Source organism: Triturus cristatus, chromosome 3_1 (assembly GCF_964204655.1).
Source record: "Triturus cristatus chromosome 3_1, aTriCri1.1, whole genome shotgun sequence".
In the NCBI taxonomy this organism is placed as follows: Eukaryota; Metazoa; Chordata; class Amphibia; order Caudata; family Salamandridae; genus Triturus; species Triturus cristatus.
In genome coordinates, this window is record NC_140583.1 from 2217312 (window position 1) to 2794027 (window position 576716).

At 47.6% G+C, this 576716-nt stretch overlaps 1 long non-coding RNA gene across 2 annotated transcripts; it reads right to left on the bottom strand.

Moving 5' to 3' along the window:
* Positions 1–50658: 50658 nt before the first annotated feature.
* On the bottom strand, positions 50659–475275 carry LOC146859565 (uncharacterized). Of its 2 annotated transcripts, XR_014979034.1 has the most exons (7): positions 475137–475275; positions 392513–392544; positions 378935–379003; positions 257281–257298; positions 252332–252349; positions 205207–205224; positions 196560–196605 (listed from the first exon to the last, which is right to left on the bottom strand). It is a non-coding gene; the product is annotated as an uncharacterized LOC146859565 (long non-coding RNA). The 2 variants fall into 2 exon arrangements; XR_014979035.1 differs by lacking the exons at positions 196560–196605; positions 205207–205224 and adding an exon at positions 50659–50677.
* Positions 475276–576716: the final 101441 nt, after the last annotated feature.

The window sequence follows — 576716 nt, forward strand, 5'->3', positions numbered from 1 at the left end:
GCAGGGCACTCCGTCTGGTAGCAGGGCACTCCGTCTGGCAGCAGGGCACTCCGTCTGGCAGCAGGGCACTCCGTCTGGCAACAGGGCACTCCGTCTGGCAGCAGGGCACTCCGTCTGGTAGCAGGGCACTCCGTCTGGCAGCAGGGCACTCCGTCTGGTAGCAGGGCACTCCGTCTGGTAGCAGGGCAATCCGTCTGGTAGCAGGGCACTCCATCTGGCAGTAGGGAACTCCGTCTGGTAGCAGAGCAGTGCTTCTGAATGTTTCAAAGTTGCAGGAGTGTTCTCATGAGTGGCTCTGGAGGTCCAATATTTATACTTGGTGCCATCCATTGTGTTGTGGGACTCCCTGTCTTATGCCCACAGCTGGTTCTGGAAAGCTCAAGGCTCCAGACTGTCTGGGGTGACAAACGGCAATGCAGGCCTGGTGTCAGGTTCCTTGGTGAGTGCTGTAGGCCAAGCCATTTCAAGTGTAAGTGGGGCTGAGTACAGCCCCTCCCCAGCCATTGTGTCAGGATGGCCCATTCTGTCCGCGCCTAAGCCCCCTTTGTCTCACTGTCTGAAGAAATACCAAACCTGTAGGAGAGTAGGATCTGCTTCACATGATAAAAAGCCAGGTCAAACAAGTGTCATCAAGTATGTACATAACGCTCAAGACATTTATTGGCTGTCTCCTACGCCCCCGCTAGCTGAGGCATGGCTGGAAGGCGTGTGTGAGTGGGTGACTGCAGAGAGGGAACGAATTAAACATGTCCGGAAGGATCAAAACCTGAAGACGATCTCCAGGCTTTGGCATCCATGGGGCAGATTCACGGAGCCGCAGGTGAGCCTGAGGGGCGAATGAGCAGGAGATGTGATATCCACGGCCACTGACCGATGGAAGATGTGTGGCGTCGCGGCCAGGGCGACTGACTCCGGAATCCGGGGATCACGGTTCGATCCCCAGCGCCGGTGGCAGATTAGCCCAGCACCATGTGACTCTGGGCAATAGCTTGCTTAATCTTCCTGACGGCCCCCAGCGCCTAGAGACCCTTACGGGTGATTGTTCGCGCTTTCAAATGTGGATTGTTATTATTATGGATGCTTGATGGAAGAGGAACAGGGGCATCTTGGTAAATCTAGGATGCACAAACACAATCGACTTCTGCAGAGGCGCAAGCTTTTGGTACGGAAGTGGGGAAGAGGAATGGGGAGATGAATAGTTTACCGTCGGCTTGGGAATCCTTGGACAGAGTTCCTTACATGACTGTAATGGGTCCGATTTGCGTTTTTGTCTTTCCCCATTGCAGGCAGAGCGCTGGGGTCTTCCATGTACATGAGACAAATGCGGTTGTGCTCTCCCCCCTCCCCTCCTTTGATGTTGTAGAAAGATACTGGCGGTGATGTTTTCCTGCACTGTTATGGTTGTAGAGCGGGAGAAAGGGATGAGTGTACCTCTGGTACTTCCTATATCAAAACTGCCTGTATGTGGTTCTTAAATGCCAATAAAGTTATATAATAAAAACATGTTCCTTTAAGTATCAGGTCCCGGTTAAATGATCTCCTAAAGTAAGAAGAATGTGAAGGTGTAATGGGACGTATTGACTTGTTCGAATGGGTCGACCCTGTGGACTGGCAGTAAAGTTAGACAAATATGAACATGTTGAATATTTAGGGCTATACTTAACTCATGAAGGCATTTAACCGAAGAATCTCCCAGCTAAGGCTATTTCTGATGCTAAACCCCAAACAGTGTTTCACAAGTTAAGGTTTTCTTGGGTCTTGGGTCTGAATACTGTAGCATTCACCCAACTCTGGAGAAGGGTAAGTTACTTACCTGTAATTCTAGTTCTCTTCCAGGGGTATCCTCATCAAAGTCATAAGCACTGAATATTCCCGCCCATGTGCGGGGACCCCGGAAATAATAAAATTATATATGTAAAAAACATACATATATACAGCTCTGTATATGTATAAACATATATCATTTTTTCCAAGCAAATGCAGCTCCCATAAAAGGCTAGGCAATGTAAATATACACATCCAATAACACACATATATCTATATATATGTATAAAGGTATAACAATACACCCAAATCTCTTTTTTTTTTTTTTTTTTTAATGAGGTAAACACTCATGAGAAAGCAAAAAATAAAGAGAACAAACTGTGGAAAAACACAGATGTATAACACATTGCCAGCCTGCAGGCTGCATTGCAATACAATACCATAGAGACTAAAAAGCCCTGTACAGGTAAAAACTGGCACCGTGCCTTTAAGGCAGCCCTGACTTCCATATCCCATCATGCCTCAGGGGTGACAGTTAGGTCAGTTGTTCTTTGCGGGACCGTAGTCCTAAACACAAAGATATACCTTTTCCATAATGAATAATACACCTCTTCTCATTTGCCTGGGGAGGTGGGTGGGTTGCTTATGACTTTGATGAGGATACCCCTGGAAGAGAACTAGAATTACAGGTAAGTAACTTACCCTTCTCTTCCAGGGGATCCTCATCAATAGTCATAAGCACTGAATAGAGTAGCAAGCTCCCCTTCCACCAGCAGGCAAATGAAACTAAGGTTGTATCACCCATGGAGAAAAAGAATCATGAAAATGATTATGTTTGGAACAGATTCCTCAAGGAGGCTTGTCCTACTTGAGTGTCTGCCCTGGTGTCCGAATCCAGACAATAATGCCTGGTAAAAGTGTGGACAGATCTCCAAGTGGCTGCCTTGCAGATCTCGGAGAGTGGGACATTATTGAGAAAAGCCGCGGTAGCCGCTTTTCCTCTTGTCGAATGCGCTTTAGGGCGCGCCCCCAATGGTTTCTGAGCCAGTTGGTAGGCCAAAGTAATACTAGAAACAATCCACCTAGCAATGGAACGTTTGGATGCAGCAAAGCCCATACGGACAATCCCATAGTTCACAAACAATTGGTCAGATTTCCTGATATTCTTAGTCCTATCTAGGTAGAATTTTAGGACCCTTCTGACATCCAGAGAATGCAACGCCCTCTCTGCCGGAGAGGAGGGGTTGGGAAAAAAGGTTGGTAAGGAGATGGCTTGGTTTACATGAAACTCCGATACCACCTTGGGTAGGAACGAAGGGTGAGTTCTCATCACCACCCTATTTAGATGAAAAACAGTGTAGGGTTCTTTAGAACAGAGGGCCTGTATCTCACTGACCCTCCGTGCTGAAGTGATGGCTATTAAAAATGCTGTCTTCCATGTGAGGTGCTGTAGGGTAGCCTTATGAATAGGCTCAAAAGGTGAACCCATGAGCTTTGACAGAACCAAGTTTAGCTCCCAGGAAGGAGAGGGAGGTCTAACAGGGGGATAGACTTTCTTGAGTCCTTGCAAGAAATCCTTCACTACCTGCACTTTAAAAAATGACTGCTGTGAAGGCGAACGCCTGTATGCTGTTATGGCTGCTAGGTGAACCTTTATGGAAGAAAATTTCAACCCTGCCCTTGCTAAATGTAGAAGATAGGGCAAAATTACATCCTCCTGGCATTTAGTGGGATCATAATGATGCTGAGCACACCATATATAAAATCTTTTCCACTTACAGAAGTAGGAGTGTCTTGTCGAAGGCCTCCTGGCTTCCTTCAGTATGGACATACACTCTTGAGGGAGGTTCAGATGGCCATACTGGAGGACTTCAGGAGCCATGCTGTTAAGCTCAGCGAGGGAAGGCTGGGATGGTAAATCTTCCCCTGCATCTTGGATAACAAGTCCGGCCTGCACGGCAGCCGCTTGTGGGGGCGGATCGACATGTGTAGGAGATCCGTGTACCACCACTGCCTCGGCCAGTCCGGTGCTATGAGTATCATCTTGGCAGATGAATTCTGTAGCTTGGTCACCACCTTGGGAATTAGTGGGAGAGGCGGAAAAGCGTACACAAATGTCATTGACCAATTGATCAAAAGGGCATTCCCTAGGGATCCTGGTCGATGGTATCTTGAGGCGAAGCCTCGGCATTTTGTGTTTTGCTCGTCCGCGAAGAGGTCCACTTGCGGGCGCCCCCATTCCCCGAAGATGTCTTCTAACACTTCGTCGTTGATTACCCAGTCCTCTGGCTCTTGAAAATGCCGACTGAGCAAGTCTGCTTGCACGTTGAGTTCTCCTGGTAGGTGCACCGCTTTCAATGAGATGTTCCTTGCTAGGATCCAGTGCCACAGGGACTGAGCTTCCAGCGAGAGCGTTCTGGATCGAGTACCCCCCTGCTTGTTCAGGTAGTACATTGTGGTGGTATTGTCCGTCTGTACTAGAATGGTACTCGTCGTTATCGCAGGTAGGAACGCTTTGAGGGCTAGGTGGACCGCCCTGAGCTCCAGCATGTTGATGTGGTACAACTGTTCGCTGCTGGACCACCGTCCTTGAGTTTGCAGAGTCCCAAAATGCGCACCCCATCCCTGAAGGGATGCGTCGGTGATTAAGGTCTGAGTTGGGGGCTCTTGATGGAAAAGAATCCCCACTTGCAGATTCCTTGGCTTCAGCCACCACTTGATTGACTGTTTGGCTGCAGAGGAGAGGCAAACCTTTTCTTCCCACAGAGAGTTCCTTTGATCCCATTTGTCCTCGAGATCTTGCTGGAGAGGACGCATCCTTAGCCTGGCATTGGGCACTAGGAAGATGCAGGATGCCATGGCCCCTAGCAGAGATGAGATTTGCCTTGCCGACGACAGATTGCTGGTCATAATCTGTCTGCCTTTTAGCATAATGGATGACTGTCTTTCCTCCGAAGGAAACACTTTTCCTACTACGGAGTCTATAGTTGCACCCAGGTAGTGTATTCTCTGCGTTGGTGAAAAATTGGACTTTTTGACATTCACTCTGAGACCCAACCTGCGACATAAGTTCAGGCATAGCGACAGCTGTGTCCGCACATTCTGTGGCGATGAGCCCTTTATTAGCCAGTCGTCTAGGTAGGGATAGACGAAGACTCCTGCGCGCCTCAGAGCAGCCGCTACTACTGCCACGCATTTTGTGAATACTCGAGGAGCTGACTTCAGGCCAAATGGGAGGACTTTGAACTGATAGTGAGCGTTGCCTACCACAAACCTGAGAAATTTTCGATGATTCCTTAGGATGGGAATATGGAAATATGCATCCTGAAGGTCCAGTGAACACATCCAATCGCCCATCCGGAGAAGAGGATATATTTGGTGGAGCGCCAGCATGCGAAATTTTTCCTTTCTTATGTGCTTGTTCAGTATCCGTAGGTCTAAAATGGGTCTGAACTCCGCCTTCACACTCCTCTTTTGGATGAGAAAATATCTGGAGTAAACTCCCTTTCCTCTCTGGTTTATGGGCACTTTCTCTATTGCAGATTTGAGTAGTAGCGTCGCTACCTCCTCTCTGAGCTGCTTTAGATGCTGGGATGACTTGACAGGAGGAATCGATGGGGGGTGACTTTTGAAACGAAGCGAGTACCCATGACGCAGTATATTGAGTACCCACTTGTCCTTTGTGATTGTCTGCCACTCTGGAAGATGATGCGCAACACTTCCTCCCACCGGAGCGGTGGACAGCATCGGAGGAAGCGGTTTCTCATTGCTTCCCCGGTGCTTTGTTTCCAGCATTAGACTGCCTGTTGTTACCTCGTCCCCTGGATGGCTTGCGGGACTGGTATTGCTGTTTCTTTTGACCTTGCTGGTCCTGGTTCTTTTGCCAATGAGGGGTTTGAACCCTCTGTTGGTAATTGCGCCTGTCATTTCCCTTGCGGCGTCGAAACTCTTTCCTCTTTTCAAGCCCGACTGCTTTCATGGTCTCCAGCTCTGCTTTCATACGGGCCATTTCCTCGTCTGCATGGGACCCAAAAAGAGAACTACCGGAGAAAGGCAGATTTAAAATTCTTGCCTGCGCTTCCGGTTTCAGGGCCGTCAATCTAAGCCAGGATGATCTTCTGGCTGTGACTCCATGTGCATATTCATGCGCTGCCAGTGTTGCCCCATCCGCCGCTGCACTTATGATCTGGTTAGAGACTAGACTCCCCTCATGCAAAATCTCTTCAAAGTCCCGTCTGTCCTCTGATGGAACTTTTTCAACGAACCTCTGAAGAGAGTCCCATAGTGACCTATCATAGCGCCCCAGAAGAGCCGAGGCACTTGCCACCTTCAAGCTTGAGGATGCTGAGCCGCAAACTTTCCTCCCCCAGGAGTCTTGCGTTTTACTGTCCTTATCTGGTGGCACCGTTGAAGAGCCAGCTACTGCATGCGTCTTTCTGGCAGCGGCGGTGATGACAGAGTCCGGTGGAGGATCTGTTTTAAGGAATAGCGGATCCTCCGGAGCTGGACGGTACTTTTTTAGAATTCTCGCCGGCGCCGTTTTGGTGGTTGCTGGCGTGAGAAAGATATCCATTACCGGTTGTAGCAAACCGGGGACTAATGGCAACAACGGGCGTGTCACTGTGCGCTCATGAAGAGTTTCAAAAATTATGGATGTGGTGGTCTCCTGAACCGGCATAGGGATACTTAATTTTGTAGCTCCTCTACACAACACTTCTTGAAATGTAGAAATGTCATCTACCGGAGATACCCGAGAGGGTGGCGTCTCCGAGAGTGTCGGTGAATAATCCCTTTTGGATGATCTGGAAGAAGGGGAGGTAGAAGGGGTCCTACGGCGCCTTCTCTCTGATCTGGTCGACTCTCTTCTGAGGGAGGCAGACCTGGATCGCCTTCTTGGTGCTCGAGAGTGACTTCGGGATTCTCTTTCTCGAGATCTTGGTCTGATCGGTGTCGCTGGGAATACCACGCCCCTTATTCTTGTTAGCGATGCCTTTATTGTGTCTGTCATAGCAGGGTCCTGAGGCATCTCCCTTACGGGACTTTGAGGCACAGCATTGTCCTCCTCCTGCGAACTTTCTCTTGCAGGAACTGGAGATTGATGTACAAGCTCTGGTGATGCTGACCTTGAACCTGAGCCCTCTGATCCTGAAGGCGAGATAGAAATGATACGCGGTGACTCCGGAGCTGTATATATCAGTCTATGAGGAGATTTTCGCCTTGAGACTGGTCGAATTGTGAGGCGAATATGTGAAACCTCCTGCGTACCCTCAACAGAGGGCTGCCTCGACGGTGATAAGCCTATCACCGGAGATCTTTGACTCGAATCTTCGAGGCTCCGAGCTTCCTGTCTCGACGTCGAGATTACCTTCGACGGAGGCTTCATGTACCTCACCAAAGCTTTGGAGACCTGTGAGGACGGAGGCACCTGCCTCAACGTCGACTCCGACGGAGGCCTCTGCCTCGACGTCGACTCCGACGGAGGCCTCTGCCTCGACGTCGACTCCGACGGAGGCTCCTGCCTCGACGTCGACTCCGACGGAGGCTCCTGCCTCGACGTCGGCCCTGACGGAGGCGTCTGCCTCGACGTCACTCCTGACGGAGACTTCTGTCTCGACGTCGAAAGCTCCGACGACGTCGAAAGCCTCCTCGCCGTCGAACGATGTTTCCTCGACGGCGATCTTGATCTTGACGGCGATCTTGGTCTCGACGTCGACTGTGGAGATCGTCTACGTTCTTCTCGCGACGTCGAATGATGTCTCGCCGACCTCGACGTCGAACGATGTCTTTCTTTCGACGACGAACGATATCTCTGTGCAGACGTCGATCGATCTTCTCTCGACGTCGACAGATGCTTCTTCGACGTTGAACTATGGCGCCGAGTCCTCGACGCCGAGCTTTTAGACGCCGTCGACGTCGAACGCATCCTCTTCGACGCTGAATATAAAGTCGACGTCGATTTTCTCTTTGCAGCATAACTTCCCCTTGACTCCTCACCTCTCAGCGACGATCCCGCCGCTGGAGTCTTCGACGCCGAGCCCGACGTCGATGGAGAGCAAACAGGGACCAACTGCTTCGACGTCGACCGTTCTGCTAGGCCATACAGCCTAATCCTCTCCCTCTCCTTTAAAGTCCTTTTGGAAAGGTCTTCACAATGACGACATGTTGCTGGAGAGTGAGAGTCCGGCAGACAGATGATACACACCTCATGTGTGTCTGACGCAGCCTTCTTTTTTCCACAAGATGGGCATGGAACAAATAAAGAAGGCATTTTTCTGACAAAATGGTTGAAAAATCAGTCAGAAAAACACAGGATACTGACTTCCTCACAGAAATTGTAAGAAGAAGTCCAAAAAAAAAACTTAAAGTTGTTATAATTTTTGACTAAAGAGTCAAAAAAGAAGAGAGCTGAATTCCAGGGTCCTGACTGAAGGAGCCGGAAAGAACAACTGACCTAACTGTCACCCCTGAGGCATGATGGGATATGGAAGTCAGGGCTGCCTTAAAGGCACGGTGCCAGTTTTTACCTGTACAGGGCTTTTTAGTCTCTATGGTATTGTATTGCAATGCAGCCTGCAGGCTGGCAATGTGTTATACATCTGTGTTTTTCCACAGTTTGTTCTCTTTATTTTTTGCTTTCTCATGAGTGTTTACCTCATTAAAAAAAAAAAAAAAAAAAGAGATTTGGGTGTATTGTTATACCTTTATACATATATATAGATATATGTGTGTTATTGGATGTGTATATTTACATTGCCTAGCCTTTTATGGGAGCTGCATTTGCTTGGAAAAAATGATATATGTTTATACATATACAGAGCTGTATATATGTATGTTTTTTACATATATAATTTTATTATTTCCGGGGTCCCCGCACATGGGCGGGAATATTCAGTGCTTATGACTATTGATGAGGATCCCCTGGAAGAGAATGCAAATGACAACACCTCACATGGAGCGCTATAATACATGTTTTATTCTTCGGCAGGCAACCGTTAACTGAACTCACTGCATCACAGACTTTATTGAGCACACCCACCCCCCCCCACTGATTACTTAACTTTGTAAGGAGTCCGCCTAGGACCACAAGTGTCCTACTGCACATGATCACACAACACTATATCTCCCCATTTGTTAAATAAAAATGCGTACAAAATGTATACATTAGAGTCCCCCCTTGAGTTGTCGAGGTGCTTGCATCAATCTTCCAGATCGAGTTGTACGAGGTGAAGGAGTTGCATCATAGATGTAAACTCAGATGCTTGACCTCAGGTGGAATTCAGGTGGACTTGTCGCACATGTAAGATCTGGAGCTGACGAACACCGAGGCAGATGCTTGAAATGTGAGGAGTCTCTCGTAATGAACTTACCCTGATGTTGAGCGGTACCATTTGTCCTTTACTTGTCAAGACTCTCAATGGTTCAACATCAAACGGAGCTTCAGTCTTGTTTTGCCATTTTTGTTTGACTAGGACTCTCTCTCCGTCCTCGAAAACCATGTCCCGAATGCATCTGCACTTATCTGCCTGGACCTTTATTTTACGAGAAGTGTCTGTGACACAAATCTCATCAGTCTAATACTTGGCTGGTGGTCCATTGTGGTGACTTTATCCCAACAGCAAGATGACAGGGCTTTGACTGGGGAGTTGACTGATAGGCACAAAGGGTTGGTCATAAGGCTGACTTGAAATCGATTCCTTTGAGCGCAGCATGCTGAACCACTTTCTTCAGGGTGCCCATAAATCGTTTAACTATGCCATGTGCCTGTGGCCAGAGAGGCATGCTTTTTTGATACTTGATGTTAAAATGACTGAGAAAGTCCTTAAATTCTCTGCTTTAGGAGGGTGGACCATTGTCAGATTTGAGGAAGGAGGGAACACCCCAAACTGCAAAAATATCATCCATCCTCTCAGTGACTTTGTCATGAGTGGTCAATGATAAATCTTCCACTAAGGGAAAACATGAGAATTCATCTATAACTACCATGACCAATAGCCATTGTTTAAGGGTCCAAAGAAATCAACTGCATCTTCTTCCCACACGCATTGAGGAAGGTCAGGCATATTTAGCGGATGCTGTGTGGTCTTTAGATATAAGCAGCTACACAGGTGACATGCTTTCAGTTACTTCTCAACTCGCTTGTCAAGACGAGGAAACCACACTCAGTCTCTGAGGGCTCTCTTGGGGGGGCTACAATGCCACGATGTCCTTCGTGTGGCAGCTTAGTGGCTTCTTGCCTGAAGCTCTCAGGTACGACAATCCTTGAACCTCTTAGTATAATGCCTTCTTGAGTGACAGAAAGTTATTTCCGTACATTTTTGGATTTTTGATATTCAACGTTGTCTGTGAGAGGTTGAGTATGCTTTCTCCATGATTGTATTGTAATGATATCCCTGAGTGTGCGTTTGTCTCTGTCTGTGTTGGTAGCAACAATGATCTGCTCAATGGATAGAGCTGCAGGGGTGCTAGACTTTACTATGAAATAGATGTATGCTTCAGCCGCTTTAGACGTTGCACTCTGACACTGTAACAGCACTCGTGAGAAGTAATCTGAAGGGTTCTGAGCCTTCCCCAGCTTACGCACACTAGTGTGGTCATACTCTTGCAATCTCAACCCCCACCTCTTGATGCGAGGGGCATCTTGGCTTTTGGATTTCCGAAAATGGTGAGCAATGCCTGCTGGTCAGTGACAAGGGTGAAATGCTTGCTGTACAGAAACAAATGAAAATGTTCACAGGTCTACAATGCAGCCAGACTTTCTTTTGCTGCCTGAGAATAGTAATGTTCAGTCTGAGACAGACTTCTTCTAGCACAGGCCACAATGTGTCTCTGAGCATTTGGATGTCCGTTGTGTTGAGCAAGGATCGCACAAAACCCACCGGGCTTGCATCCACAACAATCTCAGTATGTAACTTTGGATGAAAGTAGCCATTTCAGATGCATTTTCAATTGTGTGTTTGATATTCTTGGAACTTCAATCATATTCAGAGGACCATTGGAAGGGGACATTCTTCTTTGTCAACTCTCTTAATGGGGCACTCACTGTGGCAAAATTACTACGGTATCTAGGGCAATAGCTGGCCATGCCTAAGAGGGATCGCAGCATGGTTTCATCTTGCGGGCACAGGTTGATGACAACGCTTGTACTTTTTCAGGGCCAGGAGTCATTACCCCGTTCAGACAAAATATTAACCAATAATTTGAGTTTGGTTTTGAGAAACTGACACTTTTCTGAATTTTACATGAGACCTGCATCGGAAAGCAAACAGCATGCTTGTGTAAGGGCTTTGTCATGTCAGATTTCTGCAGCTCATGACAAGCCATAATGGAGTCCTTTGTATCTGAACAAACACAAATGAGTTGACAAAGTAGTAATGTACCTACAGTTCTCTTCCAGCTCATGTTGATGGTATCGTTTGTCCAAATAAAGATGGGAGAAGACTGTGGCGCTATTCTGCTGTGTAATCATGTCCGCTATGTGTGGCCCTAGATGCCTTTCTTTCTCGAAAGCTTTGTTGGGTTGGTGCATATCAACTCAGATGTGCACCGCACCTCCACTGTCCTTTTTTGGCACTACCGCTGTGGGCGAAACCCATGGTGTCGTACCAGTAGAGCGCTCGATTATGTCATTCTTTTATTTCTTCTAGTTGTTTCTCAATGGCCTCCTGTAAATAAAAAGCAATTTGACGGTGTCGCTGAGCAACAGGACGAATGTCCTCCTTATTGTGAACTTGTATTCTCATTGCCTTGAGTTTGCCTAGTCCATGAAAGAATGATGGGAAGGGACTCACAATTTCATAATGTGCACTGAGGTTGTAGTTGATGGATATCAGTCCCATATCAGCAGCAGTACTGAAACTGAGTGAACATGCGCTCCACGAAGTACCTTAGACAACATGAATTGGTGCTTGTACTGTTTTCTTATACCTCATGGTTGCTACAAATGAACCTTGACTTTGCAACGGCGTAGAAGCAGCCCATGTGTACACCTTTGTTTTATATGGCGTTAGACGTGGTACCGGAGACAGTTTGTTGTATTTTTTTGCCAGCATGATATAGATCGATGCACCACTGTCTACAATGAAAGTTGGGGGATGGCTTTCTGAGGACTACAGCCCCCAGCAGGCACTGGGTGTCGCCTGCACAACGCGTCACCACAGCGCCGGGGCACTTAAACCTTGAACAGCCTTCCCGCAGCGCTGGACGCGCGCAGGCGAGCCCGGGCCCGCCCTTGGCCCGGGCTCGCCTGCGCCCGTCCGAGACTGGGCGAGGCTGGGCTGGGCCACCCCCCCTTTTTATTCAATTCCGGAATTGACTGATGTATCCAACCTTAACACCAGAAGGTACTGTGTCTCTGTTTAAGATTTGTTTCATGACATTTCATTTTGTACCCTGAGGTTCGGAGAACACCACTAGTGGAGGTGCACATATATATTCCATAATCTCGGAGTTTGAAATGGGGAAAGGGAAACTACATTGTGCCAAATCTGACATACTTTCTACCAATCCTAAGGATGTGAAAATAACTTTGCTAAATTACCTTACGGGTGCTGTAGGTGTTATAGAAAAACAGATCTCATCAGTCGAGGAGTCACTAAGGGTAAAGCGCAGGGATTAGCTGGGAATAGCCGGGAAAAGAACACATTATGTAAGGAGGTTGCGGAGAGTCGCTCATTAGAAACCTCGGATATAACGCTAAATGGAAACGGTTGCATCCAGACAATAAGTAATGTCATTGAGGAAGTTTCAGTCAGTGATAAGGATTTTGACCCCTTACCCCCCCAAAAAGGCAATGTAATCCAAAGCTACTAAAGCCTTCCGCTAATGCCCAGGTAGACCCCCATAAGGCTTTGACTGATAACAGCCTCACCAAGAGTACCTTGATTAAAAAACAGGGGAAAAAATGTCATATGCTGAAACAAAAGGATAAAGCCATTACCTCAGGCCCAAAAGTTAGAAATAGTTCACAATTACTAGGCGACAGTACTAAATTAGGAACTTTACTTCTAGAGCTAACAAGCTATGTTAAATCATATATGGGCACCTTGGAAGATAGACTAATTCAAATTGAAAAAGGTCTAGAGAAGATTACGATAAATCAGAATCTAATCATATCTAACAAGAATCCACTTAGACAGAGCACCCCTAGTTACTCAGCCACCTTAACTGGTTGCCAAAGTCAACATTTATTTAACAAACCCCTAGAAAAGGTTAGTAAACCTGTGGATAGTGATGATGCACAAAAGAAAATTGCTGTAGTTACAGATCAAAGGATTATAAGTAACGATGGAGACCTACGCACAGTAGAGAAGAGAACATCAGTCAGTCGACAGGGGGGTATAATACCAGATGACCTACAATCCGGATCAAGCCAATCTTTGTTCTTGCCTCAAGTAAGCCCACGTCAGGTATATAATCTTGATCTTCCGCCGGCAGCGGCCCCATATACATTAATACTGGCAAATGTTCCTGTTCTTAAACCAGGAGAAATTAAAACATGGGACACATTGAGAAATAAAACCATCTACTGCTTGGGGAAGAGAGTGGGACTAACTGCTGAAATGTTTGGGGCATTTAAAATGGTGAGGCGGGTTCCTTGGGTAGGTAAAAGTCATAAAGCCGTTAGAGGTGATTGTGTTTTTCTCTCCCTTGGATTACCCTCCTTGGTTAGGGAAGTGCTGAACCGAGCAATGGAAGTAGATACTTCAGAAGTAGGCATAAATATTCTCCCACTAGGCTTCTTTTACCGACCCACTTGGCCCAAGATCCTACCGGAATCCCTCCGTAGATCACTGTCAAACTATCAAAGGAATTATAACCTGGAGTTGTCTAATAGATTTGAAATTTTGCAAACACTAGATGAGAATGATTGACTGATAGCTAAGAAAGGCCAGAGGACCAGTTATAATGAGAATGATAACCCGAAGGTCTGCGAGCCCGATAGACTGAATATAAACACAAGTTTGAACTCTGGCAGGATGGAATGTATGGTCACAAAGGAAAAGGGCGACAGGCCAAGATCTAGTTCTAGTGGCCCATTAAAGTCTGGCCACCCCAATGTACTAAACAGTGGCGAGTGCAGGGGGACGGAATTGATATGCCAGATCGAAACTGTCACAGAAGAAATCTGTATTAATTAATTAAATATCCAGAAGGTTATTAGCGTCTTATTTTGGAATGTGGCTGGCCTCCGGAGTAAAGAGAATAACCAAGCTTGGTTTGAATTTGTTGACCGCTTTGACATCTTATGTTTTCAAGAAACTTGGCTAACAGAGGAATTTCACATTGAGGGGTATAGGACATACGCCAGCAATTCAATCAAATCATGGCAGGCACAAGGGGGGGCACTGTATCTACATCTCAAATTTATTGGAGGTGCATAAAATTACTATGATAAAAACGACTAATTACTATCAGATAGGCTTGATTCATGTCGCCTCGAATTGTCTCCTAACTCTGATAAATTTTTACAATAATATAGAGAAGTATTATTTGGGGGATATTCTGAGTCAGCTTAGTGACGATATTGATAAATTGAGAGCTCCTAAAGATACAGATATGATCACAATATGGGGGGGTGATTTTAACATTAACCTATTCTCTAAATCAGAGTAAGGGGCATGTGGTTTAATAATTGAGGAGGATGATCCATTAATACATTTTGAACATACGGAGCGTGGAGAAAAATTAAATGAACTTTTGTTTTCTCATGATTTCGGCTTTGCAAACCAACTGTGCTCCCCTAGAGTGGATTTTGATTATACCTTCGTAGGTAGAGGCTTTAGATCTACTATTGATTTTATCATTGTCCCAAACTGCTATGCAAACTGGTTAGTTAATTTTAAAATACACTTAAATGCCCTGAGTGACCATCTGCCTTTAAGTATTGACTTAGTATAGCTAGACGCTCAGATTAGGCGACTGAGCAACAATTTGGTTGGGACCCAGGGTATCCATCTTGCTACTCAAAATGGATATACTTTACGTTGGGAGAGCTGCAATCAGGTCGAGCTAAATAATCAAATCATTTTTAAGGCCTATGACTTAATTTTAGCCTGCCTGCAGGAAGAGTCCTCGCATGACACCATCTTGAATGCTTTCATCCAGTTCACCTTAATTGTTCAAAATACGCTTAAAATCGAACGTAGGTGTAATCAAGATCGGAAAAATGGGTGGTTCGACACAAATTGCACTAAGTCATACTCACGCTTAAAAGAGGCTCTACATAGAATTGAGAGAGATTTAGACGAAATTAGAGAGTGTAGAAAGTTGTACAATGAGGCACGTAAAACCCGTAAGAAGGAGCTAAAAAATCTAGCTTGGGTGGCACTTCGTGACGCTTCACTGTGTAAAGATTGCTCCATGTTCTGGCGGGCAGTAAACGCACCATTTTTTAAAACTAAGGATGTTGCGACAATAGCGGTCGCAATAGATGAAAGAACATGGATAGATTTTTTCTCTAAGGTTTATAGCACCGTGGGACAGGAGGAGTCCAATCTTGGCTTTATAGCTCCCTTGCCAGAAAACTTGAACACTTTTTTGCCCATCGAACTGCAAATCTCCCTCGACCAAGTGACTGAGGCATTAAACGCAAGTAGAGGTGGTAAGGCTCCTGGGCCTGATGTGCTTCCAATTGACTTATTTAAGTCCACCCCATTACTCTGGACACCCCTGATAACTAGGATTTTGAAAGCAAGTTGCGCAAGGGGCTTTTTAAAAACATCGTCAGAGTCGGTAATTGTTCCAATGTTTAAAAAGGGAGACCGTGAAAACCCGGCATGTTATCGCCCAATATCTCTTCTCGATTCCCTAATGAAGGTTATGGAAGAGTAGCGCTGAATAAACTACAATCTTGGGCTGATGAAAATAACATAAGGGCTGGGGACAATGGAACAAGTTTTAAATTTAAACATTTTAATTGGGAAATACACTCAGGCAAAGGGCGGTAAACTCTATGTGTCGTTTGTAGATCTAACTGCCGCATTTGACTGTGTGGAACAAAATAAATTGTGGAGCATTTTATCAAATCTTAAGGTAGACCTGGTTTTGATTCAGTTTTTAAAAGAACTATACTCTGGGGCTACCGCTAAGATACGCTACGGTTCCAATGGAGAATGTACCGCACCCTTCACTGTGGATAGGGGAGTGCGACAAGGCTGTGTGCTTGCGCCGTTCCTTTTTACTCTATATACCAACGCTCTTGAGCAAGAGCTTGAAGGAGCGGCGCAATATCCCCCGTATGTCAGCAAAAGGCCAATAGTCTCCCTCCTTTATGCAGACGATGCGGTACTTATGGCCCGTACGCAATTGGGCCTGCGGAAAGCACTTACTTTATATACAGGTTTTATGGACAAACTAGGTCTGAAATTAAATGCGAAAAAAACCTTTATTATGGCCTGTGGGAGAGGGAGAAGTAAATGTAATAGCCTCCAAATGGGGGATAAAAGGGTAGCTTCTACAAATACTTTTTCCTACCTGGGTGTTTTATTCGCAAACACAGGTTCTTGGGGCCCAGTGGTAAAAAATAGGAGCCTATTATTTATGAAGTCAACTGCGGCCCTTGTTAATTTCACTAAGAAAATGGGAAAAAGGCCCCCTGAAATCCTCCTTAAAATTTTTCAAGCTAAATGCATAAGTATTGCGATTTATTGAGCGGGAGTTTGGGGCTTTTACGATGTTTCTATGATCCAACGTGTGGAAAATCCCTTTTTACGATTCATTTTAGCTGTACCAGCAAGCTCCTCGGTTTTTAATTGCCACAGCGAGCTGGGTATCCCTTATGTTACGGACATTATTAAAATGCAACCTGTCCTGTTGTGGCACCGTATCTGGACAACTAGTAGTACAGGCCTAAACAGAGATATAATAAAGGATACAATGAACCTGGACCATGTTAATAAGGTTGTATGGTTGGATTACGTCAAAGAAATTTTGAATGGCATAGGGCATCTAGAGTTTTACTCTACCCCAGTGAAAATGTGGGCGATCACAAGGAAGGAACTTAAATTAACTTGTCTGTCCCATCTAGAGTCACCCAGGAGATGAACAAGAAGATTGTAGTACAACATCATTTGACCTTGACAACGTTTGATATTCAACCATATCTCACATGTTGTACTGAGGGGTATGATAGATATCTTTTAACTCGTTTTAGGTTTAACATTTTTCATCATCTGGTTAGCTACCCAGGTATAAATGATTGGAGCAGAGAGCTTTCTCCTTATCCCTGTGATAATGTGTCACCACAATCTACAATTCACGTGACCCTGTTCTGTAAATTGTATGCACTAGAAAGGAAAAGATGGATTCTCCCTTATTAAAACAAGCAGGTTGGCGCCAATGTAAACCAGCTTTTTTATTCTTACAATTTTTAGATAGTGTATTACTTGTATGTGTTATGACTGGCTTTTTTGAAACATGCACTGAGAGCTAGGAAACGTATAAAAAATGTTTAATAGCAGGACTGTAGCGCACTGAAAGTTAGTTGATCTACTTGAAAGCACTGCTGCACTTTATGATAGATATTTGTATTTTAATGTATTTTTATTAAATATTTACTACTTACCTTGTTTTTATGGAAATGTAAGCTTTTGTGATTTTAAATGACTAAAATCAAATAAAGCTATATTTGATTTGATTTGATTTGATTTGATATGAAATGGGAAACAACTGTTCCTACTATGGATGTGATCTCCAAGTTGATGTGCTTAGCTCATGAAGGACATCAGGGTATAATATCAACTATGAAAATGTCAAATCAGCATTACTGGTGCCCCACCATGGACAAGAATGTAGAGTTGTTGGTGGGATCTTATTGCGTGAGTCAAAATGTTGATTAGAGTTTAAAAAAGTCATTACTGGTGCCTCACCATGGACAGGAATGTGGAGCTGTTTGTGGGATCTTATTGCGTGAGTCAAAATGTTGATTAGAGTTTAAAAAAGTCATTACTGGTGCCCCACCATGGACAAGAATGTCGAGTTGTTTGTGGGATCTTATTGCGTGAGTCAAAATGTTGATTAGAGTTTAAAAAAGTAATGTACTCCACTTACACCTGTTGAGTTTCTTCAAAGATCATTCAGAATCTCACAATTAGTTGTATGGTGCCCATACAAGGATTTTCACATAGCAATAGATACATATTTGTTTCAGTATATTATCATCCGAGATGGGTGTACTGCGCTCTCATTAATTAGCCATAGCCCTATGAATGTTTTTGAAGAAGTTTCTACTATTGAATGTTATCTGGAGGTACTTGTCTCAGATAATAACAGTTCAGTTTCTGTTGCATGAGATGAAGTATTATTTATCCCCGTCTGGAATTAAGCACATGACTATGGCTCTGTATCACCCACAAAATAAAGGAATGGTGGAAAGAGTAAATAGGGAGGAAGGAGACCATCAGACTTGCATGCATTGCTGGTATAAACGTTGATACAGCTTTTAAAAACACAATTATCATTTTACTCCGCACTCTACAGCAGGTATCAGCCCGTATATACTGATTTGTTTCAAGCACCCTATTTCTAAATTAGTACCTGCCTACATATAAGATTGGTGTGTTAAAGATAGTGTGGTTGTTTCTATCAAAGCAAGAGAAATTTCTTGAGAGCTACAAGTCTCATCATCTTGGTCAGCACACATTTCAGGTGGGAAATCTTCATAGAATCAGGAAACTGCTTGATGTTGGGAAAACTCAATCAACATTTTTTACTTTACACAGGTTGTTCTTGGGAGTAAAGTTGGTATTCAAGTACAGAATGGTTCTTGGTGAGATAGGAGTCTGGCAAGATACAAAATTGATGGTAGCACAGTTTCGGGGAGGTGTGTGCAGAGATGGTTGGTTATTGCATCTTACAATAGATCTTTGCCACTTCATCACCAGCAGTTTGTGTAAGAAATAAAGTTTTCAGAGATGGTTTCTCCACAAACAATGTTCAAGAGGCCAGAAATAAGGACAGTTCACCTAAGGATGTGCACGCGAGTTAGTGTGGAGTTGGATTAAGGTGCTGGGGCCGTAGCTTGGAGAGTGTTTGTTCTGGACCTTGTTCTGACACTGCTGTTAATGAAGGAGAATTCTCATCTGGAAACGTGTGTTTGGAAAAGGATGGCTCTGATTCAGTATCTGACAATGGAAATATTAAAGAAGCAGTATCACCAGATCATCATAAACCTCAGAAGTGTTACATGTTCTGTTAGGCACAAAAAATCACCTGAGTAGTTAAAGGAATTTTTATGTCCGAAGTCCTCATTGTAGCTCTATTTCGCCATCCTGCTCAAATGTCAATTGGTTCATTATATATTGCTAAAATGTTTTTTTCTGAAAGGGGAAGGGAAATATGTTATGTTGTGTATTGTCACTATTAACCATATAGTACTGTTACTCTGTTTACCTAATGCATTGGAACGCTGTCTCAGTGAGAACACTGATACGCGAGTGAGTGATGGTTAGTGCAAACGACTGACTCTGCGAGGCAGGACTTCCAGCTGGTATTAGAGAGACTGGTCTTGTTATCTATATTAAATATCCTTAAACCACTCACACCACCTCAGCTTTGACACAGGGTGAATGACAAAGAGTAGAATGCACAGGTTGTCCATGGACAGAGTGAGTGGAAGAGTGACGCATGCATGGAGATGCTCCGACTGGATCAGTGCAGTGTTTTGCCCTACCTTCCTACTTCAGGGATGAGTACACTAATGCAGTTTGTACAGATGCCCTATGACTGCAATGAGTGCAGTGATGTGTGTTGCAAAACCTTATCTATGACATTGAGCCCAGTGGTATGTTCCACAAAATGTTACGAAAGGATTGAGTGCAGCCAGCCTTACATTGGTAATCTGACATTGCTTCTCCTCATGTGTCTTTGTGGTGTTACTAAGGAGGGAGATGAGTTGGCTTGTATTCCTTCTAAGCCCTCCATGGTCTACTACTGCCCAGCCTGGCAGATGTTGTGTATGGAAGGTTGAGGATGTCACCTCTTGGATGTGTGAGTCCAAAAGGAGGCTGAGCAGGAACATCTCCAGCTCCCGTTGGGGCATCTAGAGAAAAACTCATAATCTGTTCATCATCCGCTGGTCTGTTCTACCACCCTGAGCATATACATGGCGGGTTTACTCCACTGGCGTGAAGGAGGTGGAAGATCCATCAGCGACTGAAACAGCATTGTAGAGACGAACTCTACATTGAGCCTTTCAAATGGCACCAAATGACAACACTCGCAAATGACCTGATGTTGTTGTTCATCCAGACTCACAATTCTCTGTGCTAGGTCTGGCCTGACATTGGAACATACCTGGATTATTTCTAGATTATACATGGTGTGATAGTAATTTATACTCACCAGAAGCCCACCCTGGAGAGAAACAGAGCAGAAAAGGAACAAGAGAGGCACAGATGAAGAGCAGGAGAAGAGCAGATGATGGGAGAGAGAGAAGCAGGAGAGGTGATAGGAAGGTGCAGAAAAGGAAGGGAGAAGCAAAGAGCAAGCAGGAGAAGAGCAGGAGTGGAGAGAGAGATGCAAGAGGAGCAGGTGGAGTGTTAGAGAGTAGTTGAGAAGCAGAAGAGGATCATGAATCAAATACAGGACACAAAAAAGAGGAACAGAAGAGATCCACAGAAGAAGAGCAGCAGAAGAGGCAATGATGAGCAGGAGAAGAGCAGCAGAAGAGGCAATGATGAGCAGGAGAAGAGCAGCAGAAGAGGCAATGATGAGCAGGAGAAGAGCAGCAGAAGAGGTGATGATGAGCAGGAGAAGAGCAGCAGAAGAGGTGATGATGAGCAGGAGAAGAGCAGGAGAAGAGCAGCAGAAGAGGCAATGATGAGCAGGAGAAGAGGAGAAAGCAAGAAGCAGGAGGAGCAAGAAGGGTGTTAGAGAGGAGCAGAAGAAGAGTAGCAGATGGGTCAGGGAGAAGCAGGAGGAGGAGGGGCGTTAGACAGGATCAGGAGAAGATCAGCAGTGGAAGAGGAACAGGGGTGCAGCATGAATGGAGGACACAAAAGAAATGACAGAAACAGGGGCACAGATGAAGAGCAGCAGAAGACAAAATGTTGAGCAGGAGAGGAGAAAGCAAGAAGCAGGAGGAGCAAGAAGGGTGTTAGGAGCAGAAGAAGAGTAGCAGATGGGTCAGGGAGAAGCAGGAGGGGTGTTAGACAGGATCAGCAGTGCGGCATGAATGGAGGGCACAAAAGAGAAGACAGAAGAGAGGCAAAGATGACGAGAAGGCGAGGAGCAAGGAAGAACCAGGGGCAGGAGGCATGTTAGAGAGGAGCAGGAGAAGAGCAGAGGTGGAAGAGGAACAGGTGAGGAGTAGCAGAGGAGAAGGAGCGGTGTTAGAGAGGAGCAGGAGAGGAGCAGGAGGGGTGTTAGAGAGGAGCAGGAGTAGAGCAGAAGTGGAGGAGGAACAGGTGAGGCGCAGGAGAGCAGCAGGAGTTCGGTATGAATGTAGGACACGAAAGAGAGGACAGAAGATGACCGGGAGAGGATCAGTGTTAGTGAAAGGTGCTTTTCCATTGCAGGATAATAGAATATATAAATTAGACAGTCTCCTATGAGTGACCCACAGTGACTCTGTACGCTCAAATCGATCCCTCCACAGAAGACATAGATGGAGTCACAGACCCGTTGATGAGAGGAATACAAGGCTCAGAATAACATGATTTGCGTTCCTGATTAAAGCTTGTAATTGATACACAAAATAATAGCAGCAGGCTCTTCCTGTAAGAATGATAATACATACTCAGGAGAGTGAGACCCTCAATGTGATATATGCAGCCCCCAATCCTCACCTGAGGCAAAAAAGCAACCTTCATGACCACAAGAACTACTTTGCTGATCACTCCCCACACCACTGGGCAACATGAGCTATAACTCAGGGGCTTATTTATGAGAGGCTTGCGCCAGCGGAGTGACGCTTTTATTGACGCGCAGCAGGGCAAGCCTCTCAATCATATCTATGAGGCGGCACAAAGCCAACTCCTCCTTCGGTCCTTACTGCGCATGGGCTTCGGCTCCATCCTCAGATTGTTTTTCACCAGCAGGGAAAAGATGGAGCGTAGTGATAATAGTAAAGAAACCCATGTGTGTGGTATCTAAATAAGATAGACTGGAACGGATACAGGTAGCCGGGGAGGCGGGTGGGCGTGTATAGATCTGCAGCTCTACATGCCAAAAACAGATGCATACTGGTAAGTAGCATATTCCGTTTGAGGCATATGAGCTGCAGATTATACACTGTGCATAGATTATATAGCAGTACCCAACCCTAGCGGCGACCACCGGTATCCATTGCAGTGGTTTGAAACAGTGTTTTGGTACAGCCTGGCCCACACTAGCTTGTTGTTTGGAATGCACGTCTACACAGTAATGTTTTGTGAAGGTGTGCAGTGTTGACCATGTGGCTGCTTTGCAGATGTCATCTAAGGGAATGTTCCCTAGAAAAGCCATAGAAGCCCCTATCTTTCTTGTATAGTGGGCTTTAGGTGGAACAGATAATGTTCTTTTTGCTTTGTGATAGCAAATTTGTATGCACTTTACAATCCACCTAGCTATCCCTGATTTTGAGATGGGGTTGCCTTTATGCGGTGGGGAGAACGAGACAAACAACTGTTTAGTCTTTCTGAAAGATTGCGTCCTTTGTATGTAGTAAAGTAAAGCCCTTTTAACATCAAGTGTATGTAGAGCCCTTTCCGCAACAGATTGAGGTTGCAAGAAAAAAAACGGTAATTCCACCGATTGATTGAGATGGAAGGGGGAAATGACCTTGGGCAGAAATTTTGGATTTGTGCGAAGTATCACCTTGCTGTGATGTATCTGTAGAAAGGGTTCTTGTATAGTGAACGCTTGTATTTCACTAACCCTTCTAAGGGAAGTGATAGCTACGAGAAAAGCTGTTTTCCAAGTAAGGAACTGCAGCTCACATTTATGCATTGGTTCGAAAGGCGGACCCATCAGCCTTGTAAGAACTACGTTTAGATTCCACACAGGTGAGGGTGGTGCCCTGGGCGGAATTACTCTTTTAAGGCCTTCCATGAAAGCTTTAATAGCAGGCACTCTGAACAGTGATAAATGCTGTCTGTTTTGTAGGTATTAAGCGTTACAACAAACAAATGATGGACGGAATGCTGACAATGCATACATTCTCCCCCAGTCAAGAGATCTGGGTTAAATCCATCGTTCTTTTGCCCACTACACCACCCCAGTTTAGACATGGCCATATGCAAATCAGTCTTGACCCTGTGCCTCATGGGAACAGTCCAGCCTGAACTGCCAAGCCATGTCTTCCCTGGACCGGAATCAAGCATCCTAGGACCGGTTTCTGGCTATCAGCCGTCATCAGCCAGGATAGCTTGACTCCAGTGGCGTAGTGAGCACGGGTCCCACGTCTGGGAATACCCATTCCACTTAGGGCAAAAAGCGTTACAACAAACAAATGATGGACGGAATGCTGACAATGCATACATTCTCCCCCAGTCAAGAGATCTGGGTTAAATCCATCGTTCTTTTGCCCACTACACCACCCCAGTTTAGACATGGCCATATGCAAATCAGTCTTGACCCTGTGCCTCATGGGAACAGTCCAGCCTGAACTGCCAAGCCATGTCTTCCCTGGACCGGAATCAAGCATCCTAGGACCGGTTTCTGGCTATCAGCCGTCATCAGCCAGGATAGCTTGACTCCAGTGGCGTAGTGAGCACGGGTCCCACGTCTGGGAATACCCATTCCACTTAGGGCAAAAAGCGTTACAACAAACAAATGATGGACGGAATGCTGACAATGCATACATTCTCCCCCAGTCAAGAGATCTGGGTTAAATCCATCGTTCTTTTGCCCACTACACCACCCCAGTTTAGACATGGCCATATGCAAATCAGTCTTGACTCTGTGCCTCATGGGAACAGTCCAGCCTGAACTGCCAAGCCATGTCTTCCCTGGACCGGAATCAAGCATCCTAGGGTGGCGTAGTGGGCAAAAGAACGATGGATTTAACCCAGATCTCTTGACTGGGGGAGAATGTCTGCATTGTCAGCATTCCGTCCATCATTTGTTTGTTGTAACGCGTGTTTTGTAGGTAAGCAGCAATTGCTGCGAGGTGTAAACGGATGGATGAGTATGCCAGGTTACACCTTTGTAGATGGAGCAGGTAGCATATGATGTGCTGTACGGAGACATCTAAAGGGTTGATTGTGTTGTTACGGCAGTAAACAACAAATCTCTTCCACTTAGCGGCATAGCATGCTCGAGTGGTAGGACGTCTGGCTTCCCTGATAATGTTCATGCAATCAGGGGGAAGGTTAAGGTATCCAAATTCTAAGATTTCAGGAGCCAGATCGCAAGGTTGAGCTGAGCTGGGCCCGGGTGCCTGATTTCTCCATGGTTCTGGGTTAGGAGGCATGGGGACAGGTGCAGTTTTTGATGTGGTACCACCGAGAGCTGTAGTAGTGAGGTGTACCACGGCTACCTGGCCCATGTTGGAGCTACCAGAATGAGTGTGAGGGAGTGCTGTTGTAGCTTCCTTACCACTAATGGAATTAGCGGGAGAGGTGGAAAGGCGTATGCAAATCTGCCTGACCAGTTCATCCATATCGCATTGCCTTTGGACAATGGGTGTGGGTATCTGGCGGCGAAGCTTGGGCATTTTTTGTTTTCGTGGGTGGCGAAGAGGTCTATCTGAGGATGCCCCCACTTGTGAAAGAATGGGTGAAGAACTTGCGGATGCAGTTCCCATTTGTGCATTTGCTGCGTTTGTCTGCTGAGCAGATCTGCCATGGTGTTTTGTATCCCTGGGACGTGTTGTGCCAGGAGAAAGATTTTTTGTGGGATTGCCCATCTCCATATGCTCTGTGCTAACCGAGAGAGCTGTGGAGAGTGTCCCCCCCCCTGTTTTTGAATGTAGTACATTGCAGTCATATTGTCTGTGCGAATGAGGACTGCTTTGGCTGAGATTTGTTTCTGAAACGATTTCAGGGCTAGAAAGATCGCTAATAACTCCAGATGGTTGATGTGGAGTAACTTTTGTTGTGGCGTCCATATACCTTGCACTGTAAGGTGTAATAGGTGCGCTCCCCAGCCGGAGAGCGATGCATCCGTTGTTAGAATTACCTGAGGAACCGGGTCCAGGAACGGTCGCCCTTTGGAAAGATTTGTGGTGTTCCACCACTGCAGAGAGCGATGGGTGCGACCGTCCACCAACACCAGATCCGTCAGCTGCCCCTGGGCCTGGTTCCACTGGTGTGCTAGGCACTCTTGGAGTGGACGCATGTGGAGTCTTGCATGAGGCACTATGAAGATGCAAGATGCCATCATCCCTATTAGCTTCATAAACACTCTTGCTGGGAGAGAGTGCTGAAGAATGAATCTTTGGCGCAAGGCTTGTATGCTTGCGATTCTGGCTGAATTGTGATAGGCTATAGCTTTTGAGGTGTCTATAGTGGCACCGAGGTATTGCTTTGTGTGAGACGGTATCAGCTGGGACTTTTGGTGGTTCACCGTGAAAACTAGCTGGTGGAGTAGTTGGATGGTAGCCAGTCGTCCAAGTAAGGGAAGACGTGAATGTGTTGTCTTCTGAGGTGTGCCGCCACTACTGCTAGGCATTTGGTAAACACTCTTGGTGTGGTAGTGACCCCGAAGGGGAGAACCTTGAACTGATAATGTTGGCCGTCCACTACAAATCTGAGGTACTTTCTGTGAGAAGGGTGTATTGGAATATGAAAGTATGCGTCTTTCAAGTCCAGGATAGTGAGAAAGTCGTCCTGGCAGAGGAGTGGGAGAACTTGTTGGAGAGTTACCATGTGAAAATGGTCTGAATGTATGTATGCATTTAGGGGCCGTAGGTCTAGAATGGGCCGTAGAGTCTCGTCTCTCTTTGGTATCAGAAAGTACAGAGAGTAGACCCCTACATTTTGTTGATTGATGGGGACCTGCTCTATAGCTTGTTTTTGCAGGAGGGAGATCCCCTCTTGTTTCAGCAGGATGGTATGTTCCTGTGACATTGTACGGTGCCTGGGTGGAATATTTGGGGGGGTAGATGTTAGTTCGAGACAGTACCCTGACCGAATAATTTGGGTCACCCATTTGTCTAATGTTATGGTCTCCCAGGTTTGAAAAAAGTCTTGTAGTCTGCCCCCGACTGGAGTGGAATGGTCTGGGGGGAGAGGGGAAAGTCATTGTGTGGGCGGTGTGGCAGAACGGGCGGTGTTGGTTTTGCCCCTGCCTTTATTATTGTTCCCTCTATATCCACCTCTTTGATAGCCCTTTGTGAAGGTAGTCTGAGGAGCGGACTTGTAGGACGTAGCGGCGTTATCGGCAGAGTAACCCCTGCCAGTGCCTCGAAAGGAGGAACGACTAAAGGAGCGTCTAGGAGTGTGGGATTGTAATGCTCCCATAGACTTCGCCGTATCTGTATCCTTCTTCATTTTTTCCAGGGCTTCGTCTACTTTTGGGCCAAATAAGTGTTGTTGGTCAAAAGGGTGGTTCAATATAGATGCTTGGACCTCCGGCTTAAAGCCTGAGATTCTAAGCCAGGCGTGGCGGCGAAGCAGAACACTGGTGTTTATAGCCCTGGAAGCTGAGTCTGCTGCATCAAGTGCACATTTAATAGAGGTGTTGGTAATGAGCTTTCTATCTTGTATCAGTTCATGAGCCTTATTTTTATATCTTTCTGGGAGATGTTGCATGATAGCCTCCAGCTCATCATAGTGCGCTCTGTCGTACCGTGCCAGCAGCGCTTGCGTGTTGGCAATGTGCCACATATTGGCAGCTTGCGAGGCGGTGCCTTTTCCTGACGCATCTAAGAGCTTGGACTCTTTATCGGGTGGTGGAGCCTCACCCGATGACTGAGAATTGGATCGCTTCCTAGCTGTGGATACCACTAATGAGTCTAAGGGCGCAGGTCCTTTAATATAGGCAGGATCTGTGGGGGCTGCCTTATATTTTTTCTCTATTCTGGGGTTTAAGACCCTAACCCTGACTGGGTCTTTGAAAACCTCTGCCGCATGTTTGGTCACCCCTTTAAGCATGGGTAGTATGGCAGTAGATTTATCTGCAATGTCAAAAGTGTCAAGTAGGAAGTCTTCCTCAACTGGATCACTGTGTAACTCCACCCCATGATAATGTGCCGCCCGATGTAACAAGTGGTGGAACCCCAGGGAGTCCTCTGGTGGAGATGGCCTGGATGGATAAAGATTATCCTGAGGCACATCTGGGACATCTGGATTATGATAATCCTCCCATGGGTCTGGTGTTCCCGGAGGGGTAGGGTCCTGTGGGGCATCTGTTGGATCATTGTATGGATCCCCTTGGTCATCAGGGTCTGGAGACGGGGTTGGAGAGCGATGAGGCAAGGGTGGAGAAGGTGGGGGCGGAGATGGGGGAGGTGGAGGAGGTGGAGGAGGTGCAGGAGGCGGAGGTGGTGGGGAGGGTACTCTGAAAGGAGATGTGGCAGAGTCTTTCCGTTTTGGCGGTGGAGGAGGAGCTGGCTTGTCTAAATGTCTTTTCTTTGAAGACAAAGCCAAATGTCCCATGTTTGGATCCTTTATTAAAGTCTTTTGTCGAGGATCTGGAGTGAATAGCTCCTCTGGCACCGATTCATCTGCCGGCGCCGACGTTTTCGGAGCCGACGACTTCTTTGGTTTATCCGTGCCATGCGTTTTCGAGGCCTCCGATTTTTTGTTCGGTGCCGAGGCAGGCTTCGGCACGGGAGCGTCGGTGCCGAGGGATTTATGTTTGGTCGGCACCGAGAGGCCAGGTTTCGACACCGATGGCTTCGGAACGGATCTGGGTGTGGATTTCTTCGGTGCCGAAGGGTGTTTTTCGGCGCCGCCAGAAGGCTGGCTCGAGCCCGAGACGCCGGGAGACTTATGATGCCTCTTCACCGGGCCCGAAGGTGGGGTGATGGAAGCGGTATGTTTGGCTGTGCCTAGGCCCGGAGGCGAAGGTGTAACCGGAGTCTCTTTCGGTATGGGCGCGGGAGTGGGAGGGGATAGAGTACTCACGACCCTCTGCGCCGGTGTGATCTCCTCCACGTCGGAGTCGTCGGCCTCGGAAGCGCTGATGATGTCGTCTTCCTGTTCGGTGTGCTGCTGTCCCGAAGCCCCGATGTCTTCTCCGAAGATGTCAGGTGGAGCCGAGGTCGATGAGTGCGCCATGGTGCGTCGAGCTCGTCGATCCCGAATAGTCTTTTTTGATTGAAAAGACTTGCAGGCGGGACAGTCTCGGGCCTCGTGTTCGGGAGAGAGGCAGAGGTTGCACACCTGATGTAGATCGGTGTGGGGAAATTTAGACCCACATTTCGGTCACTTCTTAAAGGGAGTCCTTTCCATCGGCCGCGACCGGAGTCGAGATAGGCCCGAAGGTCGCCGTCGATGCCTGGAATCGAGGAAGTGCCGAAGAGAGAGATAAAGAAGATGATTTTGTCTGACAATCTCGATGGACGAGGATTTTTCGTCGAAGGTTGAACTGGAACGGTTCGAAGCCGGAGCACGAAGTATTACATCCGAGCCCGATGGCAGAAAAAAACAATCTGAGGATGGAGCCGAAGCCCATGCGCAGTAAGGACTGAAGGAGGAGTCACCGAACTCGTGACTTCCAAACATTGTCCAAGAAGAAAAACAAACTGCAAACATCCGGGCCCAACACCAGATGGTGATCTATGCACAGTGTATAATCTGCAGCTCATATGCCTCGAACACAGTATTTTTGAAAAGACATCAATTTACATTTCATTTTTTCCTCCAAAATCATGTTCAGTCTTTGGAATTCTATATCAGGGACACTGGGGACTTTTTGGATAAAATGTTTCATTTCCAATGGAATGATGAATATTTACTTATTACCCTTGATGTAACTTCTCTGTATGGATCGATCAAACACAGAGATGGGCTCAGAGCGATACAATATTACCTTGCACGCTGAGGTCCAGGATATACCGAACACAATAACATGCTAATCAATATGATAGAAAGCTGCTTAACTAATAACATCTTTTTATTTCAAAACACTTACTTCCAACAGGCAAGAGGAGTTGCTATGGGAGCCAGCTTCTCTCCCAGCTATGCATGCTTGCACATGGGCTGGTGGGAGGAGCTGGTTCTCAAGCAAGAACATAGGGAAACCATGAGCAGACATGTGAAAACATGGTGGAGGTTCATTGACGACCTCTTTTTATTATGGCATGGTACTCATAGTGAAGCTGAGAATTTTGTTGCTCAAATCAGCAAGAACCAACTTAATCTAAACTTCAGTGCCTGTATAAGTGACAAAACTGTTAACTTTTTAGATATGGAAGTTTACATTGAAAAAGGAAAAATTGAAACTCGACTCCATAGAAAGCCTACAGCTGGGAATGCAATCCTACATGCTAGTAGTGCCCATCCTGGGCACTTGATTCAGAGTATTCCCTATGGGGAACTGTTGCGTTTGAAACGCATATGCAGCAATGAACAGGACCTACTGCAAGCTCAAGGGGAATGTATAAAACGGTTTCGGGAGAGGGGCTACAGCAAGAAATGTCTAGAAAACGCCCTCATGAAAAGTAACCGAGAATCCAGGGAAGCCCTTGTAAAAACGAAACTCAAGGGGTCTAAGAAAACTGAGACACAGGATAAATTCAGATTCATTTTGAAATTTAATCAACAGGAAGGGGCAGTACGAAAAATAATCAAAAGAAATCGGCATTTGATCAGACAAGATCCTGTTATTGGCCCCACTGTTCCTCAACAACCTGCAATCACATATTGTCGAGGAAAATCCATGAAAGATTGTTTAGTAAAAAATGACCCATTTGAATCCCCAGTTCAGAACACATGGCTATCGCAACGTGGGGGATTCCATAAATGCAAAACCTGCAAGGCCTGTCAACATGGTATATCTAAAACCAGTTACAAGACGGCATTCAGTGACAAAGAAATTTCTATAAATAAGGTGCTGAATTGCAAAACGGATCATGTAATCTATGTGCTGGAGTGCCCCTGCAAACTAAGGTATGTGGGTAGCACTGTCCTACAAGGCCATAAACGGGTACTACAGCACATACGAGCAATCAGAAACAATGATCCAGCATACCCAGTGGCCCGCCATTTTAATGAAAAACACGGCGGAAACCCCAAGGAACTACAGTATTACTTGGTTGACACCATTCCAATAACAAAGAGGGGAGGTGATCGTGAAAAAGCATTATGGAAATTAGAGATGATCTATAATCTAAATCTCGACACCAAACACCCCAGGGGTCTTAATGCCACTGAAGAACTCCATTCGAGTCTATGTCTATAAAAACAAATTGGGGTACTTGCAATAATTAACAGCATTTTATGAGAGTCCATTAAAACTTTGCAGATACTTATATAGTTATACATATACATACTTCTTAACTTTTAGATAGCAATTGTGTTATTCTATTAATTTATTATGCAATGACTGATTCTTTAATTGAATTTAATTAAATTAATTAATTTAATTAATCAACCCATTCCCTTCATTCCATTTTCTTCTCTACGAATGTCCTTAACATCAAAAGCAATAAAATAGCATATATACAACACAGCTGCCTAAAATCTGCCATGTACATATAGGTTCCTTTTCTCTTTTTAATTCACAGGGTTATGCACAGTTGGGAGATAAAGTAGATACATAGCACTAAACAGGGCTTACATATATTATGTTTGGTTTTTTAAATGTAATTTCAATAAATAATAAAAATTATAAAAAATATTTTAAATTACAGGTATAGGTAACATTTAGTATAGTAAGGTTTCAAATTGAACGGATGTTCCAGTAATATCTAAACATGTAAATACAAGTTTACATTTTCCAAAACAATAGGGATCCTATAAAAGTTGAGGTATTTAAACCAGGACACAAGCCAATGACATGAAGAGGGAAATGAATAAGATTAAAAACAACAGAACTGAACACATATAGCGGAAATATTTCTAGATGCAAGATTGATCTTTTAAATTAATTGATGATGCATTTATTTATATATTTATATATTTATATTTATATATTTAATGCCTTTTTGTATACTTTTTAGCATCAATATATGTATTTAATTATTTATTTATATATTTTCAAGCATCTGTTGACTGTAAGCGAATGGCATTTATGCATTTTGAATATGAACCTACGGTATCTTAAAACATAATTACAACCTCTGTTTCTTACTTGTTACCTATTTTTGCACTGTCACTTTAAGTTTTAGTCACATGACATATAGCTCTAAAAAAACTCAAAAGTATTTAAACAACTGGTATGGCCGACAGCGCGTCATGTGATCAAGTCCCCTGCGAGGGACGAAACGCGTCATGGCTGCTGCAACATTAGAAGAGTTCAAATAAAATACAGCTGATGAGCCACGGTGGTCCACGCTCTTTCTTTTGCCCAAGGGAGACTGGCGAAACGGGAAGGAGTCTAAGTGGATATATATGTGTGAGCAAGGCCACCCAGTTGGCCGAAACGCGTCTTCCCGAATTTTTGCACCAAGCTGATGAACTAAAATAAAAACGCTACTGTGGCTGCAGTTTCAACTAAAGAAGAAGGTGTCCGTCTCTCTTTCCCGGTGCCGGAAAGCACCTTAGAGTGGTACTTGGATATATATATATATATATTACCTATTGGCGGTTGCCAGCAGTTAGTTACATTTGGGACCAAAGTTTCCATAGAAATGTGTTTTTTCTTTTGCCATTAACTTTAGCGCCGCTCGGCCGAATCTCCACAAATTTTTTTTAAAAACGCCCTTTTTTTGGTTCAGTTGCTGTGTTAAAACTTTTGGGTCGATCCGTCAAGCGGGGGCTGACAAAAAAGGGGGGTTCCAAAACGCGTTTTCCCCATGTTATTTCTATGGGGCTATTTCAATTTTTGAACATGACTACAGCCCAAACTGCTGAACGGTATTAAACCAAATTTTGCAGAAAGCTAGATTTCGGTCCAGAAAGAAAATCGGCTCAGTAGTTTCAGAGATAATAAAGTTAAAAAAAAATAGATACCTATGGACGCGAGTCATAGCGGTGGACTTGCGGATCCTACTAAAATTTCATTGGCTGCAAATACTTCAACCAAGAAGTGTTGGCAGCCATCTTGGAACTGAGCTTGAAGCCGTGTCCCACAAAAAAATAAATCAATTATGAAAAGGGGTAGGGTAGGAATACCCTGACCCCTCAGATATGGTGGGGGGGTCCCACAGGGACCCCGCCAGTGAAAAAAAGTATTTATTTAATTTAATTTTGCACTGTTAATGACCACACATATTATATCAGTCATGACATGGTCAGTAATATCACTGATAACATCACTGATGAAATCTCAAATGACATCACTGATGGCATCATCCAGTGAATGTGAGTGTTTTTAAAAAGTTTTAAATATATAGATCAAGGTGTATTGGTGAATCAGTGGGTGTATAAATGGCTGTATGGATAATTCTGTGGGTGCATGACTGACTGACTCAGTGAATGCATGGGTGAGTGACTGGTTATGTGAATGGCTGTATGGGTGATTGATTGGTTGTCTGAATATCTGTTTGGGTGTCTGAGTGACTGTGTGGGTAGGTGAGGGGTTTTGTGACTGTGTGTATGGATTTAATTTATTTATTTTATTTGTAAAGCGTCCAAATCACCCCTCAAGAGGTATCTCCGTGCTGTGGGGCGTGCAACTGTCAGAGCAGACCAGATGCAGATAGTTTAGAAGAGCTCAGTCTTAAGAAGTTTTTTAAATGAAAGATACTCAAGGCATTTCCAAAGATGGTTTGGGAGCTGGTTCCAGTAGAAGGGGGCTAAGTAGAAAAAAACATTCCCACCATGTGAGATTTCTTGAAGCGGGGAATGTGGAGCAAATATTTCTCTCCTGTTCGAAGAGGTCTACTGGGATGAGCTTTTCAGCTAAATAACCAGGTCCTTTGCCATTTGTCATGAGGGAGTAGGTGAGTCAGTGGCTGTATGGGTTGGTGAGTGTGTGTGTGAGGGGCTGTATGAGTGAGTGAGTGTGTGTATGGCTGTGTGGGTGAGTGAGTGGATGTGTCAGCAGTATATGGGTGAGTAACTGGGTATGTGTAAGTCAGTATGGGTGAGTGATGGGGTATACTGCTGAATGGGTGAGTGAGTGAGTAGGAGAGTGGCTGTATGGGTGAGTTGTGCTTTTGTCAGTGACTGTATAGGTGATTGAGTACGTGTTAGTATATGTATGAGTAAGTAAGTGGGTGTGTTTGTAATTGTATGGGTGAGTAAGTGGCTGTGTGATTGACTGTATGGGTGAGTGAGTAGGTGTGTGAGCAGCTCTATGCATGACTGCCTCAGTGTGTGAGGGGCTGTATGGGTGTATGAGTGATATATCAGTGGCTGTACTAGTGAGTGAATGGGTGTAAGAGTGGATGTATGGGTGAGTGAGTGGATGTGTGTGTAGATCTATGAATAAGTGAGTGGTTCTGTAAGTACTGGCATGGGTCTGTGAATAGGTTTGTGAATGGTTGTGTGGGAGTGGGTATATGAAAGTTTCTATGTGGGTGTGAGTGGGTGCATCAGTGATTGTGTGGATGATGTCATCAGTAATCAGTGATGGCACTTGAGATGTCTTCAGTGAGGTCATCAGTGATGACACTGACCATATCAAAAGTGGTGCAATATGTGAGGTTATAAGAAGTGCATTGCGGTGGCGCGAGTTATAGTTAGGTCAGCTAACTATAACTGCTAAATTTCACTGTTTTTGTACGAGTGAAATATGAGCCTAACTATGACAGTCCTGTTTTTTTAGTGAATTTCTAAGGTTTTTTAAACGCTAACTCCTAACTATGATGTCCATGTAACCATTGTTTTTTTTAAGTGAATTTCTATGGTTCTTTTAAGTAGTAGTCATGTTTGCAGAGTGTTGGAGAAAAGTGGCGGGCCTCTAACCAGCTTTCACAAATCATGCTGTGTAGGACTTACAGGAGGTACCAGGAGGGCTTCTTTGCCCCCAAGGTTCCTCAGGAGTAAAGTGGACTTCATCCACCAATCAGTAGTGCACCAGGAGGCACATTTGCAGAGTGGTGAAGAAAGGGGGCGTGGCCTCCAAAGACCTCCTAGCAATCCCGCTGTGCTGGACTTACTGAGGATAAGAGAACCAAAATATTGTGAAGGCAAGTTTCTATAAGTAACATTTTACTATATATAGATTCAAATATATTTATCTTTGATATATTAGTTGATTGTGAAATCATCCATTCACTGAAAAACCTTTGGCATTCATATTCGATGGACCTGTGATTTTATACTCTTTCTTTGCAGGTTGCATATTTATTCTATTATCATTGACTTAACATTTTTTGCCAGATTTATACTGATTGTCAAGTTAGAGAGCTGCAAAGTCAGACTTACCACTCCACCAGCTCCACCGGCTCCAGCTGCTCCACCTGCTGCACTCTAGGGGGCAAGGAAAAAACAGTGTTAAGTAAAGGCCAGTGCATACCAGAAAAGTTTATTTACACACTACTTTTTTTTTTAGTTGGACGGGAAAAACTGTAACAGTTAGTACGAACCTTACATGAAGTAATGGTTACAGATTACAGTTTGAACAAAAACAAATGCAGACCTAAAACAGCTGGGTGGAATAAAAGCATATGAACTGTCCTTCAGGAGTGTGGCAGCTTAACGTCAAGAAGACAAAGTCATCACAAAATCATCAAACACAGCTGTGGGTAGCAACAGCTCTTTCTCCATCCGAAGAATTGCCTGTGACCTCGCCTTGCCAGAGCAGACATCACAGGAAACCATCTGTGTGGCATGTTTTAAGATTACATTCTTATGGTGGTGGCAAATCATGTTGAACTGTGGAATATGGCCTTGGGGGGTCAACTTGAGGTAGCAGGTGGAGAGGTGGTGTGGTGATGGAGAATTTGTGCCATCCTACATCCCCCCTATTTTGTATACATCATCCTAAACAGTGCCTTCCATGCTGACAAGGAACACTGTGAGAAAGATGGAACAGGGCAATACTGGACCCTCAGTAGCTTGGCCATGGGGTCTGTGGACCTGTGAAAGAGGCTGAAGCACCTGTGAAGAGGAAAGGTACCACAGCTAAGGTAAAAGAGGACAGATAGCAACGGAGAGGTTATCGAGGACCTCATACAAAAATACACAAGCATGGAACAAGCCTTCAATCTCTACAGAGGAAAGTGCTCTGGCTGGAACAAAATGCAAAGAACTCAAAAATAGGTTCTGCCGGATCACTTTCAGGATTGGAAAATGGATGGAGAAAGAAAGAACAATGGTTTGGAAGGCTTTCCTATAAGCCTTCTCATGATTGTTCAGAGAACAAAGACATTTCCAGCATTAGGGAAAAAAGACTCTTGTGCTACACAATCAATCACATGTAACCTTAGCCAGAAAACATAGAATGAAGCCAACAATGGATCACCCTGGCCAGTGAGAAGATCCACTACCGAAGGACAATTCCAGCTGCACTGGGGTTTGGAATAGGAAATGAGCTCACACAAACGAGATTGGTTGAGGAAGGCAGGTGACTCCGGAAGCTGGATGTTCCTGACAACAGGTGAACTAGCCACCCAACAAACCAGTGGAGGTACAACGATGTTAAATGCATTAGAGAAGCAGGCTAGAGCATAAAATATGCAATCACAGAAAGAAGGTGATTCTTTGAGTGGAGGAGTCCAGTGAGGTGTCAAAAACTGCATCACTAAAAGGGTAGAGGAGGGGCTTTAATACAATAATTCATCATTAATCAATTTAGAATAAAATATCCAAGGCTTCTTAAAATAAGGAGAGTGTGACACCTTAAGACGAGAGACCTTCGACTTACATACACACATGACCCACACACACATCAACCTCTTACTGATGACATTTGTGCTATGCAAAGGTTAGTATGTATTAGAGATAGCAGCATGCTGGTTTACTATTACACCTGTCTGCCGCTAATATACAGCTAAAGGTTATAAAGCTCTATACTGAGAAGGTTGTGCCTTATTGATGGCCATTATATGTTTAAATGCTCAAAGAGGGTTAAGGAAGCGTTGCACAATATTCTGAGGGTAACGAAACAGAGGATATATCCATGGCAGGTATGGGATGAACTAAAAGCTGTAGTGTGGGGAGAAGTAACTGCAACAGCATTGTAGCTCCAGATGCTTTACACAATGAAGCAGGAGAAATCACAGGTACATAAAGAGATGTAACGACAAGACAAGAACACCAGGGGGCAGATTTACTAAGAATGTATACAATGCAGTGCAGCAAGGCACGTTGTTGCATTGCATGAATGAGAGAGAGCTGAAGAGCGCCATATTAACAAAGATATGGCATAGTCAGCGCTTGCACACCTGTGATTGTGGCTGCCTAGCACTAACGCAGGCACCCTTGCGCCTCATTGCAAGGGCGCCTGCATTATGAGTGGGATTGGTTTTGTGCAGGCAGGTATACCTTCCTGAACAAAAACAGTCCAGTCAGTCAGTCAAAATACTCTTTATTCGATTCGTTAAAATCATAAAAGACATGAAACTTACATACATACAACATAAAGAACACTCAAATTCATATTTTAAAAAACACCAGAACAAAAACAGTCATTTTCCTCTTTCTATGTGAGATGGTGAAAGAATTACACATAGAAAGAGGAAGTACCAAAGAGAAATAAACATATTTCTCCTTGTTATGCCAGATAGGCACGCTAATTTCACACAATTCCAGCTTTGCAAACTTAGTAAGTCTGGAATTGTGTGAAATCCATGGGTGGATGCAGGGGAACGCACATGCTCCACTCGTGGAACGCCTACTACTAAGAAATGCAAGGGTGACGCAAAGGCTTAGTAAATGTGGGCACGGAGGTCTACAGGTCGAGAGGACCCTGAAGGCAGCTAAAGCACTACCGATATTAAAAACAGGGCAGAACATGCTCTCGTCAGGACAAACAACTGTCATATGGGGAAAGCTGCAAAATTGACAAAATACTAGCGGTTGAACTTAGGCCCAAAACAGTAAAGTCATATATGGTATCACTAAAAGACGGGGAGCGGAGAACAGTCCCAAGGAAAGAAGGGAGCTGGTGCTGTTGCAGGACTTGTTAGAGTTACTGATACAGAAGGGACATTGCAATCAGCGTCTCTGGGAAGAACCCAACTATAAACACCCCAACAAGGCAAAGAGAAGGTCTGGAAACACCCACAAAAATAGCAAAATTCTCCAGGGTGATCAGAACATCTAAAACAAATGAAGCTCTAGGGCGAGATAGTCTTACTAGGAACATCTATAAAAATATGGGGCAGCACCCCAGATTCATAATCCCTTGGTAAACAACAACTAATAGAGATAAGGAGCTGTACCTACCAGAAGGCCGCCCTATCACAGGAGCAAAAGAGGAGAAGAACAGGAGAAACATTAACAACAACACAATATCAGAGTACATACAACATTACAGCACAGTACTGGAAGTAAATGTGTCCCTCAATCGACAATGGTTCGAAATCGATCACAAATGTTTGTAGTTACAGGAATTACTACATCACAGGAAATAAAATATTAAAGCACAATATTAAAGCAAGTAAAGTGGTTGGAAATCGATCAAAAACCAAGCACCACAATATGATCTCCACTCTTAACGTCACATATACATAACATATCAATCTATTAAAAGAACTCCTATTCTACAAAACAAATAACACAAAATGTTAAATTCTGTACATTCTCTTGACTCACCCATGTCAATACTTATCTATAGAAACCTAGACTTCTCATCAATGAGTCCAAGACTAGGAGGCCGATTTAAGTGCTGGTGATGTTGTTATCTCCCTGCCCGGGCAGACCATAGTTTGACGACGGTGGAGAGACTACTCTGTCTTTTATGTGGTCTTCTCTCATGGCCCAACGGAGCAAGGGTCGTTGAAGGTTTTGCTGTATGTCCGCCTACCTAATTTAGATGGGCAGACATATAGTAATTTTGTAATGTCTGTCACTTACAGGAAAAACATCCCATCATGTGGCACTGAAAAATGCTCAATGCTTCTCTTGCCATGGAAAGAATCTCCTAGGATGAGGGGGGCATTGTTTATTTTTTATTTTAAAGAAGAAAATCTTGCTTTGGGATTTACTTTTTAAAATTTAAATGAATTGTAACTGTCTCGTACGGCTCCGTCATGTTCGATGGAGCCATCGGGCAAAGTTATTATGCAATGACTCGAACCACCTTGACGGCCGTTCCTGTCAATGCTTTAAATGTTCGCCAGCCCAACCCACATTTCGAGATTTGGTGGGTGGCCTACCATTAAGATTGAAATCATGCTGTAAATATTTTCATCAGTTTGCTACCCAAACTCTATGGCGTGCTGGTGTCATTAGTCTTATGTTACATTTCAACGGAACAACTAAAAATCTTAGGAACATGATTTAACTTCTTATTGCATTGGATTCATTACAATGTTGATGACTTCTTGTTTATTGTAAACTGACCATTATAGGTTTATATTCTTCAAAGTTCACTCATATTTCATCAAAACTATTTAATTTCAATGTCATCATTCAATCCATACAGATATAGAGCGTTGAGCCTTTTGATCCAAAATGATCTTTTATGAGACGTTGTTTTGTCGCCCCTCGATAAGGTCTGAAGCCCAGATAGAGGTGAGGGACGGCGACCGTAGGAGGTGGAACAGAGAAGCGCGGGGTCAAGGCAACTCACAGAGTCTTGGTGCAATAGGGACGATGTCAGAGGTTTTCAGGAACCACACACGGATATGAACTATTGTCAGCCATCCCATGTGACATGAGTTCCCCTTTGCCCAAGAGCTCCTCATACTCAACTGTGGGAATCTTTAGCCATTGATATCATGGGACCAGTAGGACAATTACAAGAGTGTGTCATAGTGATCATGGATCTCAAGGTTGCCAGTTGTCAAAGTGGTGCAGAAAGCTGACATCAATGCCAGTTTATTGTTTTTGGACCATGTGTTTAGTTTGGAAGCGATTCCCGCCACCATTTTGAGTGACAATGATGAGCAGTTTCAGTCTAGTGCTTTTGAGGAATATTGCAACAGGATTGGAGTTAAACTTAAAAACAATTCCAGTTGGAAATGGCATGTTTGAGAGTTTCAACTGTGTCATTAAAGGGGTCATCCAAGCCGCGTGTGTCAGTAGTAAAGATTGGGTAGTCCATTTGTTTAAAGCTGTGTGGGTAGGGCCGGATTGGCCGTAGCGGGCAAGGGGCATTTCCCCGGTGGGCTGACAGGGTGGGGGCCGATTTTGCTGCAAAAACGGCCCCTCTAACAAAATCGGCCGAAACCGGCCCTGGCAAACAGCTCGGCTGCACCCCCAACTCCCTGTGGGGCCGGCCGAGCACTTTGCCAGTGCCTGTTTTGGTTCCCAGTCCGGCCCTGTGTGTGGGCTTTTAGAGTTACCTGGGATGAGGCGACTGGATAATCACCCTTTTTGATAATGAGAGGGAGGAATCCAAGGACAAAGTACAAGCCTGGACGTCTATTCAGTGCATGTGTGGGACCTCGGTCCATGGGAAATGTTAGAAACAGCAAGGCCAAGGGACCTCAAAAGAGCAAAGCTTATCATGATCTCAAGCATGGCACCAAACAAGCTAATATAGCTGTTGGAGAAAGGTGATAGCAAATTGTTTGATCCTGAAGAAGTGTTGGAGGTTTTGCATAATGCGGATGGGCTTAGTAATGTCAAGGAGTGGAATCTCAAGTGTGTGGCTGTGTGCAGTCAGGATGGATGGAGTGACAGGAGGGTGATATATAAAGATTCGGGTTTGCTGGATATGGGTGATGCTGGAAGTGAGTCTGAAACCCAGGGGGATGTGGTCGAAGGTTTAGAGGGTCCCAGAACGGAGGTGCCAAGTGACCCTGGGAGTCCCTGGACTGATACATCTTGTGTTCTCTCTTCTAGTGGAGGGAATGTCATCCCAATGTTGAAAAGAGTACAGCAGAAAAAACGTTAGGAAACTACCTCAATGATTGAAGGACTTTATAGTAGATGGTTGTAAGTAACACTGTTTTTGTTGTAAATTAAGGGGGGTGGTGTTATGTGATATTTATTTCTGTTTAAGGGGGGGGGGTTGTGGGCTTGTGTATGTTTCACCATGAGTTTGTGCATAGGTCTCGTGTTGAGTTATTGCTTGTACGGGGTTTAACACTCTTGGAATGTCGGGGGATTCTTGCCAGGGCAGATTATGGCTGGCATCGTACTGGGATCTTCGTAGTTACCCTGGACGTGCACTTTAGGTAATAAAGAGCCTTGGAAGAAATACCGTGTATGACCATTGCTGCACTCCCTCGATTTAGGGGTTTTGTGTTTTTCCCTTTCTTCCTCTCCCTATTAATATCCACATAGATACAATCATTTTCTCTTTCCCCCAGTTTCTTATTGACTTGTTTCCTTAGGGCTTTGCGTGGTTTTGTGCCAATTAAATTCATCCCTGGCGCATATTTACATTCACCATTACGCCAGGGGGATTTCTATGATCCTTCCTATAATTACTTAATGCCGCTGGGGTTTCATCTTGATTTACTATCTTCACCCTCCCTTTTCCATTCGTAATAATTCTGCCAGACTTCTTTTTCATGCCTCTATGTTGACACTCATTTGGAATTTCATGCCACTGTTCACCAAAAGTGGCTTCTCTTGCTTCATCTTCATATCTGCATTTGTTGTCCTACTTTCTCTCGTGTTTTTTCCTCTCACCTCTGTCATCCCTTTGTTTGCGCCATTTCCAATTTTCTTCCTTATTTTTCCTCTTCTCCTTATAACCTACATCTTTTTTTGTGGTGGACTTCTCTCCTGACATTTTGCTCTCTTCTTCTTCCTTTTTTTATGAGCCTGGATACGGTCAGCAGCAGAGATCTGAGAAGGAGTGGATAGCATCAGAGGGGTTATAGCTTTTATCTCAGGCTGATGCCTGAGTGTGAGTAGGGTTATTTTCAGGCACTGTACTTTGAGCAGTTGTAGCTATCATCAGAAGCAGAGCTCTGAGAGAGTATGTATATCCTCAGATGCAGAGTACTGAGTGAGTACGGATATCATCAGAAGCTGAGTGTCAGGAAGGATCTGAATGTCATTATCACAAGGTTTAAGACAGTGGGACAGCATCGGGTGTTGGTGAAACCTTCCCTCTGCAATTACTGGACTAGTGTCTAAAGGCTATGGACTCCGTTCTAAGATGGCCGCTCAATTTTCCTTACTAACTAATGAAGTACGAAGTCTCGCGAGAGAGGAGACTTCTTTTGCTCACGAAGCGCATTTTGCCGCGCACTTCAATTTAGTCACAGTCGAGTGAGGTAGCTTTAGTTCTTGCTCCTCGACTCGAAGTTTCCCTCAGTAATTTGAAGTACTTAGGTCATAGCAGGTCTCTAGGTGTAGTTAGAGACTTTAGTGAGAGAGTAATCCAGAATTAGTCAGAGCTAATTTAATCCTTGGGAGAGTAATTTGACTCCGCCGTCTACGAAGATATTTGAGGTATTCCAGGGTCTCCTTACTCCGGTAGGCCTACCGTTGAGCAAAGGAGACCGGCTGCAGCATTTGAAGATAACTCCACACAAGTAAGCCGTTACCGGAGAGATTTGAGAGCACCAGAACTACCACACAAGTAAGCAGAAAGCAGAGAGACTTGAGTACATTTGAACTTCAGTCGAAGAAATCCGTTCTTCATCTGTTTGCCTCTACCCTAACCCTCCTTGCGACTTACCTACTCTTACCTTCCTCAGTCTACCCTACCCTGTCCCTTTTTGCGCGTAATCCAAGTAACGCAAGAAGGACACAGTGAACTGCATTCTTCTCCTAGGAAGCAGCTTAGACTAAAACTTCTGTTCCAGTCAGTTTGTCAACCAGCGTGGCAAGGAAGGCTGGGAGAATTGGTAAGAGGGCTCAAGGGTAAAGAGAGTATAAGATTTGAAGAAATGAATAAGACCTAACCAGTTCTCTTATGTGTGTATTAGGTCTTCCTGTAGAACAAACCAGTGATCATCGAACTGGGAAAATAAAGAGAGGCATAGCTCTTGCAGAGAAACTGGTAGGGTAAAGGTCCAGGGGAAAGCACATTGTCAAATAACACCTGTTAGAATGCTGAATGGAGTTTTGTTCCCTTCTGTGCATTAGGTCTTCCTGAGCAATTCCTGAAAGACGAAGAGGGAGCCAGTTTTGCACGAGTGTCTCTTTTCTGTCCACTTCCCCTTTCCCCCTGCCTGGAGCAGTTGAGTCAACGCAGCTAGCTCCGGGAGGTGGGCATTGGGAATTCAGCTTCATTCTGCCTCCGTGAAGATTCCGTCTGGCCTTCCTGATAGATTGAAGTGCCCACGTAATTCCTTCACCTGGGCAGAATGGCAGAGGGTTTCAGTTTAAAGGCTTTAGGAGAGATGTTGGAGGGCATTCAAAGAGAAATAGGGACCTTAAGTGAAGAAAATAAGAATTTAAGGCAAGAAGTAATGACCTCCAGACAGGAGACAATATTATTAGCTCAGAAGGTTAGTGAGATATCCTCGGGGGCTACACCCGTTCAAACCCATCCTAGGGAAACCCAGTCCAAGCAAGACCCGCACACAGTAGCTCAGGTTGTTCACTCTGTTTCCCCCATCATTCCACTTGCCCCTCCCGAAAGATATAGTGGTGATCCACAAAAAGCTCAGCTCTTCCTCACCCAATGTTCTTTGCATTTTATGTGTCGAGCCAATTTGTTCCCAGATGCTCAATCACGGGTGGCCTTCATCTTGTCCTACTTGGGTGGGGATGCTGCTAATTGGGCCATGCCTTTAGTTACCCGTAATGATCCCTTTTTGTATAATTTGGAACAGTTCAAGGCCGAATTCCTTAGGATTTTCGACAGACGCAGAGTTTCTCAGGCTACAGACAATGAGCTCTTAGAATTGCGCCAAGGTAACCGGGATCTAATCTCTTACCTTACTCAGTTTAATAAACTGTTGGTAGAAACAAATTGGCCAGAAGAGAAGAGATCTGCCTTATTCTATCGAGGATTACGTGATGACATCAAAGATACCCTGGCGCAGATTCCAAAACTACCTATGGAATTCTCTGAGTTGGTTGATTTGGTTTTGGAAATCGATTTCCGAAGCTCCGAGAGAAGAGGTGAAAGGAAGACAAAGGATCTTCGCTGGAATTTTCCACGCTTTGACCGGATAAAGACAGAAGCAGGCAAGACTTCTGGTGGAACTGTCGAGAATGAACCTATGCAGATTGGGTCTGTTCGGGGACCACTAAGTAAGGAGGAGAAGGAGCAAAGGAGGTTGAAGAAGTTATGTATGTACTGTGGGGGATCGGGACACTTCGTAAGAGAGTGTCCGAAGAGGCCGAAGCTTTCGAGTTCGGGAAACTCTCAAAACCATCTGTAGGCGGAGTCGCTCAGATGGCGAAGTTGGAAGATCAGACTCCAAAGGTGCATCAAATATCGAATACTCTTCAGACTCGGACACCACATGTAACCCTACAGATGAAAGTGAAGTTTCGAAGCCAAGAGATTAAAGGAGTTGCGATTATGATCGATTCAGGTGCCACTGGCAATTTTTGCGACATAAATTTTGCCAAGAAGATGGGAATCCAGGCGGTGCGCAAGGAGCAGAAGGAATCAGTCCGGGCGGTAGATGGTACCAACCTCTCTTCGGGTCCGCTCACCCATCACACTGAAATTTTAGAATTAATTCAGTCTAATGGTCATCATGAGGTCCTTCAGTTCAACTTGATCGACGCCCCTCAGTTTCAGTTAATTTTGGGACTCCCCTGGCTAACCCTGCATAATCCAACCATCAATTGGGAGGATCGAACCATCAAAATGGACTCCTCCTTTTGTGCGGAACACTGCTTCTCTTTGGTTTGTGACACCCATGAACCATCCGTGGCCACCTTGTTGTCTTTCAGTGGAGAATCCATTGGGGTCATAAACACCTTAGAAATTCCCACAGAGTATAAAGAATTTGAAGATGTCTTCAGTGAACAAGAGGCTGAGAAACTCCCTCCACATCGTTCTTACGATTGTGCCATCGATCTCGAACCTGGGGCAGCACTACCTTGCAGTAGGGTCTACGCTCTAACAGAAGCGGAGAACAGTTATTTGAAGGAATACCTAGATCGTTACTTGGCGAATGGATTTATCCGGCCGTCACAGTCCCCAGTGTCATCGCCGCTTTTTTTCATTCCTAAGAAGGAGGGATCACTGAGGACTTGTATCGACTATCGTGCCATCAACCGGGTGACAGTAAAGAACCGCTACCCCCTGCCTCTGATTTCGGTCCTTTTAGATCAGATAAAGGACGCCCAAGTATTTACTAAACTGGACCTCCGAGGGGCGTACCATCTCATTCGAATGAAGGAAGGCCACGAGTGGAAGACTGCTTTTAGAACTAAATACGGGCTATTTGAATATCAGGTCATGCCCTTTGGCCTGTGTAATGCTCCGGCAGCCTTCCAGCACTTCATCAATGACATCATGGGAGATTTGGTGGATCGGGTAGCTGTGATTTATTTGGATGACATCTTGATATATTCCACCGATCCCAGAGATCACCCTGATCATGTCAAGTTAGTTTTGGAAAGATTACGAAAACACCAACTCTACGTAAAATTAGAGAAATGTGCCTTCAGTGTTCATACAGTGGAGTTTCTGGGATTTGTGTTATCTCCAGGAGGGATCACAATGGAGGCCAAGAAGGTACAAGCAGTAGTAGATTGGCCATCACCTAAGGATGTTAAGGAGATTCAGAGATTCTTAGGATTCGCCAATTTTTATCGGCGATTCATCCAGGGATTCTCGCAGAAGATCATCCCAATTACCAGACTGCTCAAAAAGGGAGTGAAGTTTCATTGGTCGGCAGAAGCAGAACAAGCATTTGAGTTTCTAAAGAAGAGTTTCACTTCGGCACCCATCTTGCTTCATGCAGACCCTGCAGAGCCTTTCTTTGTAGAAGCAGACGCGTCGGACCAAGCGATTGGGGGAATCTTGTCCCAGCGGCACAAGTCCACCGGGCAGTTGCATCCTGTGGCTTACCATTCACGGAAGTTGAATGCAGCGGAATTGAATTACACCATCGCTGAAAAGGAACTGCTGGCGGTTAAGGACGCTTTTGTGGAATGGAGACACCATTTGCTTGGGGCACGGCACACAGTTACGGTGTTCACCGATCATAAAAATCTTCAATTCCTTAAATCAGCAAGAACCTTAACTCCACGTCAATTACGATGGTCTCTTTATTTCGCTGATTTTGATTTTGTGATTACATACCACCCTGGAATTAAGAATGGTAAGGCAGATGCCTTGTCCCGGATCCAAACTGAAGTTACTGAACACTCTGTGGCTCCGCAACCAATTATTCCCGAATCAAAGATTGTGTGTGCAATGTCTGGAAGCAACTACAAAGAAGGAATCAGGAAGATTATGTCTTTGACGGAAATGGCTGAGTGGGCTAGTCAACAGGAAGGTCGAGAGGTAGTGGATTCCTTGCCGTACCAAGACGGAGCTCTGTACTTACCTACCAAAGAAATGCAAGAACAAGTGCTGAAAGACTGTCATGATCAGCCGTTAGCAGGCCACAAGGGTGCCTTGAAAACTATAGATCTGGTTCAACGGTACTTTTGGTGGCCCAATATGATTTCTCAGATTAAGAAATTTGTGGAGACTTGTGAGGTTTGTGCCCGAGGAAAAGCTAGTAGGCAAGCTCCACAGGGATTGTTACGGCCCTTACCCACCCCACCACATCCTTGGCATACAGTCACGTTAGATTTGATTGTAGATCTTCCGCTGAGTAAGGGTTATAACACAATATTGGTAATTGTAGACACCTTCACCAAGATGAGCCATTTCATTCCTGTCAAAGGGGTCCCTTCAGCTCCAGAGTTGGCCAGGCTATTCAGAGAGTACATTGTAAAGATTCATGGGGTTCCCAAGATTGTGATTTCAGACCGTGGCCCTCAATTTGTGTCACACTTTTGGAAGTCATTCATGAAGGGAATGGGAGTGGAGGTCAGGCTTTCCACCAGTTATCACCCAGAGACAGATGGCCAGACAGAGAGGGTAAATCAAGGGCTAGAACAGTATTTACGTCTGTTTCTTTTAGATCAAGGGGGTGATTGGTCAGATTTGCTTTGGATGGCTGAATTCGCACATAATAACGCCAAGAGTGTCTCTACTGGCTATTCTCCATTCTTCTTAAATTTTGGACAGCACCCTAATCCTTTCAGTAATCAGGGAGATTTTGGGGTTCCAACAGTCAGCAATTTGTTAACTAATTTAAATCAGGCCCGCAAATCTGCAGAGTCCAATCTCCACAAGGCTAAGGCAGGTTACAAGAAACAGGCAGACAAACACCGAAGGAAGGCCCAGCAGTATCAGGTGGGGGAGAGGGTTTGGTTGTCTTCACGGCATCTTAGGTTAAAGGGCAATAGGAAGTTTCAGCCTCGTTACGTTGGCCCCTTTATTATCGAACAAGTGCTGGGTCCGGTAACAGTTAAGTTAAAATTACCTACCCAGTTAGGCATCCATCCTGTATTTCACGTGTCACTCCTAAAGAAGACAGCTCCTAATCTTAGATTAGAGAAACAACCCCCTCCTTTGTTGATAGACAAACATTTAGAGTATGAAGTAAAAGGAATCTTAGATTCAAAGGAGACAAAAGGGAACTTATTCTATCTAGTTGACTGGAAGGGGTTTGGACCTGAAGAGAGATCATGGGAACCAGCAGATGACGTTCATGCCCCTAGACTGGTAAAACGATTTCATGCACAGCATCCTTTGAAACCAAGACCGAGGGATCGGTCTTTGAGAGGGGGTACTGTCAGGAAGGATCTGAATGTCATTATCACAAGGTTTAAGACAGTGGGACAGCATCGGGTGTTGGTGAAACCTTCCCTCTGCAATTACTGGACTAGTGTCTAAAGGCTATGGACTCCGTTCTAAGATGGCCGCTCAATTTTCCTTACTAACTAATGAAGTACGAAGTCTCGCGAGAGAGGAGACTTCTTTTGCTCACGAAGCGCATTTTGCCGCGCACTTCAATTTAGTCACAGTCGAGTGAGGTAGCTTTAGTTCTTGCTCCTCGACTCGAAGTTTCCCTCAGTAATTTGAAGTACTTAGGTCATAGCAGGTCTCTAGGTGTAGTTAGAGACTTTAGTGAGAGAGTAATCCAGAATTAGTCAGAGCTAATTTAATCCTTGGGAGAGTAATTTGACTCCGCCGTCTACGAAGATATTTGAGGTATTCCAGGGTCTCCTTACTCCGGTAGGCCTACCGTTGAGCAAAGGAGACCGGCTGCAGCATTTGAAGATAACTCCACACAAGTAAGCCGTTACCGGAGAGATTTGAGAGCACCAGAACTACCACACAAGTAAGCAGAAAGCAGAGAGACTTGAGTACATTTGAACTTCAGTCGAAGAAATCCGTTCTTCATCTGTTTGCCTCTACCCTAACCCTCCTTGCGACTTACCTACTCTTACCTTCCTCAGTCTACCCTACCCTGTCCCTTTTTGCGCGTAATCCAAGTAACGCAAGAAGGACACAGTGAACTGCATTCTTCTCCTAGGAAGCAGCTTAGACTAAAACTTCTGTTCCAGTCAGTTTGTCAACCAGCGTGGCAAGGAAGGCTGGGAGAATTGGTAAGAGGGCTCAAGGGTAAAGAGAGTATAAGATTTGAAGAAATGAATAAGACCTAACCAGTTCTCTTATGTGTGTATTAGGTCTTCCTGTAGAACAAACCAGTGATCATCGAACTGGGAAAATAAAGAGAGGCATAGCTCTTGCAGAGAAACTGGTAGGGTAAAGGTCCAGGGGAAAGCACATTGTCAAATAACACCTGTTAGAATGCTGAATGGAGTTGTGTTCCCTTCTGTGCATTAGGTCTTCCTGAGCAATTCCTGAAAGACGAAGAGGGAGCCAGTTTTGCACGAGTGTCTCTTTTCTGTCCACTTCCCCTTTCCCCCTGCCTGGAGCAGTTGAGTCAACGCAGCTAGCTCCGGGAGGTGGGCATTGGGAATTCAGCTTCATTCTGCCTCCGTGAAGATTCCGTCTGGCCTTCCTGATACTGAGCTCTAAGTGAGTATGGATATCATCAGAAGCAGAGCTCTGAGACAGTATGGATATCCTCAGATGCAGAGTACTGAGTGTGTACGGATATCATCAGAAGAGCTCTGAGTGAGTAGGGATATCATCAGAAGCAAAGTTCGGAGTGAGTATGGATATCGTCAGTAGCAAAGCTCTGAGAGAGTATGTATATCCTCAGATGCAGAGTACTGAGTGAGTACGGATATCATCAGAAGAGCTCTGAGTGAGTATGGATATCATCAGAGGCAGAGTTCTGAGAGAGTATGTATATCCTCAAATGTAGAGCTCTGAGTGAGTAGGGATATCACCAGAAGCAAAGTTCGGAGTGAGTATGGATATCATCAGAAGCAGAGCTCTGAGAGAGTATGTATATCCTCAGATGCAGAGTACTGAGTGAGTACGGATATCATCAGAAGCTGAGCTCTGAGTGAGTATGGATATCATCAGAAGCAGAGCTCTGAGAGAGTATGGATATCCTCAGATGCAGAGTACTGAGTGAGTACGGATATCTGAAAAGGAACAAAGTGGGGAGTAGAGAGGTACTACTCAAAGGAGTGGTGGAGGTGGATACATCCTCCCAGTCATAAGTTCATAAACATAGTGATCCACACACAGATAGGTATGATATGTCAGAAACTCCACACAAAGGATAAGTATCCCATAGTGGTGGAGAATACACATTAGTTGTTAAAATACCCCTCACACACCAAAAGGGCCCTTGGTGTCATGCTTCATCATAGGGGTCTTCCCGCCCCTCTACGGGACGGGGCGTGCTACAACCTACGTTTGCGTGGGAGCACTGATATTAATGAGACAACTATGTGTGATGCGAGGGTGTGAGAGGAAGGGTCAGGAGTGAATGGAAAAGTGAATTAAAAAATACCTGGCTCTGTGGTCTAGAGAATTTTAATATACCGTTTGAGCTGGTATTAATAAAAGTGAGTACGGATATCATCAGAAGAGCTCTGAGTGAGTATGGATATCATCAGAAGCAGAGTTCTGGGAGAGTATGTATATCCTCAGATGTAGAGCTCTGAGTGAGTAGGGATATCACCAGAAGCAAAGTTCGGAGTGAGTATGGATATCATCAGTAGCAAAGCTCTGAGACAGTATGTATATCCTCAGATGCAGAGTACTGAGTGAGTATGGATATCATCAGAAGCAGAGCTGTGAGAGAGTATGTATATCCTCAGATGCAGAGCTCTGAGTGATTAGGGATATCACCAGAAGCAAAGTTCGGAGTGAGTATGGATATCATCAGTAGCAGAGCTCTGAGACAGTATGTATATCCTCAGATGCAGAGCTTGGAATGAGTATGGACATCATCAGAAGCAGAGCTATGAGTGATTATTGATATAATCAGATGCAGAGCTCTCAGTGATTATGGATATCATCAGAAGATGAGCTCTGAGTGAGTATGGAGATCATCAGAAGCAGAGCTCTGAGTGAGTATGGATATCATCAGAAGATGAGCTCCGAGTGAGTATGGATATCATCAGAAGCAGAGCTCTGAGTGAGTATGGATATCATCGCAAGCTGAGCTCTGAGTGAGTATGGATATCATCAAAAGCTGAGCTCTGAGTGAGTATGTATATCCTCAGATGCAGAGCTCTGAGTGAGTAGGGATATCATCAGAATCAGAGCTCTGAGTGAGTATGTATATCCTCAGAAGCAGAGCTCTGAGAGAGTACGTATATCCTGAGAAGAGGAGCTCTGAGAGAGTATGTATATCCTGAGAAGATGAGCTCTGAGAGAGTATGTATATCCTGAGAAGATGAGCTCTGAGAGTTTACGTATATCCTGAGAAGATGAGCTCTGAGAGAGTACGTATATCCTGAGAAGATGAGCTCTGAGAGAGTACGTATATCCTGAGAAGCTGAGCTCTGAATGAGTATGGCTATCATCAGAGGCAGAGCTTTGAGTGAGTATGGATATCATCAGAAGATGAGCTCTGAGTGAGTATGGATATCAGCAGAAGCAGAGCTCTGAGTGAGTATGGATATCATCAGAAGCAGAGCACTGAGTGAGTATGTATATCCTCAGAAGCAGAGCTCTGAGAGAGTACGTATATCCTGAGAAGATGAGCTCTGAGTGAGTATGGATATCATCAGAAGCAGAGCTCTGAGTGAGTGTGGATATCATCACAAGCTGAGCTCTGAGTGAGTATGTATATCCTCAGATGCAGAGCTCTGAGTGAGTATGAATATCATCAAAAGATGAGCTCTGAGTGAGTATAGATATCATCAGAAGCAGAGCTCTGAGTGAGTATGGATATCATCAGAAGATGAGCACTGAGTGAGTATGGATATCCTCAGAAGCAGAGCTCTGAGAGAGTACGGATATCCTGAGAAGATGAGCTCTGAGAGAGTATGTATATACTGAGAAGATGTATCCACAGAAGCAGAGCTCTGAGTGTCCATGTTTATCCTCAGATGCAGCGGTCTGAGTGAGTCTGCATGAACAGGAGCAGATCTCCGATAGAGTCTCTCTACTATCAGTAGCACAGCTGTCTTCATTATATGGAACAGAACCCTGAGTGAGTCTAGTTATTATTTGAAACAGAGCTCTGAGTGAGCTGAGCTTTGAGTGGCTGTAGTTTGGGGTAAGCTTTGAGTTAGCATGTGTATCATTAGGAGAAGAGCTCTGAGTCAGTAATCAACATTAGCAAGAGCAGAGCTTTACTATGTGGAACAGAGATCAAAGGGAGGTGCAAGTGTGAGTCTGAGCATCATCAATGTCCGTGTTTTGAATTACAGGTGTTACATCTTCACAGCAAGAAGCTTATTTATTTCATTATTATTCACTTGTCAACATCCTTCACAGCTTGATTTCCGGAGCTGCACTAATTTTTAACTCAGAAAAATTGTAAAGGCATACTTACAGCATCGTTGGCTCCACCCTAACAGGACAAAAGAGAACAGTGTTAGGTAAAGACCTCAATATTGAATGATGGAACAAAAGACACATAGGGGCATATTATCAAGGACATGCGATAATTATCGCAAATCGTGCTTAGCGTGATTTTCATTATCGCCGTCTATCGCTGGAGTACATCGCCGTGTTAGTGGCATATTAGCAATGCTTTGCACAATGGCGATGTACACTCCAGCGATAGACGGCCATAATCGGCATTTGCGTGAGAAAAGCAGCGATAATGTTAGTGCGCTATTGAAAACCTTGCTGATAGGGGAGTGTGGACTTAACATGTCAATCCACCTCCCACTGTGAATATAGCTTAGTCAAGTTTAAAGCAAGTGTTAAATTCCGGCGATAACTGCGGTTAGCGCTGCTTTTTTTATCGCTTGACCGGCACTGATAATAGGGTGATATTTTGGTGGCGACGGATTCCATGAGGATTAGGTGAGGAATGCCTACTATGCATGTCATTAGCGATAAATATCGCTGACATGCAAAGTAGAAAGAAAAAGGCAGGTAACTCAGGGAAACTCGCGCTATAGCTTGTTAGGAAGTCCTTGTAAATAGTGAGTTAAAAAAATCCAAATACAAAGTGAACATGAGGTGGGGTGGAAACTACGAAACCTATTCTTGCAGTTCCAATATAACACATTAGGAAGAAAGAACAAGCATTGTCAAAATCAAAAGGTCAGGACCTGGCAGGCTTGGGCTATGGTTATGTTTTTTAATACTTGTTATCGAAAAGCAAATGCCACAACAATTAATAGAAAACATGATGTTGTGAACAAGACATGGCCACCATTTGTTTGCAACAAAAATGTAAGATTAGAAAATATTCACTAGGGGGCGTGGCTTGGACGCCGAACAAGATGGCCGCCTGAGACCGGAGCTCTCCTGCGCCGCGGGGGACTTTTCATCTTTTCCCCGCTATCTGCGAGCGTTTTGGCTGATTTCTTGCGGCTCCTGTGGGCGGATGACTTCGCGCTGAACATGTGACCGCCAGACTTCGTTTTTCTGCAGTTTCTGGCTTGTTCCTGCCTCTCGATGTAAGTCCCTCAGCGCGACCGCCATTTTGAAATATGCGCGAGGTGTACGCGATGCTGAGGTGATTGCAGACATGCTTTCCTTGTTCTCCCTCCAGACACTGGACTTTATTGTTAGCAACCAAGGACCTCTCCTTTGTGTTTTGTGCCCTGCCAGCGCGCAATGCCTGCAAGTTATTCCTCATGTTGATGCTGCTTCCTGAGAGTCCCCTGCGTTCATGTTCCCCTCGCAGGCTCTTACGTATGCTGTGCTCTCTTTTGCTGTTCCACTTCAGTTTCAAGGCGTAAAACTTGCTCCATCATCATTACGTCTACGTGTTGGGTTTTTGTGGCAATTCCTTCACCAAGTTTCCGCGCATATGGCTTTCGCGCCCACTGGTGATCTTCCTGTTACCACCGGAAGCAATATTTAACTCCTGCTTGCAACACCTCTGAGTCTGGGGTTTCCTCATGGTTTTTGTTACTGCCCCTTACTGCTCCTGCTGACCGCTGTGTTTTCCGACCAAGCATACTGACATTCTTTGCTTTAGAGTACAAGTCGTTGCGTTGGATTGCCTCTTTGTCTTCCTGTCACTGGCCCGATCAAGCTTCTATGGGCAAGCTACGCAACCCGAAGTTTGTCTTTGTGCCCTCTAAGGCCCCACCTTCCTCTGCCTCTTCTTCAACGGCAGGTCATTCTTCTCATCCTTCTCCCACAGATCAAATGGCGACGGCATCCTCCGCCCGTTCTTCTCCATCACAGCCTACTTCCAACAAACCTTCTCCTTCTGCTTCCTTACCTAAGCGCTTGAAGCAGGACTCCTCTCCTCCTCCTTCTGAATCATCTCCATCCCCTATATCTATGGAGCTGATACTAGAGGAGATTCGCGCTTTGCGCCCCTTTGTGGAGGAGACTAATGCCAAGATGCAGCTTTTTGAAGCTAAGTGGTCAACTATGGACGTTCGTGTTTTTTCTGTGGAGCAGCAGGTTACAGAGATTCAGTCAAATTCTCAGCGCATCTCCTCTCTGGAAAAGTCTCTTCTCGCCCTCCAACAGCACACTGAGGATTTGGAAAACAGGAATAGGAGGAACAACCTACACGTTTATGGCCTGCCAGAGTCCTTGGAAGGAGATGATCCTGTTACGTTCTTCTCCTCTTTTCTTCTGAAACTTCTGGATCTTCCTGCTACTACCTCTCTCAGTATCCAACGAGCTCATAGACTTGGCCCTCGCTCCTCTTCTTCAACCAAACCGCGAGGGGTCATCATCCTCTTCCTCAAGTTTACTGATCTTCTCCTGGTCCTCTCTACAGCTCGAGCAAAGCGCCAAGTGTCCTGGATGGGTCAGAGAGTTTTTCTCTCTCAAGATGTCTCTAATGCCACTGCTGCCAGAAGAAAGGAATTCTTGTCTCTTCGAGCTCCTCTGCGCTCTATTGGAGCTAGATATGGTCTCTTTCACCCCTGTACCTTCAAAGTAACTCATCAAAATAATACGTGGACTTTCCAGGATCCAGCTGAGCTCAAGAATTTTATTCCCATTCAGACCAATGCTGGCATGGATACATCCAATCCTACTACTGGTTGATTATTTATCTTTTTTATCTCTCTCCTTGCAGGTTTTTGCTGATGTATTTCTTTTCTTGGTTTGCTTTTTCTCCTGTTAATGTGGCTCTATAGTGGTTATTGGTTTGGGTTCTCTGTTTTACATATAACGTCTGCTTCTGTGTTATTTTTCTTGACATGACTTTTGTATAACGTGTTTCTTTTTCCCTCCCTTAGATTGGCCGATCCGCTCTTTTGTATTTGTATTCCTCTTCGTCTCATACGATTCGTCTTTCTCATCTTCCGTCCTGGTGCGGTGTGTTGTTCTCCGACTTAGGAGGCCGTTCTAGTCGAATCCTCCCATACCCCACCGTCATCTTGTCATCTCCTTTTCCCCCTTCAGGTATGTTTTCCTCAGTCATCCGTTTTGGATATGTACTGTCTCTTCTCGTACTTCTTCTTTCTTCCCTCTTCCCCTCTTTCCTTCTTCTCTGCTCTTCTCTTACTGTCTCTTCTGTATTTCTTTTATCTTGCTCTTTTCTCTCATTCATTTGCTGTTGTCCTTTATGGCGTTCTTGTTTCTATGCCTTTTCTGTGTTCCTTGCACATTTTATTGTTTTTAATTCAAAGTTATTTCATGGAATGTGAAAGGTTTCGTTAACCCTATTAAACGACAGAGAGTCCTTTCCCATCTAGCCTCTTATACTCCTGATTTAGTTCTTTTACAAGAAACTCATCTTTCTGAGGCGGAGTCTCTTAAGCTGAAGAGAGGCTGGGTGGGAACGGTTTTATTCTCTCCTACATCTAATAAAAAGAATGGTGTGGCCATTTTGTGTCACAAGAAACTGAAGTGTAAAGTTCTTTCTCAAGAAAATGATGCTGATGGCCGTTGGGTTTTAGTTAAGCTGTTAATCAATTCTGTATCCTTGACTGTTTTTAATGTTTATGGTCCAACTCATCCCGATTGTAATTTTTGGCCTTTGATAACTTCTAAATGTTTTCAATATAGTGATTCCATGTTCATTTTGGGGGGGGATTGTAATCAAATTGTTGACCCGTTTCTTGACCGCAAATCCTCTGCCCGTTTTATTCCTCACAAATAACATACACAATTCCTTGACACCATTTCTAAATCACACCTTCTTGACTCATGGAGGCTGTCCCATCCTGACTCTCTGGACTATTCCTTCTTTTCACCTCCTCATGCCTCTTTCTCTCGGATTGACTACATCTCCCTTTCTCAGTCTCTTTCTCAAAATCTTCTGTCCTCGTCTATAGAGCCGATAGTTATCTCAGATCATGCTCCCATTGTCACAGTTCTTGATCTTCTTCCTCCTCATCCCAAATCTTCTCGTTGGCGTTTCAATAATTCTCTTCTCCTGGATCCTCTCTTTTCCTCTTCTTTTCTCGCTTTTGCTACAGAATTCTTTTTATTTAACTCTGATCCCTCTTTAGCTCCTCATGTTATCTGGGACTCCTTTAAGGCTACCGCTCGCGGTTTTGTGATTGATTTTGTCTCAAAGAAAAAGAAATCTTACCTTAAGAAACAGAAGGACCTCCTAGCTCATATTAAATCCCTGGAGCATAAATTCTACACTTCTTCTACTAAAGGTATTTTACCAGACCTTATCCGCGCCAAACTTGATTTCAACAAAACCACTACTGACAACGCTTCTTCAATATTACTTCGGAGCAGTGCCCGCTACTACGGAGGTCGCAACAAATCAGGTAAACTTTTGCCCAATTACCTCAAGTCTCGTAAGGAGCGTAATTCTATTGATTCGATTTATTCCACCGATAATCTTCTCTTGCATAAGGAGCAGAATATACTCGCCCAATTTCAATGTTTCTATCAATCTCTTTATACAACTGAGTCGCCTCCTTCGGCTTCTCTTATTCAATCCTACTTAGATAAAATTCCTCCCCCCTCCAATTCTCATCTTAACTTCCCTGGTCTTGAACTCGATCTCTCTATCACTGAACTGGATAGCGCCTTAAAGTCTTTAACTAAAGGTAAATCTCCGGGTCCTGATGGTTTCTCTGTGGAATTTTATCTCCATTTTTCAGATCTTCTACTTCCTAAACTTCTCTCACTTTTCCAATCCTTCTTTAACTCTGGCACAGCTGCTGGTACCTTTCACGAGGCTACGATTTGCCTTATACCTAAGGATGGTCGCGACCCCCAATTCTGTAAAAACTACCGACCAATATCCCTAGTTAATGTAGATTACAAATTATTTGCTAAACTTCTTGCCTTACGCTTGGATCCTCTTCTCCCGCATCTCATTGGCAAGGAGCAGTGTGGGTTTGTAAAGGGCAGACTTACCTCGGATAATTCCCGCCTTTTCCTCAACGTCCTAAATAAAGTACCTTCTCTCAACATTTCTTTAGCCGCCATTTCGGTTGATGCTGAGAAAGCTTTTGATAGGGTAGATTGGTCCTTCCTGTTTGCCTCCTTGCGCTGGCATGGTTTTGGCCCTAATTTTATTTCTCTTGTTTCTTTACTTTATTCTGCCCCTAAGGCGTCTGTTTTAGTAAATGGTCATCTATCCCCCTATTTTCCCCTACAGCGCGGTGTCCGTCAAGGTTGCCCTTTGTCCCCTCTACTTTTTGTTCTGGCCTTAGAACCATTCCTTACGTCCATTAGAAATAACATATCTATTTCTGGCTTCCCTTATGACAAGACTCATTTGAAACTTTCTGCCTATGCAGATGACATTCTTTTGTTTATTTGTGACCCTGACCAATCCATTCCGGCCTTACTGCTTGAGTTTAACTCCTTTTCCGAAGTTTCTGGATACAAGATCAACTCTGATAAAACTGAGATCCTCCCTCTTACCAAATTTTGTCTCCCTCATCAGTTCTCGACCACCGGCTTTGCATGGAACTCCTCTAAAATTAAGTATCTTGGAATATGGTTCTCTAACTCCATCTCTTCATCTATTCAATTGAACATGTCTGCTGTATTATCCCGTATTGATAAACTGTTCTCTTCTTGGAATCCTCTTTTTCTTTCATGGTGGGGCCGGCTGGATTCGATCAAAATGATGATATCTCCCATTCTTATATATATCTTTTCCATGCTCCCCATACATATCCCTGATATTTACTTCAAACGCATCGACTCCTGTCTCTCTAAGTTTCTATGGAATCATAAAAAGTCGAGAGTCGCTCTAGTTGCTCTTCGTAAACCGAAATCCAATGGCGGAGTCAATTTTCCGGACTTCCGTCTCTATCATAAATCTTTTTCTCTTCGTCAGGCTTCTAATTGGCTTGTTCTCGCACCCTCCCCTCTTGCTCCCCTTTGGCTTTCTATTGAACGCTCACTCCTCTCTCCTTTCTCTTTATCTGAGATTGTACATTTCTCTGCTAAGAACTTAACCACTCCTCTACCCCTGTTCAAGCATACTTCCTCTCTTTTATATGCTCTGGTCCGTCCTGGTTCTGTTTCTCGTGAATCCTTTTTGGCTTCCCCTATCTGGTACAATTCGCTTATTCTCCTCAATAATCGTCCTATTTGTTGGAATGTGTGGAGATCTAAGGGGCTGATGTGGGTTAACCAACTTTTCGATGGTCTTCTTCCATGTTCTTTTCCTCGATTCCGACTTTTGTTTCAATGCCCGCAATCCTTTTTCCGCAGATTCACTGTCCTCATGGCCATCATACTTGATGTTTATTATTCCCTTCCCTTGTCATCCTCTCCCGTATCTCGTTCCCCACTTCTTCAGATCTTGTCTACTCTTCCTAAAGCCTCTCTTATTTATAAATTCTTCTCCTCCCCCAATCCGACCCATCCGAAATCTAAACTGGAAAGTGCTTGGGACCGGGATCTGGGCTGTGACTGGTCTATAGCTGTTTGGGACAAAGTTTGGTCCAGGTCTTTAAAAATTTCCCGTTCCGCTTCACTTACTCAATCTATGTTTTTTCTATATCACAGACTATATCTCTCTCCTGTTTCTATTTCTCGCTTTTCTCCTGATAAGGACTCTAACTGTTGGACCTGTGCTGCCCCTAATGCTGATCTTTTTCATTTATTTTTTCTTTGCCCTTCTGTTCTCGTGTTTTGGGATCAGGTGTGGTCTCATGTCTCTCGTCTATTTTCTATCTCTACTACATACTCTATCCCTCTTCTTTTTTTAGGTAGTATTTCTGACACTCTAGATATTTCTTCACACTCCTCTGGTCTATTAGATCTTATGTTGGCTCTGGCTTTTCAACACATTTCTTCTAACTGAAAGGATCTTTCTAAGCTCTCTATACAATGTTGGTGGAACTCTCTCTGTCATCATCATAGGCTCGATGTACGTTTTGCCGCTGCTTCCACCCCTACCCTAAATAGAGATTTATTCTGGTTGCCACTCACACTATATCTTGACCGCATGGCTCTGAAACGTATCTCTCCTTTATCCTCTGAGAATTTTAAACCCCCATGAGCGACCCTTTCTCTGTCCTTCTTCTTCTTTTACCCTTCTTGTATTTTACATCTTGCATTTGTCTTTCCTGCCTTTAATTATTCCCTATTCTCGGCTTCCTTGCTTTTTCTACTCTACCTTGTCTTTGTATGTTCTCACTTTCTATTCTCCTTCTAACGCCTCATTCTTACCTCTTTCTTTCTTTTTTCCCTTCCTTCCTTTCTCCTCCTTTTTTCTCTTTTTTCCTCCCTTTTTCCTGGTTGCCTTTAAAACTTTTACAAAATGCTTTTTAAGCTTCCTTTAGGTTTCTTATGTTAACACATGATGATTCACTGTGTTGTTTCCTTTTTGATTCTATATGGACAATGTTCTTTGTATGATCTGTATTTCGTTGTTCTCTCTACTTTTCTTTCAATAAAGCATTTCAAACTGAAAAAAAAGAAAATATTCACTAATGTTACCATGTTACTAGTGGCGGCTCGCCAAGGGAGTGCTGCGCGGCGGTGAGGTGGGGCTGGGGAGGGCAGGGTGGGGGGGTAGTGGACTCCGACATATGACGGACAGAAGTAATATAAGTAATTAAATAAATAAAACAAATTTACCTTGCGCGCCCTGCATCGCCAACTCGGCAATGCAGCGCTTGCAAGGTAAATTGTTTTATTGATTTAATTACTTACTTTATTCCTGTCCGTCGTATGTCGGAGTCCACTACCCCACCCACCCTGCCCCTCCCCCGCCCCACCTCACCACCCCTCCCCCCGCAGAACTCTCTCGGCAAGCCGCCACTGCATGTTACCAGTGATGCTTTTTAAATGCCAAGACTTTTAGTCGTGCCTTGAATTTTAATGTTATTATTATTCTCGGTGAAGGAAACAATATTAAATCTCCACCTAAACACTCACTCAAATCGCACAAGCGACAACGTCAAAACATCACTAAAACACTTGACAACAGGTACAAAAGACACAAACAATAAATCACCATCAAACTGCACACCCAAAGTGTAGCCAAAATACACAGCTGGTATTTAAAAGTAAACATAAATAAAAAAATAAAATAAAACACAGCTTGAGGCAGGTTTGTCACTGGAGAGAAAGGACTGCAAGGGACAGGGATTGGGGGTTGAAGGACTGGGTTTCCTCAAGGTCAGGAAAATACTCTAAGTGCTTAAACACAGTACATTTGTTTTGTTTTTTAAACAAAATCCCCCGATCTGGGTTCCTCAAAAAATCCAGAATTATCATTTCACTTGTTTAAATTACTAAGAGACATTTTTGTCCCCTAATTCTGCCAGCATGTTTGCCAATATTGAACGCAGGGATGATTTACCTATACACTATCATTAATATTTAACGGTGAGAGCGCTGTTCTTTACCTCACAGTTCTTTATACACATTTTCCAAGAGTGAGAGCAAGGCAGTGTCCCTGTTCCCCCTGGCTGTGTCTTTCTTTCACTAACTCATATCTATAGGACGATAAACACGCCCTCACCAGCGACATCGCTGCTCATGGTTTATTCAGTGTCACGCTGGGTGAATTGGGAAATTGGTAATGTTAGTTTTCTCATGCATTTAATTTTACTTTGTTTCCCTCACAGTTATAGGCCTAAAGACCGTACTTGTAAACCATGTTCTGTCTAGATCAATGTTTCCTCACTGACGAAGACGGGTGAGTGCTTCCTCTCACTAATAATACACTATCCGGGAAGCCCTGAAGTGTAAGGCCTCCATATGTATTACTCCATATATATTTCTTTGTTCCTGACAAAGGCCATAGACCCGTAGGGGCTGGTCCACGCCGAAACATGTCAACCCAACCACTAGGTGTCATGAACCAGTGACTCATCCAGTAAACACCATTTTGTTTTTAGACTTATCCCTATCCTACTCTTTTCCCCTAATAAAGATTCACCTATAGGATCGAAGATAATTTTATTCTACTCACCACTGTCAACATGCAGATAGTCTCACTCCTGATGAAGGTTTTGCTGTCACTTGTAGAACGGGACACGACCCGATGATGACGCTATCCACCAAACCACACTAGGCGGAGATTACATACACCGCAGTCTGTGAAGGTGTGGTTGAGGGTCTCTGAGACAAAAAGTTCTGAGACTCTGTTATTGAGACTTATGTAGTTCAATCCCCCTTTCTGATAGATACTCAAAAAAGAAATCATCTAACTGGGCATCCTGGGCCAGATTCACAAAACTAACTTAAGACAAAATCCTAAACTTACTACCATTTTCGTATTCACAGAAGGCACTTACTCATTTTGGTATTCACAGAAGGCACTTACTCACTTCGGTATTCACAGAAGTTAGGAGTCCTAACTTTAGGACTCCTAAATGCCTTCTGTGAATACCGAAAGTCTTAAAATTAGGATTTTTCTCAGTTTAGGAGTCCTAAAGTTAGGACTCCTAACTTTACTACTCCTAAACTGAGAAAAATCCAAACTTTAAGACTTTCGGGATTTACAGAAGGCATTTAGGAGTCCTAAAGTTAGGACTCCTAACTTTACTACTACTAAATTGAGAAAAATCCTAATTTTAAGACTTTCGGTATTCACAGAAGGCATTTAGGAGTCCTAAAGTTAGGAGTCCTAACTATACTACTACTAAACTGACAAAAATCCTAATTTTAAGGCTTTCGGTATTCACAGAAGGCATTTAGGAGTCCTAAAGTTAGGAGTCCTAACTTTACCACTACTAAATTGAGAAAAATCCTAATTTTAAGACTTTCGGTATTCACAGAAGGCATTTAGGAGTCCTAAAGTTAGGAGTCCTAACTTTACCACTACTAAATTGAGAAAAACCCTAATTTTAAGACTTTCGGTATTCACAGAAGGCATTCTGTGCCTTCTGTGAATACCAAAATGAGTAAGTGCCTTCTGTGAATACCAAAATGGTAGTAAGTTTAGGATTTTGCCTTAAGTTAGTTCTGTGAATCGGGCCCCCTGAGTGTAGGAAAAAAAAGTACCTGACACTGACAATTTAGACATGAGACAGTCCGACCTAACCCTGACTATCCAGATATGAGACAGCCCTGCCTGACCCTGAATATCCAGATATGAGACAGTTCTACCTAACACTAACTATCCAGACATGAGACAGTCCTACCTGATCCTGACTATCCAGACATAAGACAGCCCTACCCGACCCTGACTATCCGGACATGAGACAGCCTTACCAGGCTCTGTCTATTCAGAGATGAGATAGCCCTACCTGACCCTTACTATCCAGATATGAGACAGCCCTACCTGACCCTAACTATCCAGACATGAGACGGTCCTACCAGACCCTTACTGTCCGTACATGAGACAGCCTTACCTGAGCCTGACTATCCGGACATGAGACAGTCCTACCTGAGCCTGACCATCCAGACATGAGACAGCCCTACCTGACCCTAACTATCCAGACATGAGACAGCCCTACCAGACCCTAACTATCCAGACATGAGGCAGTCCTACCAGACCCTGAATATCCAGGCATGAGACAGCCATAACTGAGCCTGACTATCCAGACATGAGACATCCCTACCCGACCCTGACTATCCGGACATGAGACAGCCCTACCAGACCCTGTCTATTCAGACATGAGACAGCGCTACCTGACCATGACTATCCAGATATGAGACAGCCCTACCTGACTCTTACTATCCAGACATGAGGCAGCCCGATCTGACCCTATCTATTAGGACAGGGGGCAGCCCAGCCAACACATGTGAGCTCCTTCACGGCACCTTAGAAGGAGGGTAAACACACAACATGCTTAGGATTGAGGTGCGTAATTAAAATACTTTGTAAACCACAACTGACAGGTACGTACCAGAAGACCACCCTGTATTCGGAGAGAAAAAGGAGATGATAGAAAGATTAGAAAAAGAGTTCTGTAAATAGCACACTTAAATCACGCTAATATTTTATTGTATTTTTACTTAAAAGCTTCTTTTTTTATACCTCAATTAATCTAAATTAACTAAAAAAGCCAAGAAAAGAAAACACTGGGGGTCTGATTTAAATCTTGGCAGACGGGTTACTTAGACACAATGGTGACAGATATCCCTTCTGCCGAAATATAAATCCCATTATATCCTATGGAATTTATATTTCAGCGGACGGGGTATCCGTCACAGTTGTAACAGAATAAACCCTACACCAAGATTTAAATTAGGCCCTCAGTCAAAGTTTTGAAAGGCAATGTGCCTGGGCACTTGTGGTGTTCCGGACAATCTCTGAGTAATGTGCTGATTACTGTAGAAATAGAAATACAAGCATTTGTAAAGCGCAGAGCTACCTCCGGAGAGGCGTCCAGGCGCTGGGGGCCATCGAGAAGATTGAGCGAGCTATTGCCCAGAGTCACATGGTGCTGGGCTAACCTGCCGCCGGCGATCGAACCGCGAACCCCGTAGTCCGGAGTCAGGCACCCTGGCCACTGCGCCACACCTCTTCCACTGTAGATACTCAACTCAGATTCATACTGACAAATCTGCAAGTATTCGAAAATATCAATCACCTCCTATGGAAACCACCCAAAAGAAGTACATGAAAGTTCATCAATGCCCCTCACGGGGGGTGTTTCCATGGACGTACTACACAATGACAAGCACTTGAGAACCTGCCGCTTTCCCCGTACTGACAGTCCTTACAAAAGAAGGTGTGCACCACCCCTCTACTGCCACCATGTGACTTGCCAAAAGTACAAACATGTCCAGGCCTCCATACAGACTCCCAATTAGATCTGCCCCTTAATGGTTTCACACAGGATGCTTCGTTCCCTCACGTAGTCTTTTTAATGTCTGGCCTAAAGATAGCTTTAGTTGATAGTCCCACGGTTTCCCAAAAATATGTCAAAAATCTTTACATACCGAGGCTTTCAGTCAACATTCATTTGACATTTAGTTATTCTAGTATCGCTCAAATAATACTCCCTCCCCTGTCAGAACGAAATATAGGTCATTGGATCAGCCCACCTCAGCGATTGAACTCCTTCAAATTTAGTAAGAGACTGCATTTGACTTTGCACAAGTATACATACACCCACAAAATAGCTCCAAAAACAATAGAGAATTTTAGTCATTGTACTTCCTGTTGATGCTGGTGCGTATGTATAGTAGGGTGTAATCTTCTATTCCCATTACACTCAAGCTAGTGTAAGTTGCAATGTTCACTTGTAACTATCAACCACTGTAGATATATTTATGTATCTTTTGGAAAAACAAGCAAAGGCACTAGAATAGCAAGAGTGTATATGCAAAAATCGAGGGTGAAGACACAACCCCTCAGCTTTATGATTGCCATTTCGAGGAACTGTATCTGAGTTCAGAGTGACCTCTAGTAACAACTTGATTAACTACAGCAGCTCTGAGGCCCTTGCACTTCTTCCAGATATACTGGTGTTGCAGTTACACGTGTAGGAAACTGGGTTACTGGTTGAGGGGGATGAAACCCTACTCAACAGCAACCACAATTCTTGTCAGCGTGAAACAGAAGCAAACCCCAAATTAACCTGTGCTCGACCCTTCGGTAGCTTGGCATGAACACATTCAAGCTGAACTCTGTTGAGTTGTGTCACTATGCGTCATTCCGATGAGCCTCGGCAGCTCGGTTTTGGCTGACCTCACATCACTCCGCGTCAGTTCTAATGCAACTGGCAGTTGTACGGTGAGGCTTTGCGCTGTGATTCCACTGAGGCTGACAACTGTGTAGTGAGGCTTTGCAGGGCTTTACGGTGCATGGTGTCGGTTCTGTTGAAGCTTGCAGCTGTGAGGCTAGGGTTTGTGGGGCTCCGTGCTGCTTAGCACTCGATTTACAGGTGACCACAGGTGAGCTGGTAAGGTACCTGTATCCCAATTCCAAGGGTCCATTACTAGAGGGGTACTACTTGGGGGGTGCTCACAACAGACTGGGTTCAAGAACGTTGGAGCCTTTTCTGTCCTTGAGGCCCTGATCAGGAGGCCAAGCAACTAGCCCCTGGAGTCAATTTGGTGGTCCTGGGTTCAAGATGCAGGTCAAGTCCTTTCTTACTCCGACAGCAGGGCAGCAGAGTAGCAGCACAACAGAGCAGTCCTTTTTGCAGCACATCGTCAGAGCAGTCCTTCTTCTGAGTCTTCCCTAGGACCAGATGTGACTTGACGAGTTGGTACTGAAGGTCTACTATTTATCCTTGGTGCTAGCTTTGAATTGAAAGAAGCTTCTTGAGTTCTCCTCCTCCCAGAATGTCCTGCCTCCCTGTCCTATCTCCATGTTGGCTACACGCATAATACTAGAGTGAAGTTTTTTGTGTGTGAACAGATCAAAGCATATTGATGTGTAAGTAGGGCTGTGCATAGTTCCACCCCTCCATCCTGCCTGAGATTGACTATCTGTCAGATACGTCCTTGATTTACGAACCACACAGGAGTAGAATGACGTTAGCTCCCAATGCCCTTCTCGGAACCTTCCCCACTAGGTTTCTTGGGTTACACCTTAGTAAGTGAGTACCGAGGGGGGAAAGGGGATGGGACAAGAAGAGACAACTCCAAACACTGCTGTTCAGCACGAACCTCCTCCCTCGATGTTAGCGACAGCTGCAGACAAATCATGCAATCAAGTGGCGAAACATTTATAACTTACTTGCATTTAGAATTTAAGATAACTTATCTTACCAGGAAGTGTTTAGAGTCTTGTCCCTCTTCTACTTCTCTTTTTGCGCTGCGTGTATTTGAAGAGAAGTCTTAACTCTTGTTGTTCTATCTTTGCAAGAATGTTACTTATTCTCTACTCTAGAAAATTAGGATAAACAAGGTAAGTGTACATCCTATTAATTCTTTTGAACCTGTAATTGTGTTACTTCCTTCTCACAGAATATACTCACTGGATAGGTAAGAGTTGTTTTTATTTATTGGAGTCTATTGGATTTACTGCCACCGTTGTTGACCTTGGAGTTCTTAGGAACTATTTCTTTTATTTGGTCCTTATTTTTTCTGGTGATAAGACTGCCTTCGTTATTATGGAATAACCCAGTTGAGGCGTCCGATGGCTTAAATTGATTTTTGTTTATTAGCTTTTAAACAAGCAAGTAAATCATTCTTTCCAAAGGACTTGCTTCCTATTTATTAGAACTTTCGCTTGAGTCCTAATTATTGCCAGCTGGGGGCTATTGAGTTACAAGTCAAGAGTTTATTTTAGCCTGCACGTTTATTTCAGGTTTGCATTCTAAAAAGCTACACACGAAGGTTAAAATGAAGGTTAAAATGATTACTTCCTTTGTGCAAGCCTTGTGAAGAATGCTGGTGTTTATTCAAGCATGAAGAGCTATTTCATAATGGGCTCTTGAACTTGAGAATTACCGGGCCTTCAGTACTTGCTTGTGAGAAATGAAATGACTCACTCATGCATGTTAAAAGCTTCCTCTAATTAAATGAAATGGAAGCTCTTTGCCTAAACTCTCGTGTTTTGTGCTGTTAAACACTGAAAGGATTATTTAGAACCTGGCGAAGGTGACAGACAGCGTTTCTTCAGAACAATTTCCACTACTTTTTTCTTTTCTCTATTTAAATCCTGGAAAGCTTCAGTAGATGGATTAACTTAGTTTTAATTCCTTCACACATATATTTCTGAGAGCATTGGTTTTTTAGGATTCAGTTTTTCTTTTATCAATTGAAAATTAAATGACTTTTCTCATAGATAATTAAACTTTGACAGTTCAACTAACCTGAGGTTTTAAATCCGACGAACTAACCCCGAGTTTAGACGCCACTACCCTGACTAGCTTTCACGACGCAGAAACAGGTGCTTCTCCTGAGGAATCTTCGGTGAAGTGCACCATGGAATGTTGGAGCACACCTCACCATCTGTCATTCACTGCAAGACTAAACCGCTAACAACAATATGCTATTGCAGCAAGTTGGCAGCCATGTTGGAATTTCTACGATGCCAACAAGCACTCCAACTCAAAGGATTGATTGCTTTCAGAGTTTGCGATGAGAGCATAGAAGCCACGGAAGCAGAAGGAGGAGGAAACCTGCCGTGATTCCTGACACTATCCAGCCACACCTAGTCCCTCTATTGTGTGGCTGCCTGCCTGGGAGAAATATACAAAGAGCAACTGCTAACTACACCTAGACATGTGACCCATGAACAGACTGCAGGCACCAATTGATTAGGACAATAAAATGCCAACTTTATAAAAGTTAAATTAACAAATCACAATGCCAATACTGGTACTTATTTCCCTGTATTTCAACTGGCGCATAGAATTGAATAAATGTCCGCCTGGGTACTTAATTCCAATCGATTTGAATCCAAATGAATTCAAAATTCACATAATTTAATCAAGTGACAGAATTTTTTGAACAATTTAAAAAAAGGTTTTCAAGCAACAAAGTGAAGAACCTATTTTTTATGACAACAATACACTTTATAATTATAACCTCTTTATACTCCAACTTTCAGCCTCTCTCAATCCCATTCACACGTGTCACCACTACGGTTCATTCAGACCACTCACACTCCAATATTCCAAAAAACAAACACTTCTCAGTGTTTACACTTAATAACACAACAAAATCATGTACAACAGAAATCCATACAGGAAATCATTTCTAATTTACTCCAAGGTGCAGCCTTGAAAAACTACACAATTCATCTCTATACTGCACCATCAAGAGGCTAATTTTTACACTTGTTTGGCTAAAAATAAAGGTCGACGCGTTTCGAACCCCGAGTTTGCTGCTTTCGGGTGCTCCTCAGAACCATAATCTATAATTTCGATATCAGCTGATCCCTGCTTGTCTTTAACTGAATTCATTAAAATGGAGGCTGGTATGCAATCATAGTTCTTGTGTCTCATGAATCATGGCACGACTCCTACTCTTTATTTGGAATCCGCACGGGGCCTCTCACTGTGATCTTTATATGAGTGAGATCCAACTTTGTGTTCCTTTCAGTTGGAGAAACTTTTCTTTAAATGGAGTCACTCTTCTCACGCCGCCTCGAACTTCCATTTTAAGCAAAGGCGACTGGAGGTGGGAGTCCTGCGCCACAGGAAGAGCTGGATGGAAATGGTGGCCACAGTCATCAGTGTGGAGACGGTGGCAGGAAATGGGGGTCTGGACACAGTTCGATATGACCTGACCCCACAGCAACAGGGTGAGTAACGACCAGGAACTGGGGGGACGGAAGTAGATGGGCCCAATGGCACACATGGACAATAATAAGCAGCACACTGCACACCCACAATGAGTGTGGAACATGTCCCTGATACCCTTGGCACACTGCAGCACACATAGAAACACCAAGTAGTCCCCCGTCCACAATGTGCACAAATGGGTCCCCTCCATATCACCAATGCCACAACCTACCCATGCACATGTGCTGAATCCCGAAAAGCAGCGGCTCTGTGAGCCACATGGACAATGCAAGTGACACTGCATGACAGATAGAATGGCTGCAGTCACAATACATGACAAGGTGCATGAGACGACATTGAGGTGGCTGAGTGTGGACCACATCCGTAAAGGAGCAGGTCACACTCTGACACGTCCACGTGCAACTACAATCCATGATGTCAAAAACACATCTGCAGACAAACAATGCACAAGAGTACAAAAACCGTACAAGAGCACAAATGACCCAAGACGCAAACATTCCAGCACCCGAAAAGCACACAAGCCAAAGGCACACTGACTAAAAGGAATAAGGGGCCGAAAAATCAGAGCTGCAGGGCAGACTCACCAACAATGCAGCACACACACATAGCAAGCATAGTACACCAACATTGACGACAATGTCGTACAAAGTGCAACCCTTACACCACTGGACAGAGGACACAACTGGTACCGCCCGTGCATAGTAACTGGCCAATCACATCTGGCATTGCATGACACTGTGAAATGATAATGTACGAGTACAACCTCACATTCGTCATGAAGTCGAAATGTCCACTGTATGCCATCAAATAGCCAGCTTCACCAAAACAGCCAAAATGCATACTGTCAGGCAGTCTGAATGTAACATCTCCAATGCGTGAACATACATGGAACACACTGTTAACCTGCATCTCCCCGCTACATTGCAGAGGGACAATCAACACCTCCTGCAGAGCAGACCACACATCTCTACAGTGATGATGAAGAGGACATCCTGCACATTTGCCCAGACACCCTCCAACGGCTCGTGGACAGCATCTGTACACCACCCCCAGGAGCAGGGCAGCCCAGCTGCATCACAGTGACACCACACCCTGCACAGACCACACAGCAGGAAGCCACGGCTGGCTTACAGGACCCCCACGACCAACACATGGAATTCCAACGCCGTGTGTTAGGGTGCCATGAGAAGATGGCTGATCAGCTGCGGTTGGGGTTCGACCGCATCGCAGCCAAACTCGATGCCATACATGGGTGTCTGAGTCCAATCAGGGACCACTTACAGTCCCTAACGGACACCCACTGTCCACACCATGCTCACCAACAATCCTTGGCTGACCTCGCTGGGGCCATTACTCGGATACAAAAACTGTCTAGTCAGACAGGCTCCAGCGATGACAGCACAGAGTTGGCACGGATGCGGAGGACAACAGAGACCATGGTGCCGATGCAGGCTGGAAGTAGGGCTGCCACGGCTGAACACCAGCGAGATGTAGCTGGGAACTTCCATGCCTTGCAGATCCTAATCTTGCCAGAGCCTGATCCAGATAACTGCTGCTGGAACTTCGGCACACACATCTCCGCCCCCTGATTTGTCATTGGCACACAGTGATGCATTCCCATCACCTTCGCACCCTAATGTGTCAGCGCCCCATGGTGATGCAGCCATAACACCACCACACACACCTGATACACCGGACACAGAAGACGTCTCAGAGGAGTAAGATGTGGAGAGTAATGACTGTGTGAAGTTGGCAGGGTATGCTCAGACGTGAGTCCATTGCTCACTTTGCCACTGGATTCAAGCAAGCCTGGCTGAAGACGGCTGAAATGCCAGAAACCGGTCCTAAGAAGCTTGTTTCCGGTCCAGGGAAGGCATGGGTTGGCAGTTCGGGCTGGACTGTTCCCATGTGGCACAGGGTCAGACTGATTTGCATATGGCCATGTCTGAACTGGGGTGGCAGAGTGGGCTAAAGAACGGTGATGGATCAAACCCAGATCTGTTGACTGGGTGTGAGTGTTTGATTGGTTCTGATGCTCCGTCCATCACCACCCCCTTTGTATCGCTTTGTTCGCCATAAGTTGGCAGGGTATGCTCAGGCGGGAGTCCCTTGCTCACTTTGCCACTGGATTCAAGCAAGTCTGACTGAAGACGGCTGAAATGCCAGAAACCGCGCTTAGGAAGCTTGTTTCCGGTCCAGGGAAGGCATGGCTTGGCAGTTCGGGCTGAACTGTTCCCATGAGGCACAGGGTCAGACTGATTTGCATATGGCCATGTCTGAACTAGGGTGGCAGAGTGGGCTTAAAAATGGTGATGGATCAAACCCAGATCTGTTGACTGGGTGTGAGTGTTTGATTGGTTCTGATGCTCCGTCCATCACCACCCCCTTTTGTACTTCTTTGTTCGCCATAAGTTGGCAGGGTATGCTCAGACGTGAGTCCCTTGCTCACTTTGCCACTGGATTCAAGCAAGCCTGGCTGAAGACGGCTGAAATGCCAGAAACCGGTCCTAGGAAGCTTGTTTCCGGTCCAGGGAAGACATGGCTTGGCAGTTTGGGCTGGACTGTTCCCATGAGGCACAGGGTCAGACTGATTTCCATATGGCCATGTCTGAACTGGGGTGGCAGAGTGGGCTAAAGAACGGTGATGGATCAAACCCAGATCTGTTGACTGGGTGTGAGTGTTTGATTGGTTCTGATGCTCCGTCCATCACCACCCCCTTTTGTACCGCTGTGTGAGGAAGGAGGCAGTAGCATCAGTATCCGCCACATGGCCTGTCCCTGCCTGGTTCAGCCCAATGCATCATGGCCTGGAACAACACCCCCCACTGTCCCCCGAAACACTCAGTGACATTCACCTGGACCCCGACATGGCCTACCATATCTGCTCTGGTACCAATTACACAGCAATCCGGCTGCGGACTGAACTCTTCCTCTTCAGTCCACCACTGGGCAACCACATTATGTGTGCTTGAACTGGCCATGTACCCCTCCAGCTCTGACACTCCCCAGAATGTGAATAAAACATTCCAAATCACACAGATGTGTCATGTCTATGTTCACTCACGTATACAAGTATGGATGAATGTAGGGACATTGATTGCACAAAAAGACACACCCTGGTAAATGTCATGTATGAGCATGTTTGACTCTGACCCACATGGCCAATTAGATGACTGTGAAGGTGTGAACTAGCTGTGGCCTCATTGCACATGAACAACAATCTCACAACCCCCCAACGTAGCCTCACATCCAGGTGTCATAAATGGCTGTGTGTGGAAATGTCAAAATCTGTCGCACGCCTGCAGTAGTGTCCCACATCGCATGTGGCTACAGAACATCTGTTCGCATGACCTACTCACACACATCAGTGTGGACACAGTCAGTTTTAATGGATCACATTGATGCACATGGCAAGAAGTTGGACACCATACTCACATTGCTGAAGACATGTAAGAGCACAGGTCTAGCAGCAACTATCCCAAACACAATGTCTGGCTCACAGAGGTGGAGCTGCCAATATGGATTGACCACCAGTGTACATGCGGCAGTCTGTCCCTCACAGTGTACGGACAATGCTCATTGAGGCACAGGATTTGTCATACTAATCAACACTCATCACAGTTGTACACTGGTGAAGTTGCGTTGACTTTATTAGCATGTGCTGTCAGTACGGGTAAGGAATGGGTCACAACAGGCAGACTAATGCTAAAGACACTTACAGGCAGAATGGGAACGTGTCGAGTTGCAAGTAATGGGGAAGCAAAAATGAACACATATCCTTACGGATGGCAAAGGTCTCAGCCCACCTTGCCTTGCTGGTCGAGTCATGTGATGTTTGGCATCTGCTCATTGCCCCGTGTCTGGGGACACGACTCACAGCCCATTGGATCTGCATGGAGCTGTACCACAGGACTGCGCCGACTGTGTGCGATGCTGACAGTGAGCAGGTGAAAGGGACCAACAAGGTCACATGTCATGCTACATAAGAATAATAATAAGAATAATAATAATAAGCAAATTTGTAAAGCGCAAGGCTACACTAGTTAGTGTGTCCCCGCGCTGCAACAAGAGCCCGTTCCAGGCAAGTAGGGTGAGGCAAAAAAAGGGATCAGACAGGGGAATTCCCAGATGGGAAAAGCCACGTCTTGAGCTTTCTACGGAAGATAGTCTCCGATGATTCCAGCCGGAGCCCTATCGGAAGTTTGTTCCAGTGTGTGGCCGCTAAAAAGCGGAAGGAGCGCCCACCCATCCTGGCTCTTCTGATGGTCGGAATTCTGACCTGACCCGTCCCACTAGATCTTAAACACCGCATGGGGACATGTGGGGTAAGCAGGTCATGCAGATGTGAGGGGCCCTTCTTCTGCAGAATGCGGTGACTAACACACATAGCTTAAAAAAGAACACGTTCCCTCACCGGGAGCCAATGCAGGAAAGCCAGGGCCTTGCTAGATGAGGCTCTCCTCGGAAGCATTAGAACGTGTCGCATTCTGGATGCGCTAGAGTCTCTGAACACATTTAGTATTTGCTCCCAAGTAAAGAACGTTCCCGTAGTCCAATTGATATGTCACAAGGGCGTGGACCATCGTTTTCCTCGCTGACACAGGGAGTACATCTAAGGTCATCCGGAGAATACGCAGGTCCCTAAAACAGTTTCCAGTCACTCACCTGGTATGAGTTTCAAAAGATAGTTTGGTATCTAGCCATATCCCCAGGTTCTTTACCTGATCCCTAGGTGATGGGGTAGGACCCAGCGTCTGAGGCAACCATGCAGAGGACCAAATCAAGGTAGCCTTACCGATCACTAGAACCTCTGTTTTATTGCCATTAAGTTTAAGGCAATTAGAGGCTTTCCATGACGCCAGTTCTTGAAGACACGTTGAAAAATGAATGGCTGCCTCGTCAGAGTCTTGAGCAAGACCCCTTTGTCCAGCTTGACGCTTTTGGAGAGGAAAGGTTTCTGCGACACCTGAAAACTGCGGTTAAGTAGAGAGGACCTTAACCATTCCATTGCCATGAGTGTGGTCTCCCTCCAACAGTATGTCAGATTTAGGAACATTGCCTAACGACGCTGTGCAGCTCCGCCCATGGGGCTGCATCACCTTGCACAGGTGTGTGACAACACGCGTAGGTGCACGCACATGCATTCTGAGTCGTGGCGAATGCAGACATGTCTACTGTTGTCCTGGGATGTATGACCATTCCTCCACGATGCAACACGGTGTTGGGATCTGTGGCTCTGGGTGTCAATCAGTTATGGCCTCAGGAAGGTAGTTACTCGTCCATGAATGCGAGCATAGCTTCATAGGCAATCAGTTCCCGGAGTACATTGTTCTCGAGTTCAAGGAACACGAGTGAGAGCCAATCCATTAACTGGTCCGGACAGATATGCTCCGTCCATGACGTTTCACCAATCCGCAACACAGCCCAATGGGGAGTGCCACAATGTGGTCCTTGCACACGAAGACTTGTGCAATCTCCCATCCACTACTACCAGCACATATGCCACAGATCAGGGCGTCCCATGCATGGGTATCCTGGTAGCACTCCTGTTCGTGGGCCAACAGGGGGCACACACACAAGTCATAATCCAGTTCAATTAACATTGTGTTGGATAGGCAGACCTCCATGGGCCACTCGAATGTGCATGATTGACAGTGGAACCAGGGCTGGACGCATGTGACGTATGCAAGCCGGAAACTCAGACAGTACTGATTCGCAAAACTGCCATTGGCAGAGCTCCCAACAGATGCAGCAATCGTGCACGGTACAGTTCCATGTGACAGGGGTTCTTCATGTGTTCGGGATTGCCTGCCATTGCATTTGTTGGTCTCGTACTACTGGCACTCCTCAGACCGGCAGCAGTTCTATGGACGATATGCCACAGCTCGGAGCAATGAGTCGTATGTGTGTTCAGCGTTGTGTCGTATGTTTTTTTTTAACATATATGATGGGGGCATGCCATACAGGTGTAGCTCGTGCAGGGACAAGTGTGTGTGGGGTGTGGACACGTTGGTCTTTCATTAGCGCAGTTTGTGGTGTGGGAGTCGGCAGAGTCTGGTATGGCATCTCACTCAGGGGGTGCCGGGAGCATTGAAGACCAAGGTCGGAGGTTCGGATGTCCTTCCGCCTTGTGTTTTGAGACAAAGGACCTTTCATGCCTAATTTTTGTCTGACTACTGCTTGCATTTCTGAAATGTGATGTGGCCTTTGTGCTGAAATTGTTGCCAGGCCTTAGATTTAAGGTGCACCAATTGCAAAACACATGCACAGTAGGCATGTATGAGCCAAGGACCTGATTGTCCTTGTTCAGTCTCTCTCTCTCTCTCTTTCTCTCTATCTCTGTCCTTTGATGAGTGCCTGACACACCTTCTTATCTTGGATGTTGTCTTACAGGCTGTCACTTTCAGATGGACCAGGGATGACCTGCCATGACTCTTCCAAATAGTTGTTTGGGGAGAAATGTGGTTGTGATATTTAGTTTGGACTTTCAATGGTGAATGATTGATTCTGCTTTTTCTGTACTCACATGACTGTTCACTGTTGTGATTCCGAGGCATCAGGTGAATGATTTTGTTCATGGTTTTGTGACGTTGATGTGCAATCTCTTGGTCCTGGGGTGTGGGGGGCGCCCGGGGTAGGGCCCTGGAGGGAGTGGGGGGGGTTCCGAGATGCATGATGAGTAGCTCCATGGCATCTGTTGTTCTTCAGGTGTGGCTGTGGGCTGTGCTCCCTTTTCTGGTGCCGGTTGTAGTCCGACTTTGCACCAAGTCAGAGCAGGTGTTAGTTTCCTGCTGCTAACACACCTTATCGCATGTTTTGTAATCTTATCGCAGATCATCCCTCAGCCCGACCCTTTTTAACATCTACATGGCATCGCTCGCCAACATTGTCCGATCGCACGACCTCAACATCATCTCATACCCCAATGACACCCAGCTGATCCTCTCTCTCACCAAGGACCCCGCCGTTGCCAAAACCAACCTCACGAAGGAATGAAGGCTGTCGCCGAATGGATGAAGAACAATCGCCTGTACCTGAACCCAGACAAGACGGAGGTCCTCATCCTTGGCTCCACTCCATCCGCTGTCTCCTCCTCCTGCTTCAACACCCTCCGCATGCTTTGCAAGATATACAGATGGATCCCCACTGGAACCAGAAGGACGGTCACCCAGGCCCTCGTCAGCAGCAGACTGGACTACGACAACGCCCACTATGCAGGAACCACAGCCAAACTCCAGAAAAGACTTCAACGCATACAGAACGCCTCCGCACGCCTTATCCTCGACATCCCCCGCCACAGCCACATCATTGCCCACCTGAGAGACCTGCACTGGCTCCACGTCAACAAGAGGGTCACATTCAAGCTCCTCACCCACACTCACAAAGCACTCCACAACACCGGACCAGCATACCTCAACTAACGACTCACCTTCTACACCCCGAACAGCTAGCTGCGCTCCACTGACCTCGCCCTCGCCACCGTTCCACGCATCCACCGAACGACCACCGGCGGCAGATCATTCTCTCACCTCGCCGCCAAGACATGGAACACCCTCTACATCCACCTGCGACAGACCCAGGACCTGCTGACCTTCAGGAAACTTCTCAAGACCTGGCTGTTCGAGCAGTAGCAGCACCTTTCCCTCCCACTCCCCTTCCATAGCGCCTTGAGACCCTCACGGGTGAGTAGTGCGCTCTACAAATGATTGATTGATTGATTAATTGAGAGCTGCAAATTTCAAAAAGAAGGGCATTTTTATCTTGCTGGATGGCTTACTACATTCCCAAAGCACTCCATAAGATGTGTCCCGAGGTGGAGAACAGATGTTTCCGGTGTCAGCAGGTGGAAGAGGGATCCTGGTTGCATGTCTGTTTTACATGCCCAATGGTAAGCACGTTTTGGGAGAAAATTTGTGTTGAGCTTAGCTACGGCCTGCAGAGAAGGGTGGAACTGGAGGCTGAGTTAGCACTCTTTGGTTTATTAAAAAAGAGACAAACCCAGCCAATAGCAAGAGGGGAGGAAATGTTTTTAGCAATTTCTTCCTTGGTGGCACGCACTCTGATCCTCTAGAAATGAAAGACAATTAAAGTTCCAACATTTCTAGATTGGTATATAAAATTGAGTTGAGTAAGAAGGGTTTATGCGAAAAGGATTGGAGCAAGTAAAAGATATATCTCCGTATGGAAGCATATGGACAAGATAAAAAAAAACCTCCAAGGGCAAATACACATAACAAGCTTTTTAGTAACCTATCTAAGTACGTGTGCACTTTGAAAAGTATCATCTAGAAGATAAGTCAATGTATTAGATCGAAGTATTCATAATGTATTAGAGATGAAGTAAGGAAAATTTAGAGATTTTGCGCGCTGCACTTGCACTTCATTATTTAAGAAAAATCTTGCAATGTAATAGTGTTTGCTAGAAGAATATTTTTATTAATGGCATCGATTGTAGAATTATGAAATCTGTTGTGTGTATAAGTATCCTTTTTACTCTGCTCAATATTTTTTTAAATAAAAAACAAAAAAGAAAGTTGGAAAGAACAGGCACCTCAGATGTCGGACTGCTAAGGCCCGAGAACGCTGGCTTAACTTGGAGGGCACTGGCCTGAGTGCCATCTAGGCACATGCTGGTTAAACCTTGACCCCACCATCATGTCAGGGGTTAAAGAGTACGGTGTTTAACACCAAACATGAAAGAAATCAGCAGCGTCATCATGGAGCTGGACATACAGGCAATGCCAGCCTATGAGCGTTTTCCTTTCTTGCTCCCTATCTCTGGAACAAGCTGCCGCCTCATCTCCTTTCCATGGTGGACCATCAGCGTTTCTGTAAAGAACTGAAAACATGGTTGTTTGACCAAAATTAATGTTATTGGTTTTGTCTCCCGGCTCTGGAGTTTCTGCAAGCGCCTTGAGACCTAGCAGTGATATGCGCGCTATATAAGATTCTTTGACTTGACTATGTTATCCTATGGACCTCCAGTCCCTTGCAATAGAATTACGTTCAGAATGCTACTACAGGGCAATATATGCTTGCACATATATTTCCACACATATAGTATAAAGCAATAGGAGGCCTACCTTAGTGGGGACTGACATATATTAAATGCAGTGAAGTTCCCTCTCACACATGGTATGTGTAGGGTCGAACTCAAGCAGGCACGCTGCTTGTGCAGGGCTGACATGGCAGGCCTGCAGCCTTTGGTTTTCCTCGGGTAACTCAAGGTGGCACAATAAGTGCTGCAACCCTGGTGCCTCTTTTACATCCCAGCCCTGGGTACCACTCTGACCATGTACTAAGGCCTTACAGGGGTGTAAACACGCTTGCCAAGTGGGACTACCAATCCACGTTTACAGTTTAAGGGAACGAGCACTGGTGCGTGGGCCTGATTAGCCAGACCTATCACACTCACAGATCAATTACCACAGCATCTAGCAGCAAAACGTAGGGGAATAACCATCCAAAAAGGCACTTTACAACAATGTCATTTTGAGATTCCCTAATAGCGATTTCTACAGATTCACTATTTGGAAATAGGAAAGCCAAACGTTCGTACATATAGACACTAGAACAGTCTCCTTGATTTTCGGAAACAAACATCTTTAGATCAAACATGCATTGCATTAGTTCCTGGAGCTTGGGATGTTTTCTACCTGGTTTATTCAGGGAGGATCCCCTGGAGATGTAATTTCTTTGGATTTTCTCAAGACAGTCCTTGCTGCTGCTGGTCCTGCTTCTTGTAATGTGCCTGCTTCAATATGTGTATGTGTTGCATTACTGAGAGGTTGGTGTACTTGTTTGCATCAAGTTGTGAATATACTATGGGGCAGATTTATGACGACTGGCGCATCCCTGCATATCAGCAGGGATGCGCCAGTTATTATGCGCCACTGCTGCGCCACCATGGATGCGCCGCATTTATAATGCGGCGCACCATGGGGCAGAAACGGCACAGGTGCGTGACGCATCTGTGCCGAAAAGTGGCGCATTGCTGGAGTTGCGTCGCAAGCGCGACGCAGCTCCAGCAATGTTCTGGGGGGCCCTATCTTTACAATGCTGCGTCAATCCTTACGCCTGCTTCAAGCAGGCGCAGGGTTTTGACGCAGCATGGGCCTAAAAGTGACTGAGTGAAATCTTGTAGATTTCACTCAGCCACTTTTAGGAGGCGTTCCTGCGCCGGAACGCCCCCACCTGCCCTGGAACGCCTACATGTGGCGCAGGGCTTTACAACGTGACGCATCTCCCAGATGCGTCACGTTGTAAATACTCCGCACCATGGCGCAGGATTTGCGCCGCTGCTGCGTCACAAAAGTGACGCAACGGCGGCGCAAAAGTGGCGCAAGTGCAACATAAATCTGCCCCTATGTATATACTAAGGGGCAGATTTATGACGACTGGCGCATCCCTGCATATCAGCAGGGATGCGCCAGTTATTATGCGCCACAGCTGCGCCACCATGGATGCGCCGCATTTATAATGCGGCGCACCATGGGGCAAAAACGGCACAGATGCGTGACGCATCTGTGCCGAAAAGTGGCGCATTGCTGGAGTTGCGTCGCAAGCGCGACGCAACTCCAGCAATGATCTGGGGGGCCCTATCTCTACAATGCTGCGTCAATCCTTACGCCTGCTTCAAGCAGGCGCAGGGTTTTGACGCAGCATGGGCCTAAAAGTGACTGAGTGAAATCTTGTAGATTTCACTCTGCCACTTTTAGGAGGCGTTCCTGCGCCGGAACGCCCCCACCTGCCCTGGAACGCCTACATGTGGCGCAGGGCTTTACAACGTGACGCATCTGGGAGATGCGTCACGTTTGTAAATACCCCGCACCATGGCGCAGGATTTGCGCCGCTGCTGCGTCACAAAAGTGACGCAACGGCGGCGTAAATGAGGCGCAAGTCAAACATAAATCTGCCCCTAAGGTATTTCCTCATGTTGTGAGGGCTGGGACAGAGTAGGGTTGAGGATGTAAAGACTTTCTGTAATCTCTATCATTCTGATGAGCCTTCCTTGTCTCAGTATTTATAAAATGAGGTGTGTCCCCCCTCCCCCGACAGACAAAGGCGGACTGGAAGGGGAAACAGGAAGCAACACAAGCAGTTCCCAGACACTGCAAGAAACCCCCCAGCATGCCAGGATCAAATTGTTGTATTTTTCTAAAAAACAAAAATGTATTCCAAGAGGAGCCAAAACTACATGGTACCACCTAACAAAGTGTCCTGTCTTGGATTCATCCATAGCAGCAGCAGGTACACAGTAGAGAGTAAGACCCTGCCCAGCAAGGTGGGATCCACAAAATGGTATATGGTGGTCTCTCCGCAGCCAGGGGAGTGCAGGGCAAAGCCTTCACTGACCGACAATACCGCGGATGATGGAGCGCAACGCTGTGTATGGTGCATTACATGGCACAAACTGGACGCCAATGAACCTTGAAGTGAGGCGCCTGTAGATACTTTCTCGTGGGTTCCAGGTTTTGAGGAACATGCACTGGATATGAACCGTTGAGAAGTGACTTTTTGTGTGGAGCACGGGATCGTGGTGTATTAAATCTACCTGAATTTACGCCGAGATTGCTGTAATAAGAAGGCTTACACATTGGCCCCTGAACGCTCAAATTAGTCATCAGGATTTAAAGTTGAATCTACTGTATTTCTAGATTCTGGTACCTTTTGATTTTACATTTAGAAGATCTCTGAGATTCCCAGTGGATCACATCTCTTGCTCTGATGAAGCCTTTGTAAGGTGAAACGCGTTGGTTGAGACGTTTTAAAAAACGCAATAAAGAAAAGTACTACACCAAAAACTTAGACCTACAAGCATTTGTCCTATATTGAGTGTGGTCATCCACAAATGTTTCTGTTGGCTCTCTCTTTTGTGTGAATATCGATTTAAATTGCCCCTTTAAGTCTGTACCATCCAACAGAGCCCGCCTTGCTGTGCTTTTTAGAATGCAAAAAGAACTATTAAAGGACTGGAATGCAGAACAATGTCATACATTCACCACAGTACAGAGATCTGGGCCTAAATCCATCTTTTTTTTGCTCACCATGACATTCCAGTTTGAAGCCAGCCATATGCAAATCAGTCTTCACCCTGTGCCCAATGGGAACAGTCCAGCCTGAACTTCCAGGGCAGGTTCTCCCTGGACTGGAAACAAGCATCCTAGGACCGGTTTCACGGTTTCATCCCTAAACAGCCAGGCTAGCTTGACTCCAGTGGCATGGAGACCACGGGACCCACGTCTGGGCATACCCGTCCCACTCGGGGTGACAAATGCAAAAAGAACAAATGAAGGACAGAATGCAGAACAATGTCATACATTCACCCCAGTACAGAGATCTGGACCTATATCCATTGTTTTTTTGATCACCATGCCATTGCAGTTTGGACCCAGCCATATACAAATCAGTCTTTACCCTGTATTGTCCAGCATTCCATCCATCAAGTGTTTCTTTTGCATATGTCGCCCTGAGTGGGAAGGGTATGCCCAGACGTAGGTCCCGTGCTCACTACACCACTGGATTCAAGCTAGCCTGGCTGATGAAGGGTGATGCCCTGAAACCGGTCCCAGGATGCTTGTTTCCGGTCCATGGAGGACCTGGCTTGGCAGTTCAGGCTGGACTGTACCCACAAGGAACAGGGTCAAGACTGATTTACATATAGCTGGGTCCAAACTGTGGTGGTGTGGAGAGCAAAAGAATAATGGATTTAACCCAGATCCTTGTGACTGCGGTGAATGTTTGCATTGTCCAGCATTCCATCCATCAATTGTTTCTTTTGCATATGTCGCCCTAAGTGGGAAGGGTATGCTCAGACGTGGGCCCTGTGCTTACTACACCACTCAAGCTAGCCTGGCTGATGAAGGGTGATGATTTCTGAAACCGGTCCCACGATGCTTGTTTCTGGTCTAGGCAGGACCAAGCTTGGCAGTCTGGGCTGGACTGTTCCCGGAAGGAACAGGGTCAAGACTGATTTGCATATGGATCGGTCCAAACTGGGGTGGTGTGGTGAGCAAAAGAATGATGGATTTAACCCAGATCCTTGTGACTGGGGGTGAATATTTAAATTATCCAGCATTCCGTCCATCAAGTGTTTCTTTTGCATATGTCACCCTAGTGGGAAGGGTATGCCCAGACTTGGGTCCCGTGCTCACTACACCACTCGATTCAAGCTAGCCTGGCTGATGAAGGGGGATGCCCTGAAACCAGTCCAAGGATGCTTGTTTCTGTTCCAGGGAGGACCTGGCTTGGCAGTTCGGGCTGGACTGTCCCCACAAGGAACAGGGTCAAGACTGATTTGCATACGGCTGGGTTCAAACTAGGGTGGTATGGTGAGCAAAAGAATGATGGATTTAACCCAGATTCTTGTGACTGGGAGGAATGTTTGCATTGTCCAGCATTCCGTCCATCAAGTGTTTCTTTTGCATGTGCTTTTTAGAATGGCACTAAACAGACTGGCAGCAATCTCACTTCTTTCACAGCAACAAGTAGAGGTGGCCGTTGGACTGCCCTACCAACTCATGTTTTCACCATTTGCTTATGAACCTATGTCATTATATTTTAAATTCTCTAGAGGATTTCTTTCACTTATCACATGGGCACTGCCCATGGTGCCACCCACATTTTTGTTATGGCACAATACAACTGTATTTATTTTGCAATCCCATGAATTTCTATTGTCACTATTTCTCAAGTGATCTCTGAAGCATATTTTCAGTTTTTCTGATGAAGCCTTTGCTTTCTGCATCCTAATTAACCGGGAACGGGAAGGAATACAAGGCAGCTCTCTCGTTTTACAGTCACGGAGGTATGCTTTCACAGTACACCTCTAGGATGGACTCAGGGTCTGCAGGCAGAGTACCTGCTTATCAGGGAAACACTCACAGTGCCTGCAGTGATTGGACAAAATGTCCTTGCCAAGGCTAGTCATTGATGGAAATTCAATGAGTGGACTTCTGAGGTACCCAGTCATAGTTGGATGAAAATGGTCCTATTTCCCAGAAATGCCACTGGTGTGTTTACCTCTGGTCTGCTGATGTTTACCTATTGAGGCCTTTCCTCTGTCGGTGTGATAGAGGTGCAAGATCGCACAGTGCTAGAGAATATATGACTGCTCCTCAAACTCTAGGTTGAACCCTTCACTTTAAAAATAAAACCTTCACAATCATAAAAGGATAAAAGCAATAAGTAAAAGAGAACAACTGATTTTAATATTTACAGCCATTGAGCTACAATCCTTGTCAGGATGAGCCACACAAGTCATTAAATTAGCCTGTGTTTACCCAGTGGTAGCTTAGCCCAATGCATTCAGCCTTCACGTAGAAGCAATGTATATAGTGGTAGATTTATGGAAAGGTAATGCAGCACAGCAAGTCCCCTTGCTGGGCTGTGTTACCGGAAAAGGGCAGGAAGGTGCCCTGTTTAACACAATATGGCGATTTCCTGCTTTTTCCCCAGCACCGGTGCCCAAAAGGCTGCCTAAGCTGCCTAGCGCCAACGCAGGCACCCTTGCACCATGGTGAAAGGGTACGTGCGTTGCATGCAGGAATGTTTTTGTGAAGAAAGGGACCCCTTCCTGCACAAAAACAATCCACTCAGGCATATTCTTCTTTCCATGTGTGCTGCAGGAAGTAACAAGCAGAAATAAAGATATTTCTCCTCGTTACGTGTCCCCTGGGAAGGCGAACCATTTTGGCGCACTCCCAGGTCTATCAGTAATGGAAATTCTGAGAATGCATCAAAATCTATGGGCATCCATGCAACGCCCATGGAACGCTTCCCTGGGCCACAGTAGGGCAATGCAGCGCTATGCACTGCGTTACTCCTAATTTATCAAGCCACTCAGGGCCCCGCAAAGTAGCCTTGCATGGCTTGAGTATCTGCATTTTAGGGTTGCGTCGCCATGCATAACATTGTGTGGTCAAAGCGTGATGCAAACCCTTGATAATACGCTCCTGTGGGCCCGATTCACAGAACTAACTTAAGACAAAATCCTAAACTTTCTACCATTTTGGTATTCACAGAAGGCACTTACTCATTTTGGTATTCACAGAAGTTAGAAGTCCTAACTTTAGGACTCCTAAATGCCTTCTGTGAATATCGAAAGTCTTAAAGTTAGGATTCTTCTCAGTTTAGGAGTAGTAAAATTAGGAGTTCTAACTTCTGTGAATACCAAAATGAGTAAGTGCCTTCTGTGAATACTAAAATGGTAGTATGTTTAGGATTTTGTCTTAAGTTAGTTCTGTGAATCGGGCCCAATGTATTTATACAGCACTCGAACAGTAACAAAGTGAAAACACAGCACAAGAACACTCTCCCACCAATTTAATTATTTTCAAATTTTAATAAATAAAATTACTACAAAACAACAAAAATCCAATCAGTAGAACAGGAGTTGTGAATGTTTAAAATTTAAAGTAAAAAATAGCACCAAAAAGATCAAAGCGCCAACCTCAGGAAAATGCCAACTTTCAAAAAATGTTAAGAATTAGAACTTTGGGGCCTATTAAGATGCTGGGATCGGCTGCCAGTGGTGCGGCGGTCCCGCACCTGCAATTAGGATGCCACCGCCACCGTGGCGGTGGCATCCTCCATTCCCAGCATTGTGGAGGGCGGTGCTCACAGCACTGCCCGCCACAATGCTGGGAATGCACTGTGTGCATTGTCATGCACAAGGTGACAGGCACTGCGCGGTGCCTGCCACCTTGTTCATGACAATATGGGGGGTACCATACCCCCCATGTGCACCCCATGATACCATGGGGGCCCGCAACGGGGCCCCGTAAGCACAATCTGCATGCCTTTCTAGCCACGTAAAGGCTGCTTCCCGCTGCCTTCCTAATATGGATGGCGGTGTCTAGCAAACACCGCCACCACATCAGGCCCCTTTTCCGCCCGGTCACCTGAGTGACCGGCGGAAAACCGGTGGACGGTCTGTCCGTCCACCGGGGTCCCCTCGCCATACTAGTATGGCGGGGGGAAATGGGTGGTGGGCGGGGTGTGTTGTAGGGCGGATCGCCACTGCCATGCGGGCGTTGGCGATCGGCCCTATATCCTAATCAACCCCTTAATGTCCAATTTTACCATTAAAGAGGAATGTAAATTCAAATTCCTTAGAGAGCAAACATGACATTTCTACCCACTCCCAGGCAAAAGTTATTGCTTATTAAATGCAATAAGGTAACCTAATGCAATCACATGAGAGAGGTTGGCCTTCCAGTAGTAATAAATGATCTCAAATCCAACTTTTTATATACACTGCACCCTGTATCAAGGGCTGTATAGGGCCAACCCTATAGTTGCCTTATATGTAGTAAAATTGAAGGTTTAGACCTGGCAAAGGGGTTATCATGCGAAGTCGAATTGGCAGTTTTTAACTGCTCACAGGCTGCAGTGGCAGGCCTGAGGCATGCTTTACTGGGCTACTTAAGTGGGTGGCACAATAGGTGCTGCAGGCTCAACCGTAGCATTTAATATATAGGCCTTGGGTGAATGTAGTACCACTATACAAGGGACTTATAAATAAATTAAAAGTGCCAATTGGATATAAGCAACTTTTACTCGGTTTAGGGGAGTGAGCAGTGGTAAAGTGCACCGAGTCCAAAGGGCAACAAAATGAATTCCAGCAGACTAGGAGGAGTGAAGGCGAACAGTTTGGGGGCAGACCCCCCTAAGGCTGACAGGTCTTACAAAACCTGAGTGCTATCTCTGCATTAAGAGGTATTGATGGAATATTATTGATTATACCTTGACTTAGATATTAGCTTATACTCACCAGAAGGCCATCCTGGAGGAGAAACAGAGTATATGCAGGATACACAGATGAAGAACAAGAGAGGATCAAAAGAAGAGCAGAACAGGAGCAGAAGTGGAGTGAAGATGTACAAGAGACGCAGCAGAAGAGCAGGAGAGGAGCAGCAGAAAGGCAGCAAAGGGGAGAAGAAGTCGGAGAAGAACATATGAGCAGAGAAGATGCAGAAGAGGAGCAGTGTTAGTAATAATCATGTTCTAATGCAGGATAACAGAATTTAAGTTATACGTTCGTTTCCAGCAAATAAAGCCCTGTGACTATATAAAACGATCCTTTCACCGATTGCAATATAAAATAATAGTTTCTGAAAAAAGATGCAAATGACACCTGAAACAATCGCACAAGTTATTCCAGTAATACAATGGACCTGAATTGATATTGTGGCAGCCAAACCTCAAATGTCAGCATTTAAGAAAAGATGGTAACTTTAAAACAGGAGCATGGAAATGGTAGTGTCCCTACTCAGGCCTAAATGTGACCACAAGATAAAATAAGAGGGATTGAGGGTTCACTCACCGCTGCTGGAATTCCACCCTAGGAGAAGAAATAAGAGGAGAGAGTTTCAGAAAAGACCATCATATCACACAGAGTACAGCATCTGCTTTGGAGGACGGTGACCCCTTACAGGGAGGCAAACTCAGGATCAGCCACCTTTATGGCTAACCATAGACAGCCTTACCCCCACCCACACACATCTCTTCTGCCCTGGCCCCCAGAGGCCTCCGTGGAGGTACTGGTGCTCACTTCTACTTGTCTTATCTCTGTTTTAGCATCTGAGGGTGCAGTAATAGGTATTTAAAACCCTGGTGGAGGCTCTTCAGCGCCTGCCATCTTGACTTAAAGACAGGCAGTGCAGAGTGAGAAATATAAGCTACTAATGCGCTCCATGGACAGCGCATCAACAGGAGTCCAAGGGCCCGTGAGGTGGTGCATTTCTTTTCCCGGAGTTTTATATAGCGCAAACTTGACCCGAAGGTATCAGGTATCAGAGCGCTTTATCTTTCATTCCTCAGGCCCTCACTACCTTCGGCCTAGGTTTGTCGCTATGTACCACGCCGTACTCTCAGATCATCTAACGCAAATCTACTAAACTCCCCCCACCTTAAGATGTGTCTCAAAAGGGGGAAAATCAATTGCACTGATTGGGTCCAAGGCCTGGAACCCACTCTCCAACAACCTTTGCTTCATCCAATCAGAAACTCTTTTCAGGAAGACCCTGAAAACCTGGATTTTTATGGCCCCTGATGCACTATGCAGAGCACTCATCTAAACCATTTCTCCAGCCACAGTCACCATGTCTGTCAAGTGATCCGCTTAGCGCCATGATGCTCCTGGGAGTGATAACTGCGCTCTACAAACAGCTTTTAACATAACATAACATAACATGAGCACCAGTTGCGGTACATAAGGATACATTCATTTATATTAGGCATGGGGAGATTACGGATTTGCCTAGAATCACAGTATGTTGAGCGTCATAGCCGAGACTCAAACACGGTTTTCCAGCTTCGAGGTCGAACGCATTTGGTAATGTGTGCCTGTGGTTTCTGCCTTGATCCAGTGTCTGGAAGTTTCCAATAGTGTTTGTTAGGAGTTTCGAGATACAAGGGTTCTCGGGCTCGGCATCATGTGTTGGAACAAGTGTAGGAATGCCCCTGCTTCGTTTAAAGAACATTTTTATTGTTTCTACATAGTTGAGGGATGTTGTGTCATGTCACGTCATGTCATGCTATGCTATGCCATGTCATGTCATAATTTGTCATGTCATGTAATCTTATGCTATGTCATGTCAAGTCAAGTCATGCTATGTTATGGTATGGTATGTCATGCTATGTTATGTCACATCATGTCATGCTATGCTATGCCACGTCAAGTCATGCTATGTTTTGCCGTGTCATTTTATCTCATCTTATGCTATGTCACGCCATGACATGTCATGTCATGCTATGTTATGCCATGTCATGTTATTTCATGTCATACTATGTTATGCCATATCATGTCATAGTATTTATGCTATCAATGGGCACTCTCCCAGTCCCAACCAGAAAGGTAAAAACCTTGGGCATAATACTTGATGACAGACTTACTTTAGAGCCTCAAGTGAACGCGGTAATATCCAAAACGATGTATGTCATCAGACCGTTGAGGAAAGTGCTGCCCTCGCTGCCTTGGGAAAGCAGGCAAACGGTGGTCAGAGCTCTTGTGATGGCCAGAATTGACTATTGCAATCGACTTTACCTCAATGCACACCAAAGAGCGTTGAATAAACTGCAGATATTTCAGAATGTGGCAGTTAGACTGCTCACAGGCTCCTCAAGATGTTCCTCTGTCTCTAATGAGAGGAAAGCTGTACATTGGCTTCCAGTCAAAAGCCGAGTACGCTTCAAGGCTCTTTGCCTGGCATTTAAGGCTTTACACGGCATGGGTCCAGATTTACTAAAGCTTAGACTACGTTGATATGTCCCGGAAAGAACCTTGCGGTCTAAAGAAGCCAAGTTGGCTCGGGTGCCATATATAAAGAAAGCCCGATGGGGAGGCAAAAGTTTTATTTACGGTGCAGCAAAAGCATGGAACGAGTTGCCTCTCCATCTCAGGTCCATAACGGATCATTGGTCATTTCGTAAAGAACTAAAGACGTGGCTCTTCTCTCAATGAGTAAACGCCCTTTCCACTCTTCATCGGTCCAGTAGTCTCAGAGGAAGAAGATAGCGCCAGGACACCTCCGGGACTTTGACGCGCTCTATAACATAACATAACCGAGTCCAGAGTAACTCCCCCAGGGACCCCACATGCCCTTGCCTGTCACACACTGATCTATGTCCCTCGTCCATCCTCCACTGAGTCCAGAGTAACTCCCCCTGGGACCCCACATGCCCTTGCCTGTCGCACACGGATCCATGCCCCTCGTCCATCCTCCACTGAGTCGAGAGTAACTCCCCCGGGGACCCCACATGCCCTTGCCTGTCACACACTGATCTATGTCCCTCGTCCATCCTCCACTGAGTCCAGAGTAACTCCCCCTGGGACCCCACATGCCCTTGCCTGTCACACACGGATCCATGCCCCTCGTCCATCCTCCACTGAGTCGAGAGTAACTCCCCCGGGGACCCCACATGCCCTTGCCTGTCAAACACTGATCTATGTCCCTCGTCCATCCTATGCTGAGACCAGACTAACCCCCGCAGGGACCCCACATTCTCTCTGCTATCACACATTGATCTGTGCTCCCTGCCCATTCGATCATAGTTGCATGTTTGGGGAGTGTGGAACCTTTCATTTCCGTCCAGTGTCTCTTTTGGGGAGTAGGAAGCTCCTCCCCAACAGGGGTTGTCCATGACTTGAACCTTCCCAATCGCTCATCAGTTCATGCAGACATACATTTGGAAGATTCACTAAAGGAATTCCATGGACTTGCAAGAGAAATGCGCCTATTTGGGACCCGTGTCTTTGATTTGAGGGCACTGCCAGCCCACGTGCAACCAATTCTTGTTATGTGCCTTGCATCGTGGGTAGATGTGGGAAATGAGTGCAGTTCAAATGAGGAACAGTGCAATTTGTATAAATATTGAATTTGGATGAGGCAAGCCCTGGGAACAATGGCCAGGTCGTGAGGTGCTAGTCTGGCCTCCACCCCTTCATTATCCTCAGCTGGCTCAATGTCCTGCTCCCATGTTTGTCTAAGGTTATTGAATTGGTCTGATATGCTGACCTTGACAGAGCAGTAAACGCATGATATAGCATGGCTTCCTATTGTTTCCATTGTCAGCTCATCCTCTAGAGAGTTAAACTTTACAAGTTATATGGCATGAGTTCCTCGTGTTTCATTGTCACCTGGACCTCTAGAGAGTTAAACTCTCAAGCGATTTGGCATGAGCTCCTAGTGTTTTTATTTTCCCCTGGGACTCTAGAGAGTTAAACTCTATAAGTGATGTGGCACGGCTTCGAGGTGTTTCCATTGTCACCTGGGTCTCTAGAGAGTTAAACTCTACAAGTGATATGACCTGATTTCCAGGTGTTTCCATGTTTCCTAGTGTTTCCATTGTCACCTCAGCTTTTAAAGAGTTAAACTCTTGAAGTGATACAGCATGGTGTGCTAGTCTTCCTCTATCACCTGGACTTCTAGAGAGTTAAACCCTACAAGTGATACAGCATGTTTTCCAGGTGTTTACATTGTCACATTGGCCTCTGGGGAGTTAAACTCTACACATTATGTGGCGAGGTTTCCAGGTGTTTCCATTGTCACCTGGGCCTTTAGCGAGTTAAATTCTACAAATAATGTGGCGGGGTTTCCATGTGTTTCCATTGTCACATTGGCCTATAGAGAGTTAAACTCTACAAGTTACAGAGCATGGTTTTCACTTGGCCTCTAGAAAGTTAAAATCTACAAGAGATACCGCATGGTTTCCACTGGCCTCTAGGGAGTTAAACTCTACAAATTATACGGCGTGGTTTCCTCGTGTTTCACTGTCACCTGGACCTCTAGAGAGTTAAACTCTACAAGTGATATGGCATGGTTTCCTATTGTTTCCATGTCCCCAGGGCCTCTAAAGAGTTAAACTCTACAAGTGATATGACCTGATTTCCAGGTGTTTCCATTGGCAACTCGTCCTCTAGAAAGTTAAACTCTACAAGTTATTTGGCATGGTTTCCAGGTCCTGGGCCTTTAGAGGGTTAAACTCTACAAGTGATACAGCATGGTCTCCAGGAGTTTACAAAGTCACCTGGACCTATGGAGAGTTAAACTCTACAAGTTGTATGGTATGGTTTCCAGGTCCTGGGCCTCTAGAGGGATAAACTCTACAAGTGATATGGCGTGGTTTCCCGGTGTTTCCATTGTCACCTCGGCCTCCAGAAAGGTAAACTCTCAAATTGATATGGTGTGTTTACTAGTGTTTCCATTGTCACATGGGCCTTCAGAGAGTTAAACTCTACAAGTGCCATGGCACGGTCTCCAGGTGTTTCCATTGTCACATTGGCCTCCGGAGAGTTAAACTCTACAAATGATGTTGCGTGGTTTCCAGGCGTTTCCGTTGTCACATTGCCTATAGAGAGTTAACCTCTACAAGTGATACCGCATGGTTTCCACTGGCCTCTAGAGAGTTAAACTCTACAAGTGATATGGGGTGATTACCCAGGTCCTGTTCCTCTGGAGGGTTAAACTTAAGTGATATGGCAGGGTTTCCAGGTGTTTCCATTGTCACTTGGGCCTCTAGAAAGTTAAACTCTAACAAATGATACTGCATGGTTTCCACTGGCCTCTAGAGAGTTAAAATCTACAAGTGATATGGCGAGGTTACCAGGTCCTGGGCCTCTAGAGAGTTAAACTCTACAAGTGATGTGGTACGGTTTTAAAGTGTTTTCATTGTCAATGTGGCCTCCAGAGACTTAAACTCTTCAAGTGATACAGCGTGTTTTCCTCTTGTTTCATTGACACCTTGGCCTCTCAAGAGTTTACCTCTACAAGTGAAATGGCACGGTTTTGAGGTGTTCCCATTGTCACCTGGGCATCCAGAGAGTTAAATTCTACAAGTGATATGTCTTGGTATCTAGTGTTTTATAGTCACCTGGGCCTCTAGATAGTTAAACTCTACAAATTATACGGCGTGGTTTCCTCGTGGCTCATTGTCACCTGGACCTCTAGAGAGTTAAACTCTACAAGTGATAGGGCATGATTTCCTGGTGTTTCATTGTCATCTTGGTTTCTGGATTGTTAAACTCCACAAGTGATATGTCATGGTATCCTATTGTTTCCATGTCACCAGTGCCTCTAGAGAGTTAAACTCTCAAGTGATTTGGCATGAGCTCCTAGTGTTTTTATTTTCCCCTGGGACTCTAGAGAGTTAAACCCTATAAGTGATGTGGCACACCTTCGAGGTGTTTCCATTGTCACCTGGGTCTCTGGAGAGTTAAACTCTACAAGTGATATGGCATGGTTTCCAGGTGTTTCCATTGTCATCTGGGCCTCTAGAAAGTTAAACTCTACGGGCCCGATTCACAGAACTAACTTAAGACAAAATCCTAAACTTACTACCATGTTGGTATTCACAGAAGGCACTTACTCATTTTGGTATTCACAGAAGTTAGAACTCCTAACTTTACTACTCCTAAACTAAGAAGAATCCTAACTTTAAGACTTTCGGTATTCACAGGAGGCATTTAGGAGTCCTAAAGTTAGGAGAGCGCTGTGGTAGATACAGGCTATGCCACCACCCATTTTCTTAACTCGATCGAGTCTGATAATGTTGTGGCTGGGCAGGACTAGAATGTCAAGGATGGGGCCTGAGGAGTCAGTGAGCCAAGTTTCGGTGAGGATAAGGAGGTCAAGTTCTTGAGCAAGGATGAGATCTGCAAGGTCCATGACATGTTTCACCGCTGATCTACAGTTAAGTAGCAAGAATTTCAGGTGTGTTTTGTATTCAATGGGCGAGGGCTGCGTAATAGGGATCTGCATGAGGTTATTGAAGTTTAAGGTATTGCCATTGAATCTGGGGGCTCTATGCAGATAGGTGTGATGCATTGTATAGTCTCCGTGTTGTCTTGTTTGGGATTTTTCGTTTCAGGGGTTTTAAAGGGGTGGTTTGTGAAGATCCAGAGGGGCTAATATAGCCGTAAGAGGAACATGTATGCTCGGATATTTGGATCTGGCGGGTCTTGATGGGTCGTTAGATTAGGTGGTGGTATTCGAGCTCTGGCCCGGGGTCAGACGGTAGCATTGTGGAAGAGGAAAGTGGAATATGGTGGTGCTAGATCAAATGCAGAAACTCCTGCGAGGTCATGTTGGAAGCGAAATCAAGGGCCAGGACAGCAGTGGTGTTGATGAGATTTTGAATGGCAGTTTTGAGATTAAGAAGTTCCTGGTTTATTTCCCTGAGGTTAGCAGCCAGATCCGCTTGGGGTTCATGGTTCGTGTGGATGGGAGGAGAAGTGAGGTTCACTATGGTGGAGGACGTAGGTGAGTTCACAGAAAGGGGACGAGGGGGAGGAGGGACAATCTCCGAGGAGGATTTCCATCTCAGATGGAAAGGAGAACATGGTGTGTGGACGTTAGAGGGGGGGTTAGGTGGCATTGCTTTCCTGGTGGAGAGTGGATGAACCAGCTGTGGGGAAAGGGAATTATATAGGAGAGAGTTTGGAGGAAAGAGAGAGTGGGAGGTGTGGGAGAGGTGACCGAGGCTAGGGATAGCAAATCCTTCAACATAACGGGAATGGAATTGGTCAATTCTGGGTGGTCGGGGCACGGTGGATGAGTATGTGGAGCCTAGGTATGGTGGAACCGGAGCCCTATGAGAGTTGTTGGAAGTATGAGGGGCAGTCGACCAGTGGGTGTGGGACAATAGAGAGGGATTGAGTTGGCCTTGAGTTGGAGTTAGTGGAAGGTCGTTCCTCGGGTGAATAGGTGTGTCACTATGGTCCAGCGACTTTTTAATGCAGTCGAATCTTTCATCAAAGATGGCCAGGTTGCGATTGGTGGACTGAATTAGTATAGTCCCATTGCTATAGATGGAAATAGTAGCATTTCCTCTAAATGCGGGTGAGGTCACAGCCAATAGTCTAAGACCATGAGGAAATTTCTTGGCCGAGGCGATTCTGAGTAAAAAGTGGAACGCCAGTCTCCACTGAGCTCTTCTTTGGTATGAAAGATCAGGTCGCTAGTAATCGCACCTTTTTTAGACAGAATTAGAGGTCAGAGATAAGAGTTTCTGGGTTAGCTTTGAGTAGTCTATGTTTTAGAGACATAATCCAGTTTTTGGAGATGTTGGGCAGGTAATTAATTGTGTGGCTATTCGTACCTAACTTCTTGAGTCTGGAGTCCAGTCTGAGCTGAGCAGAGGGGGGCATGCTGGTGAGGGGTTATGTCGCGAGTATTAGATGAGAGGAGGGAGTATAAAGGTTTCCAGTGTATGATCCTCAGTGACGGTGAGTCTTGCAAGTTATGGTGTTAGGAGAGCGCTGTGGTAGATACAGGCTATGCCACCACCCATTTTCTTAACTCGATCGAGTCTGATAATGTTGTGGCTGGGCAGGACTAGAATGTCAAGGATGGGGCCTGAGGAGTCAGTGAGCCAAGTTTCGGTGAGGATAAGGAGGTCAAGTTCTTGAGCAAGGATGAGATCTGCAAGGTCCATGACATGTTTCACCGCTGATCTACAGTTAAGTAGCAAGAATTTCAGGTGCGTTTTGTATTCAATGGGCGAGGGCTGCGTAATAGGGATCTGCATGAGGTTATTGAAGTTTAAGGTATTGCCGTTGAATCTGGGGGCTCTATGCAGTTTAGGTGTGATGCATTGTATAGCCTCCGTGTTGTCTTGTTTGGGATTTTTCGTTTCAGGGGATTTAAAGGGGTGGTTTGTGAAGATCCAGAGGGGCTAATATAGCCGTATGAGGAACATGTATGCTCGGATTTTTGGATCTGGCGGGTCTTGATGGGTCGTTAGATTAGGTGGTGGTATTCGAGCTCTGGCCCGGGGTCAGACGGTAGCATTGTGGAAGAGGAAAGTGGAATATGGTGGTGCTAGATCAAATGCAGAAACTCCTGCGAGGTCATGTTGGAAGCGAAATCAAGGGCCAGGACAGCAGTGGTGTTGATGAGATTTTGAATGGCAGTTTGGAGATTAAGAAGTTCCTGGTTTATTTCCCTGAGGTTAGCGGCCGGATCTGCTTGTGGTTCATGGTTCGTGTAGATGGGAGGAGAAGTGAGGTTCACTATGGTGGAGGGCGTAGGTGAGTTCACAGAAAGGGGACGAGGGGGAGGAGGGACAATCTCCGAGGAGGATTTCCATCTCAGATGGAAAGGAGAACATGGTGTGTGGACGCTAGAGGGGGGGTTAGGTGGCATTGCTTTCCTGGTGGAGAGTGGATGCACCAGCTGTGGGGAAAGGGAATTATATAGGAGAGAGTTTGGAGGAAAGAGAGAGTGGGAGGTGTGAGAGAGGTGACCGAGGCTAGGGATAGCAAATCCTTCAACATAACGGGAATGGAATTGGTCAATTCTGGGTGGTCGGGGCACGGTGGATGAGTATGTGGAGCCTAGGTATGGTGGAACCGGAGCCCTATGAGAGTTGTTGGAAGTATGAGGGGCAGTCGACCAGTGGGTGTGGGACAATAGAGAGGGATTGAGTTGGCCTTGAGTTGGAGTTAGTGGAAGGTCGTTCCTCGGGTGAATAGGTGTGTCACTATGGTCCAGCGACTTTTTAATGCAGTCGAATCTTTCATCAAAGATGGCCAGGTTGCGATTGGTGGACTGAATTAGTATAGTCCCATTGCTATAGATGGAAATAGTAGCATTTCCTCTAAATGCGGGTGAGGTCACAGCCAATAGTCTAAGACCATGAGGAAATTTCTTGGCCGAGGCGATTCTGAGTAAAAAGTGGAACGCCAGTCTCCACTGAGCTCTTCTTTGGTATGAAAGATCAGGTCGCTAGTAATCGCACCTTTTTTAGACAGAATTAGAGGTCAGAGATAAGAGTTTCTGGGTTAGCTTTGAGTAGTCTATGTTTTAGAGACATAATCCAGTTTTTGGAGATGTTGGGTAGGTAATTAATTGTGTGGCTATTCGTACCTAACTTCTTGAGTCTGGAGTCCAGTCTGAGCTGAGCAGAGGGGGGCATGCTGGTGAGGGGTTATGTCGCGAGTATTAGATGAGAGGAGGGAGTATAAAGGTTTCCAGTGTATGATCCTCAGTGACGGTGAGTCTTGCAAGTTATGGTGTTAGGAGAGCGCTGTGGTAGATACAGGCTATGCCACCACCCATTTTCTTAACTCGATCGAGTCTGATAATGTTGTGGCTGGGCAGGACTAGAATGTCAAGGATGGGGCCTGAGGAGTCAGTGAGCCAAGTTTCGGTGAGGATAAGGAGGTCAAGTTCTTGAGCAAGGATGAGATCTGCAAGGTCCATGACATGTTTCACCGCTGATCTACAGTTAAGTAGCAAGAATTTCAGGTGTGTTTTGTATTCAATGGGCGAGGGCTGCGTAATAGGGATCTGCATGAGGTTATTGAAGTTTAAGGTATTGCCGTTGAATCTGGGGGCTCTATGCAGTTTAGGTGTGATGCATTGTATAGCCTCCGTCTTGTCTTGTTTGGGATTTTTCGTTTCAGGGGATTTAAAGGGGTGGTTTGTGAAGATCCAGAGGGGCTAATATAGCCGTATGAGGAACATGTATGCTCGGATTTTTGGATCTGGCGGGTCTTGATGGGTCGTTAGATTAGGTGGTGGTATTCGAGCTCTGGCCCGGGGTCAGACGGTAGCATTGTGGAAGAGGAAAGTGGAATATGGTGGTGCTAGATCAAATGCAGAAACTCCTGCGAGGTCATGTTGGAAGCGAAATCAAGGGCCAGGACAGCAGTGGTGTTGATGAGATTTTGAATGGCAGTTTGGAGATTAAGAAGTTCCTGGTTTATTTCCCTGAGGTTAGCGGCCGGATCTGCTTGTGGTTCATGGTTCGTGTAGATGGGAGGAGAAGTGAGGTTCACTATGGTGGAGGGCGTAGGTGAGTTCACAGAAAGGGGACGAGGGGGAGGAGGGACAATCTCCGAGGAGGATTTCCATCTCAGATTGAAAGGAGAACATGGTGTGTGGACGCTAGAGGGGGGGTTAGGTGGCATTGCTTTCCTGGTGGAGAGTGGATGCACCAGCTGTGGGGAAAGGGAATTATATAGGAGAGAGTTTGGAGGAAAGAGAGAGTGGGAGGTGTGAGAGAGGTGACCGAGGCTAGGGATAGCAAATCCTTCAACATAACGGGAATGGAGTTGGTCAATTCTGGGTGGTCGGGGCACGGTGGATGAGTATGTGGAGCCTAGGTATGGTGGAACCGGAGCCCTATGAGAGTTGTTGGAAGTATGAGGGGCAGTCGACCAGTGGGTGTGGGACAATAGAGAGGGATTGAGATGGCCTTGAGTTGGAGTTAGTGGAAAGTCGTTCCTCGGGTGAATAGGGGTGTCACTATGGTCCAGCGACTTTTTAATGCAGTTGAATCTTTCATCAAAGATGGCCAGGTTGCGATTGGTGGACTGAATTAGTATAGTCCCATTGCTATAGATGGAAATAGTAGCATTTCCTCTAAATGCGGGTGAGGTCACAGCCACTAGTCTAAGACCATGAGGAAATTTCTTGGCCGAGGCGATTCTGAGTAAAAAGTGGAACGTCAGTCTCCACTGAGCTCTTCTTTGGTATGAAAGATCAGGTCGCTAGTAATCGCACCTTTTTTAGACAGAATTAGAGGTCAGAGATAAGAGTTTCTGGGTTAGCTTTGAGTATGTTTTAGAGACATAATCCAGTTTTTGGAGATGTTGGGCAGGTAATTAATTGTGTGGCTATTCGTACCTAACTTCTTGAGTCTGGAGTCCAGTCTGAGCTGAGCAGAGGGGGTCATGCTGGTGAGGGGTTATGTCGCGAGTATTAGATGAGAGGAGGGAGTATAAAGGTTTCCAGTGTATGATCCTCAGTGACGGTGAGTCTTGCAAGTTATGGTGTGGGGTATAAGGAAGGCAGAAGAAATGCTCCTTTCTAATCAGTTTGCTAGAAACATTGTGACCATGGTTTGAGTTGAGTCATTGTCATGTGTGTTTAGAGGGAGCATAGGTAAAACATGCTTTGAGTGAGGGAGAGGGTTATGGTAGTGGCATTGCCTAGTACTATTAGAGGAAGCCAGGGAGAGTGAACCTATCTGAGGGGAGCAAGAACAGGCCATTTGGTGCTCTAGAGGGTTAAACTCTACAAGTGATACAGCATGGTTTCCAGGTGTTTCCATTGTCACCTGGACCTATAGAGAGTTAAACTCTACAAGTGATATGGCGTGGTTTCCAGGTCCTGGGCTTCTAGAGGATTAAACGCTAGAAGTGATATGGCGTGCTTTCCTAGTGTTTCATTGTCACCTGGGCCTCTAGAGACTTAAACTATACAATTGATATGGCATGGTCAAGGTGTTTCCATTGCCACCTCGGCCTCTAAAAAGTTAAACTCTACAAGTGTAATAGCATGGTGTCTAGTTTTTTTATCGTCTCCTGGGCCTCTAGAGGGTTAAACTCTACAGGTGATATGGCGTGGTTTCCAGGTGTTTCATTGTCTCCTAGAGGCTTGTGACCTCACATGGGTGGAGTTCCTTATTTGGGTTTCACAAACAGGTTTACGTTACATCCAGAAATCTGCGAGGGAAGAAGGTTTGCAGGTTTTCTCCTGGAAATATGTTGTGAATTCTATTTTCAAATATAAAGGTGTATAATTGTTGATGCAAAAATCTGCTGATCGATGGTACACACACGTTATCTATCCTTTTTCTACTTCTGTGGGGAAATCTCTTCTTCTTCAACAATGGCAGTTGCTAGGTTGTGCCCTTCTCCTTCCTAACATGGGAAGTAGTTTAGTCCAACCCTTATTAGCAGTCCAGGAGAAAACTGACTTCTGTCCTGCACTCTAAGGATACTGTAAATTACTAGCCTGAACAACTAAGGCAATCCTTTGAAAAGCCAATTTTAAAGCTTGGATAGAGCTGGATGGAATATCCAATGTAGCAGCCATGGAGACTGTAGATTCGATGTGCTCTGAATGATTCGTGCTTTAATCAAATGCACAGATCTGAGTGACATTGCATTATAATTGGCCGTAGTCTGAGCATAATGAGGAACAGATACCTGAGTGAGTGTCTGTTACTGGAGCAACACTGAGAGTGAGCTTGGATATTCTCACCAGGAGACCTTTTTACAATACTAATTATCATCAGAAGCAGAGGTCTGTCTGAGTCTGGGCATCATCAGAAGCAGAGCTCTGAGTGAGTCTGTGCATTATCAGAAGCAGAGCCCCGAGTGAGTCTGAACATCATCGGAAGCAGAGGTCTGTCTGAGTCTGGGCATCATCAGACGCAGAGATCTGAGTGAGTCTGGGCATCATCAGACGCAGAGATCTGAGTGAGTCTGGGCATCATCAGAAGCAGAGATCTGAGTGAGTCTGGGCATTATCAGAAGCAGAGCTCTGAGTGAGTCTGGGCATCATCAGAAGCAGAGATCTGAGTGAGTCTGGGCATTATCAGAAGCAGAGCCCCGAGTGAGTCTGGGCATCATCAGAAGCAGAGATCTGAGTGAGTCCGGGCATTCTCAGTAGCTGAGCTCTGAGTGAGTCTGCTTTTTCTGAAGCAGAGCCTTCAGATAAATGTAAAGTCCTATGTGAATCTGGATGTTATCAGTCAGTGCTTCAGTACTGATGCATTAACCATCTACACACTCGTACTCGTTGACTTTATGCTTGTCTTTGATCATGCACAGTGCTCCGCTGTCTTTGGCTAGGTTCCCACTATCGAAATACCATATCCGTCCATATCTACATACAGTGGGCCCGATTCACAGACCTAATCTGTGACAAAATCCTAAACTTACTACTTTTGGTATTCACAGAAGGCATTTAGTAGTAGTAAAGTTAGGATTTTGTCTGAAGTCTGTCTTAAGTCTGTATTAAGTCAAACTTAAGATAAAATCCTAACTTTACTACTACTAAATGCCTTCTGTGAATACCAAAAGTAGTACGTTTAGGATTTTGTCTCAGAATAGTACTGTGAATCAGGCCCAGTATTCTCAACGATTCTACTTTCATATTCACTGCAGGTGGCATTTTTATTAATTTAACGTCCTCCAAAACGTATTGTTTATAGCTGTACAGATAGTAAAGTAGGAGAGCTGTAAAGTCCGGCTTACCACACTACTGGCTCCACCCTGAGGACAGAAAGAGAACAGTGTTAGCTAAAGGCTTAAATATGGAAGGACAACACAATATGAACACAAAAAGCAGGGGAGAAACAACAGAAGCCAAAAACATTGGGCTCAAACAAGACATGATCCAAAGGGATGACCTATGACCTCTGCTTGCCCAGGTACATGAAGCCTCTGAGCAACTTAGTTTTAGATGCCAGACTGATAAATAAATGTAAACCAGCCACAAACAAGACAGTTACACACAACGGAAACTCGCCAATCACATTTAATTTAGTTGTGAGTTTAACACACCTTATCGTGACACACCATCGTCTGGACATTTCTGCATGCCAGCATTTCCTTGCATGAGACTGGAGCCCTCACACGCTCGCCATGCACTGCTAATTACCCCACATATTACATCACTCACGACATCTTCTATGACATCATTGATTATATCACTGCACATTTGCAGTGGAATTATTGATGAGAAAACTGTGCATGGTGGTGGCACGAGTTACCTTAGGGCATGAGTTATAGTTGCCTAAGATAAGTATAACTATAACGGCTGAATTTCTGTATTTTCTTTATGTTTAAAATGTAATGCTGTTACTGAACATTTCACCTATCTATAACATTACTTTAACCTTTGTTTTTTCCCACTGAATTTATACATGTAATGAACTCATGACGGAGGTGGACTTGCTGTCCAAGCTATAATACTACATGTGAGGAGGATGATTAAAATGTGAAATGTCACAGATGCATGTGGGAGGGCGAGGCACGATTGAGAGGTATGCTAAATTAACTGAATTGTGAGGTAAAACAATTGTATTACTCATATTATTTCAATAAACTTTGCAGAAACACAGATCTTGAGATATGTTTGTGCAGGTTTTGGGCTGGGTCCTTGCATAGTAGAACTTTGTGATAAGGTCCACTTTTGTGGTACAAAAGCTCAGATCCTCCAAGGTCCATCTGTGGTGTTTGAAACTGGAGTGTAGCTCACACAGGGGGTGCCATAAGGAAGAACAATGCTACTATATAGTAAAGAGGACAATTCGATCCTATAAAGCTTCCATATCATAAGTCTCACACTAAATATAGGGTAGCAAGTAAAAACTATAAGGGATCTAGTGAAAGGAACGACTGCAGTAGACGGGCACAACACTGTTGTGGACGAAAACCCTCACTCACCAGAGGGTGACATGCTACATCATTGGGTTTCTCTCTTGATCTTAGAGGTTACCATATGTTTCAAATGGATACACATCTATTCCCCAGTTTGGCTATGTTTTAGTTGTGGTGTCTGCATTTAGTCTTGAGGTAGGGTTGATATTACTATGCTTTTTAACCCTCTACCAGATTAACCGACATGTCAAGATACTTGGTAGGAGGTTGAGTTGAAATACACATCCTACATTTAGGTAAGCTCCTTATAGAGATTTTTAAAACATTTTTGGAGAAAGACTGATTTAGTAGAAAGGTGTAGATAAATTGGGTATATTGTTGTTGTCTTGCAGAGCCCCCTGACCGATCATATCGATCAATACTAAAGCATGATGATCAAGGATTAGAGGCCTAAGTATCACTTTATTTTTGCACTACATTTAGCAGAGTGACTTCTATTGATCCTGATGAATGCCTTGAACCTTTTCGTCACCATGGCAGAAACATGTTGATCATTTATGAGGGTATATATCCATAACCCTTTATTCACTTGCATTTTAATCACTACCACCTAGGTAGGAGGAATAAAGGTAGGTAGTTTTTAAGACACTATTTTCACTTGTTTTCTTGCACTCTGCCCCTCCTTACCTTTTGAGTTGGTAGTTCCAACACGTGCTTTGCACTCCTGCTCCTTCCCTTTTGGGTTAAGTTGTAGCCCATACGAGGTACCTTGTGGTCCTCGTGTGTTGGAGAAACCCAATGATGAAGCAGGTCACCCTCGGGTGAGTGAGGGTTTTCGTCCACAAAAGTGTTGTGCCCGTCTACTGCAGTCGTTCCTTTCACTAGATCCCTTATAGTTTTTACTTGCTACCCTATATTTAGTTTGAGACTTACGTTTGACACTGGAGCCCACAGGATTCCCATCAAAGGATTCCCCCCTAAAGTCAAGAGAGTCTGTCTGTCATCTATCAGATGAGCATATTCTTCCAGCAATACATAGGGGTTGTTCCCCTCAAATGTTGAACTTCCCCTGTAAAATCCGTTCTGGGACAGTGTTTCCTCCTACTGGCATTAGTGCCACTCTGGCTACTTAAACAATGGCAGGGGCAGACCCAGGTGTGAGTCACATCTGCCTGTGACAAGGGCTGCCCTTTTGAAGCTGATACAGTATGTGGCCACATCCCTCAAACCATTCTGTCAGGAGGCCCCCAGTCAAGGCCCTTTTGTTCCCTTTCCTTTGAAACATTTACACCTCCCAGCAGGGTTATCTCTGAAAGGACTAATGGAGGCTTTAGGTAAAAAAAATTCAACTTTCTATAATTGCCATTTTAAAAATAGTCATTTCAAATCTGATTTACAATCACTTTGGATTTTAAATTACTATTCATTTGAATCCTTGAACCACAGTTCTTTCCTATAGGAGTGCTTTCCTATAGGAGAGTAAGCCTCGTCATAGTAAACAAGCATTTGCAATGCAATAGGTCTCGCATTTACGCGAGTTTGAGCTATTGACATTGCAAATAACAATGCCTTTTACTTTTGCTTTCGTTTTAAAAACATACATAAAAGGCATTGTCATTTACAATGCCAATAGCTTAAACTCGTGTAACCTATTGCATTGCAAATGCTTGTTATAATCTGCAGTAATTTTAAACATATGTATTCTTAGATGCCAACCCTCCCGGCTTGGGCGGGAGAGTACCGATTTCAAGGTTAGTCTCCCGCCTCCCAATTCCTGCAGAAACCCGATTCGAATGGCCAATCAGGATCTGCTGGAAACAAGGCAGAGGTGACATGTTGATGCCTGTGGCGTCTCCTCCAACAATGGCCTCTGACATCAAAGGGTTTTGCCCTTAATTCTTGGAGGGGAGATTAGAAGGGTTGACAGCATCCACCTTTTATTTTTGGAAAATTTATAAAGTGTATAAAAAACATAGTTTTGAACTCTGCTTTCGTTTGCACTGTGCTATTAAACTGTGATGGAGCAGGTAAAACAAAATGTTGTATACCTCCTCTATACTGCATGAAATTAATGACATAATCATTCTAAGAATTACCTCGTACTAATTAGTTTGAAGTGAAAAGTATTAACCAACCCTTACACCTTGATAAACACAATATACACGTGGGACTAAATTGCTAATTGTATGGCAGAACAACTCATTAATTAACTGTGGTACGCAAACTAACTTTAGATTGTGGTGAAATAGAGAATTGCATGATTCGTGTTGCTTTTGTGATGGTTTGTGCTTTCAGCAATGCAGAAGGGTGAGTATTATTGCTTTAAATGTTGCTACAAGCTAGGAAAATACTAATATACATTGGGATTAGAGTGGGATTAAACATTAGAATCTTCATTTCCAGGGGGCCGATTCACAGAACTAATTTAAGACAAAATCCTAAACTTCCTACTTTTGGTATTCACAGAAGTTAGGATTTTGTCTTAAGACAAACTTAAGACAGACTTAAGACAGACTAGAGACAGACTTAAAACAAACTTTAGACAAAATCCTAACTTAAGTCTGTCTTAAATCTGTTTTAAGTCTGTCTTAAGTCTGTCTTAAGTTTTTCTTAAGTCTGTCTTAAGTCTGTCTTAAGTCTGTCTTAAGTTTGTCTTAAAACTTAAAACAAAATCCTAACTTCTGTGAACACCAAAAGTAGTAAGTTTAGGATTTTGTCTTAAGTTAGTTCTGTGAATCGGGCCCTATATTCTATTTACTGTTATGTCTGTTTTTGCTTAAATTGGCATTCGGGCCTGTTAGGCTGTAGTACTTAAAATGGAGCCTTGAAGCCCTGCGTATTTTAACTACGGACACTTCCCCCCTCTTTGTGTGTGGAATTGCGAAATTTTTAAAGTGGTCCTGGCTTATTCGCTGCAAGAGATTGTCAGTAGCTGTTTAATTCTTTTTTTTAGATAATTTATTATGGGAAATTTATGCCCTTTTTTATATTCTTATGAATTTCATACTGGCTTCTTGTAACTGTGATTTTTATGTGTCTATTGTATTTTTTATGTGCTTACAAGATATCTTGCATATCGAATAAAAGCTTATGACTGACTGACTTAAAATGGAGCTTCTGTGGTGCTGTTGTCATGTGAGCACAATGACTACTGCGCAGAATCGGATGGCTGTAGAGATCTCCAAGTGACCTCAGCCCCTGTACCATCGTGTTCCTTGTCAAGGATAGGAGCATGGAGGGTTGCCAAGTGATGAACGGTGTGAAGTACCAAGGGGACAATGGCTTGTTATTACTTCGGAACTTTCACCTGCGAACCGAAGGATACAGGATATTTTGCGCTTGGCTATGCCAAGTCTCATGGAAAACCAGTTGGTCCTGGGAAACTTTTAATAACTTGCAAATTGAATTGGACTGACCAATCAGAACACTTTCTACCCGTAAATTGTTGCATTATTGATCTTAAGTAAGAGGGGAAAAGGGTATAAAAATCCCTCATCCGCCCAAAGGGGGGGTTCACTGGGCTGAACTTCCGTGGCATTGGGTCTACGTTGAGCTGATGAAGATTTCCATGGTTTACCTTGGGTTTCTTTGATTTTCGGGAAGTTATTTCTTCTGATGGTTTGATCATTGCTGTGGGTTGGACAATTTATCCCGGAGATTGTAGCAGAGACTTTGAATAATACTCTATGTGATCGGAGGGCCTGGTAACTATCAATTGCATTTCTAAATCTATGCTTATGTTCCAAAGATTTGGTTTTCTACTTGAAATAAACTGAATTATGTTATATTCTGTAGCGTCTAAATGCTAATGCAGAACAAATTAATATTAGATAAAAAAATTTGGATTAATAAGAAATGAGTTTGTGATTCTTTAATGGAGTACTGAAAATTAATCAAATGTTTCCTAGGCTTAAATTGTGTTTTAGCTGGTTCTAAATCACCATCAACCAGTCCAACTAATTGGTCCGTCGACCAAGTGGTGGAGTGCCTTGATGTTAAAGTCAGGATTCCATAGGTGCAGATGTATATAATGTGTATAATGTAAAGAAATGTTAATCCTGATAGGTAAAAAGGTACCCACATGTCCAGCGCTTTTTCTCCTGTGTACAGATTTGCGTAAGACGAGTGCGTTTTGGTGTTATGGGCCCCACCAATGAATGAGCGTATGGATGAGTTAGTGTGATGACGAGTCTGTGACATAGGGAGAATATGTACATTTTCCTTTTCCCGCAGGAGCAGTTTTTTTGGTAGCAGATTGATGGTTATTATTGACTAGTTTGGTGATTAGTAATGGTTATTTTTACTAGTTTACTGTATATAAAACCCCTATATTCAAAGGTTTATGTCTAACACTCTATGTTGAGTTGTGTTGCGTTTCATGGTGTCAAAAGTTCTAAAAGACTTCCGGGAAGTAGGAAGTTGGTTGCCCTGTATGCAGGCAGGGGAAATGTGTGGCGAGTGAAGCGCATTGTCTGGTTTCAAGGTGGTAACATCGTTGTGTGTTATCGGTAGGGACCGTTCTGTATGAATGTGTGTGAGTGAAATAGCAATATGTTCTCTTGTGAAACTCTGGCCTTAATTCTCAGGAGCATTGTAGTCTCCACATGTGTTTTATTCCCAGAGAAACAGGTTAGCATTTTGCTTGTAAGGAGGGTAAGGTAGAGGGAAGTGCTACTTTATCGGCGAAACGAAATAATTCTGTGGTAGGGTAGAGGTAAGCGCTGCCTACTGGAAAAGACACAATTCTTGTGTAAGTGGACAAAACTATCTTGTTGGTTTAGCGAAACAGGCAATGGAGATGTTTTATGTTGTTACTAACAGATTTGATTAAAGAAAACGTAAGAAAAACGTTTGCCGATAAAAATTTGTAAAGTAGGGGTCAGCAGGAGCAGGAGTTGCGAGAAAGACTGACGTCAGAAAGACCGCGCTGAAATTGGAGAACTTCAGGAGTGACGTAAACACCCAGGATTGGTGCGTTAGTGTGAGTCGCGCTGGGATTGGAGAGCTTCAGGAGTGACGTAAACGCCCAGGATTGGTGCGTTAGTGTGAGTCGCTCTGGGTTTGGACAGAACACGTAGAAGCCGTGAAAGAAGTGATTTGCAAAGCCTAGTTCATTACGAACTTGGAAAAATAAAAATGATGTACTACGATCCACATGAGAAAGAGAAAAAATCATGGTTTGGGAAATTAAAAAACCTATTTAAGAAGGATCAGCCGATTGCGACTAGGGAAGCACAGATACTTCCTCCACCGAAATCACCTGCATCTTTTATGGTAGCGAAAAATGGTTATCATACATGTATCTGTTTGGAGAATTGGGTAAGGTATACCAAAGAGGATGGAGTACTAGCGTTTCCAGAAAGTGGTTCATTTAGTTTGGCTGTATTACGATATTTAAGAGAAAGAATGATGAGGTTAGAACCGAACCCCAGACCTACCCAATTTGAGGCTTTAATTGAATGGGAAGAAGAGATGTATGAAAGGGGAAAGGCAGCGAAGTGGAAGAAGGTATAATTACATGTTTGGTAGACATTGCGGTCAAGAAATTCATGATGACAGAATGAGAAGATGGCGGAATGCGAATATGACTGATGGTATGTTTCCTCTGAGAAATGCTGAAAAGACGAGTGGCAGGAAATGTACAGAAAAGAAAAATAACACAGGGTCAGAGGGTTATACATATGGAGTGAGTGAATCAGAAGATGAAGTGCTGGAGGACATGTTCTATAAAAATCCACCCCCATATCAATCGCATTCTACGTTACTGACGCCGAGTGTACTGATAAAAGAAACTGTGATGAATAAAAATTTTGAGCAAACGCCACCTAATTTGGGGAAATGTAATCCATTTAAAGATTCTGAAATGCCACAACCCGTTAGAACTGGAAATGAAAATTCAGCCGAGTTAGCTAGAACTACACTGGAGTTAACTGAGAAAATTAGAGAGTTAACTAAGAATATGGAAGCAGTGACCGTACCTGTAACTATTTGGCAGGTGATGCTTGTCTTTGATAAACAGAACGATAGTGAGCAGTGTTTAACAGTTCCTTATAATTGTGGTAGGCCAAAAGAGACAGAAAGAAGCGGTTCCGGAGGGAATGAATGGAAAGATATGGCAGGAACATCAGGTTTAAGTACTCCTAAAAATGTAACTGTAAATCAAAGTCCAGCTAGTAAGATACTTATGACAACAGAATCAGCAACTGAAACCCCAGAGAGAATAATGGATAAAATAAGAATTGAGACAACCCTTGTAGGACCTACATCCGAAGAATTAAGTGATTGGTTAAGAAGTTCACAGAGAAAAGATACAGACCCACAACCTTTAGATGTTGCAAAATTAAAGTAACATTAGAAGAATTAATCGTAGGAACCATTCCAACTGAAAAATTAAAAGCATATTAGGATGAGGAGCTAATGCTCTTCTGCAAAAGTATAACTTGGAGAGCGAGGACTTTACATGAAAAATTAGACGAGACAGCAAGTGAAATGGGAATTGATTTTGAGAAAATAAGGTCATTACAAAAACCATATAGGGTAGATTAATCCGAAAAGAATATTGAAAACTTGAATACTGCAGGAAGGTTGACCCAAATTAAAGAACTGATTGCTTTGCTAAGGAAATGGGGAGATGTGGATGGGTGGAAAAGTAGATGGTTCCAAAAAAGAGAGGAAACTACAGAAAAGGATTTCTCAGCATTCCCAGTGAGAGAAAAAGAGCCACTGGTAACAGAATGTCCCATGAGAGAAATCCCAGGAGGAGGTTATGTGCATGTCCCTTGGACTAGACAGGATATTTTGTCATTTATCAATGATTTCCCAAGATTAAGAGAAAAACCAGTTGAATGGTACAGACAGGTAGAAAGATTTGTCAAACTGTCAAAGGTGTTGTGGATAGATCTGAATGGTCTTTTTGATATAATTGTACCTGCAGATTTATGGGCAGACTGTAAAATTACAATAGATTGGCCAACACAAGAGTATCCTAGGGATCCTAAGACGGGAGCCCCTGATCCGGAGGTAATGAAAAAATATGACCAGGTAATTACCTTTTTGAAAAATAAAGTACCTCCAAAAGAAACTGATTGGGTAAAAAATGACAGAAATCACCAAGAGGCTAAAGAATCTGTACATGCATATTATAAGAGGTTATTGTTAGCTTTTAAGCAATATAGTGGAGATGAAAAATTAAGCGAAAAGGATCTGAGTCATTTTGTGTACAGATTTGTTTATGGTTTAAAGCCCGAAGTAAGTGAAATGATCAAACAACATACCGAAGATTGGCAGAATAAAAAGATAGATGAGGTGTTACGACATGCAAAATATTTTTGTGATGAAATTGAAGCCAAACAATGTAAACTGAATGAAAAAGCAATGTGGGCACAGATTAAGGTAGCTGAGCAAAAAGAAGCCCAAGCGAATGGTATGGGTTAGGCAAAACAAAAGCCTAATATTGGAAAAGGAAAAGGACAGGTCAGCATAGAGGAAGCTAAGAAGAAGTGGCCATGTCATAATTGCAGAAAATTAGGGCATTGGAAATCCGAGATTAAATTGCCACGAGAGCTAATGGTGATAATTCATCATTGAATCCACAGGTGCAGAATGAGGTGAGTTGCCAACCGCCGTGACAGCAGCATATTGTTACCCAACAGTGTCAGGTGCCAAAGCCACCTTTTCCATAACACGTAAATCCTCAGAGATACAGTAATGAGACAGGATTCTACACCGAGAAACAGGTAACAAAGCTACCGCGCGCTAGTGCTGTTTTGCAGTATTGGCTGCAACGCGATGAGAGTGAGTCAGAAGAGAGTTATTGACAGTGCCTAGGAGAGGAAGAGGAGTGCGTACTTGGCGCAACTCTAGAGGTAGACCAGACAGGACCCTTTGTGGATGGAAAGGTGAATGAAGAAAACATCACTTTCCGAGTAGATACTGGTGCTACTCGTTCAACTGTTAGATCAGCTGACGTTAAAAATCTTCCTCTCTCTGGTGAAACAATCCAAGTAGTTGGAGTCTCAAACAAACAGATAAAAGCTTATCTTACGGATCCTGTTAAGGTTAAAATAGGGAAATTCACCGACATGCATCGATTTGTCGTATGTGACACTAGCCCTGTAAATCTGTTGGGGAGAGATTTGTTGTGCAAAATGAATTGCACTATTTTCTGTACCCCTGATGGCATAGCTTTTGAAACTCCTGACGAAGATGTACTGTATAGAATGACAATGGCAAACTTAGAACCTGAAATCACTGAGGCATTCGTTGAATTTGATTGCCTCAAGAGTTGAAGAAAAGCCGTAAAACCCGAAGTATGGGATTTCACAGGAGAGGATATTGGATTGATGAAAAGAATAGATCCTGTGAAAATAATGTTAAAAGAAGGAGTAAATTACCCTAATGTTCCTCAGTATAAACTGACACCAGAAATAATTGCAGGAGTAATGCCTGTAATTGACAGAATGATTGAACAAGGAGTTCTGAGAGAGATAATGAGTAGTCCATGTAATTCTCCGATCATGGGTTTGAAAAAAAGGAATGGGACTTTTAGGATAGTACAGGATTTGAGAAAAGTGAATAAAATCGTTGTTCCATGTTGTCCCATTGTACCGAACCCTTCGGTAATCTTATATCAGATTCCCCATGATGCAGAATGGTACACAGTCATTGATTTCTATGGTATGTGTGGTGGACACAGTTGCACTGTTAAATCATTTGGCTGATGGAGGACACAAAGTATCCCCATCGAATTTACAGTTTTGTCAGAAAGAAGTACAATACTTAGGTCATAAGATCGAAAAGGGTCTGAGAAAGGTGACTGTGGACAGGATTAGAATAATAAAAGGAATGAGAGCACCAATGACGCAAAGAAAAGTCAGAATGTTTCTTGGGGTGGTAGGATATTGTCGCCAGTGGATCAGTAACTTCTCGCTGATTGCAGAACCATTGGTACGCTTAACAAAAAGTGAGGTAAAAGATCCCCTTGAACTGAATAAAGAAGAAATGAAGGTTTTTAGACAATTGAGAGACAGCTTGTGTGAAGCAGCAGCTCTTGGAATGCCTGATTAAGAAAAAGAATTCGAGCTCTATTACAGTGAGAGAGATGGATGTGCACTTACTGTGCTGGTACAAAGGCATGGATGATTGAGACGACCGATTGCCTATTTTTCAGCTGTGTTAGATCCAGTAGCTATAGCTTTACCTGGTTGTTTGAAAGCAGTCGCAGCCACGTGTAAACGTTTGGAACAAAGTGAAGGAATTGTGATGGGATATCCTGTGAGAGTGTTTGTGCCCCATGATGTGGCAATCCTTTTGACAAGGAGCAAAACTCAGTTCATGACGCATAGTCATCTGACCAAGTATGAAAAGGTCATTCTGGGTGCTACAAATGTGAATCTTGTAAGATGCACTAATGTGAACCCATCGACACTACTACCTGATGCTGTGAATGCGGAAGTGAAGAATGATGTTGATCATGACTGTTTGGAAGTGCTGGATTTTTGCACCAAACCGCGTCCGGACATAAAAGATGTGCATCTGAAAGAGAGTGACTATGTGATGTTTGTGGATGGGTCATGCTTACGAACTGGAGAAGGGATTTTGAGTGCTGCATATGCTGTATGTACTGTAGCGGCTGTGTTGGAAGCATCTTGTTTGAGAGGAGTACGATCTGCTCAAGTTGCTGAGTTGTTTGCACTGATTAAATCATGCAAGTTGGGAAAGAATCTGCGAGTCACTGTGGTTACTGACAGTCAGTATGGGTTTGGAGTGGTGCATGACTTTGGGCAAATTTGATCCCAAAGAGGTTTCTTGACGTCGAGTGGAACTCCAATCAGAAAGGCAGAAATGGTTGGAAAATTACTTGAGGCAATACAGCTGCCTAAACAAATTGCAGTTATAAAATGAGCAGCGCATACGAAGGGAATTGACTATGTGTGAGCCGGTAATGAGTTTGCCAATGACATAGCACAATATTGTGCACAAAATCAAAACTCCTTGAACGGTAATATGGAGAGGGAAAAGGAGTTATGTCCCTTGCTTTTTACTAACACAGTGAATACATGGGATGAAGTGAGGCAGTTACAGGAAGAGGCAGGGGAAGAGGAAAAGAAAGTGGATAAAATCAGGATGTGCACCACGAGAGGCAGACCGAGTTTGGGTTTATCGCGATGGAAGACCAGTAATGCCTGATAGCATAATCTCTACCATGGCACGGATGAACCATGGGCAGGCTCACATAGGTAGGGATGCCATGATTAGACTTTTTAAACAGACCTGGTATAATGCAAAGTTTCGGCTTATAGCTGAGAGCCTTTGTCAGAGATGCCTTATATGCCAGCAATATAATTCAGGAAGAAAAACTGTGTTGAGTTTGGGAACCATAGGACGAGAAGGATGTCCTTTCACTCGAATGCAGTTTGATTTCATTGAAATGCCCTCATGTAACAGGCTAAGATATGTACTGGGGATTGTCTGTCTGTTTTCACGATGGGTGGAGGCTTACCCGACCAGAAGGAATGATGGAGTTACTGTAGCAAAACTCCTACTAAGAGAGTTCATTCCTAGGCTTGGTTTCCCAGTAACGATTGAATCAGATAGAGGAACGCATTTCCAGAATGAAATTATAAAATTGATTTGTGAAGCATTGAATGTACAACAGAAACTGCATTGTGCCTACCGACCAGAAGCTTCTGGAGTTATGGAGCAGATAAATGTCACCATAAAGAACAGATTGGGAAAAATGTGTTTGGCCACAGGTCTAAAATGGCCAGATGTCTTGACTCTTGTACTCATGACGATTAGGTCAACTCCTGTAGGAACACTGGTCTGAGTCTCCATGAAAATATCATGGGTAGAGCAATGAGACATGTTTTCATTCCTGTCAACAAACTACTGCCTATATCTGATGACTTCGTCTTGGATTATTGCAAAGGATTGGCTGATATGGTACATTCTTTGTTTCATCAGGTTGGACCAGATGCGACCACTCTTGAAAAGAAGCCAGCTCATGACTTGAGTCCTTGAGATTGGGTACGCATCAAAGTACACAGAAGGAGAAATTGTCTGGTTCCACGCTGGGGGAAACCACGTCAAGTGATTCTGACCACAACGACTGCTGTGAATGTGCAAAGGTAAAGAATTGGATTCATGCCAGTCACACTCTTCGAGTTCCCAGTCCTGCAAATCGATCTGAAGAAGAGTATCAGGAAGCGTCAGATACCAGCTCTGAATCAGAATCAGAAGAACCAAGAACAAGACAAAACCCAGGAGCAGGCGAAGATGATTTGAGTTAAATTGTGGGTCAAGAGAATATACCACTAAGAAGACGACTTGAAATTTCTGATACCAGTTCTGAATCAGAGACTGAACAAGTGGGAATACAAGAGAGAATAAATGAGGATACTGGAAAAACTAAACAAGAAATCCTTGGTAAGGAAGTCCTGAGTACAAGCACAAGAGAAATTCCGTCCAAAATCATAGAAATAGAAGGTGAGGAATTAGATACAGAGAGTGAGGGTAAGATAATTGTTGTCCCTACACCCGAGGAGGTGTAGGGACAACATACACCCAGGTAGAAAAAGGGACAGTTAGTTAGCAGGAAGATTGCGTGGAAGAAACACGAGGAGGGATAAATGTAGATAGAGAACTTGAGGTCCTGAGGATAAAATCCAAAGAAAGTAAAAGCCAGACCGATACAGAATCAGAAGAGAGTGAAAAAGAAAACAAAGGGGGAATAACTTTAAGGAAAAGAGTTTGGAAAACAGAGCGAGAAGGGAAAGGAACAAAATTAAAGAGGCCTTCAAAAGAAGAAATTTGGGCCAACAAACTCAAAAGGTTGAGATATCGATTAACGAGAATAAAATCTTCTAATGCTGAGCAAGTGAATGAAGTATCTAGTCAAGAAAAATCAGGAGACACTGATCAGAAACACAAGTCACCGGAATGGACATATGTGGCACTTCTTCATGTACAAGAGGAAGCGGATAGCCAAGAAAGTCTAGGAGTGACTGTGCAGGAAGTGGTTGAAGAAGAAGAAGATTCGGAGATCCTGAGAATTATCTTGTCTGACATCAGAGAAGAGACGGATAATCAGGAAGTACTGAACTAAGATTGTGAACCTAAAGACAAAGACGATCCATGCATGGATTGAAATGACAAGGAAAATCACAAGGAATTAAAACTCCGGACAAGACACATAACCAGAAAGGAACCAAGTAGGCGATCAAAGCCTTAGGTTTAGACAAAGGAAAATTGTTGACTAAATAGGCTAATTCAAAAGACACTGATCATTACCGAAATGGCAAACAGAGAAAGTAGAAAACCTACATGTGGGTTTCTCCGAAGATGGTGTAAAATGTGTTTTTGTTGTAGAGGATTACTAATGCTTGTCTGGATCATATTAGCAATAACAATTTCATTTAGAGTAACTTTTGAAGATATAGAAAAACACACCGAGAACAGGACTAATAAGGGAAAAATTGATGGCAGTCATGTTACAAAACTGGTAGATAGAACAGAACTTCACAAAGAAAAGTCTATAAGTGATTTTTCTAATAATGTTTTTTCAAAGTTATTGTACGAATATGTAAAGACTAAGGTGGTTAGGGACTGTTACATCGGCATGCAGTTACCTGAATCTGTGTCAGAAGGTGTCACTTATCATCATCTTCCTTTGACATATGGGATAACATGTAGTTTGTTTTATAAAACAGGAAAATTAGAATACTATTACACTGATGTAGATAATGTTTTCTCACAGATACCTGTAGTTGCTGAACTATACAAGGTGATTCCTGGTAGAATCTTAGATGAATTTTTCTTGGAAACGAGGGAGTTAACTTTAGAAGAAGTGTTTAAGAATAATCTTACTTGTAGTTTGAGAAAAGATGAGAAAACCTTCCTGAACATGGTAGAGGAGAGGAGAGTTAAGATGCAAAGAAAAATGTCTGGGGAAAAGATGGAAACAACATTTTGTGATGTTGGAAAGGAAAATCATGTAAAGGGAGAAACAAACCCAGCAATGGCTTTAGATTGGCCCCAGAAAGGGAAATTGTGCATCAGTAGAGATAATACTGTTTATGATAATTATTTTGTAGGTGCAAGTTAATGCCATGATTTATATAAAATCATGGGAAGATGGGGATTTAAAGGAGGAAATGATCAAGTATTCCTTGGAATATATTACATCTGTGGGAACAGAGCATATTATAGGTTACCGGACCACTGGTATGAGACATGCTACCTAGGCCTTGTCTTCCCAAAAATATTTCATGTGGGAAGGGGAGAAGACGGCTTGCACGAAATAGGTAGACAACTAACACGTAGAAGGAGGGAGAGTTGGTCAGAAATTATAGGGGATCTTTTTGGAGCACTGATACCAGCAGTTGGCATATCTCTGAATGCGCATAAAATTAGAAAACTGTCTACAGTTGTGAATCGTTTGTCAGCCAGCATAGCTGGAGGGTTCTTAATGGTGAATACTGAAATGGTTGCCATGAGAGCTATGATTATGCAAATCGACTTGCTCTTGACATTATATTGGATAAAGAGGGAGGAGTCTGTGGAATGCTGAAAGTGCAAAATTGTTGTACTTACAATCCCGAAACAAGTCAGAACCTAAAGAAATACATTTGCATGAATAAATTGTTCCACTGGAGGATGAAAACGTTTGGGAGAATCTTGGTAAAAGTTTTTCTACTATTAAGAATTTATTAACAAAATTAGGTAGTTCTTTTGTTGGTAAAATACTGATACCTGTGACCTTTGTGATTATATTAGTGTTAATATTGAAACTAGGATGTGTGTGCATAAAAAGAAGAAAATTACAAAATAAGAAAAAAAGAGAAATTAGGAAAAGAGAAGGAAATAAGAGAAAGAGATATAGAATTAGAAGAGTTGAAAGAAAACATGTACAAGAAGACAAGAGAGAATGATATGGGAAATACTATGATGTAACCTAACAAATGCAAGGAAACTGAGTAAAACCATTTCCGTAGAAAAATGTAGAAAACTTTAGTGGTAAGTGGTGTTGTTAAAAATCACCAAAGGGGGGATTGATGGAGCAGGTAAAACAAAATGTTGTATATCTCCTCTATTTTGCATGAAATTAATTACGTAATCATTCTAAGAATTAACTCGTACTAATTATTTTGAAGTGAAAAGTATTAACCAACCCTTACACCTTGATAAACACAAAATACATGTGGGACTAAATTGCTAATTGCATGGCGAACAACTCATTAATTAACTGTGGTACGCAAACTAACTTTAGATTGTGGTGAAATAGAGAATTGCATGATTTATGTTGCTTTTGTGATGGTTTGTGCTTTCAGCAATGCAGAAGGGTGAGTATTATTGCTTTAAATGTTGCTACAAGCTAGGAAAACACTAATATACATTGGGATTAGAGTGGGATTAAACATTAGAATCTTCATTTCTAGTTTCTAATTACTGTTATGTCTGTTTTCGCTGAAGTTGGCATTCAGGCCTGCTAGGCCGCAGTACTTAAAATGGAGCTCCGGTGGTGCCGTCGTCATGTGAGCGCAATGACTACTGCGCAGAATCGGATGGCTCTGGAGATCTCCAAGTGACCTCAGCCCCTGTACCATCGTGTTCCTTGTCAAGGATAGGAGCATGGAGGGTTGCCAGGTGATGAACGGTGTGAACTACCATGGGGACAATGGCTTGTTATTGCTTCGGAACTTTTGCCTGTGAACTGCAGGATACAGGACATTTTACGCTTTGCTGTGCCAAGTCTCATGGAAAACCAGTTGGTCCTGGGAAACTTTTAATAACTTGCAAATTGAATTGGACTGACCAATCAGAACACTTTCTACCCCTAAATTGTTGCATTATTGATCTGAAGTAAGAGGGAAAAAGGGTATAAAAATCCCTCATCCGCCCAAAGGGGGAGTTCTCTGGGCTGATCTTCCGTGGCGTTGGGTCTACGTTGAGCTGATGAGGATTTCCATGGTTTACCTTGGGTTTCTTTGATTTTCGGGAAGTTATTTCATCTGATGGTTTGTTCATTGCTGTGGGTTGGACAATTTATCCCGGAGATTGTAGCAGAGACTTTGAATAATCCTCTGTGTGATCGGAGGGTCTCCAACTTTTGCTACCTGGTAACTATCAATTGCATTTCTGAATCTATGCTTATGATCCAAAGATTTGGTTTTCTTCTTGAAATAAACTGAATTATGTTATAATCTGTAGCATCTCAATGCTAATGCAGAACAAATTAATATTAGATAAACAAATTTGGATTAATAAGAAATGAGTTTGTGATTCTTTAATGGAGTACTGAAAATTAATCAAATGTTTCCTAGGCTTTAATTGTGTTTTTTGCTGGTTCTAAATCACCATCAACTAGTCCAACTAATTGGTCCGTCGACCAAGTGGTGGAGTGCCTTGATGTTAAGGTCAGGATTCCATAGGTGCAGATGTACATAATGTGTATAATGTAAAGAAATTTTAATCCTGATAGGTAAAAAGGTAACGACATGTCCAGCGCTTTTTCTCCTGTGTACAGATTTGCGTAAAACGAGTGCGTGTTGGTGTTATGGCCCCACCAATGAATGATTGTATAGATGAGTTAGTGTGATGACGAGTCTGTAACATAGGGAGAATATGTAAATTTGCCTTTTCCGCTGGAGCAACTGCCAATAATGAAATGCGGATTTTCTTCCACAAAACAAGCCAATGAACCCGAATCGGACAGATTGCCTCTGGATCAATATAAAATCAAGAGGGAAAATACATTCTCCAGACTATTTTCATTTTAAAAACTGGCCTGCTCTAAAATGTAGGCATGCATGGTGTGAACGGGAAACCTTTGGAAGAACGACAGGCACAAAACGTTAAAACAAATAAAAGACACCGAGAGTTTCAGTCGAAAGCAGGGAGTTTCGTTTTGAAACAAGGATAATTGGTCTGCCAAAGCCCAACTGACTGAAGTGAGCAGAGACCGGGGCCTGATTCTTACACAAATACGAACATTGTGCAAGTGAGTCCGTAGCCAGATCTACCGTGCGCCCCCCGAGGGCCAGCTCGTGTCTGTTATTGATCAACATTTGCTGCCTGTCCTCGAGCTGTTCGGACTCTGCAGTTCTGCTCTCCTGACTTCCTGCAAACAATTCTGGGCCTGGGGGCGGCTGCAGGCCCCGAAGAGGCCCCCACCGAGCCCCAACAGCCCTTCGCCATGATCACCGCCCTGCTGGCCCTTGTTTGTGCCACCGTCAGCTTACTGAAGTCCTCGAGCCTCGGTGAGGTAAGAGCCCTGGAGGCAGGAGTTGGGCTTGGAGATGCATGTGGTTTACGAGGAGGGGTTCATGGGATGCTGGCATGCAGACCCCTGTGTTTTTGTGAATTAAACATTCCTAAAATGATTGCGTCATCGGGGTTGCTTCTAATAACGCTCGAGCAATGTGTTTTTTCTTCCACGCATCCCAGCGTGTGGCGTTTTACTTATACAAAAACTTTTACTTGATATTTCAGATAGCTCGGTGGTTGACTCCCTGCTGCAGAGGGCTATCCACTACCCTTTCATTTAGGGGCCCTGCAGATGGTGCAAAAAACTGCAGTAACATTAATCAAGCCCTATTGCAAAATTAGGGTTGCCACCTTTCTTAGAAAATATTTGTTTACGTTTTGTTTTTCTGGAACAGCCAAGAGCTTTAGGTAAACAAGTGGTGCGCGCGCGTGCGCCACAGCGAGACATGTGGTTTCAAATATCGCGCCCGTGTCTGGGCACGATATTTGAAACCACATGGCGGCGGTGCGGGTAACCGACACCAATCGGCCATGGGCAGAGCAATACGCCCGCCTTTGTCCAATTGCGTGCTGTGTTGGTTAAAAAGACGCACGCAAAGGCCAATAGCGAGCCTCAAAAGGAAAAGCACACGCACGAGCGTGTGCGATTCCTAGGTCAGTTTTGAAACCCCCTACAAGAGGTCTCTCGCTCTGCGAGAAGGGCTGCGTACTGCAACACAAGGCCCGAGACCTAAAAATGGACATGGAGATTTTTCAGTCAGGACATTTAAAACCAAAAGACAAATTACCTACTTTGTAAATACCATGCCGACATAAACATTTAGGCCTTGCAACAGGTTTATTTGGCCAGGTTGAATAAGCAGTTTTACTGCCATGTGAGGCTGCTGTGGCAGGCATAGAGTCATGTTTTCACATTGTCACTGTAGTGGTGGCACAATCAGTGCTGCAGTTCACTAGTGACATTTAATTTACAGGCCCTGGGTGCACAGAGTAAAATATACTAAGGACTTAGCGGCAAGTTAAATATGCCAAAAAAGTATCAGCCAATTCTACATGTTTTAAGGGGTCAGAGCTCATGGGGCCTAGTTAGAGATGGGCTTTGCTGTGCTTCTCATGAGGCCTGAAGTGAGATGAGCTCTGCTGTGCTTCTCATGAGGCCTGGAGTGAGATGAGCTCTGCTGTGTTTCTCATGCGGCCTAGTTAGAGATGAGCTCTGCTGTGCTTCTCATGAGGCCTGGAGTGAGATGAGTTCTGCTGTGCTGCTCAGGAGGTCTGGAGTGAGATGAGCTCTGCTGTGCTTCTCATGAGAGCTGGAGTGAGATGAGCTCTGCTGTGCTTCTCATGAGTCCTGGAGTGAGATGAGCTCTGCTGTGCTTTTCTTGAAGCCTGGAGTGAGATGAGCTCTGCTGTGCTTCTCATGAGGCCTGGAGTGAGATGAGCTCTGCTGTGCTTCTCATGAGGCCTGGAGTGAGATGAGCTCTGCTGTGCTTCTCTCGAAGCCTGGAGTGAGATGAGCTCTGCTGTGCTTCTCATGAGGCCTGGAGTGAGATTAGCTCTGCTGTGCTTCTCATGAGAGCTGGAGTGAGATGAGCTCTGCTATGCTTCTCATGAGGCCTGGAGTTAGATGAGCTCTGCTGTGCTGCTCATGTGTCCTGGAGTGAGATGAGCTCTGCTGTGCTTCTAATGAGGCCTGGAGTGAGATGAGCTCTGCTGTGCTTCTCATGAGGCCTGGAGTGAGATGAGCTCTGCTGTGCTTCTCATGAGGCCTGGAGTGAGATGAGCTCTGTTGTGCTGCTCATGAGGCCTGGAGTGAGATGAGCTCTGCTGTGCTTCTCATGAGGCCTGGAGTGAGATGAGCTCTGCTGTGCTTCTCATGAGGCTTGGAGTAAGATGAGCTCTGCTGTGCTTTTCATGAGTCCTGGAGTGAGATGAGCTCTGCTGTGCGGCTCATGAGGCCTGGAGTGAGATGAGTTCAGCTGTGCTTTTCATGAGTTCAGGAGTGGGATGAGATCTGCTGTACTGCTTATGAGGCCTGGAGTGAGATGAGCTCTGCTGTGCTTCTCATGAGGCCTGAAGTGTGATGAGCTCTGCTGTGCTGCTCATGAGGCCTGGAGTGAGAAGAGCACTGCTGTGCTTCTCATGAGGCTTGGAGTAAGATGAGCTCTGCTGTGCTTCTCATGAGTCCTGGAGTGAGATGAGTTCAGCTGTGCTTTTCATGAGTTCAGGAGTGGGATGAGATCTGCTGTACTGCTTATGAGGCCTGGAGTGAGATGAGCTCTGCTGTGCTTCTTATGAGGCCTAGTTAGAAATGAGTTTTGCTGTGCTTCTCGTGAGTCCTGGAGTGAGATGAGCTCTGCTGTGCTGCTCCTGAGGCCTGGAGTGAGATGAACTCTGCTGTGCGTCTCATGAGTCCTGGAGTGAGATGAGCTCTGCTGTGCTGTGCTGCTCATGAGGCCTGGAGTGAGATGAGCCCTGCTGTGCTTCTTATGAGGCCTAGAGAGAGATGAGCTCTGCTGTGCTTCTCATGAGTCCTGGAGTGAGATGAGCTCTGCTGTGCTCCTCATGAGGCCTAGTTAGAGATGAGCTCTGCTGTGCTTCTTATGAGTCCTGAAGTGAGATGAGCTCTGCTGTGCTTCTCATGAGGGCTGAAGTGAGATGAGCTCTGCTGTGCTTCTCATGAAGTCTGGAGTGCGACGAGCTCTGCTGTGCTGCTCATGAGTCCTGGAGTGAGATGAGCTCTGCTGTGCTGCTCATGAGGCCTGGAGTGAGATGAGCTCTGCTGTGCTTCTCATGAAGTCTGGAGTGAGATGAGCTCTGCTTTGCTGCTCTTGAGGAATAGTTAGAGGTGAGCTTTGCTGTGCTTCTCATGAGTCCTGGTGTGAGATGAGCTCTGCTGTGCTGCCCATGAGGACTCGAGTGAGATGAACTCTGCTGTGTGTCTAATGAGTCCTAGAGTAAGATGAGCTCTGCTGTTCTTCTCATGAGTCCTGGAGTGAGATGTGCTCTGTTGTGCTGCTCATGAGTCCTGGAGTGAGATGAGCTCTGCTGTGCTTCTCTTGAGGCCTGTAGTGAGCTGAGCTCTGCTGTGCTTCTCATGAGGCCTGGAGTGAGATGAGCTCTGCTGTGCTTCTCATGAGGCCTGGAGTGAGATGAGCTCTGCTGTGCTTCTTGTGAGGCCTGGAGTGAGATGAGGTCTGCTGTGCTTCTCATGAGATCCTAGAGTGAGATGAGCTCTGCTGTGCTTCTGGTGAGTCCTCGAGAAAGATGAGCTCTGCCGCACTTCTCTTGAGGCCTGGCGTGTGATGAGCTCTGCTGTGCTGATCATGAGGCCTGTAGTGTGATGAGCTCTCCTGTGCTTCTCATGAGTCCTGGAGTGAGATGAGTTCTGCTGTGCTTCTCATGAGTCCTGGAGTGAGATGAACTCTGCTGTGCGTCTCATGGGTCCTGGAGTGAGATGAGCTCTGCTGTGCTGCTCATGAGGCCTGGAGTGAGATGAGCCCTGCTGTGCTTCTCATGAGGCCAAGAGAGAGATGAGCTCTGCTGTGCTTCTCATGAGTCATGGAGTAGGATGAGCTTTGCTGTGCTCCTCATGAGGCCGAGTTAGTGATGAGCTCTGCTGTGCTTCTCATGAGTCCTGGGGTGAGATGAGCTCTACTGTGCTTCTCGTAAGGCATGGAGTAAGATGAACTCTGCTGTGCTTCTCATGAGGCCTGGAGTGAGATTAGCTCTGCTGTGCTTCTCATGAGAGCTGGAGTGAGATGAGCTCTGCTGTGCTTCTAATGAGGCCTGGAGTGAGATGAGCTCTGCTGTGCTTGTCATGAGGCCTGGAGTGAGATGAGCTCTGCTGTGCTTCTCATAAGATCCTTGAGTGAGATGAGCCCTGCTGTGCTTCTCATGAGGCCTGAAGTGTGATGAGCTCTGCTGTGCTTCTCATGAGGCTTGGAGTAAGATGAGCTCTGCTGTGCTTTTCATGAGTCCTGGAGTGAGATGAGCTCTGCTGTGCGGCTCATGAGGCCTGGAGTGAGATGAGTTCAGCTGTGCTTTTCATGAGTTCAGGAGTGGGATGAGATCTGCTGTACTGCTTATGAGGCCTGGAGTGAGATGAGCTCTGCTGTGCTTCTCATGAGGCCTGAAGTGTGATGAGCTCTGCTGTGCTGCTCATGAGGCCTGGAGTGAGAAGAGCACTGCTGTGCTTCTCATGAGGCTTGGAGTAAGATGAGCTCTGCTGTGCTTCTCATGAGTCCTGGAGTGAGATGAGTTCAGCTGTGCTTTTCATGAGTTCAGGAGTGGGATGAGATCTGCTGTACTGCTTATGAGGCCTGGAGTGAGATGAGCTCTGCTGTGCTTCTTATGAGGCCTAGTTAGAAATGAGTTTTGCTGTGCTTCTCGTGAGTCCTGGAGTGAGATGAGCTCTGCTGTGCTGCTCCTGAGGCCTGGAGTGAGATGAACTCTGCTGTGCGTCTCATGAGTCCTGGAGTGAGATGAGCTCTGCTGTGCTGTGCTGCTCATGAGGCCTGGAGTGAGATGAGCCCTGCTGTGCTTCTTATGAGGCCTAGAGAGAGATGAGCTCTGCTGTGCTTCTCATGAGTCCTGGAGTGAGATGAGCTCTGCTGTGCTCCTCATGAGGCCTAGTTAGAGATGAGCTCTGCTGTGCTTCTTATGAGTCCTGAAGTGAGATGAGCTCTGCTGTGCTTCTCATGAGGGCTGAAGTGAGATGAGCTCTGCTGTGCTTCTCATGAAGTCTGGAGTGCGACGAGCTCTGCTGTGCTGCTCATGAGTCCTGGAGTGAGATGAGCTCTGCTGTGCTGCTCATGAGGCCTGGAGTGAGATGAGCTCTGCTGTGCTTCTCATGAAGTCTGAAGTGAGATGAGCTCTGCTGTGCTGCTCTTGAGGCCTGGAGTGAGATGAGCTCTGCTGTGCTTCTCATGAGGAATAGTTAGAGGTGAGCTTTGCTGTGCTTCTCATGAGTCCTGGTGTGAGATGAGCTCTGCTGTGCTGCCCATGAGGACTCGAGTGAGATGAACTCTGCTGTGTGTCTCATGAGTCCTAGAGTAAGATGAGCTCTGCTGTTCTTCTCATGAGTCCTGGAGTGAGATGTGCTCTGTTGTGCTGCTCATGAGTCCTGGAGTGAGATGAGCTCTGCTGTGCTTCTCTTGAGGCCTGTAGTGAGCTGAGCTCTGCTGTGCTTCTCATGAGGCCTGGAGTGAGATGAGCTCTGCTGTGCTTCTCATGAGGCCTGGAGTGAGATGAGCTCTGCTGTGCTTCTTGTGAGGCCTGGAGTGAGATGAGGTCTGCTGTGCTTCTCATGAGATCCTAGAGTGAGATGAGCTCTGCTGTGCTTCTGGTGAGTCCTCGAGAAAGATGAGCTCTGCCGCACTTCTCTTGAGGCCTGGCGTGTGATGAGCTCTGCTGTGCTGATCATGAGGCCTGTAGTGTGATGAGCTCTCCTGTGCTTCTCATGAGTCCTGGAGTGAGATGAGTTCTGCTGTGCTTCTCATGAGTCCTGGAGTGAGATGAACTCTGCTGTGCGTCTCATGGGTCCTGGAGTGAGATGAGCTCTGCTGTGCTGCTCATGAGGCCTGGAGTGAGATGAGCCCTGCTGTGCTTCTCATGAGGCCAAGAGAGAGATGAGCTCTGCTGTGCTTCTCATGAGTCATGGAGTAGGATGAGCTTTGCTGTGCTCCTCATGAGGCCGAGTTAGTGATGAGCTCTGCTGTGCTTCTCATGAGTCCTGGAGTGAGATGAGCTCTACTGTGCTTCTCGTAAGGCATGGAGTAAGATGAACTCTGCTGTGTTGTTCATAAGTCCTCGAGTGAGACGAGCTCTGCTGTGCTTCTCACGAGGCCTGGAGAGAGAGGAGTTCTGCTGTGCTTCTCACGAGGCCTGGAGTGAGATGAGCGCTGCTGTGCTTCTTGTGAGTCCTGGAGTAAGCTGAGCTCTGCTGTGCTTCTGATGAGGCCTAGTTAGAGATGAGCTCTTCTGTGCTTTTCATGAGTCCTGGAGTGAGCTGAGCTGTGATGTGCTGCTCATGAGGCCTGGAGTGAGATGAGCTCTGCTGTGCTTTTCATGAATCCTGGAGTGAGATGAGCTCTGCTGTGCTGCTCATGAGGCCTGGAGTGAGATGAGCTCTGCTGTGTTTCTCATGAGGCCTGGAGTAAGATGAGCTCTGCTGTGCTTTCCATGAGAGCTGGAGTGAGATGAGCTCTGCTGTGCTTCTCGTGAGTCCTGGAGTGAGATGAGCTCTGCTGTATTTCTCATGAGGCCTCGAGTAAGATGAGCTCTGCTGTGCTTTCCATGAGAGCTGGAGTGAGATGAGCTCTGCTGTGCTTCTCATGAAGCCTGGAGTGAAATGAGCACTGCTGTGCTTCTCATGAGTCCTGGAGTGAGATGAGCTCTGCTCTGCTTCTCTTGAAGTCTGGAGTGAGATGAACTCTGCTGTGCTTCTCATGACTCGTGGAGAGAGATGACCTCTGCTGTGCTTCTCATGAGGCCTGGAGTGAGATGAGCTCTGTTGTGCTTCTCTTGAGATCCTAGAGTAAGATGATCCCTGCTGTGCACCTCATAAGGCCTGAAGTGAAACGAGCTCTGCTGTGCTGCTCATTAGGCCTGGAGTGAGAGGAGCTCTGCTGTGCTTCTAATGAGGCCTGGAGTGAGATGAGCTCTGCTTCTCATGAGGCCTGGAGTGAGATGAGCTCTGCTGTGCTGCTCATGAGGCCTGGAGTGAGATGAGCTCTGTTGTGCTTCTCATAAGATCCTTGAGTGAGATGAGCCCTGCTGTGCTTCTCATGAGGCCTGGAGTGAGATGAGCCCTGCTGTGCTTCTCATGAGGCCTAGAGAGAGATGAGCTCTGCTGTGCTTCTCATGAGTCATGGAGTAGGATGAGCTTTGCTGTGCTCCTCATGAGGCCTAGTTAGTGATGAGCTCTGCTGTGCTTCTCATGAGTCCTGGAGTGAGATGAGCTCTACTGTGCTTCTCGTAAGGCATGGAGTAAGATGAACTCTGCTGTGTTGTTCATAAGTCCTCGAGTGAGACGAGCTCTGCTGTGCTTCTCACGAGGCCTGGAGAGAGAGGAGTTCTGCTGTGCTTCTCACGAGGCCTGGAGTGAGATGAACGCTGCTGTGCTTCTTGTGAGTCCTGGAGTGAGCTGAGCTCTGCTGTGCTTCTGATGAGGCCTAGTTAGAGATGAGCTCTTCTGTGCTTTTCATGAGTCCTGGAGTGAGCTGAGCTGTGATGTGCTGCTCATGAGGCCTGGAGTGAGATGAGCTCTGCTGTGCTTTTCATGAATCCTGGAGTGAGATGAGCTCTGCTGTGCTGCTCATGAGGCCTGGAGTGAGATGAGCTCTGCTGTGTTTCTCATGAGGCCTGGAGTAAGATGAGCTCTGCTGTGCTTTCCATGAGAGCTGGAGTGAGATGAGCTCTGCTGTGCTTCTCGTGAGTCCTGGAGTGAGATGAGCTCTGCTGTATTTCTCATGAGGCCTCGAGTAAGATGAGCTCTGCTGTGCTTTCCATGAGAGCTGGAGTGAGATGAGCTCTGCTGTGCTTCTCATGAGTCCTGGAGTGAGATGAGCTCTGCTGTGCTTCTCTTGAAGCCTGGAGTGAAATGAGCACTGCTGTGCTTCTCATGAGAGCTGGAGTGAGATGAGCTCTTCTGTGCTTCTCATGAGTCCTGGATTGAGATGAGCTCTGCTCTGCTTCTCTTGAAGTCTGGAGTGAAATGAACTCTGCTGTGCTTCTCATGACTCGTGGAGAGAGATGACCTCTGCTGTGCTTCTCATGAGGCCTGGAGTGAGATGAGCTCTGTTGTGCTTCTCTTGAGATCCTAGAGTAAGATGATTTCTGCTGTGCACCTCATAAGGCCTGAAGTGAAACGAGCTCTGCTGTGCTGCTCATTAGGCCTGGAGTGTGATGAGCTCTGCTGTGCTTCTCATGAGGCCTGGAGTGAGATGAGCTCTGCTGTGCTGCTCATGAGGCCTGGAGTGAGATGAGCTCTGCTGTGCTTCTCATAAGATCCTTGAGTGAGATGAGCCCTGCTGTGCTTCTCATGAGGCCTGAAGTGTGATGAGCTCTGCTGTGCTGCTCATGAGGACTGGAGTGAGAAGAGCTCTGCTGTGCTTCCCATGAGGCTTGGAGTAAGATGAGCTCTGCTGTGCTTCTCATGAGTCCTGGAGTGAGATGAGCTCTGCTGTGCTGCTCATGAGGCCTGGAGTGAGATGAGTTCTGCTGTGCTTTTCATGAGTTCTGGAGTGGGATGAGATCTGCTGTACTGCTTATGAGGCCTGGAGTGAGATGAGCTCTGCTGTGCTTCTCATGAGGCCTAGTTAGAGATGAGTTTTGCTGTGCTTCTCGTGAGTCCTGGAGTGAGATGAGCTCTGCTGTGCTGCTCATGAGGCCTGGAGTGAGATGAGCCCTGCTATGCTTCTCATGAGGCCTAGAGAGAAGTGAGCTCTGCTGTGCTTCTCATGAGTCCTGGAGTGAGATGAGCTCTGCTGTGCTCCTCATGAGGCCTAGTTAGAGATGAGCTCTGCTGTGCTTCTCATGCGTCCTGAAGTGAGATGAGCTCTGCTGTGCATCTCATGAAGTCTGGTGTGCCACGAGCTCTGCTGTGCTGCTCATGAGTCCTGGAGTGAGATGAGCTCTGCTGTGCTGCTCATGAGGCCTGGAGTGAGATGAGCACTGCTGTGCTTCTCATAAGGCCTATTTAGAGATGAGCTCTGCTGTGCTTCTCATGAGGCTTGGAGTGAGATGAGCTCTGCTGTGCTGCTCATGAGGCCTGGAGTGAGATGAGCTCTGCTGTGCGTCTCATGAGTCCTAGAGTAAGATGAGCTCTGCTGTGCTCCTCATGAGGCCTAGTTCGAGTTTAGCTCTGCTGTTCTTCTCATGAGTCCTGGAGTGAGATGTGCTCTGTTGTGCTGCTCATGAGTCCTGGAGTGAGATGAGCTCTGCTGTGCTTCTCTTGAGGCCTGTAGTGAGCTGAGCTCTGCTGTGCTCCTCATGAGGCCTGGAGTGAGATGAGCTCTGCTGTGCTTCCCATGAGGCCAGGAGTGAGATGAGCTCTGCTGTGCTTCTTGTGAGGCCTGGAGTGAGATGAGGTCTGCTGTGCTTCTCATGAGATCCTAGAGTGAGATGAGCTCTGCTGTACTTCTCTTGAGGCCTGGAGTGTGATGAGCTCTGCTGTGCTGATCATGAGGCCTGTAGTGTGATGAGCTCTGCTGTGCTGCTCCTGAGGCCTGGAGTGAGATGAGTTCTGCTGTGCGTCTCATGAGTCCTGGAGTGAGATGAGCTCTGCTGTGCTGCTCATGAGGCCTGGAGTGAGATGAGCCCTGCTGTGCTTCTCATGAGGCCTAGAGAGAGATAAGCTATGCTGTGCTTCTCATGAGTCATGGAGTAGGATGAGCTTTGCTGTGCTCCTCATGAGGCCTAGTTAGTGATGAGCTCTGCTGTGCTTCTCATGAGTCCTGGAGTGAGATGAGCTCTGCTGTGCTTCTCATGAAGTCTGGAGTGACATGAGCTCTGCTGTGCTTCTCATGAGTCCTGGAGTGAGATGAGCTCTGCTGTGCTTCTCATGAAGTCTGGAGTGACATGAGCTCTGCTGTGCTGCTCAGGAGGCCTGGAGTGAGATGAGCTCTGCTGTGCTGCTCATGAGGCCTGGACTGTGATGACCTCTGCTGTGCTTCTCATGAGTCCTGTATTGAGCTGAGCTCTGCTGTGCTTCTCGTAAGGCATGGAGTGAGATGAACTCTCCTGTGTTGCTCATAAGTCCTGGAGTGAGACGAGCTCCGCTGTGCTTCTCACGAGGCCTGGAGTGAGATGAGCTCTGCTGTGCTTCTTGTGAGTCCTGGAGTGAGCTGAGCTCTGCTGTGCTTCTCGTGAGGCCTGGAGTGAAATGAGGTCTGCTGTGCTTCTCATGAGATCCTAGAGTGAGATGAGCTCTGCTGTGCTTCTGGTGAGTCCTGGAGAGAGATGAGCTCTTCTGTACTTCTCTTGAGGCCTGGAGTGAGATGAGCTCTGCTGTGCTTCTCATGAAGCCTGGAGTGAGATGAGTTCTGCTGTGCTTCTCATGAGTCCTGGAGTGAGATGAGCTCTGCTGTGCTGCTCCTGAGGCCTGGAGTGAGATGAGCTCTGCTGTACTTCTCAAGAGGCCTAGTTAGAGATGAGCTTTGCTGTGCTTCTCATGAGTCCTGGAATGATGCTGCTCATGAGGACTGGAGTGAGATGAACTCTGCTGTGCGTCTCATGAGTCCTGGAGTGAGATGAGCTCTGCTGTGCTGCTCATGAGGCCTAGAGAGAGATTAGGTATGCTGTGCTTCTCATGAGATCCTGGAGTAGGATGAGCTATGCTGTGCTCCTCATGAGACTTAGTTAGAGATGAGCTCTGCTGTGCTTCTCATGAATCCTGGAGTGAGATGAGCTCTGCTGTGCTTCTCATGAAGTCTGGAGTGAGATGAGCTCGGCTGTGCTGCTCATGAGGCCTGGAGTGAGATGAGCTCTGCTGTGCTTCTCATGAGGCCTGGAGTGAGATGAGCTCTGCTGTGCTTCTCATGAAGTCTGGAGTGACATGAGCTCTGCTGTGCTTCTCATGAGTCCTGGAGTGAGATGAGCTCTGCTGTGCTTCTCATGAAGTCTGGAGTGACATGAGCTCTGCTGTGCTGCTCAGGAGGCCTGGAGTGAGATGAGCTCTGCTGTGCTGCTCATGAGGCCTGGACTGTGATGACCTCTGCTGTGCTTCTCATGAGTCCTGTATTGAGCTGAGCTCTGCTGTGCTTCTCGTAAGGCATGGAGTGAGATGAACTCTCCTGTGTTGCTCATAAGTCCTGGAGTGAGACGAGCTCCGCTGTGCTTCTCACGAGGCCTGGAGTGAGATGAGCTCTGCTGTGCTTCTTGTGAGTCCTGGAGTGAGCTGAGCTCTGCTGTGCTTCTCGTGAGGCCTGGAGTGAAATGAGGTCTGCTGTGCTTCTCATGAGATCCTAGAGTGAGATGAGCTCTGCTGTGCTTCTGGTGAGTCCTGGAGAGAGATGAGCTCTTCTGTACTTCTCTTGAGGCCTGGAGTGAGATGAGCTCTGCTGTGCTTCTCATGAAGCCTGGAGTGAGATGAGTTCTGCTGTGCTTCTCATGAGTCCTGGAGTGAGATGAGCTCTGCTGTGCTGCTCCTGAGGCCTGGAGTGAGATGAGCTCTGCTGTACTTCTCAAGAGGCCTAGTTAGAGATGAGCTTTGCTGTGCTTCTCATGAGTCCTGGAATGATGCTGCTCATGAGGACTGGAGTGAGATGAACTCTGCTGTGCGTCTCATGAGTCCTGGAGTGAGATGAGCTCTGCTGTGCTGCTCATGAGGCCTAGAGAGAGATTAGGTATGCTGTGCTTCTCATGAGATCCTGGAGTAGGATGAGCTATGCTGTGCTCCTCATGAGACTTAGTTAGAGATGAGATCTGCTGTGCTTCTCATGAATCCTGGAGTGAGATGAGCTCTGCTGTGCTGCTCTTGAGTCCTGGAGTGAGATGAGCTCTGCTGTGCTGCTCATGAGGTCTAGAGAGAGATGAGCTCTGCCTTGCTTCTCATTAGGCCTGGAGTGGCTTTTTGACAATTTTGGTGAAATTCTGTCCAACGGTTTGGGCTGTAGTCATCTTCCAAATCTCAATGGGAAATTGCATGTGGAAAACTCTTTCTCTCAGCCCCCACTTAATAAATAATTGAAACTGTCATTTTACAGTTCGACATGCTTAGCACTTTGCTAATCCTATGGTTAAAGATTGTTCTATATAAATGGTGAAAGGCTTGGTGTGGATGGCACTGTTCTAATCATATTCTTAAAAACTTTGCTAGCAAAACAGACATTTGAGGTGTGCAGATTCAGAGTGTTGCTGTTGTTGCAGGGTGCTCTACATAGAACTGCTTGCCACCTGTATTTGTGAACAACACAGAGTTCTCTGCTTCCTGTTTTGCATAATTTATTTGGCACTCTAAACCTGAAAGGGTATTGTTTTGACTTTTACTAGGTGCCCCCTTGTGTGTACAAAGCTATCACTCTCTGAAGAGCTCTAATGAGACCAAAACATGTGTCAGGGGTTGCGTTTGTGCATTCCAGGTTGGCTTGGATGGTATTTTATCGATTTAAAGCTGTAATACTGTGCCTGGACTGGTAAAAGACTTATGTAATTTTGCAGCTCGACATGGTTAGCACTTTGCTAATCCTATGGTTAAAGATTTTGCTGTATAAATGGTGAAAGGCTTTGTTTTTTCTAGCTCTGTGTGGATGGCACTGTGCTAACCCTATGTCTAAACACTTTGCTAGAAAAACAGACGAGTGAGGTGAGGAGATTCAGAGTGTCTCTGGTGTTGCAGGGTGCTCTATATAGGAGCTGCTCTCCTCCTAAATTTATGAACAACCCAAAGATAGCTGCTTTCTGTTTTGCATAATTTATTCAGCATTCTAAGCCTGAAAGGGTATTGTTTTGATATTATACATACATATATATATTCACTGAAAAAACCATAGGTTTCAGGGGTGTTATAGTTAGCTGGACTTTTCACTTCTACAAAACCATTGAAATTCCCCCGTTATAGTTAGTTCAGCTAACTATAACTCGCGCGCCCGCAATTCACTGCTGATGATGTCACATATTACATCACTCATGACATGGTCAGTGACATCACTCATGACATCACTGATGACATCTCAAATGACATCACTGATGACATCATCCAGTGAATGTGTGTTTTTCTGAAAATTAAATATGTTTTATATATGTATATCTCAAGGTCGATGGAAGAATAAATGGGTATATAAGTGTCTAAATGGATGATTTGTTTTTGAAAAAATTGATTGTGTAACTGACTGATTAAGTGTATCATAGTGAATACATGGCTTAGTGAGTAATGTTTAAATATGTAAATATCTGTATCAGTCTCTCACTTTGTGTATAAGTGGCTGCATGGGTTGGTGAGTAGCTACATGGGTGTCTATATAGGTTATTAGTTGGTTTTTTGAGTATCAGTCTGAGTGTCTGCATGGTTCGGTGGGGGTATTACGTAGTGCATAGGTGCATGAATGAGTGACTCACTCTTTGTATGTGTTGAAGACAGCATGTGTGCAGGACTGTATGGGTGGATGAGTGTGTGTATGGGTGTGTTAGTGAGTGAATGACTGTCTCAATAGTGCCTTTATGAGTAACTACATATGTTTTAAACTAGTATATGTGACTATTGGTGTATATAAGTGAGTATATGTGAGAGTGAGAGATTGAAAGAGTTCCTGTATGAATAAGTATGTGTTTCTATAAGTGATTGTTTAAAAGACTAAGTATGTGTAAGTTTCCGTAGAAGTAAGTGTGGTGGTGTGTGTATAACTGTATATGCAAATAAATATATGTTTGATTCTTTATTAGCACGAGTGACTATGTGTGTGAGTAACTCTATGGATGAGTGGCATTGTGTAACAGGATGTATAGGTGTATGAGTACGTATGATGAGTGAATACATGTATGAGTGACTGTATAGGACTGTTGGTGAATGAGTGGATGTGTATGTGGATCTTAGAATTACTGAAGAGGTTGTTGTAACTGGTATTGGTATGTCCATTGTTTTGAAAAGTTTAGTCTCTATTTCTGAATGTGTGTATCAAAGGTTATATTAGGGTGAGAGGAGGTCTGCCACTCTATCACAAGGATGATGTCATCAGTGATGTCATCAGTGATGTCATTTGAGATGTCATCAGTGATGTCATGAGTGATGTCACTGACCATGTCATGAGTGATGTAATATGTGACATCATCAGCAGTGCATTGCGGGCGCGTGAGTTATAGTTAGCTGAACTAACTATAACGGGGGAATTTCAATGGTTTTGTGGAAGTGAAAAGTCCAGCTAACTATAACACCCCTGAAACCTATGGTTTTTTCAGTGAATTTCTGAGGTTTTTTAAATGCTAATTCCTAACTATAACGTGCCTGAAACCTATGTTTTTTTCTGTGAATTTCAAAGGTTTTTTAAATGCTAAATTCTAACTATGCATACAGAGATAGGACATGTGAAGAAAGAAGAAAAAATGCACAGAAAGAAAAAAAAGAAGTGCAGAAAGAAGCAACAGAAGTCCTCAAAGACGAAGAAAAGTGCAGGAAGAAGGATAACGTGCAGAAAGAACAAAAAGAAGAGCAGAAAGAAGCCTTGTTGCAAAATCATCCTGTACCCTCAACTTTTTCAGACGGATACTGGTGGTAACTGAGTCTGACTAACCAGTCCTAGAGCCAGTGCTATGTTAAAAGACACTTAGAATACAGTGAAAACACCTACATACACTAGGGAACATTATGCGTTGGGGTCCCCCTGTGATTAGCATGACCTCCTCTGTAAGCCCCTAGTATATAATAGGGCAGGGGGATTAAAACTACCTCTTAAAACAGGCCACAGGGCGTTTTTGCACACGTTAACTCAGGCCCCGTCCCCTCCCTTCACCACTGTGTAAACACGCCCTGTGTCCGTTTTTAGTTGGGAGATTAAGTTCATTTGAATCCTGAGGGTCCCTAGGGTCCAACTAGCCCACTAGGTACCTCCAGTAAGTGCCACAGAGCTGCGTTGCAGAGAGGTATAAAAAGTGGCACGGCCTGGACCACCTCTCTGCAATGCAGCTCAGTAGCGCTTACTGGAAGCACTTGGTGGGCTAGTTAGCCCCCAGGGGCCCTCAGTATTGAAGGAAAATTATATCCCCAATTTAAAACGTGCCATAGTGCGTGTTTGCACACGTCACCTCAGGCCCCGTCCCCTCCCTTCACCACTGTGTAAACGCGCCCTGTGGCTGTTCTAAGTTGAGAGATTAAGTCCCCTTGAATCCTAAGGGTCCCTAGGGTCAAACTAGACCACTAGGTACCTCCAGTAAGCACCACAGAGCTGCATTGCAGAGAGATGTAAAAAGGGGCTTGGCCTCAGAACTAGGGGTGGGCGGAATTTGCGTAATTGCGTTACGCAAATCTCCGCAAAACGGTAAAAAATCTCAGCGAACACGCAGAAATTCCGCGAACACGCGGAATTGCTTGATCGCGATGGTTTTTTCCTGTTCACAATTGCTGTTTGCGTGCTCGGGGAGAAATATCTCGCAAACACGCATTTTGAGAACGCGAACAAGCAAAAAATTTCGCGAAATCGCGGAAAGCAGACTTTTGAGCAATTTCACGTTCTCCGCGGAACGCAAAATTACGCAAATTCCGCAAATTCCGCGAGCGGAATGGATTTTACCGCCCAGGCCTACTCAGAACACCTGTCTGCAGCGCAGCTCCCTGGTGCATACTGGAGATGCCTGTTGGGCTAGTTGGCCCTCAGGGACCCTCAGTATTGAAGAGGAATTAATTCCCCAACTTATAACTCGCCAGGGGGCGCGTGTGCAGAGTGCTGCAAGGAGGGGGCGTGGCCTCCGGCACGATGCCAGTCTTTTATTTATTTTAATTTTTTAAGAAGGGGGGCTGTGTGGTTCCCCTTCTTATTCTAATTTATTGGCCCTGAGGACCCCATCCCCCAGGGCCTGTCTCCTAATTATATTTTTTTGACCCCAATCCCCAGGGCCGGCCACTGTTTTTTATTATTTTAAAAAAATATATATTTATAGACACACCTAGGACATGCTGGACAAACGGTACGTACCTATCACCATGACGATTTGCGTGATATTCATTAAAAGGCGACTATGCATACAATGAATCCACGTGGAATGTATTTACACCACTAGTGAAGCTCTGACATGTCTGATGCCCTACCGTGCCTAATCCCGGTAGACACCCTTGTCCTTTATTTATACAAACATGGGTAGCTATTGACGGGCACATTTAATACACATGCACACCAAGCCATTCAAAGGGGATTCGACAAAAATTCGACAAAAACTATGCAAGAAACCCCCCTCACGGTTAATAAAACACACATCCACTGCCGGATGTGTAATACTTTTTATTTTACTCTCTGGAAAGGGGACGAACATCACTTGAGATTCACAGCGCGCTCCTGGCAGAGCCCAATGCTGTGTTACACCCACCATTGCCTGCCGAGTGCCACACACCTCTGTGTTGTATTCCACTAGCTAGTGCATATGCTATGAAACTTTCTAGCCCATGTGCACTGTAACATCACCCCGTGAATATGTCATGCCACACTTGTCTTCGCAAGGGTTATATTGCCCCATCTAACGTGCCTTCCTCGATGCCTATGTTATAACACACAGTGCTATGCCATACATATTACAATCTGGGATCCATATCTTTGTCACAGTGCATATGCAACGTTACACTCCACAGCACATATTTTATATTACAACTTTAGAGACTAGTTAGGTTACACAACACTGCCCTGTGCATATTACACTCCAAGGCGCATATTGCATAGCACGCGCTAGTGCCTGTGCTATCTCGCGCTCTCCAATGAATCTGTCATTGCGCACAATGTATTGCATATTATATTTCACGCCGGGTTCATCTTATATCACACTTTTTGGTGCATAGTTTATACCATACACTATATCTAGTTTTCATTTTCCATCGTGCTCTCAGGACTATGTTCTATATAACACTGTGTTCACCTACCCTTTTCACGGGCATTACATTTTGCGATAGGGGGTGGAGGGTCAGGGGGTGTTTCTGCGAAGTGAGCCCCGAGTCACAGTCACAAACGTCCTCTTCTTCCTGAATAAAAGTGAGATTATGCTACATACTTGTTCATATTTTAAGTAGTTCGCACAGACACACGTTTTAAAAACAATAAAGTTCCTAATACCCGCCTTCTCTGAACAGTTAGCTTGCTGCACCATCCTTCTCCTCCCTATCCTCTGTTGTGTGAATCCATGGACTAGCCTCCTCCCTCCTGCCATGCATGGTCTGATGTGCTGCCACTGCCCTCAATTTAGTATGATGTACCAGTCCACTCCTCCTGCCCTCCATTGCCCAATTCTATGCCCCATCATTGACCTCCTGCTTAAACTCTGTGCTTAGCTTGCTGCCCCTATTCTCCTTCCCCCTGCCCTCCGATGTATTTGTGCATGCCCCTGCTCCATCCTTTTTGCCCACCATGTTCCATGGACCTGCCACTCCTATCTACTCTGAGTGTTCTGTTGAGCTGCCACTCCCCTCCCACCTGCCTAGCATTGTCAGATGACTGTAACCTGTCCCTGCCACCTCCACCCTGCCTGTCCACATGCCATGCCCCTATCCTCTTCCTCCTGTCCTACATGGTCCATTGAACTGCCACACCCTTCTGCCCTCCCTGGTCTGTTGTGCTGCAACTGCTCCTCCTGCCTGCCCCGTGCGGTCTGTTGTGAGGCCCCTTCCCCTGAACTTTCTTGTCTGTGCACAGGTCCTGACCCTCCCTTCTATCCTCCATCGTCCTTTGTGCATGCCCCTGCACCCTCTTTCTTGCCCATCATAGCCATTGTGCTACCACTAACCCTCCCACTTGCCATGCATGGTCTTCTGTGCTGCCATGGCCCCTCCCACCTTCCCTGTGTGGTCAGTTAGCTGCCCCTGAACCCCTCCCACCTTCCCTCCATAGTCTCTGTGTATGCCATCACAGTCTCACTGTTGCTCTTCATGGTGTGTCTTGCTTCTAGTGCCCATCCTGCCTGACCTCCATGGCTATCTTGCTGCTCCTGCCCTGCCCCCTTGCCCCCAGCCCTCTGTTTACATGTGCAGACCCCTACTCCCTCCCTCCTGGCTTGTCTGTTCCATTGTAATGTCCCTGATCCATCCCTCCTGCCCTTTATGGTCTGTTATGCTGCAGCTTTCTCTCCTGTCTGTCCATTATGGTCCTGCCTCTTGCCCCTCTGTTCTCTGTTGTCCATGTGCGTGGTCCTGTCCCCTCCCTCTTGCTTTCTATGGATTGTTGTGCTGCACTCCCGTCCCGCATGCCCTGTGTGGTGTATTGTGCTGCTGCAAACCCTGATGCCTGCCCTGCAGGGTCAGTTTGGTGCACCTCTCCATGTCCCTCCTGTCCTCTGTTATCCAAGTCCATGTCCCTACCCCATTTCCTTCCATGATCCAATGTACCATACTTGCGAACATTTTGAACTTGGTAAGAGGGAGATTTTGAAAAAAAACTGGGGTTTTGATTTTCCCCTTTGAGTTACATTGAAAAAGAGGAGATTGTAGACAGGAGACAGATCAAATAAAGCCCATTTGAGCTTAAAAACATTGGATGTTTGCCTGGCTGAATCGGTTCTGTTGGCATGTATGGTTGTACTACCATTGCCTCTTCCTTCTGCCCACAATGGTCTATTACATTGCCACAGCCTCTCTTGCAAGTCCTGTATTGTTGGTTTGTTGCCCCTGCCCCCCTTTCCACTGCCCTCCATAGTCTGTTGTGCTGCCACGGCCCTTCCTGCCTGCTCAGTGTGGTTAAATTGTTGCCTTTGCACCCTCCTACCTACCTTCAATTTTCAGAGTCCTTGCCCCTGGCCTCTGCCTCTCAACAGTATCCTAATGAACAACTAGATTGCTAACATTCTATATTTATTACAAAAGTGTGGAACGCCTGACGTCATCTTGATGTAATCAAAACTGTAACACTAGAGCATTTCCTTTAGAAATTACATATATGAGAGGGTCTTATTGGCATCAAAATTATGGTTAGTGCTCTAAAAGACTAAAATAAGGACATATTTTCTGAGTTTTCAAATAGTGAGAAGGCACTTTTAAATTATTTGTTACCTTTATGTTTTTTTATCCAGTTGACCACTTGATTAAATGTTACACTTAGGGGAGAGGATGTGGTGTTACTTCCAGAACTGCAGACTTTGCAACTGGGGAACCAGGTTGGAGTTTCTGCTTCAGCTCGGCATTCTGTGATTCTGGTCAAATCACTTAGTCTCCCCATGTCTACAACCAAAATGAATTTGTTCTTGTGTGATGTAACCAATGCTCATGTAAAGCACTCCGATACCTGACAAGTCTGCACTATATAACACTGCAAAAACACAAAATAATAGGTGTTTTGCACACTTCTGTCATTGGGCTATATATGGGCTACATCTGGGTGATTTTGGGCTACATTTGGGCTCTTTTGTCTCCGGTGGCCATCTTGGGAGATTTATTTGTTATGAAGTTTCCTAATTTCCTCATGTACTGCAGTCTCATCAGTAGGAAATGCTTTCAGTTTTTGACTTTGATTCCATCATGAAGGTATTCAGATATGTCACACATTTGCCATAAATTCTGAATGTTAGCACTCTAGTTGCTCATTAGATCACTGTAGTAAAACTACTGTTCACCATGGAAGTCTGCTCCTGGTATTAAAAGTGCATGTTTCAGTCTGCATGTCAGAATTTTTTAATGAAAGAGAAGAGGATTTGAGAAGTCACTCAAAATGTGCCCTCATTTTCTTTCTTAAGCATTAATCATAATTTCTATGGCAAAATGAACCCCCTCATTGTGTTCCTTTTTAAATTAAATGTTTTAAGTGTTACCAGTTTATTCCAATCAAGATGGCTTCAGGTGCGCCATACTTTTGTCATAATGAAGACAGTAAGCGCTCTAGTTGTTTTTAAGAACACTCTGGGACATTCTGTCATTGGGCTATACTTGGGCTACATCTGGGTGATATTTGGGCTACATTTGGGCTCTTTTGTCTCTGGTGGCCATCTTGGCAGACTTATTTGTTATGAAGTTTCCTAATTTCCTCATTTACTGCAGTCTCCTCAGTAGGAAATACTTTCAGTTTTTTACTTTGATTCCAAAGGCATTCAGATGTGTCACACATTTGCCATAAATTCAGAATGTTAGCACTCTTTTTGCTCATTAGATCACTGTAGTAAAGCTACTGCTCACCAGGGAAAACTGCAGCTGGTATTGAAAGTGTATGTTTCAGTCTGCATGTCAGAATTATTTAATGAAATAGAAGAGAATTTGAGAAGTCACTCAAAATGTGCCCTAATTTTTCTTTCTGCAGCACTAATCATACTTTTTATGGAAAAATGAACCCCCTCATTTTGTTCCTTTTTAAATTAAATGTTTTAAGAGTTACCACTTTAATCCAATCAAGATGGCTTCAGGTGTGCCATATGTTTATCATAAGTAGGACTGTTAGCGCTCTAGTTGTTCTTTGGAACACTCTGGGAAGCTGCAGTAGAACACAAAGGAATCAACTGACATTCTCTGCCCTTGTTGGATGTACATGTTTTACTGAGAATGTCAGACTTCATTCTCACATGACTGAGAAAGATAATGTGAATTTACAGAAAATAAGCTCTCAGTTTAGCTTATAGATCACCTTCCAAACCTCTGTGGGAAAAGCATGAGAAAATATTTTTCTCTCAATCATGATATCCCAGCAGAAGGCTTTTTCACGTGGTGAAATCACCTGAGAACATACCACAATTCCTAAAATGAGTATGGTACCATCAACAAATGATTTATAATGTAACTAAAGTCTTAAAACCTTCTATTAACTGCAATGCTTTTTAATGAGGTGCTATCATGTATATTGGTCCCAAGATGGCTGCCAACACTTCTTGGATGAAGTGCTGACAGCCAATCAGATCTCAGGATGAGATGTGTGGTTAGGCTCCGCCCACATATATATATGATTTTACTTTTGATTTTCTCAGGAACTACTGAACAGATTGACTCCATATATGCAAAAGGCACATCCCTGAGCTGAGGACTACCTCTCTGCCAAATTTCAAGTAATTCTGTTCAGCCGTTCGGGCTGTACCTTGAACTAAAGGTCCCTATGGAAAATTGCATGGGGAAAACGCGTTTTGGGACCCCCCTTTTTTCTCAGCCCCCGCTTGACGAATCCCCCCGAGACTTTCAGGGTAGGAGCGGAGCGGAGCGCCCCACCTATTTTGAAAATTTCGCTAGGATTCGTCAACCGGCGCCAAAGTTATTCCAAATAGTCAGGATTGAAGGGGACTTAATTGCACATGTCACCTCCCGTTACCACTGTGCAAAGGCGCCATGTGGCATGTTTTAAGTTGGGGGATTAAGTCCCCTTGAATCCTGAGAGTCCCTGGGTCCAACTAGCGCACCTCGTACCTCCAGTAAGTATCACAGAGCTGCGTTGCAGAGAGGTGTTCCAAGGCCATGCACCATTTTACACCTCTTTGCAATGCAACTCTGTGGCACTTATTGGACGTACCTGGTGGGTTAGTTGGCACCAAGGGACCCTCAGGATTCAAGGGGACTTAATTCTCCAACTTAAAACGCGCCACAGGGTGCGTTACCGCACTTGTGACATCAGGCCACGCCCCCTCCCTGCACCACTGTGCTAACGCACCTCCTGGTGTGTTGTAAATTGGGGGATTAAGACCCCTTGAGTCCTGAGGGTCCCTGGGGGCCAACTAGCCTACCACTTACCCCCAGTAAGCGCCACAGAGCTACGTTACAGAGTGGTGTAAAAAGGGGCATGGCTTGGGCCACCTCTCTGCAACGCAGTGCAGTGGCGCTTACTGGAAGTAAGTGGTGAGCTAGTTGGGCCCCAGGGACCCTCAGTATTGAAGAGGAATTAATTACCCAACTTAAAACGCACCACAGGGTGTGTTTGCACACATGTCACCTCAGACCCCGCCCCCTTCCTTCATCACAGAGGGGGCATGTGGCCCCCCCTTCCTTTTCTATTTTATAGGCCCTGGGAACCCCATCCCCCATGGCCTGACCCCCATTTTTAAAAAATAAATAAAAGTGTTACGGGAAGGGGTCAGCGTGGGCCCCCCTCCCGTGGCAAATTCCGGCCCCGGGGACACCATCCCCCAGGGCTGGCCTTTATTTATTTATTCATTTATTTGGGAGGGGGGCCGGGTGGCCCCGGGAACCTCAGCCCCGGGGCCTGGCCATTGCTTTTTTGTTTGTTTTTTCCAGAGGGGGGCCGCGTGGCCCGCCTCCTCAGGCCTATTATGGCCTTGGGGACCCCATCCCTCAGGGCCGGCCCTATCCGTTGGGGACCCAATCCCCCCACGGTCCCGCTGGCTCCCCATGTCCTGCGGGAGCCGGCATTGCTTTTCCACAAGGGGAGCTGCTGACATGCAGCTCCCCTTATGAAAAAGCAATTCTGCTTTGCTTCATCGAAGCGAGAGCATGTTTCCCTGCTCTCACTTCAGTGAAGCAAAGCAGAGTTTGCAATATAGGGCGGGAGCCGCGAGGCAAACAGCAGTTTCCCGGGGGTGGGCACAGGTTAATTTTATTTTTTTTAAAAGCCTCGGGGTGTGGCGGTCCCCAGGGATTGGGGGGGCCTTAGAGGCCACCACACACATTTAAAAATGTGCCCACCCGGGGGCTTTATTAACACGAAGCGTGGGAGCCAGCGCTTTGTTTTTTTTAATTTTCACCTGGATCCGCGGAACCTCCGCGCATGCCGCGATTTAAAGAAAAAAAGCTTTTTTTGGCCCTGGGGTCCTTCTGGGACACCATGAGCAGGCCTAGGGGGTCAAGGTGTTTCTACCCTGCCCCCTTTTCCTGTTTTGCGCATTTGTTTTTCTGCTTTCTTTTGCCTCAGTTCTACTGAGGCACAAGATGACTGCCGACACTTACTGGTTTGGAATGTTGAGAGGGTGCGTGGATCCACCGCGGCCATAGATATCACTCTTTTATTTCTTAATTTCTCAAAAAATTAACGGATTTACATCATTTTTTAAAAGATCGCTTTCTAAGCCAAGCAGTACCTTTTTGCCAAATTTGGTGTAATTCTGTTCAGCAGTTTTTGCTGTGTCTAAAGTTTCCTATGGGATATTGATTTTTTTACCTCTATTTTTTAAATTTCTCAGGAACTACTGAATGGATTTACACCATTTAAAAAAAGATCGCTTTCTGAACCAAGGGCTACCTTTTTGCAAAATTTGGTGTCATTCCGTTTAGCAGTTCTGGCTGTAGCCTGTTCCAAAATTTCCTACGGGAAATAACATGGAGAAAATGCGTTTTGGGACCCCCCTTTTTTCTCGGCCCCCGCTTGACGAATCACCCCCAATTTTTCAGGATAGGAGCTGACCGGAGCGCCCCACCAGTTTTGAAAATTTTTTCATCCGGCGCCAAAGCTTTTGGAATAAGAATGTTACGAATTTCCTATGGAAAATAGGTCCTAACTATAACTACCTACTGGCGACCACCAGTAGGTTATATATATAAATTCACTGAAAAAACCATAGATTTCAGGCACCTTATAGTTAGGAATTACCAATTAAAAAAATTTAGAAATTCACTGAAAAAAACATAGGTTTCAGGGACGTTATAGTTAGCTGGACATTTCACTCGTACAAAACCATTGAAATTCCCCCGTTATAGTTAGTTCAGCTAACTATAACTCGCACATCCGCAATGCACTGCTGATGACGTCACATATTACATCACTCATGACATGGAGCACACCAGTAGGGAAAGTGTTAGACTTCAGAGGGGTTCCATTTACTATTCCCACTTCAAACAGCACAATAATAGGGAAAGTGTTGGGCTTCGGCGCGGTGAAATTTACTATACCCACTCCAGTCTAAACAATGGTAGGGACAGTACATACATATTTGAATAACTCTGTTAATTTAGAAAAAATATAAAACTCTTAATAGAAAATTATTAATTGACATTAAAAATATATATCTATAGCTATAAAAAATAAAATAAACAATTGACATTTTTAATAATCTATTAAATTATTACTGATTAATTAAAAATCACTATTTACTATTTTAAGAATAATTATTTACTATTTGAAAAATAATTCAAATAATTATATAGGTGCCGATTCGGATCCTGGAGAAACCGGGTACAAACCGTCGGTCGGAGCGTTTTCTCCGTCCGACTCGTACACGGGAAATAAACATTACAAGCATGGAAGTACGATTCCCACGGAAACACCATTTCCGTACGAATCGTAAAAAGCATCAACTGACGAAAATATACATACGAATGTGATCCGGGAATGCTGCGACGTGACGTCGGGACGCATTCAGGCTGCGGTTCACGAACCAGGAAGTACGATCCGCACCGACGTCACCCCGCACGGATTATATTTTCCGGCTGCCAAAAACTGCCGGGAAATCAGGACGACGCGCACAAGGAGCACCTGTATGCGACGGATAGCCATGGACCCGAACCTACGTGTCATCTCAGCCCTCATAGCAGTCCACCTGCTCTACAGGCACCGACGCAGACGCCGCAGAAGGTCAGAATAACACCCAGGGTCAAAGGGGGGGGCAGGGGCAGGACACATAACCCCCACACAAGTCACAAATTACACATGCCCTGGACATACCTGACCTGCAGGACCTGGTCACCTCGAGGTGGTGGGGGCGTGTCCAGCAACGCAAGCGTCCGCCACAACGGAAGTGGATGTTGACGCGAACCGGCAACACAACAATACCGGTACGTACCGTACCCAGGCCTCAAGAGCGTGGGTACGGGCCGTACCACGCCCACCACTACGTCACCCCAACAATGGCGGTACGGCCCGTACCCACGTACTAAAGGCATGGGGACGGGCCGTACCAGCATTGTTGGGGTGATGTAGGGGTACGCGTCGTACGACCCGTACCCAAGCTCTGAAGGGCTGGGGATGGTGCGTACCCCTACGGCACCCCATTGGGGGTCTGCACCGTACCCAGGCCCTCAGAGCGTTGGTACGGGTTGTACCACGCGTACCCCCACATCACCCCAACAATGCTGGTACGGCCCATACCCAGGCCATTAGAACGTGGGTACGGGCCGTACCGCCATTGTCGGGGTGACGTAGTGGTGGGCGTGGTACGACTCGTACACACGCTCTTAAGGCCTGGGGACGGTACGTACCCAGGCCTGCAAACCGTAGGTACGGAAATGTATGGAGCGTACCCCCACCCGTGTATGAATGGAGCGTACCCACACCCCACCAGTGTATGTACGGAGCGTACCCACACCCATGTATGAATGGAGCATACCCCCACCCGTGTATGAATGGAGCGTACCCCTACCCCACCAGTGTATGTACGGACCGTACCCCCACCCGTGTATGCATGCAGCGTACCAACTCCCCACCCGTGTATGTACGGATCGTACCCCCACCCGTGTATGCATGGAGCGTACCCACACCCCACCAGTGTATGCACGGAGCGTACCCACACCCGTGTATGAATGGAGCATACCCACACCCCACCAGTGTATATACGGAGCGCACCCCCACCCGTGCATGAATGGTGCGTACCCCCACCCGAGTATGAATGGAGCGTACCCCCACCCCACCAGTGTATGTACGGACCGTACCCCTACCCCACCAGTGTATGTACGGACCGTACCCCCACCCGTGTATGCATGCAGCGTACCAACTCCCCACCCGTGTATGTACAGAGTGCACCCCCACCCGTGTTTGAATGGAGCATACCCCCACCCGTGTATGAATGGAGCGTACCCCCACCCCACCAGTGTATGTACGGACCGTACCCCCACCCCACCAGTGTATGTACGGACCGTACCCCCACCCGTGTATGCATGCAGCGTACCAACTCCCCACCCGTGTATGTACGGACCGTACCCCCACCCGTGTATGAATGGAGCGTACCCACACCCCACCAGTGTATGTACGGAGCGTACCCACACCCGTGTATGAATGGAGCGCACCCACACCTGTGTATGAATGGAGCATACCCACACCCGTGTATGTCCCGACCGTACATGCCCAGACATAGGAGGGGTGTGTGCAGAGTCCTCCCAGCAGTGCCCAGACACAGGAGGGGTATGTGCCTATCACTCCCAGCAGTGCCCAGACACAGGAGGGGTGTGTGCAGAGTCCTCCCAGCAGTGCCCAGACATAGGAGGGGTGTGTGCAGAGTCCTCCCAGCAGTGCCCAGACACAGGAGGGGTGTGTGCCTATCACTCCCAGCAGTGCCCAGACACAGGAGGGGTGTGTGCAGAGTCCTCCCAGCAGTGCCCAGACACAGGAGGGGTGTGTGCCTATCACTCCCAGCAGTGCCCAGACACAGGAGGGGTGTGTGCAGAGTCCTCCCATCAGTGCCCAGACACAGGAGGGGTGTGTGCAGTCCTCCCAGCAGTGCCCAGACACAGGAGGGGTGTGTGCAGAGTCCTCCCAGCAGTGCCCAGACACAGGAGGGGTGGGTGCCTATCACTCCCAGCAGTGCCCAGACACAGGAGGGGTGTGTGCAGAGTCCTCCCAGCAGTGCCCAGACATAGGAGGGGTGTGTGCAGAGTCCTCCCAGCAGTGCCCAGACACAGGAGGGGTGGGTGCCTATCACTCCCAGCAGTGCCCAGACACAGGAGGGGTGTGTGCAGAGTCCTCCCAGCAGTGCCCAGACATAGGAGGGGTGTGTGCAGAGTCCTCCCAGCAGTGCCCAGACACAGGAGGGGTGTGTGCCTATCACTCCCAGCAGTGCCCAGACACAGGAGGGGTGTGTGCAGAGTCCTCCCAGCAGTGCCCAGACACAGGGGAGGTGGGTGCCTATCACTCCCAGCAGTGCCCAGACACAGGAGGGGTGTGTGCAGAGTCCTCCCAGCAGTGCCCAGACATAGGAGGGGTGTGTGCAGAGTCCTCCCAGCAGTGCCCAGACACAGGAGGGGTGGGTGCCTATCACTCCCAGCAGTGCCCAGTCACAGGAGGGGTGTGTGCAGAGTCCTCCCAGCAGTGGCCAGACACAGGAGGGGTGTGTGCAGAGTTCTCCCAGCAGTGCCCAGACACAGGAGGGGTGGGTGCCTATCACTCCCAGCAGTGCCCAGACACAGGAGGGGTGTGTGCAGAGTCCTCCCAGCAGTGCCCAGACATAGGAGGGGTGTGTGCAGAGTCCTCCCAGCAGTGCCCAGACACAGGAGGGGTGGGTGCAGAGTCCCCCCAGCTGTGCCCATGGAAAGAAAGGGGTTAAGTACACACAGATACAATGGCCACAATTGTCAGTCAGGTGCTCAAAGACCCAGCAGAACACGAAACACATGTGTGCGAGGCTGGGAGTACACACATGCATAGTGCGGAAAAGGAAACATGTACACATGAAGTCCTGTCAATATACTCCACTCACAAGTACAGTGACCCCCAAGGATGACATAAATGATGCAAGTGGAGACCTTGGCCAGCATGCATGGCCAAAGTTGAAGGGGTCCGTCACACACCCAGCAAATGTAGACACAGCACTGCACAAATGTCTTCACAACACCCTGCAGGGAAGATGTCAGGGTCCACAGAGGAAGGTACACACCTTGGGACAATGTCACCATGCAGTAACAGCTTACATGAGCAAAGTTTAATAGCAAATACCGTGTGATGGCACACAGATAACAGGGTCCACCCCACGAACAGCACACTACAACATATCCCAGACACCTAACACATTATCGCCACCCCAAATCATGGAGCAGCAGCACCAACAGCAATGCCAGAAAAGCAGTAGTGTGCCAAGGAAAATAAAATAGCTTTATTCAGCAATGTTCTAAAATGAATTGTATGAAGAGTGCCAAATGCACAAGGCCCATAGGGCAGTCCATAGTTCCAATCCAGGTGGGAGACACATTGGGATGCGAGTCCCCTAGCTTGCCTGCACAGTTCAGACTACCTTGTCATCCACAGGGGGGGGCATCATGTGGGGGGGAAGGACCACGCACCGCAGGGACAGAGGGGCAAGGGTAGGTGCTGTGGGTGCAGGGACGGACGACTCCAACACAGGGGGTGGGGCAGCGCCAAAGGTGGATTGGAGCACGGCGCTGCACACCTATGCCAGGTCGCCCAGCGTCTCCCCTGCACCCGAAGGAACCACAGGCCCCAAGGAGGGGGGGGGGTCGCAGGGATGGGTCACAGCACTACCGGGGAAGGGTGTGGACAGGGGGGGGGACTCAACCACCCTGACCGGGGACTCCTTTGACCGCTTGCGGGGTGGTGTCACTTTGGGGCTCAGGGACAGAGCGGCCAGGAAGGAGTCTTTGGTGGAATCCTGGCCAGGAGAGCTGAGGGGAGTGGATTTGGAGGGTGGTGGTCGTGAGGAATGTGGACTCCCACTCTGGCTGCGTGTCTTCTGTTTCCCCCCCGACCCAGTGGGTGTGCCTACTTCACCCTGTGTGTGCGTGCCAGGAGGTGTGCGCTTTGCCTTCCCTGGTGGTGTGGTGCCTGTGTCTGGTGGTGTGCGTGCATGGCTACGTCTGGGTGTGCTTTGGACAGGCATGGGAGTGGGAAGTGTGGATGGTTCAGGGGTAGGGGGGGGACGTAGCGCTGCAGGAGACCCACTGCTGCAGTCAGTGTCGAGTCTATGGACCTCAGCAAGTTGCGTTGGTCAGACTGCGCAGCTGAAATGCCCTCAATGTATGCCTCCATCTGGTTGAGCACTCGGCTGTGGCCATGGAGGACATTAAGCATCGCAGTCTGACCAACCTGCAACTGCCGCAGGATGTCCACAGACTCGGCATTGGTGGCAGCAGTGGAGACAGGGGCAGGGGGTGCGGTGCCTGGCAAGAAGGAGACACGTGGTGACCTAGCACGGCGGGAAGGGACATGAGCAAGTGGGAGGCCGGTGATCGGAATGGAGGGGGCGGGTAGTGATGGAGTGCTGGTGTCAGCTGTGGGAGCAGCCTCCGCCCCCTCAGAGTGCTCAGCCTCGGACCCGTCTGCATCATAGTCGGTGGTGGTTTGACTGGACAAGTCCTCCGCTGCACTCCTGTCGGCCTCCGTGCCACTCGATGTGCCAGACAACTCAACACTGCTGGCACTGGTGCTCGCTCCCTCCTCACGGTCCGTGCCAGTGTCTCCCTCGTAGTCCCCCGATGATGCTGTGGGCAAGGTGAAGAGACAGGAGAAATCAGACACCTGTATACATATGTCACATGAGTCAACTCTACATAGGTCACAGTGCATAGCCTGAAAAGCAACAAGAGTATCATCTACAATACAAGGTACATATGTAGTCCCTGCAACACACAGTTTGTTGACCCACCATGCCACTGTTAACCCCTTCGATGCTGCGCAGATTCCGCCGCTGTGCTGGCGGAATCTTGCGCGGGCGGGGTCATGACGGAATGGTTCCGTCATGAGCACAGCTCAACCGTGGGTCATGACGGAACCATTCCGTCATGAGCACCGAAGGGGTTAAAATATGGAGAGCATGACACAATAGCAAATAACTTGATATCAAATTGTACAGAGGAGCCAGTCTCTGGGGACAATCTAGCACAGCATCAGCGACACACAGCGTAGCCAAGAAAGAGATGAGCAGGAACCATGTCTAGCAAATCTTGGGACATGCTGCAAAGGTAATACTGAAAACCATGGCCAACATGACTGGGGCACTGCACCTTGAGTGTTTGGCCACACAAACATCACACACTGGCCAGACCGAGCAAGGAGACTTCAGGTTTGGACATGTAGGCCTTGCCCGCACCAACCCCCCCCCCCTACCTGAGACAATGTGATTGAAACAGAGGAAGTACTTACACCTCTTAGTCTGGGATGAAAACACATGGCCTGCAATTAATCCTGATCGCACACAAACTACCCCTGGTGCGCCTGTCCACATATATCACTGACAAACAACCATCATCAGATAGTTGTACCAAGACACACAGGCACTGGCCCCTGTGAGTATGCACCAGCTAAATTAGGTCACCCTGTACAGTGGACACATGTAGCACAGTATACGTGAATACAAATGAGGCCAGGGTACTATGCCACAGGGCCCAAACTATGCTGAAGACACAGAGAATGTCCACATTGTCTGATGACACACATGATACCTAGGAAAAGGTGCCCCAGGGGACTGTAGTGGCCACACTACTCCATGGCCCTGGATGGATATGACTGGAACACAAGCCACCATCCCTGCACTATGCATATCTCACACTCAAGCACATCATGTCAGAGGGCACAACATTCGACATGCAGGCAGTAAGGCAGTACACATGAAACACACACTCCCATGTCGGGACTCAGCATCATTTCCAACTAACATGGACCCCACAATGACAGAACTGGCCAGGGCACAGGCAACGTGCAAAAACCTGTTACACACCACCCCCACACATGATGCTGCAAGCATTGGGCACTTGGAGTAACTGCCAGCCTAGATGACCTTGTGCAAGAGTGACTACACACAGACCAGGGAACACATGGCAAGGAGGGGAAGGGAGGAAGAACAGCACCGCTTTACTTTGGGGAACAGGATATGCACTGCACATTTAAACCCTGGCAGTGTATCCATGCAACTGCGCACTTCCAAAAGCTGGTCACACACAACAAACACACATGTACCTACCCTCTTCCTGCTGCTGCTTCTCCGCTAGGCACCTATCCAAGTCAGGGAAGACCACCGCCAGCACACGCTTCTGGATGTGGGTCAGACGGCGGCGCCCACGGTTTTTGTGGCTCACAGGTGAGTCCCCCAGCAGGACCCGTGCGATCCTCCGCGTCCAGCACCGGATGCCCTGCCAGCGTTTCCTCACCTGGGCTAGGCACCGCTTCCGACCATCCGTCCTCCTCACGGCACTGACGGCTTGCTTCCAGATCTCCCCCTTGGCACAGATGCCTACCTGTGAGGATGCAGAAGTGACAATACATCAATCCACCTTATCAATGATACAGAGACACACATATTACAAATCATGCATGTTTGAACTGGCCATCGTATGCAGCCAACTCATTGCACCTTTGTCATAGTGACATCATCCTCCTGGGAATGGGCAAATGCAGTAGGTGCCATTGAAAGTACACAGGTGGCATGAGGGGTGCAACACAATCAATGATGCAGGCTCACACTGTGCATCCCAAGCTACAACAGGAATCTGAACAGTACCCCTAAGCAGTCACATGCCCCAGCCCACTTACGCTACCTCAGCAGAGTACACAGACACACACAGGCACTGAACAATCACCTGGCATTGGCAACTGCCGCTACAAACCTCACTCTGCACATGTGCCACTAGACTGGGGGTGTCACAGATGTGGGGCTGTCTCAGCACGGCAGACATCCAGCACAGCTCCCTGCTCACATCAGATGGGCAGGGTGTATCCATCCCACATGCAGCTGGGGTGCAACACTCCACATATGCACACACACACATGACAGGGGACTCAAACACACACACCAATGTCCAGGGGACGAACACATCATTTGGACACTCTCACCACAGGTACACTGAACAGACACACATCTGTGGGTCCTGGCACCTGTCACCCTAGGGGGAGCACAGACTCACATCAGGACTGTAGGAACAACATTTCCAGGAGGATTAGGCAGTCCGAAAGCGGCATGCACCATGCAGTGATCGTCACAGTAAGCACCATGCTAGTGCGTTGTGCACACAGGAACTACAGCATGCTCTGCATGGGAGACATGAGCCCTTCCCCCCCCTGGGAACCACTATGAAGAACCCTGCATGTCTGTCACACCTGGACACAATGCCAGAAGTCACAGTCACAAAAAGGGGCACAGTTTAAGCTAGTGGAGTCTGCACTCACCTGCTCACCTGGTCGACCATACAGCATGGTGTACTGTGGGAGGATCACATATACCAACGCCATATTCTCCTCCATGATGAATCGCTGGGCCCTCTCCACAGACCTGGACATGGTGCCAGAGGAATGACAAGCAGCAGCAGTGTTGTGGAATGAAGGGATGTGCAGGCAAGTGCTCTCTCAAGGGACCTGGCTGCCTTATATCTTCCTTGCTGGCCTGTTTCATTTACAGGAGTACAGAGTGATTGGCTCAGTCACATTTGCATCCTACGTGTCCTTCAATCAATTTAAAACTACCCCAGTGACAGGCTATGCATGGTTTTAAAATTGCAAAAAATTGAGCATGATGTAATGTCAACAACCACATTGCAACAAAGTATATTGTCTCCAACCGACTTCTGCTGGCCACATGATGCAAAATTCAAACCTGAAACTCGGTCTCCATGACAACCAGCATGCATTTAGGCCCCTATACTTGTCCCTCATGTGTCCCCTATGGCAATCCTATGTCACAACACAGGTACGGTGCGTCCCACAGCCCTAGGGCACCCCAAATGCATTGCAACGGACCGTACACGCGTGTGTATGGTCCCCATCACTATGGGAGTGCTGGCGAATGCGTACGCCATAGTGATACGGACCGTACACGCGTGTGTAGGGTCCCTATCACTATGGTGGTGCTGGCGTATGCGTACGCCGGACCGTACACACGCGTGTGTAGGGTCCGGACTACTATGGCGTACACCTACGCGAGCACACCCATAGTGATAGGGGCCGTACACGTGTGTACGGTCCATATCACTATGGGTGTGCTCGCGTACGTGTACGCCATAGTAGTCCGGACCCTACACACACTTGTGTACGGTCCCTATCACTATGGGGGTGCTCGCGTACGTGTACGCCATAGTAGTCCGGACCCTACACATGCGTGTGTACAGTCCCTATCACTATGGGGGTGCTCGCGTACGTGTACGCCATAGTAGTCCGGTGTCAAGACTTCCAGAACCATAGCCAGCATTAGATCAGTGCCAGCAAAAACTCAACGGTCATTAAAGCAGGGCTCCAAATATCCATGTTGGCGAAGGCAGCATAGAGTCACCACGTTGTTCCTGCGGCGCTGTGTACAGAACCTGAAGAAGCGAGTATCCCAACATGGCCGCCAAAGGGGATTACAAACAGCGAGGAGTGAGCGCCCTAGTCTTCGAGAGCGCGCGAGCAGCTGTGGAGATGAAGCGCACAGCCGCTCTGGAATCTGCGCACTTCAACTGACCTCTTCACCGGAGTCACAGCGCGGCTCTGAGTGAAGTTCTTGTTCTAAGGGGATTCCTGTCAGCGCTTCTGTTTTGGTTGTTCTTATCGCATGCGCAACGTGGGATTCTGGCAAGTGACTTTAATTGAAGAATTCGTAGTATGTATTTAGTTGGTGCCACTTCACGAAATTCTAGTTAGTTATCTCTGGTTTTAGAATTGGGGTCAGTACTCCTTCTCAGTTCAGTCAGTTCAATAGGACTATATTAGTTTACTCATAGCTAGGTTTTAAGTCATTTAGTGTCTACTTCAAGGTTCATTCCTTGAGTCGGGACTTACTCCATTACAATTCCTCAAGAGTGTTGTCAGACCATTCTCCATTATTCCTTCGCTTGACTCTTGTGAGGATAAACAGAACATTGCCTGTCATCAATCACCTCCTGGGGCTTGTACAGATTATACTGAGGGTAAGAGACTTCGTCTGTTATTTTCCAATTAATTCACAGCAATTGTCCAGAGTGTTTCTTGAGTTCTTTTTCAGAGGTAGTGGGCATAGGAATCAGGGTTGACTCCAGTGTTACTTGAAGCTTCTGACAGATTGAAGTGCCAACCTTTCACTCGAGTCGACATGGCTGAGGGATTTGATATGAACTCCTTGGCGGGAATCCTAGAAGGGTTACAGGCCCAACTTACACGTTCCACAGAAGAGAATAGAGTCCTGAGGGATGAGGTAAAAAGGTCCCAACAAGAAACTCGTCACGTTCAACAGAAATTAGAGGAACTCTTAGCGGGAACAACTCCATTACCTAGCTTCAACTCCTCTCAGAACTCTGGTGCAGAAGTGGCCACGCAAGTAATTCATTCAGTGGCACCTATTGTCCCCTTAGCCAACCCAGAACGCTTTAGCGGGGACCCCCATAAGGCCCAGATTTTCCTGACCCAATGTTCTCTACATTTCTTGTGCAGATCAGTAGTGTTCAAAGAGGATCAAGCCAAGGTCGCATTCATGTTGTCTTACTTGAGCGGCGACGCCGCAGCCTGGTCTATGCCGTTGGTCTCTCGAAACGACGCAGCTTTGTACGATTTCAATCGTTTCAAGAAAGAATTTCTACGAATATTCGACAGAAGAACGGCCAATCAAGCCACCGACGACGAACTCCTAGACCTTAAGCAAGGCAATCGAGAATTGGTAGCATATATAGCTCAGTTCAACAAACTAATCGTCGAGACAGATTGGCCCGACAGCAAACGTGCGGCGATATTCTATCGTGGTCTCAAAGATGAAATAAAAGATGCATTGGCGCAGATCCCGAAACGTCCTCAGGAAATCTCAGAACTTATTGATTTAGTTCTTCAAATCGAGCATCGATTGTTTGAAAGAAGGTCAGAAAAGAAGCGAGACTACAAGTCGTTTGTGCCACGCCTAGACCGTATGAGACCCGAACCCTCAAAACCTGATACGGGTACCGGAGAGGAACCAATGCAAATAGGTTCTATCAGGGGCCCTCTCTCTCAAGAAGAAAAAGATAAAAGGCGAGCAAATCAGTTGTGTTTGTATTGTGGTACCTCGGGACATTTTGTGAGGGAGTGTCCGAAGAGAAACAAGAGTAACCAGGGGTTAAAAGATCGATCCCACCAGTAACAGGAGTTGCCCTGGTGGGATGTTCCGAACAGTCAACTCATGAACCTCAGCAACTGATTAACACATTGCAGTCAGCGGCCCCCCATCTTACAGTATTTTTTACAGTCAAATTCGGAACCCAGAATTTGGAAGAAGTCTCAGTCATGATTGATTCGGGGGCCACTGGGAACTTCTGTGACCTGAAATATGCGCAAGAAATGGGCATAAAGGCGATCAAGAAGAAGAATCTCGAAGTCGTAAAGGCAGTCGACGGCTCCAATTTGACTTCAGGACCCATAGTAGAAGAAACAGAGACCTTAGAATTGGAAGGGTTGCAGGGTCATCGAGAATTTATTAGATTTAACCTCATAGACGCACCCCAGTTCCAGCTGATTTTAGGGTTACCATGGTTGACCACGCATAACCCGATTATTGATTGGGAGAGGAGAACAGTCAAGATGAACTCGGAATTTTGTCAGAGGAATTGTTTTACTAAGAACTCAGAAGAGTGCGAGGGATCGCCGGCTACGGAGTTGGCCAAGTTGTCGCTCCACATCTGCACTGTTAGCGCAGTGGAAATACCAAAAGAATACCAAGATTTGGCGAGTGTGTTCGACAAAAGGAATGCTGAGAAATTACCACCACACAGAAGCTATGATTGCAAGATCGAATTGGAAGCCGGTGCCAACCTGCCCTGCAGTCGAGTTTACGCACTCACTGAAAAGGAGAACATCTACCTCAAAGAGTATTTGGAAGAGTTTACCAGGATGGGATTCATAAGGCCATCACAGTCTCCAGTTTCGTCTCCGCTTTTCTTCCGGCCAAAGAAGGATGGGACTCTCCGCACGTGTATCGATTACAGAGCCTTGAACCAAGTTACAGTGAAAAATCGGTACCCATTGCCACTAATCAATCAACTATTGGATCAAGTCAAAGGAGCAAAGATTTACACCAAGCTTGACCTGCGTGGAGCTTACCATTTGGTGAGAGTGGCCGAGGGTGATGAATGGAAAACAGCCTTTCGGACCAAGTATGGGTTGTTTGAGTATCAAGTGATGCCTTATGGGTTGAGCAATGCCCCAGCAGCATTTCAAAACTTCGTTAATGATGTTCTGAGAGAATTCTTGGACCGAGTGGCTGTCGTCTATATTGATGACATATTGATTTTTTCCGACAACATGGAAGATCATGTCAAGCATGTGCGAGCTATACTCCAGAAGCTTTTGGATAACCACTTGTACGTGAAATTGGAGAAGTGTTCTTTTCATGCCGAGAAGGTGGAGTTCTTGGGATTCATGTTGTCCGCAGCTGGGGTCGGGATGGATAATTCGAAGGTCCGTGCCATTCAGGAGTGGTCATCGCCAGGAAGTGTGAAGGAAATCCAAAGTTTTATTGGTTTTGCCAATTTTTACCGGAGGTTCATTCCTAATTTCTCGTCTAAGGTCACTCCCATCACTCACCTGCTAAAGAAGGGACAAAAATTTGTGTGGACTGCAACTGCAGAACAAGCCTTCCAGGACTTGAAGACGGCCTTCATTAGCGCCCCCATTCTAATGCACCCTGATCCGGAACAAGCCTTTTTCGTTGAAACTGATGCATCAGACTTCGCAACCGGAGGAATTTTGTCACAGAGGAACAAAACGACGGGACAACTGCATCCGGTGGCCTACCGGTCCAGGAAGCTGTCGGACACGGAGCGCAATTACTCCATCGCCGACAAGGAATTACTGGCTGTTCGAGAAGCATTCCAAGATTGGCGACACTACTTACTGGGGGCCAAGCATACTGTCACTGTGTTTACAGACCATCGCAACCTCCAATTCCTAAAGTCTGCTAAAACACTTTCGCCACGTCAATTGAGATGGTCCTTGTACTTCTCAGAATTTGACTTCGTGATCACGTACAAACCAGGTGCGAAAAACGGGAAGGCCGATGCTCTTTCGCGCATGAACCCAACAGCCGAAGAGAAACCTTCAGTCGAAGAACCCATAGTTCCATTGAAACAAATAATCGGAGCCATGCAAATGAAAGAATTCGATGAACAAATTCAGCAAGTCTGCTCAGAAGAGGATCTTCGTAAGTGGGCCGAGGCAGATGGTAAAAGAAACCTTGTCGAAGGACTCCCATATCATGAAGGCAAGCTATATCTTCCAACCAGAAAACTCCAAGAAGAGGCTTTGAGAGGTTGTCACGATGATCGGATGGCAGGCCACAAAGGGGTCAAGAAGACCGAAGAACTGGTCCGGCGACACTTTTGGTGGCCAGATCTGGCAGCCCAAGTAAGACAATATGTTTCGACCTGTGAAATCTGCATCAAAGGGAAGCCCAGTCGTCAGGCCCCGCAAGGGTTATTGCAACCCTTACCTAACGCACCCTACCCCTGGCACACCGTGACATTAGATTTAATAGTGGATCTGCCCTCTAGTCAAGGTAACACAGTGATTTTGGTGGTGGTGGACTCATTTTCCAAAATGGGACATTTCATTCCTTTCAAGACTGTACCCACAGCTTCGCAATTAGTACAGACATTCAACCAACACATCATTCGGGCACACGGAATTCCACAAGTAATCATTTCAGATAGGGGGTCACAGTTCATGTCGAAATTTTGGAAGACCTTTATGCACAACTTAGGCATAGACGCACGTTATTCAACTAGTTATCACCCCGAGACAGACGGTCAGACCGAGAGGTTGAACCAGGAGCTAGAACAATATTTACGCCTCTATCTGTTAGAGCAGGATGTTGAATGGTCCGAATTACTGTGGACTGCAGAATTCGCATACAATAACGCAACTCATGATTCCACAGGGTTCACTCCATTTTACTTGAACACAGGCAGACATCCAGCTATCACACTGGGGAAACAGATTGGGGAGGTCCCTGCCGTGGCTAGAGTAATGGAAGAGCTACAGAGCTCTTACAAAAGAGCTTTGAGCAATTTAATCAAGGCCAAACAATCCTATAAAAAGCAGGCAGACAAAAAGAGAAGACAAGGCCCACAGTTTAAAAAAGGTGACCAGGTGTGGCTATCCACAAGACATTTGAGATTAAAGGGTAATCGGAAGTTTCAGCCTAGATTCATAGGGCCATTTAAAATTCAGAAGATCATAAATCCTGTAGTGGCGAAGTTACAATTACCAAAGTCGTTGAAAATTCATCCAACCTTCCATGTTTCCCTTCTGAAGAAAAGTCCAGACAAGGTCAGGTTAAAAACCTCTCCACCCGCCATAGTGGTAGAATCGAGCGAAGAATACGAAGTCAGCAGAATCTTAGATTCCAAGGTTGCGAGAAACAAACTGTATTACTTGATAGAGTGGAAGGGGTACGGACCTGAGGAGAGGTCGTGGGAACCAGCAGTCCATGTAAATGCCCCACGACTAGTTGAAGCCTTTCATCAGGCACACCCCAACAAGCCCGCTGTGGAAGGACCATTCTTGAAAGGGGGTGCTGTCAAGACTTCCAGAACCATAGCCAGCATTAGATCAGTGCCAGCAAAAACTCAACGGTCATTAAAGCAGGGCTCCAAATATCCATGTTGGCGAAGGCAGCATAGAGTCACCACGTTGTTCCTGCGGCGCTGTGTACAGAACCTGAAGAAGCGAGTATCCCAACATGGCCGCCGAAGGGGATTACAAACAGCGAGGAGTGAGCGCCCTAGTCTTCGAGAGCGCGCGAGCAGCTGTGGAGATGAAGCGCACAGCCGCTCTGGAATCTGCGCACTTCAACTGACCTCTTCACCGGAGTCACAGCGCGGCTCTGAGTGAAGTTCTTGTTCTAAGGGGATTCCTGTCAGCGCTTCTGTTTTGGTTGTTCTTATCGCATGCGCAACGTGGGATTCTGGCAAGTGACTTTAATTGAAGAATTCGTAGTATGTATTTAGTTGGTGCCACTTCACGAAATTCTAGTTAGTTATCTCTGGTTTTAGAATTGGGGTCAGTACTCCTTCTCAGTTCAGTCAGTTCAATAGGACTATATTAGTTTACTCATAGCTAGGTTTTAAGTCATTTAGTGTCTACTTCAAGGTTCATTCCTTGAGTCGGGACTTACTCCATTACAATTCCTCAAGAGTGTTGTCAGACCATTCTCCATTATTCCTTCGCTTGACTCTTGTGAGGATAAACAGAACATTGCCTGTCATCAATCACCTCCTGGGGCTTGTACAGATTATACTGAGGGTAAGAGACTTCGTCTGTTATTTTCCAATTAATTCACAGCAATTGTCCAGAGTGTTTCTTGAGTTCTTTTTCAGAGGTAGTGGGCATAGGAATCAGGGTTGACTCCAGTGTTACTTGAAGCTTCTGACATCCGGACCGTACACACGCGTGTGTACGGTCCCTATCTGTTATGTGCAAATTGTGCCTTCATACCCATGTCGTCCTGCAACGCGGCCACCATTAGCAGGCAAAACAGTACTGTGTGGGGAGACAATGTTTGTATGGCTGTGCCCTAAGCCATATGGGCTGAGGGCATTGTTGTGTGCTTCAGAGTTGCTCTATGTTAGTTTTGAGGCCCACCCTCCCGGCATCAGGGACATCCTGTCTTGTGTTGGTGTTTTGTGTGGCCTGTGACTTGGCAGGGCCTTGCTTGGGGCATGGGGCATGGAGGCGCTAGTGGCATGTGTGTGTTTTTGGAGTGTGGTTGTGTCCGGTGCTGGCTTTGGGGGGGTTCCGTGCATGATTGGTATTTGGGTTGTATATGGCGTCCCCCCCATGTGAGGTGAGTTGTTTGTGTACTCACCAGGCTCTCGGACTCCTTCTAGTCCGTCTACTCCCAACGGCGGCAGCGTGGCCATCACCTTCTCCTCCCAGAGATGGTAGTGTACCGGTCTGCGGGCCGGCCCTCCTCCAGTGATGTTGGCCTGGTTGTGCTCGTCCATCATTTTGCGGCGGACCGTCCTCCGCAGATCGTACCACCTGGCTTGGCACTCATGCCTGGTCCTTCTGGTGGCCCCAACAGCATTCACGGAATTGACTATCCTCTCCCACATAGCAGATTTTTCTGATATACTGGTCCGTCTGACCAATGTTCCAAAGAGCTGTGGCTCGACTCTGATGATTTCGTCGAAAAGGGCCTCCAGCTCGTCCTTTGTGAACTTTGGATTCTTGTTGGTGGGCATGGTGTGGGGTGTGGGTGTGGATGGTTGTGGGGGTGGGGGTGTTGATGGGTGTGGGTGTGGATGGTTGTGGGTGTGCAGGTGTGTGTGTGTGAATGTGATGAGGGTGTGTTTGTGATGGTGGTTGTGTGAAGGAGTGCAAGTGTAAGGTGTATTGATGGTTGAAGTATGGTGCAGTGCGTTGTCTCTGGGGTCTGGCAGCAGTGGATCTGTTGCAAAGGATCATGGTTTGTGTGTGTTGGGCCTTTTTATTGGTCCATTTGTGGGTGTGGCTGTGTTTGAACTTTGGGTGGGTGTGTTATAAGGAGTGTTAGTGGTTTGGGCCTCTGTTTATCTGTTTGTCAGTTGCAGGTCAGTGTATAGGATGTATTTGGCCTTGTTGGATATGTTTTGTGGTCTTGTGTGCCTCGAATTGACTCTCCTTGTGTGTTTTTGGTTTGTCCTGGTTCAGTAGGAGTGTTTTTAGCGTCTGTATGGTGCGTACATGGGCCATGTTGTTGTACAGTGCTGTCCTTTGCTATGGCTTAGTATGACTCGTACATGCCCGATGTTGGGTGAGGGTGCTGGTGTGTGGGCCTGGGGTAGGGTGCGTACGAACACGGGCAGGGTGTTGGTCCGCACCGTCCATCGGTGGTGGTGTTTCGCACCGTACATACAGGGGGGGCTGGGTGTAGGGTCCGTACATACACGGGTGGGGAGTTGGTACGCTCCATGCATACACGGGTGGGGGTACGGTCCGTACATACACTGGTGGGGTGGGGGTACGGTCCGTACATACACTGGTGGGGTGGGGGTACGGTCCGTACATACATGGGTGGGGAGTTGGTATGCTCCATGCATACACGGGTGGGGGTACGGTCCGTACATACACTGGTGGGGTGGGGGTACGGTCCGTACATACACGGGTGGGGAGTTGGTACGCTGCATGCATAGCCGGGTGGGGGTACGGTCCGTACATACACTGGTGGGGTGGGGGTATGGTCCGTACATACACGGGTGGGGTGGGGGTATGGTCCGTACATACACGGGTGGGGAGTTGGTACGCTCCATGCATACACGGGTGGGGGTACGGTCCGTACATACACTGGTGGGGTGGGGGTACGGTCCGTACATACACAGGTGGGGTGGGGGTATGGTCCGTACATACACGGGTGGGGTGGAGGTGCGGTCCGTACATACACGGGTGGGGGTACGGTCCGTACATACACGGGTGGGGTGGGGGTACGGTCCGTACATACACGGGTGGGGAGTTGGTACGCTCCATGCATACACGGGTGGTGGTACGGTCCGTACATACACGGGTGGGGTGGGGGTACGGTCCGTACATACACGGGTGGGGTGGGGGTACGGTCCGTACATACACGGGTGGGGGTACGGTCCGTACATACACGGGTGGGGGTTCGGCGCGTACATCCACGGCCGGGGGGTGTTCTGCGCGTACATGCGGGGTCTGTGGTGGGGTGTTCGGCGCGTGTGCGGGCACGTGTCTCCATGCTTGCTATGGGAGTTCGGTCCGTACGGTGTTATTTCCATACAGTTGTGAAATCGAAAGGACGGGAGTGATCGTACTTGCGCGGTCGGACTTCATTTTTCTGATTCGTACGGTAAATCGTCCGGGGATGTGTCGGACACAATTTCCGACCCGAGGATGTGTGGGGAAATTTTCCCGATGTGATTCGTATGGAGTTTTTCCCATGCGAATCGTACTTGGCAGTTTGTACGCTACTTGTACGATTCGGACGGAAAAAAGTCCAGATTCAATTCGGACGGGGGAAATTTCTCCAGGATCCGAATCGGCACCTTACTGTTTAAAAAAAATATTAAAAGAATTATTTAATTATTTCTTTATCAAGTCCGAACCTATACCCTACAAACACCTAAGTAAAAATAAAAAAATATATACATAAGTAAAGCCCAATATGCATAATTGATAATTAATTACATAATTAGCAATTAATAATAACTTCTTAATTATGCATTGCTTATTTAACTTCCCACCCTATATCCCTACAAACCTAGCAACCCACACCAAAAATATAACTAAAATAAATCAGTATTATATAATTACATAATTAATATCAATCACATATTTCATTACAAAATATTAATTAATACTTAATTACTTCCCACTGTATCCCCCTACAAACCCAACAACCCGCTGCAACACTATAAATTACTAACAACAAATACAAAATTCAAAATCACTTAAAATAACAAACTATATTAAAAAAGTATAATAACAAACATATAAACAATAGTAACACATAAAATAATATATGAACTAAAGCACAATCAAATAATTACAGAATAATATTATTTATAAGTATATGACTGAAAAGGGATATTAAAAATTATATTCTTAAAAACAATATTACTTTCCCAAAAGATGTTTATTCTTAACAACGATATTTTTGCAACACAATATTTTATTTCTGATGTTTCTGTCTCCCAATAGTTACAACTCTATGGGCCTCATGTACGTAGCCGAATACCGGTCGGTAATGGCCGATTTTCGGTAATTATACCGTTACCGACCGGTATTTAGGCTTGTGACATGTAGGGGGCTCATTTCTGTATTCGGTAATTTACCGAATCGGTAATTTTACCGATTCGGTAAATTCCGAATACAGAAATGAGATGTAGGGGGAGTGTGTGGGTGTTGTTTGGAGTCGGTATTTACCACCAACTAATAGTTGGTGGTATATAAAGAATGGATGTGTAAAAGCATTGTATAGCGCTTAGAAGTGTGCAATGTGGCAGACATACATGCCCTTAGGGCATGTATGTGTGCCACATGTGCACACATGGCCGAATCAGGGGTGCAACAGGGTGTCAATGTGACACCCTGCCACCCTTGCATGTGCTCCCCCATTACCGAATCGGTATTTACCAATTCGGTAATGAGGCATACCTTCCCATCAATGGGAAGGTATACCTCATTACCGAATCGGTAAATACTGATTCGGTAATTACCGAATTTTTCCGAATCGGTAATATTTACTGACTCATTACCTACATTGCATTTACCACTTCATAAATACCGAATCGGTATGATTCGGTATTTATGAAGTGGTAAATGCAAGCCCACCTACATGAGGCCCTATATTTTGTGCAAACACAAAACATATATTTCTAATCTGAAAGTATCAACACAAACAAAACAGAGGTAGTTTGGGTTCTCCTGCTGTTGACTGCCGCAAACCTTCTCCAGTGTTGCGAACCCTAAATGTTACCAACCCAAAATGGGCTTAAAGATAAACTGTCTGGCGTCGATACAACCCTATCTGGAAAGTGTCAGCTCTGCCTGAATCTGTGAGTTGCTTCCTGACTCCACTGTGCTAGGTGTAAAATGGAAGGAATTTTCAGTCGCACATCAGGCTCCGAATACGCGACCTATTGTGGTGGGAATAAATCATTGAACCCCTTCCAACCGGCTGGTGGAAGCCATTCGGTCTTAACTAAGATTCCAACCAGCTGGTGGAGAGATTTCACAATCAAGCAACCAATTGATACAAGACTCCTACCGGATGGTGGAGGTCCCTACTATTTGGAACGCCAACAAGAAGCTTGCCACTAATTAGTTTACCCTTGAATTGCGTTTACCCCTTGAGCACAACAGCAAGTTTACTTTGATTCTCAACGTTCCGACAATCCGCGGAACCCATGTAAACATTTTGCCTTTTCACAAATCAATTAATTTGATTCACCTCGTCTGTGGCTGTCTACTTTGTCCTTTTATGTCCTGATGAAGACCCGCATTGACGCTGCACACTCTGTGCTATTTTAAGGGTCAAAACGTCAACGTTTATGTTATCCATGTCCATACAGTCTCCTTGACCCCAACTTTCGAAATAACATTGGGTTTAGGATTCATGATAACAATTGCATACATGGGACAGGAAGTCTGTTCTTTGTTGACTCGTGTCACTTATATTTGTCTTGTACATATTTCACTAATGATATCACTTGTCACACTTTCTTCACTTTATGTCATGAAGGTGACTTCTGTTTTATTGCAATAAGTTTATACATTTTGACAGCTATATTTGTCTCTTTTTTGTACAAAAAGGAAAGAGTAAATAACTCATTCTTTGGCAAATCTTTGATCTTTTGTGTGTTCTTACTGTTTGTTTTCAAAAAAACTCTTTGTATGGCTTTGGCAGCATTTGAATTATTCTGGTTACTTTGGTATGAAATACATATAACTCAGTTATTGTACTACCCGACAGAACCATTTGTTTGTTATAGCATAAATACCCAGGTTCTGAGGGACACAGGGTCACCCCATTAACTTTAATGGTAAAGGTGTAAAAGTAACACAGCCAGCCTAGTGTTGACATGCACAATTAAGTCATGCGTTAAATCACAATTGACAGAAATAAAGACTGTACTTACCAGAAGACCACCCTGGAAGAGGCAGATCAGAAAAGGAGCAAGAGAAAAGCAAAGAGGAGAAGAAAAGGAGAACCTTAGTATGAAGACAATAACAGTGTAAATATAACATTACATCACAGTTTTTAAAGTGTGCTCTTCCTCCCACAATAGCTGAAGACCTATCAGAACAACTTGTTATCAACAGGGAATGTGGGTTTATACACCCAGGTTCCACAGTACTGCCAGAGACGATTATTGGCTTTCCTTCTGCACGCCCATTGTATTTATCTATGATACCAACCCGTTACAATCATCAAAGAATAAAAAATAGGTCAAATTAATGGATGAAACAGCATTTCTCAATGAATTTAATACATTTTTAGTATGCCTTCACACAATGCATTTGACTTTTTTCTCAAAACAATTCTGTAACTATATAAGTTAATGTTTTTAACTCTCATCTATGAGAATCTATGACGTGTACCGAAATAAGCCTAAACAACTCAAAAACTAAAATCTCCACTCTGTTTTTTAATCCAAACACAACAGCGTGTTTGCGTCGTAACTTCATTTCGATTACAGCAGCAATGTTACTATGTTCATTTTTCCTTGTTCATTGCAGTCCACCATTTCAATTCTCTAACCATTGTAGGCAAAGCATGTTTTATAGCAACCAATGCATCTCAGGTATTTCATTCAGCCCATACGGATACAGTGTGTTGAGCCTCTTGATCCAAAATTGTACCCCTTAAAATGATATTTTAACACACTCACTACCTTTTACACTTTATTGTCAATTTCAAGTACTTGAAACCATACTTAGCAAAGGTTATTTCATGCATATTGGTTTATTTGTTACATATTCTGGAAAATGTTTTGCATCATGTCTCACAAACTCACACTTTTGTTGCTACGTGATGGCCCAGGAGTATGGTAGAGATGCAGTAAAGAGTCAGGTAGACACTTGATTTAAACTTAACTTGTTTAGTTCAACTGACCGAGATGCAGCTACTTCCCTATCCAGGACTTGAACGGACACTGACGCCAATCAACAGGTATGGTACACTGGAGACAGGGCAGGAGCGAGCATGGAGCACTTTCCCGACCTTCCTTGCCCAGTAAGGTGCCAGAAGTAAACAGTAGATATAACAGTCATAGAAACATGTTTCAAGGTGAACATAGGGAGCAAACACAGGGCTGGGCTCTACACTCTTGGAGCTGGCTGGGACTGTGGGCATGGAAGTGACACAGTGGACTATGTGTAAGGCTCCCAGTTTTCTGTTTTTTTTACTGATTTTTACAGATAAAGCAGACAAAAAAACAAGGTGTTTTTCATCTGCATTTCTTTTTAATTGCAAAAAAACAGTGAAAAATTGACTTTATGTGAGTGACTCTCTATAGTGTCTTTCACGAATGCCAGACCACCAGCTGAGCTGCTAGAAAGCATGGTGAGCTAAAACACAGGATGACATTTATGTAAATTCAAGCATATGTTAACATATATTTGTAGTATAACACTAATATGTACCTGTGAGTGCATTGTTTAGTTATATTTGGCTGCTTAATCTGCTAAAACATGAGCGGCGTTAAAGTATGAGTGCTGGTTTGTTAGTTTAATAAATGTGGAAATATACAATTTTATGATTTAATTTATTCACAAAACCCGAAATAAATCTAGATAAATACTGATAAGAGGGGCAAAAAATAAATGGGGATCAATACAGACGGAAATGTTAAAATAATAAATACCATTAAACTGAGAGCCCTAAGTATGTGTGATCACTGTGCGCTCAACACCCCTTGCATGTCACAAAAGCATCAGCTCAGAGTAAAGTCAAATCAATGTGTTATTCGATGTTACGATGTTACGCAATGTCTGCTTGTTCTACACATTTGCATTACCTCATTTTTGTCTGTTTTGATGCTATAGTTACATACATCTAAGAAAATATTCTTCACACTGGTTTTTACTCTGCCTGTTGTATTGTTGCCTTCAGATGGATGGTGTCTGGGGTTACACCAGAAGATGTGGACTGAGTGTGGCCCTTCCTGCCCGCCTTGTGATGCATCAAAATTACCCAGACGTGAGAGGTCCACTTTCATGAACTGAGGGGCAACAAGAGGATCTGAAGGTGAATATCTGCAAGGGGTGCATAAACACTTATTTTGCTTACGAGAAGCATGGCTGGCAGTAACTGCGCCTCTTCTGGTAAGCAAGGGCTATGAGTACAAAGGTTGTGTTTACGCACCGCTTGCAGGTCTTGCACATAAAAGGCATTGTCAGGTTTTCGCCCGATTAGATGATCGCGATCAGTGGAATGAGAGAAGCTCTCCTGGAAGAGCTTAATGGTAGTCTGGGTGTGCTAAAAAGTAAATGGGCGTTGATTTTGTTAGGCTTAGTACAAAAATAAAAAGCCATTGTTAATCTTTGTGAATTTGTGGTGGTGGAGGCGCAACTAGAGGTACATTTGGGGGGGGGCGATAAAATTTCTGGGGTGGGGTAATTCTTCCAGCAAGAGGAAGAGTAGATGCAGGGGCTCTAAGAAGGGGTGAAAAAGCAACAAAAGCCTGATTAACAAGTGACTGGTCTTTTAAAGACCTGTGAAGTACTCGAGTGCGGCTGTGTGTGTGCCCGGGAAGCTGTCTCAGCCCGGGCTGACACACACGACGGAGTGGGGGGAGGGCTGAAGCCCTTTGAGCCCTATGGGTGTTGCGCGCCTGGTGGTGGTGGGGGTAAAAAAACAAAAAAAAAGGGCTACTTGTAAAGTATGCTGAATTATGAATTACTGAAATGGAGCCTAATGCATAACAAACAGTATCCAATGTAGGAGACAGTTTCATTCGAGGTCTTCTAAGTAAATTATATCAAAAACACGGCTAATGAAGGGTAAACCAGCATCAGTTAACAATACAAAATAGCCTCTAACGTCTCCTACTCGCAACGTTACCAGTGTGGGCTGGACCAGTGACAAATAAAAAAATAAATAATAAAAAGGCTTCTTGTACATACTGTATGCCAGACAGGTTAGCAGCCTTTGAGTAAAATATGGCACTCTCTGCTGGACATGCTTCAAAAGCATTTCTAGGACAGTGAACATTGAGTGCTGGGGAGCACCTCCCAGGCAGCCTGAGCCGAGCACAGTGAACCGTGTGTGCTGGGGAGCACCTCCGAGGCAGCCTGAGCCGAGCACAGTGAACCGTGAGTGCTGGGGAGCTTCTCCGAGGCAGCCTGAGCTAAGCACAGTGAACCGTGAGTGCTGGGGAGCTTCTCCGAGGCAGCCTGACCCAAGCACAGTGAACCGTGAGTGCTGGGCAGCACCTCCGAGGCAGCCTGAGCCGAGCACAGTGAACCGTGAGTGCTGGGGAGCACCTCCGAAGCAGCCTGAGCCGAGCACAGTGAACAGTGAGTGCTGGGGAGCACCTCCCAGGCAGCCTGAGCCGAGCACAGTGAACCGTGAGTGCTGGGGAGCACCTCCGAGGCAGCCTGAGCCAAGCATAGTAAACCGTGAGTGCTGGGGAGCACTTCCGAGGCAGCCTGAGCCGAACATAGTGAACCGTGAGTGCTGGGGAGCACTTCCGAGGCAGCCTGAGCCGAACATAGTGAACCGTGAGTGCTGGGGAGCATCTCCGAGGCAGCCTGAGCCAAGCACAGCGAACCGTGAGTGCTGGGGAGCACCTCCGAGGCAGCCTGAGCTGAGCACAGTGAACCGTGAGTGCTGGGGAGCACCTCCGAGGCAGCCTGAGCCGAGCACAGTGAACCGTGAGTGCTGTGGAGCACCTCCCAGGCAGCCTGAGCTGAGCACAGTGAACCGTGAGTGCTGGAGAGCACCTCCGAGGCAGCCTGAGCCGAGCACAGTGAACCGTGAGTGCTGTGGAGCACCTCCCAGTCAGCCTGAGCCGAGCACAGTGAACCATGATTGCTGGGGAGCACCTCTGAGGCAGCCTGAGCTGAGCACAGTGAACCGTGTGTGCTGGGGAGCACCTCCGAGGCAGCCTGAGCTGAGCACAGTGAACCGTGTGTGTTGGGGAGCACCTCCGAGGCAGCCTGAGCCGAGCAGAGTGAACCGTGAGTGCTGGGGAGCTTCTCCGAGGCAGCCTGAGCTAAGCACAGTGAACCGTGAGTGCTGGGGAGCTTCTCCGAGGCAGCCTGAGCCAAGCACAGTGATCCGTGAGTGCTGGGGAGCACCTCCGAGGCAGCCTGAGCCGAGCACAGTGAACCGTGAGTGCTGGGGAGCACCTCCGAAGCAGCCTGAGCCGAGCACAATGAACAGTGAGTGCTGGGGAGCGCCTCCGAGGCAGCCTGAGCTGAGCACAGTGAACCGTGAGTGCTGGGGAGCACCTCCGAGGCAGCCTGAGCCAAGCACAGTGAACCGTGAGTGCTGGGAGAGCACCTCCGAGGCAGCCTGTGCCCAGCACAGTGAACCGTGAGTGCTGGGGAGCTTCTCCGAGGCAGCCTGAGCCAAGCACAGTGAACCGTGAGTGCTGGGGCGCACCTCCGAGGCAGCCTGAGCCGAGCACAGTGAACCGTGTGTGCTGGGGAGCACCTCCGAGGCAGCCTGAGCCAAGCACAGTGATCCGTGAGTGCTGGGGAGCACCTCCCAGGCAGCCTGAGCCGAGCACAGTGAACCATGATTGCTGGGGAGCACCTCTGAGGCAGCCTGAGCTGAGCACAGTGATCCGTGAGTGCTGGGGAGCACCTCCCAGGCAGCCTGAGCCGAGCACAGTGAACCATGATTGCTGGGGAGCACCTCTGAGGCAGCCTGAGCTGAGCACAGTGAACCGTGAGTGCTGGGGAGCTTCTCCGAGGCAGCCTGAGCCAAGCACAGTGAACCGTGAGTGCTGGGGCGCACCTCCAAGGCAGCCTGAGCCGAGCACAGTGAACCGTGTGTGCTGGGGAGCACCTCCGAGGCAGCCTGAGCCAAGCACAGTGATCCGTGAGTGCTGGGGAGCCCCTCCCAGGCAGCCTGAGCCGAGCACAGTGAACCATGATTGCTGGGGAGCACCTCTGAGGCAGCCTGAGCTGAGCACAGTGTACCATGTGTGCTGGGGAGCACCTCCGAGGCAGCCTGAGCCGAGCACAGTGAACCGTGAGTGCTGGGGAGCACCTCCGAGGCAGCCTGAGCTGAGCACAGTGAACCGTGAGTGCTGGGGAGCTTCTCTGAGGCAGCCTGAGCCAAGCACAGTGAACCGTGAGTGATGGGGCGCACCTCCGAAGCAGCCTGAGCCAAGCACAGTGAACCGTGAGTGCTGGGGCGCACCTCCTAGGCAGCCTGAGCCGAGCACAGTAAACTGTGAGTCCTGGGGAGCACCTCCGAGGCACCCTGAGCCAAGCACAGTGAGCCATGAGTGCTGCGGGAGCACCTCCGAGGCAGCCTGAGCTGAGCACAGTGAACCGTGAGTGCTGGGGCGCACCTCCGAAGCAGCCTGAGCCAAGCACAGTGAACCGTGAGTGCTGGGGCGCACCTCCGAGGCAGCCTGAGCTGAGCACAGTGAACCGTGAGTGCTAGGGAGCACCTCCGAAGCAGCCTGAGCCAAGCACAGTGAACCGTGAGTGCTGGCTGTGCTGCCCCTGGAGCAGGCTCCTCCATTCTCCCCCTGCTGCCGCTGATATATAACCAGAAGCTCCCTTTTAATGGCCCGGTGTCATACTTCGCATCTGCCCCACTGCGCACATGCATATTTGCGTGCCACTTTTACTACGAATTATTTCAGTCTCAAATAGCGCTAAGCGCTCCACGTATCATGTGGGCTTTTACCGCATGCGCGCTAACATTAATACAGCTGCGTCACACAATGGAGACTGAGAGTTGTGAGTACCATGCTTATCTCGCTGATGAAAACAGTCCCCTGAGCCTTCGTGGGACTTTTCCCCCATTAACTCTCCTCTAAGTATCTGAGAACTTTATCCATGACTGGAGATAATTTACTGGGATCATTGGTTTGGGGTTGCGCCTTGCCCCCGTTGGAGCAGAAGTAAGACCCCAACCACGACAGATGCTTCAACTGTTTTGAGGCATTGGGTGAGGTGGGAAGGGATGGGAAAGGGATTGCTCAGTTTTGTTGACTGTGCTGTGCCATGCTTTTTGTTACTTATGCCACACCACAAGCCACGCTCTACATTTATTCCTTACACTATGCTCTATTTCAGAACCGCTAGTAGGCTCCAGATAGTTAGCTGAAATATACGGGGGCACTGGACAAGATCAAAAGAGGGGCTGTCCTTTGACAGGCCAAACGCGCTTCAGCTGATGTACTGCTACTGCAGGAAACTCATCTTTCGGATTCTAAGGCAACATACAGGTCTTCCATGCAGGGCTCACTAGGGGTTCCCATGGGGTGGCGGTCCTTGTTCATCGAAGAGTCCCCTTCACAAACACTAGAACATGATCTGACCACCAGGGTAGGTATATAGTTGTGACTGGCACACTATATGGGGAACTCTTTATATTTGGCAGTGTTTTTGCACCTCCCCCATTTTACGAGTCATTTGTGGAATGTCTGACTAGAATAATGCTAGAGATACCCAAAGGCCTCTCCATTATAGGTGGGGACTGGACGGATGTTTTGATATTGGCTTAGGATAGATGGAGACCATGTGGAGGACATGGGACACTCAGTGAAACGCAACTACAGATAGTGGTGTGGGACATGGGCTGAGTTGACACGTGGAGACACCCGACAGCGCAAAGCTACACATACTATTCTATAGTACACAACTCATCCTCACGTTTGGACTATATATTAGTGCCAACCAATTACTATTATCGAATCGTGGCGGTGGATATCTTGCCTAGGTGCCTGTCGGACCAGTCTCCAATAGTGCTAACATCGCGGTTGGGCATAGCCCGCCCACCCTTCTGATGGCGCTGTTGACATGCCACCTCCAGGACCCACATTATAAAACCTACATGTATCAGGCCATTTCGGCTTATTTCACAGGAAACGTGGGAATGGTGAGCTCGGCGGTGAACATCTGGGAGGCTATGAAGCCAACCCTTAGGGGTGCCGACATATCTTTTTGCGCCGCTCAATGGAAAAAGCGCAGGGAAGCATTGCTCCTGACAGAGGCTCAGCTGCTGGATTTGGAACAGCGGAGTAGAGATGTAGACGGCTGGCAGATTTGCCACCAGCAGCTTCTCTTGCAACAAACACATGCCAACACACTGCGCGAGGAGGCCAGACAGGCTTGGCTGGCCTCGCGCAGCCGAATATATCAGTGGGGGGACAAGTCGTGCTCTCTCTGGCATCGACTCTGCCAACAGGCATTCCACCCATCGATGACACCTAGTAATCTGGGCGACGATGGCCAAACACTAACGTGCCCAGCCCAGATCGCGTCCAGTTTCACAACCTACTATGCCGATCCATATACCCCCAAAGATGCCCTACCTGAATCCGTTATTCACCGCTTCATTAATGACTGACCCTCAAAAGCCTTATCAGATGTGGCACGGGCAGAATTAGATGCCCATCTGACAACCGAGGAGCTGAGTACGGCCTTTCAAACTTATGCACGGGCAAAGCTCCTGGTCCTACCGGCTTTCCGTGTGAGTTTTATAAGCTCTTCCAGTCCTAGTTCGTTACTCACTATCTTGAGGCGGTGAATCCGGTCCTCGAGGAGGGGTGACTCCCATCAGATTGGCGACACACCGAGATCGCGGTATTCCCTAAGCCCGGCCAACTCCCAGACCAACATTCATCGTATCGTCCCATATCGCTCCTGAATACGGAGGCCAAGCTCTTGGCCAAAGCCCTTGCTAATCGTATCCTCCACTTTATGTCCAATCTGGTTCATCCTGACCAGGCAGGCTTCATGGATTGCCGGGCCACTCGCCACAATATCCGGCGGGCACACAATGCAGTAGCAGCGATCAACCGTCTTGAAGGCCCGGCAGCATTGCTGCTGACGGACATAGACAGGGCATTTGATTCCTTGGGGTGGCTGTATCTGTTTGCTCTCCTGCAGCGCCTAAACATTGGACAGGGTCTTATTTCCTATATTCGACTGCTATACATGGATCTGACGGCCTCGGTTAGAGTGGCAGGTGCGGTCTCTCACCCCTTCTCTATAGGGCAGGACACTCGTCAGGGATGCCCCCTGTCCTCCAACCTATTTGCGTTGGCACTAGAACCGCTGGCCTCATGGGTCCAGATGGACTCACAGGTCAAGGGATTTGAAAGGCCAGGGGGGATATCAGATTGGATCGCCCTCTACGCAGACGATGTCCTTTTCTTTCTAATGGAGCCGCATCGGACGGGACCTCTGTTGCTCCGCATAATGCAGATATTTAGAGAGACCTCTGGGCTATATATGAATGCCCGGAAGTCTATTCTCTGGCCTCTGCTTGGGGGCTCGGAGATGGGCGCATGGGCTGGAGAAGTAACAATAGCCACAACAGGGTTTAAATACCTTGAGGTCCACCTTGCGTCCCCCCCAATCGGTATTATTGGACAAAACCATCACCCCCATCTGGTTGCGCACCCCGACCAAGATGAAGTCATGGACACGTATGCCCCTATCTATATTGGGTAGGTCAGCGATTTGCAAAATGGTGTCGCTCCCCCCTTCTCCACCAGCAGCATAATCATCCCTTTCAAATACCACCAGCCTGGTTGCGACAGTTTAACTCCAGACTGAGTCGCTTCCTTTGGAATGATCAGGCCGCTAGAGTCACGCACAAATATGCTTTTAGTCTACCTACTGTGGGGGATAGCAACCCCTGACATTCAATCATATCATGCAGCATCTCATCTCTTGGTGCTGAATGATTGGTGGAATAGAAATGACCCGGCATACCAGGTGGAACAGTGGCTCATGGGCAGCACTTTACTGCATTTGCTCCTACATACTCCAAAAGAGCTCCGACGACTCCCGCCTGCTACGCGGGTGGTTTCGGAATATGGAAGGAGTTGCTGCATAGAATGGGATAGTAGGGAAGACTGACGAGAGAGACGCCTCTCTGGCAGAGCGGTCTTATGCCACAAGTGTCTACCCTATCGGGGTTTCGGGATTGGGATGACATAGGTATCTCTACTTTGGGAGATGTGATGCACTGCACCATACCTTGAAGTCCTTTCAGCAGCTTAAGAAGGAATTGGAGATACAACATACTCAATTCTGCAAGTACCTGCAATTCCGCCATGCTCTAACACCATATATAGCGAACCTGGAATCTCTCCTGGAGTTCACCCCGATAGAGGCTAAGGTATTCATGGGTGATTTGGGAGACCACAAGACGGCAAAAAAATACCAAACCCTGGTGACAAATCTCTCTATGACCCTGGACTCACTCCGGGAAATATGGCAGACAGACCTTGGTCCCCTTGATAATGACGACTGGACGGAGACATTAGAATCCCCGAGGGGAGCCGCAATAGCATCACGCCTAAGACTTATTCAGTTTAAATACATACACTGCGCTTATTTTACTAGATATAGGCTGTGGGGGGCAGGCCTGATAGCTTCCCCTACGTGTCTCCGATGTGGCAGCGCGGAAGGCACATTCATACACACCATTTGGGAAGGCACTGCGCTTAGCAGATTTTGGATTGGGGTCACGACCTCCCTGTCGGAAGTACTGGGATGGGAAATACCCCTGCCTCCTAAGCTTTCTCTATTACATGTTGCCGAAGAGATTGGGGGAAACCTATATAAAAGTCGTCAGTTATTCTTGGGCCTCACCCTGGCTAAAAGGGATATAGCTGGGACATGGAAAGACCCAGTTACGCCCGAACTGCGTAGGAGGTGGGTCTGGATTGGTGCATGGGTCTGGAGCAACCTATGATTAAAGCAAGGGGTTGCTGCAGGAACACCTCAAAACCTGAAGGGCCTGCGTTGAATGTGAATTGGCTTGAAAGGTATGATGAACACACTACTGCATTGTATATGGCACACCTGGTTGTAAAGTTATGGGCTGCTGCTCACAAGCCCGAAATGTTTAATTTCTTATTCTCTAAATGTCATACGGAATTCACCAGCCTGATTCTTACAATACTGATCAGCATTAATTGTATTTCTTCTGCCGTAAATGTAACTGTCTTATCTGCTGACTTAAAAAAAATGTGTTTTGAAGATTTCTAAATCCTTCCCTCTTCTATCCCTCCACTATCCTTTTCAATCCAAATAACAGACTAACATGTTCACCACTCAAATTAATTTCATATTTCACTATACTACCTCATCACTAATCCTTTATGGGTTCCGGAGTAGCGTGCTACTCGCTGAAAAAGCACTTCAACACCTCATCAGGGGTAGTAAGCTCTATATAAATTCAAACCTTTTTCCCCCCTCTGTCCCTCTGCTATGCTACTCCATCCAAACAACTGACTAACATATCCACCACTCAAACTACTTTTCATATTTCACTATACTAATTTGCCACTTATACTTCATAGGTTCAGGAGTAAAGTGCTACTTGCCTAAAAAGCACTTCAACGCCTCATCAGGGGTAGTAAGCGCTATATAAATGCAAAGGCAATACATCACAATACTAGTGCTGGGCATTTGCCATTTATCTGGCAGGACTCGTGGCTGCCAAGCAAGATAAACAAGTTTCTTCTGTCACTGAGGTTTAAAGGGACCCATGTTGACTCATTTTGAGACATGCAAGATATACATGCACCCCAAGCATTTGTTGCAGTTTCAAAAAATCTTGTGCTATGACGGACACAATGGCTTAAGGGATTTGAGAGATATCTGACAGCCATTGATGGAAAAAATTAAAATTGATCTCAAATTTGCCCTTTTTAGGTCAGTGTTAAAGGCAGCTTTAGCTGTTTTGCCCGCCTCAGGTTTTCCCAAAATTATGCCACAAAAATACATACTTTAGAGACTCTCAATCAATACTTTCTGCATTGATCTGTTCAACTCTCACTCAAATAATGTGCCCTCCCCAGGGCCGGCTTTGGCGTTGATGGCATTCTGTGCGACAATGTTTGTTGGCGCCCCCCAATAACCACCTCCACCACGGATTCCCTCACTACCACCCTTTAACAGTGCCCCTCAAGTCCGCATAACCACTCTCTCTCAGATGCGTTTAATTCATTTTATAGCGTCGTTGCCACTGATACAATTGTAGGGTGTCAGAGCACTTTACATTACCCACACTACACAGAGAGAATCAATCATAGGTGTGTAGATTAGCGTATAGGAAATGTTACATAAGACAGAGGACTACAAGGTACAGGTGTCACGTCATCCATTCTGGTAGACAGTATAGTTTAACAGTGCTTGGTCTGGAGAAGCGCAAACTCTGAAGTTAAAACTTAACACCATGGTTGGGGGTTCTTTCTAATAATCAGAACTGATTTCTACCCCATCAAACCAGTTTTCCCAACATTAGGATAATGAAAGACGGATAAAATCATAACGCTCTAATCTCTGCCTTACAGTTTTACGCAGCTCTTTGGCGACGGATAAGAGCTCACTCTTTTATGCAGGATTATAATTTATAAACTGTAAATCACAAAAGGATCTCTCAGGAAAAAAGCAGTAAGTCGCTGACCTATTTGTATTATATGTGCTTTTTGATCTGAATGGTACTCGTTCTTTGCAGCAGGCACATTAACCCTCTGCACTACCTTACCACGAGTCACAACTTCCAAAAGACAAGCCTCCGATCTCCCTCTGACAAGCACATTAATCACCGGAGTTATCTTGACATTCATACTTTTGCCTATACATTTCTGAAGGACAGGAATGAGGCAGCAGGTGCTTTTAAAACCACACAATACTTCCAAATACAATGCCCCACCCACAGTCAATGCCCGGTGCGGTCGCACAAGTCGCACCGCCCTAGAACCAGCCCTGGCCCTCCCACAACAGCACAAAGTAGGGGTCAATGGATCAGGCCACTTCAGCCATTATATATCATCACTTTGAGTGATTGCATTTTGCCTTTCCACATTTTTCTTTTGGGGGGAGTTTTATATAGCGCAAACTAGACCCGAAGGTATCAAAGCGCTTTAGATGAGCACCAGTTGTGTTACAAACAGATGCATTCATTTTGTTAGGCATGAGGAGATTAAGTGATTTGGCTAAAATCACAAGATGTTGAACAAGACTTGAACCCGGTTCTCCAGCGTCGAGGACGAACGCTCTAGCCATTAGGCAACATCCTCTCCCATCCATCCCACACGTATACATACACCTAGAATCTGTACAAAAATATAACATTTAGTCACTTGCATTTCTTAGTGACTACTAGTCCCAATGTATAGTGGGGTGTTATTGGTTGAGAGGGGTAGACGCCCCACTCAGGCAACAACCACAATCCTCTGCTAGCTTGGCACAAACCTGTCAGGCTTAGCTTGGAGACAATGGACACAAACAGTAATAAAGTAAAGACACAACACGAGGAAAATCCCAAAGGAAATTAGAAAAATAAAGTATATTTTAATGAATAAAATGACCCCAAAATATCTAAACTCCATCAATAAAACGAGATATGTGTTTTTAAAGTTTTGGGTAAAAATAGAGTCGAAAAGCACAAAGCGCCAACAGTGGGTATCTGGTCACATTGAACTGGGACAAAGTCACAAGTTCAAGTCAAGCACGATTGAGCGCAGGCCGGGCACAGTACCGAGTTCTGCCCGCTAAGAGTTGGTTATTATTCCTTTGATGAAAGGTCTTCGCAGTGTTGCTTTACGGGGCTTGGAGTAGCTCTGCGTTGGCTCTGATGAAGGTTTCAGCTGTGTGGCGAGGCTTTGCGGGTCTTTGTGTCACTCAGCATCAGTTACGATGTAGCTTTCAGCTGAGTGCTGAGGCTTTGCGGGCATTCCCGTTGCTCAGCATCGTTTCCATTGGTTTCAGCTGGGGGTGATGCTTTACAGTACTTAGCATCACTCGGTGTCATATTTGTTGAAGCGTTCGGTTCGAAGCTGCGTGGCTTTGGGGGCTACGCAACGCTGTATACCAGATCTGATGGAACCCACAGTTGGGCAGGGAGGTGTGCTCTCTGATGTCAGCCAAGGGTCCAGAACCTGGGGGCATCTCTTGAGGATCGGGACCCACTCTAAAAGAGGCTAGCAGCAGGGCTCAGGCACGTCAAGGCAGCTCCAGTTGGTGCTGGCCAGCTGGGCAGTTGCAGGAAGAACTCTGGAAGCATGTTGTGACCATGCAGTCCAAACAGGAGATCAGTCAACTGACCCTTGGAACAACTCAAGTGAGAATGGGCTCAAGGTAAGAAGGTCCAATCTTCTTTCTTCAGACAGCAAGGTACCTTTGAGCAGCAGGGCACTCCGTCTGGTACTAGGGCACTCCGTCTGGCAGCAGGGCACTCCGTCTGGCAGAAGGGCACGCTGTCTGGCAGAAGGGCACTCAGTCTGGCAGCAGGGCTCTCCGTCTGGTAGCAAGACACTCCGTCTGGTAGCAGAGCACTCCGTCTGGCAGCAGGGCACTCCGTCTGGTAGCAGGGCACGCTGTCTGGCAGCAGGGCACTCCGTCTGGTAGCAGGGCACTCCGTCTGGCAGCAGGGCACTCCGTCTGGTAGCAGGGCACTCCGTCTGGCAGCAGGGCACTCCGTCTGGTAGCAGGGCACTCCGTCTGGCAGCAGGGCACTCCGTCTGGTAGCAGGGCACTCTGTCTGGTAGCAGGGCACTCCGTCTGGCAGCAGGGCACTCCGTCTGGCAGCAGGGCACCCCGTCTGGTAGCAGGGCACTCCGTCTGGTAGCAGGGCACTCCGTCTGGCAGCAGGGCACTCCGTCTGGCAGCAGGGCACTCCGTCTGGTAGCAGGGCACTCCGTCTGGCAGCAGGGCACTCCGTCTGGCAGCAGGGCACTCTGTCTGGTAGCGGGGCACTCCGTCTGGTAGCAGAGCACTCCGTCTGGTAGCAGGGCACTCTGTCTGGTAGCGGGGCACTCTGTCTGGTAGCGGGGCACTCCGTCTGGCAGAGCAGTGCTTCTTCTGAATCTTTCACAGTTGCAGGAGTGTTCTCATGAGTGGGTCTGGAGGTCCAATATTTATACTTGGTGCCATCCATTGTGTGTGGGGACTCCCTGTCTTATGCCCACAGCTGGTTCTGGAAAGCTCTTCCCCTGATCAAGGCTCCAGACTGTCTGGGGTGACAAACGGCAGTGCAGGCCTGGTGTCAGGTTCCTTGGTGAGTGCTGTAGGCCAAGCCATTTCAAGTGTAAGTGGAGCTGAGTACAGCCCCTCCCCAGCCATTGTGTCAGGATTGCCCATTCTGTCCACGCCTAAGCCCCCTTTGTCTCACTGTCTGGAGAATTACCAAACCTGTAGGAGAGTAGGATCTGCTTCACATGGGTAGCCCACTTTTTGCTGTTCTTTCACTGTTTTTCGACCTTAGTCTGGCTGTGGCCCTGCTAATCAGGACCCCAGCCTAGCTGCTTCCTCTCTAAAATTGTTCCCATGTACATTAGGTACATCTCTAATTGGATTCTGGAGTGCCTTATAAGTCCCTAGTATATGGTATACTATGTACCCAGGTCATAGGTACCTCAGAGGCCTACCAGGGGCTGAAGCATGCATTATGCCACCCCTGGGAAGCACTCCAAAATGACACCACAGGTCTGCTACTCCAGCCTGAGTAAGGTGGTGCATGCACCCCTTACTGTGGTATAGGCTACCTATATCACTATCATTGCACACACATATAAAACCTATAAGTCACTCCTATGGCAGGCCTTAACAATCCTGATGGCAGAATGCTTGGTTTTTATGTGAGAGGGTGCCCCTGCATCCGCAGAGCCCCTCTGCAGCATTCGGAGTACCTCCTCTGATGCTGTTTCTGGTGCAGCCTGACCATATACTCTTCAGTGCATTATGACCTCGCGGTAAATGCTAACTTTGGACTGGCTGCACGGAAACATGTTGAGTTTGGTATCAAACACTTTGGAATACTACCACACCGCCAGTTCTGGCAGCGGGGGTAGCATTCCACCCTTCTAGAGGGAGAGACATGTTCACACTGGTCTAACCGGTAAAGACTTTCTAGAGCCCTGGCATTACAAAATGGATGCCACTGCCACAGACACGGGTCTGGCCTCCTGCTGCTGACCGAAACTCTGGCAGGGGAGGCCTGGACAATAGGTTTCCTGTCACAGGGAGGTGTAACCACCTCCCCAGACAGGCAGATGTGTATTGGGGCTGGGCGGGAGCACTCTCTGGTGCTTTGAAGTCCTGCATTGGGGGCACACTTGGTGTCCCTGTGCATAGTCCAGTTCAAACCGGTTGAAGGGGCTACCTGCCCCTGCTCTGGCATGAAACTGGACAAAGAAAATGGGTGTAACTACCCCTCTTTCCCAACCCTCCCATAGGTGCGTCCACAGAGTATGTCCAACCCCCTGTCTTAGTATAAGTATAGGAACCTAGTCCTTGAGACTTTAGATTACCCTGGACGAAACTCTGCAACATATATCCTGGACCTTCGACTTTCTATTTCAACCAGAAGTCTGAAGAAATCTCCCTTGGGGTCAAGGAGTGACTCCCCTGATTCGCAGGCACCAAAGAAGCAACGGTCTGGTCTGCAACTCTTAAGCTCCCGCCAGACGCCGAAGTCTTTTCATCACCAGAGGTGGATTTCCAGACTTCCCCGAGGCTACCCTGAGTCCACAGCAAAGCTGAGGCACGTGGCTATTGTGGGTGACGTGGAACCGTGACCCCTGGACAATGTGAACTTTTGCCGGTACATCATCTTCCTGGTCTTCCTCGAAGTTGTGCTTTGGGCTCCGAGAAGCCCCAGCCTTGAGCACCGACTGCGTTGAAGATCTCTGGCCTCCACTCCACGAGTGACCCGTGGGCCAGTTTGCAGCGCGACTGCTTGAGGCTCCTTCGCGATCGCTAGCCCATTGGCTAGTGGGTCCCCACGAAGGCAACTCCTTATCTGCTTGGGCTTTCCTGGTTGCTCCAGATGTGCCCTGACGTACACTTGCTGGGTGAGTCCCCCAGACCTTGCTGGTCTGCACCGACGTCCTTCTTCTATTTCCATTTGACTTGCCGTTGCCAAGGCTTGTTGGGTCCATTCTGGTCGCTGACACCGCAGCACTCGACAGATTTCATGGGACAGCTAGAATCCATCTCCTGGTTGTCGTCGACGCCACCTGGACCTCGTGGCTGAAGAGTCAAGACACCCGTCAACTCAAAGAAATCAACTGCATCTTCTTCCCACACGCATTTAGGAAGGTCAGACATATTTAGCGGATGCTGTGTGGTCTTTGGATATAAGCAGCTACACAGGTGACATGCTTTCAGTTACTTCTCAACTCATTTGTCAAGACGCGGAAACCACACTCAGTCTCTGAGGGCTCTCTTGGGGGCTACAATGCCACGATGTCCTTCGTGTGGCAGCTTAGTGGCTTCTTGTCTCAAGCTCTCAGGTACGACAATCCTTGAACCTCTTAGTATAATGCCTTCTTGAGTGACAGAAAGTTCTTTCCGTACATTTTTGGATTTTTGATATTCAACGTTGTCTGTGAGAGGTTGAGTATGCTTTCTCCATGATTGTATTGTAATGATATCCCTGAGTGTGCGTTTGTCTCTGTCTGTGTTGGTAGCAACAATGATCTGCTCAATGGATAGAGCTGCAGGGGTGCTAGACTTTACTATGAAATAGATGTATGCTTCAGCCGCTTTAGACGTTGCACTCTGACACTGTAACAGCACTCGTGAGAAGTAATCTGAAGGGTTCTGAGCCTTCCCCAGCTTACGCACACTAGTGTGGTCATACTCTTGCAATCTCAACCCCCACCTCTTGATGCGAGGGGCATCTTGGCTTTTGGATTTCCGAAAATGGTGAGCAATGCCTGCTGGTCAGTGACAAGGGTGAAATGCTTTCTGTACAGAAACAAATGAAAATGTTCACAGGTCTACAATGCAGCCAGACTTTCTTTTGCTGCCTGAGAATAGTAATGTTCAGTCTGAGACAGACTTCTTCTAGCACAGGCCACAATGTGTCTCTAAGCATTTGGATGTCCGTTGTGTTGAGCAAGGATCGCACAAAACCCACCGGGCTTTCATCCACAACAATCTCTGATTGTAACTTGGGATGAAAGTACGCCATTTCAGATGCATTTTCAATTGTGTGTTTGATATTCTTGGAACTTCAATCATATTCAGAGGACCATTGAAGGGGACATTCTTCTTTGTGAACTCTCTTAATGGGGCACTTACTGTGGCAAAAATACTACGGTATCTAGGGCAATAGCTGGCCATGCCTAAGAGGGATCGCAGCATGGTTTCATCTTGCGGGCACAGGTTGATGGCAACGCTTGTACTTTTTCAGGGTCAGGAGTCATTACCCCGTTCAGACAAAATATTAACCAATAATTTGAGTTTGGTTTTCAGAAACTGACACTTTTCTGCATTTTACATGAGACCTGCATCGGAAAGCAAACGGCACGCGTGTGTAAGGGCTTTGTCATGTCAGATTTCTGCAGCTCATGACAAGCCAAAATGGAGTCCTTTGTATCTGAACAAACACACATGAGTTGACAAAGTAGTAATGTACCTACAGTTCTCTTCCAGCTCATGTTGATGGTATCGTTTGTCCAAATAAAGATGGGAGAAGACTGTGGCGCTATTCTGCTGTGTAATCATGTCCGCTATGTGTGGCCCTAGATGCCTTTCTTTCTCGAAAGCTTTGTTGGGTTGGTGCATATCAACTCAGATGTGCACTGCACCTCCACTGTCCTTTTTTGGCACTACCGCTGTGGGCGAAGCCCATGGTGTCGTACCAGTAGAGCGCTCGATTATGTCATTCTTTTATTTCTTCTAGTTGTTTCTCAATGGCCTCCTGTAAATAAAAAGCAATTTGACGGTGTCGCTGAGCAACAGGACGAATGTCCTCCTTATTGTGAACTTGTATTCTCATTGCCTTGAGTTTGCCTAGTCCATGAAAGAATGATGGGAAGTGACTCACAATTTCATAATGTGCACTGAGGTTGTAGTTGATGGATATCAGTCCCATATCAGCAGCAGTACTGAAACTGAGTGAACATGCGCTCCACGAAGTACCTTAGACAACATGAATTGGTGCTTGTACTGTTTTCTTATCCTCATGGTTGCTACAAATGGACCTTGACTTTGCAACGGCGTAGAAGCAGCCCATGTGTACACCTTTGTTTTATATGGCGTTAGACGTGGTACCGGAGACAGTTTGTTGTATTTTTTTGCCAGTATGATATAGATCGATGCACCACTGTCTACAATGAAAGTTGGGGTACGGCTTTCTGAGGACTACAGCCCCCAGCAGGCACTGGGTGTCGCCTGCATAACGCGTCACCACAGCGCCAGGGCACTTAAATCTTGAACAGCCTTCCCACAGCGTCTGAGACTGGCGAGGCTGGGCTGGGCCACCCCCCGTTTTTATTCAATTCCGGAATTGACTGAGGTATCCAACCTTAACACCAGAAGGTACTGTGTCTCTGTTTAAGATTTGTTTCATGACATTTCATTTTGTAGCCTGAGGTTCGGGGAACACCACTAGTGGAGGTACACATATATATTCCATAATCTCGGAGTTTGAAATGGGGAAAAGGAAACTACATTGTGCCAAATCTGACATACTTTCTACCAATCCTAAGGATGTGAAAATGACTTTGCTAAATTACCTTACGGGTGCTGTAGGTGTTATAGAAAAATAGATTTCATCAGTCGAGGAGTCACCAAGGGTAAAGCGCAGGGATTAGCTGGGAATAGCCGGGAAAAGAACACATTATGTAAGGAGGTTGCGGAGAGTCGCGCATTAGAAACCTCGGGTATAACGCTAAATGGAAACGGTTGCATCCAGACAATAAGTAATGTCATTGAGGAAGTTTCAGTCAGTGTTAAGGATTTTGACCCCTTACCCCCCCCAAAAAGGCAATGTAATGCAAAGCTACCAAAGCCTTCCGCTAATGCCCAGGTAGACCCCCATAAGGCTTTGACTGATGACAGCCTCACCAAGAGTACCTTGATTAAAAAACAGGGGGAAAAATGTCATACGCTGAAACAAAAGGATAAAGCCATTACCTCAGGCCCAAAAGTTAGAAATAGTTCACAATTACTAGGCGACAGTACTAAATTAGAAACTTTACTTCTAGAGCTAACAAGCTATGTTAAATCATATATGGGCACCTTGGAAGATAGACTAATTCAAATTGAAAAAGGTCTAGAGAAGATTACGATAAATCAGAATCTAATCATATCTAACAAGAATCCATTTAGACAGAGCACCCCTAGTTACTCAGCCACCTTAACTGGTTGCCAAAGTCAACATTTATTTAACAAACCCCTAGAAAAGGTTAGTAAACCTGTGGATAGTGATGATGCACAGAAGAAAATTGCGGTAGTTACAGATCAAAGGATTATAAGTAACGATGGAGACCTACGCACAGTAGAGAAGAGAACATCAGTCAGTCGGGGGTATAATACCAAATGACCTACAATCCGGATCAAGCCAATCTTTGTTCTTGCCTCAAGTAAGCCCACGTGAGGTATATAATCTTGATCTTCCGCCGGCAGCGGCCCCATATACATTAATACTGGCAAATGTTCCTGTACTTAAACCAGGAGAAATTGAAACATGGGACACATTGAGAAATAAAACCATCTACTGCTTGGGGAAGAGAGTGGGACTAACTGCTGAAATGTTTGGGGCATTTAAAATGGTGAGGCGGGTTCCTTGGGTAGGTAAAAGTTATAAAGCCGTTAGAGGTGATTGTGTTGTTCTCTCCCTTGGATTACCCTCCTTGGTTGGGGAAGTGCTGAACCGAGCAATGGAAGTAGATACTTCAGAAGTAGGCATAAATATCCTCCACTAGGCTTCTTTTACCGACTCAGTTGGCCCAAGATCCAACCGGAATCCCTCCGTAGATCACTGTCAAACTATCAAAGGAATTATAACCTGGAGTTGTCTAATAGATTTGAAATTTTGCAAACACTAGATGAGAATGATTGACTGATAGCTAAGAAAGGCCAGAGGACCAGTTATAATGAGAATGATAACCCGAAGGTCTGCGAGCCCGATAGACTGAATATAAACACAAGTTTGAACTCTGGTAGGATGGAATGTATGGTCACAAAGGAAAAGGACGACAGGCCAAGATCTAGTTCTAGTGGCCCATTAAAGTCTGGCCACCCCAATGTACTAAACAGTGGCGTGTGCAGGGGGACGGAATTGATATGCCAGATCGAAACTGCCACAGAAGAAATCTGTATTAATTAATTAAATATCCAGAAGGTTATTAGCGTGTTATTTTGGAATGTGGCTGGCCTCTGGAGTAAAGAGAATAACCAAGCTTGGTTTGAATTTGTTCACCGCTTTGACATCTTATGTTTTCAAGAAACTTGGCTAACAGAGGAATTTCACATTGAGGGGTATAGGACATTCCATACGCCAGCAATTCAATCAAATCATGGCAGGCACAAGGGGGGGCACTGTATCTACATCTCAAATTTATTGGAGGTGCATAAAATTACTATGATAAAAACGACTAATTACTATCAGATAAGCTTGATTCATGTCGCCTCGAATTGTCTCCTAACTCTGATAAATTTTTACAATAATATAGAGAAGTATTATTTGGGGGATATTCTGAGTCAGCTTAGTGACAATATTGATAAATTGAGAGCTCCTAAAGATACAGATATGATCACAATATGGGGGGATGATTTTGACATTAACCTATTCTCTAAATCAGAGTCAGGGGCATGTGGTTTAATAATTGAGGAGGATGATCCATTAATACATTTTGAACATACGGAGCGTGGAGAAAAATTTTATGAACTTTTGTTTTCTCATGATTTTGGCTTTGCAAACCGACTGTGCTCCCCTAGAGTGGATTTTGATTATACCTTCGTAGGTAGAGGCTTTAGATCTACTATTGATTTTATCATTGTCCCAAACTGCTATGCAAACTGGTTAGCTAATTTTAAAATACACGTAAATACCCTGAGTGACCATCTGCCTCTAAGTATTGACTTAATATTGCCAGACGCTCAGATTAGACGACTGAGCAACAATTTGGTTGGGACCCAGGGTATCCATCTTGCTACTCAAAATGGATATACTTTACGTTGGGAGAGCTGCAACCAGGTCGAGCTAAATAAGCAAATCATTTTTAAGGCCTATGACTTAATTTTAGCCTGCCTGCAGGAAGATTCCTTGCATGACACCATCTTGAATGTTTTCATCCAGATCACCTTAATTGTTCAAAATACGCTTAAAATCGAACGTAGGTGTAATCAAGATCGGAAAAATGGGTGGGTCGACACAAATTGCAAAGTCATACTCACGCTTAAAAGAGGGTCTACATAGGATTGAGTGAGATTTAGACGAAATTAGGGAGTATAAAAAGTTGTACAATGAGGCACGTAAAACCTGCAAGAAGGAGCTAAAAAATCTAGCTTGGGTGGCACTTTGTAACGCTTGACTGTGTAAAGATTGCTCCATGTTCTGGCGGGCAGTAAACGCACCATTTTTTAAAACTAAGGATGCTGCGACAATAGCGGTCGCAATAGATGAAAGAACATGGATAGATTTTTTCTCTAAGGTTTATAGCACCGTGGGACAGGAGGAGTCCAATCTTGGCTTTATAGCTCCCTTGCCAGAAAACTTGAACACTTTTTTGCCCATCGAACTGCAAATCTCCCTCGACGAAGTGACCGAGGCATTAAACGCAAGTAGAGGTGGTAAGGCTCCTGGGCCTGACGGGCTTCCCATTGACTTATTTAAGTCCACCCCATTACTCTGGACACCCCTGATAACTAGGATTTTGCAAGCAAGTTGCGCAAGGGGCTTTTTAAAAACATGGTCAGAGTCTGTAATTGTTCCAATTTTTAAAAAGGGAGACCGTGAAAACCCGGCATGTTATCGCCCAATATCTCTTCCCGATTCCCTAATGAAGGTTATGGGAAGAGTAGCGCTGAATAAACTACAATCTTGGGCTGATGAAAATAACATAATTAGCGATGTGCAATATGGTTTTAGACAAGGGCTGGGGACAATGGAACAAGTTTTAAATTTAAACATTTTAATTGGGAAGTACACTCAGGCAAAGGGCGGTAAACTCTATGTGTCGTTTGTAGATCTAACTGCCGCATTTGACTGTGTGGAACATAATAAATTGTGGAGCATTTTATCAAATCTTAAGGTAGACACGGTTTTGATTCAGTTTTTAAAAGAACTATACTCTGGGGCTACCGCTAAGATACGCTACGGTTCCAATGGAGAATGTACCGCACCATTCACTGTGGATAGGGGAGTGCGACAAGGCTGTGTGCTTGCGCCGTTCCTTTTTACTCTATTTACCAACGCTCTTGAGCAAGAGCTTGAAGGAGCGGCGCAGGATCCCCCGTATGTCAGCAAAAGGCCAATAGTCTCCCTCCTTTATGCAGACGATGCGGTACTTATGGCCCGTACGCAATTGGGCCTGCAGAAAGCACTTACTTTATGTACAGGTTTTATGGACAGGCTAGGTCTGAAATTAAATGCAAAAAAAACCTTTACTATGACCTGTGGTAGAGGGAGAAGTATATGTAATAGCCTCCAAATGGGGGATAAAAGGGTAGCTTCTACAAATACTTTTTCCTACCTGGGTGTTTTATTCGCAAACACAGGTTCTTGGGGCCCAGCGGTAAAAAATAGGAGCCTATTATTTATTAAGTCAACTGCGGCCCTTGTTAATTTCACTAAGAAAATGGGAAAAAGGCCCCCTGAAATCCTCCTTAAAATTTTTCAAGCTAAATGCATAAGTATTGCGATTTATGGAGCGGGAGTTTGGGGATTTTACGATGTTTCTATGATCCAACGGGTGGAAAATGCCTTTTTACGATTCATTTTAGCTGTACCAGCAAGCTCCTCGGTTTTTAATTGCCACAGCGAGCTGGGTATCCCTTATGTTACGGACATTATTAAAATGCAACCTGTCCTGTTGTGGCACCGTATCTGGACAACTAGTAGTACAGGCCTAAACAGAGATATAATAAAGGATACAATGAACCTGGACCATGTTAATAAGGTTGTATGGTTGGATTGCGTCAAAGAAATTTTGAATGACATAGGGCATCTAGAGTTTTACTCTACCCCAGTGAAAATGTGGGCGATCACAAGGAAGGAACTTAAATAATGTTGTCTGTCCCATCTAGAGTTACTCAGAGTCACCCAGGAGATGAACAAGAAGACTGTAGTACAACATCATTTGACCTTGACAACGTTTGATATTCAACCATATCTCACATGTTGTACTGAGGGATATGATAGATATCTTTTAACTCGTTTTAGGTTTAACATTTTTCATCGTCTGGTTAGCTACCCAGGTATAAATGATTGGAGCAGAGAGCTTTCTCCTTGTCCCTGTGATAATGTGTCACCACAATCTACAATTCACGTGACCCTGTTCTGTAAATTTTATGCACTAGAAAGGAAAAGATGGATTCTCCCTTATTAAAACAAGCAGGCTGGCGACAATGTAAACCAGCTTTTTTATTCTTACAATTTTTAGATAGTGTATTACTTGTATGTGTTATGACTGGCTTTTTAAAAAATGCACTGAGAGCTAGAAAAAGTATAAAAAATGTTTAATACCAGGACTGTAGCGCACTGAAAGTTAGTTGATCTACTTGAAAGCACTTCTGCACTTTATGATAGATATTTGTATTTTAATGTATTTTTATTAAATATTTACTACTTATCTTGTTTTTATGGAAATGTAAGCTTTTGTGATCTTAAATGTCTAAAATCGAATAAAGCTATATTTGATTTGATTTGATTTGATATGAAATGGGAAACAACTGTTCCTACTATGGATGTGATCTCCAAGTTGATGTGCTTAGCTCATGAAGGACATCAGGGTATAATACCAACTATGAAAATGTCAAATAAGCATTACTGGTGCCCCACCATGGACAGGAATGTGGAGTTGTTTGGGGGATCTTATTGCGTGAGTCAAAATATTGATTAGAGTTTTAAAAGGTCATTACTGGTGCCCCACCATGGACAAGAATGTGGAGTTGTTTGTGGGATCTTATTGCGTGAGTCAAAATGTTGATTAGAGTTTAAAAAAGTCATTACTGGTGCCTCACCATGGACAGGAATGTGGAGCTGTTTGTGGGATCTTATTGCGTGAGTAAAAATGTTGATTAGAGTTTTAAAAAGTCATTACTGGTGCCCCACCATGGACAAGAATGTGGAGTTGTTTGTGGGATCTCATTGCGTGAGTCAAAATGTTGATTAGAGTTTAAAAAAGTAATGTACTCCAGTTACACCTGTTGAGTTTCTTCAAAGATCATGCAGAATCTCACAATTAGTTTTATGAGGCCCATACAAGGATTTTCACATAGCAATAGATACATATTTGTTTCAGTATACTATCATCCGAGATGGGTGTACTGCGCTCTCATTAAATAGCCATAGCGCTATGAATGTTTTTGAAGAGGTTTCTACTATTGAATGTTATCTGGAGGTACTTGTCTCAGATAATAACAGTTCAGTTTCTGTTGCATGACATGAAGTATTATTTATCCCCGTCTGGAATTAAGCAAATGACTGTGGCTCTGTATCACCCACAAAATAAAGGAATGGTGGAAAGAGTAAATAGGGAGGAAGGAGACCATCAGACTTGCATGCATTGCTGGTATAAACGTTGATACAGCTTTTAAAAACACAATTATCATTTTACTCCGCACTCTACAGCAGGTATCAGCCCGTATAAACTGATTTGTTTAAAGCACCCTATTTATAAATTAGTACCTGCCTACATATAAGATTGGTGTGTTAAAGATAGTGTGGTTGACATGACAGTTGTTTATAACAAAGCAAGAGAAATGTCTTGAGAGCTACAAGTCTCATCATCTTGGTCAGCACACATTTCAGGTGGGGAATCTTCTTAGGATTAGTAAACTGCTTGATGTTGGTAAAACTCAATCAACGTTTTTTACTTTACACAGGTTGTTCTTGGGAGTAAAGTTTGTATTCAAGTACAGAATGGTTCTTGGTGAGATAGGAGTGTGGCAAGATACAAAATTGATGGTAGCACAGTTTCGGGGAGGTGTGTGCAGAGATGGTTGGTTATTGCATCTTACAATAGATCTTTGCCACTTCATCACCAGCAGTTTGTGTAAGAAATAAAGTTTTCAGAGATGGTTTCTCCACAAACAAGGTTCAAAAGGCCAGAAATAAGGACAGTTCGCCTAAGGATGTGCACGCGAGTTAGTGTGGAGTTGGATTAAGGTGCTGGGGCCGTAGCTTGGAGAGTGTTTGTTCTGGACCTTGTTCTGACACTGTTGTTAATGAAGGAGAATTCTCATCTGGAAACGTGTGTTTGGAAAAGGATGGCTCTGATTCAGTATCTGACAGTGGAAATATTAAAGAAGCAGTATCACCAGATCATCATAAACCTCAGAAGTGTTACATGTTCTGTTAGGCACAAAAAATCACCTGAGTAGTTAAAGGATTTTTTATGTCCGAAGTCCTCATTGTGGCTCTATTTCGCCATCCTGCTCAAATGTCAATTGGTTCATTATATATTGCTAAAATGTTTTTTTCTGAAAGGGGAAGGGAAATATGTTATGTTGTGTATTGTCACTATTAACCATATGCTACTGTTACTCGGTTTACCTAATGCATTGCAATGCTGTCTCAGTGAGAACACTGATACGCGAGTGAGTGACGGTTAGTGCAAACGACTGACTCTGCGAGGCAGGACTTCCAGCTGGTGTTAGAGAGACTGCTCTTGTTATCTATATTAAATATCCTTAAACCACTCACACCACCTCAGCTTTGAGACGGGGTGAATGACAAAGAGTAGAATGCACAGGTTGTCCATGGACAGAGTGAGTGGAAGAGTGATGCATGCATGGAGATGCTCCGACTGGATCAGTGCAGTGTTTTGCCCTACCTTCCTACTTCAGGGATGAGTACACTAATGCAGTTTGTACAGATGCCCTATGACTGCAATGAGTGCAGTGATGTGTCTTGCAAAACCTTATCTATGACATTGAGCCCAGTGGTATGTTCCACACAATGTTACGAAAGGATTGAGTGCAGCCAGCCTTACATTGGTAATCTGACATTGCTTCTCCTCATGTGTCTTTGTGGTGTTACTATGGAGGGAGATGTGATGGCTTGTATTCCTCTAAGCCCTCCATGGTCTACTACTGCCCAGCCAGGCAGATGTTGTGTATGGAAGGTTGAGGATGTCACCTCTTGGATGTGTGAGTCCAAAAGGAGGCTCCAGCTCCCGTTGGGGCATCTAGAGAAAAACTCATAATCTGTTCATTTTTACATAATAGAGGTGCTACTTACATGAACACCAGAATCCAGCCTATGAGCACATTTTTGCAACACAGTTTGTGGTGTAAGGTCTCCAACTCCTTACAATCAAACTCTCTGGGGGACCTGGAGCTCAAATCTTTGTGTTGTTGTTAATACACAGCTGTGGTTTGGAAACATCACTGCCAATTTTTGCATCTATGTCCACAGATCTGGACTATAGATACTTATGAGTTACGAGTAAACCTGGCTTCTGCCACAGCATCCCAAAACAAGCTGATGAGGTTCACTTGTGGCCTCAGAACTGGGATATCCCTTACAGGTGTTTGCCTTATTGGGGGCGAGAAACGTCTGTGACCACCCCACCTGTCAGTATAGATATCAGTCCTTGCTATCACTTTCATCACCAGTGTTTGGATCAATATTGATTATGATGCAATTACACTGATAATTATGATACATTTGAGTATTTGAACAGCCCATATCAGCTATCATTGGCCATCTGCCCCTCTATTATATTCAATGGCAATCCCCAGATTCAAATGGTTTAATTACAATTAATATCACATAAATAATATTGAGAAAATGACTTTGGGCGTGATTCAGAGGGGACGGTAACACAAACAATCAGATGTAAACTTTCCGCTAGCAGACGAATAACCAATGATGGCCAATGGGACCAAACAGCATCAAATCAGGTGTGTGCTGACCGCCACGTCTTACACCAGCTCGAATAATAAGAGATGTTAAATCACCCTAACCAATGTCTATAATATCTGCTGAGATACATGATGACATTGGAAATCACACACACAAATTCAATGAAGTGTAAACAACTCAAAAATTATAAAAGATGGTTATGATATGCAGCAGAGGCCTCATAGTAAGCCCCTGGCATGGACAACATGGGTGCTGGCAGGGGAGCTTCTAATGAGGGAGCTTATGACAGGTTTGTCAATATTGGAGTAAATATCCCTTCTGAGGTACACCATTGCTGGTAATTCCACCTTTAGACCTGACCCTGGACTGTAAATCTACAGGCTGCCACCTGCGTCCAGGGGATCATCCGCTGGTCTGTTCTACCACCCTGAGCATATACATGGCGGGTTTACTCCGCTGGCGTGAAGGAGGTGGAAGATCCATCAGCGACTGAAACAGCATTTCTAAGAGACGAACTCTACATCGAGCCTTTCAAATGGCACCAAATGACAACACTCGCAAATGACCTGATGTTGTTGTTCATCCAGACTCACGACCCTCTGTGCTAGGCCTGGCCTGACATTGGAACATACCTGGAATATTTCTAGATTATACATGGTGTGATAGTAATTTATACTCACCAGAAGCCCAACCTGGAGAGAAACAGAGCAGAAAAGGAACAAGAGAGGCACAGATGAAGAGCAGGAGAAGAGCAGATGATGGGAGAGAGAGAAGCAGGAGAGGTGATAGAAAGGTGCAGTAAAGGAAGGGAGAAGAAAAGAGCAAGCAGGAGAAGAGCAGGAGTGGAGAGAGAGATGCAAGAGGAGCAGGTGGAGTGTTAGAGAGTAGTTGAGAAGCAGAAGAGGATCATGAATCAAATACAGGACACAAAAAAGAGGAACAGAAGAGATCCACAGAAGAAGAGCAGCAGAAGAGGCAATGATGAGCAGGAGAAGAGCAGCAGAAGAGGCAATGATGAGCAGGAGAAGAGCAGCAGAAGAGGTGATGATGAGCAGGAGAAGAGCAGCAGAAGAGGCGATGATGAGCAGGAGAAGAGCAGCAGAAGAGGTGATGATGAGCAGGAGAAGAGCAGCAGAAGAGGCAATGATGAGCAGGAGAAGAGCAACAGAAGAGGCAATGATGAACAGGAGAAGAGCAGGAGAAGAGCAGCAGAAGAGGCAATGATGAGCAGGAGAAGAGCAGCAGAAGAGGTGATGATGAGCAGGAGAAGAGCAGCAGAAGAGGTGATGATGAGCAGGAGAAGAGCAGCAGAAGAGGCAATGATGAGCAGGAGAAGAGGAGAAAGCAAGAAGCAGGAGGAGCCAGAAGGGTGTCAGAGAGGAGCAGAAGAATAGTAGCAGATGGGTCAGGGAGAAGCAGGAGGAGGAGGGGTGTTAGACAGGATCAGGATAAGATCAGCAGTGGAAGAGGAATAGGAGTGCAGCATGAATGGAGGACACAAAAGAAATGACAGAAACAGGGGCACAGATGAAGAGCAGCAGAAGACAAAATGTGGAGCAGGAGAGGAGAAAGCAAGAAGCAGAAGGAGCAAGAAGGTTAGGAGCAGAAGAAGAGTAGCAGATGGGTCAGAGAGAAGCAGGAGGGGTGTTAAACAGGATCAGCAGTGCGGCATGAATGGAGGGCACAAAAGAGAAGACAGAAGAGAGGCAAAGATGACGAGCAGGCGAGGAGCAAAGAAGAACCAGGGGCAGGAGGCATGTTAGAGAGGAGCAGGAGAAGAGCAGAGGTGGAAGAGGAACAGGTGAGGAGCAGGAGAGGAGAAGGAGCGGTGTTAGAGAGGAGCAGGAGAGGAGCAGGAGGGGTGTTAGAGAGGGGCAGGAGAAGAGCAGGAGGGGTGTTAGAGAAGAGCAGGAGAGGAGGAGGAACAGGTGAGGAGCAGGAGAGGAGCAGGAGGGGTTTTAGAGAGGATCAGGAGTAGAGCAGAAGTGGAGGAGGAACAGGTGAGGCGCAGGAGAGCAGCAGGAGTTCGGTATGAATGTAGGACACAAAGAGAGGACAGAAGATGACCGGGAGAGGATCAGTGTTAGTGAAAGGTGCTTTTCCATTGCAGGATAATAGAATATATAAATTAGACAGTCTCCTATGAGTGACCCACAGTGACTCTGTACGCTCAAATCGATCCCTCCACAGAAGACATAGATGGAGTCACAGACCCGTTGATGAGAGGAATATAAGGCTCAGAATAACATGATTTGCGTTCCTGATTAAAGCATGTAATTGATACACAAAATAATAGCAGCAGGCGCTTCCTGTAAGAATGATAATACATACTCAGGAGAGTGAGACCCTCAATGTGATATATGCTGCCCCCCAATCCTCACCTGAGGCAAAAAAGCAACCTTCATGACCACAAGAACTACTTTGCTGATCACTCCGCAGACCACTGGGCAACATGAGCTATAACTCAGGGGCTAATTTATGAGAGGCTTGCGCCAGCGGAGTGACGCTTTTATTGACGCGCAGCGGGGCAAGCCTCTCAATCATATCTATGAGGCGGCGCAAAGCCGCTCTGCATAGCTTTTCATGGCCTCATTGATTTGGAGTACGACAAAGCAGCGCAAGTCACTGTATTGTCTTACTCTGCACCAGGGAGGCATTCCATGGTAGTTGCGGTAGGTCTTCCACGCTACACCCATTAGATTTTGGCACTGCCCCAGATTTACTTAATCACGTAAACCTGGGGCGGTGCCAAAGCATTATGCCCCTCCAGAACAGGCCTAACAAGGAGAAATATGTTTATTTCTCCTCACTTTTTCCATTTTCCATGTGTGCTGCATTCTATATACATATATATATATTTTACAAGATCTACTAAATGAGGGGGATACCTCCAGCATAAGTCAAGTGACACCAAAATCACCTGTCAATATTCAACAAATAAGTCCAACACCATTCAAGCCGCCATATACCCGTTGATGTTGAAAGACACAATAGACAGTTTTCAAGAACAAGTCGTAATCGATCTAAAAAATTTAAATCGTAACATTTTGAGTACTAATGTATCTGGCAAACAAAGAAAAAATACAAAGGAGCTCCAATACCATCAGCTTAGGTTGAAATTGAAAAGCAATAACGAAATAGTCATCAGAAATGCCGACAAGGGCGGCAAAGTGGTTCTATGGAAACGAACTGACTATACAAAGGAAGCTATGAACCAACTCAATGATATTACCTGTTATTGCCGCAGCAACAAACAAACCTTGAATGTCATACATGGAGCTTACAATCTTAAACTGGCCGCCTGGAAAAATACAGGTTTATTATCTATGGATGAATACAAGTATCTAAGGAATAATAATCCAGTGACACCGATACTGTATTTCATCCCCAAGGTTCACGAAGATGCAAGCAAACCACCAGGTAGGCCAATAATATCTGCTAGAAACAGTATTTTTGAAAAGACATCAATTTACATTGACTTTTTTCTCCAAAATCATGTTCAGTCTTTGGAATCCTATATCAGGGACACTGGGGACTTTTTGGATAAAATGTTTGATTTCCAATGGAATTATGAATATTTACTTATTACCCTTGATGTAACTTCTCTGTATGCATCGATCAAACACAGAGATGGGCTCAGAGCGATACAATATTACCTTGCACGCTGAGGTCCAGGATATACCGAACACAATAACATGCTAATCAATATGATAGAAAGCTGCTTAACTAATAACATCTTTTTATTTCAAAACACTTACTTCCAACAGGCAAGAGGAGTTGCTATGGGAGCCAGCTTCTCTCCCAGCTATGCATGCTTGCACATGGGCTGGTGGGAGGAGCTGGTTCTCAAGCAAGAACATAGGGAAACCATGAGCAGACATGTGAAAACATGGTGGAGGTTCATTGACGACCTCTTTTTATTATGGCATGGTACTCATAGTGAAGCTGAGAATTTTGTTGCTCAAATCAGCAAGAACCAACTTAATCTAAACTTCAGTGCCTGTATAAGTGACAAAACTGTTAACTTTTTAGATATGGAAGTTTACATTGAAAAAGGAAAAATTAAAACTCGACTCCATAGAAAGCCTACAGCTGGGAACGCAATCCTACATGCTAGTAGTGCCCATCCTGGGCACTTGATTCAGAGTATTCCCTATGGGGAACTGTTGCGTTTGAAACGCATATGCAGCAATGAACAGGACCTACTGCAAGCTCAAGGGGAATGTATAAAACGGTTTCGGGAGAGGGGCTACAGCAAGAAATGTCTAGAAAACGCCCTCATGAAAAGTAACCGAGAATCCAGGGAAGCCCTTGTAAAAACGAAACTCAAGGGGTCTAAGAAAACTGAGACACAGGATAAATTCAGATTCATTTTGAAATTTAATCAACAGGAAGGGGCAGTACGAAAAATAATCAAAAGAAATCGGCATTTGATCAGACAAGATCCTGTTATTGGCCCCACTGTTCCTCAACAACCTGCAATCACATATTGTCGAGGAAAATCCATGAAAGATTGTTTAGTAAAAAATGACCCATTTGAATCCCCAGTTCAGAACACATGGCTATCGCAACGTGGGGGATTCCATAAATGCAAAACCTGCAAGGCCTGTCAACATGGTATATCTAAAACCAGTTACAAGACGGCATTCAGTGACAAAGAAATTTCTATAAATAAGGTGCTGAATTGCAAAACGGATCATGTAATCTATGTGCTGGAGTGCCCCTGCAAACTAAGGTATGTGGGTAGCACTGTCCTACAAGGCCATAAACAGGTACTACAGCACATACGAGCAATCAGAAACAATGATCCAGCATACCCAGTGGCCCGCCATTTTAATGAAAAACACGGCGGAAACCCCAAGGAACTACAGTATTACTTGGTTGACACCATTCCAATAACAAAGAGGGGAGGTGATCGTGAAAAAGCATTATGGAAATTAGAGATGATCTATAATCTAAATCTCGACACCAAACACCCCAGGGGTCTTAATGCCACTGAAGAACTCCATTCGAGTCTATGTCTATAAAAACAAATTGGGGGCCTTACAATAATTAACAGCATTTTATGAGAGTCCATTAAAACTTTTCAGATACTTATATAGTTATACATATACATACTTCTTACCTTTTAGATAGCAATTGTGTTATTCTATTAATTTATTATGCAATGACTGATTCTTTAATTTAATTAAATTAAATTAATTAATTTAATTAATCAACCCATTCCCTTCATTCCATTTTCTTCGCTACGAATGTCCTTAACATCAAAGGCAATAAAATAGCATATATACAACACAGCTGCCTAAAATCTGCCATGTACATATAGGTTCCTTTTCTCTTTTTTATTCACAGGGTTATGCACAGTTGGGAGATAAAGTAGATAAATAGCACTAAACAGGGCTTACATATATTATGTTTTTTTTTTTAATGTAATTTCAATAAATAATAAAAAATATAAAAAATATTTTAAATTACAGGTATAGGTAACATTTAGTATAGTAAAGTTTCAAATTGAACGGATGTTCCAGTAATATCTAAACATGTAAATACAGGTTTAAATTGGCCAAAACAATAGGGATCCTATAAAAGTTGAGGTATTTAAACCAGCACACAAGCCAATGACATAAAGAGGAAAATGAATAAGGTTAAAAACAACAGAACTGAACACATATAGCGCAAATATTTATAGATGCAAGATTGATCTTTTAAATTAATTGATTATGCATTTATTTATATATTTATATATTTATATATTTATATTTAATGCCTTTTTGTATACTTTTTAACATCAATATATATATGTATTTAATTATTTATTTATATATTTTCAAGCATCTGTTGATTGTAAGCGAATGGCATTTATGCATTTTGAATATGAACCTACGGTATCTTAAAACATAATTACAACCTCTGTTCCTTACTTGTTACCTATTTTTGAACTGTCACTTTAAGTTTTAGTCACATGACATATAGCTCTAAAAAAACTCAAAAGTATTTAAACAACTGGTATGGCCGACAGCGCGTCATGTGATCAAGTCCCGTGCGAGGGACGAAACGCGTCATGGCTGCTGCAAGATTTGAAGAGTTCAAATAAAATACAGCTGATGAGCCACGGTGGTCCACGCTCTTTCTTTTGCTCAAGGGAGGCTAGCAAAACGGGAAGGAGTCTAATTGGATATATATATAAATATATATATATTATCTACTGGCGATAGCCAGTAGATAGTTATAGTTAGGACCACGTTTCCATAGGAAAACCTCAACATTCTATTTTGAATAACTTTGGCGCCGGTCGACGAATCCTCGCGAATTTCTCAAAATAGGTGGGGCGCTACGCTCCGCTCCTACCCTGAAAGTCTCGGGGGGATTCGTCAAGCGGGGGCTGAGATAAAAGGGGGGTCCCAAAACGCGTTTTTCCCATGCATTTTTCCATAGGACCTTTAGAACGAGCTACAGCCCGAACGGCTGAACAGAATTACTCAAAATTTGGCAGAGAGGTAGTCCCTAGGTCAAGGAAGTGCCTTTTGTAGGTTTGGTGTAAATCTGTTCAGTAGATTCTGAGAAAATAGCCTTTAAATCAATATATATATCTGAGCCAGCTTACGGTACGCTTACCGTACGCTTACGGTAAGCGTACGGTGGCGTGCGCGAGCGCGATTCTGATTGGCTCTTAGATCTTAGTAAACATTCGAATCGGCCGAAACCAGGAAGCGGCGGCCGCCATTTTGTCTCTCGCACTGAGAGTGATTTTAAAAATATCAAGCCCAAAAACATGTAAAGGGGCTGTTTTGACAACTCCCTCCCACATAGTCATGTTGAGGGAGTCCCCAAACATCCCCCAAGTGCAAAAACGGTTTTATTTTTTTTTCGGCAATTTCGCGGGGTACGCTTACCGTACGCTTACGGTAAGCGTACGGTAAAAAAATAAAAATAAAAAAAACACTATCCACACTTACCCCACCCCCTGTGCTTTTGGTGGCCGAAGGCCACCAAATGTACAGGGCTTATGTTAAGGGCAAAAAACACTATCCACACTTACCCCACCCCCTGTGCTTTTGGTGGCCGAAGGCCACCAAATGTACAGGGCTTATTATAAGGGAAAAAAACTTAGCATTTAAAAAACCGTACTAATTCACTGAAAAAACCATAGGTTTCACACACGTTATAGTTAGGAATTAGCATTTAAAAAACCTTGCAAATTCACTGAAAAAACCATAGGTTTCACACATGTTATAGTTAGCGGAAATTTTACTGATAAAAAACCTGTGAAATTGCCCCGTTATAGTTAGCGCAGGCAACTATAACTCACGCGACTGCAATCTTCTGCTGATGACATATGTGTCTTTATGAAAAAAAAATATTTGTAATATATGTATAGCTAAAAATGTATGGAAAAAGACATGGGCAAATAAGTGTCTAAATACAGTATTAGCATCAGCAGAGGATTGCGGTCGCGTGAGTTATAGTTGCCTGCGCTATTATCTACTGGCGGTCGCCAGTAGATAGTTATAGTTAGGACCGAGTTTCCATAGGAAATCTCAAAATTCTATTTTGAATAACTTTGGCGCCGGTTGATGAATCCTCGCAAAATTTTCAAAACTAATGGGGCGCTCCGCTCAGCTCCTACCCTGAAAGTCTCAGGGTGATTCGTCAAGCGGGGGCCATGCATTTTCCCATAGGACCTTTAGTCGAAGGTACAGCCCAAACGGCTGAACAGAATTACTTGAAATTTGGCAGAGAGGTAGTCCTCAGGTCAGGCATGTGCCTTTTGCATATATGGAGTCAATCTGTTTAGTAGTTCCTGAGAAAATTGCAGTTAAAAGTACATAAATATCTATAGCCGCGCACCGTGCGCGCACCGTGCGCGCACCCTTACGTGCGCGAGCGTAATTCTGATTGGTGGTTACATGTCAGTCAACGTTCGAATCGGTCGAAATCAGGAAGTGTCGGCCGCCATTTTGTTTGTTTTGGGTGCGACACTGAAAATGGGAGGTGGCGAACGTGAAAAGGGGGCAGGTTAGAGAGTTCCTGACCCCCTAGCCTTTGTCAGGGGGTCCCTGAAGGACCCTGAAGGGTGAAAAAATCCTTTTTTTTTTAAATCGCGGGGTGCGAGCACGGTGCGCGCACGGTGCGCGCATGGTGAAAAACCTTAAAAAAAAGAAATAAAATAATACATACATAACTTAGCATTTAAAAAACCGTACAAATTCACTTTAAAAAACCATAGGTTTCACACGCGTTATAGTTAGGAATTAGCATTTAAAAAACCTTGCAAATTCACTTAAAAAACCATAGGTTTCACACATGTTATAGTTAGGTGGACATTTCACTCGTAAAAAACCAATGAAATTCCCCCGTTACAGTTAGTTCAGATAACTATAACTCGCGCGCCCGCAATCCACTGCTCATGACGTCACATATTACATCACTCATGACATGGTCAGTGGCATCACTCATGACATCACTCATGACATCATCCTTGTGATAGAGTGGCGGTCGCGCGAGTTATAGTTATCTGAACTAACTGTAACGGGGGAATTTCATTGGTTTTTTACGAGTGAAATGTCCACCTAACTATAACATGTGTGAAACCTATGGTTTTTTAAGTGAATTTATATATATATATTACCTATTGGCGGTTGCCAGCAGTTAGTTACATTTTGGACCAAAGTTTCCATAGAAATGTGTTTTTTCTTTTGCCATTAACTTTAGCGCCGCTCTTCACAAAAAATTTAAAAAACGCCCCTTTTTTGGTTCAGTTGCTGTGTTAAAAGTTTTGGGTTGATCCGTCAAGCGGGGGCTGAGAAAAAAGGGGGGTTCCAAAACGCGTTTCACCCATTTTATATCTATGGGGCTATTTCAATTTTTGAACATGACTACAGCCCAAACTGCTGAACGGTATTAAACCAAATTTGACAGAAAGCTAGATGTCGGTCCAGAAAGAAAATCGGCTCAGTAGTTTCAGAGATATTAAAGTTTAAAAAAAAATAGATATCTATGGACGCGAGTCATAGCGGTGGACTTGCGGAACCTACTAAAATTTCATTGGCTACAAATACTTCAACCAAGAAGTGTTGGCAGCCATCTTGGAACTGAGCTTGAAGCCGTGTCCCACAAAAAAAGAAAACAATTATGAAAAGGGGTAGAGTAGGAATACCCTGACCCTCAGGTATGGTGGGGGGGTCCCACAGGGAGCCCGCCAGTGAAAAAAAGTATTTATTTAATTTAATTTTGCACTGCTTATGACCACACATATTATATCAGTCATGACATGGTCAGTGATATCACTGATAACATCACTGATGAATTCTCAAATGACATCACTGATGGCATCATCCAGTGAATGTGAGTGTTTTTAAAACGTTTTAAATATATAGATCAAGGTGTATTGGTGAATCAGTGGGTGTATAAATGGCTGTATGGATAATTCTGTGGGTGCATGACTGACTGACTCAGTGAATGCATGGGTGAGTGACTGGTTATGTGAATGGCTGTATGGGTGATTGATTGGTTGTCTGAATATCTGTTTAGGTGTCTGAGTGACTGTGTGGGTAGGTGAGGGGTTTTGTGACTGCCTGTATGGATTTAATTTAATTTATTTATTTATTTTATTTTTAAAGCGTCCGAATCACCCCTCAAGAGGTATCTCCGTGCTGTGGGGCGTGCAACTGTCAGAGCAGACCAGATGCAGATAGTTTAGAAGAGCTCAGTCTTAAGAAGTTTTCTAAATGAAAGATACTCAAGGCATTTCCAAAGATGATTTGGGAGCTGGTTCCAGTAGAAGGGGGCTAAGTAGAAAAAAACATTCCCACCCATGTGAGATTTCTTGAAGCGGGTAATGTGGAGCAAATATTTCTCTCCTGTTCGAAGAGGTCTACTTGGATGAGCTTTTCAGCTAAATAACCAGGTCCTTTGCCATTTGTCATGAGTGAGTAGGTGAGTCAGTGGCTGTATGGGTTGGTGAGTGTGTGTGTGTGTGTGTGAGGGGCTGTATGTGTGATTGAGTGTGTGTATGGCTGTGTGGGTGAGTTAGTGGATGTGTCAGCAGTATATGGGTGAGTAACTGGGTATGTGAGAGTCAGTATGGGTGAGTGATGGGATATACTGCTGAATGGGTGAGTGAGTAAATAGGAGAGTGGCTGTATGGGTGAGTTGTGCTTGTGTCAGTGACTGTATAGGTGATTGAGTACGTGTTAGTATATGTATGGGTAAGTAAGTGGGTGTGTTTGTAATTGTATGGGTGAGTAAGTGGCTGTGTGATTGACTGTATGGGTGAGTGAGTAGGTGTGTGAGCAGCTCTATGCATGACTGCCTCAGTGTGTGAGGGGCTGTATGGGTGTATGAGTGATATATCAGTGGCTGTACTAGTGAGTGAATGGGTGTAAGAGTGGATGTATGGGTGAGTGAGTAGATGTGTGTGTAGACCTATGAATAAGTGAGTGGTTCTGTAAGTACTGGCATGGGTCTGTGAATAGGTTTGTGAATGGTTGTGTGGGAGTGGGTATATGAAAGTTTCTATGTGGGTGTGAGTGGGTGCATCAGTGATTGTGTGGATGATGTCATCAGTGATGTCACTTGAGATGTATTCAGTGAGGTCATCAGTGATGACACTGACCATATCAAAAGTGGTGCAATATGTGAGGTTATAAGAAGTGCATTGCGGTGGCGCGAGTTATAGTTAGGTCAGCTAACTATAACTGCTAAATTTCACAGTTTTTTTACGAGTGAAATATGAGCCTAACTATAACAGTCCTGTTTTTTAGTGAATTTCTAAGGTTTTTTTAACGCTAACTACTAACTATGATGTCCATGTAACCATTGTTTTTTTTCAGTGAATTTCTATGGTTCTTTTAAGTAGAAGTCACGTTTGCAGAGTGTTGGAGAAAAGTGGCGGGCCTCTAGCCAGCTCTCACAAATCATGCTGTGTAGGACTTACAGGATGTACCAGGAGGGCTTCTTTGCCCCCAAGGTCCCTCAGGAGTAAAGTGGACTTCATCCACCAATCAGTAGTGCACCAGGAGGCGCATTTGCAGAGTGGTAGAGAAAGGGGGCGTGGCCTCCAAAGACCTCCTAGCAATCCCGCTGTGCGGGACTTACTGAGGATAACAGAACCAAAATATTGTGAAGGCAAGTTTCTATAAGTAACATTTTACTATATATAGATTCAAATATATTTATCTTTGATAGATTAGTTGATTGTGAAATCATCCATTCACTGAAAAACCTTTGGCATTCATATTCGATGGTCAGATTTATACTGATTGTCAAGTTAGAGAGCTGCAAAGTCAGACTTACCACTCCACCAGCTCCACCGGCTCCAGCTGCTCCACCTGCTGCACTCTAGGGGTCAAGGAAAAAACAGTGTTAAGTAAAGGCCAGTGCATAGCAGAAAAGTTTATTTACACACTACTTTTTTTTTTTAATATGACGGGAAAAACTGTTACAGTTAGTACGAACCTTACATGAAGTAATGGTTACAGATTACAGTTTGAACAAAAACAAATGCAGACCTAAAGCAGCTGGGTGGAATAAAAGCATGTGAACTGTCCTTCAGGAGTGGGGCGACTTAACGTCAAGCAGACAAAGTCATCACAAAATCATCAAACACAGCTGTGGGTAGCAACAGCTCCTTCTCCATCCGAACAACTGCCTGTGACCTCGCCTTGCCAGAGCAGACAGCACAGGAAACCATCTGTGTGGCATGTTTTAAGATTGCATTCTTATGGTGGTGGCAAGTCATGTTGAACTGTGGAATATGGCCTTGGGGGGTCAACTTGAGGTAGCAGGTGGAGAGGTGATGTGGTGATGGAGAATTTGTGCCATCCTAAACAGTGCCTTCCATGCTGACCAGGATCACTGTGAGAAAGATGGAACAGGGCAATACTGGACCCTCAGTAGCTTGGCCATGGGGTCTGTGGACCTGTGAAAGAGGCTGAAGCACCGGTGAAGAGGAAAGGTACCACAGCTAAGGTAAAAGAGGACAGATAGCAACGGAGAGGTTATCGAGGACCTCATACAAAAATACACAAGCATGGAACAAGCCCTCAATCTCTACAGAGGAAAGTGCTCTGGCTGGAACAAAATGCAAAGAACTCAAAAATAGGTTCTGCCGGGTCACTTTCAGAATTGGAGAATGGATGGAGAAAGAACAATGGTTTGGAAGGCATTTCTATAAGCCTTCTCATGATTGTTCAGAGAACAAAGACATTTCCAGCATTAGGGAAAAAAGACTCTTGTGCTACACAATCAATCACATGTAACCTTAGCCAGAAAACATAGAATGAAACCAACAATGGATCACCCTGGCCAGTGAGAAGATCCACTACCGATGGACAATTCCAGCTGCACTGGGGTTTGGAATAGGAAATGAGCTCACACAAACGAGATCGGCTGAGGAAGGCAGGTGACTCCGGAAGCTGGATCCTCCTGAAAACAGGTGAACTAGCCACCCAACAAACCAGTGGAGGTGCAACGATGTTAGATGCATCAGAGAAGCAGGCTAGAGCATAAAATATGCAATCACAGAAAGAAGTTGATTCTTTGAGTGGAGGAGTCCAGTGAGGTGTCAAAAACTGCATCACTAAAAGGGCAGAGGAGGGGCTTTAATACAATAATTCATCATTAATCAATTTAGAATAAAATATCCAAGGCTTCTTGAAATAAGGAGAGTGTGACATCTTAAGAAGATAGACCTTCGGCTTACATGCACACATGACCCACACACACATCAACCTCTTACTGATGACATTTGTGCTATGCAAAGGTTAGTATATATTAGAGATAGCAGCATGCTGGTTTACTATTACACCTGTCTGCCGCTAATATACAGCTAAAGGTTATAAAGCCCTATACTGAGAAGGTTGATGGAATATGGAATATGGAAGAACCATATATGTTTAAATGCTCAAAGAGGGTTAAGGAAGCGTTGCACAATATTCTGAGGGTAACGAAACAGAGGATATATCCATGGCAGGTATGGGATGAACTAAAAGCTGTAGTGTGGGGAGAAGTAACTACAACAGCATTGGAGCTCCAGATGCTTTACACAATGAAGCAGGAGAAATCACAGGTACATAAAGAGTTGTAACGACAAGACAAGAACACCAGGGGGCAGATTTACTAAGAATGTATACAACGCAGTGCAGCAAGGCACATTGTTGCATTGCGTGAATGAGAGAGAGCTGAACAGCGCCATATTTACAAAGATATGGCATAGTCAGCTCTTGCACACCTGGGATTGTGGCTGCCTAGCACTAACGCAGGCACCCTTGCGCCTCATTGCAAGGGCACCTGTATTATGAGCGGAATTGGTTTTGTGCGGGCAGGTATACCTTCCTGAACAAAAACAGTAATTTTCCTCTTTCTATGTGAGATGGTGAAAGCATTACACATAGAAAGAGGAAGTACCAAAGAGAGATAAACATATTTCTCCTCGTTATGCAAGATAGGCATGCTAATTTCACACAATTCCAGCTTTGCAAACTTAGTAAGTCTGGAATTGTGTGAAATCCATGGGTGGATGCAGGGGAACGCACATGCTCCACTCGTGGAACGCCTACTACTAAGGAATGCAAGGGTGACGCAAAGGCTTAGTAAATGTGGGCCCGGAGGTCTTCAGGTCGAGAGGACCCTGAAGGCAGCTAAAGCACTACTGATAGTATTACAAACAGGGCAGAACATGCTCTCGTCAGGACATACAACTGTCATATGGGGAAAGCTACAAAATTGACAAAATACTAGCGGTTGAACTTAGGCCCAAAACAGTAAAGTCATATATGGTATCACTAAAAGACGGGGAGCGTAGAACGGTCCCAAAGAAAGAAGGGAGCTGGTGCTGTTTCAGGACTTATTAGAGCTACTGATACAGAAGGGACATTGCAATCAGCGTCTCTGGGAAGAACCCAACTATAAACACCCTACCAAGGCTAAGAGAAGGTCTGGAAACACCCATAAAAATAGCAAAAATCTCCAGGGTGATCAGAACATCTAAAACAAATGAAGCTCTAGGGCGAGATAGTTTTACTAGGAACATCTATAAAAATATGGGGCAGTACCCCAGATTCATAATCCCTTGGTAAACAACATCTAATAGAGACAAGGAACTGTACTTACCAGAAGGCCACCCTATCACAGGAGCAAAAGAGGAGAAGAACAGGAGAAACATTAACAATAGCACAATAACACAGGAAATAAAATATTAAAGCACAGTACTGGAAGTAAATGTGTCCCTCAATCGACAATGGTTGGAAATCGATCAAAAACCAAGCACCACAATATGATCCCCACTCTTAACGTCACATATACATAGCATATCAATCTATTAAAAGAACTCATATTCTACAAAACAAATAACACAAAATGTTGAATTCTGTACATTCTCTTGACTCACCCATGTCAATACTGATCTGTAGAAACCTAGACTTCTCATCAATGAGTCCAAGACTAGGGGGCCGATTTAAGTGCTGGTGATGTTGGTATCTCCCTGCCCGGGAGGACCATAGTTTGAAGACGGTGGAGAGACTACTCTGTCTTTTATGTGGTCTTCTCTCATGGCCCAATGGAGCAAGGGTCGTTGAAGGTTTTGCTGTATGTCCGCCTACCTAATTTAAATGGGCAGACATATAGTAATATTGTAATGTCTGTCACTTACAGGAAAAACATCGCATCATGTGGCACTGAAAAAGGCTCAATGCTTCTCTTGCCATGGAAAGAATCTCCTAGGATGAGGGGGGCATTGTTTATTTTTTATTTTAAAGAAAAAAATCTTGCTTTGGGATTTTCTTTTTAAAATTTAAATGAATTGTGACTGTCTCGTACGGCTCCGTCATGTTCGATGGAGCCATCGGGCAAAGTTATTATGCAATGACTCGAACCACCTTGACGGCCGTTTCTGTCAATGCTTTAAATGTTCACCAGCCCAACCCACATTTCGAGATTTGGTGGGTGGCCTACCATTAAGATTGAAATCATGCTGTTAATATTTTCATCAGTTTGCTACCCAAACTCTGTGGCGTGCTGGTGTCATTAGTCTTATGTTACATTTCACGGAGCAACTAAAAATCTTAGGAACATGATTTAACTTCTTATTGCATTGGATACATTACAATCTCGATGACTCCTTGTTTATTGTAAACTGACCATTATAGGTTTATATTCTTCAAAGTTCACTCATATTTCATCAAAACTATTTAATTTCAATGTCATCATTCAATCCATACAGATATAGAGCGTAGAGTCTTTTGATCCAAAATGATCTTTTATGAGACGACGTTTTGTCGCCCCTCGATAATGTCTGAAGCCCAGATGGAGGTGAGGGACTACGACCGTAGGAGGTGGAACAGAGAGGCGCGGGGTTGAGGCAACTCACAGAGTCTTGGTGCAATAGGGACGATGTCAAAGGTTTTCAGGAACCACACATGGATATGAACTATTGTCAGCCATCCCATGTGACATGAGTTCCCCTTGGCCCAAGAGCTCCTCATACTCAACTGCCGGAATCTTTAGCCATTGACATTATGGGACCAGTAGGGCAATTACAAGAGCGTGTGTCATAGTGATCATGGATCTCAAGGTGGCCAGTTGTCAAAGTGGTGCAGAAAGCTGACACCAATGCCAGTTTATTGTTTTTGGACCATGTGTTTAGTTTGGATGGGATTCCCGGCACCATTTTGAGTGACAATGGTGAGCAGTTTCAGTCTAGTGCTTTTGAGGAATATTGCAACAGGATTGGAGCTAAAATAAAAAACTATTCTAGGTGGAAATGGCATGGTTGAGAGGTTCAACTGTGTCATTAAAGGGGTAATCCAAGCCGCGTGTGTCAGTAGTAAAGATTGGGTAGTCCATTTGTTTAAAGCTGTGTGGGTAGGGCCGGACTGGCCGTAGCGGGCACCGGGCGGTTTCCCCGGTGGGCTGCCAGGGTGGGGGCTGATTTTGCTGTAAAAACGGCCCCTGTAACAAAATCGGCCGAAACTGGCCTTGGCAAACAGCTTGGCTGCACCCCCAACTCCCTGGGGGGACGGCCGAGCACTTTGCCAGTGCCGGTTTGGTTCCCAGTCTGGCCATGTGTGTGGGCTTTTACAGTTACCTGGGATGAGGCGACTGGATAATCACCCTTTTTGATAATGAGAGGGAGGAATCCAAGGACAAAGTACAAGCCTGGACGGTTATTCAGTGCATGTGTGGAACCTCGGTCCATGGAAAATGTTAGAAACAGCATGGCCAAGGGACCTCAAAAGAGCAAATCTTATCATGATCTCAAGCATGGCACCAAACAAGCTAATATAGCTGTTGGAGATTGGGTTTGCATAAAGAAACCTGGTTTGGTGACGAAAGGTGATAGCAAATTGTTTGATCCTGAAGAAGTGTTGGAGGTTTTGCATAATGCGGATGGGTTTAGTAATGTCAAGGAGTGGAATCTCAAGTGTGTGGCTGTGTGCAGTCAGGATGGATGGAGTGACAGGAGGGTGATAAATAATGATTTGGGTTTGCTGGATATGGGTGATGCTGGAAGTGAGTCTGAAACCCAGGGGGATGTGGTCGAAGGTTTAGAGGGTCCCAGAACGGAGGTGCCAAGTGACCCTGGGAGTCCCTGGACTGATACATCTTGTGTTCTCTCTTCTAGTGGAGGGAATGTCATCCCAATGTTGAAAAGAGTACAGCAGAAAAAAGGTTAGAAAACTACCTCAATGGTTGAAGGACTTTATAGTAGATGGGTGTAAGTAACACTGTTTTTGTTGTAAATTAAGGGGGGTGGTGTTCTGTGATATTTATTTCTGTTTAAGGGGGGGATGAGTTGTGGGCTTGTGTATGTTTCACCATGAGTTTGTGCATAGGTCTCGTGTTGAGTTATTGCTTGTATGGGGTTCAACACTCTTGGAATGTCGGGGGATTCTTGCCAGGGCAGATTATGGCTGGCATCGTACTGGGATCTTCGTAGTTACCCTGGACGTGCACTTTAGGTAATAAGGAGCCTTGGAAGAAATACCGTGTATGACCATTGCTGCGCTCCCTCGATTTAGGGGTTTTGTGTTTATCCCTTTCTTCCTCTCCCTATTAATATCCACATAGATACAATCATTTTCTCTTTCCCCCAGTTTCTTATTGACTTGTTTCCTTAGGGCTTTGCGCGGTTTTGTGCCAATTAAATTCATCCCTGGCGCATATTTACATTCCCCATTACGCCAGGGGGATTTCTATGATCCTTCCTATAATTACTTAATGCCGCTGGGGTTTCATCTTGATTTACTATCTTCACCCTCCCTTTTCCATTCGTAATAATACTGCCAGACTTCTTTTTCCTGCCTCTATGTTGACACTCATTTGGGATTTCATGCCACTGTTCACCAAAAGTGGCTTCTCTTGCTTCATCTTCATATCTGCATTTGTTGTCCTACCTTCTCTCGTCACCTCTGTCATCCCTTTGTTTGCGCCATTTCCAATTTTCTTCCTTATTTTTCCTCTTCTCCTTATAACCTACATCTTTTTTGTGGTGGTCTTCTCTCCTGACATTTTGCTCTCTTCTTCCTTTTTTTATGAGTCTGGATACGGTCAGCAGCAGAGATCTGAGTAGGAGTGGATAGCATCAGAGGGGTTATAGCTTTTATCTCAGGCTGATGCCTGAGTGTGAGTAGGGTTATTTTCAGGCACTGTTCTTTGAGCAGTTGTAGCTATCATCAGAAGCAGAGCTCTGAGATAGTATGTATATCCTCAGATGCAGAGTACTGAGTGAGTACGGATATCATCAGAAGCTGAGCTCTGAGTGAGTATGGATATCCTCAGAAGCAGAGTTCTGAGAGAGTATGTATATCCTCAGATGTAGAGCTCTGAGTGAGTAGGGATATCACCAGAAGCAAAGTTCGGAGTGAGTATGGATATCATCAGCAGCAGAGCTCTGAGATAGTATGTATATCCTCAGATGCAGAGTACTGAGTGAGTATGGATATCACCAGAAGCAGAGCTCTGAGAGAGTATGTATATCCTCAGATTCAGAGCTCTGAGTGAATAGGGATATCACCAGAAGCAAAGTTCGGAGTGAGTATGGATATCATCAGTAGCAGAGCTCTGAGACAGTATGTATATCCTTAGATGCAGAGCTCGGAGTGAGTATGGACATCATCAGAAGCAGAGCTCTGAGTGATTATTGATATAATCAGATGCAGAGCTCACAGTGATTATGGATATCATCACAAGCTGAGCTCTGAGTGAGTATGGATATCATCAGAAGATGAGCTCCGAGTGAGTATGGAGATCATCAGAAGCAGAGCTCTGAGTGAGTATGGATATCATCGCAAGCTGAGCTCTGAGTGAGTATGGATATCATCACAAGCTGAGCTCTGAGTGAGTATGTATATCCTCAGATGCAGAGCTCTGAGTAAGTAGGGATTTCACCCGAAGCAAAGTTCGGAGTGAGTATGGATATCATCAGTAGCAGAGCTCTGAGACAGTATGTATATCCTCAGATGTAGAGCTCGGAGTGAGTATGGTCATCATCAGAAGCAGAGCTCTGAGTGAGTATGGATATCATCAGAAGATTAGCTCTGAGTGAGTATGGATATCATCACAAGCTGAGCTCTGAGTGAGTATGGATATCATCACAAGCTGAGCTCTGAGTGAGTATGTATATCCTCAGATGCAGAGCTCTGAGTGAGTATGGATATCATCAGAAGATGAGCTCTGAGTGAGTATGGATATCATCAGAATCAGAGCTCTGAGTGAGTATGTATATCCTCAGAAGCAGAGCTCTGAGAGAGTACGTATATCCTGAGAAGATGAGCTCTGAGAGAGTATGTATATCCTGAGAAGATGAGCTCTGAGAGAGTATGTATATCCTCAGAAGCAGAGCTCTGAGAGAGTATGTATATCCTGAGAAGATGAGCTCTGAGAGAGTATGTATACCCTGAGAAGATGAGCTCTGAGAGAGTACGTATATCCTGAGAAGATGAGCTCTGAGAGAGTACGTATATCCTGAGAAGCTGAGCTCTGAATGAGTATGGATATCATCAGAAGCAGAGCTTTGAGTGAGTATGAATATCAGCAGAAGCAGAGCTCTGAGTGAGTATGGATATCAGCAGAAGCAGAGCTCTGAGTGAGTATGGATATCATCAGAAGCAGAGCACTGAGTGAGTATGTATATCCTGAGAAGATGAGCTCTGAGTGAGTATGGATATCATCAGAAGCAGAGCTCTGAGTGAGTATGGATATCATCACAAGCTGTGCTCTGAGTGAGTATGTATATCCTCAGATGCAGAGCTCTGAGTGAGTATGGATATCATCAGAAGATGAGCTCTGAGTGAGTATAGATATCATCAGAAGCAGAGCTCTGAGTGAGTATGGATATCATCAGAAGATGAGCACTGAGTGAGTATGTATATCCTCAGAAGCAGAGCTCTGAGAGAGTACGTATATCCTGAGAAGATGAGCTCTGAGAGAGTATGTATATACTGAGAAGATGTATCCTCAGAAGCAGAGCTCTGAGAGTCCATGTTTATCCTCAGATGCAGAGCTCTGAGTGAGTCTGCATGAACAGGAGCAAATCTCCGATAGAGTCTCTCTACTATCAGCAGCACAGCTATCTTCATTATATGGAACAGAACACTGAGTGAGTCTAGTTCTTATTTGAAACAGAGCTCTGAGTGAGCTGAGCTTTGAGTGACTGTAGTTCGGGGTAAGCTTTGAGTTAGCATGTGTATCATTAGGAGAAGAGCTCTGAGTCAGTAATCAACATTAGCAAGAGCAGAGCTTTACTATGTGGAACAGAGATCAAAGGGAGGTGCAAGTGTGAGTCTGAGCATCGTCAATGTCCGTGTTTTGAATTACAGGTGTTACATCTTCACAGCACGAAGCTTATTTATTTCATTATTATTCACTTGTCAACATCCTTCAAAGCTTGATTTCCGGAGCTGCACTAATTGTTAACTCAGAGAATTGTAAAGTCATACTTACAGCATCGTTGGCTCCACCCTAACAGGACAAAAGAGAACAGTGTTAGGTAAAGGCCTCAATATTGAATGATGGAACAAAAGACACATAGGGGCATATTATCAAGTACATGCGATAATTATCGCAAATCGCAATTAGCGCAATTTTCATTATCGCCGTCTATCGCTGGAGTACATCGCCGTGTTAGTGGCGTATTAGCAACGCTTTGCACAATGGCGATGTACACTCCAGCGATAGACGGCGATAATCAGCATTTGCGTGAGAAAAGCAGCGATAATGTTAGTGCGCTATTGAAAACCTTGCTGATAGGGGAGTGTGGACTTAACATGTCAATCCACCTCCCAATATAGCTTAGTCAAGTTTAAAGCAAGTGTTAAATTCCGGCGATAACTGCGGTTAGCGCTGCTTTTTTTATCGCATGACCCGCATTGATAATAGGGTGATATTTTGGTGGTGACGGATTCCATGAGGATTTGGTGAGGAATGCCTACTATGCATGTCATGAGCGATAAATATCGCTGACATGCAAAGTAGAAAGAAAAAGGCAGCTAACTCAGGGAAACTCGCGCTAAAGCTTGTTAGCAAGTCCTTGTAAATAGTGAGCTAAAAAAATCCAAATACAAAGTGAACATGAGGTGGGGTGGAAACTACGAAACCTATGCTTGCAGTTCCAATATAACACATTAAGAAGAAAGAACAAGCAATGTCAAAATCAAGAGGTCTGGACCTGGCAGGCTTGGGCTATGTTTATGTTTTTTAATACTTGTTATCGAAAAGCAAATGCCACAACAATTAATAGAAAACATGATGTTGTGAACAAGACATGGCCACCATTTGTTTGCAACAAAAATGTAAGATTAGAAATGTTGGAACCGGCCTCGTGGCGTGGCCCTGACCCCCCTCTCCAGGCCGCCGGGGACCCCTTCACCTCGGGGCCCCCCCTTTTTGGATTGTACGTGATTCCCTGCACCAGCCTACGCAACCCAGCTCACCCCGGCCTCGGCCCCAGCAAAGCCCCAACAGCGAGGCACCAAGAACCGGCCAGGGGGCACCACGTGACCACGCCACCGCTCCCGGAGGAGGGGAGTATCGATGGGACCCCCAACCGTCCCCCCCAACACCTAGGTGCGATCGCCCTCCGGCCTTCCTGGGCCTGGCGCCTCTCCCGCTGGGCGTCTGGCCTCTCCCAGCCCGGCCTCTCCGCCCCCCCCAGGCGCAAGGGTCCGGACATCAAAGGGCTCCAGACCTATATCTGGGGCAACCCCGCAACCTGACGGCAGTTGTATACTGGAGTCAAGAGCCCTGCTGATCGGATCGCGGCTGACCCCACGGGAAAGACTCATCCTGGAACTATACTCTGAGCCCTGCTGACTGCGTCGCGGCTCCACCTTGCTGAGAATAAGATCCTCACGGAACATCGGGGCCCTGCTGACGCCGTCGCGGCCCGCCCTTGCCGAACTACCACTGAGCCCTGCTGACCTCGTCGCGGCTCGATCCAGCTGGACTACCTTCCGAGTCGCCCGGTGACCGACACTTGACGCTCCGGCCCCCCCATCCCCCGGAGCCCCCTCTCAACTTGAGGCTCCAGATCTGGCGCAGAGTGCCCCCGTACCAGGCTGGTACTGAGACTGTCCCGCTACCCCGTCCCTACTGAGACATTGAGACTCTTTTGGATCCCTCGATCCTCTTGTAAATACTGCTTAAGAAACCGGTTGTTCCTGATAAAAGTGTATAGACGTGAAACCAATACTGAGTCCTGGTGGTGGTGTTACCAAGCAAGTACGATCATAGGAGAAGGACCTCTCCTAGGAGGCTTCTCAGCGGCAATCGGCTACGTCTTTGCAGTGAGAAGGCTCCCCGGGGTGGTCCCCCTGACTCCCCGGCGGTCCGCCCTCCAACAAGAAAATATTCACTAATGTTACCATGTTACTAGTGGCGGCTCGCCAACGGAGTGCTGCGGGGCAGTGAGGCGGGGCTGGAGAGGGGCAGGGTGGGGGGGTAGTGGACTCCGACATATGACGGACAGAAGTAAGTTAAGTAATTAAATAAATAAAACAAATTTACCTTCTGCGCGCTGCATCGCCAACTCGGCAATGCAGCGCGCGCAAGGTAAATTGTTTTTATTGATTTAATTACTTAACGTACTCCTATCCGTCATATGTTGGAGTCCACTACCCCCCCACCCTGCCCCTGCCCCGCCCGCCTCACCACCCCTCCCCCCGCAGAACTCTCTCGGCAAGCCGCCACTGCATGTTACCAGTGATGCTTTTTAAATGCCAAGGCTTTTAGTCGTGCCTTGAATTTTAATATTATTATTATTCTTGGTGAAGGAAACAATATTAAATCTCCACCTAAACACTCACTCAAATCGCACAAGCGACAACGTCAAAACGTCACTAAAACACTTGACAACAGGTACAAAAGACACAAACAATAAATCACCATCAAACTGAACACCCAAAGTGTAGCCAAAATACACAGCTGGTATTTAAAAGTAAACATAAATAAATAAAATAAAGCACAGCTTAGGCAGGTTTGTCACTGGAGAGGAAGGACTGCAAGGGACAGGGAAGGGGGTTGAAGGACTGGGTTTCCTCAAGGTCAGGGAAATACTCTAAGCGCTCAAACACAGTCATTTATTTTTTTATTTTTTTTAACAAAATCCCCCCTTCTGGCTTCTTCAAAAAATCGAGAATTATCATTTCACTTGTTTAAATTACTAAGAGACATTTTTGTCCCCTAATTCTCCTGCATCTTTGCCAATATTGAACGCAGGGATGATTTAGCTATAGACTATCATTATTATTTAATGGAGAGAGCGCTGTTCTTTACCTCACAGTTCTTTATACACATTTTCCAAGAGTGAGAGCAAGGCAGTGTCCCTGTTCCCCCTGGCTGTGTCTTTCTTTCACTAACTCATATCTATAGGACGATAAACACGCCCTCACCAGCGACATCGCTGCTCATGGTTTATTCAGTGTCACGCTGGGTGAATTGGGAAATTGGTAATGTTAGTTTTCTCATGCATTTAATTTTACTTTGTTTCCCTCACAGTTATAGGCCTAAAGACCGTACTTGTAAACCATGTTCTGTCTAGATCAATGTTTCCTCTCTGACGAAGACGGGTGAGTGCTTCCTATCACTAATACTACACTATCCGGGAAGCCCTGAAGTGTAAGGCCTCCATATATATTACTCCATATATATTTCTTTGTTCCTGACAAAGGCCATAGACCCGTAGGGGCTGGTCCATGCCGAAACATGTCAACCCAACCACTAGGTGTCATGAACCAGTGACTCATCCACTAAACACAATTTTGTTTTTAGACTTATCCCTATCCTACTCTTTTCCCCCAATAAAGATTCACCTATAGGATCGGAGATAATTTTATTCTACTCACCACTGTCAACATCCAGACAGTCTCACTCCTGGTGAAGGTTTTGCTGTCACTTGTAGAACGGGACACGACCCGATGATGACGCTATCCACCAAACCACACTAGGCGGAGATTACATACACCGCAGTCTGTGAACGTGTGGTTGAGGGTCTCTGAGACAAAAAGTTCTGAGACTCTGTTATTGAGACTTATGTAGTTCAATCCCCCCTTTCTGATAGATACTCAAAAAAGAAATCATCTAACTGGACATCCTGGGCCAGATTCACAGAACTAACTTAAGACAAAATCCTAAACTTACTACCATTTTCGTATTCACAGAAGGCACTTACTCATTTTGGTATTCACAGAAGGCACTTACTCACTTCGGTATTCACAGAAGTTAGGAGTCCTAACTTTAGGACTCCTATATGCCTTCTGTGAATACCGAAAGTCTTAAAATTAGGATTTTTCTCAGTTTAGGAGTCCTAAAGTTAGGACTCCTAACTTTACTACTCCTAAACTGAGAAAAATCCAAACTTTAAGACTTTCTGTATTTACAGAAGGCATTTAGGAGTCCTAAAGTTAGGAGTCCTAACTTTACTACTACTAAATTGAGAAAAATCCTAATTTTAAGACTTTCGGTATTCACAGAAGGCATTTAGGAGTCCTAAAGTTAGGAGTCCTAACTATACTACTACTAAACTGACAAAAATCCTAATTTTAAGGCTTTCGGTATTCACAGAAGGCATTTAGGAGTCCTAAAGTTAGGAGTCCTAACTTTACTACTACTAAATTGAGAAATATCCTAATTTTAAGACTTTCGGTATTCACAGAAGGCATTTATGAGTCCTAAAGTTAGGAGTCCTAACTATACTACTACTAAACTGAGAAAAATCCTAATTTTAAGACTTTCGGTATTCACAGAAGGCATTTAGGAGTCCTAAAGTTAGGACTCCTAACTTCTGTGAATACCGAAATGAGTAAGTGCCTTCTGTGAATACCAAAATGAGTAAGTGCCTTCTGTGAATACCAAAATGGTAGTAAGTTTAGGATTTTGCCTTAAATTAGTTCTGTGAATCGGGCCCCCTATGTGTAGGAAAAAAAAGTACCTGACACTGACAATTTACACATGAGACAGTCTGACCTAACCGTGACTATCCAGATATGAGACAGACCTGCCTGACCCTGAATATCCAGATATGAGACAGCCCTACCTAACACTAACTATCCAGACATGAGACAGTCCTACCTGACCCTGACTATCCAGACATAAGACAGCCCTACCCGACCCTGACTATCCGGACATGAGACAGCCCTACCAGGCTCTGTCTATTCAGACATGAGATAACCCTACCTGACCATTACTATCCTGACATGAGACAGCCCTTAAAGACCCTGTCTATTCATACATGAGATAGCCCTACCTGACCCTTACTAACCAGATATGAGACAGCCGTACCTGACCCTAACTATCCAGACATGAGACAGTCCTACCAGACCCTTACTGTCCATACATTAGACAGCCCTACCTGAGCCTGACTATCCGGACATGAGACAGTCCTACCTGAGCCTGACCATCCAGACATGAGACAGCCCTACCTGACCCTAACTATCCAGACATGAGACAGCCCTACCTGACCCTAACTATCCAGACATGAGGCAGTCCTACCAGACCCTGAATATCCAGGCATGAGACAGCCATACCTGAGCCTGACTAGCCAGACATGAGGCAGCCCTATCTGACCCTTACTATCCGAACATGAGAAAGCCCTACCTGACTCATTCTATCCATACATGAGACAGTCCTACCTCACCCTGATTATCCAGACATGAGACAGCTCTACCTGACTCTTACTATCCAGACATGAGGCAGCCCGATCTGACCCTATCTATTAGGACAGGGGGCAGCCCAGCCTACACATGTGAGCTCCTTCATGGCGCCTTAGAAGGAGGGTAAACACACAACATGCTTAGGATTGAGGTGCGTAATTAAAATACTTTGTAAACCACAACTGACAGGTACGTACCAGAAGACCACCCTGGATTCGGAGAGAAAAAGGAGATGATAGAAAGATTAGAAAAAGAGTTCTGTAAATAGCACACTTAAATCATGCTAATATTTTATTATATTATTACTTTCTAAAAGCTTCTTTTTTTATACCTCAATTAAAGCCAAGAAAAGAAAACACTAGGGAGCTGATTTAAATCTTGGCAGACGGGTTACTTAGACACAATGGTGACGGATATCGCATCTGTCGAAATATAAATCCCATTATATGCTATGGAATTTATATTTCAGCAGACGGAGTATCCATCACAGTTGTAACGGAATAAACCCTACACCAAGATTTAAATTAGACCCTAAGTCAAAGTTTTGAAAGGCAATGTGCCTGGGCACTTTTGGTGTTCCGGACATTCTCTGAGTAATGTGCTGATTACTGTAGAAATAGAAATACAAGCATTTGTAAAGCGCAGAGCTACCTCCGGAGAGGCGTCCAGGAGCTGGGGGCCATCGAGAAGATTGAGCGAGCTATTGCCCAGAGTCACATGGTGCTGGGCTAACCTGCCGCCGGCGATCGAACCGCGAACCCCGTAGTCCAGAGTCAGGCACCCTGGCCGCTGCGCCACACCTCTTCCACTGTAGGTACTCACCTCAGATTCATACTGACAAACGCTGCAAGTATTCAAAAATGTCAATCACCTCCTATGGAAACCACCCAAAAGAAGTACATGAACGTTTATCAATGCCCCTCTCGGGGGGTGTTTCCATGGACGTACTACACAATGACAAGCACTTGAGAGCCTGCCACCTTCCCCGTACTGACAGTCCTTACAAAAGAAGGTGTGCACCACCCCTCTACTGCCACCCGGTGACTTGCCAAAAGTAAAAACATGTCCAGGCCTCCATACATGAGACAGTCCTACCTGACCCTGACTATCCAGACATAAGACAGCCCTACCCGACCCTGACTATCCAGACATGAGACAGCCCTACCAGGCTCTGTCTATTCAGACATGAGATAGCCCTACCTGACCATTACTATCCTGACATGAGACAGCCCTACCAGACCCTGTCTATTCAGACATAAGATAGTCCTACCTGACCCTAACTATCCAGACAGGAGACAGTCCTACCAGACCCTGACTGTCGGTACATGAGACAGCCCTACCTGAGCTTGACTATCCGGACATGAGACAGTCCTACCTGAGCCTGACCTTCCAGACATGAGACAGCCCTACCTGACCCTAACTATCCAGACATGAGACAGCCCTACCTGACCCAAAGTATCCAGACATGAGACAGCCCTACCTGACCCTGACTATCCGGACATGAGACAGCCCTGCCTGACACTGAATATCCAGGCATGAGACAGTCCTACCTGAGCCTGACCATCCAGACATGAGACAGCCCTACCTGACTCTTTCTATCCAGACATGAGACAGTCCTACCTCACCCTGATTATCCAGACATGAGGCAGCCTTACCTGAGCCTTACTATCCAGACACGAGACAGCCCTACCTGACTCTGACTATCCGGACATGAGGCAGCCCCACCGGAGCCTGACTTATCCAGACATGAGACAGTCCTACCGGAGCCTGACTTATCCAGACATGAGACAGCCCTACGTGAGCCTCCCTATCCACACATGAGACAGCCCCCTTCCTGAGCCTGACTATCTGGGCCTGAGGCAGCCCTTCCTGACTCTTTCTATCCAGACATGAGACAGTCCTACTGACTATGACTACCTGGACATGAGACACGAGACAGCCCTGCCTGACCCTGACTATCCAGACATGGGGCAGACTTCCTGACTCTTTCTATCCAGACATGAGACAGCCCTACCAGACCCTCTCTATTCAGACATGAGACAGCCCTACCTGACCATGACTATCCAGATATGAGACAGCACTACCAGACCTTCTCTATTCAGGCATGAGACAGCCCTACCTGCCCATGATTATTCAGACATGAGACAGCCCTGCCTGACCCTGACTATTCAGACATGAGGCAGTCCTACCTCACTCTGACTATTCAGACATGAGACAGCCCTACCTGACCCTGACTATCCGGACATGAGACAGCCCGATCTGACCCTATCTATTAGGACCATGGGCAGCCCAGCCTACACATGTAAGCTCCTTCATGGCACCTTAGAAGGAGGGTAGACACACAACATGCTTAGGTTTGAGGTGCGTAATTAAAATACTTTGTAAACCACAACTGACAGGTACATACCAGAAGACCACCCTGGATTCGGAGAGAAAAAGGAGATGGTAGAAAGATTAGAAAAAGAGGTCTGTAAATAGCACACTTAAATCACGCTAATATTTTATTATATTTTTACTTTCTAAAAGATTATTTTTTTTATACCGAAATTAATATAAATTAACTAAAAAAGCCAAGAAAAGAAAACACTAGGGGGCTGATTTAAATCTTGGCAGACGGGTTACTTAGACACAATGGTGACGGATATCGCATCTGCCGAAATATAAATCCCATTATATCCTATGGAATTTATATTTCAGCGGACGGGGTATCCGTCACAGTTGTAACCGAATAAACCCTACACCAAGATTTAAATTAGGCCCTCAGTCAAAGTTTTGAAAGGCAATGTGCCTGGGCACTTGTGGTGTTCCGGACAATCTCTGAGTAATGTGCTGAATACTGTAGAAATAGAAATACAAGCATTTGTAAAGCGCAGAGCTACCTCCGGAGAGGCGTCCAGGCGCTGGGGGCCATCGAGAAGATTGAGCGAGCTATTGCCCAGAGTCACATGGTGCTGGGCTAACCTGCCGCCGGCGATTGAACCGCGAACCCCGTAGTCCGGAGTCAGGCACCCTGGCCGCTGCGCCACACCTCTTCCACTGTAGGTACTCACCTCAGATTCCTACTGACAAACTCTTCAAGTATTCAAAAATGTCAATCACCTCCTATGGAAACCACCCAAAAGAAGTACATGAAAGTTCATCAATGCCCCTCACGGGGGGTGTTTCCATGGACGTACTACACAATGACAAGCACTTGGGAGCCTGCCGTGTTCCCCGTACTGACGGTCCTTACAAAAGAAGGGGTGCACCACCCCTCTACTGCCACCATGTGACTTGCCAAAAGTAAAAACATGTCCAGGCCTCCATACAGACTCCCAGTTAGATCTGCCCCTTAATGGACTCACACAGGATGCTTTGTTCCCTCACATAGGGTCTCATTTATGAGAAGTGACGCATTGCTGCGTGAAAGCAGCGATGCGTCACTTCTCAGTGCGCCCTCCTTGCGACTTGATGGATGCATCATATTTACAGTATGACGCATCATGTCGCAAGGAGTTACAGATACGTCAGTATTTCTGACGTATCTGTAGGCGCAAAAGTGACGCATTGCTGGAGTGTGTCACAAAAGTGACGCAACTCCAGCAATGTATCCTTTCACATGTGAAAGGACCTGCATAGTCTTACGCCTGCTGTGAGGCAGGCGTAAGATACTGACGCATTTGCACCCTAGAAGTGGCGCAGTGAAATCTTGTAGATTTCACTGCGTCACTTCTACGATGCTTACTTATGCGGGAACGCCCACCCTGCATACATTATACCTGATGTAGGTATAATGTAGCACAGGGGTTTACAAAGTGACGCATCTACCTAGATGCGTCACTTTGTAAATATAGTACAACAAGGCTCATCTTTTACGCCGCTGGTGCGTCACAAAAAGTGACGCACTGGCGGCGCAAATGTGACGCAAGGGCTCATAAATAAGCCCCATAGTCTTTTTAATGTCTGGCTTAAAGATAGCTTTAGTTGATAGTCCCACGGTTTCCAAAAAATATAAGTAAAAAATCTTTACGTACAGAGGCTTTCAGTCAACATTCTTTTCCCATTTATTTATTCTAGTATCGCTCAAATAATACTCCCTCCCCTGTCAGAACGAAATATAGGTCATTGGATCAGCCCACCTCAGCCATTGCATTCCTTCAAATTTAGTAAGAGACTGCATTTGACTTTGCACAAGTATCCATACACCCACAAAATAGCTCAAAAACAATAGAGAATTTTAGTCATTGTACTTCCTGTTGATGCTGGTGCATATGTATAGTAGGGTGTAATCTTCTATTCCCATTACACTCAAGCTGGTGTAAGTTGCAATGTTCACTTGTAACTATCAACCACTGTAGATATATTTATGTATCTTTTGGAAAAATAAGCAAAGGCACTAGAATAGCAAGAGTATATATGCATAAATCGAGAGTGAAGACACAACCCCTCAGCTTTATGATTGCCATTTCGAGGAACTTTATCTGAGTTCAGAGTGACCTCTAGTAACAACTTGATTAACTACAGCAGCTCTGAGGCCCTTGCACTTCTTCCAGATATACTGGTGTTGCAGTTACACGTGTAGGAAACTGGGTTACTGGTTGAGGGGGATGAAACCCTACTCAACAGCAACCACAATTCTTGTCAGCGTGAAACAGAAGCAAACCCCAAAGTAACCTGTGCTCAACCCTTCGGTAGCTTGGCATGAACACATTCAAGCTTAACTTGAAGGCAAGGTGTAAAGTATGTACGCCCTACTTCAAACAGTAATAAAGTGAAAACGATACACAAGAAAAATCCAATAACACTTTAAAGAAATAGAGTAATATTTAAATTTAATAAATATAAATTATTTGACACCGCAATGACAACAATTCAATTAGTAGAACCAGAGATATGCAATATTAAAGATTTAGGTAAGAATAGTGCTTTAACGCACAAAGCGCCAATTCTGGCTATCCGGTCATGCAGGATGAAACAAAGTCACAAGTTCAGGCTGACCGCGATGGATTGCAGGCCGGGTACAGAGACCAGGTTAAGCCCGTTGAATGTTGTACCTTAGGTCTTTGAAGCACAGTCTGCACGGGGTTGCTTGGCTTGGCTTTGTATTGTCTGGTGTCAGTTCCAAGGAGCTGCGAGGGCTACGATGTGATGTGCTGTGTCGATTTGCATCGTGCTTCGTCAGTTCCAACGAGGAGCTGCTGGGGCTGCGATGAGAGGTCCTCCGTTGAGTTGTGTCACTATGCGTCATTCCGATGAGCCTCGGCAGCTCGGTTTTGGCTGACCTCACATCACTCGGCATCAGTTCTAATGCAACTGGCAGTTGTACGGTGAGGCTTTGCGCTGCTGATTCCACTGAGGCTGACAACTGTGTAGTGAGGCTTTGCAGGGCTTTACGGTGCATGGTGTCGGTTCTGTTGAAGCTTGCAGCTGTGAGGCTAGGGTTTGTGGGACTCCGTGCTGGTTAGCACTCGATTTACAGGTGACCAAAGGTGAGCTGGTAAGGTACCTGTATCCCAATTCCAAGCAGAGTAGCAGCACAACAGAGCAGTCGTTTTTGCAGCGCATCATCAGAGCAGTCCTTCTTCTGAGTCTTCCCTAGGACCAGATGTGACTTGACGAGTAGGGACTGAAGGTCTACTATTTATCCTTGGTGCTAGCTTTGAATTGAAAGAAGCTTCTGGAGTTCTCCTCCTCCCAGAAAGTCCTGCCTCCCTGTCCTGTCTCCATGTTGGCTACACGCATAATACTAGTGTGAAGTTTTTTGTGTGTGAACAGATCAAAGCATATTGATGTGTAAGTAGGGCTGTGCATGGTTCCACCCCTCCATCCTGCCTGAGATTGACTATCCAGCCACACCTAGTCCCTCTATTGTGTGGCTGCCTGGGAGAAATATACAAAGAGCAACTGCTAACTACACCTAGACATGTGACCCATGAACAGGCTGCAGGCACCAATTGATTAGGACTATAAAATGCCAACTTTATAAAAGTTAAATTAACAAATCACAATGCCAATACTGATACTTATTTCCCTGTATTTCAACTGGCGCATAGAATTGAATAAATGTCAGCCTGGGTACTTAATTCCAATTGATTTTAATCCAAATGAATTCAAAATTCACATCATTTAATCAAGTGAGAGAATTTTTTGAGCAATTTAAAAAAAGGTTTTAAAGCAACAAAGTGAAGAACCTATTTTTTATGACTACAATACACTTCATAATTATAACCTCTTTATACTCCAACTTTCAGCCTCTCTCAATCCCATTCACACGTGTCACCACTACGGTTCATTCAGACCACTCACACTCCAGTATTCCAAAAAACAAACACTTCTCAGTGTTTACACTTAATAACACAACAAAATCATATGCAACAGAAATCCATACAGGAAATCATTTCTAATTTACTCCAAGGTGAAGTCTTGAAAAACTAAACAATTCATCTCTATACTGCACCATCAAGAGGCTAATTTTTACACTTGTTTGGCTAAAAAGAAAGGTCGACGCGTTTCGAACCCCGAGTTTGCTGTTTTCGGGTGCTCCTCAGGACGATAAAGGGGCTTATTCTATAATTTCGGGATTAGCCGATCCCTGCTTGTCTTTAACTGAATTCATTAAAATGGAGGCTGGTATGCAATCAAAGTTCTTGTGTCTCATGAATCATGGCACGACCCCTACTCTTTATTTGGAATCCGCACGGGGCCTCTCACTGTGATCTTTATATGAGTGAGATCCAACTTTGTGTTCCTTTCAGTTGGAGAAACTTTTCTTTAAATGGAGTCACTCTTCTCACGCCGCCTCAAACTTCCATTTTAAGCAAAGGCGACTGGAGGTGGGAGTCCTGCGCCACAGGAAGAGCTGGATGGAAATGGTGGCCACAGTCATCAGTGTGGAGACGGTGGCAGGAAATGGGGGTCTGGACACAGCTCGATATGACCTGACCCAACAGCAACAGGGTGAGTAACGACCAGGAACTGGGGGGACGGAGGGAGATGGGCCCAATGGCACACATGAACAATAATAAGCAGCACACTGCACACCCACAATGAGTGTGGAACATGTCCCTGATACCCTTGGCACACTGCAAAACACATAGAAACACCAAGTAGGCCCCCATTCACAATATGCACAAATGGGTCCCCTCCATATCACCAATGCCACAACCTACCCATGCACATGTGCTGAATCCCGAAAAGCAGCGGCTCTGTGAGCCACATGGACAATGCAAGTGACACTGCATGACAGATAGCATGGCTGCAGTCACAATACATGACATGGTGCACAAGACGACTTCGAGGTGGACCACAACCGTAAAAGAGCAGGTCACACTCTGACACATCCACGTGCACCTACAACCCATGATGTCAAAAACACATCTGCAGACAAACAATGCACAAGAGTACAAAAACCGTACAAGAGCACAAATGACCCAAGACGCAAACATTCCAGCACCCGAAAAACACACAATCCAAAGGCACACCGACTAAAAGGGATAAGGGGCCGCAAAATTGAGGGAGCCTTACCTATCACTAGAACCTCTGTTTTATTGCCATTTAGTTTAAGGCAATTAGAGGCCATCCATGATGCCAGTTCTTGAAGACATGTTGAAAAATTAATGGCTGCCTCCTCAGAGTCTTGAGTAAGAGTCACCACTAGTTGTGTGTCGTCAGCGTATGACACCACATTGACTCCAAACATCCCTACAATCTCTGCCAGGGGGGTAATGTAGAGATTTAAGAGGGTCGGGCTAAGTATGGAGCCCTGAGGGACCCCTTTGTCCAGCTTGACGCTTTTGTAGAGGAAAGGTTTCTGCGACACCTGAAAACTGCGGTCAGGTAGAAAGGACCTTAACCATTCCATTGCCATGTGTGTGTTCTCCCTCCAACAGTATGTCAGATTTAAGAACGTTGCCTAACGACGCTGTGCAGCTCCGCCCATGGGGCTGCATCATCTTGCACAGGGGTGTGACAACATGCGTAGGTGCTCGCACATGCATTCTGAGTACGGGCGAATGCAGACATGTCCACTGTTGTCCTGGGATGTGTGACCATTCCTCCACGATGCAACACGGTGTTGGGACCTGTGGCTCTGGGTGTCTATCAGTTATGGCTGCTGGAAGGTAGTTACTCGTCCATGAATGAGAGCGTAGCTTCATAGGCAATCAGTTCCAGGAGTAAATCGTTCTCGAGTTCAAGGAACACGAGTGAGAGCCAATCCATTAACTGGTCCGGACAGATGTGCTCCGTCCACGACGTTTCACCAATCCGTAACACAGCCCAATAGGGGAGCGCCTCGATGTGGTCACTGCACACGATGACTTGTCCAATCTCCCATCCACTACTACCAGCACATACGCCACAGATCAGGGCGTCCCATGCATGGGTATCCCGGGAGCACTCCTGTTCGTGGGCCAACAGGGGGTGCACACACAAGTCATAATCCAGTTAATTTAACATTGTGTTGGATAGGCAGACCTCCATGGGCCACTCGAATATGCATGATTGACAGTGGAACCAGGGCTGGACGCATGTGACATACGCAAGCCGGAAACTCAGACGGTACTGATTCGCAAAACTGCCATTGGAAGAGATCCCAACAGATGCAGCATTCGTGCACAGTACAGTTCCATGTGACAGGGGTTCTGCATGTGCCCGGGATTGCCTGCCATTGCGTTTGTTGGTCTCGTACTACCGGCACTCCTCAGACCGGCAACAGTTCTGTGGACGAAATGCCACAGCTCGGAGCAATGTGTCGTATTTATTTATTTATTTATTTATGTTCTTATATAGCGCAGGAACTCAACCCCCGAAGGGGTATCTCCGCGCTTATGGTTACCAAAGAGCACAGGTCATTATCTTATGCTGGAAGAATACATAACAAGAGCCTAACAGCCGGCGAATAGAAACGTTTTCAGGGATTTTTTAAAATTAGAAAGGTTAGTGATGTTTTTAAGAGCAGGGGGCAGTGAGTTCCAAATAATTGGTCCTTTGTAGGACAGGGCACGTCCTCCCTGCCTGGCTTTTTTTATCCTGGGAACTATAAGTTGTTGCTGACTGCTAGAACGCAGGGTACGACTAGGCGTGTAAGGTTTGAAAAGTTCTTTTAGGTATTTTGGTCCATGGCAGAATAAACAACTATGAATAATACAGCAGATTTTAAATTTTACCCGCTGTATGATTGGTAGCCAGTGAAGTTTTGCCAAAAGGGGGATTGACGGAGATCTTGGCTGGGCGTTGAGAACTAGTCTCGCAGCCGTGTTTTGGACTACCTGTAGTCTTTGAAGTTGTTCCTCATTAGCCGCGACCAGCAAGCCATTACAATAGTCGAGTCTGCTGATTATCAAGGCTTGGACAAGAGTCTTCCTATAGGAGTCTGATAGAAATGGGAAGACTCGCCGGAGCATCCCAATGGTCTGAAAGCATAAGCCTGCTACTTGATTAGTGTGCTCTTTAAACAGAAGAGATTTATCAAGACGCACACCAAGATTTTTAACAGTCTGTTTAGGAGTAGGAGTAGGTCCTAAATTAAGAGGCCACCAGTCCGGAGACCACAGGAGTGTAGCATCTCCAAACAGCATAACCTCTGTCTTCCCCACATTACACTGGAGGCGATTGGCGGCCATCCAGTGAGCTATTGCCCTCATTCCGTCCGCAAAAGATTTTTGGATTGCGGGCGTCAGGTTTTTAAAGGGAACAAAAGCTGAGTGTCGTCAGCATACGAAACAGGAGTGAATCCATAAGATCTTACGATATCTGCCAGGGGGGCTACATACACATTAAACAGTGTGGGGCTTAGACATGAGCCCTGTGGTACTCCCTTGGTGAGCTCCCTAGAGATAGAATGGTGGGAGCCCAATCTCACCTCTTGTTGGCGTTCTGAAAGAAAGCTTTCCAGCCAGGAGAGAGCCACACCCTCTATACCTCTTTCCCTTAGACGATCAAGGAGTATCTCATGAGACACAGTGTCGAAGGCCGCGGATAGATCTAACAGCACTAGAATCATTGAATTGCCTCCATCCAGTGACATTTTGATATTGTTAGTCACTGAGAGGAGAGCAGATTCAGTGCTGTGATTGGGCCTGAATCCAGATTGAGAAAAGTCTAGGCCCTCCGTTTCCTCGATGTATTTAGACAGATGAATGTTAACATGTCTCTCAGTCATCTTGCCGAGAAAGGGTAAGAGGGAAATGGGTCGAAGATTTGAAAGATCGGTCCATGGAATTGCAGCATTCTTTCGAATAGGATTCACTACAGCTTTTTTCCATTCCGTAGGAACAAATCCTGTCCTGAGGGAGTGGTTAATCAATGATTGAATGTGGGGCCCGAGCAGAGGCTTCAGAGATGCAGTGATTGTAGCGGAAGGGAAGTCATCTGGGGAGCCAGATTTAATATGGCTCATAAGGGAGGTGAGATCCGAGTCACTCACTGCTGGAAATGTCTTAAATGTGGCTTGATTACGTGTGAGCAGGGTAGAGGGGGAGGAGGGACTAATGTTATTTTGAGTGACAGCTGACAAGATTTTATCATATATTAGATTAATTTTGCTTTCGAAGAACAGGGAGATTTCATCACAAAGTTGTTGAGAGAATTCATCAGGGCTTTTGCATGCAGAGGGTTTTACAAAGTCCTGAAGAATTTTAAACAACTCCTTAGAACGGTTTCCCGCTTCTTCCAGTTGTTGGGAGATACTGTTCTTCCGAGCAAACTTAATGTTTTTGTGATAATTAGTCTGAGCCTCCTGATATGCTATCTTATTTTCTTCAGTTCGTGTTTTCCTCCATTTTTTTTCAAACCTCCTACATTTTTGTTTTTCTGTTCTGAGCTCCTTAGTGTACCATAATTCCCGTTTGGTGACAGGGTATTGCTTATGCAATTTTAGAGGTGCTATTTTATCAATAGCTTCTCTAAGAGAATTATTAAATTTAGTTAGCATAGTTTCTGTACTGTCTGACTCTGTGGGAATGGGTTGCCTCCATTCCTTTTGTAGTTCCTCTACGGTGACTTTATGCCATTGTCGGCGCCAAATGGGTGGAAGAGGGTTTTTATTAGAGGATTTATCCACCATAGGTAATAAAAATTCCACCACAAAATGGTCGGACCAAGTTATTTGAGCCGGGGAGAGGCATTGTGTAATGGGAAAGTTGGTGAACACTAAATCAAGAAGGTGACCACCTATGTGGGTGGGCTCATGATTGCGCAGAGTCAAACCAAGGGAGGATAGTTCAGAGACCAAGGAGATTGTTTCAGGGAGTGTGGGATTGTCAGCATGAACATTAAAGTCACCAAGAAGAAAGAAATCTTCTTTTGCTTTGAAATGTGGGGCCAGCATTTCTAATAAAGCCAGAGATAGGCCGGTAAAGGGTCCTGGGGGACGATATACTAGGGCACCTTTCCAGAATCTATTAGAGGCATATTGCGTTTTAAAGATCAATATTTCAAAGAGGGGGCTATGCCTCTGCTCTAGTATGGTAACTTTCAAATGTTCTTTATGCACTATGGCTAGGCCACCACCTGTTTTTACTGGTCGATCAAAATGCACAAGCTTATAGCCAGAGGGAATCCCCACAGCAATAGCAGGAATAGTGTGGGGTTTCAGCCAAGATTCCGTTAGGAAACAGAGGTCGGGTTGGGCAGAGTGTATTAAATCCCATACCTCTAGTTGATGCTTAGGTAGTGAACGAACGTTTAGGAGGAGGCATTTAGTTCCCTCAGTCCCGATGGAAGGACTATGTTCTCTAATGTTTGACTTTTTAGAACAGGGTGTAGTAAAGGAAGTTTGGAATTTGCAATTAACGCAGGAAAAAGGAGCCTCGGGGCAAGTCCAAGAGTTTCTGGTACAGGTCTGGAGAGGAATGGGTCTGAGTTGCAGTAGCATTTGCGCCGTGTACCTGAAGTGCGGAATATTTGCAGATACAAATGGCGAAGGTGTCCGGGTGGGGGTCCCTGGTCCCGTCCTGTCGCGGACGGGCGCAGACGGGCAGGACTCTGGCACGACTCCGGCGCAGGTCCGGCGCGTCCGCTGTTCGCGTCCGCTGCGCGGAGTCATGGCCGTACCTTTTTAAGGCGCTGCTAGAGCGCGTCACCCGCCTGACCCACACCCAATATGGCCGCCAACAACCCGGGAAGCCAGCCCTCGGCGTCAATACTCGGCCGAGGGTGGTCCGGAGGCAGGGAAGGGGGAGAGAAGCACACAGCGCCTAGGAGCGCTGTGTTCAGTGTTGTGTTGTATGTTTTTTTTTAACATATATTATGGGGGCATGCCATACAGGTGTAGCTTGCGCAGGGACAAGTGTGTGTGGGGTGTGGACACATTGAACTTTCATTAGTGCAGTTCTTGGTGTGGGAGTCGGCGGAGTCTGGTATGGCATCTCACTCAGGGGGTGCCGGGTACATTGAAGAACAAGGTCGGAGGTTCGGATGTCCTTCTGCCGTGTGTATTGAGACAAAGGAGCTTTCATGTCTAATTTTAGTCTGACTACTGCTTGCATTTCTGAAATGTGATGTGGCCTTCGTGCTGAAATTGTTGCCAAGCCTTAGATTTAGGGTGCACCAATTGCAAAACACACGCAACAGTAGGCATGTATGAGCCAAGGACCTGATTGTCCTTGTTCAGTCTCTCTCTCTCTCTCTTTCTCTCTATCTCTGTCCTTTGATGAGTGCCTGACACACCTTCTTATCTTGGATGTTGTCTTACAGGCTGTCACTTTCAGATTGACCAGGGATGACCTGCCATGACTCTTCCAAATAGTTGTTTGGGGAGAAATTTGGTTGTGATATTTAGTTTGGACTTTCAATGGTGAATGATTGATTCTGCTTTTTCTGTACTCACATGACTGTTCGTTGTTGTGATTCCGCGGCATCAGGTGAATGATTTTGTTCATGATTTTGTGACGTTGATGTGCAATCTCTTGGTCCTGGGGTGTGGGGGGTGCCCGGGGTAGGGCCCTGGGGATTTGGGGGGTAGTCCGAGATGCATGATGAGTAGCTCCATGGCATCTGTTGTTCTTCAGGTGTGACTGTGGGCTGTGCTACCTTTTCTAGTGCCGGTTGTCATCCGACTTTGCACCAAGTCAGAGAAGGTGTTAGTTTCCTGCTGCTAACACGCCTTATCGCCTGTTTTGTAATCTTATCGCAGATCTGGCTGGTTGTTGAGAATGTTGCAGAGTGGTGTTGTCACGGCTTTTTGTTCAGGAACTCCTACTCTGCATCTCATTAGCAAAAGTTGCCGGGGTCATCCGTGGCGATGACCTTTGCGGCTGCTATCGCAGGTAAACTGGTGTTATCGACTGTTAGCACCAGCTTGTGAATGGGTCGATGAAATTATCGTGACTTTGGCTGAGATAAAGTGCTGATAACTCGGCGATAGATCATTGAGAATTTGCCCCTTATTCTCTAAAGGCTCCTTTTGCAGGGTATGAATATTTGCGACTCACAGAATGCAGATGTTTGGGTCTTAAAATCTAGAACAGCCATTTAAGATTTTGGGAAACAAAGAGATTTAAAGAACTGGGCCACTTTTTTATTGGAGGGAGATGTATTAATTGGCAGGAGATTCAAGCTAGATGTGGAAATCGGAGTAAGCTTTTCTTTTTTGTCGACCTTCAGGTTAGACAACTACTGAATAAATATGCACTTCCAGGCAAGACAGGTACCTCTCCGGTTTTAGCTGCTTTGTTAAGAACTAAATTAAGTGGCATAGGGAATTGGTATCGACTACTACAAAATCCCTCTCTGGTTAACAATTTTCTTGAAAAGATAAAACAGGACACACAGTGTAATTTTTTAGATGGGGAGTGGCAAGCCATTTCGCAATATGGTAGTAAGGCATTGTTGCCAGGCAGGTCGGTCCTCACGCCGCACAGCACCACCTGATTGAGCCAGTGATCCTGCCCTCACTGCTGCCGCGAGTTCATGCCAGTCCTTCTGTCTCAGCTTGCCTGCTTTCCCCATTTTTGCCTGTTTTTCGCCTGTCTGCCATTCCTTTCAACTTTATTGTTTATTTTGCCTCTTATTGCTTATTGCTCCTTTTTTGAGACTCTGTGCTGATTTTGGCATCCTGCCAATTTCCCTCCCTGCCGTTGTGTCCCCTGCGGCCCCGCCCCGTTCGCTCGCCCATTCGTTCTCCACTCCCGCCTCCCAGCTGCTCCTCCCCCCTACCTCCCCTTCTTAATGGCGGCCACTGTGCAGCCGCTCGCAGTGGGCGTGCCTTAGGCGTGCCAAAGGCCAGCCTAAGGCAAGCCCGTCCGCACCTGGACCGCACCCAGCTCCAGAACCCCTGGCCCCCGCAAGCGCCCCGACGCCGCAACAACGCCAACTTCCTCCACGAACGCAACGCTGGCTGATCATCCACCTGCTTCCAGGCCACCCCGAAGCTCACCCACGGACCCTTCACCTGCCGTAGCTGCAGCTTCACCAGCCACCGAACATCGGCACATCCTGCCCCCCCCACCAGGGCAGGTCAAACCCATCTCAGATGCATTCTACTTAACACCCGCTCTATCCACAAGCACGCCATCGAACTCTGGGACCTACTCAGCTCATCCTCCCCGGACGTCGCCTTCCCAACGGAGACCTGGATGAACCCCTCCCCGGTGCCCGACATTGCCATAGCCATCCCGGACGGCTACAAGATCGCCCGCAGGGACCACACTAACAAACCGGGAGGAGGAATCGCCATCATTCACAGAAATACCCTTAGAATTTCGACCAGCACCGAAGACACCCTCAGCACTGCCGAACACCTGCACTTCCAGATTCACTTCGATCCCAACACCACTCTCAGAGGAACCCTCGTCTACAGACCCCCGGGACCCCGACCACAGTTCAGCGACTCCATCAATGACGTCGTCAGCACCCCCGCCCTCGCCTCCGCAGACTACATCCTCCTCGGAGACCTGAACTTCCACCACGAGAACTCCAACGACAGCAACTCCAGAACCCTGCTTGACGATCTCGCCAACCTCAGACTCAAACAGCTTGTCACGACACCCACCCACTCTGCCAGACACACGCTCGACCCCATCTTTTCCGCCAGCAGCCACGTCACCTTCATATTTCAGCAGACGGGGTATCCATCACAGTTGTAACGGAATAAACCCTACACCAAAATTAGGCTCTAAGTCAAAGTTTTGAAAGGCAATGTGCCTGGGCACTTGTGGTGTTCCGGACAATCTCTGAGTAATGTGCTGAATACTGTAGAAATAGAAATACAAGCATTTGTAAAGCGCAGAGTTACCTCCGGAGAGGCGTCCAGGAGCTGGGGGCCATCGAGAAGATTGAGCGAGCTATTGCCCAGAGTCACATGGTGCTGGGCTAACCTGCCGCCAGCGATCGAACCGTGAACCCCGTAGACCGGAGTCAGGCACCCTGGCCGCTGCACCACACCTCTTCCACTGTAGGTACTCACCTCAGATTCATACTGACAAACTCTGCAAGTATTCGAAAATGTCAATCACCTCCTATGGAAACCACCCAAAAGAAGTACATGAAAGTTCATCAATGCCCCTCACGGGGGGTGTTTCCATGGACGTACTACACAATGACAAGCACTTGGGAGCCTGCCGCCTTCCCCGTACTGACAGTCCTTACAAAAGAAGGTGTGCACCACCCCTCTACTGCCACCCGGTGACTTGCCAAAAGTAAAAACATGTCCAGGCCTCCATACAGACTCCCAATTAGATCTGCCCCTTAATGGACTCACACAGGATGCTTCATTCCCTCACATAGGGCCTCATTTATGAGAAGTGACGCATCGCTGCGTGAAAGCAGCGATGCGTCACTTCTCAGTGCGCCCTCCTTGCGACATGATGGATGCATCATATTTACAGTATGACGCATGATGTCGCAAGGAGTTACAGATACGTCAATATTTCTGACGTATCTGTAGGCGCAAAAGTGACGCATTGCTGGAGTGTGTCACAAAAGTGACGCAACTCCAGCAATGTATCCTTTCACATGTGAAAGGACCTGCATAGTCTTACGCCTGCTGTGAGGCAGGCGTAAGATACTGACGCATTTGCACCTTAGAAGTGGCGGAGTGAAATCTTGTAGATTTCACTGCGTCACTTCTACGATGCTTACTTACGCGGGAATGCCCACCCTGCATACATTATACCTGATGTAGGTATAATGTAGCGCAGGGGTTTACAAAGTGACGCATCTACCTAGATGCGTCACTTTGTAAATATAGTACAAGGCTCAACTTTTACGCCGCTGGTGCGTCACAAAAAATGACGCACTGGCGGCGCAAAAGTGACGCAAGGGCTCATAAATAAGCCCCATAGTCTTTTTAATGTCTGGCCTAAAGATAGCTTTAGTTGATAGTCCCACGGTTTCCCAAAAATATAAGTCAAAAATCTTTACGTACAGAGGCTTTCAGTCAACATTCTTTTCCCATTTATTTATTCTAGTATCGCTCAAATAATACTCCCTCCCCTGTCAGAACGAAATATAGGTCATTGGATCAGCCCACCTCAGCCATTGCATTCCTTCAAATTTAGTAAGAGACTGCATTTGACTTTGCACAAGTATCCATACACCCACAAAATAGCTCCAAAAACAATAGAGAATTTTAGTCATTGTACTTCCTGTTGATGCTGGTGCATATGTATAGTAGGGCGTAATCTTCTATTCCCATTACACTCAAGCTGGTGTAAGTTGCAATGTTCACTTGTAACTATCAACCACTGTAGATATATTTATGTATCTTTTGGAAAAACAAGCAAAGGCACTAGAATAGCAAGAGTATATATGCAAAAATCGAGAGTGAAGACACAACCCCTCAGCTTTATGATTGCCATTTCGAGGAACTGTATCTGAGTTCAGTGACCTCTAGTAACAACTTGATTAACTACAGCAGCTCTGAGACCCTTGCACTTCTTCCAGATATACTGGTGTTGCAGTTACACGTGTAGGAAACTGGGTTACTGGTTGAGGGGGATGAAACCCTACTCAACAGCAACCACAATTCTTGTCAGCGTGAAACAGAAGCAAACCCCAAAGTAACCTGTGCTCGACCCTTCGGTAGCTTGGCATGAACACATTCAAGCTTAACTTGAAGGCAAGGTGTAAAGTATGTACGCCCTACTTCAAACAGTAATAAAGTGAAAACGATACACAAGAAAAATCCAATAACATTTCAAAGAAATAGAGTAATATTTAAATTTAATAAATATAAATTATTTGACACCGTAATGACAACAATTCAATTAGTAGAACCAGAGATATGCAATATTAAAGATTTAGGTAAGAATAGTGCTTTAACGCACAAAGCGCCAATTCTGGCTATCCGGTCATGCAGGATGAAACAAAGTCACAAGTTCAGGCTGACCGCGATGGATTGCAGGCCGGGTACAGAGACCAGGTTAAGCCCGTTGAATGTTGTACCTTAGGTCTTTGAAGCACAGTCTGCACGGGGTTGCTTGGCTTGGCTTTGTATTGTCTGGTGTCAGTTCCAAGGAGCTGCGAGGGCTACGATGTGATGTGCTGTGTCGATTTGCATCGTGCTTCGTCAGTTCCAACGAGGAGCTGCTGGGGCTGCGATGAGAGGTCCTCCGTTGAGTTGTGTCACTATGCGTCATTCCGATGAGGCGGGGCAGCTCGGTTTTGGCTGACCTCACATCACTCCGCGTCAGTTCTAATGCAACTGGCAGTTGTACGGTGAGGCTTTGCGCTGCTGATTCCACTGAGGCTGACAACTGTGTAGTGAGGCTTTGCAGGGCTTTACGGTGCATGGTGTCGGTTCTGTTGAAGCTTGCAGCTGTGAGGCTAGGGTTTGTGGGGCTTCGTGCTACTTAGCACTCGATTTACAGGTGACCACAGGTGAGCTGGTAAGGCACCTGTATCCCAATTCCAAGGGTCCAGGACTAGAGGGGTACTACTTGGTGGGTGCTCACAACAGACTGGGTTCAAGAACGTTGGAGCCTTTTCTGTCCTTGAGGCCCTGATCAGCAGGCCAAGCAACTAGCCCCTGGAGTCAATTTGGTGGTCCTGGGTTCAAGATGCAGGTCAAGTCCTTTCTTACTCCGACAGCAGGGCAGCAGAGTAGCAGCACAACAGAGCAGTCCTTCTTGCAGCACATCGTCAGAGCAGTCCTTCTTCTGAGTCTTCCCTAGGACCAGATGTGACTTGACGAGTTGGTACTGAAGGTCTACTATTTATCCTTGGTGCTAGCTTTGAATTGAAAGAAGCTTCTGGAGTTCGCCTCCTCCCAGAAAGTCCTGCCTCCCTGTCCTGTCTCCATGTTGGCTACACGCATAATACTAGTGTGAAGTTTTTTCTGTGTGAACAGATCAAAGCATATTGATGTGTAAGTAGGGCTGTGCATAGTTCCACCCCTCCATCCTGCCTGAGATTGACTAGCCAGCCACACCTAGTCCCTCTATTGTGTGGCTGCCTGGGAGAAATATACAAAGAGCAACTGCTAACTACACCTAGACATGTGACCCATGAACAGGCTGCAGGCACCAATTGATTAGGACAATAAAATGCCAGCTTTATAAAAGTTAAATTAACAAATCACAATGCCAATACTGATACTTATTTCCCTGTATTTCAACTGGCGCATAGAATTGAATAAATGTCAGCCTGGGTACTTAATTCCAATTGATTTTAATCCAAATGAATTCAAAATTCACATAATTTAATCGTGTGAGAGAATTTTTTGAACAATTTAAAAAAAGGTTTTAAAGCAACAAAGTGAAGAACCTATTTTTTATGCCAACAATACACTTCATAATTATAACCTCTTTATACTCCAACGTTCAGCCTCTCTCAATCCCATTCACACGTGTCACCACTACGGTTCATTCAGACCACTCACACTCCAATATTCCAAAAAACAAACACTTCTCAGTGTTTAGACTTAATAACACAACAAAATCATGTACAACAGAAATCCAAACAGGAAATCATTTCTAATTTACTCCAAGGTGAAGTCTTGAAAAACTAAACAATTCATCTCTATACTGCACCATCAAGAGGCTAATTTTTACACTTGTTTGGCTAAAAAGAAAGGTCGACGCGTTTCGAACCCCGAGTTTGCTGCTTTTGGGTGCTCCTCAGAACCATAATCTATAATTTCGATATCAGCTGATCCCTGCATGTCTTTTACTGAATTCATTAAAATGGAGGCTGGTATGCAATCAAAGTTCTTGTGTCTCATGAATCATGGCACGACTCCTACTCTTTATTTGGAATCCGCACGGGGCCTCTCACTGTGATCTTTATACGAGTGAGATCCAACTTTGTGTTCCTTTCAGTTGGAGAAACTTTTCTTTAAACTGAGTCACTCTTCTCACGTCGCCTCAGACTTCCATTTTAAGCAAAGGCGACTGGAGGTGGGAGTCCTGCGCCACAGGAAGAGCTGGATGGAAATGGTGGCCACAGTCATCAGTGTGGAGACGGTGGCAGGAAATGGGGGTCTGGGCACAGCTCAATATGACCTCACCCAACAGCAACAGGGTGAGTAACGACCAGGAACTGGGGGGACGGAGGGAGATGGGCCCAATGGCACACATGAACAATAATAAGCAGCACACTGCACACCCACAATGAGTGTGGAACATGTCCCTGATACCCTTGGCACACTGCAGCACACATAGAAACACCAAGTAGGCCCCCGTCCACAATGTGCACAAATGGGTCCCCTCCATATCACCAATGCCACAACCTACCCATGCACATGTGCTGAATCCCGAAAAGCAGCGGCTCTGTGAGCCACATGGACAATGCAAGTGACACTGCATGACAGATAGCATGGCTGCAGTCACAATACATGACATGGTGCACAAGAAGACTTCGAGGTTGACCACATCCGTAAAGGAGCAGGTCACACTCTGACACATCCACGTGCACCTACATCCCATGATGTCAAAAACACATCTGCAGACAAACAATGCACAAGAGTACAACAACTGTACAAGAGCACAAATGACCCAAGACGCAAATATTCCAGCACCCAAAAAGCACACAATCCAAAAGGCACACCGACTAAAAGGGATAAGGGGCCGCAAAATTGAGGGAGCCTTACCTATCACAAGAACCTCTGTTTTATTGCCATTTAGTTTAAGGCAATTAGAGGCCATCCATGATGCCAGTTCTTGAAGACATGTTGAAAAATTAATGGCTACCTCCTCAGAGTCTTGAGTAAGAGTCACCACTAGTTGTGTGTCGTCAGCGTATGACACCACACTGACTCCAAACTTCCCTACAATCTCTGCCAGGGGGGTAATGTAGAGATTTAAGAGGGTCGGGCTAAGTATGGAGCCCTGAGGGACCCCTTTGTCCAGCTTGACGCTTTTGGAGAGGAAAGGTTTCTGCGACACCTGAAAACTGCGGTCAAGTAGAAAGGACCTTAACCATTCCATTGCCATGTGTGTGGTCTCCCTCCAACAGTATGTCAGATTTAAGAACGTTGCCTAACGACGCTGTGCAGCTCCGCCCATGGGGCTGCATCATCTTGCACAGGTGTATGACAACATGCGTAGGTGCACGCACATGCATTCTGAGTCCGGGCGAATGGAGACATGTCCACTGTTGTCCTGGGATGTGTGACCATTCCTCCACGATGCAACACGGTGTTGGGACCTGTGGCTCTGGGTGTCTATCAGTTATGGCTGCAGGAAGGTAGATACTCGTCCATGAATGAGAGCGTAGCTTCATAGGCAATCAGTTCCAGGAGTAAATAGTTCTCGAGTTCAAGGAACACGAGTGAGAGCCAATCCATTAACTGGTCCGGACAGATGTGCTCCATCCACGACGTTTCACCAATCCGTAACACAGCCCAATAGGGGAGCGCCTCATGATTTTGTGACGCTGAAGTGCAATCTCTTGGTCCTGGGGTGTGAGGGGTGCTCGGGGTAGGGCCCTGGGGGTTGTGGGGGGTAGTCCGAGATGCATGATGAGTAGCTCCATGGCATCTGTTGTTCTTCAGGTGTGACTGTAGGCTGTGCTACCTTTTCTGGTGCCGGTTGTCGTCCGACTTTGCACCAAGTCAGAGCAGGTGTTAGTTTCCTGCTGCTAACACGCCTTATCGCCTATTTTGTAATCTTATCGCAGATCTGGCTGGTTGTTGAGAATGTTGCAGAGTGGTGTTGTCGCTGCTTTTTGTTCAGGAACTCCTACTCTGCATCTCATTAGCAAAAGTTGCCGGGGTCATCCGTGGCGATGACCTTTGAGGCTGCTATCGCAGGTAAACTGGTGTTATCGACTGTTAGCACCAGCTTGTGAATGGGTCGATGAAATTATCGTGACTTTGGCTGAGATAAAGTGCTGATAACTCGGCGATAGATCATTGAGAATTTGCACCTTATTCTCTAAAGGCTCATTTTGCAGGGTATGCATATTTGCGACTCACAGAATGAAGAAGTTTGGGTCTTAAAATCTAGAACAGCCAATTAAGATTTTGGGAAACAACGAGATTTAAAGCACTGGACCACTTTTTAATTGGAGGGAGATGTATTAATTGGCAGGAGATTCAAGCTAGATATGGAAATCCGAGTAAGCTTTTCTTTTTTGTCGACCTTCAGGTTAGACAACTACTGAATAAATATGCACTTCCAGGCAACACAGGTACATCTCCGGTTTTAGCTGCTTTGTTAAGAACTAAATTAAGTGGCATAGGGAATTGGTATCGACTACTACAAAATTCCTCTCTGGTTAACAATTTTCTTGAAAAGATAAAACAGGACACACAGTGTAATTTTTTAGATGGGGAGTGGCAAGCCATTTCGCAATATGGTAGTAAGGCATTGTTGCCAGGCAGGTCGGTCCTCACGCCGCACAGCACCACCTGATTGAGCCAGTGATCCTGCCCTCACTGCTGCCGCGAGTTCATGCCAGTCCTTCTGTCTCAGCTTGCCTGCTTTCCCCATTTTTGCCTGTTTTTCGCCTGTCTGCCGTTCCTTTCAACTTTATTGCTTATTTTGCTTTTTATTGCTTATTGCTCCTTTTTTGAGACTCTCTGCTGATTTTGGCATCCTGCCAATTTCCCTCCCTGCCGTTGTGTCCCCTGCGGCCCCGCCCCCTTCGCTCGCCCATTTGTTCTCCACTCCCGCCTCCCAGCTGCTCCTCCCCCCTACCTCCCCTTCTTAATGGCGGCCACTGTGCAGCCGCTCGCAGCGGGCGTGCCTTAGGCGTGCCAAAGGCCAGCCTAAGGCAAGCCCATCTGCGCCCGTGCGCACCTGGACCGCACCCAGCTCCAGAACCCTTGGCCCCGGCAAGCGCCCCGACGCCGCAACAACGCCAACTTCCTCCACGAACGCGAAGCTGGCCGATCATCCACCTGCTTCCAGGCCACCCCGAAGCTCACCCACGGACCCTTCACCTGCCGTAGCTGCAGCTTCTCCAGCCACCGAACATCGGCACATCCTGCCCCACCCACCAGGGCAGGTCACAACCATCTCAGATGCATTCTACTCAACACCCGCTCTATCCACAAGCACGCCATCGAACTCTGGGACCTACTCGACTCATCCTCCCCGGACGTCGCCTTCCCAACGGAGACCTGGATGAACCCCTCCCCGGTGCCCGACATTGCCATAGCCATCTCGGACGGCTACAAGATCGCCCTCAGGGACCACACTAACAAACCGGGAGGAGGAATCGCCATCATTCACAGGAATACCCTTAGAATTTCGACCAGCACCGAAGACACCCTCAGCACTGCCGAACACCTGCACTTCCAGATCCACATCGATCCCAACACCACTCTCAGAGGAACCCTCGTCTACAGACCCCCGGGACCCCGACCACAGTTCAGCGACTCCATCACCGACGTCGTCAGCACCCCCGCCCTCGCCTCCACAGACTACATCCTCCTCGGAGACCTGAACTTCCACCACGAGAACACCAACGACAGCAACTCCAGAACCCTGCTTGACGATCTCGCCAACCTCAGACTCAAACAGATTGTCACGACACCCACCCACTCTGCCAGACACACGCTCGACCCCATCTTTTCCGCCAGCAGCCACGTCACCTTCAGCCACACCACCGAACTCCACTGGACAGACCAGCGCTGAATCCACTTCTCCTTCAAGAAACACACCACGCACAACCACCCACAACAGATCCCCCACGGCAGCTGGAACAAGGTCACCGAAGACCAACTAATCACCACCTTTGCCCGAGACTCACCAACCGACCCTACTGACACCGACACAGCAGCCCGCAACTTCAGGCAATGGATCGACGACTGCGCCAACACTCTCGCCCCAATCGGGAAAACCTCAAACAGGCGCACTGACAGGAGGGCCATCTGGTTCACCACCGACCTCCAGGCATCCAAGCAGACTTGCCGAAGTCTCGAGAAGAAGTGGCACAACGAACAGACACCCAACAACCACGCAGCCCTCAAGAACGCCAGCCGCATGCACCATCAACTCATTTGAACCGCCAAAAGGACCTCCTTCAAGGAACGCATCAACAACAACGCGCACGCAAGACCTCTGCAACTTCCTAGCCACCTACGTCCACTGCAAAATCGCAGACATCCACGACAGCTTCAACACCCAGACCCCCCCCCACAGCCGCCGACACTTCAGACCCACCAACCCCCAACCGCACCGGCCTCCTGCTCTCCAGGAAACATGACGACGACACCATCAAAATCATGAACATCATCCACTCGGGCTCACCATCCGACCCCAGCCCTCACCACATCTTTAACAAAGCGAGCTCCATCATCGCACCCCAACTACGGAAGATCATAAACAGCTCCTTCGAGACCGCCACCTTCCCAGAGAGCTGGAAACACGCCGAGATCAACGCCCTTCTCAAGAAACCCAAGGTGGACCCAAAGGACCTCAAGAGCTTTCGGCCTATCTCCCTGCTCCCGTTCCGGCAAATGTCATCGAGAAGACTGTCAACAGGCAATTGACCCGCTTCCTCGAGGAGATAAACATCCTGTCTCATCTCAATCCGCATTCCGCAGCAACCACAGCACCAAAACCGCCCTCATCGCCGCCACCGACAACATCAGGGCCCTGCTGGACAACGACAAAACCGCGGCCCTCATCCTCCTGGACCTCTCGGCCACCTTCGACACTGACTGCCACCACACCCTACGCACACGCCTCCATGACGAAGGGATCCACGACAAAGCCCTGAACTGGACCAGCTCCTTCCTCACCGGCAGAACCCAGAGAGTCCGCCTCCCCCATTCTGATCCGAAGCCACCAAGATCACCTGCGGCATACCCCAAGGATCATCCCTCAGCCCGACCCTTTTTAACGTCTACATGGCACCGCTCGCCAACATTGTCCGATCGCACGATCTCAACATCATCTCATACCCCGACGACACCCAGCTGATCCTCTCTCTCACCAAGGACCCCGCCGTCGCCAAAACCAACCTTCACGAAGGAATGAAGGCTGTCGACGAATGGATAAAGAACAGTCGCCTGAACCTGAACTCAGACAAGACGGAGGTCCTCATCCTTGGCTCCACCCCATCCGCCGGGGACAACTACTGGTGGCCAGCCGCGCTGGGAGCTGCCCCAACTCCAACCGACCACGCACGCAACCTGGGGTTCATCCTGGACTCATCACTCTCAATGACCCAGCAAGTCAACGCTGTCTCCTCCTCCTGCTTCAACACCCTCCGCATGCTTTACAAGATCTACAGATGGATCCCCACTGGAACCAGAAGGACGGTCACCCAGGCCCTCGTCAGCAGCAGGATGGGCTACGGCAACGCCCTCCACGCAGGAAGCACAGCCAAACTCCAGAAAAGACTTTATCGCATACAGAACGCCTCCGCACGCCTTATCCTCGACATCCCCCGCCACAGCCACATCATTGCCCACCTGAGAGACCTGCACTGGCTCCCCATCAACAAGAGGGTCACATTCAAGCTCCTTACCCACGCTCAAAAAGCACTCCACACGCAGGACCAGCATACCTCAACAAATGACCCACCTTCTACACCCGAACAACCAGCTGCGCTCCACTGATCTCGCCCTCGCCACCGTTCCACGCATCCACCGAATGACCACCGGCAGCAGATCATTATCCCACGTCGCCGCCAAGACATGGAACACCCCCCCCATCCACCTGCGACAGACCCAGGACCTGCTGGCCTTCAGGAGACTTCTCAAGACCTGGCTGTTCGAGCAGTAACAGCACCTTCCCCTCCCACTCCCCCTCCATAGCGCCTTGAGACCCTCATGGGTGAGTAGTGCGCTCTACAAATGATTGATTGATTGATTGATTGAGAGCTGCAAATTTAAAAAAGAATGGCATTTTTATCTTGCTGGATGGCTTACTACATTCCCAAAGCACCCCAAAAGATGTATCCCGAGGTGGAGAACAATTGTTTCCGGTGTCAGCAGGTGGAAGAGGGATACTGGTTGCATGTCTATTTTACATGCCCACTGGTAAGACAGTTTTGGGAGAAAATTTGTGTTGAGCTTAGCTATGGCCTGCAGAGAAGAGTGGAACCAGAGGCTGAGTTAGCACTCTTTGGTTTATTAAAAAAGAGACAAACCCAGCCAATAGCAAGAGGGGAGGAAATGTTTTTAGCAATTTCTTCCTTGGTGGCACGCTCTCGGATCCTCTAGAAATGGAAGACAATTAAAGTTCCAACATTTCTAGATTGGTATACAAAATTGAGTTGAGTAAGAAAGGTTTATGCGAAAAGGGTTGGAGCTAGTAAAAGATATATCTCTGTATGGAAGCATATTTTTAATAATGGCGTTGATTGTAGAATTATGAAATCTGTTGTGTGGATAAGTATCCTTTTTACTCTGCTCAATATTTTTTTAAATAAAAAACCAAAAAGAAAGTTGGAAAGAACAGGCACCTCAGATGTCGGACTGCTAAGGCCCGAGAACGCTGGCTTAACTTGGAGGGCACTGGCCTGAGTGCCATCTAGGCACATGCTGGTTAAACCTTGACCCCACCATCATGTCAGGGGTTAAAGAGTACGGTGTTTGACCCCAAACATGAAAGAAATCAGCAGAGTCATCATGGAGCTGGACATACAGGCAATGCCAGCCTATGAGCGTTTTCCTTTCTTGCTCCCTATCTCTGGAACAAGCTGCCGCCTCATCTCCTTTCCATGGTGGGCCATCAGCATTTCTGTAAAGAACTGAAAACATGGTTGTTTGACCAAAATTAATGTTAATGGTTTTGTCTCCCGGCTCTGGAGTTTCTGCAAGCGCCTTGAGACCTAGCGGTGATATGCGCGCTATATAAGATTCTTTGACTTGACTATGTTATCCTATGGACCTCCAGTCCATTGCAATAGAATTACATTAAGAATGCTACTACAGGGTAATATACACTTGCACATATAATATAATGCACCGTGACTCCTAAGCAATAGGAGGCCTACCTTAGTGGGGACTGGCATATATTAAATGCAGTGAAGTTCCCTCTCACACATGGTATGTGTAGGGTCGAACTCAAGCAGGCACGCTGCTTGTGCAGGGCTGACATGGCAGGCCTGCAGCCTTTGGTTTTCCTCGGGTAACTCAAGGTGGCACAATAAGTGATGCAACCCTGGTGCCTCTTTTACATCCCAGCCCTGGGTACCACTCTGACCATGTACTAAGGCCTTACAGGGGTGTAAACACGCTTGCCAAGTGGGACTACCAATCCACGTTTACAGTTTAAGGGAACGAGCACTGGTGCGTGGGCCTGATTAGCCAGACCTATCACACTCACAGATCAATTACCACAGCATCTAGCAGCAAAACGTAGGGGAATAACCATCCAAAAAGGCACTTTACAACAATGTCATTTTGAGATTCCCTAATAGCGATTTCTACAGATTCACTATTTGGAAATAGGAAAGCCAAACGTTCGTACATATAGACACTAGAACAGTCTCCTTGATTTTCGGAAACAAACATCTTTAGATCAAACATGCATTGCATTAGTTCCTGGAGCTTGGGATGTTTTCTACCTGGTTTATTCAGGGAGGATCCCCTGGAGATGTAATTTCTTTGGATTTTCTCAAGACAGTCCTTGCTGCTGCTGGTCCTGCTTCTTGTAATGTGCCTGCTTCAATATGTGTATGTGTGCATTACTGAGAGGTTGGTGTACTTGTTTGCATCACTTTGTGAATATACTATGTATATACTAAGGTATTTCCTCATGTTGTGAGGGCTGGGACAGAGTAGGGTTGAGGATGTAAAGATTTTCTGTAATCTCTATCATTCTGATGAGCCTTCCTTGTCTCAGTATTTATAAAATGAGGTGTGTCCCCCCTCCCCCGACAGACAAAGGCGGACTGGAAGGGGAAACAGGAAGCAACACAAGCAGTTCCCAGACACTGCAAGAAACCCCCCAGCATGCCAGGATCAAATTGTTGTATTTTTCTAAAAAACAAAAATGTATTCCAAGAGGAGCCAAAACTACATGGTACCACCTAACAAAGTGTCCTGTCTTCTATTCATCCACAGCAGCGGCAGGTACACAGTAGAGAGTAAGACCCTGCCCAGCAAGGTGGGATCCACAAAACGGTATATGGTGGTCTCTCCACAGCCAGGGGAGTGCAGGGCAAAGCCTTCACTGACCGACAATACCGCGGATGATGGAGCGCAACGCTGTGTATGGTGCATTACATGGCACAAACTGGACGACAATGAACCTTGAAGTGAGGCGCCTGTAGATACTTTCTCGTGGGTTCCAGGTTTTGAGGAACATGCACTGGATATGAACCGTTGAGAAGTGACTTTTGTGTGGAGCACGGGATCGTGGTGTATTAAATCTACCTGAATTTACGCCGAAATTGCTGTAATAAGAAGGCTTACACATTGGCCCTTGAACGCTCAAATTAGTCATCAGGATTTAAAGTTGAATCTACTGTATTTCTAGATTCTGGCACCTTTTGATTTTACATTTAGAAGATCTCTGAGATTCCCAGTGGATCACATCTCTTGCTCTGATGAAGCCTTTGTAAGGTGAAACGCGTTGGTTGAGAAAAGTACTACACCATAAACTTAGACCTACAAGCATTTGTCCTATATTGAGTGTAGTCATCCACAAATGTTTCTGTTGCCTCTCTCTTTTGTGTGAAAATCGATTTAAATTGCCCCTTTAAGTCTGTACCATCCAACAGAGCCCGCATTGCTGTGCTTTTTAGAATGAAAAAAAAACTATTGATGGACTGGAATGCAGAACAATGTGATACATTCACCCCAGTACAGAGATCTGGGCCTAAATCCATTGTTTTTTTGATCACCATGCCATTGCAGTTTGGACACAGCCATATACAAATCAGTCTTTACCCTGTATTGTCCAGCATTCCATCCATCAAGTGTTTCTTTTGCATATGTCGCCCTAAGTGGGATGTGTATGCCCAGCCGTAGGTCCCGTGCTCACTACACCACTGGATTCAAGCTAGCCTGGCTGATGAAGGGTGATGCCCTGAAACCGGTCCCAGGATGCTTGTTTCCGGTCCATGGAGGACCTGGCTTGGCAGTTCAGGCTGGACTGTACCCACAAGGAACAGGGTCAAGACTGATTTGCATATAGCTGGGTCCAAACTGTGGTGGTGTGGAGAGCAAAAGAATAATGGATTTAACCCAGATCCTTGTGACTGGGGTGAATGTTTGCATTATCCAGCATTCCGTCCATCAATTATGTTTGGGGGGATTTTATATAGCGCTCTATCGCTCCGAGGAGCATCTTGGCGCTAGGTTCAATTTGTGTGGTTCGAAGGCAGAAGGGAGATGTAATAGACCCTAAAGTAGATATTAGACCAGGGTTTTGCAGGTGGAGGCAGTTAGGTTATAAATCCAGGTTTTAATGGCTTTCCTGAATTTGCTCTCACAGGAGATTTCACGAATTTGAGGTGGAAGTGTGTTCCAGGCTCTAGAGCCTTTGACCGCCAGGGACTTTCCCCCTCTAGTGGCCAATCGAAACTTTGGAATGGTCATTAGGTTGGCCGTAGCAGATCTTAGATAACGTCCGGGGTGGTAGCGATTAAATTTGTTAGTCAGGTAGGTAGGGCCTCTTTTATGGAATGCTCTGAAAGAGATGATCAGTAGTTTGAATAGGATTCTCTTTTGGATAGGGAGCCAGTGGAGGGTGTCAAGTGCTGCGGATGCTGAGGATTTTCTTGGCATTTTTAGCACCAGCCTTGCTGCAGTATTTTGCACCATCTGCAGCTTATGTAGGAGGGCCTTGTTGGCACCCACATACAGTCCGTTACAATAGTCCAACCTAGATGTAATCAATGCCACCGCTACCGTTTTCCTTGCTGGTAGGGGGAGGAAGTCAAAGAATTTCCGAAGGCTTTTGATGATATTGAAACAGGAGCCAGCCACTTCACTGGTCTGTTGCTTGAAGGATAGTGCCTCGTCAATTTTAATTCCTAAATTTCGGGCACTCTTTATGGTACTCGGCGGGGCTTCAGCATTAGGTGGCCAGCAGGTTTGGGGAGAAAACAGATTATTTTTCCCAAAGGGTAAAATTTCCGTCTTTGCAGTGTTGCATCTCAGGTGGTTTGTGTTCATCCACTCGAAAGTGGCCTTCAGACAATCTCTGAGGGAACGTTCAGCAATTGCCGCGTCCTCATCTAGGATTACAACTAGTTGAGTATCATCGGCGTAGGCTATTGAGCTGATAGCAAAAGAGGAGATAAGTTTCATTAGGGGGACCATATATAGGTTAAACAATATGGGGCTTAAGCTAGAGCCCTGAGGTACCCCAGATTGAACTTCTCTTGCCTCAGAGTAATGTGGACCTAGGAGAATAGTCTGTTTTCTTTGTCTGAGGAAGTTGGTAAACCATTTCAACACGGTGCCCCCTATGCCTGCACTACTCAGGCGATGAAGTAGAATATCATGGGACACCGTGTCGAACGCCGCAGAGAGATCCAGTAGGATCAGGACGGCTCTTTTGCCCTGATCCAAAGCGGCCCTGATAGTTTCCGTTGAGAAAATAAGGGCAGATTCAGTTGAGTGGTGAGAGCGAAAACCTGCTTGATTGGGATGTAACAAATTGTTGTTCTCGAGATATGCTGTGAGTTGTTTGTTTACACATGTCTCTGTGAGTTTGCATAGTGCTGGAAGAAGTGATATGGGTCGGAGGTTTGACAGTGTCGTAGGGTCCTGAATAGTTTTTTTCTGAAGGGGTTTGACTACCGCGACCTTCCAGCATGCGGGGATATCTCCTGTTTGTAGGGAGGAGTTCAGGATTGAGTTTATAATTGGGTTGACCTCATCTTTTATAGCCTTGAGCAGTAGGGGTTGGCAGGGGTCAAGAGGGGAGCCTGAGTTCAATTTAGAGATAGCTTGAGCAGACTCGGTAGAATTAATCAAAGTAAAATTATCCCATGTGGTAGTACAAGGTGAGTCTATTTGGATGGTAGGGTCAGCTGTATTTAATGCTGGTTGACTGATCTGTGGAAACTCTTTTGTAAAGTTTGTAATTTTCTGTTCGAAATATTCCGCTATTTTGTCGCAGAGGGCTTGGGACGGTGGAATTTCCTGTGATAGTATTTTGGGTTTTCTGAAGCCATTGACTATTTGGAATATTTCTTTTTGATTGTTGTTGGTCGATTCTATCAAGTTGGTGTAATAGTTAGTTTTCGCCAACTTGATGGAGGTATGGTAATTCCTCCTAACATTCTTATAGATTTCCCTATCTTCCTTTTTATAATGGCGACGCCATTTTCTTTCCAGGAGTTTCACTTCTCTTAGCGTGGCTTTTAGGGATTTAGTGTACCAGGGAGCGGATTTTTTCCTTTGTATTTTGTTAGATTTGGCTCCTCCTGTTGTCATTTTTTCCCCAATGGATTTCACCCAGTTGTTATAGTTTGCGTAATCAGTGCACACATTTCCCACTGGTGTTGGTTTTGCTGTCTGTACCCAGTTCATTAATTCCGGGTGCTCGATAATTTTTTTCCAGCAGGGGGTGGAATTTGTGGTGGTGGGAATTGACTTAGTTTCTTTATTGTTGTCTATTTTTAGATTAAAACTCATAAGTTTATGGTCTGACCATGTTTGGGTCAGAGGAGGATCAACAGTTAGTGTATTGATATTCGAGCATATGCAATCTAATATATGCCCGGCATTATGAGTAGGCTCCTGAGTTAGAATCGTCAAGCCTAGTATGGTCAATATGTCTTTAAAGTAAACCGTGTTGGGGTCATTGGGGTTATCCAAATGTATATTTATATCTCCTAGTAGAGTGAAATTGGCCGAGCGTAGAATTAGGTTAGCGAGAGCTTCCCCAAAGCTGTCCAAGAAGCGGGTAGCTTGTCCGGGGGGTCGATATATTAATAGACCAGAAAAAGTGAAAGAGTCATGGGCTTGCAGACTGAAACTGAGGCATTCAGCTTCTTTTATTTCAGATATTTCCGCAGTGGTGCATTTAAAGGAGTCACGATAAATTATGGCTAATCCTCCTCCACGTTGATGAGGTCGGTCCAATCTCTGAATTAGAAAGCCCGAGGGGAGGGCATTAACTATATCGGGATTGGTCCAGTCTTTGAGCCACGTCTCAGTTACCATTAGGCAGTCGAGATCCATTTCAGTAATGAGGTCATATATATGTTGAGCGTTCTTGCACATGGAGCGTGCATTTATAAGTGCTCCCTTAAGGGTCCTCCCAGTATTTTTAAGGCGTTGTGTCGTGGAGGGTAATATGTGTTGCTTGCATTGTGGGCAAGAAAAGGGTTCAGTCCATTTTTCTACCACGATGGTTTGGGGACAGTTCAAAGAATGGGTGTTCAATGATAATAAGTAGTCTTTAGTGGGTGACATGGGGGTAAATGGGACGTAATTTATGGCCCTAGGCCCGGACTTAGCGCGGACGGGCGCAGACGGGCAGGACTTTGGCTTGACTTCGGCGCCACTCCGGCGCCGCTGTTCGCGTCCGCTGCGCGGAGGTGTGCCTATCTCCTTTGGTAGTCTCGGCGCTGGGGACTAGAGCGCTGGGACTGGCTACTTACTCCAATATGGCCGCCACTGATCTAGTATAGCGTCAGGGTCTATGGCAATGTATCCGAGGGTCAGGGGAGTGCAGAGATGCTAGGTTCGCTATTAAAATACGGCGCTAAACAGAAATAACGGGAACTTTCGGATTTGTATTAAAAAGAGAATGCTGCGAGTGGCCTAACACCCGGCTTTCCGCCTCAGGTGTAAACACAAAGAACACAAGTCTCGCGAGTGCTCGCGATGCCTCATTTTGTAGTCTCGGCGCTGGGGACTAGAGCGCTGGGACTGGCTACTTACTCCAATATGGCCGCCACTGATCTAGTATAGCGTCAGGGTCTATGGCAATGTATCCGAGGGTCAGGGGAGTGCAGAGATGCTAGGTTCGCTATTAAAATACGGCGCTAAACAGAAATAACGGGAACTTTCGGATTTGTATTAAAAAGAGAATGCTGCGAGTGGCCTAACACCCGGCTTTCCGCCTCAGGTGTAAACACAAAGAACACAAGTCTCGCGAGTGCTCGCGATGCCTCCTTTTGTAGTCTCGGCGCTGGGGACTAGAGCGCTGGGACTGGCTACTTACTCCAATATGGCCGCCAATGATCTAGTATAGCGTCAGGGTCTATGGCAATGTATCCGAGGGTCAGGGGAGTGCAGAGATGCTAGGTTCGCTATTAAAATACGGCGCTAAACAGAAATAACGGGAACTTTCGGATTTGTATTAAAAAGAGAATGCTGCGAGTGGCCTAACACCCGGCTTTCCGCCTCAGGTGTAAACACAAAGAACACAAGTCTCGCGAGTGCTCGCGATGCCTCCTTTTGTAGTCTCGGCGCTGGGGACTAGAGCGCTGGGACTGGCTACTTACTCCAATATGGCCGCCAATGATCTAGTATAGCGTCAGGGTCTATGGCAATGTATCCGAGGGTCAGGGGAGTGCAGAGATGCTAGGTTCGCTATTAAAATACGGCGCTAAACAGAAATAACGGGAACTTTCGGATTTGTATTAAAAAGAGAATGCTGCGAGTGGCCTAACACCCGGCTTTCCGCCTCAGGTGTAAACACAAAGAACACAAGTCTCGCGAGTGCTCGCGATGCCTCCTTTTGTAGTCTCGGCGCTGGGGACTAGAGCGCTGGGACTGGCTACTTACTCCAATATGGCCGCCACTGATCTAGTATTGCGTCAGGGTCTATGGCAATGTATCCGAGGGTCAGGGGAGTGCAGAGATGCTAGGTTCGCTATTAAAATACGGCGCTAAACAGAAATAACGGGAACTTTCGGATTTGTATTAAAAAGAGAATGCTGCGAGTGGCCTAACACCCGGCTTTCCGCCTCAGGTGTAAACACAAAGAACACAAGTCTCGCGAGTGCTCGCGATGCCTCCTTTTGTAGTCTCGGCGCTGGGGACTAGAGCGCTGGGACTGGCTACTTACTCCAATATGGCCGCCACTGATCTAGTATAGCGTCAGGGTCTATGGCAATGTATCCGAGGGTCAGGGGAGTGCAGAGATGCTAGGTTCGCTATTAAAATACGGCGCTAAACAGAAATAACGGGAACTTTCGGATTTGTATTAAAAAGAGAATGCTGCGAGTGGCCTAACACCCGGCTTTCCGCCTCAGGTGTAAACACAAAGAACACAAGTCTCGCGAGTGCTCGCGATGCCTCCTTTTGTAGTCTCGGCGCTGGGGACTAGAGCGCTGGGACTGGCTACTTACTCCAATATGGCCGCCAATGATCTAGTATAGCGTCAGGGTCTATGGCAATGTATCCGAGGGTCAGGGGAGTGCAGAGATGCTAGGTTCGCTATTAAAATACGGCGCTAAACAGAAATAACGGGAACTTTCGGATTTGTATTAAAAAGAGAATGCTGCGAGTGGCCTAACACCCGGCTTTCCGCCTCAGGTGTAAACACAAAGAACACAAGTTTCTTTTGCATATGTCGCCCTAAGTGGGAAGGGTATGCCCAGATGTCGGTCCTGTGCAAACTACACCACTGGATTCAAGCTAGCCTGGCTGATGAAGGGTGATGCCCCGAAACCGGTCCCAGGATGCTTGTTTCTGGCCTAGGCTGGACCAAGCTTGGCAGTTCGGGCAGGACTGTTCCCACAAGGAACAGGGTCAAGACTGATTTGCATATGGTTGGGTCCAAACTTGGGTGGTATGGTGAGCAAAAGAATTATGAATTTAACCCAGATCCTTGTGACTGGGGTGAATATTTGCATTGTCCAGCATTCCGGCCATCAATTGTTTCTTTTGCATATGCTGCCCTAAGTGGGAAGGGTATGCCCAGACGTGGGTCCGTGCTCACTACACCACTGGATTCAAGCTAGCCAGGCTGATGAAGGGTGATGTCCTGAAACCTGTCCGAGGATGCTTGTTTCCGGTCCAAGGAGGACCTGGCTTGGCAGTTTGGGTTGGAGTGTTTCCTCAAGGAACAGGGTCAAGACTGATTTGCATATGGATGGGTCCAAACTGGGGTGTTGTGGTGAGCAAAAGAATGATGGATTTAACCCAGATCCTTGTGACTGGGGGTGAATGTTTACATTATCCAGCATTCCGTCCATCAAGTGTTTCTTTTGCATATGTCACCCTAGTGGGAAGGGTATGCCCAGACTTGGGTCCCGTGCTCACTACACCACTCGATTCAAGCTAGCCTGGCTGATGAAGGGGGATGCCCTGAAACCAGTCCAAGGATGCTTGTTTCTGTTCCAGGGAGGACCTGGCTCGGCAGTTCGGGCTGGACTGTTCCAACAAGGAACAGGGTCAAGACTGATTTGCATACGGCTGGGTTCAAACTAGGGTGGTATGGTGTGCAAACGAATGATGGATTTAACCCAGATCCTTGTGACTGGGGGGGAATGTTTGCATTGTCCAGCATTCCGTCCATCAAGTGTTTCTTTTGCATGTGCTTTTTAGAATGGCACTCAACAGACTGGCAGCAATCTCCCTTCTTTCACAGCAACAAGCAGAGGTGGCCGTTGGACTGCCCTACCAACTCATGTTTTCACCATTTGCTTATGAACCTATGTCATTATATTTTAAATTCTTTAGAGGATTTCTTTCACTTATCAAATGGGCACTGCCCATGGTGCCACCCACATTTTTGTTATGGCACAATACAACTGTATTTATTTTGCAATCCCATGAATTTCTAATGTCACTATTTCAAAAAGTGATCTCTGAAGCATATTTTCACTTTTTCTGATGAAGCCTTTGCTTTTTGCTGCATTCTAATTAACCGGGTTCTCGAAGGAATACAAGGCAGCTCTCTCGTTTTACAGTCACGGAGGTATGCCTTCACAGTACACCTCTAGGATGGACTCAGTGTCTGCAGGCAGAGTACCTGCTTATCAGGGAAACACTCACAGTGCCTGCAGTGATTGGACAAAATGTCCTTGCCAAGGCTTGTCAGTGATGGAAATTCAATGAGTGGACTTCTGAGGTACCCAGTCATAGTTGGATGAAAATGGTCCTATTTCCCAGAAATGCCACTGGTGTGTTTACCTCTGGTCTGCTGATGTTTACCTATTGAGGCCTTTCCTCTGTCGGTGTGATAGAGGTGCAAGATCACACAGTGCTAGAGAATATATGACTGCTCCGCAAACTCTAGGTTGAACCCTTCACTTTAAAAATAAACCCTTCACAACCATAAAAGGATTATAGCAATAATTAAAAGGGAACAACTGATTTGACTATTTACATAGCTTTGCAACACTGTGAGAAATTAGGTGGTTGGTTGTGATTGAGGGGGAGGCGTGTGAGCCACAATCCTTGTCAGGATGAGCCACACAAGTCATTAAATTAGCCTGTGTTTGCCCAGTGGTAGCTGAGCCGAATGCATTCAGGCTTCACGTAGAAGCAATGTATATAGTGGTAGATTTATGGAAAGGTAATGCAGCACAGCAAGTCCCCTTGCTGGGCTGTGTTACAGGAAAAGGGCAGGAAGGTGCCATGTTTAACACGATACGGAGCTTTCCTGCTTTTTCCCCAGCACCGGTGCCCAAAAGGCTGCCTAAGCTGCCTAGCGCCAACGCAGGCACCCTTGCACCATGGTGAAAGGGTACGTGCGTTGCATGCAGGAATGTTTTTGTGAAGAAAGGGACACCTTCCTGCACAAAAACAATCCACTCAGGCATATTCTTCTTTCCATGTGTGCTGCAGGAAGTAACAAGCAGAAATAAAGATATTTCTCCTCGTTACGCGTCCCCTGGGAAGGCGTAACATTTTGGCGCACTCCCAGGTCTATCAGTAATGGTAATTCTGGGAATGCATCAAAATCTATGGGCATCCATGCAACGCCCATGGAACGCTTCCCTGGGCCACAGTAGAGTAATGCAGCGCTATGCGCTGTGTTGCGTTACTCATAATTCATCAAGCCACTCAGGGCCCTGCAAAGTAGCCTTGCGTGGCTTGAGTATTTTAGGGTTGAGTCGCCATGCACAACATTGCGTGGTCAAAGCATGATGCAAACCCTTGATAATACGCCCCAATGTATTTATACAGCACTCGAACAGTAACAAAGTGAAAACACAGCACAAGAACACTCTCGCACAATTTTTTTTTTTTTGAATTTTAATAAATAAAATTACTACAAAACAACAAAAATCCAATCAGTAGAACAGGAGTTGTGAATGTTTAAAATTTAAAGTCAAAAATAGCAACAAAAAGATCAAAGTGCCAACCTCAGGAAAATGCCAACTTTCTAAAAATGTTAAGAATTCGAACTTTGGGGCCGATTAGGATGCTGGGATCGTCCGCCAGTGGTGCAGCGGTCCCACACCTGAAATTAGGATGCTACCGCCACCATGGCAGTGGCATCCTCTATTCCCAGCATTGTGGCGGGCGGTGCTCAAAGCACTGCCCGCCACAATGCTGGGAATGCACTGTGTGCATTGTCATGCACAAGGTGACAGGCACTGCGCAGTGCCTGCCACCATGTCCATGACAATGTAGGGGGGGAACCATACCCCCCATGTGCACCCCCATGATACCCTGGGGGCCCGCAACGATCCCCTGTAAGCACAATCTGCATGCCTTTCTGTGGCGGCAACGCCGCCACGGAAAACCTGCTTCCCGCTGCCTTCCTAATATGGATGGCGGTGTCTAGCAGACACCGCCACCATATCAGGCCCCTTTTCCGCCCGGTCACCTGTGTGACCGGCGGGAAACCGCTGGACGGTCTTTTCATCCACCGGGGTCTGCTCGCCATACTAATATGGCGGGGGGGAAAGGGGTGGCGGGCGAGGTGTGTTGTAGGGCAGATCGCCACTGCCATGCGGGCGGTGGCGATCGGCCCTAAATCCCAATCAACCCCTTAATGTCCAATTTTACCATTAAAGTGGAATGTAAATTCAAATTCCCTAGAGAGCAAACATGACATTTCTACCCACTCCCAGGCAAAAGTTATTGCTTATTAAATGCAATAAGGTAACCTAATGCTATCACATGAGAGAGGTAAACCTTCCAGTAGTAATAAATGATCTCAAATCCAACTTTTTATATACACTGCACCCTGTAACAAGGCGTGTATAGGGCCAACCCTATAGTTGCCTTATATGTAGTAAAAATGAAGGTTTAGACCTGGCAAAGGGGTTATCATGCCAAGTCGAATTGGCAGTTTTTAACTGCACACAGGCTGCAGTGGCAGGCCTGAGACATGCTTTACTGGGCTACTTAAGTGGGTGGCACAATAGGTGCCGCAGGCCCAATCGTAGCATTTAATTTAAAGGCCTTAGGTGAATGTAGTACCACTATACTAGGGACTTATAAGTAAATTAAAAGTGCGAATTGGATATAAGCCACTTTTACTCGGTTTAGGGGAGTGAGCAGTGGTAAAGTGCACCGAGTCCAAAGGGCAACAAAAATGAATTCCAGCAGACTAGGAGGAGTGAATGCGAAGGGTTTGGGGCAGACCCCCCTAAGGCTGACAGGTCTTACAAAACCCGAGTGCTATCTCTACGTTAAGAGGTATTGATGGAATATTATTGATTATACCTTGACTTAGATATTAGCTTATACTCACCAGAAGGCCACCCTGGAGGAGAAACAGAGTATATGCAGGATACACAGATGAGGAACAAGAGAGGATCAAAAGAAGAGCAGAACAGGAGCAGAAGTGGAGTGAAGATGTACAAGAGACGCAGCAGAAGAGCAGGAGAGGAGCAGCAGAAAGGCAGCATAGGGGAGAAGAAGTCGGAGAAGAACATATGAGCAGAGAAGATGCAGAAGAGGTGCAGTGTTAGTAATAATCATTTTCTAATGCAGGATAACAGAATTTAAGTTATACGTTCGTTTCCAGCAAATAAAGCCCTGTGACTATATAAAACGATCCTTTCACCGATTGCAATATAAAATAATAGTTTCTAAAAAAAGATGCAAATGACACCTGAAACAATCGCACAAGTTATTCCAGTAATACAATGGACCTGAATTGATATTGTGGCAGCCAAACCTCAAATGTCAGCATTTAAGAAAAGATGGTAACTTTAAAACAGGAGCATGGAAATGGTGGTGTCCCTACTCGGGCCTAAATGTGACCACAAGATAAAATAAGAGTCAGTCAAGTCAAGTCATAAAATTTGTATAGCGCACTACGTACCCAGAGGGTTTCAAGGCGCTTAGGAAGGGGAGGAGGATTATTTGTCAAATATCCACGTTTTAAGCTGCTTTCTGAACGCTAGGTGGTTCTGGGTGAGGCGAAGGTAGGCGGGGAGTGAGTTCCATGTTTTAGCAGCCAGGTATGCAAAGGATCTGCCTCCCATGGTGGTCTTGTTGATGCGAGGTATAGTGGCGAGGGCTTGGCTGGAAGATCGTAGTTGGCGGGAGGGGGTGTAGAAGGACAGTCGAGAGTTGAGGCAATCTGGTCCGATGTCGTAGAGTGATTTGTGTGCGTGGGTAAGCAGTCGGAAGGTGATCCTCTTATTGACGGGTAGCCAGTGGAGGTCTTTAAGGTGATCAGAGATGTGTTCGTTGCGAGGGATGTCTAATATGAGCCTGGCTGATGCGTTTTGGATTCGTTGGAGTTTCTTCTGGAGCTTTGCGGTAGTACCCGCGTAGAGGGTGTTTCCGTAGTCCAGTCGGCTCGTGACTAGAGCGTGGGTAACTGTTTTCCTTGTTTCGAGGGGGATCCAGCGAAATGTTTTTCTGAGCATGCGAAGAATGTTGAAGCAGGAAGAGGATACGGCGCTGACTTGTCTGTTCATTGAGAGTGAAGAATCCAGGATGAAGCCTAGGTTCCGGGCGTGGTCTGTCGGGATGGGTGCTTTTCCGAGGGCTTCAGGCCACCAGGAATCGTCCCATGCAGAGGGGGATGTACCTAAGATGAGGACTTCAGTTTTGTCTGAGTTCAGTTTCAGACGGCTTTGTTTCATCCATTCGGCAACTTCTTTCATTCCTTCGTGTAGGTTAGTTTTGGCGGTGCTAGGGTCATTGGTGAGAGAAAGGATTAGTTGAGTGTCGTCCGCGTAGGAGATGATGTTGAGGTTGTGTCGGCGTGCGATGGCCGCGAGGGGGCTCATGTATACGTTGAAGAGGGTGGGACTGAGTGAGGATCCTTGAGGGACGCCGCAGATGACTTCAGAGGCCTCGGACTTGAATGGAGGAAGGCGGACTCTCTGGGTTCTTCCGGTGAGGAACGAGGTGATTCATTCAAGTGCTTTTCCTTGGATTCCGATGTTATTGAGGCGTTGTAGAAGGGTGCTGTGGCAGACTGTATCGAATGCTGCAGAGAGGTCGAGGAGGATGAGGGCGACTGTGTCTCCGTTGTCCAGTAGAGTTCGAATGTCGTCTGTTGCTGCGATGAGGGCGGTCTCAGTGCTGTGTTTGGCTCGGAAGCCGGACTGTGAGGAGTCGAGGGATTTGTTGGCTTCGAGGAAAGCGGTGAGCTGGTTGTTGACGGCTTTCTCGATGACTTTGGCCGGGAATGGAAGAAGCGAGATGGGGCGGTAATTTTTGAGTTCGGTGGGGTCCGCTGTTGGTTTTTTCAGAAGGGCAGTGAGTTCGGCGTGTTTCCAGTCTTCTGGGAAGGTAGCGGAGTTGAAGGAGCAGTTGATGACGTCCCGGAGGTGCGGTGCTATGTCAGAGTCTGCTTTGTTGAAGATGTGGTGAGGGCATGGGTCTGTGGGGGATCCTGAGTGGATGGAATTCATCAGGCGGATGGTGTCCTCAGTGGAGATTGGGTTCCAAGCGTTAAGGGTGTTCACGGGGGGAAGGTGGTCAGCAGATGGTAGGGTGGGTTGGTTTCCGGGTTGGTTGTCAAAGCTGTTGTGGATGTCTGCAATCTTGTTGTGGAAAAAAGAGGCTAGGGAGTCGCAGAGGGTTTGAGAGGGGGTGATGTCGTTGGAGTTGGCCGAGGGATTGGAAAATTCCTTGACGATGTTGAAAAGTTCCTTGCTGTTGTGGGCGTTGTTGTCAAGTCGATCCTTGAAAGCTGTTTTCTTGGCTTTTCGGATCAGTTGGTGGTGGGTGCGGGTGGCGCTTTTGAAGGCGTCCTTGGTGCTGGTGGTTGGGTCTTTTTTCCAGGCCTTTTCAAGGGAGCGGCAGAGTTTCTTGGACTTCTTGAGATCATCGTTGAACCATGAGGCTTTCTTGCTGCCAGGTTTGCTTTGACGTTTTTTCAGTGGAGCTAAGGTGTCGGCGGTGTTGGATAACCATAGGGTGAGGTTGGCGGTGGCTTCGTTGGCGTTAGAAGAGAGGGCTGGGGAGTTTCGAAGGAGCGATGCGGAGATTTGGTCCGTGGTGATTTTGTTCCAGTTTCTTTGCAGGGTAGGTTGGGAGTGGATGATGGGTTTCGGCTTGTTGTAGATGAAGTGAACGCAGCTGTGGTCGGTCCAGAGGAGATCCGTAGTGTGGCAGAAGGAGATATGATTGCTGGATGTGAAGATGGGGTCGAGTGTGTGACCTGCGATGTGGGTGGGGAAAGTGACTAGTTGTTTAAGTCCGAGGTTGGCGAGGTTGTCCAGCAGGGTGGTGGAGTTGTGGTCGTTGGTCTTTTCAAGGTGAAAGTTGAGGTCTCCCAGAAGGATGTAATCTTTGGAGGGGAGCACGTGTGGGGTGATGAAGTCCGTGATGTCTTCACTGAATTTTGCGCGGGGTCCTGGTGGTCTGTAGAGGAGAGTGCCTCTGAGTGTTGTTTTGGGGTCGATGTGGATCTGGAAGTGAAGATGTTCGGAGTTGGCGAGATTGACGTCAGAGCTGGTTGAGATGCGGATAGATTTCTTGTGGACGATGGCGATTCCTCCTCCTGTGTGGCTGGTACGGTCTTTGCGAGTGATCTTATAGTCTTCAGGGATGGCAATGGTGATGTCTGGTGCGGAGGAAGCGTTCATCCATGTTTCCGTAAGGAAGGCGATGTCCGGGGAAATGGTGTCTAGTAGATTCCATAGGTCAATGGCATGCCTATGGACTGATCGGGTGTTGAGAAGGATGCATTGTAGGTGGTTGGGGTCGGGAATCTGTGGTGTGGACGTAGCAGAGATGTTGTCGGTGCCGCTGAATTTGCAGGAGTAGCAGGAGAAAGGGCCATGAGTGTGTCCAGGAGCGGCTTGGACGCAGTTGGGGGCGCGACCGGGGTCGAGGGCTAGGAGGGAGGCGGCATCGTAGGTAATGCGGGAGGGCTGGGCAGCTCGAGGGGCAGGGGGTCTGGCGCTGGGCGCGGTCCAGGCGCGGACGGGCGTAGACGGGCTTACCTTTGGCGCACCTTCGGCGCGGGAACTACTGTCATATATGGATAGCGGAGGGGGAGGGGCGAGGGCAGCTCAGCTGGGAGGCGTGGCGGGCTCAGGGGAACACAACAACAGCAGGATCAAAATGGAAGGGAGGACAGAGCAGGGCGCCGGGGGAAATCACACACAACAATGCAATCAAAGCAATGTAAGCGCTGTGGGATAATAGCGCTATGAAATTACGAAGCTTACTAAAAATGGAGCTATGCAGATATCACAACTTGGTTACAATGCAGCAATACGATACCACGCTGTGAGGAGCAGCGAGGGGAGCGATCACTCAAGGCGGAAGCAGCGAGTGAATCAGTAAGAGGGATTGAGGCTTCACTCACCGCTGCTGGAACTCCACCCTAGGAGTAGAAATAAGAGGAGAGAGTTTCAGAAAAGACCATCATATCACACAGAGTACAGCATCTGCTTTGGAGGACGGTGACCCCTTACAGGGAGGCAAACTCAGGATCAGCCACCTTTATGGCTAACCATAGACATCCTTACCCCCACCCACACCCACACACATCTCTTCTGCCCTGGCCTCCAGAGGCCTCCGCGGAGGTACTGGTGCTCACTTCTACTTGTCTTATCTCTGTTTTAGCATCTGAGGGTGCAGTAATAGGTATTTAAATCCCTGGTAGAGGCTCTGCAGCGCCTGCCATCTTAACTTAAAGACAGGCAGTGCAGGGTGAGAAATATAAGCTACTAATGTGCTCCATGGACAGCGCATCAACAGGAGTCCAAGGGCCCGTGAGGTGGTGCATTTCTTTTCCCAGAGTTTTATATAGCGCAAACTTGACCCGAAGGTATCAGGTATCAGAGCGCTTTATCTTTCATTCCTCAGGCCCTCACTACCTTCGGCCTAGGTTTGTCGCTACGTACCACGCCGTACTCTCAGATCATCTAACGCAAATCTACTAAACCCCCCCCCACCTTAAGATTTGTCTCAAAAGGGGGAATATCAATTGCACTGATTGGGTCCAAGGCCTGGAACCCACTCCCCAACAACCTTTGCTTCATCCAATCAGAAACTATTTTCAGGAAGACCCTGAAAACCTGGATTTTTATGGCCCCTGATGCACTATGCAGAGCACTCATCTAAACCATTTCTCCAGCCACAGTCACCATGTCTGTCAAGTGATCCGCTTTGCGCCATGATGCTCCTGGGAGTGATAACTGCGCTCTACAAACAGCTTTTAACATAACATGACATAACATGAGCACCAGTCGCTGTACATAAGGACACATTCATTTATATTAGGCATGGGGAGATTACGGATTTGCCTAGAATCACAGTATGTTGAGCGTCATAGCCAAGACTCAAACACGGTTTTCCAGCTTCGAGGTCGAACGCATTTGGTAATGTGTGCCTGTGGTTTCTGCCTTGATCCAGTGTCTGGAAGTTTCCAATACTGTTTGTTAGGAGTTTTGAGATACAAGGGTACACGGGCTCGGCATCGTGTGTTGGAACAAGTGTAGGAATGCCCCTGCTTCGTTTAAAGAACATTTTTATTGTTTCTACATAGTTGAGTGATGTTGTGTCATGTCACGTCATGTCATGCTATGCTATGCCATGTCATGCCATGATTTGTCATGTCATGTCATCTTATGCTATGTCATGTCAAGTCAAGTCATGCTATGTTATGGTATGGTATGTCATGATATGTCATGCTATGTTATGCCACGTCATGTCATGCTATGTTTTGCCGTGTCATTTTATCTCATCTTATGCTATGTCACGCCATGACATGTCATGTCATGCTATGTTATGCCATGTCATGTTATTTCATGTCATACTATGTTATGCCATATCATGTCATAGTATTTATGCTATCTCATGTTATGCTATGTTACGCCATGTCACATCATGTCATGCTATGTTATGTGGCTTTGTAGAGGGCACTATCACCTGGCAGAGTATCCTGGTGCTGATCTACACTGACCGTGTATGAAGGCATGATTAAAGTATAACATTGCATTGCATAATGTTCATACTACATTGGTCTAAGCGGAGTGTGTCCATCCTACACTGAGACCCCAATGAGTCCCCCAGAGACCCCACAGTCTCTCGACTTTCACACACGGATCCATGCTCCTCGTCCATCCTCCGCTGAGTCCAGAGTAACTCCCCCGGGGACCCCACATTCTCTCGCCTGTCACTCACAGATCTAAGTACCTTGTCCATCCTACACTGAGACCGGGATAACTCCACGAGGGACCCCACATTCTCTCGCCTCTCACACACTGATCTAGGCGCCTCGTCCATCCTATGCTGAGACCAGATTAACCCCCGCAGGGACCCCACATTCTCTCGCCTGTCACTCACAGATCTAAGCGCCTTGTCCGTCCTACGCTGAGACCAGACTAACCCCCGCAGGGACCCCACATTCTCTCTGCTATCACTCATTGATCTGTGCTGCCTGCCCATTCGATCATAGTTGCATGTTTGGGGAGTGTGGAACCTTTCATTTCCGTCCAGTGTCTCTTTTGGGGAGTAGGAAGCTCCTCCCCAACAGGGGTTGTCCATGACTTGAACCTTCCCAATCGCTCATCAGTTCATGCAGACATACATTTGGAAGATTCACTATTGGGATTCTATGGACTTGCGATAGAAATGCGCCTATTTGGGACCCGTGTCTTTGATTTGAGGGCACTGCCAGCCCACGTGCAACCAATTCTTGTTATGTGCCTTGCATCGTGGGTAGATGTGGGAAATGAGTGCAGCTCAAATGAGTAACAGTGCAATTTGTATAAATATTTAATTTGGATGAGGCAAGCCCTGGGAACAATGGCCAGGTCGTGAGGTGCTAGTCTGGCCTCCACCCCATCATTATCCTCAGCTGGCTCAATGTCCTGCTCCCATGTTTGTCTAAGGTTATTGAATTGGTCTGATATGCTGACCTTGACAGAGCAGTAAACGCATGATATAGCATGGCTTCCTATTGTTTCCATTGTCACCTCATCCTCTAGAGAGTTAAACTCTACAAGTTATATGGCATGGTTTCCTCGTGTTTCATTGTCACCTGGACCTCTAGAGAGTTAAACTCCACAAGTGATATGGCATGGTTTCCTAGTTTGTCATTGTCATCTTGGTCTCTGGATTGTTAAACTCCACAAGTGATATGTCATGGTATCCTATTGTTTCCATGTCACCTGGACCTCTAGAAAGTTAAACTCCACAAGTGGTATGGCATGGTTTCCTAGTTTGTCATTGTCATCTTGGTCCCTAGAGAGTTAAACTCTACATGTGATATGGCACGGTTTCCCAGTGTTTCATTGTCACCTTGTCCTCTAGAAGGTTAAACTCTACAGGTGGTGCGGCCTGGCTTCCTATTGTTTCCATTGTCACCTTGTCCTCTAGAAGGTTAAACTCTACAAGTTATATGGCATGGTTTCCTCGTGTTTCATTGTCACCTGGACCTCTAGAGAGTTAAACTCCACAAGTGATATGGCATGGTTTCCTAGTTTGTCATTGTCATCTTGGTCTCTGGATTGTTAAACTCCACAAGTGATATGTCATGGTATCCTATTGTTTCCATGTCACCTGGACCTCTAGAAAGTTAAACTCCACAAGTGGTATGGCATGGTTTCCTAGTTTGTCATTGTCATCTTGGTCCCTAGAGAGTTAAACTCTACATGTGATATGGCACGGTTTCCCAGTGTTTCATTGTCACCTTGTCCTCTAGAAGGTTAAACTCTACAGGTGGTGCGGCCTGGTTTCCCAGTGTTTCATTGTCACCTTGTCCTCCAGAAGGTTAAACTCTACAGGTGGTGCGGCCTGGTTTCCAGGTGTTTCATTGTCACCTTGTCCTCTAGAAGGTTAAACTCTACAGGTGGTGCGGCCTGGTTTCCAGGTGTTTCCATTGTCACCTTGTCCTCTAGAAGGTTAAACTCTCCAGGTAGTGCGGCCTGGTTTCCAGGTGTTTCCGTTGTCACCTTGTCCTCTAGAGGGTTAAACTCTCCAGGTGGTGCGGCCTGGTTTCCAGGTGTTTCCGTTGTCACCTTGTCCTCTAGAAGGTTAAACTCTACAGGTGGTGCGGCCTGGTTTCCAGGTGTTTCCGTTGTCACCTTGTCCTCTAGAGGGTTAAACTCTCCAGGTGGTGCGGCCTGGTTTCCAGGTGTTTCCGTTGTCACCTTGTCCTCTAGAAGGTTAAACTCTACAGGTGGTGCGGCCTGGTTTCCCAGTGTTTCATTGTCACCTTGTCCTCTAGAAGGTTAAACTCTACAGGTGGTGCGGCCTGGTTTCCAGGTGTTTCCATTGTCACCTTGTCCTCTAGAAGGTTAAACTCTCCAGGTGGTGCGGCCTGGTTTCCCAGTGTTTCATTGTCACCTTGTCCTCTAGAAGGTTAAACTCTACAGGTGGTGCGGCCTGGTTTCCAGGTGTTTCATTGTCACCTTGTCCTCTAGAAGGTTAAACTCTACAGGTGGTGCGGCCTGGTTTCCAGGTGTTTCCATTGTCACCTTGTCCTCTAGAAGGTTAAACTCTCCAGGTGGTGCGGCCTGGTTTCCAGGTGTTTCCGTTGTCACCTTGTCCTCTAGAGGGTTAAACTCTCCAGGTGGTGCGGCCTGGTTTCCAGGTGTTTCCGTTGTCACCTTGTCCTCTAGAAGGTTAAACTCTACAGGTGGTGCGGCCTGGTTTCCAGGTGTTTCCGTTGTCACCTTGTCCTCTAGAGGGTTAAACTCTCCAGGTGGTGCGGCCTGGTTTCCAGGTGTTTCCGTTGTCACCTTGTCCTCTAGAAGGTTAAACTCTACAGGTGGTGCGGCCTGGTTTCCAGGTGTTTCCGTTGTCACCTTGTCCTCTAGAAGGTTAAACTCTACAGGTGGTGCGGCCTGGTTTCCTGGTGTTTCCATTGTCACCTCATCCTCTAGAAGGTTAAACTCTACATGTGATATGGCGTGGTCTCCTTGCGTTTCATTGTCACCTTGTCCTCTAGAAGGTTAAACTCTCCAGGTGGTGCGGCCTGGTTTCCAGGTGTTTCCATTGTCACCTTGTCCTCTAGAAGGTTAAACTCCACAGGTGGTGCGGCCTGGTTTCCAGGTGTTTCCGTTGTCACCTCAGCCTCAGAGAGTTGACTTGATGCTTGTCTTGATCATGCACAGGCCTGCGCTTTCTTTGGCTAAGTTCTCACTATAGAAATACTATATCCATCCATATCTACATACAGTATTCTCAATCATTCTACTTTCATATTCACTGCAGGTGGCATTTTTATTAATTTAACGTCCACCAAAACGTATTTTTTATAGCTGTACAGATAGTAAAGTAGGAGAGCTGTAAAGTCCGGCTTACCAAACTACTGGCTCCACCCTGAGGACAGAAAGAGAACAGTGTTAGCTAAAGGCTGAAATATGGGAGTTTAACACAATATGAACACAAAAAGCAGGGGAGAAACAACAGAAGCCAAAAACATTGGGCTCAAACAAGACATGGTCCAAAGGGATGACCTGTGACCTCTGCTTGCCCAGGTACATGAAGCCTCTGATTCCAGAGTGATAAATAAATGTAAACCAGCCACAAACAAGACAGTTACACAAAGCGGAAACTCGCCAATCACATTTAATTTAGTTGTGAGTTTAACACACCTTATCATGACACACCATAGTCTGGACATTTCTGCATGCCAGCATTTCCTTGCATGAGACCGGAGCCCTCACACGCTCGCCATGCACTGCTAATTACCCCACATATTACATCACTCACGACATCTTCTATGACATCATTGATTATATCACTGCAACATTTGCAGTGGAATTATTGATGAGAAAACTGTGCATGGCGGGGGCACGAGTTACCTTAGGGCATGAGTTATAGTTGCCTAAGATAAGTATAACTATAACGGCTAAATTTCTGTATTTTCTTTCGTTTAAAACATTATGTTGTTCTACCACATTGTATCTTGCTGCGGTGTTCTCTTATGCATACCTTTGCTTTTCTACATGTCATCCGATGTATCTGAGCTGCCATGAACATGTGACCATGGAAATGACAAGGCTTGTATTGTAGTTGGTGTGTGTTCTTATTGTCAAGTTCATGTGATTTGTTAGATTGTGTTAGATTTGGGGGTCTCTAGTTGGCAGAGGTAGGTACCTTTGACCAAATACGGACCCTTGTGTCTAGTCAGGGTAAGGGGGTACACTCCTAAAATAACCCCTGCTCACCCCCTTGGTAGCTTGGCACAAGCAGACAGGCTTATCTCAGAGGCAGTGTGTAAAGCATTTGTGAACACATACAGTAATCCAGTGACAACACTACAGATGGACACCACACCAGTTGTATATATTAAAAATAAGTATATTTTATATAGACATAACACAAGACCACAAACGACCAAAATACACAATACTGTACTTTAAAATTGGTAGAAAATAGCTTAGTTCTCTTAAGATGTAAAATGCGACACTTTGAGTTCAATGTACCTTAGGATGCGTAACGCTATACAACGAAAGTAATTCAGGGAAGGTGATACGTCGGTTCCTTACGCGCAAGAACGGGGATGTGTCGGTTCCCTACTGATGCATAGGGAATGCATCGGTTCTTCTTGGTGTGGGGAGGTGATGTGTCGGTTTCTTACTGCGCTACCGTGGCGATGCGACCAGCAACAAAGTGATGCGATGAAGATCCGGTGCAATGCTACAAAGATGGCGTGTTCTTCTTGATGCAACACGATGCGTGCACACCCGACGGCCATGCGGTGACTCAACGATTCTTCTGAGCCGCGACAAGCCCTGCGACCGGTGATGCAACGGCGTTGGATGCGACGGCAACACTCTTCTCCGGCGATGCGAGGCGCTTCGGCGATGATGCAACAGCTGCAGCGGCAGCGACATGCTTCTCCGTTGATGCGGCGGCATCTGATGCGACGGCGATCCTCTTCTCCGGCGATGCGGCGACAGCGGCTGCGGCGGCGACACGCTTCTTCTTCGTGAGTCGTGCTTCCAGCTCCTTGCAACACACAGTCCCTCAGAAAGCTCAGCACAGCAGCAGGCACTTCCAAAAGACTCTTGGGGAGCTGGTTGGTGAAGTCTGTTGTCCCTGAGACTTCAGCAGGAGGCAAGCTCCATCTCAAGCCTTTGGAGATCCTTCACAAGTTGATGAAAGTACACACAAAGTTCCTTTCTCCTCTCTTTGGTAGTCAGGCAACCACTGCAGGCCAATCCCTCAAGCTTAGGGATAGTCTCTCCTCAGTCTCTCTGGTTCCTCTCCTCAGCAAAGGTTTCTTCTTGTTTCCCAAAAGTGATCTAAAGTTCTGGGGTCTGGGTCCCCCCTTTTATACTCATATTCTCTTTTTTCTCTGAAGGCAGAGAGGCCTTTGCCTGGTCCAAGCCAGTTCTGGTCAGTCCTGGAGCACTTTGTTGACAAGATTCCTTCTTTCCTTTGACAGTGTGGGCCAGGGACATTAGACGCACCACAGGAGGTGGAGCCAGCATTGTGGAAGGCTGGCACAGCCCTATTCAGGTCCCAGGTGCAACTCCTCCCACCCATCTGCATGCAGATCTCTCTTTTCAGTCCTGTGCTGACTGACCCTGTCTCCTGGAATCCCCCAGCCCCTGTCACTCAAACTCCAGACAAGGAATACACAACTTAGCAGAGAGAGGCTTGGATGGTTGGGCAAGAAAATACCTACTTTCTAAAAGTGGTATTTTCAAACACAGAATATTAAAACCAACTTCACTAAAAGATGTATTTTATCATTCTGAGTTCAGGCATACTAAACTCGAATTTCTACCGAGTTCCCTGAGTCTGTTAGGACTATAAAATGTAATAATCTAACTGTCCATTCTGGTCCATGGGGAACAGGTAGCCTTGCAATAGTGAAAAACAAAAATGGCTGTAATTCACTATTAGGACATGCCACACACACCAGGGCATGTCCTACCTTATACTTACAATGCACCCTGCCCTTGGGCCTACCATAGGGGTGTCTGATTTGAAGAAAAGGGAAGGTTTAGGGACTGGCAAGTGGGTGCACTTGCCCAGTCAACATGACAGCACCAGACTGCACACAGGCTCTGCAATGGCAGACCTGAGACACACTTTTACAGGCTGCTTCTGTGGGTGGCACAACCAGTGCTGCAAGCCCACCAGCAGCATTTGGTTTACAAGCCCTCGGCACACTCAGTGCACTGTACTAGGGTCTGACAAGTAAATCAAACCAGCCAATCATGGAATCACTAATCCATACATCAATTTACCATACGAAGCACTGGCACTCTGGCACTGAATAGCAGTGGCACAGTGCCCAAAGCATCTAACACCAGCAAAAACACATGAGGCAACAGCAAAAATTGGATGGGAGACCCATGCAAGGTGCCAGGTCAACAGATTGATGGTTTGTACTTTTTTGGTTAGATGGCACACCGAGCTAGATCCACATGGAAAATGTCCTGTGACAGGTTGTAGGCCCCAGATGTGCTGTATCATTTCTCTCAAGTGGGGAAGTTGTTTTGCTTTTGGTCAAACTTCCCCACAGGAGAGAAGGGATATCCAACATCCACACGGATGAGTACCCACTTCTTGGAACAACAACAGACTAAGAATGATCTGGAGTGGATCATCTTGGAAACACAAAAAAGTGGATACAAATGCAGGAAGGATTCTCTTTGAAAAAGAAAAAAGATGGGTGTACAAATAGGGGACCACCAGAAAAGGGCTGAACAAAAATATTCTCTGGCTGGCAATGAACAAATGATGTGACCTACATAACTGGATCTTCACATAATAATGTAACACACCAAAGGGCAGATTTACAAGAACTGATGCATCTCTGCATATTAGCGGAGCTGGGGCAGTTAATTTGCGTCATGCAAAAAAACCTTGCTCCACCATGGATGCGTCGCATTTACAATGTGGTGCACCATGGCGCAAAGATTGACAGATGCGTGACAAATCTGTTGGCGTAAAGGCAACGCATTGCTGGAGTCTTGTCGCAAGCACGACGCAACACCAGCAATGCTTCAGAATTGCTATTCCTATTGTGCTGAGTCACTTCTTACACCTGCTTCAAGCAGGCGTATGTTTTTGACGCAGTGGTGTCGTAGAAGTGACGCAGTGAAATCTTGTAGATTTCACTGCGTCACTTTTACGAGGCTTTCTTACGTACGAACGTCCACCCTGCATACATTATACCTGATGCAGGTATAAGGTAGCGCAACGCTTTACAACGTGACGCATCTCCCTATATGTGCCACTTTGTAAATGTGTCGCAATATGGTGCACTGTGTACGACGCCGCTACGTCACAAAAGTGACACAACGGCGGCGTAAAAGTGCCCCAGCCTTTCTCTAATCAATAAAAATCTATATAAGAAAAGAAAACCTTGTGGATTAGGAATGATGAATGTTGGCGACAACAACCGGTTGAAGACAGATAGATTTACCAATAGCAGAATGATGATATACAAAATGAAAACAAGGACATTGGTAAGTTTGAAACATAATGGAAGAGCTTACAATACAACATCCACCCCCGCCTGTTATATTAATGAATCAATGCTGTCGCACCAAGCTGCCTGAATTAGAACCATTTTAATGTCGTAGTATCACCCTTTTCAGGAAGAAATTATCGTCATGACTGTATGTGAATACAACATCGATGTTGATGAATACGATTGAAAGGATTATTTTACCTGTCAACCTTGTAAAGGAAAAAGTAAAACATTTGGGCTGGTTTGTAACTACCTCACTAGCCAATGACACACAGTGAAACACATCTGGGAGCCGAGCACCAAGGACTCTTCCGACGAGGATCGACCCCCGGTCAGATCAGACGAGGACCACGGAGGTGAAAACACCGGGGTCCGTATACCTGAGAGCGATCACAGCAGCACCAAGGATGTCTCAGAGCTGGAGAGGCGATCACAGCAGCACCAAGGATGTCTCAGAGCTGGAGAGGCGATCACAGCAGCACCAAGGATGTCTCAGAGCCTGAGAGGCGATCAGAGCAGCACCAAGGATGTCTCAGAGCCAGAGAGGCGATCACAGCAGCACCATCAGGGATGTCTCAGAGCCTGAGAGGCAATCACAGCAACACCAAGGATGTCTCAGAGCTGGTGAGGCGATCACAGCAGCACCAAGGATGTCTCAGAGCCGGAGACGCGATCACAGCAGCACTAAGGATGTCACAGAGCCGGAGACACAATCACAGCAGCATCAAGGATGTCTCAGAGCCGGAGACGCGATCACAGCAGCACCAAGGATGTCTCAGAGCCTGAGAGGCGATCACAGCAGCACCAAGGATTTCTTACAGCCGGAGAGGCGATCACAGCAGCACCAAGGATGTTTCAGAGCCTGAGAGGCGATCACAGCAGCACCAAGGATGTCTCAGAGCCGGAGAGGCGATCACAGCAGCACCAAGGATGTCTCAGAGCCGGAGAGGCGATCACAGCAGCACCAAGGATGTTTCAGAGCCTGAGAGGCGATCACAGCAGCACCAAGGATGTCTCAGAGCCTGGGAGGTGATCACAGCAGCATTAAGGATGTCACAGAGCCGGAGAGGTGATCACAGCAGCACCAAGGATGATTGAGAGCCTGAGAGGCGATCACAGCAGCACCATCAGGGATGTCTCAGAGCCTGAGAGGCAATCACAGCAGCACTAAGGATGTCTCAGAGCCGAAGAGGTGATCACAGCAGCACCAAGGATGTCTCAGAGCTGGTGAGGCGATCACAGCAGCACCAAGGATGTCTCTGAGCCCAAGAGCCATCACAGCACCATCAGGGATGTCTCAGAGCCTGAGAGGTGATCACAGCAGCACCAAGGATGTCTCAGAGCCTGAGGGGCGATCACAGCAGCACCAAGGATGTCTGAGAGGCTGAGAGGCAATCACAGCAGCACTAAGGATGTCACAGAGCCTGAGAGGCGATCACAGTAGCACCATCAGGGATGTCTCAGAGCCCGAGAGGGGATCACAGCAGCTCCAAGGATATCTCAGAGCTGTTGAGGCGATCACAGCAGCACCAAGGATGTCTCTGAGCCTAAGAGCGATCACAACACCATGAGGGATGTCTCAGAGCATGAGAGGTGATCACAGCAGCACCAAGGATGTCTCAGAGCCTGAGAGGCGATCACAGCAGCACCAAGGATGTCTGAGAGCCTGAAAGGCGATCACAGCAGCACTAAGGATTTCACAGAGCCAGAGAGGCGATCATAGCAGCATCAAGGATGTCTCAGAGCCTGAGAAGTGATCACAGCAGCACCAAGGATGTCTCAGAGCCTGATAGGCGATCACAGCAGCTCCAAGGATGTCTCAGAGCTGGAGAGGCGATCACAGCAGCACCAAGGATGTCTCAGAGCCGGAGAGGCGATCACAGCAGCACCAAGGATGTCTCAGAGCCGGAGAGGCGATCACAGCAGCACCAAGGATGTCTCAGAGCCGGAGAGGCGATCACAGCAGCTCTAAGGATGTCTCAGAGCCGGAGAGGCAATCACAGCAGCTCCAAGGATGTCTCAGAGCCAGAGAGGCGATAACAGCAGCACCATCAAGGATGTCTTAGAGCCGGAGAGGCGATCACAGCAGCACCAAGGATGTCTCAGAGCCTGAGAGGCGATCACAGCATGTTGGACTTGGCCCTTTATGCAGGGTCATCCCTAAACTTTTTGCCTTCCTCCTGTATTTTTTCTGACCTGTTGTTGGCTGTTTTATGACACTGGGCACTTTACCACTGCTGATCAGTGCTAAAGTGCATATGCTCTCCCCATTGTAAATTGCTATGTTGGTTGGATTCCATGATTTGCTTATTTGGTTTACTGTAAGACCCCAGTAAAGTGCACCAGGAGTGCCAGGGCTTGTAAATACAAATGCCGCTGGTGGGCTTGCAGCACTGGTTGTGCCACCCACAGACGCGGCCTGGTAAAATATGTCTAAGGTCTGCCATTGCAGAACCTGCGTGCAGTCTGGTACTGACATGCTGACTGGGCAAGTGCACACACTTGCCAGTCCCGAAACCTTCCCTTAACTTCATGTTAGTCACCCCTATGGTAGGCCCAAGGGTAGTGTGCATTGTAAGCATAAGGCAGGACAAGCCCTGATGTGTGTGGCGTGTCCTAATAGTGAATTACAGCCATTTTCGTTTTTCACTATTGTAAGGCTACCTGTTCTCATAGGCCAGAATGGGCTGTTAAGATTGTTACATCCTATGATCCTAACAGGCCCAGGGAATGTGGTAGAAGATCGAGTTTAGTATGCCTGAACTCAGAATAATAAGGTACATCTTTTAGTAAGGTTTATTTTAATATTCTGCGTTTGCAAATGCCACTTTTAGAAAGTTGGCCTTTGCTTGCCTAACCATTTCAGCCCGCCTCTGCGTGATGTGTATCTGCTGTCTGGCTTGTGTGAGTGACAGGGCTGGGGAAACCCAGATGGGCAGGACTAGGTAGCCTGGTGGTGAATAGAAAGATTGACAGGTAGATGGGTGGGAGGAGTACACCTGGACTCTGAATAGGACTGTGCTCTGCCACCACAATGCCGGCTCCGCCCCCTGTGGAGCGTCTGATGACTCTGCCCTGCACTCTGAAAGAAGAAGCCTGCATCGCGTCAAAAAAGTGCTCCAGAACTGGACTGAACTAGGAAAGGGCCCCCCTGGCCTGGGAGAACAAAAGAAATGTAGTATAAATGTAGGAGCCCTGCTCCTAAGAAACTAGATCCTGCTACAAGACGAACCTCTGCTGGAGGAGAAGGAACCGGGAAAGCTGTAGGAGGAGTACTGTCCCGGACCTGGGGGATTGGCCTGCAGTGGTTGCCTTGCTGCTGAAGGAGAGGAGAAAGATTGCTGATAAACTTTGCTTCAACTTGTGCTGTTTAAGGTCTCCAAGGGCTTGTGTTGAGCTTGCCCCCGAACGATGTCCCAGGACCAGTGGACTTCACCCCCCTTGAGAACCGCCGTTCTCCCCATGAAGCTGACGCCGAGAAAAGTGTGCGCCTCTCAACTCGGCGCGTACTTTGGCAAGCCTGTGCCCCCCTGCCCGGCCTGAGTACCGCGACTAAGGCCCCTTAGGAGCCGTAGCTCGCAACGTAAAGGAAGGACTTCGTGACACTCGTCTTTTGCCTCTCTGCATCGTGCCATTTTGCGTGCCCCCCTACCCTTGCCGAGGGCAGGCTGTGGCGCCTGGAGTGGCTGGTACGTGGCTCACCACCGGAGCGTACTGCCGGCTTTGTATCGTGCTGAAAGCAAAGGCGCCACTCTCAAGGTACGGCTCGAACGCCGCAACAAAGAGCCAGCGCACCGTACCCCCGCACCGTCCCCCTGAGCAACGCGACTGAGGCCCCCTTCGAGCCGTAGCTCGCACCGCAATTGAAAGGACATCGCGCCATACAAACGCGCTGGGATTCAACGCACCGTCCGTGACGAACTCCCAAAAAGATAAAGGTACTGTGCCCCCTTCGCACCGTAAGGTGTACGTATCGCCCGGAGCGTCTGCAAACACTTGTGAGCCCCGCTCGTAAGCCTCTTACAGCCATATGAACCGCACGAACCGCACAGAACTCCTGAACTAAGCTTAACCCAAGAACTCTTAGTCTAATAAGTATTGTGGGCCTGTTTTAACCGTTATTGGGTCTTGTGATAAATCTGAAGTCTATATAAAGAAGTATATTTTTTATAAGCCCAGTGTGGAGTCCATTTGTGGGGGTTTCATTGAATTGTTGTATGTGGTCACAAATGCTTAACCATTACGCCTGAGATAACGCCTTGTCTGCTCGCGCCAAGCTACCTAGAGGGTGAGCAGGGGTTATTGTTAGAGTGTAACCCCTTACCCTGACTAGAAGAAAGGTTCCCTGCTTGTCCCAAGTACCTACCTGTGCCAACCAGAGAATCCGGATTCTAACACAGCAGCACCAAGGATGTCTCAGAGCCAGGAGAGACGATCACAGCAGCACCATCAGGGATGTCTCAGAGCCTGAGAGGCAATCACAGCAACACCAAGGATGTCTCAGAGCTGGTGAGGCGATCACAGCAGCACCAAGGATGTCTCAGAGCCGGAGACGAGATCACAGCAGCACTAAGGATGCCACAGAGCCGGAGACGCGATCACAGCAGCACCAAGGATGTCTCAGAGCCGGAGAGGCAATCAAAGCAGCACCAAGGATGTCTCAGAGCCTGAGAGGCGATCACAGCAGCACGAAGGATGTCTTACAGCCGGAGAGGCGATCACAGCAGCACCAAGGATGTCTCAGAGCCGGAGAGGCGGTCACAGCAGCACCAAGGATATCTCAGAGCCTGAGAGGCGATCACAGCAGCACCAAGGATGTCTCAGAGCCTAAGAGACGATCACAGCAGCACCAAGGATGTCTAAGAGCCTGAGAGGTGATCACAGCAGCACCAAGGATGTGTGAGAGCATGAGAGGCGATCACAGCAGCACCATCAGGGATGTCTCAGAGCCTGAGAGGCGATAACAGCAGCACTAAGGATGTCTCAGAGCCAAAGAGTTGAATACAGCAGCACCAAGGATGTCTCAGAGCTGGAGAGGCGATCACAGCAGCACCAAGGATGTATCTGAGCCTAAGAGCGATCACAGCACCATCAGGGATGTCTCAGAGCCTGAGAGGCGATCACAGCAGCACCAATGATATCTCAGAGCCCGAGAGGCGATCATAGCAGCACCAAGGATGTCTGAGAGCCTGAGAGGCGATCACAGCAGCACTAAGGATGTCACAGAGCCTGAGAGGCCATCACAGTAGCACCATCAGGGATGTCTCAGAGCCCGATAGGCGATCACAGCAGCTCCAAGGATGTCTCAGAGCTGGAGAGGCAATCACAGCAGCACCAAGGATGTCTCTGAGCCTAAGAGCGATCACAGCACCATCAGGGATGTCTCAGAGCATGAGAGGTGATCACAGCAGCACCAAGGATGTCTCAGAGCCTGAGAGGCGATCACAGCAGCACTAATGATGTCACAGAGCCAGAGAGGCGATCATAGCAGCACCAAGGATGTCTCAGAGCCTGAGAAGTGATCACAGCAGCACCAAGGATGTCTCAGAGCCTGAGAGGCGATCACAGCAGCTCCAAGGATGTCTCAGAGCTGGAGAGACGATCACAGCAGCACCAAGGATGTCTCAGACCTGGAGAGGCGATCACAGCAGCACCAAGGATGTCTCAGAGCCGGAGAGGCGATCACAGCAGCACCAAGGATGTCTCAGAGCCGGAGAGGCGATCACAGCAGCTCCAAGGATGTCTCAGAGCCGGAGAAGCAATCACAGCAGCTCCAAGGATGTCTCAGAGCCGGAGAGGCGATCACAGCAGCACCAAGGATGTCTCAGAGCCGGAGAGGCAATCACAGCAGCACCAAGGATGTCACAGAGTCGGCGAGGCGATCACAGCAGCACCAAGGATGTCTCAGAGCCAGAGAGGCGATCACAGCAGCACCAAGGATGTCTCTGAGCCTAAGAGGTGATCACAGCAGCACCAAAGATCTCTCAGAGCCGGAGAGGCGATCACAGAAGAACCAAGGATGTCTCAGAGCCTGAGAGGCGATCACAGCAGCACTAATGATGTCACAGAGCCAGAGAAGCGATCATAGCAGCACCAAGGATGTCTCAGAGCCTGAGAAGTGATCACAGCATCACCAAGGATGTCTCAGAGCCTGAGAGGCGATCACAGCAGCTCCAAGGATGTCTCAGAGCTGGAGAGGCAATCACAGCAGCACCAAGGATGTCTCTGAGCCTAAGAGCGATCACAGCACCATCAGGGATGTCTCAGAGCATGAGAGGTGATCACAGCAGCACCAAGGATGTCTCAGAGCCTGAGAGGCGATCACAGCAGCACTAATGATGTCACAGAGCCAGAGAGGCGATCATAGCAGCACCAAGGATGTCTCAGACCTAGAGAGGCGATCACAGCAGCACCAAGGATGTCTCAGAGCCGGAGAGGCGATCACAGCAGCACCAAGGATGTCTCAGAGCCGGAGAGGCGATCACAGCAGCACCAAGGATGTCTCAGACCTGGAGAGGCGATCACAGCAGCACCAAGGATGTCTCAGAGCCGGAGAGGCGATCACAGCAGCTCCAAGGATGTCTCAGAGCCGGAGAGGCAATCACAGCAGCTCCAAGGATGTCTCAGAGCCGGAGAGGCGATCACAGCAGCACCAAGGATGTCTCAGAGCCGGAGAGGCGATCACAGCAGCACCAAGGATGTCTCAGAGCCGGAGAGGTGATCACAGCAGCACCAAGGATGTCTCAGAGCCGGAGAGGCAGTCACAGCAGCACCAAGGATGTCTCAGAGCCGGAGAGGTGATTACAGCAGCTCCTAGGATGTCTCAGAGCCAGAGAGGCGATCACAGCCGCACCAAGGATGTCTCAGAGCCGGAGAGGTGATCACAGCAGCTCCAAGAAAGTCTCAGAGCCGGAGAGGCGATCACAGCAGCACCAAGGATGTCTCAGAGCCTGAGAGGCGATCACAGCAGCACCATCAGGGTTGCCTCAGACCCTGAGAGGCGATCACAGCAGCACCAAGGATGTCTCAGAGCTAGAGAGGTGATCACAGCAGCTCAAAAGATGTCTCAGAGCCGGAGAGGCGATCAGAGCAGCTCCAAGGATGGCTCAGAGCCGGAGAGGCAGTCACAGCAGCACCAAGGATGTCTCAGAGCCAAAGAGGTGCTCACAGCAGCTCCAAGGATGTCTCAGAGCTGGAGAGGCAATCACAGCAGCACTAAGGATGTCTCAGAGCTGGAGAGGTGATCACAGCAGCACCAAGGATGTGCGAGAGCCTGAGAGGCGATCAAAGCAGCACCATCAGGGATGTCTCAGAGCCTGAGAGGCGATCACAGCAGCACCATCAGGGATGTCTCAGAGCCTGAGAGGCGATCACAGCAGCACCATCAGGGATGTCTCAGAGCCTGAGAGGCGATCACAGCAGCACAAAGGATGTCTCAGAGCGGGAGAGGTGATCACAGCAGCACCAAGGATGTCTCAGAGCCTAAGAGACGATCACAGCAGCACCAAGGATGTCTCAGAGCCGGAGAGGTGATCACAGCAGCACCAAGGATGTCACAGAGCCGGCGAGGCGATCACAGCAACACCAAGGATGTCTCAGAGCCAGAGAGGCAATCACAGCAGCTCCAAGGATGTCTCAGAGCCAGAGAAGCGATCACAGCAGCACCAAGGATGTCTCAGAGCCTGAGAGGCGATCACAGCAGCACAAAGGATGTCTCAGAGCCGGAGAGGTGATCACAGCAGCTCCAAGGATGTCTCAGAGCCAGAGAGGCGATCACAGCAGCACCAAGGATGTCTCAGAGCCTGAGAGGCGATCACAGCAGCACAAAGGATGTCTCAGAGCCGGAGAGGCGATCACAGCAGCTCCAAGGATGTCTCAGAGCCAGAGAGGCGATCACAGCAGCACCAAGGATGTCTCAGAGCCTGAGAGGCGATCACAGCAGCACTAAGGATGTCTCAGAGCGGGAGAGGTGATCACAGCAGCACCAAGGATGTCTCAGAGCCTAAGAGACGATCACAGCAGCACCAAGGATGTCTCAGAGCCGGAGAGGCGATCACAGCAGCACCAAGGATGTCACAGAGCCGGCGAGGCGATCACAGCAACACCAAGGATGTCTCAGAGCCAGAGAGGCAATCACAGCAGCTCCAAGGATGTCTCAGAGCCAGAGAGGCGATCACAGCAGCACCAAGGATGTCTCAGAGCCTGAGAGGCGATCACAGCAGCACAAAGGATGTCTCAGAGCCGGAGAGGCGATCACAGCAGCTCCAAGGATGTCTCAGAGCCAGAGAGGCGATCACAGCAGCACCAAGGATGTCTCAGAGCCTGAGAGGCGATCACAGCAGCACAAAGGATGTCTCAGAGCCGGAGTGGCGATCACAGCAGCTCCAAGGATGTCTCAGAGCCAGAGAGGCGATCACAGCAGCACCAAGGATGTCTCAGAGCCCGAGAGGCGATCACAGCAGCACCAAGGATGTATACGAGCCGGAGAGGCAATCACAGCAGCTCCAAGGATGTCTCTAAGCCAGAGAGAAGATAACAGCAGCACTAAGGATGTCTCAGAGCTGGAGAGGCGATCACAGCAGCGCCAAAGACTCTTCAGATGATGATCGACCCCCTGTCAGATCAGACGAGGACCACGGAGGTGAAAACTTCGGGGTCCGTACACCGGCACGTAGATGTATCACCAAAAACACTGCCATTTACAAAGCTCAGATACTTGCTCTCACCCGGGTCAACCAAGATTGATCTATTTACTAAAATGAGGCACTCGGAGGGAAATTCATCCTTACATTGTGATAGCAAGACACTCTATAGTAAACACGAAAAGGTGTCCAAAAACACGCGTTCGATCCTGACACGAGCATTTGACATTGTGGCCGGAAGTGTGGAACCTGAACGACAGAACTGCACACGGTTTGCAGCCTCCAGCCTTACTCAAAAACATCTGAAAACATGACTTATGATCAACCAATTGTGACTTAAAAACGATTTTCTAATGAACCGCTCAATCTCTAATGAATGTCTCTAAGTTGCCAAAAAAGAAAGCCCTGCCTCCTCTGATTCTATGAGAAAAAGAAAAGTTAAACCATTTTCTCTCCACTACTAATTCTCAATGTTTTCGTGCATGATGTTTGTCCCAACTTTGGACTGTCTAACTCTCAAAACTACACACTCTCACTCACACAGTTAACAAGTTGCGATGTATTAAGGAGATGATATATGAACATATAAATATAAATATGTTACACCACTGTTGAAAAATTAAGAGTGGGCTATGCACATCTAAGGGATATGAGAACTCGGGCGCATTAGGAAGGGTGTCCTCGTATCATCATTCAATATCCTTTGTTTACCCCAAAAAAGATACAGGCTCAAGGAAGCAAAGAATGTCTCTCTGATTAACTATGGTCGGACAGAACACACATGAGTAAATGACTCATGGGTCAGAAAAGAAGACGCAAAACATTGGTCAAAAACAATATTGGGACCCGTGAAATCGGTATAAGGTCCTGACAAAGGCATAGACCGATAGAGTATCAAAAGCTGAAACGTGTTGACTGCTTGACCACTTTTGAATGATGTTACGGTTAATTAACATATCCTAGATCATCACCTTATATTTTAATCTTACACCTGCATCTTCCAGTCACAATAAAGTAGTCCTTCAAGATACAGAAAGTGATATTATGGACATCAACAGACAGATCCCACCAGTATTTTCCCTCGAGTGGAGGTGGTATTCACCTTGGGAAGCGAGTACCTAGGTGCAAAACCCAATGATAACGCCAACCAGCTAAAACACCACGGTGGCAATCAACATACACCACTGATGGCGAACGTTTGGTTGAGGGTTTCAGGAAAACATTGAAGAAACCCAGATCCTCCCGGTTTGGTAGCATTCACCCCCCTTTTAATTGAGAGTACTAGAAAATATGGAATGAGTGCACTCCTACATTTACACTTCTCCCCCCCCCCCACCCCCGATTTGTATATGTGCTTCTCATAAGGTCTGGAATGGGATGAGCTCTGCGGTGGTGCATGACTCGCCTCTCCTCTGATGAGAGTGAGCCCACTTTGATGCCATCTGCAGGGCCAGGTCTCTCCTCTGATGAGACTGAGCACACCTATTTGCCATCTGCAGGGCCCGGCCTCTCCTCTGCTGGGACTGAGCCTACCTATATGCCATCTGCAGGGTCAGGTATCGCCTCTGCTAAGACTGAGCCCACTGAGATGCAATCTGCATGGCCCGGCCTCTCCTCTGCTGAGACTGAGCCCACCTAGATACCATCTGCAGGGACTGGCCTCTATTCTTCTGTGACTGCACCAACCTAAATGCCATCTCAGGGCCCAGCCTCTCCTCTGCTGAGACTGAGCCCACGTAGATACCCTCTGCATGGCCCGGCATTTTCTCTGCTGAGACTAAGCCCACCTAGATGCCATCTGTAGGGCCTGGCTGCTTCTCTGCTGAGACTGAGTCCACCTAGTTGCCATCTGCAGGGCCTGGCATCTCTTCTGCTAAAACTGAGCCCGCCTAGATACCATCTGTAGGGCCTGGCATCGCCTCTGCTGAGTCTGAGCACACCAAGATGCCATCTGCAATGACCCAGACTCGCCTCTGCTGAGACTGAGCACACCTAAATGCCATCTGCAGGGCCTGGCCTATCTTCTGCTGAGACTGAGACCCCCTAGATACCATCTGCAGGGCCCATCATCGCCTCTGATGAGACTGAGCCCTCCTAGATGCCATCTGCAGGGCCTGGCTGCTTGAGCCCACCTAGGTGCCATCTGCAGGGCCTGGCATCTCTTCTGCTGAGACTGAGCCCCCCTAAATACCATATGCAGGGCCCGGCATCGCCTCTGCTGAGACTGAGCCCACCTGGATGCCATCTGCATGGCCCGGCCTATCCTCTGCTGAGACTGAGCCCACCTAGATGCCATTTCTAGGGCCCGGCACTGCCTCTGCTGAGACTGAACTCACCTAGTTGCAATTTGCAGGGCCCGGACTCTCCTCTGCTGAGACTGAGCCACCCTAGATACCATCTGCAGGGCCCGGCCTTTCCTCTGCTCGGACTGAGCCACCTAAACGCCATCTGTAGGGCCCAGCATTGCCTCCTCTCTGACTGAGTCTACTTGGATGCCATCGACAGGGCCCAGACTCACCTCTGCTGATACTGAACCCACCTAGATGCCATCTGCAGGGCCTGGCCACTTCTCTACTGAGACTGAGCCCACCTAGTTGCCATTTGCATGGCCCGGCCTTTCCTCTGCTCTGCTGAGACTGAGCCCACCTAGTTGCCATGTGCATGGCCGAGCCTTTCCTCTTCTCTGCTGAGAGTGAGGCCACCTAGATGCCATCTGCAGGGCCCAGCCTCTCCTCTGCTGAGACTGAGCCCCCTATATACCATCTGCAGGGCACGGCCTCTCCTCTGATGAGACTGAGCCCACCGAGATGCCATCTACCTGGCCCAGCCTCTCCTGTCCTGAGAATGAGCCCCCTAGATACCATCTGCTGGGCCCGGCATAGCCTCTGCTGAGACTGAGCCCACCTAGATACCATCTTCAGGGCCTGGCATCGCCTCTGCTGAGACTGAGTCCACCTATATGCCATCTGCAGGGCCTGGCCTCTCCTCTCCTCTGCTGAGACTGAGCACACCTAGATGTCATCTGCATGGCCCGGCCTCTCATCTCCTGCGACTGACCCCCCTAGATACCATCTGCAGGGCCCGGGATACCTCTGCTGAGACTGAGCCCAACTACAAGCCATCTGTAGAGCCTGGCCGCTTCTCTGCTGAGATTGAGCCCACCTAGATGCCATCTGCAGGGCCTGTCCTCTCCTCTCCTCTGCTGAGACTGAGCACACCTAGATGCCATCTGCATTGCCCGGCCTTGCCTCTGCTGAGACTGAGCCAACCTAGATGCCATCTGCATGGCCCTGCCTCTCCCGTACTGAGACGGAGCCCACCAAGATGCCATCTGTAGGGCCTGGCCTCTTTTCTGCTCAAACTGAGCCTTCCCTAGATGCCATCTGCATTGCCTGCCTCTCCTGTCCTGAGACTGAGCCCACCGAGATGCCATCTGCAGGGGCTGGTCTCTCCTGTCCTGAGACTGAGCCCACCTTGATGCTATCTGCAGGGCCTGGCCTCCTCTCTCCTCTGCTGAGACTGAGTCCACCTAGATGCCATCTGCAGGGCCAGGACTTTCCTCTGCTGAGAGTGAGCACACCTAGATGCCATTTGCAGGGCCTGGACTCTCCTCTGTTGAGACTGAGCCCACCTAGATGCCATCTGCAGGGCCCGGACTCTACACTGCTGAGACTGAGCCCACATAGATGCCATCTGCAGGGCCCGGACTCTCCTCTAATGAGAGTGAGCACACCTAGATGCCATCTGCAGGGCTCGGCCTCTCCTCTGCTGAGACTGAGCCCACCTAGATGCCATCTGCAGGGACTGGTCGCTTCTCTCCTGAGACTGAGCCCACCTAGATGCCATCTGCAGGGCCTGACCTCTCTTCTGCTGAGACTGAGCCCCTTTAGATACCATATGCAGGGCCTGGATGCTTTTCTGCTGAGATAGAGCCCACCTAGTTGCCATCTGCATGGCCCGGCCTTTCCTCTCGACTGTTGAGACTGAGCCCACCTAGATGCCATCTGCAGGGACTGGCCTCGCTTCTGTTGAGACTAAGCCCCCCTAGTTACCATATGCAGGGCCTGGCCGCTTCTCTGCTGAGACTGAGCCCACCTAGTTGCCATCTGCATGGCCCAGCCCTATCTCTCCTCTGCTGAGACTGAGCCCACCTAAATGCCATCTGCAGGGCCTGGACTCTCCTCTGTTGAGACTGATCCCCTCTAGATACCATCTGTAGGTCCCAGCCTTTCCTCTGCTGAGACTGAGCCCACCTAGATGCCATCTGCAGGGCTCAGCCTCTCCTCTGCTGTGAGTGAGCCCCCTAGATACCATCTGCAGGGCCCGGCCTCTCTTCTGCTGAGACTGAGCCCACCTAGATGTCATCTGCCTGGCCCAGCCTCTCCTTTCCTAAGACTGACACCCCCTGGATACCATCTACAGGGCCCGGCATCGCCTCTGATGAGACTGAGCCCACCTAGATGCCATTTGTAGAGCCTGGCCGCTTTTCTGCTGAGACTGAAACCACCTAGAAGCCATCTGCAGGGCCTGGCCTCTCTTCTGTTGAGACTAATCCCCCCTAGATACCATCTGCAGGGCCCGGCATCACCTCTGCTGAGACTGAGCCCACCTAGATGCCATCTGCAGGGCCTGGTCTCTCCTCTCCTTTGCTGAGACTGAGCCCACCTAGATGCCATCTGCATAGCCCAGCCTTTCCTCTGCCGAGATTGAGCCCACCTAGATGCCATTTGGATGGCCCGTCCTCTCCTGTCCTGAGACTGAGGCCACTTAGATGCCATCTGCAGGGCCTGGCCTCTCTTCTACTCAGACTGAGACCCTGGATGTCATCTTCATTGCCCGGGCTCTCCTGTCCTGAGACTGAGCCCACCTAGATGCCATCTGCAGTACCTGGTCTCTCCTGTCCTGAGACTGAGCCAACCTAGATGCCATCTGTAGGGCCCGGCATCACCTCTGCTGGGACTCAGCTTACCTAGGTGCCATCTGCATAGCCTGGCCTCTTCCTTCTCATGCTGAGACTGAGCCACCTAGATGCCATCTGCAGGGTCCAGACTCTCCTAAGCTGAGAGTGAGTCCACCTATATGCCATCTGCAGGGCCTGGACTCTCCTCTGCCTAGAGTGAGCCCACCGAGATGCCATCTGCAGGGCCCAGCCTCTTCTCTGTTGAGACTGAGCCCCCCTAGGTACCATATGCAGGGCCTGGCCACTTCTCTGCTGAAACTGAGCACACCTAGTTGCCATCTGCATGGCCCGGCCTTTCCTCTGCTGAGACTGAGCCCACCTAGTTGCCATCTGCATGGCCCGGCCTTTCCTCTGCTGAGACTGAGCCCACCTAGTTGCCATCTGCATGGCCCGGCCTTTCCTCTGCTGAGACTGAGCCCACCTAGATGCCATCTGCAGGGCCCAGCCTCTTCTCTGTTGAGACTGAGCCCCCCTAGGTACCATATGCAGGGCCTGGCCACTTCTCTGCTGAAACTGAGCACACCTAGTTGCCATCTGCATGGCCCGGCCTTTCCTCTGCTCTGCTGAGACTGAGCCCACCTAGATGACATCTGCAGGGCCTGGACTCTCCTCTCCTTTGCTGAAGCTGATCAAACCTAGATGTAATCTGCATGGCCTGGCTTCTTCTCTGCTGAGACTGAGCCCCCCTAGATACTATCTGCAGAGCCCGGCATCACCTCTGCTGAGGCTGAGCCCAACTAGATGCCATCTGTAGAGCCTGGCCGCTTCTCTGCTGAGACCCAGCCCACCTAGATGCCATCTGCAGGGCCTGTCCTCTCCTCTCCTCTGCTGAGACTGAGCCCACCTAGATGCCATCTGCATTGCCCGGCCTTGCCTCTGCTGAGACTGAGCCCACCTAGATGCCATCTGTAGGGCCTGGTCTCTTCTCTCCTCTGCTGAGACTGAGCCCACCTAGATGCCATCTGCAGGGCCCAGACTGTCCTCTGACGAGACTGAGCCCACCTAGATGACATCTGCTGGTCCCAGACTCTCATCTGCTGAGGCTGAGCCCACCTAGATGCCATCTGCAGGGCCAGGACTCTCCTCTGCTGAGACTGAACCCACCTAGATGCCAACTGCAGGGACTGGCCGTTCTCTGCAGAGACTGAGCCCACCTAGGTGCCATCTTTAGGGCCTGGCCGTTTCTCTGCTGAGACTGAGCCCACCTAGGTGGCATCTGCAGCGCCTGGCCTCTCTTCTGCTGAGAATGAGCCCCCCTAGATATCATCATCAGGGCATGGCATCGCCTCTGCTGAGACTGTGCCCACCTAGATGCCATTTGCAGGGCCTGGCCGCTTCTCTGCTGAGACTGAGCCCACCTAGGTGCCATCTGCAGGGTCTGGCCTCTCTTCTGCTGAGACTGAGTCCCCCTAGATACCATCTTCATGGCCTGGCATCACCTCTGCTGAGACTGAGCCCACCTAGATGCCATCTGCAGGGCCCGGACTCTCCTCTCCATTTCTGAAACTGAGCACACCTAGATGTAATCTGCATGGCCCGGCCTCTTCTCTGCTGAGACTGAGACCCCCTAGATACCATCTGCAGAGCCCGGCATCACCTCTGCTGAGGCTGAGTCCAACTAGATGCCATCTGTAGAGCCTGGCCGCTTCTCTGCTGAGACCCGGCACACCTAGATGCCATCTCCTGGGCCTGTCCTCTCCTCTCCTCTGCTGAGATTGAGTCCACCTAGATGCCATATGCCTTACCCGGCCTTGCTTCTGCTGAGACTGAGCCCACCTAGATGCCATCTGCATGACCCGGCCTCTTCTGTCCTGAGACTGAGCCCACCTAGATAACATCTGCAGTGCCTGGCATCTCTTCTGCTGAGACAAAGCCCCCTAGATGCCATTTGCATTGCCTGGCCTCCCCTGTCCTGAGACTAAGCCCACCTACATTGCATCTGAAGGGCCTGGCCTCTTCTATCTTCTGCTGAGACTGAGCCCACATTGATGCCATCTGCCTGGACCAGCCTCTCCAGTCCTGAGACTGAGCCCCCCTAGATACCATCTGCAGGGCCCAGAAATCTCCTCTGCTGAGACTGAGCCCACCTACATGCCATCTACAGGGCCCGGACTCTCCCCTGCTGAGAGTGAGCCAACCTTGATGCCATCTGCAGGGCCCAGATTCTCCTCTGCTGAGACTGAGCCCAACTAGTTGCTATCTGCATGGCCCAGCCTTTATTCTCCTCTGCTGAGACTGAGCCCACCTAGATGCCATCTGCATTGTCCGGCCTCTCCTGTCCTGAGACTAAGCCCACCTAGATGCAGGGCCTGGCCTCACTTCTGCTGTGACTGAGCCCCCTAGATGCCATCTGCAGGGCCTGGCATCTCTTCTGCTGAGACTGAGCCCCCCTAGATACCATCTTCAGGGCCTGACATCGCCTATGCTGAGACTGAGCCCACCTAGATGACATCTGCAGGGCCTGGCTGCTTCTCTGCTGAGACTGACACCACCTAGATCCCATCTGCAGGGCCTGGCCTCTCTTCTGCTGAGACTGAGCCCACTTAGATGACATCTGCAGGGCCTGGCCTCTCCTCTCCTTTGCTGAAGCTGAGCAAACCTAGATGTAATCTGCATGGCCTGGCTTCTTCTCTGCTGAGACTGAGCCCCCCTAGATACCATCTGCAGAGCCCGGCATCACCTCTGCTGAGGCTGAGCCCAACTAGATGCCATCTGTAGAGCCTGGCCGCTTCTCTGCTGAGACCCGGCCCACCTAGATGCCATCTGCAGGGCCTGTCCTCTCCTCTCCTCTGCTGAGACTGAGCCCACCTAGATGCCATCTGCATTGCCCGGCCTTCCCTCTGCTGAGACTGAGCCCACCTAGATGCCATCTGTAGGGCCTGGTCTCTTCTCTCCTCTGCTGAGACTGAGCCCACCTAGATGCCATCAGCAGGGCCCAGACTCTCCTCTGCTGAGGTTGAGCCCACTTAGATGCCATCTGCAGGACCCACACTCTCCTCTGACGAGACTGAGCCCACCTAGATGCCATCTGCTGGTCCCAGACTCTCCTCTGCTGAGACTGAGCCAACCTAGATGCCATCTGCAGGGCCCGGACTCTCCGGTCTCAGAGCGGGAGAGGTGATCACAGCAGCACCAAGGATGTCTCAGAGCCTAAGAGACGATCACAGCAGCACCAAGGATGTCTCAGAGCCGGAGAGGCGATCACAGCAGCACCAAGGATGTCACAGAGCCGGCGAGGCGATCACAGCAACACCAAGGATGTCTCAGAGCCAGAGAGGCAATCACAGCAGCTCCAAGGATGTCTCAGAGCCAGAGAGGCGATCACAGCAGCACCAAGGATGTCTCAGAGCCTGAGAGGCGATCACAGCAGCACAAAGGATGTCTCAGAGCCGGAGAGGCGATCACAGCAGCTCCAAGGATGTCTCAGAGCCAGAGAGGCGATCACAGCAGCACCAAGGATGTCTCAGAGCCTGAGAGGCGATCACAGCAGCACAAAGGATGTCTCAGAGCCGGAGAGGCGATCACAGCAGCTCCAAGGATGTCTCAGAGCCAGAGAGGCGATCACAGCAGCACCAAGGATGTCTCAGAGCCCGAGAGGCGATCACAGCAGCACCAAGGATGTATACGAGCCGGAGAGGCAATCACAGCAGCTCCAAGGATGTCTCTAAGCCAGAGAGAAGATAACAGCAGCACTAAGGATGTCTCAGAGCTGGAGAGGCGATCACAGCAGCGCCAAAGACTCTTCAGATGATGATCGACCCCCTGTCAGATCAGACGAGGACCACGGAGGTGAAAACTTCGGGGTCCGTACACCGGCACGTAGATGTATCACCAAAAACACTGCCATTTACAAAGCTCAGATACTTGCTCTCACCCGGGTCAACCAAGATTGATCTATTTACTAAAATGAGGCACTCGGAGGGAAATTCATCCTTACATTGTGATAGCAAGACATTCTATAGTAAACACGAAAAGGTGTCCAAAAACACGCGTTCGATCCTGACACGAGCATTTGACATTGTGGCCGGAAGTGTGGAACCTGAACGACAGAACTGCACACGGTTTGCAGCCTCCAGCCTTACTCAAAAACATCTGAAAACATGACTTATGATCAACCAATTGTGACTTAAAAACGATTTTCTAATGAACCGCTCAATCTCTAATGAATGTCTCTAAGTTGCCAAAAAAGAAAGCCCTGCCTCCTCTGATTCTATGAGAAAAAGAAAAGTTAAACCATTTTCTCTCCACTACTAATTCTCAATGTTTTCGTGCATGATGTTTGTCCCAACTTTGGACTGTCTAACTCTCAAAACTACACACTCTCACTCACACAGTTAACAAGTTGCGATGTATTAAGGAGATGATATATGAACATATAAATATAAATATGTTACACCACTGTTGAAAAATTAAGAGTGGGCTATGCACATCTAAGGGATATGAGAACTCGGGCGCATTAGGAAGGGTGTCCTCGTATCATCATTCAATATCCTTTGTTTACCCCAAAAAAGATACAGGCTCAAGGAAGCAAAGAATGTCTCTCTGATTAACTATGGTCGGACAGAACACACATGAGTAAATGACTCATGGGTCAGAAAAGAAGACGCAAAACATTGGTCAAAAACAATATTGGGACCCGTGAAATCGGTATAAGGTCCTGACAAAGGCATAGACCGATAGAGTATCAAAAGCTGAAACGTGTTGACTGCTTGACCACTTTTGAATGATGTTACGGTTAATTAACATATCCTAGATCATCACCTTATATTTTAATCTTACACCTGCATCTTCCAGTCACAATAAAGTAGTCCTTCAAGATACAGAAAGTGATATTATGGACATCAACAGACAGATCCCACCAGTATTTTCCCTCGAGTGGAGGTGGTATTCACCTTGGGAAGCGAGTACCTAGGTGCAAAACCCAATGATAACGCCAACCAGCTAAAACACCACGGTGGCAATCAACATACACCACTGATGGCGAACGTTTGGTTGAGGGTTTCAGGAAAACATTGAAGAAACCCAGATCCTCCCGGTTTGGTAGCATTCACCCCCCTTTTAATTGAGAGTACTAGAAAATATGGAATGAGTGCACTCCTACATTTACACTTCTCCCCCCCCCCCCACCCCCGATTTGTATATGTGCTTCTCATAAGGTCTGGAATGGGATGAGCTCTGCGGTGGTGCATGACTCGCCTCTCCTCTGATGAGAGTGAGCCCACTTTGATGCCATCTGCAGGGCCAGGTCTCTCCTCTGATGAGACTGAGCACACCTATTTGCCATCTGCAGGGCCCGGCCTCTCCTCTGCTGGGACTGAGCCTACCTATATGCCATCTGCAGGGTCAGGTATCGCCTCTGCTAAGACTGAGCCCACTGAGATGCAATCTGCATGGCCCGGCCTCTCCTCTGCTGAGACTGAGCCCACCTAGATACCATCTGCAGGGACTGGCCTCTATTCTTCTGTGACTGCACCAACCTAAATGCCATCTCAGGGCCCAGCCTCTCCTCTGCTGAGACTGAGCCCACGTAGATACCCTCTGCATGGCCCGGCATTTTCTCTGCTGAGACTAAGCCCACCTAGATGCCATCTGTAGGGCCTGGCTGCTTCTCTGCTGAGACTGAGTCCACCTAGTTGCCATCTGCAGGGCCTGGCATCTCTTCTGCTAAAACTGAGCCCGCCTAGATACCATCTGTAGGGCCTGGCATCGCCTCTGCTGAGTCTGAGCACACCAAGATGCCATCTGCAATGACCCAGACTCGCCTCTGCTGAGACTGAGCACACCTAAATGCCATCTGCAGGGCCTGGCCTATCTTCTGCTGAGACTGAGACCCCCTAGATACCATCTGCAGGGCCCATCATCGCCTCTGATGAGACTGAGCCCACCTGGATGCCATCTGCAGGGCCTGGCCGCTTCTCAGCTGAGAGTGAGCCCACCTAGATTCCATCCGCAGGGCCTGGCATCTCTTCTGCTGAGACTGAGCCCCCCTAAATACCATATGCAGGGCCCGGCATCGCCTCTGCTGAGACTGAGCCCACCTGGATGCCATCTGCATGGCCCGGCCTATCCTCTGCTAAGACTGAGCCCACCTAGATGCCATTTCTAGGGCCCGGCACTGCCTCTGCTGAGACTGAACTCACCTAGTTGCAATTTGCAGGGCCCGGACTCTCCTTTGCTGAGACTGAGCCACCCTAGATACCATCTGCAGGGCCCGGCATTTCCTCTGCTCGGACTGAGCCACCTAAACGCCATCTGTAGGGCCCAGCATTGCCTCCTCTCTGACTGAGTCTACTTGGATGCCATCGACAGGGCCCAGACTCACCTCTGCTGATACTGAACCCACCTAGATGCCATCTGCAGGGCCTGGCCACTTCTCTACTGAGACTGAGCCCACCTAGTTGCCATTTGCATGGCCCGGCCTTTCCTCTGCTCTGCTGAGACTGAGCCCACCTAGTTGCCATGTGCATGGCCGAGCCTTTCCTCTCCTCTGCTGAGAGTGAGGCCACCTAGATGCCATCTGCAGGGCCCAGCCTCTCCTCTGCTGAGACTGAGCCCCCTATATACCATCTGCAGGGCACGGCCTCTCCTCTGATGAGACTGAGCCCACCGAGATGCCATCTACCTGGCCCAGCCTCTCCTGTCCTGAGAATGAGCCCCCTAGATACCATCTGCTGGGCCCGGCATAGCCTCTGCTGAGACTGAGCCCACCTAGATACCATCTTCAGGGCCTGGCATCGCCTCTGCTGAGACTGAGTCCACCTATATGCCATCTGCAGGGCCTGGCCTCTCCTCTCCTCTGCTGAGACTGAGCACACCTAGATGTCATCTGCATGGCCCGGCCTCTCATCTCCTGCGACTGACCCCCCTAGATACCATCTGCAGGGCCCGGGATACCTCTGCTGAGACTGAGCCCAACTACAAGCCATCTGTAGAGCCTGGCCGCTTCTCTGCTGAGATTGAGCCCACCTAGATGCCATCTGCAGGGCCTGTCCTCTCCTCTCCTCTGCTGAGACTGAGCACACCTAGATGCCATCTGCATTGCCCGGCCTTGCCTCTGCTGAGACTGAGCCAACCTAGATGCCATCTGCATGGCCCTGCCTCTCCCGTACTGAGACGGAGCCCACCAAGATGCCATCTGTAGGGCCTGGCCTCTTTTCTGCTCAAACTGAGCCTTCCCTAGATGCCATCTGCATTGCCCGCCTCTCCTGTCCTGAGACTGAGCCCACCGAGATGCCATCTGCAGGGGCTGGTCTCTCCTGTCCTGAGACTGAGCCCACCTTGATGCTATCTGCAGGGCCTGGCCTCCTCTCTCCTCTGCTGAGACTGAGTCCACCTAGATGCCATCTGCAGGGCCAGGACTTTCCTCTGCTGAGAGTGAGCGCACCTAGATGCCATTTGCAGGGCCTGGACTCTCCTCTGTTGAGACTGAGCCCACCTAGATGCCATCTGCAGGGCCCGGACTCTACACTGCTGAGACTGAGCCCACATAGATGCCATCTGCAGGGCCCGGACTCTCCTCTAATGAGAGTGAGCACACCTAGATGCCATCTGCAGGGCTCGGCCTCTCCTCTGCTGAGACTGAGCCCACCTAGATGCCATCTGCAGGGACTGGTCGCTTCTCTCCTGAGACTGAGCCCACCTAGATGCCATCTGCAGGGCCTGACCTCTCTTCTGCTGAGACTGAGCCCCTTTAGATACCATATGCAGGGCCTGGATGCTTTTCTGCTGAGATAGAGCCCACCTAGTTGCCATCTGCATGGCCCGGCCTTTCCTCTCGACTGTTGAGACTGAGCCCACCTAGATGCCATCTGCAGGGACTGGCCTCGCTTCTGTTGAGACTAAGCCCCCCTAGTTACCATATGCAGGGCCTGGCCGCTTCTCTGCTGAGACTGAGCCCACCTAGTTGCCATCTGCATGGCCCAGCCCTATCTCTCCTCTGCTGAGACTGAGCCCACCTAAATGCCATCTGCAGGGCCTGGACTCTCCTCTGTTGAGACTGATCCCCTCTAGATACCATCTGTAGGTCCCAGCCTTTCCTCTGCTGAGACTGAGCCCACCTAGATGCCATCTGCAGGGCTCAGCCTCTCCTCTGCTGTGAGTGAGCCCCCTAGATACCATCTGCAGGGCCCGGCCTCTCTTCTGCTGAGACTGAGCCCACCTAGATGTCATCTGCCTGGCCCAGCCTCTCCTTTCCTAAGACTGACACCCCCTGGATACCATCTACAGGGCCCGGCATCGCCTCTGATGAGACTGAGCCCACCTAGATGCCATTTGTAGAGCCTGGCCGCTTTTCTGCTGAGACTGAAACCACCTAGAAGCCATCTGCAGGGCCTGGCCTCTCTTCTGTTGAGACTAATCCCCCCTAGATACCATCTGCAGGGCCCGGCATCACCTCTGCTGAGACTGAGCCCACCTAGATGCCATCTGCAGGGCCTGGTCTCTCCTCTCCTTTGCTGAGACTGAGCCCACCTAGATGCCATCTGCATAGCCCAGCCTTTCCTCTGCCGAGATTGAGCCCACCTAGATGCCATTTGGATGGCCCGTCCTCTCCTGTCCTGAGACTGAGGCCACTTAGATGCCATCTGCAGGGCCTGGCCTCTCTTCTACTCAGACTGAGACCCTGGATGTCATCTTCATTGCCCGGGCTCTCCTGTCCTGAGACTGAGCCCACCTAGATGCCATCTGCAGTACCTGGTCTCTCCTGTCCTGAGACTGAGCCAACCTAGATGCCATCTGTAGGGCCCGGCATCACCTCTGCTGGGACTCAGCTTACCTAGGTGCCATCTGCATAGCCTGGCCTCTTCCTTCTCATGCTGAGACTGAGCCACCTAGATGCCATCTGCAGGGTCCAGACTCTCCTAAGCTGAGAGTGAGTCCACCTATATGCCATCTGCAGGGCCTGGACTCTCCTCTGCCTAGAGTGAGCCCACCGAGATGCCATCTGCAGGGCCCAGCCTCTCCTCTGTTGAGACTGAGTCCCCCTAGGTATCATATGCAGAGCCTGTTTCTCTGTTGAAATTGAGCACACCTAGTTGCCATCTGCATGGCCCGGCCTTTCCTCTGCTGAGACTGAGCCCACCTAGTTGCCATCTGCATGGCCCGGCCTTTCCTCTGCTGAGACTGAGCCCACCTAGATGCCATCTGCAGGGCCCAGCCTCTTCTCTGTTGAGACTGAGCCCCCCTAGTTCCATATGCAGGGCCTGGCCACTTCTCTGCTGAAACTGAGCACACCTAGTTGCCATCTGCATGGCCCGGCCTTTCCTCTGCTCTGCTGAGACTGAGCCCACCTAGATGACATCTGCAGGGCCTGGACTCTCCTCTCCTTTGCTGAAGCTGATCAAACCTAGATGTAATCTGCATGGCCTGGCTTCTTCTCTGCTGAGACTGAGCCCCCCTAGATACTATCTGCAGAGCCCGGCATCACCTCTGCTGAGGCTGAGCCCAACTAGATGCCATCTGTAGAGCCTGGCCGCTTCTCTGCTGAGACCCAGCCCACCTAGATGCCATCTGCAGGGCCTGTCCTCTCCTCTCCTCTGCTGAGACTGAGCCCACCTAGATGCCATCTGCATTGCCCGGCCTTGCCTCTGCTGAGACTGAGACTGAGCCCACCTAGATGCCATCTGTAGGGCCTGGTCTCTTCTCTCCTCTGCTGAGACTGAGCCCACCTAGATGCCATCTGCAGGGCCCAGACTGTCCTCTGACGAGACTGAGCCCACCTAGATGACATCTGCTGGTCCCAGACTCTCATCTGCTGAGGCTGAGCCCACCTAGATGCCATCTGCAGGGCCAGGACTCTCCTCTGCTGAGACTGAACCCACCTAGATGCCAACTACAGGGACTGGCCGTTCTCTGCAGAGACTGAGCCCACCTAGGTGCCATCTTTAGGGCCTGGCCGTTTCTCTGCTGAGACTGAGCCCACCTAGGTGGCATCTGCAGCGCCTGGCCTCTCTTCTGCTGAGAATGAGCCCCCCTAGATATCATCATCAGGGCATGGCATCGCCTCTGCTGAGACTGTGCCCACCTAGATGCCATTTGCAGGGCCTGGCCGCTTCTCTGCTGAGACTGAGCCCACCTAGGTGCCATCTGCAGGGTCTGGCCTCTCTTCTGCTGAGACTGAGTCCCCCTAGATACCATCTTCATGGCCTGGCATCACCTCTGCTGAGACTGAGCCCACCTAGATGCCATCTGCAGGGCCCGGACTCTCCTCTCCATTTCTGAAACTGAGCACACCTAGATGTAATCTGCATGGCCCGGCCTCTTCTCTGCTGAGACTGAGACCCCCTAGATACCATCTGCAGAGCCCGGCATCACCTCTGCTGAGGCTGAGTCCAACTAGATGCCATCTGTAGAGCCTGGCCGCTTCTCTGCTGAGACCCGGCACACCTAGATGCCATCTCCTGGGCCTGTCCTCTCCTCTCCTCTGCTGAGATTGAGTCCACCTAGATGCCATATGCCTTACCCGGCCTTGCTTCTGCTGAGACTGAGCCCACCTAGATGCCATCTGCATGACCCGGCCTCTTCTGTCCTGAGACTGAGCCCACCTAGATAACATCTGCAGTGCCTGGCATCTCTTCTGCTGAGACAAAGCCCCCTAGATGCCATTTGCATTGCCTGGCCTCCCCTGTCCTGAGACTAAGCCCACCTACATTGCATCTGAAGGGCCTGGCCTCTTCTATCTTCTGCTGAGACTGAGCCCACATTGATGCCATCTGCCTGGACCAGCCTCTCCAGTCCTGAGACTGAGCCCCCCTAGATACCATCTGCAGGGCCCAGAAATCTCCTCTGCTGAGACTGAGCCCACCTACATGCCATCTACAGGGCCCGGACTCTCCCCTGCTGAGAGTGAGCCAACCTTGATGCCATCTGCAGGGCCCAGATTCTCCTCTGCTGAGACTGAGCCCAACTAGTTGCTATCTGCATGGCCCAGCCTTTATTCTCCTCTGCTGAGACTGAGCCCACCTAGATGCCATCTGCATTGTCCGGCCTCTCCTGTCCTGAGACTAAGCCCACCTAGATGCAGGGCCTGGCCTCACTTCTGCTGTGACTGAGCCCCCTAGATGCCATCTGCAGGGCCTGGCATCTCTTCTGCTGAGACTGAGCCCCCCTAGATACCATCTTCAGGGCCTGACATCGCCTATGCTGAGACTGAGCCCACCTAGATGACATCTGCAGGGCCTGGCTGCTTCTCTGCTGAGACTGACACCACCTAGATCCCATCTGCAGGGCCTGGCCTCTCTTCTGCTGAGACTGAGCCCACTTAGATGACATCTGCAGGGCCTGGCCTCTCCTCTCCTTTGCTGAAGCTGAGCAAACCTAGATGTAATCTGCATGGCCTGGCTTCTTCTCTGCTGAGACTGAGCCCCCCTAGATACCATCTGCAGAGCCCGGCATCACCTCTGCTGAGGCTGAGCCCAACTAGATGCCATCTGTAGAGCCTGGCCGCTTCTCTGCTGAGACCCGGCCCACCTAGATGCCATCTGCAGGGCCTGTCCTCTCCTCTCCTCTGCTGAGACTGAGCCCACCTAGATGCCATCTGCATTGCCCGGCCTTCCCTCTGCTGAGACTGAGCCCACCTAGATGCCATCTGTAGGGCCTGGTCTCTTCTCTCCTCTGCTGAGACTGAGCCCACCTAGATGCCATCAGCAGGGCCCAGACTCTCCTCTGCTGAGGTTGAGCCCACTTAGATGCCATCTGCAGGACCCACACTCTCCTCTGACGAGACTGAGCCCACCTAGATGCCATCTGCTGGTCCCAGACTCTCCTCTGCTGAGACTGAGCCAACCTAGATGCCATCTGCAGGGCCCGGACTCTCCTCTGCTGAGACTGAACCCACCTAGATGCCAACTGCAGGGACTGGCCGCTTCTCTGCTGAGACTGAGCCCACCTAGGTGCCATCTGTAGGGCCTGGCCGTTTCTCTGCTGAGACTGAGCCCACCTAGGTGCCATCTGCAGGGCCTGGCCTCTCTTCTGCTGAGAATGAGCCCCCCTAGATATCATCATCAGGGCATGGCATCGCCTCTGCTGAGACTGAGCCCACCTAGATGCCATCTGCAGGGCCTGAGCCCACCTAGGTGCCATCTGCAGGGCCTGGCCTCTCTTCTGCTGAGACTGAGTCCCCCTAGATACTATCTTCAGGGCCTGGCATCACCTCTGCTGAGACTGAGCCCACCTAGATGCCATCTGCAGGGCCTGGTCTCTCCTCTCCTTTGCTGAAACTGAGCACACCTAGATGTAATCTGCATGGCGCGGCCTCTTCTCTGCTGAGACTGAGACACCCTAGATACCATCTGCAGAGCCCGGCATCACTTCTGCTGAGGCTGAGCCCAACTAGATGCCATCTGTAGAACCTGGCCGCTTCTCTGCTGAGACCCAGCACACCTAGATGCCATCTCCTGGGCCTGTCCTCTCCTCACCTCTGCTGAGACTGAGCCCACCTAGATGCCATATGCCCTGCCCGGCCTTGCCTCTGCTGAGACTGAGCCCACCTAGATCCCATCTGCATGACCCGGCCTCTTCTGTCCTGAGACTTAGCCCACCTAGATAACATCTGCAGGGCCTGGCATCTCTTCTGCTGAGACTGAGCCCACTTTCATGCCTTCTGCCTGGCCCAGCCTCTCCTGTCCTGAGACTGAGCCCCCCTAGATACCGTCTGCAGGGCCCAGAAATCTCCTCTGCTGAGACTGAGCCCACCTACATGCCATCTACAGGACCCAGACTCTCCCCTGGTGAGAGTGAGCCAACCTAGATGCCATCTGCAGGGCCCAGATTCTCCTCTGCTGAGACTGAGCCCAACTAGTTGCTATCTGCATGGACCAGCCTTTATTCTCCTCTCCTGAGACTGAGCCCACCTAGATGCCATCTGCATTACCCGGCCTCTCCTAACCTGAGACTGAGCCCATCTAGATACCATCTGCAGGGCCTGGCCTCACTTCTGCTGAGACTGAGCCCCCTAGATGCCATCTGCATTGCCCAGCCTCTCCTGTCCTGAGCCCACCTAGATGCCATCTGTAGACCCCAGACTTTCCTCTGCTGAGGCTGAGCCCACCTAGATGCCATCTGCAGGGCCTGGCCTCCCTTCTGCTGAGACTGAGCTCCCTTAGATACCATATGCAGGGTCTGGCCACTTTTCTGCTGAGACTGAGCCCACCTAGGTGCCATCTGTAGGGCCTGGCAGTTTCTCTGCTGAGACTGAGCACCCCTAGATACCATCTTTAGGGCTGGACATCGCCTCTGCTGAGACTGAGCCCACCTATATGCCATCTGCAGGGCCTGGCCTCTCCTCTCCTCTGCTGAGACTGAGCACACTTAGATGCCATCTGCAGGGCCTGGCCTCTCTTCTGCTGAGACTGAGCACCCCTAGATACCATCTTCAGGGCCTGGCGTCGCCTCTGCTGAGACTGAGACCACCTATATGCGAACTGCAGGGCCTGGCCTCTCCTCTCCTCTGCTGAGACTGAGCACACCTAGATGTCATCTGCATGGCCCGGCCTCTCCTCTGCTGAGACTGAGCCCCCCTAGATACCATCTGCAGGGCATTGGCATAACTCTGCAGAGACTGAGCCCAACTAGATGACATCTGTAGAGCCTGGCCGCTTCTCTGCTGAGACTGAGCCCACCTAGATGCCATCTGCAGAGCCTGTCCTCTCCTCTCCTCTGCTGAGACTGGTCCCACCTAGATGCCATCTGCATTGCCCGGCCTTGCCTCTGCTGAGACTGAGCCAACCTAGATGCCATCTGCATGGCCCAGACTCTCCTGTACTGAGACTGAGCCCACCAAGATGTCATATGCAGGGCCTGGCCTCTTTTCTGCTGAGACTGAGCCTCCCCTATATGCCATCTGCATTGCCCGGCCTCTCCTGTCCTGAGACTGAGCCCACCTAGATGCCATCTGCAGGGTCTGGTCTCTCCTGTCCTGAGACTGAGCCCACCTTGATGCCATCTGCAGGGCCTGGCCTCTTCTCTCCTCTGCTGAGACTGAGCCCACCTAGATGCCATCTGCAGGGCCAGGACTCTCCTCTGCTGAGAGTGAGTGCACCTAGATGCCATCTGCAGGGCCTGGACTCTCCTCTGCTGAGACTGCACCCACCTAGATCCCATCTGCAGGGCCCGAACTCTACTCTGCTGAGGCTGAGCCCACCTAGATGCCATCTGCAGGGCCTGGCCTCCCTTCTGCTGAGACTAAGCTCCCTTAGATACCATATGCAGGGTCTGGCCACTTTTCTGCTGAGACTGAGCCCACCTAGGTACCATCTGTAGGGCCTGGCAGTTTCTCTGCTGAGACTGAGCACCCCTAGATACCATCTTTAGGGCTGGACATCGCCTCTGCTGAGACTGAGCCCACCTATATGCCATCTGCAGGGCCTGGCCTCTCCTCTCCTCTGCTGAGACTGAGCACACTTAGATGCCATCTGCAGGGCCTGGCCTCTCTTCTGCTGAGACTGAGCATCCCTAGATACCATCTTCAGGGCCTGGCATCGCCTCTGCTGAGACTGAGACCACCTATATGCGAACTGCAGGGCCTGGCCTCTCCTCTCCTCTGCTGAGACTGAGCACACCTAAATGTCATCTGCATGGCCCGGCCTCTCCTCTGCTGAGACTGAGCCCCCCTAGATACCATCTGCAGGGCATTGGCATAACTCTGCAGAGACTGAGCCCAACTAGATGCCATCTGTAGAGCCAGGCCGCTTCTCAGCTGAGACTGAGCCCACCTAGATGCCATCTGCAGAGCCTGTCCTCTCCTCTCCTCTGCTGAGACTGGTCCCACCTAGATGCCATCTGCATTGCCCGGCCTTGCCTCTGCTGAGACTGAGCCAACCTAGATGCCATCTGCATGGCCCAGACTCTCCTGTACTGAGACTGAGCCCACCAAGATGTCATATGCAGGGCCTGGCCTCTTTTCTGCTGAGACTGAGCCTCCCCTATATGCCATCTGCATTGCCCAGCCTCTCCTGTCCTGAGACTGAGCCCACCTAGATGCCATCTGCAGGGTCTGGTCTCTCCTGTCCTGAGACTGAGCCCACCTTGATGCCATCTGCAGGGCCTGGCCTCTTCTCTCCTCTGCTGAGACTGAGCCCACCTAGATGCCATCTGCAGGGCCAGGACGCTCCTCTGCTGAGAGTGAGTGCACCTAGATGCCATCTGCAGGGCCTGGACTCTCCTCTGCTGAGACTGCACCCACCTAGATCCCATCTGCAGGGCCCGAACTCTACTCTGCTGAGACTGAGCCCACCTAGATGCCATCTGCAGGGCCCAGACTCTCCTCTGATGAGAGTGAGCCCACCTAGATGCCATCTGCAGGGTCCGGCCTCTTTTATGCTGCGACTGAGCCCACCTAGATGCCATCTGCAGGGCCTGGCCTCTCTTCTACTGAGACTGAGCCCCTTTAGATACCCTATGCAGGGCCTGGATGCTTTTCTGCTGAGATGGATCCCACCTTTTTGCCATCTGCATGGCCCGGCCTTTCCTCTCCTCTGCTGAGACTGAGCCCGCCTAGATGCCATCTGCAGGACCTGACCTCGCTTCTGCTGTGGCTGAGCCCCCCTATTTACCATATGCAGGGCCTGGCAGCATCTCTGCTGAGACTGAGCCCACCTAGTTGCCATCTGCATGACCCGGCCTTTCCTCTCCTGCTGCTGAGACTGAGCCCACCTAGTTGCCATCTGCATGGCCCACTCTCCTCTGTTGAGACTGAGCCCCCCTAAATACCATATGCAGGGCCTGGCCGCTTCCCTGCTGAGACTGAGCCGACCTAGTTGCCATCTGCATGGCCCGGCCCTTCCTCTCCTCTGCTGAGACTAAGCCCACCAAGATGCCATCTGCAGGGCCCGGCCTTTCCTCTGCTGAGACTGAGCGCACCTAGATGCCATCTGAAGGTCCCAGCCTCTCCTCTGCTGAGACTGAGCCCCCTAGATACCATCTGCAGGGCCCGGCCCCTCCTCTGCTGAGACTGAGCCCACCTAGATGCCATCTGCCAGGCCCAGCCTCTCCTGTCCTAAGACTGAGCCCCCTTGGATACCATCTGCAGTGCTTGGCATCGCCTCTGCTGAGAGTGAGCCCACCTAGATGCCATTTGTAGAGCCTGGACGCTTTTTTGCTGAGACTGAAACCACCTAAAAGCCATGTGCAGGGCCTGGTCTCTCTTCTGCTGAGACTAAGCCCCCCTAGATACCATCTGCAGGGCCCGGCATCACCTCTGCTGAGACTGAGCCCACCTAAATGCCATCTGCAGGGCCTGGTCTCTCCTCTCCATTGCTGAGACTGAGCCCATCTAGATGCCATCTGCATTTCCCAGCCTTTCCTCTGGAGAGATTGAGCCCACCTAGATGCCATCTAAAGGGCCTGGCCTCTCTTCTGCTCAGACTGAGCCCCCCTAGATGCATCTGCATTGCCCGGCCTCTCCTGTCCTGAGACTGAGCCCACCTAGATGCCATCTGTAGGGCCCGGCATCGCCTCTTTTGAGACTGAGCTCACCTAGGTGCCATCTGCATAGCCTGGCCTCTTCTCTGTTCTGCTGAGACTGAGCCACCTAGATGCCATCTGCAGGGCCCAGACTCTCCTCTGCTGAGAGTGAGTCCACCTATATGCCATATGCAGGGCCTGGACTCTCCACTGCTGAGAGTGAGCCCACCTAGATGCCATCTGCATGGCATGGCCTCTCCTCTCCTGAGACTGAGCCCACCTAGATGCCATATACAGGGCCCAGACTCTCCTCTGCTGAGGCTGAGCCCACCTAGATGCCACCTGCAGGGGCCAGACTCTCCTCTGCTGAGACTGAGCCCACCTACATGCCATATACAGGGCCCAGACACTCCTCTGCTGAGGCAGAGCCCACCTAGATGCCACCTGCAGGGCCTGGCCTCTCTTCTACTGAGACTGAGCCCCTTTAGATACCCTATGCAGGGCCTGGATGCTTTTCTGCTGAGATGGAACCCACCTTGTTGCCATCTGCATGGCCCGGCCTTTCCTCTCCTCTGCTGAGACTGAGCCCACCTTGATGCCATCTGCAGGACCTGGCCTCGCTTCTGCTGTGGCTGAGCCCCCTTATTTACCATATGCAGGGCCTGGCAGCTTCTCTGCTGAGACTGAGCCCACCTAGTTGCCATCTGCATGACCCGGCCTTTCCTCTCCTGCTGCTGAGACTGACCCCACCTAGTTGCCATTTGCATGGCCCAGCCTCTCCTCTGTTGAGACTGAGCCCCCCTCAATACCATATGCAGGGCCTGGCCGCTTCCCTGCTGAGACTGAGCCCACCTAGTTGCCATCTGCATGGCCCGGCCCTTCCTCTCCTCTGCTGAGACTGAGCCCACCTAGATGCCATCTGCAAGGCCCGGCCTCTCCTCTGTTGAGCCTGATCCCCCTAGATACCATCTGCAGGGCCCAGCCTTTCCTCTGCTGAGACTGAGCGCACCTAGATGCCATCTGAAGGGCCCAGCCTCTCCTCTGCTGAGACTGAGCCCCCTAGATACCATCTGCAGGGCCCGGCCCCTCCTCTGCTGAGACTGAGCCCACCTAGATGACATCTGCCAGGCCCAGCCTCTCCTGTCCTAAGACTGAGCCCCCTGGATGCCATCTGCAGGGCTTGGCATTGCCTCTGCTGAGACTGAGCCCACCTAAATGCCATCTGCAGGGCCTGGTCTCTCCTCTCCATTGCTGAGACAGAGCCCACCTAGATGCCATCTGCATTGCCCAGCCTTTCCTCTGCTGAGATTGAGTCCACCTAGATGCCATCTGGATAGCCCGGCTTCTCCTCTCCTGAGACTGAGCCCACTTAGATGCCATCTATAGGGCCTGGCCTCTCTTCTGCTCAGACTGAGCCCCCCTAGATGCATCTGCATTGCCCGGCCTCTCCTGTCCTGAGACTGAGCCCACCTAGATGCCATCTGTAGGGCCCGGCATCGCCTCTTCGGAGACTGAGCTCACCTAGGTGCCATCTGCATAGCCTGGCCTCTTCTCTGTTCTGCTGAGACTGAGCCACCTATATGCCATCTGCAGGGCCCAGACTCTTCCCTGCTGAGAGTGAGTTCACCTATATGCCATATGCAGGGCCTGGACTCTCCACTGCTGAGAGTGAGCCCACCTAGATGCCATCTGCAGGGCACGGACTCTCCTCTGCTGAGACTGAGCCCACCTAGATGCCATATACAGGGCCCAGACTCTCCTCTGCTGAGGCTTAGCCCACCTAGATGCCACCTGCAGGGGCCAGACTCTCCTCTGCTGAGACTGAGCCCACCTACATGCCATATACAGGGCCCAGACTCTCCTCTGCTGAGGCTGAGCCCACCTAGATGCCACCTGAAGGGGCCAGACTCTCCTCTGATGAGACTGAGCCCACCTACATGCCATCTTTAGGGTCCTGACTCTCCTCGGCGGAGACTGAGCCCACTTAGATGATAGCTGCAGGGCCCGGACTCTCCTCTGATGAGAGTGAGCTCACCTAGATGCGATCTGCAGGGCCCAGCCTCTCCTATGCTGAGACTGAGCACACCTAGATGCCATCTGCAGGGCCTGGCCTCTGTTCCGCTGAAACTGAGCCCCCCTAGATACCATATGCAGGGCCTGGCAGCTTCTCTGCTGAGACTGAGCCCACCTAGTTGCCATCTGCATGGCCCGGCCTTTCCTCTGCTCTGCTGAGACTGAGCCCACCTAGTTGCCATCTGCATGGCCCGGCCTTTCCTCTCCTCTGCTGCAACTGAGCCCACCTAGATGCCATCTACAGGGCCCGGACTCTCCTCTGCTGAGACTGAGCCCACCTAGATGATATCTTCAGGGCCCGGACTCTCCTCTGATGAGAGTGAGCCCACCTAGATGCCATCTGTAGGGCCCAGTCTCTCCTCTGCTGAGACTGAGCCCACCTAGATGCCATCTGCAGGGACTGGCCGCCTCTCTGCTGAGACTGAGCCCACCTAGATGCCATCTGCAGGGCCTGGCATCTCTTCTGCTGAGACTGAGCCCACCTAGATACCATCTGCAGGGCCTGGCCTCTCTTCTGCTGAGACTGAGCTCCCCTAGATACCATATGCAGGGCCTGGCCGCTTCTCTGCTGAGACTGAGCCCCCCTAGATAACTTCTGCAGGGCTCAGCCTTTCCTCTGCTGAGACTGAGACCACCTAGATGCCATCTGTAGGGCCCAGTCTCTCCTCTGCTGAGACTGAGCCCACGTAGATGCCATCTGCCTGGCCCAGCCTCTCCTGTCCTGAGACTGAGCCCCCTAGATACCATCTGCGGGGCCCGGCATCGCCTCTGCGGAGACTGAGCCCTCCTACATGCAATCGGAAGGTCCTGGCCTCGCCTCTCCTCTGCTGAGACTAAGCCCACCTAGATGCCATCTGCATTGCCCAGCCTTTCCTCTGCTGAGACTGAGCCCACCTAGATGCCATCTGGATGGCCCGGCCTCTTCTTCTCTGAGACTTAGCCCATTAAGATGCCATCTGTAGGGCCAGGCCTCTTTTCTTCTCAGACTGAGTCATCCAATATGCCATCTACATTGCCCGGCCTCGCCTGTCCTGAGACTGAGCCCACCTAGATGTCATCTATAGGGCCCGGCATCGCCTCTGCTGGGACTGAGCTCACCTAGGTGCCATCTGCATGGCCTGGCCTTTTCTCTCCTCTGCTTAGACTGAGCCACCTAAGTGCCATCTGCAGGGCCCAGACTCTCCTCTGCTGAGACTGAGCCCACCTAGATGCCATCTGCAGGGCCCGGACTCTCCTCTGCTTAGACTGAGCCCACCTAGATTTCATATGCAGGAACTGACCACTTCTCTACTGAGACTGCGCCCACCTAAATGCCATCTGCAGGGCCTGGCCTCTCTTCTTCTGAGACTGAGCCCCCCTAGATACCATATGCAGGGTCTGGCCTCTCTTCTACTGAGACTGAGCCCTCCTATATGCCATCTGCAGGGCCTAGCCACTTCTCTGCTGAGACTGAGCCCACCTAGTTGCCATCTGCATGGCCCGGCCTTTCCTCTCCTCTGCTGAGACTAAGCCCACCTAGGTGCCCCTTGCAGGGCCCGGCCTCCCCTCTTCTGAGACTGAGCCCTCTTAGATACCATCTGCATGGCCCGGCCTCTCCTCTGCTGAGACTGAGCTCCCCCTAGATACAATCAGCAGGGCCCGGCCTTTCCTCTGCTGAGACTGAGCCCACCTAGATGCCATCTGCCTGGCCCAACCTCTCCTGAGACTGAGCCCCCCTAGATACTATCTGCTGGGCCCGGCATCGCCTCTGCTGAGACTGAACCCACCTAGATGCCATCTGCAGGGCCTCACCTCTCCTCTCCTCTGCTGAGATTGAGCCCACTTAGATGCCATCTGCATTACCCGGCCTTTCCTCTGCTGAGACTGAGCCCACCTAGATCCCATCTGCATGACCCGGCCTCTTCTGTCCTGAGACTTAGCCCACCTAGATGCCATCTGCATGTCCCGGCCTCTCCTGTCCTGAGACTGAGCCCACCTAGATGCCATCTGCAGGGCCGGGCCTCTCTTCTGCTGAGACTGAGCCCACCTAGATGCCATCTGTAGAGCCCGGACTTTCCTCTACTGAGGCTGGCCCCACCTAGATGCCATCTGCAGGGCCTGGCCTCCCTTCTGCTGAGACTGAGCCCCCTTAGATACCATATGCAGGGCCTGGCCACGTTTCTGCTGAGACTGAGCCCACCTAGGTGCCATCTGTAGGGCCTGGCAGTTTCTCTGCTGAGACTGAGCATCCCTAGATCACATCTTCAGGGCCTGGCATTGCCTCTGCTGAGACTGAACCCACCTAGATGCAATCTGCAGGGACTCACCACTCCTCTCCTCTGCTGAGATTGAGCCCACCTAGATGCCATCTGCATAGCCCGGCCTTTCCTCTGCTGAGACTGAGCCCACTTAGATGCCATCTGCATAGCCCGGCCTCTCCTGTCCTGAGACTGAGCCCACCTAGATGCCATCTGCAGGGCTGGGCCTCTCTTCTGCTGAGACTGAGCCCCCCTAGATAGTATCTGCAGGGCCTGGCCTCTCCTCTCCTTTGCTGAAACTGAGCACACCTAGATGTAATCTGCATGGCCCGGCCTCTTCTCTGCTGAGACTGAGACCCCCTAGATAACATCTGCAGAGCCCGGCATCACCTCTGCTGAGACTGAGCCCAACTAGATGCCATCTGTAGAGCCTGGCCGCTTCTCTGCTGAGACCCAGGACACCTAGATGCCATTCCCAGGGCCTGTCCTCTCCTCTCCTCTGCTGAGACTGAGCCCACCTAGATGCCATCTGCCTTGCCTCTGCTGAGACTGAGCCCACCTAGATGCCATCTGCAGGGCCTGGCATCTCTTCTGCTGAGACAAAGCCCCCCTAGATGCCAATTGCATTGCCCGGCCTCTCCTGTCCTGAGACTACGCCCACCTAGTTGCCATCTGCAGGGCCTGGCCTCTTCTCTCCTCTGCTGAGACTGAGCCCACCGTGATGCCATCTGCCTGACCCAGCCTCTCCTGTCCTGAGACTGAGCCCCCTATATACCATCTGCAGGGCACGGCACTCCTCTGCTGAGACTGAGTCCACCTAGATGCAATCCGCCTGGCCCAGCCTCTCCTGTCCTGAGACTGAGCCCCCTAGATACCATCTGCAGGGCCCGGCATCGCCTCTGTAGATCCTGGCCTCTCCTCTCCTCTGATGAGACTGAGCCCACCTAGATGCCATCTGGATGGCTCAGCCTCTCCTGCTCTGACACTGAGCCCACTTAGATACCATCTGCAGCGCCAGGCCTCTTTTCTGCTCAGACTGAGCCATCCTAAATGCCATCTGCATTGCCCGGCCTCTCCTGTCCTGAGACTGAGCCCACCTAGATACCATCTGCAGGGCCTGGTCTCTCCTGTCCTGAGACTGAGCCCACCTAGATGCCATCTGTAGGGCCCGGCATCGCCTCTGCTTGGACTGAGCTCACCTAGGAGCCATCTGCATGGCCTGGCCTCTTCCCTCCTCTGCTGAGACTGAGCCACCTAGATGCCATCTGCAGGGCCCGGACTCTCCTCTGCTGATAGTGAACCCACCTAGATGCCATCTGAAGGGCCCGGACTCTCCTCTGCTGAGTGTGAGCCCACCTAGATGCCATCTGCAGGGCAAGGACTCTCCTCTGCTGAGACTGAGCCCACCTAGATGCCATCTGCAGGGCCCAGACTCTTCTCTGCTGAGGCTGAGCCCACCTAGATGCCATCTGCAGGACCCAGACTCTCCTCTGATGAGACTGAGCCCACCTACATGCCATCTGCTGGGGCCAGACTCTCCTCTGCTGAGACTGAGCCCACCTAGATGCCATCTGCAGGGCCCGGGTCTCCACTGCTGAGACTGAACCCACCTAGATGCCAATTGCAGGGACTGGCCGCTTCTCTGCTGAGACTGAGCCCTCCTAGGTGGCATCTGCAGGTCCTGGCCTCTCTTCTGTTGAGAATGAGCCCCCTAGATACCATCTGCAGGGCCTGGCATCGCCTCTGCTGAGACTGAGCCCTCCTAGATGCCATCTGCAGGGCCTGGCTGCTTGAGCCCACCTAGGTGCCATCTGCAGGGCCTGGCCTCTCTTCTGCTGAGACTGAGCTTCCCTAGATACCATCTTCAGGGCCTGGCATCGCCTCTGCTGAGACTGAGCCCCCCTAGATGTCATCTGCATGGCCCAGCCTCTCCTCTGCTGAAACTGAGCCCCCCTAGATACCATCTGCAGGGCCCGACATCACCTCTGCTGAGACTGAGACCCCCTAGATAACATCTGCAGAGCCCGGCATCACCTCTGCTGAGACTGAGCCCAACTAGATGCCATCTGTAGAGCCTGGCCGCTTCTCTGCTGAGACCCAGGACACCTAGATGCCATTCCCAGGGCCTGTCCTCTCCTCTCCTCTGCTGAGACTGAGCCCACCTAGATGCCATCTGCCTTGCCTCTGCTGAGACTGAGCCCACCTAGATGCCATCTGCAGGGCCTGGCATCTCTTCTGCTGAGACAAAGCCCCCCTAGATGCCAATTGCATTGCCCGGCCTCTCCTGTCCTGAGACTACGCCCACCTAGTTGCCATCTGCAGGGCCTGGCCTCTTCTCTCCTCTGCTGAGACTGAGCCCACCGTGATGCCATCTGCCTGACCCAGCCTCTCCTGTCCTGAGACTGAGCCCCCTATATACCATCTGCAGGGCACGGCACTCCTCTGCTGAGACTGAGTCCACCTAGATGCAATCCGCCTGGCCCAGCCTCTCCTGTCCTGAGACTGAGCCCCCTAGATACCATCTGCAGGGCCCGGCATCGCCTCTGTAGATCCTGGCCTCTCCTCTCCTCTGATGAGACTGAGCCCACCTAGATGCCATCTGGATGGCTCAGCCTCTCCTGCTCTGACACTGAGCCCACTTAGATACCATCTGCAGCGCCAGGCCTCTTTTCTGCTCAGACTGAGCCATCCTAAATGCCATCTGCATTGCCCGGCCTCTCCTGTCCTGAGACTGAGCCCACCTAGATACCATCTGCAGGGCCTGGTCTCTCCTGTCCTGAGACTGAGCCCACCTAGATGCCATCTGTAGGGCCCGGCATCGCCTCTGCTTGGACTGAGCTCACCTAGGAGCCATCTGCATGGCCTGGCCTCTTCCCTCCTCTGCTGAGACTGAGCCACCTAGATGCCATCTGCAGGGCCCGGACTCTCCTCTGCTGATAGTGAACCCACCTAGATGCCATCTGAAGGGCCCGGACTCTCCTCTGCTGAGTGTGAGCCCACCTAGATGCCATCTGCAGGGCAAGGACTCTCCTCTGCTGAGACTGAGCCCACCTAGATGCCATCTGCAGGGCCCAGACTCTTCTCTGCTGAGGCTGAGCCCACCTAGATGCCATCTGCAGGACCCAGACTCTCCTCTGATGAGACTGAGCCCACCTACATGCCATCTGCTGGGGCCAGACTCTCCTCTGCTGAGACTGAGCCCACCTAGATGCCATCTGCAGGGCCCGGGTCTCCACTGCTGAGACTGAACCCACCTAGATGCCAATTGCAGGGACTGGCCGCTTCTCTGCTGAGACTGAGCCCTCCTAGGTGGCATCTGCAGGTCCTGGCCTCTCTTCTGTTGAGAATGAGCCCCCTAGATACCATCTGCAGGGCCTGGCATCGCCTCTGCTGAGACTGAGCCCTCCTAGATGCCATCTGCAGGGCCTGGCTGCTTGAGCCCACCTAGGTGCCATCTGCAGGGCCTGGCCTCTCTTCTGCTGAGACTGAGCTTCCCTAGATACCATCTTCAGGGCCTGGCATCGCCTCTGCTGAGACTGAGCCCCCCTAGATGTCATCTGCATGGCCCAGCCTCTCCTCTGCTGAAACTGAGCCCCCCTAGATACCATCTGCAGGGCCCGACATCACCTCTGCTGAGACTGAGCCCAACTAGATGCCATCCGTAGAGCCTGGCCGCTTTTCTGCTGAGCCTGAGCCCACCTAGATACCATATGCATTGCCTGGCCTTGCCTCTGCTGAGACTGAGCCCACCTAGATGCCTTCTGCAGGGACTGGCTGCTTCTCTGCTGAGACTGAGCCCACCAAGATGCCATCTGCAGGGCCTGGCCTCTCTTTTGCTGAGAATGAGCCCCCCCCTAGATGCCATCTGCATTGCCTGGCCTCTCCTGTCCTGAGGCTGAGCCCACCTATATCCCATCTGCAGGGCCTGGTCTCTCCTGTCCTGAGAATGAGCTCACCTAGATGCCATCTGCAGGGCCAGGACCCTCCTCTGCTGAGAGTGAGCCAACCAAGATGCCATCTGCAGGGCCCGGACTCTCCTCTGATGACAGTGAGCCCACCTAGATGCCATCTGCAGGGCCCGGGCTCTCCTCTGCAGAGACTGAGCCCACCAAGATGCCATCTGCAGGGACTGGCCGCTTCTATGCTGATTCTGAGCCCACCTAGATGCCATCTGCAGGGCCCGGCCTCTCTTCTGATGAGACTGAGCCCCTTTAAATACCATGCGCAGTGCCTGGATGCTTTTCTGCTGAGATGGAGCCCACCTAGTTGCCATCTGCATGGCCCGGCCTTTCCTCTCCTCTGCTGAGACTGAGCCCACCTAGATGCCATCTGCAGGGCCCGACCTCTCTTCTGCTGAGACTGAGCCCCCCTAGTGACCATATGCAGGCCCTGGCCACTTCTCTGCTGAAACGGAGCCCACCAAGTTGCCATATGCATTGCCCAGCCTTTCCTCTGCTGAGATTGAACCCACCTAGATGCCATCTGGATGGCCTAGCCTCTCCTGCTCTGACACTGAGCCCACTTAGATACCATCTGCAGCGCCAGGCCTCTTTTCTGCTCAGACTGAGCCATCCTAAATGCCATCTGCATTGCCCGGCCTCTCCTGTCCTGAGACTGAGCCCACCTAGATACCATCTGCAGGGCCTGGTCTCTCCTGTCCTGAGACTGAGCCCACCTAGATGCCATCTGTAGGGCCCGGCATCGCCTCTGCTGGGACTGAGCTCACCTAGGAGCCATCTGCATGGCCTGGCCTCTTCCCTCCTCTGCTGAGACTGAGCCACCTAGATGTCATCTGCAGGGCCCGGACTCTCCTCTGCTGATAGTGAGCCCCCTAGATGCCATCTGAAGGGCCCGGACTCTCCTCTGCTGAGTGTGAGCCCACCTAGATGCCATCTGCAGGGCAAGGACTCTCCTCTGCTGAGACTGAGCCCACCTAGATGCCATCTGCAGGGCCCAGACTCTTCTCTGCTGAGGCTGAGCCCACCTAGATGCCATCTGCAGGACCCAGCCTCTCCTCTGATGAGACTGAGCCCACCTACATGCCATCTGCTGGGCCCAGAATCTCCTCTGCTGAGACTGAGCCCACCTAGATGCCATCTGCAGGGCCCGGGTCTCCACTGCTGAGACTGAACCCACCTAGATGCCAACTGCAGGGACTGGCCGCTTCTCTGCTGAGACTGAGCCCTCCTAGGTGGCATCTGCAGGTCCTGGCCTCTCTTCTGCTGAGAATGAGCCCCCTAGATACCATCTGCAGGGCCTGGCATTGCCTCTGCTGAGACTGAGCCCTCCTAGATGCCATCTGCAGGGCCTGGCTGCTTGAGCCCACCTAGGTGCCATCTGCAGGGCCTGGCCTCTCTTCTGCTGAGACGGAGCCCCCCTAGATACCATCTTCAGGGCCTGGCATCGCCTCTGCTGAGACTGAGCCCCCCTAGATGTCATCTGCATGGCCCAGCCTCTCCTCTGCTGAAACTGAGCCCCCCTAGATACCATCTGCAGGGCCCGACATCACCTCTGCTGAGACTGAGCCCAACTAGATGCCATCCGTAGAGCCTGGCCGCTTTTCTGCTGAGCCTGAGCCCACCTAGATACCAAATGCATTACCTGGCCTTGCCTCTGCTGAGACTGAGCCCACCTAGATGCCTTCTGCAGGGACTGTCTGCTTCTCTGCTGAGACTGAGCCCACCAAGATGCCATCTGCAGGGCCTGGCCTCTCTTTTGCTGAGAATGAGCCGCCCCCTAGATGCCATCTGCATTGCCTGGCCTCTCCTGTCCTGAGACTGAGCCCACCTAGATGCCTTCTGCCGGGACTGGCTGCTTCTCTGCTGAGACTGAGCCCACCAAGATGCCATCTGCAGGGCCTGGCCTCTCTTTTGCTGAGAATGAGCCCCCCCTAGATGCCATCTGCATTGCCTGGCCTCTCCTGTCCTGAGGCTGAGCCCACCTATATGCCATCTGCAGGGCCTGGTCTCTCCTGTCCTGAGACTGACCTCACCTAGATGCCATCTGCAGGGCCAGGACTCTCCTCTGCTGAGAGTGAGCCAACCAAGATGCCATCTGCAGGGCCCGGACTCTCCTCTGATGACAGTGAGCCCACCTAGATGCCATCTGCAGGGCCCGGGCTCTCCTCTGCAGAGACTGAGCCCACCAAGATGCCATCTGCAGGGACTGGCCGCTTCTATGCTGATTCTGAGCCCACCTAGTTGCCATCTGCATGGCCCGGCCTTTCCTCTCCTCTGCTGAGGCTGAGCCCCCCTAGTGACCATATTCAGGCCCTGGCCACTTCTCTGCTGAAACGGAGCCCACCAAGTTGCCATATGCATTGCCCAGCCTTTCCTCTGCTGAGATTGAACCCACCTAGATGCCATCTGGATGGCCCAGCCTCTCCTGCTCTGACACTGAGCCCACTTAGATACCATCTGCAGCGCCAGGCCTCTTTTCTGCTCAGACTGAGCCATCCTAAATGCCATCTGCATTGCCCGGCCTCTCCTGTCCTGAGACTGAGCCCACCTAGATACCATCTGCAGGGCCTGGTCTCTCCTGTCCTGAGACTGAGCCCACCTAGATGCCATCTGTAGGGCCAGGCATCGCCTCTGCTGGGACTGAGCTCACCTAGGAGCCATCTGCATGGCCTGGCCTCTTCCCTCCTCTGCTGAGACTGAGCCACCTAGATGCCATCTGCAGGGCCCCGACTCTCCTCTGCTGATAGTGAGCCCCCTAGATGCCATCTGAAGGGCCCGGACTCTCCTCTGCTGAGTGTGAGCCCACCTAGATGCCATCTGCAGGGCAAGGACTCTCCTCTGCTGAGACTAAGCCCACCTAGATGCCATCTGCAGGGCCCAGACTCTTCTCTGCTGAGGCTGAGCCCACCTAGATGCCATCTGCAGGACCCAGCCTCTCCTCTGATGAGACTGAGCCCACCTACATGCCATCTGCTGGGCCCAGAATCTCCTCTGCTGAGACTGAGCCCACCTAGATGCCATCTGCAGGGCCCGGGTCTCCACTGCTGAGACTGAACCCACCTAGATGCCAACTGCAGGGACTGGCCGCTTCTCTGCTGAGAATGAGCCCCCTAGTTACCATCTGCAGGGCCTGGCATCGCCTCTGCTGAGACTGAGCCCTCCTAGATGCCATCTGCAGGGCCTGGCTGCTTGAGCCCACCTAGGTGCCATCTGCAGGGCCTGGCCTCTCTTCTGCTGAGACTGAGCCCCCCTAGATACCATCTTCAGGGCCTGGCATCGCCTCTGCTGAGACTGAGCCCCCCTAGATGTCATCTGCATGGCCCAGCCTCTCCTCTGCTGAAACTGAGCCCCCCTAGATACCATCTGCAGGGCCCGACATCACCTCTGCTGAGACTGAGCCCAACTAGATGCCATCCGTAGAGCCTGGCCGCTTTTCTGCTGAGCCTGAGCCCACCTAGATACCAAATGCATTGCCTGGCCTTGCCTCTGCTGAGACTGAGCCCACCTAGATGCCTTCTGCAGGGACTGGCTGCTTCTCTGCTGAGACTGAGCCCACCAAGATGCCATCTGCAGGGCCTGGCCTCTCTTTTGCTGAGAATGAGCCCCCCCTAGATGCCATCTGCATTGCCTGGCCTCTCCTGTCCTGAGACTGAGCCCGCCTAGATGCCTTCTGCCGGGACTGGCTGCTTCTCTGCTAAGACTGAGCCCACCAAGATGCCATCTGCAGGGCCTGGCCTCTCTTTTGCTGAGAATGAGCCCCTCCTAGATGCCATCTGCATGGCCCGGCCTCTCCTCTCCTCTGCTGAGACTGAGCTCACCTAGGAGCCATCTGCATGGCCTGGCCTCTTCCCTCCTCTGCTGATAGTGAGCCCCCTAGATGCCATCTGAAGGGCCCGGACTCTCCTCTGCTGAGTGTGAGCCCACCTAGATGCCATCTGCAGGGCAAGGACTCTCCTCTGCTGAGACTAAGCCCACCTAGATGCCATCTGCAGGTCCCAGACTCTTCTCTGCTGAGGCTGAGCCCACCTAGATGCCATCTGCAGGACCCAGCCTCTCCTCTGATGAGACTGAGCCCACCTACATGCCATCTGCTGGGCCCAGAATCTCCTCTGCTGAGACTGAGCCCACCTAGATGCCATCTGCAGGGCCCGGGTCTCCACTGCTGAGACTGAACCCACCTAGATGCCAACTGCAGGGACTGGCCGCTTCTCTGCTGAGACTGAGCCCTCCTAGGTGGCATCTGCAGGTCCTGGCCTCTCTTCTGCTGAGAATGAGCCCCCTAGATACCATCTGCAGGGCCTGGCATCGCCTCTGCTGAGACTGAGCCCTCCTAGATGCCATCTGCAGGGCCTGGCTGCTTGAGCCCACCTAGGTGCCATCTGCAGGGCCTGGCCTCTCTTCTGCTGAGACTGAGCCCCCCTAGATACCATCTTCAGGGCCTGGCATCGCCTCTGCTGAGACTGAGCCCCCCTAGATGTCATCTGCATGGCCCAGCCTCTCCTCTGCTGAAACTGAGCCCCCCTAGATACCATCTGCAGGGCCCGACATCACCTCTGCTGAGACTGAGCCCAACTAGATGCCATCCGTAGAGCCTGGCCGCTTTTCTGCTGAGCCTGAGCCCACCTAGATACCAAATACATTGCCTGGCCTTGCCTCTGCTGAGACTGAGCCCACCTAGATGCCTTCTGCAGGGACTGGCTGCTTCTCTGCTGAGACTGAGCCCACCAAGATGCCATCTGCAGGGCCGGGCCTCTCTTTTGCTGAGAATGAGCCCCCCCTAGATGCCATCTGCATTGCCTGGCCTCTCCTGTCCTGAGACTGAGCCCACCTAGATGCCTTCTGCCGGGACTGGCTGCTTCTCTGCTGAGACTGAGCCCACCAAGATGCCATCTTCAGGGCCTGGCCTCTCTTTTGCTGAGAATGAGCCCCCCCTAGATGCCATCTGCATGGCCCGGCCTCTCCTCTCTTCTGCTGAGACTGAGCCCCCCTAGTGACCATATGCAGGCCCTGGCCACTTCTCTGCTGAAACGGAGCCCACCTAGTTGCCACCTGCATGGCCCGGCCTTTCCTCTCTTCTGCTGAGACTGAGCCCCACTAGATACCATATGCAGGGCCTGGCTGCTTCTCTGCTGAGACTGAGCCCACCTAGTTGCCACCTGCATGGCCCGGCCTTTCCTCTCCTCTGCTGAGACTGAGCCCACCTAGATGCCACCTTCAGGGCCCAGCCTCTCCTCTGCTGAGACTGAGCCCCCTAGATACCATCTGCAGGGTCCGGCCTCTCCTCTGCTGAGACTGAGCTCACCTAGATGGCATCTGCTAGGCCCAGCCTCTCCTGTCCTGAGACTGAGCCCCGCTAGATACCATCTGCTGGGCACAGCATTGCCTCTGCTGAGACTGAGCCCACCTAGATGCCATTTGTAGAGCCTGGCCGCTTTTCTGCTAAGACTGAAACCACCTCAAAGCCATCTGCAGCGCCTGGCTTCTCTTCGGCTGAGACTAAGCCCCCCCTAGATACCATCTGCAGGGCCGGCATCACCTCTGCTGAGACTGAGCCCACCTAGATGCCATCTGCAGGGCGTGGCCTCTCCTCTGCTGAGACTGAGCCCACCTAGATGCCATCTGCATTGCCCAGCCTTTCTCTGCTGAGACTGAGCCCACCTAGATGCCATCTGGATGGCCGGGCCTCTCCTGTCCTGAGACTGAGCCCAATTAGATGCCGTCTGCAGGGCCTGGACTGTCCTCTGCTGAGAGTGAGCACATCTATATGCCATCTGCAGGGCCTGGATTCTCCTCTGCTGAGAGTGAGCCCATCTAGACGCCATCTGCAGGGCACGGACTCTCCTCTGCTGAGACTGAGCCCACCTAGATGCCATATTGTAGGACCGGGGGTCACCAGGCCCTAAGGGGGTAGCGTGACTCAAGCAGGTAGGCATCCAAGGGCTTACATGTAAAGTGCCCATACAGCACACACATCCACTGAGGCAGGAAACGCACGCAATAATTGGGGAAGCGTCAAATATAGCGGTTAAACATAGCGCTGCACATAGCAAATTAAGAGCGCTTCAAATAAAGCACTTCAACATAGCGCCGCACATAGCCAATTACTAGCGCTTCAAATAGAGCCTTTCACTTAGCGCTGCGCATAGCAAATTACTAGCACGTCAAATTTGGCATTTTCCACAAGGTGGAGATACATAGCATACCATATTCAGTAGCGCTTTTAAAACTTAGCATATAACATGGCGCTACACATAGCAAGGCAATAGCGATTCAAATATGACATAGGGACCTAGGCACCGTAATAGCGATTCAAATATGACATAGGGACCTAGGCACAGTAATAGCGATTCAAATATGACCTAGGCCCATTCAACCTGGCTGGTCATTGAAGCACTACCGGACAATTCACGGGAGTATTTCGGCAGTGCATTCCCTTGGGGCCTTAAGTCAGAGCATTCCAGCCGAGCCGTAGAGCAGAGCATTAGAGCAGGGCCTTGCGCACTGCAGGAAATCCACGCGCTAACTGTTTACTTCCTCAGAAGCGCTCTTCACGAGCGAGGCTCAAGGGGGAACGAGGCTGGTGCAATTTTCCCCCCTTTGTTGGGGGCCCACGAGGGGGAGGGGCGAGTCCCGGGCCTCTCCTCGGCCTTCCGCCCGCCTCCCCCAGGGGTTACCTTGTTCTTCCACCGCCCGCGGGTCACTGCCGACGGCTCCTCGTCTCCTCGTCCCCTCCCGGCGACATCCGGGTCGAGGGGGATAGCGCGGGGCTCCCGGACGGGCCCGACGTGGCCGGGGAGCTCCGCAGCGCTCTTCTTGCCGGCTTCAGGGGCCCGCGCCCGCAGCCGCCAATGACAGCCCGGTTTGCGGGAGCGCGGCCTACTCGTCCAATGGCACAGCGGCGGGGGCGGCGTTTGGCAGTCCGCCCCCGTCAGGTGATCACCGTACCTGGCTTCACCTTTCAGTCCTAACGCGGCCTACTTTTCGGCGGCCCTCTCCTCACGGAGGGCCGCGTTACAGAGGCTGCGACGGCAGCGGTGGGGCTCCGGTCTTCCCCGCGGGCCCAGAGGATGGCAAGGGCAGTTGACACGGCCCAGGGCCGCGGCGGTGAGCAATTCTTTTTGGGGACCCCGGCGGGGGTGGCTAAAGTTAAGGGGGTGACCTGCGGCTCGGGGACAAGCAAATCGCACAGCGCCCAGCGCCCCCTTTCTCTTGCAGGGGTGTCCCGGTTCAGGACAGGCAAGAGAGGACACGGCAGGCCACACACCAGTGGCAGAACGATCTGGGAAGGGGGCCCAGGTGGCGTCAGAAGCGCAGGGATGGCACAGCGCAGGTACCTGGTTGAGCCCCCAGCAGTTCTGTGGTAAGATCTTTGGTAAGTTCTGTAGCAAGTTTGTTGGTAAATTCTGTAGTAAGGTCTTTGGTAAGCTTCTTCGTCCTTTTGGCGCTTGTTGTATCTGGCGCCCTTAGTAGGTTTGTTCCTTGGGGGAAAGGGGTAGGTTGAGTTGGTGACTAGATAGCTCCTAGTCAGGCTTGGTAGGTTGCCCCTGGGTTCCCCTCCCGCTGGGCCAGATCAGTGGGCAAGTTCAGGATCCCTCACTCACTTAAAAGGCAGCACCTAAGCCCTGTCACTTTCAGAGGCATAGGTCCCTGACTAGGCCCTACCGCCAAAAACTCCTGCGTAGGTTCCCCCAGGTCTGCGTCGCCCCAACTGTCTAAAAAAATTTTCCCTCCTTTCCTTAAGTAGCCCTAGGTCAGGTGACCACCCTCTAAGGCGGCAAAAGCAAAACCCCACCCTTCTTCTAGAAGGTTCCAGCAAGTTCCAGGAGCTTCCCCACTCTAACTATAGGACAAAAAGGCGGGCTGGTGTCGCAACATTGTTGTAGGGTCCCAGCCAGCTCCTGGCAACTAGGGTGCCACTAAAAAGGCCACTCCGCAGTAGCAGGGGCCTGTGGCAGCCATCTTGGGGGAAGAGAGCACCTGCACCTTAACACTGATTAGCAGGGAAAAGGCGCTCGGAGACCTAAGGCCAACGAAAAAGGGGGGTGGAAAAAATGAGGCAAGGGCCAAAATACAGGGAAGACCACCCTAGGGCTGACAGGTCTAACACGCGTCCACCCCAGCCGAAAGAGGGGAGAGCTACCCAACCTCTAGGGAGTTCTCATCGCTAAGGCGGAAAAACCGGGAGAGACCGTCAGCATTGGCGTGGTCAACTCCGGGCCGATGTTCCACCCGAAAGTCCATCCCCTGTAGGATAATGGACCACCTTAGCAACTTGGGGTTTTCGCCTCTCATCTGCATGAGCCAGTGAAGGGGGCGGTGATCCGTCTGAATCAGGAAGTGAGAGCCAAAGAGGTATGGCCTCAACTTCTTCAGAGCCCAGACTGCTGCAAAGGCTTCTCGCTCGATGGTGCTCCATCGTTGTTCCCGAGGGAGGAGTCTTCTGGAGATGAAGGCCACAGGTTGGTCTTGGCCTTCTGTGTTGAGTTGCGAGAGTACCGCACCTATGCCGTGCTCTGAGGCGTTCGTCTGTACAATGAATTCTTTTGCGAAGTCTGGTGTCGCAAGCACCGGAGCAGTACACATAGCATGTTTCAGAGTTTCGAATGCCTCCTGGCAAGCAGCCGTCCAGATCACTTTACGTGGCTGCTTTTTGGACGTCAATTCTGTCAAGGGGGTTACGATGGTACCATATCCCTTGACAAACCGGCGGTAATACCCAGTGAGGCCGAGGAAAGCTCGGAAAGCAAGTTTGGGTCTTGGGGGGCTCCCAGGCCAGAATAGTTTCAATCTTGGCCTGGCGGGGTTGCACCTTACCCCTGCCCACCAGGTGTCCCAGGTACACAAGAGATCCCTGTCCAATCTGGCACTTGCTGGCCTTGATAGTTAGACCAGCACGTTGCAGAGCCTGCAGTACCTCCTGGAGGTGCTGCAGATGGTCCTCACAGGTGCTACTGAAGACAGCTATGTCATCCAGATATGCCGCTGAGAAGGACTCTAGGCCAGATAGCACCTGGTTCACCAACCGCTGGAAGGTGGCCGGAGCATTCTTGAGCCCGAAGGGCATCACTCGGAATTGGAAGTGGCCCTCGGGGGTGGAGAACGCTGTTTTCTCCCTCGCTCCATCGGCCATGGCAATTTGCCAGTACCCTGACATCAAATCAATGGTGCTGAGGTACCGGGCTGCTCCCAGCCGGTCCACCAGCTCGTCTGCCCGTGGGATGGGGTGAGCGTCTGTCTTCGTGACAGAGTTCAACCCCCGGTAGTCCACACAGAGCCGAAGTTCGGGTGTGGTGCCCGATGGGGCCGCTATTGGCACTAACACCACCGGACTAGCCCACGGGCTGCTGGAAGGATCGATCACCCCCAGCTCCAGCATTTTCGCTACCTCACTCTGGATGCTGTTTTTCACTCGGTCAGATAGCCGTTAAGACTTTTTCTTCACCGGTGGGCTGTCCCCTGTGTCCACATCATGGGTACACAAATTAGTGATTCCAGGCGTGAGGGAGAACAACGAGGCGTACAGCCCCAGCACCTGGCGGCAGTCCCTCTGTTGCTCTGGGGTCAAGGATGGGGAGAGGAATACGCCCTCCACCGAGCCATCCTTCTCCTGGGCCGCCAGAAGGTCAGGAAGAGCCTCACTCTCTTCCTCCTCGCTCCCATCCGTCACCATGAGGAGAGCAAGCTCAGATCACTCATGGTGCGGCTTCAGGCGGTTGACGTGGAGCACCCGATGGGGCTGACGTGGGGTCTTCAAGTCAACGACATATGTGCCTCGTCGCTCCACAATTTCGTACGGACCAGTCCACCGGTCCTGGAGAGCACTAAGCTCCCCAGGCTCCATGACCCACACCTTCTGTCCAGCGTCCAACTCTACCGTCCGAGCGTTGCGGTCATACCACTCCTTCATGATGGCCTGGCTAGCCTCCAGATTCTCTGAGGCTGCCTTCCACAGCTTGGCCATCTGACTGCGGAATGCCAGCATGTAGCTGACAATATCACGGGGAAGCTTCTGCGAAGTCTTCTCCCACCCCTCCTTCACTAGGCTGAGGGGCCCCCTAACGGGATGGCCATAGAGCAGCTCAAAAGGGCTGAACCCGACTCCCTTCTTCAGCAGCTCACGGTAGGAGAACAGCAGGCAAGGGAGGAGGACGTCCCACTTACACCTCAAGTCCTCTGGTAGGCTCCGGATCATCCCTTTTAAAGTTTTGCTGAAGCGCTCTATGAGCCCGTTAGTCTGGGGGTGGTAAGGAGTGGAGAACCGATAGGTCACCCCACACTCCTTCCACATGGCCTGCATGTAGGCTGACATGAAATTTGTGCCTCTGTCTGACACCACCACCTTGGGGAATCCCACTCGGGTAAAAATCCCCAACAGGGCCCGCGCCACCACCGGTGCAGTGATGGTCCTCAGAGGAATAGCCTCCGGGTACCGCGTGGCGTGGTCCACTAATACCAGAATGAACCGGTGTCCCGCTGAAGTCGGAGGGTCCAATAGCCCAACAATGTCGATTCCGACCCGCTCATAAGGGGTCCCGACCACCGGGAGCGGTTCCAAAGGGACTTTCAGTTTAGTCCCAGTCTTGCCACTCGCCTGGCAAGACTTACAGGTCTTACAATAGGTGTCAGAGGCAACTCTCATCCTGGGCCAATAAAAATGTGGGACTGTGAGAAGTTGGCCTGGTATATGATGTTCACTAGTTAAAGTGACCACCTTGTACCATGCCAAGCAACCCTTATGGTGTGGTTGTAAGTCAACCTTTTCGGACTAGCTGCCCTAGTGGTAGCGTAGGCTAAGCAGTCTTTGAGGCTAAACTCGTTAAAGCGTGTTAAGCAGGCTGTTTTACCATATGTAACCCCCTTTTATACCAATGAAAGGACACCACACAGCTATATATTCAAAATATATATGTATTTATTACTCAAAGTATCCCCTAGACTCTTTATGAGCACAGGAGCACAAATCGTTAAACAAGAAAGTATTACAATATACGGAAGTTGCACTTTATATGGATAGGCCCTGGTGGCCGATCAAACCATATACTAAAATAGTGGTATAAGTACCACGAACAGGAAAGGGAAAAGGTCTAGGGCCTCTAGAATCGCTGGGCCTACAAGGAGCTATCCTCAGTTAGTGACCAGGAGGTCCACGGGTCGCGTGTGCAGTGAGGAAAGTTACACGCGGGCTCCCATAGGTTTTCAATGGGTGCGTAAAAGTTCAAAAGTTACTGCTAGAAGGGTCTTCTGGATGGACTACGAACTTAAGACTTAAAACACAGACACTAGAGATGTTTCTCTACACTTGGGCACTGGAGTGCCAGCTTTACCTCACCCACAGGAAGCGGGTGCATAGGTCTCGAAGTGCGTCGGGTTTCGTCTATCGATTCAATGGAGCCTGATGACAAAGATGCTGCAGGCGGTCGGTCCAGAAGAGATGCGGTGGATCCAAGAGTGGATCAGAGTTGTAGAAGACCTGAAAGCAGAGGGGACAGTGTTCACAGTCACTAGCCAGTGACCGGCGTGGCACCAGGTAGGTACCAGGCGATGTCGGGTGCAAACAGGTGATGAGGTGTAGCTTGTCTCCGCAGCCACGTGGTCCCTGAAGGTCGACGACATCCAGGAGTCGAGTCACGAGCTGTCCCACGCAGGCTCTCGCTGTCGGAGGTGTCGGCGACTCGAAAGAAGCAAACAAGCCTTGGCAAAGGCAGGAGTCATGGAAAGTAAAGAAAGCTGATTGTTCTGACCAGCAAGGTCAGAGGGACTGCTCCTTTGGAGAGCAGCTGGGGCCAGTCTGGAGCAACCAGACCAGCATCGTAGATTTCAAGGTTCGTCGCCCAAATGGCCACTAGCCAACGGGCCAGGGACCGGGCAGGCACGTCGAGATGCAAAGTGCAGAGGGGCCCCACGCAGATCGTGGAGATGCTGGAGGGCTCACCTTTCGTGCAGATGCTGCCCGGGTGTTGGGCTTCTCAGGACCCAAAGCACAACTTGGAGGGAGCCTCTGTTGTTGCGCTTGCAGCTTGTCGTGGGTCTTTCAAGATGGCTGGCTCCACGTGTCTCGGTGCCTTCACGGGTTCCCTCTTTTCAGGGACTGTGGATCGGGCGGTGAGAGGTCTGGAGGTCCAGGTCTTGTCGGGCTCTGGGCTCGGGCTCCGGCGGGAGGCGGCGGCAAAGCAGACGTCGAATAGCTGGCTGGTGCTTGCGTTAGCAAGATGGTCACTCCCTGACCATAGGGGAGATTTCCTTCTGTCCTCTGTGCAGCAGAGCGTCGAAGTTCCCGTCTTCTTCTTGTGGTTAAGTTTATTCCAGGATGTCTAAAGTCTTAGGACACAGCTCCTACCTTTAAGCGGATTCTAGGGGCCGGACTACCTGCTAGGTCCCTCCCTAAGGGTGGGACCAGGAAGGGGGGTGGTTACACCCCCAATCCTTTGTCCAGCTCGCCCCAGGTCCGGGGCTGGTGTGCCCCAGGACCGGTTTGAACTGGCATATGCACCGAGGATCCTTGTGAGCCTCAGGCATGTCTGTTTCTATTCAAGCCCTACCTGACCAATACACAAAATCCTGTCTGGGTTGGTGCTCGCACCTCCCCTGGCAGGAAACCCTTTGTCCACGTCTCCCAAGCTGGAAGGACTCCCAGCAGCAGGAGGGCAGACTTGTGTCTGTGGTGGCAGCGTCCATTTTGTGGAGCTGAGGCTATGTCGGATTTTACCCGGGTTTCAGGTTCTGTACATGTCGTGTCCCTCTAGGAGGGTGGAATGCTAACCCCGTCGCCAGAATTGGCGAGGGATTAGTATTCCAATTCGTATGACACCTTACTCGACATGTTTTGATAAAGCCAAACCAAAGATAGCATTTAACCGCGAGGTTCATAATGCACTTAAGAGTATATGGTATGGCGATATCTGGAAACGGTAGAAGGAAGTTGTTCCGACTACTGCAGACAGGCTCAGCTCATGCCAGAGCACCATCTCACATGTAACCAAGCACTCTGCCTTCAGGATTGTTAAGGCCTGCCATAGGAGTGACTTATAGGTTAACATGTGTCCCATTTAAGACTAGGTATAGGTATACTACACCTAAGTAAGAGGTGGATACACCAACTTACCCCAGTTGAGTGATCAGCCAGTTGTGTCAAATTGGAAGGCCAGACCAGGGGTGGCATAATACATGCTGCAGCCGCTGGGAGGCCTAGGGTACACCTATGCCCTGGGTACCTAGGGTACACTGTACAGGGTCCAATAAGGTGATCCTTACCAATTGTGTATGTACCTAGGGTACATGGAGTCCATTTTAAAGAGAGAGAAGGCAGGCTGAGATCCTGAATGGCAGGATCTCAGGCCAACTAAGTCGAAAAACCAGCTAGACACTAGGCAAAAAGTTGGGGGTAACCATAGTCAGATATCCACCTTCCTACACAACCCCCCCCCCCCCAAACGAAGGGAGATAAGGCTGTCCTTGACCAGGTAAGCTCATATTGCCTAAGTGGCCATATAAGGAAGAACCAGCACTGGCATGGTTACCCCCTGTCTCATGGTCCACTAAGTAATCCCTCACCCTAAAGGTATCATTGGGTCTCCACCATAGGGAATCTCTACCTTTGGTGTGTCTTTGCAAAGTAAAAGGCTGGTGTTGAGATGGAGTACTGAAGTGAGTGTCCTCAAAGTGAGGCCTCAGCTTCCTCCAATCATCCTCCACCATGGATGTCTTTCTTTCTTTAACTGAGTTGCACTGTGCTCTCAGGGTCAGCCTCTGGCTACCTAAAGCTGGAGGCTGGGTCCCTTTTGTGGGCTTACTGGAGGGACAGGTCAGGTTTGGGGCCCTAAGGTCCCATGTTTGCCTGTGCCCAAAAGAATCCCTCTGGGGGAGGTCCCTAACTACCTGTAAAGGGGATCCCTCAGGAATGTGTTTAACCATCACCTGGCTAGGGCTACTAGCCAGGCAATCCTCATTCTTTTGATGGGGGGGTTCTGGTGGACAGGGGCCCTCTTGGGGGCCACTGGCCTCCCTGACCTCTGCAGCCCTGGGCTGACTGAGGCGGGGTAGAGAGAGGCAGGCTACCTGCACCAGACTGGGTCCCACCTTGGAAAGGTCCACTGACATCAGAGGCTCTGCCAGGCTAGGCCTGGCTACCTCTGGGGCAGTTCTTTCACAAGGGGTGAGGTCAGATCCCTGAGGAGGCTGACCTTTTCCTAATGTCTGGGGAGAGGGAGACTTTTCTTCCTCCCCACTACTCTCTGTTTGTGTGGAGTGTTCCATAGTTTCAGGCTTCACTACACCTATGTCAGTCTGAGTATGGACTGAGACCATTACAGTCCTGCCAACCTTTTCAGGGGGGCACTCAGTTTGGGTTTGAGCTGTGACTGTCACAGCTCTGCCAGTCTCTACAGGGAAGTCTGTCTTTGCCTGGGCTGTGGCTACCACTGCCCTTCCAACCTTTTCAGGGAGGAAATCTACTTGGGCAGGGGTTGTGGCTGGCACAACCCCTCTACCCTTTTGTGAAAGGCCTACCATTTTAGAATGGGTGTCTTGTTCAACTCCAGCCCAAGCTGAGAGTTCTAAGTCATTCCCCAGTAAGCAGTCTACAGGCAAGGTTGGGGACACTGCCACCCTTTTAGGGCCAGTGACACCTCCCCAGCTGAGACATACCTCTGCCATGGGATGACTGTTCTGTTTGCCATCAATGTTAGTTGCCTGGTAGGAGAAACCAGGCAAAAGCTGCTCAGAGGGAACCAGCCTATGGGCCACCATAGTAATGCTAGCTCCAGTGTCTCTGTAGGCCTCACCTTTTCTACCATTGATGTAGGGCTCCTGTCTGTACCTACCCAAAGTGTTGGGACAGGCAGTGAAGTTGGCAAACCCCATGCCACCATCACAGACAAGAGTAGTTGCTGTAGGGGAATTGGCTAAGCCAGGGTCCCCCTGTGTTCCCCAAGTAAACCCACCCAAATTTCTGGGGGTACTCCCACCACCTGGGGGATTACTGCTGACAGTAATAGGCGGTGTGACAGGAGTAATTGGAGGAACAGTTTTGTTTTTAGCCTTTGGGCAACTGCTGTCAGTTTTCCAATGCCCAGGAATTTTACATTCATGGCAGTAAGGCTTTTTACCTGTGGTAGAGGAGGGAGCTTGGGACCCACCACCCTGTGTGGAGTTTTGGGGCCCTGAGGAAGATTTTTCTTTTGTTTTATCCCCACCCTTCTCTTGAGGATTGGTGGTATCTTTCTTTTGGTAACCACCCTGATTTTTAGGCCTGATCCTGGTCCTGACCCATTTATCTGCCCTCTTTCCCAATTCTTGGGGAGAGGTCAAATCTGAGTCTACCAGGTGTTGATGGAGAAGCTGGTTTTGACAGTTACTTAAAATCTGTTCTCTCATCATCAAATTGTACAATCCTGTATAATCTGAAACCTTACTTCCCAGTAACCAACCCTCCAAAGCCTTAGTGGCACATTCCACATATTCAGACCAGTCCTGAGTCTGTGCCTTCTGGGTATCTCTGAACATTAACCTGTACTGTTCAGTGGTTAAGCCTAACCCATCAACCAGGACACTCTTCAGGGCTCTGTAGTTTCTGACATCCTCCTCTCTAACAGTGAGGAGTCTATCTCTGCCTCTACCTTCAAAGGAGAGCCATAAGATTGCTGCCTACTGGTCCTCAGGAACCTGCTGTACTTTGCAGGCTCTCTCAAGAGCAGTCATCCACTTGTGGATATCATCCCCACTTTTGTAGGGGGGCACAACCTTGGACAGGTTCCTATTATCAAAGACCCTATCTTTGTCCCTCGGGACAATGCTGCCACCAGTGGGTATAGACCCACTCTCTCTAGGTTGCCTAGCCTTGTTCAGTTTCTCTTCCATCAGGGCTACCTCTAGCTCCTGTCTCCTGATCCTCAGCTGACCTTCCTTCATTCTGGCCTCATGCTCCCTCCTCTGAGGGCTGGTCATCCCCCTTCTGGAGCGACCTTGAGAGCCTCTAGAGGCATGAGAAGCATTAGAGTCACCTGAGTGATTCCCCTGCCTCCCAAACCCCTGGTTAAGTCCACTAGGGAGATCCAATGGGGTGATCCCATTGTCAGTCCCCAGTAGCCTTAAGTTAGCTGGGCCACGTATAACACTTGGCACTGGGCTAGTTCTCCCTTCATCCCCACTCCCTTCTGTATCAGTACCCTTATCACTTTCATCCTCTGTAGTATGATTCTCATCTAAGGGGTGACTATTGGAAAGGGGTACCTCAGTAGCATCTTCAGAAGGAGGGCCTCCTGTTCCAGTCCCTAAGGGGCCTAACTGGGAGGCTTTCTTGAGAGCTCTCTGATCTTCATCAGTTTGCAAGAGTTCTCTGAGTTCAGCAGAGGTAGGGTTCCTGGGCTGTTTAAGGCTCCTGGAACTAGCCAACTGCCTGAGCTCATTCTGGTTTAGGGTAGCAAAGATGGATGGTGCCCTCTGGGGGTCACTCTCGACAGAGATGGGTACGTTGGACCCCTCTGCCCCAGCCATTGCTCTTAAGTGTGGGTGGATGTGTTGCAACTACCTACACTTGGGTTTTCCTACTAAACCTATCTAGTAGTTGTAGTCAGGGTGTGCTACTCCCTTTGCTCTACAACAACTAAGTTCAGTAGAACTTAAGTATATCTATTCTTGTTTTATATGTACCTAAAGGTACCTGTATGATCTTTCAATTGGTAACAAAGAGATTACAGAGGTAAAACACAGCAAGCTCAAATCCAACCGCTGCTCACCAATGTGAGAAGTTGGCCTGGTATATGATGTTCACTAGTTAAAGTGACCACCTTGTACCATGCCAAGCAACCCTTATGGTGTGGTTGTAAGTCAACCTTTTCGGACTAGCTGCCCTAGTGGTAGCGTAGGCTAAGCAGTCTTTGAGGCTAAACTCGTTAAAGCGTGTTAAGCAGGCTGTTTTACCATATGTAACCCCCTTTTATACCAATGAAAGGACACCACACAGATATATATTCAATATATATATGTATTTATTACTCAAAGTATCCCCTAGACTCTTTATGAGCACAGGAGCACAAATCGTTAAACAAGAAAGTATTACAATATACAGAAGTTGCACTTTATATGGATAGGCCCTGGTGGCCGATCAAACCATATACTAAAATAGTGGTATAAGTACCACGAACAGGAAAGGGAAAGGCCTAGGGCCTCTAGAATCGCTGGGCCTACAAGGAGCTAACTTCAGTTAGTGACCAGGAGGTCCACGGGTCGCGTGTGCAGTGAGGAAAGTTACACGCGGGCTCCCATAGGTTTTCAATGGGTGCGTAAAAGTTCAAAAGTTACTGCTAGAAGGGTCTTCTGGATGGACTACGAACTTAAGACTTAAAACACAGACACTAGAGATGTTTCTCTACACTTGGGCACCAGAGTGCCAGCTTTACCTCACCCACAGGAAGCGGGTGCATAGGTCTCGAACTGCGTCGGGTTTCGTCTATCGATTCAATGGAGCCTGATGACAAAGATGCTGCAGGCGGTCGGTCCAGAAGAGATGCGGTGGATCGAAGAGTGGATCGGAGTTGTAGAAGACCTGAAAGCAGAGGGGACAGTGTTCACAGTCACTAGCCAGTGACCGGCGTGGCACCAGGTAGGTACCAGGCGATGTCGGGTGCAAACAGGTGATGAGGTGTAGCTTGTCTCCGCAGCCACGTGGTTCCTGAAGGTCGACGACGTCCAGGAGTCAAGTCACGAGCTGTCCCACGCAGGCTCTCGCTGTCGGCGGTGTCGGCGACTCGAAAGAAGCAAACAAGCCTTGGCAAAGGCAGGAGTCATGGAAAGTAAAGAAAGCTGATTGTTCTGACCAGCAAGGTCAGAGGGACTGCTCCTTTGGAGAGCAGCTGGGGCCAGTCTGGAGCAACCAGACCAGTGTCGTAGATTTCAAGGTTCGTCGCCAAAATGGCCACTAGCCAAAGGTCCAGGGACCGGGCAGGCGCGTCGAGATGCAAAGTGCAGTGGGGCCCCACGCAGATCGTGGAGATGCTGGAGGGCTCACCTTTCGTGCAGATGCTGCTCGGGTGTTGGGCTTCTCAGGACCCAAAGCACAACTTGGAGGGAGCCTCTGTTGTCGCGCTTGCAGCTTGTCGTGGGTCTTTCAAGATGGCTGGCTCCACGTGTCTCGGTGCCTCCACGGGTTCCTTCTTTTCAGGGACTGTGGATCGGGCGGTGAGAGGTCTGGAGGTCCAGGTCTTGTCGGGCTCTGGGCTCGAGCTCCGGCGGGAGGCGGCGGCAAAGCAGACGTCGAATAGCTGGTTGGTGCTTGCGTTAGCAAGATGGTCACTCCCTGACCATAGGGGAGATTTCCTTCTGTCCTCTGTGCAGCAGAGCGTCGAAGTTCCCGTCTTCTTCTTGTGGTTAAGTTGATTCCAGGATGTCTAAAGTCTTAGGACACAGCTCCCACCTTTAAGCGGATTCTAGGGGCCGGACTACCTGCTAGGTCCCTCCCTAAGGGTGGGACCAGGAAGGGGGGTGGTTACACCCCCAATCCTTTGTCCAGCTCGCCCCAGGTCCGGGGCTGGTGTGCCCCAGGACCGGTTGGAACTGGCATATGCACCGAGGCTCCTTGTGAGCCTCAGGCATGTCTGTTTCGATTCAAGCCCTACCTGACCAATACACAAAATCCTGTCTGGGTTGGTGCTCGCACCTCCCCTGGCAGGAAACCCTTTGTCCACGTCTCCCAAGCTGGAAGGACTCCCAGCAGCAGGAGGGCAGACTTGTGTCTGTGGTGGCAGCGTCCATTTTGTGGAGCTGAGGCTATGTCGGATTTTACCCGGGTTTCAGGTTCTGTACATGTCGTGTCCCTCTAGGAGGGTGGAATGCTAACCCCGTCGCCAGAATTGGCGAGGGGTTAGTATTCCAATTCGTATGACACCTTACTCGACATGTTTTGATAAAGCCAAACCAAAGATAGCATTTAACCGCGAGGTTCATAATGCACTTAGGAGTATATGGTATGGCGATATCTGGAAACGGTAGAAGGAAGTTGTTCCGACTACTGCAGACAGGCTCAGCTCATGCCAGAGCACCATCTCACATGTAACCAAGCACTCTGCCTTCAGGATTGTTAAGGCCTGCCATAGGAGTGACTTATAGGTTAACATGTGTCCCATTTAAGGCTAGGTATAGGTATACTACACCTAAGTAAGAGGTGGATACACCAACTTACCCCAGCTGAGTGATCAGCCAGTTGTGTCAAATTGGAAGGCCAGACCAGGGGTGGCATAATACATGCTGCAGCCCCTGGGAGGCCTAGGGTACACCTATGCCCTGGGTACCTAGGGTACACTGTACAGGGTCCATAAGGTGATCCTTACCAATTGTGTATGTACCTAGGGTACATGGAGTCCATTTTAAAGAGAGAGCAGACAGGCTGAGATCCTGAATGGCAGGATCTCAGGCCAACTAATTCGAAAAACCAGCTAGACACTAGGCAAAACGTTGGGGGTAACCATAGTCAGATATCCACCTTCCTACAGGGACCAACCGCGCAAAGGTTTTGTCCTGGCCCAGGTGTCCGGCTAAGGGTATTTCGTGTGCCAACTCCAACAGAAAGGCCCGGTAGCATTGGGGGACCACTAAGGCCCTTTGAAGATCCATGCACCGGAACCTTAGGCTCACTGTAAAGGAGGCCATCCTCCCAATACATGTGATAACCGCCAGTCTCCTGATTGGTCGCTTGGGCTTCGGCCTGCCACCGCATGCCATCAAGCGAGGGGCACTCTTTCTGTGCCTGACAAAATTCCTCCCGGGTAGGCCCTCCTTCCACATGCCAGTCGGCAAGGGTCGGCAAGTCCCCCACGGGAACGACATCCACCTCCGCGGACTCCGGGGGTACCTCCGCAGGCTCCCCATCCACCACACGGGGCGTGTCCTCCACCACTTCCTCCTCTCCAAAATCGGCGTTGGGTTGGGCCATTATCCCAGGCTCCAACCCGGGTCGAGTTCCATGCCGGGCAGCTATGGAACGCGTGACTACGCAAGTCCATCCTGGTAACCCCAGCATCTCAGTATGGGCTCGAAATTCCACATCCTTCCATTCGGTGTGCTCCAGATCGTTCCCTAATAAGCACCCCACAGGCAAGGCAGGGCTCACCGCAGCTCTCAATAGGCCTTTGACTCCTCCCCACTCAAAGGGAACTTGAGCCACTGGATAGTGACTCACACTGCCGTCAGCCAAAACGGCCGGATGGAACTCATCGGGGACTACCTGCTCTGGGGACACCAGCCCCCTCACTACGGTGGTCATGCTGGCACCTGTGTCCCTCAGAGCCTCCACCTCCTCCCCGTTAACTCTCACCCTCTGCTGGTATTTAGCAGTGTTCGGGGGTAGGGACACCACTGGGACCATCTCTCTATCCCCGAGTGAAACCAGGGTCAGGCCTGTCCACTCCCCTTCCCTATCTAGGGGCAGCTCCACCCCAAGCGCTACACTAGCCACCCCGGGGCTCTTCCCGCCCGTTGGGGCTGGGGGTCTCTTGCGACACTTAGGATCACCCTTGTAGTGTCCAATCTCCCCACATTCATAGCACCGCACAATCCTTGGCTGCTGACTCTTGTCAGGGTAGGTGGGCTTTGGGGAATTGGACTGAGGTGGGGTCCCTACTCCTTTCCCAAACTGTCTAGGTTGTGGGCCTCGCGAGAACTCCACATTTTTATCTCCCCCCTCTTTCTTCTGGGGAAACCCTGTCCGCCTTTCGAGCCATCTCCCCCGGGGCCCTTGTGAGACACCCGGGTGCTCACCCAAATGTCCGCCTCTTCCGCAAGCTCACGGGGATCAGTTAACTTGCGGTCCACCAGATGTTGGCGCAGCTCCGGAAAGCACTTATCCAAGAGGTGCTCTCTCAAAAACAGATTATACAAACCTTCGTAATCCTGCACCTCGCTGCCACGCACCCAACCATCTAGCGCCTTATGGGCATAATCAAAAAAATCCACCCAATTCTGTGTGGACAGCTTATGGCTGCCACGGAACTTCTGCCGATACCTTTCAGGATTGAGGCCACATTTCTTAAGTAACGCCTCTTTCATGGGGGCATACCTGACCTGATCCGCCTTGACTAAGTACAAAAGGGTGTCCCTGACATTGGGAGGTATGTAGCGATACAACCCCCCCAGTTGCTCTCAGGTACCCCATGGGCTGTCAAGGCCACCTCGTACGCCTCCAGCCACTTGGCGATGTCATCCCCCACCGTGTAACTGGCAATTACATCCTTTGGCCAATAGAATTTTGGCTCCTGTTGAGCCTTTGGTACGCTGCCACCATTATCCTTACTGGACGCATTCAACTGTAGAGCTCGCAGCTCCAACTCTTTAAGCTGTAGCTCGTGCGCCAGCTTCTTCTCTTCCACGCTAATCTTCGAGTTTCCCTTTCGTGTTCTAGCTTGGCAAGCTCCCACTTCAACTGCCTCTCCTCCCTCCTGTCCTCATACTCTTCTGGTGACGCGCTCCTCCTAGACCCTGTCCTACTGCTTGCCCCGGAACGTCTCCCTGGTGGCACATTTTCAGACACATCAACATTGAGCAGGTCTAGCTCCTCCTGCGCGCTCTCCTCCTGAGGTGCACCCTAACCCCCTCTGTCCCCCATCCCTTCTCCCCTCTGGGTGGGCCTCTACCCATGCCCTCAAGGCTGTACAGAGTTCCGGTCCTTTGGCTCTCCGCACCCCAGGCACCCCCATCCCCTGCCCGAATTCTCTCAGCTGCCTTACTGTATACCCCTCAAGGTCGGCTAACTGGAACTCCATCGTGACAGGTGGGGACCTAGACATCAAGGAAAAAATACTAGGATGCAGGTAACAGTACTGGGCTAACCAGGATCCACACACTCAGTCTAGACAGTGGGGGTCAATTAATGCAGTAACAAAAGATGCAGAGCTAAAATACACAATAGGCGTCTAATTGCGGTGCCCTCCGCCTCACTGGAGGGTGCTGTATAGTCACAGGTCCTTATCCCACCGCTGCCACCAATGTAGGACCGGGGGTCACCAGGCCCTAAGGGGTAGCGTGACTCAAGCAGGTAGGCATCCAAGGGCTTACATGTAAAGTAACCATACAGCACACACATCCACTGAGGCAGGAAACGCACGCAATAATTGACACCACACAGTACGTTTGAATGAAACCAATCAGTTTTATCTAAATCACAGTAGGATCAAAAGCATTTCATTATGACTAGATTGGCAGTACCTGAATACATTAAACCTGGTATGGAACCAAAACGCGCCACCTGGTGATCCTGGGGGAGCGTCAAATATAGCGGTTAAACATAGCGCTGCACATAGCAAATTAAGAGCACTTCAAATAAAGCACTTCAACATAGCGCCGCACATAGCAAATTACTAGCGCTTCAAATAAAGCCTTTCACTTAGCGCTGCGCATAGCAAATTACTAGCACGTCAAATTTGGCATTTTCCACAAGGTGGAGAAACATAGCATACCATATTCAGTAGCGCTTTTAAAACTTAGCATTTAACATGGCGCTGCACATAGCAAGGCAATAGCGATTCAAATATGACATAGGGACCTATGCACCGTAATAGCGATTCAATTATGACATAGGGACCTAGGCACCGTAATAGCGATTCAAATATGACATAGGGACCTAGGCACAGTAATAGCGATTCAAATATGACCTAGGGACCTCGGCCCATTCAACCTGGCTGGTCATTGAAGCACTACCGGACATTTCACGGGAGTATTTCGGCAGTGCATTCCCTTGGGGCCTTAAGTCAGAGCATTCCAGCCGAGCCGTAGAGCAGAGCATTAGAGCAGGGCCTTGCGCACTGCAGGAAATCCACGCGCTAACTGTTTACTTCCTCAGAAGCGCTCTTCACGAGGGAGGCTCAAGGGGGAACGAGGCTGGTGCAATTTTCCCCCCTTTGTTGGGGGCCCACGAGGCCCACCGGCTGGCACACGAGTCGTCCCCGGGGGAGGGGCGAGTCCCGGGCCTCTCCTCGGCCTTCCGCCCGCCTCCCCCAGGGGTTACCTTGTTCTTCGACCCTCGCGGGTCACTGCTGACGACTCCTCGTCCCCTCCCGGCGACATTCGGGTCGAGGTGGATAGCGCGGGGCTCCCGGACGGGCCCGACGTGGCCGGGGAGCTCTGCAGCGCTCTTCTTGCCGGCTTCAGGGGCCCGCGCCTGCAGCTGCCAATGACAGCGCGGTTTGCAGGGGCGCGGCCCACTCGTCCAATGGCACAGCGGCGGGGGCGGCGTTTGGCAGTCCGCCCCCGTCAGGTGATCACCGTACCTGGCTTCGCCTTCCAGGCCTAACACGGCCTACTTGGGATTTTCGGCGGCCCTCTCCTCATGGAGGGCCGCGTTACGGAGGCTGCGACGGAAGCGGTGGGGCCCCGGTCTTCCCCGCGGGCCCCGAGGATGGCAAGGGCAGGTGACACGGCCCAGGGCCGCGGCGGTGAGCAATTCTTTTTGGGGACCCCGGCGGGGGTGGCTAAAGTTAAGGGGGGACCTGCGGCTCGGGGACAAGCAAATCGCACAGCGCCCATCGCCCCCTTTCTCTTGCAGGGGTGTCCCGGTTCAGGACAGGCAAGAGGGGACATGGCAGGCCACACACCAGTGGCAGAAGGAGCTGGGAAGGGTCCCAGGTGGCGTCAGGAGCGCAGGGATGGCACAGCGCAGGTACCTGGATGATCCCCCAGCAGTTCTGTGGTAAGTTCTTTGGTAAGTTCTGTAGCAAGTTTGTTGGTAAGTTCTGTAGTAAGGTCTTTGGTAAGCTTCTTCGTCCTTTTGGCGCTTGTTGTATCTGGCGCCCTTAGTAGGTTTGTTCCTTGGGGGAAAGGGGTAGGTTGAGTTGGTGACTAGATAGCTCCTAGTCAGGCTTGGTAGGTTGCCCCTGGGTTTCCCTCCCGCTGGGCCAGATCAGTGGGCTAGTTCAGGATCCCTCACTCACTTAAAAGGCAGCACCTAAGCCCTGTCACTTTCAGAGGCATAGGTCCCTGACTAGGCCCTACCGCCTAAACCTCCTGCGTAGGTTCCCCCAGGTCTGCGTCGCCCCAACTGACTAAAAAAATGTTCCCTCCTTTCCTTAAGTAGCCCTAGGTCAGGTGACCACCCTCTAAGGCGGCAAAAGCAAAACCCCACCCTTCTTCTAGAAGGTTCCAGCAAGTTCCAGGAGCTTCCCCACTCTAACTATAGTACAAAAAGGCGGGCTGGTGTCGCAACATTGTTGTAGGGTCCCAGCCACCTCCTGGCAACTAGGGTGCTACTAAAAAGGCCACTCCGCAGTAGCAGGGGCCTGTGGCAGCCATCTTGGGGGAAGAGAGCACCTACACGTTAACACTGATTAGCAGGGAAAAGGCGCTCGGAGACCTAAGGCCAACGAAAAAGGGGGGTGGAAAAAATGAGGCAAGGGCCAAAATACAGGGAAGACCACCCCAGGGCTGACAGGTCTAACACATATGCAGGGCCCGGATTCTCCTCTGCTGAGGCTGAGCCCCCCTAGATGCAATCTGTAGGGCCCAGACTCTCCTCTGATGAGACTGAGCCCACCTAGATGCCATCTGCAGGTCCCGGACTCTCCTCTTCTGAGACTGAGCCCTTCTAGATGCAATCTGCAGGTCCTGACCTCCCCTCTCCTCTGCTGAGACTGAACCCACCTAGATGCCATCCGCATTGCCCAGCCTTTCCTCTGCTGAGACTGAGGCCACCTAGATGCCATCTGGATGCCCCGGCCTCTCCTGCTCTGAGACTTAGCCCACTTAGATGCAATCCGCAGGGCAAGGCCTCTTTTCTTCTCAGACTGAGCCATCCTATATGCCATCTGCATTGCCCGGCCTCTCCTGTCCTGAGACTGAGCCCACCTAGATGCCATCTATAGGGCCCGGCATCGCCTCTGCTGTTTCTGAGCTCACCTAAGTGCCATCTGCATGGCCTGGCCTCTTCTCTCCTCTGCTGAGACTGAGCCACCTAGATGCCATCTGCAGGGCCCGGACTCTCCTCTGCTGAGACTGAGCCCACCTAGATGCCATCTGCAGGACTGGCCACTTCTCTAGTGAGACTGAGCCCACCTAAATGCCATCTGCAGGGCCTGGCCTCTCTTCTTCTGAGACTGAGCCCACCTAGATACCATATGCAGGGCCTAGACACTTCTCCGCTGAGAATGAGCCCACCTAGATGCCATCTGCAGGGCCTGGCCTCTCTTCTGCTTAGACTGAGCCCTCCTATATGCCATCTGCAGGGCCTAGACACTTCTCTGCTGAGCCTGAGCCCACCTAGTTGCCATCTGCATGGTCCGGCCTTTCCTTTCTTCTGCTGAGACTGAGCCCGCCTAGGTGCCATCTGCCTGGCCCAGCCTCTCCTGTCCTGAGACTGAGTCCCCCTAGATACCATCTGCAGGGCCCGGCCTCTCCTCTGCTGAGACTGAGCTCCCCTAGATACAATCAACAGGGCCCGACCTTTCCTGTGCTGAGACTGAGCCCACCTAGATGCCATCTGCCTGGCCCAGCCTCTCCTGTTCTGAGACTGAGTCCCCCTAGATACTATCTGCTGGGCCCGGCATCGCCTCTGCTGAGACTGAACCCACCTAGATGCCATCTGCATGGCCCGGCCTTTCCTCTCGTCGGCTGAGACTGAGCCCACCTAGATGCCATCTGCCGGGCCTAGCCACTTCTCTGCTGAGACTGAGCCCACCTAGTTGCCATCTGCATGGCCCGGCCTTTCCTCTCCTCTGCGGAGACTGAGCCCACCTAGGTGTCATCTACAGGGTCTGGCCTCTCCTCTGCTGAGACTGAGCCCCCCTAGATACCATCTGCAGTGCTCAGCCTCTCCTCTCCTGAGACTGAGCCCCCCTAGATACAATCAGCAGGGTCTGGCCTTTTCTCTGCTGAGACTAAGCCAACCTACATGTCATCTGCCTGGCCCAGCCTTTTCCTGTCCTGAGACTGAGTCCCCCTAGATACCATCTGCAGGGCCCGGCCTCTCCTCTGCTGAGACTGAGCTCCCCTAGATACAATCAACAGGGCCCGACCTTTCCTGTGCTGAGACTGAGCCCACCTAGATGCCATCTGCCTGGCCCAGCCTCTCCTGTTCTGAGACTGAGTCCCCCTAGATACTATCTGCTGGGCCCGGCATCGCCTCTGCTGAGACTGAACCCACCTAGATGCCATCTGCATGGCCCGGCCTTTCCTCTCGTCGGCTGAGACTGAGCCCACCTAGATGCCATCTGCCGGGCCTAGCCACTTCTCTGCTGAGACTGAGCCCACCTAGTTGCCATCTGTATGGCCCGGCCTTTCCTCTCCTCTGCGGAGACTGAGCCCACCTAGGTGTCATCTACAGGGTCTGGCCTCTCCTCTGCTGAGACTGAGCCCCCCTAGATACCATCTGCAGTGCTCAGCCTGTCCTCTGCTGAGACTGAGCCCCCCTAGATACAATCAGCAGGGTCTGGCCTTTCCTCTGCTGAGACTAAGCCAACCTACATGTCATCTGCCTGGCCCAGCCTTTTCCTGTCCTGAGACTGAGCCCCCCTAGATACCATCTGCAGGGCCCGGCATCGCCTCTGCTGAGACTGAGCCCACCTAGATGCCATCTGCATTGCCCGGTCTTTCCTCTGCTGAGACTGAGCCCCCCTAGATGCCATCTGCATGGCCTGGCCTCTCCTGTCCTGAGACTGAGCCCACCTAGATGCCATCTGCATTGCCCGGTCTTTCCTCTGCTGAGACTGAGCCCCCCTAGATGCCATCTGCATGGCCTGGCCTCTCCTGTCCTGAGACTGAGCCCACCTAGATACCATCTGCAGGGCCTGGCATCGCCTCTGCTGAGACTGAGCCCACCTAGATGCCATCTGCATTGCCCGGTCTTTCCTCTGCTGAGACTGAGCCCCCCTAGATGCCATCTGCATGGCCTGGCCTCTCCTGTCCTGAGACTGAGCCCACCTAGATGCCATCTGCAGGGCCTGGCCTCCCTTCTGCTGAGACTGAGCCCACCCAGATGCCATCTGCACCCCCCGGACTCTCCTCTGCTGAGACTGAGCCCACCTAGATGCCATCTGCATGGCCCGGCATCTCTTGTACTGAGACTGAGCCCACCAAGATGCCATCTGCAGGGCCTCTCTTTTGCTGAGAATGAAACCCCCCTGGATGCCATCTGCATTGCCTGGCCTCTCCTGTGCTGAGGCGGAGCCCACCTATATGCCATCTGCAGGGCCTGGTCTCTCCTGTCCTGAGACTGAGCCCACCTAGATGCTATCTGCATGGCCCGGCCTTTCCTTTCCTCGGCTGAGACTGAGCCCACCTAGGGGCCCTCTGCAGGGCCCGGCCTCCCCTCTTCTGAGACTGAGCCCTCTTAGATACCAGCTGCAGGGCCCGGCCTCTCCTCTGCTGAGACTGAGCCCGCCTAGTTGCCATCTGCATGGCCCGGCCTTTCCTCTCCTCTGCGGAGACTGAGCTCACCTAGGTGTCATCTACAGGCCCTGGCCTCTCCTCTGCTGAGACTGAGCCCCCTAGATACAATCAGCAGGGTCTGGCCTTTCCTCTGCTGAGACTGAGCCAACCTAGATGCCATCTGCCTGGCCCAGCCTTTTCCTGTCCTGAGACTGAGCCCCACTAGATACCATCTGCAGGACCCGGCATCGCCTCTGCTGAGACTGAGCCCACCTAGATGCCATCTGCATTGCCCAGTTTTTCCTCTGCTGAGACTGAGCCAACCTAGATGCCATCTTCATGGCCTGGCCTCTCCTGTCCTGAGACTGAGCCCACCTAGATGCCATCTGCAGGGCCTGGCCTCTTTTCTGCTGAGACTGAGCCCCCCTAGATGCCAACTGCATTGCCCGGCCTCTCCTGTCCTGAGACTGAGCCCACCTAGATGCCATCTGCAGGGCCTGGCCTCTTTTCTGCTGAGACTGAGGCCACCTAGATGCCAGCTGCAGGGCCTGGCCTCTCCTCTCCTGTCCTGAGACTGAGCACCCATAGATACCATCTGCAGTGCCCGGAATCTCCTCTGCTGAGACTGAGCCCACCTAAATGCCTTCTGCAGGGCCTGGCCACTTCTCTGCTGAGACTGAGCCCACCTAGTTGCCATCTGCATGGCCCGGCCTTTCCTCTCCTCGGCTGAGCCTGAGCCCACCTAGATGCCATCTGCAGGGCCCGGCCTTTCCTCCCCTCTGCTGAGACTGAGCCCACCTAGGTGCCATCTACAGGGCCCGGCCTCTCCTATGCTGAGACTGAGCCCATCTAGATACCATCTGCAGGGCCCAGCCTCTCCTCTGCTGAGACTGAGCCCCCCTAGATACAATCAGCAGGGCCTGGCCTTTCCTCTGCTGAGACTGAGCCCACCTAGATGCCATCTGCCAGGCCCAGCCTTTTCCTGTCCTGAGACTGAGCCCCCCTAGATACTATCTGCAGGGCCCAGCATCGCCTCTGCTGAGACTGAGCCCACCTAGATGCCATCTGCATTTGCCCGGGCTTTCCTCTACTGAGACTGAGCCCACCTAGATGCCATCTTCATGGCCTGGCCTCTCCTGTCCTGAGACTGAGCCCACCTAGATGCCATCTGCAGGGCCTGGCCTCTCTTCTGCTGAGACTGAGCCCCCCTAGATGCCATCTGCATTGCCCGGCCTCTCCTGAGACTGAGGCCACCTAGATGCCATCTGCAGGACCTGGCCTCTCCTCTCCTGTCCTGAGACTGAGCACCCATAGATACCATCTGCAGTGCCCGGAATCTCCTCTGCTGAGACTGAGCCCACCCAGATGCCATCTGCACTCCCCGGACTCTCCTCTGCTGAGACTGAGCCCACCTAGATGCCTTCTGCAGGGACTGGCTGCTTCTCTGCTGAGACTGAGCCCCCCTAGTTGCCATCTGCATGGCCCGGCCTTTCCGCTCCTCGGCTGAGACTGAGCCCACCTAGTTGCCATCTGCATGGCCCGGCCTTCCCTCTCCTCGGCTGAGCCCACCTCGATGCCATCTGCAGGGCCCGGCCTTTCCTCTCCTCGGCTGAGACTGAGCCCCTAGACACCATCTGCAGGGCACGGTCTCTCCTGTGCTGAGACTGAACCCACGTAGATGCCATCTGCCTGGCCCAGCCTCTCCGGTCCTGAGACTGAGCCCCCCTAGATACCATCTGCGGGGCCCCGCATCGTCTCTGCTGAGACTGAGCCCTTCTAGATGCAATCTGCAGGTCCTGGCCTCCCCTCTCCTCTGCTGAGACTGAGCCCACCTAGATGCCATCTGCATTGCCCAGCCTTTCTTCTGCTGAGACTGAGCCCACCTAGATGCCATCTGGATGGCCCGGCCTCTCCTGCTCTGAGACTTAGCCCACTTAGATGCCATCTGCAGGGCCAGGTCTCTTTTCTTCTAAGACTGAGCCATCCTATATGCCATCTGCATTGCCCAGCCTCTCCTGTCCTGAGACTGAGCCCACCTAGATGCCATCTGCTGGGCCTGGTCTCTCCTGTCCTGAGACTGAGCCCACCTAGATGCCATCTATAGGGCCCGGCATCGCCTCTGCTGTTTCTGAGCTCACCTAGGTGCCATCTGCATGGCCTGGCCTCTTCTCTCCTCTGCTGATGTCGTACTTTAAAATTTGGGACCACGTAGGAGGCAGGGCCCTACCCCTGTCTATTCCGGTATTAGCGAACCGCAAATGGTCAATGCGGTATGTACAAGTGCTTTGTGTAACGTTTTAGCTATGAATGCACTATGTATACTTTAATTATACATCACTACGTGGGTTCCATCTTAGAGCGGTGGCCATCTTATGGTTGCCCTCACATAGGCTATATAACATGAAGCAAATACGGGACTTTTAGAGCACATGTGCCTTCCTTTGACTTCTCTGTGACCTGGGCAGCTTGGCTCCGCTGCCCTAGGTCAGTCCGGTTCCACGAGCTCCCCGTCCTTCGGCCACCTGTGATTAGCATCAGGGCCTGACACACCATAAAACCTTTTCATCCTACACAAGCCTCCAGCTAATCTCTTTCACACCTGACTGTTCCTGTTTTATGGCTTGCTTTCCCAAACAGGAGATGCTCATGTTTATTGGGGCCTATCGATATCTGATGTGGGATCTGAGCCTTGCTGGGTAAATAATTTCGGGCTGGCTTAACTGGAATGTGGGATGGTCATCATGACTCTGCTCTTTCGTTTGTAATATATACTTTTGAATGACCATACCATAAACTGAAGAATGTGTGCCTGAAGCACAAGAATCTGTATATAAGGGAAGACTGTTTTTTGTTCTAGAGACTGCCTCATTCAATTGCTAAGGCTTCTGTGCGACGTAGTCTCACTCATTTGAGTTTAATAAAGATGTCTTTTCATATTTCAGCTTCTGTTGCCAAGTTCTTTGTTATATTATCAAGATATGCAGAATTCTATAATACCACATCAGGAATTACTCGAAGTCATAGGGTGCTACCCCTCTGGGGTCTCAAAAATTGGAGTACTTCAGTTGGCGCCCACCAGCGCGGGCCTCATCAGAGAAGTGACTTTCTGTGGGAGTGATCTTGTCAGGAGACTGAAATCTACTGAGGAAGACAGAACGGGATTCTACCAAGAAGGTACTCTGTGCACAGGGATTCTGGAGATTCTTTGATTATGTAGCCCGGTATATTTCTGCTCTTCCTGATTTTGATCCTCCACATGATGTCACTCAAAAGGTGAGAAAAAGAACCCTTTTGGCGTGAGTATTATAGAAGACGTTTGGTCATGTAGAACTTGACAATTAGAATTTGGATAACCTTTTGATTATTAAGAATAAGAATTAAGTATAAGTGGGTCGCTCCCAGTCCTTTGGTTCTTTGGGTCTTTAATTTGGTTATCGCAATTACCAAAGCCGAGGGGTTGGTTTCTTGGTTTCTGATTTGGTCATTGCAATTACCAAAACCGAGGGTCTCGCATATTTGCGAGTGTATTGGTAGAGATAACCCCTTGAAGTTTGAAGCTAGATTAGTGAGCTATAAGATGCCTGATCTTAGCAAATTTGGAAATGTAGCTTTTGGTTTGTATAGGTTTGGATATGCGAATTGCAATTTGTGTAGGCAGGTAATGAGGAGATATTTCTCCATTTGGTTTTGATTATAATACTTGCGTTTTCCGCAGTATTTTTGGCATGCCTGTTTGTAAGCTCACATGGAAAATGTGTTGCTTTTTGTTTTTGAAAGGTACCATAGTGTGGGAAATATCTAAATAGGTTTAATTTAAAAACATATTTCTTCCTTGGTGATTTTGTATCCCCAGGGAATTAAAATATGACATAATACAAAACAAGGATCCTTCGTTCTGCGCAGTTTCACGAATGAAGATATGCACAACGATTTTGTGTGGTGTTCTGCTAGGCAGAGCTAGTGAATTGAGCGCATTCACTACTTCTTGGACATGCATCTGTCTGTGGGGCTGTTTATGCAGCCTTTTGGAACACTGTTGAAAAGCGTTGCTTGTAAATATGACCTACAACCAGTGTTTGCAAATGGTTTGTTTCAAGTATAGTCTGTGAGCTGTTCTTTCTTTCTGTCATGCGTATTGATTTGTAAGTCAACTGTGTGTTTAAATGTCTGTGGTTTTTTTTTTCATTAGTGCAACTTCTGTAAGTAAATTGCGACGGCGCTATTTATGAAAAATGGCTAAAGCGCGCTGTATTGTCTGTTTAACCCCTTTCTGTTTATGTCTGAAATGAGCTCAATATGTGTTTGTGGGTCTTCTGATGTTTCCAGTCTGTTAAGTAAATTGTTGGTTAATTAATATCAAGTAGAAACTTAAAAAAGAAATCCAGAAACGAACCATGTGACGTGCTAAAATAGCTATATGGGGCTCTTTAATTTATAGAATGAGCAATTGTGCACATATACAAAACTGCCGTTAAATGCTTAAAGGATAAAATTAGAAACACATTCAATAGATATAAATCAGGCCCCAAAAACGAAATTATCTATTTTTGCAAAAGTAAATAAATTTACAGCATTTTCCTTAGATGCATTGTATTAGATGTTCACAGGCAAACTTTTCAGCTGCAGTATATTTGATAGAAATGTTCATTCAGCCAGCACCTTCCCAGTTGAACACGGGTATAATTTTGCAGAACCGTCCTTTTAAATGAAAGTGGCGCAAAAATGTGACGCGTTTCAAGTTGGGCTTATGCGCTTAGGCGTGTGAGTTAATGTGTCCAAAATGATAGGCAAGGGATGCAGCTTGTTTTTTATACATGGATTTATCACAAAAACGAATAATTGGGATTTTTAAAAAAAAAGAAAATTATTAATATGGATAAATTATTTTAAAAAAATAAGTGCTTTTCAAAATCGTTTTTTAATATTTATAAAGCTTAATACTCATACTATGACCTCCTAGCATTAAAATTTGATTTAAGTTGTGTTGCATCACTAAAATGACAAGCATTCGCGTGTACAATTTTCCCTTGGCGCAGGCGCAAACAAGCTCATTTCTATAAAGTATAAGTTATTATTTCCAATGCCTGACTCATGGGTTATGTAATAAACATTCTGGTAATGCATATTATGCAAAAAAATTGTAGGATATTCATTTTTTAATACCAAAACAATGAAAGTCGAATTTGGGTAGAAAACACTGTTTGAACTGCATTTTCTTCCATTCAGAGTATTTTTTAAAGTGTCTCAGACTTCAGTAAATGCATACGTTTAGGTTTGATGTATATTTACAGGTTGTGCCTTCTTATGATTCAATGAGTCAATGTGCCAGTACAAAGGCTTGTTTTAATATCAGGGTTGAAGGTTCTAACTTTAGCTGTGTCTGTCATGATACTACTGAACACGCTATGAAAAACAGGACCTTTTTAAAACTTGGAGAAATTAAACAAAATATGGTGTCGCAACCCGCAACTATTTGATGTTAGTAAAAAACAGCCTTAATGGAGTTAGCACCCACATAGAGAAAGAGAAATGGAGAATTTTTTTTTGATGAAGGAAAAAGAGGATGTTTGTGAGCAGGTACGTGATGAAGTCAGTAATGATAGAGGGGTGGAGAAATGTAGAATTACGGTTATAGGAACTAGGTAATACGTAGGAAGGAGAAGAACAATTGGGAAAATAGAATGCCGTGGAGGGAAGAGAGATGATGAAGGGGAGTAATAAAGACATGAAGAGTAGCGTGAGGAAGGTTGTATTGACGAAGGGAATAAAAAGGAATGTGGTATAAAGGCAAGTGACTAAATGATGAAGAAAATATCAAAACTCATTGCAAATGCAATTCGCAGTGCCAGTGGACTGGGGCAGAAAGCGGTCCCAATTGATGGAGTTCAGTTTAACTTTAGCTGGGCCTACTGAGATGTTCATTCATTTAAGGTTGTTGAAATGTGTACCATTACATAGGATTGTAACAAGGATTTATTCTAAAAAGTGGTATGTGTGTAATTAAGTTTCGTGAATTATTCACAGTAAATGTAGTTTAATAATCTGGGAATAGAGATAATTTTTTTTTAGCGCCTAAAAAGGAGAAATTATTTTTCAAAATAGAGTGAATTATTGCAAGTTAGGAGGAATTAGGAAGGCCTTCTGGCTTTGACAAATTCAGAGTGGCAGAAGCCGGGGGGGGCTAAGGAGAGCTGCAGAGGCTGGCTCAAGTTACGCTGCTGAGATGCTATCTTTGGTTTTCCCCGTAGGCTGCCACGTTGACATTTATGACCTTTTAAATTAGGGCCTTGCCTGTGTGGAATGCAGAATGACCTTGCTACACGGGCCTCTGAAAGTGGGGTTTCTGGTTTCTCCACAAGAACATCAATAAAACTAAAGAACTTAGTTCCAAAGGGAAAATATAGAAAAAGGGGTTTCTTTAAAAGCCCAAACATCGTGTTAAATACTTTGCAGAACTGATACATTTGTGTCTCGCTCTAAAATAAATGAAAATAAAATAATGTCTGCTAGTTACTGTTATTTAACAGAAAACGAAGTGTTGCATTAAGTCTTAGACAGACAATAAAATGCAGCCCCTTTTCTAAACATTTAGAAAACTACATGCCTCAGTTAGAGCGATTTTACTAATCAAGGATTATTTTTTACAGTGGAAATTGTAGGTGCCAAATTAATATGGAGTGTCAGTGTAACGATTTTTTTTTAACCAGGTAAAACTAAAGTGGCTGGATGTTGCAAGGCCTGACAAGGGGGTACAGTTAAGTAATGACAATTTATTTTTGTGCATTTGGTCCTATCATGAATTGTTCTTGCTGGTCCTGTATGTTAGAAGAGAGACAGTAACGTTATATTTGACAGCAGATTTCCATTGCCTGGTGATCTACTGTCAAAAAGGAGGGTAGGGATTTTAAACCTGACAAATTAAACAGGCCCAAATATTGGGCTTTGGGCTGCAGGTTTACAGTGCATAAAAGTACATGACATGGTGTTGTGTGTCACCACTTATTTACATATGCTATTGTTTTGTCTATGCTTTTTGTGCTTGATATACAGCAAGTATATCTGATGGCTTGACGTTTTGTGCGTTTTTATTATTTTTTTGTATGTTTTCGTTGTTTTTGTTGCTGCTTTTTATACTATTACAAGTTTACCTGTGTTGTGAGGGGATGGTCATGACGATGCCCATCGCTACGCAACAGTTGGTTGAACTTGTTCTGGTTACTAAATTCCACAGCTAATGATATTTCATGCTGTGAACATGAGAGACAACACTTTACCAGTGCATGTCTAAATTGGCTATAATGGTATTACAGAAAACTAAAAGAGATCTACAGGATCAAAGTGTGTCACCTGCAGTTAGTGACTTACTGCCCCTTCCTTTAAAGGAACAGGACAGCCCTACGTTTATGTATCCTTGATTGGACCTAAGGATGAAATTATAGATCTATGACTCAAGGTGGCCTAATTTCTAAATTACATTAGTTAATGGTGTCCTGTCTCCTAAGTAGCATATGGCCTTTGCTTCTTAAAAGAAAACTAGGTTTTCATTTTTCCCTGCAGAAGGAACTGGAACATTAGCTAAGATTACCGTATATGGTGTAGTCGCCAGCGGTAGAGTTAAAATGTATGTAACTTTGGCCTTTTGTGTACCACCCGTACTCTTGGTGTAGTGTCACATGCCTGACTATCACCCAAGTAAATTCTTGTCCTTCCTATAGATTTTTTTATTTTTTAATTGCTTTTGTTGCTTCTCCCCTGACCGATGTCGCATCATGCTTAGTTATTGGGGATTTTAGTTGTGTCCTAGTTCCAATTCCCTTTTCTGTATTTCTTTCACCAGTCAGCCCATTTATTATTGTAGGTGTATTGTTCAGGTACACACTTCCAGACTGCAGTGATGTACCAGGGACCCCCCCCCCATATTTTTGTATGACCAGACTGGTTTTCAAGAATTTTCCTTAAGCATGCTTCAATGTTTTCCAGTTTGACTGTCAGGGTAGCGATAGACTGGCTAACTGACTCAATATTATAGTAAGACAAGTTTTCCATACCAATAGGAGATATCTTAAGTTTACCCTTTTTGAACATGACGAATTTTCAATGTCTATTTTTTAATGTGGGTTTTACCCTTTTTGTTCCTGCTGCTTTAATTTTCGGTGGGATCAGAAGTTTATAATCATGCAAATATCAGGACCCTCTAGTTCTTGTCTTTTGTTTTCATATCTGACTATTAGCCTGTGTATTGCCTAGTGCACCTGATGTGAAAGGTTTCTACATGCCTATGATAATCCGTACAATGTGATTTCTCTATTGAGATGTCCTAGATAAGGAATTTAGAAACACTTATATGTAATCATTGAAAAAAAAAAATGTGTTTGCCCTATTAGACAATGCCACCATATGTGAAGACATCCATTTAGATAGAATTCTCGTGTAGTTATCTACCCTTAGATGATGGAGGCTCTCACACGGAAACCCAATTGAAAAGCTTAGAGGCACTGTTTTGCCGACTGCCTTTTTATTTGTATTGCTTCCTGAGAAAGACAGTGTATTCTAGACGAAAATTGTCCCATGGCGTGTGGCCACTCCTTTGAAAATCACAGGCCACCTGTTTACAGTCCCCTTGTTATACAACAAACTGTTTAAAGCATCACACTTGCTTCATCAGAAGGCGTTCAACATCAGAAAAGAAGGAGGAGCTGGTTTTGCCACAAAAGCAGAATTCCAGTGCAAAAGAGCGCCTGTCATGTGCTGGTAACCTCTGACAGTGTGCAGTCCCTTGCGCCCCTTGGCCTGAGTTTTTGGCCACACACCCCCCCTCTTTTCCTTTGCTTCAATGGAAGTGCAGTGCACCGGCGGATCCAAGATTGACAGAAGGCACTACATTCCAGTGCCCATGGAAGAGCAGCCTGAGCGTCCTCTGACACTGAGTGACGAGTGTTGGAGTCCGAGAATGGTCCCGAATCTGCACGAGATGACCTGTGCCCTTGATCAATGGAGAGCACACTACCTGTAGTGCCTGCCGCAAAGGAAAGATACTGGCGCACTGCCTTGAGACATTGAGACTCTCGAGTGAGCTGTGGGTGTTTGCCAGGAGGGCACTCCAACTGAGCAGTACTTTTCCCATGTAAGGCTTGAATGAAGAGGCCCAGGCAAAAGAAAACAACAGAAGAAGATTTGATGGACAATAGAAGCCTGCCAGAGAGGCTTTTTGAACGGACTCTGGGCATAGGTGGTTTCATAAGAGGTTTCCGTGTGATTGTATAGACTAGGTGTTAGAAGACTGTTTGTTTTGCTGGCATTGTCTAGTATAAGCAAAATAAAATCCATTTTCTGTGGAAGAATACCCCCTTTTCACCTCAGAGCATTGATAAGGGTCACCACTGCTTCACCTGAACATACAAAATGTATAGGAGCCCTAAAATGTTACTAAATATTTCATTTGTAATAATGGTCGCTACTTTCTCCCGTTGTCTATATATTCTTAATAACGTGTTTTCTAGTGGTTTTTTAAACATGACGTTGTAATTTATGGGTGGGATTGATTTTCTCTACTCAATTGACTTCTGCACCCTCTTCCCAACCTATGTCTTTCCCTACCACTGTTTCTTTGCACTCTTTTCACCCTTTTCCTGAACATGAGCAGGTTAAAAGATCAGAATTCGTAAGCAATTCTTTTGTACAGCTTCTGCATCAACACTAGTTAGTAATGACCATCACTAATTATTGGGGGTGTGATCTTATGCCACCTAGATAGAGGTATTCCTTATTTTGTCCTGCCATATGTGGCCTTTGTGCTACTGCATGTGTAAGGAGACGTGTCCCGTGAGGGTCGCTAAGTAATAGGATGATGCTACAGCAACATCTCCATGACTTCATGTCTGTAGACCTGGACTCGGATTGATGAGAATATAGTTATTGCCTATGTAAGGGCAAAAGGAGGGTCTGTCGTACTTTAAAATTTGGGACCACGTAGGAGGCAGGGCCCTACCCCTGTCTATTCCGGTATTAGCGAACCGCAAATGGTCAATGCGGTATGTACAAGTGCTTTGTGTAACGTTTTAGCTATGAATGCACTATGTATACTTTAATTATACATCACTACGTGGGTTCCATCTGAGAGCGGTGGCCATCTTATGGTTGCCCTCACATAGGCTATATAACATGAAGCAAATACGGGCCTTTTAGAGCACATGTGCCTTCCTTTGACTTCTCTGTGACCTGGGCAGCTTGGCTCCGCTGCCCTAGGTCAGTCCGGTTCCACGAGCTCCCCGTCCTTCGGCCACCTGTGATTAGCATCAGGGCCTGACACACCATAAAACCTTTTCATCCTACACAAGCCTCCAGCTAATCTCTTTCACACCTGACTGTTCCTGTTTTATGGCTTGCTTTCCCAAACAGGAGATGCTCATGTTTATTGGGGCCTATCGATATCTGATGTGGGATCTGAGCCTTGCTGGGTAAATAATTTCGGGCTGGCTTAACTGGAATGTGGGATGGTCATCATGACTCTGCTCTTTCGTTTGTAATATATACTTTTGAATGACCATACCATAAACTGAAGAATGTGTGCCTGAAGCACAAGAATCTGTATATAAGGGAAGACTGTTTTTTGTTCTAGAGACTGCCTCATTCAGTTGCTAAGGCTTCTGTGCGACGTAGTCTCACTCATTTGAGTTTAATAAAGATGTCTTTTCATATTTCAGCTTCTGTTGCCAAGTTCTTTGTTATATTATCAAGATATGCAGAATTCTATAATACCACATCAGGAAGTACTCGAAGTCATAGGGTGCTACCCCTAGCACCTCTGGGGTCTCAAAAATTGGAGTACTTCACTGAGACTGAGCCACCTACATGCCATCTGCAGGGCCCGGACTCTCCTCTGCTGAGATTGAGCCCACCTAGATGCCTTCTGCAGGGCCCGGACTCTCCTCTGCTGAGACTGAGCCCACCTAGATGCCATCTGCAGGACTGGCCAGTTCTCTACTGAGACTGAGCCCACCTAAATGCCATCTGCAGGGCCTGGCCTTTCTTCTTCTGAGACTGAGCCCCCCTAGATACCATATGCAGGGCCTGGCCGCCTCTCTGCTGAGACTGAGCCCACCTAGATGCCATCTGCAGGGCCTGGCCTCTCTTCTGCTGAGACTGAGCCCCCCTAAATGCCCTCTGCAGGGTCTGGCATCGCCTCTGCTGAGACTGAGCCCACCTAGATGCCATTTGCATTGCCTGGCCTTTCCTCTGCTGAGACTGAGCCCATCTAGATGCCATCTGAAGGGCCCGGCCTCTCCTGTCTTGAGACTGAGCCCACCTAGATGCTATCTGCAGGGCGTGGGCTCTCTTTTGCTGAGACTGAGCATACCAAGGTACCATCTGCATGGCATGGCCTCTCCTTTGATGAGACTGAAGATGCCATATGCAGGGCCCGGACTCTTCTCTGCTGAGACCGAGACCACCTAGATGCCATATGCAGGGCCCAGCCTCTCCTGTCCTGAGACTGAGCCCACCTAGATGTCATCTGCAGCGCCTGGCCTCTCTTTTGCTGAGACTGAGCCCACCTAGGTGCCATCTGTATGGCCCGGCCTCTCCTGAGACTGAACCCACCTAGATGATTCTCAGCTGATCTCACTCCATGTCCATAGTTTGGAGTGCATCTAGACATGCCAAGCACTGATGCTTATTTTGGGGTGCTGCCATCTGTAATGAGCATTATTGCCTAGTTTGAGCTGCTGGGAAGTATTCCTGGTCCCCAGGACCCTGTACATATTCTGAATATATATGATAGTTTTGGGTGCTTGTGTGTACATTGGCTATCCCTGCTCAGTTTGGGGTCTTTTTTGCACATATGAAACCTATGCTTGGGCAGTTGGCTGCAGTTCTGCATAGTCCCTACTCTGCTTTAGTGGTGCTGGGGCATGCACTAGGGTTTGTAGTTTGGTTTGGAGGCCTAGTGGGAATCATTATTATTGCTTGGTTTGGGGGTACTGCTCCCAGTAGATATCCCTGGCACCTTACCTCTGAGCAGCTCTGCAACATATTTAACTCTTCCTCCTGACAGATTATCTTTTCATCCTCAGAGGAAGGTGTGTAGCCAGTGCCCTGAGAGATGCCCTGTGCCTCCTGATGCTGCTTACAGGCAACATGTAGAGCAAAGTTAGTAAGACCCAATGTGCACCCCAGTTTTGGTAAACGGATTGCTGTGCGCCATCAGGTGAGAAGACAGCGGGTACGTGGTTGAAGATGGTCGAACCTCTGGGGTGAAGACATTTCTACCTGCACCGCTTGCCCTTATACTGTATGCAGCTCAGAAACAGCCTCTGATTGGGTTGAGTCTCCCAGCTTCCATGTCCCCATGGTCAGGGGCTCTCAAATACTGCAGATAGTGTGTGGAGCCTCCTTGCTGTGGTACTTGAGAGTGTTCATCACTTTAGCACCTGGTTTTCTTGTCACAAACTGACACATCCTCCCCGATGAGCTGCTGCTTGAGACTAGGACTTGGTGCATCCACAGTGGAAGGATTGGGTCACTTTGCTGCCCTTCTTGTGAGCCAGGGTTAAGCTATAGGGGCCACACGTATGAAGCATCATGCCGTTTCCAACCACAAAAATGCTTCTACATATGTATAAAACCCATAGGGACAGATGTATGGCCTGTTTTTGCATGCACAAACAGATTTGCGAGCCGTTTGCCCATGCAAAAACCTCATGGGCCATGTACAAAGCCTATTTAGTGAGTCGCAATTTATTTGCGACTCGCTAAATAGGTTTTGAGTTCCCTTCCTAATAGCGATACCAATGTTTTGCGACCGCAATTGAGGTCTCAAAACACTCACAAATCATCCCCCTCTTCAAGAGGGTGGTAATGGTGACGCAAATGGGAAGGGCCCTTTGTGAGAGGATCTGAAAATATTTTTTAAGGTCAGGCATTGCTCCAGGGACCACTACCTTTCCTTAAAAAACAAGCATTTGCAATGCAATAGGTCTCGCATTTACACGAGTTTGAGCTATTGGCATTGTAAATGACAATGCCTTTTATTTATATTTTGGTTTAAAAATAAATAAAAGGCATGGTCATGTACAATGCCAGTAGCTTAAACTCGTGTAAATGCGAGACCTGTTGCATTGCAAATGCGTGTCTGCATTGGGACGGGTGATGTGGCGGTGGAATCTCCTCTGGGTGGAAAGCAGCAACCGACCTCCCTACAAGGTGCGACAAATCGAAAACCTGTGCACCTGTTCTTACTGGTAATTGCCTGTATGAAGGAGACATTACTTCCACACCCACAAGAAAACCGGGCTCTTCACAGAAAGACATGCAACGCCCTCCCAAGAAGGGGGATAAAAGAACACCAACGTTTCAACATGTGTGCATTTTCAAAATGTTAGTTAGTGAGAGACAGACACGAGTGTCTTTCCGTAAACGCGGAGGAGATCATTGTTGTTCCTTACAAAGAATCAATAGTGTTGAATACATTGTGGTGGTGGTGTAAAATCGGAAATATATATTTTTTTCTTTTAATCCACAATTGGCGGAGGCGTCATGGGGAAGCAAACAGTGCAGTTCTCTGTCTGTGGGGTGTAATGCTAGATCATTTTTTTGGGGCGGGTTGGACATTAATGGAGGCGTGTATCAGGTCATGCATTGGCGTAAATGAAGAACAAACACCGGGGTGTGCATTCCCCCACTGTAGAGAAGCCGCCCCCCTCCCCCCGGAGGTGTTTACAGCTCACCAGTGTTAAAAACAGCTCAGCAGGGGCACAACATCCGCCTGTACCAGACATGCACGTCCAACCTCAGCAACACGGGGAGAGGGGTCAGAGGATGCCTACGGCATTGTTCTTCCTAAGGCCTCTCGGCACACACATCTTACTGCCAGCATGTGTCAATTACAGCGTTACAGACCCACGCATGCGTGGACGCGCTTCACAAATACTCGTGATATTGGGGACTTGACCCCCATCAGAAGTGGCGAGGTCTCCTTGAGAGCGCCCCTAAAACAATTAATTTCTAGCGACACCAGTAGGGGTTTCCTAAGAAAGGGTTTGGCAACCTGCACTCGCGTGTTTTTTGTAAAATGAATCACTCCTGTGGTGAGGAGGCTTCATGGCACTATTTCCAAGGCCAGTGGAATTATGAGAGTCTGCCTGCGCCTGTGGTGTTTTCCACATAGTTATGGACTTGCCACATTTGACGCACAATCCATTATCTGCAGATTTGAACCCCCAAAAATATTTCTAGCTGAAACGTATCAAAAGTTATTACAAATGTGGCTACCGCGGTTGCCACAAAGTGGAGGACCCTTTGAAAACGTTGACTGGTTGCCTTCTGTTGCTTATTGCAGTATCTGGGTGTTAAACGGATACTCGCGAATGAGAGCTTTATTTAGACAGTGTTAGCATTTGTAAAAGTAACCAGACAGTTTTAGCATGTGGAGAAATAATTAACAATACAATCACAAAAGGTGTTGCATTATGCTGAATAATGTGCCTTTTCTTGTTGTATAATTTAATTAACCCTGCCGCATAATTCCAGCCTACATTACGCCCCCTTCACAGGTACTGTAAGGGTACCTCTACTCCCAGCGATGTTCCTGTGTGCTCGCCTCGGTATGTGGCACTTCTATTTCTGCAGTCCAAAAGGTTGTGTTGGCAGCGGCAGGCCGCTTTGTGTCTGTCAAGGAAGTGAGATCAGCGAGCTGGGACCGCAGATGCACAGAGACAAGTGTTTGGACGAATCCAAGCTCGGCAGGGGAGGCGGTCACAAACATACATACCTTACAGCCTTTTTCTGATTATCTCATGGCCCTCCGAATCACTTGCAATGTTTGCCAGAGTCGCAGGTTTGTATTGCCACTAACTGGAGATATGTGTCAAAGTGGCATGATCCACAAACCTCCCCCCCCACATCGGAATGGTATGAGCCGAGCTGCACAGCCGGACTGACAACCTAAGGAGTGACGCACCCTAAGTAGGAAACACGGAAGTGGCAGTCGGAGCAGCGCTGACTTGCACCCCTGGTGGATGGACCCAGCCCCGGCCCTGCCGCTCACCCCCCAGCAGACAACCTCGAAGAGCAGAGTGCGTTTTGGGGTGCGTGGCAGCAGAGGCAAGAGGACGAGAGAAGAGGAGGAAGGTGAAGCAGAGGTGTGTTTTATTGGGGGGGGGGGATGCGCCTGAGGGAAGTAGTGCACAATCTCCTTGGAGAGTGGAGAGGAATGCACGGAGTGGGGAGTGAAGAAAGGAAGGTGGAGAGGACAGAGGGAGAAAGGAGGTTATATAGAGAGGGAGTAAAGGAAGTAAAGGTTAGGGTGAAAAAAGTATGAAATAAGAGGAACCGCGGGGCAAAGGAAGGAGGAAGTGCAGACGAGCTGATAAACGGAGAAAAGAAGAGGCTTCGGAGGTCAGAAAAAGACCCACGGTAGACAAGCGAGTAAAACCAGTGGTCGAAGCGGATTATAAAGTAAGGGAACTGTGACGCTGTGCACAACGGGGGCCGTGCAAGGGGGCGGGGTCAAAGGCGTGGCTACAACCACAAAATATTCTGAAACCTTCACCTTCAGGTGTGTACATATAAAATATCACACCGCTTAAATGTAACCAGGCTATAGAGCATGATTCAAAGGCAATGGATGAGCCAATAGTCTCAAAGGCGAGACCTATTGGCTTTGCCAATGCTTGTTGTACAGGGGGACGGCGGCGGTGGCGAGGTGTGTGCGCGCACGTTAGGCAGCTGCGGATGCGGTGAAGGGGGTTGGCAGCGGCGGGGTGTGCGCGCGCGTGTGTCTGTGTGTGTGCGCGTCCGTCTGCGCAAGCGCGTCTCAGAAGCGCGTCCACAGACCCCGATCGCTGCGCGTGCCCCGGTCTGTCTCCCTTGAGAGGCATCACGGCAACAATAGTTTCTCGTTGGCGGCAGCGCTTCGCGCTGCAACGCCAGCGAGACCTAATTAAACAAAAACGTTACATTATTTTTTTTAAATGCATCCTGTTTTCTTTTAAAGAAAACAAGCTGCATTTAAAAAAAACACTGCTTTATTCAAAAGCAGTCCCAGACATGGTCGTCTGCTGAGCCCAGCAGGCCACCATACCTGGGAGAGCCTGCCACTCCCAATGAGGTCGTACACTGTGATTGGCTCATTAATATTCATGAGCCTCCCAATTTGCGACCCCATTGGGAATCGCAAACAGTGTCTCTGACGCTGTTGTACATCCCACTTTGCGACTCGCAAATTGCAAGTCGCTATTGATACGCAAAATTGTTGGTACATCTGGCCCTTAATGCGATTCAGTAGCACGTTACTGAATCCCAATTTGGGCCTGCGATTCGGTATTTGGGAAGGGCAAGTTTAGGGCATCTCTCCCTAATACAGAATCGAAAGGGTATGTATGAATGTTTTGTGACCAGCATGGGCCGCAAAACCGTCGCACTTTACAACCAACTCAAAGTTAGTTGTAACCCATTCGCAAATGAGAAGGCTTGGCGACCGATTCTCCTTTGAGAATGGTTGAAAAAATATTTTTTAGGAGCAGGCAGTAGTCCCACGGACCACTGCCTACTTTTAGCAGACTGGCAAGAGTGCAAATGATCAGTCCAATTTATATTCAAGAGCCACTAATGCCCCAGAGGAGGGGGGAGCTCCTGCCACCAGAACCTAATGCCCCAGAGGAGGGGGAGCTCCTGCCACCAGAGAAGCTCCTGCCACCAGAACCTAATGCCCCAGAGGAGGGGGGAGCTCCTGCCACCAGAGAAGCTCGTGCCACCAGAAACTAATGCCCGAGAGGAGGGGGGAGCTCCTGCCAGCAGAGAAGCTTGTGCCACCAGAACCTAATGCCCCAGAGGAGGGGGGAGTTCCTGCCACCAGAGAAGCTCGTGCCACCAGAACCTCATGCCCCGTGGGGGAGGGGAGCTCCTGCCACCAGAGAAGCTCCTGCCACCAGATCCTAAAGCCTCAGAGGAGGGGGGAGCTCCTGCCACCAGAGAAGCTCGTGCCACCAGAACCTAATGCCCGAGAGGAGAGGGGAGCTCCTGCCACCAGAGAAGCTCGTGCCACCAGAACCTAATGCCTGAGAGGAGGGTGGAGCTCCTGCCACCAGAGAAGCTTGTGCCACCAGAACCCAATGCCCAAGAGGAGGGGGGAGCTCCTGCCACCAGAGAAGCTCGTGCCACCTGAACCTAATGCCCCAGAGGAGGGGGGAGCTCCTGCCACCAGAGAAGCTTGTGCCACCTGAGCCTAATGCCCCGTGGTGGTGGGAGCTCCTGCCACCAGAGAAGCTCATGCCACCAGAACCTAATGCCCGAGAGGAGGGGGGAGCTCCTGCCACCAGAGAAGCTCGTGCCACCAGAAACTAATGCCCGCGAGGAGGGGGGAGCTCCTGCCTCCAGAGAAGCTCATGCCACCAGAACCTAATTTCCCAGAGGAGGGGGGAGCTCCTGTCACCAGAGAAGCTCCTGCCACCAGAACCTAAAGCCCCAGAGGAGGGGGGAGCTCCTGCCACCACAGAAGCTCGTGCCACCAGAATCTAATGCCCCAGAGGAGGGGGGAGCTCCTGCCACCAGAGAAGCTTGTGCCACCTGAGCCTAATGCCCCGTGGTGGTGGGAGCTCCTGCCTCCAGAGAAGCTCGTGCCACCAGAACCTAATGCCCCAGTGGAGGGAGGAGCTCCTGCCACCAGAGAAGCTCGTGCCACCAGAACCTAATGCCCCAGAGGAGGGGGGAGGTCCTGCCACCAGAGAAGCTCGTGCCACCAGAACCTAATGCCCCAGAGGAGGGGGAGCTCTTGTCACCAGAGAAGCTCATGCCACCAGAACCTAATGCCCCAGAGGAGGGGGGAGCTCCTGCCACCAGAGAAGCTCGTGCCACCAGAACCTAATGCTCCTTGGTGGGGGGAGCTCCTGCCACCAGAGAAGCTTGTGCCACCAGAACCTAATGCCCCAGAGGAGGGGGGAGGTCCTGCCACCAGAGAAGCTTGTGCCACCAGAACCTAATGCCCCAGAGGAGGGGGAGCTCTTGTCACCAGAGAAGCTCATGCCACCAGAACCTAATGCCCCAGAGGAGGGGGGAGCTCCTGCCACCAGAGAAGCTCGTGCCACCAGAACCTAATGCTCCTTGGTGGGGGGAGCTCCTGCCACCAGAGAAGCTTGTGCCACCTGAACCTAATGCCCGAGAGGAGGGGGGAGCTCCTGCCAGCAGAGAAGCTTGTACCACCTGAACCTAATGCCCGAGAGGAGGGGGAAGCTCCTGCCACCAGAGAAGCTCCTGCCACCAGAACCTAATGCCCCAGAGGAGCGGGGAGCTCCTGCCACCAGAGAAGCTCGTGCCACCAGAACCTAATGCCCCGTGGTGGGGGGAGCTCCTGCCACCACAGACGCTCATGCCACCAGAACCTAATGCCCGAGAAGAGGGGGGAGCTCCTGCCACCAGAGAAGCTCGTGACACCAGAACCTAATGCCCGAGAGGAGGGCGGAGCACCTGCCACCAGAGAAGCTCGTGCCACCAGAACCTAACGCCCGAGAGGAGGGCGGAGCTCCTGCCACCAGAGAAGCTCGTGCCACCAGAACCTAATGCCCGAGAGGAGGGGGGAGCTCCTGCCACCAGAGAAGCTCGAGCCACCAGAACCTAATGTCCCAGAGGAGGGGGGAGCTCCTGCCACCAGAGAAGCTCATGCCACCAGAACCTAATGCCCCGTGGGGGAGGGGAGCTCCTGCCACCAGAGAAGTTCATACCATCACAACCTGATGCCCCCAGTCAGGAGGAGCTCAAGTCACCAGAATCTGATGCCGCCAGAGGAGGTGGAGCTTGTGTACGGGGAACCTAATACACCCAGAGAGAAAGAAGTCCATGCCACCAGATCTGATGCCCCCAAAGTGGCAGAAGCTCATGCCATCAGAGCCTGAAGCCCCCAAAAGGGGCGGAGCTCATGCCACCAGAGCCTGATGCCCCGCAGGATGAGGAGTTTGTGGCACCAAAACCTTATCCCACCAGAGGAGGGGAAGTGATTGTGATAAAGTTCTACTCCCAGTCTTGTTCATCACAGTCTTCCACAGGCTTTAACTCCTTTGAATATTCATTTGAGCATTAACAGAGAACATTGCAGGCTCTAGCCTTCCAACAGCGGGAGGAGGAAGAACCAGAGGAGAAGGTCTCATTGGTTGACCGTGTCCTGTCATTACAAGATGAATAACAAAAGGTTAGAAAAGCAGCTCAGACATGCTTGCCATCGCCCACGAGCCACAGCGTTGAGTTCGATTCATGAGACCAAGCTCTGCTGCTACAACCCACATCGTAAAATGAGAGGGTTCACCATAGCAGGGACCTTACTAAGCCCTTGAACCAGTGGGGCAGGTGTCCTATAGAATAGGTCACTTGAGAGGAGAAACCCTACTCGGGTAAACCATCTTCACAAGTTAAACCACTGGAAGGAACCCGTGGAGGGAAGGTATGCTGCACAGGAACACTAAAAGGACAGGCGTTTGTTTTAATGTTTTCAGTTCGAGCTTCAGATCTCTTGGGAAGTGCAGTGGAAGAAACCCCTATGTCGACTCAGCAGAGACAAGATCCATTTTCCATTTTGAGGCCTCTTCAGCGTGTATCCATCTGCCAGGATGTACCACTCTGGTGGAACTGAGGATGGACACCGCTGAGAAAGTCTCTGTTCAGCTGCACCCGAACCAAATCCCAGAGGCTCAAAGGTGGCAGTGTGAATAGAAGTTGAAAGCAGGCTGCGATAGAGCATCAGTGAGACGTCTCAAAGTGAATGGTTATGTCCAATCGTAATGTTACTGAAGTCAGAGGCAACCATTCAATTGTATATAGACTGCAGTTCCACCTTGGAAGCATATGAAATGCCGAGAGTGGATGAACTTTGAGCACAACTGGGAGACGCGCGGGAGGTCATTAGAAAGGACTTCAGTACCCAGCAGCCCAGGGCCCCAGGAGGCGCTCTCTGGTGCTCATCGCGCCTCTGGGTCACCCAGCGCTATAAAGCGCTTTCTGCCGTCCGTCGCGCGGACCGCGTCTGGGCAAAGCCCGGGCCAAGGGCAGGCCCGTCCATGCCCGTCGGAGCCTGGAGGAGGCTGGGTGGGCACCCCTTGATATTTCAGATTAATTGGTTCTTCAGTGAAGAGGCCCTGTGGATGATGGAAGTGACTGTGGAATATAGTGACCACACCGTCATCCGCTCCACTCAACACGCATGCACAGACGTCACCCATAGATTACACTGACACTTTATTGTGGGTGAAGAACTTCTGCAGGTTTATTTCATACAACATAAGTATGACGATAAGTGGGTTATCTTACGGGCGATCCAGGGCAAGCAGCCCCTCGCTGCTCCGCCCGCCTGGCGAGCCAGCACGCACGGTGGGTCGATGCCCTGCAGTGCGGCACATATTTTCAGATCATCCTTTGGATCACGTGATCTGTCGCATACTCCCGCCCCTTTTGACGGGGGCGGAGCGTGTTGTGGCACACCCCCGGTTGGTCAGGCCCCCCAACCGCCCGAAGGACTAACGGGGCGCCGTCGTGGTCTTCGCAGAACCTCCTTAGGCTCCCGGACCTTGGCTCGGGCACCCTTACTGTGCCGGACTGGGGTACCCTTACTGTACCGCCTGTCGCAGAGGTACCCTTACTGTACCCTTCTGCCTCCAGATCGCCCTGTAACTCCGCCACAGCTCTGGGGAGGCTTCCGTCGCTGCCAGAGCCCCCCCCCTTTCCCTACCATGCTGCTACTGATGCCCAGCCCTGGCGAGCGCCTCTTGCACGTCCAGCAAGAACATGTCCATCCCTACTCTGGACAGGTGTACCCCATCTGGCTCATAGAACCCCTCCACCTTCTCTTGGATCAATGCATGTCTGATGAAGCCCATGCCCCTGCGCTCCATGACTTTTGCATGCTGACATCACGGGTGTCTAATGATGGGATGGGCACTAAAAGCTGTGAACATCAGACGGTATGGGGGCAACAGCCTGTCTTGAACTCTCACCCAGCACACGGGAAACATACGCTCACTGTCCCTGGCTGCTTCAAGTCACTGCCCCTGACTGGTTAATGCCACAAACGTAGCCAGTGACAGCATTATTGGCAAGTGATTCGTTGAGACAATCTCGCCTGCCTACAGCATGCTAATACACATCAATTAAACAGAAAAAACTGCTAACTCTGCCGTATTACTTTTTTTTTTTTTTTTTTTTTCTTTTTTTTTGGGCTATTAATCCTTACTTTTCCTTCCTTTCACGTTGTATTATTATCCTATTGTTTACTTTCAATGACCAATCTCAGCAACATCACCTTGGATTGGCCTCCCCACTGCCAGTAATGACCCAGCATTCTGGGGATCATCTTAACTACCAAATAATACAGGTTTTATTAAATCTTCTTGCAAGTTAAGTTACATTAACTTAGAAGGAGGAGTCTTATTCTAGCCTTGTTCTTCAATGGTTCATATGCACACCTCAGCTGGGGCCAGCATTATTGGCAATGATTCGTTGAGACAATCTCGCCTTCCTACAGCCTGCTAAGACAAATAAATGAACATCGATACAGCTGCAAACTCCGCCGTATTTACCTTTACGGCCATTGACTCCCTACTTTTGCTTACTTTCCCCTAGTATTACTATCCTATTGTTTACTTCAAATTGACCAATATCTCAGCAACATCTCCTTGTATTAGCCTTTCTACTGCCAATAATGACCAGGCATTCTGGTGATCTATCTCAAGCTGAGGTAACTGTTTTTGAAATATATCGGTTCATTCCCACATTTATTTTTACTTAAATTAGAGTCTATTCCTGGAGACGGCATGAAATTTGCACTAATATTTATGGGCATCAAATCAGTTTCAATAATAACTTGGCTCAGCACCTCCTTCCCTAATTCCGGACCTAATGCTAACCACAACATTGTTTGTGTAATGTTTGTTATTTAATGTTGTTAGTTAATGTTATTGACTGATAAACTTGAACTGCACTGTCTTAGATTAATTTGGTAAACGGGTTATCCTTATCTCATCTTTAACTATAACTATTGGTCCAAAATATCTTCAAACTTGTAGACTTCAATGTAATTGATTTCAAAATATATTTTTTTTTTTTTTAATTGTTTATTCCAACAGTATGGCTTGCTGTCACCTTGTGAAACCGCCTGTGTGGTACCACAAGCTCTGTTTTCGAATCTCTCAGCTTATGCATCACCACATTATGTTCTGCTCCTAAAATAATATGAAATCCAATCCAACCTTTGATAGGTTATGTTATACTAAATTTGCAGGGCACACGTACCATATTGGTTTCCTGGCGCCACTCTGACACCTGTTGGAGTGGTATGTTACTCATCTACCTGTCTAACTAGCCATGTTTTTTAGGAGTTCGCGGGAAGTCATGAGGTCTGTGCAGGACCTAATCTCTGGAGGTAGGGGGTTCCAATATCTGGGACCTGGTGTGCTAAACCTTGTTCCACCAACGTTTTTTCCCGGGGGAACACCACACATGTAGTTTTAAATCCCGGGGGTCGTGACGTGGCCAAGGAGAACATTCCACGTCAACACCTTCGTATCGTAGACTGGATAAAAGAGAGCACTATTGTTTTTTTTATTTTTTATTTTTTTTTTTAAACAAAAGTACTTTCGAGATTTTCACCATAACCACTTGGTGTGCCATGGCTCGACTATTTTGGCAATGTCCTTTTCGAAGGAGTACAGCTCGCAGATATCATTCACCCAACACAGGGCATCTATGAGCAACACCGAGTATTTACAGCTCCTTGTGCTTACTAAACTGGACCCGCTCATTAGTTTCCAGCACACAATGCACTTTAATGTCACCTGGGCCAGGTGCCTATCAAACCACTGTGACAGCCTCTGTCACCTTCATACAATAAATATACGAGCTTCAAAAGGGTCGCAGAAGAGGCAAGCCAGGCTAAGTCTCGGTAGACCATGTCACTCTGGGCTTTCCCTTGCCTCCCTGTGGAACAGGGAGAATAACCTTAAAGATGTTAAGTATGACACACAAACCCAGGCCTTCCACGTATCTCAAGACAGCTCAGGCTGCTGACTTCCTGTATAGACTAAGCTGCCACTATGGCTGAGTTGCAGAAACATTACACCAGCTGTTTCCGAATCGCAAGGCTAAAGATGAAAGGCAGCAGCATCTCTTGACTTAAGCGTGGAACTCACAATAATAAATACCTTTACGATGTTATGTATGACACCCAAACCCAGGCCTCCAGCTCGTCAAAAACAGCTCAGGCTGCTGACTTTTCTGTATAGACTAAGCTACCACTACGACTGTGATCTGAGAGAAACATTACACCAGCTGTTTTCGGATAGCAATGCAAAGATGAGACAGCAGCATCTCTTGACTCAAGCGTAGAACTCACAATAATAACATTGGTAGACCAATTTCCGTGTTCCACCTTTCTACAAGCTGACCATTGCATTATGGTTGAGACTGGGTTTTAGGCTGAACCTTTGACATATTTGCACTCCTGCTACCAAGATAACATATATATATACCCTCCCTTATTCTGATGCACCACTTGGGACACATAACTTCGCCAGAGATTCCCCCCTAGTACCGGATAACCCTAATAAATGATGGATTTTGGGACAAAGATACCAGAGAACCTATGTAAAGGGGCTTCCAGTGCGTGTGAACCCATGTCATTGCGGTTAGCAACTGTTGCTCTGTTTGAGCTAAAACACGCAACTTTATTCATTTAATCATTTAATCAGCAAAGCATGCTGGAGAGGAAGGAATATGTGGCCGGCCCAAGGATATACAAATTGAGCCACGGCATTGCATGGTTCCAGAGACATGGCTGAGTGAAGCGGCCTCACGACTTTTGTGACCGTGCAGTGCAGGTACGACTACCCCGCAAAAATAAATTTAACTGACAACACAAAGATGAAGCCCTACATGTGTACACATGGAAAGCTGATTTATTGCCGGTGGCGCAGGAGTCTCATGTAGGTATTAGACTGGTTGCTGCGTTTTGCATAAAAAGGAGGGGGGTTGCCCATAAAAATTCTCTAAAATCATCATTATCATGACTTGGAATTGCATAACAAACCACTAGCCCTCAAACAACACTGCATAAGGACATAAGAATGTGTGTTTATATTCCTATTAAGTGCGTGCCTATGCCTGATGATGCTGGGCCGATACCGAAGGCAATTGGCACTGGTGCACCACAATGCCAACTTGCCTGTATCACAAGAAAACCTCCCCCAACTTGGACATACACACAACCGCCTCTCTAGTGTCCTGCAATATCAGCAATTACTGCCAGGCACTGTATAATTATGCTAGAGCCCCACCACATTGTCTGAATTTTCTTGACCGCCCCACAAGGAAGATTACGTTACAACTGATGTCTTCTTCTGTTTGCTGGTAGAAATGGTATTTCACAGGAGAAAAAGGCAGACCTTAGCTCAGTTTCCCAGTTTTGTACCCGCCGATGCATCGCAATACACGCCTAAAGCTAAAATACTGGAATGGGGTAAACCTGCCCTTAATTGTAGAAATTGCTCGCACCTGCACCCAAACGTGACGAGAAGGGAACAAAATTTTTTTTTTTTTTTTTTTGTAAAACAGAAGATTTGCAGAAGAGAAGCTGACTACCAAAGGTGAGATGCATGCTTCTCACGGCTTCGAACACACTTTCTGAATGGGGTACTAATAATGTCCGCTTGGCATTACTGCGGCCAGTAAAGCGGTGTAACTGTTCCCCAACCGAAACCCTCCCCTTACGGGATACATTAAAATAAACAATGACTGGCTGCGACATAACTCACACTCGCAGGAAGCAGATTGTGCTGCGCAGAAGGTGGTGCCCCTGCAAGGCTGCCCAGGAGGGGGGGTTGCGTTTTCACAGATTTGGAGCGCAAACCTGGGAAACCCAGGCCCTCCAAGGCCAAAGCCCGGTCTGCCCACCCACCCGCGCACCCAACTGGAGCCAGCACAATCAAACCATCAAACCACGATGACTCCCCCCACGCTGCACCCGACCGGCGCGACATGCGGGACAGGAGTCGGCACCATTATATCTATAGCGCGAACTCGCCCCGAAGATATTGAAGCTCTGAGCCGGCGCACATATTAACCGACACCTTCAGGCACGGGGGGAATAAGTGATTAACCCAAATCACAGGAGGAGGACGCGACCCCCAGGCACGAACCCTGGTTTCATACCCCAAAGTCAGCAGTTAAGTAGCAATGTTGCGTAGCATTATATGGCGCGAACACGACCAGCATATTGGAGCGCTTGCGTAGCGCCTGGTTACATTACACATTCAGGTGCGAGGGGGTCAAATGAACTGCCCAACCGAGCAGAGGTAGGAAATTATACCGTTGGGTCTCGTGCACGCGCAGCACAATCTCTGCCACTGCGCTCCAGCCCTGCATATGGCTGCCTGCTTGCCGGCCTCGACCGCAGCCAAGCGGGGCAGTGTGCCTGATCGGCAATCGGTGTGTGCGACGCAGCAGAGGGGGGGGAAGCACCCGGGGCTCTCCACCACACACACCCCCACGCAAGCCAGGGCCCGGCCCTGCGACCCACACGCCCCGCCAGCTGGAGTCCCGTGGAGTCGAAGCGCCACGGTGGCCGCCCCGATCCCGAACAAGTGACAGAACGCAACTCCTGAGCACCGCACAAAATCTGGCACGGGAGGACAATAGGTTTGCCCAGACTCTAGAGACAGAGCCCCGCGTTTACCCCGCGCAAACCGACTCACCGTATGGGAACGCGCCCCCGAGACTCAAACACTAGGTTGCCCGTCCGACGTCGGCAGGCCAAGCTGACGTGCCACATCCACGAGTGCAGCCCGGCTCCACAGCGCAGCGCAGGAGCCTGTCCGCCAGGCGCTCGTCGTGATAGAGTTCAAACCAACCTCGCTGTCCCCAACGCAGACGTAGCTCAACGTTGACTATTGGGGCTTCAAGATATACATTGGAAGTAACAAAAGGATGCCTCTTTCTAACACAGTAACCTGCTGACCTATTTACATCATACGCTCTCTGAAATCTACTTGGCACACGTTCTTTGCAGCGGGCATATTAACCCTCTGCACTAACTACACCTCAGTCAGAAACCTCCACTATACAAATCCCTGATCTCTCTATATGCCTAAATAACAAATTGCAGGCGACTCACATAGACTTGTGACAACATCACACGCTGCTGGCAATCGCGTTCATTTTCCACCTGCCGTATGCAAACCAATTTGTTGAGCCCCCCGAATATGTAGGACACATGCATATTCCACCTTAAGATAAGGGACGATGTCGATACGGAACACTTCTACAAGAATAGTGGACGCTCTCACTTCTACAAGAATAGTGGACGCTCTCGTTCACAAACACCACCTACGATGGAGATCGGCGTCCATCACATGAGCTTGTAACCGCCGTGCGCACTACCCGGATCTAAAACGGACCAGCAAGCAAAGTAGTCTGCTGGACAGCCCCAGTGCGGATCAAAAGGATAATGACGACCCAGAGACAAACTAAAGAACACAGGGCGGTACGAGGCCTACTCTTTGACTGCCACAGACCTGCCCCTCCTCTCCGATAGTCCTCCGATCGTTGCTTCCGCGCTCAAACTTGACCCCCGATCACTCCCATAAATGTGCAAGGCCCAGGAGCCCTTCTGGCGCCATCTCGGTAAACTCCCGGCTCACGCGGTTAATCATAGTCATGTTTGCGCATACACCGCCGCTGCTAGCAACGGCGTCAGGGCAGCGCGGTCGCTAATTCTGGTAAGGGCTTAACAATTAATCATATAAGAAACTCTGGCATGACCTAAGGAACTTTCCGAATCGAGACACTAATACGATTCACAGGTCGTAGGCGGTGCGTCGGCTGCTTGCTTAACATATGGTCAGGGTTCAGATGTGCCCTCGCAGACAAGGATCCCGCATGGGCAACCAGGGAAGCACTCACTGCCAAAACCCGACCCCTACTCCTCCTGGGGGGCTGGGGACAACTGCCACGGCGCCCGACTGTCCCCCGCACAGCCCTATACTGCCGGTGCAAGACTAAGTGGGAGGGGGGGTTAACAATCCCCTGCACTCACCGGAAAATGCTGACGCTAGGACCCGACAGCGGAAGAACCGACGCCAGACAATGGACCCATCAGACCACCAAGTAAACGGCGTCCAGGCAGAAGAAAACGCGTGGCCAGGAGGAGCGGCGCAGGAAGCAGAGGAAGATCAGAGGGGGTGAGGCGCCTAAAAAGGGGGTCTAGCCTCGCCCACCCTAGTGGCACGCCTCCCCCAGACAATCCCATTGGGGGCCTCCCCTCCCCGAGGTGCAGCCTCACGCGAGGCGGAGCAGGGGGGGGGGGAGGCTCCGACGGGCGGCCACTAGAAAGCTGCCCTGCTGATGTCCCCCTCCGTGGGATGCGGGCAGCGGCATTCCTGTGCCCTGAGGGAAATGCTGTTTAACACTTGTTGGATTGATTTGATCAAACACACAAGTCAACGAGCGCCCGGTAGAGCCAGACACGGGGAAAGAAAAGGCGTCTGATTTACCAAAGGCTGATGCTAAAAAAAACTACCAAGGAAGGTCCCTCACGGTCTCACCTAGAGTCCCTGCAGGAGAGGGTTGCACCCCGGATGATATCGAGCATTCACTGAAAGAGGCTGAGATCATGTTGAACAGCAGGGGCCGCTGAGCCTGCCCTCAAAGTACCATCCATGTTTAACAAAAAAACAAGAGGTACACGAGCAGGAGAGTGCGAAAGCATGACCCTCATACAACTGACCCTCTACCTCTAACTGAGCCTCCATTATCTCCCAACATAATCATTCTTCCGGGTGTCCCTTGTTCGAACGGCGCTAACAAATGATACTGTTCTAACTGAGCCTATGAATCAATGATACTGTTCTAACTGAGCCTATGAATCAATGATACTGTTCTAACTGAGCCTATAAATCAATGATACTGTTCTAACTGAGCCTATGAATCAATGATACTGTTCTAACTGAGCCAATGAATCAATGATACTGTTCTAACTGAGCCTATAAATCAATGATACTGTTCTAACTGAGCCTATGAATCAATGATACTGTTCTAACTGAGCCTATGAATCAATGATACTGTTCTAACTGAGCCTATAAATCAATGATACTGTTCTAACTGAGCCTATGAATCAATGATACTGTTCTAACTGAGCCTATGAATCAATGATACTGTTCTAACTGAGCCTATAAATCAATGATACTGTTCTAACTGAGCCTATGAATCAATGATACTGTTCTAACTGAGCCGATGAATCAATGATACTGTTCTAACTGAGCCGATGAATCAATGATACTGTTCTAACTGAGCCGATGAATCAATGATACTGTTCTAACTGAGCCTATAAATCCAGCTTCAATTGAGTTCCAAGGATCGACGACGCCTCGGGATGACATTCCTACCCCTACGGCCCTCGCAGGAGCGGGCCGTGCAGGGTAGAGTGGTGGGGAAGTGGGGCCCGGTTGGGGGGGGTCGACAGACAATGACCAACGAGGAAAAATTAATTAAATAATTCATTTTCCCTCGGCGTCTGTCAAATGCCCCCCGCCCCACCGTGCTTACCTGCACGGCCGGCCGCTCCTGAGTCCTGGTTGGCGATGTGGGCAGTATTCATTTCGAAGCAAGGGGTGCGATGAGCCTCCTAGTGCTCCCTTGCAGGGGTTGACGACTTAAAGGTATTAATAACAGGCCTAAATGCCACCTTGTGAAAGAGAATAAAGCCCCTGATATATCCTGTGGCAAATGTCACAGCAACTCTGTGTTTGTGGGCGGAACCCTGACACAGTGGCTATCCCAAGCCCTGAAGAAGCAGCCATACCAGTAAACGTCAAGTGCAACCCTACACTGCCATCTGACATTACCTCCTCGTCAGCCCTCCCCATCACAGTCCTTATATACATGAGAGTCATCTCCCCTGCCCCCCCCGCTTATCCAAGCAAAAAACACTCAAACAGCCCCCATCCCTTCCTTCTAGACCACACCCACATCCTGTGGAACAAAACCGCTGACGTCACATCCGGAAATCCTGTCATCAAGCAGGATTGCTCGGGCATGTCTCCAGTGGCGCGGTCTGCTCTAGCATCCTTTTTGTAGGTCTTGCACACCTGCGTTGCAGAGCGCATGCGTTGCTCGCTCTGCGAGGCTTATTATAATCGAGGAGATTTCAGAATTGGAGTTGAAGCCCCGCCCATCATTTTGATTGGCTGGCATCATCGTTTATGCTAAACGCTGGCTGATGATTCAAAATTAAGCTTCTTTGTTACCGCCCTGTCTCCTTCTCGGACGACCCATCCGGACTGGATCGTTTACTTGCGGCGTTACACAGTGGGCTTTATCTGGTGGGTGAGCACTTTTTTTTTTGACAGCTTGTTAAACATTGCGGCAGCCTCAGCAGTAATGGTGGTCGGGGTTTTGGCGCACGGTACTCTATTTTTATAATATTTTATGCTTTTAATAGGCAGCGAGGCACAGGCAGCATGCTGCGCTGCTTACTAAAAGTGTAATACATTGAAAAAATAGAGTTTAATGACCTGCGCATTTCTTTAACTCGGCGCCGCTCACCAAACTCAGATGGGCTTTCTGCAAGCTCTGCCTCACCTCACTACAACAAAAGGCGTGGCTTACCAAACTCTATTTTTATAATATTTTATGCTTTTAAAAAGCAGCGCGGCACATACAGCATGTTACGCTGCTTACTAAAAACATAGGGGCAGATTTATGAGGCCCGTTGCGCCATCGGAACGTCACTTTTTGTGACGTTCCGTGGCGCAGAAGCCTGCGTGATATTTATCAGGCAGCACTGAGCCACTTTTTTTGGCTTAATGCTGCCTCATAAATATCAGTCTCTTTAACGCAGTGTTCTGCGTTAAAGGGGCGTGCAATGGGTGTTGCTGGGGGCGTTCCCAGCAACATCCATGACCTTTTGACACTGCCCCAGATTTACGAGAAATCGTAAATCTGAGGCAGCGCCAAAAGCTTCCGCCTCCCCAGGGGAGGCATAAGGGAGGCGCAACGGGGAGAAATATCTTTAGTTTTCCTCGTTTTTCCTTTTTCTATGTGTGCTGCATTCTGCAGCACCCATACAAAGAGGAAAAACCTCTTGTGATTATTTTTGTACAGAAAGGTTTCCCTTCCTGTACAAAAATATTCATCCCCGCAACGCAGGCACCCTTGCACCATGATGCAGAGGTGCCTGCGTTGGCGCAGGCAGCCCATTGTGCACCGGCGCAGGGGAAAAGGACAGGAATGCGCCGCATTTCATAGATACGGCGCATCCCTGCCCTTTTCTTTTGCCGTAGGGAAGCGCAGCAGGAAGGCCTGCTGCGCTTCCCTATGGCAAAACCTCATAAATCTGCCCCAAAGTTTCAATTAGCGTATAAATACTCCTTGAAAATTGAGGTAATTTATAATGTTCAAGTTCCGGCTCTTGTCTTTCGCTGCAAGCAACAATTTAAGCAAGGAGCAATTGGAAGAAGACAAACACACAGGGGCAGATTCATGAGCTTTTGCCGTAGGGAAGCGCAGCAGGCCTTCCTGCTGCGCTTCCCTACGGCAAAAGAAAAGGGCAGGGATGCGCCGTATCTATAAAATGCAGCGCATTCCTGTCCTTTTCCCCTACGCCGGCGCACAATGGGCTGCCTGCGCCAACGCAGGCACCTCTGCACCATGGTGCAAGGGTGCCTGCGTTGCGGAGATGAATATTTTTGTACAGTAAGGGAAACCTTTCTGTACAAAAATAATCACAAGAGGTTTTTCCTCTTTGTATGGGTGCTGCAGAATGCAGCACACATAGAAAAAGGAAAAACGAGGAGAAATAAAGATATTTCTCCCCGTTGCGCCTCCCTTACGCCTCCCCTGGGGAGGCGGAAGCTTTTGGCGCTGACTCAGATTTACGATTTCTCGTAAATCTGGGGCAGTGTCAAAAGGCCATGGATGTTGCTGGGAACGCCCCCAGCAACACCCATTGCACGCCCCTTTAACGCAGAACACTGCGTTAAAGGGACTGATATTTATGAGGCAGCATTAAGCCACAAAAAGTGGCTCAGTGCTGCCTGATAAATATCACGCAGGCCTCTGCGCCACGGAACGTCACAAAAAGTGACGTTCCGATGGCGCAACGGGCCTCATAAATCTGCCCCTTTGAGTTTAAAAGTTTGGTTGTAGTATACACGGGAAAGCCTGTGAAGATATTTCTAGTGCTGGTTGTACATTTTATAAGTATGGGGAAAAGAAAAACTATGAAAGATAGCAGGGGCAAAGGTGGCAGCACTGGTAGAGCTAGCAAAGGAAAAAAGGCTCGGAGGGTGACGAAACATGCAGGTAGCAACTGTGTATTGGATCGCATTGATACTGCCATTGGTGAGTGCGAGGATATACCAGTAGCTGAGTCAAATGTGCAATTTGTTTGGGATAAGTCTCCCTCCAGATCTACACAAATCACTAGTGGAAGCCCAAATTGTCACTCTGCTATCCCTGCGATGTTCCTTAAAACACGAAAAAAGGGCCCACAACCATCAATGCTGAGAGAATGCAGGGTTTAGGGAGGACTGGCGACCCCCTTATTAGCCCCCCTAGTCCAGCTGGCAATAATCTTCAAAACATTGACCCCTCAATTATATGCACACATAGGTATGCAGCCCTGTCGAACATTCAGGGAAAGAGAGGCCCCAGCCACCCCAGCCATCCCCAGCCATCCCCAGCTAGGACTATAGGGATGGTTGCAAGCTACCTTACAGACTCCCAGGAGGTGACCCAACTGGTACACACGCTTCGGGCTTAACTAGGGGCTATGAAAGTAATGATTGAGGGCTTATCTATTATGGATAGGCTCCTCCCGCAAAGGGGGTCCCCATGTTTAGAATGTGCTAATAATAGAGAAAGCAATCCTTCACTACCTAGCCAGAGAGAGCAACAGTTCCCCTTTCTAATGGTGGTAAACACAAAGGCCGTCCTCTGCTTCCCAAGGTGGCCAAGCCTCAAAAGCCTGCACCATCACTATCCCTTCCCAAGCATGTGCCCTATTCTAATTCAGTCGCTCCTAATCACTGTAGCCCAGAAACCACCAGAGATCTATCACATGGCAGAAGCACTCATGCCTCCCAGCCTCAAAACCCACAGTGCAGCGCCCTTACTGGGCGGGGGGACAGAATGTTGACAAGGCGTAAAACAGGCATTGAATTAACATGGTGAATGTCCCCAAGTTTGACACCAGTAAAGGCACAGAAAATGTGGATTCACTAACAAATAAAGCTATTCATTGGATACAGCATGTAAGGGGATGCCGTTCTGTGAAGAGGGAGGACATTATCAACGCACGTGGGCATACTTCCCCCACTCATCAGACAGATTGCATTCAGCTCACTTTTAAAAGGGAGGATCTTGTTGAAAATCTTGTTGCCCTCGAGTTCGAACCTGCTCTCCTGATTCGTCATCCATCCAGTTTAGACAATATCCGCTGAGTAGTCAGTCTAGATATTCTACCGGACAGATGCCTACTCGGCGGAACGCCCAGAATACATCTAGGATACACTGGAGACTCAATAAACAACAGGGGTAGTCCTTCTATCATTAATCTCCCTAGCGTAGATGCTGGTGGGCCTGTAAGGTTCACAAGAACAAAAAGGTATGCCTCCACCCTCAATATAGAGCCACCATGAGACTAGTTGTATATCTCTTAAGAACTCAATTGAGCCATTATCAACTTGTCATATTCCGCAAAGGGGAACACTACTATCGTGGAATATGGCAGGGATGAGTTCAAAGATATGGACCCCCGAGTGCTATGGTTTTATAGATTATTATGATATTTGCCATGTTCAAGAAACGTGGCTCATGGCACCACACCATTGTGTAGGCTGTTTAAACTATCATATCCCAGCTGTGAGAGGAGCAAAAGGTCGCCCCTCAGGGGGACTGACAATTTGGGTCCGTCAAGAATTAGGCATTATCATTGAGAAGCGCTCGACCAAGAACAACGACATTCAGGCGTCAAGACTGAAATTGGGCCCGCAAGAGGACGTAGATATTTATAATATCGATGTGAGGGGAACTAGAGGGAGTAAGTCGGAAGTTTTAGCGGCTTTCGACGACCTCCTTGATCTATATTCAGTAGATACTAATGTCATTGTTGCAGGCGATTTTAATTCAACTTTTGAGCCTGTTGCTAATGAGGAATGGCATCTCACAGGAGAGGAAGACGCACAGTGGGGTATCCCAAAGCTGGAGCTTGCACCCATAAAAAAATGGACGGATGTGGCCATGCAAATTAATTCCATCTGTCTAGAAAAGGGTTTGCGGGCAACAAATGGAAGGACCCCATTAGACAGACTAGGGGCAAATACATATAATAATGGATCTAGTGCCAGTCCTATAGACTATATATTAATGAGCCTGAAACTATGGCACACCCTTGGTGAAAAGGGTGTGAATGATCGGTTAGAAAGTGATAACAACACCCTGTGTGCGACTTTGGGATTATGGTGGCAAAAGAGATCCTTACACAATGGGTGCGAATTGCATTCTTGCGATCTTGCCCCCACTAATGACATGAGGCTCCGAAAATGGACAAGGATTGTAGAAAAGCCTGAATCTAAAGCTACATTTCCAAGGAAATTGATTGTGCTCTAATTGAGCTAGAGAGTAGCATGGCTACTACCGAAGTATCTGAGCTCACCACTCAGACTCACAATAAATTCTTTGCCCATCTGTGCACATATTTTGTTAAGCAATGTAAGCCCAAAAAAGCTATAAATCAGAAAGTCTGCTGCTGGTTCAACAAGGAATGTAGACAGGCAAGAGAATCACTGGGGAATGCTATTAAAGTAGGCGAGCCCGCCGCAGTGCGAGCAGCTAGACAGGCATATAGGAGCACCCAGAAAAAGGCCAAGCAAACCTGGGACGAGAAAAGATGGCAGGACCTCAAGGAGGCTTGTACCTCGAGTGATAGCAAATTATTTTGGAATATAGTAAAGTGGAATAGAGGAGGGCAGCCGGAACACCCACAAAATCATGTAACACAGGAAGACTGGGTCAAACATTTCACACCCCAATACACTCGCAGTCTCATTGAGGCAAACTCGGATGAACCTATTCACGTGCTGTATTCGGACGAGGCTTTCCATAGTACAGACGTTAATGTAGCACTTGGATCTGTAGTAGGTGGCAGAGCGCCTGGTCCAGATGGCGTTCCTGCAGATATGTTCCTTTATGACAAAATAAGATGGATTAGGTACATTTTGTTGCTTGTTAACGCAGATGCTAAAGGCGCCCCAATACCTGATTCCTGGAAAGGAGCAGAAATGATTCCCGTTTATAAAAAAGGGAGAAAAATCCCAGCCAGGTAACTATAGGCCCATTAGTTTAATAGATTCCCTGCAAAAGATATTGGGGAGGTTAATTCTTAATAAGATCCAGGAGTGGATAGACAAGCATAGTATGTTATCCCCCCTGCAGGCTGATCTCTTGTTCCGCGTTCTTAATTATGGGTGATTTTGCAGGAACTGGGGATGCCTCCTGAACTCCTTACACTCATTATGAGATTGCATGAGGATAATTACGCCAAAATTCGATCGGGGCTCCCAGGGTATGGTTACTAGTTCTTTTCCAGTAGAGAGAGGTGTGCGCCAGGGCTGCGTTATGGCACCTACACTATTCTCCTTGTTTATTACCAGATAAGTAAATTGCATGGAATCTGCGACTACCGATGCCCCGTTATTAGCAGGTCAAAAAATCCCTATTTTAATGTTTGGCGATGATACAGTGATTATTTCAAAGACCCCAAGTGGTCTTCAGCGCGCCCTGGTAATTTTCGAGGAGATCTGCTCCGCACGGGCTCTGGAAGTCAATGGGTCAAAAACGAAATGTATGTCTTTTAACCCAAGTAGAGCTTTTAAAGGTAGTATTTTAATGAGTAATCGCCCATTGGAGCAAGTCAAAGCGTTTACTTACTTGGGGGTTAACATTCAGAGTGATCTAAAATGGAATCAACAAATTGACCTGGCAACACTAAAGCATCAGCCATTGTCGGGAGTGTTACCCTTGGAGTATAACACCGCACTCACAAAACCAACTAGCCCGGTGCTCCAGGTATATAACATGAAAGTGGTTAGTTCAGCCCTCTATGGAGCAGAACTCTGGGGGTGGGAGAACTTGACAAAACTTACCACAGCAGAAAAGAGGTTCCTAAGTAAAATCATCAATCTACCCCAAAGTACTCCAGCGTGTCCCCTACTTTACGATCTTGGGAGAAGCCTTTGGCTGATGTTGTAAAATTACCCCCTTTACTATACTGGCGTAGATTATGGACTACATCAGAACTGAAACCATATGCCGTGGGCTTTATGGATATATTAAAGGTTGATTACTTTCACAACATCAGATGGGTATGAGAAATTAGAGATGTCCTAATAAGTATTGGCATGAAAACATTATAGGAAGATCCAATCACTGCTCGCTTTCCCCCCAGAAAAAGATTCTAAAACAAAAATACTGGGAGATGGTTATGCACAAAACCCTGGAACCAGCGAGTCATCATCACTTACAGGAATCTTTTTGGAAGGTAAACTGATCCCGAGATTAGAACCATACTGGGATACAATAACCAAACCACACAATGGAAAGTTATATTTCCAGTTTAGGGTGGGCTCACTGCCCCTGGGGGCTTTCACTGCCAGATGGGCTAAATCATGTGATAACAAGTGTCCTGTATGCCAGGCCCATGTGAGTCGGTGGCACATTTGCTGTTTGTCTGTCCAGCCTATGCCGCTCCCCGACATGCATGGCTGGTGCCTGTTAGTGAATTGCTAGGCACCAGAAGGAGTGAAGAAGCTGCAGGAATTCACCGCACCAATACTTCAACTCCTATTACCATGGCAGCAGCAAACGTTTTAGGTTGGTCATGGGCCATAAGGTCGCATTTTACATCTATATGATAAGTGTGTATCAGATGTGATTGTTTTGCACAAGTATTAGGGGATTTAAAGCTACACACTGTCTCAAATGTAATTAGTTTTTAGCGCTTGGCTTAATTATTTAGGACCAAAGTCTTGTGTCCCTTTGGATGAGAATTTTATAAATGTCCGTTTCACTAGTACACGTTGCTGTTTGAAAAATATTTTATTGAAATGTAGCATGTTATGATGAGTTGGTCTCATTTCCCCAAACATGCTCCATAATCATGCTCGACATTTTTATATAATGAAATATTTTTGTACTATGCTTTTATGACTAAATTGTCGAATAAAGTTTGTTTGGATTGGAGTAGAGTAACGTGTTCTGTGTGTGTGGTTACGGTCTGTCTGGTCCCAGCAGCCCCAGCTGTTTGACGCACCTCCCGCGCCAGGAGGCGCGATAAAAACAGCGGCAGCCTCCCGCAGCGCGGGACAAGCCCGGGCCAAGGGCGGGCCCGTCTGCGCCCGTCAGAGACTGGAGGAGGCTGGGCTGGGCCACCTCTCTTTTTTCTGTGGTTCTGGAACTTGTGCTTAACAACAGTTGGTAATCAGGTGTAGTGTGTATCTCTGAATTAGAGTGTTCAAAGCAGGCCGCAGGGTCAGTCATCTCCCCTCATTAAGCGCAGCAACTGTAAATTATTTGGACTAAGGACTAAGGTCTATTGGTGCAGCGTGATTACACTTTTTAACGGGATTAGCTAAGCATGAAGTAATTGGACCCAGTTTTCTTTTCGTCTTATGTCGTTTCATTATTTGTTGTATCTCCACTGCTGTGGGTATTGACATTAGATTTACCTTCTTAAGTGTTTTTTAAATATTGGATCTACTACCAGCAGGCCTCCTGATAGTTTTAATATCGGTATTTTATCTGTTTTATTTTTATATATATTATTGTATTTTATGGTTGTATATTGCACATTGCGCCTTGCATACTGTCTATTTGCACTAGTCTTGCTAACCAGAAAGCACTTTATCAGGGATTGTATTGTATTGTTATTCAGCACGTTTGCACCTCATTCTGTGACTTGTAGGTATTTTATCTGGGTCTTTTACGCAGCAGTGGGTCGGTATTGACCCATTATGAGTAAGCGCAAGATGATCCCAGGGAAAAGTGTGTCGGAACCCTCGATGCTTTTATATTAAGAGCCGAATCGACCCTCATTAATGAGATAAAGCTTACTGAAAGAAGATTATCCCTCGAGCCGCAACCCTCACAAGGTAGACTCTCTTTAACCCCGGCGTCTTTTGTATCAGCGGGGACCTTGGAAGATGTTGTACCCCCTTCCTGGCTCACTCTCGCCCGCTCTGCATTTCGGAGCAAACTACAACTCTTGTTCCCAGTTCACCTTCCGACCTAGATGCTGCATTAGTAATTCGAAAGCTACGACCAGAGGTCAGAAAGCCAGATTGGGGCAGACATGTAATAATGAATCTCCCTCTAAAAACAAGAAAAGGAAGGCAGTGGAATCTAGTAGGCCCTCTTTAAGAACAATTACTAGTAAGAAAATATCACCTATTATCCCTTCAAACGACCCTAAAAATGGTCCCCCTATCTCCACCACCCAGGTCATGTCAGGGAAGCCTGTTGATAGTATAGAGGAGGAGGACTTTTGGGGGAGGATGGAAACTATGTTGTCTACCTTACTGCATCCCGTTATACAGAAATAGGTGCAGTAGAAGCTAGATTATCAAACCTAGAGGGGATGGTGAGCTGCAAACCATCAGTAACACCAGCAGCAAGTGCAATCATTAGTAGAGATCAATCGGCCGCTAGGGGAACAGCCATGGGGGCAGATCTATCTACTAGAGGGGATGGTGAGCTGCAAACCATCAGTAACACCAGCAGCAAGTGCAATCATTAGTAGAGATCAATCGGCCACTAGGGCAAGAGCCATGGGGGCAGATCTATCTACTAGAGGGGATGGTGAGCTGCAAACCATCAGTAACACCAGCAGCAAGTGCAATCATTAGTAGAGATCAATCGGCCGCTAGGGGAACAGCCATGGGGGCAGATCTATCTACTAGAGGGGATGGTGAGCTGCAAACCATCAGTAACACCAGCAGCAAGTGCAATCATTAGTAGAGATCAATCGTCCGCTAGGGGAACAGCCATGGGGGCAGATCTATCTACTAGAGGGGATGGTGAGCTGCAAACCATCAGTAACACCATCAGCAAGTGCAATCATTAGTAGAGATCAATCAGCCGCTAGGGGAACAGCCATGGGGGCAGATCTATCTACTAGAGGGGATGGTGAGCTGCAAACCATCAGTAACACCAGCAGCAAGTGCAATCATTAGTAGAGATCAATCGGCCGCTAGGGCAACAGCCATGGGGGCAGATCTATCTACTAGAGGGGATGGTGAGCTGTAAACCATCAGTAACACCAGCAGCAAGTGCAATCATTAGTAGAGATCAATCGGCCGCTAGGGCAACAGCCATGGGGGCATATCTATCTACTAGAGGGGATGGTGAGCTGCAAACCATCAGTAACACCATCAGCAAGTGCAATCATTAGTAGAGATCAATCGGCCGCTAGGGGAACAGCCATGGGGGCAGATCTATCTACTAGAGGGGATGGTGAGCTGCAAACCATCAGTAACACCAGCAGCAAGTGCAATCATTAGTAGAGATCAATCGGCCACTAGGGCAAGAGCCATGGGGGCAGATCTATCTACTAGAGGGGATGGTGAGCTGCAAACCATCAGTAACACCATCAGCAAGTGCAATCATTAGTAGAGATCAATCAGCCGCTAGGGGAACAGCCATGGGGGCAGATCTATCTACTAGAGGGGATGGTGAGCTGCAAACCATCAGTAACACCAGCAGCAAGTGCAATCATTAGTAGAGATCAATCGGCCGCTAGGGCAACAGCCATGGGGGCAGATCTATCTACTAGAGGGGATGGTGAGCTGCAAACCATCAGTAACACCAGCAGAAAGTGCAATCATTAGTAGAGATCAATCGGCCGCTAGGGGAACAGCCATGGGGGCAGATCTATCTACTAGAGGGGATGGTGAGCTGCAAACCATCAGTAACACCAGCAGCAAGTGCAATCATTAGTAGAGATCAATCGGCCACTAGGGCAACAGCCATGGGGGCAGATCTATCTACTAGAGGGGATGGTGAGCTGCAAACCATCAGTAACACCATCAGCAAGTGCAATCATTAGTAGAGATCAATCGGCCGCTAGGGCAACAGCCATGGGGGCAGATCTATCTACTAGAGGGGATGGTGAGCTGCAAACCATCAGTAACACCAGCAGCAAGTGCAATCATTAGTAGAGATCAATCGGCCGCTAGGGCAACAGCCATGGGGGCAGATCTATCTACTAGAGGGGATGGTGAGCTGCAAACCATCAGTAACACCAGCAGCAAGTGCAATCATTAGTAGAGATCACTCGGCCACTAGGGCAACAGCCATGGGGGCAGATCTATCTACTAGAGGGGATGGTGAGCTGCAAACCATCAGTAACACCAGCAGCAAGTGCAATCATTAGTAGAGATCAATCGGCCACTAGGGCAACAGCCATGGGGGCAGATCTATCTACTAGAGGGGATGGTGAGCTGCAAACCATCAGTAACACCAGCAGCAAGTGCAATCATTAGTAGAGATCAATCGGCCGCTAGGGGAACAGCCATGGGGGCAGATCTATCTACTAGAGGGGATGGTGAGCTGCAAACCATCAGTAACACCATCAGCAAGTGCAATCATTAGTAGAGATCAATCGGCCGCTAGGGGAACAGCCATGGGGGCAGATCTATCTACTAGAGGGGATGGTGAGCTGCAAACCATCAGTAACACCAGCAGAAAGTGCAATCATTAGTAGAGATCAATCGGCCGCTAGGGGAACAGCCATGGGGGCAGATCTATCTACTAGAGGGGATGGTGAGCTGCAAACCATCAGTAACACCAGCAGCAAGTGCAATCATTAGTAGAGATCAATCGGCCGCTAGGGTAACAGCCATGGGGGCAGATCTATCTACTAGAGGGGATGGTGAGCTGCAAACCATCAGTAACACCAGCAGCAAGTGCAATCATTAGTAGAGATCAATCGGCCGCCAGGGGATCAGCCATGGGGGCAGATCTATCTACTAGAGGGGATGGTGAGCTGCAAACCATCAGTAACACCAGCAGCAAGTGCAATCATTAGTAGAGATCAATCGGCCGCTAGGGGAACAGCCATGGGGGCAGATCTATCTATGAGCACAGATGCAACTAGAGTCGCAGCAGATAAGAATAGTGACAATATCACTATATGTAGCAGTGGTGATTCGGTAGCTCATACCCAGCAGCTGCCCATAAATGCAGGGTATTTAGCACCATTAAGGGCAGTGGGGGCAGAAAGAAGAGAGATACAGTCAACCAGTCTCCCAGTGATTGATCTTCCTCCGGAATCCACCCCTAATGTAGTGGTCTTGGGGAATGTTCTTACTCTCCCAAAAGGGGCCAGTGAGAAATATGGTCAGCTCATAAATAAATTAACACATTCATTCTCTTATAATACTTCTTTGGGAACCTGTGTTGCCAATAACATCCTCATGGCCCGAAGGGTGAGCTGGATAGGGAGATCGGGAAAAATAGGTGCAGGTGACTGTATTATTGTGAATTTTGATAACCTTCATATTGTGGGTAGGATTTTGCCGAGAGATCCTTGTCTTGCACCTCTTTTCGGATCCAGAATCAGGGTCCTTTTGTTGGGCTTTTTTTTAGAAATCAGACTCTATTAGGGATACACTTAATAACACCTTTAGTGTACCTTGGAGAGGAGGGAGGTCATATAGAATAGCAGCTTGGCAACAGCCAAACACGAGGGCCAATCCACTCTTAGCAGCACAGGGACAGTCTGATGTTGCCCCTGCTCTGGAACTTAATAATAGATTTTCCGTTTTAAATGGATTAGAGGATTGTGATTGACCAAGGACCGCTATGCCCACTGAGATTGAGTGCGTTGTACGTCCCGAGACCCCAGCAGCTGTAGATGTAGGGCCCACAGGTGTAAGACCCGGCAATTTTGTATCTTGGAATATTGCTGGGTTGGCAAACAAACTTCAAGATCCACGGTGGGTCCAATTTGTGAAGCAATTCATGGTAATTTGCATTCAAGAAACTTGGTCGGTGGACTGTAACCTCTTTTTGGAAGGTTATAAGGCTTTCCTTGTTCCTGCTATCCCCTCAGTGAGTGGGAGACCCAAGGGTGGGCTAGTTGAATACGTGTCTGTGGCGGTAGATTGCCAGATCCAGGTCGTGTCTTCGACTAACCCAGGAATCCGGGCATTATTAAATAAAAGAGGAGGCACTAGATGGGGGCTGGTAAACTTTTATAACTCTGTGTCTAGTCTTAACCATGACTGTAATATTACTAATCTGGAAGTCTTTTTAAAACAACCTTTTGACTTTTCTACACATAACCTTTTGGGTTCCGGGGAATTGAATATACATCCCTGTGGTAATCCCTCAATATCCAGTTTTTCGGAGTTGGGTTGCCCTCATTTGAAAGGGTTTAATTTTGAACATCACACCCAGGGAGAACTGTTGAATAACATGGTAAATGAATTAGATATGGTGGCCCTGATGTCTCTATCTGCCCCGCATAGCACATTTTCTGTACCCACTTTTAAAGGGTCTGGCAAGGGGTCTTTTATAGATTTTATTCTAATTTCTTCCTCTTTGCAATCCCTATTTCATGGTTTTAACATCCTAGAGAGTGAATTTAGTGATCGCAATCCACTCTGTGTGCATATGTTGGGGCCGCTTTCAACACCAATTGGTGGAGCCACAACTAGGGGTGTGCTGAGACCGACTGATAACAAGCGAAGACTGAAATGGTCTCAGATAGTCCCAGAATTTTTTTATAGTACAGTAAATATTTCTTGTGCCCATGAGTTAGCATCATGTATAGATGCTTGTTCCTCCCCTGACCAGATTATTAATGTGTTTGACTCATTAGTGGGTAAAATTGGTGAAATCCTAAGTGTTCCGGCCAGAAGTGTGGCCACATCTGGTCCTAGATAGTTTGACTCCCACTGTAGTAAGGCAGCAAAGAGGATGTCGGCCAAACCTAGGATTCAATCTGAGGTCCGTAACTGCCGCAGTGCATATAAGAAAGCGCTGGCAGGACAAAAGAGTGCATTAAAGGAAGAGGCGTGGAGGGAGTTAATCGATTCAAGCACTCTTAGGAATAGTTCTAGGTTTTGGCAAGTTGTGAATCAACCATTTTTTAATCAGGAAGGGGGGGCTTTAGACGCTTATATTTTAGAGGAGGAGTGGGTGCTTCATTTTAAATCTATGATTGACTGTCCCACGGATCAAAGCAGTTCAGGGAGTAGGGATATAAATGCCCCATCACTAATTTTTGACGAGAGTGAGGTCCTGGAAGGCATCGCAGGGCTATCTATTAACAAAGCACCGGGCCCTGATGGGATCCCCCAGGATCTATTTAAGTCTGACCCTCAGTTTTGGGAACCGGTTCTGGTCGCAGTGTTCAACGCAGCAGCCAAGAATGGATGCCCCCAATCCTGGGCCACTTCTACTATAGTCCCTGTTTTTAAGACGGGTGACAGGACCAGCCCTTGCTGCTACAGACCAATCTCTCTTATTGATTCAGCAGTTAAGGTGGTGGGACGGATCCTTATACAGAGACTGCAAACCTGGACGGAGGACCATGAGATCCTGTCGGATACCCAGCATGGCTTCCTCTCGGGACGCTCTACTGTTGCGCAATGCCTACATTTATCAATGATACTGGGTAAATATACTGCTGCCCGCCCCGGAAACATCTATTTTGCCTTCATGGATCTGTCTTCCGCATTTGATTGCGTGAATAGAGCTAAATTGTGGCAGACCATGAGGGCAAAGGGGGTGGACAGCAGTATTGTGAATTTTTAAGAGGACCTGCATAAATCAACAAAAGCTAGTGTCGGGTTCTCTCAGGATCTGCGGGTCACTAGGGACTTTGAAATAAAAAGGGGAGTACGATAGGGATGCATCCTGGCCCCATTCCTGTTCAATTTTTATATCAATGATCTGGAGTTTGGCTTAAGAGCAACAGGGGTGGATTACCCATATGTAGCATGGCGCGGGATTTCCGATTCCGCTATAGACAGACAATGCCTTCCTCATATCTAGAACGGAAATAGGTTTGCAATCCCTTCTGGAGGCATTTGCCAGATTCATGTCAAATCGGGACCTGGCAATTAATAACTCCAAATCCTTTGTAATGAAGGTGGGGCAGCACTCCAATAAGAGCTTTCCATTTAGTGTTGGCACGGCTAAGCTCCCTCGCACTAATGTTTTCTCCTATTTGGGGGTCCTTCTTGATGATCGACTGAAATGGGGACCCCTAATAGCAAAGAAAAAAGGGGATATGGTTCGGGCTAATGCAGAATTTTTTTATCTTGCATCTAGGACAGGGAAGAAACCTGCGGGGGCTATGGTGAAAGTTTATCAATTGAAAAGCTTGACCATAGCTACCTATGGCAGCAAAATATGGGGACACATTGCTGCAGACTCCCTTCAGGGGGCAGAGAACGACTTTTTGAAACACCTACTATGGGTTCCTCGGGGAACCTCTAATTTAGCGGTCCATGAGGAATTGGGGCCTGAGTCACAGAACTAACTTAAGACAAAATCCTAAACTTACTACTTTTGGTATTCACAGAAGGCATTTAGTAGTAGTAAAGTTAGGATTTTGTCTTAAGTCTGTCCTAAGTCTGTCCTAAGTCTGTCCTAAGTCTGTCTTAAGTCTGTCCTACTACCTTTGGTTTTCACAGAAGGCATTTAGTAGTAGTAAAGTTAGGATTTTGTCTTAAGTTTGACTTAGGACAGACTTAAGACAGACTTAATACAGACTTAGGACAGACTTAGGACAGACTTAGGACAAAATCCTTAACTTTACTACTACTAAATGCCTTCTGTGAATACAAAAAGTAGTACGTTTAGGATTTTGTCTTAAGTTAGTTCTGTGAATCGGGCCCTGGGTGTTCCTTATGTAAGTGACACTCTTGCATTACGCCCAATGACCTTTCGGTTAAAGTGCTGGTTGAATAAAGATTTATCCCTTAACCACTTAATTCTGAGAGAGTGCATGGCTTTAGATAATGCTACCCGAATCCTCTGGCTCAAATATGTTAAAAATAGTTTTGAAGGGGTAGGGCCTGGTGATTTATTTCATAAACCAGAATCCATAGTTAAGAAGGATGTAGATTTATTCAGGACAGCCTTCCTGATGGTAAGGAAATTGGAAAGGGAAGCAGAGGAGTTGACGAAACCCAGTGTCCGTATGTTTTTAACAATAAAAACAACCCCGTTAGCAGAGCCGTATCTTATGGGCTTTTTATCATCACATGAGAAGTTTTTATTAACTAGGTTTCGGATGAACTTGTTCCATTTCCTGCTAGCTAGGCCTAAAGGATATACGAGCGGCCAAGTGCTAGTTCCCTGCAGCTGCGACGGCCAGTCTCCGCAGGATTTGTTGCATTTATGTTTTTATGTAAGCTATATGAATTCCCTCGAAGGCATTTCCTGATCCCAATTTTAAAAAGGATGAATTTTAAACAGGTCCGCATTGCCCTTATGTATGTTCAACTGTTGACAGAGGATTGTACCTTTTTTATAGTAGGGTTTTTAAAAGCTTGTGTGAAATGATGGACCTGTCTGGATATTTAGTTATTCAACAATTCAGCTACATTTTAAGGATTGAGTTGATTAGGCTTTTGGAACAAAACGAAGTGTCATCAGGAATGTATGTGTTCGTCCACAATGCACTTTGGGGCAGATTTATGTTCCCTGGCGCATCCCTGCAAATCAGCAGGGATGCGCCAGGGAAGATGCATCACGCAAGTTTGCCCTTGCGCCACCGCAGATGCGCCGCAAGGACAAGCAGATGCGTGACGCATCTGCCGGCGTAAGGTTGGCGCAGTGCTGAAGTTGTGTCGCAAGCGCGACGCAACTCCAGCACTGTTCCAACCTGCCCTATCCCTAACATGGTGCGTCACACCTTACACCTGCTTGAAGCAGGCGTAATGATTTTACGCACCAGCGTCGGAAAAGTGACTGCGTGAAATCTTGTAGATTTCACTGCGTCACTTTTCCGAGGCCTTTTCCGATGTAACGCCCACCCTGCATACATTAAACCTAACGCAGGTATAATGTTACGCAGGGCTTTACAACGTGACGCAACTCCCTAGATGTGTCACGTTGTGAATCTGTCGCAGCATGGCGCTAGATTTGCGCCGCCGCTGTGTCACAAAAGTGACGCAACGGCGGCGCAAATGTGGCGCACGGGGCTTGTAAATCTGCCCCTTTATGTTTTATATAATTGTGATTGAGGTGAATGTGTGTTTTATTTATACACATTATAATTAGGAGGCCTTGTTTTTTTGGTCTGGTGTTAAATGTTCTATTTGATCTCATGTAGCATATTTATGTTAATTTTATGGTTTCTTTGTAAAACCGAATAAAGTTTCTTTGATTGATTGACTCTTTGGCCGCCATACTTCATGCACTGACCAGGAACGCTGCATGCTTGCCAGACCCAAAATCTGTTGAATTAAGATACAGAAGTAAAGCATATTTGGAGAAACCACATTGCAGAGTTTCTCCCTGACAAAGACAAACATGTGTCCACTTCAGAACACTCCTAAGACCCAAAGATCTGAGTGAGTCAAACCAAAAGGAGGATTGTGGGAAATTGAAACTCTGAGTGACATGGGATCACCCTTACAGGACTTGTGGCAGATGTGTCTGAACCTGCGAGATGCTTCTGATCTCCCCTAAAATGTGTGCAATGCAGCCCGGTATGTCTAGGGATTGTGTGAGTATTAAATCAGATGATAAACAACAGATGAAAGTGAGAGAGATAAAAAGGGATGTACTCACCAAAAGGCTGCCCTAGAGATGTACAGGAGAAGAGCAAAAGAGGGGAACATTTGTAACTAGTAAACAGAACATTACGACAACTTCCTTACAGGCAATGTCTCCCTCCAGTCACAAGTGCTGATGACGTATCACCATTCCAGGTAAGAGAAAAACACAAACCGGGGAAAGAAAGCCCGGACCTGATTGAGTGTGGTGGAATGTGCGCCATCCGACAGGCCTGAGGGTACACTGGAATAACAAACCTGTCTTGTGCTTTTGCGACCCCAGAGATGCACGTGTGGCTTGTAAGAGAAGAGATAGGGGCCTGATTCAATGTTTGGGAGCAGAGTACAGTTTGTCGGCGTGGTGGATGGTATTACCTCTGTCGCCCTGAGGGACTACACAAGAGTGTATATCACAAACCTACACTGTGGTCACTCAGTAGAAGGTCGCCTCTTGAAGGCCACTTCATCCACCATCACCGGGTGACCTTGGGTTGGCCATGGTCTTCAGTCCATCATCGTTTGTATCTGCCCCTGACAATGACGTCATAGCGTCAGAGTCTCTAGAGGTGTATTAGGCACCTGAACATTGAGCTCTCACCAGGGCTGCCGCCCACTCACTGAACGTCTGCTGGGTCATGGGTTTATTAGAGTCTTTGATCACTGCCTGTGATGTGGTCACTGCCTCTGATATCTACCCCGGTCCCTCCTCTGTACCTTCCAAAGCTGCCCATCGCTGGACCCCGGCTTAAACTAGTTTGTTGCCCCTTATGACCTTTAGCGTGGTCAGGAATATTAACAAACTGTACAGGTCTAGTGACCTCAGTTTCCTCTTTACATTCAGGACTGAGTTAGGTTGGTTCTGACGAGCAAGGGTGTAACCCGAAGATGGTCAGTTCCAGTAGGGGGTTTGCCTGCGTCGAGATAGATACACAGCTGGGCCATGACTGGTCTCAACTCTACTCAAGCCATGTAGCGATTGCCTTAAAGGTCACTTTCTCTTTGAGCCAAGGGCAGTTGGCCCCCAACTTGTTAAACCTGCCCCACTGTACTAAGGTTGGCCCACCAAGACTGCCCTCCACATCCTCAGCGCTCTATCTAGAAGTGTCACTCTCTCTTGAAGTTGGTAACTTGTGATTGCAGGACTGCAATGTCCATTTGTAACACAGATAACTTCATCTCAGTTTCACTGCCACACCAAAGGGTTCCCATGGTCACCCCTTAGTACAGCTACATCCAGTGACACCAAAACAGGTCTGATGTCCAGCACTTCTTGGGTCTTGTGAAGGTGTGATGGAGCATGTCTGATCATGCACTCACTGGTCCCACCCACAGCCCTGTCTAGGACATTTGGCTCAGGTTTGTACCTTAGCCCGTAAACAAGGACGAAGAGTGGCGCGAGGATGCAATGTGCAGATGATGGCTACCTCGTACGAAACAAAAGAACTGGATGTGATCCATGCAGTGAGCTGCCATACACTCCAGAAGGGAAGGTAGTGGTAACTTCTGGGAAGCTGATGTATAAAGGGCACCATGACTGGAGATTGTCTTTTGACTACTTGTGCTGCGGATGTGACTAAAACAATATAACTCGATAATCTTTGACAAGGTATTAGTGGGTGAGTGGGAAAGACAATTATAAGGAGTGAGAACATAACACAGGCAACAATATTATCTAAAATTCACCCAGCCAGCAATGACAGAAACAAGGATTGAGGCGCTATGTATAGGACATAGCAATGACAGAAACAAGGATTGAGGCGCTATGTATAGAACAAAGCAATGACAGAAACAAGGATTGAGGCGCGTGGAATAGGACATAGCAATGACAGAAACAAGGATTGAGGCGCTATGTATAGAACAAAGCAATGACAGAAACAAGGATTGAGGCGCGTGGAATAGGACATAGCAATGACAGAAACAAGGATTGAGGCGCTATGTATAGGACATAGCAATGACAGAAACAAGGATTGAGGCGCTATGTATGGGACATAGCAATGACAGAAACAAGGATTGAGGCGCTATGTATAGGACAAAGCAATGACAGAAACAAGGATTGAGGCGCGTGGTATAGGACATAGCAATGACAGAAACAAGGATTGAGGCGCTATGTATAGGACAAAGCAATGACAGAAACAAGGATTGAGGCGCTATGTATAGGACAAAGCAATGACAGAAACAAGGATTGAGGCGCGTGGTATAGGACATAGCAATGACAGAATCAAGGATTGAGGCGCTATGTATAGGACATAGCAATGACAGAAACAAGGATTGAGGCGCTATGTATAGGACATAGCAATGACAGAAACAAGGATTGAGGCGCTATGTATAGGACAAAGCAATGACAGAAACAAGGATTGAGGCGCTATGTATAGGACACTGCAATGACAGAAACAAGGATTGAGGCGCTATGTATAGGACAAAGCAATGACAGAAACAAGGATTGAGGCGCTATGTATAGGACAAAGCAATGACAGAAACAAGGATTGAGGCGCTATGTATAGGACATAGCAATGACAGAAACAAGGATTGAGGCGCTATGTATAGGGCAAAGCAATGACAGAAACAAGGATTGAGGCGCGTGGTATAGGACATAGCAATGACAGAAACAAGGATTGAGGTGCTATGTATAGGACATAGCAATGACAGAAACAAGGATTGAGGCGCTATGTATAGGACAAAGCAATGACAGAAACAAGGATTGAGGCGCGTGGTATAGGACATAGCAATGACAGAAACAAGGATTGAGGCGCTATGTATAGGACATAGAAATGACAGAAACAAGGATTGAGGTGCTATGTATAGGACATAGCAATGACAGAAACAAGGATTTAGGCCCTATGTATAGGATAAAGCAATGACAGAAACAAGGATTGAGGCGCTATGTATCGGACATAGCAATGACAGAAACAAGGATTGAGGCAATGACAGAAACAAGGATTGAGGCGCTATGTATAGGACATAGCAATGACAGAAACAAGGATTGAGGCGCTATGTATAGGACATATCCTTATCATTGTTGTTGTCATCATTATTGACATAAATATTCATTGTAGTCCTATCGTTAGCTCACTAGCTGGATGTTTGTCGCCCTATGATCTTTTCGGCACATCCTCTGAAGCCCCCGAGATGAACTATGACCCCCTCTAGATTGGGAGATTTATGAATTGGTAATGAGGGCCACCGGGTGGCACAGAGCCGTCAGAGGGTGGGTTTTAGTGGCATGATTCAAGGTCCAAAAATACCAGATGTGGGACCCGCGCTCAGTAAATCATGTGCTCCTCAGCTTAATTTAATAAAATAGAATGCCTATAGAAATGTAAAGATGTTGGGGCATATCAGCAAGCAGGTGTTAAAAAATTATCGCCACTTTTGCGTCCATTTTCAGTCGAAAAGCGGCGATAATTTTATCGCCTTATCAGCAAGGTCACGCTATCTCGTGAAACCTTGCCTTATTGCCATTTCCCTTAACGCCCATCTTTGCATCTCTAATGAGATGCAAAGATGGGCGTTCCTCCCCAGGATAACGATAGAAATGTCGCTAAGCGACATTTCTCTTATTAACAAGCCTCACGCAAAGCAGCATAGCGACAAGAAAAGTAACGTTAACCTCTGTTATCACTACTTTCCTTACGCCTGCTTTGAAACTGACTTAGCCATGATATCCTATGGAAGGTGGGTATCATGGCTAAGTATGTGAGGCCCTATCAGCAAACTATCGCCAAAAGTTTGTGATTATCGCTGGATTTCCAGCGATAATTGCACATTTGGCAGCTTGCGCTCTGAATTTTATCGCTTTTGCGATAAGCTTTGCTAATAGCACGCTATCTCCGCGATAAAATTCGGAGTTGGCCGGCAATAATTATCCTCACGCTAAGAGCGCTGAGCGATGATTGTCGCCGGCCCTTGCTGATATGCCCCGTTGTATGTCATCAAAACGCTAATTTTCCTAAACTCTTTCTTTCCACTCTCAAGCCCCAGCGCCTTTTCCCATAAAGCAGCGTCAATCAACCACCAGGGTAACAAGCCGGCTACAGCAACCCTTATGTAAAGATGGTTGGAACCTACCACATTTATAATACTAGGGGGGCGCATACTTTTCAACAAGATTATCTGAGGTGCCAAACAATCGTAAATGTACACAAAAGTGTATTTTTACCTTTGTGGATCAGGCCCAAGTAAAGTATTTGAAGATATTTTCATTCTTTCTCTGCATTGAGTGGAACATATTCTATTCCTCAGATGTGGTTCTCTAAATATTTACAATTATTCACATTTGAAATGAATCAGTCTTCTGTTGTCCTGAGATCAATTATACATATGGAATATTCGGCCTCTACTAGACATAAAGGTACATTGTTCAGCTCTCGAAAATGCTGCAGGACAAGCAGTGGAATAATACACAATACCTGATAGTTAGTGATATAGGAATTGACTATTACTCAATGCCTAATGGTTTTAAATATATCTGGGCTTAAAGTCCATCTTAAGTTTATACTGGACATATGTTTATCCAAGGAAATCCTAGTTTCATGGGCTTACCCTACAGATCAGTGAAGCCGACACTGCTCAATCCGTCGTTAACTGTCGCTCAGTTTGGACTGACTGCCAACAAGTATTCCAAGAGTCAAGCAGGGTGGTAGATACCATAATTTACCCTTCTCCCAAGTTGATACTTTTAGCGTTGTCAGAATCACCCCCACACAGTCAATGGAGATAAGGTGGCTAATATTTAGAAGGAAGGCGTGTGCAGACTGTGTATTGTGTTTATTTTGCCAACAGACAGACACTTCATTGCCGGCAGACACTTTACCACCTGCACTGCAGGGCATAAGTAAACAACGCTCCAGTAGAAGTTGACAAAATGTCTGTGGGCATGGTGGGGAGGGAAGGGGGCACACCCCATAAGAAGAAGGTGAGATGTGTGCAAATAGAAAGAAGTGGCTTCACTAGATCAGCAGATCCCATACCTCCTAGGCACACAATGGTGATCCCCAAGAAGATTGTAGATCTCATAACTCCTGAGCACACAACAGTAATCCCTGAGGAGAAGGTAGATCCCATAACTTCTAGGCACCCAACGGTGATCCCTAAAGAGTTAGCAGATCCCATAACTCCTGAGCACACAACGCTAATCCGTGAGGAGAAGGTAGATCCCATAACTCCTAGGCACCCAATGGTGATCCCTAAAGAGATAGCAGATCCCATAACTCCTACACACCCAATGGTGATCCCTAAAGAGATAGCAGATCCCATAACTCCTACGCACCCAACGGTGATCCCTAAAGAGATAGCAGATCCCATAACTCATGAGCACACAACGGTAATCTCTGAGAAGGTAGATCCCATAACTCCCAGGCACGCAACGGTGATCCCTAAAGAGATAGCAGACCCCATACCTCCTAGGCACCCAACAGTGATCCCTAAAGAGATAGCAGATCCCATACCACCTAGGCACACAGTGGTGATCCCTAAAGAGATAGCAGATCCCATAACTCCTGGGTACACAAGGTGATCCCCAAGGAGACACCAGAGAACCTGTCCTGGATCGCGCCTTTGGGGTCTCACGTGCACACATTCTGAACTCTGTTCTTTCATTTCTTGGTTTGGATTTAGTGTGGGTCCAGTTAGGCATCAAGCCTTCAGTGCTTTGTAACTGTCCTAGGACCCCTTTCAGAGACTTCAGGCCTGGGTTACTAGAAGTGGAAGGTTGATGGTGCACCTGGGCATATGTTATGATCATTCCATGAAGAGTGAGTGGCCGAAGCATGTCAACAGTGCCACCTTCCATCGTGACCTTCCGCGCAGGGTCACACCTTGTCAAAGAAGGAGTGAGAGACTAGTATGCAAGCTATAAAGCACATCAGGAAATACCTTTCTAAATAAGTACAACATCTTAAGATAGAGAAAGCGCTCCTACAAAACAACACCTTCCACACTCAGTGATTCAGACTGAATAGAACTGTGAGTCCAAATATGCTGACACTAAACATCAAGAACTAAAATGGGCATTTTTAAAACTCCATGTTTGAATTTATTATTATCATTTGTAAAATTAGCATGTACAACTGTTTAACAGTATTTTTGCTTATGGCTTACCAGGTCTATAGTCGCAGAGCAAGAACTTAGACAAATGGAAATAGGACTTACCACAACAGGAGCACCACCCTTTGAGTGCCACATAAAAGAGAAAGAAAAAGGAAAATAAGTTAAGTCTGAAATCTGTATTTTAAAGTGAATTGCTGTGTAAGTAGTAACACTAGGTTTAACATCCTGTTTGGTATCTCACTCTTCAGCGTGGCTGCCGCTCTGCACGATTGATGCTTTACTGCCTGACTATAGTATGAGATGACTCCCAACTTCTTCGCGAAGGATAGTATGATTCAGCGGTGTAACCTAAAATGATGCCCACCCCTGCAGAGTGTCATAAGGAGTCCCTCATATAGAGCAGATATTGATTGGCATTGGCCTGATTGGGGGCACTCTAAAGGGCTGGGGAGGTGGGCTGCACTGCAGGGGCTGTAGGGCTCTGTTACGTTCGGGTTTGATGATGCTTCTCTTATATCCAGAATCACTCGCGCTTCCAAGAGTCACTTATCAGAGGCTAGAGTAACATGCTGACAATGTAACATTTTAGGTCCAGTCTAAATACAGCCAGCTTCCTGTTTTCAAAAAAATTAACAAACAAAAAACATACTTATAAAGGAACTCCCAATAAATACACTTTCACCATTGGTCTGATGACATGTCACTCTAATTATGCTCCCTCCCACCCCAGCACAAGTTAAAGAGATCAGCCTACTGCAACCATTGGATTCCTTCATTTTGACTGACTACATTTTGCCCTTTCACATGTGCACATACCCCTACAAAACACTTCCCCAAAACAGAAATTGTTAGGCATTTGTACTTCCCAATGACTGATAGCCCCTATGTATGGTAGGGTTAGGTCAACTATTTTAATAACTCTCAAGACATTTATTGTAAATTACAATGTTCATTCCTCACCATAAATCAAATTTGGTATATGTATTTATCCTACTGAAAAGGCGCACCAACCATTAGAGTAGCTAAAGTGTATATGCAGATTTTTAGGTTGAAACCACACCCACCAGAGGAGAGGCCCCCCAGTGACTACATCACCCCTATTGGAATGTTGCACCAACACTCTCAGCATGCAAAAGAAATGCAGCTTCAGTTAAGAATTTCAATGCATTCAACTTTTGTAGACACCTAGTGATGACTAGTAGAACTGCGCCTCGATGTAGAAAGAATATAAATGCTTTTCTATTTCACTCGACAGGGCCTTGAGGAACTGAAGCTAGAGGCAGAAATTTGGAAGATTTAGCATTTGACTTGAGAAAGACATCTAGTAACAACTTGAGGAATTACAGGTTTGTGTAGATAGATAGTAAGATAGATAGATAGACAGACAGACAGACAGACAGACAGACAGACAGACAGACAGACAGACAGACAGACAGACAGACAGACAGACAGACAGACAGACAGACAGACAGATAGATAGATAGATAGATAGATAGATAGATAGATAGATAGATAGATAGATAGATAGATAGATAGATAGATAGATAGATAGATAGATAGATAGATAGATAGATAGATAGATAGATAGATAGATAGATAGATAGATAGATAGATAGATAGATAGATAGATAGATACCGCAGCTCATAGCATAAGACAGTAGGCCTTTGAGTGGACAGAAATAGAGTGCCACTCAGAAAAAAACAGTTCCCAACCATACGGTAGAAGACACTTGACTTAACCACTGGCTACGATCTTCTCTATATACTAGGTTGTCTTTACAAGTGTTCCATAGTTATCAAGACATTTATCGAAAGTTGCAGTATTGATTCATCAACAGACACCGGCATATTTACTTAATCCTACTTAGAGAAGCAAAAGAAGATATGTACATTTTATTTACATCCCCTCACCTTTGTCCAGGGTATTTGAAGCTGTTACATATATTACTCAATAGGGATATTTAATAACAATGTGAGTTATTGCAGCTTTTTGATAGAAATGGAAAGCAGGTGCTGCTGATGTGAGAAATGTAGTAATGACGAGGGGAACTGCAGCTTCAAATACGAACGTCAATGCTTTTGCATCTTACTTGATAAGGACGCCTAGTAAATGTGGAGCTGTTGCTTCATGTAAGAATTGTAAGGCTTTTGCATTGGACTGGAAAAAGACAGCCAGTAAAGATTCGTGGTGCTGTGCCTGCATTCAGCTTTTAATGACAATTGGTGACGACTAGGGGAACTCTGCCTTGATGAAAAAACTGTCAATGCTTTTGTAATTGACTTTTGATGGACAACTAGTAACGACTACGGCTTGATGGAACTCCAACTTAACAAATTAATATAATAACTGCTTTTGCATTTGACCTAACAGGGCCTTGAGGAACTGCAGTTCTCGGCAGGAATTTTGAAGATTTAGCATTTGACTTCAGAGAGGCACCTAGGATCAACTTGAGGAGTTATGCAGTTTGAATATATATTCACTGAAAAAACGAAGGTTACAGGGATGTTATAGTTAGGCTGACATTTCACTCGCCAGCCTAACTCTGCCAGAAACATTCAGCTGGTACAGTTAGCTGAGCTAACTATAACTCACACCCCCACAGTGCACTGCTTATGACCTCCCATATTACATCACTCATGACATGGTCAGTGACATCACTGATGACATCACTGATGACATCAGCCAGTGAGTGTGAGTGTTTTTAAAAAGTTTATTAGTGTCAAATATATATTTACCAATGTGTATTGGTGAATCAGTGAGTGTGTGTGTGAGTGTTTGATTGGATGAATCAGTGGGTGCGAGACTAACTGCATAAGTGGGTGATTAGGTATATCAGTAAATGTATGGGTGAGTGACTGGTTGTGTGAATGTCCGTATCTGTCTGTCAGTTGGTATCTAAGTGGTTGTATGGGTGTGTGAGTGGGCACATAAGATTATGTATGGGTGAGTGATTCATTGTCTGAATACCTCTATGGGTGTCTGAGTGAGGGTGTGTGTAACTGCCTGTATTGATGAGTGAGTGGGTGAGTCAGTGGTATATGGGTTAGTGAGTGTGTGTGTGAAGGGTTGTATGGGTGAGTGAGTGTTTGTATGGCTGTGTCAGTGAGTGAGTGCATGTGTCAGTGGAATATGGGTGAGTAACTGAGTATGTGAAATGCAGTATAGGTGAGTGATGGGGTATGTGAGTGACTGTATGAGTGAGTGAAAGTGGGAGTGGCTATATGGGTGAGTGTGTGCTTGTGTTAGTGACTGTCTCGGTGAGTGAGCACATGTTAGTATCTGTATGAGTAAGTGATTAAGGGTGTGTAACTATATGGGTAAGTAAGTGGCTTTGTGATTGACTGTATGGGTGAGTGAGTAGGTATGTGAGTAACTCCATGGATGACTGACTCAGTGTGTGAGTGGCTGTATGGGTATATGAGTGGATATGTCAGTGGTTGTATTAGTGAGTGAGTGGCATGAGTGCCTGTATGGGTGAGTGAGTGGATGTGTGTGTTGATCTGTGAATCAGTGAGTGGATGTGTAAGTACTTGTATGGGTGTGTGAATAGGTTTGAGAATGGTAGTGTGGAAGTTGGAGTGGGTGTATGAAGGGTTATATGGGGGTGTGAGTGGGTGTGTCAGAGATTCTGTGGATGATGTCATCAGTGATGTCATTTGAGATGTCATCAGTGATATCACTGACCATGTCATGAGTGACATGTCAAAGCAGTGCATTGCGGGGGCGTGAGTTATAGTTAGCTCAGCTAACAATAATTGCTGAATTTCTCTGGATATGTGAAATATCAGCCTAATTATAACATCCCTGTAACCTTTGTTTTTTTCAGTGAATTTCTAAGGATTTTTTTATTCTATTTCCTAACTATAACGTGCCAGTATCCTTTGTCTGTTTCAGTGAATTTCTATGGTTTTTTAACTAGCAGTTGCATTTGCAGGGTGCAGGAGAAAGGGTTCGGCACCTCCAACCAGCTGTCACGAATCCTGCTGTGTCACACTTAATAGAGATTAGAGGAAGGCTACTCAGCCCCTAAGTACCCTCAGCTTCCCAAAGGACATTTACTCTATAAGTATTTCAGTGGATCTGTAAGACCGTGAATCAGTATATCAATGGTTCTATAATGAACTGCATTACTGTCTCAGTGCATCTATGACTGGGTGCATCAGTGGATCTGTGATTGGATGCATGAGTCTCTCAGTCGATCTGTGAGTAGGTGCATGAGTGCCTTTGTGCATTTGAAAGTAAAATATATAACTGTCTGACTGGATTTGTGAGTGAATACATGAGTGTTCAAGTGGGTGAGTGAGTGGGTGCATGACTTTCTGAGTGGGTCTGTGTGTCACAGCACATCAGCGGGGAGCCCGGTTGCGGTAGAATACTGACAGAAGCTCACGTCCTGTGATGATTCCCGTAATCACAGAAAAACTACACATCCTGTGATTCCATGGGAATACCGATGTTACTGATGTGGCCCTGTCAGTGGAAGCTCAAGATCAAAAGAGCTTCAGGTGCAGGAGTCTGGAACGCTTATTTGGATTGAAGTTCCAGAGATGTCGGTGTGAGGTCCGGTAAGGGCGCGGTGCGCACCAAGTTTCCCCTTTTCTATTTGTCTCTTTTGGCTGGGACTGCGGACTACGCTGTGTGCGCAAGTGCTCGTAGCGCACTTTGAGATTCCCTGCTGTTCTCCCGTGTTGGCAAGTGGAGGCTTTGACTCTTGCAGGGAAAATAAGCGGAGTGGTTGCAGGGCGTTTGTGCTTGTTCTCTCTCTGCACTGCTAACAATCCAAGTTGTGGGTGTTATTACCACTAGAGCTTTTGAGGAATACCAGCTGTTCTCCAGTGTTGGCGAGTCGAGGCTTCGACTCATGCGGGGAGAACAGGCGGAATCTGAAGAGGCAAGTTACATTTGTTTATATTGTTGAAACTAACGTCCACTTGTCTTTATCCCTAAACAGCGATTGGGGAACTCTATCTTTTTGGTACTAAGTGGAGAGTCATAGGCTCTTGGCTCCTTCTACTGGAACTAAGTAGTGTTTCGCCGGGAGGCAAGACCAGCCTAAGGAAACCTTCATTCCGGTGACTTTAGGTTTCAATCAATTACTGTAGTTATAACTTATCCAATGAATTGCAATTGGTGATTTTGATTCTTTGAAGTGGTACCCAGGAATTTATGGGTATTGTACTTTTGAGAGGTTGCCCTTTAACTTTTATGTCGTATGCATAAAACAACCGGGACATTCCCTATTGACCATTGTTGTTTACTGGACTTGTTTGTGTTGCTGTTTCTCACAGCAGGGGTCGTTCGAGAGTTTGAGGAGTACAAGCCCTCTGCACCTGTTAATCCTTTCACATGTACGCCTTGGGTAGGTGTGTTTCATAGGGTCACCTCATGGTTATGGTGCTGTCATTACGATGCATTATTATTCCTTTGAACTTATGTTGAACTATCTATTCCTCCCATTAGAGGATTACATGCAACACTATCTCCTGAATTGGAATAAGGCAGCCCCTTTTGAGTTTCAGGTATATCTAATATTTAGATAACTTGAAGGCTTGATAGTCAAGGAGTATCATGTACGACCTGCGCTATTATTGTTGTTTTCTCATTACAGGTCTCCTTCCCAGCTGTTCCCTTCCTTTCCTTCCCCCACTTGATCACTCCATTAAGTCTGTATATTCAACCCAGACCTTGGGGCTACCAGGAGGTGGACCATACATAGCAACTTACGATCCTGAGGATACAAGGCCAGGACAGAATAAGTGGTCCAAGAATTATAATCCTCCCAGTCGACAGAGCTAACTTTCTCTCAGGCAGAAACCGCAGCATTACAGGCCTGAGTGGAGAGACTACAGAAAAACCTGTTTGATATAGGGCTGGCTCAAACTCACCAGTCCTCTCCTGTTGTGGTGGAGATGCCTACCCCTATCCCAGAAAGATTTCATGGGGAGAGTAGTATGGTACAGGTATTCCTCACACAAGAATTGTTGCACTTCTCATGTAAGGTTAAGGCATTCAACACCAATCATGCCAGAGTAGCGTTCTTGATCTCATATCTGGCAGGTGATGCGGCCCAATGGGCTGTCCCACTAGTGAAAAGGGACGACCCTTTGCAATAGGATTGGGATTCCTTCATCAGAGAATTCAAGAAAACTTTCAATCGAAGATCTTCCATGTTCTCAGCCGGACGAGACCTACATGAGTTGAGACAAGGAAACCGTGACCTGATATCTTATCTGAATGATTTCCGTAGGCTGGTTACCGAAACTGAATGGCCAGAGGCTAAACAAGCTGCTATTTTCCATCAAGGTTTGAAAGAGGAGATGAAAGATGTACTGGCACAAATCGATCCTCATCCCACTTCTTGTGAGGATTTAATAAGCCGAGTGTAACGGCTGGATCATCGCCTCAGTAAAAGAAAGGGAGAAAGCAAGAAGAAGGAAAGACCCGGTTCCTGATTTGATCGTTCCCAGTCCTCTGAAAATAGTAACCTCCAGAGACATGAGCTAATGGAAATAGAAACCGTGCGTTCCTCATTAACCCCTGAGGAAAGGGATTTTCGAAGAAAAAAAGGCCTGTGTTTGTATTGTGGGAAGAAGGGACATTTCGTTAAGGAATGTACCTTGAAGCCAAGGAATCCTCGTCTCGATTATAAAAAGGTATCAGTGATCATGGCCGAACAAACACGCTTGAAGAAAGAAGAAGGGACCACTTCAAGCCAGATCTTCATCCTCTCATTGGAAGGAGCAACAACTAGTAGAAAGGAAATATTTTTGGGGGAGGTAAACATCTTGATCCATGAAGAATGATATAAGGTACAGGCCATGCTCTATTCTGGTGCGACAGGTTGTTTTATGGACTAGGATCAAGCCCAAACACTGGGAGTCACCTTACAGGAAAAAGAAACACCTGAAGCCGATTTTGCTGTGGATGGAAGACGTCTGGATTCAGGGCCTATTTGTTTTACCACAAGTGATCTCGAAGTTTTGTATGGATCCGAACATTGGGAAAGGTTGGCTTTCATCATAATCCATGCCCCACAGTATGGGGTGATTCTAGGGTTACCTTGGTTGAGGTTGCATAACCCGCATGTTGATTGGGTGAAGAAATCCCTTGTCTTTGCTTCTGAGTTTTGCCAAACACATTGTTTTAAGCTACTTGAGGTCCCTGCTAAAGCATTTTCTCTCTGTCACCATATCGCCACAGCTGCGGAAAAGAGGGTGACGTTACCTGAAGCCTATGTGGCTTACGCAGATGTGTTTAACGAAACAAAGGCAGAATCTCTTCTGCCTCACAGGCAGTATGACTGCTAGCTAGACATAGTACCTGGTGCGATCATCCCGTGTGGAAGAGTATATGCATTAATGGAGCCAGAAAATGCACATCTTCGTCTCTATTTGGCTAAATATCTTGTGTTGGGTTTTATTCACATCTGCAAATCCCCAGCAGCTTCCCCTCTGTTTTGTATACCCAAAGCTAATGGGGAGTTGCGTTCTTGCATTGATTATAGCTCATTGAATGCCATCATGGTTAAGAATCAGTATCCGTTACCCTTGATTCCAGTTCTTTTGTAGCAGGTGAAGAAAGCCGTGATTTATACCAGGCTTGATCTGAAAGGAGCATACCATTTAGTCCGTATGCGGGGAGGGGACAAATGGAAGACTGCATTCAAGACTCGCTATGGTTTATATGAATACCTAGTGATGCCATTCGGCTTATGTAATGCTCCTGCAGCATTCCAATTCTTCCTCAATGACGTTTTGCGGGACGTCTTAAATCAATATGTGGTGGTATAAATCGGCGATATCTTGATATACTCATCAAATGTAAAGATTCATTGCCAACATGTACGTTCCGTATTGCAAACCGTGCGAGATAACCATCTGTTTGGCAAGATCAGCAAGTGCGAGTTTGGAGTGACTGCTGTTGAATTCTTAGGAGTTATGTTGACACCTAGGGGACAAGAGATGGCGGAACTGAAGATATCAGCAGTGAAGGATTGGCCTACCCCACAGAACATGAGAGACATCCAGTGTTTCTTGGGGTTCGCAAGTTTTTACCAAAGATTTATTAGCCATTTCTCAAATCTAGCAGCACCCCTCACACGATTGTTGAAGAAGAAAACCCTCTTCCAATGGAATGATGAGGCTCAGAAAAGTTTTGAGGCTTTAAAACAAGCCTTTGTGTCAGCCTCAGTCTTGATGCATGCCGATCTAGACCGTCCCTACATAGTAGAAGCAGATGCCTCCGAAACAGCAGTAGGAGAGGTATTATCGCAACATCATCCAACGACAGGCCAAGTACACCCGGTGGCTTACAGGTCGAGGAAACGTAACCCTGCCAAATGCAACTATACAATTGCCGAGAAAGAGCTGCTGCCCATCAGAGACGCTTTCCTGGATTGGAGACATTTTCTAATGGGAGCCAAGCATATAGTCACTGTATTTACAAACCACTGTAACCTCCAATTCATGACGGCAGCAAGACATCTAACAACCAGAAATCTGACATGGATGCGGTTCTTTACAGAATTCGACCTGGAATCGAGAACAATAAGGCAGACGTGATTGTTTTACTTTTAGCAACAGCAATGTATCTGTCATCTTTACCGTAGACAATGATGATCCATAGACAATAAAGATCCATAAACAATGATGATCAATAGATAATGATGATCCATAGACAATGATGATCCATAGATAATGATGATCCATAGACAATGATGATCCATAGATAATGATGATCCAAAGATGATGATGATCCATAGACAATGATGATCCATAGACAATGATGATCCATAGACAATGATGATCCATAGATGATGATGATCCATAGATGATGATGATGGCCCATATACCCCGCATCCGTCATAGCCACTGTGGAGGCCATTCCTTCTCCTACCTCGCTGCCAAGTCCTGGAATGACCTCCACCTCCACCTGCTCCCCTCCTCATCTCTGAAGGACTCCAAGAAGCAGCTCAAGACCTGGCCTTTCAACCACCATCATTCTCTGACCGAGGCTCGGACAACGTTTCAGCACCTGGAGACCTCCCGAGGTGATAAGCTGTGCTCTACAAGACCTGATAATTGATTGTTTGATTGACTGCGAGGGGTTTGATACATACAAAAGCTGCCAGGGCATTGATTTTGAAACAGACATTGAGTATCTTGAGGAACCTGGCTTTCTCTGCACAGTTGTATACATATTGAACACTGTGCAATGAGGGTGCAATGAGGGTTTCCCATACATCTGCGGATGATTTGTAATGTGAACTACACTACCCGTGAAGTGTATGGTATAGTGTCAAAAGAGTAGTATCTGTGAGGGCATTTATGATGCTTCACATTATTCCAAACAATTTTGCTCTTATTTTCAGGCCTTGAATGCCATACATGTTTATAGAGTAATGTGTACAAAAGAAGCTTGGATGATGACATTTGTCAGCAATGATGTCATTTGAGATGTCATCAGTGATGTCATAAATGTTGTCATAGAACATGCCATGAGTCTGGTCTGGTGGCTCAGTGGACTAATATGTCACCTTCTGGGGCCTTTGTTTGATCTCATGGTCACAGGTTCAAATCACAGTGGAACCCCTCAGCCTTTCATCTTTCTGAGGTAGATAAAATGAGTACCATTGAGTTGGGTAATAATAAACATCTGTTATTCAGTGCCAAGATACCTACGGGTGAAAGTGTGCTTTACAAATGCACGTTATGTTATGTGAGGTCATAAGCAGTGCACGGCGTGGGCGCAAGTAATATTTAGCTCTGTCAATTATGACTCGTCAATTTCAATTTTATTTTGCTCAGAATGTTGATGTTGTCACTGACATTCACCTAACTGTAATGTTGCTTTAACCTCTTTATTTTTCAGTGAATTTCTAAGTTTTTTGAAAATGAAACAGATCTTATATTCACACCTAACTATAACGTTACTTAATTCTTTAGTTTTTTCAGAGAATTTCTAGTTTTTTTAACATAAAGTAATATTTTATTACTATACCTAAAGTCAACCCCCCCGCGTATGGCCTTTGGCCGTGCGAGGCGATGGGTTGTCCACAGGGCCTGGCCAATTTTGCAAACTCCCCACAGGCCGCCAACTGCACACTGCGACCAGGCCCTGTGGCCAGCCCATTTGGAGGTAGCCAACTGCCCCGCAAGCTGCCAACCTCATACTGCGCACTGCATTTGCTGAAGCCAGGCCCTGCTTCAAACTCCCCGCAAGCAGCCATCCTGGCCTGTCACTAGGTCCTGTGGCCAGACGCCCAGCCAGCTCCCAACCCCACCCCATGGAGACCCTTTGGCGTGCACAGGGTGGGTGCAGCCTTCGAGCTCTGGGGACCCCATCCCCTGAGCCCAAAACAAATATATTAAGGGGAACCTGAGCATGCCACCCCTTCCTTGACCATAAATTGGCCCTGGTGACCCCATCCTCAGGGCCAAATACAAATAAACAGGGGAAGTGGATGTGCAGCGCCTCTCCCTGAGCCTTAATAGGTCCAAGGGACCACATCCCCGGGGTCAAATACAATAGAACATGGGAGGGAAGCCGGTGGCCCCCCTTTCTAAGCCTTCTTGGGTCCCGGGGATACCATTCCCTGGGGCCAAAATCCATGGGGAGGGGGGCAGGACTCTAAAATATGAGTAACTGTGTGCTTTACAATTAACCTAAGTATATAACTAGCTCAGTCTTATAACATTTAAACCTCGTTATTTCTTTGCTTTATCACCAAATCACCCCGAATCCTGACAGGCTTCTCTCTTTATGCTCCATCTGCAGAGGATATGTCTGAAAGCCATAGGACATGCCTTAGTTGGCGAGGGGCAGACTGAACAGATCCATGGGAGGCGTATCCTCTCCAGGATGACATATATCACATGTCTGAATGTAGAGTGGGGTCTTCAGTTCTGCTGTTGTTACAGAAAGGATGAGCGTCAGGGGTCCCTGTCCAATGACAGGAAGGGCCAGAGGGGAGGATGCACTACTTCGTGGCCATAAAACACAAAAAAGGTAGTAGAACAGTAGGTAAGAGGGTAGGTAAATACGTATGTACACAGGTGAGTACATCTGTAGGTACACAGGTGAGTACATTTGTATGTACACAGGTGAGTACATCTGTAGGTACACAGGTGAGTACATCTGTATGTACACAGGTGAGTACATCTGTATGTACACAGGTGAGTACATCTGTATGTACACATGTGAGTACATCTGTAGGTACAGATGTGAGTACATCTGTATGTACACAGGTGAGTTCATCTGTATGTACACAGGTGAGTACATCTGTAGGTACACAGGTGAGTACATCTGTAGGTACACATGTGAGTACATCTGTAGGTACACACGTGAGTACATCTGTATGTACACAGGTGAGTACATCTGTATGTACACTGGTGAGTACATCTGTATGTACACAGGTGAGTACATCTGTAGGTACACATATGAGTACATCTGTAGGTACCTATGTGAGTACATCTGTATGTACACAGGTGAGTACATCTGTAGGTACACATGTGAGTACATCTGTAGGTACACATGTGAGTACATCTGCATGTACACAGGTGAGTACAACTGTAGGTACATATGTGAGTACATCTGTAGGTACACATGTGAGTACATCTGTATGTACACAGGTGAGTACATCTGTAGGTACACGTGAGTACATCTGTAGGTACACAGGTGAGTACATCTGTAGGTACACAGGTGAGTACATCTGTAGCTACACATGTAAGTACATCTGTAGGTACACACGTGAGCACATCTGTAGGTACACACGTGAGTACATCTGTAGGTACACACGTGAGTACATCTGTAGGTACACAGGTGAGTACATCTGTAGGTACACATGTGAGTACATCTGTAGGTACACATGTGAGTACATCTGTAGGTACACATGTGAGTATATCTGTAGGTACACACGTGAGTACATCTGTAGGTACACACGTGAGTACATCTGTAGGTACACACGTGAGTACATCTGTAGGTACACATGTGAGTACATCTGTATGTACACAGGTGAGTACATCTGAAACACAGGTGAGTTCATCTGTAGGTACACATGTGAGTACATCTGCATGTACACAGGTGAGTACATCTGTAGGTACACATGTGAGTACATCTGTAGGTACACATGTGAGTACATCTGTAGGTACACATGTGAGTACATCTGTAGGTACACATGTGAGTACATCTGTAGGTACATATGTGAGTATATCTGTAGGTACACACATGAGTACATCTGTAGGTACACACGTGAGTACATCTGTAGGTACACATGTGAGTACATCTGTATGTACACAGGTGAGTACATCTGAAACACAGGTGAGTTCATTTGTAGGTACACATGTGAGTACATCTGCATGTACACAGGTGAGTACATCTGTAGGTACACATGTGAGTACATCTGTAGGTACACATGTGAGTACATCTGTAGGTACACATGTGAGTACATCTGTATGTACACAGGTGAGTACATCTGTAGGTACACGTGAGTACATCTGTAGGTACACATGTGAGTAGATCTGTAGGTACACAGGTGAGTACATCTGTATGTACACAGGTGAGTACATCTGTAGGTACACAGGTGAGTACATCTGTAGGTACACATGTGAGTACATCTGTATGTACACATGTGAGTATATCTGTAGGTACACACGTGAGTACATCTGTAGGTACACATGTGAGTACATCTGTAGGTACACATGTGAGTACATCTGTAGGTACACACGTGAGTACATCTGTATGTACACAGGTGAGTACATCTGAAACACAGGTGAGTTCATCTGTAGGTACACATGTGAGTACATCTGTACGTACACAGGTGAGTACATCTATAGGTACACATGTGAGTACATCTGTAGGTACACATGTGAGCACATCTGCATGGCTGCTCCTTCATGCACAGATCACCCTTGACCCTATAAGAGCTTCTTGCAGAGAGGTAGGTAAATCCCTTTCTCACAGATGTATTTGAACCCTACTCCCTCCAGCAGATGGATCCGTCTACTACGCTCGTAGTGTCAAGCTGGTTCCAATCTGGACCCAAGTGAAAGTGGCAGCAAAGATTTGAGAAATATCTCCATGCCAATAGCGGGCGATCAGTGGTGTCTCCTCCCATCATGACCCAGGACAATGTGATGTCAAGACTAGAATAAAGTCATCTGGAAGCTGCTGTAAACAGGATCCCTTCTTGAAGGCGCATGGTGACCTTTTAGCTTTAAATGAAATGGAAATGAAGTGTGTTTTACTGAGGAGAAACCAGCTGCAGCTCCCTCAAGATCAGGGCCTGCTCCCACTCAGGTACAAGGAAACATAACTCCATCTCTGATAACCACAGAGGGTTCCTACAGTCACTGTTAATGATAGATAATAGGAGCGAATATCATGTTCAGTCTTTTCATTTATAATTTAATTGGTTTGACGATTGTTTGAAATCTTGATTAAGAGAATAGTCATGTGTTTATGTCTATTTATTTTTTAATTTCTTCATTTATCTGGTTACTTTCAGTCTGTTGAAGCGTGTCGTTATCAACATCTCATGGAATGTTATTGAATTAAAAAAAGACAGACGCAGTCAGACAGGCTGGTGCTGTCCTCAGAGGCTCAGGGCATACATCTTGTCTGGCACTTACCCCACCGAGCAGAGGAAGTCCCACCGCCAAACCTGGATGGAAAGAGAGGAAACAAAAGGTAGATTAGGAAAAATGTGCAAACAAAAGTACTACACCTCAACCTTCCCCTTATATCTTAACATTTCACTGTATTGTGACACACATGTAGCAGATGATCCGAATAACAAATCTGCCCAGATGGGCTTGCCATACGTAAAGTGGTGAGCCATGGCCATCTCTGAAGTTAGGATAAGCCTGATCTCTGCTGACTATCATGGATGCATTCACTCCCTTGACTTCGAGGATTGTCATGGACACACTTACCCCGTTGACTCTGAGGACTATCATAGACACATTGACCCCCTTTTCTCTGAGGACTATCATGGACACACTGACTCCCTTTTCTCTGAGGATTATCATGAACACATTGACCCCCTTGACTCTGAGGACTATCATGAACACATTAACCCCCTTAACTCTGAGGATTATCATGAACACACTGACCCGCTTGACTCTGAGGACTATCACGGACACATTAACCCCCTTAACTCTGAGGATTATCATGAACACATCCACCTGCTTGACTCTGAGGACTATCACGGACACATTAACCCCCTTAACTCTGAGGATTATCATGAACACATTCATCCGCTTGACTCTGAGGATTATCATGGATACATTGACCCTGCTTGACTCTGAGGATTATCTTGGACACATTGACCCCTTTGGCTCTGAGGATTATCATGGACACACTGACCTCCTTGACTCTGAGGACTATCATGGACACACTAACCCCCTTGACTCTGAGGACTATCAGGGTCACACTGACCCCCTTGACCCTGAACACTATCATGGATGCACTGACCCCTTAACTCTGAGGATTATCATAGACACACTGACCCCCTTGACTCTGAGGACTATCATAGACACACTGACTCCCTTGACTCTCCGGATTATTATGGGCACACTGACCCCCTTGACTCTGAGGACTATCACAGACACACTTACCCCCTTGACTCTGAGGATTATCATGGACACATTGACCCCTTGACTCTGAGGATCATCATGGACTCACTGACCCCCTTGACCCTTGGGATTATCATGGACACACTGACTCCCATGACTCTGAGGATTATCATGGACACACTGACCCCCTTGACTCTAAGGACTATCATGGATGCACTGACTCATTTGACAATGAGGACTATCATAGACACACTGACCCCCTTGACACTCAGGAGTATTATGGGCACACTGACCCCCTTGACTCTGAGGACTATCACAGACACACTGACCCCCTTGACTATGAGGATTATCATGGACACATTGACCCCTTGACTCTGAGGATCTTCATGGACTCCCTAACACCCTTTGACCATGGGGATTATCATGGACACACTGAACCCCTTGACTCTGAGAACTATCATGGACACACTGAACCCCTTGACTATGAGGATTATCATGGACACACTGACCCCTTTAATTTCATTTAATTTCATTTGTCATTTGTTAAGCGTATATATCACCCATAGGTCTCATAGCAATAGCACGTTCAGGAACCGAGAGAACAAAAAAACGCAAAACTACCAGGGACTCAGAACAGCAGGGTTTTGAGGGATCTGCGGAATTTCTTATGGTCGGTTTCCGCACGGAGGTGTAAGGGTATCGTGTTTCATATCGTTGGGGCGATTTTGGAGAATGATCTGCCGCCATTTCTAATGGTACGGATCTTTGGTGTGGTTAGAAGTTGTTTGCTTGCCGATCGAAGGGTTCTTGCTGGTTGATATTTTATTAGTTTCTGTGCTAGATATTAAGGTCCCTTTCTGTTTAGAGTTTTGTGTATAAAACAGCATATTTTAAAGGTGATCTGTTTTCTGATTGAAGACAGTGCAGGGTCTTCAGACTGGGGGCCGAAGGCGCACAAGGGGGTGTTTGAGGACCAGTCTGGCCGCTGTGTTCTGCAAGACCTGGAGGTTTGTCAGGTGTGCTTCATTTATGGATGCTAGCAGGGCATTGCCATAGTCCAGGTGGCTTATAATTAATCCCTGCACTAGAGGCATGCGTGAGTACAATGGGATCCATTTAAAGATTTTTCTAAGGCTACGCATTAGCCCATAGCATGTGCGTACTACATGGTTGATATGATCCGACATTGAAAGTTTGCTGTGTATTATAACTCCAAGATTGCAGGCTGCCGTTTTAGGTGAAGGGCATGGGCCCAAAGTGGCTGGCCACCAGTCATCAGCCCCCAATTGTTGTGCCTTGCCGAAGAGTAAAATCTCTGTTTTACCAGCGTTCAGTTGGAGGTGATTATTTATCATTCAGTCCTTGATGTCTGCCATGCACAGTTTAAATTTGAGTCTAGTGGAGGTGGGATCTGGTCCGAGAGTGATTAGCAGGTGGGTGTCGCCAGCATACGACACTGTATTAAAGCTGTATGCTTTGATTATTTTAGCTAATGGAGATAGATACAGATTAAAAAGAGTGGGGCTTAGTATGGAAACCTGGGGAACACCCTTGTCAATTGGCTGGCTACTGGAGGTGAAAGCTCCTACTTGGACTTTGGATGTACGGTCTGTAAGGTAGCTTCTGAGGCAGTTTAGCGCTCGGCCCTCAACACCAAGCTCCCACAGGCGTCCCAAGAGGATGCTATGGGAGATGGTGTCGAAAGCCGCCTATTGGTCTAGTAAGACCAAGATGGAGGGCTGTCTGACGTCAAGGGAGAGTCTGATGTTATCGACTATCTCCAGTAGTGCCGTTTCGGTGCTGTGGAAGGCCCGGAAACCGGAGTGAGAGGGGTCCAGCATGTTATTGCTCTCTAGGTGTTTAGATAGTTGACTATTTACAAATGATTCCATGACTTTCCCGAAAAGAGGTAGGAGGGAAATTGGTCGGTAATTATTGTGTTGTTTGGGATCCGGATTAGGCTTTTTTAAGATGGGTCTTACTATGGCCTCTTTCCAAATTAACGGAACGGTGCACAGAGCTAGTAAGTTATTGAATAGCTTGGCCAGTCTAGGCGTAAGGGCTAGTCCGATTTTGGCTATAATCTGGGCAGAGGCTGGGTCGGTGAGGGAGCCAGATTTATTCCTCCTGAGGGTTGCTAGTGCTGGAGTGGGTAATGCAAAAATGCAAAAGGGGTCAGTAGAAGCAGGAATAGGAGCAGCGGCTGTCGACGTCAGAAAGACAGCGCTGGGATTGGCCAGTTAGCTGGTGACGTAGACGCTCCTGACTGGTGCGTTAGTGTACGCTGCGCTGGGACTGGAGAATTACAGGGGGACACAGACGCTCCCGATTGGTGCGTTAGTGAGAGTCGCGCTGGGAGTGGAGAATCACAGAGGTGACGTAGACGCTCCGGATTGGTGTGTTAGTGTGAGTTGTGTTGCGATTAGACAAAATAACAGTACAGTGGTAAGGAGAGACAAGTAATACACGGAAAACAGGAAAATGTATTACGATCCACCGGAAAAAGAGAAAAAGTCTTGGTTTGGTAAAATAAAAAGTTAGTTTAAAAAGGACAAACCAATTGTGACTAGGGAAGGACAGTTACATCCTCCACCGAAAACCCCTGCATTCTTTATGGTTGCGAAATATGGATACCATACTTGTATTTGGTTAGACAACTGGGTTAGGTACACGAGAGACGATGGAGTCTTGGCCTTTCCGGAACATGGTTCATTTAATTTGGCAATTCTGAGAAAATTATGAATTTAGAACCGAGACCTAGACCAACGCAATTTGAGTGGGAAGATGAGATGCATAAGCGAGAGAGACAGAGAAGTGACGGAAGATATAGGTACATGTTTGGTAGACAGTACGGACATGAAAGTCATGATGATCGGATGAGAAGGTGGCGGAATGCTAGTATGACTGAAGGTTTGTTTCCCTGTACGAACTGCAGAGGATAATGGAGGACGAAAATGTACAGAAAAAAGACATAATGTAGAATTGAGAGGGTATGGAGTGAATGAATCAGAGGATGATGTTCTTGATGACATGTTTTATAAAATCCACCACCGTATCGACCAGAACCAGAAAAATTAACACCAAGTCCCCCAATGAAAGAAACATTACGAATTATTAAGACAGAACCAATGTCCCCAGATTTAGAGTAGAGTAACTCCATTAGAGAGGTAGAAAAGAAGTCAGAGAATAAAGTAAATGGTAAAAATTCAGCGGAGTTAGCAAAAACCACTTTAGAATTAACAGAGAAAATAAGAGAATTGACTAAAAATTTGGAAGCTGTAACAGTTCCAGTAACGATAGGTCCAGTAATGCCAATTTTTGATAAACAAAAAGATAGCGAACATTGTTTAACAGTTCCTTATAAGGGTCATAAACAGGATGAACAGCCAAAACAAAGCCAAAACGAGAATCCATGGAGACAGACAATAAGTAGGATCGAACCAAATGTTTCAAACAATCCATTCATAAGTCAGAATTTTCCTGAAAAGGGTAGGACGACAGTAGAGTCATTATTAGAACCACAAAAGAATTCGGAACAAGGTAGCATAGAAAAACCAGTCGGACCATCTACAGAAGAATTAAGTGAATGGTTAAGAAGTCTACAGAGAAAAGACAAAGAATCCCAATCAATAGATGTGGCCAAATTACGAATGGTGCTAGAAGAGTTAATAGTAGGAACTATCCCCACAGAAAAATTAAAAACTTATCAAGATGAGGAATTGTTATTTTTGTGCAAAAGTGTGACATGGAGAGCGAAAAACCTACATGAAAGGTTAGAAGAAGTAGCAAATGAAATGGGAATAGACATTGAAAAGGTAAAAGCTTTGCAAAAACCATATCGAATTGATTTCACTGAAAAAGATATCGAAAATTTGAATACCACAGGACGGATAAGTCAGATTAAGGAAATAATTGTCTTGTTAAGAAAATGGGGAGATGTGGAAAAATGGAAAAGCAGGTGGTACAGAAAACGTGATGATGCCTCAGATAAAACATTTGCAGCATTTCCTGTAAGAGAAAAAGAAAAGGTAATAACAGAATGTCCTATGAAAGAGATTCCAGGAGGTGGATACGTTCATGTCCCATGGACGAGACAGGACATTTTATCTTTTACAAATGATTTCCCTCGACTGCGCGAAAAGCCTGTCGAGTGGTACAGGCAGGTAGATAGATTTGTGAAGTTGTCTAAAGTATTATGGATTGACCTGAATAGTCTATTTGACATAATAGTACCAGCAGATTTATGGACAGAGTGTAAATTAATGATAAATTGGCCAACTCAAGAATACCCTAGGGATCCAAAAACAGGGGCGCCAGACCCCGAGGTAATGAAGAAATATAAACAGGTCATTGCATTTTCGAAAAACAAAGTGCCTCCTAAAGAGACGGATTGGGTAAAAATTGACCAGACATATCAAGAAAGTAAAGAGTCAGTACATGCATATTATGAAAGGCTAATACTCGCTTTTAAACAGTTTAGTGGAGATGAGAATCTGAGTGAAAAGGATTTGAGTCATTTTGTATACAGATTTGCATATGGTCTACGTCCAGAAATTAGTGAAATGATAAAACAACATACTGTTGATTGGCAAAATAAGAAAATAGATGAAGTATTAAGACATGCTAAATATTTTAGTGATGAGATTGAGGCAAAACAGCGAAAATTGAAAGAAAAGGCTATGTGGGCACAGGTAAAGGTAGCGGAAAGACAGGAAGCTCAATTAGCAGAACAAGCAAATAATACAGGAACAAGACAAAAATGTGGTCCTGGGAAAGGAAAAGGAAATATAGAAGAAGCTAAAAAGAAGTTTCCATGCCATAATTGCGGTAGGATAGGGCATTGGAAATCAGAGTGTAAATTTCCCCCAAATACTAACAATGGAAATCCATCATTGAATCCACAGGTGCAGAATGAGGTGAGTGTTCAACCGCAGCAACAGCAGCAGGTTGTTACACCCCAGAATCAGGTGCCAAAACCGCCTTTTCCACAGAGCAGAAACTCTCAGAAGTATAGTAGTGAAACGGGATTCTACGATGAAGAACAGGTAAATAAGCTGCCACGCGCTAGCGCTGTCTCGCAGTATTGGCTACAACGCGATGAGAGTGATTTAGAAGAAAATTATTGACGGTGCCGAAGGGAGGAAGAAGCGTACGTACTTGGCGGAACTCTAGAAGTAGACCAGACAGGCCCATTTGTAGATGGGAAGGTTAATGATGAAAATATTACTTTCCTAGTTGATACTGGTGCTACTCGATCAACTGTGAGATCAGCTGATGTTAAGAATCTTCCTCTCTCGGATGAAACGATCCAAGTAGTTGGTGTATTCAACAGACAGATTAAAACTTACCTTACAAAACCAGTAAAAGTTAGCATAGGGAACATTTCGGAAATGCACCGCTTTGTTGTGTGCGATACCAGTCCTGTGACTTTATTAGGTAGGGATTTATTGTGCAAAATGAATTGCACTATATTTTGTACTCCGGATGGAATAGCATTTGAAACACCAGATGATGATGTACTGTATAAAATATGCTGTATTCAACCCTGATGAATTACCTAAAGAATTGAAACAATCTGTAAAAGCAGAAGTTTGGGATTTCACTGGAGAAGATGTAGGACTAATGAGAAATGAAGACCCAGTAAAAATAACAGTAAAAGAAGAAGTAAGCTATCCAAATGTCCCTCAATATAAATTGACACCTGAAATAATTGAAGGAATAACTCCTGTGATAGAGAAAATGATCAGACAAGGAATTTTGAGAGAAATAATGAGTAGTCCATGTAATTCACCAATAATGGGACTGAAAAAGCCTAATGGGAAATTCAGGATAGTACAAGATTTAAGGAAGATAAATACAATTGTTGTGTCATGTTGTCCTATTGTACCAAATCCATCAGTGATTTTATATCAGATTCCTCATGACGCAGAATGGTCCTCAGTGATTGATTTGTGCCATGCTTTCTTTTCCATCTCATTACACCATGACAGTCAGGAAATGTTTGCATTTCGTTTCGGCGAGCGTATTTTAGCTTGGTGCCGAATCTCACAGGGGTATACAGAAAGCCCCTCGGTAATTCAATACATCGACGACCTTCTTGTGGCGTCGAAAACCCGTGAAGCTTGTGAGGTAGATACTATAGCATTGCTAAATCATTTGGCAGATGGAGGACTGAAGGTGTCACCATCAAAATTGCAATTCTGTAAGAAAGAAGTACAGTATCTAGGACATAACATTGAGAAAGAATTGAGGAAAATAACGATAGACAGAATCAGGATCATAAAAGGAATGAGAGCTCCCATGACCCAAAGAGAGGTGAGAATGTTTCTGAGAATGGTGGGATAGTGTCGTCAGTGGATCAGTAATTTCTCTTTGATTGCAAAACCTTTGGTACGACTGACGAGAAGTGATGTGAAAGATCCCATTGATTTGAACAAGGAAAAATTAGCAGCATTTAAACGATTGAGAGACGGATTGTGTGAAGCACCTGCATTAGGTATGCCTGATTATGAGAAGGAATTTGATTTGTATTGCAGCTAGAGAAATGGATGTGCACTTTCTGTGTTGATACAGAAACATGGAAAACTGAGGAGACCAATTGCATATTTTTCATCAATGCTTGACCCAGTAGCTGTAGCTTTACCTGGGTGTTTGAAAGCGGTGGCTGCTACATGTCGAAGTTTGGAGCAAAGTGAAGGAATTGTGATGGGATATCCAGTGAAAGTGTTTGTACCTCATGATGTAGCGATCCTTTTAACAAGGAGTCGTACTCAGTATATGACACATAGTCGGCTGACTAAGTATGAAAAAGTCATATTAGGTGCAACCAATGTGAGTCTTGTGAGGTGTTTGAATGTGAATCCTGCAACATTGTTGCCTGATACTGAGAATGTGGAAGTCAGAGATGAAGCAGATCATGATTGTTTGGATGTACTTGATTTTTGCACAAAACCACGACCAGATATAAAGGATGTAACTTTACCAGAAAGTGATTTTGTGATGTTTGTTGATGGGTCTTGTTTGAGAACAGATGAAGGAGTGCTGAGTGCAGCATATGCAGTATGCACAGTCGCAGCAGTGTTGGAAGCATCCTATCTGAAAGGAGTAAAATCAGCCCAAGTAGCAGAATTAGTGGCCCTAACTAGAGCATGTAAGATTGGGAAAAGTGTGAGAGTGACTGTGATAACTGACAGCCAGTACGGCTTTGGAGTTGTCCACGACTTTGGCCAACTATGGCTACAGAGAGTTTCCTAACCTCGAGTGGAACTCCTATTAAGAATGCTGGAGTGGTTGGAAAATTGCTTGAGGCGATACATCTGCCTAGACAATTGGCTGTTGTGAAATGTGCTGCTCATAGTCACGGTGGTGATTATATCACCACAGGAAACAGGTATGCAAATGACATGGCACAATATTGAGCGCGCAATCAGAATTCTATCAATCGGGCTAAGGAAAGGGAAATGTTTTCTTGTTCCTTGATGTTTACTAACATTGTGGGAACATGGGAAGAAGTAAGACAATTGCAGGAAGAAGCAGGAGATGAGGAAATTAAACAGTGGATAAAAGCAGGATGTGCCCCAAGAGAGAAGGATCATGTGTGGGCTTATCGAGATGGAAGACCAGTTATGCCTGATAGCATGATGTCTACCATGGCACAGATGTATCATGGTCAGGGACACATAGGGAGAGACGCTATGATCAGGTCATTTAAACAGACCTGGTACAATGCAAAGTTCAGACTTGTAGCAGAAAGTTTGTGTCAAAGATGCCTAATATGTCAGCAATACAATCCTGGGAGAAAGACAGTAGTGAGTCTAGGAACAATAGGCCGAGAAGGAGGGCCTTTTACCAGAATGCAAGTAGATTTCATTGAGATGCCTCCTTGTAACAGGTTGAGGTATGTTTTGGTGATGGTTTGCCTATTCTCTAGGTGGGTGGAAGCATTTCCAACAAGAAGAAATGATGGGATGACAGTGGCAAAGCTACTATTGAGAGAATTCATCCCTAGATTTGGGTTACCAGTGACAATTGAATCAGACCGAGGAGGACATTTCCATAATGAGATCATAAAATTGATTTGTGAAGCATTGAATGTACAATAGAAACTACATTGTGCCTACCGACCAGACGCTTCTGGTGTGGTTGAACAAATGAATGGTACTATCAAAAATAGAATAGGGAAAATGTGTTTAGCCACAGGTATGAAATGGCCTGATGTCTTGCCTCTGGTACTCATGACTATTAGATCAATTCCAGACAGAACTACAGGGTTAAGCCCCCATGAAATCATCATGGGACGCGCCATGCGACACATGTTTATACCAGTCAACAAGCTGATGACTATAACTGATGACATGGTGTTGGAATACTGTAAAAGCCTGGCTGACGCAGGCTTCTGTGTTTCATCAGGTTGGAGCGGATGCCACCACCCTTGAAAAGAAGCCGGCCCATGATCTGAGCCCAGGGGACTGGGTAAGGATAAAGGTTCACAGAAGCAGAAACTGTTTGGTTCCAAGGTGGGGAAAACCAAGACAAGTCATTCTGACCACGACAACAGCTGTGAAGTGTGCTGGACTGAAAAACTGGATTCACGCAAGTCATACATTGAGAATTCCAAATCCAGCAGACAGCACAGAAAAAGGATATTTTGATGAATCAGAATCAAGTACTGAGTCAGATGACGGAGAGTCAAAGACAAAAGAAAACTCTGAAAGGGGGGAAACAGAACGAAGTCTAACATTAGTCCCCAGAAGTAGCTCTCTGAGAAGAAGATTGCAGATTTCTGATACCAGTTCAGATTCCGAAAACGAACAAGGAACGCAATGTTCCAGAAAAGAACATGGAAAGAACAGAGAAAAAGACAGTGAAGAAACCATAAAGGAAATTAGTGAAAAGGAAGTACCAGATGAAAGAGTGAGAGAAATTCCACCTGAAATAACCAATTTGAGTGAACAAGGGACAGGTACAGAGAGAAAGGGACAGATTTCTGCGGAAGACCCCCGAGGAGGTGTAGGGAACTGCAATATCCAGTTAGGTGAAGGGACAAGTAGTCAGCAAGAAGATTGCGTGTCGGAGACTCGAGGAGGGATAGAAGTAGGGAAAACAAAACAAGTGGTGGAAAAGGAAATTGTTGAAAGCAAAAAGCAAGTTGAGAAAGAGTCTGAAGAAAGCGAAGATGAAATTCCTGAAGGTCGAGTTCTAAGGAAAAGAGCTTGGAGGACTGAAAAGAATGACAAAGGAAGCAAGTTAATAAGAGCTGCAAAAGACGATGTTTGGCCAAATAAAATAAAGAAATTGAGATATCGACTGACACGAGTAAATTCACCAAGGGCTGAACAGGTGAATGAAGTGACGAGTCAGGAGAGATCAAAAGAATAAGAAACCATTGTGAATAAGGAAAGCAAAAGAGTAAGGAAACCTAACCAGAAGTATAAGTCACCGGAATGGACGTACGTGGCTCTGCCTGAAAGAGGAGAAGAGGCAGATAGTCAAGGAAATCCAGAGGAGACTGTACTGAAAGTGATTGAAGAAGAGGAAGAATGAGAAATCCTGAGAGTTCTCTTGTCCGACATTGAGGAAGAAGAAACGGAAGATCAGGAAATTCTGTATTTGGATCACGAAAAGAAGGCAAAACATGATGAGATGCCAAACTGAATAGACCAAGAGAGCTGCTGATGAAGAAACAATAGTATAAGACAAAAGGATAAAACTGGTAGAACCAAGAAGGTTTAGAACATTGGGTTAGAAAACTAGTTGTGAAGTAGAAGAGGCTAAGTCAAAAGACACGGTCCATTTTAGTAAAGATGGCTAACATAGATAGTAGCAAAGGTAGATGTACATTCATGAGAAGATGGTGTAAAATGTGTTGTTGTACAGGATTACTAATGCTTCTACGGAGCATACTTGCTCTTCTGATCTCTTTTAAGGTTACTATAGATACATTAGAAGGACATAGTGAGAACAAAACTAATATAGGGAAGATTCAAAAGGTAGTACCGACTGAAGTAGATAAAAACTATTTACATAAAGATAGGTCTATAACAGATTTTTCTAACAATGTGTTTTCAAAATTGCTGTATGAATATGTAAAAACAATGGATGTAAGGGACTGCTACGTCTGTATGCAGTTACCTGCCTCTGTTTCAGAAGGAGTGAGTTATCCTCACCTTCCAGTAACATATGGAATAACATGTAGTGTAATAGCTAGTTTGTTTTATCAAGCAGGAAAATTAGAATATTATTTTTCAGATGTAGACAACATTTGTGCACAAGTACCTGCAATTAATAAACTAAACAAGGTAAAACCTGCTAAGGTATTAGGTGAAGTTTTCTTAGAGACTAAAGAACTAACATTAGAATACATATTTAAAAACAGTAGTTGAAGAAAGGAGACTGAAAATGCAAAAAAAGGCATCTGAAGGAAAGGTTGAAAAGACAGTCTGAGATGTAAAAATGGAAAAACATCTGAAAGGTGAAGCTAGTCCAACTATAGCTTTAGATTGGCCTCAGAAAGGGAAATTATGCATTAGAAGGAATCAAACTGTATATGATAATTATTTTCTAGGTAATAGTGAATGCCATGATACATACCGAATCGTGGGTGGATGGGGATTTAAAGGTGGAAGAGATCCAGTTTTCCCTGGATTATATTTTATCTGCGGGAACAGGGCATATTATCATTTGCCAGACCAATGGTATGGCACGTGTTACGTAGGCCTGGTTTTTCCAAAGATCTTTCATATGGATAGAGGAGAAGATGGTGTACATAGTTTAGGTAGTTATTTAGTACGTAGTAAGAGAGAATCTTGGATGGAAATTGTGGGCGACATTTTTGGAGCACTGATACCAGCAGTGGGAATATCTCTGAATGCAAACAAAATTAGAAAATTATCAACAGTAGTGGGTCGCTTGTCAACAAGCACCGCTGGAGGATTCTTATTGGTAAACACTGAAATGGTTGCCATGCGTGCTATGGTAATGCAAAATCGACTTGCCCTTGATATATTATTGGCAAAAGAGGGTGGAGTCTGTGGAATGCTGAAAGTTCAACATTGTTGTACTTACATTCCTGATGAAAGCAAAGATCTTAAAAATTATATTAAAAATATTACAGAATTGCATGACGAAATTGCACCACTGGAGGTTGAAGGTGTTTGGGAAAGGATTGGAAAGAAGCTATCAGCTATTAAAAATGTTTTAGTAAAATTAGGTAGTACATTTATAGGTAAAATATTATTTCCACTAACATGTGTAATTTCCATAATATTAGTGATAAGGTTAGGTTGTATTTGTTGCAAAAATAATAAAAATCAGAAAAGATTAAAAAGAGAAAACTTAAGGAGAAAAGACAAGAAACAAGAAAGGGAACTTCATGAGATAGAATTGGAAGAGTTCAAGGAGAACATGTATAAATCAGCAAAAAGAGAAGAAATAGGGGAAACCGAATTATGAATAAGAATAAGAAAACATTTCCATAAAAGAGAAATACAAAATTTTGATGGTGTGGTGATAGAATCACCAAAGGGGGGATTGCTGGAGCGGGTAATGCAAAATTTTGTATACCCTCCCCATTTGCATGTCTATTCTAATTAGAACAATCAATTAATTATAATCGTATTAAGTGTTTGAAGTGATTTATTAATCAACCATACTAATATATGAATTACACGTGGGATTTGCATTTGCATGGCTTAATTAATACGTAAACTAAATTATGTATGCATACTAATATTAGAAAATTAGAATATTGCATGTTATATGTTGCTTTTGTGACGTAATTGTAAGTCGCATTAAACAGTGAGTATAAATGCTTTAAATGTTGCTATCATGCTAGATAATTACATACACATAGGGGAATTAGTGAGGGTTTAACATTTTATTAGCCATTTCCATGTATTAATTATGTTTTGTGTTTGTTTTACTTAAGTTGACCATTCGGGCCTGCATAAAAATGGCTGCCTTATCGACGCGACGTATTAGACGATACTCCACGAGGTTCTGGGAGAAGTGCGCCTGCGCAAGTAAAGACAGCAGTGGCCTACTCCTGACCCCACCAAGGTCGTCCTGGGAAAAGTGCCAACCCTGCAGACAATAGACTTTCTTTAAAAACCGGAACCAGCAAGTGTGATGATTTAATAAACTAAAATATGTGAGAACTTTACCAGATGACCCTAAATCCTCCAATCAGGATAGCCGAAAACCAATATTTGTTACTTTTTGACAGTGATTTCATTATAAAAGACGTTAGAATAGTGAGGTTTGTGTGCGCTCTTTCTGTTTCCTGACGTTATGCTGACGGAGAGGACGGTGACTCTGCAGGACAGCTGTTTCCCTGAATCTTTGACGGACTGAATTGCTGCCCAATTTCCTGATGAACTGAACTCAACAAATTAATGGGCATAGATTGACTGGTACGTGCTAATGGTCTCGGGTGGATGTGCGAATCGTCATTGAAACTCAACGGTTCCAAAACCGAAGTGATGCTCATGGGCAAACAATGGGCGACCATCCCCCCGTCGATCTGGCCAGACGTGTTCGGGGAAATCCCCACCCCGAAACACGAAATCAAGACCCTCGGAGTCTGGCTAGAACCCGACCTCTCAATGAAGACCCAAGCGGCCAAAACGGCCGGGACCTGTCTTGGGCTTCTGCGGACTATCCGCAAAATCTTCCCCCTCCTACCGCCCGTGTCCAGGAAACTACTAGTTCAGGGCCTCATTATGTCGCGGTTAGACTACAGCAATATGGTCTACCTAGGTGCGCCGGAAGCTACCTTAGCGAGACTGCAAAGAGCCCAGAACGCAGCAGCTCGCCTAATCATGAGCGTACCTCCCAGAGTATCCGCCAAACCCGCTATTAAGGCTCTGCACTGGCTCCCAGTCCGCCAAAGGGTGGAATTTAAAGCCATGTGCACGGCCCATAAACTAATCAATGGATCGGGACCTGCGATTCTCAGCGGCTTGGTCACCCCCTACATAGCACCGAGAGCTCTACGGTCTGAGAACGAGCACCTGGCCAACATCCCCAAATTCAAGAGAACACGTACCGGAGGCCGACGTTTCTCTGTAAAAGCGTCCACTGGTTGGAACTCCCTCCCACGCTCCCTCAGACTGGAGCCCAACTACCTGACGTTCAGGAAAAAACTTAAAACCCTCCTGTTTCCTAAATAAACCTTTCGCCCTTATCCCCCTCAGCAGGTTTTAATCTTCACAGCGCGGGGATGCCCTCGGGTCACCAGGCGCTTTACAAGTTGCTAAAATAAATAAATAAATAAATAAACCCAATCTATGGGACTGTAGCGTGCTGCAAGACAACCTGATTGACTTAGAGGACGACAATTAGCCAGAATAGGTAAATATGGTAATTTGCCGCTTGAATAACATTTCTTTCTGATTTGCATTAATTGAGATAAAGCTTGATATTAATTATTTACAAACGAGTTCTGTTGCTTATTTATAAGGAATGTTAAAAATTCAAAGGTAAATTAGGGAATTAGAAGATCATTTAACCTCTTCAGTGCCCATGACGAGATAGTCTCGTCATGGAGCACGGTTGCGTTGTGCCCATGACGAGACTATCTCGTCATGAACCCCACCCACTAGTGCAACGCCCGGCACAGGAGGGGGAAAGGGCGTGGCACTGAAGGGGTTAAACCCGCAACTAACTTAGATCTGAGCCAAGAATTGAGATTACTACCGGGATATTCATACAGCACCATGCAAATGTTTCCACATTAGATTAATGTAATGTAAGAGAACATTATACATTCTAAGTTTGCACTCCTCAGAAGGAAGGAAGACGAGCAGTGTTACCACCACATTCCCAGTGCAAGGTCTGAAAGCCACAATGGCACCAGTTTTGAGTGGCTGCCACATTACCACTGAAGAATTGTGAGGCTCCCAGAATGAGCCCTTTGTTTTATATTCATTCACGTCAGTCATAATCTGTATGGTATTCTAAAGATTTAGCCATCGTTTTATGAGATGTGTCTAAGCTGATTTTTATTTTAACTTTGGATTCTAACTCTTATATTTTTGCTGTAGCATCATGCTAATCCAAGGCTGGCTCTCAGGAGTCTTGGACTGTCCCTTGGCTATCATTGACAGTGGACTACCCTCCCTGACATCAGCTTCGCGTATAACGGGGTAGTAGCAGCATGCACGTTTAAAGGATCAATAGTGCGGTCAGACCTTTTTATCTAAGCCATTGGAGTGGAGGCCTACCGGCCCACTCGTCCCCGTCCTTTGCATGAACATAATGAGTGGCAAACTTGTTGATGTGTGTAACGTGCCTGCTACATACACGTGTTTTTGTGTGTGAGTGAGCCAGACTAATGGAGGCCAGTGGGATACATGTTCGATACGCCTGGCCGGGCCTTGGACAGGATGGAGGGTGGAGGCTGTCCTCCCAGTGTATTGCTCACATGCATGTAGCTGGAGGGAAGAGACACAGACACTGGTGAAGGAAGAGGAGACAGGGCTCCTTCAGATAGTCAATGAAGCTTTGTGGATAGAAGGAGCTTCTGATCTGTCTCTCTGAGCAGGGCCAGTTAGAGGATGGCAGGGTTGAGGGTCAGGACTGAGGACTATGTTCTGAAAAATGAGGACTTCTCTAGGCGAGGCCTGCCCTTTGAGAGGCTGATGATAGCCAGGTGCAGACGCCCCATCCCTCTTTAGAGCCTCTGTTGTGGGAGCACCAGGATGCAGACAGCCCTAGTGCTACCTAAGTTGAGAAGCTGCACTCTACACTAAGGCCGTGCATGGAGACACTGGTAGGGATGTTTACAACAAAATGTCGAAATGCGGTGTTACGCCAAAATTGGTAATGCGTACCTCTGACATTTTTAAGAGGCAGACATGCACCATATTTCAAAAATACAGTGCACCCTGTGATTCCCCTTGCGCTGGTACTAATAAAGCCTCCTAGCTCCAGTGCAGGCACTCTTGCGCCATAGTTCAAGGGTGTCTGCATGCAGGGATGTTTGTTTATGTGTATTTCTCGGTTAATACCCAATTCAAGTAAGTGCAAGGAGTAAGGTACTCTGTGTTTTTTTCTTTTTTATTTAGAAAAATAATTGTAAATGAAAAGAACAGCCGACACGTGTTTTGCCCACAGGGCCAAACGGCCAGAGCTTTCTCAAGGCTGATTAAATGTGAGAGAAGACAGTCTCAAGAACACAAAAAGAAAAAGTGTGGAAGGTACATAAGTGTGTTGCAGAACATCAAAGAAAAAAACACCTGTGATAATGGGGAACATGTAGAAAACGAAGATAAGGGAGAGAAAGAGAGGAAGCAACAAGGAGAAATGTATGTTTAAATAAAGTGTAAATACACCTAAAATAGGTGGAACAGACATCACTAGTGAACATGCGATAGAGTGAATAAGTACATTTAAAAACAAAAGTGACTTGTAAAGCGCATCTGGCTGTCATCTATACAAGCGTTGACCATTGTGACATGTAGGGCACAAATGTATGCATCATATGTACATCTACATCAGGTTATTCATATACTCTGATCTCGCCTAATGGATAGCTAAACAACCTGGAACGTAAAATAAATCAAATGGGGACAAGGAAAAGGTTAAGAATGGTGATCAGAACGAAAATTGTATAGTCGTAACATACGATCAATTAAGAAACAGGGCAAAAATCTACTTACCAGGGGACATATCAAGCCGACGCAATAAAATTATTGCAGCTTTAGCGTTCGTTTTCGAGCAAAAAGCGGCGATAATTTGATCGCAGTATCAGCAAGGTCATGCTATCGATTGAATCCTTGCCTTAGCGCCCTTTTTCCCGAACGCCCAGCTATGCATCTCTAATGAGATGCAAAGTGGGCGTTCCTACCCAAAATAACTGGAGAAATGTCGCTAACCGACATTTCTCCAATTAACAAGGGAATCGCTAACCTGCTTAGCGATTGGAAAAGAAGCGCTAACCGCGCTTAACGCAGGTTCCTGTACGCCTGCTTTCAATCTGATTTAGCCATGTAATCCAATGGGAGGTGGATTACATGGCTAAGTCCACCCTGCCCTATCAGCAAGGGATCGCCTGTCACAGTGCGATTATCGCTGGATTTCCAGCGATAATCGCACTATTTTGTAGCTAACGCATGAATTTTTATCGCTTTGGAGATAAGCGTCGCTCATAGCACACTATCTCCACGATAGAATCCAGCGATAGCCGGCGATAATTATCCTAGCGCTAAGTGCTCTTAGCGATAATTATTGCCGGTTGTTGCTTATATGCTCCCAAGTTATCTATTCATTTATGTTTGTCTGATGTGTTATCTGCGAGGTGAGAAAAGTAAGGAAAAAGGGAAGTGCGAGCGGCAGGGAAAATACCGCTGCGTGACCAAAAAACACCTCAGGGGGTTGTGAATGGAGCAAGGGAAGCATGGTGGGGTTGTGACCTAGATTTGTGTGAAAAAATAAAATAAAAATGTCCGTTTAACAAAGTGTCTGTGTAAAGGGCAGTCTGAAAAATATCAGAAAGGGAAGTATAAATGAGTGGGCCACGTTGGATTGACGTGGCGCGTGTTCTAACCAAAGGGCAAGTGGTAAATCGAGTATAAACGAGCGGGCCACGCTAGCGGCTGTGTATTCTGTTTTTGGTGCGCATATTTGAGCAGAATAGATGGGGCATATCAACAAGGCGGCCATAAAAAATTATCGCTGCTTTTGCGCCCGTTTTCGGACGAAAAGCGGCGATAAATTTATCGCTATATCAGCAAGGTCACGCTATCGCGTGAATCCTTGCCTTAGCGCCCTTTCCCGTAATGCCCACCTTTGTATCTCTAATGAGATGCAAAGTGGGCGTTCCAGCTCAAAATAACTTGGCAGATGTCGCTAACCGACATTTCTCCAATTATCAATGGGCACGCTAACAAGCAGAGCGATAAGAAAAGTAGCGCTAACCTTGGTTATCGCTACTTTCCTTATGCCCGCTTTTAGTTTGACTTAGCCATGATATCCAAAGGAAGGTGGATATCATGGCTGAGTCTGCCCTGCCCTATCAGCAACCTATTGCCAAACGTTGTGCGATTATCGCTGTATTTTCAGCGATAATCGCACAATTGGCAGCTTGCGCCTGGAATTTTATCGCTTTTGAGATAAGCGTTGCTAATAGCACGCTATCACAGCGATAAAATTAGGCGATTGACGGCGATAATTATCCAAGCGCTAAGTGCGCTTAGCGATAATTATCGCCGGTTGTTGCTGATATGTCCCAGATATTAATACTATGAGAAGATCTCAGGCTGAGAAAAAGGTCAAAGGGAGTGACGCGTCCAAAGATTTTCAGCTTAGCAAGGGGACTCACGAAATGGGGATAAGCCGATGTGCGTGAAGAGTCCGAGGCGGTGCACGAGGTAAGAGTTGTTGCAGTCCGTTTATCTGTACAGCAGCTTGATTTGCTGCTTAAGAAGACTCGAGTAACGGTGACGGTCGGAGGCCATAAAGGCTGTTATATTAGTCCGGTAATAGGCTCATCCAATGGGGTGTAAGAACAATATACATATTGATTATAGATATTGATTTGGTCAATAATGCGTGGGCACTATTAATGACAGAGTGAGAATTGTCTCGATATGAGTGAGGGATGTGGAAGTAACAAGTCCTAATTGGGGCAAATAAGCATTGGGTCCGGAAGGGATTGAAGTGAAAATTTGAAAAGGTCAAAAGTTTCAGACGCATAGGTCAGAGTGACAAAGAAGAAAAAGTCCTGAGTCAGGGGTCAGATTCGGATGGCAGTAAAAAAGTAACTAAAGGGAAAGGAGAACAAGTACAGGAGGATATTAAAGTAAATAGCAGAGAATGCCAGGCGAAAGAGAGGGGGGGCCACATTGGAAAAGAAGTATGGCCAAATCGAATGGCACAGAAAAAGGGCTAGTTGGTGTTGGCCGGTACTGGGTCTATGTATGGACCAAGGTATTGGTGCCTCAAAGTCCTGGCGGGATATGTAGTGGGAGGGTACAGATCTTAATTTATTTATACAGCCAAAAATGCATTTCCGCATCCTTGTTAAGTCCTGTATTGACAGTGAGTTTACTTTCTCTACGCCTCATTCGAAGTTCCCGATTTCACCTCTGGACTGTGGTTTGAAATGTTCTAGTCCAAAGAATTTGAATGTCTTATTTATGGGGTGACATTCCTGAAAGTGATCGGGGAGTGGTTGCCCTGTTTCATATTTATGTGTATCCCGGTAACGTTCCAGGATTCTTACTTTCAAAGGTCTGATGGTACTTCCTACATATATTTTATTGCATGGGCAGATGATGACATATATTACATGGTCAGAGTTGCAATTCATCCAATCTTTGATCTTAGTTGTGTATTTGCCTGGTACGCAGAAGTTCATCTGTTTGTTAATGCCTAGTTTGCGTGCATTAAAATTGTGGCAGGTGTAAAAGCCTTGAGGTTTAGACATAAAGTGTGTTCCAGGTTTTTTTCTTTTGTTGATGAATTCTGATCGACAGAGTGTCTGTCTGAGATTTTTAGCTCTTCTGAAACCCATTTGTGGGATGGTTTGTATCTGGTCATTGAAGGGCTGATTGTTGGTCAGGAGATGCCAATGTTTTTCTAAGATCTTTTGAATATGGTAATGGCCGTTGTGATAGTCTGTTAGGAACCTGATTTTGCAGTTCTCCGTTGTCTTATTGTCTAGATTTTTCAGTAGTAGAAGTTCTTGCCGTGGCATTGTGGCGCAGATGGATGCTGTTGTTTGGAGTTGTGTTGTATCAACGCCTCTCTGCTGGTCATTAGGTTAGTTGCTTTTTCATTGTAGGTGTCCGGGTTGCTACAGTTGTGGCGTAGTCTCTAAAATTCTCCCTTAGGAATGTTTTTGGTTGTGGTTTGCGGGTGACAGCTATCCGCTCTCAAAATTGAATTTGCCGCTGTCGGTTTCCAAAACGTCTTTGTATGGAGTTTCCCCTCCTGCGTTATATCCAGAAAGGCTATTTGCGAGCTCAAGGATTGTGATGTTGTTTTGATGTTCCATTTACTTTCTTTGATTTTGTGTAGGAAAAACTGTAGAGTATCATGTGGTCCTTGCCAGATGCACAAGATGTCATCTATGAATAGTCCCCAGTTTAGGATCTGGGAGGTTTATTCCGAGAAGGTTTCATCCCATAGCCAGTATTTTTCAACTTCTTCCATAAAGATGCAGGCATATGGTGGTGCAAATTTGGCCCCCATGGCACTGCCTTGGAGTTGTAGATAGTATTCAGAATTACATGAGAATAGGTTTTTGGTCAGACAGAAACGTAACATTTCCAGTATAATTTGGTTTGGTTCTAGGAAGTGTGCCGGTATGGTTGCTAGCGCCTTTCTGACAGCTTCTATGCCATCTTCATGTCTGAATGACCTGTACAAGCTCACCACGTCAATAATTGTCAAGATACAATCCGAGTCCCAGGGGATGTTGTCCAATTTGAGCAAGATGTCTTTGGTGTCTCGTATATGCGATGGCAGGTCTTTCATATGGGGCTGTAGATGAAAATCAATGTATGCTCCTACTTTAGAGCAGATTGAATTGATCCCTGCTATGATTGGCCTGCCTGGAGGTGGATAGCTGTTCTTATGGATTTTAGGCAGAAGGTATAGGGCTGCCATAGTGGGATGTTGAATGTATTAGTTATTTAGGGGCATATTTACAAGGAGGCGATAAAAAATTATCGCCGCCTTAGCCGAAAAGCGCCGATAATTTTATCGCCTAATTAACAATGTCAGGCTAACGCGTGAAACCTTGCTTTAGCGTGGGGATTCCCAACGACCAGCTTTGCATCTCTAATGAGATGCAAAGTGGGCGTTCCTGACCTAACATGACAGAAGAAATGTCGCCAAGCAACATTTCTCCTATCATCAAGCCCCACGCTATGAAGCATAGCATCAGGAAAGGTAGCGATAACCCCTGTTATCACTACTTTCCTTACGCCTGCTTCAGGACTGACTTAGCCATGATATCCTATGGAAGGTGGATATCATGGCTAAGTTTGTGAGTCCCTATCAACAAGCTAACGTGAGATTATCGCTGGGTTTCCAGCGATAATCTCACGTTAGGCAGTTAGCGTGAGGATTTTTATCGCTGAGGAGATAAGGGTTGCTAATAGCACGCTATCTCAGCGATAAAAATCCACGTTACCCAGCGATAATCATCCTCACGCTAAGGGCGCTGAGCAATAATTATCGCCGGTTGTTGCTGATATGCCCCTTAGTTCTTCTAAAGTAAGTAAATTGTCGTGATACCATTTGTTGAGTTTCTCTTTCAATTTGACAAGAATATTTTTGGTTGGATTTCTTTCCAGTTTTCTTTAGCAGTCTGAATCATTGAGTTGTCTTTTGACTTCAGTGATATAGTCATCTGGGTGCATGAGGACAACATTTCCTCCTTTGTCTGCTTCCTTTATTATTATATCCTGATTGTGTTTGAGTCCCTTTAATGCAGTTCTTTCCATGTTCTTCAAGTTCTTTGGAAGATAACGTCTCTTCTTTTGGTATTTTTGAAATTCTGCTGATAGATCTCTGGTGACAGTAGTTTGGAAAAGGTCAATAGTGTTTCCAGGTGGCAGTTGTGGGCAGAAGATTAATTGCACTTTTGTATTGGTATCCATGGTGTAGCTGGTTTCAATGCCATGTTCCTGAGCAACTGTGAGTGGTGTTATCGTTTCAGAGTCAATGTCATTTGACAGAGTTGTTATTAAATGGACATTTTCTAAGTCCTTCACTGAAAGGCAGGTGGTGACCACTGGTTTAGGTTCTCTTAGTCCTAGTGACTTGTTATGGAAGAAAGAAGTAAGTTTGAGTATACGTGTGAACTTGAAAAGGTCAAGCATAGTCTTTGTCAAATCCCCAAAATCAGTTGGACAAAAGCTCAACCCCCGTTGAGGATAATTTCTACTGATTGTGTGTTGGCAAGGCCTGCGATATTGATCATTAAGTTGTTTGATTTTTGGGTTTTGTTTCTTGTTTCCTTCTGGCTCGTGTTGCCACTCCTACAGGCCAATTTGGAGTTGAGATATTTGCAGTGTTTTCTAGTAAGGTTCTGGTATCTTGAGTTGGTTGGTTCCAAAAACCTAAGCGGTGTTTACGTGAACTTCGTTTTAAAAAGTCCACCCCCAATTTAGTTGTTGTGGCTGTAGTTTCACTGTCTGGGGATTCTGCTTCGGAACTTGAAATTGTGTCTGCCAATTGTCTTGTCGGTGCTCCTGCTGGAGCGGGTTTAATTTAGAAAATTGATATCCCCCTCCATTCTGCATGTTTACATTAATAAGAATAAAAAACTAATAGTAACTGTACTAATTGATTGCTGTGAAAACTTACCAACCTTACTAATACATGAGATACACGTGGGATTTGCATTTGCATGGCCTAATTAATACGTAAACTAAATTATGTACGCATATTAATGGTAGATATTTAGAATATTGCATGATATATGTTGCTTTCCTGATGTATTTGTGATTTGTGCTTTATAAAGTGAGTATAATCCGCAATGAGTGTTGCTTCTGCTAGATAAATACACACACACATGGGTATTAGCGAGGGAATTACATTTTATTAATCATTTCTATGTATTAATTACGTCTTTGTGTTTCTTTGCTTAAGTTGACCATTTGGGCCTGCCATAAGATGGCTGCCTCCCGTATCTGACACGACTGACAACGCTTCTAAGGTTCTGGGTGAAGTGCGCCTGCGCTAACGCTAGCAACAGTGGCCTCGGTGTGACCCTAGCCAGACTGTACCCATCAAGGTCTTCCCGGGAAACCTGCCAGGATCTTGGGAACAATGGATTGTTTAAAAAACCGGAACCAACAAGAGTGATGACACCATGGACTAAAACCTTATGAGAACTTTGAAGGATGACCCCTGATCAGCCAATCAGAACAGTTTAAAACTCATTCTTGATACAATTTAACATTGAAATCAGTATAAAAACACGTAGAATAGAGAGGTGGTATGTCGTTTTCATTTTCCTGACGTTAAGCTGACGGAGAGGACGGTGACACTGCAGGACAGCTGTTTCCCTGAATCTTTGACGGACTGATCGGATACCCAAATTCCTGATGAAATGAATAATTGTTTTCCATGGGCATAGAGTGACAGAACAACTGAATTTGACTTAGAGGACAACATTTAGCCAGAATAGGTAAATATGATGGCCAGCTGCTTGACTAATCGTTGAATTTATTACATTATTTAGATAAAATGTATTTGTTTCATCACAGAAATGTGTTGGGTTGTTTATTTTCAAAAGAGTATTGATGTAAAGAAATTATAGAATTAGAAAACAACTAAACCAGCAACTAGCTGATCCATGACCTATCCATGGGAGGAGTACCAAGTGGAGAAGTTTAGGCCTTAATGAATAGGGAAAGTTATGTAAATCTATTATTCATTGAGGATAAACGGGAATTTCCTTTAATTCCAGCGGATGGAACAATCACCTCCTTAGAAGAGCAGACCGATAGAGAATGAATGTTGGTGTTATGGGCCCCACCAGCGAGTGTAGTGAATGAGTGTGTTTGTGGAACCTTTGGTCTGTGACGAAGGGAGGGATTTTGTATTCCACGCTGCATCACTCCCGCTGTTCCTCTAGTGATGTTAACATATCGTTTTGCAAATGTATATACCCTGCCCAGTTGGTAGTCTAATTGATCCAGTCGGAATTTTCAGTTTTTTCGTTGAACTAGGTCTTCTTTGTAGTCCTCGTTCACTCTGTTCAATATTTCATAATTCTTGAAGATAATATCTCCCAATTAGAGTCTTCAATTTTATCCGTCAGATCATCAACTTCTGATTTGTATTTATTGTGCTCTTCTTCCGCTATGTCTATTAGTTGTCTAATCATGCCTTTAGAGGCCTCCCTCAGATTTTCTTCCCATTTGGCGATTTAGTTAGTGTTAGTAATTTCAACCGGCGGAAAGATCAGTATTCTTAAACCCCTAGGTATTCTGTCTGCCTACAAGTATTTTGTAAGGCTCCCTGCTTCCCACCATTTAGTGGTTTCCTTTTTTAAGGCTTTTTCCAGAGCTTGAAAAGTAGATTTGGTGGATTGTGAATTGGGTTTATTGTATTTTAATGGTCCTCCTGGACTTGAAAAAAACTTCTTGTATCCTTTGATTGCGATGTTCTCTCCGATCTTTGCAATTTGCCATTGATGGTGTAGGCAAGTAAGTTGCAATCTGAACAGCTCGGTGCTGAGATTGGTTTTATAATTCTTCCTTCAAAGGGTCTTGTGGGTGTGATGGTCACCTGGTGTTCTTAGTGAATAACGTTTTCTGTTGGTGGGTGCTACCAGGGTTCCCATTTCCTCTGTCATGACCAAAGATTAGGCTGTGGCACATTCCAATCTGGTGGTTTCATCCGGAGTCCACCTGGTATGTGATAGATTTTCACTTATTTGATGGAGTTGTGCCCTCACTATCATGTGAATTTCTCGGTTAATACCAGATTCAAGTAAGTGCAAGGAGTAAGGTACTCAGTGATTGTTTCTTTTTTCTTTCGAAAAAGAATTGTAAATGAAAAGAACAGCCGACACGTGTTTCGCCCACTGTGCCAGGGCTTTCTCAAGGATGATTAAATGTGAGAGAAGACAGTATCAAGAATGCGAAAAGAAAAAGTGTGGAAGATATGTAAGTGCGTTGAAGGACATCGAAGAAAAACACCAGTGATAATGGGGACTATGTAGAAAAGAGAGCGGATAGCTGTCACCTGTGAACTACAATCAGAAATATCCCTAAGGGAGAATTTCAGAGACTACGCCTCAACTGTAGCAACCTGGACAGCAGCAAAGAGGCTATGATACGACACAACTTGAAACAAAAGCATTCATCTGCACCACAATGCCACGTCAAGAACTTCTACTACCGAAAAATCTAGACACTAAGACAAAGGAGAACTGCAAAATCAGGTTCCTAACAGACTATCACAACGGCCATTACCATATTCAAAAGATCTTGAAAAAACATTGGCATCTCCTGACCAACAATCAGACCCTCAATGACCAGATTCAAACCTTCCCACAAATGGGTTTCAGAAGAGCTAAAAATCTCGGACAAAATGTCATATCCAGAGGGAAGAAACAAATTTTTTCGCTTACCACATTCACAACACTACTGACCCCGAGTGATCGCACTCAAATGATATTCACCAAACAGGTGAATTCAGGAGGATCACTCACACCACCAGACACAACACATACCAATGATTGGTACAAACCAATCCATTAAAATAGTATCCTTGAATGTGAAAAGGATCAATCATCCAGTTAAGAGAAGGAAGTTCATTGAATACCTCAACAAACGAAGAGGTGATGGTGTCGTCTTACAAGAAACCAAACTTGATGACACACAATCCCTAAAATTTAAAGTCACCAATTTCTGGATGTTGCGTGCTCTGCAGCGATTGGCAAAAAGTGTGGAGTCATAGTCATAGCCAAAGACTCCACAATCACCTTAAGCTCTTTCCTTTCGGACTCACAGGGAAGATGGTGCATCACAAAAGTAGTCAAAAACAACATTGAGTTCTATGTAGTTAATATATACGCACCTACTAAAGACGACCCAACCTTTTGGGGAGATATTTATGCTCAGCTAGAAAAATTTCCAGCAGCAGCCACTATCATACTAGCCAGTGATTTCAACCTTCCTCTAGATCCACACTTAGATAAAAATTTGCAGTTCCCATTCCACCCGAACAAATCGCACAAAGTACTTAAAAAAATCTGTGCAAAATTTTACCTAATAGATGCATGGAGAGTCCAGAACCCCTCGGAAAGTGACTACATGTTTTATTCGTTTCCTCATAAATTATACTCCCACATAGATTACATCTTGATCACGGGTAACGCGATAAGTAAAATAGACCAATCCACAATAGAGCCTAGAGTAATATCGGATCACTCCTGTGTCACACTTTCCATTACTAACCACACATCAAGCAAAAAACAACCATAATGGCGTCTCAACGATGAAATCATTTCCTCTCAAAATAAAATTAAAGCCATTACAGAATCTATCCATAACTTTATACTAGAGAATAAAGATGGTGAAACGTCAGATCTTACATGGTGGGAGCCTTTAAAAGTCACATTATCCTTAAGATACGGTTCAACATGAATAAAGAAGCCAATTCCAAACTCGTTCAATTGGAAAGAGAAATTGCAGACTTAGAAAAAATACATACCTCTAGAAAAGACAGCAACACGCTTAGTACAATCTTAAATAAAAAATAGGAATTTAACCAAATCATTACTACACGGACTGGAATCTGGATTAATAAACAGAAAAGCATTCAACTTTGTGATTCCAATAAGGCTGGAAAATCACTAGCATCCTACCTAAACTTCAAACTACAAAAATATGCGATCAATTCCATGAAAGACAAGGATGTTAAGATTACTACCAACCCCGACAGAATATCTGAAATCTTTAGAGAATTCTACCAGAAGCTATATGAGGAAAACACCAAAGTTAACCATGCAAATTGTAATAATTTTTTTAAATAGTATCAATCTACCTTCTCTCACAGAGGAAGAGAAAACCTCCATTAATGGACCGATCTCAGATGAAGAAATCGTGGGTGCAATTAAAGATCTTAAAACCGGTAAAGCTCCAGGCCCGACGGGTTTAATGGTAAATTTTTCAAAAACATTCTCCATGTGCCTACTTCCATTGCTTGCTAAAATATATACACACTTCTCCAAATCTGGCCAGGTCACAGACACCCCAGCCCAAGCAATCATAACAGTATTTCCCAAAGAAGGGCAGGATCTGTAAAGTTGTCTCAATGAACACTCGAGACACGTGTGATCTTTCCGTTGTGTTTATTCGTATCTCACATGAGCAGTACGCCGAGGAATGCCGGCCAACACTCTCTGCACTTCGCTGCGACGCGCTCACTGTCCCCCGCTCCGCGCTCGCTCTGCGCGCGCATCCCGGCGCCAACGTGCCATGCCCGTGTCACGTCTGCGTGACGCGGTAACAACTAGACCGCTACATATCTCCCCCTTTTTCCAACCCCAAGGTCAGTCACTTACAGTTCGCAGTCCAGTTCAAAGTCTTGGAACCTGGAGGGCCTTACAACTTGTCTTCCGCTCCTGGTCACTTTACCACTGTACCCTCGAGTCACTTGGCTCTGTGTTTCCTCACGTTCTGTTCCTTCAGTCATCGCTCCTCCACTGTTCCTATTACCTCTCGGTCTGTCCATCTCTGCCACAGGGGTCTCACCCCCTTGATCTCCTACTTGCTCCTCTCCTGCCTCTGCTTCTTCCCTTTCTTCACTTCCGCTCACCTTATTCCCTTCATCCACGTCTTCCGTGCTTTCACCTTCCGGTTCCCACTGTTCCCATCTCAATATCTTGTTGCACCGGGCCATGCGGTCCTGCGACCACACGTTCCCATCGCTGAGCAGGGCCGCTCTATCATACACTTCCTTGACCTGCATGGGCTTGCTGTACTTGCTGTCTCCTTTCCTTTGTAGGGTAGCCAATTTTACTCTCACCCATTCTCCTTCCACTAACTGAGTGTCCTTCACGTTCCTCCTCTTGTTGTAGTTATTGGTGTAGATGGCTTGTGCCCTCTCCAGATTTGCTCTTACGACCGCCGGAGACCATTCACTGGTTACTACCTTCTCCTTCCAGATTCTGTTGTCATGCGTGAAAGGTTCCCGTCCTCTCAATATTTGAAACGGGCTGTAGCCCGTACTTGTGGGCGTTATGCGGTAGGCCCATACCATATTCTCCACCGCTTTCTTCCAGTCTTTGTTACAGTTGATGGCCGCTTGTATGGCCCCCATCACCACCCTGTTAAATCGTTCCACCAGACCGTTTCCTGCCGGATGGTAAATGGCCGTGTGCTTTACCGAGATGCCATTTCTCCCCATGAACTGTTTCCATTTTTCTGAGGTGAACTGGGGCCCATTGTCGCTTAAGATGGATTTGGGAATTCCCTCTCGGGTGAATGTCTCCGATAGGAACTCCAGGATGTTCTCCGTGTCCATGGATTCGCTCACTTTTATCTCTGGCCATTTGGAATAACGGTCGATGAGGACACACACATATTTCTGTACGCTCTGGTCATCCAGCACCGGTCCTAAAATGTCTATCGACAACTCTTCCCAAGGGTTTGAGGGAGTGTCGAATTTCCCCAGTGCTGGGCGTAATGGCCTCAACGTTTTGTCGGCCCCTTGGCATTGGGGACACTCTCTGACGTGTCTCTCTGCTCTCATGTCCATGCCTGGCCACCAGTAGTTCTGTTTCGATCTGGCTTTGAGTTTCCCAATGCCAAGGTGGCCTTCATGCAATAAGACCAGCAATTTGTTGATGAGGTTTGTGGGGGGAATTACTCTCTCTCCCCTGTAGATGAATATGCCCTCGTCTCCCACTGTCAGTTCTTCTCTCACCTCATAGAAAGGTTTGAGGTTGGGTTTCACCTTTTTCTTATCAGGCCACCCTTGGGTGATGTGCACTTTTGCCTCCATCAGGTCAGCATCTTCTTCATAAGCTTCAGTCCACTCTTGTATGCTGATGATCTTCTCTTGGTCCTCTATGAGAGCCACCATCTCTCCTCTATCCGCTGGGTCTTCTTCTCCCAGCTCCATGGCCGCCGCTCGGCTCAGGTAGTCCGCCACTCGGTTCTTGTTTCCAGGGATGTACTCCACGTCGTATCTGAATTCCAACAATTTTAGGGACATCTTCGATATCCTGGGTGTGGCGCTGGCGTGTCCGCATGATGTTAAAACCTTCACTAACGGCTTGTGGTCCGTTTTGAGCAGGAATCGGGTGCCCCATAGGAACTGCCGGAACCTCGTCATGGCCCACACTACCGCCAACATCTCCTTCTCAATGACGCTGTACTTGCCTTCTGTCTCCGTCAGTGCTCTGGAGGCGAAACTAATTGTCTCCATGTCCCCACTTCCTCGGTCTTGCATAAGAACCGCACCTAACCCCTTGTCACTGGCGTCCGTGATGAGTATGGTGGCGCCTTGTGGGTCGTACCCCTTGAGTGGTATTGCTTCCAGGATCCCCTTCTTGATGACTTCAAATTCCTCTTGGGCTTCCGGTGTCCATTGGAACACCGTGCTTTCTCTGGTCAGCCTCCTCAAGTTGTAGGTCTTGGATGCGAATTGTACCACAAACTTACTGTAGTACTCTGCCATTCCCAGGAATGATCTGACTTCCTCCTTGTTCTTGGGGGGCGGTGCTTCAACAATGGCTTTCACGTTCTCCTTCTTGGGTGTGATCCCCTGTTGCCCTATTTCGTGGCCCAAATAGGTCACTGATTGCAGTCCCAACCGGCATTTCGACCATTCCGCCGTGAGCCCTTTGGCTTCCAGTGTCCGTAATACCTTATCTAGTGTCCGGTCATGGTCCCTTCTATCTCTGCCCATCACTAGTATGTCGTCCTGGAAGTACTGTACGTCCTTGCAGTCTCTGAACAGTTGGTGCATCATCTTTTGGAAAACAGCCGCCGCCGAGGCTAGCCCGAACGGCATGCGACAGAATCTGTAGCACCCAAACGGGGTAATGAACGATGTGAGACTTTTGCTGTCCGGGTGTAGAGCTACCTGGTGGTAGGCTGATGTGAGGTCGATGGTGGAGTACCACTGGACTCCTCTGGTTCTCGCCAGCATCTCCTCTATCTTGGGAAGGGGAAATTTCTCCACCACTATGTTCTTGTTGAGTTCCCTCAAGTCCACACAGAGCCTGACCTTCCCGTTGGGTTTCATCACGACCACCAAAGGCGCCAGCCATTCGGCGCAGGTTATGGGTTCTATGATGCCCTTCTTCTCCAGATCTTGAAGTTCTGTCTGGACAGCTTCCCTCACTGCAATGGGCACATTCCTCACTTTATGTGCTACTGGTGTGGCTCCTTCCTTAAGTACTATTTTGTGTTGGAATTTCTCCATTTTTCCTACTGTGCCCCCAAACACCTTTGGGTAGTTCTTCTTCCATCGATCCATGTCCGGCCATTCCTCCTGGTCTGTGAGCAGGATCTGTTCCTTCCCCCCTGGGTCGAGTTTTATGCCCAGGTCACCTTGGTCCAACCATCCCAGGACGGAGGGTCCTTTCTCGGCCACATACAGTTTGCACCACGCTGATCGGCCTCTGAACTCAAACAGTAGACGTCGGAAGCCTAGCATGGGAATGCGATCACCATTGTATGTCACCGGTCGTATGTCTAGTTTCTCCAGCCCAGGGCCCAACTCCGTTTCGAATTGTTCTACCCACACTGCTCTCTGTATGATGGTAAATGGGGATCCGGTGTCTGCCACGACTGAAATTGTTATGCCGCCCATGGACATCTCTAGGACCGGTTTGGTTGACCTCTTGGCATCCACGCTCAATACCTGATCATATATACACAAGACTGTGACCACCTCTTCCTCCGTGGCTTCCTCCTGGTCTTCTGTGCTTTGGTCCATATATTTCACCACTCCTTTCTGCTGTTTCTTCCGACACACCTTCTCGTAGTGTCCCATGATACCGCAGTGCATGCATTTGGCTCTGAAGGCCGGGCAACGTCTGTCGTGGGCTTCGTGGGACCAACTTCCACACCTGTAGCATGTTTTCTTGTTTTCGCTGTCCGCTTGTTTCCCTTGCCATCTGCTGGTCCCTTTGGCCATGGGTGGTTTGGTTTTCTGGTCCCTGCGGTGATCTCCCTCTTGTATCCTGTTCACCATGGTTGGGGTGACCGTCTCTTTTCTGGTAGCTTCGGCGCACCTCTTTGAGAGTTCTGCCCTCTTCACTATGACCATTACTTCTTTGAGTGTGGTGTCCCCACTCGCCCACAGCTTGTCTTGCACGTTTGCACTGGTGGTGTGCATGATCACCTGGTCTTTTATAAATTCGTCTTCCCACAGTGCGTACCTGCACGGGGCTGCTAACTTCCTCAGTGCTGCTACATACTCTTCGATGGATTCCCCCACCTTTTGTTTCCTTTGCTGGAAGTTGTATCTATCTACTGAAACACAGACGGTGGGGCGGTATCGCTCATCCAGGGCCTCCACCGCGTGCGCATACACATCATCGTCTGTGTCTTCTCTCTTCGTGGGTACCAGACTCTTATATATCCTCAGTCCTTCTGGCCCTAGATTTAGTAGTAGGATGCGTTTTTTCCTTTGAGGAGTGAATTTTTCTTCGTTCTCATCCTCCAAGACCCCTATAAAATTGTCTATGTATTCCTTCCAGTCTTCCCATTTCATCATTGGTTCACCGGGTTTCGTTAGGAATTGCACCGGTGCAATCGCATACCCTGCCGGGGAACTCATCTTTGCTTCCTTGGTGCTTGTTTCGTCGGTAGCTTTGCTCGGGGGGCTACCTGGGGTGTTGTCGGTGTTTCTTGTGTGCTTGATCCTCTGGGGGCTCTTGTCACTGGACCCCACTTCCTCCTCTTTGGTAGCCAGTGCAGCGCTCTCTGTGCCTGATTACGTGCGAAGGCGGCTCGTGTGCTTGTGGCGGTTGTGGACGGCGTCGTCCCTGTGGCCTGTATGCTGTTCGGGTACTGTACCGTGGCACTGCCACGCTCCTCGATTGCTCTGTGCCTTGGAATCGACCTAAGCGGTCGGCTAGGGCGTGTCCCGTGACTCCCCCCACTCCAGGCGGCCTGTGCGGTGTTCTGTTTGGGCCTGATGGCCTGGAAACGTGTCTTCCTTCGGCTCGTGGGGGCCACGTGGAGTGTTGCCCTCTGCTGTGCTTCCCGTAGGTCTGGTTTCCGTCCCGACCTCGTCGCCACTGTAAAGTTGTCTCAATGAACACTCGAGACACGTGTGATCTTTCCGTTGTGTTTATTCGTATCTCACATGAGCAGTACGCCGAGGAATGCCGGCCAACACTCTCTGCACTTCGCTGCGACGCGCTCACTGTCCCCCGCTCCGCGCTCGCTCTGCGCGCGCATCCCGGCGCCAACGTGCCATGCCCGCGTCACGTCTGCGTGACGCGGTAACAACTAGACCGCTACAGGATCCTCTTCTGCCGAAGAGTTACAGGCCGATCTCACTGCTAAATTTGGACTGCAAGATCTATGCCTCAATTATCTCCAAACGTGTCCAACAACACATGTCAAAACTGATCCACCCCTCACAAATTGGCCTACTAAAGTGCAGATTATCCAGTGACAACACAAGATTACTGTGCCACACTATCGAAAAAGCTAAATTACTAAACTCACCAACTGTGGCGATCACACTAGATGCCGAAAAAGATTTTGATAAGGTGGACTGGAGATACCTACGTGCAACTCTAGAAAAATTTAACTCCGGGGACAATCTGATTAAAATGATTATGGCCTTGCACTACAAACCGAGTGCAAGAGTTAGAGCGGGTGGTATAATCTACTCCTCTTTCAATCTCATGCAGGGTACTAGGCAAGGCTGCCCTCTTTCTCCTCCACTTCTTTTACTTACACTAGAGCCTTTTCTCCAACATCTTAGAGAAAATCAGGACATCTCTGGTATCACTTTTAACAACACTACTGTCAAGCTGGCGGCGTACGCTGACGATGTACTTATCGTCACCGATAATGCTCCCTCCTCTATCTCAGCTCTAATGAAGTCAATCCAACAATTTTCAGATGTTTCTGGATACTCCCTCAACAAAGATAAGTCAGAAGTTAAACTTCTCAACCAATGTGGTAATAAAGACATATTAGGTACATCCCGACTGGCAGCAGGGTTGCATTAAATATTTAGGGCTACAATTTGCAAACGACCTAATCACCACTCTACACACCAACGAGGAAACCTTAAACAAAGAAATTAGCTCACTTCTTGACTCATGATCACCTAAATTTCTTTCTTGGTGGGGCAGAGTGAAAACACTAAAAATGATGGTTACACCATTAGCCAACTATCTTAGTAGTATGCTGCCTATGATGTTATCTGAGGACTTTTTAAACAAAATGGATAAATCCTTTAATAAATTCCTGTGGCAGGGGAAGAAGCCTAGAATGTCACTAAAGAAACTTAAATTAGCAAAAAACAAAGGTGGAATTGGTTTGCCTAACTTCAGGAATTACCAAACGGCTTACCTCTGCAAGCAGGGATCCAATTGGTTCATTAACAACCCTACATATGAACTGTCTTGGCCAGCCATAGAAAGATCTCTCATTAAGAATGCACCTCTCGCAGCTAAGGCAACTATGCATACAATACACCTACCACACTCCAGGCACATAATACAAAACACAAACAATGCCCTCCTCCATCTAGATACACAATCAGATGTGAAATTACAAAAATCAAATCTTGTTTCCTTATGGAACAATCCTAATCTCAAAATTAACGGCTCCCCAATGTTCTGGTCTGATTGGTCGTGTAGTGGCATTTATCTACTAAAAGACATATACCAAGGCTCTTCACCGTTACGTCTCAGTATTACAGAACTAATTCAAACTGTTCGGGGGCATATTATCAAGGCACGGCGATAAAATTATCGCTGCTATAGCGTCTGTTTTCGGGCGAAAAGCGGCGATAATTTTATCGCATTATCAGCAAGGTCCCGCTATCGCGTGAATCCTTGCCATAGCGCCCTTTTCCTCAACGCCCAGCTTTGCATCTCTAATGAGATGCAAAGTGGGCGTTCTGCACAGAAGTAATGTGAGAAATGTCGCTAACCGACATTTCTACTATCAACAAACCTGCCGCTAACTTGCATGATGATAAGAAAAGTAGCGCGAACCACACTTATCGCTACTTTTCCTACGCCTGCTTTCAATCTGACTTAGCCATTATATCCAATGGAAGGTGGATATAATGGCTAAGTCTGCCCTGCCCTATCAACAACGTATCGCCAATCGTTGTACGATTATCGCTGGATTTCCAGCACATTTGGCAGCTAACTCTGAAATTTTTATCACCTCGGTGATGCGCGTTGTTGATAACGCGCTAACCGGGCGATAAATTCCAGAGATAGCCGGCGAGAAATATGCAAGCGTTAAGTGCGCCTTGCGATATTTATCACCGGCCCTTGATAATATGCCCCCAAGTGAGCAGACCACTGGTGCTAACATTGAGATAATGTGACGAAAGAATGGAAATCCCCAATTGAATTGGACATGTGAAATACAATTAAGAACATTTTTATCAAACCTGAATTTAAACGGTACAGTTATGCATGTGGTGAGAATTTATATAAGGTAAGGTTGCCTGTTGATGTATCGATGGATAGGGACACCAGAGCCCAGGTCTCAATTTTGCATGGGCTCCACCTATGTTAAACAAGCATTGGCATAGCCAATAGGTCTCGCTTTTCGGACCTTATAAGTATTTAGTTATGCAGCACAATATCCTTGGTGCAACAACATCAACTGTTGCATGGCTAAACACTTATAAGGTCCCAAAGGCGAGACCTATTGGCTATGCCAATACTTGTTTATTTTACCACTGTACTTCTGTGCATATGTACTGCTTATCCTGTGTTTCAGAAAATTCAATAAAAAAAAAGATTTGAATTAAAAAAAAATCTGGCTGAACGGGATCTGTGCCGGGGGGTGGGACGAAGGGAGTTGGGGATTAGATTTAGATATAAGAGGAAATGCATCAATCCAGTACAATATTGTATATTAAATGGCAGAATCGACATAAGTAAACTAAGAGACTGTGATATGAAAATGTAATTGTAATTGTACACATATTGGAAAAGATTTGAACATCTTTTAAGTGCATAAAATCCCAATAAAATATGTTTTTTAGTGTTGTATGTCATCATCTGCCCATGCAATAAAATATATGTAGGAAGTACCATCAGACCTTTGAAAGTAAGAATCCTGGAACATTACCAGGATACTCATGAATATGAAACAGGGAAACCACTCCCCAATCACTTTCAGGAATGTCACCCCATAAATAAGACATTCAAATTCTTTGGACTAGAACATATCAAACCACAGTCCAGAGGTGAAATCGGGAACTTCGAATGAGGCGTAGAGAAAGTAAACTCACTGTCAATACAGGACTTAACAAGGATGCGGAAATGCATTTTTCGCTGTATAAATAAATTCAGATCTGTACCCTCCCACTACTTATCCCGCCAGGACCTTGCGGCACCAATACCTTGGTCCATACATAGACCCAGTACCAGCAAACACCAACTAGCCCTTTTTCTGTGCCATTCGATTTGGCCATACTACTTTTCCAATGTGGCTCCCCCTCTCTTTCGCCTGGCATTCTCTGCTATTTACCTTAATATCCTCCTGTACCTTTTTTTTAAAACTTCTTTTATTGACTTTTAAAGACATACTCATAATTACAATTAACATCGTTATCATGACAACATTCAAGGAATCCAACCATCTTCCCAGGCACATAAATAAACACAATCAACAATCTTACCCCCCGTATATGGACAGGGAGTAATGTTATCAAGGAAGGAGATTATATCTTGGTACGGTCCTCCCCATTCTAGCCGACTATCATCAGTAACTTTGTATGTAGAGTCCCTCTCTCCCTCCCTCCAGACATTCAAGGGAAACTCAATCATCGATATCCTGAACATAGGTCCTTGCCCAGTCTACTTTCTCCCCCAAGACCCAACCCTCCGTTGAGCCCACCAGCTGTAAAGAAAGCGGGGTATCTCCCTGAATCTCTCAATAGTTGAGAGCCTCACTCCACGGCGGCATAACCATGGTCGAGGGTAGGGAAGGCCAACCCAAAGTTAAATCACTTTATAGTCCGAGTAACCAAAAGGAAACTTACAAAAACCTATTGCTTAACTGCCGGGGGTCCATGTCTCTCAGCACCTAAAATTGCAGAAATATCCAACCGTTTGTCCTGTGCAGAGGTGGGGGTGAGGACAGGGGGAGGGGGGGAAACGTCCAAGCCCGCCCAGACAGCTAGCAGGGTAAGGAAACAGACCCTTGTCCATCGGTGAGTCTACTCCCCAGTCCCAACCACTTCATTCTGACTGTCAGGGTCCACCGTCTGCCGTGACGCCCATGCCTGAATTATGTCTCCCCAGGGTTCCGCATACGGCTTGCGCGTCTTAGTTATCCTATCCCCTGGTATCAGCGCCCCTTCTTCTGCTCTTACCCAGCACCAGACATCTGCCTCCCATGTAGTCACCAGTGGCGCAGTCTGTGATTTACAATGGAGAACTATCCTCCTTTTGGCCAGGAGGAGGGCCAAATCGGCAAACCGGTGCCCCAGCTTGCACGACTTAGGCCTCGGGAAGAGGCCCAGGAGGCAAACCGCAGGACTGCAGGACAACGTGCGTGCTAGCATCCTGTTGACCATGGCCACCATTTTACCCCAATATTCGGAAAGTCGCGGACAGGACCAGAGCATATGGTCAAAGTCAGCATCCTCCAGTGAACATCTGGCACAGGTCTGGGCATCTTTGTGATAGATCACATTTAGCCGGTGCGGAGTCAAATAGGTTCTGTGGAGAATGTTAGATTGAAGGGCCTTAAACGCTGTATTTCGTGAAACTTTCTTAGGGCCTGCGAGGGCTTTTTGCCATTCTTTATCAGTTAGCTGTCTGTTCAGCAATTGTTCCCAATGGCCCCTCAAGCCCAGCAACGCTTGAAGCGCCAGATCCCTGTCGCCAGTTAGAGCCATCGTATCATATGCCCTGCCAATCCCAATGTCATGATTGCCTCCAGTACTGTGTGTGTGTCTGGCTCGGCGGTACCCACCCCCACAGTGCCGACACTGCCCCCACCACCTTGTGATAGTTCAGGAATTTCCCCTCCGGAAGCTCATGATATTCTAAAAAATCATCTAGTGGAAGCCACTCCCTGTCCCTATAACAGTCCCCAATTTTCCACAGTCCCGCCTCTTCCCATCCCGGCAGTTGACGTTTCGTAAGAGGGGGCCCATTCCCGCCTGGGGAATCCCCTTGAGGGGGAGACTTGGAGCGTACAGTAACCTATCCCTGGCACGGAATACACATCTATCCCAGCACTTCACCGCCACCGAGAGTAGAGTTCCCATATGGTGTAGCTTCTGACGCTTATTTAATAGCCTGGGAATCAACCGGGAAAAGGTCGCCCCCGCTGGAAGCGAGAATGTGCTCAAGTCTCTGAGAAACTGAGAAAAATCCTAATTTTAAGAATTTCGGTATTCACAGAAGGCATTTAGGAGTCCTAAAGTTAGGACTACTAACTTCTGTGAATACCGAAATGAGTAAGTGTCTTCTGTGAATACCAAAATGAGTAAGTGCCTTCTGTGAATTCGAAAATGGTAGTAAGTTTAGGATTTTGTGTTAAGTTAGTTCTGTGAATCAGGCCCAGAGAGAGGCCAAAATTCGGTTAGCGTGGGCCGTCTTAGTTTTGGGTAACGGAATCACTAAGTCTTCCCGAAGCGTGGGTGGCAGCAGTCCCTCGTGCAATGCAGAGGCATTCATACGTTCCAGCTGTGGGGCCAAGAGGTCCACATAAGTACCGTAAAATTCTGCCGGTAGGCCGTCATGCCCAGGCGTTTTCCCACGGGCCATTTCTGAATTGCCACCCGAATTTCACCCGCCTTAAGAGACGAGGCCAGCTGCTCGCTGGTGTCACGATCTAACTGTGTCCAACGTTGTTCAACCAGGTATATCTTCAGTGTTTACCCATGCAGCAGCCCCGAGGAGGCATAGAGCATCTCATAGTATTCCCTGAATGCGTTGTTGATTGCCTTCTGGGAAGTTAGAATGGTGCCCTGGAAATCCGTGACCCTCACTATAGAGGATCCCCTACCATCTGGTTTAATTAACCATGCTAGTAGTCTCCCAGCCCTACCCCCCTCTCTGTGCTGCGCGGCCCGATACGCTTTGAAATCTAGGGTTCTCAGTCCGTCCCAGGTATAATTGTACAGGCTCCTCACTTCCGCCAGTTTCCCTTGGTTCTGGGCCCATCCAGCTATCTCCCTATCCAATAACAGAATTTGGGCCTCCAAGTCATCCAGTTCCTGCGTGACTAATCTCCTCGTTCCCACCACCCTGCCTAAACAATGGCCCCTCGTCACCACCTTAAATGCCTCCCACTCCACTAAGGGAGAGCTAGCGGTACCATGGTTGGACGCAAAGTAGTCAATGAGGGCCTCAGATAAGCCCTGCTGGAAGCCATCATCCTCTAACATGGTCGGGTTCAGACGCCATCGTGGGATCGGTGCTGTTAGAAATGAGGGGGCTCTGGTTGGTGCAGGTGTGTACCCACAACAAGCAGGGACCCTTTACTTCTTGTCAGGGCGAAGGATGACTCCCCAAAATAACCCCTGCTCACCCTCTAGGTGCGTGGCACGAGCAGTCTAGGCTAAGTCTTAGGCGTACACGATTAAGCAAGTGCAATTACACATACAGTAAACCCCTTGCATGCACCACAAACGGACACTAATCAGGAAGTATATAAAAATAAGCTTTTATGTAGATTCAATACAAGGCCCAGTAACGTTAAACTGATGGGGCCACAACTCTTAGGAATACGGTAAAGTTCTCTTTGTTACGGAAAGTTCTTAGGCGGGCACATGGTAACTGTGGGCCTCAGCGCACTTCGGGCCCGATTCACAGAACTAACTTAAGACAAAATCCTAAACTTACTACCATTTTGGTATTCACAGAAGGCCCTTACTCATTTCGGTATTCACAGAAGTTAGGAGTCCTAACTTTAGGACTCCTAAATGCCTTCTGTGAATACCGAAAGTCTTAAAATTAGGATTTTTCTCAGTTTAGTAGTAGTATAGTTAGGACTCCTAACTTTAGGACTCCTAAATGCCTTCTGTGAATACCGAAAGTCTTAAAATTAGGATTTATCTCAATTTAGTAGTAGTAAAGTTAGGACTCCTAACTTTAGGACTCCTAAATGCCTTCTGTGAATACCGAAAGCCTTAAAATTAGGATTTTTCTCAGTTTAGTAGTAATATAGTTAGGACTCCTAACTTTAGGACTCCTAAATGCCTTCTGTGAATACTGAAAGTCTTAAAATTAGGATTTTTCTCAATTTAGTAGTACTAAAGTTAGGACTCCTAACTTTAGGACTCCTAAATGCCTTCTGTGAATACCGAAAGTCTTAAAATTAGGATTTTTCTCAGTTTAGTAGTAGTAAAGTTAGGAGTCCTAACTTTAGGACTCCTAAACTGAGAAAAATCCTAATTTTAAGACTTTCGGTATTCACAGAAGGCATTTAGGAGTCCTAAAGGTAGGACTCCTAACTTCTGTGAATACCGAAGTGAGTAAGTGTCTTCTGTGAATACCAAAATGAGTAAGTGCCTTCTTTGAATACGAAAATGGTAGTAAGTTTAGGATTTTGTCTTAAGTTAGTTCTGTGAATCGGGCCCTTCGTGCTGAGGCGGCGACCGGGAAGCACACGGCAGATGACAGGGAAATCAGAACATTGCGGACCCTGGATCCGATGCGAGCTCGCGGTCGAGTTTGTAAGTACAGTACCTTGTTTCTTGACGCAAAGGCGGGTGCGGAATTCAGCGGCTCTTCGACAGAAGGGCAAGGCGGTGTCCGGGGCTCCCACACTTCACGATGGGGGTCGGATCTTCAGGCTCACGACAAGAGCGGGGTGTTGCAGGTGGCGAGTGAACAAAGCGGGGCAGCCGGGCACACAGGTTACGTCCGGGCCGTCCGAGGCTTGGAGATGCTCACACCGCCGATTCCGGCGGGAGGGTGAAGGTGCGCAGCGAGCCTCCGGCGAGCGAGGTGACAGGGGCAGCCCAGCACAGCTTAGGGGGAGCGGCTCAGATCGAGCGAGGCTCTTCCCAAGGCAGGGGCGGCTAAGCAGTCCTGGTCACGGCTCAAGGAGGGACTGGGGCACGAGGGTCACAGCTCCGGCGAGGGAAAGGACACCACAGTCCAGCGGCAGTCGAGTGAAGATCAGGTAGAGCCCAATGGTCCTGGGGCTCAGTTCAGGGGGCAAGCTCGTTTCAGGCCCTTGGAGATCGTTTTGAAAAGCACAAGTCTTGAAAGTAAAAATAAAGCAAAGTCTTCAGCAAAAGGTTCCTCTTCTCTCCTTTGGCAGCAAGGTCACCACTGTAGGCCAGTCCCCCAGGATAGGGACAGTCTTCCTCCTTACAGCTTTCCCGGTGCCTCCTCCTCAGGCAGAGATTCTTCTTGGTCAAAAGCGGATCTAGTTTCTTAGGAGCAGGGCTCCTACATTTATACAGCAAATCTTTTGTTCTCCCAGACCAGGGGGGCCCTTGCCTAGTCCAGTCCGGTTTTTGAGCACTTTCTTTACGTGATGCAGGCTTCTTCTTTCAGAGTGCAGGGCAGAGTCATCAGACGCTCCACAGGGGGTGGAGCCGGCATTGTGGTGGCAGAGCACTGTCCTATTCAGAGCCTAGGAGTACTCCTCCCACCCATCTACCTGTCGATCGTCCTATTCACCACCAGGCTACCTAGCCCTGCCCATCTGGGTTCCCCCAGCCCTGTCACTCACACCAGCTAGACATCAGATACACATCACGCAGAGGCGGGCTGAAATGTTTAGGCAAGCAAAGGCCAGCTTTCTAAAAACGGCATTTGCAAACGCGGAATATTAAAATAAACCTTGGGAAAAGATGTACCTTATTATTCCGAGTTCAGGCATACTAAACTCGATCTTCTACCATGTTCCCTGGGTCGGTTAGGATCACAGGATGTAACAATCCTAGCCGCCCATGCTGGCCTATGAGAACAGGGTAGCCTTACAGTAGTGAATAACAAGATGGCAGTAATTCACTACTAGGACATGCCACGCATCCAGGCTTGTCCTACCTTATGCTTACAACGCACCCTGCCCGTGGGCCTACCAGAGGGGTGACTAACCTGAATTTAAGGGAACGTTTAGGGACCGGCAAGTGTGGGCACTTGCCAGTCAGCATGTCAGTACCAGACTGCATGCAGGTTCTGCGATGGCAGACCTTAGACATATTTTACCGGCCGCTACTGTGGGTGGCACAACCAGTGCTGCAAGCCCACTAGCGGTGTTTGCATTTACATGCCCTGGCGCTCCTGGCGCACTTTACTGGGGCCTGACAGTAAACCAAACAATCCAATCATGGAATCCAACCAACATATATAATTTACATAGGGAGCACTCGCACCGCGACACTGGTTGGCAGTGGCACAGCGCGCTGAGCGGCCAACACCATAAAAGCACATGAGGCACAGCGACAAAAAGAGGAAGGGAGACTCACGCCAAGGTGCCAGGTCTAACAGGTGCTCTCTCAGGGACTGGGACAAACTCCATGAGCAACGGGCTATGATCAGAGAGGGACCTGCCCAGGTATTCCGTACCAGACAACATGGGGGAGAGTGTGGTTGACTAGAAAAACATGTCCAGGCGAGTGTGCAAATCATACAATTGAGAGTAGAACGAATACTTCCTTTGAGTAGTGTGCTGTAGCCTCAAAACATCCTGCAGGTCCCACCCCGTAGCCCAGCCCCGGAGCCCCCTAGCTGTGGTGGCCGCCGTGGTACCCCGCAGAGGTGGGGTTGATCGATCCCATTGTATATCGTACACACAATTTAAATCCCCTCCCAACAACAAGTGTTCATGAGGGAATCCCGCCATCACCCAAGATAACCTATCAAGAAAGGAGAGCTGGTCTCGATTGGGCCCATATATGCTACCCACCATGATTTATTTTCCTTTCAACGTGTCAGAAATCACTACATACCTCCCTTCGCTGTCTACCACCTTCCTGGAAAGTTGGAAAGGCACCCCCGGTCGAACCCACACCAATATTCCACGGGAGAAGGCTGAATACGTAGTTGCGAAAGCAGCCCACGCCACCTCATGCTCAGGCGCGAAACTTCCACATCAGTGAAGTGGGTTTCCTGCAGTAACACCACGTGTGCCCACCTGCGCTTAATATAGTTCAGGATCTTATATCGCTTAGATAGGGACCCCATACCCCTGATGTTCCAGGTCATAAATGTAAGCCCCTCAAGATGACCATCAGAACCCGCCACCAGATCTCGCGCCACTCCCCCCAGACTCCCCCATTCCAGCACCAATTAACCAAGACACTCCAGACCCCCTGGTCAAAAACAACAAATCCAAAAATACCAACCCCCATCCCTAGAGCGGACTGACAACGGTCAGCTGCCCAAACTCACACACAATTGGCATGGAGGTAATGTATACCAGTTTGGAAAGGCCCAAGACAAACCGGGCTAGGACCTGGCTGGGGGCGTAGCGAGCAAGTTCAGTGTACTTTGACTCTATAAAAAAAGATTTCTCACATTCTTACGGTGTCAGCCCTAAGGGGCACTCCCCCAGATCCCTCCCCCCCGCCACCCCTCCACTCTTATCTGACAACAGCAAAGTGATATCTCCTCGGCAGCTTTGCCAAACCACCAGACAAAGACAGAATGTAAAGCAGAGTGGAGGTCAGCAGAGAGAAGAGAGAAAGGAAAATGAAAACAAGGGGGAAAAAGGCCCTCTGCAGAACAGCCAGCACTACATTTTGTTTGAGGTCTGCGCGGTCACTATAGGCAACACTCCACTTATGGCCTGGGAAGCATCCGAGTCTGTCTCCTCTTCCCCATATTTCACCTCAGAGTCTCTAGCGTGCATCATATGGGCCACTTCCCCCAGCACCTCAGCCCTTTCCACCGCTGTCTGGGACAGGCTTGGACATTTGACCTCCCTTCTCCTTTGATGGTGCCTCGTCCGCTTCCCCAGATGCTCTACTTCGATAGGTGGGTGCTCCGCATGGGGTCCGGGGCGACCTTCCGCCTTAAAAGATTCTACCCAGTCCCAGGCATCTTTGGGGGCTTCACAAAAGTGCATCTTTCCCTCCAGCATAATCTTAAGCCGGGCCGGGAACATCAAAGAGTACTGCACTCCTTCCTCGCGGAGAGCCTTCTTAACTTCCAGAATGTAGGAGCAGCGTCGCTGTACCTCTAGCGTGTAGTCGGGGAACAAGGTGACACTGCTGTTTTCCACCGTGAACGGGCCTGACTCGCGTACCCTCCTGAGCAGCAGCCAGCAGGTCCCGATCTCGAAAGTGCAGCAGTCGGGCCACCACTGCACGGGGTGGACGGCCGGTCGCCGGTGGGCAAGCGGGCACCCAGTGGGCTCTCTCCAGAGTATAGAACAAGGAAAGGCCCGAGGGGCCACCACTTCTTTCAGCCAGGGTTCTAAGTAGGCGACCATGTCCTGCCCTTTTACGCCTTTCGGAAGGCCCACCACCCACACATTATTCCGTCGATTGTGCCCTTTTGCGTCTTGGGCCCTCTTTTCCAATTGTTGGACCTTCCCGGCCAGTTCGCCCACCTGCGACATCAGAGCCTGCTGTGCCGGGGCCAATACATCCAAGGCCGATTCAGTCTGCTTCACACGATGTGACAATTTAGCATGTTCCGCCCGCAGTAGTTCAAGGCCCACCGTCACCGTGCTGATGTCTTGGTGCAGGGTCGCCTTGGTGTCTGCTATAGCTGCAAGGATTTTGGCCAGCTGTTGATGCACAGGTACCTCTGGCTGAGCATCCCTGGACTCTCTCGCAGCAGTGTCAAGCTTGCCGTCTGCTTTCCCCTTGGTTTCCCCATCTCAGATGCCACTCGCTCCCTCTCCTCGGCCAGCGCCCTATGATCCCTAGGGGGGCAAGGTACATTTGCTAGGCTCTTCGACGGCCACCACTCCAGTGTTTCAATGCCCCTGTTGGGTCTCCTCGCACTCCTGTGCGTCGGTCCCCCACCGGATCTGTGGCCAGGGCAATCCTCACCCTCTCTCCCCTGAGGCCAGCAGCGACAGGGGCGCCCCCTCGATGTTGAGGCATGCGGCAGCAACCCCCTGGGACAAAGGGGGAGGTAAAGAAGTTCAAGTCTGCCCAGTCCAGAGCCGACTACCCGCTCAATGCCCACAGTCCCGGAGGCCCCCGCCTTGGGCTATCAATGTTCCTCACCTCCGTGTTAGCTCCCGAAGTCCCCGGGCCGGGTGCCTCCTCAGGCCTCAGAGACAGTAGCCCCCTCTTCAAGCACGTGGCCTCAATCCTCAATGCCGCTCGTCGGCCAGGCCCCAGTGGCACCGCAGCGCTGTGGGCCCCAACCTCCTCAGGCTGTCCCCAGGCGACTTCCACCACCTCCTGGGGTCACCCCGAAACTCCCGCCATAGTGGGGGCAGGAGGCCAGGCGCCGCCAAGCCACACAAAGTCCCGCAGCAAGGCAGGCCCCCACGCAGCTGCCGCTCGATGGGCTCAGACCTGGGCTCTCAGGCCGTCTCCGGAACCAGGGGCACCAGCCAGGCAGAGAGAGGGACTCCGCAGCCCTCTGCAGTAAATGGCGCCTCAGGCACCCGCTCCATGAGGTCCTCAGCTCTCCCCCCGGGCCTGCTCCGCCCCAGCAGTGCAGCACAAAACAGGCAAAAAGCAGCCGGGGCCCGCTGCGTCGTAGTTCGCCTCCTCAGTGGGCTGCTGCCTACTCCGCCGACTCTCGGCGTCTCCCACCACCGCCTCAAGCTGTTGCAGGGACGAGAGGCCACACTCCACCGCCACTGATCATCCCAAAGCCCGCAATGAGAGCTTGCCACACTCCAACCGGGGTCCGTCAGCCAAACACCATGTCGCCTCAGTGCGTTGCCCTGCGGAGTGAGTCGAGTACTGACTGTTGATGGCCCAGTCTGGGCTGCTAGTACTGACTGCTGGTGGCCCACTCCGTACTGCTAGTACTGACTGCTGGTGGCCCAGTCCGTGCTGCTAGTACTGATGGCCAACAGACCAGTCGGGGCTGATAGTACTGACTGCTGATGGCCCAGTCAGGGCTGCTAGTACTGACTGCTGATGGGCCAGTCGGTGCTGCTAGTGCTGATGGCCGACAGCCCAATCGGGGCTGCTAGTATTGCCGGCTGATGGCCTGGTCGGGGCTGCTAGTACTGACGGTTGATGGCCCAATCTGGGCTGCTAGTACTGACTGCTGATAGCCCAGTCCGTGCTGCTAGTACTGATGGCCAACAGACCAGTCGGGGCTGATTGTACTGACTGCTGATGGCCCAGTCTGGGCTGCTAGGACTGACTGCTGATAGCCCAGTGAGGGCTAAAACCAACCTGAGAGGCATCACACACTCTTGAAAGGTGCAGTCAGCCCTCCCCCACCCCCGTTAGTATAAATGTTCCCCGCGGGGGCTCGAGAGCGTGTATCCACCACCACCTATGAGAGGGAGTTTATGGCATTTCCAGGTCACTTAAAATGACCCTTTTACCAATTCATAAACCTTCATGGGCTTGCATGGCCTTTATGACAGAGTTTGTAGGTGCCATCCCACCCCTAAAGAACCACTGACAGCGTCTCCCCAGAATCGCCCCACATTTACCTCTCACACATCATATGCACCCCCTCCCTTCCAGAGACAGCCTTCACCGGTGTTTGATGACACCTCACATGGGGACCCTCAAAAGAGTTCAATATTTGTTGAAGATGTTTTATTTCGGAAGCTGGTGGCCCTTTGTTATTCGAAGCACTGCAGTTCACGCTGCACATTGAGTCCATTTGTCATTGGTCCCAGACAGACGTCAGGATTGCTGGTGCTGATCCCAAGCTCGCAGACAGGGGGCGCAGCCCACCTCTCTCCGAAGCACGCAGACAGGGGGCGCAGCCCACCTCTCTCCGAAGCACGCAGACAGGGGGCGCAGCCCTCCTCTCTCCCAAGCTCGCAGACAGGGGGCGCAGCCCACCTCTCTCCCAAGCTCGCAGACAAGGGGCGCAGCCCACCTCTCTCCCAAGCTCGCAGACAGGGGGCGCAGCCCTCCTCTCTCCCCGAAGCTCGCAGACAGGGGGCGCAGCCCACCTCTCTCCCAAGCTCGCAGACAAGGGGCGCAGCCCACCTCTCTCCCAAGCTCGCAGACAGGGGGCGCAGCCCACCTCTCTCCCAAGCTCGCAGACAGGGGGCGCAGCCCACCTCTCTCCCAAGCTCGCAGACAAGGGGCGCAGCCCACCTCTCTCCCAAGCTCGCAGACAGGGGGCGCAGCCCTCCTCTCTCCCCGAAGCTCGCAGACAGGGGGCGCAGCCCACCTCTCTCCGAAGCGAGCAGACAGGGGGCGCAGCCCTCCTCTCTCCCCGAAGCTCGCAGACAGGAAGTGCAGCCCCCCTCTCTCTCCCTGAAGGTCACAGACAGGGAGCACAGCCCACCTCTCTCCCAAGCTCGCAGACAGGGGGTGCATCCCTCCTCTCTCCCAAGCTCGCAGACAGGGGGCGCAGCCCCTCTCTCTCAGAAGGTCGCAGACATGGGGTGTAGCCCACCTCTCTCTCCGAAGGTCGCAGATGTGGGGCGCAGCCCCCCTCTCTCCCTGAAGCTCGCAGACAGGGGGCACAGCCCACCTCTCTCTCCGAAGCTCGCAGACAGGGGGCGCAGCCCACCTCTCTCCCCGAAGCTCGCAGACAGAGGGCGCAGCCCACCTCTCTCTCCGAAGCTCGCAGACAGAGGGCGCAGCCCACCTCTCTCCCCGAAGCTCGCAGACAGAGGGCGCAGCCCACCTCTCTCCCCGAAGCTCACAGACAGGGGGCGCAGCCCACCTCTCTCTCCTAACAGTGAGAGAAGTGGTGGCATTAGATTGTGACTGGCTCGAGCTGCAGTGACAAGAGCGCTTGTTATTATTTTTACTGTGTTAATCTTCTCTTCCAGGCCCACACTGAGCCTTACATTCCAAGTGATAAAATCCCCCAGAGAGCCCTGTGTCCAGGCCTCACCTATCTAGACGATTCCAGCGTGAGTCCAGAGACCCAACTGATGACATCTTTGTTATGTGTGAATCCTAAGACTGCGGAGTCCACGGGGATATAGGTTGTCTGTATAATCTATGGAAGATTCTGCTTGAGGTGTATGTCGCTGTGATGCTGGATGCAGTGTTTGGGGCACTGTTTATCCAAGTTCATTACAGTACAGGTAGCCTCCATCTTTATAGTACATGATCCTGTTTCCATCCAGCTGTGTGTTACCTTCTGTTTCCATCCAGCTGCTTGTTATCTTCTGTGATCAGTAGATGTAGGAAAGTAGGATCTGCTTCTTATGGTTGGGCGTCTCTGCAGATGTGTTTGCTGTGACCGGGTAACAGGCCAAACTGAGGTCCACTGAACAGGCCTTGGATTCTGAAAAAATGGACCAGGTGCCTTCCAAGAGAAGGAGCAGGAGGGGTGTGAGAAGTTGGCCTGGTATATGCTGTCCCTTAATTAAAGTGGGCACCTTGCACCAGTCCAAACCACCCTTATGGTGATTCAAGAGGTCAAAGATAACCGTAGAAAGCTATCCTAGTGGTATCTGTGGAGAGCAGCCGTCAGGCTTAGTCTTGAAGAAATGTAAAGCAGCTTGATTTACCAGAATACAAACTTATTGTATTGATTAAATGAAAGGAGAACCACACAGTGGTTATAAGAATATATATTTATTATTATAACACCCTAAATACCTCACAGTATCTGCTACACGCAGATAAACACAAAGCGCACTATACTTTTTCACAGAAACAATCGTAAGTAGCACTAATACACAGTGGGCTCCAGGGGGAGACCAAACCATATATTAAAATAGTGTTATAAGAAACACGACTCGAGTCAAGACAATGTCTAGAGGATGTAAAATCGCTGGGACCACAAGGAACCACCCAAGGTGAGTAAGGAGGGACCGCACGGAGGACAGGTGCAGTGTGAGAACACGACCACGTGCTACATGCAATTCAATGGGAGAGTCGCGGTTGCAGTTCTTAAGTTAAAGCACCCATCCCAGTGGATTACGAGGAAACAGTGGAACATAGAAGGTTAGAGAGCCACCCCACCTGTGGATACTGAAGTCCCAGAGTTAACTATCCTAGGGAAGCCAGGTGGATATATCTGAAGTGGCGTCGGAAACCGCTGTCGTTCTCAATGGGGGTCTTCAAAGAAATGCCACTGCTGGAAAGAAGAAAAGTGTCCAGTGGAATCCGCAGGTAGATTCTTGATGGAAGGAACCTTAAAGTAGAGGAGCCAGAGTATGGGTCACTCAGGAGTGACCAGGGACTCGGTAAACGAATGCCCAATGATGTCAGCGAAGAAGGAGACCTTAACTTTGAAGCCACGGGGACCAGGGGACATCGAGGATGACCAGGAGCCGGATACGCGCTGTCCTACAAAGGATGTCGAGTGCTGAGGGGTCGGTACCCGGCGGGAGCACCAACAAGCCTTTGCAACGGCAACCCACAAAGAAGGTCAAAGAGGGTTACGGTCTGTCCCAGCAAGGACGAGAGAACGCACTACAGCAGGGGGATCAGGGCAACCCTGCAGCAACCATGGCAGCCCAAAAAAGCGGTGTTGTCCCTCAAATGGACCCACAGGCCGAAGGCACAGGAGCCGTGAGGGGACCTCTAGCAGTTCACAAAGCAACAGCTTGCATCGCACAGAGTGCGAGGAAGCCAAAGTCCTTTGTAGGAAATGTGCGTAGAAGTGAGGGCTATTGACAGCCCAATGCACGAAGTTGAGGAACACCAACAACCATATGCAATTGCAAATGTACATGGTGCACAGGGTTTCGGGTTATGCGGTCCCCACGAGGGATACTGGCATCAAACGTGGTGAGAGGGCAGCTCAACCTCAAGGAACCTAGGAACCCACCTCCTGTGTTGCTGAAGCCTTCAGAGTCAGCAGACCGGTCAGTTGAGTTACGGTGCCTGCAAACGCAGGGGAGTGACTCCTTCACTCCAAGGGAGATACTTCAGTTGTCCTTGATGCTCCACAGTGTAGGAGAGTAGGATCTGCTTCACATGGGTACCCCCACTTTTTGCTGGTGTTTCACTGTTTTTCGATCTTAGTCTGGCTGTGGCCCTGTTAATCAGGACCCTAGCCTAGCTGCTTCTTCTCTAAATTGGTTTCCATGTACATTAGGTACATATCTAATTGGATTCTGGAGTGCCTTATAAGCCCCTAGTATATGGTATACTATGTACTTAGGGCATAGGTACCTCAGAGGCCTACCAGGGGCTGCAACGTATATTATGCCACCCCTGGGAAGCACTCCAAAATGACACCACAGGTCTGCTACTGCAGCCTGGGTAAGGGTGTGCTTGCACCCCTTACTGTGGTATAGGCTACCTATATCACTACCCTATACAGACACAAATAAACCTATAAGCCACTCCTATGGCAGTACTTGACAATCCTGAAGGCAGAGTGCTTGGTGTTATGTGAGAGGGTGCCCAAGCATGAGCTGAGCCCCTCTGCAGCTTTCGGAAATTCTTCCTTATGGCTGTTCTTTGATACAGCCATACCATATACTCTTAAGTGCATTATAACCTTGCGGTAAATGCTAACTTTGGGATGGCTGCATCAAAACATTTGGTGTCAAACGCTTTGGAATTCTACCCCCCTGCCAGTTCTGGCAGCGGGGGTAACATTCCACCCTTCTAGAAGGAGAGACGTTCACACTGGCTTGACCCGGTAGGACTTTCCTGAGCCCTGGCATCACAAAATGGATGCCTCTGCCACAGATACGGGTCTGGCCTCCTGCTGCTGACCGAAACCCCAGTAGGGGAGGCCTGGACAATAGGATTCCTGTCGAGGAGAGGTGTCCCCACCTCCCCAGACAGGCTGATGTGTATTGGGGAAGGTGGGAGCACTCTCTGCTGCTTTGAAGTCCTGCACTGGGGGCACACTTGGTGTCCCTGTGCATACTCCAGTTCAAACCGGTTGCAGGGGCTACCTACCCCTGCTCTGGCATGAAACTGGACAAAGGAAATGGGTGTAACCACCCCTCTTTCCTGGCCCACCCATAGGTGGGGCCTTAGAGTTAGTCCATCCCCTAAACTCACTATAAGTATAGGAATCCAGTCCCTAGGACTTTAGATTACCCTGGACAAAACTCTGCAACATACATCCTGGACCTTCGACGTTCTATCCTGACTAGAAGACTGAAGAGATCTCCCTTGGGGTCAAGGAGTGACTCCCCTGCTTGGCAGGCACCAATGAAGAAACTGACCAGTCTGCAATTCTGAAGCTCACGCCGGACCCTGAAGTCTCTGCATCCCCAGAGGTGGATTTCCAGACTTCTCCAAGGCTACCCTGAGGCCACAGCAAAGCTGAGGCACGGGGCTATCGTGAGTGATGTGGAAACGTGACCCCTGGACACCGTGAACATTTGCAGCAACCCTATCTTCCTGGTCCTCCTCGATGTTGTGCTTTGGGCTCTGAGTAGCCCCAGCCTTGAGCACCTCCTGCACCGAAGATTGTTGGCCTCCAATCCACGAGTGACCCGTGGGCCAGCTTCAAGTGCGACCGCTCGAGGCTCCTTTGCGATCACTAGCCCGTTGGCTAGCAGGTCCCCACGAAGGTGATTCCTTTTCTGATTGGGCTTACCTGGTTGCTCCAGACGTGCCCCGACTTACCCTTGCTGGGTGAGTCCCTCAGACCTTGCTGGTCTGCACCGCAGTCCTTTCTCTGAATCCCAGTGACTTGCCGTTGCCAAGACTTGTTGGGTCCATTCTGGTTGCCGATATGGCAGCACTCGATAAACTTTGTGGGACAGCTCGAATTCGGGTCGTGGACTTCCTTGACACCTCCTGGACCTCGTGGCTGAAAAGTCAAGACACCCCTCAACTTACCTGAAGCACCCGACATCTGTGGGCATTGGTCCATCCTGCCCTAGGTCACTGGCAAGTGACCCAGACTCTGTCCCATCTGCTTTCAGGTTCCTTACATTCCAGATCCAGGCTTGGATCTCTCCGGACACTTCTCCTCTTCAAGGCAGCAGCAGTTCTCTGCAGGCTTCCATTGAAATCGACGACGCGACCCGACACCAAAAGACACCTATGCACCCAGCTTCCCTGGGTGAGGTAACTCGAGTACTCCGGTGCTCTCGTGGGTGCTAGCCCTAGAACTTCTTAAGTCCAAATGGTTTGTTCCTGACTCGATTAGAAATGTCCCTAATCTTTAAAATTCCAACCTTGACATTGCCCATAGAAGATAATAGGAACCCGCGGTTGTGTTTACACACTGCATACAGTCCCCGTGGGTCCCCTGTGTCACTACCTTGGGTGGTTCCTTGGGGTCCCAGTGATTTTAGAGGCAATAGGCCTAGTGCCTATTCCAGTCGTGGTTCTTATACCACTTTTTTGGTATATGGTTTGGTACACCCCTAGGGCCCAAACGTGTATTTGTGCTTTTACTGATGCTTGCTAACTTGTAAACTAAGTACTTCGAACTTCAGTCTCATAAAGAGACTAGAGGGGTGTGTCTTATCCTAAATACATATATTTTTAATATATACCTGGTGTGGTTGTCTTCATTTGATCATTCAAGAGATTATAGACTGGTAAAACAAGCTGCTTTACATTCCTTCAAGACTTAGCCTGAAGGCTGCTCTCCATAGCAACCACTAGGATAGCTTTCAATAAAGGTTGTCTTTAACCATTCACCATAAGGGGTTGTTTCGACTGATACAAGGTGCCCACTAGAACTAGTGGACAGCATATTTCAGGCGACCTTCTCACACACAGGTCCTGCACGGAGCCTGTATGGTGCATGGGCTCAGACGATGCTTTGGACAGAGAAGGAGAGGAAGTCGGGCGAAGTCCAGAGTGTCCAGATGGTCAAAGGTCAGTGGGTTCAGAATCTTGTCCACGTCGAATCTTGAACAGCCAGGTAAGCACTTTTGGACCCACTGGCGAGGGTTGGACAGATTTAGGGAACCCTCCCAGGGAAGGGTGAGGACGGGGGGAGGTTACACCCATGTCCTGTGTCCAGAGCAGGAGCCAACGGCTCCCAGAACTGGTTTGAACTGGACTATGCACAGGGACACCAAATGTGCCCCTCGTGCAGACTTTCAGGCACTTTGGAAGGGCACACACCCAGTTCCAATACACTAAATCCTATCTGGGAGGTGGTCACACCTCTCTGTGACAGGATGCCTACTGTGCCGCAATCCTCTGTTCAAGCTTGGCTCAGCAGCAGGAGGGCAGAAATATGTCTCTGGTTGGCAGCATCCATTTTCTGCTGTCGGGGTCGAGAAGGCTGGTACCGGGAAGACCTGGGACCCACGAAGCTTGCTTCAGAAGGGTGGACTCATACCTCCCACACCGGTTACCGGTGTGGAGGTATGATTCCAAGGTGTTTGATACCAAACACAAAATGTTTTGTTTCAGCCATTTTTGAGATAGTATTTACCGCAAGGTTATAATGCATCTCTACCTATATGTCTGGCTGTGTCACAGACAACCCGGGAGAATGGTCTCCGAAGGCTGCAGAGGGGTTCTGCTCATGCAGGGGCAGCCTCCCACTTTTAACCGTGCACCCTGCCTTCAGGATTGTCAAGAACTGCTATAGGGGTGACTTACAGGTTTTAAGTGTAGTGACCTATAGATACAGTATCCCTATATCTAACGTAAGTGGTGCATGCACCATCTTACACCGACTGCAGTAGTAGGCCTGTAGTTTCATTTTGCATGGCCTTTCATGGGTGGCATAATACATGCTGCAGCCCCTGGTATGCCCTGGGTACATATGTACCTTATACTAGGGACTTATAAGGGTACCCCAGTATCCAATCTGGAGTGTACCTAAGTACATGTCAATACATTTTAGGGAGAAATCAGATAAACTGGGGTCCTGATTAGCAGGATCCCAGTCAGACTAGTCAAAAACAGTGTAACATCAAGCAGAAAGTGGGGGTAACCATAAGAAGCAGATCCTACTTTCCTACACTTCTTCATCCTACTTCTCTTGATCCGTGGAATCTTAGTTCTTGGATTGAGGGGTGCAACCTAAACACCTCATTTGGGGGGTGTTAAGGGGAGTGGCAGGTAGCAGCCTATGGACTGCCTACGTTTAGGGTGTCATCACTATATTTGTCCACTTCCTGTGGGAAAGGGAATAACCCTGACCCTAGAAAGCGAATTCTGCCCTACACAACACGGAGGAATATGAAAAGTGGGGTCCACATCAGCTAGTCCACCTTAGGGATGGTGATGGATGGGTGTGGGCCCACCTCCTAATCTTACTAATTTTTAACCTTGTCTTGCCACCAAAAAGTGGGGTCAGGACAGAGGGTTTGGCTTCTCCAGTATTTGGAGAGGCCTGGGTTGCAAAACAAAGATGGTGGACCTTTGAGGCTTCCCACCCTGGAATGCACATCCTGCAGGAGGAGGTATAAACTCCTCTGACCAGAGCAGGCTTTGTTCCTGCCCTCCGATAGCACAGGCTCTAACTTCATGAGGTCAGAAACCTGTCTATGGTAGCAGGCAGGTTGAGACCGGTTAGTCAACACACTAGTAGTCTGTTGGTTTTCAGGGGGCCCATCTGAGGTGCCCACTGGGTGCATTTATTAATTAATCCAACACTGGCATCAGTGTGGTTTTATTAAGATGAGGTGTTTGGTACCAAACCCCTTTGGGTAGGGTGAAGCCACCATGGAGCCTGGAACTCATAATCAGAAGTGTCCAGCCCATGTACTCATCATGGCTTCCCTGGGCCCTTGGGATAGCCAAGGTTTTGCTTATATACCAGAGGGATACAGTCGCTCACGCAGATATGTCCACACAAGGAGTATTAGTTCACCATGCCTTAGGGCTGTAATGCCTGCTATAGGATGACTTGCCTATACCACATGCAGTGCTGTGCTGGCATGGCCAACTCTTCGCTTTCTCTGCACCAAGACACGCAGACTGCAATGGCAGTTCACAGGAGCTTGGTGAGGGGTCCCTTAGGGTGGCACAATTTATTCTGCAGCCCTGATAAACACTTTTTAGGTTCAATGCCCCAGGTACCAGGAGTACTGTTTACTAGGGGCTTGCATGGAGCCTAAAATGTTGCCAATTGTGGAACAATGGCACAGTTTTAGGGAAAGAACACTGGTGCTGGTGACCTGGTGAGCAGGATCCCAGTACACTTTGTCAAAGTTGCATCAGATATCAGGCAAAATGTGGTGGGGAGGGGGTACTGCAACAAAAACCCAGTTTCCTTCACAAGCCCCGCCTTCCAGCCAAGAAACAAGGAGAGTCCTGGGAAACTCTTCCTAGTCTATCAGGCAAGAAAGAGTAAGGAAGCAGGTTGGATTGTTGCAGGGCATACTCTGCCCTACATACTCCTGTCCAGGTCACTCCCTCTGGTGTCCTGACTGAGCTCAACAGTGTTAGGACCCCATCTTAGATGCACTGTGTCTGCTTCTTCAGTGTCTTTGCTGATTCTCTTTTCGTTGGGTTCAGAGGTCCAGCGCCTTGAGACCCTCACGGTGAGTAGTGCGCTTACAATTCCCCTGATATTGATTGATTGAGGTGTCTACCTCTGCTAACCCTATCTTAGTCAGGGCCACCCCCAGCTCACCCAAAGTGGTCACCCACAACTTGATAATGCCACCATGACCAATAGGGTCAGGGGGCCTAACTTGCTATTTGACATGGGGTCAGACCAGCATGCGAAGGACAGTGCCGCTATAAAGACTAACACCCAGTAGAGGCTACTGACAGCTGTCAGTGCCCAGAACCACACCTTTAACTCTTCACTGACAGGTGAAGGGGCTACCTTACAGGAGTCTTTGGTTTCAGGTTGCCCGTCCGCTGTTTTAGAGTGGGTGTGTGGGGTCACACATCCTGTAGCAATGTAATGTAATGTAAAAAGGATTTGTAGAGCGCTGCGTTCTTCGGACGGTTTCTTGGCGCTGATCACTAACCCAGGAGGAGGCAGAGAGGGGAGAAAGAGGAACTTTATGTATAGACACCGCGGAAAAGGTGAGTTTTTAGGAGAGACCTAAAGTGAGGGTAGGAAGAGGAGAGTCTGAGGTCCAAAGGTAGAGAGTTCCAGAGTGAGGGGGCCAGAAAGGAGAATCTAAGGCCTCCGTGCTTTTTACGCCTGAACCTAGGTGTCTGGAGGAGGGCGTGATGGGAGGAACGGAGGTGTCTGGGGGGGGCGTACGGATGGAGAAGAGAGGAGATGAAAGAGGGGCCGATGCCGGCCAGGGATTTATGGGTTAGGCAGCCAAGTTTGAACTTGCAGCGTTCCGACACAGGAAGCCAATGAAGGGCTTTGAGGAGGGGACGGACGTGGTGATGGTTTGGCTGACGGTAGATTAGACGGGCGGCCTGATTCTGGATTAACTGAAGTCTCTTTATTTGGTATTGCGGAATGCCTGCATATAGGGCGTTGGCGTAGTCAATCCGGGAGATGACTAGCGCCAACAACGCCAGGGTGAGAGCTTCAGTGGTCAGGAAGTGAGCTATTTTTCGGATTTTTCTGAGCTGATGGAAGCAGGAGGAAACTGTGATGAATCCATGAATCTGATGATTCATGGAAAGATCCTGTGAGATGTAAACCCCTAGGCTTTTTACTTTATCAGCGGGACTAGGGGGGGGCCAAGGGAAAGGGGCCAGAAGGTGGAGTTCCAGGGATTGGCTGGGCCTCCGACAAGAACGAGCTCCGTCTTGTCGGGGTTAAGCTTGAGGTGGTGAGCGCCCATCCAGTCGCTGATATGACAAAGGGTGGACTGGAAGTCCTGGGCCGCTTCCTGCGAGTCAAGGTTGAAGATGAGCTGAATGTCATCTGCATAGTTAAATGCAGTGACATTCCTTCCCCGGAGGGAGCGGATCAGGGGGGTAAGGTATAAATTAAAAAGGAGCGGAGACAGAGACGAGCTCTGCGGGACTCCGCAGGTGAGTTTCATCCTATCCGCCGAGAATTGGGAGATTCAAACAGATTGGTGGCGGTTCGTCAGGAAGGAGCGAACCCAGTCAAGGGCCGTCCCTCCAATACCAGCCTCCTTGACACGGTCGACCAAGATGGAGTGGTCGACCGTGTCAAAGGCAGCCGACAAGTCCAAAAGGATTAAGGCTTGGCTGGTGTTAGAGTCAGCGCCTCTGCGGAGTTCCTCCATTACAGAGAGATTGACCGCCTCGGTTGAGTGGGCTGGTCTAAACCCAGCCTGTTGAGGGTCCAGGAAGTTGGAGTCCTCAATAAAGGAACTGAGGATGCTGGTGACATATGACTCAAGTACTTTGCTAAGGTAGGGAAGGAGGGAAATGGGACGGAGTTTGGCCATGATCGTAGGGTCGGCGCTGGGTTTCTTCAAGATAGGTACTACTTCCGCGTTCTTAAACTGACTGGGAACCTCACCGAGCAGAAGGGAGTTGTTCAGGAGGGCCAGTGGAGGGATGGGGCAGGCTGAGAAGGCAGCCCGGAGAATCGCGGGGGGCAGCAATCTGTGGGGGAACCAGAGGAGACTTTATTAAGCAGACTGATGAAGACTTCTTCTGATATCGGGGGGAACTGAGTCAGAAGATGAGGGTTGACAGAAGGTGCAGCCTCAGTGAAGGGTATAGCCGGGGGAGTGGAGGAGATGCTATTTTTGATTTTGATAATTTTTTCTATAAAAAAACAGTTGAGGGAGTCGCAGAGTGCTTGAGACGGAAGAGGTTTGAGAGTTACCCTGTCCGGGTGTGAGAGCTCGTCTACGATTGCAAAGATATCTTTAGATTTCTGCGCAGAGTTGAGGATTTTGGTGGAAAAGTAGGCGGTTTTAGCAGCTGATATAGCTAGTTTGTACTCTCCCAATAATTTTAGAAAGAGTGGTTTCTTTGCAGGATCGTAGCTTCTGCGTCAGCGGCGCTCGGCCTGGCGGAGACCTAGTTTTAAGGTTTTGAGACTATCGGAAAACCATCGATGTGCGTCGTGGGGGCGCTTGGATCTTATTAATTTAAGGGGGGCAACCTTGTCGCTGGCATGTTCTAGCCAGTCGACTAGTGCAGCTTCTTGGGAGTCGATGGGGCCAAGAGTGGCCGAGACCGAAGATGTTAAAGAAGTGATGAATAAATCAAGGTCAGCTTTGTTCCAGTTGCGAGCATGGAGGCTGGGGCCTCGGCTGCGAGGGGGCGGGGGAGGGACCAGAAGGAGAAAAGAAATTAAATGGTGGTCGGACCAGTGGCAGGGTGAGATCGTGAGCGACTTGATTTCGAGGTTGTAGGTCCACACCTGGTCAAGGATATGGCCCTTGGGGTGAGTGGGTAGATGAATGTGTTGGATACCATTAAGCCCAGTTAGAAGATCAGTGAAAGCCAGGGATTGGGGGCTTTCATGGGTATCTGACGGCCAGTAATTGAAGTCTCCCAGGACTAGGAGTTTAGAATTGTTGATGGTCAGCTGAGAGAGTAGGTCACCAAAATTCGAATAGAAATTAGGCATAGATTGTGGGGGACGGTATACCAGAACACAGGTAAGAGGGGAGACAGAAGATTCGAGTCTAATTCCCAGACAGTCCACCTGAGGGATGGTGAGGAGGGAGAGGGAAGTGAACCTGAGGGAGAGATTGATAATGGCGGCTACGCCGCCTCCTAGTTTGCCAGCGGGCCTATTGGGGTGGAGTATATAATACCCCGGAGGGATGGCTGCTAGAATGTCGGGGGAGGAATCCTCATTCAGCCAAGTCTCGGTTAGGAGAAGAACGTCGGGTCGGTCCGAGTCTAGGAGGTGGAAGATGTCAAGTTGGTGTCTGACAAGTGAACGAGTATTAAGGTAGATAACCGCTAATTCCATATTAGCGGGTACCTCAGCGAGTGGAGCAAGCACCCTTCTCCCATATTGTCTTCTGTCAGATGAGGAGCCACCATCTCAGACTTAACAGCTGCCTAACTAGCAAGGACTTATTGTGGGTCGGATAGGACATCACCAGTACCACTTGGGGAATCCTCCCCATCAGGGGCAGGATCTCCTCGGCTTACCGGAACTTTGCCTAAAAGTTGTTTACCTTTCCTGCTCTTTTTGTTCCATCCTTTCCTCTGGGGTCTACTTACACTGACTGTAAGGTATGCACTTCCAGAATCCTTGGATGAGGATTGGCGCTGGACTAGTACCTCGTTTGGACTCTTGGAGGTCATTTCCAACGAGACAATCAAGGGGGAGGTCTATACTGACCACCACTCTTCTCCAACTAAGAGATGCAGCTATCTCTAGGGGTACCAAAGCCACGGGCCAAAGAATAACACCCCGGGGATAGCACTTACTCTTCTAGTCTCACCTGGGATATACTGGATTGAGAGTACTAGCCTGTCATGCACAATAGTGTGACCGGCACAGCTATCTCTCAGGGCAGTGGTGCAGATTCCATTCACAAGTAGGTGGTAGAAGTGTCTGCTCCCTCTTGAATCTCAAACTCACCTTTTGGTCCCAATTTCCAGTTAAAGGCTACAAAGACTTCCTCCTCTGATGAATCCCCCTCAAAGGCTACACTGGCAACCCCTGGGGTTACACTAGTGGGTTTGTTTTTAGGATAGGCAGGGTCCTTAGTCAGATTTCCTGTCTTTTTACAGTTAAGGCACCAGGCCTTCTTGGGGTCCTTGTTGTTTTTTAGAGTGGTCCACCTTTTTCTCCTGGGGTAGGATGGTGGGGGGCTTAGCAACCCCTTTCTTCTGATCACCTCCTCCAAGACTAGTTTTGGGCACTTTAGTTTTTACCCAATGATCAGCCTTGTTTCCCAATTCTTGGAGAGTGTCTGGTCCCAGGTTCACCAGGTATTGATGCAACTTTTCAGAAACACGGCTACTCAACAGATGTCCTTTCATGATCACATTATACTGCCCATCATAGTCTTGCACCTGGCTTCCTGTAACCAACCACCTGGTACCTTTACTGAAAAATCTACAAAATCAACCAAGGACTGACTCGAGGATTTCTGAGTCCCCCTGAATTTAATTCTATACTCTTCAGTGATGAGTCCGAAGCCCTCAATCAGGGCACCCTTCATGTGGTCATTGGACTCAGCGTCTGCCTCATTCAGGGTCAGGAGTCTATCCCTGCAGTTACCAGAGAACAGTCCCCAAAGTAGAGAGCCCCAATACTTCTGATTAAGCTTCCTCATCCTACAGGCTCTCTCGAAAGCTGTAAACCATTTGGTGATATCATTACCCTCGACATATTTTGGGACAATCCCTTTGGGGATTTTAGGATGAAAGGTTTCCTCTCTGTCCCCAGGTATTATGTTGCTGCCACCATTCATGGGTGCTAAACCCATCTCAGCCCTTTGCCTTTCTATGGCCAGTATCCTGTCCTCCATGGCTATACTGTGCGCTGATCTTTCAAGAAGAACCTTTTCCTCTGAGAGCTCTACAGAGTACCATGAGCGAAATGAGCCATCCATGCTGGAGGCAGGTGCTCATGGCACATTGGGTCGGTTGCTGGGTACAGGAACTACAACCTCTCCTGTGAGTGGTGTTGTGTGTTTCCTGCATGGCTCATTGTAGTTTTCCCCCATGTTACCCTGATTGTGCCCGCTGTAGGCCGCATTGTCCTTTGCACATGTTGCTATATAAACACACTTGCCTTGTGCCTCATTGTAGTTTCACACATAACCTGCATATGCTTTCTTGTTCGGTTCTTTTCCTGGGGTTTCGTCTGAACACCATAGACTAGGTCAAGCAACAATGCCTCTTGTTATTCCCTCTGGTCAGACACAAGCACTTAGACACAACACGAGAATGCAGCTGTTGTTTGTCAGCACACGTCTTATATAACTGAGCACAGAAGTTCAAAGACAACACACATTGAGCAAAGGTTCTGAGGCAAGATTACTGTCAGCTGAGATGTGGAACAACCTTTTATGTATGCTAAGGTACGGGGTCTGCCACTAATCTTGGAGATCTTTGATATATAATCATTTAGCTTCAGTAGAAAGGGAGGGGGTTTAGACTAATCTGTCTTATAACATGACTGGGCTTTTCATGATATTAGCCATGCTAACAGTATTTTTGGTCTGCAAATGTTTTCTAATTCTGGCACGAATACTGCATTTGAGAGAAAAATAGTTAAAATATCATAAACTTTCTTTGTGTCTCTTGTTTATCTTATTGTGAACAGATACAAGTGAGAGAGGAAAAGGGTGTGTCTTGTCACATATATACATGAAAGGGTCTAAAATGTTGTATTCTGGGGGTGCCAACTCAATTTTTCTCTGGAAAGGTTGGAGGGGCAAGTGAGGCACTACAGCTAGTCGGGCTCATTGATACTTTGGTGGTATGGTGACTCAGTCCCTAGATGCCGATGTTGTATGGCCCCAACCATGGTTCTGCTCCTGAGCAGAATCCTTGCAGCACTGGATCGTCCTCTTCACTCACTCCACCCTGATCTTCGGGTCGGTGGCCTCATCCGCAGGATGGGCCAGCTCATACTCTGCCAACAGCTTCTAAAGAGTGGCAGTGGTAGGGTGTGAGGCAGCTTTTATTTTGGGACCTTTACAGAGGGTCCTTAACTGTGGGAATTTAAGCTGCAGATAAGGAGTAAAGTTGGGATGTTTTCGGAGTTAGAAAAATTCCTAACACAAGTTTTTCAGTCCTATGTACAGTCAGTTTTGAATTCTAAACAGTTTTAAACTTCAGGGACTTACCAAGGCCCTAACAGTTAATTCTAAGAATTTAGAAAAAATCAGCTATTCGCCAAGTGGTATTGGCAAGTGCAAAGCTGTAGATCCCACCGCTGATCCACCAATGGAGGAAGATGGCTCTCTAAATCGTGTACTAAAAAGAAGTACACTATGTAGAGAACCCAGTGGGTCCCCAGTTAGCATACAGAGGCTAAAGTAGATAATACTAACGCTCTCTTTTATGGTAGTGTGGGCAAACAGTCAGGCTTATCAGAGAGTTGTGCTAAGCATCTGCTCTCCTCAAAGAGACAATAAATGAGACACACGCTCAAGAATAAATCCGAGACCAAATTAGAAAAATAACACTTAACAAAGAACTTAATTCAAAAGTAAGTACAGGCAGTTATCGTGTAGCCTGCTGACAGGAAGTTCTCATGTAGCCTGCTGACAGGGATTTATCGTGTAGCCTGCTGATACGCACTTATGGTGTAGCCTGCTGACAGGCAGTTCTTGTGTAGCCTTCTGAGAGGCAGTTCTCGTGTAGCTTGCTAATAGGCAGTTCTTGTGTAGCCTGCTGACAGGCAGTTCTTGTGTAGCCTGCTGACAGGCAGTTCTCGTGTAGCCTGCTTACAGGGAGTTATCATGTAGCTTGCAGACAGGCAGTTATTGTGTACCCTGCTGACAGGCAGTTCCCGTGTAGCCTGCCAACAGACAATTATTGTGTGGCTTGCTGACAGGCTGTTCTTGTGTAGCCTGCAGACAGGCAGTTATCGTGTAGCTTGCTAATAGGCAGTTCTTGTGTAGCCTGCTGACAGGCAGTTCTTGTGTAGCCTGCTGACAGGCAGTTCTGGTGTAGCCTGCTTACAGGGAGTTATCGTATAGCTTGCTGACAGGCAGTTATTGTGTACCCTGCTGACAGGCAGTTCCCGTGTAGCCTGCCAACAGACAATTATTGTGTGGCTTGCTGACAGGCTGTTCTTGTGTAGCTTGCTGACAGGCAGTTATTGTGTAGCTTGCTGACAGGCAGTTATTGTGTAGCTTGCTGACAGGCAGTTATCATGTAGCCTGCTGACAGGGAGCTCTCATGTCTCCTGCTGACACCAGTTCTCATGTAGCCTGCTGACAGACAGTTCTTGTGCAGCCTGCTGAAAGGCAGTTCTTATCTAGCCTGCTAACAGGGAGCTCTCATGTCTCCTGTTGACAGCAGTTTTCATGTAGCCTGCTGACAGGCAGTTCTTGTGTAGCCTGCTGACAGGCAGTTCTTGTGTAGCCTGCTGACAGGCAGTTCTCGTGTAGCCTGCTTACAGGGAGTTATCGTGTAGCTTGCTGTCAGGCAGTTATTGTGTACCCTGCTGACAGGCAGTTCCCGTGTAGCCTGCCAACAGACAATTATTGTGTGGCTTGCTGACAGGCTGTTCTTGTGTAGCCTGCAGACAGGCAGTTATCGTGTACCTTGCTAATAGGCAGTTCTTGTGTACCCTGCTGACAGGCAGTTCTCGTGTAGCCTGCTTACAGGGAGTTATCGTATATCTTGCTGACAGGCAGTTATTGTGTAGCCTGCTGACAGGCAGTTCCTGTGTAGCCTGCCAGCAGACAATTATTGTGTGGCTTTCTGACAGGCTGTTCTTGTGTAGCTTGCTGACAGGCAGTTATTGTGTAGCTTGCTGACAGGCAGTTATTGTGAGGCTTGCTGACAGGCAGTTATCATGTAGCCTGCTGACATGGAGCTCTCATGTCTCCTGCTGACAGCAGTTCTCATGTAGCCTGCTGACAGACAGTTCTTGTGCAGCCTGCTGAAAGGCAGTTCTTATGTAGCCTGCTAACAGGGAGCTCTCATGTAGCCTGCTGACAGGCAGTTCTTGTGTGGCCTGCTGACAGGGAGTTCTCATGTAGCCTGCTGACAGGGAGTTCTTGTGTAGCCTGCTGACAGGCAGTTATCGTGTAGCTTTCTAATAGGCAGTTCTTGTGCAGCCTGCAGACAGGCAGTTCTTGTGTAGCCTGCTGACAGGCAGTTATCGTTTAGCTTGCTAATAGGCAGTTCTTGTGTAGCCTGCTGACAGGCAGTTATTGTGTAGCCTGCTAATAGGCAGTTCTTGTGTAGACTGCTGACAGCCAGTTCTTGTGTAGCCTGCTGACAGGCAGTTATCATGCAGCTTGCTAATAGGCAGTTCTTGTGTAGCCTGCTGATAGGCAGTTCTTGTGTAGCCTGCTGTTAGGCAGTTCTTGTGTAGCCTGCTGACAGGCAGTTATCGTGTAGCTTGCTAATAGGCAGTACTTAGTGTAGCCTGCTGATAGGCAGTTATCGTGTAACCTGCTGACAGGCAGTTCTTTTATAGCCTGCTGAGAGGGAGTTCTCATGTAGCCTGCTGACAGGCAGTTCTTGTGTAGTCTGCTGACAGGCAGTTATCGTGTCACTTGCTAATAGGCAGTTCTTGTGTAGCCTGCTGACAGGCAGTTCTTGTGTACCCTGCTGACAGGCAGTTATCGTGTAGCTGGCTAATAGACAGTTCTTGTGTAGCCTGCTGACAGGCAGTTCTTGTGTAGCCTGCTGACAGGCAGTTATCTTGTAGCTTGCTAATAGGCAGCTCTTGTGTAGCCTGCTGACAGACAGTGTTTGTGTAGCCTGCTGACAGGCAGTTCTTGTGTAGCCTGCTGACAGGCAGTTATCGTGTAGTTTGCTGATAGGGAGTTCTTCTGTAGACTGCTGACAGGCAGTTATTATTTGCAAGCTACTCAGTGTCAGCCTGCGAGCCACTGCTAGCTCACGATGGAGCCGCTAGAGATCGCTGCTGTGAATAGGACCGATAGTTCATAATTCAGTTCTCAAGAGGAATGGACACCAGTTCATATTAATGACTAAACCTTTCCTGTCAAAGACAGGTGATATCTGGGTAGTTTTGGGGCAAGCGTTTTAGGTCTCGCCTGACCCAGCGCATGCGCTGGTATAGCAAGACTATTTGTGAGGGCGCAAAAAAATGCTACCATGGCCAGCCTAGAGCTACAGTGCATGTGCGCGGGCGCTCGCTTAGCAGCAGAGGATGGCAAACCTCGTCATGCTCATTAAGCGCCCGCGATCACTTTCACTTTCACCCACGATCATTTTCGCGGCGCTCCTTTGATATTCTCGTTCAAAGAACATCAAAGAACATGTTGTTGTGTTAATGCTTTGCTGCGCCCGTTTGACTTACAATGTGCTTTCTCTTTCCACAAACTCGATGTTTGTGTTCCTTTATTTTGAGTATTACTGTTTTGTGACTTAAAGAACATTAAGGAAATGTTACTGTGAAACTGGACAATGTTCACAGTGTTTATTTCTGATCGCAGCGTCTGCTTCATGTCCGTTGCACCATTCAGGGAGTCCTTTCGTGGGCGCTTTAATGAGGGCATGATGAGGAAGCTGGAAACTTTTGGCACATTCTCTTGCATGTTGGCGACTGGTTAATCGATTAGACCTATGTGGCGCTTTAGATCTCAAAGCGCTATGGTGGGTGCAGCAGTTACAACTCATGAGATATGGGGTGCAACTCACAAGGAGTGGGCAGCAATCCAACTCTTAAGATGATGGGCTGTGTGTATCCATTATCAGCACTCACTCTTCGCTAAGTGATCTTGTTTATTTTGTTGTTGTGTTAATGCTTTGCTGCACCCGTTTGACTTACAACGTGTTTTCTCTTTCCACAAACTCGATGTTTGTGTTCCTTTATTTTGAGATGCTTTTAGTATTACTGTCACACACACAACCACAACCACACACACAACCACAACCACATGCACAACCACACACACACACACAACCACAACCACACACACACACAACCACACACACACACACAACCACACACACACACACAACCACACACACACAACCACACACAACCCCACACACAACCACACACACATACAACCACACACACACACACAACCACACACACTACCACACACACACAACCACACCCACACCCACACACACAACCACACACACGCAACCACACACAACCACACACACAACCACAACCTCTGTCTGTGATGGCTGCCCTCTGGCTGGAGGCAGAGCTTGCTTTGTTTATTTAGGCCGCCCTCTGGCTGGAGGTGGAGCTTGCTTTGTCTGTGATGGCCGCCCTCTGGCTGGAGGCGGAGCTTGCTCAATCTGTGATGGCCGCTCTCTGGCTGGAGGCGGAGCTTGCTCTGTCTGTGATGGTTGCCCTCTAGATGGAGGCAGAGCTTGCTTCATCTGTGATGGCCGCCCTCTGGCTGGAGGCGGAGCTTTCTCTGTCTGTAATGGCCGCCCTCTGGCTGGAGGTGGAGCTTGCTTTGTCTGTGATGGCCGCCCTCTGGCTGGAGGCGGAGCTTGCTCTGTGATGGCTGCCCTCTGGCTGGAGGCAGAGCTTGCTTTGTTTATTCAGGCCGCCCTCTGGCTGGAGGTGGAGCTTGCTTTGTCTGTGATGGCCGCCCTCTGGCTGGAGGCAGAGCTTGCTTTGTCTGTGATGGCCGCCCTCTGTCTGGAGGCAGAGCTTGCTTTGTTTATGATGGCCGCCCTCTAGCTGGAGGGAGAGCTTGCTCTGTCTGTGATGGCCGCTCTCTGGCTGAAGGCGGCGCTTGCTTTGTTTATGATGGCCGCCCTCTGACTGGAGGTGGAGCTTGCTCAATCTGTGATGGCCGCTCTCTGGCTGGAGGCGGAGCTTGCTCTGTCTGTGATGGTTGCCCTCTGGATGGAGGCAGAGCTTGCTTCGTCTATGATGGCCGCCCTCTGGCTGGAGGCGAAGCTTGCTCTGTCTGTTATGGCCGCCCTCTGGCTGGAGGCAGAGCTTGCTTTGTCTGTGATGGCTGCCCTCTGGCTGGAGGCAGAGCTTGCTTTGTCTGTGATGGCCACCCTCTGGTTGGAGGCAGAGCTTGCTTTGTCTGTGATGGCCGCCCTCTAGCTGGAGGGAGAGCTTGCTTTTACTGTCATGGCCGCCCTCTGGCTGGAGGAGGAACTTGGTCTTGCCAGCAGTGCTGCTCTCTGATTGAGCTCTTGTAGCCCTGTGAGGCATATAAAGGGTGATTTATAGCAGATAGGGCACTCCATCGAAACATGACTGAGTATCCTGTCTGCAAAAGTGACGCTCCGGCCACCCCATTTCAGGTCAGAAGGATCATCAGTTGTCTGTCGACGGAGCCCCACTGGCTCTAATGATGTAAAGCTTCCTTCAATGGTCCAAGGGAGTAGGGGCCATCGGAAGATGAGCATAACTTCGCCTGCCCGCCCAAACAATCACCCCTCCACATCCAGAAAAAATCTCCCTTGGTATTGGGGTCCCACTTTAGGAGTTTGCTTTTGTAAAACAAAAGGTTGTGGAAGTTTGCTGGACCTTCTTCACCATTGGCAGCGGCCAACCACTAAAGTTTTAATACCTTGATAGGAACCGTCATGACGGTGCTTCCGGTGACCGTAAGTCAATCAGGGTGGCAGACGTAATGATGGACAGACTATCATCCGTCAAACTCTGGATTGGCCCTAGCTGCTTCAGACAGCCTCTGAATGAAGTCTGCACCTGCTTGTAAGTGCTCTACTGAGAGGCGGTGGAAGTCCAGCGAGCGATGAATGAAGGAATATGAATGAGAAGAGCCAAGGAATATGGAGAAATCTCAAAGGTTCGTGTCGGGATGTGTGCTGACAAAGCAGCACTGCTTTCCTCCCAAGCAGTGAGTGGACGATGGAATAGAGGCATGGCACCCGTGAACAGGCAGGAGGGTCACCGAGAGGCTGAGTTACTTACAGCTCACACAATGCAGCTCGGTGCAGCCAATCCAGTTACTGCGTGAATGGGAGAGAGCTGCACAGACTCATATCTACTAAGACACAGCACTTACCACTTCTCTCCCTGTGCCATCGCACTATGTGCCGCTTAATGCCAACGCAGACACCCTTGCACCATACACCTGCCAGAAACCCATTGGCAAAGTCCTCCACACATATGAAAGGTAACTTCGGCTTACTTCTATCAAAGCGCCCCAATGTCACAATGGATCTGGACGCCAGAGCCTACATTTGGAGAACTGAAAGCCGATTCTTTTAAAATGAATGTTCACCTCTTATAGGGGCATATCTACAAGGACGGCGATAAATAAACGCAAAGCGCGCTTAGCGCTTTGTTATTTATCGCCATCTATCTCTGGAATTTCTCGCCCTGGTAACGCGTTATTAACAACGCGTTACTCCAGGGCAATAAAAATTACAGAGATAGGGAGGAAATCGCCGTTTTGCAGGCAACATCGCTGGTTTTCCAGCGATGTTCCCTGCAAATTGGCGATAACTTTGCATAGAGTCGTATCAGCATAATCCACCCCATTGTCAGGGATAGGTAAGTCAGACGTTAGTTTATGGAGAAAAAGGCGTTTTTCTCCAAAAACTAACGTGCTAAAATCCTGTGGGCTGCCTTGTAAATATTGCAATGTGAACATCAGCGATATTTGCAAGGTAGTCCATCCGGGGTACGCCCAGTGACGCCCACTTTGCATCTCATTAGAGATGCAAAGGAAGGCGTTGGGAAAAAGGGTGCTAACATGCGATTAGGCATGTTAGCACCCTCTTGTAAATAGGGCGATAGTTTTATCTCTGCTTTTTTGGCTTTTTAAGCCAAAGAAGCAGAGATAAAGCCCTTGTAAATATGCCCCATCATTTTTGTTGACCTAGTTGAAGTGTGTACACATGCAGTGAGGCATGTGTGTGGGATTTCTATAGCGCACACCTGGCCAAAGGCAGCGGAGCACCTTAAGGATCAAAGACGAGCATGACGTCACAAGTGATAGGAGGGGAGGGTTGTTTGTGCACTGGCAATGTATGGTGATGTAGCGCTCTTCAAAGAGGGGCGTCTTCTAGTGTATGGCTTCAGATTGCATAATAGTAGTTCAATATTATTTTTAAACATGTGCATACGGTATGTTCAGCCTGTTTTCAAAGTATTGAATTCAGGAAATGGAAACTGCTTAAAACACAAGTTCAGGTGCCTCAGAAATTCGAAATGTTTACACAGAAACTATAAATCACTACTCAGCACGGTTCCTACTTGCTTCTGTCAACTCTTTTTATTGTGCAGTGCGTCATGTGATATTTTTGAAGAGGTATTCGCAACTATGACTTTCAGGACAACGCGTCTCCTATTTATTTTTGAATAAAGGACACTTAATGTTGAAGTTGTGAGCTCTCTGAAACAGGCTTGTTTGCATTCCTTGCCCTCAGGGCAGCAGTGGGTGTGGGGGGTTTGCATTTCTTGCCCTCTGGGCAGCAGTGGGTGTGGGGGGGTTTGCATTCCTTGCCCTCCGGGCAGCAGTGGGTGTGGGGGGTTTGCATTCCTTGCCCTCAGGGCAGCAGTGGATGTGGGGGGTTTGCATTTCTTGCCCTCCGGGCAGCAGTGGGTGTGGGGGGTTTGCATTTCTTTCCCTCAGGGCAGCAGTGGGTGTGGGGAGCTTTGCATTCCTTGCGCTCCGGGCAGCAGTGGGTGTGGGGGGGGTTTGCATTCCTTGCCCTCAGGGCAGCAGTGGGTGTGGGGGGTTTGCTTTCCTTGCCCTCAGGGCAGCAGTGGGTGTGGGGGGGGTTTGCATTCCTTGCCCTCTGGGCAGCAGTGGGTGTGGGGGGGCTGAATTCCTTGCCCTCAGGGCAGCAGTGGGTGTGGGGGGGGTGGCATTCCTTGCCCTCAGGACATCAGTGGGTGTGGGGGGTTTGTATTTCTTGCCCTCAGGGCAGCAGTGGGTGACCGGGGGTTTGCATTCCTTGCCCTCCGGGCAGCAGTGGGTTTGGGGGGGTTTGCATCCCTTGCCCTCAGGGCAGCAGTGGGTGTGGGGGGTTTGCATTCCTTGCCCTCCGGGCAGCAGTGGGTGTGGGGGTTTTGCATTCCTTGCCCTCAGGGCAGCAGTGGGTGTAGGGGGTTTGCATTCCTTGCCCTCAGGGCAGCAGTGGGTGTGGGGGGTTTGCATTCCTTGCCCTCGGGGCAGCAGTGGGTGTGGGAGGGTTTGCATTCCTTGCCCTCTGGGCAGTAGTGGGTGGGGGGGGGGGTTGAATTCCTTGCCCTCAGGGCAGCAGTGGGTGTGGGGGGGGTTTGCATTCCTTGCCCTCAGGACATCAGTGGGTGTGGGGGGTTTGCATTCCTTGCCCTCGGGGCAGCAGTGGGTGTGGGGGGGGTTTGCATTTCTTGCCCTCAGGGCAGCAGTGGGTGTGGGGGGGGGTTTGCATTCCTTGCCCTCCGGGCAGCAGTGGGTGTGGGGGGGTTTGCATTCCTTGCCTTCAGGGCAGCAGTGGGTGTGGGGGGTTTGCATTCCTTGCCCTCAGGGAAGCAGTGGGTGTGGGGGGGTTTGCATTCCTTGCCCTCTGGGCAGCAGTGGGTGTGGGGGGGTTGAATTCCTTGCCCTCAGGGCAGCAGTGGGTGTGGGGGGATTGCATTCCTTGCCCTCAGGACAGCAGTGGGTGTGGGGGGATTGCATTCCTTGCCCTCAGGACAGCAGTGGGTGTGGGGGGGTTGTATTCCTTGCCCTCAGGGCAGCAGTGGGTGTGGGGGGATTGCATGTCTTGCCCTCAGGACAGCAGTGGGTGTGGGGGGGGTTGTATTCCTTGCCCTCAGGGCAGCAGTGGGTGTGGGGGGTTGCATTCCTTGCCCTCAGGACAGCAGCGGGTGTGGGGGGGTTGCATTCCTTGCCCTCAGGACAGCAGTGGGGGGAGGGAAGGATTGCATTCCTTGCCCTCAGGGCAGCAGTGGGTATGGGGGGAGGCTTTGCATTCCTTGCCCTCAGGGCAGCAGTGGGGGGGGGGGGGGACAGGAAGGTTACATTTTTCTATTCTAACTCCAGCTCTAGAATATCTGCGGAAAGAGCAACTTCTCCCAAATTTTCCAGGAGGTTTAATTACTATTGGAACACCAGCCCTGGAATATTTTGGAGAACAAACAGGGTGGACTGGCCATCTATCCCAGCAGGCATTCTCTGGTGGGTTGCAGCCTTGTAAGGGGTTTTTAAGCCTCATGGCCACTGCGTCTATCGCTCTCTCCAGCCCTCGGGGGTGGACAGAAGCATTCCAGGGAGAGGGGAAAATGTGTTTTACCTTTATGACTCTCTTAAAAACTTCTGTTAAGAATTTTAATAATGTGGAATTAAACCTAAAATAATCACTATTTCCTGAAATAGACAAATGATAACACATTTGTATTCCGACTGCATTAAATACATTTAAAAGCATCTTGCCCTCACTTTGCTGCTGTCAAATCTCTTAGGGGCACATGTATCAAATACTGTTTTCTCGATTCTCAAATAGCGATTTTTTACAATCGCTATTTGAGAATCGCAAAACGAGATGTAATAAAAAATGTGCAAATATTTTGCGATTCCTTGGTATTCCTTAATTGTGACTCGCATATTGCAAGTCGCAATTAAGGAATGGCTTCCCATTCATTCCTATGGGCCTAGAGGCCCATAGGAATGAATGGGCAGACATTCGCAATTTGCGAGTACCCATTAGGGTACCAATCTCAAGGGTGTCATAAGGACACCCTGATGCACCCCTGAAATGTGCATGTGTGCACATGTGGCACACATACATGCCCTAAGTGCCAAATGGCACTTTGAAAAAAGCAAAAAAGTGAATTTTTCAAAGAATTTGCAAATTTCCACCAACTGTCAGATGGTGGTAATTTACGATTTCTTATGCCAAATTCGCACAACTTAGGTGCTTTCTATATCGCATTTATGGAATCACAATTTGCAATTCCTTAATTGCAATCGCAAAATAGAGAATTGCAAATTTTGCAATTCTCCAATTTGCGATGCCCTTTGGAGATGATACATCCCAAAAGGCTTTTACCCGTTCACAAACGGGTCGATTCTGAGAATCAGCTCATTTGCGAATGGGAAAAGGGCTTGATGCATATGCTCCATAGTTTTTATTTTGCTCTCATGGTTTGATGTAAACTTCCCAGACCAGGCGCTGCCTCATGGCCCCACAGGCCCATTCGACCATAAAACAGGCCCATAAACTGATATAAAACCGGACCAGCCCATCAGACCCTACCCGACGGCCCCACAGGCCCACCCAACCGAGGCCAAGCTGCAGGTCCTAGTGAGAGGCTCTTAGGTTTTCCGGATCTGGGACGGCGGGTCTCGCGTAGTAGACAAGGTAATAAGCGATTATTCAAGCACGAGTCGCGGCCGCCACTGGTGCGAAGAAGCAAAGGGTCCCATCATTGGGCGGGATGTCATATTGACGCTGATTCTTGGTTCGGTTTTAATTTGCTGAATGTATTCATTATGTCTTTCTTCCTACCATTAAGGGTGTAAGTATTTAAAAAACTGTTTAGTAATTGGCGACCATTACTGTCAGGCCAGACACGTGTGTCGTCACCGGCAGCGTCCCTCAGTAATGTTTATCACGCACTCCGGGGCAGATTTACAAGCCTCTTACGCCTCCTTACACGGTCATTGCGTCACTTTTTTTGACGCAACGTTGGCGCAAACAATGCAGCCAGGTATAATGTATGCAGCATGGGCGTTCCCACGCAAAAAGCCATGTAGAACTGACCCAGTGAAATTTACATTTCACTGCATCACTCTATACCTTCACTGCGTCAAAATCTCTACACCTGCTGAGACCAGGCATAAGGAATGACCAGGGCTTTTTGTGTTGGACTCACCTATCTGTTGTGGCGCATTGCTGGAGTTGCGTCACTTTCATGAGCATCTCCAGCAATGCGTCGCTTTTGGGCCAACAGATCTGTCAGAATTTTTGACGCATCTGTTAATCTTTTGCAAATGCTCCAGTTCCTTGTAAATCTTTCCCCTGCGAGGGGCTACTTATTTGTACCGCCTTCCGACCGCTGTGTTCCCTAAAAGGAATCACTGCACGTTGTGCAAGTTTAGAAGAAAGTTACCTTAATATCGGAAGATTTTAAAAGGAAAAAATAGCGCGCAGAAGCCCATGCGTTTAGGACCCTATAGTGATGTAGTGCGGTTGGTGGGGATATATTTAACTTTAACTACCCAGATGTTTCCTTTCTCGAAATATTATTGAGGTTGAGTCCCCCGATAGGCAGTCCTGCCCTTCAAACAGAGTGATTACCGCAGACAGGTGCAGCCTCTGGCTCTTTCGGGCAAGAGCCCTCCTGCGTGGGACGACTGAACTCTGGAATCTGGGTAGCGCCTCGACAATCTGTTTCCACAGGCCTCATCCCGAACCGCTAGGACTCCTTTCCAGCACCCTCTCCCCGGAAGCAGAGGAGCTCCACCTGGGAGAAAGGCAGTAGGCCTCGAGTACCAGAGCTCACACTCAATGTCACTCTCCCTGTGTAAATATAGCAAGGCAGCCGGCCTCGTGTACCAGTGCTCGCACTCAATGTCACTCTCCCTGTGTAAATATAGCAGGGCAACCGGCCTCGTGTACCAGTGCTCGCACTCAATGTCAATCTCCGTGTGCAAATATAGCAGGGCAGCAGGCCTCGTGTACCAGTGCTCGCACTCAATGTCAATCTCCGTGTGCAAATATAGCAGGGCAACCGGCCTCGTGTACCAGTGCTCGCACTCAATGTCACTCTCCCTGTGTAAATATAGCAGGGCAACCGGCCTCGTGTACCAGTGCTCGCACTCAATGTCACTCTCCCTGTGTAAATATAGCAGGGCAACCGGCCTCGTGTACCAGTGCTCGCACTCAATGTCACTCTCCCTGTGTAAATATAGCAAGGCAGCCGGCCTCGTGTACCAGTGCTCGCACTCAATGTCACTATCCTGTGTAAATATAGCAGGGCAGCAGGCCTCGAGTACCAGTGCTCGCACTCAATGTCACTCTCCCTGTGTAAATATAGCAGGGCAGCCGGCCTCGTGTACCAGTGCTCACACTCAATGTCACTCTCAATGTGTAAATATAGCAGGGCAGCAGACCTCGAGTACCACTGCTCGCACTCAATGTCACTCTCCCTGTGTAAATATAGCAGGGCAGCCGGCCTCGTGTACCAGTGCTCACACTCAATGTCACTCTCCCTGTGTAAATATAGCAGGGCAGCCGGCCTTGTGTACCAGTACTCACACTCAATGTCACTCTCCATGAGTAAATATAGCAGGGCAACCGGCCTCGTGTACCAGTGCTAACACTCAATGTCACTCTCCGTGTGCAAATATAGCAGGGCAGCAGGCCTTGAATGACACTTCTCACACTCACTTTCACTCTCCCTGTGTAAATATAGCAGGGCAGTAGGCCTCTGGTACCAGTGCTCACACTCAATGTCACTCACTGCGTAAATATAGCAGGGCAGCAGGCTTTGAGTGGCATTTCTCACACTCAATGTCACTCTCCCTGTGTGAATATAGCAGGGCAACCGGCCTCGTGTACCAGTGCTCGCACTCAATGTCACTCTCCCTGTGTAAATATAGCAGGGCAACCGGCCTCGTGTACCAGTGCTCGCACTCAATGTCACTCTCCCTGTGTAAATATAGCAGGGCAACCGGCCTCGTGTACCAGTGCTCGCACTCAATGTCACTCTCCCTGTGTAAATATAGCAGGGCAGCCGGCCTCGTGTACCAGTGCTCACACTCAATGTCACTCTTCCTGTGTAAATATAGCAGGGCAGCAGGCCTTGTGTACCAGTGCTCGCACTCAATGTCACTCTCCCTGTGTAAATATAGCAGGGCAGCCGGCCTTGTGTACCAGTACTCACACTCAATGTCACTCTCCATGAGTAAATATAGCAGGGCAGCAGGCCTCGTGTACCAGTGCTAACACTCAATGTCACTCTCCCTGTGTAAATATAGCAGGGCAGTAGGCCTAGAGTACCAGTGCTCGCACTCAATGTCACTCTCCCTGTGTAAGTATAGCAGGGCAGCCGGCCTTGTGCACCAGTGCTCACACTCAATGTCACTCTCAATGTGTAAATATAGCAGGGCAGCAGACCTCGAGTACCACTGCTCGCACTCAATGTCACTCTCCCTGTGTAAATATAGCAGCGCAGCCGGCCTCGTGTACCAGTGCTCGCACTCAATGTCACTCTCCCTGTGTAAATATAGCAGGGCAGCCGGCCTCGTGTACCAGTGCTCGCACTCAATGTCACTCTCCCTGTGTAAATATAGCAGGGCAGCAGGCCTAGAGTACCAGTGCTCGCACTCAATGTCACTCTCCCTGTGTAAATATAGCAGGGCAGTAGGCCTAGAGTACCAGTGCTCGCACTCAATGTCACTCTCCCTGTGTAAATACAGCAGGGCAGCAGGCCTAGAGTACCAGTGCTCGCACTCAATGTCACTCTCCCTGTGTAAATATAGCAGGGCAGCAGACCTCGAGTACCAGTGCTCACACTCAATGTCACTCTCCCTGTGTAAATATAGCAGGGCAGCAGGCCTCGAGTGCCAGTGCTCGCACTCAATGTTACTCACTGTGTAAATACAGGAGCTACGCCTCGGATCAGGGCAGCAGGCATCGAGTACAAGTGCTCGCTCTCAATGTCACTCTCCCTCTAAGTATAGCAGGGCAGCCGGCTTTGAGTACTAATGCTCACACCCAATGTCACTCCCCCTGTGTAAATATAGCAGGGCAGCAGATCTTGAGTACCAGTGCTCACACTCAATGTCACTCTCACTGTGTAATTACAGGAGCTACGCCTCGGACCAGGGCAGCGGGCCTCGAGTACAAGTGCTCGCTCTCAATGTCACTCTCCCTCTAAGTATAGCAGGGCAGCCGGCTTTGAGTACTAGTGCTCACACCCAATATCACTCCCCCTGTGTAAATATAGCAGGGCAGCAGATCTTGAGTACCAGTGCTCACACTCAATGTCACTCTCACTGTGTAAATATAGCAGGGCAGCCGGCCTCGTGTACAAGTGCTCACACTCAATGTCACTCTCCATGTGTAAATATAGCAGGGCAGCAGGCCTCGAGTGCCAGTTCTCACACTCAAAGTCACTCTCCCTGTGTAAATATAGCAGGGCAGCAGGCCTTGCGTGCCAGTGCTCACACCCAATGTTACTCTCCCTGTGTAAATATAGCAGGGCAGCCGGCCTTGTGCACCAGTGTTCGCACTCAGTGTCACTCTCCATGTGTAAATATAGCTGGGCAGCAGGCTTCGAGTGCCAGTTCTCACACTCAATGTCACTCTACCTGTGTAAATATACCAGGGCATCCGGCCTCGTGTACCAGTGCTCGCACTCAATGTCACTCTCCCTGTGTAAATATAGCAGGGCACCCGGCCTCGTGTACCAGTGCTCGCACTCAATGTCACTCTCCCTGTGTAAATATACCAGGGCATCCGGCCTCGTGTACCAGTGCTCGCACTCAATGTCACTCTCCCTGTGTAAATATAGCAGGGCACCCGGCCTCGTGTACCAGTGCTCACACTCAATGTCACTCACTGTGTAAATACTGGAGCTACGCTTAGGATCAGAGCAGCAGGCCTCGAGTACTACTACTCGCACTTAATGTCACTCTCCCTGTGTAAATATAGCAGGGCAGCAGGCCTCGAGTACCAGTGCTCGCACTCAATGTCACTCTCCCTGTGTAAATATAGCAGGGCAGCCGGCCTCGTGTACCAGTGCTCACACTCAATGTCACTCACTGTGTAAATACAGGAGCTACGGCTCGGATTAGGGCAGCAGGCCTCGTGCACCAGTGCTCACACTCAATGTCACTCTCCCTGTGTAAATATAGCAGGGCAACAGGCCTCGAGTACCAGTGCTCGCACTCAATGTCACTCACTGTGTAAATATTCTCATTGCTATTCTATTTACATGTACTTCACTGTTGAGGTGTCGAGGAAAAGATCAAATTAAATTAATATAAAAGTTTTTAAAAGTTATTCAAATGCACTGATGAATGGGCTTTGAGTGCAGCACTTGGAGGTCTGATTTGATGCAATACAACTTGAATCTCTGTGCTGGCTTCGTTTATACATGTCTACCCTTTCTGCGTCGTTATGTAACTGTGTGTCTGTTGCTTTACTCCTGCGGTACACTAAATAATAATTAACAAGAAACTCTGACTCTCTCAATACACTACTCAGTCTCACCCTATAGCTCTCTCAATATAGCCTTTACCTCCACTCTCTGACTCATCCCAAACCTCATTCTGCTACTAGAACTACGAAATAACAAGTTGTAGACTCTTCTCTTCTAGATCCCTGCTTGCATCACCCCAAACCTCATTTTACTATTAAAACCCCCCAAAAATTCTAAATTCTTCCGTAAGTTACCCCTCCTTAGACTGATCTGAGACCTCATTTAGCACTCTGATCTCCCTGATCGAGTTCTAGAGACTTGCCTCCCCATCTCTCCTTTACTCGTCCCAAATCTCCTCCTACTACCGTGATTTCTCAAATAGTTTCTAGACACTTCCCTCTTCTTTCCCTCCATTATCCTGCTCAATCGAACTACCAGACTCACACTGTCTCACATTGCACACTGACCACCAGACTCCACAACACGGGAATTCGCGGAGACGCCCTCAACTGGATCCGTTCCTTCGTCTCCAGCAGAACACAGAGGTTCATGCTCCCCCGTTTCCTTTCCAAACCCACCGACATCATCTGCGGGGTCCCCAGGGATCTTCTCTGAGCCCGACCCTTTTCAACATCTACATCGCAGCCATCGTCAGACAGTACGGACTCAGCATCATATCCTACGCCGACAACATCCAGCTCATCCTCTCCCTCACCAGCAACCCCGAAAACACCAGAATGAGCTTCCAGGAGGGAATGAGTGGAGTAGCCACCTGAATGAAAGACAGTTGCCTCAAACTCAACTCCGAACAGACCAAGGTTCTCATCTTCGGACCCAGCCCCTCAGCCTGGGACGACTCCTGGTGGCCTCCTGCCCTCGGACCCCTCCAACCCCAACAGACCATGCTCGGAACCTCGGGATAATCCTCGACTCCTCACTATCCATGAACCGCCAAATCAAAGCTATTGCCTCCGCCGGTTTCAACTGCCTCCGAACCCTACGAAAGACTTTCAAATGGATCCCCTCAGACTTCCGAAAGACCGTCACACACGCACTCATCACCAGCAGGCTCGACTACGGCAACTCCCTCTACGCCGGAATCAACAAATCACTACTTCGCAAAACTTCAAACCATCCAAAACGCCGCCGCCAGGCTTGTCCTAGGACTACTACGCCGGGAACACATGATGCCGCACCTACAAGAGCTCCAGTGGCTCCCCGTTGAGAAGAGGGTCACCTACAAACTACTCACGCACGCGTACAAATCCCTGAACAACATCGGACCCAAATACCTCAACGACCGAATGAGTTTCCACAAACCCAAGAGGAACCTTCGCTCTTCCGACCTCGCCCTGGCAGAGGTCCCCGCATCCACCGAAGCAAAGCCGGAGGGAGAGCCTTCTCCTACACCGCCGCCACAGCATGGAACGCTCTCCCAGTTGAAATAAGATGCTCGACTACCCTACTCACCTTCGGAAGGGCACTCAAGACCTGGCTTTTCAACTGATCGGAGCTGCTAGACATACCCCTCCCCCAGCGCCTTGAGACCCTCGCGGGTGAGTAGCACGCTTCACCAACCCCTGATTGATTGATTGATTGACATGGCCACCACTCAAATGAACTCTTGGGGGGTTATTAGCAACAACTTGCGATAATTATCGCAAAACGCGCTTAGTGAGATTTATTTTATCGCCTCCTATCGCTGGATTCTATCGCGGAGATAACGCAGTATTACCAACGTTTATCTCCACGGCGATAAGAATCCAGCGATAGCGGCGAATCCCATCTACAAAGTGAGATTTCCAGCGATAAAAATCCTATCGCTAAGGAAAATCTAGCTAATAGGCAGGTGGGGACTTAGCCGTAGAATCCACCTCCCATTGACTATTATGGCTAAGTCAGGTTTTTACCAAGTGTAAAATCCTGGCGCTAATCGCGGTTAGCGCGCGGTTAGCGCGCGGTTTCTTATCGCGCCGCGGGTATTGCTAATAGGCGATAGCTGTGTTGGAGACTGCTTTCAGTCGCTACCAGTTTGGGTACGCCCACTTTGCATGTCATCAGCAATAAATATCGCTGACATGCAAAGGGGCCCCCAAACCGGTCGCTATCACCTGGAAGCTGTCGCTAACTGCTGTTAGTGACAGCTTGGTAATTGGGCGATAAAAAAATAGTGCTGATAAAGCGGCGATCTGGGGCCCTTGCTAATATGCCCCATGTTTCTCTGTACTAATTCACCACTAATCCTTTTTTGGTTCCCGATTTGCATGCTACTCACCGAAAAGCGCTTCAATGCCTTGTCAGCGGTAGATAGGGTGAACAACCTTTACAACGCAACTTTTACACCGCACTACCATTACAACGAAACTATTACAACGCGAAATCTGTTACAACGCATGCCATTACAACGCATGCCATTACAACGAAATGCACTAGATGGCGTGCTAACATTAGAAATAGTGTAGTTTTACTATCCAAACACCTTCCCTACTGCAACGTGGACTGGAGTTAGAATAGTAAATTATACATTTCTAATGTCAGCACTCCATCTAGTGTACGTCGTTGTAAAAGCATGCGTTGTAAAGGCTGGCGTTGTAACAGATCTTGCGGTGTAAAAAATGCGTTGTAACGGCATGCGGTGTAAAAGCATGCGTTGTAACGTCATACATCCGGTAGATAGTGCTATATAAATACGATTACAATTACAAACCGAGTTATGTGTCAATGTGGTAACCCGGTAGACCACTGGACTCGGGTATATATAGTGGTACACAGAGAAAGGTCTGCTTTCTCTGTTTATTTTGTTACATTTGTTGGTTTTGCCAGTCAACTGACAGGATAGGTCCCTAAATGTATTGTGGATGTATCTACATGCACTACCTTCCTCCTGCACATCACTTGCACTGATCCCAATTCTTGCACTTGTCACCTTATTTGCACCTATTTTAACTAAAATGATGATGTTGACATATATTATGTCTGTTGAATTGTTGATCGTTTGACCATAAAACTTGCGTAATTGATTAAATCACAGTCATTCATCGCATCTATCAGGTGTTGTCATAAATTTATATGCATTGCCGACATATGTGTTCTCTAACACTTTGCAAATTATTTCCACTGTGACCTTTCTCTGTGTACCACTACAATTACAAACCGGCCACACACTGACGGGGCAGACCAGCCCATCAACACTGCCCGATGGCCCCATAGGGCAGTCCGACCCTGGCCAGAGGCCTCTCCTACCCAGGGCTTCTCAAGGAGTGAGAGTTCCTTTATCTCACATGGGAAGAAAAGTCACCATCTCCTTCCATACAGAGCGGACACTGACTCTTGTGTGTGGAGCGCTGCACTTGCACCCAGCACTGTGTACATGGAAGGCTTCTACACGCCGTGCCACGTAAACACCACTACATGTGAAGGGCGCGTTATCAGACAAGCCTGGGAGCTGCGACTGTACACTGCCCTTTACTACTGCACGTCATATCCGCTCAAAATACTTTATTCGATAAATAAAAACCATAAACGCACATTACATACAAGAAAAGGTAATAACACAATATAATGAAACTCATATCTACTGCACATCATATAAAACACCGCCTACCGCCAGCGACCCTCTACTCTAGGCAAGTGCACTGGCGGGGCATCCATTGGGGCGCAGGGGCGGAGCCCCACTTAACGCACCACACGCGGTGTGCTTGCAGCAAATCCAGCAATGAATATTTATTTATTCAACTCTTACTGTGTAGCGGCTGCCGGCCGGGAGTCGGAACATGAAGGGGGTGGGGCCGGGGGGCGAGCACTAGAAGGTTGAGTGACAGTCTGTTCAGTTGCAACTTGTTTCAGTTTCACCCTGCACTGACAGCGGCTCGCAATTTATTTGCGCATGCTCGAGTTTGGCTCTTGACAAGCACGAGCATGCACATTCGCCGCACTGTCTGCCAGCCAGCTAGGCACTTCTATGTACTGAGAGGGAGGGGGCCGAGAGGCCGAGGGTTGCCTCATGCAGCAGCCCCGTCTCTCGGTATGGGCGAGCCCTATCCGTGCTCTTTAGCCAATCCAGGGCAGGTGCTGCTAATGCAACGTCTCTGGATTGGCTGAGAGCCTGAGACAGTCTCAGACCCCGCGCGGCAGCCTACGAAGAAACTGCATTGGGTGCCGCGCAACTATGGCCAATCACTGTGGCTTAACTCGGAACACAGTGATAGTGATTGGCCATGAGGTGCACAGCGCACTCTCTGCAGTCCGTCGCGTCATCACGCACGTGCCACTGTCTGCTGCATACACACCTCGTGGCGGCGGTCTGCATACATTGTGTGTCAGCTCTCCCGGACCCGTCGTGTGACTCGTGTCGTCTCTAGGAAGCGTGCAACACTGATCGAGGGCTCAGCGAGGTCAGATTAAGAGTTCCAGAATTTGCCTGTCTTGATAATATATGCCCCGTAGTGCGCTCCAGATTTTGTAGCCGGCTGCCGTCATGCTGTTGTGTTGTATCTTGGTTCACGTGCTTACTTTAATCCGAGACGCCCCCATAGTCCGCACCCGTCTAGCTCGACCTCGGCCCTACACACGTCACTCTGACCTCCACTATTGGCCGACGTGACTGCCACTTCAAATCAGTGTTAAATTATTAACGTTCTAACGACACTCGGAAAGAGAATACACGCGCGCAAGTCTGTGACGCTAGTTCATTTCCACATTCCAACCATCAACCCTATAATAAAGCAGTGCAAGGGCCGATTCAACTTTCCAGAGATTCCAATCAGCATGCGCATTAGAACTAAGACCTGGTAGTAACAATACCCCCGGAATCGGTAATGCCTGGTGCGGAATTAACTTCCGGGAATACAGGCCTCCTTGTCATAGGCCCTGTCCCATGTGATGTATTTTATATAAATGATACATCAAATCAGGAAGCCTAAGGCGCATTGGCCATAGACGCGTTTGTTGTGAAGATTCATTAAATATTATGAAATGTTACATTTGAAATCAGGAGTCATGAGCATCATGCGTTTACGAACTGTCTCGTGCCTATGCATGATCTTGTGCAAAAGCTTTTTTTTTTACAGTTTTATATAGCGCACATTCAACCCAAAGGTGTTTGGAGTCTTTACATGAGCACCAATTACATTTACAAAAGGGTATATTCATTTTTCAGACACAGGAGATTAAGTGATTGCCTAGAATCACAAGATGTTGAACCAACACCGAGACTCGAACCTTTTTTCCCAGTTGCAAACCCTGCTATGCTGGCCGATATGCCTTGTTCTCTTTAGGTATATAACCAGAGGTCGAAGAGGGTGGGATCGGAGGGGCATGCTATGCACCATACTTAGTAAGTTGACAGAAAACAGTTCCCCTACTTTATATTAAATGCAACCGTCCTGGGACGGTTGATTCAGACATTTGAGATGCCTGATTTGAAGTGGAGGGGAGAGAGGCACATGTGCTGTGAATCCCAGGGACGGAACAAGGAACAGACCTTCTTGTCAGGGTGTCTGCTCCCTGAAACAAATGTAAATGCTTTCTTTTGGTTATTCTGCTTATGTAAAGGCTCCTTGGAAGCCCGTATTGGTTTTATTGATGAAGTCACTTAAAGAGTATTCTTTTTCGGCGATATTAAAGGTGATCAGATGAGCTGTAGACTGCTTCTTTTAATAGACAGTTATAAAACTGTTTGCATTAGGTACAGTATACACATTACTTAGATTTTTTGGAAGCTCGTTTTTTTAAATCTAAAACTACATATTTGTGTGCACTTTGTGGCAGCCTATTTTATACTGTCAATAATGCAAATTTAAAATAATGAGGTACGTATTCAAAGTAGGCCTGGGCTAAATTTCCGTTCCGCTCGCGGAAATTGCGATAATTTGAAATTTTCGCGTTCCGCGGAGAGCGCAAAAATGTAAAAATTTCAGCATTCCGCAGTTTAGCGATAATTTGGTTCTTGCTCGCGCTGTAAAATAATACATTCTCGCGGGCGCGCGATCGCCTTACCTGAATCCCCACGTTCGCCGACAAGTTTTCAGAATCCGGTTGCGTTCTCTACAAGATGTTGGATTGTTGGTAGCCATTTGCGCTGTCTCGCGACAGTTCGCGCCCGCAGTAACGTCATGCGTCGCGCGATCACGTCTTTCTTCTCGCGATCATGCACCGCGAGAAGAGTGAAAACAAGATGGCCGAGCCCGCCAGCAACCGCATGGGTAAGTTGGCGAGCCGCGAACACGCAGAAAATACCGCGAACGGGCAGGAAAAAAACTTCTGCATCTTCGCGATATTTCCGCGTGTTTGCGGAGATTTTAAACATTTTCGCGATAATTTGCAAAAGTCGCTTTCGCAAATTCTGCCCACCCCTAATTCAAAGTGCAGTGGCGTAATGAAACTAGAGGTGGGTCCCCCTGCAAAGTACATGGCGGAGGCCCCCACACTTCGCACCCTGTCAGGATGTCTCAGACCACAATTCTGAACAGTGCTTGAGGGGGTCCCCTGGAGCATCATGGGGGCTGCGGGTGCTATTGTTATGCCAATGTCAGGGTGCTTTTTTCACAGGCCGGGACCTTATACTGAATAAGCAGCTACCTATGTTATATGACATCTCTTTATTAATGTTATAACTGCACTTTCACAACTGCTTTATGAACCTTCCTGCTTTCTCAAATTTGCTTGAAAATGCACCATTTATCTTCTCTTTTTTCAAAATTTTCTCGGGGGGAGAACCCCCCCCCCCGAACCCTCCTTATAGGGGTTCAGGCTCGACTTATTTAAAGAGCCGCCGTATTCAAACATTACAGCTGGATTATCTTACTGTTTAAAAAATGCAACCAAATAAATGCTTGCCAAACATACTATTCTGGTCAGGCAGCCTCACTGACGTGTGAAGACCCCCACAGTGTGATCATTAGAAAGGGGGTGAAGAAGATTATTCGAGTCCCTTCCCTTTGACACCTCCTCCCAGCCAGATATAAATGACAAACGTGATGGCCCCTTACAGACAGGCTCAGTGGCACTATTGTTTTCCCGCTTAAAACAAAGCACTGCTGTGAGCTTAATGCTTCTTTTAGCCACAGCCTGGCGCCCCCCCCGGGATCACTTGAGGCCCCCCAGTTTGAAGACCTCTGCTCTAGGCGCTATAATAATGCCTGTGTGCCCATGTGCAGGCTTGAATTCACTAATAACACATCTAGGGTTCCTCATTTTGAAGCTCTTTCCCTCAACATCCTCTGAACTGCCGAGTCTCATGTCAAGACCTGCATTATGCAGACACCTTTCATTGCTGCTCTCAACTTTCAGCTCTTTAGAGTTAAACAATAGCCAGACCCTCGGTGCTGGTGCCCAGATTGCCCAAAGCAGCCCCCGCCAGCCCTTGAGCCCCCACCGACCTCCTGTTACTGCTGCCTCTCAAACCAGGGCCCGGGGTGTTTTAAGTGTCAACCTAAGATCCCTACCCTCCCCTACTAGGCCAGGCTGACTTCGGGGGGCCACAGGCTGTGCCCCCTCACACATTCCAAGCAGTAATCTTACAGCATGTAGTAATAACCAGCAACGGCTGTAAATTGGATCACTTACTGATGGCGCCAAAGAGGGTCATCACTCCCAGTGGGGTGGTACAGATGCTGAACATGGCTCTGCTGCTGAGGCGTCACTGACTGCTGCTGAGGCGTCACTGACTGCTGCTGAGGATGCACTGACTGCTGCTCAGGGCTGAGGGAGGACAAGTGGTTGGTGCAGGTGGCTTGTGTGTGTATATGTAGCCACTAAAGCTGACTCCGCCCACAGTCTGCACTAGGAGAAGATGACGACCAGAAACCAGAGATGAGAACAGATTAAGATCTTGTGGGTGTGGTAAACATACAAGCTCGAAGAAGCTGAGTGGAAATGAAGGTGTGGAGCTGAATCTATACCTGAGGGAATGCAAAAGCGTGTGAGAGCTAGAAGGAGACCCCTTGACCATAGGCAACACGCACATGAGAGGCAGGCTTGCTGCAGACCCCACAAGAGGGCTAGACGGAGACTTCTCGACCATAGGCAACACGCACATGAGAGGCAGGCTGCAGACCCCCACAAGAGAGCTAGACGGAAACCTCTTAACCATAGGCAACACGCACATGAGAGGCAGGCTGCAGACCCCCACAAGAGAGCTAGACGGAGAGTTCTCGACCATAGGCAACACGCACATGAGAGGCTGGCTGCAGACCCCCACAAGAGAGCTAGACGGAAACCTCTCGGCCATTGGCAACATGCACATGAGAGGCAGGCTGCAGACCCCCACAAGAGAGCTAGACGGAAACCTCTCGGCCATTGGCAACACGCACATGAGAGGCAGACTGCAACCTCCCCCCCAAGAGCGCTAGACGGAGACCTCTTAACCATAGACAACACGCACATGAGAGGCAGGCTTGCTGCGGACCCCTACAAGAGAGCTAGACGGAGACCTCTTAACCATAGGCAACACGCACATGAGAGGCAGGCTTGCTGCGGACACCCACAAGAGAGCTAGACGGAGACTTCTCGACCATAGGCAACACGCACATGAGAGGGAGGCCTGCTACAGACCCCACAAGAGAGCTAGACGGAGACCTCTTAACCATAGGCAACACGCACATGAGAGGCAGGCTTGCTGCGGACCCCCACAAGAGAGCTAGACGGAGACTTCTCGACCATAGGCAACACGCACATGAGAGGGAGGCCTGCTACAGACCCCACAAGAGAGCTAGACGGACACCTCTTAACCATAGGCAACACGCACATGAGAGGCAGGCTTGCTGCGGACCCCTACAAGAGAGCTAGACGGAGACCACTTAACCATAGGCAACACGAACATGAGAGGCAGACTGCGGACCCCCACAAGAGAGCTAGACGGAGACTTCTCGACCATAGGCAACACGCACATGAGAGGCAGGCTGCAGACCCCCACAAGAGAGCTAGACGGAGACTTCTCGACCATAGGCAACACGCACATGAGAGGCAGGCTGCAGACCCCCACAAGAGAGCTAGACGGAGACTTCTCGACCATAGGCAACACGCACATGAGAGGCAGGCTGCAGACCCCCACAAGAGAGCTAGACGGAGACTTCTCGACCATAGGCAACACGCACATGAGAGGCAGGCTGCAGACCCCCACAAGAGAGCTAGACGGAGACTTCTCGACCATAGGCAACACGCACATGAGAGGCAGGCTGCAGACCCCCACAAGAGAGCTGGACGGAAACCTCTTAACCATAGGCAACACGAACATGAGAGGCAGACTGCAACCTCCCCCCCAAGAGCGCTAGACGGAGACCTCTTAACCATAGGCAACACGCACATGAGAGGCAGGCTGCAGACCCCCACAAGAGAGCTAGACGGAGACCTCTTAACCATAGGCAACACGAACATGAGAGGCAGACTGCAGACCCCCACAAGAGAGCTAGACGGAGACCTCTTAACCATAGGCAACACGCACATGAGAGGCAGGCTGCAGACCCCCACAAGAGTGCTAGACGAAGACCACTTAACCATAGACAACACGCACATGAGAGGCAGGCTGCAGACCCCCACAAGAGAGCTAGACGGAAACCTCTCGGCAATTGGCAACATGCACATGAGAGGCAGGCTGCAGACCCCCACAAGAGAGCTAGAACGAAACCTCTCGGCCATTGGCAACACCCACATGAGAGGCAGGCTTGCTGCGGACCCCCACAAGAGAGCTAGACGGAGACTTCTCGACCATAGGCAACACGCACATGAGAGGCAGGCTGCAGACCCCCACAAGAGAGCTGGACGGAGACCTCCTAACCATAGACAACACGCACATGAGAGGCAGGCTTGCTGCAGACCCCACAAGAGAGCTAGACGGAGACCTCTTAACCATAGGCAACACGCACATGAGAGGCAGGTTTGCTGCGGACCCTCACAAGAGAGCTAGACGGAGACCTCTCGGCCATTGGCAACACGCACATGAGAGGCAGGCTGCAGACCCCCACAAGAGAGCTAGACGGAGACCTCTTAACCATAGGCAACACGCACATGAGAGGCAGGCTGCAGACTCCCACAAGAGAGCTAGACGGACACCTCTTAGCCATAGGCAACACGCACATGAGAGGGAGGCTTGCTGCGGACCCCCACAAGAGAGCTAGATTGAGACTTCTCGACCATAGGCAACACGCACATGAGAGGCAGGCTGCAGACCCCCACAAGAGAGCTAGACGGAGACCTCTTAACCATAGGCAACACGCACATGAGAGGCAGACTGCAGACTCCCAAAAGAGAGCTAGACAGAGACCTCTTATCCATAGGCAACACGCACATGAGAGGGAGGCCTGCTACAGACCCCACAAGAGAGCTAGACGGACACCTCTTAACCATAGGCAACACGCACATGAGAGGCAGGCTTGCTGCGGACCCCCACAAGAGAGCTAGACGGAGACCTCTTAACCATAGGCAACACGCACATGAGAGGCAGGTTTGCTGCAGATCCCCACAAGAGAGCTAGACAGAGACCTCTCAACCATAGGCAACATGCAAATGAGAGGCAGGCTAGAGTTTAGGATCCACCTAGAACCCAGGGACTATCATCACAAACAAGAGCTAAGACACCATCTATAGCCCAGAAATTATCACCACATATGAGATCTAGGACTGCACCTAGAATAAAGGGCTATCATCACACATGAGAGTGAGGTCTACACCTAGAACTGAGAGATTATCAGCAAATATTAGATCTAGGACTTCCCCTAGAAAAAAAGGACTGTCATCACATATGAGAGCAAGGGCTACACATCGAACGCAGAGGTTATCGGCACATATGGAAGCTAGGGTACACCTAGAACCCAGTGATTCTCATCAGATACAAGAGTTTAGGATCCACTTAGAACCCAGGGACTATCAGCAAGAGCTATGACACCATCTATAGCCAAGAAATTATCACCACATATGAGATCTAGGACTGCACCTAGAATAAAGGGATATCATCACACATGAGAGCAAGGGTACACCTAGAACCGAGAGATTATCAGCAAATATTAGATCTAGGACTTCCCCTAGAAAAAAAGGACTGTCATCACATATGAGAGCAAGGGCTACACATCGAACACAGAGGTTATCGGCACATATGGAAGCAAGGGAACACCTAGAACCCAGTGATTCTAATCAGATACAAGAGTTTAGGATCCACCTAGAACCCAGGGATTATCAGCAAGAGCTATGACGCCATCTATAGCCAAGAAATTATCACCACATATGAGATCTAGGACTGCACCTAGAATAAAGGGACTGTCATCACATATGAGAGTGAGGGCTACATCTAAAACACAGATAACCCAGTGATTCTCATCAGGTACAGGAGTTTAGGATCCACCTAGAACTCAGGGACTATCATCACAAACAAGAGCTATGACACCATCTATAGCCCAGCAATTATCACCACATATGAGATCTAGGACTGCACCTAGAATAAAGGGCTATCATCACACATGAGAGTGAGGTCTACACCTAGAACAAAGAGACTAACTGCAGATAAGAGAGCCAGGGTACACCTCGAACCTAGAGATTATCACCACATATGAGATCTAAAACGACACCTAGAATAAAGGGCTATATTTACATATGAGAGTGAGGGCAACACCTAGAACCCAGAAATTATCAGCATATATGAGAGCAAGGGTACACCTAGAACCAAAATATTATCAACACATATGAGATCTAGGACTGCACCTAGAATAAAGGGACTGTCATCACACATGAGCGTGAGGGCTCCACTAAGAATTTAGAGATTATCAACACATGTTAGATCTAGGAGTGCACGTAGAATAAAGGGACTGTCATCACATATGAGAGCGAGGGCTACACCTAGAACGCAGAGGTTATCAGAACATATGTGATCTAGCACTACACCTAGAATAAAGAGACTGTCATCACATATGAGAACAAGGACTACACCTAGAACCCACAGATTTTCAGCACATATGAGAGCTGGGGTATGCAGAGAACCCTGGGGTTATCATCACATACGAAAGCTAGGTCTACACCTAGAATAAAGGACTATAATTACATATGAGATCGAGGGCTACACCTAAACCCCAGACATTATCAGCATATATGAGAGCAAAGGTACACCTAGAACCAAGAGATTATCAACACATATGCGATCTAGGACTGCACCTAGAATAAAGGGACTATCATCACATATGAGATCTAGGACTACACCTAGAATAAAGAGACTGTCATAACATCTGAGAACGAGGGCTATACCTAGAACCCAGAGATTTTCAGCACATATGAGAGCTGGGGTGCACCTATAATCCAGAGATTATCAGCACATACGAAAGCTAGGGTACACAGAGAACCCAAAGGTTATCAGCACATACGAGAGCTAGAACTACAGCTAGAATAAAGGACTATCTTTACATATGAGAGCAAGAGCTATACCTAGAACCCAGAGGTTATCAACACATATAAGAGCTAGGACTGCACCTAGAATTAAGGGACTGTCATCACATATGAGAGTGAGGGCTACATCTAAAACACAGAGATTATCAGCACATATGGAAGCTAGGGTACACCTAGAACCCAGTGATTCTCATCAGATACAGGAGTTTAGGATCCACCTAGAACCCAGGGACTATCATCACAAAACAAGAGCTATGACACCATCTATAGCCCAGCAATTATCACCACATATGAGATCTAGGACTGCACCTAGAATAAAGGGCTATCATCACACATGAGAGTGAGGTCTACACCTAGAACAAAGAGACTAACTGCAGATAAGAGAGCCAGGGTACACCTCGAACCTAGAGATTATCACCACATATGAGATCTAGGACGACACCTAGAATAAAGGGCTATATTTACATATGAGAGTGAGGGCAACACCTAGAACCCAGAAATTATCAGCATATATGAGAGCAAGGGTACACCTAGAACCAAAAGATTATCAACACATATGAGATCTAGGACTACACCTAGAATAAAGAGACTGTCATAACATCTGAGAACGAGGGCTATACCTAGAACCCAGAGATTTTCAGCACATATGAGAGCTGGGGTGCACCTATAATCCAGAGATTATCAGCACATATGAAAGCTAGGGTACACAGAGAACCCAAAGGTTATCAGCACATACGAGAGCTAGAACTACAGCTAGAATAAAGGACTATCTTTACATATGAGAGCAAGAGCTATACCTAGAACCCAGAGGTTATCAACACATATAAGAGCTAGGACTGCACCTAGAATTAAGGGACTGTCATCACACATGAAAGTGGGAGCTCCACCTAGAACTCAGAGATTATCAGCACATATGAGAGCTAGGGCTACAACTAGAACCCAGAGATTTTTTTTGCTATGAAAAAGAGGTGATGAGAGAGGCGATGTTGAGTGTTGTATGAACCCTAAGTCCAGAAGTTCATCCAAGTATTGTCTCAATTATCTAGTTTCAGGTTCCATAAGTGCATAGATTCTGCTGCAGGGTGTTAGAAATGGGGGTCTCTAGTTGGCAAGGGCTCGCACCTTTGTCGAAATAGGGACCCTTCTTCCTAGTCAGGATAAGGGAGTTACACTCCTAAAATAGCCCCTGCTCACCCCCTTGGTAGCTTGGCACGAGCAGTTAGGTTTATTTTAGAGGCAGTTTGTGAAGCATTTGCACATAACCAACAGTAAAACAGTGTAAGCACTACAAAAGGAAACCACACCAGTTTAGAAAAATATCCAATATTTTTTATATACTTGAATCAAGACCAAAACGATAAAAATCCACAATGAAGTACTTGAAAATATTCAGTTATCAAAATAATCTTGAAAAACAGTTGCTTGATGTTGATAGCTCCGTCTGGGGCTATCACGGCGTCGTGAGCAAATAAATCCAAACAGTTCTGGCTGACCGCGGCGTCACGGGCCAGCTACTGTGTCGGGAAGACCCGCAAACAGTACTTTTCTGAAATGCAGGGCGTCGATAACCTCTCGTTGAGTGTCCAAAAACACGGCATCCGCAAGTGTCGGTTCTGTAGGTCGGTGCAGGAGTCGTCGGGGCCCTCGAAGTCACACGAGTTGCAGATCGAACTCCTCTCTGTTGAAGTCAAAAGCGCTGGCGTCGGCCGGCGTCGGGTGCTGCGCAGCGAAGTGCGGCGGTGCAGTGTGCGGTGCCCTCAGGTCGTGGTCCGAGCAGCGGCTTGGTGGCAGCATCAGATGGCATCATCGGTGAGACCAGGGTCACGGTGTGAGATGAAGGCGGTGCTCGTCACTGTGCTGGCAGGTCACGGTGCAAGCAGCGGCGTCGTCGTTGCTGAAGCGCGGTCGTCAGCTGACAAACTGGAGTCGATGGCACCGGTGTCGGTAGGCCAATGCTGCGGTGCGGGATGAGGGTGGTGCATCATGTAACTTTATGAGCGGTGCCCCCAAACCACGGTGCAAGCAGCGGCAATGAGTCCGGCGTGGAGCGACGTCGACGGCATCAGATGGCATCATCAGTGAGACCAGGGTCTCGGTGTGAAATGAAGGCGGTGCTCGTCACGGTGCTGGCAGGTCACGGTGCAAGCAGCGGCGTCGTGGTTGCTGAAGCGCTGTCGTCGGCTGACAAACTGGAGTCACTGGCACCGGTGTCAGTAGGCCAATGCTGCGGTGCGGGATGAGGGCGGTGCGTCATGTACCTTTACGTGCGGTGCCCCCAAACCACGGTGCAAGCAGCGGCATTGAGTCCGGCGTGGAGCGACATCGTCGGGGATACCAACGCGTCGTCGTGAGGCGGTGCGGAGTGCGGTGCGCACAGGTCGTGTTGCTAGCAGCAGCTCGGTGGCGGCATCAGCAGGCGTCGTCGGTGAGAACAGGGTCACGGTGCGGAGGTGCCCTCTGCGGTGCATTCAGGACACGGAGTCGGCAGCAGCGTCGTTGATGGGTTTGAGCTTGAAGTCTTTGCTGGCCCTGAGAGTTCTTGAACAGTGGGCAAGCTCTACCTCAAGCCCTTGGAGAAACTCACAAAAGTAGATTGCAGAAGGTTCAGTCCAGTCCTTTCACTGCCCAAGACAAAAGCAGCCACTGCAGGCTAACACAGCAAAGCACACAGCAAAGTGGTGGTTCCTCCTCACAGATTCTCCAGCTCTTCTTCTTGGCAGTATTCTTGATCCCAAAAGAGTTCTAAAGTCTTGGGGTCTGGGCTTCAATATTTATACTAGCAAATCCTTTGTCCTCTGAAGGTAGAGGGTCCTATACCTAGCTCAAACTATTTCTGGGTGCATTTTGCCAGTGTGCACCTTCTTCCTTTGTCAGAGTGGGCCAGGGTCATCAGACGCACCACAGGAGGGGGAGCCAGCATTGTGGAAGGCAGGCACAGCCCTATTCAGGCCCAGGTGCTACTCCTCCCACCACTCTACATGCAGATAGGTCTATTCAACCCTGTGCTGACTCACCCTGTCTCCTGGAGTCTCCCCAGCTCCTGTCACTCCAAACCAGACAGACAATAGACAAGCTAGCAGAGGAAGGCTGGATGGTTAGGTAAGAAAATACCTATTTTCTAAGAGTAGTATTTTCAAACACAGAATGTTAAAACCAGCTTCACTAAAAGATGCATTTTATCATTCTGATTTCAGGCATACTAAACTCGAATTTCCTACCTTTCACATACAATGCACCCTACTTATGGGGGTACCTTGGGCCTACCTTAGGGTGACTAACATGTAGAAAAAGGGAAGGTTTAGGGACTGGTAAGTGGGTGCACTTACCAAGTCGACATGGCAGCCCCAGGCTGCACACAGGCTCTGCAATGGCAGGCCAGAGTTACACTTTATGGGCTGTTTGCGTGGGTGGCACAATCCAGTGCTGCAGCCCAACAACAGCATTTGATTTATGAGCACTGGCACTCACAGTGCACTTTACTAGGGACTGACACATAAATCAAATAGAAACACCAATCCATAACACATTTTACACAGAGAGCATATGCACTTTAGCACTGATTGGCAGTGGTAAAGTGCCCAGAGTCCTAAAACCAACACAAACAGGTCAGGAAAAAATAGGAGGAAGAAACAAAACGTTTAGGGATAACCCTGCAAAAAGGGCCATCTCCAACACAGGGATAAAGGGCACCAGGTACTAGATCTATGCTGCAGTCATAGATTCTATGCGGTGGTAATGGCGTAGCCGGAACTGGATCAAAAACATCAGAAAAATCACGGTAGACATGCAGCAGATTGTCCAATGGGGACCTATGTGTTGCTGCGCAATGCATGGGTGTAATGGGATGTTGCACCTCTTGATAACAATGATTTCTACAAAATGCAGAATCTAAAGTCACGGTCCACGAACTCCAGTCTATTTTTGGGTTGCGACTTTCCAACCAAGGAATATGAAGAATCACTTCAAAAGTTGGGGTGTCAATCCGATGAAACCTCACCTCTTGTGTATGACCATTATCGCACCCCAATGTTGGTGGTATGGTATGAAAACGAATGAGTCCTGAGGAAAGAGCGGAGCCATCAACCACTCTCAGGTGCTGGGTCTTCCTTTGGGACATGCACCATTCCTAATTTTTTAGCTAAAGTTAAATCGAAGAAATTACCTGTGGCTCCGGAATTGAGCAATACAGATAAACAACGCCTTTTTTGAGAGGATAAAATGAATGTAATCCCAATAGTCATGTGTCTCGGAATTCTATTAATTATATTGGTTATGTATTGACAGAGCCTTGGGGCCTCTTTGTCTCGAAGAAACGATCTCTGATTTCTCTGAAAGCATCAGTTTTCCTGATCTTCATAGACGATTTCTAAACCAGCCACAGTCTTTTTCATTTTTGTTTTTATGCGATATTCACAGGCAAAATGACCTGTTTTCCCACAGTAAAGGCATAAGCGGTCTTTTCTACGTCTCTTTCTCTTCTCTTGACCAAGGCCCCTTAATGCCACCTATCTGCATAGGTTCTGGTTTGCTTGATTTTTCTCCTAACTCTTTTTTATCTGTTTTTAGCAGGATAACTTTGGAATCATGCCGTTGTCTTTCATTTTTTTTATTCCCCTAACCTATGATCTAGTCTTACTGCTAAATGAATAAAACATGTACAATTCTCAGGGAGGTCTACAATATGGGCCAAAGAATCTTTCAGATCACCCGAAGGCCTCTGTAAAAGAGAGAGGTACGTTTCTCCTCTGCAACCAAGCGATTGAATGTTGTGATGCACGTTACAAGGTTCTCGAAGCCTTGGCGAAGAGTCAATAATTCATCATCATCATAAATCTTTATTCGGATCGAGCAATAAATCCATAAAAGCAAAACAAAAGGAAGAGAACGATAACTCACTACACAAAACAGAAATGTAAATTTGAGTCAAACCAATAGCAGCACATATGATTATTAAAAGTTATAAAATACAGTTTCAGATGAAAACAGTTAGAGAAATAAAAAGCAAATCCATTTTTGTACAAGAGCGCGGAGTGCAAATGAGCAAAATACAATTATCAGTCAAAGCCAGTAGTCATCTTGTACCAGTTATCAATAATCCATTGTCACTTGAATGGACACAAATATGGCGAGCATATCATTTGGTCAAGACTTCTGTAAATGCGCCATAATCATACGAGAGGAGGTCATTATTCTCTTAGTGGAATGGACCAGTTGGCCGCTACGCCACCTGAATAAGAAATAATGGGGCATATTATCAAGAAACGGCGTTAAGATTATCGCCGCTTTAGCGGCAGAAAACTGCCGCTAAAGCGGCGATAATGGACTTGATAATATGCCGCAGAGAATTCCCATACAAGCCCATGTTCTGGTGTCAACCTGGGCTTCTATTGGAATTCTCTGCGGCCTATTATCAAGCCCATTATCGCCGCTTTAGCGGCAGTTTTCTGCCGCTAAAGCGGCGATAATTTTAACGCCGTGCTTGATAATATGCCCCTATGAAGGCTATTTTGGCAGCATCGGTCGGAGGGAGCTGTGCTTTACATGACTCATGAATGCTGCAAAATGACTACGGTCCCCTGTGACGCGTTCGGGATTGGCTAAGGGTGCGGGCGCTGGGGTCAGGAGCGCTATTTGAAGACTCTGTGCAGGTTGCAAGGCACGCAGGGCAGGCGAAGCAGCTCCTGAGGGAGCTGAGATCGGCCTCTGTTCGTGGAGCGCAGGCTCTCTCCATTGTGTGAAGTCTGATGTACTCTTTGCTAGTGATTCTCGGACGGCCATGTTTGTCTTGTCTTAGCTGTTGTGTTTCGATGTGAAGACCACGAATCACAACAGTTCACTGTCTGGGGTCAGGAGCGCTATTTGAAGATTCTGTGCAGGTTGCAAGGCACGCAGGGCAGGGGAAGCAGCTCTTGAGGGAGCTGAGATCGGTCTCTGTTCTTGGAGCGCAGGCTCTCTCCATTGTGTGAAGTCTGATTTACTCTTTGCTAGTGATTCTCTGACGGCCATGTTTGTCTTGTCTTAGCTGTTGTGTTTCGATATGAAGACCACGAATCACAACAGTTTAGGATCAGGATGTCCTTCTGCCAAATTCTGAAGAGAGGTATCCGCAGTGATCGTCATCCAAGAGGAACTTAATCATTGTGGCTTTTCCTTCTGTCGAGGCCGCTCACCCGAGTTCCAGATGGCTCCTAATGGATGAGGTTCACTTGGACGAGGATATTCCACAAACCCTATGCAGACTCACCAGGGCCCAATGAACTGGACACTGCCTACTAGTGACTCCCGGGGGGGGGGGGGGGGGAAGGGGATGGGACAACGAACAAAATAAAACACAAAAGAAAGGAAGACTGGCTGTCGCTGGGATCATACACTACAGCTGCAATGAGTGTAGGTGATGACGTAAAACTGCCTGGGTTCTTGCTTTTGTATCTCTTCACTTCGAGCCCCGGTGGAATCGGCGTTGGAGCGCAGCCACGCCTTGCTGTAGGAGAATATTCTTATTAATTATGAGTACCCTACTCTAATGTGATGAGCTTTATGAAGGAGAGATATGTTACATTATTGAGAAGTGTACCATATACATACAGGAATCGATACGCAGTTCTCAGGAACGTGGTGCTTGTATGAATCATCTAAACATACATGTATATGCGATGTAAACAGAGAACATGCTCGAGAGGGTATCAGAGCGATATACAGAGGAGCAGAAGTTAAAAGAAGAAAAAGGCAAAAATACAACTGCAAGAAGTAACATAAGCACATATATGGAACAGGGGCAGCAGCCCACCTAGCAAAGAAACAGAGGAGCGACCAAACCTATGGCGTGTGTAGAGTCACAAAACTAGAAAAGATACCAGTTCGTTATGGTGGATTAAGGACTATTGATGTAGATGGTTACTCAGGAGTAACCATTTGGCCTGTCTTTTGAATCAGGATGTAGGGGTTAGATCTGATCTCGCGAGCAAGAGCGCTCCACATCCTTGGTGCAAGACCAGAGGAAGCACGATTGTCGGTTCTTTTCTTTTTGAATTTGGGAGGTTTCAACAGGAGCATGTAAGAGCTTCCTAGAGCCCTCTTCAAACCTGATAGTTCAGGTTCTTTTGCCAGGTGCACTGGGGTGTTGTAGTGAGTAGCTTTGTGCGTCCAGCAGGCTATCTTGAACCGAATCCTTGCTTCGATAGTCAGCCAATTGGGTTGAATTAGGTCTGGAGTGATGTGATCATGTCTCCTAGAAGCAGTGATGAGTCTGGCTGCAGAGTTCAGACTGGCTTTTAGAGGTGCCAATCTAGCTCTGGGTAACCCTGCCAGGGTCACAATTCCATACTTTAAGCGTGAGATAAATAGGGAGTGGACTGCAGACTGAATGTCCTCAGAAGGCAAGAATGGCTTGATTTTCCTTAATATGTTGAGCCAATGATTGGCTCCCCTTGTAGTTGCACTGATGTGATCTTGCATATTCAGGTATTTGTCCAGAGTTATACCTAGAGCTCCACAGAGTCAACATGAGGGGTGCAGTTGAGAGCTGTAAGTTGTTTGAGCCAGTCTTGAGTGAGAGTGCAAGGATTGTGTGGGGCAATAAAGAGGAATTCTGTCTTGCGGGTATTTAGCAGAAGGTGATTGTGAGTTAACCATTGATGAGTTTTCTGCAGCACACCCTGTAGAGTTTTGATGTCATCCGGAGAAGAAACTTTCAAATACAACTGAGTGTCATCGGCATAAATGTGGTATTGAATGTTAGAATGGTTCAGAATTTCGGAGTGGTTCCTTGAAGAGGTTGAAAAGCTTAGGCGAGAGTGTGGAACCTTGAGGCACTTCAATTGAGAGCAGGCTACTTGTTGCAAGCGAGCGGTTAACTTTGATTCTTTGAGTTCGTTTTGTAAGAACCAGGCAGACCAGTTTAAGACAGGGCCCGATAGCGCCATCCTTTTTTGGAGAAGACCAGTCTGGTTATCATGTTTGACTGTTTCAAACGACGAGGACAGATCAAGAAGGATAAGATGGCAGGGGACGTTCTAGTCAAGAGATCTCAAGGCGTCATCAACAATGTGTGTTAGAGCGGTTTCAGTACTATGACCTGCTCTGAAACCTGACTGGTATTGGTCAAGGAGCTGAAACTTCTCGATGTGGTTGCAGAGCTGTATGTGAACGCATTTCTCAAGCAGTTTGACCAAAGTCATGATATTAGTAATTGGACGGAAGTTGTTAGGATCCGCTAAGTCAGCATTAGGCTTTTTGGGATGGGGTGACTTGTCCCATCTTGAGGCAATCAAAAATCCTACCATGCCCGAGAGATTCATGAATGATCAAGAACCAGAGTGGGAGAATGGCAGATTTGAGCTCTTTGAAGAACTTGGCGAGTAGCGGATCGTTGAAGTGATTGGAGGGCTTTAATGAAGTCATAAAATTGTGCAGCTCGGCAACGTCTGGTAGTAAAAAGGAGTTCCATCTGTGGAGTAGGAAGTAGGGGCTGTCGCTGTAGTTAGCCAAGATGATGGGGTGGGTAGGGTCTGATGCTGCACAGTAGTAGATGCGAGTTTGTTCAAGTTCAAAGAAGTGTGCTGGGAATACTCCCCACTGGGGCAAGGGATCTTGGGTGCAGAGAGTTGGTTGGTTGATTGGACGCTTGTTCTTTGATGATTTCAAATAGTTTTTAGGTCTGTTTTTGGCGTTTGGGCCCTACGGTGTTTGTTTTTCGCACTATGGTTATGTTTGTTATATGAGCTTCGAGACATCCTCAACTGTTGGAGGTTTGTAATGGAAGGTGAGTTTCTCCATAATCTCTCTGTAAACCTTAGTTTGCGACGTTCCTCCTTTAGGGAGCAATTGAACCAGGGCTTGGAAAGTTTGATCAGCATCCTTCTTAGTTGCTTCAGTGCAATTGTGTCCAAAATATTTGACACGGTGTGGATGTAGTGACCAGTAAGGTCACCCAGGTTAGTCATGTTGGGGGTGGTGGAAGAAGATTATTACTAATGGAGGTTAGGTCCTTCACGTTGATGTCTCTGAGATTTTGAGACCACGGTTTGGTCATGTGAGGTAGACCTTGTCTGAAGAGTACCCTTTCCAGAATGTAAAAAGAGATTTGATGATGATCCGACCAGTCACAAGGTGATATGTTATCAAGTTGTCTGATGTTATCTCTGGCTATGATTGAATCAAGGGTGGGGCCCTTGTTGTGGGTGGGTCCATTGCAGGTCTGGGTAAAGTTTAGGCGGAGAGGAAGCCTTGAAGGAGGTAAATAAGTGATTGTGTCTTCCCAGTGTAAGTTGAAATCCCCAAGAAAGATATGGTTTGGGTTTTGGTCAGAGTTTGAGGCTATGGACTCCATTATTTGTTCGATGAAGAGAAGGTTGTTACCTGAGGGATGATATATAATATGGAGCAAACAAACTATCTTGCACTTGTTCCCGATTTCAATACCTAGGTGTTCACAGGAAGACATCGTAGAAGTTTGTACCTCTTTTAAGGTGACAAAGGAGCGATTGATGGAGGCAATGCCACCCCAACTTTAACAGGTCTCTCAAGCCTTAAAACATCATTTTCGGGAGGGACTAAGATGTCCATAATTGGAGAGGAGGTGTCATTAGGCCAGGTTTCAGTTAGGATCAGGAGGTCCAGTTCTTAGTGAGGTTGAGGTCATAAATATCCGCTGCATGTTTCACTGCTGACCTGCAGTTGAGAAGCATCGATTTGATGAGCGAATTAGTTGCGCAACTTGTAAGTGTGAGATGGCGACAAGTAGTAGGTTATCCTTTTTCATAGTTCTCAGGTTAATCTGCTAATATTCCATCAGAGAGTTGCACCTTGGAATCACAAATATTGCACATACGTTGTCCATATTAAACACACTTATGTTTTCTACCAGGACTGATGTTGCCCACTTGTATGTCATAGTCTTGGACACAAGTTATGACAATGTAGCATGAAAACATTTTAGGAATAACTGCGGTGACGCCCATGACAGGACCCAGAGACTATCATCACATATAAGAGCTAGGGATCCATGTAGGCCAAGAGACCATCATTACATGCAAGAACTACGGCTCTACCTAGATTCAAGGTGGTTATCACCACATATGAAAGGAACTGCTCCATGTGGAACTAAGCGACTATCAATACATACAAGAGCTATGACACCCTCTATAACCCAGGGACCAACATCATATTCGAGAGCTAAGATCCCATTTATAACCTGGGGTCTATCATCACATGAGAGCCGGGGCTCCAGCGAGAACCAGGAACTATTTCACTTATAAGAGCTAGGGCTCCACCTAGACCCAAGGATTCTCACCACATAGGAGCTCCAGGGCTACATCTCGAATCCAGAGATTAGCAGCACATATGAGAGCTAGGGTTCACCGAGAACCCAGCTAATATCAAAGAGCTAAGGGTCCTTTTAGAATTCACCAGATCCATGGCTTTACCTGCAACCTAGGGACTAACATCATATATGAGATAAAAGACTCCATCTAGAACCAATGAATTATCATCGCATATGTGAAATGGAGGTCCAGCTAGACCCCAAAGTTTCATTTCATACAAGTCCTTGGAATACATCTAGAACTCAGGGACTCTTGTTATATACAAAAGTGACTTCTCGACCTAGGACCCTGAGAAATGTTTTACATACTAAGGCTTAGGATCCCTTTACAACCCAGAGACTATCTTCACATATGAAAGCTAGGCATCCACCTAGCACCCAGAGTCTATCATCATATGACACAGCTAGAGCTCACCTAGAACTCAGGGACTTTCATCACATAGGAGCACCAGGGCTCCAGCTAGAACTGAGGTACTATCTTCACATATGAAAGCTAGGCATCCATCTAGCACCCAGAGTCTATCATCATATAACACAGCTAGAGCTCACCTAGAACTCAGGGACTCTCATCACACAGGAGCACCAGGGCTCCTGCTAGAACTGAAGTACTATCTTCACATATGAAAGTTAGGCATCCACCTAGCACCCAGGGTCTCTCATCATATAACACATCTAGAGCTCACCTAGAACTCAGGGACTCTCGTCACATAGGAGCATCAGGGCTCAAGCTAGAACCCAGGTACTATCTTCACATATGAAAGTTAGGCATCCACCTAGCACCCAGGGTCTCTCATCATATAACACATCTAGAGCTCACCTAGAACTCAGGGACTCTCGTCACATAGGAGCATCAGGGCTCAAGCTAGAACCCAGGTACTATCTTCACATATGAAAGTTAGGCATCCACCTAGCACCCAGGGTCTCTCATCATATAACACATCTAGAGCTCACCTAGAACTCAGGGACTCTCGTCACATAGGAGCATCAGGGCTCAAGCTAGAACCCAGGTACTATCTTCACATATGAAAGCTCGGCATCCACCTAGCACCCAGAATCTATCAGCATATAAAACAGATAGAGCTCACCTAGAGGTCAGGGACTCTCATCATGTAGGAGCACCAGGGCTCAAGCTAGAACCCAGGCCGTATCTTCACATATGAAAGCTAGGCATCCATCTAGCACCCAGGGTCTCATCAAATAACACAGCTAGAGCTCATCTAGAACACAGATTCCGATCACATAGGCGCACCAGAGCCCCAGCTAGATCCCAGGTACTATCCGTGCATAAGAGAGCTAAGGGTCCTTTTAGAATTCACAAGAGATAGGGCAATACCTGGAACCAAGGAATTTAGGAGATGGGCCTCCAGCTAGCACCTAAGGATTTCATCACATGCAAGATCTAGGAATGCATCTAGAACTCAGGAACTCTTCTTATATATGAAAGTGAATTATCGACCTAGGACCCTGGGATGATTTTAACATACTAAGGCTTAGGATTGTTAAACTAGAGCACATTGCCCAGTGTAATTTAGCATTCGCTGCGCCTTTTTCTTTGCAGGCACTTTTTTAGGTTGTTCAAAACTAAGTTAGTTTAATTCCGAGAAATGCTTCACTAGAAGTTTAGTTTTCTGCTATGTACGTCCGTTCCCGTAATGAGTACACTGTTCCTATGAGCGCATACCTTTCTCACTAGATAGAGGCCCTCTCCCACTTGTCTGGTGATAGGACCGACTGGAACAACCTTGGACTTTGCAACTTTGTGTAATAAAAGAGTGCAGAGACTGTTTTTCTTCGTATTCTAGTGCCTAGATGCACCTGCCTGGAAAATTCCACTTTGGGCGTGTTCTAGCCCAGTTATGAAATGTACATAATGTATCTTTATGCTTGTCGATTTCAGTCCCTCTGCAGCACTCCTAGCGACTGGGCAAATTGGGCTCTGAGTGTATATAATAAACAGTTATTGGTTTGTATTCTCTACTGTTTGACCGACTCTTCATTTGGTATGGAAGGCTGCGAGGTGGCCATCAGTGACCCGAGTGAACCAAATCATGCCACTTCCTTCAGGATCCCTTTAGAAACCAGGGACTATCTTCACATATGAAAGCTAGGCTCCATCAAGCACCCAGAGTCTCTCATCATATAGCACAGCTAGCATTTCACCTATAACCCACGTATTATCAGCAAGTATGAACACAGTGCTGGGAGCACAGCTGAATGCCGGCTCTGAACTCAAAATGGAGGAATGGCCAGCGCTCATTAGAACTTGAAACCTCTATACATAGCTGTTGTTTTGGGGCCTGGCTGGAGCATGGTGGTCTGGGGTCTGCTCTTGGGGTCAGACTCACTGCTTGCCACGCTGCCATGTTCTTTTGTTAAGGCCATGTTGGTTCTCCCCTTATTGCTGCATCTTTGCATTCTGGTGCATTTTCTTTTTGTGTTGCAGGCTCCTGAGTCAGATATAAGACAGGTACCGCCTAAGGTTGGCCTAAATGGCCTCTGGGAGAAGCAGGGCCAGACTTAGGGAACCTAAAGTAGCCCTGGCAAATGTTGCCACCACAATGCGCTGTACTGCATGTAGAAAGTGAGCCTGACCTCTGCAAGACTGGTTTGGGGGAGACAGGGCTTCATGGCTCAATAAATGAATAGTTGAATGGTGAGGTGTGGGTTGATAAGTTACATCCGGTGTGGATGCCAATGAATAAAGACTTTTAGCTACGTGGAGCAAATGGTCTCAATGCACTGCCCAAGGTTTGGCTCTGGGGTTCATTTTAGCTTCCATGTTAAATCATCACCTCCCCCAGCCAAACACTACTACCACCAATCCTTGTGAGACATGCATGGCCTGGATGATTTAACAAAGTGCACTGATTTTAGCACCTCAAAGAATTAAACACAAAGCATTGAGGTTTGATCTAAAATGTGAGAAAGACAAAGATACCTATGTGGTGATCTAATTGCACAGAAAACCTTGAATCAATCCCAGATTCCACTAAACTTCATCGTGTGATTCTAGGCAGTTCCTGTTTTCACAGTGCCACCTTTTCCTTCATCAACACATAAGAGTACCTTGATATACATCAGTTTGGGGTGTGCACTCTGCAAAAGTGAAGAACTATAATGTAACTTCATCAATGGTAACACCTCGGGCCGTGTATAGGGGGCAAAAGACAACTGACTTCTCCCTTGTTTAACTAATAGCATCATCATCAGAGCAGTGGTGGTGGGGGCATGGATGTTTCTAAGTTCATGATTAGAATATATAACTTCCAACAACTGTCACTCAATACAATGTATATGGCAAATGTCTTTATTAGCATTTTGCTATAAGCAAACAATACAGTACAAAACTCACCGGCCCAATACCCGTTACAATAATATAAAACAGACTTGCAGCATAGTGTCTCCATAACTCACAGAGGATCCCAAAAAGAAGCGATCTTTGCATGCCGTCTAGGGTCTCATGCAAATGAGGGGGGAAAGGCACACGTACACACGTGATAACTGGAAGGCATACAACTTTAAACAACTTGTGGGGGAAGGACGGGGAGGGAGCCGCCAGACACCCATCATTCATTCTCTCAGCCATACCGTCCTTGTTGGTGTGGGAAGCTGGGTCAGTATATAGTGCTCACTTATGTAAATATAGCACCCTGCACTAACCCGGGCGACTTTTATGGTGATTTTAGGGGTTTAGATAACCATAGAAAGCTATCTAAGTGGTAGCTGTGGAGAGAAGCCTTCAGGCTTGATCTAGGAGGAGTGCAAAGCAGCTCGGTTCACCAGTACCTAATCCTCTAGTGTAAGCTAAATGAAAAAGAACCCCACAGTGTACTTATAACAAGCATTTGCAATGCTATAGATCTCGCATTCACGCAAGTCTGAGCTATTGGCATTGTAAATGACAATGCCTTTTACATATGTTTTGGGCTTTAAAACATAAATAAAACGCATTGTTATTTACAATACTAATAGCTTAAACTCTTGCAAATGCAAGACCTATTGCATTGCAATAAAGGGCCTTCTCGACCGCTTGTTAGGTTGTAAATATGAGAGGAAGAGACCGGCCTGTGACGTCTTCAAAGTAGTGATAAATAGTGCAGTGAAGAAGACGCATAAGTGTTGTAAAAAGTAAAAACACAGACACAAAGTGTGAAGTGAGAGTTACATATGATCTGAGCTATAAACACTAATGAAGCGTTTCAACACCTTTCACTCTGTGATTACACTGTTGCGGTTCAGGAGGAATAGCGGGGGGCTATTTCCTGCCCTCTCCGTGATTTGAGTGTGCAGTGTGGCATTGCGTAATGTCATTGCTATATTTGGCCTAATAAACACTGCAGCTGTAGTAGGGCCCTGGCGTCACCTCCTGATGCAGAGCAGGCTGTGCTTTATGGCAGGCATGGAGGGAGGGAGGGAGGGATGGTCTTGGCTGTAGCTCCGTACAGTGCCCCTGTTATTACTAGTGAGCGAGAGGTGCTGAGGGGGTGGTATTGGTAGTGGTGGTATTGGAATTGGTGCATTGGTAGTGGTGGCATTGGTGGTATTAGTGGTGGTGGTATTGGTGGTATAGGTGTTGGCATTGGTAGTGGTGGTATTGGTAGTGGAGGTATTGTTGGTATTGGTGGTAATGGTGGTATTGGTGGTGGGATATTTGTAGTGGTGGTGGTATTGGTGGTGGTGGTATTGGTGATATTGTGATGGTATTGGTGGTGGTGGCATTTGTGGTGGTATTGTTGGTGGAGGTATTGGTGGCAGTATTGGTATTGATGGTGGTGGTGGTACTGGTATTGGTGGTGGTATTGTTGTATTGGTAGTATTGGTGGTGGTGGTGGTGGTATTGATATTGGTGATGGTGGTATTGCTGGTGGTGGAATTTGTGATGGTGGTATTGGTGGTGTTGGTATTGGTGGTGGTGGTACTGGTGGTGGTATTGGTGATGGTATTGGTGATGGTGGTATTGGTGGTGGAATTAGTGGTGGTGGTATTGGTGGTGGTGATGGTATTGGAGGTGGTAGTACTGGTATCAATGGTGGTGGTATTGGTGGTAGTATTGGTATTGGTGGTGGTGGTATTGGTGATGGTGGTATTGGGGGTGATGGTGACATTTGTGATGGTGGTATTGGTGGCATTGGTGGTGTTGGTATTGGTGGTGGTGGTACTGGTGCTGGTGGTGGTATTGGTGATGGTATTGGTGATGGGGTTCTTCCACCAAGAGTCGTACCCGCACAGGGAGAGGACAGTAGTGAAAGAGGGATCGGTTGCTTCAAAGCACAGCTCATTCTTTCACCAAGAGTTGTATCCGCACTGAGGAGAGGTGTAGGAGAGTAGGATCTGCTTCACATGGGTACCCCCACTTTTTGCTGCTGTTTCACTGTTTTGCGACCTTAGTCTGGCTGTGGCCCTGCAAATTAGGACCCCAGCCTAGCTGCTTCCTTTCTAAAATGGTTCCCATGTACATTAGGTACATTTCTAATTGGAATCTGGAGTGCCTTATAAGCCCCTAGAGTATGGTATACTATATACCTAGGGCATAGGTACCTCAGAGGTACCAGGGGCTGAAGCATGTATTATGCCACCCCTGGGAAGCACTCCAAAATGACACCATAGGTCTGCTACTGCAGCCTGGGTAAGGTGGTGCTTGCCCTCTTACAGTGGTATAGGCTACCTATATCACTACCATTGCACACACATATAAGACCTATAAGTCACTCCTATGGCAGGCCTTAATCCTGAAGGCAGAGTGCTTGGTTTTTTATGTGAGAGGGTGCCCCTGCATGAGCAGAGCCTCTCTGCAGCGTTCGGAGTACCTCCTCGGATGCTGTTTGTGGTGCAGCCTGACCATATACTCTTAAGCGCATTATAACCATGCGGAAAATGCTAACTTTGGACTGGCTGCACAGAAACATGTCGTGTTTCGTGTCAAGCGCTTTGGAATACTACCCCCCCCTGCCAGTTCTGGTGGCGGGGGTAGCATTCCACCCTTCCAGAGGGAGAGACATGTTCACACTGGTCTACCCGGTAAAGACTTTCTACAGCCCTGGCATCGCAAAATGGATGTCACTGCCATAGACACGGGTCTGGCCTCCTGCTGCTGACCGAAACTCTGGCAGGGGAGGCCTGGACAATAGGTTTCCTGTCGAGGGGCGGTGTAACCACCTCCCCAGACATGCAGATGTGTATTGGGGCAGGGTGGGTGCATTCAGAGAATGCTTCTGAGACACTGCCTGGGGCACACAAGGTGTCCCTCTGCATAGCCCAGTTCAAACCGCTTGCAGGGGCACTCAGCCCCTGCTCTGGCGTGAAACTGGACAAAGGGGTAGGGGTGTAACCGGCCTGGACAATAGGTTTCCTGTCCCAGGGAGGTGTAACCACCTCCCCAGACAGACAGATGTGTATTGGGACTGGGCGGGAGCACTCTCTGGTGCTTTGAAGTCCTGCACTGGGGGCACACTTGGTGTCCCTGTGCATAGTCCAGTTCAAACCAGTTGCGGGGCTACCTGCCCCTGCTCTGGCGTGAAACTGGACAAAGGAAATGGGTGTAACCACCTCTCTTTCCAAACCATCCCATAGGTGGGTCCCTAGATTTTGCCCAATCCCCAAACTTTGTATAAGTATGGGAACCCAGTCCTTGCGACTTTAGATTACTCTGGACGAAACTCTGCAACATATATCCTGGACCTTCGGCGTTCTATTTCAACTAGAAGACAGAAGAAATCTCCCTTGGGGTTAAGGAGCAACTGTCCGGTCTGAAATTCTGAAACTCCTGCCGGACGCCGAAGTCTCTGTATCCCCAGAGGAGGATTTTCAGACTTCTCCGAGGCTACCCTGAGTCCACAGCAAAGCTGAGGCCCATGGCTATCGTGGGTGATGTGGAATCGTGACCCCTGGACACCATGATCTTTTGCTGATCCATCATCTTCCTGGTCTTCCTCAAAGTTGTGCTTTGGGCTCCGAGTAGCCCCAGCCTTGAGCACCTCCTGCTCCAAAGATTTCTGGCCTCCACTCCACGAGTGACCCGTGGGTCAGTTTCCAGTGCGACCACTTGAGGCTCCTTCGCGATCGCTAGCCTGTTGGCTAGTGGGTCCCCACGAAGGCGACTCCTCTTCTGATTGAGCTTTCCTGGTTGCTTCAGATGTGCCCCGACTTACCCTCGCTGGGTATGTCCCCCAGACCTTGCTGGTCTGCACCGACGTCCTTTTTCTATTTTCAAGTGACTTGCCGTTGCCAAGGCTTGTTGGGTCCAATCTGGTCGCCAACACTGCAGCACTAGACAGACTTTGTGGGCAGCTCAAATCCAGCTCCTGGTTGTCGTCAACGGCTCCTGGACCTCGTGGCTGAAGAATCAAGACACCTGTCAACTCACCTGAAGCACCCGACATCTGTGGGCATTGGACTATCGTGCCCTGGTAAGTGACCCAGACTGTGTCCCCTCTGCTTTCAGGTTACTTCCATCCTAGATCCGGGCTTGGATCTCTACGGACACTTCTCCTCTTCACGGCAGCAGCACTTCCTGAGCAACTTCCGTTAAAAACAGCGACGCGACCCGACACCATTTGACACCTATGCACCCGGCTTCCCTGGGTCAGGTAACACGAGTACTCCAGTGCTCCCGTAGATGTTGGCCCTAGACACCTCTAAGTCCAAAAGGGTTTGCTCGTAGTCACCCTCTAAGTATCCTTAAACTCTTAATTTCCAACCACGACTTTCCCCATTGAAGTTAACGGCGATTCGTGGCTGTGTTCTCACACTGCACGCGTCCCCTGTGGGTCCCCTGTGTCACTACCTTGGGTGGTTCCTTGTGGTCCAAGCACTTCCACAGGCTCTAGGCTTTGAGTCTAGTTCAGTCGTGGTTCTTATACCACTTTATTGGTATATAGTTTGGTACGCCCCTAGGGCCCAAACGTGTATTTGTGCTTTTACTGTTGAATACTGACTTGTAACTTAAGTACTTCGAACTCCAGCCTCATGAAGAGACTAGAGGGGTGTGTTTTATCTTAAATACATATATTTTGAATATATACCTGGTGTGGTTGTCCTTTCATTTGGTCATTCAAGAGATTATAGACTGGTAAAAAAAACTGCTTTACATTCCTTCAAGACTTAGCCTGAAGGCTGCTCTCCATAGCTACGACTAGGATAGCTTTCAATAAAGGTTGTCTTTAACCTATCACCATAAGGGGTTGTTTGGACGGATACAAGGTGCCCACTAGAACTAGTGGACAGCATATATCAGGCCAACTTCTCACAGTATTGGTGGTGGTGGTATTGGCATTGATGGTGATGGTATTGGTATTGTGGTGGTGGTATTGGTGGTGGTGGTAGTATTGGTGGTAAAAATACCATTGTATAGCTTTGCTCAAGCAGACCCCCAGGAGCTAGCATGATTGTCACATAAATCCTCTCACTTTGAAGTCAGAGCAAGAAAAGTATACACCAAGCTTGCTCGAAGACACAGCCCAGCATTTGATTTCTATCTTTGAATACACAGTAAATATGACAAGAGAAGAAAAAGATTTAAAGACTTGTTTATAGAAAACGAGTTAATGGAAGAATACAGTAAACAAGGTTAGGGCAATGGGAGGGAGGTACTCGCGTTCGATGGTCTAGAGCAAATAAAGCCAGCAAATAGACAGCCAGAAAATGTGAATTACAAACCACAAAACTGATGTTAAGCAATGGGCGGAAATAATTCCTGTCAACTTTCTGAATGTCTCCAAGATGTCTTCAGCAAACCAGACCACTGCTCTGTCTGGTAGGCTGCAGCCTAAAAAAGGGACCTAAACCCTTAACACACCTGGGTCCACTATGGCAAGACCACAATCCCGGCTCAAATGGGACCACTATAGAAACAATCTCAAACAATACCAATATGAGTCTGCTATGGCAGATCGCTGAGTCAGCCAAAAGAGTCTGCTGAAGCAAGACATCTAGCAATATTGTTTGATAGAATCGATCCTTATCAAATACTGTTATACTAATCAATCTGAGTTGCTAGGTCGACCCTCCACAAACTTTAAGAATAATTAATCCTTACCTGTGCCTGGTGAATTACTCTACGGACCCATAAACAAGGAAGTGGAATGGGGCGAATTATTTTTCATGCAAATTAAAGGTGGGGAAAGGAAGTCAGCCATATTCGAGGAATGAGAAGCAGGTATGTATGTCTTTTTTTGCTTGTTTTTTTTTTGTACATATGAGCATGAGTTCATTATTTAATGACTGTGACGAGGAAAAGAAGTAGGAAGAAATGCCTGTTTCTATAGGTTGATGCTCCAATGCTGGATAAAGTGCAGTTAGGATGACTGAGGTTTCCTGCAAAAGATGTAGGAGCATATTATCAAAAACGACGCTTTAGTGGCAGGAAACTGCTGCTAAAGCGGCGATAATGGGCTTGATAATATGCCGCAGAGAATTCCAATAGAAGCCCATGCTGACACCAGAACATGGGCTTCTATGGGAATTCACAAGGGCATATTATCAAGCCCATTATCGCCGCTTTAGCTGCAGTTTCCTGCCACCAAAGCGGCGATAATTTTAACGCCGTTCTTGATAATATGCCCCGTAGTGTGGAGCGAGGTCAAAAGTGACCAGACTTTTACTTCTAACAGGTCTTGTGGTCTTCAAAGGTCATGAATTTGACCCTCAGGTCTACTGACAATCAGAGGAATGCTTTCAAATCCTTTATGAATTATTGCTTTTCTGAAGATTGAGGCAAAATCTGGCAACAGAATTTTGTAGTTTTTCCAAACTATAAGGGGCATATCAACAATAGACGGCGATAAATATCGCAAAGCGCGCTAAGCGCTTTTTTATTTATCGCCGTCTATCGCTGGAATTTATTGCCCGGTTAGCGTGTTATTAACAACGAGTTCCTCCAGGGAGATAAAATTCCAGCGATGGGGGGAAATGGCAAACATATCGCTGGAAAACCAGCGTTGATCTCCTGAATACGGCGATAACCTTGCTGATACGACCCTGTGGTCAGATCACCATAATCCACCCCCAATGTAAAACATGTATAACGCATGTTTTTTGCAGACGTCTGGAAGCAGCGTTAAGGGCGAGTTAGCACTAGAAAAAATCTCGCTACGCCGGACGGGGTGCATTGTAAATATCGCGAAGCACCATTGGCGATATTTCACAATGAAGTTTCACGAGGCACGCCCACCTTGCATCTCATTAGGGATGCGAGGCGAAGCAGCAAGAAACCGGGCGTTAATGCAAGGAAACACGCGCTAGCGTGTCCTTGTAGATAGAGCGAAAACTGACTCTATAGCGGCGATAATATTATCGCCAGCCCTTTCTAATATGCCCCTAAGATTTTTCGGGAACCTTCTGTAGATAGAGCATATCCCTCAATGGGGCCTTCCTCGATGTCCCCTGTGGCTGGCTTACCTTTGTATGAGTGCTTTGTGGAGCCAGGGAGAGGTACAAATATTCTTTCTACACTCTTAGGGCCAGATTTAGCAACACTTTACACTTGTGCAAGGTCATCAAATGTTTTGAACAATTGGTATAATGAAAGTCTTCTCACTCTTGAAGAAATGTCTTATCTAAAAGTGTTCAGACCCAATTACCCATGTATTTATACATTACCCAAGGTACATAAACAACTTGCATTTCCACCGGGTCGACCTATAGTGGCGGGCATTGGGGGCCCCACTGAGAGATTGGCAGAATATGTAGACATATTCCTATCTGCGTTTGTCAGGAATTTACCATCTTATATCAGAGATACTAAACACATCGTTAACATACTATCAGATCTCAGATGGGAAGAAGGTATGACCTTAGTAACCATGGATGTTGTGTCGCTCTACACGAGCATAGAACTGGATTTGGGTATTAAAACCCTAGAAACATTTCTCTTTAGAAGAGCTGCCTTATTATGGAAACACACGGAGATGTTAATTAGTATGATGGGTATTATTCTCAATAATAATGTCTTTCTATTCGATTCACAATGGTATAGAAAAAGAAAAGGAGTTGCCATGGGATCCAAATTTTCCCCAAGTTTTGCTAATTTATTCATGGGCGTACTAGAAGAAAACTGGATATGGGGACCTGGAGGTGGCAGATTCCAGGATCATATACTGTATTGGGGACGTTATATCGATGATTGTCTGATGATTTGGACAGGTTCTCCAGAGGCTCTAGTAGATTTCCACACATATCTGAACTCGAATAACCTGCATATGCAGTTCACGCAGGTTTCAAGCAAAACATGCATCAACTTTTTAGACATCGAGATTTTCATCAAAGACAACCACCTACACACTAGACTATATAGGAAGGACACGGCGTGCAATGCCATTCTACACGCCAACAGTGCACATCCACCACATCAGATTAATGCAATCCCGTTTGGAGAATTCACTAGGGCCAGACGTAACTGCAGCTTGGAAACAGATTTCAGCTCTTGTCTATACGACATGAGTGCCAGATTCACACAAAGGGGATATCAGACATCCACTATCCAAAGAGCAGCAAGAAGAATCAGGCACACAGATCGGATCAGCACTATCCTAGATAAGGGAGTGAAAAAGACAGATACAGTGGTCAGATTAATCACCAACTATGACACCTACAGTGAGGCTCTTCTAAAGAGCATGAAAAAACACTGGCATATTCTGACCAGTGACGGTTTTCTCAGCAAATCTGTACACAACAAACCACAGATTACATACCGTAGAGGCAAAACACTCAGAACTCGTCTCAGTCCTAGCTACACCTACAAGGCAACCCAAGATACTTGGTTAGTGGCAAAATCAATAGGTTTCTTTAAATGCGGATGCTGTGGTACTTGTAGATGGGCTGATGACAAAAAGAAGAATTTTGATGGCCCCAACAAAACTTTCGACATAAGAGAGAACATAAACTGTAACAGTAAATATGTTGTCTATGTACTTGAATGCACATGTGGGGGCAAATATGTGGGCAGCACCATTAGAAGCCTGAAAGAAAGGATTGGAGAACACATCAGGGCTTTGAAACATAAAGACGCAAGATATCCGATGGCCCTACATATATGGGAGTGTCCTACACAAGGTGTAAACAAAAAGTTTAAGTTCTACGGCATTGACATCTGTAAACAAAACCCCAGAGGGGGTAATAGGGAACTTAACTTAAGAAGATTAGAAGCATTCTGGATTATGCGTTTGCGTACTCATGACCTGGGTTTTAACAGTGACAGTGAGATGCACTATTTCCTGGGTAACTGAATTTCTGAAATACATTGAGTAAGAACCCATTCTGCCTGCATCCCATGAGCCTAGTACTATTTTACAAAGAGAGGATCCACTGTAGTAACAAAATTTGGAATGATAATTATACCACTTACACCGGGATCATTTTATTGTCCTCCCTCTCAACTCCACAAAGATAATTTGGGGGTTTCACAAACATAGGGATAATTGGTTCACATAATTGTCAGCAATTTCTCATTGACAGTTATGTTCGTCTCTTATGTAGTGCGAATTTATGATAAGTAATTGACTTTCCCTGGGGTTTATCTCACACTGTAATAGGAACTGTTTACCAGAGTGAGATGTTTCCCAGCAACAATCGAGCTATTTAAGGTGCTTTTATTGTACCTCCTTGCACATGATCGATAACGAATGACAGTCACTTTTGTTGCTTAATTTGTGCCGCCCTCACAAGTAATATATTCTGTTTGGAATTAAGGTCAACAGATGTCTTACTGAACATCCAGTTTGTAGATTCCTGTATGTGTTTTCTCAACTGATGTATATATGATAATCATGAATTCATTATTTTTTATACTGCTCCTTGCTTACTATTACTAATAATTAATTGAGCTACTTGACAAATATCAGGATGCGTGGCTTATAGGTTACGCATACGCACCTGCACTAATCACGATCAAGATTTGATCAACGCTTACGTTTCAGACGGACTTAGACTTACAGTCTCGGTTTGGTTCAATATGTATTCTAAATCCATAAGATACGTATTGACTTTCTTCATATTCTTACCCTTTATGTGATATACTACGACCCACTAGTACGAACTCCGGGATACTCGATAGTGATAAAGTTACGCATGCGCACTATTTTAATCACATTCACTATACGATCGGGACACACGTTACACGGACGCACACGTTCTAGTCTTTACTTTATTTTCGTTTATAACGCGGTCAGACACTTCCGGACATGCGCACATCAACAAACACGCCGGTCACCCACAATACGTTTGGAAGCACCTCGGTCTGGATGTACTCGTCTCAGGTAAGAAGCCGTGCTTGTGAAACGCTCTAAACGATACAATTTGGCATTATTTTGGGTAATTGTGCTCCCGACTGATATATACACATTCTTCCCTTTCTACCTCGGCAACATAGATTTAACTCAGAACTTTATTGAAAGGACAACAATTTTAAGAAAACACACATGAATACAATTCCTCTAAGACCTACCGGGTCGGAATTATCACCGGTTCAAAGGTAAGCCTGAATGGGTTTACAAGCGTGTTGGGACACATATATTTTTACCTCTAGATTCTTTAAGTAACTAGCATTAATTTTTCATTTGAATAGGTCTAACACCCCTACAACACGCGTAGAAGGTAGGGGTTTTTCAGTAAACCATCCGCATGCGTACCTTTAGATGGACTTGCACTTTTGCATCAATTTCACATGACGTGAATTAGATTTATCCCTTGGTCTACACTCGGCAAAAAAGACTTAATCACCAGCGTCACTTTAGACACGTATTAATCACTTTGAACCGCACTCCGAGCTCACTTTGGTCTCAGATTCTGCGTTTTAATGCATGCAGATTCTCACAACTCTGCCTGGTGTTTGTCAGGTTGGCCTTTTTGCTCTCATAAATTCTTGATCTCTCCTGTTTATACGAAAGTCGCGCTTATATGTGAACTCAGAAGCTTGTTTCTTTGAACCATGTTGAAATCACTGTTCTCTGTCTCACAGTACTTATCGTTCACTTTTACAGTAGAGCTAATGCAGAATCCAAGCTTTGGATGCAACTGCTGTTTTGACATGGTGTTTTTTCTCCCACCAGAATCACATTTGAGTCACTATAAATGACATGTCTGTAACATGACTATAGGATTGTGTCAGTGATACGTACCTCATGTATGCTTTTTCTCCAGCCCTGAAGAAGTCTGGGGTTTATACCCTCTGACGAAACACGTGTTGGCTGGTTGGATCTACAGAATTTCATATAAAACTGCGAAACGGAATACAAACCTGTTTTCTTGTCATCCATTGCCTATACAGTTGTTTTGTTTGACATATGTTGTGGATACTTCATGCTAATATGCAATTTTACTTATAACGTGTGCACAATTGGTATTCCCAAGGTCATCAAATGTGATGCAATACAAAGTGTTCATTTGCTATTTACTTTCTAGCACAGCACAGTTGCCAAAAATAATGCAAAACAGCACAAGTGTCAAGCGGGCATCCCATGGGTGGTAAAAAGGCTTTCCTGAGAAAACAATGATTTTTTAAGCAAAGCCCAATTTATTAACTCATGAAGCAAGTGCAAAGAAGGAGAAACGTTTTCTATTCTCCAAACCTTTCTAACTTTGAATGTGTGCTGTACTGTACAGCACAGATGGAAAGTGGGAGCGTTTAAAAGTAAATCTAAGCAAAACATTTTATACTGGAAGGATACCCTTCAAGTAAAAACCTATTAGACGTGTGCAAACACCCTTCACACTATGGTGCAAAGGTCTGCGTGTGTGACACAAGGCAGCTAAATTGTGCGCCAGAGAATGGTCTGTTCTGACATTGCTAGCATTAGTCACTTGGTACATTTCACCAAGTATAATCTGCCCAGGATCCACAAGATCTTTTATCACCATTTTGACACTTGCTCCTGTGTCCCTGAATGCCCAAACTTCTACTCCATTGATCAAAGGCTGCTGTCTGTATTTGCCCAAGTTACTGGGACTCACAAAGGGGGACATATCCATGCCCCCATCACAGACAAGCACAGCCAGAGTTGGTACTCTGACTAGGCCAGAGTCCATCTCAGAACCCAGGGTCAACCCTACTACACCCTTATTCTGTGTATTCCCACCACCAATTGTAACTGCACTAGGGGGGAGCAGGTGCCTTAGGGGCATTGGTGGTGGCCGGAGTATTTTCTTTGGCCTTGGTGCAGTCACTGGTCCAGTGAGTTTTCTGCTTACAGATTTTGCACCAGGGTTTCTTTTGGACTTTACCCTTTCCTGACTGTGACTCCCCATTAGAAGAAGATTTTTGGGGCCCTTAAGAAGACTTCTGGTCTTTGCCCTTGTCCCCACCCTTGTCAGAGTCTTTGGAATCTTGCTTCTTAGGGTCACCCCCTTGGTTCTGTACCTTCTGCCTCACCCTGGTTCTGACGCATTTATCTGCCTTCTTTCCCAATTCTTGGGGAGAGGTCAGATCAGAGTCTACCAAGTACTGGTGTAATAGCTGATTTTGACAGTTATTAAGAATTTGCCCTCATTATCAGATTGTACAATCCTATGAAGTCACACACCTTACTGCCCAATAACGAACCTTCCAGAGCGTTAGCAGCACAATCCACAAAGTCAACCCAGTCTTGATTTTGTGCTTTTTGGGTGTCTCTGAACTTCAACCTGTAGTGTTCAGTGGTTAGGCCAAACCCATCTATTAGTGCACTTTTCAAGACTTTGTAGTCATCAGCATCCTCTTCTCTTACAGTGAGGGGCTTATCTCTACCTTTGTCTGCAAAGGAGAGCCATAAGATTGCTGCCCGATGACCTTGAGGGACCTTCTGTACTTTACAGGCCCTCTCCAAGGCAGTTATCCATTTGTGGATGTCATTCCCACTCTAGGGAGGGACAATCTTACTAAGGTTTCTATGGTCATAAGACCTCTCCCTATCTCTAGGGAAATTGCTGCCACCACGGGACTCTAGTCCCTCCTTTTTACTAGCTCTGTAGAGCTCCAGGGCTTCCCTATCTAAGGCCATCTGCTGCTTTCTGAGGCTGAACTTGTCTTGCTTATACTTCAGCAGTCTCTCTCTCTTCTCCTGGGAGGTCTCTCTGTGAGAAGAGACATAGGTCCCTATAGAGGAGTTAGACTGGACAGATCCCCTTGACAGAGATCTATCCCTTCTAGCCCTGTTTTCAGGTCTACCTGGAGGAATAAAGGAAGGAGCATTATTGTCATTCTCCTCATCCTCATCCAGGAGAGCCGTGTTCACCAGAGTCTGGTCATTGTCACCAGTCTAGTCAGCATTAGAGGTAGGGTCAGGGGAATTGCTACCCCTAGACCCACCCTCACCTGCTGTCCCACCCACACTGTCTATCCCATCAGGCCCACTAGGCCCTGTGAGATCATCCAGTTTCAGTATCTTTAGGAGATGCTGGGTGGATGGACTTTTGCCTGTCTTCAGCTTCCTAATGGAACATAAGGCCCTAAGCTGAGCAAAGGAGACATCCTCATATTTATAGGGAAGGAGCTCACTGGTTCCTGGTAGGGACCCACTGGTTCCTGGCTGGTTAGACATTACTAATGTGGTGTGGTGTATTGCACTACCTACACTAGTGTGGCCTACTAAACTCTCTTCAATTGTAGAAAGAGTGTGCTATCCCTTAACACACAAACTCTAAGTTCAGTAGAACTTACGGTAGCTAAAAGTGATATTATATGTACCTCAGGTACCATTAGTGGTTTCAGTTGATCAATTCAATTGAGATTATCTGGTAAAACAATAGCAAGCTGGAATCCCACCACTGCCATTAATGTGAGAAGGTGGCCTGATATGTGCTGTCCACTAGTTCTAGTGGGCACCTTATATCAGTCCAAAGAACCCCTTATGGTGATAGGTTAAAGACAACCTTTATTGAAAGCTATCCTTGTGGTAGCTATGGAGGGCAAAAAATAATACGAAACCCTGAGGTCTGAAAATAAAGATAATTAAATCATGAAGTGAAGTATAGAAACAGACTACGCCCATTAGATTATTGCTAAGGGCAATCCCTTTGTAGGACGTAATCCCTCACTCACCATAGGTGACATGCTTCATCATTTGGGATTCTCCTCCCAGAGGAAAAACCTAGTTCCTCTTGGGGCTACAACCCCCTCTCTGAGAGGGAGGAGCTCAGGGATGTTTTGAGATCAACTAAAGGATTGACTAAATCCGCAAATGATGAGCTTATAGTATGAGTGAGGGGTGCAGTGCAAGTGAACAAACAGTGTGTAGTTAAAACTAGTTCAGGAACGGCAGGCGAATATGAGAAATATAACTGTAAATATTCCACAACCGTGCAAGACCAGGATTAAAATCATGTACACCTCCAGTCAGAAATTTTTAGACTGTGGTGGTCAATCAATCAATAATGGTCGACATGTTTCAGCCATAGCGCCTGGATGAGGCTAGGCTTTCATCAGGACCAAGCAAGCTACTGCACAAATAAATCTGTGTGAAACCACACAGGTAAAGGATACATAGGACACACGCAAACTACTTAGTTTGTGTCCATCAGTAGTGCGTTTCAACCTCCACCTGGCAACCGCTCAGGAAGGGAACACCGCTCTCTCCGTCGGGGAACCGAGGGAAATCAGAGCCTGAAGCCGGAGGAGAGAGCGGTGTTCCCTTCCTGAGCGGTTGCCAGGTGGAGGTTATTGACTCACCCAGTCTTCACGGGTGGAGTTGAAACGCACTACTGATGGACACAAACTAAGTAGTTTGCTGGCCCACGGGTGGAGTGGAGGCCAACTATCTTCAGTGCAGAAAGTGCTTAAGGCTCGGGCTACTCGGAGCCCAAAGCACAACTTCGAGGAGGACCAGGAAGATAGTGTTGCTGCAAAAGTTCATGGTGTCCAGGGGTCATGGTTCCACGGGCCTCAGCTTGGCTGTGGAATCAGGGTAGCCGCAGGGAAGTCTGGAAATCCACCTCTGGTGATGCAAAGACTTCGCCGTCCGGCGGGAGCTTCAGCGATGCAGACCGGTCAGTTGCTTCTTTGGTGCCTGCCAAGCAGGGGAGACACTCCTTGACCCCAAGGGAGATTTCTTCAGTCTTCTAAGCATCCATTTCCTTTGTCCAGTTTCGGGCCAGAGCAGGGGAAGGTAGCCCCTGCAACCGGTTTGAACTGGGCTATGCACAGGGACACCAAGTGTGCCCCCAGTGCAGGACTTCAAAGCACCAGAGAGTGCTCCCGCCCAACCCCAGTACACATCTGCCTGTCTGGGGAGGTGGTTACACCTCTCTTCAACAGGAAACCTATTGTCCAGGCCTCCCCTGCTGGAGTTTCGGTCAGCAGCAGGAGGCCAGACCCGTGTCTTTGGCAGTGGCATCCATTTTGTGATGCCAGGGCTTTGGAAAGCTTTAACCGGGTTTAGCCAGTGTGAACATGTCTCTCCCTCTAGAAGGGTGGAATGCTTCCCCCGCTGCCAGGACTGGCGGGCGGGTAGTATTCCAAAGTGTTTGACACCAAACACGACGTGTTTCCGTGCATCCATCCCTAAGTTAGCATTTACCGCAAGGTTATAATGCACTTAAGAGTATATGGTCAGGCTGCACCACAAACAGAGCTCCGAACACTGCAGAGGGGCTCTGCTCATGCAGGGGCACCCTCTCACATAAAAATCAAGCACTCTGCCTTCAGGATTGTCAAGGCCTGCCATAGGAGTGACTTATAGGTTTTATATGTGTGTGCAATGGTAGTGATATAGGTAGCCTATACCACTGTAAGGGGTGCAAGCATACCCTTACCCAGGCTGCAGTAGCAGAACTGTGGTGCCATTTTGGAGTGCTTCCCAGGGGTGGCATACTACATGCTTCAGCCCCTGGTAGGCCTCTGAGGTACCTATGCCCTAGGTACATAGTATACCATATACTAGGGGCTTATAAGGCACTCCAGAATCCAATAAGAAATGTACCTAATGTACATGGAAACCATTTTAGAGAGGAAGCAGCTAGGCTGGGGTCCTGATTAGCAGGGCCCCAGCCAGACTAAAGTCGAAAAACAGTGAAACACCAGCAAAAGTGAGGGTACCCATGTGAAGCAGATCCTACTCTCCTACACCTCTCCTCAGTGCGGATACAACTCTTGGTGAAAGAATGAGCTGTGCTTTGAAGCAACCGATCCCTCTTTCACTACTGTCCTCTCCCTGTGCGGGTACGACTCTTGGTGGAAGAACGAGCTATGCTTTGAAGCCACCGATCCGTCTTCCACTACTGTCCTCTCCTCAGTGAGAGTACGACTTTTGGTGAAAAAATGAGCTGTGCTTTGAAGCCACTGATGCGTCTTTCACTACTGCAATCTCCTGAGTTTGGGCACAACTCTGTGAGTGAAATGGTGAGCAGCTGATTAAAACCACCGATCCGACTTTCACTACTGCACTCCACCCAGTGCTAGCATGAATTATATGTCAGGAGCGGAGACTCGATTATCCTTAAAGTTCTTTACTTAAGAATAAGAAAAACTACAACTCCCATATCACCCATGTGAAGCCATACCACGTGACTAATCCAACCAATAATAATGTCTATACCAGTGTATCGCACAGTGTTACGCTCCGCTAGTCCTCTTTCTTTGCTGCTCATGGCAGCGAAGGGATTTCTTTCCTCACTTCATTAGCGTCGTGATCAATGTTGCCAGATTGGGCTATTTCCCGCACAATTGGGAGACTTTTTTCCCAGTTGTGCGGGAAAAAACCATGCCTGGCGGGGAGCTACTTTTTGGGCTAGTTTTGGATGGTTGTGCGCAATTTTGTGGCCTGGGCGGGCGCCAACCACGAGGAGTCCGTCGCGTGAGTGCGCGGGCCAATGTGGGGGTCCCCCAGGGCCGTCAATCCAGTAGCGCGCGAAAACGCTACCAATGACGGTCCTGGGAATCATTTTTTGGCCAGCCCCTGCGTGCGTGCGTCACGGTGCGTGCAGCGTGATCTCAGCCTGAGGACCATGATCCATTCCTCACTTAAAATAATTTCCTCTCCGAGACTTTATTGCGAGGGCACAGGGCTCGGAGAATGCGAGCCGACGCCGTGTGCTGATTTATTGGCTGCGAGGGTGAGAGAAGTTCCGCGGAGCCCTTCAGATCAGAGGAGATATATCTACATGCAGACGCCGCGAGAGCCGCTTCTTTTCAGCTCTGCATTGAAGTGGGTCTGAATGCGGCACTGTGGTTGCCAATGGCGATCCTTTTCATGCTCCCAAAAACGTAGGCCTTAAGGACCACTGGCGTGCAGGGGAATGTGGACAGCGCATGTTCCAGAATGATAAAGTAGCCATTGTCGCTGAGTGACCATAAAACGCACACAAAGCACATCTCCTCGTTGAGGAGAGTGAAAAGCATACGTTGTGTAGACTGCGCGCTGTAATATACTTCATAGGTGTTTACACATGTGTGTGACCTGAGCTCTTACTTTCGGCTCGCGCCAGGAGTTGACGCATCTTCACGCATCATGGATTCATGAGGAGTAGGAGTGGACTGGAGTCGGACGCACGTGGTGTCCCTGCTGCTGCCGCCCACTGTGGTCCACTGGTGGTCACCCAGGCCACAGGCGGCGGCGGGTGGTGCCAACCCAGTGAGCCCACCACCAGTCGACAGCACAGCCTGGAGTCACACAGCACAGCAGCAGGCCGCCCGGCGGCGCCCGCAGTTGCTGAGTCCGGTTCGACGTTCGCCCCGACCTCAGGTGAGTGAGTTAGAGGCGCAACTAGAGCCAAATGGGGGCGGGGGTGGGTGCCGAGTCTTTAAGCAATAGACAGGGTGGAGATTGGGGCAGGGAATTCTTTCCGTCTCATCATTTTAGAAAAGTGCAGTTTCAATATTATATTCAATTAAGCCATGGTTGCTGCATTTTTATTTTATGAAACTAACAACCATTAACAAAGCAAATGGTTCTGGCTTGTTTTAGGTGTAACGTTACTTGTGATATATATCTGGATGCAATGACAGAAGAGGCAAAATACCAGTCCAGCGATACACAATGCTAAGCACAGATTTTTAGCTTAGTTGTTTTAAGCAACACCATTAATTACATCAGACACGCCCCTTGGAGAGACCCCCAGTTTTTTCATCCCACTTAAAGCCCTGGAAACACCATGTCACAATCACCTCATGTCCTGGCACTGTGCATCATGCATGACTCATGACTTCCACTTTTTCAGATTGCCTATGTGCAGGTGCATAGTGAACCCTCCCCCACCCCACCCCTTGCTTTAGGAAGACAGCAAGGGCGAAATTCTTGATGGGCCTCTTCTGTCTGCAACTCTGCAGACAAAGGCTCAGTTCATAATTAAGAGGAAAAGGTGGGCGAGTGAATAGGTGAAGGAAGGGGTGGATGGCTGGATGGATTAGTGAAAGGGTGAATGGATTAATGGAAGGGTGAATAGATGGATAATGAGCAAAATGATGGATGGATGAGTGAAAGGGTGGCTGATAGGTGAGTGAATGAGTGGATGGATGAGTGATAGGGTCAATGGATGGATTCATGAGTGGATGAGTTGAAGTATGGGTGGATCGAAGAAAGGAAGGATGGCTAAGTGAAAGGGTCAATGAAGAGAGAAAGGGAGGATGAATGGATAACTGAAAAGGGGACTGGGTGGTAGAATGAGTAACTGGGTGGATGGATGAGTAAGTGAAAGGATGGCTGGATGGGTGAGTGTATAAATGGCTGGATGGATGAGTTTAAGGTTGGGTGGAAGAGTGGATGGATGAGTGTACGGATGGATTGGGTGAAAGGGTGGATGAATGGATGAGTGAAAGTGTGGATGGAGGGATGGATGAGTGAAATGATGGATGGAATGATACGTACGTTTTCAAATGGATGAATGTTTGAATATAGATGGTGTTAGAAATACACACTCCCACACCAGAAGGGTGGTCATGTGTTCTTCCGGACACGCTGTGGTAGCTTGGCTCGAGGGGTCAGGAATCAGGCACCGTGCTAAGCATACGTCATACCCATACAATAACCATGCGTGCATCCGTTCCAAAAACGACTCTACACCGTAAAAATTATGAAAATATCTCTCTTTATCTTCTTTTTCTCTTAGTTGCTGATTAGAAAAATAATAACACAATCACAATATACAAGGCTTTTTAAATAGGGGTGATCATAAATAATTAAGGAATAAATATAAGTGCAATACATACAGGCAATTAAATATTCTGAGGCAATAAATACTGCAAACCAATAAATATTGTGTGACAATTAATACTGTGGAACAATAAATACAGTGAAGCAATAAATAGGTTAAATACAATAAATACATTGCTCTCAATAAATAATTAAAAGCTGACAGTGGCACTTATAGAATCAGATCACATTTGAGATTACTATGGGCTGATTTGGCCCAGGCACAGCTTGTGGTTAGGTGGATGGCTTGAGGGTGTCTACTCCCTGGCTTGGACAAGGCTGAGGCCTAAACTGAGGTAGATCAAGGGGGGGATTCTAGGGATCTGGCTCTCCCACTCTACACAACCCCTCTGTATTAGTCCCAGCTCACCCCTGGCACAGTCAAGCTGGTTCCAGCACCTCTCTATTCCCTAGAGTAGTCTCTCAGGATTCCACAGGGCCTTAGGCGCCCTCTATTCCACTTACTGCCCTTTTTCTGAAGCTCCGACGCCGCTGGAGTCGTGTCGACGCCGGGAGGCGGTTCCGGTTCGATGTCGGCGGCCTCGGCGCAATGTCAGTTCTTGACGACGCCGGTAGGCGGTTCCGGTTCGATGTCGGCGGCCTCGGCTCGATCTCGACCTCCGGTTCGATGACGTCGGGCAGTCTTGGCTCGATGTCGACTTCGGGCGGCTCCGGTCCGATGGCGACCTCAGGTTCGATGACGTCGGCCGGCCTTGGCTCGATGTCGACTTCCGGCGGCTCCGGAGTGCGATCCCCACTCCCGACCTCCGGTGCTCCTCTCCTCAGGTTTCCGGCGACTCCGGAGTGCGGCCTCCACTCCCGACCTCCGGCACGATTCTCCTCAGGTTCCGGCGACTCCGGAGTGCGATCTCCACTCCCGACCTCCGGCACGCTTCACCTTGGTCTCCGGCGACTCCGGAGGGCGGACTTCACTCCTCCGACGACGCCGCTCACTCGACCTCGGGTGACTTCCTCCTCGACCTCTGGTACTCTCCACGACCTCCGTCGGCGCCCTCTCTCGACCTCCGGCGGCTCCGGGTACGACGTCTGCTTTTTCCAGTCAGCGCCGCTTCTCCACCTCGGGCTCCAGGTCTCAGGCTACTCGACGTCGGACTCCAGGGAAACCAGTATCCAGGTCAGGATCTTGCTGTTCTTGGATTCTAAGGCCTGTTCCTGCTGTCCAGGTCCTTAAGATGGTTTTTCTTGCTTCTTCCCACACAGGGCTCCAGGCTGGGCTCCGTCAGTAGGGACTAGTATCAAGGGTGGGTTTATGGACCCCACTCCAGGCACAAGTTTCCACCCCTGCTGCTTCACTCCTTCCTCCTTCAGGTTTCTGCTGCTCTCTCTTCACCAGTCAGGTGCCAACTGCCAGTTCCAACTGCCAACCCTCTGTCTTAGCTTCCCAACATTCTAAACCGCCACCAACTGTCACAGGGCTCCAGAATGTTGCAGAAGGTTCTAGTAGGTTCCAGTGGGTTCTGATGATGTCACAGGTGGCCACCATTTTGTGCTCCAGGCCCTCAGACAGAAGTTCCAGGGGTAGATAAAATGGCTCCCTGAATCTGCATCAACACTAAAAAAACGAAAACAAATGAGGGAAAAAGGGCCAAGTCCTACAGATGGAATTACTTATACACTATTACGCGACCACCTTTGATGTGTCTGTAAAACGTACCTTTTGTCCCGAAGTTTTGTCCTGAATTTTGACCTCCCGTCCTGAATTTTTGTCCTGAATTTTGACCCTTTGTCCTGAATTTTTACACTCTCCGTCCTGAATTTGCACCCATGCCTGTTGGTCACCCTATTTGTAGGAAGTGATAAATATTGATAGATGCCAGGAAGTTGACGTAGGTAAAGAGTGTTTTAACACCCAAACCAAAACTGACCACATCGGTTGTTCGTAGGCCAGCCCAGCTTCGAAAACGGTCGTGCAGGGGCCACCCAACCTCGCACGCACCTGCTGGCAGCACCGCGTGCGTCTGTTTACCACCGTCCTGGCATGGATCTGACACTCCGTGCTTCACCACGTTGCTGATGCCAAGGCGTGCACTGACGCACACTGTTTGCCGCTCGAACTGGAGCTGATTTCGGGGGGAGGGGGGCTGAATCTTTAAGCAATAGGCAGAGTGGAGCTGCAGGGGCTCTTAGAAGTCGCAGTGAGAACTGGTCTTAAAAATTAATAGCATTAAGGCAGGTGCCCAATTAACACCCTCCCACCATCTGTATATTGAATAGAATGTATATTTGTCGTTAAAATTGTTTCTGATGACAATTTGTGCATAATTGGAGGCTTGCTAATTTGGGCTGGTTTTTGGGCTGGAACTGGTCTGATTGGGCTTATTTTGGGCTTCTATTTGAGCGGCTTTGGGCTTGGGACGGGTCTAAAAATCTGGCAACACTGCCTGGTCGTGATTAGGTGACTATTTGCCGTTGTTCTTGTGAGTTTATATTAGGGCGGCTTCTTTACCTCCTCTCCACACACTCTGGTCATTGAATTTTGCTGTCTCTCTCCTGCCCGCAGTGGCATCACGCACTATCAACAATTGCGATTTGCGGTCAGGGGAGAAAGAGCAACAGTACCGTTGGATGTCTGATATAGTATCGGAACAACAAATATCGAGGCAAAACTATCGATGACAAAAATATTGTCTACCTATACTTATAAAGGGTATGTTCAAAATTATCCTAACAAAAATATCGTAGACACTGATATCATTAAAAAATAGACAGAAAGCGCGATTTTCATTAATATACATAGTATAAAATTGTGATTCTAAAATATTTTAGCATATAACATTAATATATTGAAAAACAAATACTAATGCATATATATATTATCTACTGGCGGTCGCCAGTAGATAGTTATAGTTACAACCTAGTTTCCATAGGAAATCTCAAAATTCTATTTTGAATAACTTTGGCGCCGGTTGACGAATCCTCACGTAATTTTCAAAACTTATGGGGCGCTCCGTTCAGCTCCTACCCTGAAAGTCTCGGGGTGATTCGTCAAGCAGGGGCCGAGAAAAAAGGGGGGTCCCAAAACGCGTTTTCCCCATGCATTTTTCCATAGGACCTTTAGACACAGCTACAGCCCGAACGGCTGAACAGAATTACTTGAAATTTGGCAGAGAGGTAGCCATAAGGTCAAGGAAGTGCCTTTTGCAGGTCCGGTGTAAATCTGTTCAGTATTTCCTGATAAAATAGCATTTAAAACCATATATATATGTAGGCGGAGCCTAACCACACATCTCATCCTGAGATCTGATTGGCTGTCAGCACTTCATCCAAGAAGTGTTGGCAGCCATCTTGGGACCAATATACATGATAGCACCTCATTAAAAAGCATTGCAGTTAATAGAAGGTTTTAAGACTTTAGTTACATTATAAATCATTTGTTGATGGTACCATACTCATTTTAGGAATTGTGGTATGTTCTAAGGTGATTTCACCATGTGAAAAATCCTTCTGCTGGGATATCATGATTGAGAGAAAAATATTTTCTCATGCTTTTACCACAGAGGTTTGGAAGGTGATCTATAAGCTAAACTGAGAGCTTATTTTCTGTAAATTCACATTATCTTTCTCAGTCATGTGAGAATGAAGTCTGACATTCTCAGTAAAACATGTACATCCAACAAGGGCAGAGACTGTCAATTGATTCCTTTGTGTTCTACTGCAGCTTCCCAGAGTGTTCCAAAGAACTACTAGAGCGCTAACAGTCCTACTTATGATAAACGTATGGCACACCTGAAGCCATCTTGCTTGGATTAAAGTGGTAACTCTTAAAACATTTAATTTAAAAAGGAACAAAATGAGGGGGTTCATTTTTCCATAAAAAGTATGATTAGTGCTGCAGAAAGAAAAATTAGGGCACATTTTGAGTGACTTCTCAAATCCTCTTCTATTTCATTAAAAAATTCTGACATGCAGACTGAAACATGCACTTTCAATACCAGCAGCAGTTTTCCCTGGTGAGCAGTAGCTTTACTACAGTGATCTAATGAGCAAAAAGAGTGCTAACATTCTGAATTTATGGCAAATGTGTGACATATCTGAATGCCTTCTTGATGGAATCAAAGTAAAAAACTGAAAGTATTTCCTACTGAGGAGACTGCAGTACATGAGGAAATTAGGAAACTTCATAACAAATAAATCTCCCAAGATGGCCACCGGAGACAAAAGAGCCCAAATGTAGCCCAAAATCACCCAGATGTAGCCCAAATATAGCCCAATGACAGAAGTGTGCAAAACACTTATTATTTTGTGTTTTTGCAGTGTCATATAGTGCAGACTTGTCAGGTATTGGAGTGCTTTACATGAGAATTGGTTACATCACACAAGAACAAATTCATTTTGGTTGTAGACATGGGGAGACTAAGTGATTTGACCAGAATCACAGAATGTCGAGCCGAAGCAGAAACTTCAACCTGGTTCCCCAGTTGCAAAGTCTGCAGTTCTGGAAGTAACACCACATCCTCTCCCCTAAGTGCAACATTTAATCAAGTGGTCAACTGGATAAAAAAACATAAAGATAACAAATAATTTAAAAGTGCTTTGTCGCTATTTGAAAACTCAGAAAATATGTCCTTAATTTAGTCTTTTAGAGCACTAACCATAACGTTGATGCCAATAAGACCCTCTCATATATGTAATTTCTAAAGGAAATGCTCTAGGTATTACAGTTTTGATTACATCAAGATGATGTCAGGCGTTCCACACTTTTGTAATAAATATAGAATGTTAGCAATCTAGTTGTTCATTAGGATACTGTTGAGAGGCAGAGGCCAGGGGCACGGACTCTGAAAATTGAAGGCAGGTAGAAGGGTGCAAAGGCAACAATTTAACCACACTGAGCAGGCAGGAAGGGCCGTGGAAGCACAACAGACTATGGAGGGCAGTGGAAAGGGGGGCAGGGGCAACAAACCAACAATACAGGACTTGCAAGAGAGGCTGTTGGAGGGAAGATCTATTACGGGTCAAGGAAGCTAGGGGCGGTCCCCAGAGCCCCGGGAGCCACCACAGAACTGAGCAGGAGAGTGTGTCAGGGACAAAAGGGGCACCTTAATTTGAGCCGGGGTGCCTAGGAACGCTTGCTCCAAAAATAAAGAAAACAGACATATGAGACATGGAATTGGAGGCAGAATACAATGGCAGTTTAATGAGAAGATGCAACTTCAAAGAAACCGCAGAATAGAGACATAAAGTACAAAATACAGAATCCAGATAATCATACAGCTGTCATGATATTCTCTGTATCTCAATTAATGTACTGACAGAGAGAGAGAGAAAACACATCTATAAATGCATCATGAGAAACAAGTTACACCAAGGAAAATGTTACCTAGGAACACTCACGTTTACTCTTAGAGCAAGCATTCCTGCAATTACAATACAAAATCTTTTAAATGCAAAAGTAAAGAGAACAATGGTTAAACATAACATGACATTTCATATAGGTAAAATAGAATAAGATACTTCAAGCAAAGCAGAGCAAGAAATTTTAAGCAAAGGAAGACAAGAGCTCCCAGCTCTTGGGGAAAACCTGCACAGCCTGTTAACCTACATACAGACGGCGAGGTAGTCCGTCGATCTCTGTGGGTGCTCCCTTTTTATATCATTTTGTGGGCTCTTTTGCACGCTACATCTACCTACGTATGCTACCCAAAAGCTTCGTCTGCAGATTTTACCAGACATTTCGTCATTTACCCACTTAATGCTGACAATGGACTGGGTGAAAAGGTCAGTCTCTCAGGCCAATCGCTTATCGTAAGTTCCATAGAGCAAGCAGAAAATAATGGGTATTGTACGGGAATTCAATATATTCATGTATAAAATCTCCTCAGTTCTCCTAACTTGACGCTCTGCGGTTGCCACTTACTTAAAAGTGGGAAGCCTGCCCAGGAAGCAAGTACCAGTCCAGGATGCAGCCTACTGTATGTCGACAGCTTCAGGGGGATGTTGAACTTTGATACCGAGCACGGAGCACTCGGGTAGGGTAGGGGCTACTAGTTTGGAGCAGAAGCCCTCGCAGACCTGCCTTCAGACTGCTATACACTAAAATTGCAGAGCTATGGTCAATTTAACAAAGAGGCCTACATATTGAACAGAAGGGCCTACACAGGGGTTTTATGCTGGCTGAGTGGTAATGATGTCTCAGGATAATTATATAGCAACACAGGACACGCTGGTCAATTTAATACGGCCTACAAATGCGGCTGGCAGGGCAAGGACAAGGGTCTCATACTTCAGGTGTGGACAGAACGGGCCAGGGGCCCCCTGTGATACAAAATCTACCCTCCTTCAAGGCTGTGGCAATGTAATAGACCATTGTGGGCAGAAGGAAGAGGCAATGGTAGTACAACCATACATGCCAACAGACCCGATTCAGCCAGGAAACGTCCAATGTTTTTAAGCTCAAATGGGCTTTATTTGATCTGTCTCCTGTCTACAATATCCTCTTTTTCAATGTAACTCAAAGGGGAAAATCAATACCCCAGTTTTTTTTCAAAATCTCCCTCTTACCAAGTTCAAAATGTTCGCAAGTATGGTACATTGGACCGTGGAAGGAAATGGGATAGGGACATGGACATGGACTTGGATAACAGAGGACAGGAGGGACATGAAGAGGTGCACCAAACTGACCCTGCAGGGCAGGCATCAGGGTTTGCAGCAGCACAATACACCACACAGGGCATGCAGGACGGGAATGCAGCACAACAATCCATAGAAAGCAAGAGGGAGGGGACAGGACCATGCACATGGACAACAGAGAACAGAGGGGCAAGAGGCAATGGTAGCTAGCTGACCATAATGGACAGACAGGAGAGAAAGCTGCAGCATAACAGACCATAAAGGGCAGGAGGGATGTATCAGGGGCATTACAATGGAACAGACAAGCCAGGAGGGAGGGAGTAGGGGTCTGCACATGTAAACAGAGGGCTGGGGGCAAGGGGGCAGGGCAGGAGCAGCAAGATAGCCATGGAGGTCAGGCAGGATGGGCACTAGAAGCAAGACACACCATGAAGAGCAACAGTGAGACTGTGATGGCATACACACAGACCATGGAGGGAAGGTGGGAGGGGGTCAGGGGCAGCTAACAGACCACACAGGGAAGGTGGGAGGGGCCATGGCAGCACAGAAGACCATGCATGGCAAGTGGGAGGGTTAGTGGCAGCACAATGGCTATGAAGGGCAAGAAGGAGGGTGCAGGGGCATGCACAAAGGACGATGGAGGATAGAAGGGAGGGTCAGGACCTGTGCACAGACAAGAAAGTTCAGGGGAAGGGACCTCACAACAGACCACACGGGGCAGGCAGGAGGAGCAGTTGCAGCACAACAGACCAGGGAGGGCAGAAGGGTGTGGCAGTACAATGGACCATGTAGGACAGGAGGAAGAGGATAGGGGCATGGCATGTGGACAGGCAGGGTGGAGGTGGCAGGGACAGGGTACAGTCATCTGACAATGCTAGGCAGGTGGGAGGGGAGTGGCAGCTCAACATAACACTCAGAGTAGATAGGAGTGGCAGGTCCATTGGACATGGTGGGCAAAAAGGATGGCGCAGGGGCATGCACAAAGACATCGGAGGGCAGGGGGAAGGAGAATAGGGGCAGCAAGCTAAGCACAGAGTTTAAGCAGCAGGTCAATGATGGGGCATAGAATTGGGCAATGGAGGGCAGGAGGAGTGGACTGGTACATCATACTAAATTGAGGGCAGTGGCAGCACATCAGACCATGCATGGCAGGAGGGAGGAGGCTAGTCCATGGATTCACACAACAGAGGATAGGGAGGAGGGGGATGGGGCAGCAAGCTAACTGTTCAGAGAAGGCGGGTATTAGGAACTTTATTGTTTTTAAAACATTGTGTCTGTGCGAACTACTTAAAAAATGTAAATGTAGTTGAGCTTATATAGCGCACAGCTACCCGCAGTGGGTTTCCCGGCGCTTGCTTAGGGAACCCGTCCTGGTATTCCCCTGTGAGATAGCAGGGTATCCACAAGGTGAAAGTCAGGCATCCCGCAGCGAGGGGCCGTTGTGGAGATTAAGCAAGCTATTGCCCAGAGTCGCAGAGTGTGAACCCGTGAGTCGAGGAGGCACCGGGGCGAGAATTATCGAGTCTGTGGAATTTTTAGCCCAAGACCCACCGAGGCGGGGAATTGAACCCTGGTCCAGGACCGATCTCAGCTTCCGGGTCTGCCGCCTCTAACCCCTGAGCCACACTTCTCCACGTATGAACAAGTATGCAGCATAATCTCACTTTTATTCAGGAAGAAGAGGACGTTTGTGACTGTGACTCTGGGCTCACTTGGCAGAAACACCCCCTGACCCTCCACCCCCTATCGCAAAATGTAATGCCCGTGAAAAGGGTAGGTGAACACAGTGTTATATAGAACATAGTCCTGAGAGCACGATTGAAAATGAAAACTAGATATAGTGTATGGTATAAACTATGCACCAAAAAGTGTGATATAAGATGAACCGGGAGTGAAATATAATATGCAATACATTGTGCGCAATGACAGATTCATTGGAGAGCGCGAGATAGCACAGGCACTAGCGCGTGCTTTGCGATATGCGCCTTGGAGTGTAATATGCACAGGGCAGTGTTGTGTAACCTAACTAGTCTCTAAAGTTGTAATATAAAATATGTGCTGGGGAGTGTAACGTTGCATATGCACTGTGACAAAGATATGGATCCCAGATTGTAATATGTATGGCATAGCACTGTGCGTTATAATATAGGCATCGAGGAAGGCATGTTAGATGGGGCAATATAACCCGTGCGAAGACAAGTGTGGCATGACATATTCACGGGGTGGTGTTACAGTGCACATGGGCTAGAGAGTGTCATAGCATATACACTAGCTGGTGGAATACAACACAGAGGTGTGTGGCACTCGGCAGGCAATGGTGGGTGTAACACAGCATTGGGCTCTGTCAGGAGCGCGCTGTGACTCTCAAGTGATGTTCGTCCCCTTTGCAGAGAGTAAAATAAAAAGTATTACACATCCGGCTGTGGATGTGTGTTTTATTAACCGTGAGGGGGTTTTCTTGCATAGTTTTGGTCGAATTTTTGTCGAATCCCCTTTGAAGGCTTGGTGTGCATGTGTATTAAATATGCCCGTCAATTGCTACCCATGTTTGTATAAATAAACGACAAGGGTGTCTACCGGGATGAGGCATGGTAGGGCATCAGACATGTCAGAGCTTCACTAGTGGTGTAAATACATTCCACGTGGATTCATTGCATGCATAGTCGCCTTTTAATGAATATCACGCAAATCGTCATGGTGATAGGTACGTACGGTTTGTCCAGCATGTCCTAGGTGTGTCTATAAATATATATTTTTTAAAAATAATAAAAAAACAGTGGCGGCCCTGGGGATTGGGGTCAAAAAAATATAATTAGGAGACAGGCCCTGGGGGATGGTGTCATCAGGGCCAATAAATTAGAATAAGAAGGGGAACCACACAGCCCCCCTTCTTAAAAAATTAAAATAAATAAAAGACTGGCATCGTGCCGGAGGCCATGCCCCCTCCGTGCAGCACTCTGAAAACGAGCCCCCAACAGGCATCTCCAGTATGCGCCAGGGAGCTGCGCTGCAGACAGGTGTTCTGAGGCCAAGCCCCTTTTTACACCTCTCTGCAACGCAGCTCTGTGGCGCTTACTGGAGGTACCTAGTGATCTAGTTTGATCCTAGGGACCCTTAGGATTCAAGGGGACTTAATCTCTCAACTTAGAACAGCCACAGGGCGCGTTTACACAGTGGTGAAGGGAGGGGACGGGGCCTGAGGTGACGTGTGCAAACACGCACTATGGCACGTTTTAAATTGGAGATATAATTTCCCTTCAATACTGAGGGTCCCTGGGGGCGAACTAGCCCACCAAGTGCTTCCAGTAAGCGCCACTGAGCTGCATTGCAGAGAGGTGGTCCAGGCTGTGCCACTTTTTACACCTCTCTTCAACGCAGCTCTGTGGCAGTTACTGGAGGTACCTAGTGGGCTAGTTGGACCCTAGGGACCCTCAGGATTCAAATGAACTTAATCTCCCAACTAAAAATGTACACAGGGCGTGTTTACACAGTGGTGAAGGGAGGGGACGGGGCCTGAGTTAACGTGTGCAAAAACGCCCTGTGGCCTGTTTTAAGAGGTAGTTTTAATCCCCATGCCCTATTATATACTAGGGGCTTACAGAGGAGGTCATGCTAATCACAGGGGGACCCCAACGCATAATGTTCCCTAGTGTATGTAGGTGTTTTCACTGTATTCTAAGTGTCTTTTAACATAGCACTGGCTCTAGGACTGGTTAGTCAGACTCAGTTACCACCAGTTTCCGTCTGAAAAAGTTGAGGGTACAGGATGATTTTGCAACAAGGCTTCTTTCTGCTCTTCTTTTTGTTCTTTCTGCACGTTATCCTTCTTCCTGCACTTATCTTCGTATCTGAGGACTTCTGTTGCTTCTTTCTGCACTTCTTTTGTTTCTTTCTGTGCATTTTTTCTTCTTTCTTCACATGTCCTATCTCTGTAGGCATAGTTAGAAATTAGCATTTAAAAAACCTTTGAAATTCACAGAAAAAACCATAGGTTTCAGGCACGTTATAGTTAGGAATTAGTATTTAAAAAACCTCAGAAATTCACTGAAAAAAACATAGGTTTCAGGGGTGTTATAGTTAGCTGGACTTTTCACTTGTACAAAACCATTGAAATTCCCCTGTTATAGTTAGTTCAGCTAACTATAACTCACGCGCCCGCAATGCACTGCTGATGACGTCACATATTACATCACTCATGACATGGTCAGAGACATCACTCATGACATCACTGATGACATCTCAAATGACATCACTGATGACATCACTGATGACATTATCCTTGTGATAGAGTGGCAGACCTCCTCTCACCCTAATATAACCTTTGATACACACATTCAAAAATAGAGACTAAAATTTTCAAAACAATGGACATACCAATACCAGTTACAACAACCTCTTCAGTAATTCTAAGATCCGCATACACATCCACTCATTCAACAACAGTCCTATACAGTCACTCATACATGTACTCACTCATCATATGTACTCATACACCTATACATCCTGTTACACAATGCCACTCATCCATAGAGTTACTCACACACATAGTCACTCATGCTAATAAAGAATCAAACATACATTTACTTGCATATACAGTTATACACACACCACCACACTTACTTCTACGGAAACTTACACATACTTAGTCTTTTAAACAATCACTTATAGAAACACATACTTATTCATACAGGAACTCTTTCAATCTCTCACTCTCACATATACTCACATATATACACCAATAGTCACATATACTAGTTTAAAATATATGTAGTTACTCATAAAGACACTATTGAGACAGTCATTCACTCACTAACACACCCATACACACACTCATCCACCCATACAGTCCTGCACACATGCTGTGTTCAACACATACAAACAGTGAGTCACTCATTCATGCACCTATGCACTACGTAATACCCCCCACCGAACCATGCAGACACTCAGACTGATACTCAAAAAAACAACTAATAACCTATATAGACACCCATGTAGCTACTCACCAACCCATGCAGCCACTTATACACAAATTGAGAGACTGATACAGATATTTACATATTTAAACATTACTCACTAAGCCATGTATTCACTATGATACACTTAATCAGTCAGTTACACAATCAATTTTTCAAAAACAAATCATCCATTTAGACACTTATATACCCATTTATTCTTCCATCGACCTTGAGATATACATATATAAAACATATGTAATTTTCAGAAAAACACACATTCACTGGATGATGTCATCAGTGATGTCATCAGTGATGTCATTTGAGATGTCAGCAGTGATGTCATGAGTGATGTCACTGACCATGTCATGAGTGAGGTAATATGTGACGTCATCAGCAGTGCATTGCGGGCGCACGAGTTATAGTTAGCTGAACTAGCTATAACGGGGGAATTTCAATGGTTTTGTACGAGTGAAAAGTTCAGCTAACTATAACGCCCTTGAAACCTATGGTTTTTTTCAGTGAATATATATATGTATATATATTTTCACTGAAAAAACCATAGGTTTCAGGCCCGATATAGTTAGGAATTAGCATTTAAAAAACCTTTGAAATTCACTGAAAAAACCATAGGTTTCATGCCTGATATAGATAGGAATTAGCATTTAAAAAACCTTTGAAATTCACAGAAAAAAAACATAGGTTTTAGGGGTGTTATAGTTAGCTGGACATTTCACTAGAACAAAACCATTGAAATTCCTCTGATATAGTTAGTTGTACTAACTACATCTCACGCGCCCGCAATCCACTGCTGATGATGTCACATATTACATCATTCATGACATGGTCAGTGACATCACTGATGACATCTCAAATGACATCACTGATGACATCATCCAGTGAATGTGGTGTGGTTCGTTATTTAAATATGTATTATAATAGCTATTTGCATTGAAGAATGAGTGGATATATAAATATAAATATCTGGATGGAGGATTTAGTAGCAGTGTGATAGACTTTACTTGACTAATTTATAGTGTCTCACTTAATATATTGGATAGGGACTAAACTGTGTGAATATCTGTATCACTTTGTCAGTTGTTGTGTAAACTCCAGTTGGTTACTAGCTATGTGAAAGTCTATATTAGTTATTGATTAGTTAACTGAGTATTTGTATGGGTGACTGTTAGAATTGGGGTTCTCTGGCTGACACAGGTAGGGACTTGTGCCAAGCAGGGATCCTCTCTTCTAGTCAGGGTAAGGGGTTACACTTCAACAATAACCCCTGCTCACCCTCTAGGTAGCTTGGCACGAGCAGACAAGGCTTATCTCAGGGCGCAATGGTTGAGCATTTGTGACCACATACAGTAATTCTATGAGACCCTCACAAATGGACTCCACACTGTGTTTATCAAAAAATAGTTATCTTTATATAATAGGACTTAGTACAATAACGTTAAACGGGCCCACAATACTTATTGGCATCAAGCAGTTTTGGTTTCAAGCGTATTTTAAATAGTTCTGTGCGCTCCGCTCTCTTCGTACGGTTCGTACGGGGCTGGAAAGATGCTTACGAGCGGCTCACAAGCGTTGCAGACGCTCCGGACGATGCGTACACCCTGCGGTGCTCACGAGCGGGGCTCACAAATGCTGCAGGCGCTCCGGTGCGGAGCATACACCTTACGGTGCGAAGCGGGCACAGTACCTTATCTTTGAAAGTTCGTCACGGACGATGCGTTGAATCCCAGCGCGTTGTACGGTGCGATGTCCTCCTGTTGCGGTGCGAGCTATGGCTCGTAAGGGGCCTCAGTCACGATGCTTGAGGGGATGGTGCAGAGGTACGGCGCGCTGGCTCTTCGTTGCGGCGTACGAGCCGTACCTTGAGATCGGCGCCTTTCCTTTCAGCGCGGTGCAAAGCAGGCAGTACGCTCTGATGGTGAGCGACGTACCAACCACTCCATGCGCCGCAGCCTGCCCACAACAGGGGTAGGGGGGCACGCTGAGCAGTACGATGCGAAGAGGGGGCAATAGAGGTGCGGCACAAAGTCCTTCCTTCACGTTGTGAGCTACGGCTCATAGGGGGCCTTAGTTGCGTTGTTTGGGCCAGACAGCTGGGCACAGTCTTTCCCGTGTACGCGCCGATCTAGGCAGCTCACACTTCTCTCGGCCTCGGCTTCACGGGGAGAACGGCGGTTCTCGGCAGCGGTTTCTCGAGGGATTTGTAGTCCACTGGTCCTGGGACTTCGTTCAGGGGGCAAGCTCAAGCACAAGCCCTTGGAGATCTTAAACAGCACAAGTGGAAATAAAGTTTGTCAGCAATCTTTCTCCTCTCCTTCAGCAGCAAGGCAACCACTGCAGGCCAATCCCCCAGGTCAGGGACAGTACTCCTACAGGTTTCCCGGTTCCTTCCCCTCAGGCAGAGGTTCGTCTTGTAGCAGGATCTGATTTCTTAGGAGCAGGGCTCCTATACTTATACTACATTTCTTTTGTTCTTGCAGGCCAGGGGGGCCCTTGCCTAGTTCGGTCCGGTTTCTGAGCACTTTGTTGACATGATGCAGGTCTCTGCTTTCAGTGTGCAGGGCAGAGACATCAGACGCTCCACAGGAGGTGGAGCCAGCATTGTGGTGGCAGAGCACAGCCCTATTCAGAGTCCAGGTGTACTCCTCCCACCCATCCTGGTGTAATCTTCCTATTCACCACCGGCTGCCTAGCCCTACCCCTCTGGGATTCCCCAGCCCTGTCACTCACACAAACCAGACAGCAGATACACATCAGCGCAGAGGCGGGCTGAAATGGTTAGGCAAGCAAATGCCAACTTTCTAAAAGTGTATTAGAAAAAAGAGCACTCCTCTTGCGCTCCCACTGTCGCACAGCGTGAGAAGGGAATTGACCCATCCAATGTATATATTAGTCCCGGTATTCCAGTTTAATCTCGTTATGATCCTGCAATTATGTTGTCCAATATTAAATCCGTACTCTTATTTTTATCATCGCAACGGAGACAGTGTGATCAAAATTGTCGTGTTTATTAACATCTTTAGATACCAATTGTACGCCAATCCAGGCTTTATACAGAGGTACATCCACGTCAGTCACATTATGGAGTTGCCACACTTTATGAATACCCAATGCATTTCAAGCCATCTCGGCTCTTCGTCAGGGTTTACTAGAACGAATATAATGAACAGTTTAAGTACACTTGTAGTTGATGTTTAGATATTAGAAACACCAGGTTTATATAACAAGTTCAATAACCAAATAATATTCAATTTATACATGATACAAATATTTCTAATTATTACCCAATAAGTCTCCCAGTACCACCCATAACTGTGACTGCCCACAATGTTTTTAAAACATACAAAACTTCGTACCATTCTTTTCACCAAAAAAGCACATTGTTTTACTCGTGAGTCCTCCTTGTTATACTCACCGCCTTAACTAACCTCCTCATTCGTATTCCGAACTTCTAACATACGAGAAACAGTCACCCTCTTCTATTAACAAGCTCTCCCCATTCACTCTATCTCCTCAGTTGCCCTCCTTCTCCATAACCCAGATATTTACCTTACAAATAATGTTCACAATCATGACTCTGACCCTTCTTCCTGGGCTCAGTTAACATACTGTTCCTCCTTTCTTCCAATCCGTAATACAAACTTTCAGCTGTGTTCCTTCGCGCTTTTTTGCTAGCTAACATCATGTGACCCCATTCCCTGAATCTTGCATGTGTGCACATGTGGCGCACATACAGGCCCTAAGGGCATGTATGTCTGCCACATGTCACTCTTAAATCTGCAAAATATTGCTTTTTGCAAGGTATTCGTTATTTATCACCAACCTGTATTTGGTGGTAAATAACGAATTTCTAATACTAATTTTCACTCTTTAGAGTGCTCCCTACATCTGATTTCTGGATTCGGTATTTACCGAATCGGTATTTTACCGATTTCTTCATTTCCGATTCGGTAAATACCGAATCCAGAAATCAGCCCCCTACATAGCAAATGCCTAAATACCGGTCGGTAACGGGATATTTAACGAATTTCGGCCGTTACCGACCGGTATTTGGCTTCCTACATGAGGCCCTAAGTATGAGTTACTATCTATATGAATCGATGAAGTGGAGTTTGTATAAGTGTGTTGCTAAGTAAATGTAAGTATGATCCATTGTTTGCATAAGTGAGTAGGATGACTTCATAAGTGATTAGGATGTGTCCTGGTGTGTAATGTCGATATAGGTGTATAAGTATATTTGATAGTGTTCTACTGATCATTGACAGCATGTATGAGTGAATCTATAGGTAAGTGATTAGACGTGTGTATAGATCTAGGAATCACTGAGTGGGTGTTTAGAAACTTGTATTGGTGTGTCAATGGATTCAAATATGGCACTCTGTATTTTACAGTGAGTAATGAAAGGTTATACTAGTGTATGATGAGGTGTATCTGATTGTCACGTGGATGATGTCATCAGTGATGTCATCAGTGATGTCATCAGTGATGTCATTTGAGATGTCATCAGTGATGCAACTGACCATGTCGTGAATGATGTAATATGTGACATTATCAGCAGTGGATTGCAGGCCCGCGAGATGTAGTTAGTACAACTAACTATATCGGAGGAATTTCAATGGTTTTGTACGAGTGAAATGTCCAGCTAACTATAACACCCCTAAAACCTATGTTTTTTTCTGTGAATTTCTAAGGTTTTTTAAATGCTAATTCCTAACTATATCAGGCATGAAACCTATGGTTTTTTCAGTGAATTTCAAAGGTTTTTTAAATGCTAATTCCTAACTATAACATGTCTCAAACCTATGTTTTATTCAGTGAATTTCAAAGGTTTTGTAAATGACAATTTTTAAATATATTAATTGTTATATATTTTTTTATACTAATTAACTACATTTTTTAAACTGTTAAAAAATGTACTAATTACATTATACATTACATTACAAAATATACTTTCTCAGAATGAATTACTTTAGTTTAAATACTTTGTAAATAGGCAATAGACTTTTAAGAACAGTAGTTACAGTTGTTGCAATGGGCAACACAATTTCAAACACAATGCACCATTGAACTCAATGTGAATTTCTAGTTAAATGCAATTAGTTACTTTATGGATTACTTTTCTAACCACAGGACTGGATCCTAGATTCAGTCCTTGGACATCTCCTGTAAAAAGTTGAGTAAAAGCGTTTTGGTTACAGTAGAGATTTTTAAGGAATATTATTGTATTTTAAAAGTTGACACTTAGAAATGTTTTCACATAGAATCACCAATGTTATCCTATGGCAGGAAATTCACTTAGCAGGCAGGTAGTGTTATCGTCACTTTTTCTTACTCAGTGGTGGATCCTGGATCCAGAACTGGTGCATCTCCTGTAAACAGTTGAAAGAATGCGTTGAAGTCATACAGGCGATTTTTAAGGAATATTTTTAGTTTGTGAAAATAGACACTTAGAAACTTTTCTGCTTAAAACCAGACAATGGATTCCTATGGAAGGAAATTCAAGTTACTGGTAAGTATGGTTAGAATTACTTTTCAGGATCAGTACTGGGCTCAAAGATGCAGCACTGAGGTCTCTCCTGATAACAGGTGAGTAAATCGGAATTTGTAGTACATCCAGTAAACACCACAAAGCTGCGTAGCAGAGAGATGTCAAAAGGGGCACGGCCTGCACCACCTCTCTGCAACGCAGCGCAGTGGCGCTTCCTGGAAGCACCTGGTGGGCTACTTGGCCCCCATGGTCCCTCAGGTTTGAAGTGGAATTTTTTCCCTGACTTAAAATGCGCCACAGGGCATGTTTGGACACATCACGTAAGTCCCGTCCCCTCGCTTCACCACTGTGTAAACGCGCCCGGTCACCGTTCTAAGTTGAGAGATTAAGTCCCATTCCATCCTAAGGGTCCCTAGGGTCAAACTTCTTAAAAAAAAAAAACAACACTCTGCATAGGGGGAAAAATTCCCCTTGAATACTGTGGGTCCCTGGGGTCAAACTAGCCCACTAGGTACCTACAGTAAGCGCCACAGAGCTGTGTTGCAGAGAGGTGTAAAAAGGGGCGTGGCCTCTGAACACCTGTCTGCAACGCAGCTCCCTGGCGCATACTGGAGGTACCTGGTGGGCTAGTTGGCCCCCAGGGACCCACAGTATTCAAGGGGAATTTTTCCCCCTATGCAGAGTGTTGTTTTTTTTTTTTAAGAAGGGGGGCTGTGTAGCCCCCCTTCTTTTTCTAATTTTTTGGGCCTGGGGACCCCATCCCCCAGGGCCTGCCTCCAATTATTTTTTTAACAAAAATGTAAAAATCGAGAAGGGGGCCGCGTGGCCCCCCTCCCGAGGCCATAATCTGCCCCGGGGACCCCATCCCCCAGGGCATGGGTCTTTTTTTATTTGTATTTGGAGGGGGGCTGCCTTGCCCCCCTCCTGTGGCTACTTATGGCCCCAGGGACCCCATCTCCTGGGGATGGCCCTTTTTTATGTAAAAAAATCATTTTGGGGAGGGGGGCCGCGTGGCCCCCCGTTGGGCCTCTTATGGCCCCGGGGACTCCATCCCTCCATTGGGGACCGTGGGGGGGGTCCATAACGGACCCCCAAATTAAAAATGTAGTGCCCCGGGGAGGTGGCGGTCCCCGGGGCGTGTGGTGGGGGCCCAAGTCCCCCCATACAGATTTTTTTATTAAAAAAAAAAAGCCCCGGGGTGGCGGTCCCCGGGGCTGGAGGAGGCTATAGGCCCCCCTGCACAATTTATAATAAAGCCCCGAGGGGTGGCAGTCCCCGGGCCCCCCACTTAAACTATGTTATTGGCCCTGGGATTTGGCCCCCCCGGGGGCTAATAAGTAATATAGCGTTGGAGCCCAAGCTTCATTTTTTTTTTTTTCATCGGCAACGTCCGCGCACCCTGAGCGGATTTAGCCGATTTAAAAAAAAAAATGTTTGGGCCCTGAGGGTCCTTGTGGGACCCCCTGAGCAGGCCTAGGGGGTCAGGGTATTTCTACCCTGCCCCCTTTTCGCATTTTGCGCGTTTGTTTTTTAGGTTTCCTGATTTGGAGTGTTGACAGCCAATTAGAATACAGCTCGTGCATGGCAGGGTGCGCGCTGGGTGCTCTTACTGTACGCGGATCCTCAGAGGCTATATATATATATTACCTACTGGCGGTCGCCAGTAGGTAGTTATAGTTAGGACCACGTTTCCATAGGAAAACCTCAACATTCTATTTTGAATAACTTTGGCGCCGGTCGACGAATCCTCGCGAATTTCTCAAAATAGGTGGGGCGCTACGCTCCGCTCCTACCCTGAAAGTCTCGGGGGGATTCGTCAAGCGGGGGCTGAGATAAAAGGGGGGTCCCAAAACGCGTTTTTCCCATGCATTTTTCCATAGGACCTTTAGAACGAGCTACAGCCCGAACGGCTGAACAGAATTACTAGAAATTTGGCAGAGAGGTAGTCCCTAGGTCAAGGAAGTGCCTTTTGTAGGTTTGGTGTAAATCTGTTCAGTAGATTCTGAGAAAATAGCCTTTAAATCAATATATATATCTGAGCCCGCTTACGGTACGCTTACCGTACGCTTACGGTAAGCGTACGGTGGCGTGCGCGAGCGCGATTCTGATTGGCTCTTAGATCTTAGTAAACATTCGAATCGGCAGAAACCAGGAAGCGGCGTCCGCCATTTTGTCTCTCGCACTGAGTGTTATGTATCAAACATGATGGCCAAAAACATGTTACGGGGATGTTTTGACAACTCCCTCTCACATAGTCATGTTGAGGGAGTCCCCAAACATCCCCCAAGAGCAAAAACGGCATTATTTTTTTTTCGGCAATTTCGCGGGGTACGCTTACCGTACGCTTACCGTAAGCGTACGGTAAAAAAATAAAAATAAAAAAAACACTATCCACACTTTCTCCACCCCTTGTGCAAATGGTGGCCGAAGGCCACCATTTGTGCATGTCTTATCAGAGCACAGAAATTTCCCAAAAAATTTCAACAGATTACCTATCACAAGGAAGCGCATAATATGTCCTCCATGTGCGCACGGTGCGCGAAGCGCATCGTGCATACATGGCCCATCTAGCGTAACGTGGGCACGGCACTAACTGCGTAAAGTGGGTGCGCGGTGCGCGAAGCGCACCGCGTGCTCACTGTGCGCGCACGGTGCGCGAAGCGCACCGTGCGCGCACGGAACGAACTGCGTTAAGTGGGCGCGCACGCCACGAATGGCGTAAAGTCACTTAGCATTTAAAAAACCGTACAAATTCACTGAAAAAACCATAGGTTTCACACACGTTATAGTTAGGAATTAGCATTTAAAAAACCTTGCAAATTCACTGAAAAAACCATAGGTTTCACACATGTTATAGTTAGCGGAAATTTTACTGATAAAAAACCAATGAAATTGCCCCGTTATAGTTAGTGCTGGCAACTATAACTCACGCGACCGCAATCTTCTGCTGATGACATATGTGTCTTTATGAAAAAAAAATATTTGTAATATATGTATAGCTAAAAATGTATGGAAGAAGACATGGGCAAATAAGTGTCTAAATACAGTATTAGCATCGGCAGAGGATTGCGGTCGCGTGAGTTATAGTTGCCAGCACTAACTATAACGGGGCAATTTCATTGGTTTTTTATCAGTAAAATTTCCGCTAACTATAACATGTGTGAAACCTATGGTTTTTTCAGTGAATATATATATATATATTCACTGAGAAAACCATAGGTTTCAGGGGCGTTATAGTTAGCTGGACTTTTCACTCGTACAAAACCATTGAAATTCCCCCGTTATAGTTAGTTCAGCTAACTATAACTCGCGCGCCCGCAATGCACTGCTGATGACGTCACATATTACATCACTCATGACATGGTCTGAGGTTCTGTAGCAATCCGAACCCGTGAATTCGGTATCATAGTACTGACACGATTTTGGTACCAATGAACCGCAAATGATCCATTGTATACGTGACAGTGTTTTCGCTGCGCAACTAGCATGAATTCACTGGAAAATAGGGCATTCTCTTGTAAACGCCATGGCACCCATTTTAGTTATGGCATCCATCTTGTTTCTTGCCCTCACATAGTCAATGAACGGACGATGACCCCGGCAAGATCACCTTGTTAAGGACACGTAAGCTCGAGTCCGAGAAAGGCTGACGCTACACGACTCGGCAGAATCAAGCTGCCTCCCTTGCCTGAGGCCAGTCCTGCTATACTGGTTCTCGTGTCCGTTGTCCTGATTGAAAGACCGAAGACTATTGCCCTGCCCGTTTATGATCCATAAACACCTCTTATCCTACATTTCAATCCTTTGCACCTGGCACTGCTCCTTTCCTTCTGGGCTTTTACAATGGGGAGGTTACGATTTTTATGGTGGGGAGGATCGGGCGAAGAATGAAAAACTGTCGAGAGGACCTGATCGAATACCGAAAACCTACAACTAACCATTGTTTGATATTTATTTATTGTCTGTTTGGGATACCGGGTTGGGCATGAGAAATATTTGTGTAATGTTGCCCCGAGACATTTTTCTTGTATTTAAGATGCGACCCACTTAGTGCAAATTGAACAGTTTCCTAGATTCTACCTCTGTGTGGTTCCTATGACTTCTGTGTCCCTGCAGTAATAAACCTTGGTTTTTGACGCCGCCATCGAGAAGCCCGTGTCTCTGTTTATTTGTGCACCGAGACAGGAGGAACTCAGGGGTCTTCGGGTGTTGTTTCCCTGACACCTCTGGACTCTTAAAAGTCCAGAACCTCAAATTGGCGCCCAACGTGGGGCGACGTCATCCGGTACCGGTCCAAAGCCTGAAAAGTTCGAGAAGTTTCGTGTGAAGATTCCGGAGGGAGGTACCCCGCTTCATCGATCCCTGCATGTCGTAAAAGTGGCCCGACGATCTCTTCCACGAGGGTTCCCGTTCCCAGACGGCTACAGAGGACCGCTGCCTTGACTGTCGCCCTGTCTTGGACCCGAGGTGCAGACCTTAGTACGGCGAGACGTAGACAGGTTCTCCTTGGTGGCGTCTTCCACATTTCAGTTAAGTATTAAGTGGGTCGTGCTCAGTTTGGTTATTTGGATACGTTTGTTTTGGATTCGTAGATTATCATTGGTTGCTCTTGTTAGATAATCTTTGTTTTGGTATTGGTTTATTTTGGTAGGCCTAAGTTCTTTGCGCATATTTTTGGAATTTTGTTTTTGTTGTCATGACCACCAGTAGTAATTGTTTCTTGTCCTGGTTACGTTGCAACGGGGATTCCCGGTTGGAGGATTCGTGTTCGGTTCCTCCGATTGGAACTCCTACATATGAGCTCTATTGTAAACATGGTGTGGGTCCTATTACGTACAATGAAGTATGGGTCCGTTATACCAAGAAAGATGGTGTCCTTAGTTGGCCACCGCATGGTAGTTTCGAAACGGAAATTCTAGACAATTTAGAAATGAAGTTGTTCAAGAGAAAAGCTCGGCCGGCAATGTTTGATTCTTTCCGCGTATGGCGCAAAGAAGCCAAACAGAGAGAAATTAGGAAAACGAAGAAAGAACAGAAAGAGAAAGGATTGACCTTAATGGAGTCTGCTAGGCAGCTGCATGTCAACGAGACCGAAAAAGCAATAGAAATAGCGAATAGAAAACATAATTTGGCGATCGATAAATGCTACCCTGTCTTGCCATCTTGTCCTGTTAAGCCGATAGAGGACCCTGAAAAGGATCCTCTGTTGTCTTATCTGTTAAGTTCACCTCCACCGTACGCACAGGGTATTACAGCACCACAGTTACTACCTGTTGTACAGCCAGCTGCTGGTCAGCCTGGAATAGGTGCTCCACTTCCTTTGAATCCAGCTCCTGTCTATCCCGTGATCAATGATCCTACGGCACCCCCTCTCCCTGGGTCGCCTATTCCGCCTTTGCCTGTCGTTTCACAAACTGCTTTACCTGCTACACCCACCCTTACTATATCATCTGCTCCAGCTGCTCTGTTTCCGAACCCTGTAAACATTCTGACTCCGCTTTCCGTTCGTCGGAAGATAACCGACTCTGTAACTAATATCTTAACTCCTCTCTACAGGTCTTTAATTGGGACCCCCGTTTCTGACTCTATACAGAGACGTAGCCAGCTTCCTGGTCCCGAGGAACGAGACACGTTAGATTCGACAGCTCTTAGGTGGATGTCGAAAGCTGCGAAGTATGATGCACGAAGAGTGTTAGACACATTTATGCAATGGAATGAACCAACTCAACGTTATGTTTTCGACGTGATGTGTACTGTTGTGCGTGAAGAATGGGAAGATGATGACTTAGATACAGTCCCCTCTGATTTAATAAATATTCAGCAGAAATTCGCCGCAGGAATGGTGATAGGTTCAGAAGTAGGGAGAGCGATAGAATTGGTTTTAGCTTATAGGGATGAGTCCCCTTTTCGAGCGACAAGAGACCCTGATGTTACACCGGTAACTAGGAAAAGACTAGGTCAGTATCCAATGAGGGAAGTACCGCCCATATGGCGCGAAGCAGTTGCCGCTGATGGGAACTTGAATATTGCAGCTGCTCCAGCACAATTCCAGAGAGTGTGGATACACATCCCTTGGAAGCGAGCTGAAGTACTAGCAGTAAAACAAGCATTGCCAGATCCTCGTAAAAATCCTGCTGGTTATTACAAAGAATTAACGCAGACAGTCCAAGCATGTATCATGAATTTGGCAGACATTGAAATGCTATTTGGTAATGTAGTGCCACAGCCTATATGGGCCAAGATTCGGCAAGAGAACCACCCAGTCGCCTTAGGAGGCGATTGGCCAGCTATTGTAGCAGCAGATGCACAGCAGGTTGGCGGAGCTAAACCCGAACCCCTGATTGCTGCCTTACCTGGCAGAATAATTACTCTGATGAAAACGCTGATGCCAGCGTTGCGAGTAAATTGGGATAAACTATCAGCATGTAAGCAAAAGAAAGACGAAAGCGTCTCTGACTTCTTCACTAGATTTGAAGAGACCTTCGTAGACCACAGTGGGCAAGATATGAGTACCGAGGGAGGTCAGAGGTTGTTTGTTGATAAGTTCGTGTTTAATTTATTGCCTGAGCTTAGTAACAAGTTAAAAGATTCAGAAAGTGCATGGGCAGTGTCGACGACAGCACAAATACTTGCAACTGCACAGTACTACGAGAATAGAGAGAAAGAAGAGAAGGAAAAATCAGAAAAGAAAACGAAAGATTTAAAAACCAAAGTTCTGTTGCAACAAGCATATCCACCTCGTTCGAATCAGTCAGATTCACAGCAGCGACCTCAGTTTCAACCGCAGCCACAATTCCAGCAAGGGGCGACTCAAAGATTTAATTATAATTTTCCCCGACAACAGTTAGCATGGAATCAGTGTGCCTATTGTAAAAAGGAGGGTCATTATAAGAACGAGTGTCCAGTACTACACCCACAAACTAGTGGTATCCCAGCTCAGAGAGGAAATGTTGGGTTTATGCAAGCTTCTAGAGGTAGAGGACGTGGTACGATGACACCACAGGCTGATCGCCAATCGAATTATTTCGATCAGCGCAATATACAACCTACGCAACTAGGTAGATCTCCACAGTATCATGTTGAAGATTACTACGATCATAATGAAGAGATTCATAGATGCGAGCAATAGGACAGCCGAAGACAGAGAGAGGGAGTAGTATCAGTTCCAGTTGATCAGAGTGGACCTTATGTCGCAGTAGCTACCTCAGGCGTGGTCGAACCGTTTCTTTTGGATACTGGTGCGGCAAAAAGTTCAATCATGCGTGCAAAACTCCCTGGCGCACCTTTGTCCGGCTTAACGAACACTTCAGTAGGTTTCTCAGGCGCCCCTGTTCACAATCCTGTGTCTAGTCCTTTATCTATCTCTGTTGGGCCATGCGAGCTAGAAGCACCCCTCATCCTAACTACTGGTTGTAATGAGAATCTGCTTGGTTTAGACCTGTTGAAACGCCTGCATGCGACACTGTACTGTTCTCCTTCGGGAGTACAGCTCACATTAGGCAAAAGAGTCATCTCTCCGATGTACATGTCAATGGACAAGCTCCCACCGGAGCTGCGTTTTCTCCCTGATACTCTTTGGGCAACTGGTCCTAACGATGTAGGTCTATTGGAAATTCCCCCTTACGTGGTAAGTCTAAAAGCGAATGTTAAATTTCCACGAATCCCACAGTATCGGATTTCACATGAAGGTGAACAAGCACTTTTACTGATTGTAAAGGACTTGATACAGAAGGATGTGATAGAAGAAACGAGAGGAAACGTCTGCAATAGTCCTGTCCTGCCGATTTTGAAACGCACTGATCCTTCCAAACCTCCAATCTACAGATTTGTAATTGACCTCAGAGAGGTTAACAAAATTGTGATTCCACAGTTTCCAGTGGTACCAGATATCACTGCATTACTGACGTTGATTCCTGCATCGGCATCGTGGTTTACGGTGATCGACTTGAAAAATGCATTTTTCAGCATTCCGATAGCAGAAGAAAGTAGAGACATTTTTGGTTTCTCCTTAGGAGGACGCAGTTTCAGATTCAAACGCGCTCCACAAGGTTATTGTGAAAGTCCTTCCATCTACAGCCAAGCATTAAAAAGTCAATTAGATACTCTTGTACTTCCTCATGGTGTTGCTCTGATCCAATACGTAGACGATCTTTTACTGGCTGCTGATGACAAGGAAACTTGCAAAACAGCTACAATTTCTTTATTACGTCATTTGTCCGACCTACATCACAAGGTGTCACCTTCTAAACTGCAATATTGTTGCCAAGAAGTGACCTACTTAGGTCATCTTTTGTCAAAGAAGGGAAGAAGGTTGACCCCAGAGAGAATCAAAGCAATTTCGCAGATGACTGTACCAAGCACACAGAGAGAAGTGCGTGTGTTTTTGGGTATTACGTCATACTGTAGGCAATGGATTCCAAATTTTTCTCTCATAGCGAAACCATTGGTAGCCCTGACTGGAAAAGGTGTTCCGAACCCTTTGCCATGGTCTGACGAATGTCAACAGAGTTTCTCTGAGTTACGTGATGCGCTGTGTTCAGCTCCTGTGTTGGGTACTCCTGACTACAGTAAGCCGTTTACACTATATGTCCATGAAAGAGAAGGTTGTGCATTGAGCGTATTAACGCAACAATTTGGCGATAAACAGCGGCCTTGTGCATATTTTTCATCCACGTTAGATCCGGTAGCCAGAGCATTGCCAAGTTGTTTGAGAGCCACAGCAGCAGCCGCAGTGTCTATTCGACAGTCTGCTGAATTAGTCATGAACAACATGCTAGTAGTCATGGTTCCACATGCTGTGGATACACTCATGAATCGAACGAAAACTCAGCACCTCACCAGTGCTAGATTATCAGGCTATGAGCTGACACTTTTGGCAAGTCACATTCAGATCAAGCGATGCAACATATTGAATCCAGCAACGCTGTTGCCGATTGCTCAGGAGTCGAGTGATTCAGAGCCCCATGATTGTTGTTTCAGAACTGAGGAAGAGACAAAAGGTAGAATCGATTTAAAAGATACTCCGTTATCAGACCCAGACGGCACGTTATATGTCGATGGGTCCTGCTTCAAACTCCAGAATGGTGATGTGACGGCCGCGTATGCAGTTACGACTTTGAGTACGATTGTTGAGACTGCAAGAGTGAGTCAGAATTCTGCCCAAGCAGCAGAATTAATTGCATTGACAAGAGCGTGTGTTTTAGCTGAGGGAAAGAGAGTGAATGTGTTTACCGATAGCCAGTACGCCTTTGGCGTTGCACATAGTTTTGGACGTCTCTGGAAAGAAAGAGGTTTTCTCACGTCCCATGGAACTAAGATCCAACATGGACAGTTAGTCAGCGATCTATTAGAATCCCTGACCCTACCGAATGAAGTTGCGATTGTGAAGTGCAGTGCACATCGAAAGATTACGGATGATGTTGGCCGAGGGAATGCGTTTGCTGATGAGGTCGCTAAAGAAACGGCCAAGAACATGATGAGCCGAATGTACGTTGCAACTTCTGCAAGATGGATTGCTGAATCAGGAATGTGTGAGAATACAATTGACAGTGTGAAAGCAATCCAAAATGAGGCAACTGAAGATGAGAAGAATGAATGGAAGGAGAAAACGGGTAAAATAGATCCGAGTGGATGTTGGATTGATCTGTCTGAGCAGCAACGTTGGATGTTACCCAATGCGTATGTACTTGCAGTAGTCACGATGGCGCATGGAGCGGCGCACATCAGTTCGAAAGGGATCTGTAAAATGTTAGCTCCAGTATGGAAGAACGATGGAATTACTAAGTGTGCGGAGAGAGTGGTGAAAAATTGCATGGTATGCCTGATGCATAATCCTGGCAAGGGAACCCCAACCCCAACTGGTCATTTTGCTCCCCCTTCTTGTCCTTTTGAAGTGATTCAGTTGGATTATATCCACATGGACAGGTGTAACAATCTTAAGTATGTCCTAGTGGTGGTATGTGCCTTTTCGAGATGGATTGAGGCATACCCATTAAAGGATAACACTGCCATGTCCACTGCCAAAATCCTCCTCAAAGAATACTTCCCTAGGTATGGTATGCCACGGATTGTTTGGTCAGACAACGGAAGTGAGTTTGTAGGGAAAGTTATGAAGAGTGTGTGTGCAGGCCTAGGAATTGTACAGAAATTCCACAGTGCGAATCACCCACAGTCAGCAGGTTTGGTGGAAGGGTACAATGGCACCCTGAAATTGAAACTTGCGAAAATTCAAGCTTCCACTGGTCTCTCTTGGCCAGACGCACTGCCCCTAGCTTTACTGTCGACCAGAGCGACTGTACACTCTCGAGTAGGGCTTAGCCCATATGAGATTGTGTTCGGCCGCCCTGCTAATGTTTGGGGAGTCCCTAGGCCAAAGGAATTTAGACAAATAGAATACCCAATGTTGATTGATTACCTTTATGATCTGACTGCTAAACTGAGCCTTATTCATCAACAGGTATTCGAATCTTTGCCTAAACTGCCGGAGAGTCCAGGCCATACGTTGAAACCCGGGGACCAGGTGGTGGTGCGGAACTTTGAACGCACCCGAAACCTTCAGCCACGATTCGTAGGCCCGTTCCAGGTCCTCCTTGTAACCAGAACTGCAGTACGCCTGGCCGGCAGGAAAAATTGGGTGCATGCCAGCCACACAAAGCGTGTCCCTCTTCCACTTCCCTATGACAACTGGGTTAAACGAGGAATTGGTGTATCCGAGACAGAACCTGTTCCTAGACACATCCCTTTCAGTGATGCAGAGTACCTAACGGACCCTCCACGAACTGAAACGCAGAACTTTGACACCTCAGCAGAAACCGTTCCTTTGAATCCTGAACCAAGTATTGCACAAAGTGAATATTTGTCACCTGTGGAGTCGAACATTTCTGCACCTGTGGACCAGCTATTTCAAGACCAAACAAGACCTGGAAAGTACAGATACAATCTACGTTCTCATGTGATAAACTGATGACATTGCATGTTTACATTTTTGTTTGAAAACTGTAAAACTGTCTTGATCGCATTGCATCCCGTATAATCAGGAAGTTTGCTCTTATTCTTTACTATCCTCTTACCTCGCCGTCTGGGTTACCGTAGGGTCGTAACGTGTGCCTTGTTTTAATTTACAGGGAATCAGACATTAGGTCGGTTTCTTCTGTTTGTCTTGGGAACTCCCAGGATAGACAGAGGTAAGTTTTTAACAGGTACAAACCATCCGTTGCGAACGGTTGTAGAAGATGGAGCTTCCTGAATTACGACGAGTTAAAGTCATAAATGTGCACAAGACAAAATTATATGACATATTATATAGTAAATGTTTCCTAATGCAATGTGCTCTGACACTTCTGATTGTTTTTATAACTCTAGTAGGCGGAATTATTTTTGGTATTCAATTGATCTTTGCACCTGTTACATCCACAGTATCTCCCCATATTTCTGTTTCCCCGACTATTGGTACTATTCACTCTTTCCACCCTTTTCCTGCCCACGAGCAAGCTCGACGCTCTGAGTTTATAAATAACACTTTCATTCAGCTCTTGCACCAACATCAACTAGTGGTTAACACAACAACCTGCTGGGTATGTGGCCTGATACCACATACCATGGACAAGGGCATCCCTTATTTGGTTCTGCCTTTCAGTTATAATGGATCATTCTGGGCATTTCAGACCATGTTCGCCTCTGCTCTAGAGACCTACCCCCCACGACCTCCGCGTTCCACCCGGTATAACTCTGCTAATAGAGCCTTGGTAAAAGGAATCACTGACATGGTAAGAGATGTCAATAATACTCCGTACATTCCCAAGGATGAGTTGCGAGTTTACATGGGGTGGAACATTACAGAATATGGCATTACTCTGGGCGAGAACAAACGTAAGAGCTCAACTCCGATCTGGGTCGTACCCCACCAAGGTCAGGTCTGTTTGCAAGGGAATGGGAGGAATCCGAAAGCTCGACTGGGGAAGAGTGACTGTATTGAAACCTACGTGTTCCCGTCACAATCTTCCCCTGCATTCTTAGCCGCTAAGGGTACCTATTTTGTTTGTCAAGACAGAGCATATACATGGCTGCCCGCTGACTTCTCAGGCTCATGTTATATCGCTCGACTGTTACCTCCGACATACACTGCTGCACCGGACTATCACAAAACGAGAGTTGTGAGAGGTGTATTCAGTAAAGAAGATACTGCTGGCCAAGAAGCAGGAGACTTTTTCAAAGGTTACCTTCCGTTCTGGGGGCCTATGGTCAACAGTAGAAACCTGCGTCAACTAACACGAGTAGTTGAATCCACCATTACCGAAACTGCGGGTGCCCTTAGTAACCTAACGGCTGAGCTTCAAGCGGATCGCCTCATGACGTTACAGAACCGTATGGTTCTTGATGTGTTACTTGCAGATCGAGGTGGGGTATGCAAAATGATCCAATCAAGTTGCTGCGTTTTTATCCCAGATAATGCGCCAACAGTATACAAGGCCATCTCTAAGTTACACACAATTTCCGACTCCATTCATGTAGAGGAAGGTGACTGGTCACTTATGGGATGGTTCTGGAATCTGTTATCTGCATGGGGGTGGAAGGTTCTAATGGTCATTGGTGTTACGTTGGTATTTCTATTCTCGTGCTGTCTTATTATTCAGTGTGGCCCTGCCTTATGTAGCGTTTGTGTTTCATCATGCGTAAGAAGACCACCTGTTTTCAGAGATACGCCGCGGGATAGAGTAATGCTACAACAACATATCAGTGACCTGATGAACATAGAACTGGACTCTGACATAGAGTGAGTAATTGCCTATGTAAGGGCAAAAGGACGGTCTGAGGTTCTGTAGCAATCCGAACCCGTGAATTCGTTATCATAGTACTGACACGATTTTGGTACCAATGAACCGCAAATGATCCATTGTATACGTGACAGTGTTTTCGCTGCGCAACTAGCATGAATTCACTGGAAAATAGGGCATTCTCTCATAAACGCCATGGCACCCATTTTAGTTATGGCATCCATCTTGTTTCTTGCCCTCACATAGTCAATGAACGGACGATGACCCCGGCAAGATCACCTTGTTAAGGACACGTAAGCTCGAGTCCGAGAAAGGCTGACGCTACACGACTCGGCAGAATCAAGCTGCCTCCCTTGCCTGAGGCCAGTCCTGCTATACTGGTTCTCGTGTCCGTTGTCCTGATTGAAAGACCGAAGACTATTGCCCTGCCCGTTTATGATCCATAAACACCTCTTATCCTACATTTCAATCCTTTGCACCTGGCACTGCTCCTTTCCTTCTGGGCTTTTACAATGGGGAGGTTACGATTTTTATGGTGGGGAGGATCGGGCGAAGAATGAAAAACTGTCGAGAGGACCTGATCGAATACCGAAAACCTACAACTAACCATTGTTTGATATTTATTTATTGTCTGTTTGGGATACCGGGTTGGGCATGAGAAATATTTGTGTAATGTTGCCCCGAGACATTTTTCTTGTATTTAAGATGCGACCCACTTAGTGCAAATTGAACAGTTTCCTAGATTCTACCTCTGTGTGGTTCCTATGACTTCTGTGTCCCTGCAGTAATAAACCTTGGTTTTTGACGCCGCCATCGAGAAGCCCGTGTCTCTGTTTATTTGTGCACCGAGACAGGAGGAACTCAGGGGTCTTCGGGTGTTGTTTCCCTGACACCTCTGGACTCTTAAAAGTCCAGAACCTCAGGTCAGTGACATCACTCATGACATCACTGATGACATCTCAAATGACATCACTGATGACATCATCTTTGTGATAGAGTGGCAGACCTCCTCTCCCCCTAATATAACCTTTGATACACACATTCAAAAATAGAAACTAAAATTTTCAAAACAATGGACATACCAATATCAGTTACAACAACCTATTCAGTAATTCTAAGATCCACATACACATCCACTCATTCACCAACAGTCCTATACAGTCACTCATACATGTACTCACTCATCATATGTACTCATACACCTATACATCCTGTTACACAACGCCACTCATCCATAGAGTTACTCACACACATAGTCACTCATGCTAATAAAGAATCAAACATCCATTTACTTGCATATACAGTTATACACACACCACCGCACTTACTTCTACAGAAACTTACACATACTTAGTCTTTTAAACAATCACTTATATAAACACATACTTATTCATACAGGAACTCTTTCAATCTCTCACTCTCACATATACTCACTTATATACACCAATAGTCACATATACTAGTTTAAAACATATGTAGTTACTCATAAAGACACTATTGAGACAGTCATTCACTCACTAACACACCCATGCACACACTCATCCACCAATACAGTCCTGCACACATGCTGTCTTCAACACATACAAACAGTGAGTCACTCATTCATGCACTTATGCACTACGTAATACCCCCACCGAACCACACAGACACTCAGACACTCATTCTGATACTCAAAAAACCAACTAATAACCTATATAGACACTCATGTAGCTACTCACCAACCCATGCAGCCACTTATACACAAAGTGAGAGACTGATACAGATATTTACATATTTAAACATTACTCACTAAGCCATGTATTCACTAAGATACACTTAATCAGTCAGTTATACAATCTATTTTTCAAAAACAAATCATCCATTTAGACACTTATATACCCATTTATTCTTCCATTGACCTTGAGATATACATATATAAAACATATGTAATTTTCAGAAAAACACACATTCACTGGATGATGTCATCAGTGATGTCATCAGTGATGTCATTTGAGATGTCATCAGTGATGTCATCAGTGATGTCATCAGTGATGTCACTGACCATGTCATGAGTGATGTAATATGTGACGTCATCAGCAGTGCATTGCGGGCGCGCGAGTTATAGTTAGCTGAACTAACTATAATGGGGGAATTTCTATGGTTTTGTACGAGTGAAAAGTCCAGCTAACTATAACGCCCCTGAAACCTATGGTTTTTTCAGTGAATTTCAAAGGTTTTTTAAATGCTAATTTCGAACTACGGCTACAGAGATAGGACATGTGAAGAAAGAAGAAAAAACGCACAGAAAGAAAGAAAAGTAATGCAGAAAGAAATAACAGAAGTCCTCAAAGACGAAGAAAAGTGCAGGAAGAAGGATAACGTGCAGAAAGAACAAACAGAAGAACAGAAAGAAGCCTTGTTGCAAAATCATCCTGTACCCTCAACTTTTTCAGACTGATACTGGTGTTAACTGAGTCTGACTAACCAGTCCTAGAGCCAGTGTTATGTTAAAAGACACTCAGAATACAGTGAAAACACCTACATACACTAGGTAACACTATGCGTTGGGGTCCCCTTGTGATCAGCATGACCTCCTCTGTAAGCCCCTAGTATATAATAGGGCAGGTGATTAAAACTACCTCTTAAAACACGCCACAGGGCGTGTTTGCACACGTCATCTCAGGCCCCGTCCCCTCACTTGCCCACTGTGTAAACACGCCCTGTGGCCGTTTTAAGTTGGGAGATTAAGTCCCCTTGAATCCTGAGGGTCCCTAGGGTCCAACTAGACCACTAGGTACCTCCAGTAAGCGCCACAGAGCTGCGTTGCAGAGAGATGTAAAAAGCGGCACGGCCTAGACCACCTCTCTGTAACGCAGCGCAGTGGCGCTTACTGGAAGCCCCTGGTGGGCTAGTTGGCCCCCAGGGTCCCTCAGGGTTGAAAGGGAATTATTTCCCCAACTTAAAACGTGCCACAGGGCGTGTTTGCACATGTCACCTCAGGCCCCGTCCCCTCCCTTCACCACTGTGTAAACGCACCCTGTGGCCGTTCTAAGTTGAGAGATTAAGTCCCCTTGAATCCTAAGGGTCCCTAGGGTCAAACTAGCCCACTAAGTACCTCCAGTAAGCGCCACAGAGCTGCGTTGCATAGAGGTGTAAAAAGGGGCGTGGCCTCAGAACACCTGTCTGCCACGCAGCTCCCTGGCGCAAACTGGAGATACCTGTTGGGCTAGTTGGCCCTCAGGGACCCTCAGTATTGAAGGGGAATTAATTCCCCAACTTACAACTGGCCAGGGGGTGCATTTGCAGAGTGCTGCTAGGAGGGGGCGTGGCCTCCGGCGCGATGCCGGTCTTTTATTTATTTTTTTAAGAAGGTGGGCTGTGTGGCCCCCCTTCTTTTTCTAATTTACTGGCCCTGGGGACCCCATCCCCCAGGGCCTGCACTCTAATTTTTTTGTTTAAAAAAAAAATGTGGCCCTCCCAAGGCCTTAATCGGCCCCGGGGACCCCAACCCCCGGGTCAAGGCCTTTTTTTATTCTTTAGGAGGGGGCTGCGTTGCCCTCCTCCTCAGGCCACTTATGGCCCCGGGGACCCCATCCCCCAGGGCCGGCCTTTGTTTTTTATTATTTTAAAAATATATATATTTATAGAAACACTTAGGACATGCTGGACAAACCGTATGTACCCATCACCATGACGATTTGCGTGATAATCATTAAAAGGCAACTATTCATAGAATGAATCCACATGGAATGTATTTACACCGCTAGTGAAGCTCTGACGTGTCTGACGCCCTACCGTGCATAATCCCGGCGCCCCCGCCGGTGGGTACTCTCCAAGTAGACACCCTTGTCGTTTATTTATACAAACATGGGTAGCTATTGATGGGCACATTTAATATACACGCACACCAAGCCATTCATAGGGGATTCCACAAAAATTCGACCAAACTATGCAAGAAACCCCCCTCACGGTTAATAAAACACACATCCACCGCCGGATGTGTAATACTTTTTATTTTACTCTCTGGAAAGGAGACGAACCTCACTTGAGAGTCACAGTGTGCTCCTGGCTGAGCCCAATGCTGTGTTACACCCACCAGTGCCCGCCGAGTGCCTCACACCTCTGTGTTGTATTCCACCAGCTAGTGCGTATGCTATGACACTCTCTAACCCATGTGCACTGTAACACCACCCCGTGAATATGTCGTGCCACACTTGCCTTCGCACAGGTTATATTGCCCCATCTAACGTGCCTTCCTCGATGCCTATGTTATAACGCACAGCGCTATGCCATACATATTACAATCTGGGATCCATATCTTTGTCACAGTGCATATGCAACGTTACACTCCCCAGCACATATTTTATATTACAACTTTAGAGACTAGTTAGGTTACACAACACTGCCCTGTGCATATTACACTCCAAGGCACATATCGCTTAGCACGAGCTAGTGCCTGTGCTATCTCGCGCTCTCCAATGAATCTGTCATTGCGCACAATGTATTGCATATTATATTTCACACCCGGTTCATCTTATATCACACTTTTTGGCGCATAGTTTATACCATATACTATATCTAGTTTTCATTTTCAATCGTGCTCTCAGGACTATGTTCTATATAACACTGCATCCACCTACCCTTTTCACGGACATTACATTTTGCAATGGGGGGTGGAGGGTCAGGGGTGTTTCTGCCAAGTGAGCCCGAAGTCACAGTCACAAACGTCCTCTTCTTCCTGAATAAAAGTGAGATTATGCTGCATACTTGTTCATATTTTAAGTAGTTCGCACAGACACACATTTTAAAAACAATAAAGTTCCTAATACCCACCTTCTCTGAACAGTTAGCTTGCTGCCCCATCCACCTCCTCCCTATCCTCTGCTGTCTGAATCCATGGACTAGCCTCCTCCCTCCTGCCATGCATGGTCTGATGTGCTGCCACTGCCCTCCATTTAGCATGATGTACCAGTCCACTCCTCCTGCCCTCCATTGCCAAATTCTATGGCACATCATTGACCTCCTGCTTAGCCTCTGTGCTTAGCTTGCTGCACCTATTCTCCTTCCCCCTGCCACCCAATGTCTTTGTGCATGCCCCTGCTCCATCCCATGGACCTGCCACTCCTATCTACTCTGCGTGTTCTGTTGAGCTGCCACTTCCCTCCCACCTGCCTAGCATTGTCAGATGACTGTAACCTGTCCCTGCCACCTCCACCCTGCCTGTCCACATGCCATGCCCCTATCCCCTTTCTCCTGTCCTCCATGGTCCATTTTACTGCCACACCCTTCTGCCCTCCCTGGTCTGTTGTGCTGCAACTGCTCCTCCTGCCTGCCCCATGCGGTCTGTTGTGATGCCCCTTCCCCTGAACTCTCTTGTCTGTGCCCAGGTCCTGACCCTCCCTTCTATCCTCCATGGTCCTTTGTGCATGCCCCTGCACCCTCCTTCTTGCCCATCATAGCCATTGTGCTGCCACTAACCCTCCTCCTTGCCATGCATGGTCTTCTGTGCTGCCATGGCCCCTCCCACCTTCCCTGTGTGGTCAGCTAGCTGCCCCTGCCCCCTCCCACCTTCCCTCCATGGTCTGTGTGTATGACATCATAGTCTCATTGTTGCTCTCCATGGTGTGTCTTGTTTCTAGTGCCCATACTGCCTGACCTCCATGGTCATCTTGCTGCTCCTGCCCTGCCCCCTTGCCCCAGCCCTCTTTTTCCATGTGCAGACCCCTATTCCCTCCTTCCTGGCTTGCCTGTTCCATTGTAATGCCCCTGATCCGTCCCTCCTGCCCTTTATGGTCTGTTATGCTGCAGCTTTCTCTCCTGTCTGTCCATTATGGTCAGCTAGCTACCATTGCCTCTTTCCCCTCTGTTCTCTGTTGTCCATGTGCATGGTCCTGTCCCTCCCTATTGCTTTCCATGGATTGTTGTGCTGCACTCCCTGATGCCTGCCCTGTAGGGTCAGTTTGGTGCACCTCTCCATGTCCCTCCTGTCCTCTGTTATCCGAGTCCATGTCCCTACCCCAATTCCTCCTGCCTACCATGATCCAATGTACCATACTTGCAAACATTTTGAACTTGGTAAGAGGGAGATTTTGAAAAAAAACTGGGGTATTGATTTTCCCCTTTGAGTTACATTAAAAAAGAGGAGATTGTAGACAGGTGACAGATCAAGTAAAGCCCATTTGAGCTTAAAAACATTGGACGTTTCCTGGCTGAAACGGGTCTGTTGGCATGTATGGTTGTACTACCACTGCCTCTTCCTTCTGCCCACAATGGTCTATTATATTGCCACAGCCTCTCTTGCCAGTCCTGTATTGTTGGTCTGTTGCCCCTGCCCCCCTTTCCACTGCCCTCCATAGTCTGTTGTGCTGCCACTGCCCTTCCTGCCTGCCCAGTGTGGTCACATTGTTGCCTCTGCACTCTCCTACCTGCCTTCAATTTTCAGAGTCCGTGCCCCTGGCCTCTGCCTCTCAACAGTATCCCAATGAACAACTAGATTGCTAACATTCTATATTTATTACAAAAGTGTGGAACCCCTGACGTCATCTTGATGTAATCAAAACTGTAATACCTAGAGTATTTCCTTTAGAAATTACATATATGAAAGGGTCTTATTTGCATCAAAATTATGGTTAGTGCTCTAAAAAACTAAAATGAGGACATATTTTCAGAGTTTTCAAATAGCGACAAAGAACTTTTAAATTATTTGTAATCTTTATCTTATTTTATCCAGTTGACCACTTGATTAAATGTTGCACCTAGGGGAGAGGATGTGGTGTTACTTCCAGAGCTGCAGACTTTACAACTGGGGAACCAGGTTGGAGTTTCTGCTTCAGCTCAACATTCTGTGATTCTGGTCAAATCACTTAATCTCCCCATGTCTACAACCAGAATTAATTTGATCTTGTGTGATGTAACCAATGCTCATGTAAAGCACTCCAATACCTGACAAGTCTGCACTATATAAAACTGCAAATACACAAAAAATAAGTGTTTTGCACACTTCTGTCATTGGGCTACATGTGGGCTACATCTGGGTGATATTTGTGCTGCATTTGGGCTCTTTTGTCTCTGGTGGCCATCTTGGGAGATTTATTTGTTATGAAGTTTCCTAATTTCCCCATTTACTGCAGTCTCCTCAGTAGGAAATGCTTTCAGTTTTTTACTTTGATTCCATCAAGAAGATATTCAGATATATCACACATTTGCCATAAACTCTGAATGTTAGCACTCTAGTTGCTCATTAGATCACTGTAGTAAAACTACTGTTCACCGTGGAAGTCTGCTCCTGGTATTAAAAGTGCATGTTTCAGTCTGCATGTCAGAATTTTTTAATGAAATAGAAGAGGATTTGAGAAGTCACTCAAAATGTGCCCTCATTTTCTTTCTTCAGCATTAATCAAATAAGCGGATTTTTTGCAAAACTGATCATATTGGCGCCTGAATGAAATTGTAAGATTCCATTACATTCTTTAAATAGCATGATGTCGCCCTGGATGGGCTTGCGCTATGGACATTGGCTAAAGCATCATCTCTGTACATTCTTACATACATATAGTATCATTCATAATTCCTAGTCCACTAATGTCCATAGCGCAAGCCCATCCAGGGCGACATCATGCTATTTAAAGAATGTAATGGAATCTTACAATTTCATTCAGGCGCCAATATGATCAGTTTTGCAAAAAATCCGCTTATTAATTGTGGTTATGATTTAATTTATTGGATATTATGACCAGATGAATGTGTTATAAGTTTAATTATTCTGCAAGGCACGATATGTGAGTAACAACATACTCTAAGATGGCGCTCAAAGTCGAGCACAAGTCCTTTGTTTGTTGCATGCATTTGTTTTGGAATTTAAGTTGCCACGACAACGGCGCTCGTCGACACCGACGAAGGCTCACGCCGAAACGCGTTGGCTCACGCCGAAACGCGTTTGTTGTTATTATTGACTCTCGTGAATAAATCTATAACGGATTATACCTAACGTGAGTGCTGGCCCTAATTTACTGTGAAAGTAAGGAGCTGGATATATATATATCTATTAACAATTTTAAAAACAAGTGTTTAACACCTTCGATGCTCATGACGGAGCAGTTCCGTCATGAGCATCGGTTGGGCTGTGCTTATGACGGAACCGCTCCGTCATGAGCACAGCCCCTGGGGGAAGCGCTGGCGCTCCCCCCCTGGGGCATCGATCTTGCCCCCACAGAGGGGGATGGCAGCGGAAGAGTTTCCACTGCCACCCCCGCGTACCCCCACGCTTCCCCATGACGTCAGTGCGCACAGCGCGCGCCGACGTCAGCAGGAAGCGCTGGACGTGCTGGAAATCATTTCTTTCCAGCGCGTCCAGCAAGGAGGTAGGTGTTTTACCGCCGGTGGGGCGGGGGGGGCTATTTTAGGATGCCTTGAGGCATCGGGGGAGAGGAAAGAGTATTTTCTCTCCCCTGATGTCTCAATGCTGGGCATTCCTGCTTCACGATCGTGCACAGCGTCGCGATCGTGGGGCAGGAATGCCCCACTAGACACCAGGGATGTGCATTTTGTGAAAAGGAAGCGACCCCTTGGGAAAGGGTCGCTTCCTTGGGGGCCATTTTTTAATTAAGACTTTTCTGCCCCCCATGGGGGCAGATCGGGGTTTTCCTCGGCCGCTTCTGGTCCCAGGGGGGGCAGAAAAGCCCACTAGACCCAGGGATTTGTTTGTGTATTGTATGGGAAGCGACCCCTTGGGCAAGGGTCGCTTCCCAGGGGGCAATTTTAGTTATCTTGATATTCTGCCTTCCCTGGGGGCAGATCGCCTCGTTTTTTGGGCTTTTCCTAGACACCAGGGAACATTTTAAAAATATGATGGAAGTGACCCCTTGGGCAAGGGTCACTTCCGGGGGCCATTTTATTTTGTATTGGGAATTCTGCCCCCCACCCCCACCCCCCACGGGGGCAGATCGGCTCCTTTTTTGCCCTTTCTGCCCCCAGGGGAGGCAGAAACCCCCACTAGACACCAGGGAATTAGTTTAAATAAAAATGGAAGTGACCCCTTGGGCAAGGGTCGCCTCCAGGGGGCAATTTTTAAAATACGTATTCTGCCAACCCTAACCCCCCCCCCCCCCCCCGGGACAGATTAGCCTGGTCTGGGCTGCAGCCTGGGGTTGTAAGGCTTCCCGTTGGTGTAGTGCGGCAAGAGGCATCTGGACTGCAGCCTGGGGCTGCAAGGCTTCCCGTTGGTGTAGTGCGGCAAGAGGCATCTGGGCTGCAGCCTGCGGCTGCAAGGCTTCCCGTTGGTGTAGTGCGGCAAGAGGCATCTGGGGCTGCAAGGCTTCCCATTGGTGTAGTGCGGCAAGAAGCATCTGGGCTGCAGGCTGGGGCTGCAAGGCTTCCCTTCGAAAGTGATGACCTCTGGGTCGCCCCTGGCATGGTGCAGCCAGCATTGCCAGACTTTACTGGTGTTCCAGGGTGTAGAGTGAATACTGAAAACGTTTTGCCAATACATTTTTTTCAGTTGTTTATTGAGGATGTGTTTTTGGCAGGGATTGTTGAGCAGACTAATTTGTATGCCGAACAGTTTTTGAGGGGCAACAGTGCCAGTCTTAAGCCACACTCTAGAGCTACTCGGTGGACTCCCACAAATCTTGAAGAGATGAAGAAGTTCTTGGGTTTAACTTTTTTGGTGGGCTTACTAAGGAAGCCATCAATGTCTTCATATTGGTCTACTAGTCCCTTGATGGCAACTGCTATTTTTCCGGCAGTCATGAGTCGTGACAGGTATTTGCTTCTGCTTCGGATAGTGCATTTTGTCGATAATGGTTTAGCGTTGCCACGAGATCACCCTGAGTGTGACCATCTTTTTAAGATTCGGCCTGTCCTTGATCACTTTGTTGATTGATTTTCTGAGATCTATGCTCCTGGGAAAGAAATTGCAGTGGATGAGTCTTTGGTGTTGTTCAAGGGCCGCTTGGTTTTTAGGCAATACATTCCTAGTAAGAGGGCATGCTATGGAATTAAGCTGTATATGCTGTGTGACAGTAGGACTGGATATGTCTCTAATTTCAGGGTGTACATCGGTAAGGAATCCAGGATTAACCCCCCTGGTTGTCCGTCCACTTTTGGAGTGACTGAGAAAATTGTTTGGGAACTTTGTAGAGGATTTTTTAACAAAGGCCATCATTTATATGTAGATAACTTCTACACTGGTGTGCGGTTGTTCAGGGAATTGGCCAAAGTGGACACTGTTGCTTGTGGCACAATCTGCTCTAACCGTAAAGGTTTCCCAAAAGAACTTGTTTGTCAAAAGCTTGTGCAGGGACAGTGCAGTACGTTGCGTTGCGAGGAGCTTCTTGCTGTGAAGTTTTCAGACAGGAGAGATGTCTACATGCTGACTACCATCCATGATGAAAGTACTGCACCTGTGACTGTTTGGGGTCAGGTCGCTGAAGCGCGCAAACCTGTGTGCATTTTAGCCTATAATAGGCACAAGGGTGGTGTTGACAGAGTAGATCAGAGGTTGGCACCTTACGCTGCTCTTCGTAAGGCTTACATTTGGTACAAGAAGTTGGCTATCCATCTTTTCCACTTGGCAACCTTTAATGCTTTTGTTGTGTTCCAGGATTCTTGCCCTGAGTCAAAGATGACTTTTGCTAAGTTTCAGGAGTCTGTAATAGGCAGCCTTGTTTTAGTGGAACAGGCAAGTGTTCCTAGAGTTGGAGTGGTGGAGGATGTTGCTAGATTGAGAGATCACCACTTTCCTGATCACATTCCTCCCACACCCTCCAAAGACTTTCCCAGTAGGAGATGTAGAGTCTGTTGGCGAAGAGGTACGCGGAAGGAGATTCGTATGTACTGCCCCGAGTGTCCTTCTAAACCTGGGCTGTGTGTCCCTGCTTGTTTTAGTGCGTACCACACGCAAAATAATTTTTGGGAGCATTCATGAGCGGTAAAGTGAACTGCCTGGTCTGTATTCTTTGAAAAATGTGATTCTGTTTCACGGTTGGCGTTAGTGCAATGTATTTAGTTTATGATTTTGTGTTTGTAGATTTGTATCTATTTACGATTTGTTTGTGTTTTTATTTTTGTCTAAAAAAATCCTAAATGTGATGGCGGTGTGTGTAGGCTGGCGCTTGGCTGTTGGTGTGTGTAGACTGGCGCTTGGCTGGCGGTGTGCGTGGAATGGTGCTTGGCTGGTGGTGTGCGTGGACTGGTACTTGACTGCGGTGTGCGTGGACTGGCGCTTGGCTGGCAGTGTGCGTGGACTGGTGCTTGGCTGGCGGTGTGCGTGGACTGGTGCTTGGCTGGCGGTGTGCCTGGACTGGCGATTGGCTGGCGGTGTGCCTGGACTGGCCATTGGCTGGCGGTGTGCCTGGACTGGCCATTGGCTGGCGGTGTGCCTGGACTGGCGCTTGGCTAGCGGTGTACGTGGACTGGTGTTTGGCTAGCAGTGTGTGTGGACTGGCGCTCGGCTAGCGGTGTGCTTGGACTGGCGCTCGGCTGGCTGTGTGTGAGTAGTGACTTGCTGCTGGTCACTACACACACTGCTAGCTGAGTGCCACTCCACGCAATCCATCAGCTTGTGTAGTTGCTGTGTCAGGAATGTGGGCGTGTGAAAGTGATGGGCCCTTGAATGGCGCTGTCTGCAGGTGTGAGTTTTGTTATGTGATGGGCCCGCGGCTGGCGGTGGGAATGGTTTTGTATCTCTCACACGTATGAAAGGTGTATGAATGGCCTGTAAAGAGGTTGGTGCCTTGTCGTGGCTTTACAGCTCACGAGCTGTGAGTTAATGGTTCAGTTTTTCGCCCTTTCAATTATTAACAGTGCATTTCATTTTTGTGAAATCACTTGCTAATACAATTGTATATACTGAACCATCACTCACCCTCGTGCCAAATCCAACCAGTATGTGTGTGTGTTTGAGGAATAGATGGCTGTGCAGTAATATTTGCCTTTCTGAAGCAGGGTGTACCTTGTTCCTTTTTGTGAATTTTGTAATGTGTTGTTTTTGTGCCTGGTGGTGCGAATGGTCTTGTGTGTATCACGTATGAAAGGTGTGTGAATGGCCTGTAAAGCGGTTGGTGCCTTGCCGTGGCTTTACAGCTCATGTCATTGGTTTGGTTTTTTGTGCATTTAATTATTGACAGTGCATTTCATTTTTGTGAAATCTCTAGTTAATACAATTTAATAAACTGAACCATGACTCGCCCTCGTGCCAAATCCAACCAGTATGTGTGTGTGTTTGAGGAATAGATGGCTGTGCAGGAATCTTTGTCTTTTTAGTTTCTCTGCCAAGGTGTACTTTCCATGTAAGAATAACCCACCAACTGTAGATATTGTCATAAACCCATGAGAGTTCATGGTGATGTCTCTCTTGTGAATTCAAAAAGTTATTTTATCCCCAATGTCCTGCAAACCTAAAAATGTCTGTCACATTTTCCTTGCAATATTGTTCCTAAATTCTCACGCTGTTGAAACAAACAAATAATTATGTCTAAACAATTTGGTTTTGCAAGGGGGGTCACCTGGGTTTTTGACCCGGTGCTCGGCGGCCATCTAGGGAAACCTACCAAACCCATACATTTCTGGCTTGCATTGATCCCCCAACGTTTCCTTACCCAGAATCCCCTGCAAACCTCAATTTTAGCTGAAAAAAATCACTTTTTTTCACACATTTTTGTGTGGGAAAGTTGTGGCATCACCGGGCTCACACAAATTTACCACCACCCAGCGTTCCCCCAGGTCTCCCGGTAAAAATGGTGCCTCACTTGTGTGGGAGGCCCAAGCACCCGCGACAGGCAAGGGCCCAAAACGTAGTGAGGCGACATCAAATTTGCCTATCGCAAAACCACCTGGTTTGGCAAGGGGGTCACTTGGGTTTTTTGCCCGGTGTTCGGCGGCCATCTAGGGAACCCTACCAAACCCATACATTTCTGAAAACTAGACACCCGGGGGCTTCCAGGGAGGTATGGCTTGCGTGGATCCCCCAACGTTTCCTTACCCAGAATCCCCTGCAAACCTCAATTTTAGCAGGAAAAATCACTTTTTTCACACTTTTTGTGTGGGAAGTTGTGGCATCACCGGGCTCACACAAATTTTCCACCACCCAGCGTTCCCCCAGGTCTCCCGGTAAAAATGGTGCCTCACTTGTGTGGGAGGCCCAAGTACCCGCGACAGGCAAGGGCCCAAAACGTAGTGAGGCGACATCAAAATTGCCTATCGCAAAACCACCTGGTTTTGCAAGGGGGGTCACTTGGGTTTTTGGCCCGGTGCTCGGCGGCCATCTAGGCAAACCTACCAAACCCATACATTTCTGAAAATTAGACACCCGGGGGCTTCCAGGGAGGTATGGCTTGCGTGGATCCCCCAACGTTTTGTTACCCAGAATCCCCTGCAAACCTCAATTTTAGCTGGAAAAATCACTTTTTTCACACATTTTTGTGTGGGAAAGTTGTGGCATCACCGGGCTGTGTTGATTGGTTTTCAGCCCTGATGAAGTTCCCACTGTTTGGAACGAAACGCGTTGGCTAAGCTGTTTGCATTTATATGGTAGAAAAAGTATAAATAAAGGTTTTTGAAATAACCTGCACCTAAAATATAACTTGAAAAATATAATGATTTTAATTATACTTAATTGTTTCCCCAAGCTGTACCCCTCAAACCTCACAACCCGCAACATAATACATTTCTATTAACAATCACATTGAAAAGTATAAAGCATTGAAAAATAGAAACTATATTTAAAAATACTGTCAACAATTACACAAACAATATTTAATATATGAAATTAATATATAAAGTAAAATAAATAAAGATAATTTTTCACAACTATATTATTGAAACGATATTAAATATACAGATATTCTTGTAAATTATATTACATACCTAAAAAAAAAAATTATATTCTTGTCAGTGATATTTCTGCATCACAATATTTATGTCACGATATTTATAACTCGATATTTCTGTAGCTCGATATTTCTAAATCGATATTATGTCCAAATATCCAACTGTTGTTGCGCCCCGCCAGGCAAAGGAGTTGAGGGAGCACACGCGCTTTCTTTCCCGAGAGAGAGAGAGAGAGTAATCCGGATAGGTTGCTTTTCTCTCATAGAATTGCGTCGACCATTTTAGATTTCGGCTCACGCACTCATTTCATATTGGATTATCATAGTTAAAGGCGCACTGGTTTTTCACTGTCACCTTAGAGTTGATGTTCCCACCATTAATCTTTTGGGATGTAGTGTTTTAGGTTGCCCTAACCTTAGGATAGCTGATGACCACATGTATGAAGGAAGGAGGAAGTGGGGCAGCAATGTGCCATTGATCCTGAATTGGTTGAGAGGATTGACCTGGCAGTCTCTAAGTCAGTGGAGGATGCAACTGCCATCACATTGCAAAAATGACAGAGTGGCCCTGCCAAAAACCCCAAAGGTTCTACAGCCCTCTGTCACAGATACACCGTTCTGGTGTAGGTAAGCCTACTATCAGGCATTTGATTACAAACCCTCTAAGGCTCTGGCAAACGCATTTGGAAAACTACGCCAATTATTGCAAACTACCCAGGTGGGCAGTTTCCAGGTATGGCGACTCTCAGTGGGCTATCTTCATCTGATGATACCCCTTCGGGCAGCATCGTCCAACCATAATCAAGACCAAGACAATGACAACAATGACTTTCACTCCTCCGTGAATTGGACAAGACATCCAAACATTTGAGGGACTGCCATCCCTCAGGCGGTTCTAAGAAAGAATTGAAGACCGATCGGTCACAACCCAGGTGACCAAGAGCAAGGCAAATACCTTTTTATCCCGAAGATATCCGGCACCCCTGCTACTCAGAGTGGGAGCTCTCCTCCAAGGTGGTTTATTACCTCAAACAGTGATGGAGACACCATTAGACTAGGAAGCCCATAATAAATTAAGGACAAAATGCCCGAGACCCTCCATTTAAGGCAAGTTCACTGTCACTCCTGAATTGGATGCCATCAAGATCATCCTCATGGGAAGGCTCATCAAAGAACCCAAGAGGCTTATAGCTAGGTCCTGGTGATCGTGTCAGGACAAGCATCTCGATGTTGCTGGCCCAATCACAATGATTATGGAATTGATAGAAGACACTAAGTGAACAAGACAGCCAATTGATTCAGAGATGCTCTCAGGATGAGCCCAGACACAGTTTGCCTTTTAGGAAATGCCAACTGTGCCCTTTCCACTGAATGAAAGCATTCTCTCCTCCTTCGCTTGGATCCAAGCTTGGTGAGCTGGCATCCCAGCTTGGTGAGCTGGCATCCCTCGGGAAGACAAATGTCATCTGTTTGGCGGCACATTCGTAAAAGATTAGACCAAATTGATTCAGGCCTTTGCAGCCCTTGAAGAGGCATAAGCCTCACTTGAAAAGGTGTTCAGCCCCTGAGTATTGGGATGGGCCATTCAGGGTCTGGCCATTCTTTGGGGCGCTTCTCGCTGCAAGAATCCCACTGGAAACAAGGTCCCAAGCATTTTGATTGAAACGACCAGAGAAGGTATACCGCTTTATGTCCCTCCACGAACAAGTTCAGCCAAGGTTGTGCCACCAGAGGCGGTGGCAGAAGAGCCGGCTAATGCCACCAGAGGCGGTGGCAGACTAGCCGGATAATCCAAAGATGAGGATCAGGGGTTCTTCTCTCATAAGACTGGGGGGCAGAACGGCAAATGCCTGCACAAATAGGAGGAGATATCCTCTGATACACAAGTCTTCAACTGTTCAACATAGAGTTCTGGGGTACCCCGAGACAAAATTCCGACCTTTTCTCCTTTCTATTTCAGAGGAGGTTGCCACACTAATAGATCAGAAGCGTCAAAAGCTGGATAACAAAGGTGGCCATAGAGAGCCTTCCTCCACTCAAGAGGGTTTCTGAGCGATATTTTTGCTATAAACAAGAAGGACAAGGGGGTGAGTCCAGTGTTCAATTTGCGATAATTCAATAAATGGTTTATATACCGTCCCTTGAAGATGGAGAGCATCTATCGTTTCAAAGATCTCCTCAGACAAGGAGACTGGATGGTCAGTCTGGATTTTAAAGATACGCATCTGGCGATACCGATGTTACCTCCCTACCCAAGGTTTCGTCAGTTTCCCTGGAGATCCCCAATCTGGATGTTTAGGGTCCTTCCCTTCAGCCTGTCGTCCTCGCCATGGTGCTTCTCGAAGCTCCTCAAATCAGTAGTAGCTTGGTTGCAGTCACATGGCTACAGGTTAATAACTTACTTGGACGACATGATTCTCCTGGCCCAGGACAAGAATACTCTCATGTATCAAGCCTAGATGGCAGTCCAACTTTTGGAAGACTTGTATTTTATTACCAACTCCTCCAAGCTGGATTTAATACTGAAGCAGAGGATGGATTTCCTCGGCTTTACCATTGATGCACAAGCTGTGAACTTGGAGTTACCCACGGCCCAGATCCAGTCAATAAAGAGGGAGTTGATGGCCCTTGGATTGTCCGATCACATCTCCCTACACTAGCTGCCACAGATAGGACTATTATCTTCATCACTACATCCCATCTTCCCAGAACTGTTGCACTACAGGGCACTAAAGCATTAGAAGTGCTCCCACATTCAAAGGGGAGTATCCTACTCGGAGGAGATAGTCTTGACGGAGGAGGCCAGAACAGAGATGGACTTCTGGCTGGACCACATGGAGACGTAGAAGAGCCGGACAATTTCCATATATTCTCTGGACATGGTGATAGTTTAGATGTGAGCCACTGGGCCTGAGGTGTCAGATGTGGGAACTTCTCAACAGGGGGGCGTTGGTCTCAGGAAGAGCTGAAGCTCCATATCAGCGGTCTCAAGCTTCTGGCTGGTTCCTTTGTGATTCACAGCCTAGCAAAGGACCGGGTGAGGTGTTGCATTTTGTTAAAAATTGACATTTCAGCAGTGCAATAGGTCAACAAGTTGGGGGGTAAAAGATTCAAAACTCTGGCGGAGATAGCCATGGACCTCTGGCACTATTGCCTAGAGAAGGAAATCCACCTCCCGGGCATCTCCAACACAGTGGAGGTACCCGGCTTTCTGCTGGATGCAATAATTTGGAGGCTTCAGCTTGAGGTCTTTCACCTGCTTTGCCAGAGATGGGGCTTTCCCATCAGGGACCTGTTTGCATTGAGATAGAAGATGCAGGTTCTGCAGTTTTTCAGCTGGAGGCCGGACTCTACAAGTTAAATAGTGAGCAGCAGATTGAAACCGCAGATTCGTCTTTCACTACTGCACGCTCCCAGTGCTGGCATGAATTCAGTGTGAAGCCACTGATATGTCTTTCAGTACTGTAGTGTCATCAGTGCAAGCACAAACTCTCTGAGCGAAATAGTGAGCAGCAGATTGAAGCCACTGATCCGTCATTTACTAGTGCACTCTCCAAAATGTGGACACAAACTGAGTGAAAGACTGAACAGCAGATTGGTACCAGTGATCTGTCTTTAACTACTGCAGCACCAACAGTGCGGACACAAGCTCTCCAAGTGAAAGAATGAGCCAAGCTTAGAAACCACTGATCTGTCTTTCACTACTGTGGTGTCCTCAGTGCAAGCACAAACTCTGGTCTCTGGAGTATTCAGTTGGTTGTTGGGGCTCTTCCTTACAGCAGGGATCAGCAGAGAAAGAGAGCTGAGCATTGAATCAGGATGTGTTTTTGGACCTAGGTCAGCACATCACTCAAGGATGGGCACGAGCCCACTGTCACCCACCACTGGCGCATCCTTTGTCCGAACAGATGCACGCCCTGCAGTCTGACACTGGCCTCACACTGCCCCCTCCTCACCCCTCACTGACACTCAGCACACATCCCACAGCTTTGCTGCCACTTGCTGCCCCTTCCTGCTCGTTTGTGCTCCTTGAGCCTCCATCCTTTAAAAGTGAATGACTGATGGCACAATCTCTCTCAGGAAGCGCAGACAGAATCTGGAATTCACTACATGCAAATATGCACACAACTATCTGACTGATGACTTTTAAAATGCCCTGAAAGCCCTTCTCTACCAACATTCCTGTAGCTAAAAGTCTGTAACCAACCCTTGGCACAGACCTCTACACTAACTCAACCTTTTTACAGCCGTATACACCTTTTGTGCACTCTGTACACCACCTCAGCTTTTGTACAGCCATATGCACCTTTTGTGCCCTCTGTACTCTAACTCAGCCTTTTTATGCCCGTATACACCTCTTCTGCACTCTGTACACCACCTCAGTCTTTTTACGCCCGTATACACCTCATGTGCAATCTGTACACCACCTCAACCTTTTTACGGCCGTATACATCTTTTGTGGACTCGGTACACCACCTCAACCTTTTTACGGCCGTATACACCTTTTGTGCACTCTGTACACCACCTCAGCCTTTTTACGCCTGTATACACCTCATCTGCACTCTGTACACCACCTCAGTCTTTTTAAGGCCGTATACACCTTTTGTACACTCTGTACACCACTTAAGCCTTTTTACGCCCGTATACACCTCTTCTGCACTCTGTACACCATCTCAACCTTTTTACGGCCGTATTCACCTCATGTGCAATCTGTACACCACCTCAACTTTTTTACGCCCGTATAAACCTTTTGTGCACTCTGTACAACACCTCCACATTTTTACGGTCGTTATACACCTTTTGAACGCTCTGTAAACTACCTCAACCTTTTTACAGCCATATACACCTTTTGTGCACCCTGTACACAACCTCAACCTTTTTACGGGTGTATACACCTTTTGTACTCTCTGTAAACTACCTCAACCTTTCTACAGCTGTATACAACGTCTGTGAACTCTGTACACTACCTCAACCTTTTTACGGACATATACACCTTTTGTACACTCTGTACACTACCTTAACCTTTCTACAGCCGTATACAACTTTTTTGCACTTTGTACACTACCTCAACCTTTTTACGGCCATATACAACTTTTTTGCATTCTGTACAGTACCTCAACCTTTTTACGGCCATATACACCTTTTGCACACTCTGTACACTACCTCCACTTTTTTACACCGGTATACACCTTTCGTACACTCCCTGAACTTTTTACAGCCGTATAACCTTTTGTGCACTCTGTACACAACCTCAGCTTTTTACAGCCATATACACCTTTTGCACACTCTGTACACTACCTCAACCTTTTTACAGCCGCATACACCTTTTGTAAACTCTGTATACTACCTCAGCCTTTTTACAGCCATATACACCTTTTGCACACTCTGTACACTACCTCAACCTTTTTACAGTTGTATACACATTTTGTACACTCTGTACACTACCTGCACCTTTTTATGGCCGTATACTCCTTTTGTACACTCTGTACACTACCTCAACCTTTTTATAGCCGTATACAACTTTTGTGCACTCTGTCTATAGACTACCTCAGCCTTTTTATGGCCATATACAACTTTTGAGCTCTCTGTCTGTACACAACCTCAACCTTTTTACAACCATATACACCTTTTGTACCCTCTGTCCACTACCTCAACCTTTATACAGCCGTATACAACTTTTTTGCACTCTGTACACTACCTCAACCTTTTTACGGCCCATATACACCTTTTGTACACTCTGCACGCTACCTCCACCTTTTTACAGCCGTATACACCTTTCGTACACTCTGTGCACTCCCTGAACCTTTTTACTGCGTTATAACCTTTTGTGCATGCGGTACACTCCCTCAATCTTTTTACAGCCGTATACACCTTTTGTACACTCTGTACACTACCTCAGCATTTTACAGCTGTATACACCTTTCTCACACTCTGTACACTATCTGAACCTTTTTATGGCCGCACACCTTTTGTGTACTTTGTCCACTACCTCAACCTTTTTACAGCCGTATACAACTTTCCTACACTCTGTACACTACCTGAACCTTTTTACGGCCCTATACACCTTTTGTACACTACCTCGACATTTTTGCAACCATATACACCTTATGTGCACTCTGTACTCTACCTCAGCCTTTTTATGGCCGTATACACCTTTTGTACACTCTGTACACTACCTCAACCTTTTTACAGCCATATACACCTTTTGCACACTCTGTACACTACCTCAACCTTTTTACAGCCATATACACCTTTTGTGCATTCTGTACACTACCTCAACCTTTTTACAGCCATATACACCTTTTGTACACTCTGTACACTACCTGAACCTTTTTACAGAGCATACACCTTTTGTACACTCTGTACACTACCTCAGCATTTTACAGCTGTATACACCTTTCGCACATTCTGTATACTATCTGCACCTTTTTATGGCCGTACACCTTTGGTGCACTCTGTCCACTACCTCAACCTTTTCACAACCGTATACAACTTTCCTACACTCTGTACACTACCTGAACCTTTTTACAGAGTATACACCTTTTGTACACTCTGTACACTACCTCAACCTTTCTACAGCCATATACACCTTTTGTGCACTCTTTACTCTAACTCAGCCTTTTTACAACCATATACACCTTTTGCTCTATCTGTACACTACCGCAACCTTTTTACAGCCATATACACCTTCTGTGCACTCTGTACACTACCTCAACCTTTCTACAGCCATATACACCTTTTGCACACTTTGTACACTACCTGAACCTTTTTACAGCCTAATAACCTTTTGTGCACTCTGTACACTACCTTAACCTTTTTACAGCCATATACACCTTTTGTGCACTCTGTACACTACCTGAAACTTTTTACAGCCTAATAACCTTTTGTGCACTCTGTACACTACCTTAACCTTTTTACAGCCATATACACCTTTTGTGCACTCTGTACACTACCACAACCTTTTTACAGCCGTACACACCTTTCGTACACGCTGTACACTACCTCAGCCTTTTTACAGCCTTATACACCTTTTGTGCACTCTGTACACTACATGAACCTTTTTATGGCCGTATACATCTTTTGTACACTCTGTACACTACCGCAACATTTTTACAGCCGTATACACCTTTCGTAAACTCTGTATACTACCTCAGCCTTTTTACAGCTGTATACACCTTTCACACACTCTGCACACTACCTGAACCTTTTCATGGCCGTATACTCCTTCTGTACACTCTGTACACTACCTCAACCTTTTTACAGCCGTAAACAACATTTGTGCACTCTGTCTATAGCCTACCTCAGCCTTTTTATGGCCGTATACAACTTTTGAGCTCTCTGTCTGTACACATCCTTAACCTTTTTACAACCATATACACCTTTTGTACCCTCTGTCCACTACCTCAACCTTTTTACAGCCGTATACAACTTTTTTGCACTCAGTACACTACCTCAACCTTTTTACGGCCATATACACCTTTTGTACACTTTGTACGCTACCTCCACCTTTTTACAGCCGTATACACCTTTCGTACACTCTGTACACTCTCTGAACCTTTTTACTGCGTTATAACCTTTTGTGCACTCTGTACACTACCTCAACCTTTTTACAGCCGTATACACCTTTTGTACACTCTGTACACTACCTCAACCTTTTTACAGCCGTATACACCTTTTGTACACTCTATACACTACCTAAATCTTTTTATGGCCGTACACCTTTTGCAGTGCAGGGTGCAGCAGGGCACAGCAGTGCAGGGCTTACAAGAGTACTGGACGGCAGGGTACAGGTGTACCGGGTGCAGAAGGGCACACTAGTGCAGGGCTTACAGGAGTACTCGACGGCAGGTTACAACAGTACCGGGTGAACCAGGGCACAGCAGTGCGGGGCTTTCACAAGTACTGGAAGGCAGGGTACAGCAGTACCGGGTGAAGCACGGCATCACAGTGCAGGGCTTACAAGAGCACTGGACGCTAGGGTACAGCAGTACCGGGTGCAGCAGGGCACAGCAGTGCGGGGCTTACAAGAGCACGGGATGGCAAAGTACAGCAGAGTACTAAAGTACCGAGTGCAGCAGGGCACAGCAGTGCGGGGCTTACAAGAGCACTGGACGGCAGAGTACTGCAGTACCAGGTGCAGCAGGGCACAGAAGTGCAGGGCTGACAAGAGTACTGGACGGCAGGAGAGAGCAGAGTACTGCAGTACAGGATGCAGCAGGGCACAGAAGTGCAGGGCTGACAAGAGTACTGGACGGCAGGAGAGAGCAGAGTACTGCAGTACTGGATGCAGCAGGGCACAGCAGTGCGGAGCTTCCACGGGTACTGGATTGCAGGGTAGAGCAGAGCATGCAGTACCAGGTGCAGCAGGGCACAGCAGTGCAGAGCTTATAAAAGTACTGGATGGCAGGGTACAGCAAAGAACTGCAGCTCCGGGTGTAGCAGGGCACAGCGGTACAGGGCCTACAAGAGCACTGGACGGCAGGGTACAGCAGTACCGGGTGCAGCAGAGCACAGCAATGCAGGGCTTACAAGAGTACTGGACGGCAGGGTACAGCAGAGTACTGCAGTACCAGGTGCAGCACGGCACAGCAGCGCGGGGCTTACAAGAGCACAAGATGGCAGGGTAGTGCAGAGTACTGCAGTACCGGGTGAAGCAGGTCATAACAGTGCAGGGCTTCCACGAGTACTGGACGGTAGGTGTTAGACCTGGCACGTTGGCGTGAGTCTCCCTTCCTCTTTTTGTCGCTGTGCCTCATGTGTTTTTATGGTGTTGGCCGCTCAGAGCACTGTGCCACTGCCAACCAGTGCCACAGTGCAAGTGCTCCCTATGTAAAGTGTATATGTTGGTTGGATTCCATGATTGGCTTATTTGGTTTACTATCAGACCCCAGTAAAGTGCACCAGGAGTGCCAGGGCGTGTAAATGCAAATGCCGCTGGTGGGCTCGCATCACGGGTTGTGCCACCCACAGAAGCGGCCTGGTAAAATGTGTCTAGGTCTGCCATTGCAGAACCTGCGTGCAGTCTGGTACTGTCATGCTGACTGGGCAAGTGCACACACTTGCCAGTCCCTAAAACTTTCCCTTACCTTCATATTAGTCACCCCTACGGTAGGCCCAAGGGCAGGGTGCATTGTAAGCATAAGGTAGGACAAGCCCTGATGTGTGCGGCGTGTCCTAATAGTGAATTACAGCCATTCTCGTTTTTCACTATTGTAAGGCTACCCTGTTCTCATAGGCCAGAATAGGCTGTTAAGATTGTTACATCCTATGATCCTAACAGGCCCAGGGAATATGGTAGAAGATCGAGTTTAGTATGCCTGAACTCAGAATAATAAGGTACACCTTCTAGTAAGGTTTATTTTAATATTCCGCGTTTGCAAACGCCGCTTTTAGAAAGCTGGCCTTTGCTTGCCTAAACCATTTTAGTCGCCTCTGCGTGATGTGTATCTGCTGTCTGGCTTGTGTGAGTGACAGGGCTGGGGAAACCCAGATGGGCAGGGCTAGGTAGCCTGGTGGTGAATAGGACGATTGACAGGTAGATGGGTGGGAGGAGCGCACCTGGACTCTGAATAGGACTGTGCTCTGCCACCACAATGCCGGCTCCGCCCCCTGTGGAGCATCTGATGACTCTGCCCTGCACCCTGAAAGAAGCCTGCATCGCGTCAACAAAGTGCTCCAGGACTGGACTGAACTAGGCAAGGGCCCCCCTGGCCTGGGAGAACAAAAGAAATGTGGTATAAATGAAGGAGCCCTGCTCCTAAGAAATTAGATCCTGCTACAAGACGAACCTCTGCCTGAGGAGAAGGAACCAAGGAAACTGTAGGAGGAGTACTGTCCCTGACCTGGGGGATTGGCCTGCAGTGGTTGCCCAAGGTCTCCAAGTACCGGAGTACGCAACGCCAGGACGACCCCGCATCAGAGATCGCACTGAATGCCCGCGCAGCCTTCGCGCCGACCTCCACAAGTTAAAGGTACTGTGCCGATTGCACCGTGAGGTGCACGCTCCCCCTTGGAGCGCCCGCAGAGCGAGTGACACCCGCTCCCCAAGCGAAACCGGGAACGAAGGGCACAGACCTTGTAACATTACGCTGACTAAGAACTCTTTTGCCAACTAATATTGTGGGCCCGTTTTACACGTTATTGGGTCTTGTGATAAAATCTGAAAATCTATAAACGAAGTCTATTTTTGATACACCCAGTGTGGAGTCCATTTGTGGGGGTAACATTGAATTGATGTATGTGATCACAACTGCTTAACCATTACACCTACGATAACGCCTTGTCTGCTCGCGCCAAGCTACCTAGAGGGTGAGCAGGGGTTATTAAAGGAGTGTAACCTCTTACCCTGACTGGAAGAAAGGTTCCCTGCTTGGCATTAGTACCTACTTGTGCCAAATAGAGAATCTGGATTCTAACATTGGTGGTCAGCGGTGGGGATTCTGAATTTCCATTTGTGATTTATGTACAGCAGTTTTTTGAAACGCCACATAGTGAGTTCAGACCCATAACGTAGCCACATATATACTTTTTAATTTTCGTTTTGCTGGAAATCGCCAATTGTTAAAGAAATCATGCCTGGTTCAGTCGTGGTGGAGAGAGCAGAATCTGTAGTCTCTGACATGGAAGGTATTGAATGGGAAGAAGAGAGACTAGAGAGCTACACCAGGGCCCAGCTGAAAGGCTTCTGCAGGAAGTTCAAAGTCCCCACTGTTGGATGTAAGCTCAAGGCAGATCTACTCAAGGCGCTGAGGGCCTGGATTGAGTCAAGGGCACCAGGAGATGTGGTAGTTGTTGAACCAGCAGAAAGCGTCCAGAGTTTTGGAAGAGGCCTGTCGCCAGAGGAGTTGGCCGACAGGAAGGAAACCAGAGCTCATGAAATGGAGATGGCGAAACTAAAATTGAATGGGCAACTGGAGCTAGAAAGCAAAAAGCTGGCTCTGGAAGAGAGAAGAATCCAAATGGAGCATAAAATGAAGTTGAGGGAATTAGATCTGAAAGCTAAAAGTTTAGATTCTACTCCCTCTGGTGGCAGCACACGTCAGTGCAGGCAGAAGCAAGGGTGTACATACCCAAAGATGTGGTTAAGGAATTTTTTAAGAATGATGACATAGGGCAGTGGTTCAAGGCCTATGAGGTAGCCATGTCTTCCCACCGGGTCCCTGAGAAAGATTGGGGAGCGGGGTTGTGGGGACGGTTCCTTAGTGAGGGGCGGGACACACTGCTAGATTTACCTTCAGATGTTTACAATTCTTATCCCCATATGAAGGCAGCGTTGATGACTAGATATGGGTTGACCCCTGAGTTATATAGACAAAGGTTCAGGGGCTGCATTAAGATTCCTAACAGTACGTATGTGGAGTATGTAACTTTTTTTGCAGAGCACTGGATGGTTGGGTGAAGGGTAGCAAGGTTGATGATTTTCAAGGGCTTCTTTATTTAATGGCATGGAAGAACTTGTCAGTAATTGTTTTCCTGAGCTACGCCAGCACCTGATTGATAGTAGGCTGACTAACCCTAGAAAGCTTGCTGAGGAGGCGGACCGCTGGGTCAGTACCAGGGTCCACAAGGGTCACGTGGGAGATTCCGCCAAAGGTGGGCAGGGTCCCCAGCAGAAGAGTGGGGGGGGGCAAGGGTAACCAGAGGGAGTTCCCAAAAAGGCCCCAAAGTAATCCCCAAGGGAACCAAGGGAAAGGTTCTCAGCTTCCCCCGCCCCAGAAACCGTCCGGGGCCCCGACAGGTCCTCCTGTTCAGAAGGGGCCCATCAAATGTTACAAGTGTGGTAACATGGGGCATTATGCCTCTGATATAAAATGTCCTTTGTTTGGTAAACCAGCACCCACTGGTGCTACTCCCCGGCAGGTGGCTAGTGTAGCCTTGGGGGAGGAGATGGGTGTCCAAGGTGGGTGGGGTCCCACAGAGATGTCCCTTGTCTCATTAGGAGACTGTGAAGTGGTCCCCCAAACCCAACTGCCTGAGAACACTAAGAAGTACAGGCAGTGGGTGACCATCAATGGCCGTAGAGTGGAAGCTCTGAGAGATACAGGAGCCAGTGTGACAGCTGTCAAGTGTCACCTGGTGTCTCCAGAGCAGGTTGTCCCAGGAGCATTCTATCTAGTTGTTGCCGCTGACAACACAGAGAGTCACTGCCCGGTGGCTCGGGTTCCCTTTGAGTGGGGGGGGGGTCTCTGGTACTCTTCAGGTAGCTGTGAGGCCCGCCATGCCTGTAGACTATCTGTTAGGGAACAATTTGGAGAGCTCACCTTGAGCTAAGGTGGAGCGGAGTGCTCACCTGGAGATGTTGGGTATGCCGGATTGGGCGTGTGTAACCACACGGTCGGTCCATGGCAGCAAGGAGAGGTGCTCAAGAGGTCCTGGAGCCTGAGAGGGAGGCCCAGGACCGGCCTCAGAGAGAAGGAGCAGGGGGTGCGGGAAACCGGCCCCTGAAGTTCCCACGGTCCAGGAGGGAGCAGACCTTGAGGGGGATGCCCTGGAGCCTACAGGGGAGCAGATAGCTGAACTGGGAGACCTGCCTGAGCTGACCCATTGGCAGCAGGAAGGAGGTCCCTCCAGGGAGGACTTTTGTAAGGCGCAGAAGGAATGCCCTTCTCTCGTGGGTATGCGGCAGCAGGCTGCAGACCAGGCCGCAGGTGATCAGTCTGGGTCACATTTTATTTACTGGGAGAACGACCTCCTATACACAGAGCCTAAGGTTGCTGAGCCTGGGTCAGCCCGTGCACTGGTGGTACCCCAGGACTTCAGAGCCTTCCTACTGGGGCTGGCTCAAGATGTGCCATTGGCAGGGCATTTGGGGCAGGACAAGACCTTTGAAAGGCTTGTCACCCACTTTTATTGGCCTCAAATGCACAGGAGTTCAGACACTCACTGCAGGACATGCCAGACTTGCCAGGCAAGTGGAAAGAGTGGAAGGAAGCAGAAGGCTCCACTCAGGCCATTCCCTGTGGTCGGTATCCCATTCCAGCGAGTGGGGATTGACATTGTAGGGGCACTGGACCCCAGGACAGCGATGGGCAATAGGTTCATCCTGGTGGACCATGCCACCCGGTACCCGGAAGCCATCCCTCTGAGGACAGTGACGGCGCCTGTGGTGGGACGGGAACTGATGGGAATTTTCTCCAGAGTGGGATTTCCTCTAGAGGTGGTGTCTGACCGGGGTACCAATTTCATGTCCAAATACATGAAATCCCTTTGGCAAGAGTGTGGTGTAACCTACAAGTTCACCACCCCTTACCACCCCCAAGGAAACGGGTTGGTTGAGAGATTCAACCAAACCCTCAAAGGCATGATAATGGGCCTAGAAGGACCCATGAGGCGCAAGTGGGACGTCCTCTTACCATGCCTTCTCTTTGCTTACCGTGAGGTCCCACAGAAGTCTCTAGGGTTCAGCCCCTTTGAGCTCCTGTACGGCCACCCCGTGAGAGGACCCCTAAGTCTGGTCAAGGAAGGCTGTGAGCAATCTCCCAGGAAACCTCCCCAGAATGTATATAGTTACATGCTGGCCTTCAGGAATCAGACTAGGCGATTCAGGCAACTTGCTGAGGCAAATCTGGAAGCCAGCCAGGAGGAGATGAAGCGATGGTACGACCAGAATGCCACTCTGGTAGAGCTTCAGCCTGGACAGAAGGTGTGGGTCTTGTCCCCCGTGGAGCCATGTGCGCTCCAGGATAAGTGGACCGGTCCCTTTGAGGTTGTGGAGCGCAAGAGTCCTGTTACCTATGTGGTGGACCTAAAGTCTCCTAGGAACCCCTTAAGGGTCCTACATGTCAACCGCCTCAAGCCCCACTTGGAGAGGTCCCAAGAGGGCATGCTCTTGGCAACAGATGCTGGGATGGAAGAGGAGACCGAACCTCTTCCTGACCTCCTGTCAGTCCAGGAGCAAGATGGGTCAGTGGATGGTGTCATCCTCTCTTCCGCCCTGACCCCTGAGCAACAGAATGATTGTCGCCAATTACTGGGACAATTTTCTGATCTGTTTTCCCTGGTTCCCGGTGTCACTGATTGGTGCATCCATGATGTGGACACTGGGGATAGTACACATGTAAGGCACAAGGCCTACAGGGTGACTGACAGGGTGAGGGCCTGCATCAAGGAGGAAGTCTCCAAGATGTTTGCACTCAGGGTAATTGAGTCCTCCAGCAGTTCTTGGGCCAGCCCAGTGGTCTTGGTCCCAAAGGCTGCAGTGCCGGGAGCCACACCCGAACTCCGGTTCTGTGTGGACTACAGAGGACTCAATTCAGTCACCAGGACTGACGCACATCCCATCCCCAGAGCTGATGAGCTCATAGATCGGCTAGGGGCTGCCCACTACCTCAGCACGTTTGATTTAACGTCTGGGTATTGGCAGATCGCCTTGACCGATGGGGCCAAAGAGAGGTCAGCATTTTCAACCCCAGAGGGCACTACCAGTTCCGGGTTATGCCCTTTGGGATGAAGAATGCCCCTGCCACCTTCCAGAGGTTGGTCAACCAGGTGTTGGCTGGGCTGGATTCGTTCAGTGCAGCCTACCTGGATGACATCGCAGTGTTCAGCTCCACTTGGGAGGAACACCTGCGCCACCTCTGGGAAGTGTTGATGGCGCTGCGGAGGGCAGGCCCCACGATCAAGGCGAGTAAGTGCCAGATCGGGCAGGGTTCGGTGGTGTACTTGGGGCACCAAGTTGGGAGTGGCCAGGTGGCACCCCTTCAACCCAAGATAGAAACCATCCTGAATTGGGAGTCGCCCAAAACCCAGACAGAGGTGAGAGCCTTCCTAGGTCTCACCGGGTACTACAGGAGGTTTGTCAAGGGGTATGGCAACATTGTTGCCCCCTTGACAGCGCTGACTTCTAGGAAGCAGCCCAGGAAAGTGATTTGGACTGACACCTGTCAGAAAGCTTCTGAGACCCTGAAAACTGCTATGTGCACGGCGCCCGTGCTCTTGGCTCCCAACTTCTCCAAAGAGTTTATCGTTCAGACAGACACTTCATAGCATGGTGTGGGGGCTGTTCTTTCACAGATTAATGAAGAGGGCCTAGATCAACCTGTAGCCTTTCTTAGCAGGAGGTTACTACCCCGGGAACAGAGATGGAGTGCTATTGAGCGTGAGGCATTTGCTGTGGTCTGGGCGCTGAAGAAGCTAAGACCCTACCTGTTTGGGTCTCACTTCCGGGTTCAGACAGAGTCCACCGGCCCCTCAGATGGTTGATGCATATGAGGGGTGAGAATCCAAAGCTGTTGAGGTGGTCCATTTCCCTACAGGGTATGGATTTCACGGTGGAACATCGCCCTGGTACAGATCACGCCAATGCTGACGGTCTGTCCAGATTTTTCCGCCTTAGTGAGGAGGGACTCCCTGGGGTAGGGTAGTTCTCCCCACTCTTCAGTTGGAGGGGACACGTGTTAGACCTGGCACCTTGGCGTGAGTCTCCCTTCCTCTTTTTGTCGCTGTGCCTCATGTGTTTTTATGGTGTTGGCTGCTCAGAGCACTGTGCCACTGCCAACCAGTGCCACAGTGCAAGTGCTCCCTATGTAAAGTGTATATGTTGGTTGGATTCCATGATTGGCTTATTTGGTTTACTATCAGACCCCAGTAAAGTGCACCAGGAGTGCCAGGGTGTGTGAATGCAAATGCCGCTGGTGGGCTCGCAGCACGGGTTGTGCCACCCACAGAAGCGGCCTGGTAAAATGTGTCTAGGTCTGCCATTGCAGAACCTGCATGCAGTCTGGTACTGTCATGCTGACTGGGCAAGTGCACACACTTGCCAGTCCCTAAAACCTTCCCTTAACTTCATATTAGTCACCCCTATGGTAGGCCCAAAGGCAGGGTGCATTGTAAGCATAAGGTAGGACAAGCCCTGATGTGTGCGGCATGTCCTAATAGTGAACTACAGCCATTTTCGTTTTTCACTATTGTAAGGCAACCCTGTTCTCATAGGCCAGAATGGGCTGTTAAGATTGTTACATCCTATGATCCTAACAGGCCCAGGGAACGTGGTAGGAGATCGAGTTTAGTATGCCTGAACTCAGAATAATAAGGTACACCTTCTAGTAAGGTTTATTTTAATATTCCGCGTTTGCAAACACCGCTTTTAGAAAGCTGGCCTTTGCTTGCCTAAACCATTTCAACCGCCTCTGCGCGATGTGTATCTGCTGTCTGGCTTGCGTGAGTGACAGGGCTGGGGAAACCCTGATGGGCAGGGCTAGTTAGCCTGGTGGTGAATAGGACGATTGACAGGTAGATGGGTGGGAGGAGTGCACCTGAGCTCTGAATAGGACTGTACTCTGCCACCACAATGCCGGCTCCGCCCCATGTGGAGCGTCTGATGACTCTGCCCTGCACCTTGAATGAAGAAGCCTGCATCGCGTAAACAAAGTGCTCCAGGACTGGACTGAACTAGGCAAGGGCCCCCCTGGCCTGGGAGAACAAAAGAAATGTGGTATAAATGAAGGAGCCCTGCTCCTAAGAAATTAGATCCTGCTACAAGACGAACCTCTGCCTGAGGAGAAGGAACCAAGGAAACTGTAGGAGTACTGTCCCTGACCTGGGGGATTGGCCTGCAGTGGTTGCCCTGCTGCTGAAGGAGAGGCGAAAGACTGCTGATAAACTTTGCTTCAACTTGTGCTGTTTAAGATCTCCAAGGGCTTGTGCTGAGCTTGCCCCCTGAAAGAAGTCCCAGGACCAGTGGACTTCACCGCCGTGTGAGAGCTCAGGAAAACGGACCGTTTTCCCTGTGATCTGGAAGAGAACTGCTGCATGCGCTTCCCGAACGAAGCGTACTTTCCCTGAAGCTTGCACCCGCTGTCCGGCCCGAACAACGTGATTGTGGCCCCTCTACGAGCCGTAGCTTGCACCGCAAAGGTGGGTCTCACCCCGCCTGAGCATCAGGACTATTGGCCCCTACGAGTCGCAACTCGCACCGTAACGGAAGGACTGTGACCGTACTTGCTTTGCGCCCCTACAAACCACATTTGCCGGCGTACGCGCCTTCCCTCTGCTTTGGGGACAAGCCGCGGCGCGTGTGGTGATCCCGTGCGTCTCCCCTGTGAGGAGCGTACGAGTGTTTGTGCCCAGCAGCGTGATCTTCAGTTGACCCCTCACTGGCACGGCGCGAACGCCGCAACCCGCTGGAAAGTGCCCCCGGATGCCCATCCTCTGAGCCTGCACGCCCAAGGTCTCCAAGTACCGGAGTACGCAACACCAGGACGACCACGCATCAGAGATCGCACTGAATGCCCGCGCAGCCTTCGCGCAGACCTCCACAAGTTAAAGGTATTGTGCCGATCGCACCGTGAGGTGCACGCTCCCCCTTGGAGCGCCCGCAGAGCGAGTGACACCCGTTCCCCAAGCGAAGCCGGGAACAAAGAGCACATACCTTGTACCATTACGCTGACTAAGAACTCTTTTGCCAACTAATATTGTGGGCCCGTTTTACACGTTATTGGGTCTTGTGATAAAATCTGAAAATCTATAAACAAAGTCTATTTTTGATACACCCAGTGTGGAGTCCATTTGTGGGGGTGACATTGGATTGTTGTATGTGATCACAACTGCTTAATCATTACGCCTGCGATAACACCTTGTCTGCTCGCGACAAGCTACCTAGAGGGTGAGCAGGGGTTATTAAAGGAGTGTAACCCCTTACCCTGACTGGAAGAAAGGTTCCCTGCTTGGCATTAGTACCTCCCCAGAATGTATATAGTTACATGCTGGCCTTCAGGAATCAGACTAGGCGATTCAGGCAACTTGCTGAGGCAAATCTGGAAGCCAGCCAGGAGGAGATGAAGCGATGGTACGACCAGAATGCCACTCTGGTAGAGCTTCAGCCTGGACAGAAGGTGTGGGTCTTGTCCCCCGTGGAGCCATGTGCGCTCCAGGATAAGTGGACCGGTCCCTTTGAGGTTGTGGAGCGCAAGAGTCCTGTTACCTATGTGGTGGACCTAAAGTCTCCTAGGAACCCCTTAAGGGTCCTACATGTCAACCGCCTCAAGCCCCACTTGGAGAGGTCCCAAGAGGGCATGCTCTTGGCAACAGATGCTGGGATGGAAGAGGAGACCGAACCTCTTCCTGACCTCCTGTCAGTCCAGGAGCAAGATGGGTCAGTGGATGGTGTCATCCTCTCTTCCGCCCTGACCCCTGAGCAACAGAATGATTGTCGCCAATTACTGGGACAATTTTCTGATCTGTTTTCCCTGGTTCCCGGTGTCACTGATTGGTGCGTCCATGATGTGGACACTGGGGATAGTACACATGTAAGGCACAAGGCCTACAGGGTGACTGACAGGGTGAGGGCCTGCATCAAGGAGGAAGTCTCCAAGATGTTTGCACTCAGGGTAATTGAGTCCTCCAGCAGTTCTTGGGCCAGCCCAGTGGTCTCCAAGTACCGGAGTACGCAACGCCAGGACGACCACGCATCAGAGATCGCACTGAATGCCCGCGCAGCCTTCGCGCAGACCTCCACAAGTTAAAGGTATTGTGCCGATCGCACCGTGAGGTGCACGCTCCCCCTTGGAGCGCCCGCAGAGCGAGTGACACCCGTTCCCCAAGCGAAGCCGGGAACAAAGAGCACAGACCTTGTAACATTACGCTGACTAAGAACTCTTTTGCCAACTAATATTGTGGGCCCGTTTTACACGTTATTGGGTCTTGTGATAAAATCTGAAAATCTATAAACGAAGTCTATTTTTGATACACCCAGTGTGGAGTCCATTTGTGGGGGTGACATTGGATTGTTGTATGTGATCACAACTGCTTAATCATTACGCCTGCGATAACACCTTGTCTGCTCGTGCCAAGCTACCTAGAGGGTGAGCAGGGGTTATTAAAGGAGTGTAACCCCTTACCCTGACTGGAAGAAAGGTTCCCTGCTTGGCATTAGTACCTACTTGTGCCAACTAGAGAATCTGGATTCTAACAGTAGGGTACAGCAGTACCAGGTGCAGCAGATCACAGCAGTGCAGGGCTTACAAGATTACTGGACAGCAAGGTACAGCAGAGTACTGCAGTACCTGCTGCAGCAAGGCACAGCAGTGCGGGGCTTCCACGAGTACTGGTCAGGAGGGTAGAGCAGAGTACTGCAGTACCGGGTGCATCAGGCCACAGCAGTGCAGGGTTTACAAGAGTACTGGATGGCAGGGTAGAGCAGAGTTCTGCAGTACGGGTGCAGCAGGGCACAGCAGGGCACAGCAGTGCAGGGTTTACAAGAGTACTGGATGGCAGGGTAGAGCAGATTTCTGCAGTACCGGGTGCAGCAGGGCTCAGCAGTGCGGGTCTTCCACGAGTACTGGACAGCAGGGTACAGCAGAGTACAGCAGTACCAGGTGCAGCAGGGCACAGCAGTGCAGGGCTTACAAGAGTACTGGACGGCAGGGTACAGCAGAGTACTGCAGTACAGGGTGCAGCAGGGCACAGCAGTGCGGGGCTTCCACGAGTACTGGACGGCAGGGTACAGCAGAGTACTGCAGTACCGGCTGCAGCAGGGCACAGCAGTGCAGGGCTTACAAGCGTACTGAACGGCAGGGTACAGCAGAGTACTGCAGTACAGGGTGCAGCAGGGCCCCGCAGTGCAGGGCTTACAAGAGTACTGGACAGCAGGGTACAGCAGAGTACTGCAGTACAGGGTGCAGAAGGGCACAGCAGTGCGGGGCTTCCACGAGAACTGGACGGCAGGGTACAGCAGAGTACTGCAGCACTGGGTGCAGTAGGGCACAGCAGTGCAGGGCTTATAAGAGCACTGGACGGCAGGGTACAGCAGAGTACTGCAGTACAGGGTGTAGCAGCGCACAGCAGTGCGGTGCTTCCACGAGTACTGGACGGCAGGGTACAGCAGAGTACTGCAGTGCCGGGTGCAGCAGGCCAACGCAGTGCGGGGCTTCCACGAGTACTTGACGGCAAGGTACAGCAGAGTACTGCAGTATCGGGTGCAGCAGAGCACAGCAGTGCAGGGCTTCCACGAGTACTGGACGGCATGTTACAGCAGTACCGGGTGCAGCAGGGCACAGCAGTGCAGGGCTTACAAGAGTACTGGATGGCAGGGTACAACAGAGTACTGCAGTACCGGGTGCAGCAGGGCACAGCAGTGCAGGGCTTGCAAGAATACTGGACGGCAGGGTACAGCAGAGTACTGCAGTACGGGGTGCCGCAGGGCACAGCAGTGCAGGGCTTACAAGAGTACTGGACAGCAGGGTACAGCAGTACCGGGTGCAGCAGGGCACAGCAGTGCAGGGCTTACAAAAATACTGGACGGCAGGGTTCAGCAGAGTACTGCAGAACCGGGAGCAGCAGGGCACACCTCTGCACTACATAGAAGAGCACCGGACTGCAGTGTATTGTTAACACAATCAATCAAATAATTTGTAAAGCGCACTACATACCCGCAAGGGTTTCAAGGCGGAGAGGGTGGGGGGGTGCTGTTGCTTCTGGTCGAAACAGCCAGGTCTTGAGTCGTCTCCTGAAGGTTAGAAGATCTTCAGTTTGTCGTAGGTTGAGGGGGAGGGTGTTCCAGGTCTTGGCGGCGTGGTGGGAGAAGGATCTGCCTCCGGCTGTGGTTCTTCGGTTGCGTGGGATGGTAGCCAGGGAGAGGTTAGCAGAGCGGAGTTTCCTGTTGGGTACGTAGAAGGAGAGTCGACTGTTGAGATAGGCTGGGCCGGTCTTGTGGAGTGCGTTTTGTGCATGGATCAGGACTCTGAAGGAGATTCTTTTGTCGACGGGGAGCCAGTGCAGGTTCCTCAGGTGAGGAGTGATGTGGT